This window comes from Trichosurus vulpecula, chromosome 3 (assembly GCF_011100635.1).
Source record: "Trichosurus vulpecula isolate mTriVul1 chromosome 3, mTriVul1.pri, whole genome shotgun sequence".
NCBI lineage: Eukaryota > Metazoa > Chordata > Mammalia > Diprotodontia > Phalangeridae > Trichosurus > Trichosurus vulpecula.
In genome coordinates this window covers 342,701,618-343,264,450 of record NC_050575.1, presented here as the reverse complement: position 1 = coordinate 343,264,450, position 562,833 = coordinate 342,701,618, and the positions used below count along the sequence as shown (strand labels likewise).

Sequence of the window (562,833 nt, the reverse complement as noted above, 5' to 3'; positions counted from 1 at the left end):
ACATCCCACAGTTCTTTCAACATCCTGAAATACAATTCATCTGACATGGTGATTGGATATAGATCTCACTATCTTGTGATCTCTCTTTTATGTTACTGTTTATTTTTGTTTTCAGCTCCTTATTAGCCATTTCACGTAGAGGTCATCATTCCCTTTACTAAAAAGCAGACATAAATGAGAGGTAAGCTGCTTTGCCTTCTCTCTGTCAATTGTTAATGGTTGTCTCCATTATATATGCCAATGGTCCTATTCTTTCTTTGACTATCATCTTCTCTCTAAAACACCCTGTTCCCCCTTTTTTGTTTTCTTTTGTGTTCTTGGGCAGCCATAGCTAATTCTGAGCTTTAGTAATCTGGAAACTATTCTTATAGGACAGGGTCTATAGGAATATACTTTTGTATTCATTTTCCATATTCTGTATATGGTTTTTTTAAAAAAATTCTAAGTTCATAAATAAATCTCTGTGCCTCTACCTTGGTCTCTTTAGCCAGCTCTTACCCTTATTCCTCCTCATTGAAATAGTTTCTTTTTATACTTTTAGAATTTAATTCTGGAGAACTTCCTATCCTTTCTGGGCTGATATCCCCTACAGAATTTTGGGGCAATGAATCTTACCTATCTGAATCTTTTGAAATTGACCTTTCCCAAATTTATGGCATTTTCAGGCTATTCTCAACCTTTCTCTTTTCTAGAACAAATTCTTAAATATAATGGTCACTCCAAACTGAAGTACAATTGTTTCTGTCATAGTAAGCCACTCCTTCTAGTTGATGAGCATCAGGTACAGAATAGAAAATTTTCTCCTTGCTTCCTCCACCTTTTGAAGAATTGCATTATCGTTAAAGGAAGTCAGGGAATTTGCAGTTGCTCTTCCTTGGACGGTGTGATATCCACAAAAGTGAGGTCCTTCGTCTCTACTATTACTGGCCATCTCCTTACTATATTTCCTGCACTCTTGCCTTGAACATTATTTTTCTAACCGCCTCCTCTTGCCCTCCTCCTGACTCCCCCCCTCCCATTTCCTCCACAATCAGGGATTCCAACCCTTGGTTTTCCAGCTCTGATAGATGAGCTTTTACTTTATCATTCCTAGAATCAGACCTCCCACCGCCTCCACACCATCCTCCTCACTGTAGCACTGAATATGTACTGACTTCACCCTGGTAAGCACCCCTTTATGTGTTGTTTTCTCCCATTACAATGTAAACTCCTTGAAAGTAGCACCTGACATGTTTCCTTCTATTTGTATCCTCAGAGCTTAGTCTAGTGCCTGACTCATAGTAGGTGCTTAATAAATTCTCTCTCTCTCTGTCTCTCTCTCTGTCTCTCTCTGTCTCTCTTAGTCTCTCTGTCTCTCTCTGTCTCTCTCTGTCTCTCTCTCTGTCTCTCTCTCTGTCTCTCTCTCTCTCTCTCTCTCTCTCTCTCTCTCTCTCTCTCTGTCTCCATTTATCTTGCTTACACTCTAGGTTTATGAGATGTATTTTCCAAGTTCATCATCTTACTGTCAAGTTGTCTGTGGCTTACTCTGTTGACAATATTTCTTTCTTTGTTGAGTTTTTAACCCAAGTGCTCTGCAACACGTTTTTTCCCCCCTGAGTTTCCTCACCTGAGCACTTCTTCTTTATATAAAAGACAACTTCTCTTCCATCCCTAACCAGGTCCCACCTTTACTTATTCTATTCCTTTTGAATAAACTGCTCCCTTCCAAAGCCATATTACCATTATGGGTCTCATCCCGCTAAATCATCTTGATACATAGAAAGTGAAAATTGCATCTTTGTGTTAGGATCTCTAATTAACTCTTCTTGTTTCTAAAGGGTAGATCCGATGTCAACCTCCTGCTCAATAAACTTCATTGGATCCTTTTTACCTCCAGGATCCAATATAAAGTCCTTTGGTTGGCATTTAAAGCTCTCCCAACCTGGCCTCTTCCTACCTTTCCTATATTCTTACATTCTAATCTCCTCTGAATACTCTATGATTCAGCCACACAGGACACTCCGCCTTTGCCTATGTGCCTTTGCATCAGATATCCCCCATGCCTGGAATGCTCTCCCTCCCAACCTCTGACTCTTAATCTCCCTGGCTTTCTTTAAGACTCAGTTCAAGCACCATTTCCTCCAGGAGGCCCTTCTGGTCTCCCCAGCTGCTAGTACCAGCTCCTCCGAGACTACCTTCCGTATCCACTGCATTTGTTTGGCACATTCTGATTTATAGATGTTGTCTTCTCCTTTAGAGGGCAGGGCTGTTTTTTATTTTTCTTTGTATTCCAAGCACTTAGCATACCGCCTGACAGATGGTAAGTGCTAAATAGTTTGTTGATTGAGTGATATTCTGTACATTTATGTATAGATGTTGATCAGTCAACAAGTATTTATTAACCACCTGTTATATGCCAGGCTGATGTGTTAGGCACTAAAGATTGAAATACAATGAATACAACAATTCCATCTTGCAAGGAGCTAACATCTTAGTGGGGGAGACAACAAATACAAGTATATGCGGAACAAATACAAATAAACACAAACTAGGTAACTACAAGGTGTTTTGAGAGTGAGGACAATATTTTGGAAGAGATCAGGAAAGGCTTCATGTCCAAGGTGACTAGTGCTTGGACTTCATCATGAAGGAAGAGAGGGAGTGGAGCTGAGCAATAAGTGCATTCCAGGCATGGGGGATGGCTAGTGCAGGGCCACTGAGAGAAAGCTGGTTTGGCTGGATTGAGGAATGTATGGAGGAGGAATTAGTTTACTATGATTATACATAGTATATACATATATACAGACATAGTATACACATACACATGACACATATAAATAGATTGCTATGAGGCTGGAAAGAGTTGGATCCTGATTACAGGACACTTTGAAGGCTAAACATAGGACTTCATATTTTATCCTAGAAGCAATAGGGAGACATTGGTGGGTATCGAGTGACATAGTCAGATCTACAATGAAGGAAAATCACTTTGTCAGCAGTGTGGAGGATGATTGGAGTGGGGAGAGACTTGAGGAGGGAGATCAATTAGGAAGCAATAATCGGGCTGAAAGGTAATGAGGAGTTGAACTATTGTGGTAGCTGTATCAGTGGAGAGAAGGGGTCAGCTTGGGAGAGATGTGGAGAAAGAATTTACAAGACTTGGTAACTAATTGCATGTGGGTGGTAAGTGAAGAGTCTAGGATGACCCTGAGGCTTTGAACCTGGTTGACTAAAAGGATGGGGGCGCCTTGGACATTAATAGAGAGGTACAGAAGAGGGGAGGATTTGGGGGGGAAAGATGAGCTCTGTTTTTGACATTTTGAGTTTGAGATGCCTACATGACATCTACTTAGAAAGTAGGACTGGATAAGGGATTTGAGAATCATCTACATGTGGATCAAATTGAATCCACAGAAGCTGCTGATATCACCAAGTGAGAAAGTGTAGAGAGAGTAGAGGGCTTGAGACATACCCTGAGGAATACCCACAATTAAGACCAGATAGAGATAGAAAGTAGATGAAGATAAGAATCTGAGTGCAGAAGGTGTCAGAAGATGAGGACAGCAGACACAGAAGGCTGCTTATAGAAGACAGAATTCAGGAGCTGCCAGGAATTATATCCAGTTGACAGACTGGCTTTGCAGATGATGTGAGGGATTATTTGGTTGGAAGAGAGGGTTATTGTTTCTGGAAGCTATTGGGAGGAAAGATTAGTCCTCAGTGTGAAGAGCAGATTAGACTTGTTGCCCTTTAGTACCATCTACACTTGAGAGGGGAAACCCCTCAGTTGTTTGCCTATTTTGTCCTTTACTGCTTTCTATGGCTTGAGAGGAAGAAGTAGAGGGGAGAGACAGGCTTCGCTGTCTCTACCAGTTGATTTTTACTAAAAGAACCTAATATTTTCTCAGTGCCCTGCCAAGGGTGACTATGATAAAAAGTTTGATATTGCTTCAGGAGCCCAAGTGTATCTGGGAAACAGCCTTGCCCGGCAGGCCATCCCGTGCCTCCATCTTATACAATCTCTCTCTTCCTTCAAGAGACAATTCAAGCACCACATTCTACATGAAGTCTTTCCTGATCTCTCCCAAAGTACCAGCAGGAGAGATGAGAGGACTGGAAGGGGAACAGCTAAGAGAGAACTAGTTTTCCCAGGAGGTAATATGTGTTAGAGACTGTTCCTTAAAGAGATCAAGGATATAGACACCTGCAGTGTAGGGTTGCGAGGTGCCCTTGGCACATGGATTTCTTTACTCACTGCCTCACTCCTAGTTATATGTAAATGTATGATAACTCCCCCCAACCTGGCCACCAAGGAAGCTATTTCAGTGGGAGAATCTATGTAGATTTGTGGGTAGACTGTGATGTTTTAACTCTTACTATTTTTGCCTGCTTTTATATAAATGTTATGACTTTTCTTTTATTTGCTTTATGGGTTAGTAAAAGTTTCATGTTTAGTAATTGCCCCTGCCCTCTCACTCTGGGGAAAACCCCCAGATCTGCCAATGTGAGTGTAGATTGGGAGTGACTGTGTCAACTCAGAGAGGAGGAAGGGGAGTGGTGCATGTGCCATGCCCAAACTATAGTTAGATTTGTGAGACTGAATGCAAATATTTTCCTACTAGCACTTGTTAGGTGTGCTCCATTCCTGGCTAGGAGCTTACTGTTTTCAGCCCTGGTTCAGAAATCCAAATCTTGCTCTCAGTTTCCCAAATGTGCCTTTATCTTTTGAAATCCTTCCCTTTGACTGAAAGCAGAACAGAAAAATGAAACACTTGTGCCCCTAAGGTCTTTGGATTCTTGACCAAGGTGCTATGGTGTTGAGTAATGTTTCCTAGATACTTTGGACAAGGTTCATTTATGCCCATAGAAAATCACCAGAAGTAGTAGTTAGGAGTCATTTCACTTGACAAGTCTTTGGAGGTTCTCTGTTATAAACTATATACATATATATATATATATGTATACATATATGTATTAATACACACACACCTATATATATATATATATATATATATATATATATATATATATATATATATATATATATCAGGAATATAACAGACCCCTTCGTTGCGATTACTCAAGTTAGCAAATAACTGCCTCAAAACTTCTCAGCAAGGAGTAATCAAACCACACTACCGATGTCTTCATTCCTCTGATCCTTACTGTATGGTATCCACCCCCTCACAGAATTTATGAATATACATCATCATTCCTTGGAGGACAAAGCAGCCCCCTCCTCTTCAGGAAGAGTCTCATTTCTGTTGCTTAATTCCCAATACTCAGTGGTTCTTCTTTTCCCCTTTATCCTTTGTGTGGCCTTCTTCTACCCCCCAGCTTCCTGACACAGGTCAATATTTCTTCTGTATTTCCAGATCCTTTTTCTTCTCTGTTTTCACATCAAAGCCCTTCCGTTTTTATAATTTTTAAAAGGAACACTTTGTTATACTGATAACCTGGAGAGTGGAGTGGCATATTTCTAGAGCCCCTTTGCCTTCTATCTAGGAGGGAGATCAGTCTGTGCTTTGAGTGTGGATAGCAATCAGTCATTTGGGCATGAAAGAAACACATACATCACATAATATATATAGAACACTGCAAAATTTTGTCTTCCACTCCTTGCTTAGGGTATTGGAATCACCATCGTCAATCCTTGGTCATTCTTGCTAGTTGCTTCTCTTGAGAAGTTTAAGAGACTTTTTCAAGGTCATAGAGATAGTACATAACAACCCAGATTCAAATCCAGGTCTAGATACAGCACCCCTTTCAGGACCCCAGGATGTTTCCAGATGGGAACAAGTGATTCTCCTTGGAATCAAGTTCCCTCTTTTCCATTGCTCAACTTTAAGTAATAGGCACTGGACAAAATTTAAGGAGACCCTACTCTGCACTCACATTTCTTTGCGCATCATTTTTTCCTCTGTCAAATGAAGGGATGGGAATAGATCATCTGTTAGGTTCTTTAATGCCATATTGCTGGCCCCAGGAGTTAGAATTCTGTTTACTCCTTCTTTATTTATAGTCCCTATCAGACTAGACTAAGAATCTTTTTTTTGAAGGAGTTTCTTGTTCTCTTAAGAGAAAGATTGCTATTAGGTAAGATTTTCCTAATGCTTTTCTTTCCAGCGTTACTAATTATACCCAGGATCCTAATTGCTACCATTGTTATGATCATTGTTATAACATTGTTATGTATTGTTATAATGTCATTGTTATAATGAGTGGACTGCTTATTATAACAAAATCACCTGACCTCAAATATACCCTACATGAAAAGTCATAGCAGGATCCAGTCTTACGTTTGCAACCTGTCCTACATGTTAATGTCTGACTGGTTTAGATGAATAAATCTATTCAAGATGGACCTGTTATATAATCCTTGCTCTTGCTCACTTTCTTGCCTTCTTTCTTTTTTCTTCCTCCCCTACCACTCTTCCCATCCTCACTGGTCCCCACTACAGGAGCGGTAGCAATGGTACATATTTTAAATTCTCCCAGCCTGCTGATTGTATTTAACATGACCATAAACTGGCAGCCCCTTCAGAAGATCATGACCACCTAAGTAGTTGCTCCTTCCATTTTCCTGACAATGAGATGCAGGGAGGCTGCTTTAGATTCAAGTTCATTTCCAGATAACACCAAAACTTAGGACAGAATAAGGATCTTACAGTAACAACTCTCTTTGGGTGTTTTAGAATGTTCTTTAATTTAGACTCCTGAATGAAATCAGTCTCATGGGGAGAGAATACCAGAGGAGGACTTGTTAGGCCCCTGGTTAAAATCTAATGAGCTTGTGGGTTCATCTGCAAGTTGGCAAAATTAATTGAGAGTCTTAGTTATTAGTTTTTGCAGAGTAGAAAATCATTGTTCTAAGAGCAATTTCAGAAGATCAGGGATCTTTTAATCATTATGCTCCATGAGGCCAAAATCAATTTCAAGAGTATTTGGTGTCACACTAAGACCTTGAATACAGAGGAGGGAAGAGCTGAAATGAAAAAAAAAAACACCAAGCAAACTCAGAGAAAATAGGCAACATAGATTTTTGGTCCTTGCAGGAAGTGCCCTGGTAGCCTTGGCACTGAGATCACTCTACCTTTCCTAGCACATATTTTTGCATTTTCATTGGAAGAGAAGGTGGAAATATAGAAACGGGAGGGGATGAAAAACACCTCTCTGCTCTCACTTAATCACACCTACCCAGCTTGTCTCCTAGAACCAAAAGGAAGGATGGAAAAAAAAAGTCTCTTTCAAAGTTAGGCTCTGTGAAATTTCATAAAGCCTTTTTAGTTTTTGTTAGGAATTTCGTACTAAACCCCAGCTACCCACATCTGTGAAACCTGCAGGTACCTACAGTTTTGCTACCACCCAAACTTTGCATCTGGGGCCAGTTTAGGACCCAGGAAAAACTGGGAAGCTGTAGCTTTGTAAATGATACTTATGTCAGCAGCTCCATATTGCCTCTGGGATAAAATATCCTCTATTTTAGCCTTTAAATCCCTTCACAATCCAGCCCAAACCTATCTTTCTAATCCCATTGAATTTTAGTTCTCTTTTTCCTTCCCCCTTGCCCCTACCCTGCTTACAATGAAATCTAGTCAAACTGGCCTTCTCTCTGTTCCTCACACTTGAGACCCCATCTCCCACCTCTACCTCTGTGCCTCTGCCCTAACTGAATCCTTTCCTGGTGTTCTTCTTCCCCAACTACCTTACATTTAGCTAGTATTTTATTTATTTGTATTTATTATTTATATTTCTTCTGTACATATATACACACACACACATATATATATGTGTATGTAGATGATCATACATATGTACATATATATATGTATATACCCGTGTGTATGTCTCATGTCTCCTCCACAACTCCTTGCAAGTGAGGATTATTTCCATGACTGGTTTTATCTCCTGAGTGTCTGGAACACTGCCTGATATGTAGTGGGTACTTAATAAACAAGTCTTGATTGTCGTTTGATAAGTACATAAGTGAATTATTGTGTTCCTTCTGATTAAGTGACTGATTGTACTTTCCTCACTGACTGACCAGTCAGTCAGGAAACTATGACGTGTCAGACCCTAACTGATGAGGATACAAAGAAATGCAAAAAATCAGTCCTTGCTTTTAAGATCTTACAGTCTAATAGGGGAGACGAAATGCAAACAAAAATATATAAACAAGATATATGTGTGTGTGCATGTGTATGTATGTATATATGTATATATATATGTATATATATATATATACACATATATCTCAGAGGGGAGGCAATAAGATTAAGGAATACTGAAGAAGGTTTCTTACAGAAGATGGGATTTTAGTTGATATTTGAAGAAAGCCAGGAGGAAGAGATGAGGGGGACAAGGTTCCAGACATGAGGGACAATTAGTGAAAACAACCAGAGTTTGGAGATAGACTGTCTTGTGGGAAGAACAGCAAAAAGCCCATTGTCACTTGATTGCAGAGTAAAAAGACTGGAAAAATAGGAACAGCCAGCTTACAAAGGGCTTTAAAGCCAAACAGAGGATCTTATATTAGGTTCTGGAGTTAAGAGGGAGCCACAGGAGTTTATGGAATGGAGAGGTGCTGTGCAAAATGATCATACCTGCACTTTAAGATCACTTTGGAAAAAAAAACCCGATGGCTTTGACCACTGAGCAGAGGATGGACTAGGGTGGGGAAAGATTTAAGGCAGGGACACTAACAAGTGGGCCATTGCAATAGTCTACATATAAGGTGGTGAGGACCTCTACCTCCATAAGGTGATGGCAGTGTCAGTGGAGAGAAGAAGGTGTATACAATAAACACTGTGAAGGCAGAAGAGATAAAACTTGACAGTTTGTTGAGAATGAGGAGTCAAGGATGGCACGTAGGTTGCAATTTTGGGTGACTGGGAGGATGGCGGTACCCTTAATAATAATGCGAGGTTAGGAAGAGAGGAGATTTTTTTTTTAGGGGGAAGATAATGAATTCAGTTTTGGACATGTTGAGTTTGATATCTACAGAGTATCCAGTTTGATATAACCGATAGGCAGTCAGAGAATTAAGGACTTCCCAATCCCTCTCACTCTCTTTGAGATGTAGCATGGTGTTATGGGAAGGACTCTGGAACTGGAGTCAGAAAACCTCAGTTTCCTTAGCTATAAAATGAGAGGATTGGACTAGAGGATCTCTAAGATTCCTTCTAGCTCTAAATCCTGTGGTCTCACGTAAAAGACCTTTGGTGTAGATCCAGGTCTGCCTTCCACTTAGTCTTGTAACTTTGGACAAGTCACTTAGACCCTTTGACCCTCTGTTTTCTCACCTGTAAAGGGGGGCGATCATAAATCACTGCCTACTTTATAGGGTTGTTGTGAGAATGAAGTGAGATGACGATATTCATACTGTAAAGCTCTATGTAAATGTAAGGTATTATTATTATTCCTTATTAGACACCTGCTGGAATTTCTGCAGTTGCAGATGGGCAGTGCTTTAAGGAAACTAGATATATGAATATGCAATTACGGTTCTTATTACAGCTCATAATATAAACCTCAGAATTCAATGGACTTGCAAACTAACCATAAAGATAAATCAGAGGGTAGAATAATAAAATTATAATGACTGCTACTGCTAAGGAGTTTTTACCTTATTACAGGATTTGCTGAAACTTTTTTTTTAATTAGCTAGGGAGCTTTTAAATAAATAGGGTTTGAGTTCTGGCTTTGCCGCTTGCTGACTGTGTAACCTTGGACAACTTGTGTCATTGATCTGGGCCTTAGTTTACTAAAATGTTAAATGAAGAGAGTCAGACTAAATGGCTGCTAAAGTTCTTTCTTCAGTCCTTAACTTTCTTTTTCCATGTTAGTTGTCTGATGACTGTAGAACTCAACACTGAAGTGCTAGGCCTGCAGCGATGGGGAACCTGTGGCCTTGAGGCCACATGTGGCCCTCTAGATCCTTAAGTATGCCCCTCTGACTGAATCCAAACTTCAGTTGAAGACCTAGAGGGACACATGTGGCCTTAAGGCTGCAGGTTTCCCCACCCTGGTTAGGGGATATGGTCTATTGAAGAATTATCAGAAATAAAGAGACTAAATCTTTGAAATGATGAGACAAGTCAATATGAAACAGGATTTGATTTGCAGGAGCAAGATTTATAGATAGCTTTCAGGAACATAAGTGTTGTTTGGGTTAAGGCACCCCTTTACTTGTCTGGCTGATACATATATATATATATGTATATATATATACATACACACATACACACATATATGTGTATCTATCTATCTATCTATCTATCTATCTATCTATCTATCTATCTATCTATCTATCTATCCACCTATCTATCTATCTAGAGATATAAGTTTTTTGTATCCCTAGGGCTTAGTACAATACCTGGAACCTAGTGGGCACATAATAAATCATTGTTGACTATTGACCGATCAGAGTACAGGGTTAATGATGTGACACAATTTCAGGGCAATGGAGAAGGAATCCCTTTGTTCCCAAGTATCCCTGCTGCTCTGTTGATTCTGTGATTTGGTATTCTACCTCTGATGATGCATTCCTTCTGGGTAAGCTTTGCTCTCTCTGGGTATCTTTTTCTAAAACCTATATGCCTCTGGGATAGAAAACAAGAGTCGTAGAGAAAGCTAGTAATAATAACTTGCTGTGAATGATTTTCTTCTGTTTTGGGGCCTGGGTATCTGTGATTTTACTCCAGGAAAGTCTCTGTTCCAATGCTGTTCAGCAACAGTTCTGCAACTTACTGTCTTTGAGACAATAGCTTTGGAGTATGGAGAGGCCCAGGACTGCCTCAGGCTCACATAGTCAGCTATTTGTTGAATGTGTGTTTATAGGATGAATTTTCTAAGGGGCTTCAGTAGCATGAAGGCAATGTGTATATATGGGGCAGAAAAAGGAAACTAGCTAAAGGAAATGGTGGAGGTAGGAAGGCACATTTTACTTATGGCAATTTTGTTCTTGACCAATTCTGCTAATAGCAATTAATTGCATTCAGAAGGAATGATTTCATTGGATCACAAAATCCTAGAGTTAGAGGTGACCTCTGAGATCTTCTGATCTAATGCTTCCATTATCATGTTGAATGCTAAAAACATGGAGAGAAAACATGTAGTTTTCCACCTGTTGCAATGGGGTTCTTAGCACATTCCAGTGCCCAGTAGTTAAGAACTCTAAGACGTTCTACTTTTTTCAGTTCAGGCTCCATTAGAGATGCATAATCCATTCTCCCACTGCCGACAACATCTGTCACATTGAATTATGCCTCCTGGACTTTAGGCTTCACCAAGTAGACATATAGACTTATAGCAGCAGAGAGACAATTTATAACCCCAGGGCTCACAAGTGACTAGATCCCTTATCTTTAGGGCAAGTCTCTTTCAAGGTAGATTTTTAGAAGTGACAGCTATTACAAAATGGCAGACATTGAAGGATGAGTTATCTGGAGTGAAAACAGCTAAGGATTTCCAATTGGGTTGATCTTAGGCAGAGCAAGTAGCCACTCCTTTGGTCTGAGACGGTCTCTCTGTTTCCCAGATTATTTTCTTTACATCTTCCAGTGATGCTTGAAATTCTTCTAAAAGGTGTAGCGAAAGCATTCCCCTCCCAACTTGTAGGATGGAAGTGCCATTATGTGACTGTAAAGGAGGTAGAATAGACACATCTAGCCTCTTCTTTCCCCTCACTTCTCCAAGGGAGATTTAATTCCTGCCAGGAGAGGAAGAAGGCACTTGGGGCCAGAGGCCACTCTGCTCTCTTCAGAGAAAATTTAATCTATCTGTTCCCTTAAATATTGTTAGTTTAGGAAATGAGGTTTTTAGTTTCAATCTAACTTCTAATCTCTTTTTCATTATGGGGAGAGGATGACCCCAAGTTTTATATACAAGGCTTGACCCCTTTCTCTTCAAATATCAGTTCCACAATGACTACACATAGCAATTATCAGAGAAAACCCATTTATCCAAATTGGTAGCAAAACAAAAATCAGAGAAGGCATACATAGCAGATACAGAATAATGGAGTTTTCCCATTTGGAGAGAAAGGTGACTCAGTTCAAACCAGAGAAATAATCCTAGTTCTCATCCAAGGGGAAGTTCCCTGGAGTCTCTAGTATAATAAGCTGCGGATAGGGACATCATGGAGACTTCCAGCTCCTCTCATGTCTTCCTAGTCTTTTCCTTCAGCCACCTGAAAAGGGATCGACCTCATACATTATTCTTCTTTAAGCTGAAAGCCAGAAGCAGCCAATGAGATTGCAGGACCTGGAGTGACTTGAACAGACCTGAAGAGCTCTCCTCTCTTCTACTCTCACCAAGTTTGATCTGCCCCTCATGGAGGGCAGGGCATTCATCTCTACCAGTTTGTAGAAAGTCACATACAGATGGGCTTTGGGACTAAGGTTACCTTCCTCCTGCGAGCCAAAACTCTTTTCAGTCCCTTGCAAAGATTAGCTGAGGCAAGTACAAAAAATGTAAACACACAGTATAAACACAAACACCAGTGCTTTAAAACAACAAGTGTAATTTTCCTGGCATCCCAGATAACCAAACATTGACTTTCATTACACAATGAGAGAGGCCAATTTATCTGTCCCATCTTCTCTTGTTTTACTTCCCCCACCTATAGTCTGACTGTTACTCCAACGATGAGTCCAGGAACATCTAAATGGGAATATTGCAATAGTCTCTCTGTCTCATTTATTTATTTACTTACTCTGTGCTCGGTTATATATAGCAACCCATAGTGGAAAGTGTTGGCCTTGGAGTGAGGAAAACCTGGATTTGAATCCTGCCTCTGACATACTATTTGTGGATTAATCATGGACAAATCACCTAATCTCTCAGGGTTCTAGGCCAGAGGTGTCAAACATGAAGCTGCTGGAAGCATGTGACCCACAACTCTCATGAGTATGGCTTGAACCAGATTAAAATTCAATTGGGAAATATACCAAAATAAAATACAACAAAACATAAATAATATTACGTTTAAAAATGAAGTCATTATGTGGCCTACAGGAATCCTTATGTAGGCCCCTGTTTCTATTTGAATTTGACACTATTACTCTATGCAACTTTTTAAGGCTATAGTTTGCAAAGAAGGGTGCCAACTTGTATTGGTAGAGAGAGTTTCCTTCCCTAGGGGTTCCTTGTAATAGTAAAACCACAGGTCCAGTCCCTATCTTTATGTGCCAGATTCTATCCTGGGGCACCTCTCCTATTCTCCATTATCTTTCAAAGATCTTTCAGTGCCCCAGGTAACTCTTTGATACAAAGAGGGAGCTTCTACAGTGGGTATTCTACAGGGATGAAATCACGTGTCTGGACTCCCACTTCCTCATCCCAGCTTCCCAAGCAGAGAAAAATGGGTTGAGAGCTGTGCCTGGTGTTGAAGGAGATACAAAGACGTAGATGATGTATTCCCTCAGGGAGTGTAGCTAAGTCATGTTTCTTTCCCACCACCACACCTGATAGTCTGTCGTACAGAGACTCCAGGAATCACTTTTATAAACCATTATCTTACCCCAAATCTTTAATGGCTCCCCATTGCCATGGAGTGTAGTTCAAACTCATAAGCCTGATTTTTAAGGTCCTTCATGCATGAATTCCATTGTATTTTTCTAACCTCATCTCCTACTACTTTAGTCAAAGTAGAAGACCCATCATTTGCCAAACCTGCCTTCTTCTGGGTTCTGTTTATATTCTTCCCTCCTGGTATATCCCCTTCTTTTCCATCAAAATCTTTTCTAACTTTCTAAGTGCAGCTCAAGTACTACCTCCTCCAAGCCTTCCTGGACTCACCAGCTCAGAGTAATCATTATCTCCTCTGAATACCCACTAGATTTTTGTTTGTAGGTCTACAAAAGTATTTATTTCATTTTCCTTTGTATCATAGTATTTTGTGTATGTGAAGGGAATGACTGTTTAAATGTGGACCCAGAGTCTCTGGGTAATGCATCTCTAGCAACCACCATTACTGGGACATATCTAGTATGGTTTTGGTGCCACCATGGCCAAGATTTGTTGGCTGGGTAGAGCAGAGAGGAAAAGGCACCAATGTTAAGTTGTAAATATGAGAAAAAAGATGTGAGAGACATTAATGGCCACTTGGAGATGGAAAGCTCCTACTGGCCATGATTCCTCTGGCTTCAGTTTGATGACCTTGAAGATTAGTTAGCCTTATCTAGCCCATCTCACTGATACTGAGGAAAATCTTATCCTTCTCCTCTCCATATGTTCTGCTCCCTCCACTCCCCACCCAGTCCCCTTCCCTGAAGCAAACTTCTACTCTATTGTAGGGTCTTCTGGAACAAATTATCTTTCTTTCTTTCTTTCTTTTTTCTTCCTTTCTTTCTTTCTTTCTTTCTTTCTTTCTTTCTTTCTTTCTTTCTTTCTTTCTTTCTGATTCTCTCTGTGTGTGTATGTGTGTCTGTGTATGCATGTCTTTGTTTGAGGTTGGGGTCTAGGGATTCTTAACCTGGTGTGATAGGAATAATATTTACCAGCATTTTCCCACAATACGGGTTTGGCCCATGCCTGGGGGAAGGCATCACCTTCCCTCTGGTGATAGCGATAATTTTTTGCTAAATGAGATAAATTGGTCCTTGGGACTTTATTGGTTCCTGCTTCCTTGATGCAACTTCCTGTCACCTAAAAGTATGGAAAGTTCCCCCCCAGATTGGGTCAGGGTTTCTCAAACTTGGTGCCTAAGACCATGAGAGTCACCACACCCTACCCTGCTGACCTTCTATAAGGAAGCTAAAGCTAAGTGCTACTTTATCCTTATTGAGTAGTCTTGCTATATTAGGGCAAAGTAAACCTTTTTGTTAACTGTTCAGTGACTTAGGAGTACCTCATTTCAACCCCAAAATGAACTTGAACTAATAAAGTTCTGGCATAAGGCCCATCTCTAGCATCTGAGGACTACTTTTTTTTCAAAATATTTTAAAAACATATTGTATATATTGAATATATATTTTGAAATAACATTTTTCAAAATATTTTAAATATATTTAAATATAGTTGATTTCCTTTGTAATTCTACGTATTTTATTTTATGCATTTGGAAACATCTAGAGAAAGGATCTGTGGGCTTCATCAGACTGTCACAAAAGGATTCCATAGTACAAAAAAGGTTGAGCACTCCTGAGCCAGGGTGAGGTTGGATCCACTAAATGTTTTTTCTTCACTGATTGTTTCTCACTTTTTTCTGAATTGTAATGGCAGTTTAAAGGTCTTTTGTTGTTGCTGCTGCATTCTATCTTTCATCCTTTTGTGTGCCAAATGCCAGTTTGGTACACATAGTGCTTTATATGCTATTTTAGTGTTGTCAATATTTAACATTGCCAATTTGCTGGGATATATGTGATTAAGACTCACTATTGTTGAGTTGTTATGGTATGTTGCTATTGAGATGGACTTAAAGTAGAATGATTGCTATCTAGTCACTGAAAAAGTGGTACACAAAAAAATGGGAGCCCCATCGAACAGTGTTAGTTTTGCGCAGATCTATTGATGTTGAAAAATAGGTTGAAAGCATCTTGTGAGATTCTGAGCATAATTTGGGGAGATATCAGGTGCTAAGATGGAAAAGGAAGAAGACAAAACATCATCTGTGCTTCGTAAAGGATTGGAAACAATAATATATTCCAGCTTCCATAGAGAAATGCTTTCTCTGACCTATCAAGCAGTTATTAAGCACCTACTGTGTGCCAGGCATTGTTCTCAGTGATGGGACAACAAGGAGCTTATATTCCATCTGGGAAAACAATACACACACATAAAAGTAAGAAAATATATATAAAGAAAATAGAACATAACTTGGGGGAGTGGGGTAGAGGGAATAATACTAAGAGCTAAGGAGATGAATCAGGAAAAGCCTCATGATGGAGATACCACTTGACCTGAGCTTCAGAGGAAGCTAGGGATGCTAGCACATCTAACTAACTAATCATTGCTTTAAAATATGTTCTACAAATGTTAAAAATTGTTTTTACATGCAACTGGGAAATAAGATATGCAGGCAATAGGGTATAGAAATCTGTCTTGCCCTGCAAGAAAGTAAGGGGGAAGGGGATAAGAGGGTTGGGGTAGAGTGATAGAAGGGAGGGCAGACTAGGGGAAGAGGTAAGCAAAATGCATGCCATCTTGGGGTGGGGGGGGAGGGGAGAGATGGGGAGAAAATTTGTAACTCAAAATCTTGTGGAAATGAATGTTGGAAACTAAAAATAAATTAATTAAAAAGTAAAAATATGTTCTAGAATCTTCCCAAGAATCCAAGTCAAGCTCATTAGCCCATAGTTTGCAGATTCCCTTATCATCTATCCTCTTTTTAAAAATTTGGGACAACACATGTCCTTCTCTGATCATATGGTACCCTTCCTTTTCTCTGTAATCTTTGAAATATCACTGATAGTGAATCAGTAATCATATCTGCTAATTTTTCCAGTACACAAAAGAATATAGTTCATCTGGGACAGTGACAAATTTATCAAGGATGCTAGGTACTTTCTTACCATCTTTTTGACTCACAGTGGGTATCAACTCCCTATTAGTCATTTTTGTTCTGTTCTTTTCAGTACGAAGGTCATTCTTTTTGGCAGAAAAAACAGAAGCTAAATAAAACCTTACCAATTCTGTCTTCTCTCTGTTGTCAGTTATCCAATCTACCCTGAGCTGCTATGCTGTCTCTTCTTTGATACTTCACTTTCCTCCAATAGAACTAAAAAAATCCCTTTTCTTGTCCTTAGTTTTTCTTGCCAGCCTCAGTTTATTCCAAACTTCTGCCATCATTCTTATAGAATTGTGCCCTGTATTTATATTCATCCTCTGTCATCTTTTCTTGCTTCCAACTTCTGTATATGTCCTTTAAGAGATCTAAATTGTTAGAGGAGTTATCTGTGAATATGCTTTGGAAAGTATAAGGTCCTAAACATGTAGAAGATACCTGGATACTTCAGTCAATATAGGATTACACTGATATGGTTATTTCCTCCAACAGTGAAGATCTCAATTCATCCAGACCCACCTATTCTACAACTCTGGCTATGCTGTCCCATAAATTTACCAATTGGACCACCCAACATCCTGAGAGTCTTCCTCTCATTCTGCTCATGTGTATATTCTGTCAGAGCATGTGGACTGTGGATTGGTTATCCCTTATTCTCATTATACGATTGAATCATTTTTTCTTCTGGTTAACCATCTCCAAAATAATATCATTTAAGCTCCTTCTGTGGTGTGATTCTTTGCTGTTAAGGTGCAATATCCTGCTTATTCCTGCCATATGCATCTCTGTGGTTCTTTGTAAAACACTTAACTTTAATTTTTGAGACTGTGGCATTGCATGACTTGTAAACACACATCATTTTGATAGAATAATAATAATAGATAGCTTTATGTAGTGGGCTAAGATGCTTTACATATATTATTTCATTTAATCCTCACAATAAATTATGATCCTCATTTATATGCTTGGTTTTGACTCTGCTAACATCATGGTATCCTCGCATGGTATATCCTTGCTTTTCAGCTTCCTTTTGTGTGTTGTCTTCCTCCATTAGATTGTAAGCTTCTTGAGGGCAGGGACTGTTTTTTTTTTCTTATTTGTATCCTTAGAGCTTAGCACAGTGCCTGGTACATAGCAGGTATTTAATAAACGTTTATTGATGAATGGACAGAGAGAGGTTAAGTGACTTGCCCAGGATCACAGAGCCAGTATATATCTGAGTAAGAATTTGAACACAAGTCTTCCTGACTAAGTTAGCCCTCTATCCATTATATCACAAGGCTGCCTTCAGATTATTATGAGAAACATAGGCTTCCATTTTAGAGAAAAGCTTAGGCTCATTCTAAGTACTGTATGTAATGTATTGTATATAAATACTGTATGATTTCTCAAAGGTAATCCAGCCTGTTTTCCTCCTCCAGTTCAGTGGTAGGCCCAGCTCATTGTTTGTTTGCAGAATCTATCAAAAATGTACCGGTATATACTGATCCATCAGCTTTATGGGTTGTCTAACCTCATGCATTGGTCCTCTTTGAAAACGAAGGATGAACAACAACATGGTTTGGAGCTGCACAATAGTTCACCAAACTCTTTTGAGGGATTATAGCTCTCATTTTGGAGGAGCTACAATGTTTCAGGGCTTGATATAACTAGCACAATATCATTTGCAAACAGTAATATTTGTAGGACCTCACCAACTCCAGGGAATCTCTCTTCCCTTTGCACTCTGCACTCTATGTCCCCTATGACAATGGCAAATGAATGTGGTATGCATGTGTCTCTCAATTCTAAGGCCTTGGTTAATGTTGATGTTAAGAAGTTTGTAGAACAATGCTATCATTACTATATCATTTGAGCTCTTGCTCTCTACGTCTAACTAGATTACTAGAGACTGCACCAGAGAAGAATTAAGCCACTTAGCTTTTCATTCCCTGTCCTTTCTTGCATTTTCATTTTCATCCTGGTTATTTTCAACTCTGTTGTTGCTGTTCCATCTTCTAAACCAGAGACTGTACTTGAGAGCATTAATTTCTGAACTTCCTGGACCATGTACCTGCTACCCATCCCCCCTCTTTCTCCTTTCTACCTCTTACACAGAGATCTGTAATCAAATGCCTCTGGAAAGGGTGTGATAATGGATGACCCTTTTGTTCTACTTGTCATTTCTATAACCTACCTGACCAAATCATCCTTCTCTTGGTACCCACTCCCCTTTGTGGTTGTTTCCCCTCACCCTCAAGGTCTGGAAGTTTTTGCTTTTATATTTTTATCCCTGGCACTCAGCACAGGGTTTGGCACATAGTACAGAAAATGCTTAATAGATTTGTTTTATTCATTCATTCATTCAAAGATCTTTGTATGATTTGTAAATATGCATGGGATATATGCTATTCCTTTCAGGGAGTATTTTGCTTGTTCAAGTACAAGATATTATGGTTAAATCACCCCTCCGGCTGAACAGGTTTTTTTTTTTTTGCGTTTTATCAAAGGTCTTGATTTGCAATCTCCCAACTTCCTCTCATTCTCTTGTCTATCATTTACCACATTCTCCCTGTTCCGTATTAGTTGTAGAACAAAGAACTAGGGATAGGAATCTATTTGAGCAAAATTGCATTAAAAAAGAGGACACACTTATCCCCCTTCCACAATGTCCTCTTATTCTTGAACTTCAGGTAATCTATGTCATTTAGGGTCAGCCTGCCTTCAAATCCCTAGCCAGATGTCGTTCTTCAGTCTTTTGCTTCCTTTCATACCTAATAAAGTCCCTGTTTATCAGGCCTCAGGGAGCCACTGGTCTTCAAATGGGAAAGTTAATTTTATGATTAAAAATAAAGGTGTTTGTCACCTAATAGTCAGATATTGGTCACTAGAAGAAAATATTTTGATGATTACTCTTTGGCCTAAATTTTCTGGGCTTCCATTTCCTCATGTTCAGAATGATGGGATTGGATTAGATGAAAGCTAAGATCCTTTCTAACTCTATGATTTTTTCCTCTTTAAAAAATTCAAATGAAAAGTATTTTAAAAAATTAATTATTTCTCCCACCTCTATAGAGCAAATTTTAAAAAAATCCTTTAATACATATCTACACAGTCTGGTAAAACCAATTTCTACATTAGCCATACCTGAAAATGTATGTCTCTTTCTGCATTTTAAATTCATCACCTTCAGCATGTGTGTCATTCTCATTCTTTTGAATGCGTGCTTTATCATTGCGTTGATCAGAGTTCTAAAGTCTTTCAAAGTTGTTTTTCTCCATGGTGTTATCATTGAATGATTATTCTCCTAGTTCTGCTCACTTCGCTCTCCATTAATTTTTAAAGGTCTTCCCAGTTTCTTCTGAAAATTTCCCTTTCATCATTTCTTATGGCATAATAATATTCCATTACCTCTGTACAGTACATTCTAGTGTATTAATCATTCCCCCAACAGCAGGACAACTTTTCACTTTCAGTTTTTGGCTACCACAAAAAGAGCTACTATAAATATTTTTTTTGGTATAGGTTCTTTTCTTCTTTCTTTGATTACCTTGGGGGTAAGGGCCTAGTAGTTTGTACCTGGGTTAGATGGTTTGCACATTTTTGGTACGTGTTGCTTTTCAGAATGGCTAGACCATTTCAAAGCCCTACCTAGAATATACTAGTGCACTTATTTTCCAACAGAACCTCCAACATTTGCCATTTTCCTCTTTCATCCTCTTTAATCATCTACCATACTCTGATAGATATGAAGTAGAATCTCAAAATTGCTTTAATTGAAATTGCTTTAATTATTAGTCATTTAGAGCATTTTATATGATTGTTGATAGTTTGGATTTATTCCTTTGAAAACTGCCTGTTCATATCCTTTGACCAGTTATCTTCGGGGGGATGTCCCTTATAAACTTGAATCAGTTCCTCATAAGTCTTGGAAATGAGACCTTAACAGAGAAACTGTTGCAAAGATCCCCTCACCCTGTTTCCTTGTTTCTCTTCTAATTTTTACTATATTAGATTTCTTTGTGTAATACCTTTTCAATTTTATATAACGAAAATTTCCCCTTTTATCCCGTGTGATCATCTCTATCACTTGTTTGGTCATTAACTCTTGTACTTTTCATAGATATGAAAGGTAATTTCTTCCTTGATCATCTAATTTGTTTACAATGTAAACTTTTATATTCAGAGTATGTATCCAGTTGGACTTTATCTTGGTTTATAGTTTGAGGTGTTCGTCTAAATCTAATTTCTGCCAGACTGCTGTCCACTTTTTTGGTCAGTTTTTGCCAAATATCTTTCTTCTAGTTACTGGAGTATTTGGGTTTATCAAATACTATGCTACTGTGGTATTTTTTTTTGTTTGCTTCTGAATGTTGCATACCAAATTTGTCCAAGTGATAAACCTCTATTAAAAAAGTACCAAATCATTTTAGTGATTACTTTTTGTAGCATAATTTGAAATATAACCCTAGCTTTAATAATTACAACTTTGTAGTAATAGTTGTAGTTTGAGATCTGATACCCAATTCCTTCCCATTTTCCCCTCCATTTTTACCTTTCTGATTCTTGACCTTTTTTTATATGAATTTTGTCATTTTTTTCTAACTCTATGAAATTTTCTTTCGGGAGTTTGTTTTGTATAGCAGTGAATCAAAGAATAAATTTAGGTGATGTTATAATTTTAATTATATTGGCTTGACTTTTCCACGAGAAATGAATGTTTTTAGCATATTAGGTCTATCTTTATTTCTTCAAAGAGTGCTTTGTAGTCTTTAGGTGAATCTTAGAAAATGTACTCCCAAGTATGTTATAAGTTCTGTAGTTCTTTTGAATGGAATTTGTTTTTCTGATTCTTCTTGCTGGATTTTGTTGGTTACATATAGGAATGCTGATGATTTTTGTTGATTTATGGTATATTTTGAAACTTTGATAAAGTTATTATTTCAATTAATTTTGAAATTAACTCTCCAGAATTCTCTTAGTACACTTTCAATGTCATGTACAGAAAGTGATAATCTTGTTCTCTCTTTGCCTGTACTTATTCCCCCAATTTATTTTCTTGCATTACTGCTATAGCTTGCATTTCCAGCACTGTATTACACAGTAGTGGTGATAAAAGCATCTTTGCTTTCCCTCTGATCTAATTGGAGAGGACTCTAATTTTTCTCAATTACACATATTTGTTCTGGGAGTTAGATAAATACTATTTGCTGTATTAAGGAAAAGTACACTTATTCCTGTGATTTTTAGAGTTTCAAAGAGAAAAAAGTTAGATTTTATCAAAAGCATTTTTGACATCTATTGATATAATCATATAGTTTTATTTTTTATATTATTGACATGGCTTATTATATTTAGAGTTTTCTTTATGTTGAATTGCACATTCAACCGTACAATTGCACAGTTGCCCTCTTGGTATAAATCCACCCTGGTCATAGTGTATAATCTTTCTAATATGTCATTTTAGCCTACATGTCAATATTTTATTTAAACATTTTCCATCAATGTTTATTACAGATGTGGGTTTAAAGTTTTCTTTCTTTTCATCATATCCCCTTGGTTTAGGACTAAAGACCATATTCGTGTCAAAGAATGAGACTCAATGGGTCCCTTGTTTTCTTCTTATTGCAATTAATCTGTTAAATACTAGAATTAATTTTTCTTTAATTAAAAATTAAATGTTTGCTGGAATTTTCATGTGACTCTATTTGGTTCTGGAGTTTTTTTCTTTGGAAGTTTATTATGGTACCTATCTCTAAGATTGAATGAAACAAACATTTATTAAGCACTTACCAGGTATTGTGCTAAGCAATTTACAATCATTATCTTATTTGATCCTTACAATAATCCTGGGAGATAGATACTATTATTTCTCCCATTTTACAGTTGAAGAAACTGAGGCAGACAGAGTGATTTGCTAAGGGTCAGAAGCTACTAGGTGCCTGGGGCTGGATTTAAATTCAGTTCTTTCTGATTCCAGTTCCCACGTTATATCCACTGAACCACCTCGCTGCTCACTTAAGGTGGTTTTGGTGGGCCAGCCTTTGGTATTAATGAAGGTTGGACCCCCAGCAGCAACTTGCTGCATTGCCCCCTTGTTGTCCTCCACCCCTTCTGCTGCAAAGCTTCTCTGTACTTCTACACTGGGTCTATCCTCTACCCTAGGAGTGATGGATTTTTCTGATCACATCCTTTTCTCTTTTGTTGGCCTTTCCTCCACTCTTGCCCTCTAACAGTGTAGTTTTCCCTTCCCTTGAACTGTGGAGGGAATAACTCTGAATCCTGGCTGGTTGTGAGACACTTCTTTCATGCTTTTGAGGCTAAGAAGCCCCTGGGCTTTTAAAAACTTCTGTTGTTTTATATTCAGATCCATGGTACTATCCTTTCACACAAAGGTTAATAAAAGAAAGATGTGAACCATTCTTCCCTATACTGATTTATGGAGTCTCTTATTGTTCCACTCTGTGATTCTTCTGTGGCAATCACCTGCACTTGAGGGAAAAGGGCCAGTACTGAAGGGGAAGGAGTTCCTTCTAGGCCATGACAGTAAGATACAGATAATTAATAATAATAGCTAGCATTTATGTCAGGCACCATGCTAAGTGCTTTATAAATAATTTCTCGTTTCATTCTTACAGCAATCCTGGGAGGGAGGCTCTATTATCATCCTCACTTTACAGATAAGGAAACTGAAGCAAACATTGGTTAAATGAATTGATCGAGGTCGCCCAGCTTGCAATTGCCTGAATCTGGATTTGAACTCATTCCTTCCCGACTCCAAGCCTGGTACTTTGTCCACTATGCTACCTAGTTGCCTCTAGAACATTTACCATAAGAGTCTGTAAAGTCCTTTTAACTCTGTGTGTGAAAGATAATTGATTGATGGCTATATGATGATGATTATTATTATCATAAGCAACAGCATAAATAGTACATTTTAAAAGGCAGCAATGCAGCTGTTGTGAGCTCCTAGGTTTGCCACAATCATCTGTTGATGTGATAGAAATGTTCTGGGGACCTGGTGGGAGTCTCATCATTATTCCATATCAATATTCACAATATTCCGACGATGCTCTTCAGATCTCATTATGCCTGTTCAGATTAAAACTCTGAATTTCAAGATGTTCTTAGGACTCTCGATGAAATTCTACTCTGACTCTATGCTCCTAGATAGATTTTTTTTTATTGTGGGCTCATGATATGAGTTTTTAGCTCAATTCCTTCCTCTAGACAGGCTTTATTGTAAATGGATCCACCATATCAACTTTAGAAGCTTTGTTTTTAACCATCTTTGCTTCCCCCAGCCCCTATAAATGCACGCTTCTTATTTTCTGCATGCTGGATCATAAATTCACATATGTCTCTAATGGTGTAATCCTATTATTTTCATTTTTTACTCTCCTGATTTGACTTTAATGAAACACACGGTACAAACCAGGCAGCCTCAGATTGCCAATTTAGTGAACATCAATGGGCTGGAATGTTTTCATGCAGCTATGGTGTTTTCAGCATATGCACCTGTTTAAAATGTGTTTATCTATTGAATGAGTTAAATGCCAAGTGATACAAGTTGCCAATTTATAATGTACCTTTTCAGTATAATTTGGAAAACACACTGGTTTAAAAAATGAAGAATTAATCCTCTGGGCTTTTTTGTCTACACAATTCCAGACCATTGCCTCACAGAGCTGTTGTGAAAAAAGCACTATGTAAATGTAAGTTAATATTATTATTATTACTTTTACAATTTAATTTTCTTGAGGATTTAAAGATTCCTCCAAGGGAAGGAACTATCAAAATCACCAGTTTTTAAAGCTCTGCCTCAATAAAAACAGACCATTCCAGGACCAGCGTTTTATAAGCTACACAAAATTAAAAACTTTTCCTTCAACTATCTTGCTTAAGTTCAGTGCATGTGTGTATGCGTTTGCGTGTGTGTGTGTGTGTGTGTGTGTGTGTGTGTGTGTGTGTATCAGTGGCTTTAAACAGTTAGAGGTATGATTTGCTTCTCCAAATATGTGTCCTGGCTATGTGTGTTCCCTATCTGTGTGCCCCTCATAAGTGAAAATGTGAGTATTTTATAAGGAGAGAGTGAGTCCTAGGTTTATGGAAGCATACACACACACACACACACACACACACACACACACACACACACATATATATATATATATATGTATATATATAGTATGTACATATATACGTAAAATACTGCCTAGGAGTTTTCTAATGATTATGTCCCAAGGAGAAGGCTAAGATTCTGGGAGCCACCAGATCTTTCCCTCCCAATAGAAAGCTGATTTTCCTCAGTCCCAATGACTGTGTATGTGAAGGTCCTGCCTTCTAAAACTAACTCAGGCTTAGACTTTGGGCTTTAAGCTACAAGAGAGCCCATTTCTCTTATGGGGAAGAGGTAGTACCTCAGTTGAGGATTCCAATTGAAACCCACTGAGAGGCAGACAGAGACAGATAGTAGCAGAAGCTACCTTTCTAGAGTTACCTTTACTTCAGCAGAGCCAACCCAGGCTGAGTTCTAAGCTTGTCCTGAGTGACCTTGTTTCACTGGTCTTAAGTGATTGCTGTGATCCACCTCATGTCTGGTGTTACTGCTGACCAATAGAACTGAGATTAACAGGCCAGTCTTCCTGTTGTTACTTATTGCCTACTAAAAATGCAAGTACAGTTTCCATTTTGGGAGACTCCTTGTCTAAGGAGAAGAAATACTGCATTAAATATGGTTTAATGCAATCCATTTTGCTTACATGGTAATAGTTTTCTTTTAAGCATAGTCACTTTTAACCTCATAAGTTTGCATGCCAAAAATTGAATTTTTTTTTAATCCTCTTTGTAACTTTGCATCCCCTCCCCCTCCAATTCCCCAGATAGGTTCTGTCAAGGTCATTCTCAGGATTAGTATCCAAGCTGAGAAGATTAATTATCCTGAGATAACTACCACCTCTCAATGTCTCAGACTATATATCATCTTTAGGCTAATTATGAGAGCTGTTCCATTAGAGCTTCCTCCCAGACAGTGGGCGCCTACATCTAAGGCCACTAAGGGGCTTTGAGATGCCCCAAAAATCAATCATAATTTTGGAAAAGACTGTTCACTAGCTGAGGCACATGTGCCCTAATCAATTAGCACCCTTAAATCTTTAAGAAAACTCACTGAGTGGGGGCCTTACCGATAAGAAATGAAGCAAGCCTTTTCCTCTATATAAGCAAGAGCAAGCCCGTCTTTAATGGCCCTGCTGCATGTGTGGAGAAGGCTGTTAGAGGAACAGGAACTTGGCTGTCCTGGAGCAATTTGCCCCTCATCTTGCAGCACATGAGGGGTCTTCAGCAGCTTTTGTACTCCCTATGCTTGTTATTTTTCTGAAATTTGGCCTGCTGGAATATATGTGAGTTTTATGTTGGATTTTAATCTTCTGATGGTTTAGAGGTAATGCTTGCCACATAACTATTCATTTAGGGAGCATTTGCTTTTAAACCTTGAGGAATGAGTATGAGAGGCTCATCACCATTCTAATCCTTGGGGTCAGCTCCACAAACTTAGACAATGTCATGCCCCTAGAAGAGACTATATGTTATGCTCAGTGGGGAGCGATAGAGCTTGGCACTTCTTGGGAAGTGGGCCTTATGAGAATAGGGCAATTATATCACCAGAAAATATCAGTGGCTTTAAACAGTTAGAGGTATAATTTGCTTCTCCAAATATGTGTCCTGGCTATGTGTGTTTGCTATCTGTGTGCCCCTCATAAGTGATACCTTTGCATATCCACTCTGAAAATGTGCGTATTTTATAAGGAGAGAGTGAGTCCTAGGTTTATGGAAGCAATATTATATTGCTAGTTTTCTTAACATACTATCTCATTAAATATCTTTGTTTTGAATTAATTGCATCCTTTGGCTGATTAGTAAAAGTTCACACAATAGAATGAGCTTATGAGCTGTGGCTTTGAGTTGGCTATAACCTCTCAGAATACTTTGAACTTGCGGTGCCCACGTGCAAATAAGGGCGTCTTTCCCATGTTCCCACAGATAGCAAGAGGCAGAGCTACTTCTCCGCACCAGTTCTTCTGATTCTTAAGTCTCAGGCTGGTGACGCTACACCATTTTTTCCCTCATATAATTGTAGAAGAGATATCTCAAGGTAGTATTTGATTGTCAAATGAGTAGTAAAGATGACTCAAGCTATGAGCTCAGGGTTTGTATTTCGGAGAAAAAAATGTCATTTATATAGTACCCTAAAGTTTGTTAAGCACTTGGAAGACAGGATTCACACTCAGTCCCTAATTACTTCCAGGCCGAATCCCTATCCACTATATATCAGAGGTGTCAAATTCAATGCCTGGCCAGCAAAACTCTCAAGTAGGGCCAGAACCAGTTCAAAATGTAATTGGGAAATGTTTAACAAAATAAATAAAAATGTAACACAACATAGATAATGTTCATTTGTGGTTTTCTAAGTCAATATGAGGCTGGTAGGGATCTGTTTATATTTGAGTTTGACAATGTACTATATCACACTGTCTCTCATAATAAGATGATTAGCATATTCAAGTTTATCTAATAAGGATAATTTTCCCTACTTGATTCCCCTGAAGAAAGGAACAGGGGGTTTGTGATAATAATGGGTTCGTGAGCCTCCTGTCTTTCTTAGGAACCTCAACACGCCAAAGAGGGTGAGTCTTGGTGGCCAAGGAAACTTCTTCTAGAGGTAGAAGTCAGGCTCGTCAGAATGATGCTCATCAGAAAATGCGAGTGGATTCAAGAATTGTTTCATCTTGTCCTTTGTCCCTGTTTTGCTGTCTCTGAGGCTATGCCTAAATCAATTGTTAAAGAAGCTTATGCTCCTGTTAATAAGCAATAAGACCCTGTAGGCAAGGGTTTTCCAGGCATTAGGTGCAATACAAAAAAATGGCCAGAGATGTCAAGGTACTTTCCATGTTGAGGAGGCTGGTCCCTCCCTTCGCTTCAGTGCTAGAAATTGGCCCATCTCAGTGAGATCTGATGATGCACCTGCTTGGGGCCTGATATGGGCAGCCACGAAAGAAATCTGTTCCATTTCAGTCAGTTCCCTTGGAGAATAGAGTTCTCACATTTTGTCTGTTCCTCAGAAGGGGAAGCAGTGGACTCAGAAGCAGAGACTGAGGTGAGGGAGAGATGGGGGGAATGGGGAAGGGTAGAATCCTGGGTGGTCTTGGGTGAGTCAGAACTCCTGTTTAGGCCTTAGTTTCTCCATCTGTAAAATGGCCAGGACAGTAGGCCATATTTTAAGCAGACCTGAAATAGGAAATTAGAAACTTCAACTATTCACACTGTAACGTGGTTTTTCACTTTATAAAATCAATAAGCATTTCTTAAATGCCTGCTGTGTGCGAGGTGTTATGATTCTGGGGACAACAAAAATGCAAAACCAGTCCTTGTCCTTAAGGAGCTTACAATCTAATGTTTTCCAAAAAATTCTCTACTTTGCCAAAAGACTCCCAATAGTTTCTCTGTCAAAGCAGCTCCTGTATATTTAAAATAGGATTTAGCTTACACAATTTGCCTATAATTTGAGAAGCCCATTATTGTAAAAAGTGAGCACCACATCAACAAGCAATCAGTAAGCATTTATTAAGCGCTTACTATGTCCCAGGCATGTTGTGCTCAGAGTTGAAGATACAAAGAAAAATCAAAGATGGGCCCTACTCTCAGAGAGTTTATATATCCTAAAGAGAAAGACAGCATGCTTATCAATAGTGCAGGTAAGATGCCCGCAGGGAAGGTTACTAGGGATGGAGGAAATGGGAGGGGCTTCCTGCAGCATTCCCAACTAATCACCACCCTCCTCCTTCATGGAAATTGTGAAGGAAATGCTTATGTGGCGTTATATGTGTAGAACATTACAGCTATTTGCATGCCTAGCGTCTCAGCCTTTGCCTCTTACATAGGTAATAACCTGTTCTCCTTACATTGCCTCAGATACTTATGAGCTGTGTGACCCTGGGCAAGTCATTTAACTTCTTTTTGCCTCAGTTTTCCCATCTGTAAAAGGGGATAGTAATGGCATCTACCTCTCAGTGTTGTTGTGAGAAGCAAATGAAGGGATAATTGTACTGCTCTTGGTACAGTGTTTGGTACGTAGTAAGTGCTATATAAATATCAGAGATGGTGATGGTGACCATGATGATACTGAAGAAGAAGCCCATAGAGACAATGAATGTGCCCCAGGGCACATACTGTCTCAGTACTTTTTCTCTCAGCCACTCATTTTGCATAAGACCCAATAGAAATCTGGGAAACACGGCTGATCCTCATAAGTTAGGGTGAAGTATTTTACTGAGGGAATCCAGTTCTGAACTCTAGCTCTGCTCCGGAGAGTAGAGCTTCTGCCAATCCTTGGCTAAGGGTCTCTGCCCCTTTTGAAAGGGCATAATAGCACTCAGCTAGAAAAGCACTGTAACAGTCCAGCTGGAATAGTTCAGTAGCACCCAGCCAAGGCCTCTTTGAGGAGCAAAGCCCAGAAGTCCAGAGGGTCAATCCATTCAGCAGAGAGGAGCTGGGCCAGTGGCTAAGTAACTTGCTTGACCCTGCCTGGCACTGAATGGATCTGTCTTGCAGAGGTATTATGCCCTGGGAGAAGCAAGCCTGGCTAAGCCACCACTTCTGTTGTGACTGTGTCATCTGTAGGGAGCAGGCTCAACTTAGCATTGGGGCAACTTGTCCAGCACCATCACTGATCCCAGGCCCCTCAGTGGACTTCAAGAAGTTTCTCCAGATATAGAAAGGACGCTGTGGCATTCTTGTTGTGGTTATGGCCTTGGCCACTGGTGCCTTGGTACTCTTGCACTTTAACTTTGTGTTCACTTTCCTCCTTCCACCCCCACCATGCCTTGGACTCTCTGTATCTTATGGGAGCTTGTCCTGGGTTGTTTTTTTTTTCTGGGGGGAAATAAATGCTTCGTAGTTACTCTTCTTGGTATGCATTTAGAGTAAATGTCTTTTCTAAGAGTTAATTGAATCTATTGGCTGTTAATGGGAAACACGCTGATGATAGCTTGGGAGCTGTTGGGAAGAGTCACTCACAGGGTTACCTTGGACCTGGGATGGCATTCAGATCTCTGGGGACCCAACCTGTCAGTCTGAACAGAAGCTGAGGTTTTAGCCCAGTGGTCACTTAGCTAGTCAATTAGCATTGGCTGACTCTGCCTGCAGGGAGCCATAATTCTAATAGAGGAAATGGCATATAAATAATTAAGTAGATAAATGCAGAGTAGATAATAAAAATATTGTTGCTTGGTCATTTCAGTTGTGTCTGACTCTTTGTGACCCCATTTGTGGTTTTCTTGGGAAAGATACTGGAGTGGTTTGCCATTTTTTTTCCAGCTCATTTTACAGATGAGGAAACTGAGGCAAACAGGGTTTAAGTGACTTGCCCAGGGTCACATAGCTAGTAAATGTCTGAGATCAGTTTTGAACTCAGGAAGATGAGTCTTCTTGGATTCAGGGCCAGCATTCAGGGCCACTGTGCCACCTAGCTGCCCCCAAAATAATAATAATAACAATAATATTAGCTAGCATTTATATAATACTTTAAGGCTTGTGAAATGCTTTACAAATATTATTTCATTTGATCCTCACCCAGGGAGGTAGCTGCTATTATTATCCCCCATTTACAGATGAAGAAACTGAGGCAAACAGAGATTAAAATCACTTCCTCAGATTTGTACAACAGTAAGCATCCGAGGTCAGACTCCTGACTGTAGTTCCAGGAGGCACATGGTGCATCACCTATCTACCTAGGTCAGAGTGGGGAGCCTGCGGCCTTGAGGCTACATGTAGCCTTCTAGGTCCTCAAGTGTAGCCCTTTGATGAAATCCAAACTTTACAGAACAAAGAAGTTTGGATTCCATCAAAGGGCTGCACTTGGGGACCTAGACGGCCACATGTGGCTTGAGTCTGTAGGTTCCCTACCCCTGACCCAGATGAAGAGAATCTGATAGAAGTGGAAAGGGCCTCCTGCCGAATGTACTATTTGAGCTGAGTCCTGAAGGAAGCCAGAGAGGATGTTAGTCATGATTTAAGAGCAACAGAGAAAGCCCCATCCCTCTCGTACATACTCCTTTTATTTGATGCATATTGAAATACCTTTCAAGAGGTATAAAGCCTTTCAAATTATAATTAGAGAAAGGCTCAAAATGCAAATCCTTTTGGGTAGGAAGCAGAGTGACCTAAATTCCCTTAGAAGCATAAATGATTGAAACCGAATACTTTTCTCAGAACAGTTTTCTGTAGCAGGGAGGAAGAAGGAGAGTCAGAGGATAGAGGGTGAGTGAAGGAGGAGGAAATGCCACTTGTTGAGGATAGGCTAGGAAAGAGCACAATAATCTGCTTGCTGAATTGAATTGTGATCACCAAAGAATAACTTTGGCAACACAGTTCTGTAAAGGGTTGGCCTTGGACAGTGACTTACTTAATTAGTGTCAGAAAAAGAACTTTCTTCCACAACCTCCCCCCCACCCTTTCCAGTCACTTCCAGAGATACTGTGAGAATTAACAGTGTTTCATTGTCCTTGGGAAAACCATATGGACTTCTGCAGAATCCCTGGTGAGTTCCCTCTTCACTTACAATGCATTGAAATTTGTCTGACCTGCACATAGTCTTACCTCAACCTTTTTAATAAAGAGGTAAAATAAATATGCTTGGTGAGTTTTTCTGCTATTTGAACTCAGTATTTGTGCATCATTTCCCAGTTCTGTTTCACCACTTTATTTTTTTTTCAAATTCAAACTCCATTTATCCACATTTCAAGGGCAGATTGCAGGGAAGTTTGGCTGAAAATCATCTGTGAAGCAGGAGGTCTTTATCTGCGGAGTAGGTTGGGGTCATTGCAACTGAAGCTCTCTTGATAAAGTAGGATTGGGAGCAGGTGGGGGATTTCTTTGCCAGGGATGACCTATGGTTCTCTGCCTGTTCTTCAGACATCTCCAGCCTCAGACGTTTATTGTTTTCTGTCTGGGAGGCATTGATGAAGATGGGTTTGGAATTTAATTATTTGCTGCATTCTCAGACCTCCATCCCCAGCAAGGTTATAAAAAACAAATGACAACAACAACAAAACTGCCCCAAATCTCACTTGGAAAATAACCTAGATCATCTAGAACTGAGTGAAGACTTTGGAGATCCAAGGTGTATGATTGGCTATCACAAACAGGCCATCAATCTCCAATACAGTCAGTTTTGCTATAATGAGACATGCATGTTCCTGAGAATCGCCTTGATTCACCTTGCAAAATTGCACAATAAAAACCACAGCTCATTGGGGAAAATGGGTTGAGGGACACAAAATTCAAAAACTTTGTCAATGGTGCATTGAAAATGATAGGAGCCTAATTAAAAAGACAGTTTTATACAAGCTAAATGGTTAAAAATCCACAAATACATAAAATAAATAATGGTGGTGTCACTGGCTTTGGGCTAATGCTCCACGTATGTCCCACACCCCACAGAGTCCGGGCTGGTGAAGTCAAGTTGTTGCAGGTGAGAAGGCAGAGTCCCCAGTGGAGGTGGGGAGCCTCAACTTGGGGGGGAGGGAAGGACCTCAACCATGGTGGAAGGTGGGAGATGTGAGAGCAGACCAATCCTCTTCAGCCCATAGCATGTACTGCACCAAAAGATACACAAATATGGCACTTTACCCTGAAAAAGACCTGAAGTTTGCTTGTGCAAGAGAGCATGAAAGGGTTACATCTTGTGCCTGATTATGAAATGGTGTTATCAGACCCTGCAGGACAACACTTGGGGTGAACTGAGGTAGCTGGAAGGTGTTTCGAGGTGCATGCCTGCGTGTGGTTTGTGTTTGGTTCAGCTGGGTCCTGTTTTCTGTTTCTAGCTGATGAAATCATGCATAAGTAAATGTGAAATTTACTAAAATTGTTCCTTAATATATCAATTGTATTGGAACAAATTTGCATTTTCAAAACAAGCATTATAGTAGAATTGACTGTACTTCAATATTTTGATGTACTCATTTCTTCAATAAGAAGAATAGAGTTTTATATATTTATTTAGCTCTTTAAGGTTTACAAAGCTCTTTAAAGACATCTCTTTTGATCCTCACATGGACCCTCTAAGGTTGGTGCTATTATCCCAGTTTTACGGTTGAAGAAGAGAGGCTCAGAGGAATCAAGGGGTCATGTGGTCAATATATGTCAGAGGAAGGACTTGATCTCTGATTTTCTTGATTCTAAGGCTAGCTCTAACCATTATACCATGCCATCTCTCAATGTGGGTATGCTTTTTTTGTGAAATTCTTTTCCATATCATTCTGTAACCTCCTCCCTCTTCCCTTCCTCTTAGAGTGTTCATCCAAAATGTTAGAGGTCTTCTGTCTTTTTTAAAAAACATGTTGAGGGCAGTGGTGCAAGATTCCACCTGCCTCTCTGTTGACCCTTACTCTTACTCCATGTCCAGGCTTCATCTTTTTCCGTTCTTACGTGATTGTAAGGTTATCTTTCACATCACATAGGTGGCAGCTTATTTATATCCACCATGCTTCTCTCTTTTGCCCTTTGCGTCTTGTACAAACTTTAATTCTTTTGAGATCTTGATGTTTCATGATTTATAGCTATGGAATAGGAGAATACTTGTGCTAAAAATTGTTTTGGGGGGCATCGAGCAGCTTGGGATCACTGAAAGCAGTTCAGGCTGGGTTCTTTCCTCTTCCTATTCAGGTCTGGACTTGGTTGACTGTATTGCCTGTTCAAGATTTAAATGTATATATACACCTAGATACACACACACACACACATACACACACATACACTCTTTTTCTACCTTTCCCTATTCTACTGTGTTCACTTGGAAGTTCACCCTACACTTTGATTTCTTATACTTTAAGAACCCCCACTTTGGCCTCTTCTTCTGATTGGCTGGTTCCTCTCAGAGCCTCCATTTTAAGGAGGATACACAGGCCAGCTAGCTCTTCATTTCTCTCTAGACTGTACTACCTCCCCATGACCTTTCTGTCTTTTAGCTTCCTTTTTTGTTCTGTCTTTCTCAATTTGAATGGAAGCTCCTTATGGGAAGGAACTATCTTTTCTCTGTCTTTATCTGTATTCTCAGAATTTAGCTCTGTGCTTGTCACATAGTAAATGCTTAATAAAAGCTTCTTCACGTCTCACACACACTGATAGACCAACTCAATGGACTGCCCTTCCAATTTCATGAGTAAAATGTGTTTTACTAGTCTGGCGATTAGGCTAATCTCTTTCAAACAATCAGATCTCACTGAGGTATCCACCCTGTAATGTTCTTGGGCTCAGTACAATCAGCACATTGTGAATAGTAGCATTCTCTGCTTGTGTTCCATGTAGGACATCTTCCAATATGTTCACAAACACCTTAGGTTAGCATTGGTTTCCCTGTTTTATGCAGGTACTGATATTGTTACTGAGTGAATCATGGAGCAAATTCAGAAAACACACACTTCAAATTATTCCTATTAAAATGCAATATACATTAGTGGCAGTGTGGCATAGTGAATAGAGAGCTAGTCTAAGAAGTCCTGAGTTCAAATCCTGCCTCTGACCACCTGATACTAGGTGAAAAATTTAATCTCTTAGTGCCTTAGGCAATTCCTTAAGACTGTGTGTTCCACTATGCCAAAGGGCAATCAAGCTGTGCTTACCTGTCTGTATTCCAAAGATATTGTAGAAGAGGGAGAAGGACCCAAATGTGCAAAAATATTTATAGCAGCTATTTTTTGTGTCGGCAAAGAATTGGAAATTGAGGGCATACCCCTCAGTTGGGGAATGGCTGAACGAGTTGTGGGTATATGAATGTAATGGAATGCTATTGTGCTATAAAAAAGGATGAGTAGGTGAATTTCAGAAAAACCTGGAAAGACTTACATGAACTGATGATGTTGAGTGAAATGAGTAGACCCAGGAGAATATTGTACACAGCAACAGTAGCTATGATTGATTTAGCTCTCCTCAGCAGTACAATGATCAATGATCAAAAACCAAGACAATTCCAAAAGACTTACGGAAAATGCTATCCATATCCAGAGAAAGAACTGATGGAGTCTGGATGCAGATCGAATTATATTATTTTCACTTCATTCATTTTTTTCCTTTTGTTCTGTTTCTTCTTTTCATAACATGAGTAATGTAGAAATATGTGCTTTACATGATTTCACATGTATGCATCTGTCTAACCTATATCACATGTATAATTTATATCAGATTGCTCGCTTGTTGGGGAGGGGGGAGAGAAGGAGGGAGGGAGTTAAAATCGGAACTCAAAATCTTTCAAAAAATGAATGTTGAAAATTGTCTTTACCTGTAATTGGAAAAAATACTATTAAATATTAAAAAATAGAAATCAAGTGATTCAGAGCCACACAAATTAAAAAAAAAAGACTTCATGTTCTAGTACAGTTGTCTATCTGCCTTAGTAGAGGTAGTTTCCTCACCAGGAAATCTCCTTTATCAATGTAAGCATAGGTCTAGACTCAAAGAAAGCAACATATACCATTGTATAAATCAATGAACAGAAATCATATATTGCAAATTTCTAAACAAAGTCGTATAAGTAATGACTAATTTTTGGTGTGCAGTAAAATGAAAAGAAAAATCCACGAACAGACTTTGATCCCGTGGAGTCTCTCTCTGTGACACTTCCATTGATTTACAACTGCCATTCAGCAGACAAATCAGCCTGGAAGATGGAGATTTTACCCCTCCAGATGACAAGATTATCTCAGAAGTCAACCCCAAGTCTCATCCCCTATTGTATCTACTCTGTTTTTCAAACAAAGATCTGCCACGATCTTTTCAAGTTGGTAGTGGGGGTGGGGGCGGGGTGTGTGGTATGAATGTGGGATGGTTAGACTATCCATATGTACCTAAACATAAATACACTAACCAAATTAAAAATGGAGGCATTGGGGGACTAAATGTGTGTATGAAAGATATTATAACAGTATGCTTGTATGACATGAATCCATTGACCAACAAGTTAGAATCTGAAGACATGGGTTTGCTTTTTTTTTTGTTTTATGTAGTTGTTTTTCAGTTGTATCTGACTTTCCATGACCCCCTTTGGGATTTTCTTGGCAAAGATGCTGAAGTGGTTTGCCATTTTCTTCTCATGCTTATATTACAGATGAGGAAACTGAGGCAAGCCGAATTAAGTGACTTGCCCAGGGTCATACAGCTGGTGTCTGAAGCCAGATTTGAACTCGGGAAGATGAGTCTTCTTGATTCTAAGCCCAGCACTTCACTCTATCCACTGTGCTACCTAGCTGCCCAAGTAGGTTTGTATCTAGGCTTTATTTCTTACTACCTATGTGATACATATCTTGTATATTCCTTGGGTGTATTACTTAACTTCTCTCCTTCTTATTTGTACAATGAGGGAGTTGAACTATCTGACCTCTAAATTTCCATCAAACTCCAAACACTGTGATTCTATAAATTTATTGAATGACAACGTGGGACATGCAAGAAGAATTGTAGAGATAGAGTCTGTTGTGGAAGACCTTAGTTATGGAACTTAAAGCAGAGCTGGAATAATCTGTAAACCAGAAAATTCCAAATGAATGTTAGTCATTATTATAATTCCTTTCTATTATTTTTTTTAATTTTTATTTTAATTATTTAATATATATAGTTTTCAGTATTGATTTTCACAAGAGTTTGAATTACAAATTTTCTCCCCATTTCTACCTTCCCCCCCCCACTCCAAGATGGTGTACATTCTGGTTGCCCTGTTCCCCAGTCAGCCCTCCCTCCTGTCACCCCACTCCCCTCCCATCCCCTTTTCCCTTTCTTTCTTGTAGGGCAAGATAAATTTCTACTCCCCATTGCCTGTGTATCTTATTTTCTAGTTGCATGCAAAAACTTTTTTTTTTGTTTGTAAACATCTGTTTTTAAAACTTTGAGTTCCAAATTCTCTCCCCTCTTCCCTTCCCACCCACCCTCCCTAAGAAGTCAAGCAATTCAACATAGGCCACATGCGTATCATTATGTACAACCCTTCCACAATACTCATGTTGTGAAAGACTCACTATATTTTGCTCCTTCCTAACCTATCCCCCTTTATTGAATTTTCTTCCTTGACCCTGTCCCCTTTCGAAAGTGTTTGTTTTTGATTACCTCCATCCCCATGTTCCCTCCCTTCTATCATCCCCCCCTTTTTATCTTCTTCTTCCTCCTTTTTTTCCTGTGGGGTAAGTTACCCAGCTGAGTATGTATGGTATTCCCTCCTCAGGTCAAATCTGATGAGATCAAGATTCACTCATTCCCCCTCACCTGACTTCTCTTCCCTTCCTACAGAACTGCTTTTTCTTGCCACTTTTATGCGAGATAATTTACCCCATTCTATCTCTCCCTATCTCCCTCTCTCAATATATTCCTCTCTTATCCTGAATTTTATTTTATTTCTTTTAGATATCTTCCCTTCATCTTCATCTCACCCTGTGCTCTCTCTCTCTCTCTCTCTCTCTCTCTATATATATATATATACATATATACATATATATATACATACACACTCACATATACATATATATATATATATATATATATATGAATATTCCCTTCAGCTACCCTAATACTGAGGTCTCTTGCATCATACACATCATCTTTCCATGTAGGAATGTAAACAAAACAGTTCAACTTTAGTAAGTCCCTTGCAATTTCTCTTTCTTGTTTACCTTTTCATGCTTCTCTTGAGTCTTGTGTTTGAAAGTCAAATTTTCTATTCAGCTCTGGTCTTTCCACTGAGAAAGCTTGAAAGTCCTCTATTTTATTGAAAATCCATATTTTGCCTTGGACCTTTCTATTATTATTAAGGGACAGCTAGATGGCACAGTGGATGCAACACTGGGGCCTGGAGTTAGGAAGAACTGAGTTCAAATCCTGCCTCAAATGCTTCCTACTGTGTGACCCTGGAAAAGTCACTAAATCCTGTTTGCCTCAGTTTTCTCATCTGTAAAATGAGCTGGAAAAGAAAATGGCAAACATTCCAGTACCTTTGCCAAGAAAACCCTAAAAGGGACCATGAAGAAGTCAGACACGATTGAAATGACTGGACAAGAGCAACAAACATGCACACACCCACACCCACACCCACATAGACACATTAATAATATGTATAAATATGTAACAACAATGTTGCTAGCAGCTACTGTGGCTGTGTAAGACCAATAATACCAGTACATGGAAGGGCTGCCAACACAGGTTCTTTGATCTGCTTTTCTAAGGAAAGCAACTTTAAGGGGTTAACAATCTCACTTTAATCAAACATACATATATCATTCACTTCGTTCAGGGGGAAGAGCAAGCACCCTGAACTTCCGAGCAAATACAAATACAAATTACAAACAGAGACAATATAAACAGAGCAAACACACAGAGTTATCAACACATAGGCCTCTAGCTGCCTGACCAAAGAATTACATCATTACCAGAGAGACAGCCACCAACATCTGGGTGTTCAAAGCCGGGGGCCTCCAGCGGCTACCCAGAGTCTCATTTGGTTAAATCACATGGCATTCTTCCAGTGAGAGCCCCAAGACAAAACGCCAACTTTGGAGCTCTTATATTATTTATTTATTATTTAGTATTTCATTGGGTGCATTTCTTTTTTGTAATGTTTCCTGAGCCAATGAATAATTTTATTAGGTTATGCTCTTTAAAGGATATGTTTACTATTTTGCCTTTTTATATTTGTTTATAATATCTCTGTGCATTAATTGCATGGTCAATTTTTGTAAAAGTTCTATGTCTTGCTGAGAAATATGTATGTATATATGCGTGTGTGTGTACAAAATATACATGTTTTAGTCTCTCTTAGAAGATGCCGTACATCTTTTAGCTTTAATTTCCCCAGCAATTTATTCAGTTCTATATTTTCTCTTTTGTTTTTATTTCTGTTAGACTTATCCAAAACCGAGAGAGGGAGATTGAAGTTTTCTGTCACTATTGTGTTACTGTTTGTGTCTTCTTGTAGCTCACTTAATGTTTCCTTTATGAATTTGGATGCTATAGCATTTGGAGCATATATGTTTATTATTAATATTAGTTTGTTGTCTATGGTTTCTTTCAGCATAATGTAGTTTCCTTGTTTATCCCTTTTTATTTTTTGAATGTTTATTTTGTTTTGTCAATATGGTTGATTTTGTTAGTATAATTGAAATTCTTACTTTTTTGAGTTTACTTGATGCACAGTAAATTTTTTCCCCTCAGTTTTATTTTGTTTATGTTTTTGCTTTTAAATGTATTTCTTATAAGAAACAGATTGTAGCGTTTTGTTTTCTTATCCAATCTGTCACTCTTTTCATTTTATTGGATTGTTTAATTCATTCACATTTAAAGTTATGAGAGTTAGGTTTATCTATTCCTCCATTTGTCTCTAATATTTGATTTTTTTCAAGTTTTGTTTTTCCCCTCTTCTTATGTAAACATGGTGCCATGTTATTTCCGTTACTTTAGCTTAATCTTTTAAAAAATTTACCCTATTCTCGCTGGCTCTCTTCCCCTCACCCCTGATCTCCTCTCCTGTTTGCTACCCCTTTCCCTTCTGGGTTTTGCTTACTAGTTCCTTTTACTTTCCTGCTTTTATCTGGTTATTTATTTCTTCCTCCTTTCCCCTCCCCATCAGTCAAGTAGATTTCCTTTCCTTCTTTTCTCCTTCAATTAATCTTAATTAAAATTTTCTTTTTTTGTGCCCTTTTCCAGAGAGGGTTTCTCTTACTCTCTTCATCATCCATCCTCCCTTTCTGTCTACTCTAGATCTTCACTCTCTGGTTCATAACCCATATAATTATCTGATCTCTCTCCTTTTCTATGTATTCTTCATGGAATAAAAACTTCCAAGGCATATGTTTTGGATTCTCCCCTCTAAGCAGTCTGTACCATGGCCTTCTAGAGCTTGACCTGAGGATTTCCCTTTTCCATTGTGTCTCACTCCCAGAACAATTCCAATTCTTACAGGTGACAGAGAGGAAAGTGCCCAGTGGTAGAACTATTCGCCTTCCCCTACATCCTTGATTATATAGCCCACCATTGATCTATACCCTCCCCCGGTTACCTTATTTCCAGCACAAGGTTCTCATCTCCTTTCACAGAATATTTTTATTCTTTTATAGTAGGATTCGTCAATGGAACCTCCACATACCCCCTAAACCAGGCTTCCTTCCTGTCCCTACCTCTTCAAACCATCCCCACTCACCTTTATGCATCCCTTACAGTTTCTCCTCTTTTCTTCTTAAGACATCACAGGAATCCCCTTCCCATCATTGCTAACCCTCAATTTGACCCAGATACATCACATATTTCCCTTTATTCTCCTGTTTCCCTCTTTTATGCATCCTCCCATTTTGTAGCACAGTCCCACAAAAACATATTCACCCATAGGGAGGGTATTTCAAGGTTCTGTCCACATTGTCCAAGGATGATCTCTCCACTGTTACCTCTGTTTGACTTCTGCCTTCCCCTCTGTCTTGTTTACATTTAGAAAGAAGTCTCTTACTGGTTTCGGTGCTGTCACTATTACTATCTGCTGCATTCATTTACTGTTCCTGAATTTCTGTCATCTGGGGTATTTGAGAAGCAAATAATCTATTCAAACCTGGCTTTCTTTCTAAGAATGCTTCAAACATCTTTTTGTTATTGAACATCCCTATTTTTTTTATTTATGTCTAAGCTCAAATTTACAGGATAAGCCACCCTGGGTTGCATCCTGAGCCCCATTACTCTTAAGATCACATTTCCCCATTTCCTTGTGCATTTTCTAGTAGATGGAAAATAATTGTGTTGTTCTAGGTGGTGCAGTGGATAGAGCATCAATCTTGGAGTAGGAAAAATCTGGCATCAGACACTTAATAGCTGGGTGACCTTGAGTAAGTCTCTTAATCTTTGTTTGCCTCAGTTTCCTCATCTATAAAATGAGGATAATAGTATCTACTTCCCAGGGTTGTTATGAGGATCAAATGAGATGATAATTGTAAGGTACTTAGCACAGTGCCTGGAACATAGTAAACACTATATAAATGTTAACTATTCCAATTTTCTTTCCTTTTTATTTGAAATTCTTTCTCCTGGTTGCTTGCAAAACTTGTTTCTAAATCAAATTGTTAAATTTAAGCACTATGTGTCTTGAGTTTGCAGCTTTTGTTTTTCTTGGAGGCAATAGATGAATTATTTCAATTGATATTTTATTTTTTATGTTCAGAAGTTCTGGGCAATTTACTTTTATTATTTCTGGCATTATGATGTTCAAGTTTCGTGACTTGTGTTTTTTGGGAGACCTATAATTCCTATGCTGTCTCTATGTGCCCTGTTTTTAAGATGAGTATGTTTTGTTTGTATGATGCACATATTTTCTTTATTATTTTTGCTTTATTGTTTTGCTTCTCTTCTAGATTTCTCTTCACTCCTGTGTATTTGTATTCCCAATAAATTTTTTTCCTTTTTGCTTCTTTAGTGAGACTTCTCATTATAGAATCAAATTCTTCTATTCTGCCCATTACTTTTGCTGTTAAGATACTAAATCCTGGTTTCATAATTCTCATTTATCTTTTAAATCACTGAGGAAGAGCAAGTTGTGGTTGCATATTCTCCTCAAATTTCACAGGGTCCCATGTTGGATTGTTTTCCTTTGTTTTGCAGTATTTATTTACAGATGTTTGCATTTGTTTTAGATCTGGAAACCACTTTTCCTTCTGTTGTCAGTGTTTTCCAGGCTGCTTTATCTGTGTATGTTCAAGGTCTTTGAGTTTTCTTCTTACTAAGATCTTTGATAATTTTAGTCTTTTAAAAAACTCATTTTTTTGGCCTATTGCTCATTTTCTAACTCCCTCCCCTCTGATGGAGGGCTGCATAGCTGGGCAATTCATAATTCACTAGCCCAAGTCTCTGCCCCAAGTGAATGCTGGACTCTTTTCTTCAGGCTTGGTGGAGTGTTGCATAACCCCTTCCTTTCCCCTTTCCCCAAGACACATTTTATCCTGCCTTATTTACTTTATTCCTCAGTTCTCTGGATTGGCATTTCATAGTGCTGTCTTCCTGATGCCACTGCACCTGGGGAGGGTTTCTGTTTAGAGTTTAGGTCTCAAAGGATTTTGGAGGAGTGGAGTTTGGGGTATAGGGTTGAGCTCTATTTCAAGCCCAGATACATATCCTTCCGTATTCCTTCTGTTCCTTCATTTTCCTAAAGAAGAAATATTTTGCAGCACAAAATATTGCCTCAGTGTTGGCTACTGAGGGAACAGCAAACTTCTCCAAGTACTGGAAAGAGGGAGGAGGATATTAGACATTAGAGTTTGTTGCAATGTTGTAGATTGGGTGTGACATTAGAGTTTGTTGAAACGTTGTAGATTGGGTCTTTGGGTCAGCTAGTGTAGCCTCACTGCTGAAAGCATGGTGGGCTGTAAGGAAGGGGGTGTTGTATGAGTTCAGTGATAGGCATCAGTTTGTGTTTTTTTTAACCTTCTTTTGGGGATGAGCGTCTTAGATTACGGAGATAACTGAAGTTGCTTTATCTTTGGTGCATGATTTCTGTTTTAGAGAGGTTTGTTAGGTCATGAAGATCAAATAAACTATCTAGTCCTCACATCTTTGTCATATAACCCTTACCTCATGGCTTTTACTAGGGATAGGGCAGCCCATACCCAAGGAGTCTAGCTTGCTCCCTAACAGTGTGTCCAATAGCCCCTGACTCCTTAATCTTTAGGAAATAGGTTAGAGGGTAGAGCAGAATATGGGGAGCCATGATGGTTGAGGAAGGCTTGGTGGAGGGTAGTCTCCCTAGATTCCGGGTTGTCTCAACCCTGTGTCAGGTATGGTAGGCATTGGGTCCTGAGATTCAGGGTAAGATAGGTGACCTAATAGTTGACGGTGGTAGGCTTAGAACTAGAGCTTGGGAGAGGGAAATGGGAAGTTGTTTTGCAGATGTAGGGGTGGTATACAAGGGTATGATGCAGGGCTGGGGAAAGATAATAAGGCCTAGGAATAATTGGCTGGGGAAAATATGGCCACTAAATTTCAGTACCCTGGGACAAAACCACATTGTTCTACCCCATTTACAGCACTGTTACTGGGCTCCACTTTCCTCATCTGTAAAGGGTTAGATCACACGATCTTTAGTTTTCTTTCTAGCTGCTCTTTCCATAGCCTGACTTCGAATCCCAGAGCCATTACTTATTAGCCACGTGTCTCTGGGCAAGTCACTGAACTTCTCTGTTTCTCAGTTATTCATATATAAAGTACAGATCACAATGCCTTTATACATCTACTTTAGTCCTGCTCTGACTGACATCTTGTTGTGGGGTGGCCGTGGTGCTGCTATGTCTGTAGAGTGTGCAAGCTCTCGCAAATCCTACTAAGCTGGAAAGATTTTGAGTATCGGTCCAGTGATTGACTGTATGTCTGTTGTCTGAGAACCACCCTAGGTAAGTTCAGAAAGGGTCATCAGCAGAGAGATGAACTTTTCAGGCCCAACAACTCCTAGAGATTGCCTACCAATCCTTGAAGAAGCTAGGGCAGAAGACAAAGGGATGAAAATCACCGTTCTTTGAAATATGACAATAATATGTAGTTTACAGGTGCAATCAAAATAGACAAAACATGTAAAGTGATATATAAATATCATCATTTATAATAACAATTTTATTCAGTTATGACAAAGTTTATCTCTCTGTATAATAGAACAAAAACCGTTAACTACAAAAGAATAACAGCAAAGAACTTGTCCTTGGACCATTTCTATCCAAACCCCACTGAAAAATATGAGTCAGTCAGTCACCAACAATTACTTACTAAATACTTACTGTGGACTAAGGCATTGTGCTAAGCACTGGGAATAAAATAATAATAATGATAATTAATAAAAAGGGAGGGAGCTAGATGGCTCAGTGGATAGAGTGCTGAGCCTGGAGTCAGGAAGACCTGAGTTCAAATCTGGCCTCAGACACGTACTAGCTGTGTGAGTCTGGGCAAGTCACTTAACCTCTGTTTGCCTTAATCCACTAGAGAAGGAAATGGTAAACCACTTCAATATCTTTGTCAAGAAAACTCCATGGACATGGTGCACGGGGTCAGAAAGAGTCAGACAAGACTGAATGAACAAAACAGTTGAGAATAATAATAGTGATGATGATGATGATGATGATGATATAAACATAAAGTTAAGCTATCTATAGTTCAAGGCAATTTGAAAATAGTTGCTGAGAGAGACTTGGCTTATGACGGATATGGAAAGGAAAAAAAATGAAAAGATTTCTCATCTCATGATAAATTCATAGGTACCCTGGAAAGAAGCTGGTTAGGATTTTATTTTAAATTTTTCAGATCTTGTTAGATTTAGAGGAGAGTCTCAACCTTTTTTATATCATGAACTCCTTTGGTAGTCTCATACAGTCTATGGATCCCTTCTCAGAATGTTTTTAAATGCAAAAAATAAAATTCATAGGGTTACAAAGGAAAACAATTTTTATGAAATAAAATAATCAAAATATTTTTAAAAATAAGTCCACTGTGTGTTAAGAACTGGTCCCAGCTAGAGGTATGTTTAATTTTCTCTTATTATTTCTCCCACCCCTGACTTTCCAAATAACCAGACTTTGCCTATAGGCATTCTATGAAGTAGGTCAGTACTCTGAGGACCTCCTCAGAATATTGTCTAGACAGGGAGACCGAGGTCCTTATTGAAATTCATATTATAAAGTCAGTGGTGATGTCAGGATTAGAAATTAGAACTTGGAATTCAGAACATAGAACTTCCCTGCCAACACTAGTTTTTGTTTTCCAATCAAATATAAAAGAAACATAAGGCATGATAACTGCAGACATGATTCTTGCCATCATGGGGCTAAGCTGGGGAGAGCAGACGTACACATTGAGCAGTGTATCAAATTAACGAATATTTAGGAAGTGCCTAAGACATGTAAAGCACTGTTGTATGGCAGATGTAGAGAGGAATAAAACACTGTCTCTGATAAAAAGGAACACACAGACTAGCTGGGAAGACAAAATATACAGCTATGAAACTCTTATATTTATTATACTGTAGGCCAATAGGTATAAAATAATTTGTAAGTGAAGCAGCGTGTTGGAATGGATAGAAGGCCTCCTTTAGAATCAGGAAGACCAAGATTAAATTTCTGCATCATGCACTGTGTGACCATATGTAGGTTATTGATCTGTTGGTGATAGGAGTTTCCATACTGGAAGTTCCTTACACCCATAAAATCACAAGTTTTGACTTAAATAAATGGCAGACGGTCAGAGGGCTGAGTAGCATAAGACAAACCACTCTAAGCTGCTGACCTAGCCTCCTCATTTTTCAGTTAATTTTTCTTCATGATCTCAACCTCCTTTAGCTTTTAAGCCTTAAGGATCTATATCTATATAAGACAATAAAGGGGGGTGCCTCTGGGTTATGAACATTTTCTGGTGGCAACAAAATATCTGTGTTTCATCACCAATCATGTCTTGCTGAAAAATAATCGAATGTCTGTAGATGTTTGTCTCTCAAAAGGCAGAGGTAGGGGAAGGTGGAAAATACTCACTAAATAGGTGATGACTTATGTAGTCTGTGGTGAGAATGAGAATACAGGGAAGGAAGGAAGGAAAGAAAGAAGGAAGGAAAGGAACAAGCATTTATATAGTGCTTACTATGTGCCAGGAACTAGGCACTATTTACAAATATTATCTCATTTGATCCTTACAACAATCCTGTGAGATAGGTGCTTTTCTTGTTTCTGTTTTACAGTTGAGGCAAACTGAGGTTAAATGACTCGCTGAGTCACAAAACCAGTAAGTATACAAGGATGAATTTGAACCCAGGGCATTCTTGAGTCCAGGCCTAGTACTCTATCCATTGTGTCACCAGCTGCCCCTTAATGATAATTGGAAGGAATAATAATAATGACTGACATTCATACAGATTTTCCGGTTTACAGGTTGCTTCAAGTAGAGACAAAATCTGTGAAGTAGAGAAGAACGTTTTTATTATCATAATTTTACAGCTAAGGGAACTCAGCTTCAGTGGTTAGGTGGCTTGACCTACATCACACTGTGAGGAACTGAAACCCAGAATGGAGAAGTAAGGAACGTGAGCTTTGGAAGGGATGTCAGGGGGCATCTAGTCCAAATTGGACTAGACTACTGACTGAGAAATCCCTCTGTGATATCCCCAAGTCAACATCCGGACCTCTAATGAATGAGCATCCACTCTCTCCCATGGTGACCCACTCCACTTTGGACAGCTCTAATCACTATAAAACATTTTCTATACCTCTGGCCTAAATCTGTCTCTCTAATGCCATTGGCTGTTTTTTGTTCTGCCCTCTGGGGCCAAGAATAACAAATCTAAACCTTTTCTCACTTTTTAGCCTTTCAAATACTTGAAAAAATGATCACATCTCCTCCAAGTCTTCTCTTCTTCAGGTTCTACTCTGGGAGAGCTATGTGCTCCAAGAGAACATTCAGATCCTTCAATTCTCTTATGGTACATAAAGTTGGTAATACTACTGGGTTGCTGCAGGCTTAGCACCTACTTCATACCTTCCATTCCTGTAATTCTTGTTTTATTCAAATATTCCATTAACTAATAGGGGGATTTCACCCAGGCTTCCCTCCCTCCCATCGCTTGCAACTAAAGATGGAAAATAAATTGTAAATTTCACATAAGCATGTTGTCGATTGTACTTGATACTCAAGGTAATCAGGCTTAGTTGCAGCCACTGATTAAAAGGTAATGTGTCCACACGAAAACATGGAGCTGAAATTAAGGAAAGTTAGGGTCCCACACAGTTAAGTAAATCATCTGTGTTGCTAAAATAAGATGAAAACAGTTACCTTGTTGGCAAAGTTTCAACAAGAACAGATGGATATTTTTTCTACATCTTCAACTCTCTTGATAAGAACAGAGGAATGGAGGATTTCAAAATTAGGGGCTTCATTAGAAACTTCGTGTCTTCTCAAAAAGATATTTTCTGGTTTTGTTCTTCTTCACCTTTTGTTTTTTCCCTGGTGGTAATGGGAATTTGTACTCCACCTAAAAGACTGGAAAAAGGAGACAATAGCTTAAAGTATAGATGACCATTTCATCACTTTGCTCTTTTGAAATGAGAATAAACACTTGCTAGGCTCTGTCCCACTGAAACTCAGGATCTTAGATCCTGGAAGGTCACCAAACTACTCAATTTTTGGAGATGTTGTTTCTTTCTCCTGCTGGACCATGAATTACACCATGTAGTTTGTACCACCAAAACAGGTGTGCCTCATTTTAAGTGGGGCTACATAAGCAATGTCAAGAAAACATGCTCAAATGTCCATAACACTTGAATTGCTGGACTTGAGTTGGAAGAGACCTTAGAGGGAATTCATTTCACCACTGTCTCCTCCTGTTACAGAAGAAGAATCTGATACCATGAGAAGTGAAATGATTCGTACAAGGTCACACAATGGCAGAATCATGATTTAAATTTGGGTCCTCCAACTTTGAACCCAGTGTTATTTCCATAGAACCATATTGCTGTTTTTTCTTTCCTACCTGCCCTAAACACTTTGAGACTTGTTTATATTTGGTCTAGTTTTTGATTATACACTGACTTATGCCTTCTGATTTTTGTGTGTGTTAGCCTGGTCTTTCTGCCTAAAGAGTAAACTTCTTGAGGAGAAGGATTGAAAGTGGTAGGTGTCTGCCTAAAAACTGCTGTTTGGAAATGGAATTTTTGGAACTCTAATCTGATTTTAACTATTCCAATGTAGTGTATTTAAAGGAATCCTTTGATAAATCTTTTTGTAAAGTGAACAGTCACTCTATCATTTGGATGAATGCAGGTTTTTATAACTGGATTCTTCTGAAAGTGCAACATTCTTTTAAAAACATTATTATTATGGCTAAGTTTTAACTTACATGAGACCTAATTTGAAATATCTTGAAACAATGGCATAAGGAGACTGAGAGGGAGGTCTGCAGGTCAGGAGCTCATGGAACAAACACTATAGCATGTAGTACCATGGGAAGAAGAAATCCCAGACCCATACTAGGATACCCTTAGATCCATACTAGGGTACTGCAGTGGGGATAGGTGCACACTGGCAATGTTGTTGCTCATTATACAGTTCTGGGTCATATGTCGAGAGTAGATTGAAACAGGGACCTGCACAGGGGAGTGGCATTCTGTTCCTGGCTAGGGAAACAAGGAGTAATGTACCTAGAAAGGAGAACATTCAGGAACTAGCAGCAGTAGCATCAGAGGTATGGCTCAGAACTAAGTCCAGAGCATGGTTTTGTAACCAACATCTAGTCAAGTGAACGGAGGAATAACCAAAGAAAGAATCCCAGACCAAAGAGGACCCTATAGTTCTGTTACCCTTAACCAACTGAGCTTTCTAGTTGGCTCGTGGGCACAGGGACCAGCAGCAGTATACTATAGAATAGACTAAAACCCAGAAAGAAACTTGCAGAGCTCAGACCAGGGGGGACAGCAATCAGATTTTGCCCTGGATCAGACCATTTTAGAAGCACGGAAAGCTTGTAGGTCCTCAGGCTGTCCCTGAGCTGCTGGAATAACACACCACTCAATACACCAAGAAACCAGAAACACGTCCCGCTTAGACCTTCCCTCTGGAAGTATGATAGAACCCAGCCCTAACATCAAGGCTAAAGTCAAAAAGTAGGATGGAGGAATGGGCAAACAAAAAAAAGAATCCTGTGATAACGAGCTATTATAGTGTCAAAGATGCTTAAGACATAAATGTAGAATAAGAGAATGACTTTAAAACATCTGTAAGTATTACCTTGAAGAAAAACATAACTTGGGCACAAGCTCAACCAGAATTCCTAGAAGAGATGAAGCAAGAGTTAAAAAAAGAATTAAACTTAAAAAAATAAATTACATGAGAAAACTTGAGAAAAAATTGGAAATGAAAGAATTAGGGTATTAACAGCTTGGCACATATATCTAAGCAAAAAGCTCCCTGAAAATTAGAAGGTACCAGATAGAAGTCAATGACTCCATAAGACAGTAAGATATATGAGTCAAAGTCAAAAGGCTGAAAAGACAGAAGAACATGTAAGATATTGCAAAAACAACTAATCCTAAGAACAGATTGAGGAGAAAAAATTTAAGAATATTGGACTATCTGAATACCACGACCCAAAAATAAAAATGAACCTAGACATCCTATTTCAAGAAATTTTAAAAGAAAACTATCCAGATTTCTTAAAACCAGAGGGCAAAGTAAATGAATCTACTGGTCACCTCCTGAAAGAAACCCCTATATGGAAACTCCCAGGAAAATTATAACCAAAATTCAGAGCTTCCAGGTCAAATAAAAAAAAAGCTAAGAGGAGAGAACTAAAAAACTGAGAAGCCATAGTCAGAATTACACACGATTTAGCAGCCACCACTATAAAGGATTTGAGAACTTGAAATATATTCCAGAAGGCAAAGGATATATGGGCTTATAGCCAAGAATAACTCACCAAGCAATACTGAGTATAATGCTACAGAGGAAAAAATGAATCTTTGATGAAATAGAGGACTTTCAAGCATTCCTGATGAAAAGACTAGAGTTGCAGAGAAACCAAAGTTCAAACTCAGGAGTGAAAAGAAACTTAAAAAGATAAACTTGAATGAACAGCAATAAGAGACCAAACAAGGATAAACTGCCACATTCAATCATGGGGAGATGATTCATCTGTCCCCTCTGAACCCTATCATCATCAGGGTTCATAGAGGGAGTCCAATCAGACAAGGCTTGGGAATGGTTGTGTTATATCTTGATGACATTAAGAAAAGAATGGAAAGAGTGGGGAGGAAGAATACACTGAGGGGAAAGGAGAAAGGAAGGTTAAAGAAAATTATCACGTATAATCAGGGTGCAGAAGTAGACATCTGTACAAACAAGGAAGAGGGGTTGGGAAGGAGTGGCTGACACTTGAACCTCACTCTCAACTGAATTAATCAAAAGGAGGAACAATGTACACACATAGTTGGGTATAGAAATAAATTTCACTGAATGGGAAAGTAGGAGGGAAGGGGGAGAAGGTGAGAGGAGGAATTAGAAGGATAGATTTAGAAAAGGATTAATTTTTAAGTAAAATAAGCTCTAAGCTTTAGAAAAAACATTTTAAACTCTTCTTGAGGCAGCCAAGAATGGCAGTCTGAAGGGGTGCCCATAAACTGCAGAATGGATGAACCAAGTTATGGTATATAAATGTGATGGACTTTTAACAGTGGAATAGTGATCAACTAAAATTCCAGGGGCTTAATGATAAAACATGTTACCCATTTCCTGACAGAGAGATAAGGGACGCAGAATGAAGAATCAGATAAATATTCTTTTTGGACTTTGTCAATGTGAAGAGTTGTTTTGATTGGCTATACCTGTATGTGATGGGTTTTGTTTTTCTTGTATTATCAGTTGGGAGAGAGAGAATATGAGGTATGTGTGTAAGAAAGTAGATTTTGGCCGATTAAGACAAATTTTTAAAAAAGAAAAAAACATTGATCTTCCAAAAAAAGAGGAAGTGATGAAGAAAATGTTAATGCAGTTTAAATTTAAAAGTGTATCATGGGAATGGGATTTTTTTTGAATCTTCCTGCAAACCAGCTAAACATTTCCCAGCATATCCCTAGGTGGAGCAGTCTGGAGAGTGAGTACTGTGGTAGGGAGCAGCATGGGTAGGACCTCCTTCAAGAAATGGTGAGCTCTCTATAGGCTCACCAGTCCTAGGAGTAGGTCTCAGGGAAGAGTCATCCTGAGGTGGTCAAGGAGGTAGAATAACTTGGAGATTAAGTCTAAGAATAGAAAAATGAAGAATTTTATCAAATGAAAGGAAACTATTGATTGATCCATGCATTCATTAAATAAACATTTATTAAGTGTTTATTACATGCAAAGTGTGAGTTTTACTCCAATTTTCCAAAAGGTTTGTGTTCTCATTGGTATAGATATTCATTCCCTCAAATGATATGAAGACCATTGATGCCTGCCCATCCTTTGTGGCTTTAATCAATGTCTTCCTGTATTTGTCAAAGGGGGCACACCCAATGTCCTGGGGAATCTTCCTTGAATTCCCTATACATTGTTAGGGAACTGGAAGAGGCTATCTTTCAGTTATAAACACTAGACAACAGAGATCGACTATCCATCGTAAACACTAGATGCTAGAGGCCATCTACCTATTATAGATGCTAGATAGAGGCCATCTGTCCATTTTAGAAACTGGATACTGGAGGCCATCTGTCTGTCATAGACATTAAGCACCAGTGGCCACTAGTTCATTATAGACACTAGAGTCCATCTGTTTCTTATAGATACTAGAGGCCATCTGTCCATTATAGACGTTGGACATTAGAGGCTGTCAGTCAGTTATTGACATTGGACACTAGAGAACGCTGGTCAGTTATCGTCACTGAATAGTTATTGACTCTGGGCACTAGAAGCTGTTGATCAGTTATTGACAATGGACACTAGAGACTACATCTCAGTTATCTGTTGCTCTTGCCAAAGGAACTTTGCAATTTCCCAAAGGTAATCTAGCTTGTTTTTTGCTTCAAATTTGAGTCTAGCTCATTGACTATTTGCAATGTTTGCTTAAGATATTTTTATGTGTATCTGTGTATGATAATTTATTATATTTATATCGGTATGTAATTTAAATTAAAATATACAACATATAATTTTATATAACACATACCTATGCATATAACTTTATAAAATATATGAGGACAAGTTATACATAAATATGTATATAAATTATATATATAAATTTGTACATAAATTATATATATATATATATATATATATAAAAATTTGTACACATAAATATATACCTACATACATATGTACATATATATACACACCCTGAGAGACAAGTTCTATAGGCTATTCATCCAATTCTATATTGTAGTCTGTCCATCTAAATCTATCTCATAGTCTGAACTATACTTCATCCACTTGGTTTTTCCTATGTGGATTTTCAAGCAAACATTCTTGAATGATCATGTATTGATCTTAGGAGGCTCTGCAAAGGTTCAGGTGTTGATGCAATCAGCAGAATGGCATTTGCAGAAAGTAATATTTGGAAGGCCTCGCTATCAATAGGGGATCCCTTTTAACTTTGAGTCTTTACTTGATCTCCTCCAAGGTCATTCAGTTACAAAGATAAAAATAACAACAACATAGTCCCTTTCCTCAGGAACTGATAATCGAAATGTGTGGGGCAAGAGAAATAAGGCACATATATAAATGGATATCATGCAAATAGTATGAGTAAGGACAAAAAAGAGTCTAAACAAAGTGCTGTGAGAAGAAAGAAAGACAGAGAGATCATGTTCATCTTGGTAAAGGGAAGACTTCATGGAGGAAATGACATTTGAACTGAGTCTAAGTTGTGTTAGGTATTATCACATTGTTTAATACTCTTTGGGGAGGGCTTCTTTTAATCAAGTCAATTTTTGCTATTGTCCTATCTGATTTTTACTGAAGGAAACAACATTATGCTGAAAGGTATCATAGATAATGAATTAATTTAATAATACTTAACACGTTTGCACTAAATAGCATAGACAAATACAGCAAAAATATAGACAACAATATCAATAGACAAGAGTATCAATTTATGGCATGTGTAAAATCTATCCAGTTCAGGTTTCTGCTCTGTAGCCTTGCACCTGGGATGGCCTACTAGTTCTGGAAGAATAGAATTAGCATCTCAAGAGTCCTTAAATCTGTTCTTCTCTGGATTTAGAGACTCTGGAATAACCTCAGGATGCCAGAGTGTGAGCAAATTGGATACATCCCATATATACCTAGGCATCTAGTAGTATAGGGTAATATAATGGCTGTTACAATTACCATTAATTTTTACTCTAGCTAAGCTACAAGAAGTTCCTTCTGGTATGTATCATTTTTGATACATCACTGCTGAATGGTATTCCAAGACTGAATTTTGGGTCAATGACTTAACATATGGGAATGACAACCCTCTATCTAGGAGTGGAGTTCCCCTAATATCGGCTGGTAAGAATGCATTTACCTGGGGTCTTACAAATCTGTTCAAGATGTGAAAAGAAAATGGAAGGAGAAAACTGCATACACACACTCACATACATGTATAAACCCATATGTGTACACATAATACAGATGTATGTATACACACATATACATATGCCATAATGCATAGCTACAACATAGAAAAAATAACACTTGAAATACCTAGATTTTCACAGGAGACAGAATCCAAGAAAGGAGCCAGTAGTAAAAATCCTGTCCTCAGATGTCCCTACATGAACACACAAAAGATGGCTAACAAGAAAGATTAACTTGAGGTTCCAATACAAGGAGGTATATTTGACCTTATAGGTATTACAGAGTAGGAGGGATGGGAATTATGACTTGAATATGTCTTTGGACGAATTTTTTTAGCTAAAAGAAACCTAGCAGGTAAAAAGGAAGTGAGATGCATAGAGTAGCACTATATGTTAAAATGGTATACTTACACAAGGAAATGAGGAACCAGAGGAGGAAAGCATGGTAGAGAACATGGTAAAGATCATGGGGAGTAGAAACAAAAGCACTATTGTTATTATTGTGTATTTTAGACTACTTGCATAGAAAAAGGAATAAATAGTAAAAATGAGAAACATCACAAGCCAATCACAGAGTTACGTCTAATGAGACTAATGGGGATGCTGAGGGACGTTACCAAGCTTTTTAGATTTTAAAATTATATACCAAATAGGAAAGCAAGGACAGGTAGCAGAGGATGAATCTGAAAACTTGGCCCATGAGCTGGTAAGCAGACTTGTCAGAAGTGCTGCAGCATAGAATGAGCTGATGCTGGTGAGGAAAAATGAGGATAACAAAAGGGATTTTAAACAAAAGCCATTCTAGTTGGGGAGAGGGGAATAGCTGGCTAAAAGAAGGGCTATAGAATTGATGTTTTGGTAGGGAAAGCAGTGATAACATGACCAAGAAGGAAGGGCTGCTTGGTATTTACTTTACTTCTGCTTCCTCTGCCATGGAGAAGGATCTTTAGACTAGAGAATACAGAGCCAAAGTGGCCAATAGAGAATTAATACCCAAGATTATAAAGGAATCAGTAAGAGATCACCCAGTTGCTCTCGATGAGTTCAAGTGAACCACATTCTTAGGTGTAACAACAATGCTACTTGCTGCTACTGTGGCTGTGTAAGACCAATAACACCAGCACACAGGAGGGCTGCTAGGAAACAACTTAAAGGGGTTTACAATCTCACTTTAATCAAACATACATATATCATTCGCTTAGTTCAGGGGAAAAAGTCAGCACCCTGAACTTCAGAGCAAATACAAACAGAAATTACAAACAGAGGAAATATAAACAGAGCAAACAGCACAAATCAATAGACAGGTTTCTAGTTGTCTGACCAAAGGTATACATACATAGTTACCAGAGAGAGAAGCAGCAACATCTGGGTTTTCAAAGCGGGGGGTTGGTGCTCCTTATGGCGGCTACTCAGAGTCTCCACACCAACACTCTTCCAATGAGTGAGCCCCAAACAAAATGCTAACCTCAGAGTATTTATACACTTCTTCAGTGTCAGAGCATTTCATACCTCTCGAGGGTTTCACACACACATTAGGTACCGAAAAATTTGATAGATGTAAGTACTGAGCCACCATAAGTGATATTGGAAAGTTCATAGCTAGTGGAAGAGGTTCTGATGGATTGAACGGACTAAAGTCTTAATTTTCAAAAAGGGACCAGAATGGAGCCTGAAAAGTATAGGCCAGTGAGCTTGTCTTTGATTCCAGAGAAAATACTAGAACATATTATTAAAAGATGGTTAGTGAACATTTACAAAAGGAAGTGTTAATGACAATGAGCCAGCATGACTTTACCAAGTACAGTTCAAGCCAGACTATTTATTCCTTATTTGACAATATTATTAACCTGTAGATGTCATGGATTGGTGGATAGTGAGTGGGGCTCTGAGTCAAGAATGTCTGGATTTAAGCACTGCTTCTGTCACATTTAAGCTGTGTGACTCTGGGCTAATCACTCACTCTTTTAGGACCCTAGGCAACTATGAAGTTACAGAAGAATTACTGATCTGCATTAGTATAACCTTCATCAGTGGAGAAAGTTTCCATACTGGGAGCCTTCCACAGTGATGAACTCGTAGATCTGGATCACCACTGCCAACAACAAAAACCCCAAACCAAGTTGGCAGATTGGGAAATGCTATGGATATCTTTTTTTAAACCTAGATTTCATTAAAATATTTGATTAGATCTCTGATGCTATTTTTATAGAAAATATGGAGGGATGTGGGCAGGTGATAGCACAATTAGATAAATCCAGACCCAGTGGAAAGTCTGAACTAAAAGAGTAATCATTAATGGTTTGAAGTCAACATTGAAAGATATCTCTAGGGTAGGGGTTATTAATCTGGGGTATATGACCTTTTTTCTATTTTGTTTATGTTTCCTTTGTAATCCTATGTCTTTCATTTTAGGTATTTACAAACAGTATTCTGAAAAGATATTTTATAGACTCCATCTGAGTGTTGCCAAAGCAATCCCATGACACAAAAAGGATCAAGAATTTCTGTTTCCACAGTTCTCTGAGTGCCTCAGAGAACTGTGCTTTGCCTGGTACTGCTTCACACTTCTTTAATGACTTGCCTAAATGGACATAGTAGATAGCATTCTCATGAAATTTGCTGATGACTTAAAACTGAGGGTGATAGTGAGGATTGATAAAGACTTTAGTGGACTCAAACATTGGGTGGAATCAGGTAAGATGTCATTTGGTGAGGATAAATGTGAAATGTTTTACTTAGGTTTAAGACATCACTTTTATAAATAGAAGATGATAGAGGCATGGTTAGAAAATAATTCATATATATAAAAAAACAACTTGGGTTTTATTGCAATGCAAGATGAATGTAAGTCAATAGTGTGGGTTTGGCATCCAAGGAAACTCATATGATCTTGAGCTGCACTAAGAGAGTGATTTCTTTCAAAAATAAGGAGGTTATAGACCTGCTATATTCTGCTCTAGCTATAACATATCGAGTAGTACTGTATCCAGTTCTGGTATGCACAGCTTAAAAAGGATGTCAATAAGTTAGAGAGGAAGCCAACTAGAATGGTAAAGCATTTTGAGTTCATGTCATTTGTGGATGGGGTGAACAAACTTCATATGTTCAGCCTGTAGAAGAGAGTTGAGGGAATATGATAACTTTCTTTGTAGGGATTTGTTGCTCACTTGTTTCAGTCATGTCCAACTCTTTGTGACCCCATTTGGGGTTTTCTTGGCAAAGATACTGGAGCAGTTTGCTATTTCCTTCTTCAGCTCATTTCACAGATGAGGAAACTGAGGCAAACAGGGTTGAGGGACTTGCCAAGGGTTACATGGCTAATAAGTGTCTGAGGTCAGATTAGAACTCAGGAAAATAAGTCTTTCTGACTCCAGGCCCAGCACTCTATCTACTGAGTCGCCTTGCTGCCCTTGGAGGAATTAGACTTATTCTAATTTATCCCAGAGGGCCGATGGAGCAATGGGTACAAAGAGGCAAATAGGAAAAACCTATTTAAAAGTGGAACTCAGTGTCTTGGGAATTAGTGAGTTTCCTTTCATTGAAGGGTTGCAAGCAAAGACTGGATGCACCTTTGTGAAAGGTTGGGCTAAATAATTGGGGATGTCCTTTCCAACTCTGAGGTTCTGTGACTCTGTGCTTAAGGGACTTTATAAGAGTCAGATGAGAGAGCAGAGCTCTGCCTTGGGAGACAAGGAACCTTGGTTCCATTGCTGGTTGCTTTCAACTCTGGAATTCAAATGGTTTTTTAATCTTATTTATTTGGATGTTCCCTTCAACCATTTTTTATCTCAATTAATACATACTTGCCCATTCTGTGAAATTCTCATTTATGTCTTCCTAATAGGGTGTTCATCCAGTGGGCTAATGGCTTTTTTTTTGACTTTTGACACTGTGAGGATGCGGCTCCCCACATTGTATTCACCCCCCCCCACTTGTCCAGGTTATTTTCTTGTCCTGTCATAGCTTTCTCTGATGATATATTTTACTTTTATTCTTCCTTAAAGTTCCCTATTGGTTTTATCTTGCAGACTGCTCACACCTGCCATGTGTCTCTCCATTGCCATATTTGTGATATTCATTTTCAGTTTTTGGAGTCTGTTGTTATCTTTGTCTCACAGCCACATAACAATCGGTAGAACATTGGTATCAAAAAGATAGGCCTTTGTTTTGAGGTAAAGGGAGTCACAAAAGATGCTTTGTTATTTTCTGAAGGCAATCCAACCTGTTTTTCTCCTCTTATATAGTTCTTTTTCTTAATTTTACTTATTTATTTTTAGTTTTCAACATTCACTTCCATAAGATTTTGAGCTCCAAATTTTCTCTCCATCTCTCCCCTCCCCCACCCCAAGATGGCATGCATTCTGCTTATACCTTCCCCTAATCTGCCCTCCCTTCTATCACCTCCTACCTTCTCTTATCATCTTATCCTTCCATTTTCCTGTAGGGCAAGATAGATTTCTATACCACATTGCCTGTATGTCTTATTTCCCAGTTGCATGTAAAAACAATTTTTAACATTCATTTTTAAAACTCTGAGTTCCAAATTCTCTCCCTTCCTCCATCCCCACCCACCCTCATCGAGAAGGCAAGCAATTCGATATTTGTTATACATATATAATCATACAAAACACTTCCATAATAGTCATGTTGTGAAAGACTAACTATATTTCCCTCCATCCTATCCTGCCCCATGTTTATTCTATTGTCTCCTTTGACTCCATCCCTCCTCCAAAGTGTTTGCTTCTGATTACCCCCTCCCCCAATCTGCCCTCCCTTCTACCATCCCCCCTCTCTTATCCCCTTCCCTCCTACTTTCCTGTAGGGTAAGATAGATTTCCATACCCAATTGAGTGCGTATGTTATTCCCTCCTTAAGCCAAATCCAATGAGAGTAAGATTTACTCTTTACCTCTCACCTCCACCTTCTTCCTCTCCAATGTAAAAGCTTTTTCTTTCTTCTTTTATGTGAGATAATTTGCCCCATTCTACCTCTCCCTCGCTACTTCTCCCAGTAAATTCCTCTCTCACCCCTTAATTTTATTTTTTAGATATCATCCCTACACATTCAACTCACCCTGTGCTATATATACATTCTCTCCAACTACCCTAATACTGAGAAAGGTCTTATTTTGGTGACAAAGTACAGCAAAACATACAACCAGAAGAAGACAAAAAAGTCAAAGCTTTTACATCCAAAGCTTCTAAAAATGTGAATTGGTGTCAGGCCATGAGAAAGATCAAAAAGGATTTTGAAAATCAGGTAAGAGAAGTAGAGGAAAAACCGGGAAGAGAAATGAGAGTGCTGCAAGAAAATCAACATTTATGAGTTACAAATATCGTCTTCCCATGTAGGAATGTAACCAGTTTAACTTTAGTAAGTCTCTTATGATTTCTCTTTCCCGTTTGCCTTCTCATGTTTCTCTTGAGTCTTATATTTGAAAGTCAAATTTTCTATTCAGCTCTGGTCTTTTCACCAAGAATGCTTAAAAATACTCTATTTCATTGACTGTCCATTTTTCCCCCGAAGGATTATACTCAGGTTTGATGGGTAGGTGATTTTTGGTTTTAATCCTAGTTCCTTTAACCTCTGTAACATCATATGCCAAAGATGCCAAATCGTGTGTTATCCTGATTGTGTTTCCACAATACTTGAATTATTTCTTTCTGACAGCTTGCAATATTTTCTCCTTGACCTTGGAACTCTGGAATTTGGCTATAATATTCCTAGGAGTTTTCCTTTTGGGATCTCTTTCATGAGGTGATCAGTGGATTCTTTCAATTTCTAGTTTACCCTCTGGTTCTAGAATGTCAGGGCAGTTTTCCTTGATGATTTCTTGAATGATGAACTCTAGGATTTTTTTTGATCATGCCTTTCAGTTAGTCCAATAATTGTACAATTATCTCTCCTGGATCTATTTTCCAGGTCAGTGGTTTTTTTCCATTAAGATATTTCACATTGTCTTCTATTTTTTTTCATTCTTTTGGTTTTGTTTTATAACTTCTTGATTTCTCACAGAGTCATTAGTTTCCATTTGTTCCATTCTAATTTTTAAGGAATTATTTTCCTCACTGAGCTTTTGGACCTCCTTTTCCATTTGGCTAATTCTGCTTTTTAAGGCACTCTTCTACTCATTGGCTTTTTGGACCTCTTTTGCCATTTGGGTTAGTCTATTTTTTAAGATGTTACTTTCTTCACTATTTTTTTTTTTTTTTGGTTCTCCTTTAGCAAGCTGCTGACTTCCATGATTTTCTTGCAGCACTCTCATTTCTCTTCCCAGTTTTTCCTCTACTTCTCTGACTTGATTTTCAAAATCCTTTTTGAGGTTCTTCATGGCCTGAGATCAGTTCATAGTTTTTTGGAAGCTTTGGATGTAAAAGCTTCGACTTTGTTGTCTTCTTCTGGTTGTATGCTTTGATTTACTTTGTCACCAAAGTAAGATTCTATAGTATGAGTTTTTTCTTCTGTTTGGTCATTTCTCCAGCCAATTATTTGACTGTCTAACTCTTTGTTAAGGTAGGACTGTGCTTCCACTGTGGAGGGTGTATTGTTCCAGGCTTCCGGGGTTTTGTGCAGCTGTTTTCAGACATACTTCTAGAGACCTGTAAATTTTCAGTTCTTCCAAGTTTGTTTGATCAGAGGAGTGGTGTTTACTCCTCTCCTGGCTTATACTCTGGTCTATGAGTGACAATAAGCACTCTTTTCTGCCTTGGAACTGTGAGGAAGATTTCTTCTTCACTACAGCCACTAGTTCCACCAGGCTAGTGCTCCTTCTTGCCCCAGGATGGCCACCCAGGACAACAACTCAGATCCAAGTGGGCAAAGCAAGAAAATCCTGCTTCAGAGCCAGGAAAGAGATCTCTACAATCCCCCTCTGATCAGCTGCTTGATCTCTTCACTGTGTGTAGGCTGAAAGCTCCAGAAGCAGCCACAGCAGCCATCATAGCTGCTGTTGCTGCCACCCCAGGGTTGGGGCTGGACCCCAGTCCTCTCTCACCCAGGTCTGACAGACCTTTCCTACTGACCTTCTAAGTTTTCTTTGGCATTTTGGTGTTGAGAAGTCTGGAAACCACCATAGCTGCCAGTGATTCAGTCCCCTGAGGCCTGTTGCGGGTTTGCTGGGCCGCATTTGTGCTGGCATGTTTTGCACTGGACTGCGCTCCTCTACCAACAAGATGCAATAGACCTTTCCTGTTGACCTTTCAGGTTGTCTTGGACTAGAAATTTATTTTGCTCCGTCATTTTGTGGGTTCTGCTGCTCTAGAATTTGTTTAGAGTCGTTTTTTACAGGTATGTGGAGGAGTTTGGGGGAGAGCTCGAGCAAGTCCCTGCTTTTACTCCGCTATCTTGGTTCTACCCTCTTGTATAGTTCTGAACCCAAGCTATCCATTTGTATTTGTTGTCTTAGGTATACATACTGTTGAACCAACTCTAAAGGTCATCCATCCAACTGCATATCAAAATTTGCCTGATAGACATTCTTCATCTATTTAGTCTTTCTTCTGTGAATTATCAGGCCATTGTCTTCTGAGCAGGTACAGATTTCTTCCAGAAATTTGCAATGTTCCAAAGCTGGATAAAACAATCACAATTTCTTTGCAAACAGGAATATTCTGGAGAATCTCAACATCCACAGAGAATCTTTCTTCACCTTGGATTTTGTAATGGATCTCCTCAACGCCACTGAAAAAATCTTAGGTAAGGATATATTTCTCTGTTTTTTACCCTGCCTGGTGTTTCATGACAAGTGGGTAATTCAGCAGGGTTATCTCTGTTGTTGTGGCAGCTAGGTGGTACAGTGGATAGCACACTGGGCTTGGAATCAAGAAGACTCCTCTTCATGAGTTCAAATCCAGTTTCAGACATTTACTAGTTGTATGATGTTCAGCAAGGCACTTAATGCTGTTTGCATAGAAGGGTATAGGCCTGGTATAGTCCTTGGGGTCACCAAGTGTTGGACATGACTGAACAACAAAATTATCTCTGTTGTTATATCTTTCAAGGTATCCTGAATGAATTTGATGATGGATAGGAGGCATCTTATTGGAAGAGAGACTTTATGGTTGCATTTTGTTCAACTGAATCATATTTTTTTTATAAGCAATAAACAGCATCCTCACTGAGCACATTCTTAATTCATGTGTTCAAAATATTGTTTATAGATAAGAAGGTAGACAAATAGGTCTGTGGCTGTTTATGTTCTCTTAGTTGCCTTTTTTCATTATCGAGGAACTCTCAGATTCCCTCCCCGCTCAGTTTCCATTGTCATTTGTGTGATATTCCCTCCACCTGCCACATTTGGTATATTCTCCTTTTTTAGGTACCTGGTGAATGATCTTTCAATACCCTCAAAATTGGCATCGGCATGGTTCTTCTCTATGTACAAGCCTACTACTTTTCCTGGTTTTGATCAGTCTCTTGGTCTGGTATCCCTGCATTGATGGTAAGCTCTTTGAGGGCAAGAACCCTGGGATGCTAATGTTCATAGGATCACTGATGAAAGATGAGAAAAGCAGCAAAACTGAAACAAGTATACATTGAAAAGAGGTATGCTGAAGACAATACAGTTGGATCTGTTTTACAAGTTACTAGAAGGGGAGGAAATACCAAAGGCATGGAAAAATAGCTTTGTTAATTTAATACATTATTTATTAAATTATTAATTATTTATCAATACCAAAAAAGGGTACTGAGAGAAAACGAACAACTTCCATTACTTCTACCTCTCCTATAAGAGCATCCATACAGCAAATATGATGTAGAATAAATTGCTATATTCAAGCTATATTGCTAAATTCAAGAAGTTCTTGCTGGGAACCTCTATAATAATCACTGACATTTATAGAGCTCTCTAAGGTTTCTGAGGTGCTTTCTTCACCACACATGATAGGCAGGCAGCATAAATGTTCCCATTTTAGAGAGGAGCATACGGGCACGGAGGGGTTAAGTGACTTGCCCAAAGTCATACAAACCAGTACATGTTGGAGCTGAGACTTTAGCCAACATCTCCTGACTCCAAGGCCAGTGTTCTTTGCACTATAACTACATTACTTTTCTGCAATAGACCTGGCCCTGTTCTAGATGCCATGAAAGATACAAGAGGAAAATACATAGAATTACAGAATGTTAGAACTGGAAGGGACCTCTGAAATCATCCAGCCCAACTTCCTTATTTTCCATTTGAGAAAAATGAAGCCTAGAGAAGGTAAGGACTTCTCTGAGCTCACACAGCTTGTTGGCACCAGAGATCAGACTAGAAAAAAGGCCTCTGAATTTCTTCACTAGTTTTCTTTCCTATATGCCCACTCCCATCTTGGTATTCTTGCCCTCAAAGAGCTTGCCCTCAAAGAGACTAACACAAGAAATAGCCAGCAGAAAATCACACACCAGTGTAAAATCAAATAAAACTAAATTTAATCAAGAAGTCAAGAGATTTGGCATTGTCAGAAAGTGATAGGGGGTGATCTGAAAGATCTGAAAGGCTAGAATTTCATGGATAATGTAGGACTTGAACTGGGCAGATACTAATGTGTTGGATGGATTTGGAGGGGGAGAAAAGAGTCTAGGCAGAGGAATCAGTTTAATCAAAAGAAGGAAAGAGGAAATGAGTATGCAATGCATGGGAGCCATTGAGGAACTTCCTTCAGCATGATTTCAGCCAAGAGTGTGCCCTAGAGATAGGGCTGGATAGCTATGGTGGGCTCAGGCTATGCAGGACCTTGCTTCTGTAACCTTCACTGAGGATCTCCATTCTGTGTTTATTAACTGGATAGAAAATATACTGCTTACAATGTTTCTTAAAGAGCTATTAAGAGGAATTGCTTTTGTGGAAGTGCTTTGAGTTTTGGGGAGATAGAGAGGCACCTACATTAACTTACATCAGTTCCTCTGCTTCAGTCATCAGTGTCTTTCCTGTAACCTCCCTACTGTAATCCAGTCCTTCAACTCCTCCAGTCTCTTCCTAAATTTTCTAAGCATTGCATAGGGCCTATCTATGTTATGGCTAAAGCAACCCCAAGGAAATCACAGCCCCTTAAGCTTTTAATGCCCAGAGATTCTCACTACAGAATGGTCCCAATCACTTTATCAGGAGACTGGGGAGCCTTCAGAGAATGATGCCAGATCAGCCCTTTCAGTTGGGCTGTAGCAAAAATAGTCCTTTGTCAAGACACAACAGCAATATTTGCAAATACCACATTGTAGAAATAATATTTTTTTTAGTGCCTCCCATTCTGGCTTGGCACTCTGAGAAGATACCTTCTCTCTTAGCATGGGGAATTTATGAGTTTCTAAGGGCACAATTGCTAGAAACTTAAGCCACAGCTTTTCACCGAGTGAACCCAGGCTAGTCTTATGTATAAGTGGTGTAGCTAGTATTTATCTAGGGCTATAAGGTTTGCAAAGTTCTTTACTTGTTATTTCATTTGGTCTTCACAACAACCTTGTAAGGCAGGTGCTATTGTGATCTCCATTTTGCAGACAAGAAAACAGAGGCTGACAGAAGTTAAGTGACTTGTCTAGGGTTACACAGCAAGAGTCTGAGGCAGGATTCAAACTCAGGTCTTCTTGTTTCCAAGTCTAACACTGTATGTACTGTTGGTTAAGTAAGTAAGAGTAAGGCAACCACAGGCTTGCATGAAATTTTGGGGAGCTTCTGACTGAGCGTACTGGCCCCTAACCGGTTTGGTTTTGCCTTAATGATTTATCTTCTGTTAAAAAAAGAAATCGTTCTGAAAAGGGTGACATATAAAACCTCATTGTCATTAACCTCTCATTTTAAGTGAATTTGCCATCTTCTCATCTCACTTTGATGGGGAAATGGGGAGGAAGAGAAAGAGAGGATGGTGATATTAGGTAGGGATGAGGCCTTAAGGGAGTCCTAACAAAGGGAAAAGAATGAGCACGGAAAGGAGAGATTGGAGATTCTGAAGAAAGATTCCATCCCACAGTTAATTTTGTAATATTTGCTATTAGCTGGACTGGGACTAGGACTCAGGCCTCCAGAATTTTGATCTAGCACACATCCCACCAATACAGAGCTCCTCTTGTCACACACTGTACATTTTCTACCACACCAGCAAAGTGAAACAGTGAGGGAAATGTCCCTTGCGAGACTCTTAACTGCTTCCTACAAGGATCCCCAGCTTTGTAACTTCCCCCTTTCCAGAGTCAGCATTTAGAGATGGTTGTAAAGACACCAACAATTTACCGCACAACCCCCTGGACGATGAACTTCAGTAAATCGGTTCTTGAGGAAAGATTTAAATGGAAAGGACAACAGCTATAAAGACTTAACAGGAATTCATTAGACTCCGCAGATAGAACAGATAAGAGATCCATAACTACAGACAAGACGTGGAAGAAAAATCCTAAATCATTAAGATGCAATGAAGCTCTGTCACAACACATTATATGGCTCATCCTAGAGGGCTTGGGCGCAGTTATTCAAAGGAACAGAAGAGAAAGGAAGGGGACAATACTTACCTCTCTAATATTAGCACAGGGTCTCACTGCTGTGTTACTTAATATTGCCCTCTACCTAATTTGCTCATTTTGCCTTCAAAGTTATTATTTTCATTATCTGCTATTATTCTCTAGTAATTTCATCTTTTCCTCTTTTTGGTTCAGAACTACGATTTCATTGCCGTAGGGCAGAGACATTAAACTCACAGACTCTTGAGTGCAGCAGGAATCAGATTAAAATATAATTGGGAAATATTTAACAAAATACATAAAAATATAATAGAACGTAAATAATATTGATATATGTTTTTCTAAGTCAACGTGGATCCCCAAAGGGATCCTTATGTGTACTTCAGTGGCCACCATTTCTATCTGAGTTTGAAAACATTGGTTTAGGGAATTTATTGGCAAAGAAACTCTCAATGCAGATAGGCATCTGTTCAATATAGATTCTTAGGGAGTTGCCTATGGCTACTGAGGAGTTAAATGACTTGTTTAGGGTCACACTCATTTACTTTTTAAAAAAATCCCTTATAGTCTTTGCTTTTGTGGGAGAAAATATTGGCAAGGAAAGGGAGAAGAGAGCACTTGGGCAGAAGGAAGAGAAGGAAATCATGAAAGTTACTTGGAAGGTCTGGGACTAGTGAAGTAGGTCAGAATTTGAATTTGGGGAAGAGAAGTTTGGCAAAATTTGGGAGAAACTGAGGAAAATTTGGAGAACAATCTAGAGACTCAGACACTGACTGTTTCATGATTTCCTTCTGGGTAGTAAAAGAAGCAAGACAAAGGACAGTATATAAAAGTATATAAAAGGATTAAAGAAGATTAGGGAGGAGAACCTGAGAAGGTAGATTCCAGACTGTAAGAAGGAGTGGGTAGTTAACAAAACAAGGATGGGAGAAACAAGAGGGTTAAGGAATTCAATCAAGTAGACTGATAGGATGGCATCAATTGGTTGGGAAAAGCTTTAAAAAATTAATTGGATCCAAAAAATTTAACCAGGAGTTTCGGGTCAAAGCACAAGCATCCCCAAGAAAGAAGGCTGAACATCACCACTGATGAATATTAAGGGGCATTGTGCTGTGTCGTGCACTGAGTGGACCATGTTCGTATTTCTGCCACAGTCCAGGAACTGCCAACTGTTCTAATTGTAGGTTAATTTTTCTAGGGGCTAAAAGAACACCAGGTTGTTAGGGAGGATGAAAAGTTCCTAAAAGAAAGAGAAGTAAGAATTCAATAGGAGGGAAAAAAAGGTTCAGTGGTCTTTTGGAAGAAGGGGAGACCTGACCCTTGTCAGTTTGGTAGGGTCCATCAGCTAGCATTTATTAAGCACTTTTTATGTGCCGGGAGCTGTGCTAAGCGCTGGGGATACAAAGAAAGGCAAAAACAATCGCTTCCCTCAGGGTGCTCACATTCTAATGGAGGAATCAACATGTAAACAATAAAGCACGTATAAGATACATGTAAAATGGTGGTAATCTCAGAGAGAGGGCATTAGTAGTTGGGGGTGGGGTGGGGAGAGAGCTGGAAAAGCCCTTGTAAAGGTAGACTTGAAGGAAGCCAGGGAAGTCAGGAGGCAGAGGTGAGGAGGGAAAGAATTCTAGGCATGGGGGTGAGCCAGTGAAAATGCCTGGAGATTCAGTTTGGACACTCAACATTTTCCTGGCTCCCTCTAATTGGAGAGTTGGAGTGTGGGGCACTAAACTCCTCCCAAAGCTTTCCTTTATAGAAGGGAAGGGACTTGAAATTTCCTGCTAACTCACCATATTTCCTTTGCAACTTGACTTGGCCTGGACTCCAGGGAACATTATGTGCCCCTTCCCCACTGTTATCTAGCTTCCTTTTGTGTGTTGTTCACCACCCCCCTGCCCATTTGATTGTAACATCCTTGAGGCAGAGACTCTCTTTTTTAAAATTTGTATCCTAAGCACTTGGCATGGTGCCTAGCACATAGTAGGCTCTTTATAAATGTTTATTGAACTGAATTGAGGTAAATGTCTTGGGTGAGGAATGGTCAGCAGGCCAGCAGGCCAGATGTACATAGAATATGTCTTCCCATTAGGAAACTGGAAAAGTAGGAAGAAGGGGCCGGGTTATGAAGGTCTTAAAAGTCAAAGAGAGGATTTCATATTTAATCTTTGAGCTAACAGGAAGATAACACTGTAGTTTATTGCATGCACTCTCTGACTCTGTCTCTCTGTCTATCTCTCTGTCTCTGTTTCTCACTCTGTCTCTGTCTCTATCTCTCTGTCTCTGTCTCTGTCTGTGTCTCTCTCTGTCTCTCTCTCTCTCCCTGTTTTACTATGGTCAGACCTTCTAATTGGCATCTGAGTGAAGGATGGATTGTAGTGGGGAGAGACTTGAGGCAGGAAGACAAACCAGCAGGCTGTTCCAATAATTCAGGTATGAGGTGATGAGGGATTGTATCAGAGTGGCAGCTGTGTGAGGGAAGTGAAGGGGATGTGAGATGTTGGGAAGGTAGAGTGACATCTAATCTGTTGGTAACAGATTGGATATATGGGGTGAGTGTGAGGGAGAAACTGAGGATGACACAAGGTTGAGAGTATAGGTACCTGGGAGGATGACAGTTTCCTCAACAGTAGTAAGGAAGTTTGGAAATGGAGAAGCTTTTGTGCTGGGGTATATAATGAGTATTCTTTTGGACATGGTAAGTTGGAGATCTCTGCTGGATATTCAGTTTGAGATGTCCAATGGGCAGTTGGTGATGTGAGATTGGAGGTCAAGAGAGAGTCTAGGGCTGGATAAATAGATCTTAGAATCATCAGCATAGAGATGGTAATCAAAGCCATGAATAATAATGAAATCACCACAAGTGGGATAGTATAGAGAGAAAAGAGAAAAGGATCAGAGACAGACTCTTGGGGGATAGCCACAGTGAGTGACCTAAAGGGAGAAGTGTTACACAGAGGAGAAAAAGAAGGAATATGATGCCTGTACAATCAGAGCTTAAAAACAGCTTAGAGGCTCTTCCTAAAGAGAGACCCTAGATGCTCTGAGGATGAAGAAGCTGCTTGTCCTTCCAAGATTAATATGGTAGAGTCACAGAAACTATCATTTGGGAGATCATTCAGTAAGGAGCAAAGGACAAAGGGAAGAGGAATATTAGTAGTAAGTAATCGTAGTAGTAGTTGGTGAGTAGTCTGTCTGTCTTTGTGCCTCAATATCTCTATCTTTGTGTCTGTCTATATCTCTGACTCTATGTCTGTCTCACTTGTCTCTCTCTCTTCCCCAAATGCATAAAAGCAAACAATTTTTTGCCTTATCTGAATGATAGATAATTTCATCTTTCAGAAGGTAGAGAAACCAACAAGGAGAAATTTTGTTCTGGATAAGATTCTCACTAACAGAGAGGAACTGATTGCTAGAAAGGAAATAATAGAACTTTTTGTTGGCCAAAGGAACCACTTCATCCCACATTTTGTGATAAAGAAGGTGAGGAAATCTGGGCATAGTCTGACACGTGCCCTAGATTTTGTGAAAACTGATTTTAAAGAGTTCAGAGGAAAGATGGGTAGGCTTTCAGTAAAATGCTTTGGGGGGTAGTCAGCTCAAGAGGGATAGAGATGTTAAAAAATGAAATTCTGAAGACACATAGGGAAACAATTCCAATAAAGAGGAAAAAAAATAGATTTGTCTAGAGAGACATTGTGGATACACAAGGAACTTGCCCAAAACTTAGGTTTTTTTTTTAATTTTAATTTTAATTTTTTTTAGTTTTATTATTTTTTTTAAATTTATTTATTTAACATATTTGGTTTTCAGCATTGATTTTCACAACAGTTTGAATTACAAATTTTCTCCCCATTTCTACCCTCCCCCCACTCCAAGATGGCGTATATTCTGGTTGCCCTGTTCCCCAGTCAGCCCTCCCCTCTATCACCCCCTCCCCTCCCATCCCCTTTTCCCTTCCTTTCTTGCAGGGCAAGATAAATTTCTATGCCCCATTGCCTGTATATCTTATTTTTTAGTTGCATACAAAAACTTTTTTTTTGTTTTTGAACATCTGTTTTTAAAACTTTGAGTTCCAAATTCTCTCCTCTCTTCTCTTCCCATCCACCCTCCCTAAGAAGTCGAGCACTTCAACCTAGGCCATGCATGTATCATTATGTATAACCCTTCCACAATATTCATGTTGTGAAAGGCTAACTACATTTTGCTCCTTCCCAACCCATCCCACTTTATTGAATTTTCTCCCTTGACCCTGTCCCCTTTCCAAAGTGTTTGTTTTGATTACCTCCACCCCCATCTGTGCTCCCCTCCATCATTCCCCCCCCTTTTATTTTTTTTTATCTTCCTCCCTCTTCTTTCCTGTGGGGTAAGATACCCAACTGAGTATGTATGGTATTCCCTCCTTAGGCCGAATCTGATGAGAGCAAGGCTCACTCATTCCCCCGTCACCTGCCCTCTCCCCTCCTCCCACAGAACTGCTTCCTCTTGCCACCTTTATGCGAGATAATCCACCCCATTCTATCTCTCCCTATCTCTCTCTCTCAGTATGTTGCTCTCTCATCCTTTAATTTCATTTTATGTCTTTTACATATCTTCCCTTCATCTTCAACTCACCCTGTGTCTGTTCTCTCTCTTTTACATATATATATATATATATATATATATGTATATACATATATAAAAGCACACACATATATATATATATATATATATACCTACATACACATGCATACATATACACATAGATACATACATACATACACATTCACCTATATATATACATAAACATATATATATATATGTGTGTGTGTGTGTGTGTGTGTGTGTGTGTGTGTATGCATATTCCCTTAAACTACCCTAATACTGAGGTCTCAGGAATCATACACATCATCTTTCCATGTAGGAATGTAAACAAAACAGTTCAACTTTAGTAAGTCCCTTGCAATTTCCATTTCTTGATTACCTTTTCATGCTTCTCTTGATTCTTGTGTTTGAAAGTCAAATTTTCTATTCAGTTCTGGTCTTTTCACTGAGAAAGCTTGAAAGTCCTCTATTTTATTGAAAGTCCACATTTCGCCTTGGAACATGATACTCAGTTTTGCTGGGTAGGTGATTCTAGGTTTTAATCCTAGCTCCATTGACCTCCGGAATATTGCATTCCAAGCCCTTCGATCTCTTAATGTAGAAGCTTCCAGATCTTGGGTTATTCTGATTGGGTTTCCACAATACTCAAATTGTTTCTTTCTGGCTGCTTGCAGTATTTTCTCCTTGATCTGGGAGCTCTGGAATTTGGCAACAATATTCCTAGGAGATTTCTTTTTGGGATCTATTTGAGGAGGTGATCGATGGATTCTTTCAATTTCTATTTTGCCCTGTGGCTCTAGAATATCAGGGCAGTTCTCCTTGATAATTTCTTGAAAGATGGTATCTAGGCTCTTTTTTTGATCATGGCTTTCAGGTAGTCCAATAATTTTTAAATTATCTCTCCTGGATCTATTTTCCAGGTCAGTGGTTTTTCTAAGGAGATATTTCACATTGTCTTCCATTTTTTCATTCCTTTGGTTCTGTTTTATAATATCCTGATTTCTCATAAAGTCACTAGCTTCCACTTGCTCCAATCTAATTTTTAAAGTAGTATTTTCTTCAGTGGTCTTTTGGAGCCTCCTTTTCCATTTGGCTAATTCTGCCTTTCAAGGCATTCTTCTCCTCATTGGCTTTTTGGAGCTCTTTTGCCATTTGAGTTAGTCTGTTTTTTAAGGTGTTGTTTTCTTCAGTGTATTTTTCAGTATTTTTTTGGGTCTCCTTTAGCAAGTCATTGACTTGTTTTTCATGGTTTTCTCGCATCCTTCTCATTTCTCTTCCCAATTTTTCCTCTACTTCTCTAACTTGCTTTTCCAACTCCTTTTTTGAGCTCTTCCATGGCCTGGGACCAGTTCCTGTTTTTCTTGGTGGCTTCTGTTGTAGCTCTTTGACTTTATTAATTTCTTCTGTCTGTATGTTTTGGTCTTCTTTGTCAGCAAAGAAAGAATGCAAAGTCTGAGACTGAATCTGGGTGCGTTTTCAGCTGCCTGGCCATACTCCCAGCCAACTTACTTGACCCTTGAGTTTTTCAGTGGGGTACGACTGCTTGTAGATTACAGAGTTCTATGCTCCACGTTTGGGGGGGAGGTGCCACACCAGCACTGCTCCTTCCCCAACCCCCAACCCGAACTGGGCTTAGATCTTCGGCAGGCTGTTGCACTCCTGCTCTGATCCGCCACTTAATTCCTCCCACCAGGTGGGCCTGGAGCCGGAAGTAACAACAGCTGTAGCTGCCCCACCTCCGCTGCCCCCCGGGGCTGGAAGCCGAACCTCGAACTCCTTCCACTCCAGTAGCTTTTCCCACTAACCTTCTCCGCAGTCTTTGGTGTTTGTGGGTCGAGGGGTCTGGTAACTGCCGCAGCTCACATATTCAGGGCGCTAGGGCCCCCTCCGCCTGGCTTCTGGTCTGGATGGTCCTGGCAGCTCAGGCTGGGCTCTGCTCCACTCCGTTCCCATCTCCCAGCTCCGTGTGGGATAGACCTCACCCAGAGACCATCCAGGCTGTCCTGGGCTGGAGCCCTACTTCCCTCTGCTGTTTTGTGGGTTCAGCCGTTCTATAATTGGTTCAGAGCCATTTTTTATAAGTTTTTGGAGGGTCTCCGTAGGGAGCTCACATTATTCCCTGCTTACCAGCCGCCATCCTGGCTCCGCCCCCCAAAACTTAGGTTTTAAAAAGAAATTTATGGAAGATGTAAGCAAAGCAAAGTAACAGAAGATGAATTTAAGAAGATGTTATAGTCCTTTGCTTATGGTGTCAGGAATGCTGAATCTCACATTGAGCTGAGGCTGACTTGGAAGCTGAGTAACAAAAAGGGGTTTAAAAATGTTATGAGTGATTGAGCACCAAATCCCGTTGTTAATGAGCTTACACAGCTAACATGAGCCAATCCATTTCCCATGTGGATTTTGGAGAAGGAATAGACATTTGGTAACCATTTCCATTTCTCTGGCTACTTGGTAAAAGGGAATCTTTTTGATTGGCTGAGGCTACTTAGTTGGAACTGGAGTTCATTGAAAAGGCATTAGTTGAATAGAATCTGAACTTCCTTTTGGTCATTTTCTTGCCTGACAGCACTACAGTGAAAGAAAACAGGGAAGAGGTACCACAAGATTGGGAAAGGAAAATATTCTGATTTTCAAAAAAAAGAACACTCTGCACATGCTAGACTGGTGAACTTGAATTACTCAGAAATTTCTAGAAGGGATCACCTAAAAGATGTTGTAGTTATTGGTGTGTGTGTGTGTGTGTGTGTTTGTGTGTGTGTGTGTGTGTGTATGTGTGTGTGTGTGTATGTGTAGTACCAAGATGGCAGAGTAAAGCTAGCATTTTTCGCTAAATCCCCCTAGCACACCCCTTCTACAACAAATTTTAAAATGTGCTGAACCAAATTCTAAGAAGGAAAGCCTGCTTGGGGTATGCTCAGGGAAGACTAGCACCTCTGGTGTGAAGGCTTTTGAGGGTTTTTCAGGGCTCCTTTCCACCTTTGGTGTCCACCTATTCCACCCAACTCTTACCTATGGCTCTAAGAAGCTGTATCATATGCATTGGCCACACCCTGGTAAACTGTTTCATCAGATGGGGTAACTCAGGCTGAGGGTAACTGAGTAGGCTCAAACTATTTGGTGAGTTGGGGAGGTGAAGAGTTCCCCTGGTAGAATGGGCAGATGAGAACAGTTTGTTCCAATGGCCATGAAGGTGGCTGAAGCAGGTGCTATAGAGAGCTTTAGAGCTTGGTTAGACATCGAAGACACCAAAGTCATCCTCTGTGTCCTGAACCCTCACCAGTCATCTTGACTTTGACTGGCCACTGGACTTTGATGACTCTGGAAGAGAGAGTGAGGCCAATGACTTCCCATAACTCTGCCTCACTTAAATCCAATTTATGTATGAATCATTACCTATACCATTTTACCACTTTTACCTATCTCAAACTCTTGTGGTAACAGGCAAGTGAAGAAGCAGCAGGTGCAGATATACTGGAAGCTATAGTCACAACCCTGCACATAGGTGGCCTAGGTCATAGGGTCATCTCACTGGAAGCAGCAGTGGGATTTGGCAGCCCCCTGGGTGTACATGCAGCCTTTTAAGGACCATGCTCCTCACCTCCTGGTGTGAGGAAGGGGCTAGATACCCTAAAATTATCTGTTTTACCTAATGCTGGCCTGCTTACTGTGGCAGGTGGGGATACCACCCTGTAGTTGAAACACAAAAAATGCACAAAATCTTCTGCAAAGATGATTCCACACACAATTGGTACATGGAATGTGCATATGCTTATAGACAACACAAATTCCAGTAGACCCGAAGGATGAACAGCTCTTGTTGGAAGAGAACTCTGCAGGTATCAAATCCAAATAGCAGCCCTGAGTGAAAGGAGGCTGGCAAATGAAGGCCAACTTGCTGAAGTTGGAACTGGATACACATTTTTCTGGAGTGGCTGTGGTGAAGGGACTGTGTGAAGCTGGTGTAGGTTTTGCAGTCAAAATTAATCTATTCAACAAGTTTGTATGCCTACCAAAAAGAGTGAATGACAGGCTCATGGCAATGTGACACTTGCAGGAAAGTGCCATGCCTCCATCATCAATGCATAGGTTCCCACCATGATGAACTTTGATGAGGTCAAAGAAAAATTTTATGATGACCTGGGGACCTGCATCATCAAGGTGCTTAAAAAGGACACTCTTGTAATTCTGAGTGACTTTAATACAAGAGTAGGCATAGACTATCAGATGTGGTAGGGAGTCCTTGGGAGGAATAGAGTCAGAAACAGCAACAGAAATGGTCACTTACTACTGAAAACTTGTGCCTCTCAGGACCTGCTCACCACCAGTACTGTCTTCTGTTTACCTAAATGCAATAAAACTTCATGAATGCATCTGCATAGCAAACATTGGTGTTTAATAGAATATGTCATTGTAAGAGGAACAGACAGACAGGATGTGAGAGTAATGAAGGTGATGTGTGGTGTAGAGTGCTGGACTTATCTTCTCCAAGCTAAATATTCACATTCAACAAAAGTTGAGCACCAAGGCAATACCACTACCAGAAGACTTAATGTCAACAGATTAGAGGGTTTCTCTCAGTGGGAACAGTTCATTGCTAACTTGGAGGGAAAGCTGAGCCAACACATAGTTGGCAACAGTGAAGCAGAAAAAGAGTGGACAGCTTTCAGAGATTTGGTGTACAGTATAGCATTTACTCATCTGTGTCACAACACTTGCAAACATGAAGATTGATTTGATGAAAAAGACAGGGAAATTCAGAAGCTGCTAAACAAAAAAATGAGAACTCCACTGGGCTCACCAGCAGGGTAATCTGTTTCTAAGAAGGCAGTATTAACTCCATCAAAAGTAAAGTACAAGCGAAGCTTAAAGAGATGAAGAATTCTTGGTTTAGCTAGAAGGCAGATGAAATTCAGTTTCATGCTGATAGTAACAATCCAAAGCACTTTTAAAATGCCCTGAAGTCTATTTATTGGCCAAAGACTTATGCTTCAACTCAACTGCTCTGTTCTGATGGAGCCACATTGATTAGTGATAAGGACTTGATCCTAGAGAAATGGGCTGAACACTTTCATAGTCTGTTGAGAGACTATCATCAATCAGTGCTGAAACTATTGAATATATACCTCAGATTGAAGTCAATCCCTCTCTAGGTGAATTTCCAACTGAAAAAGAGTTTTCAAATGCCATTAGGCTCCTAATGTGGCAAAGAACCTGGTACTGATTCCATCCAGCAGAGATTTACAAGGCAGGGGGGATCCACTGCTCATACAAAAGCTGACTGAAATCTTCTAGATTATATGCAAGAGGATATTGACCCCCAGGAGTTCAAGGATGCCTCCGTTGAGAAATGTAAAGGAAACAGATTACCCTGTGACAATCATGGGGTGCATATATGTCTCTCTTTTAGTCGTTGCTGGCAAGATTCTTGCCAGGGGTCTTTCTTAATAGGATGATCCTTCACCTGGAAGACAGACATCTACCTGAGAGACAGTGTGGCTTCAGAAAAAGTTGAGGAATGATCGATATGGTGTTTGCTGCCTGGCAACTCCTGGGGAAGTGGCAGAGCAGGACAGAGGTCTGTACACAATGTTCATCAATCTGACCAAGGCCTTTGATGCTTCCTGTTGCGAGGTTTGTGGAAAATTATGTCAAAATTTGGTTGCTCAGGGAAATTCATCAGTATCCTACAGCAATTTCATGACAGCATGCTTGCCCAGGTTCTGGATAATGGATGATGCTGTTGTGTTTTCCAGTCACCAATGGAGTGAAGCAAAGCTGTGTGCTTGCTCCCATCCTTCTTAGCATGATATTTTCAGCAATGAGGATGTATACAGAATCAAGGTCAGCTCTTGTACCGATGGTAAGTTACTTAACTTGAAAAAGGCTACAAGCCAAGACTAAAGTGGAGGGAGAGCTGGCACATGATTTTTTGCTCTCAGATGATTTTGCACTCAATGCAACCTCTGAAACTGAGATCAATTCTCTGTTGCTTGTGCAAATTTTGGCCTAACTGTGCATCGAGAAGACAGGTTCTCTACCAGCTAGCACCACATCACCTATATGTGGAACCATTAGTTACAGCAAATGGAGAAATTTTGAATCCTGTGGATAAGTTCACTTACTTTGGCAGTATCCTTTCCAAAGATGAACACATAGATAATGAAGTTGATGCATGCATTGCTAGAGCTAGTTCAGTGTTTGGGAGGCTCTGAAAGAAAGTATGGGAGAAAAAAGATGTTAGACTGCCTCCCAAACTGAAGGTCTACAGAGTTGTTATGCTCTCTTTGTTGTATGCTTGTGAAACCTGGACAGTATATCAGCACCATGCCAGGAAATGGAATCACTACCATTTAAATTGTCTTAGGCCACTTTACTAAATTTGACAATTTATATGATGATACATTAGAAATATTAACCTACTTATATATCAGAGCACTAATTTCTAATTTTTTCAGGACTCCAAATTAAATGTGCTAATTTTGAAATACTCCATAAAACTTATTTTAACGCTATCACAAAAAATTTGTCTTAGTAAGATTCTGAAGATCATCTGGCAAGGTGATGGTACTGGACACTGAAGTCCTTTCTTATACTGAACTGCCAAGCATTCAGACTCTACTGCAAAGAACACAACTCTTGTGAGCTGGCCACATTGTTTGAATGCCAAACGTATGTTTGTGCAAAAAAAATTTACAGAGAACTCACACAAGGTAAGAGCTCACATGGAAGTCAGAAGAAGCAATACAAGGGCATTCTCAAGGTCTCTCTAAAGAACTTTGAATCAGTTGTGGGAAATGGGAAACACCGACACAGGACTTTCTAAGATGGTGTGCCCAGGTCAAAGAAGGTGCTATGCTCAATGAGTAAAGCAGAATTGCAGTAGTAATGACTGAAGGGGAAAGCAACAAATGTTGGAGGGGATGTGGAAAAATTGGGACACTAATTAATTGTTGGTGGAATTGTGAAGCGATCCAACCATTTCGGAGAGCAATTTTGGAATTATGCCCAAAGAGCTATTAAGCTGCCTATATCTTTTGACCCAGAAATACCACTACTAGGTCTATTTCCAAAGATGATTAAGGAAAAAGGAAAGGAACATATATGTTTGAAAATATTTATAGCATATCTCTTTATAGTTGCAAAGAACTGGAAATTGCAAGGATGCCCATCAATTGGGGAATGGCTGAGCAAGTTGTGGCGTACACTACTGTGCTATAAGAAATGATGAGCTCAATGATCTTAGAAAAAACGTGGATAGACTTGCATGAGATAACGAAGAGTGAAACCAAGGGAACAGCAATATTTAAGAACAACTTTGAGTAAATAAGTCATCTTGAATATTATAAATACCCAAATTAACTACAAAGGACATATGAAGACACTATCTGCACCCAGAAAAAGAATTGATAGGAGTATGTATAGAATGATTTTACACATACATGCATATTTATGTCTAATGGTAGCCATCTCTAGGGCAATGGGGAGAGGGAGGAAAAAAAGGAAAAAAAAAGACATTCTGACTTTATTATATATTTAAAAGGAATAGCAAATTGTACATAATAGATTTGCAATTTCACATACAATCATCTTTTTTATTATAGTATGTTATGGAAATGCTTGTTTTATTCCATAAATTAAAAATAAAATAATAATAAAGAAAAAGAAAGTTGATATATGAAAAATGAATTACAGTAGCTCAAAAGAAACATGAGATGCATAAATTTAGACATCTCCATTCCTAATGTTCACATGGACTATTTGTGCCCAACCTGTGGCAGAGCCTTCTGAGCTCACATTGGTCTGATCAGCCACAATTGGACATGCTATACCTTGACCCCAACATAGTGATGTCATTTTGGTCCTCTTTGAGAATGAAGGACAAGAACCAACCAACCAACCAACCATGATATAGTGATTCCTTTCATGCATAGGTTGGACTAGATGGACTTTTCGACTCTCCAATTCCATTATTCTGTGACTCTTGCTTTCTTTTCTTCCATTTTGTTTATTCCCCAATACCAATCAATATACCTTTTCCATGTTCCTTTCTCCAGTATTATATCTTTATCCTTTCCCCCTACATATTGAATTATTGTTATCAATGATCATCTAGTCTGCCTGTCAATCCATCTGCCATCCATCTGTCCATCCGTCCATCCATCCATGCATCCATCCATCCATCCATCCATCCATCTATCTATCCATCCATTCACAGCATGGTAAAATGGAAAAAAACTGGCCCTGGAGTCAGAGGGCTTGAGCTACATCTGTATTGCCATTGGTAAATCATTTAACCTCCCTGTGTTTCAGTTTCTTTGTCTGTAAGATGAGGAACTAGACTGCTTTGGAGTGCCCTTCTAACTCCAGATCTATGGTTCATTCTTTCATCCTTCATTTTCCCTGAAACTGTGATTTTGAGAATTTGTCCAGTTGCTGAAGGTTGATGTTAAGGTCCCCAGTTGTGGTGGTGGCAGAATTAGGTCAAAATCTTGTGCACTTCATTTAAATTAATTTGTTTTATCCCTACTAAACAGTGTTCCTATATTCATTTGTTTAAAAAAGCCCAAACAACCTCTTCCCCCCCAACAAATATAAATAGGCAGAAAAGAAATCTTCTTGCTCCCTTAGAGATTTAAAGATACCAGAAATAGCATTAGCTGTTATGAAATGTAGAATATATATTTCTCCCCTCAAGCTGATTAGCACAGATTTCTCAGAGACTCATCTAAAGAGAAAGTCTACATGCCCTCTGCAAGCCACCCTTACCCCAACACGCACACCTCTCTCAAGAGTGATATAACTGTATTCTTAAGAATTGTTTAATATCTTACTGCAATTTTTATAGCTTGTGAAATAATTACTTGTAAGTGGAAACAAAGAACTACAGAACTTTGGAGGAACTCTGTGTCACTTTCAATAAATCCAAAAGGATGAGAGTGGGTGTTGTCAAGTGACAGTCACAGGAAAACTGCCAGGCAAGAGAACTGAACGTGCATCTGTTTTTGTTTCTGCTCATCTCCAAGATTCATTCCAGTCTCCTGAGTTTTATAAAATTGCTGAGGAGGTTGCAGCAAGGCTAGAATATGATTTATCACATTCGGGTTATGGATTTTCTCCTCACACATACTCTACGATGTTGCCATTTGGAGAGTGATGGATGATTTTATCCAGATAGAGAGGGAGTGTCCTATAGTGAAAAGAATGCTAGACTTGGAGGCAGGAAAACCTGGGTTCAGATTCTGTCTCAGACTTACAAGCTATGCTATCATTGGCAAATCATTTACACCCGGCCCCCAACCCCCATTCTGCCTCAATTTCTCCATCTGTAAATGGGGGATATCAGTGCTTATGGTACCTATTTTACAGGGATGTGGTCAGGTTCAAAGGAGATGATGTACATAAATTACTTTGCCAGCTTTAAAACACCTCTATGTCCTAGTTGTTATTGTTGTAGTTGTTACAGGGAACCATCCTTCATATGAACTCCCAAGTAATAGAGTAAAAGGTCAGCGGGAAAGGAAGTGGAAACTTGACAGCTGTTTGAAAGTCCAAGAGGCACTTAGAACAAGTGTCTTTATCTATCTCTCATCTATCTCTCTGTCTGTCTGTCTGTCTATCTATCTATCTATCCGTCTAAATGGGGGGAAGGGTTTGGAATAAAGAATATATTTGTGATTTAACTGGCATAGAGAACTAACTCCCAGATAAGAAAATTTCCTCTACAAATTCAGGTTGACGCTTTTTCTGTAACTTATAGTCCCAGAGAGCCACCATAGCTGCCCAGAGTGCTTAGAGGTTAAGCGAGTTTCCTGGGGTCACTCAGTCAGTAAGTATCAAAGGCAGGTCTTTAAACCAAACTTTTTTTGGCTTTCTATTCATTATGTCGTTCTAGTGGACAGAGATCTAGTGTTGGAGCCAGGTAGATGTAAGACCTGGATTTAAGTCCCGCCAGTAATACACATTAGCCATGTGACCTAGGGTAAGTCACTTCAATTCTCACTGTCCCAGGAAACTTTGTTGTTTGCAGGAGAGTTGCTAATCTGCATTTGTTGAGTTTCCTTACTGGGAACAATCACAGGTGAAGTAAAAAAAGATATGAGCAAATAAATAAATAAATGAATGGAGAAACAAACAGATAAACAAGTAAACAAGTAAACAAAAAAACAAATAAGTGCTTTTCCATGTTGGGAGTTTTGGGATAAAGGTAAGAATCAGAGGAAGAAACCTTCCCCAAAGCCTTTAGATTTTACCAGCCAGGTGAATGTGTTTTCAGAGGCTTTTAGGTAGATCTTTGTCAGGTGTTGCTTCTTCCTCTTAAGGGTTAGCCTCCTTTTCTTACTCTTTCTCTTAAGGAACATTGAACAACCACAACTCTAAAGAATAAAAGATTAAAGAGAAACAGCTTCAAAAAGCCAACTTCATAAAATGGTGCTTTGTTGCCATGGTAATGTTGAGATTCCAAAGAAGTAGCACCCTGACACCAAAATCTTTGATTGGATCCCTGTGCCATGGAACAAGTCCAATGCTGGTCTTAGAGTTTTTCTACAAAGGGTTTTGGAAAAGAAACATTAGGAAAGGTGAGCCTTAATTTGGTAGCTATGGTGAAATGGCTGTGAAGGGAGTTGGGACTTGAAAGTTTTCTTTCTTTGTTTAAAATGTAATTTACTATGAGACTGAATATGTTTCTAATGAGAATTGGGAAAATAACTCCATGTGGTGTGTGTGTGTGTGTGTGTGTATGTATGTATGTATGTGTGCATGTGTGTATGTGTGTGTGTGTGTGTGTGTGTGTGTGTGTGTTGGGTGCAATTGTAGTCCTTCGGCCAGTGTTTTAGGCTTAGCCTGACTCAGGCTGTTCAGTTGTTTTACATTTATAATTGGAATGAGATGAGACACTCATCATTCATCTAATGCTTAACAAAAAAGAGTTTCCATTGCCATCCATAGTTGGGAAAGGCTACACAGCAAGGATTCATACAGATTTGGTTGGACATAACTTCTCTATCTCTGTTGGCTATGGTATTCCTCCAGCAATAAACCTGAAGGAAGAATCCTCTGCACTGACTTTTGTGCTAGCACCACCAAGAAACTATAACCAATGGTTTAAGCTTTAGTCCTCTGGCCAATTAAGTTTCAAGGATGCTTTGAATCCTTTTTAAGTAGACTAGCTTTGATGGGATAAGGTTCTGGAGAAAGCTAGCTTAACAGTACCCTAGGAAATATTGCTCCTGCTACATGTGGGGGTATTTCCAGGTTGCTTCTTTTTTTGAGCGGGGAAGAGGGCAGAGAGGAGGAATAAACACATCTATGAATTCTTTTTAAGGAAATTCCCTCCACTAATGGAAATAATCTTAGAGTTGCCTGGGCCGCTGAGATGTTACGTGACTTCCTCACACTCTCTCCTCAAGCATGCGTCAGAGATGGAACTTGAACTTTTTTTGTCTTTCTGGTTTTGAGGCTGGCTTTCTATCTACTATGCCATGGCTGCCTCTATATATTGCTCTTTATATACAAAATATGGTGCCATTTACCCACCTTTAAAAGGATATTTTATTTGAGTTGCTTTTCTAAAAGTCAGGAATGGTAGGTATTGAGCTACTCACACAGTCATCTTTCTCCCTTGAGAATAAAAGTATTGATATGACATCTGACTCAAATTAGGGTTAGTTGCAGCCCGTGGACAGAGAACAGAGTAAAGTCAACTAGCTTATAAGGAGGAGGGAACCAGTACCTTGGCCTTACTGGTCTTACAATACAGGAATCACACACTAGTCTCAATTCAGCCTGAAAGAAAGGAAAGTTTTCTAGAGGGTAGGGTTTTATCTGGGACTTGAAGGAAAATATGTTCGATGATTACTAAGGTCCCTTTCAGTTCTGTATTTTATGATTCCATCAAATGGCTTGTGCAATTTTTTCTGGCCTTTTCAAATTGTGATAAACTTTTCAAAATACATTGAAATTGTGGTCTCTTTCTGCTAAATCCTGCAAACACTGTTCTCAACAGACAATATGGTTATGAACAAATGCTGGCTAACTAAATAGGAAGGAATTGGTGTTTTGGGAATTTTTCGTACACAAGGGACTATAATTTTCTTTGTGAAGGAATTCCCTCCTAAGACGTCATCCTATCTATTATTTAGTAGACAGGTCTTGGAGAATTGTTCAAGGTTCAGGTTAGATGCCTTGTCCAGTAGAATCTATGCTGTCAGTATGTTTGGCTTTCACTAAGGCCATTTGTGGCATGAAGGCAGAATCATGTATTTGAATTCTCACCCAATCTGGTTTTTCACAGCAAGAATACAGTTTGTCAAAACTTTTCAATATAATATATAGCCTATAATCAAAGCACAAAAGTTAAGAAAAAATGATTATCTACCACAACAGAATTCTAAACCCAATGTATGATTCATGGGTTTGTTGATTATTCTTTCCTACTAGGGATATTATCAAGTATTAACACATTTATATGTGTTCATCATAACATCTGTTTATAAATATATACAAACATTGGTATATAAACAGAATGGTGGAGGCTAGAGGATCCCTGAAATTCTTTCCCTCTCTAAGATTCTATAATTCTATGTTACACAACTACTGATAGTCTTTCCCTTCATCACCAGTCTTTTACTATAATAATTGTTGTTCAGTAGTGTCTGACTCTTCCTGATCCCATGTCTGACTCTTTGGGGTCTCATGGATCATACTGTCCATAGGGTTTTCTTGGCAAAGATACTGGAGTGGTTTGCTTTTCCTTCTCCAGTGGACTAAGGCTGACTTTCCCAAGGTCAAACAGCTAGTAAGTATATGAGGCTGAATTTTAACTCAGATCTTCCTGACTCCAGGCCCAGTGCTCTATCCACTGCACCACCTAGCTGCGTCTCACTATAATAATAGCAGCACACATTAATATAGTGCTCTAAGGTTTGCAAAGCACTTTACAAATATTATCTTATTCTATACTTACAACAACCCTCAAAGATAGGCACCAACATTATTTCTATTTTATAGATGGGGAAACTGAGGTAGACAGGTTAAGCGACTTGTCCAGGGCCAGAGAACTAGTAAGTGTCTGAGGTCGGATTTGAAGTCAAGTCTTCTTAACTCCGTCTCTCTATTCACGCAACCACTTAGCTCTATATTGAAGGAAAATTGGTTATAAACTCTTTAGTAATAGAGACCATCTTTTATACCTTTACATGAAATCCAACAACTGGACATAGTGATTGCTTAATACATATTTGTTGATTGGATGATTTAAACTTTGCTTGAAGAGCTTGCCTGAGAACCTCAGGTTCTGGGTACTTGTGTCTTATTATCCCTCCTAGACTTTAGTATGTTCCATGAGAACAAAGACCTTTTCTTATGCAAACTTCATTTTTTCTTCTGGACCAAGCACAGAGCGCCGTGCACAGTAGGTGCTCAATTAATGTTTATATGATGGATGGATGAATGATATTGTTTTCAACTTGCCTGACATTTCCTTCTTGCCTTCCATATGCTGATTGTGGCTGTCCCCCAGTGTTCTCTCCCTCTTGGCTTCCTTTGCGGCAATGACCACATCTATATCTCCAACCTAATCCTTCCCCCTTTTTAATTTCAGCATCAGTTTTTAGAAGCACTTCTCTGTGCCACCTTAATACAGTTGCTTGTCCTGTTCCCTCTTCTTTTTCAGTATTCTCATCTTTCAAGGTCCTGTTCCACATCCTCTCTGATGACCTGACTAATCTGACCCCTATTAATTTCTTTCTGTTCTGAACATTTAAAGCACCTGTTGGTCTCCATATATTTTGGAACCTAATCCTATATCATATGATATTGATATTTAACTGTTTCATTTGTGTTGGTCTTGTTTCACTAAAGGCTCATGCCTTATTAGTCAATCATTAACCAACAAGCATTTATTAAACACCTGCTGTGTGCTAGGCACTGTACTGGGGATACAAAGACAAATGTGAAAACAGTTCCTGCCCTGAAGGTACTTATAATTTAGTTTATATCTCTATATCTTCTACAGTGTTGGGCACCATTTAATGAATACTTGCAGTGATGCTTCTGAGCCTTAGCATACATATCCCACATGATTATATGCCTGGCTGCCATATCCCCAAAAGTCGTAGTTACAAACATCTGATAACTCATGGTAAAAAGGAAGGAATTGATTCCTTTGATTACATTTGTATTACCAAATTTAGAGCAGCATTTTTTGTCCATATGGAGGCAGCTAGGTAGTGTAGTAGATACAGTGCTGGGCCTGGGGTCAGGAAGACTCACCTCCCTGAGTTCAAATCTGGCCTCAGACACTTACTAGCTGTGTGATCCTGGGCAAGTCACTTAACTCTGTTTGTCTCAGTTTCCTCATCCGTGAAATGAGCTGGGGAAGGAAATGGCAAACCACTGCAATATCTTTGTGAAGAAAACCTCAACTGGGGTCACTATGAGTTGAATACAACTGAACAACAACAAAATATATTCATATATGATCTTTTCAAAAAGGATGTGACCATGAATAAAAGAACAATCCACAGTCATGAGAAAGTCTTAACCAGACTGATGCTTTTCACAATTTACCTAAAGTGAAAACTCTTTGAAAAGCTGTTGAAGGTCAGTAAATTGACCAAGCGACAAGCCCCTCCTTTTCAAATTGCTCCATACATAAGCTAGACTACTGAAATCTGTGTGGAAGTGCTTCTGCTATATCTTAATAGCCTCCCTACATTTGGGACTGGGATGAGGAATTCCATTTTACCCTAAAAGTGGCAAGCTTAGAAATATTCACGTAGTCCAAAAGTAAAATCTCATATTTAGTGACCTGCTAACAAACTATACATCACAAAAATGCTTGGGCACTGTGGGAAAACTGCATATTGTTTGTTTGTGTTAGATGACTCACTGAGCACAAGAAGGCCCTGATTTGAGACAATGGAAGCTACAGGAGAAGAGATGTTAGGCGATGAGGAGGCAGAAATTAAATGAACCAGAAGGCACAAGAGCTGACTATGGAGACTTGTCTCCCACTGCTTGACAGGAGCAAAGTGAAAGGTAATAGTAACAAGAGAATGTTAAGAGTAGAGGCTTGTGCTGAGTCAACTGAGAGAACTGACCGAAGCCAGACGGTCTGCAGCTGCTCTTCTCATTGAAGGGAAAGTCTATAGCTGCCAGAAGATGACTATGGGGGGCAGGATCCTCCTGCTGTGTGAAGAGCTAGCTGGGCTTATTGCCCACTGGTAATATCTACTGTCTGAGAAAGGGGGAAACACCCTCAGGGGTTCTACTATTGCCCTCTACTGCTCTTTCTGGCTTGAGAAGTTGAAACTCCTCCGAGTCCCAAGAGCAGATCTGAGGAGCTTTACAGTTTTCAGACTTAAAGGAATAGCTTAATACTACTTCTGTTTTCATTATATTTCTGCCTTATCTTAACACTGCTTAAGTAGCCAGAGTAGCAGAACAAGTAACTTGATCCAACAGGACAGAGGAGAGCCTCAGAAGAGGAGAGGTGATGTGTAGTGTAGATTGTCCTCTAAAAGAGACCAATGACATCCAGGGCCACAGTCCAGGATAGTAAATTACTCTGGACACATGGGTTTTCCTCACTTATGTGCCTCACTGCTAGGTTTCTGTAAGTATTCATTCTTCCCCATGGACACTATCTATTAATGGGAAAGTGTGACCTAGATTTATGGATGGCTGGTTATATTTTGGTTATTCCTGCTTTTGCTTTCTGTTGAGTAAATGTTATGATTATTATTGCTTTGTCTTTTGTTAGTAAATGTTTTATGATTATCCTCAGTGATTGATTTGCTTAGGTGGAAAGCACACTGATAGGGGCTCTGAAGTTTCAGTGGCAAATAGTAGGAATGGTTCCCCCACACCAGGGTTTAACCCTAGGACCCTGAGGGTGAAGCGTGGCAGTATGGTGGCTATAGCCAGCTCTTCTCTGGGAACACCAACTAGGCACACCCCCACACCTGCTCCTGCTGCTGTGAAAATGGCCTGGGGTGCGTGAGCCATCACAAGAGAGTGAGGGAGGAGAGTGAGATGTGAGTACCATGTTGAATGTCATATCAAGAAGCTATATTGCCATCCGGAGTGGGTTGGTGACATGTCTGGGTTGCATGTAAAATGTAAAGAAGGGTGTTAGATTACGATGTCCTCTGAGGTCCATTGCAGCTTTAGATCTATGATCCTATGAGCCTTTGAATTGAATTTATTGAACCTTAATGAAAAGGATGAAGGATGTGGAGAAAGCCAGACAGGAGAAATCATGATAAAATGCTTTTTATTTCTCTCTTTGTCTCTTTCATTTCTCTTTTTGTTTTTTTTAAAATAATCTATTCTTTGCAATTACTTGAGCAATGTTGCTCAGAGCTGCTGAAATTCTTTATAGGAACACTTCAGGCCTAATTTGAAGCATCTGTCTTGACAAGAATACTAAAATCTCTTCTGAGCAGTAATAGAACAGGGAAACGAAGGAGAAGGAATGTGATAGATGGATGAGGATGGGAATATCACTACAATGCTGGCAGAGAGCAGGGTCAGTGAAGTAGCTATTTCAAGTTTTGACAAGGCATATTTGGATTCTCTCTTTGTTGTCAACACAAGAGGCTCGCAATGTACTTTTTCAACATTCCTTCTTTAGGCTAGAGAAAGGAACAAGACCATTGAGGATTTGAGGAGACTTTTGGCATAGTCAGAAGTAATGCCGCTTCAAACCATCTATGCTCATGGTAGCAACAAGATACCTTTTTTTCCTTCCTCCCACTGATCTGAATATATAGAAGATTTATGTTCATCTCTTCTTAAGGAAAAGGTCCAATTTAAGTTTAGGCTGCGGTTTCTCCCCTGAGTCATAAAAGTAAGCAATAAAACATATAGAATGCTTGATTTGCAACCAGCATTTTCAAATGCCAGCTCTGCTCTTTATTGTCTGAGTGATCTTGGGTGAGTCTTGGGCTTTATAGAATTCCTGAAATCATATCACTTAGGCTAGTGGTTCCCAATTTTTTTTTTTTGTTTCATGAATGCCTTTCAGCCAAAAAGTGTTATAAACCCCCAACATAATTCGAGATACTAATTATACTGCAATCTTTGATTCATTCATTAAATGTTTACAATAATTAGCGGCAGCTAGGTGAAACGGTGGGTAGTGTGCTGGCCCTAGAGTCAGGAGGACCTGAGTTCAAATGTGATCTTGTTATGCGACCTTGGGTGAGTCACTTAACCCTGTTTGCCTCGGTTCCTCATTTGTAAAAATAATCTGGAGAAGGAAATGCCAAACCACTCCAGTGTCTTTGCCAAGAAAACTCCAAATGGGGTCACAAAGAGTCAGCCATGACTGAAACAACTCAACAGTAGCAACAGTAGTTTACAATAATTACAATGGTAACAAGCATACAATGCTTCAAATATGCACTGCTTATTGTCACAGAGGAAATATTTTTGTAACATAATTGGGCAATTGTTTCCTGCTGAAGGAGCTATTAAAGAATTTTTAGCATTAACCCCTTGAACCTTGTCATAAACCCCCAAGTGGTTTGTGAAGCACACAAGCATTGCTACTGGTATGGCTGGACCTTTAGAGAAGCCTAAGGAAGACACAGAGAATGATCAATTAGGCAACCTTTGTAAGAAAATCGCTTTTCCCCAGCAAGAGGCTATGTGGGTTTCTGGCCAGATTGTGTTATGCAAAGTCAAACATTGGGGAATTTTTTTTCTGTGTTAAGGTGCTTTGGCCCATGCCCTCTGTGGGAGATGCCAGGGACCTGATTTTGGGAAAAAATTCTGAGGTTTCCTACATTTTGGTAAGAGTAGCCTCTTTCTGTTGATTGTGTGGCTGGAACTGTTTGAATCTTTAAAATTACCAGACAGGAACAGTTTTGTTCTCTCTTTCCAGAGGCTTCCAAAAGCAATGATCGCATTCACCTGCAGTATGGGCACCATGCAATACGCAAGGCAGAGAAGGGTACCTTCCCCTCCCTTTAGGCTCTTTGGCTCAGTGAAATGAGTTTAGGGTTTTGATTTATTTAATTTGTCCCTTTCAGATGCAGGCACAAGGGGTAGAGTCCCCAGACCCAGGAACTCATGCCTTGGGGGCTTGGAATACAGGCTCCCAGGCTAGATGGTGTATTGAATCTTGGGACACAAACCCGGGGGACTTTGTGTTTGGATTTTCATAAAATTAATGCTATGTAGGAACTGAGTTAATGTGTGAACTTTATCTCTTTCCTTCTCCAGAGACAGAGAGATTATAGTGGGGTAGAAGTGGTGGTGGTGAATGTTTGTGTTTTTTTCTAGCTATACCTTTGAAGTAAATATTTCTCCGTTAAAAACTAATCTGACGGTTAATGGAACTGGGCTATTGGGGACCCTAAAACTGAGGGAACACAATTGGTAGGGTCTTCAGTCAATGACAGAGAAAAGAGAATTCTAGGAGTATCCAGGAGAAAGGGTGCAATGCACTATAATCTGACCTTCCTTTAGGCAGTGTGTCTTACAGAAAGGCTACTATTTGCAGATCAGGTTTATAAGCTAAAGTTCAAGGACCTTCCTCCTGACTGCCCTGACTAAAGACCACCTATGAAAGTGACTATAGATTGTGGCTAAAATGGCCCTGAGCTGAACAAGGGGCAGACCTAATTAAAAGCTACACTCTGGGGTCAAGAGGAACTGAATTTACTTTGTCCCTTTTGGTTTCCCAATATAGGGGAAATTGGTATCAACTGTAGGTGCTTCTAATTCACTTTTTGATCTTGTCCAAGTCACTCGATTTCTGTAGATCTCAAACGGAAGCATTCAATTTATCTGTAAGGCCTTTCCAGCTCTAACAATCAATAATTTTTAGTATTCCTTAATGATAGGGAGGGAATGTGAGAAATGATTATTTCTCTCTTGTATTAATAACTAATTATTGAATCATAACCAAGGTTTTCCCCCTTTTCTACTTCCTCATCCAGAAATCAACCAGCATGGGAAATCTCTAAGACTTACCTAGCCAGGATGGATGAGATCTGATCAAAGACAGTAAAAGGAATTCTAAGTTTAGGCTAATGGCTGCATTTCTGCTTATTGTGTTTGCTCAGACAGATCTGGGAAAATGTGGGTCTTCCCTTTTGTCGTTTAGGTGATATGTATATTGATAAGTCTCTGACCATGACTTGAATGATCCCAGTTGTGTACCCCAAGACCCTCATTATACTACAGCTCAGCCCCTCATTATAATATTCATTTTCTCATTAATTGTTAACCAATTGGAGTTGATTACCACCTTCAGGAACACCTGCTTTTCTAAGGGCCCACTGACATGAGAGGTCTTTGGTCCAAGAGACAGAGGGACAAATGACCATCCTTTTATTAAAATGAAAGCATTATTAATAAAATGACTAAATTACCCAGAAACTATGTCTCTCAAACTTTTTAAACATCACAGGGAGAAGTAGGAGGAAGAGTGATGTGAATCATAATGATGGGTTGGAAATTTTGGGTGGAGCTGGTGGTGATTTATGGGCCAAGGATAATTTTAGTGTTTTTAAGATTTACCAGTTTTCTCATCTGCATACAGTCTTTAATTTTTTTCTGTCCTTTTTTTTATGAACTTGGCAAATACCAACACATATGAATACTTCCGTATTCAAAAAACAGAAAAAGAGAATTGCCATCAGTCTCATGTTCAGATTTTAAAAGTAGTATATGTTATTTAAATATTTAAAAAATAGTATATGTTAAGTTTCTGACACTGCTCTTCTTGTTCCCTTGCATGTTTTCACATATTTTAAAAATGTTTTATTGGAATCTTTTTTTGGTATTACCATCATCCATCCCTTCCTCCCTGCTCTCAAATAAAAAAAAAACCCAACAACATCCTTCGTAATAAGTAAGTCAAGCAAAAGAGAACCATGTTTTGGCATATCTGAAAATGTATGTCTCATTCTGCATCTCTAGCTCATTACCTCTCTGCCAAGAGTTGGAGAACATAAATTATTATCCATGTTCTTGAACAATGCTTGGTCAATACATTCATGATAGTTATAATGATAATGAATTAAGTCTTTCACTTTCGTTTTCCTTTAAAATGTGTAATCATAGAAATTATTTTCCTGTTTCTGCTCACTTTCCTCTGCATCTATTCATACAAATCTTCCTAGGTTTCTCTGAATCCATCCCTTTCATCATTTCTTATGGAAAAATAATGTTCAATTACAATAATGAGACATCTGTGTAGTGCAAGGGAGAGAACAGTGGTCCTGGAGGCAGGAAGACCTGAGTTCAAAACCGGCATGATACTTCCTAGCTATGTGACCCCGGGCAAGTCACTTAGCCTCTGTCTGCTTTGGCTTATTTATCTGTAGAATAGGGATAATAATATTGCCTACATCCCACAGTTGTTGCCAGGATCAAGTGAGATAATATTTGTAAAGCACTTTGCAAACCTCAAACCACTATTATTCGTCGCATCATCTGTCCAGCCATTCTCCAGTTAATGAACATCTACTTCCCTCCCCCCAGTTCTTTGCTACAACAAAAGAAGCTTTTATAAATATTTTTGTACGCAAGGATCCTTTCCCTTTTTGAGGCATATGTCTAGTGATATTTCTGAGTATAAGGATGTGCTTAATGACTTTTTGAATATAGATACTGGATTTTACTATGATTGGATCAATTCACAGCTGTACCAAGAGTAAGCTAGTATGCCAGCGTTCTGCAAGCTCCTTCAACAATTGTAATTTTTCTTTTTGGTCATTTTTGTTAGTCTAGGGAATATGAGGTGGGACCTCAGAGTTTTTGTTTTTTTTTTAAATGTGCATTTCTCTCATTATTAGTGATTTGGAACATTTTTTCATATGGTTGTTGATAACTTGTCTTTCTTCTTTTGATCATTGCCAGCTGGTAACTGCTGACTATTTATCTAATACGGGAATTGTTCTTGGACTTATATATTTACATTAATTCCCTGTACATATTGGATATCAGACTTTTTTCAGAAAAATTTACTGCAAATATTTTTCCTAGTCAACTGGCTCCCTTCTAATTCACTCTGTACTGAGTACTGTACTTTATGTAAAAACAGTTCAATTTTATTATGCAATTAAAATCATCTAGTTACTTTCTGTGGTATGCTATTTCTCTTATTTGATCAAGAACTTCACCCCTAAATTCATAGTTACAAAAGATATTTCCTTAACTGAACCTCTCATTTGTTTATGATATGGCTGTTAGTACCTAAAATCCTATATGTATTTGTAATATATTGTATATGGTGTGAAATATGCTATAGTTTTCCTAATATTGATCAACCCTGCATTCCTGTTATAAATTCAAGCTAACTATAGCATATACTTTTAACATACTGTATAATTTCAATGTCGTAACATTTGTTGATGTTTACTCAACATTTTGCATTGATATTCATAGTAATTGGTCTATAATTTTTTTTAATCTGTCCTTCCTTGAGGTATCAGGGACATATTGTCTCATAGAAGGAGTTTTATGGAATACCTTTTAAAAAATTGTGCAATATTGGATATAATTGTTCTTGGAATGTCTGACAGAATTCACATGAAGATCGATTTGGTCCTGTTTTTTCCCCTTTGGAAGTTCCTTCATGTCTTAATTAATACATAAAGAGATTGGACTATCTAAGCCATCTTTTTGGCCTGTTAATTTGGATATTTTGTATTGTTGTAAATATTCGTTCATTTAAGTTATCATTCTTGTTGGCATATAGCCAGAAAAGTGGTTGCTTCTATTTTATTTCTTCTGGATTGTTGTGAATTCTCCCTTTTCATTTTATTCCTGGGAATTTGGTTTTCTTCTACTTAAAAAAATCACATTAGATTTGTCTATTTTGTTAGTTTTTTTTCCCAGAAAACCACCTTCTTGTTTTATCAACTGATTTTTTTTTGTTTTCAGTTTTATCTCTGATTTTCAGAAATTCTATTTTTGTATTTGGGATTTTTAAAAGGTTTTTTTAGTTGCATGCCCAATCAATTGATTTGTTCTTTCTCTCTTGTTGATTGAAGTATTTGTTGATACATATTTTCCCCTAAGGATTGCTTTTGGCTATATACTCCAAATTTTGATATGTTGTCTTTATGTTGTCATTACCTTTAATGAAATTATCTCTAGTTTCTGTTACTTGTTCTTTGACCCACAAATTCTTTAAGGTTAAGTTAATTTGATTCCATTTAAATGTTAATCCTTTCTTCAAAGTCTCTTTATTGATTGTAACTTTTATATGTTATGGTAAGTAAAGGATATGTTTAATATTTCTACTTTTCTTCATTTGTTTTTGAGGATTTGAATTAGCATGTCGTCGATTGAGAGTCATATCATGGTGTCTTGGTGGTGGAGTGGAGCTCTGAAGGCTAGATGAGATTTGAATTTGCTGAGTGAGGAGGAGAATGACATTTTAGGCAGGAAAGTATATCCAGCAAAGTCATAGAAGTTGGAATGAGAATGGCACAGGGATCTGGTTATCATACGGTATTTCATTTGTCTTGGGAACACATCTTTGCATCATTACTGTCATTATCATCACACTGCAGATAAGCCCTATGGAGTTGTTTGAGACAGTTCAGGGTTAAGTGACTTGTCCAGGGTCATATAGCTAGCTAAAGTCTAGATTTGAACAAATGTCTTCCTGACTCCAAGTTCAACATTCTCTCCACTTCTCCATGTCACCTTTCACATAATATACGCTTAATAAATGTTTGTTGAATTGAATCAGGGTTCTCCATTTCCAAAGGTGAATCGCTTGCATGACTCTGTACCAGGCAAATAGGTGGATTACTGTGTTGTTGGAAGCTTATGGCTTTATGACTTTTGCCTTCAAGAAGTTTGTAATTCAGTAGTGAGTAAGATCCCTAGCTCATCTTCCTTTTGTATTTTACGGCACACATATTTAAGCATTTCTTTATAGATCCATTTTGAGATATGTTCAGGAGTGAAAAGGTCCTTTTCTTTATTTCTCTTAAAGGAGGTGGATTTTCTGGCAATGGGTAGCATTGTTTAAAAAAAAAAACCAAATATCTAGCCTTTCTTCTAAAAGCAAATGTGTAATCAAAGTTGTCAAGAAATAACTAAGAAATCTGCCTTGTGTTAATTAAACATAATTTGTTGATCTACTGGAAACAATTCACTTCAAAGAGAGGAATTATTTTTAGAATTCCAGGGAAATTTTAGGTATCTGAGTCTTCTGTGGATCGAGAATCTACCCTAGATTCATGGTGTGATAGACCAGAGACACACGTGTCCCCCAATGTGATTTGTTTTGAAGAGCCATCATGCTTTCTTCATTTCATTTTCTAGATGGCTTGTCAGGATTTAAGTGATCTTACAGTACGGGATGTCACTTTTCCATTTTCTCATCTTACCTCAATTAATCTTTTCCTTGTGTCTGAAGCCCAGGCAGAGAGACTGACTTTATAGACAGAGAAGATGAAAGTCTCTTCTTTCCATCTCTCTGGGGAGTTGGTTGAATTTTGAGTAGAGATGGAGAATTTTTGAGTTTCTGAAAATGCTGTGTTAACCACCAGATATAGTTTGCTTCACCTGTGCTTTGTTGGCAGTGAAAAGTAAACAGAGAATAGCCTGCCTTCAGCAAACATGTGAAATCTGTGATTGTTTTTGGCACTCTAGCTTCCAGGTTCCCTCTTTGACTTGTTTTTTTGTTTTGTTTTGTTTTTTTTTGGCCTTTCATAACATGTTACCCATAAGTTTAATAGGTGTGCATGGGAATGGTATCTCCATATGTGATCATCTAAGAGCAGTCAGGTCCATAGATAGGGATGACTATGAGTGAATCCAACACTCTGTGTGATACCATTGCCTCATCCTTCCATGACCTTATCTTGTTTAGGAATATGATTTATTTGACCCTGCTCCTTCTAACTAGCCATACTCCTTCCTTCCGATTGTGCTGTGTCAATCAAACCTCAAAAGATCTTTACTTTAATAAGCAGTTTATTTGGATTAGATAACAGGTTAAATGTAAGCATAGGTGGGAGTATTTTAGAAGCAGCAACTCTCTTAATTTCTCAAATATTCCCCCCCTCTCCCAACCCCATAGGTGGAAATCACTCATGATGGCTTCTACCTCAAGGTCGGAAAAAACCAAACAAACCTAAAACAAAAGTTGAGGTACTTTATATAAAACTTTTGAGTGCTAATGAGAACAATGGAGCTGATTTAGGTCACTCACAGCAGTGTACATTGACTGGAAGTTATGTTTCTTGTTTGTTGTTCTTAGGGTAATGGGAATCTTGAGGCTGTTCTCCCTAGTTCTCTGTGTTGTTTCCTCATCAGCTTGCTTGTGAGAATGTGGTCCTCTTCAGTGCATTCTAGGGTCTGGAGCATTTTCACCATTCATGACTACTGACTTCTGCTGCTAGTGGACAAGGAAGCTTCCCTACATGAGACTTCAGAGAAAGGCAGGGATACATCTTCTCTACTGCCATGCCTCTTTTTGTTTGCAGATGATTGAGCACTCAATGTAGCCTCTGAGGCACAACAGAGTATGAATCCATTCTCTGTTGCTTATGCTAATTTTGGCCTAACAATTAATGCTCAAAAACCAGGGATTTTCCACCAGCCAACACCATGCCATACATACATGGAACCATTGGTTACCACAAATGAAGAAATTTTGAATGCTGTAGATAAGTTCACTTACCTGGGCAGTATACTTTTCGAAGATGTCTGCATAGATGATGAGGTTGATGTATGCATTGCTAGACCTAGCCCAGTGTTTGGGAGGCTCCAAAAGAAAATGTGAGAGAGAGGAGATAGCAGACAATCCTCCAAACTGAAGGTCTACAGAGCTACAGTGCTGACCTCGTTGTATGCCTGTGAAACCTGGACAGTCTACCAGCGCCATGCCAGGAAACTGAATCGCTTCCATTTGAATTGTCTTCTGAAGATTCTGAAGATTACCTGGTGAGATGAGGTGCCAGACACTGAGATTGTTCTTGAGCTGAACGTCCAAGCATTTATACTCTACTGCAGAGAGTATTTCTGATGGGCTGGCCATGCAGCCAGAATGTCAAACATATGTTTGCTAAAAGACTACTTTACGGAGAATTCACACAAGGCAAGTGCTAACATGAGGTCAGAAGAAGCAGTACCAGGACACTCTCAAGGTCTCTCTGAAGATGTTGAGACCATCAATTGTGAGACATGGGAGATACTGGCACAGGATTGCCCAGCATGGCGCACCTGCATCTAAGAATGTACTGTGCTCTGTGAACAAAGCAGAATCACAGTAGCACAAAGGAAACACAAGATGGACAAATCTAGAGACTTCTCCATTCCAAATGTTCAAAAGGTCTACTTGTGCCTGACCTATGGTAGAGCCTTCCAACCTCATATTGTACTAATCAGCCACAGCTGAGCACACTGTACCTTGACCTCAACATTGTGATGTCATTGGTCCTCTTTGGGTACAAAAGATGAACAGCCACAATAATACTTATCTGTCTTAGGCTCTCTCTTTCACCTTGGGAAAAAACCTGGATGCTCAGTGACATCTTGGGTATCTCTCTTCACAGGCTCCTGAGAAATCCTCCTAGATTTATATGCTCCTTGACCTTTTTGCCTTCTGGGATATAAAATCTAATGATACTATCTAGCATTTATATAGTTTTAGGGCTTGCAAAACACTTTACAAATATTACCTAATTTTTATCCTTAGGACAGATTGGGTGGCTTGCCCACGGCCACATAGACAGAATTCCTAAATCAAAGTACAACGCTATTGACTGCACCATGTGTCTGTAATTGGGGAAAAGTCCATAAGTTCTTAGATACAGCTTTATTATACATAGTAACTCATTGTTCTCCTGATGACTCAAGGAAAGCACTGAATAAATTTTTCTACATTATCTGTTTCTCCTCTGGGAGGATTTACATTTTAAAAGAGGACCCTCTAGAAAGCAATGAATAACTAAAAGAAATGACCATAATGGTAAATTTCATTTGTGTCTCTACTCTTCCTCCCAAATACCTTTGTAAGGCCCAGTGTAGATTACCTCTCTAGATGTACATCTTGTCTCTTTGCACTCAACTGTAAGCTCCTTGAAAGCATTTTTTCCATTTTGGTCTTTGTATCCACAGTGCCTGGCACATAATAAATACTCATTGATTGATTGATTCTTGCTTGCGCATTCTCCTACCTTAAAGACATCCTGTATCCTCTTAGTTTGCATTGGCTGCCCAAAATTCCCTACTTCTTTCCCTACCCAGTCTTGCCCTCTACCTTTCTAATGACTCACCCTCTAAAGTGTCCTTTAATCCTTCGCTTTCTTCCATCTTTTCCCTGAAAATGCTCCAAGTTTCTTAGCCAATCTCAACTTTGAGGGATTGACAATCAATTCACATTAAAGTATGAATGAGTTAGCCCTGAGATCTCTTAAAGGTATTCACATTTCAGTAGAAGAATTTGTTTCACAGGGTCAGAGAATTAGAACTAGAAAGGGTTATTAGAAGCCAACTACTCCAATCCTGCTTTTATAGGTGAATGGATAGGGTTGGGTAGATGAGGAAAGAGAAACATTAAATGACTTGCCCAAGGTGACATAGGTAGTGAGTGCCAAGATTTGGATTCTGATTCAAATCTGTTCTTCTCAATGCTATAACATATTGACTCTCAAAACAAATCTCTGACTGATGGTATTTCAGAAAGGGAACAACAATGGTAAAGGAAGTTCAGGAATGGTAGAGGAGAGATTTGGTGGCAAAAGGGAGTGATCCTTTGATAACTTAGTCCACTTGTGAAGAATGACAGATCAGCACCTCCCCCCACCCCTGCCCGAGAATGCCACAACTGCCCTTTCTGTCTTTCTTCTACTGCCCTTAAAAGCCACCTCCATAATCAGAGCAGGGTGCCCTATAAAGGTCTACACTGAGATGGCTTGGGGACCAAGGAAGTAAATTCATTTGCCTAGGTTACTAACTCAACAACATGGAAGGCAATGGGACAGAAGTTGCCTGTCTGACCAGTTTCAGCCCTGACTGCACAGCACAGAATGATGATGAAGTGCCCACGAAAGGTGAGCAGAATCGTCCAACTCCAAAGCACTGTGGCAGTGTTCTCCACTTCATTTGGGTGTTCCATAAGGAAGAGTAAAGAGCAGTGACTTGAGGGTCACTCAGAGTGCTGCAGATAGAATGATGTGCAGAAGCTTCCAGTATGAGTGCCTGACAAACAAAGGTAGATAATGGATTGACTGTCTGACGTGTAGATTGGCTCCTGTAGGACCATAAAAGGCTGACTGGGAGCCTTGAAACTCAGTGATATGAGCCAGGGGTCTGGTTATTGGAACAAAGATAGAAAGGCTGTGGCTTTGTACTCCCATTTATCTGAGCTCTGTCAGCTCCAAATAAACAGACTGGATTTTAGTTCTTTTCCACCTTCTCTACCTCAAAGTATAATCTCATGGACACCAACCACCCTGCTTACTCTGTGTGTACCCTTCACTGAACTGAATTCAAGTGCCCGAGTTTCCTTTAATGATTGCTTGAATTGTGTGAACATATGTTAATGCCTGATTTTTGTATAAGACTTTGTAATATTCAATGCATTTTTATTCCCATTATCCCAATTGATCCTTCCTTTGACAGGCTGATGAAGCTGTAATCAAAGGGACTGTCTTTTGTGAACTTTCAGGGTGAATGGATATTAGGTTGAATTATGCAGTTTTCTGAGTGATAGAAAAAAATTTCATTATACCCTTTAGATATACATAATATTTCTTTTTATCCCCCTCCTCTTTGGGAGGAGAGTACATATCCAACGAGCTAGCCAGCGATTTAAGTAAGAATACTGGTAGAATCTCTGAGCCCCATTTTTCTCATCTGTAAGATAATCTGCGATAATCAGGCTCATCCAAGCTCTCACGATCTATGAGATATATGAACTAAAGTGGAGTTATATGTAGAGTACCAGGCGACCCTCCTTTTGCATGTGGGGCCACCAAAAAAACTGTACCAGGTTCTAGGTAGTCTTTGAGGCCACATACATGTGGCCAAAGCATAGTTCACAAGCCCTCACTGGTGTGCTTGCTTATATTGGTCAGCCAAAGAACACATTTAGCTCAGACCAAAGCCTTATTCAAATCTCCCTTGTTCAAATCTTTATCCTCATGCCCCAGATCAATAGTTCTCAAACATCTTAGTCTTGTAGCCCCTTTACACTCTTAACAATTATTAAATGCCCGCTCAAAAGAGTTTATCTATTGATATTCACTATTCTAGAAATTAGAACATTTTAATATTATTAATGGTTTTGACCTTGCACACTAATCTCCCCACCCACCTCCCAAAAAGTTCTGGGAACTCAGAAGGCACCTGGACCATGCATTGAGAAGCACTGCCCTAGGTCAAACTAGATGCTCTCTTAGCACAAGCTCTTAGTATTTATTCTTTCTTTATCATGTATAGGCTGGTTTTCAACCTCAAACTATGAAACACCAACTCTGATGTTACATTCCAATGTGTTAAATTAGGAGCTGGGAACACACACTGCATTTCCAGCCCCCATCCTCCTTCTCCCCCTGCCAAGGGCAAGCAGCTGCTTTTCTTTTGCATTGGCTCCATAACATCTTTAGTTCCTGACAGTATGTTCTAGACTGGAATGTCCAGCACACAGTGTACAGCCCTACCCCACTTAACACTGGAAATCATTGGTTCCGCAAAAACATCATCTTATAAGAAACCATCATCAGCCCTCCCATTTGCATTTTGGGTGCTCTTCTTGATAGTATCAATGGGGTTTCGTGACTTTTGCTGGTGTGGCTTTGGTTCTAGTGGAATAATGACCTCATTGCAAAATGACTTCCTGGGAGGATACTGCAGAGGAAACTGATATATTTCCACTGAATCCTTATACCAAATGGAATGGTTAGAAGGGGACGGGAAGTAAGTCTAGGTGATGTTCTTTAATTCTGAACTATGTCCTATGAAATACTTAACAGGTACTATTTGATGAGAATACTGAATAACCCTTTCTCCTTCCCCATTTTTGGGTCATTCTAGTCTGTATGAAGTAAGGTGTGTGTGTGTGTGTGTGTGTGTGTGTGTGTGAGTGACATTTTTTCTTTTTTTTTTTTGATCCATCACTGAAATTTCTCTGACCCCTGAAGCTGAAACTAAAGATTAGATGCTCTGCCAAAACTTCACATGGATTCCTTTGTCCTAAAAAGCATTCATTTCTTTTTCTCTCTGCACCAGAAGATGATAAATCATGTGGTTGCAGAGAAGGCTTCTCAGCACCTAATTTAATAAAGTGTTTTTTCCTCTCTTTTTCCTTTCTTCTAAACCCACAGACAATATTTTTAATCTTTCTGCTTTTTTTGAGTTATAATAGCCATGTTATGAAAGTTATAAATGTTAAGAATTTTATCCTTCTGCTGTGATGCCAGCCTTAGTGTGGATTAAGCTGGTTTGGTATTTACATAGGAGTATTAAAAATAAAAGATTTGAATACGAACTTTGATTTTTAGTTGGTGGAAAGAATAATGGTGGGGAGAGCTAGAAAATTCACCAGACTTTGATCTGAAAAGCCGATGGTTCAGATACTTGGATTGAGAGCCAAGAGACCTGAGTTCCAATCTTGACACTGTCATAAATTGTAGTTAAGACAAATCACTTGTGCTTTCAAGGTCTCAGTTTCATTTGGTGTAAAATAGGGGAATTGGATTAGCTGAGCCCTAAGGTCCCTGTCAGCCCTAAAGTCCTGCAATTATATGAGGTTGTTGTGACAAGGTGTATGTTGGATAAATATTTGGGAGATGGTTCATTCTATTAGGAGTTCAAGTTTGCTGAGGCATCAACCTATTTGTTAGGAATCATACTGATAGCAGATAGAGAGCTACTTCAGAGTAAAGAAGACTTAGACAAATTTTGTCCTTGGCTTTTACTGGCTAGGTGACCCTGGGCAAATCACATGTCCTCAGCAACTCTCTAAGAACGTAAATTATAGAACAGGTGATAATTAGCATTGGTAGAGGAAGTTCCCTCATTGGGAGGTTCCTTATAACAAAGAAATCACAGGTCTGAGTCCCCTCTGTATCCCTCAAAAGAAAGAAAAAGAAAAGAAAGTTATACTAAGGACTCAGTAATCAACTCCCTAGTCAGCACAGAAAATCTGTAGAGTTTCAAGGTTGAAGTTTTTATTTTGTTTTGTTTTCCCTGTGAATTCATATTATCTGGAAACTTAAACCTCATGGCCATATGGTGGGATGTCCAAACAGTCAAGGGAAAACTTAATAGAGATACACTTTCCCCTCCACAGGGGATTCCTGGTCAATTATGGTATTTTCATTGGTGCCAGTGATAAATGGGTTAGGTGGGGCCAGTCTGCTTTAGAGGGCAGGTGTGTCATCACATATTCACAAATTTGTCTATTTAAGGCCATTCAGTATCACTTGAACTAGCGTTGGGATACAGTGCAAGTCAAGGAGACAAACTACTGCCAAGTAGAGAACAGGCCTCTAACTTCCCATGCTTTCCAAAGTCATGAAAGTCGAATTCTGTGTGCCTTGTTAAAGATGCCTCTTCTTAAGAAAAATAAACCACGGACACACAAACACAAGATAAAGTAGGTTCCTGGAAAACTGGTTATCTAAAACTACATGGAAGAGCGTCTGCCTCTGATAGCTCATGAGACCTTTCGACTAGTAATTTACCTTTTGCTAAGAAAGGAAAGCTAAGTGCGTTCGCTTTAACAAGGTAGTGCCAACAATGCCCATTGAATTTAACCTGAGATTTGTTGCCCTTTAATTTTTCCCTTAGGAGTACCTTCTAATTGCTTTGTTAGTTCTACTTAAAGAAGTCAGAGGTAGCCTGATGTCTCCGTTGCCTCAGTACTTTTTCTCAGACTGCTGACCTGTTGTTGGTAGTTGGTTTTGAGTGATTGATTCCCAGTGGGTTCTGCCCTTGGGAAGGTTCATTACACCATTTCTAAATGGACTCAGTTCAGCATATAGCCCATAAAATTGAAAACCATTGAAAGTTCCTTCCAACTCCAAAATTTTATGATTTGAATTACTAATATTTATTGAATTATTGCTAAGTATTTAGCACTGCTAGGTACTGTGAGTCATACGAAGTGTATAAGACTTAGTCCCTATCCTCAAGGAACTTATAGTCCAGATGAGCAGACATGCCATGAAGGAAATTGAGAAAAATTAAAAGTGAAACTGCTTGATTACAGTCTTTAATCAAGTGGGAGCCCAGAGAAGGGAGAGATCAATAGAGGTTGGAAGGGCTGGGGAAGGCTTCATGGAACAGATGACTTTGGAGCTGTGCAGAAGGCTTTGGAGAATTGAGATAGGTTGAGGAGAGAAGGGAAGGCAGCAGAACGGAAAAAAAGTGTTGGAGGTAGGAATGAGACTGGTAAAAGTAAAGGTACTATTAAGACTCTTGTTTTGACTGGAGCAGGGTTTTTTAATCGTATTTTGTGTCATAGACCCGTTTGTTGTAGGGTAAAGCCTATCTCTTTTCAGAATACGATTTTTTAAAAAAATGCATGCAATAAAATACATAGGATTACAAAAGAAACCAAAGGTTAGTGAAAACAATGATGGGATCTCCCTCACCTCCCCCTATCCAAATTCATGGACCCACTGAAATCTCTCTGTGGATTCCTTGCTGCATGAACCTCAGGTTAAGATTGTTGTTGTTCAGTTATTTCAGTTGGGTCTAACTCTCTGTGACCGCATTTGGGATTTTCTTGGCAAAGACATTGGATTGGTTTGCTGTTTTCTTCTCCAGCTCATTTTATAGTTGAGGAAACTAAGGCAAACAGGGTTAAGTGACTTGCCCGGGGTGACACAGCTAGTAAGTGTCTGAAGTCAGATTTGAACTCAGGAAGGTGAGTTTTTCTGATGCCAGGCTCCACCTACTGTGCCACCTACTTGCCCATGGAGATGAGCTTGGAGACCCAAATTAATACTGAAAGAATGGTAGATAGCTCCCCAGTTTCCTGACTCTCACCTAGATGCTATAGATAGTTTCCATGGGCATTTCCTTGGTATGAATTTGCTCCTTGCTGAGACTTGAATTGTTTTCCTCCCCCCAAAATTATGTAAAGAGTTTGAGCAGCTTAACAAGAATGCTTAGTTATCTCTTTATTTGGAAGTAAATTAGATGGTTATAAAGTTAAATAAAACCCAGAAAGTTCCTACTGTGATTTTTTTTATCCTTTGTCAAAATAAATAGCCTTGAAGTGAACATAAAAATGTAAATGGCATTGAATCTAATGAAACAACATGGAGCCTAATGAAGTGGAAGTACGGGAAAGCAGGCCTGCTTTTATCGCATTGGAATTTTTATGTCCTTGCCTGTCTCCTAATCACTCGGTGCTAACGTCATCTGGAGAAATGCTTTAGGAAGGATTGCTAAGAGAAAACAAGAATGATTGAACACTAAATTCCAAATGAAATAGGCACCAAGAAATCTGCCAAAATCAGATGACTAGGACGTAGAGCATTTGCCCAGGGATTATAGAATTTTCTTAAAGTCTTGTTGGTGGGTTGGTGGTGGGTGGTTGGTGTGATACATAGAATGCTGGGCTTGGAATAAGGCATATCTGAGTTTCAGTCTTATTTCTGACACAATAGCCGTGTGACTATGGTGCAAATCACTTAACCTCTCTGAACTTCAATTTCTTTATCTGTAAAATAAGGAGAAAAAACACCTATCATACCCAGTGCACAGGGTGGTTTTGAAATGAAGATGAGAATGTATGCAAAGTGCTTTGCAAACTTTAAAGTGCCATGCAAATGTCATTATTATCATTTTTAATTATTTGACCACACAGATAAAAAGGAAATAAAGTATTCTTTTGGCCTCTTGGAAACTGACCCAAATCAACTTTATTACTTACTCCTAACACCCAAGTCTACCATTCTCCCCTAATTTCTATGAAAGGCATTAATAGTTAAGTTCAACCTTGAGGGTCTATTTGACTTTTCTCACAGTGTAATGGAAAAAAAGTACTGAACTAAACTGGGTTTCAGCCCAACCTCTGCAACTTATTCTCTATATGACTGAGTAAATCATACCTCCTCATTGGACCTCAGTTTCCTTATCTGTCAAATGATGGGCTTTGGTAATACAATCTATAATTTCCTTTCTGGCTCTACTCTTCTGCCATTTTGTAAATTCCCCTCTCACCCTTTCCTGCTCCCTGACCTCTGATCACTAACCACCTAGTCTGTTGATTCTTCATTACGTCTTATTCAGTCATCCTTTTATTCCTACTCCCATTGCTACTGTGCTAGACCATCATCTCTTGTCTCCTGATTGGTTTCCTTGTCTCATCTTTCCCTCCTTCAATCAATGTTGCACACATTTCCTGATACCTAGTGAAGCACTCTTTTCACTATACTTTGCTGTCACTTCTGGATTAATCTTCCTTAAACACTGTTTTCACAACTGTACTGAAAAGCCTCCAATGGATCCCTATTGTTCACAGAATGAAGTCCAAGGAACTAAACTCATTCTTCAAATTCCATGCTTATTCAACTCATCACCTCATGGCCTCTTGAGAACTGATGAGATCTCTTTGTAGAAGTGGAGTAGTAGCCATCAGAATTTCTCTCTAAAGGAGAAATTACAACTTTGCAAGTTTTTGTTTATCTTTTTTGGAGTAGGTTCCAGCAATTGGATCAAACAGCTGGAACCAATTAAAGCAACATAAGCAGAATTCTTACTTAGTGCGACAGGCTGCTTTAATTGGTGACATCTTCTGTTTTGTGCTTCGGGTGAGCAGTAAGGTTACTTCCTAATAAGGTTCCTTGGATGGACTTGTGTTTAAAAATGCCAAGAACTCATTGTATTTTGCTTTTACAACCCTATTCATCAGGACAGAGAGAGACCTTTTGAGGGGCTCTATAGTTTTCTTCCTCCAGGGTTGATGGTGGCAACAAGAAGTGTCTAGGAAAGATGACGGGAAGTGAGGCTGACACTACAATCACCCTGGATTGGCAGCATGAAGAAAAGAGAAGCATGATTATCCCTTGTCCTCATTAGCAAGGTGAGAAAAAGTTGGAAATGATAGAAATGATAGAAAATAGAGTCTCAGAAACTGAATCACAGAATTTCAGAATTAGAAGCCATCTAGTCCAACCCACACCTGCATAAGAATCCCTTTTACACCACACCTGAAAAGTCACCATCCAATGTCCATTTTTAAGATCTCCAAGGAGAGGAAATCTACTAACCTCCTGAAGAATCCTTTACATGGAACCTCATTTTGCATCTTTCCAACTTCCACTGTTCCTGATGCTGTCCTACGGGGTCAAGCAGAATAGTTTGATACCCATTCCATATGATAGCCTTCAAATACTTATGTCTTCCCTTCTGTAAATGAAACATCCCCAGTTGTTTCAACTGATCCTCATGAATCACGACCTTGTTATCTTTCTCCAGCCAGGTCAGTCTCTTCTGAAAATTCTCTGATTTATCAATGTCCTTCCTAAAATAGGGTGCCCAGAAAAAACCCCACAATACTTCAGATGTAGTCTGACCATGGCAGCATACACTGGGACTGTCACCTCCCTAGTGTTATATACTATGTTTTCTCCAATGTGGTCTAAGAGGATGTTTTAAAAAAATCTCAAGTATAGGAATGAACATTTATTCCTATTATAGTGCATCAGATTAATTTGGCACCATGTTCTAGCCTGTCAAGATCTTTTTGGATCTAGAAGCTATCATTTAGCATATAAGCTATGCCCTGAACTTTGTGTCCTCAGCAAATTTTATAAGTGTGCCTCTTTCCCTTAATAACAATGTTAAACAGTCCAGGGCCTAACATAGGTCCCAGGGGACACTCCACTTGAGATATAGGCACAAGTTGACATTGAATCATTAATGACTACTCTTTAGGTCTAGAGATTCAACAAATACTGAATTCATATAACCATACTGTCCTATTTCCATCTGGTATCTTATAACAGCATCAGAGAATTTATCAAATGCTTTGCTAAAATCTAGGCAAACCATTCCTACAGAATTTCTCCAATATACCAGTTAAGGAATCCTGTCAATAAAAGGAAATAAATCATACTGGCATGACATGTTCTTAATGAAGTTATGCTGGCTCCTTAGTGATCTTTGCTTCTTTTTCTGGTTATTCACCCTCCCCCCATCACTGTAATAATTAATTCCAGATCTTTTCCCAGGATTTGAAGACAAGCTTATTGGGTTACAGTTTACAGATTTTACTCTTTCTCTGTCTCTTTATGTGAATTGGTGCCTTTCCAATTCTCATAATGATTACTGACAATGGCAAAGGAATCTCATCTGACATTTCTTTCACTGAGATATAGTTTGGGCCTAGTGACTCAAATTCATCAGGAATATCTAGGGGTCCTCTTACGATCTTCTTATTCATCTTGGGTTTCATCTCTGTATCAGCCATTTTTATTTTGTCCTTTACATTCTAAAAAGTATTTGCATTGGTGGAGAAAACAGGAAATTATGAATTAGGTGGTTCTGCCTTCTCACCATTCTCATTTATCATCATCAGCCTCCATCTCAGACAGCAGCTCTCTTCCTTCTCTGGGTCTCTGATTTTTCCCATAGCTCAAAATGCATAGTAGCTCACATTTCTTCTCACAACAACGTCAGGCTTAAAGAGGTGACTGCCATTCCTTTGATCCCACTGCCAATAAATGCTGGAGCTGGGTTTCAGATCCAACCTTCTCATTTCAAATTCAATGTTCCTTTCACTACTTTATGCTCTTTGCTGATTGGATCTAGATTCTAGTCATTCTCTTTTAGGTTTCAAGCCATTACTTGCTCTGTTTGTTTAAGCCTCCTTTGGAAAAGTAGCAATAATGGTGTATATTTATATGGTGCTAGAAGGTTCCAAAGCACTTTAAATACATTAACAAATTTGTTTTTCACAACAAACTTATTAGCTAGTTGAAAGTCCAAGTATTTTTCTTCCTATTATACAGATGAGGACGCTGAGGTCAGAGAGGTCTATGCCCAAATTCACACAGCTAATGACAGACTGATAGCTAAATTTTCTGGCTACAAGTCAACTATGCCAGATAACTTCTTTTATTTGTTCCTCTGCCAATTTTTTTCAATTAACATATTTATTTTCTCTTTCTTCTTCCCCTTCTCCCATTGAGAAAGGAATAAAGAAAAGCAAAAAGCTTGTATAAAGGACACAGTCAAGGAGAACAAATTCCCACATTGGTCATGTCCTATGTCTCGCTTTGCATCTTGAGTCTACTGCTTCTGTCTGGAGGTGGGGTAGAATTCTTCCTCATTGGTCTTCCAGAATGACGGATGACCATGTGAAATCACTGAAAAAAACACTGGAAGTAGGACTTGAATCCAATATATGGTATGACCCACGGCTTAAAGTTAATCTGTGTTCTGGTCCTAACTCAGTCACTAATTTAATGTCTAATTGTGGGAAAATCAATTTCCTTTCTCATTTATAAAATGGGGAGAGAAATTTCTCCCATGCCCAATCTCACAAGTTTGCTATGTAAGGGTAAAATGAGGTAGCAAGTAGGTAAAATACTTTGCAAAATATACAGTGCTATAGTACTCTAAATACTATGTTTATGAATCTGGGTAATTATTTGCTGATAAATTTCCATGAGGAAACAAACTGATTTCATTTGTCTTCCTTTGATTCTTGAAGCTTGTCTTGATTTATGATTTTACTTTTGTTCTCTGTATTTTTAAAAATGGCCTTCAGGCATACTTTCATACTTATAGAGTTAGATAAATGGCTACTTGCAATAGCAACCAAAGTATATAGTAAAATTCAAGTGTGCAATTAAAGGAATGATGGAGATGGAAGTATAGTTGTTAGCAGAGGGTAGGAATCCTGGTGGGCTTAGGACTCAGTCTCCGGGTTGACCCGCAGCCAAGCCATGGGCTATCATCTACTCCTCCTCTAAGACCCAGGCTCCATTGGTCTCTGGCATCTCCATTCTCATTGTATCACTGTTATACAAGGGTAGGGGTTCTTAACCTTTTTTGTCTTGGATCCCTTTGGCATCCTGGTGAAGCCTATGGCCCTCTTCTGAGAGTAATAGTTTTTTGTTTGCTTGTTTTAAATTGTAACTAAAGGAAATGCTAAATTTCAGTTAGGGATGAGTGAAAATAAAGATCTATTTTTTTACCATCTAATGGATTCCTCCTTCCCTCATTCTATCCCCAAATTCCTTGCACTACAGCATAGATAGTAGCAAAACTAAGCTGGTTCAACCTGGGGTGGGTGCCTGGAGAAAGTTAGATATTAATATTGTGCCAATCAATAGAGGTTTGAGGTGGGCCAGGGGTACGGTGGAAAGAGTGCTTGATTTGGTGGCAGAGGATCTGGCTCTTCTGCCTAACAGCTGTGTGACTTTATGCAAGTTGCTTAACTTCTCTGGGCCCCAGCTTCCTCATCTGTAAAATGAGGGGGTTGGAATAGATGATCTCTAGAGTTTCTTCTGTGGACCTGTGTTCCTAGTTCTAGAACTAGTAAATGAGGGCAAGTGGCAAGAGTGCCCAGTCATATATGGTCAGAAGGATGTCAAAGGTCAGGGAGTCTGTAAGTTGTCAACAGTCAGAAATGAATCAAAGGGTCTAGAAGCCTGAAAGTCAGCCAAATGAAGGCAGAGTAAGTAGGTTTCAAAGATTCAGGATGATCAGGAGGTCAAGATCATAGGATCAAAGATTTAGAATTGGAGCAAACCTTAGAAGCCATGTAGCCTAAACCTCTCATTTTATGAATGAGGAAACTGAGGCCCAGAGGGCAAGTTTCTACAGGTCACGGATCTGGGAGTTGAACCTGGGGCCTTTCATTCCAAATCCAACATTCTTGCCATTAGAATGATGGTCTAGTGGAAAGAATCCTGGATTTCGAGTTATTGGAACTGGGTTTGGCTCCCAGCTCTGCCACTGACAATCTGTGTGACCTTGGACAAGTGTCTTTCTTTCTCTGGGTACCAGTTTCCTCATTTGCAAAACAAGAGGAATGGACTGGGTGATGCTCTCATTTCATGCCTCTTGGATGATCAAGCAACCAATTATTAAGCCCTTATTGAGGGGATGCTATTTGAGATGCACTCGTACTTGGGGGACAAGTACTCTGTGGGTATTTCTAACCTTAGCTTAAAGGCAAGTAGCAGAGAGGAGGGATAGGCAGGAAGCAATGAGAGAACAGTAAGGGTGGCATTTAATTAAGTTCTAAATTGGATAAAAAAGAAAAGAAGGGAGAAACAAGATAAAAAGAAGGCAAAAAATGGAGGAAAGAGGGAGAGAAATGTTTTAGCCTTTAAGAGCCCATTTAAGACAATCACACTGCAAAATATGAGAGCTCTCAGTAGAGTGAAGATGACTCCAGGGGGGAACCAGCAACTCTTTCAAAACTCCTCCTCCTCTTTCAAACTCAGTGGTTGATTCTGAGCTCCCCACTTCCCCCTTTCCTTTTTCTCCCTCACCATTCACTAACCACTTCTTTCTAAGATCCTGTCAGGGTCATATAGAATCAAAATAACCAGGAGTAGTAACATTCACTGCAGGGAATTCAAGGAAGAAGAACCACAAATACTTTTGGACATTACCAAGTTCTGGGAACTTGGCATGGCAAACATTGCTAATGTTACTGAGTTCTGGGAACTTGCCAAATAGTCTCAGCACAGAATAGTTTGCTGGAGGGAGGGAAGCAAGAAAGAAAGGAAAGAAAATAAGAACCTAGGGAAAATTGCAGTTACCAATTACCCAGAAATTGCTTACTATGTTAGCAATTTTTCTTCACTACTTGCCCAGGCATTTTCTTGCCTCCCCCAACAGGACCTTGGGAGCCTGGTGAGACAGTGAACTTGTTTCCAAAGGAGAAAGATAGAAATCTGTTTTAAGCCAATTATGTTGATGTGTGTAAGGTTATGCTAATTGGCACCTGGTCATCTTTGGAGAAACTAGCCTCAAAGGTCCTGGAGAGATAGTTTGATTGAGTAGAAAATTCAGAAAGGCTCCTCCTGAATCTGGCACTAACCTGCTTTATGATATTGAACAAGTTAGTCATTTATCTTTCCATGCCTCAGTTTCTCTATTAATCAGTAGTGGTGCAAATAGCTATAACACGGCAGCAATAACATTGCAATGATAACATCCATCTTTACCCGAACCCTCTTCTCCTTGATGTCTCCTGGTTCTCTGAGTGCTTCCTCATTGTTTGCTTTGCTGGATCTTCATTCACGTCTTGACCGATGCTTTTCTATTACTGTCAATGTTATCTTCCCAGTCACCCAGGCTTGCAACCTCGATCTCATCCTTGACTCCTCTCTCTCAGCCCCATATCCAGCCAGGGGTCAAGCCTGTCATTTCTATCTTTGTAACATCTCTTGTATATGCCCCTTTCTCTCTTCTGACATCACAACTAGTGAAGGCCTTCATTACCTCACACCTAGACTATTGCAACAGCTTACAAATTGGTCTCTCTGCCTTAAGTCAACACCCACTCCAGTCCATCCTTCACACAGCTGTCACATTGATTTTTCTAAAGGATAAGTCTGACCATATTACTCCCCATTCAATCAACTCCAGTGGTTCCCTATTGCTTCCAGGATCAAAATATAAAATCCTGTATTTGGCTTTCAAAATCCTTTATAATATGGCCCCTGTTACCTTTCCAATATTCTTACACCTTACTCTGGGGGCCATCTCCAGTTAGCCTGATCTATATCTTGCCACTGGACCCAGATGGCTCCAAAGGAGAAAGTGAGGCTGGTGACCTTGCACAGCCCTCTCTCACTTAAATCCAATTCACTTGCAAATCATGGCATCATCTTCCTGTTGTCATGGTCCTCTTCAGGAACGAAGGACAAACAACAACTTGTGAGTAGTCCAAGCTGTCCCACGGGGGACCCAACCAACGAGTTCCAATTGGGCAACTCAGCCTGCCTCCCTTCCTTCCCTCCTTCTTTCCCTCTGTCTTTCCCTCCTTCCTTCCTTCTTTCCTTCCTCCCTCCCTCCCTTCCTCCCTCCCTCCCTCCCTTCCTCTCTTCCTTCCTCCCTCCCTCCCTCCCTCCCTCCATTCCCCATTAGATTGTCTTTTGCTTTTCTTTGTATCCCCGGGGCTAACCACAGTGCCTGGCATGGGGTAGGTGCTTAATTACATACCTTACCTCACCGTAATGTTTTGAGCCATGTAGTACAAGTATTAGAATCCCCATTTTATAAATGAGGAAATGGAAGTTCACAGAATCAAGTGATTTACCCAAGTTCCCACAACTGGTAAGTGCCAGAACTCAAATCTTCTGAGTTAATGATTGTTTGATTTTTCTGCAATGCTATGTTGCCTCTGAAATGATGCTCAGATAATAAGACAGGCCCTGAATAGTTATGAATGCAAAAAAGATAGTTTATTGTCTTTCATATTTGATGTTCAGCCAGTGAAATCAACAAAGCATCTGTGTTAATGTACAAGTCAGTGTAAGCTGATTCTACTGACTGGAGGCCAGTAGGGTATACTCTCCTAGTCCTTTCTCCTTAAACAGAGATGAATTTATGCTAGTCCATCCACACCCTTTTATTCTTTGTCACTTATATTTAGTGTGTTGGAAGGTGTGGATGCTAAATTTGCATTCAGGAGACCCCAGTTTGAATCTTGGTTCTGACACTTACAAACTCTGTGACACTATGAAAATAATTTAACTCCCATGAGCCTCAGTTTCCTTACTTGTAAAATAATATTTATACCACCTTCCCAGGGGATTTTGTGAGGAAAATGCTTTGTAGGCTTAAGAACACTAAGAGAAGAGCTGAGTTTGCTGTAGTGGAGAGAAGTTTCATCTCTGTCACATGTTGGTTATTTAATCCTGAGCAAATCAATTAACTTGTCAGTACCTCATGACTCTTTTAGTTTTTAAGATGCTAAAAAAGTTTTTTGATCGCATTAATAGGAGAAGCTTCCTCACTTGGAACTCCGTAGATTGATAAAATCACAACTCTAATCTCCCTCTCCCCAAATCTGACTTTTCCATGTTGTTTTTGAGGATCATAATGATCTTTACATATACTATCTAATTTGGCACCCCCAACAACCTTGTGAAATGGCTACTATAGGTATTATTCTCCATTTTATGGATGAAGAAACTGAGGCTCACAGAGATCGAGTCTTGCCCATCATCACACAACTACTAAGTGCATAGGACCATAGAATTGGAAGGGACCTTAGACATTTTCTAATCCAACCACCTCACTTTATATATGTGGAAACTGAGGCATAGAGAGTGTAAGCAATTTGTCCCAGGTCATACACCTAATGTAGGTCAGGGCTGGGATATGAACTCAAGCAATGGAAAAATCCATTACACCATTGCTCGCTGCCCTTCTCAACCAAGCTTTCTCCTAATTCCAAATCCTTTGTTGTTGTTTTTTTCCTAACAACATCATGCTGCCTCTCAATATAGAGAGAAATATGAAAAATGTAGGTGAATACTTAAATATGAGTGATTAGGAAGGCTGCCTGATATTGGCAATACAGTCTATGTTTGGAAGTGACAGGAGCTAACTGGTCCATACACAGGATCACATTCAAGACTTTGGACTCATTAACACTGTGCTCAAATCAGCCACAGCCTGACATGGCATCATTGGCTCCAAGTGGCCAAAGGAAAGTGCAGATTTGAGGCAATTATCTGGATAATTTCCTTCTGTTATGGGGAAAATGACTTATTTGGTCCAAATTTACTGGAATGATTGTCCACATTGATTGAATGCTCCAAATAATTGCTCATCTCTTGCCTTCACTTAGTCTAGGCAGACACAGCTTTGCAGTAAAAAAAGGAAAAAAGGAGAAAAATTATCATTCAGCTGCAATTTCTCATTTGGCAGGCATCCAGCTATTTTCTTATGATATGACAAAATAGGATCTCTCATTTAATGCTGCTCCTAATCCTGCCCCTGGGCAATACTGAACTGAACCAGACTCCAGCTCAATTATTATCTTGGCGTAGAATTCACACCTACAGCTCTTCCTGTGGACTACTCCGTATGCTCACAATGGACCTGGAGAATGATAGTTATCAGAGAACCCCTACTTGCTAAGCCAAAGTCAGGCTCTATGCTCTTTGCTAAACTGTGTGTGGCTATGCTTAGTTTTTTAAACAAACTCCCAGGCATTATTAATTTATTCAATCAACAAACAATTATGGAATCTTCCCCCATTAGAATACAAGCTCATTGCAAGTAAGGATTGTTTCATTATTATCAATGTATCCCTAACTCCAGCACAATGCCCGGCACATAACAGACACTTAATAAAAACATGTTGGTTGATTGATGCAAAGGCCAATGACAGGCACAGACAACAAGTGTTACAGAAATTCAAGAGAAGGAGAGTTTCTAGCTAGCATCATCAGGGAAAACTTCATGGAGGAGATAGGAATGTAATGTGGGCAGGGTTTGAAATATGGGCAGGAGTTAGAAAAGGCAGAGATGAAATTAAGGAAAGCTTTCCATGCAGGGCTAACAGCGTGAAAAAAGGCAGGAAAAAACTTGATGTGCTCTATAAACACTTCTTAAATTGAATTGAATTAAGGATCATGTGAAGTGATGGAAGAGCTAGATAAGAGTGAAACCAGAGCTTTTCTATCTTTCTAGATATTTTTTAAACCTTAAAAGGGAGTTCACTTTGAAGATCTAGCAAGAATAGGAGTACCAACTTTTCCTTCCAACACTCAGGGAGAACATTCTCCCTTGTATCGCTTCTGTCTCTGGGGAGAATGGGCTCAGATGTAAAGCAGTTTTAATGTAGCATTGGTCCCACCAAGTCCACAGCATTACTACCAGGTAAGTAATCCTCTCAAGTGCTGTTGGGCTGGGTCCTGAAGATTGCTCTTCTGGGCATTGGTACTGGATTGGCTGCAAAATTGGTATGAACTCTACTCTTTGTCTCCTAGATTCCCAGAAAGCTTACTCTCCTTCCTGGTTCTTCAAAAATATAAGGTTGTAGCCTCTAAGTTAATGTCCTTAGCTTTTGAGTTTACTGAACCTTCTCCTCCAAGCTGTACCATCCCAGCAACCCATTGGCTTTGTTCTCTGAGTAGGATGCTGTGTTTTCTCCAAGAAGTATGTGGCATCAGGAACTCTTCTCCTTTTAGTTCCAGTGTCCCCTTGAATTTGAGGTTACTCAGAAGGTACTCCCAAAAGTTGGCACTGCTCAGGAAATTTCCCTTTACTGACTAAAAAGCTAAATTCTGGAATCAGATGGCCTAGGGTAGAAGTGTCAAACTCAAAAAGGGCCACTAAACCATGCATAAGAAGCACTGCTGGCTGCATCCTAATTTAGAAAGCCTTATATTAATGTTATCTATGTTTTATTAGGAGTAGCAAGGTGGCACAGTGGATAGGACATTGGGCCTGGAGTCATGAAGATCTGAGCTCAAATCTGGCTTCAGACACTAGCTGTATGACCCTGAACAAGTCACTTAACCCTGTTTGCTGCAGTTTCCTCATCTATAAAATGAGCTAGAGAAGGGAGGCAATCACTCCAGTATCTTTGCCAAGAAAACTCCAAATGGGGACATGAAGAGTAGGATATAACTGAACAACAAAACAACAAAATATTTTATCGTATTTTTGTTTATTTTGTTAAATATTTCCCTATTACATTTTAATCTGGTTCTGGTGGCACTCAGGAGTGTTGTGAGCAACTTGCATATGCATTTGAGGGTTATATGTTTGATGTCTCTGGTCTGGAGAATTCAAAATCTCTCTTCTTACTTGGGAGGTGAGGGTTTAAGAACAGAGTCTTTGAGCTCACTTCTCAGGCTATTTATAAGCACAATGTTATATGGCTCAGCTATAAGTGCATCATTGCTCTTGGGGAAGGAGAAATCCTTTCCCTGCCTCCTCTACCCAAGGAAGAAGAGATAAGGCATCCTATAAGAGTAGTCTTCCTAGAATAATGCTGAACTTTGTATTTGGTAGAGAAGTCACTAATGGAGAGAGCTCTCTATCTACAACAAGGTAATATTTCCTTGCTGCAGGGTACGTGTAAAGACTGTCACTTGACTTTGTAGCTATGCCCCCATTTGTGAAACTAGATCCTAGAATCTTTTCTCCATTAAAAGTACAGATTAGAAACCAGGATGCTGGGTCAAGGAGTTTGAATGGCACATGAGTAGGCCAGTTGCAGTGGGGATGGTGGCAGAGGCCTGTAGATCCAACTCTTGGGGAGGTTAGACTGGAGGATTACTTGAATTTGGGAATTCTGAGCTGCAGTAAAGCTAAAACTTCTTAGCAGCTCACAGTAAGTTGGGCACCTGCACCCTCAGGATCAGATGGCCACCAGGTGGCCTAAGCAGGAATGAGCCAGTTTAGGTTGGAAAAGCAGAGCAGGTCAAAGCTTCTGTGCCAATTTATGTTGGGATCCAACCCATGAGTGACTATTGCACTTCTAGCCTGGGAGAGATAGGGAGATCCAGGCGCCTCTAAATAAGTAGTAATTAAGTAAATAAATAAGTAGATAAAAATAAGCAAATAGATAAATAGTTAAATAAATGAAAGAAAATATTTGTAAATTTCTGTGAGAAGCTGTGTACTCACAAACTACTAAATGAGCAGAAGCTTATTTCTGTCCCCTTTCTCCCAAGCTTTCCTAACAGTGTCCCTTTGAGGATATATTTTCTCCAGGTTATATAGACTGTACCCTCTTTCACGGAAGAAAATCTCTGATAAACTCACTCAGGTGAAGAAATTTGGGGACTAAAGTGTTGGGGTTGAGGGGAGAGAAGAGTTTTTTTTAAAAAGAGTAGGTTGATCAGGCACAATGGTTAATCCTAAGGAATAACCCTCTTCATTATTCTCATCTCCCAGATCGAAGAGCTGTGATCTCATCCATGTCAGTATCCAAACACCCAAACCCATTCATACCTGAGCATCCTGTGCTAATCTCATCCATGGCCTCTCATAAACTCATCATGGGACAGTGGTGTTAGCTAATATGGTGTTAGCTGGTGGCAGAGGAAGGGTGGGGCTCCAGCTTTTCCTGACTTTACATGGAAACCGGTGGAGCACACTGAGTGATTATCAGTTAGCCTTTAGTGTCACTATGCAACTAGTCCATTATTTCTTCTTCCTTCCTTTGTTTCTTTTCTTCCTCCTCCTCCTCTTCCTTCTTCTTCTCCTTCTTCTCCTTCTTCTCCTTCTTCTCCTTCTTCTCCTTCTCCTTCTCCTTCTCCTTCTTCTCCTTCTCCTTCTCCTCCTTCTCCTCCTTCTCCTTCTCCTTCTCCTTCTCCTCCTTCTCCTTCTCCTTCTCCTCCTTCTCCTTCTCCTCCTTCTCCTTCTCCTCCTTCTCCTCCTTCTCCTCCTTCTCCTCCTTCTCCTCCTTCTCCTTCTTCTTCTCCTTCTCCTCCTCCTCCTCTTCTTCACCATTATTTAGATGCTTCTACGTAATTCCTTCTTTGCAATGTATCTTTATAATGATTCATTCTCTATTAAATTTCTAAAATTTGAGGCATCATGGCAGGTGGGTGGAGTACATGTTTCTGGACAGATGACACCTCACCAGCTCCACTCCAATCACAGTATATGTGACAGCTATATTAGTTGGAGCCTATGAGGAGGTGTCTCTACCTGCCTAACTGGAGGGGATGATTGGAAGTCAGGCCAAGCCATTCATCACTTGGACTTTTTACCAATCTTTTCACTTCTCTCTAATTAATCTTCTAAGCCCACTGGGGTCACCAGCCTCACTAACTCAGTGGAGAAAAATGCTTGCACACTCTGCTAGGTGAATTCTAATTGTCCGGGAAAGGCTCTATGCATCCTGAATCCCAACTCAGAGTTGTGGGCTTGGACGTGAGCAGGATAAATACATTAAACTTAACTAAATGTGATGCTAATGTCTCAGGCTCTGTCCTTTATGGAGAAACAAACATTCTGAGAGGAACGAGTTAACATAGACACCTACAGAGTGGAGCTGCAACAAGGGACCGAACAACAAAAACAGGCAGACATACCATATGGTGTGTTTGACAAAAGTGAAAGACAGACACCACCTCACTGTTATATTTAAAAATTTTATAAGTTTGACTATTTTGGTGAGTTTTTGTCTACTCCTTCCTCTTGTTGTAGATTTGCTCTAAAAGCTGGAAAAAAGAGAAGGGAATGGGATGGAGAAGAGTGGGAAAGTTTGGAATTACATAAACAAGATTCATAATGCAAAAAATGTGCTGGCCTTTGTACATGACGATAATACTATAAGTTTTGGATTATGTCTGTAGTGATGGGGCACACTGAAGAGTAGGTGCTTAATACTGTTTGTTCTCTTCCCCCAATCTCTACCCAGGTATGGGGCCCCTGGTAAGCAATCAGTTGACAGGAGGTGTACAGGAGCTTCCCGGGAGTAATAAGATCTCTACTAACTCTTCTATGACTTCTCAGGCCAATAACACTCCTAGATCTTGGGGATTCTGGAATCACTGAGTGGGTCATACCTAGTGGGGAACAGAGAAGCTCCATTCACTATGGAGTTTTGTGTTATTTTACAGTTATGTCCTCTGGATTTCAGTAAAGCAAGTGCTTCCTTAGTAGTTCATTGTCCTGGATCTGATCCTTTCCTGAGATCAGGATGGGAGACTAGGGGAAGTGAAAGGATGAGGAGCCTTTATCTTTCTTTCCATTAATCAGCTAGATAGAATTCCCCCTTTCTCTCAAATCTCCCTGCCCTCATACCCTTCCTATGCATTCACCCCTCTAATTTTATTTTATATTATATTTGTGTATTTTAATGTTGTAGGGAGGCATTTTATCCCCCTCCAATATTAAAGAGACAATGCCTCCCTCCAGCCCATGCTTACACAGTACTCTATACTTAGGTGTTTAATAAATGTCTGTAGTATTGAATTGGAAGGTTTAGTTGGTAGCCTGGTAACAGAGTGATATTAACCACCTTGTTTTAAGAATAAAATAGATTACAGAACTGGAAAGTTGATATAGCTATGGAAAGACTACCAATCCTTTGCGTTCTTCTGTCACCTAATGTCTGTCAAAAAACTTTGCTATATCATCTGATATTCACTGTAACACTGCAAGGCAGTTTACACAGATCCATATCATCATTCCCGTTTCATGGATAAGGAAAGTGAGACCTTCAGAAGAAGTTAAATTCCCTGTTCAATGAAAGAAAATCAGAGCTGTTATAGCCATGTCTGGGTTGCCCTGGGTCAAAGAGACTGGTGGCTTCTGAAACACAGCTGTTAAAGTACAGAATTAATTATTGCTCAAGCTTTGAAGTTCCAATCGATAAATCGATCAGTTGTTCAATTAACAAACACTTATTAAATGCCTACTGTGTTCCAGACACTGTGTTAAGTGCTTGGGGAAGCACAAAGAGGTAAAAGACAATCCCTCTCTCAAGAAGCTTACGGTCCAATTGGAGAAACAACATGCAAACAAATATACACAAAGCAAGCTATATATATATAGGATAAGTTGGTAATAACAAACAGAGGGAAGGCACTAGGAATGAGAAGGGTTGGGGAAGGCTTTTGTAGAAGGTTGGGACTTAAAGGAAACCAGGGACAACAGTAGTTGGAGCAGAGGATGGAGGACATTCCAGGCATGGGTGATAGAGCCAAGAGATGGAACAGTCTGGAGGCCAGTGTTACTGGGGAGTAAGGTGTAAGAAGACTGGAAAGGTAGAAGGAGACTAGTTTATGAAGGTCTTTGAATGCCAAGCAGAGCATTTTGAATTTGCTCCTGGAGACAATAGGAAGCTACTGGAGTTTATTGAGTGGGAGTGAGGGGAGGAAAGAGAGACGTGACTGGACCTGCATTTTAGGAAAATAGCTTTGGTGGCTGAATGGAAGATAGATTGGAGTAAGGAGAGACTCAGGGCAGGCAGACTCATCAGCAGGCTCTTGAAACAATCCAGGTGTGAGATGATGAGAGCTTGCACTTGTGTGGTGGTAGTATCAGAGGAGAGAAGGGGGCATATTCCCAAGATGTTACGAAGTAAAATCATTAGGCCCTGGCAATAGCTTGGATATTGGGGAAAGAGAAGAGAGAGACAGAGAATGGTAGATTTGAAAATCATCAGCATAGAGATGGTAATTAAATCCATGGAAGCTGATGAGATTTTCAAGTAAAATAGCATAGAGGGAGAAGAGAAGAGGAGCCAAGATAGAATCCTGAGGGACACCCATGGTTAGAAGGTATGATCTGGAGGAATATCCAACGAAAGTGACAGAGAAGGAGTGTTCAGATAGGTAGGAAGAAAACTAGGAGAGAGTGTTGTCTCAAATCTTAGTGAGAAAAGAGTATCAAGGAGGAGAGAGTGATCAACAGTGTTAAAGGCTGCCGAGAAGTCAAAGAAAATGGTGGTTCTGAGCCAAGAAAGCGTTGATGAGCTATTTTGAGATCCTACTTGCAATCAAACTTTTAAGTTTTGGATTTTCCTTAACTATAGTGACTTCCTCTCTTCCATTTCAGACACACATAGCCATGGCCGCACATTAGACCTCATCATCTCTTGGAATTGCACCACTTTTCAAGACCTAGAAGTTTGAAATTCTACCCTTTAACCTTAAACTCCGGTCCTTTTACCTTTCACACAACCACATGGCAATCCTACTCTTCATCCTTACTGTGAACTTTGGTCCTTTGACCCATGCATATTTTTCAAGTTTCCTCCAAACTCTATGGTTCATCAGTTCACTGTCTTACTCCCTACTACCCTATTGTCCTGCCCCACACCATGACATTTAGTCGTTTCTTACCTTCCAATTTCTCCATTGAATGCAATGAAATCAAGCTGAGTCCATGCACTATGAATTTATGGTGCATAACAAGCTGGGTCCTTGATACTTTTCAACTTTCTATCTACTCCACACTTTTTTGGTGTGCAATTGTTTTTCAGTTGTGTCCAACTCTTCGTGACCCCATTTGGATTGTTTTTTTTTTTGGCAAAGATACTGAAGTGGTTTGCTATTTCCTTCTCTAGCTCATTTTACAGATGAGGAAACTGAGGCAAACGAGCTAAGTGACTTGCCCAGGGACACACAGCTAATAAGTGTCTGAGGCTGGATTTGAACTCAGGTCTTCCTAACTCCAGGCCCTGCCCTCCAGACCGCTGCCCCACCTAGCTGCCCTGATGCTACACTTACTGGCACTTTATCTTATTTCTCATAGCAACTGTTTAATCTTATTGCCATCAATTCTATCAATCCATCCACCAACATTAAGCAACAGACACTATGCTGGGCACTGAGAATACAAAGACAAAAATAAAATGGTTCATGCCCTCAAGGAACTCACATTCTATTGGGGGAGACACATGTTTATAAACTATGTGTGTGTGTGTGTGTGTGTGTACACGTGTACACTTACCAAATTCACACAAGATCCATACAAGTCAATTTGGAAAGGAAGCATCATGTAAAAGGTAGCATGTGACCTGAGTCTTGAAAGAAGACAAGGGTTCTCTGAAGTGGAAATGAGCAAGGAGAGCATTCCAGATGTAGGGGCAACCTGTAAAACAATGATGACAGCTCACTTTTCTATAGCAGCTACCAAGTTCCAGGCACTGTGCTAAATGATTTACAAATATTCTCTCATTTGAGACTCACAACAACCTTGGGAAATAGGTGCTATTATTATCCTCATTTTACAGACGAGGAGAGTGAGGCAAAGAGAAATTAAGTAACTTGCCCAGGGTCACACAGCTGGGAAATGTCTGAGGTATAATTTGAACTCAGGTCTTCCTGACTCTAGTTTTAGCACCCTACTTCCTGGCTACCAAAATGAATTTTTTTCCCTTAAGGTCATTAAGATGAATTTTTTTCCTTAGGGTCACATAAGCAGTAAGGGGGCAAAGATAAGTTATTCAAACCCAGCTTTTTTGACTCAAAATGTATTACTTTTTTCATTGTGATCTGCTTTATGGGTGTTAATGGAGTAGAATCAGGACTAGAATTCATACCTTCTGACTTTCAGTCCAGTACTTTTTGATGTAGGCCACACTATTCAGAACAGCACACCAAAAATGAATTCTTTAATAAAAAAGGCCATGTTTTTATTTTTCATCTTCCCCTCTGCAGCAAAGTGTAAACATGACAAAGTGCCCTGGGAAACTGAGGAGCAAATTCAGAGAGTCTCTGGTTACAGCCTTGCCTTGAAGGAGAATAGCCACAAATTAAGAAACCATTCTATGTAGATTAAAGACAGAACAAATTGTCCCCAAAGTTTATACCATAAAACAAGGCAAATCTCAAAAATTAAGTTGACACATATATAGAGTGGAGCAGTTTTTTCTTAATTAAACTGACAAACACCCCCAGTTCCATATAAATCAAAGAAAAATCACAATCCTGCAGCATTTAAGGGGGGATATTAAGAGTGGCTGGGAGGAAAGTATAAACAATGTAATGAAATCATCCAAGCTTTGCTGATGTGTGGGCCCTGAGGTAGGAAAAGCACTGAGTATGTTTAGATTGGTGGACCACCTTAGGGCGAGAAAGAGTCCATCTGCAGATCTGGGCCCCTTCCTCAGTGCCATGGGGGAATGTATGCTGCATGAGCAAGCCAGGCACGGTGCTGCCTGTTGGGCCTCAAGCCACATGATTTACCCAGTGCTGTGACCCTGACCAATATAAGTTAACTTCTCTGCTATTTAGTGGCCTCATGGGTAAAACAAGATAGTTGAACGAGGTAATTTTCAAAGCTTCTTCTAACTCTATACCATTCTAGGCAATGAGGAAGCTAGATGGAAGTAGTGGAAAGGATGTTAGAGTCAGGAAGGCCTGAGTTTGAATTCTGCCCCAGACACTCACTGGTTGTGTGACCCTGGCAAGTCCCTTAACCTCTTTCAGATCTGACTTCTTTATTCTGTAATAAAAACTCGTATTTATATAGCGCTTTAAGGTTTACATAGTGTTTGGGACTGTCTTTTGCCTCTTTTTATATCCCCAGTGCTTAGTGTAGTGCATGGCACAAAGTAGGCACTTAATGTTTATGGATCGACTGATCTCAAAACAACTCTGGGAGGTAGGTACTATTATTATTATCACCATTTTACAGTTAAGGAAACTGAGGCAGGCAGCAGTTAAGTAATTTGTCCATGATTACATTGCTAGTAAAATGTCTGAGGCTGATTGTGAACTCAAGTCTTCCTGACTTGACTGACATTCTACTCAGTGGGTCACCCAACTAGCTGCCTAAAACGTAATCTGTAAAATGGGGTAACAATGGTACCTATCTCACAGAGTTGTTATAGGGATCAAGTAAGATTCTCTGTCTCTCTCTCTCTGAAACTTAAAGCACTATATAAAGTTAGCCCTCAATATCATTATTATTTTTATACAGATGAAATCAAGTTACAATAAATACTTCCCTCCAGCCCTCTGCTGCTTCCTTGTCTATAGCTTGAACCACCTTGTCCTTGAAGCACGAAGGACTAGAGGTATGTAACACCCATGTTACTTGTGGGGGTGTAAGACCAACAACATCAGCACTGGAGGTATGTAACACCCATGTTACTTGTGGGGGTGTAAGACCAACAACATCAGCACACAGGAGGGCTGCTAGCACAGGTTTTTTGATCTGCTTTTCTGAAGAAAAGCAACTTAAAAGGGTTTATAATCTCACTTTAATTACACATACATATATCATTTGCTTAGTTTATGGGAAAAAGTCAGCACTCTGAACTTCACATAGTCGCCATTACAAGCAGGAATTACAAGCAGAAATTAACACAAATCAACAGACAGGGCTTCCAACTGTCGGATCAAAAGCGATACACACAGTCACCAGAGAGAGAAGTACCAACATCTGGGTTTTTCAAAGCTGGGGGGCGGGGCTCCTTAATGGCTACCCAAAGTCTCATCTGGCTACATCGCAGGAACACTCTTCCCATGAGTGAGCCCCAAAGCAAAATTCTGACCTTAGAGTGTATATACATTTCTTCTGAGTCAGGGGGCATCACAACCTTCCAGCTCTATTTGCTCTAACTTTCTACTCCACCCACTCCTGTTCTACTCATTCAGCAAGCTCCTCCCACCACAGGCTTCATGTAACTTAGGCTTCCATGTGACTTAGGCAGGGCACATGGGCCTATTAATGGGTGGGAAAGATCTTCAAATCAAACAAAAATACATTAACAATACAGGATATCTTCTTAATTCTCTGTGCCACAAGTGAAGTTCTGTTTACATAATATATAGTCAACATATTCCCTGAAGTTCTGGGTAATTGGATTGTTGTAAATCTAATACTAATATTATGTGTCATGGATAGTTTGCCTCCATTTCTGATTGATCTTTACTGAAAATATCTCAGCACTAGCAGAGCTCCTCTGTAAAGCATTTAAAGGAACCATTTGTATAAAGAATCCTGGCCTTTCTTTTCTTCTTTCTATAAAATTTTTTCACTTAGTGATCCCATTAGCACCCATGGGTTCAGTTAACATGTCTGTGGAGATTACTCTCAAATCCTCTATCTCTCTCAAGAGACAGATATTTATTGCCTTTATCTCTCTCCAGAGCCCTAGTTCCATATCACCACTGCTTGTTAGTTGTGTCCACTTGGATGTCCAGTAAGAATCTCTTGACTAAAATAGAACTCATTATTGCTACTTGTTCTCCTTTTCTCCCTCAAACCTGTCCTTATTTTTAGTTTTTCTTTTTCTGCTCAGGCTAGTGCCATCTTTCCAATCACCCAGGTTTATAGACTTGGACAGATCCTTGAGTCAATGCTCCCCTTTGGCCCTCCTCCCGCATATCCAAATCAATGGCCAAGTCTTGTCGACTTTATCTGCACATCTCTTGCATCAATTTCCTTCTCTGTACTCTCCACTGGCCACCATTCCAGTTCAGGCACTCCTCAGATCTCATTCACAATAGTCTCCTAATGCTACCTGTTTTTTCCAGTTCTTTTCCCCTCTAACCCATCCCCAACACAGCTACCAGATTGATATCACTAGTGCAGAGGTATGACTACAGCATTCCTCTGCTCAAGAAACTTTAGTGGCACCATAATGCCTTGAAGGTAGAATACAAACTCCTCTTCCTGGTGAATGAATAAATGAAAAACCAAAACACTTATTAAACACTGACTGTGTGCTATGTACCATCCTAATATCTTCTCTGTGTAGGGATATACATATATATAAGAAGACAGTTCTTGCTCTTGAAGAAATTACATTCTAATAGGGGAAGGCAACATATACAAGGGAATAGTGGCCAGGGAAGCCACAGGGATGTTGACTGGAGTCCTAGGATAATCGATTGACTCATCTTTTCCATGAAAAGTAATATTGTTTTGATTACTGATTACTGTTCTCAGAGCTAGAATTAGAAAGGGGAAGTAGATGGAGGGGGAAGGGTAACCACAAATATGAAGATGACTAGCAAGTACCACCTTGTCCAGGCCAAAAATGACTAATTCTCGCCACTCAGAAGCCAAGAGTGCCAGAGTGGGAACTTGACTTCTAGGTTGGGGTAGAGGCTGGAGCATGAGAGCCTGGTGATTTGAAGATCTCCCTTCACGATCAAGCTCCAGTCTATCCTTCTGCCTGATTTCACACTTGTTCCCCTCACACATTCTTATGTACCAGCCGAACTGGCCCCTTTGCTCTTCTCCACATGCCACATTCCATTTCCTGCCTTGGTCTCTCTGCCTGGAATGCACTCCCTATTCAACTCGGTCTTTTGGAATTTCTAACTTCCAGGTTCAGCTCAGTGATGACCTCTTAAATGAAACTTCCTTGATCTCTGAAGTTGCTATTAGTCCCCCCCGCCCAATTTCTTTGTATCATTTGTAGACTTCTTTACAAACTTTAAATAACATGTAAATTTCAATTATTATTGTTACTGATACCGTAATTTTTACTTGCGCAAACATTGTATCTCCCTAGTAGAATATAAGCTTCCTGAGGGAAGAGACTCTTTCATTTTGTCTTTAAATTCTCATAGGCACATGGTAGGCTTTTAATAAATGCTTGTTGAATTAATTTTTTTGTAATGTGAATAATCACCCCAATGTGCTATCTTTCATATGAAGTCAACAGGTGCTTACTATGCACCAGGCACTGGGAATGCAAATACAAGCAAAAAGAAAAGTAGTCTCTGCTCTTAAGGGGCTTTCATTCTAATGGGGGATGCTCCCATACTTTCATGTGAATCTGAAAAGTGTTATGGGAGAGGATAGTGGAGAAGTTTGTAGAGTTAGGCACGGGCCTGGAAGAGGAGCAATGGAGTGAGCTTGGCTGGCCTGGCTGCTTCCTCAAAAGGAACTTTTGAGGGATTCATCAGTCTGAGGAAGGCATCTTATGGGTGGAGGGATCTTTCAGGGTGAGAAGGCTGCTGAGATATGGAAAATTTGGGAGGGTTAGGAGAATCAGGAGAGGAATGAAGAAGATAGCTTTCATATATTCAGATGACATGACCTATCAATAGGATACAGACTGTGAGTTCTTTTCCGGTAGTTGGGATGGCCTGTACTTAACCATTCACACCATCTCATATTACATCAATGGCTTGAATTTTTAAGATGTCTTCCTGCAGTTAGGCAGTGGCCAAAATTAAGCATCAGCTCTTCAGTCCATGGTTGGGATTTCGGGCGGGTTGTCACTCTGTAATGAAGATTATGGGAGCCAATCTATAGCTGAGGGTTCAGTGTGTGGCCAGGGTTAGGGGTCAGTAAGTGGTGTATGTGAAGATTGAACCCATTTCCTTTGCATAATAAGCCAATGAGCTAAAGCTTTCCTAAAACAGGGCATACCCAGAACAGAGTGAACTCAGAATTGTAAGCCCCAGTTCTTGTCACAGTAGAGCAGAAAACTCCAAGTAGCAGAGGACACACTAGGCATTGTGCTGCCATTTGGTTCCCACAGTGGCTCAGGTACAAAAGCTGATAAAACCCATGCAAAGCTTGAAGTCTTTGAGAGAGAAGAGAAGCATGTACTGAGGCTGTAGAAGGGAATCTCATGGTATCCAGAGAACAAGCTTATTGTAACCCATTCTCAACTCTGTTTTGTCTTGCTGTGTACAAGGCTAAACAATTGTTGCTGGCTCTGCTTCATGTCTCTCCACCTATAATTTTTGTACTGTCCCTAGTGTCTGATCCAGGCTTTTCCCTTTGGATTTTGGTTGGTACTTCAGTTTATCTGTCTTCAACTCTCCATTAATGTAGTTCTGCCTGCTATGACCCTGAGTGATCCTGACAAGGAATCTGAGAAAGCCTACGCATGACCATGAGTCCTCATATCTGTTCCTACCTAGAGGGAAAGCAGGCAGTTAGTTGCCTAGGTGGTGTGCTTTTCAGAGACACTGGAAAGAACCTGACCTGTTCACTGATGCCTGCGATTCCTTTAGCAAGGAACCTAGTCTTTCCTTCTTAGAGCTGGGGACAACAGAGCTAGAAGGAGTTGTAAGATATCAAGCTTTAAATGCAAATATACTCTGAAAAAGGAACATCTTGTCCCATAATTTACTGAAAAGAAGCCATTTGCTGGGGGCTCCTGCTTCTCCCAATTTCTTTATCTCACAATCCCTTAATTGCTTTAAGCATCCGGTAATACAAAAAGCTGAGGTGAACACTGGACAGAGCAAAGGTGATAGCCTGGGAGGGCACTGAAGGATGGAAGGATTGGAGGTCAAGGTGGCATAAAGAGTAGTTTTAGGAAAGGTAAGGGTTGGGAGTGATGGAAAGATGAAAGATGATTAGGTAAAGGAGATTCAGATTTCTAAGACATGGAAGCAGAACACTGACTGGTGTGTCATGGCAAGATCAGGGTTATGACTGTCTGATAAGGGTGTAGCTGTGGTGGATTGGAGGAGTAGATCATAGGAGCTGAGTGAATTGAAGAGCTAGAGAGAGTATGAGAGGGAACATTGACACGCATCTCAAAATCCCTTGAAATGAGGGAAAGAGTTGGCAGAGGAAGGAAGTCAACAAGTTAGGCATAGTAGGGCATTTGAGAGATTTGTTTGACTTGAATAAAGTAAGGGAGTAAATAATAGGGGTTGGAGGGGAGGCTTGGTCTTCAGCAGTGGGAGGTTGGGGTAGGCTCAGTATCAGTTGATCAGTCAGTCAACAAGCATTTATTAAGAACTTACTATGTACCAGGCACTGTGCTTAGTGCTGAGGGAAAAAGAAAAGCAAATAATGTGGTCCAGCTTTCAAGGAGTTCTCATTCAAATGGGAAGATGATGTGAAAAAAAAAACTGATATACATTTAAGATATATACAGTATAAATGGAAAGTAATCCTTGAAAAAAGGGACTAGCAGTGATGGTGGTGGTGGTGGTGGTGGGGAAGGGGGTCTGGAGAGGTTACTTACAGAAGGTTGGACTTGAAATGAGACTTAAAGGAAGCCAGTGAAGCTAGGAGGCAGAGACAAGGAGGAAGAACATTCTAGGCTTGGGTAAGTCAGTGAAAAGGCAGGGACCTGTAAGATGAAGTGATCTTGGGTGACCGTACACCAGTGCAGTTGAATCATGAATGGAAGAGAATAAAGTATAAGAAGACTGGAAAAGTAGGAAGGGGCTAGGTTGCAAAGGACATTAAAAAGACAACCAGAAGATTTTATAGTAGATCCTGGGGTAATAGGGAGCTATTGGAGTTTATTGAGTAGGTGAGGTGAAGGGGAGAATGATGTCATACCTACACTTTAGGAAAACTCACTTTGGCAGATGAGTGGAGGATGGATTGGAGTGGGAAGAGACTAGGGCAGAGAGATCAAATAGAAGGCAGGTGAAAGGAAATGAGGGCCTTTAAGAGGGTGGTAATTGAGTAAGCAGAGAGAAGGGTGCATGTACAACAGATGTAAAGGCAGAAACAAAAAGATTTGCCACCAGATTGTTAATGTGGGGTGAATGAGGAATTAAAGATGTCACCGATGCTGTAATCCAGAATGACTGGGAGGATGGTGGTCCACTTGAGACTAAAGCAATAGGAAACTTGGGAAGAGGAGAAGTTTAGGGGTAGGTTGTTCAGCTTTTTTCAGTCATGTCCAGTTTTTTGTGACTCCATTTGGGGTTTTCTGGGTAAAGACACTGGAGTGATTTGCCATTTCCTTCTCCAAATCAGATGAGCAAACTGAGGCAAACAGAGTTAAGTGACTTGCCTGAGGTCACCCAGCTAGTAAGTGTCTGAGGCTGGATTTGAATTCAGGAAGATGGGTATTCCTGACTCCAGGTCTGTTGCTCTCTTCACTGCGCCACCTAGTTGTTGTGGGACTGGGGGTGGGTGGGAAGATAATGAGTTCTGTTTTGGGCATGTTGAGTTTGAGATGCCTACAGGGGCATCCAATTTGAAGCTATCTGGGGGCAAACGTGGTTATGTTGTGGTCTGTGGGGCATCTAGAAGAGAAGTAGGAAAGGGATGTCCCCTCAGTAAGCCTGGTGATGATGAATCCCAGTCTGCTTTGGACCAACCAGGCAGCGAAGAGTAGGGCCTAGCCTTGTGGTGGTGGTCCTCGGAGTTTCAGGAAGCCTGATAACAAGGAGGTCAGGTATCCTAGAGGGTCAGGAAGCAGGAGATGGTGTGTCCCTGCCAGCCTTAGGCCAGTTGCAAGCAGAGATTGGCCACTCACCTTAGCTCTTGAATAGGAATGTGGCTTTGAATTTCTCTTATCACTTTCCCCAGCACTGATGCTTAGAGAAGGAAGCATCACCTCCCCCTCTCCAACTTTTCTGTGAATGCATTTGCTCACTTATCCATGGAGAATGTATGATGTAACAGTCCAGCCACAGGTACTGGCCCAAATGCTAAGTAACTGGCTTTTGGAAACATACTCCCTCAGCAGGAAAAAATCATTTGCAAATATGCTTATCTATCTGTAGGCACATCATGTTTTTAGTGACAGGCAAAAAAGGCACTTATTTCTTCTGCTACATTCTTATAATTTAAAATAGCCCAGCTTCATTTAAAAATAACCTAGCTTAGTTTTTAAACCTCCCTCCTCCCCCCCCACCCCATTTCTGAACTCTCATTTGATATAGACTCTTTAGTCTTCCTTGTGCAGAGTGATGATTTTAAAATGAGTCCCCCAGCTTAGGAAAGATAAACTTAGGCTCCTGTCTCCATGTCAGTGTGCCCAGGGAGCCACTAGCCAGCCATGATCTTGCCACCACCTCTCCTTTGCTAGTGGTACCTTAAACTGTCAGGTATGAGGGTAAGAGTGGGAGAGGGGGCTTCTATCCAAAGTTCACCTTAGCTTTTTGTGTTATTATTGTTCAGTTGTATTTTGCTCTTTGTGACCCCATGGACCATATTGTCCATGGGGTTTTCTTGGCAAACTTTCTTGCGAAGCTTCTTGTATTACTTGCTGCTAGATACAATGACACTAAAATTAACTTTAGTGCCCAGGGAACTGGTTGTCTGGTTAATGGAATTTTCTGGATAAATAGCTAAAAAGAAACTCCCTTTTGTTTCCTTCTTTGCTTCAAACAGAGTTATTCATAGAGTATGACTGTTGGAGTTTTGCCCCAGGCGTCAAACTCTGATAAAGTGCCACTTTCTTGCTGCTCTAGTTCAGAGACTGCAGTCTCCATGTCTAGTTCCTCCTGGTCCTCTCACAGCCCACGCTGCCATGAAGGTCAGCGGGTGGCTGCCCCAAGAGAGAATGAGGGATTAGGATCATTGGTGGTGCTAAAAATGCTAGATATAACTTTGGGCTTTGGGAATCTTCATAAGGTCTTTTTGATGATTAACAGTCACATAGGGTCTTGCAGTTATGTTCTTACTTGAGCAGTTGGAGATAGACATCATAGGAGACACAGGGCTGACACCAGACTGGATTCAGATAAGAATAGTACTCAAAGAATCTCAGATTTCATCAGTTTGGGGAAACTCTAGACCAGGGGTTATTAACGTGAAGTCAGTGAGCTTTTAAAAAATTTTGATTATATATCATATATATTTCAATAGAATTGGTTTTCTTTGCAACCCTATGAATTTTATTTCATGCATTTAAAAATATCATTCTGTGATGGCATACATAGGTCTCACCAAACTGATGAAAGGGGCCATAACACAAGAAAGTTAAGCCCCTCTGCTCTAGGTGTTGGAATTCACTCATTAATGCAGATAGCAACCCATCAATGATTTAGTAGATAATAATAATTATAGACGATTTTCATGTCCGTCTGTTTCTTATAAACGACTTTAAAATAGACCATTTATTTCTCACAGCAATCCTGTGAGGTAGATAGTATGAATATTATTGCTGTCATTTAACAGATAAGAAAGGCTCAGATAGGTTAAGTGACTTGCCCAGGGTCATACAGCTAGGAAATTGTAGAACTAGGTCTACAACCTAGGTCTCTGGGCTCCAAATTCAGTATTTTCCCCACTCTAGCACAGACATTCATGGAGGGGATGAACAAAGATAAAATCAATCTACATGACAATGCCTCTCTGGACTCCTGTAGCCCTCATTATTCATACCATTCATTGATACTTATATATTGCATTGTATTATTAGTTTACTTATAACATGTATATGTTTTATCCCCTTAACTAGACTGGGAACTCCTAGAAGGCAGGGTTGTTTTCAGTATTTAGCTAAGCATATCTGCCTTGAACATGGCCATTAGACAATTAAGTCTAGAATCCTATATGCCTACCTAAGTGCATCACATTTCAAAAGTATGTTTGAATTTCACCATTCATGTGTTTCAAAGCTGGGAGGCTGGCTAGTTTTTTAAAAAAAAACATGTCCTAAGGCTTCTAATTAAGACCAAAGGTCTTATTTAAATGAGTAACAATCATTAAAAATGGTGAACTAAAACACAATTTAAGAGTTTGCTAATTGTTCTTCCTTGCCCATACTTGTGTTTAATTGTTATCTGGGACATTTGTGGAACATACAGTGGAACATACTTGGTTCAGAGAGGTTCTTAACCATTTTTGCGTCAAGGACCCCTTTAGCAGTCTGTTGAAACCTATAGACCCCTTCTCAGTACAATGCAAAAAAAGACATAGGATTATAAAGAAAACCAATTATGTTAAAATATAATTATTAATATATACATAGATTTATTTGTCACAGTGTTTAAGCCCATGTTAAAAATCTCTGCTGGGGCAGTTAGGTAGCGCAGTGAGTAGAGCACCGGCCCTGGAGTCAGGAGGACCTGAGTTCAAATCTGCCTCAGACACTTCACACACTAGCTGTGCGACCTTGGGCAAGTCACTTAACCCTAACTGCTCTGTCTTCCCCCCTCAAAATTTTTTTTAAAATTTATTTATTTAACATATTTGGTTTTCAGCATTTTCACAACAGTTTGAATTTCAAATTTTCTCCCCATTTCTACCCTCCCCCCCACTCCAAGATGGCATATATTCTGGTTGCCCTGTTCCCCAGTCAGCCCTCTCCCTCTATCACCCCCCTCCCCTCTCATCCCCTTTTCCCTTCCTTTCTTGTAGGGCAAGATAAATTTCTACGCCCCATTGCCTGTGTATCTTATTTTTTAGTTGCATGCAAAAACTTTTTTTTTTTGTTTTTGAACATCTGTTTTTAAAACTTTGAGTTCTAAATTCTCTCCCCTCTTCCCTTCCCACCCACCCTCCCCAAGAAGTCAAGCACTTCAACCTAGGCCACACATGTATCATTATGTATAATCCTTCCACAATACTCGTGCTGTGAAAGGCTAACTACATTTTGCTCCCTCCCAACCCATCCTGCTTTATTGAATTCTCTCTCTTGACCCTGTCCCCCTTCCAAAGTGTTTGTTTTGATTACCTCCACCCCCATCTGCCCTCCCCTCCATCATCCCCCCCCCCTTTTATTTTTTTTTATCTTCCTCCCTCTTCTTTCCTGTGGGGTAATACACCCAACTGAGTATGTATGGTATTCCCTCCTCAGGCCAAATCCGAGGAGAGCAAGGTTCACTCATTCCCCCCTCACCTGCCCTCTCCCCTCCTCCCACAGAACTGCTTCCTCTTGCCACCTTTATGCGAGATAATCCACCCCATTCTATCTCTCCCTATCTTCCTCTCTCAGTATGTTGCTCTCTCATCCCTTAATTTCATTTTATTTCTTTTAGATATCTTCCCTTCATCTTCAACTCACCCTGTGTCTGCTCTCTCTCTTTTACATATATATATATATATATATATAACACACACATATATATACACATACATACATATACACATAGATATATACATACATACACATTCACTTATATATATACATAAACATATATATATATATATATATATGCATATTCCCTTCAACTACCCTAATACTGAGGTCTCATGAATCAAACACATCATCTTTCCATGTAGGAATGTAAACAAAACAGTTCAACTTTAGTAAGTCCCTTGCAATTTCCGTTTCTTGATTACCTTTTCATGCTTCTCTTGATTCTTGTGTTTGAAAGTCAAATTTTCTATTCAGTTCTGGTCTTTTCACTGAGAAAGCTTGAAAGTCCTCTATTTTATTGAAAATCCATATTTTGCCTTGGAACATGATACTCAGTTTTGCTGGGTAGGTGATTCTAGGTTTTAATCCTAGCTCCATTGACCTCCGGAATATCGCATTCCAAGCACTTCGATCTCTTAATGTAGAAGCTGCCAGATCTTGTGTTATTCTGATTGGGTTTCCACAATACTCAAATTGTTTCTTTCTGGCTGCTTGCAGTATTTTCTCCTTGATCTGGGAGCTCTGGAATTTGGCGACAATATTCCTAGGAGATTTCTTTTTGGGATCTATTTGAGGAGGTGATCGATGGATTCTTTCAATTTCTATTTTGCCCTGTGGCTCTAGAATATCAGGGCAGTTCTCCTTGATAATTTCTTGAAAGATGGTATCTAGGCTCTTTTTTTGGTCATGGCTTTCAGGTAGTCCAATAATTTTTAAATGAGCTCTCCTGGATCTATTTTCCAGGTCAGTGGTTTTTCTAAGGAGATATTTCACATTGTCTTCCATTTTTTCATTCCTTTGGTTCTGTTTTATAATATCCTGATTTCTCATAAAGTCACTAGCTTCCACTTGCTCCAATCTAATTTTTAAAGTAGTATTTTCTTCAGTGGTCTTTTGGACCTCCTTTTCCATTTGGCTAATTCTGCCTTTCAAGGCATTCCTCTCCTCATTGGCTTTTTGGAGCTCTTTTGCCATTTGAGTTAGTCTGTTTTTTAAGGTGTTTTCTTCAGTGTATTTTTCAGTATTTTTTTTGGGTCTCCTTTAGCAAGTCATTGACTTGCTTTTCATGGTTTTCTCGCATCCTTCTCATTTCTCTTCCCAATTTTTCCTCTACTTCTCTAACTTGCTTTTCCAACTCCTTTTTGAGTTCTTCTATGGCCTGGGGCCAGTTCATGTTTTTCTTGGAGGCTTTTGTTGTAGGCTCTATGACTTTGTTGTCTTCTTTAGGCTGTATGTTTTGGTCTTCTTTGTCATCAAAGAAAGAATCCAAAGTCTGAGACTGAATCTGGGTGTGCTTTCGCTACCTGGCCATATTCCCAACCAACTGACTTGACCCTTGAGTTTTTCGTCAGGGTATGACTGCTTGTAGACGAACGAGTTCTATGTTCCACGTTTGGGGGGGGAGGTGCCAGCTCTGCCACACCAGCACTGCTCCTCCCCCAACCCCCAACCTGAACTGGGCTTAGATCTTGGGCAGGCTGTGTACTCCTGCTCTGATCCGCCACTTAATTTCTCCCACCAGGTGGGCCTGGAGCCGGAAGTAACAACAGCTGTAGCTGCCCCACCTCTGCTGCCCCCAGGGCTGGAAGCCGAACCACGAACTCCTTCCACTCCAGTAGCTTTTCCCACTAACCTTCTCCGCAGTCTTTGGTGTTTGTGGGTCGAGGGGTCTGGTAACTGCCGCAGCTCACATATTCAGGGCGCTAGGGGCCCCATCCCCCCGACTCCAAGTTTGGTTGTTTCACGCCGCTCAGGCTGGGCTCTGCTCCACTCCGTTCCCAGCTCCCAGCTCCGTGTGGAATAGACCTTACCCAGAGACCATCCAGGCTGTCCTGGGCTGGAGCCCTGCTTCCCTCTGCTGTTCTGTGGGTTCTGCCGTTCTAGAATTGGTTCAGAGCCATTTTTTATAGGTTTTTGGAGGGACTCGGTACGGAGCTCACTCTAGTCCCTGCTTACCCGCTGCCATCTTGGCTCCGCCCCCCCCCTCTTTTTAATCTGCAAAAAATTTTAAAAATTAAGAATCTCTGCTGTAGTGGAAAGAGCTCTGCCATCAGCAGACCTTATTATTGTTGTCTGTCCCATTCTTGAAGAGGACCAATGTCCTGACTTGCAAATAAATTGGATTGAAGTGGAGCAGGGCTGTGCAAAATCATCAGCCTCACTGTCACCTCCAGGGTCATCAGAGTCCAGCAGCAAGACATAGGTCAGGGTGGCTGGCCATGGCCCCGGGTACAGTGGAAGACCTTGGCCTTTATAAGCTAAGGTTTTTCCTAGTATAGACTTGGACTGGTTCTATTAGTCACTAGCTGTGTCTCTTTGTGCAAGTCAAATAAACTCTCTGAACCTTACCTCTAGGAAGAGGAGAGTGGTCTAGGAGAGTTGTTGCATATACCCACAACCCTGAAGTACAGGCAGAACCAGATTAAAAGGTAATTGTAAATATTTAACCAAATGAATAAAAATACTCTAGACCATAGATAATGTTAAGATGTGGTTTACTAAGTCAATATGCAGCCAACAGGGATCCTTAAGTAGGGTTTAGTGGCCTATGTTTCTGTTTGAGTTTGACATCACTCATCTACTTGGTTTAAAAAAGTACTTCTAAGGGTCAAGATTCTGTTCTATTGTAGATGATGTTGGTTACATAGAGCGTGCCTTTCACACAACGGAAAGGACAGAGTGCCTGTCCTATGTGTTGCCTTTCTGTCAGAGAGTCAGTAACTTTGATTGGAAGCAAGGAGCCAGCTGTGTAAAGGAAATAATACAGGCCCTTGGTGGGGAGCCAGGCCTTGCCTGAGGCCATTATGTCTATGCATATTTATAAAGGACATAGGCAGCTGCCTTTCCCATACACCGTCCCCACCACAGCCTCTGTCCCTAGCCTCCACACTAACTAATTGTACTCTGCATAGCAATTAGTGTGGGGACGGGTCTAATTGACGAGGCAGGCTGTTGACAGTTTATATATGTGCTTGGTGGGGAGCAGCCCTATTCTTTTCACCTCTGCCAACATCTACGTTTTACCATGCGTACATGGTTGCCTTCAGTAGAACTCAAGGTAAAAGACATGGAGGTGGAAAGAAGCTTGAAGATTTTTGTCCGAATTCTCTTAATTGGCAGAGCTGAGATTCAAACTCAGGTCTTCTCACTCTAAATCCAGTCTTCTTTCGAATATCCCCTGCTGCCTCCAGGACCAGTAGCAGGAATCATTTATCATGCTGGCTCCAGTGCCCCACCCATTCCCCTTACCACCTCCATGTTTTGATAAAGACCTGGCTACAGCCCCCAAGCGTGCTTTTGTATTGAGATGGCATTCAGTAACAAATCTTTTATAAATGATGGCATTGACATTACATCTCTGTTAGAGTAATTTACTCTCCACAGTAATTTTGACTTAGTTTGTTCTACACGGAGGGTTATTTTAATCATCCTTTCAGTTGTTATTGATGAGGGCTCTCTGAAAAAGATTAGAAGATTAGTTTAAAATTATCCCCAGTGAATTTAAAACAATAACAGGGAAATGCACACACACTAAAACAAATCGAAGAATGTAATAGACTTATTAAAACACTCATCTTTTGGAATTCAGAAAGCAAAGATCAGGGGTTGAGACTAGGGGAAGGCAAAGTGGGCTCCTACCTTGGAGACATCATACAGGAAGGATGTGACAAGGGACACTTTTCAATTTTGTGCTTATTTTGTAACGTTACTTAATGTTGCTCTCCACGGCATGAAGGTATTCACTTCTGTGATGAGTTGTCTCTTGGGTTACACCAGTATCAAAATCCATCTCTGGTGTTCAGCAAAATCACAGGAGGTACAATTTTGAAATCCTGCTTAAGGTAAAGGAAGCTTCCGTTGACTCTGACAATGGTAGTGCCATTGGGGAAGGGAGAAGCGTTAATATAACACCTACTATGTGCCTGGGACTGGGCTAATAACTCTTACAAATAATAATAATAACAATTGATAACATTTATATCTCAGTTTCCTTATCTGTAAAATGAGCTGGAGAAGGAAATGGCAAACCGCTTTAGTATCTTTGCCAAGAAAACCCCAAATGGGATCTCAAAGCGATAAGACCAAAACAACTGGAAAACAACAATAACGACAAATATCTCCGTAGATCTGTTTTCTCTGCATCGCATGGTTTAGAGTTATTTCGTTTGACCCTCACAACAACCAAGGCAGGTAGGTGCTGTTAATATTTCCATTTTATAGATGAAGAAACTGAGATAGAATAGAATAGAAACTGAAATAGAAGTTAAATTACTTGCCCAGGGTCATACAGCCAGTAAGTGTCTGAGACCAAATTAGATCTCAGATCTCCCTGATTCCAATGCCAGAGCTCTATCCCCTGAGCCACCCAGCTGCATCCGATTGGATGTGTTCTTACTGTCTGTCTATCTTTGTACTTCACTGACTAGCAGGAATCCCACTGGCTCCCTCCTCCCTCAGCCTTTCTAACCCACTTTTACTGTCTTTTTTTTTTGGAGGGGGGAAGGCAGGGCAATTGGGGTTAAGTGACTTGCCCAAGGTCACACAGCTAGTACGTGTGTCAAGGGTCTGAGGCCAAATTTGAACTCAGGTCCTCCTGACTCCAGGGCCAGTGCTCTACTCACTGAGCCACCTAGCTGCCCCCCTAACCCACTTTTAACGACTGGCATAATCAAAGTACTGGATAGTGATGTGACTTTGGTTTTAATCCCGAGTCTTCTGTGTGATGCTGAGTAAATCACCTCACCTCTTTTTGGCTTGGCACAGTGGAGAGAGTGCTGAATGAGGAGCCAGGGAAAACCTGAGTTTAAATCCTACCTTCAACACATACCAGCTATGTGACTTCAAGTGAGCCACTGATCCTCGACTTCCTTGTCTTAAAATAGGGATAATAATAGCCCTTTATAGCTGTGAGGACCAAATGGGAGTGCTTTGCAAATCCTAAAGTGCCATGTAAATGTTGGTTATCATCATTTGTAATAGTAATAATAAATAATAATCATGATAGGCTTTCTCTATAGAAAGAGAGGGTTGGCCTAGATGGCCTCTAACCTCCTACTCAGTTTTTGAACTTTACCTCCTCTATAACATTCTGCCCCTGCCTAAAACATTCCTATCCTTGGTGGTCCATATGAATGCATCCCTCTTCCTTAAAGCCTTCCCCAGCCACCTTGTCCAGCTAGCAGGGAGATCTTACCATCTAACTGCCTATAGGCTTCATCCCCTGTGAGGCTGACAATTAGGCTAGCACCTAGTTATGCTCAGTTTACACTACACTGCAAATCTGAGATAACTCGCTTATTGTTTTATGTATGTGAGTCTTGTAAATTCTTCCAGGGTAAATATTGTACCTTATATTTCTGTTGTATTACCCACAGCGCCCAGCACAGCACCGGGCATTTAGTAAATGCTCAGTAAAGACTTAGTGGATTAGTTAAGAGTTTTATGGAAATATTTTGTTTTTGCAATTTTTAACATTTCCAGATTATCACTCACTCCATGAGAGGTGTCTTGTAACAAAGTATTCTAATGATAATAAAAGTTGACATTTATATAACACTCAGAGGCCTGCAAAGTACTTTAAAGAAATTATTTGTTGTGATTCACCTAATAGTCCTATGAAATCAGTACCATCATCATGGACAGATAAGTGGCATAGTAGATAGTGGCTTTGGAGTCAAGAAGAAAGACCTGAGTTCAGATCCTGCCTTAGACATTTACTAGCTGTGTGATCCTGGGCAAGTCACTTAATCTCTCTTGGCTTCAAATTCTTTATTTGTAAAATGCGGATAATAATAGCATCCACCTCCCAGTGTTGTTGTGAAGACAACATGTGATGACATTTGTAAAGGATTAGCAAACCTCAAAGTACAGAATGAATTCTAGCTGTTCTATTATTATTATAACAGATATAAAGTACTTTGCAAACCTTACAATGCTACATAAATGCTTTTGTTAATTACTGTTCTCATTATTCCCATTTTACAGAAGGGACAACTGGAGCTGAGCAGTTAATTGATTTACCCCGAATCATGCAACCAGTGCGTGTTGGAAGCGAGATTCAGACCTGTATCTCTCATGATGCCAAGTCTGCTGCTTATGCTACTACATCACATTTGCTCCTCTGTATAAACTTACACCATCTTCAACACAAGGTGTATTCATTTTGGAGGTTTTAAGGAATCTCTTCTCTCTTTGATCCCGAAACACCAGAAGAGGGAAGTTATTTTGTCTCCCTCCTCCACCTTTTCCTGAGCCCTTTCAAAGGAGTGTTGGTAGGGATGTTGAAAAGGAGACTAGGGTGGTCCTCATGGAGGGTTGAGCCATGGTGACCTCATTGGCAGGACCGCAGGCTGACATAGAAGCCCTGAGAAGCCTGGATGCCTGTGACTCAAGCCTGAGGAGGCTGTGGACTTGGCAATGGGACTGGATTGTAGGAGCCCATCTAAGCTTTGAACCTAATGCTCTTCCTCTTCCCAGAGACTGAAGTAGTGGAGGGGAGGTGGGGTGTAGAAGGTAGTGGGGGTGGGGAGGAGCATTATGCCTCCATATTGGGGGCAGTGAGCTTGTATATTTGTGACTATATCCTTAGAAATAAATATTTCTGTGTAAAAGCTAATCTGGTAGTGGCTATTGGAACTGGGCCACTCCCTATAATTGAAGGAAACCCAGAGGGGTCTGCTCCCAGTAGCAGAGAATGTAGATACTGAACAACCCCCCCACCCCAATTCCCTTAAGGGTACTAGAGAATTCATGGGGAGGAGTGAAGATCTAACTTACCTGGCCTTCAGGAAGTGGTGGTGGGGGGGAGAAGGAGAGGCTGTGTTACAGATGAAATTGCAAAATGTTACTTAAATAAACCAGGCTTATTAAATAAGCTACAGGCACATGTGTTTCAATAGCTTCAGGTGTATGTCTGAACACCCTTTGTCAATAATCCCCAACTCTCAGACAATTGTTGGGAGAGAAAAAGCCTAAGTAAAGGCAAGAATGAAGTTTTTATTCTTTAGGCATTATTCAAATTGCCTTGGGGAGCTAAGAAGAGTCAGGAGGACTCATCTTCATGAGTTCAAATCTGGCCTCAGACACTTACTAGCTTCTTAACCCTATTTGACTTAGTTTACTCACCTGTAAAATAAGCTGGAGAAGGAAATGGCAAACCACTCCAGTATCTTTGTTAAGAAAACCTCAAATGAGGTCACAAAGAGTCGTACATGACTAAAACTATTGAATAACAAATTGTCTTTACTTTCACTTCTGTGTTAACATTTATCTACCCATATTTAGCAAGGGAATACACTCCTTTCTGTCCACAGATCACAGACATAGTCGTTTTGGGGCAAGTTGCTGGTATGTGTCCCCTGCTTTGTATGACTCCCTGGGTGACAACTCTGTCCTGCTGGCTCCAACTTTGCTCCCTTGACTTCCTCCTGCCCTTTGTGGTACTCTTCCCATCCCCTTCCCTATTCTCATTGACATCCTGGCTTCATACTTGTGCCAGCTAAGACATATGCAAAAAGGCAGCATGGGAGAATGGCATGGGTACTGAACTTGGCACCAGAAGACATGGATTTGAATTTTACCCTCAGACACTTATTGGCTGTGTGGTCACAGTAAGTTATTTAACTTTTCTCCTCATCTGTAAAAGTGGCATAACAGTGTTTTCACTACCCTTACAATATGGGAGAATGATGAGGAAAGCACTTTGCAACCTTAAAGTGCTCTATAAATACAAGTGGTGAGGATGGTGACGGTTATTGCCAGACTCTTTCAACTAGCTATGCTCTTGATCCTCCTCTTGTCTAAGCCTTTCCTCTTTGGTCTTTTCACTCTTCTGCTGTCTTTAGAAGTACACTCAGCTTTCTATTTTTTCCTTCCTACTCCTTTTTTCCCCTCAGAGATCTCGACTACTTTCATACCTTTGAACATACTCATCCTTCAATGCTCACCTTATCTCCCCTCCTTTGTAAAGTCTTTTTTAACAACTGTAGTTCAGACTAATATTTTCCTTTCGTGATCTTTCCAACTTTGTCAGCACCAGATCATAGTTTAAGCTTAATTGTTCTTTAATCACACACTAGTTTTTTTTCTATCCAAGTCAGCAAGCTGGATTGTAAGCTCCTAGAGTTCGGAGACTGTCTGGCATTTCTCTTGTTGCCCCAGTGGTAGCTAGCATAGGGCTGGACACATGATGTTGCCCAGTAGATACTTGTTAAATGTTGATGCATTATGGGCATCTGGGTGAGTCTGCATTTAGATTTCCCTTTTTAGTGAGGCAAGTGTATCTCAATCTCAATATATGGATCCCTGGTGTCCCATGTGATATAAATAAATGAATGTGAAAGGATTTTCATCAGAACATTACAATGCTAATGCTATTTTCCCCTCTAAAATATTAAATATGAAATCGCATATGTATTAAAATGTGATATGTGGCCATTTTTTTCCAATTTGAGAATAATTTCCTCTTTGCTTGTCTATAATTACCCAGACCCTCAGGTTTATCTAAGGTATACACCATGTCCCCAGAGCTCTCAGATCAGCATTTATGGGGTTTGTTAAAATATTTCGGTCCCCAAGTATTCTGTGGCCAAATTAATTTGGGCTCCAAGGGGTGATAGAACTGAAACCACCTACAATAATCACATGATTTTCAAGAGTAAAAATCAATTGCCCAACAGGTTTAAAAAGAAAGAAGTCTTGAATTCTAAGGTAGATATTCTTGCTGTTTTGGAACAGATACGACTGCAGGGGAATTAAATACAGGGTCACGGTTTTGGTGCTAGAAGGGACTTCAGAAGTAATCTAATCCAACACTCATTTTATGGAGGAGACTGAGGCTCAGAGACTGAGATCTTTTATTCCTTATGGCTGTGTACTTTTTGTTGACTTTCTGAAGAAGAGAAGGCTTCTAGAGAAAACACATTCTAGAGAAAAGCACACCTACTTGCATGCCTCAGACCATTGTCTTTGGCAAAGTCAAACAACCTAATATTCGAGGCGAGTAGAAGCATATTTTTCTTTTAGTTTTATTTTCAGGACATGGAAGAAGCTCATTCAGTTTAACATGATAAAGACAAAGTAGAGCCTTACTATAATACTGTCTTCTGGGTCTGTGCTATGGGATTCATTATAAGTGAGATAACATGAAAGATCTGTGTTTGAATCAGCCTGGGGGCGGGGTACTTCTCTGGATTTGTGGGCTCTTGGTCACTCCTTGCATTAGCTGAAGTACCCTCCTCCTACATCAATTCAATTTCAGTAAATGTTCATTAAAGACTTACTATGTGCCAGACACTGTGCTAGATACTGTAGATACAAAGACAGAAGTAAAAATGATTTCTGCCCTCAAGAAGCTTTCATTCTACTGGGGGGGGGGTGTTAACATGTAAACAGATAAATAAATGCAAAATATATGTGAAGTAAATGCAAAGTAATTTTAGAGAGTATAGAAAAGGCCACATGTAGGAGATGGCGCTTAAGCTGACCTTTTAAAAGATCTAGGAATTACAAAAGGCAAAGGTGAAGAGGATGAATATTGTGAGCATGGGGAAGAGCTTGTTCAAAGGCACAGGATGGAATGATTGTTTTCACTTATTTTAGAACCTCCTAATATTCTTTGACCTATTATACTTAGAGGCTGTGCTGGCCTGTTATTAAGTTTAATTTTTCTTTTATGAGTGATTACTTTTCTCTTGCCAGTTAGTTTGGAATCTCCTAGAGAGCCAGGACTGGACCTCATATTTTTCTCTCCAGAGCCATAACTAGGGTGGGGCAATGGGAGTTTTGTCCCAGGGCACTGAATTTAGAGGGTCCTGAAATCATTTATTACAATATGTTAAAAACAATTAGCACCTAGTTGGAAAGAATGATTAATTAAAATAGGAGGCTTCTAGATGTTATGCTGAGGGGAGGTCCTCCCCAAATCCCACTTGTTTCCCCTCCTCTGCCCCCCAAATAAGTATGTGAATTGTGATGTTTGCCCAGGCACAGTTTGTGGTATTTGTCTTAGGAGCAGAATTTAAGCACTTTGTTCAGGGCTGGGCAGCTAGGTGGTACAGTGGATAGCTATATGACACCTGGGCAAGTCACTTAACTCAGTTTCCTCAGTTTCCCTCAAATGGGAATCAAAGTAATGTCTCCCTCACAGGGCTGTTATGAAGATCAAATGAGATAATTTGTAAAGCCTGGCACAAAATAACCACTTAATAAATGCTTATTTCTTTCTCTTTCTCCTTCTCTTTTTCCTTCTCTCTCTTTCTCTGGGCATATACGATAAGAGTTTACCTCCTGATTGCCATCTTTACCCATATTTTAACAGCTCAGATTAGTTAAGAGCCTTTCCTTTGGAATCCCTTGAAACACTCTTGGAAATGTACAGATAACATTGCTATAAATTGGCTAAACAGAGTTGTTCCTTCCCTGAATACATGATTGGATTGGCCTGGGAGTTAGACTGATGTTAAAGATAGTTATGATTTTATTTCATCCATAACATCTATATGTGTATTGCTATTTATATCAAGTATATCTCTGTATGTATGTCTGGAAACAAGAATGTCTGAACACAAGCACACATAGTTCATTCATCTGTCTTGTTTAAATAGTAAGGATTCTCATTTATAAATTAAATCCATTTCTCTAAATTGATAATGACTGCCGACTCTGGTGACTGTTGACTGAATGAACAATGAGAGACGCTAATATGCCCCTTGTTCAAGTCATGCTGTAATGTTATTTCCTCCCCACTTAAACCCTGAAATTCTTTGCTGTGTTTTAATCTAATGAAGATACAAATAGCAAATGTCTCCTAGGTATTAAGATAATATCTCCACAGGGCCTCAATGTTTAATCATTTCTCCTCTCAAGTATGGGGTGGGGGTGGGGGAGGATGTTAAGGTTGTACAGATATTTCTTCCTAAGGATGTTTGCCTATAGAACCCGGAATTTCCTCTTGCGTGCTTTGCTGGGGATGGGACCTAAAGTTTAGTGTCATGTAGAGGAAGGATCCAGGGTTGTTTATTCTACTGCGCTAGCTTCAGGGATTAATTTGGGAATTTCTACTTTTTTTTTTTAAGACTCTAGGTCTGTTCAGTTACAATTATGTTTAAAAGTCTTTTATATGTATATGGATTGTGTGTACTGATACTGCCTTACTGCTCAATTCTACTCATGAGTGGGAGAAAAAAATAGCAATTGTCCTGAACTGAGTAAAAATATTCAAACCATTCTTTCAATAAATGATCTGAAGGAAATAGCTAAACAACTGCTTTTAATTTGCTGTAATTAAGAGAGCGCAGGTCTGAGATCTAGTGGCAGTGATTGCTATCTCACTGTGTGGCCACCTGCCTAGATTCTTGACTGGCTTGCTTCCAGTCTCCAAGGCAGGAGCCTGGCCTGTGGCATTACCTCTGTCCCAGGTCCTGAGATCAGCCATAATTCTAGGCTAGAGAAATAAAAGAGGTCTCCAATCTATAGCTCAAGGAAGTTCACACCAAGTCTTCTTGCTGCTCGCTGATCACACTCAAGCTCTCTGTCTTGGTGGCATTGACCATGTTCTTGCCTTTTTCCTTTATGCTCCAAACCTCTGCCTTGTGTTTCCACTCCAGTCATTTGGGCCTTTTCTTGTCTCATTATGTCTGAGTTTCTGCTTTGGTTCTCTGCTCTTTACCCATGTTTTCTTTAAGACTAAGGTCATGCTGGGCTTTCAGTAGGTGAACCTAGACACTGGGCTCCTATCCCTACAGTGGGTCTCTGCATCCGGGGTTTAAGAAATGCCAATTTTTTGCCTGGTTGGACTTCTGCATATTACCTGATACCAGATTATTCTGAAGTTATCTTCATCTTCTTGCTAGGATTCCTTTGCTTGTCCACCACAGGACCTCCCTGATACCAAATCCTTTTCTTCCTGTCATCTAGCATCTGTTTCCACAATCCCTTGATGGTTCCCTGACCTACCAGACATGCTAATGTGGTAGAATGGAAAGAACCCTAGGTCCAGAGTTGGTATCAATCAATCAATAATGAACATTTATTAAGTGCCTGTGTCCCAGGTACTCATCTAAACATTGGGAAGAAAGGAGGGGAGGGAAAAGGAAGTAAAACAGAAAGAAAGGAAGGAAATAAACATTTACTAAGCACTTACTATGTGCCAGGCACTGTGCTTCTGCATGGGGGGAAACAAATACAAGCAAAAACAAAGATTCTTCCCTTGAGCATCTTACATTCAGATAGGGGGAAGACAATATATGCCAGGGGGTTAAATGAAATGGAAGCAGTAGGCTGGCACAGGGGCATGATTTTGAAGTTGGAAAGTCAGTGTCAGGGATGGGAGGGCAATGTAGCCTGTCTAGTCCAGGCCACTCCACAAAGTGTTGGTCCCAGTAGGAACTCACCAATTGGAGAAGGGGATCCAGAATGGCTAAGGGATATCCCAGGAAGACAAGGCCACAGTGGGAGTTCTATTTTCCTGAGAGTGGAGACCCCAGGTGCTGACGGAAGTTCTATGATAAAATAGCAGCTGGAGAGACATGTACAAAGAATGAAACAATTCCTGCTCAGGAAGAGCTTCCATTACAGTGGAGAAGACTACAAGTATGTCTATTAATAAACATACATACACACATACATACATGTGCATACGTGTGTGTCTAACAGACCTTGCTTTCTTTACTTAGCTTTTGTTCTTATTCAATGTTATTTGCATGATAATTAAAGAGGGTATGGAGAGCCAAGTGACCCCAGTACATAGATAGCCCTCTTGAGGTCGGTCTTTTTTTTAATCAAGGCTTCAAAATGGATTTTGTGGGTCATAGGATTCCCACCAGGAAATAGTAGTAATTGCAAGGTATTTTCCAACCCTAGATTTTGGACCACAGACTTCAAATCAGCACCAGACACAAGCACTCAAAAGAAGAGGCAGAATTTTTGCCTGTAGCACTCTGTCTGGCTTTTACCTGACTGCCCTTTGGGAGATGTAGTGGCTCCAAGCCTGAGCTATGGAGAAAAGAGCTCTTAGTTGAGCCTTTTAGCCATTATTCCTTGCTAAGGGCACTCAGATAAAAGGCAGCCAGATTGCCACAGGCTAAAATGAAATCTAGTCTTTTTAGGGTACACATGTAGGGAACAGGGCATATATGTGGCCAGGGTAACTCACACCTCCAATGCTGTAGAGCTACTGATATTGTCTAGTGATGTCATCATGCTGTTCTCCATTGGGTAGCACATCTCTCAGTTGGTTGCTCTATGTTTGTTCTCTGCTGGGGATCATGTCGTCCTTGCTAGGCTTTCTGCTTGCCAAACTGCTCTTTGATAATCTCCACTTGTCTGGTAATTTACCCTTGTCAGATATCATTCAATCAGCAAAAATTAACAAAAGGCTCTGTGCTAGGTAGGACTTGGGGATTTAAAGACAGAAGTGGAAATAATCCCTATTCTCAAGGAGTTTACATTCTATTAAGGGAAACAACAAGTGCACATATCAGTATATACGAAATAATGTGAGGGAATTTCCAGCAGGGGCCAGTGAAGGATATAGTTTTCTGTGTAGCAGCTCAGTTAAAAAATGACTTAGTAGATGGTCCTGAAGAGCTGAAGCCCAGTAGATGGTATCAGAGAGCAGCTTGATTAGTAGAGAGTCTAGGAGAGAAGAGAGATGAGGCAATTGACCCAGAGAAGTGGCAACTAGTAGAGACCAGAGACACGGTGCCCAGCAGACAGTGGCAGGATCTCTCCAGATGTTAAAAAGCATTGAAGATGTAAATTACCCCAGTTGTCCATGTGTTCTGTCTCCTTTGTGTGTGTTCTCCATACATGTTCCCTGGTGACACATCTTCTGTTTGTATATCTTCCCTCCACTGGTGATCTGGACACTTGTGAATGGATACCTAAAGGAAGGCTCTTTTCTTTCACCTAAAATTGGAGTCCAACTTCCAAAATCCTTAGACACTCGATATCCTTTGCTTATCTAAAGATGTCTGTACAAACAAGAATTTGGCAAGTTAAATCCAAGAATCCAGGAATCATTCCAGAAACAGAGATGCAAAGGAGGAATAATTACAATAATCATGCAGCAATTAAGAATTCTATGACAAGCTGCCAGTATATTCATTGATCAATTACTAGGGTCTGGTTGAGGGGACTGTGCTGTGTGTCGTGTCTCTGATGGGACACAAGTTTGTGAGGTGGAACAAAGAAGATCAGGAGCTCTGGCTCAGGAAACTGACCTCAGGGCAGAGACCAAGAGTCCACTTAACCACCTGGATGATGGTTAGCACTGCCCCTTCTCCCTTTCACCTGCTCTAGTGGCAATTCAGCAGCTGGGATTTCTGGACAACTGTATGTCCTTTCGCCAACAGATTTTAGATGACAAATGTTTTTGTCTAGTTTCTGTGTTGTTGCAATGTATTATGCATTAAAGTTAGATTGATCTAGAACAATATCACTACAATTACAATAATGGCTTAGGAGCCAGAAAAAGTCTTTTAGTTTCTGAATGACAGACAATGACAATTAAAAAGTATGCATACCTCCGAATAGGAATCTGGGTTTACACATGCACCTGCATATGAATATATCAAGAATACACACATACATGCACACACACATACACCAAATCAATTGTTTTCAGTTGTGTCTGACTCTCCGTGACCCCACTTAGGGTTTTTTGGCAAGGATAGTGTGGTGGTTTACCATTTTCCTCCAGCTCATTTTACAGATGAGGAAATGGAAGCACACAGGGTTAAGTGATTTTCCCAAAGTCATACAGCTAATAAGTGTCTGAAGCTAGATTTGAGCTCAGGAAGATGAGTCTTCCTGGCTCCAGGCCCAGTGATCTATCTACTGCACTGCCTAGCTGTCTCATAAACAAACAAATAAAATACACATATAGTATATGCATATCTATACATATATATCTATACATATATAAACCCAAACCTCTGCAATTTTATTGATATAGGAAATTCTCTTCTATCAGTACACATCTGAAACTGCTTTGCAACTTAGAGTTTTGAAAAGTTGTTTGGGAATATTGAGAGCTTATGTAGCTTTCCTGGAGTCAAGCAGTCAGAACTTGTATCAGAGTCAGAACTTGAGACTATGTTTTCCTGTCTCCAGTGCTGGCTGTCTATTTAGCTTTATATGGAAGACCTGAATCCATATCTTTCCTTAGAGACTTTGTAGCTATGTGACCTTGGGAAAGTCATTTAACTTCATTAGCTCTAGTTTCCTCATCTGCAAAATGGGTGTAATGATAGCATCTATCCCATAAAGTTGTTCTAAGGATTAAATTAAATAAAATGTAAAGGGATTTGGAGATATGTAGATATACATATGTGTAGATATATGTCAGAATACACACACACACACATACATGCTCAAATAGATCTGTGATCTCATCCACTTGGAAGCTGCTTCCAATGATACAGATTCTACATCCCAGCCATTCTGTGCCACTCTGGTCTATGATATTACCCTAAGTTTGCCATGGGGGGGTTCACCCAATGTGCTGTAAGCCTTCTTCACTTCTTCCTGATATTATTAGGGTACCATAATGGCCACTTATCCCTTGCCCTAGCCACATAACCAATTCATCTTTTATTATCATATAATTCTCGAATATATATTTATATCCATGCATATTACATCTACCTATTTACATACTATTTTATTATTGTTCTGCTCTGAAGTTCCTTATTGGTTATATTTCATAGCCTATTCATCATCACCACGTGCCTCTCCATTACCTTTTGTGTTATATCCATTTTAAACTCTTTGAACGTTGTTGTATTCTGTCTCATTATCATACAGCAACACCAGCAGAATGTTGGTATTAAAAAGTTAGGTTTTTGCTTTCATGAGAATCTTGGGGTTATTAAAGGAACCTGGAGGAAATTCAGTTCACTTTCTTCCCATTTAGTTCTTGATCCAACTTGTTTTCCATCCTAACTGTCAGTTCTGGTCATGTATACTACTGGACAAACTCTGTAAGTTTTCCATTCAAATGGATGCTATAATCTGGACAATTGCCATTCTTCATCCACTTGGCCTGTTATCCATGGATAGTCAGACCAAACTCTTGTGTGTGATTACAAATCTCTTCTATGAGATTCTGCAGTGCACTAGGGCTTGATACAATGAGCGTAATGTCATATTCAAACGAGATCATTTGGAGGACTTCACTATCCGTAAGGATAGTGATATCCATATATATCCATATCCTTCTCTGATTTGGACTCTATGCTCAATCTCCTCCATCATATTAGTAAGCATGTTTGGCAACCATACATCTTCCTGCTTTATGCCTTACCTAAGGTCAAGGGGTCATTGAATAGAATTATTTCTGTTGTCCTATCTTTTAAGAAATCTTTAATGGTTTTGATGTCTAGATGGGAGAGACCATTTTATTTTTGTAAGAAAGACCGTAAGGTAGTTATGCTTTATTGGATCAAATGCCTTTTTTGAGTAATCAACAAACAGCATGCACAATGGGATTTTGTATTCTCTATACCTTTCAGTTAATTATGAAGTGGTAAAGATGTGACTCATTGCTGAATATCAATTACAGAAGCCTGCTTGTTCTCTACTAATATACTCATTCAAGATGCCCTTAACTTGGGTATAGAGGACTCAAAAAGTTTGTGTAGAAGGGAGGTATATAGGTGAGCAGTCATTCATGATTTTGTATACTTTTTTCAGTATTGATAAGATCTGAGGTTTCCCCCATATTTTTGGAATCTTCTCCCTTAGATACCTTGTGTATTGTTCACTCAATGTCCACACAGTTGCATTGATGCCTTACCTCAAGCACATATCTGTCTGTTCTATAAACACTTGATTCAATCTGGCTGGCTTCTTTTTTGGTTGTTGTTCACTTTAGTGCCCTTTTATATTTCCTTTGCAAGCACATCTGGGAATATTATGTTAGGGTCCCAATGTGGAGGTTCCATTGTCCTTATGGAAGAAACCCAGTTTGTTTTAATGCTTTTTACAACTCTTTTCTATTTGTTGTCCTTTTTTTTCTATTTTTCACCCTCAAATAACCTCGGTTTGACTTTGGTTAGTTGGCTATATCGCAAAGCTTTCTTTAAATTGGTTTAACTCTCCACTGCTTCTCTCTGTTTTATGAGATAACAGATTTTAATATATTTTTAGGACCATTTTGGTTAACTATGGAAAGGCACATCACCAGTAGGCTGGCCATCTGTTGATGAATATTTTGGCCTGGACAATTTATGAAACAATCAAATACATACATACGTATGTATGTATGTATGTATGTGTATATATATATATATATATATATATATTTGTATATCTATCTCTCTATCTATGTAACTATCTATCTATATCTATCACAATGTAGTAGAGAGCCTGACCTGAGTTCAAGTCCTGACTCTAATGTATACTGATTGTGTGACCTTGGACAAGTTATTTAACATCTCAGTGTCCTAGGAAGATTTCTAAGCTTAAAAGTAGCAGAATAAGTTCCAATCCACATTAGTAGATATGTTCCTCTTAAGTTCACTATGCCAACTATCTCAGATATGGTCCAAATATATACGTAGCTACACACATATTTTACAGAATTTGAGAATGAAATGGGAACTGAGAACCTATCTAATCCAAGTCAGGCCTGAACACGGATCCCTTTTATATCATGCCCTATGGGAGGTCATTCACCATTTGCATGAAGACCTCTAATGAGGGGGAGTTTTCCACTTCCCAAGGAAACCCATTTGAAATTTTGGAAATCTCTAAGTGTTGGGAAGTTTTTCTATTGTTAAGGCTAAATTTGCTTCCTTGCAATGTGTACCAATTTCTCCTGATTGTGCCATCTGTAACAAAGCAGTTAAAGTCTAATATCTCTTTGACATGACTATTTCTCACATACAGTCCTTTATGTTTTCCATTTAAATATTTTCTTCATGATAAATACCTGTATTCCTTCAGCTAAACCAAATTCATATGTGTGAACTTGGAGGCCCCATATAACCTTGGTTGCTTTCCTCTGTATACTCCCCAGATTATCAGTGTTTTTTCCTAAACTGTGATATTCAGAATTAAATGCAATATTCCAGATATGGTCATATATGCATATATGAGCAGCAATGGGGTATAATGAGTAAAGCATGAATCTGGAAAAGCTGGGTTCAAGTCTTACCTCTGCACATACCATGTGACTAGGAAGCTCTTTAAGAATGTAAATTTCACAACATTGTCAATATAGGCAGTTTTCTCACTAGGATATCCCTACACAGATGAAATGTCAGCTCTAGACCAAAAAAAGTGAATGTGAGTCCCAAAACATATTTTTCCTGTTGTTGGAGGACTAGGTTAATATGGTTTAAAAGGTATTGATATCTACAATATGTTGTTGATAAGAAACACATTTGAAGCAAAGAGGTACACACAGGGTAAAGGTAAGGGGTGGAACAGAATCTATTATGCTTCAGCTGAAGCAAAGAAAGCAGGAATACCAACTGTGATCTCAGACAATGCAAAAGCAAAAATAGTTCTAATTAAATGAGATAAAGAAGGAAACTAAATCTTGCTGAAAGTTACCATAGACAATGAATTCATACCAATACTAAACATATCTGTACCTAGTGGTGTAGCATCTAAAGTTTTGAAAAAGTTGAGTGAATTACAGGAGGAAATAAATAATAAAATTATACTAGTGAGGGAAATCAACTTTCCCCTCTCAGAACTAGATAAATATAACCACAAAATAAGCAAGAAAGAAGTTAAGGAGGTGAATAAAATGAAGGAAAAGTTAAATATGATAGATCTCTGTAGAAAATTGAATGGGAATAGAAAGGAATACACCTTTTTCTAAGCAGTACATGGCCTCTATGCAAAAATTGACCATGTATTAGGACATAAAAACCTCAAAAACAAATGCAGAAAAGCAGAAATAGTAAATGCATACTTTTCACATAATAATGCAATAAAAATTACATTCAATAATGGACAATGGAAAGAGATTAAAAATTATTGGAAATTAAATAATCTAATCCTAAAAAAACCAAGTCAAAGAACAAATCATAGAAACAATTGATAATTTCATTAAAGAAAATATCAACAATGAGACAACATACCAAAATTCATGGGATACAGCCAGTGTGGTACTTAGGGGAAAATTATATCTTGAATTGCTTACATCAGTAAAATAGAGAAAAAGTAGGTCAATGAATTGGGCATGCAAAAAAAGTAGAAAAATAAAAAATCCCCAACTAAACTCCAAATTGGAAATCCTAAAAGTCAAACAAGAGATTAATAAAATTGAAAGTAAGAAAACCATTGAACTAATAAATAAAACTAGAAGCTGCTTTTATGAAAAACCCCAATAAAATAGATTAATCATTGATTAATTTGTTTAAAAAAAGAAAGCACCTTAGACAAAATACAGTACCCATTCCTATTAAAAACACTGGATAGCATAGGAATAAATGGAGCTTACCTTAAAATGACAAGTAATATTTATCTAAAATTATTAGCAAGCATTTTATGCAATGGGGATAAGCTAGAAGCCTTCCCAGTATAATCAGGGGTGAAGCAAGGATGCCCATTATCACTTCTATTATTTAATATTATACTAGAAATGTTAGTTATATCAATAATGGAAGAAAAAGAAATTAAAGGAATTAGAATAGGCAATGAGGAAACAAAACTGTCACTCTTTGAAGATGATATGATGGTATACTTAGAAAATCCTAGAGAATCAACTAAAAACCCACTTGGAATTATTAACAACTTTAGCAAAGTTGTAGGATACAAAATAAACCCACACAAATCATCAGCGTTTTTATATATTACCAACAAAGTCTAGCAGCAAGAGATAGAAAGAGAAATTCCATTTAAAATAACTGTAGATAATATAAAATACTTGGGAGTCTATCTGCCAAGACAAACTCAGGAACTATATGAACACAACTATAAAATACTTCTCACACAAATAAAATACTTCTCTTGTACAAACAGTTGGAAAACTATTAGTTGCTCATGGGTAGGCTCAGTCAACATAATAAAAATGACAGTTCTACCTAAATTAATATATTTATTCAGTGCCATACCAATCAAACTATGAAAAATTATTTTATAGAGTTAGCAAAAAATAACAAAATTCCTTTGGAAGAACAATATCTCAAAGATATCAAGGGAATCAATGAAAAAAATGTGAAAGATGGTGGTCTAGCCATACCAGATCGTAAGGTATTATAAAGCTGTAATTTTCAAAACAATCTGGTACTTGCTAAGAAATAGAGTGGTGGATCAGCGGAATAGATTAGGTATAAATTCCATCATTGTAAATGACCATAGTGATCTAGTATATGATAAATCAAAGATCTGTACTTTTGGAACAAAAACTCATTATTTGACAAAAACTGCTGGGAGAACTGGAAACCAGTATGGCAGAAATTAGGTATAGACCAACATCTCACACCATGTACCATGGGTACATGATTTAGACATAAGTAAATTAGGAGAGCAAGGAATAGTTTACCTGTCAGATTTATGGAGAAAATAATTTAGGACCAAATAAGATGTAGAGAGCATTACAAAATGTAAAATAGATAATTCTGATTGTATAAAATGAATAGGTTTTTGCACAAATAAAACCAATGCAACCAAAATTATAAGGAAAGCAGAAAACTGGGAAAAAATTTGCAACAAGTATCTCTGATAAAGGACTCATTTCTCAAATATATAGAGAACTGAGTTAAAGTTAGAAAAATACAAGTTATTTCCAAATTGATTAATGGTCAAAGGATATGAACAGGTAGTTTTCAGACAAATCAAAGCTATCTATAGTCATATGAAAAAAATGCTCTAAATCACTAATTTAGAGAAATGCAAATTAAAACAACTCTAAGGTACAACCTCACACCTATCAGAGTGGTTAATATAACAAAAAAGGAAAATGTTGGATGTTGGAGGGCATGTGAGAAAACTCAGAGTCTAATGTACTGTTGGTAGAGTTGTGAACTGATCCAACCATTCTGGAGAGGAATTTGGAACTATGCCCAAAGGGCTAGAAAAATGTGCATACTCTTTGATCTAGCAATACCACTGCTAGGCCTGTATCCTGCAGACATCCAAAAAAGGAAGCGAAGGACCTATTTGTACAAAAATATTTACAGCAGCTCTTTTCGTGGTAGCTAAGAAATGGAAATCAAAGGGATGCCCATCAATTGGGGAATGGCTAAACAAGCCATGGTATATGATTGTAATGGAATATTATTGGACTGTAAGAAATAACAAGCAAGGTGATTTCGTAAAAACCTGGAATGACTTACATGACCTTATGTAGAGTAAAGTGAACAGAACCAGGAGAATGTTATACATAATAACAGCAATATTGTTCAATGAAGAACTATGAATGACTTAACTATTCTCAGCAATACAATTATCTAAGACAATCCCAAAAGACTAATGATGAAGCATACTATTTGCCTTCAGAGGAAGAACTGATATCGACTGAATACGGACTAAAGCATGCTATTTTTCACTTTCTTTCCTTTTTTTTCTTTTGAGTCTTCTTGTACAAAATGACTAATACGGAAATGTTTCACATAATTGCACATGTATAACCTACATCTGATTGCTTACTATCTCAGGGAAGGGGAAGGGGAGGGAAGGAGAGAGGGATAGAATTCAGAACTCAAAACTTTAAATAAAAATGTTAAAAAAATTTAAAATTGGTATCTTTTGTTTTATGTCATATTCATTTCCAAATATATTTCTTCCCCTCTCACCTTCCCTGATAGCCATTCCTTATGAGAAAGAATAAAAAATAGAGAGGAAAAAAATCAGGAAAACTGATCAAACGCATCTTATAATGAGCCTGACAGTATAAAAAATGTTCCACACCCATACTCCATCTATAGTTTCTCACCTCTGCAGTGAAAGGAGGGAGGTTCAGAATGTTTTTTAAGACTATAGAATCAGGAAATAATTCCTTTTAATGGGTGTAATCAGCTCCTTCAATCCTTTGAGGACTTTATATCCTCATAGGATATAAAGGAGGAGGAGCAGAGGAGGAGCGAACTGACTTTGCTCCTGGTCCAAAGAGCAGGAGGCAAAGGGATCTTTTGTGGGGTTTCCAATTCCGGTGTCCAGCATAGTGAGACAGTGAGATTGTGAGAGCCAAACTACATGAAGCCATATGGTGGTGCTGTGGTTACAAGAGAGGTCTGATCTGCCTTGGAACCTTCCTCACAAAACTTCCCTGGTGGAATGGGGCCTGGAGGAGCTCAGACAACAAGTACAAATTATAGCCCCAGCAAACCGGTAAACATGGAAATTAGAGCAAATCCGTCATCTCAAAGCTTGGGCGGCATTCATCTCTGCAAACCCCAGGGAACGCAGAGTGTAGGAAGCCCCTTGCTCCCCATCTCTCTGACCAGGGAACATGATGAATCAGGCCATTTGACGTGGGGGATGGGGAGTAGGAGAGGGCAATTTCCTTTGCAAAAGCTTGGGCAGGGGGGCTATCGAGAACTCCAACGGTAACTGGGAAGGCCTATGCCCATATTATTTTGCTCTCAGCACTGGTTTGGACTTGTGGGGAAAGAAGAAACTGAAGCAAAGGAAAAGAGAGTAAGATCCTGGTCCTGGAAGGAAACAGAGATCTCTTCAAATAGGGAAATGCAACAGGCTGGTGTTTGACTAGTCTCATTTCTGATTGGTATGTCATGTTATCATCCCTCTTTTAAAGTTTTGCTTTTGGTCACCTAAAATGCAACTATCATTAATATGTGGAAAACATTGAAGTGCACAAAAAGGCAGTTGCCTTATTTGGGGGTGAAGGATGAATGCTCTTTTGATGAAATGCTGAAAAATATTATGGCATCCTTTTTTTGTTTGTTTTTGCAGCGGGGAAGGCAGGGCAATTGGGGTTAAGTGACTTGCCCAAGGTCACACAGCTAGTAAGTGTGTCAAGTGTCTGAGGCTGGATTTCAACTCAGGTCCTCTTGACACCAGGGCTGGTGCTCTACTCACTGCGCTACCTAGCTGCCCCTATGGCACCCTTTTTAAAAACCATTTTTTCAGCCTGTGCACTCTCATTCTCTCCCACATACACACTGTCGACTCACTGTCTTCCCTCTCCCCCTCCCTTCTTACATACAGTACGCACTCTTCCACCTCTCTCTCTTTCGCATACACACAGATTCTGATTCTGAATCTGTCTCCCTTCTCTCTCACCTTCTCATTTCTCTCTCATAGTCAGAATCCTCCTTCCTTTAAAACATAAGATGATAGAGCTGAAAGAGATATTAAAGAATATTTAATCCTTCCTCCTTACCTCCCCACCCCAAATAAGTGGATGGTTTTGTTGACCAAAGGAATTAAGATCCCTTTAGCCTGGGCCATTTGACATTTCATGTTTGTGCATAGTTTTCAAAGGAGTTGAATCATTTGCACCCCCTCTCACCCTTCCTACACAGTTGCCTTTTTAATGTTCCTTAAATACCTTTCATTCCTCCCTTCCCTCCAATCTAAAATGGCTCCCCATACTCCATTGTATGAAGTTCCATTAAAGTGCTACCTGGCTTTTAAGACCTTCTACATTCTGGTCTTCCTTCCTTATACAGTCAGTAGACACACATTTATTAAGTACCTTCCATTTTCCAGGCACTGTCCTAAGTGCTAGAAATGCAAAGAAAAAAAAGAAAGGGTTTACATTCTATTGGGGAGATAATTCGTACATCAATGAACACAAATACACATTTATATACATACATACATAGAATCAATAGAAATTCAATGTCAGGGTGTTAAATAGGAGGTAGTTATGGAGAGAAGGTTTTGGAAGTTAGAGGAATCAGGGAAGGCTTTTTTGGAGAAGGTGGTGCTTGGGCTGAACCTAAAAGGAAGGGAGGGATTCTATGAAGTAGCAGTGAAGAGGGAGTTCATTTCAGACATGGACTGTGGTTAGTCCAAACATACAGAAGTCTTAATGGATGGATAAGAAGCAGACAGCAGGTAACTTTGGTGGTAGTGTACAGGAAGGGAAGTGATGTATAATGAGGTTGGAAAAATTTGTTTTGGCCAGGTTGTGAATGTTTAACCTTATTTCCTCTTATTCCCCCCCACCCCACATACCTTCTACTCTAGTCAAAATGTTTCTACCTTTTTGTTAATGTGTATATCCTGTCTAAAATGTCTTTTCCCCCTCTCAGCTTCTTAAATAATTCCTCTCTATCCTTCAAGATCCATTTCAAGCCCAACCTTCTCTATAAAGTCCTGTCTGATTACTCCAGCCTCTAATTAGATCTCTCTTCTGGGAACTTCTTTCATCATCTCACCTGCTCTGGGCCCAAGATGTCCATTAGCTAATACACTAAACATATTAATATTCTAATGTGATAGGGGCACAGGGCTGCACTTTCTGGAGACAATGGCCTTGTTTTCTTGTCCAACTACTAAGTGACTATAATTAGGATTTTAGGTCAATGAGGAAGGTATTTTTGTGTAGGCAGCAATGTAGGGAGCCACTGACTTTATCTATGTGCAAGCTCTTTGGGCAAGTTTGCCAGGTAAGAATTGGAACTTTGGAAGGGAGGCGGTGTGTGTGTGTGTGTGTGTGTGTGTGTGTGTGTGTGTGTGTGTGCATATATTATAATTGTTGCTGTTCATTTGGCCCATGACAATAATAACTCACATTTATATGAAACAACTGGAGACACTAGTTGTCATGTAAATGCAGAGTTTAAAGTACAATGCAGATCCATATCCACTCAAAATACCTCATAATTCTTCACCTACAAGTTTAACTTTACAAGTCAGCCAGAAGACAGAATAAGTTTAAAGCAAAGGTTTTAAATGAAGTGGCATGCTAGGAAAAATCACAATGCAACATTTCCCTCATAAACAAATCTAGGATACTCTCTCCCACAAATACATATATACCTCATGAGTATGCACAGAGTTGCATATACATAGGGACCATATATGGTCAGGATGCATGAATGCAGGGTTATATGTATGGGAGATGTGGAGGGGCGATTCATACCTTCAGCACTGCAGTGCTACTGATGTCCCTTGGTTTTGTGGGTGCTGGTAGGCATTTAGTATCTTCTTGGCATTGTCTTGCTGGTCTTCAGTCATTGCTGAGTGTCTTGGCTAGAAGTATGATTATAGAGCTTCTCATTTCTACCATCTTCTGGATCTCATATAGTTGAATAAAACAAATTCCTGCTTTGGCCATGCGCAAAAAAGCAAACAAACATGTATTTCATTCTTTACTCTGAATGCGTCACCTGTCCATCTGGAGGTAAATAGCATATTTCATCATAAATCCTCTGGGATTGTGGCTGGCCACTGTGTTGATCAGAGTTCCAAAGCCTTTACAAGAAGCCTTTTCCAGTCCTCCTTAATCCTCTGAGATTATTTCCAGTTCTCCTTGTATTTATTGTTTCTACATAGCTGTTTGCATGTTGTCTCTCCCCTTAGACTATGAACTTCTTCAGAGCAGAGATCTTCTTTTGCCTTTCTTTTTTACCTCTAGTACTTACTACAGTTCCTGTCACATGATAGACTCTTAATAAAATCTAATTGACCCTCTGGCCATGAGCCTCCTCAGTTTTGAGCCACTATCTATGTGTGTGTGTGTATATTCCTACTACACTCTGCAGCTTTCCTCTGGATCACAGCTTGGACAAGGCCCTGGTAATGCTCGTTGTGTTAGAGTACTATTATTTTTATAATTCTTCTTCCCTCCATTGCTCTTCACACAGATAGTCTCAATCACCCAAGATAATCATATCCATATCAGTAGCTGGGTGCCACAGTGGATAGAGCTCTAGACCTAAGTTCAAATCCAACCTCAGACACTAACTGTATGACCCTGAGTAAGTCGCTAAACCCTGTTTGCTTCAATTTCCTCATCTGTAAAATGAGATGAAGAAGGAAATGACAAACCATTCCAGTATCTTTATCAAGAAAACCCCAAATGAGATCACAAAGAGTCAGACACAACTGAAATGGAACAACAAAAATCATGCCCATAATATCTTCCTCTTAGTGTGTAAGGCAAAAACTTTATATATGTACCTTAAGGTAAAATATATGTGTGTGTGTGTGTGTGTGTGCATGTGTATCTTGCACCATTCTAGACATCTGCACCCTTCTCAAAGCAGCTTTTCTGTTCTGCATCCTTAGCCTTCAACGGAGAGGTGTAATGAAAACACAATACATGTCCCAGTTTTGGTTTCCTACTCAAGACTTCAAAATCTTTGGCAATGCTTTCTAGGTTACTTCTGGCAATATTATTTGTGCCCATGTGAATCACTAGCAGTTGGGAGTAAGTTATCTATTGTGGCAAATCTGTGGGGAGTTCTCTGTTAAGTCCCTTGGATGTTGTAGAATTTCAAACATTATATATCCAGTGTAAATCACTACAAAATGTTCTGTGTTCCTCATACTCATTGAGATCCTCAGTTCTTGTCTTCTAAACTGCTTGTAGTTATTCAGAACTCACCACACAAGTGTATCCTGGACACCTTTATGCCCTTTTCTCATATTATAAGAACTTGACAGTTAGTTCCATAATTCTATCTCTTGTTTTGTTCATAAATTCTTCCCTTATCCATAGATTTGACAGGCAAACTATTCCATGCTCCTTTAATTTACTTATGGTATCACCCTTCATGTCTAAATCATGTACTCATTTTGACTTTATCTTTGTATATTGTATGAGATATTGGTCTATACCTAGTTTCTGCTAAACTCCTTTCCAGTTTTCCCAGAAGTTTTTGTTAAATAGTGAGTACTTGTCCCAAAAGCTTGGATTTCTACATTTATCAAACACTGGATTACCATGGTCATTTACTATTATGCTTTGTATACCTAATCTATTCCACTGATCCCCCACTCTATTTCTTAGCCAGTACTCAGATAGTCTTGATGATTACCATTTTGTAAAACAGTTTGAAATCCACTATAGCTAGGCCATCTTCCTTCACATTCTTTTCATTGATTTTCTTAATATTCTTTACCTTTTGTTCTTCCAGATAAATTTTGTTATTTTTTGTAGCTCTATTAAATATTTTTGGTAGTTTAATTGACATAGCACTGGATAAATAAATTAATTTGGGTAGAGTTGTCAATTTTATTGTATTGGCTCAGCCTACCCATGAGCAATTAATATTTTTCCAATTGTTCAGATCTGACATTATTTGTGTGAAGAATATTTTATAGCTTTGTTCATATAGTTCCTGGGTTTGTCTTGGCAGGTATACTCTCAAATACTTTTTATAGCCCACAGTTACCTTAAATGGAATTTCACTTTCTATCTTTTGTTGCTGGACTTTGTTGGTAGTAACATATAGAAATGCTGATGATTTATGTGGGTTTATTTTATGTCTTTCAACTTTGCTTAAGTTGGTAATTATTTCAACTGGTTTTTTTAGTTGATTCTCTAGGATTCTCCAAGTATACCATCATAATATCTGCAAAGAGTGATAGTTTTGTTTCCTCATTGCCTATTCTAATTCCTTCCATTTCTTTTTCTTCTCTTATTGCTGTAGCTAGCATTTCAAGTACAATATTGAATAATAGTCATGATAATGGATATCTTTGCTTATCATTTTAAGGAAAGCTCCATTTATTAAGTCCAACATCCCTGGGAATAACAGAGTCTTCACAAACCACTGCTCTGCTTCCAGACCCCTCATGTACTCAACATCCAGGGAAGCAATCTTTGTGGAGATGCAATCTGGCAACTGCCTCTGCTCTAAAGCCTTTGCCTCCTCAGTAGCCACAGCTACTAGAAAAGAAAGTTCTGAGCTCTCCCCCAAACCCATCCAAATACTTGTAAAATGACTCTAAACAAATTCTAGAGTAGCAGAACTCACAAAATGATAAAGTGAAACAAATTTCCAGCCTAAGACAACCTGTAAGGTTGACAGGAAATGTCTATTGCACCTGGAGGGAAGAGAAGCGTAGACCAACACTGGCCACACCTGCACAGACTGGACCCCCCAGAAAACCTGGAGTAGGCCTCAGGAGACTGAATCACTGGCAACCGTGGGGGTTTCCAGACTTCTCAACTAACAGATTCCAAAGAAAATTTAGAAGGTCAGTAGGAAAGGTGAGAGAGGAATGTGGTCTGGCAGAGGCAGTGGCAGTAGCAGCAGCTGCAGCTGGTTCTGGAGCTCTTGGCCCACTGACAATGAGGCAATCAAGCAGCTGAGCAGAGGGGGATTGCGGAGATCTCTTTGCTGGTCCTGAGGCAGGATTCTCTTACTTTGACAATGCTTAGATATGGGTCACAGTCCAGGATGGTGGTCCTGGGGTGAGGAGGAGCACTGGCCTAGAAGAGCTTGTGGCTGAAGTGGAGAGGGAATCCTCCTCACAGTTCCCAGGCAGAAAAGGGTGCTTGTCATCACTCACAGATCAGAACACAGGCCAGGAGAAGAGTAAACACCTCTCCTTTGATCATACCACCTTGGAAGAACTGAAAATTTACAGGCCCCTAGAAGTATCTCTGAAAACAGCTGCACAAAACCTCTGAAGCTTGGGACAGTATACCTCCACACTGGAAGCAGAGTCCTACATTAACAAAGAGTTAAAAAGTCAAGTAAATGGCTGGAAAAATGACCAAACAGAGGAAAAAACTCAGACTAAAGAATCTTATTTTGGTGACAAAGAGGATCAAAACATTCAAACAGAAGAAAACAAAGTCAAAACTCCTACATCCGAAGCCTCAAAGAAAAAAATATGAATCAGTCTCAGGCCACAGAAGAGCTCAAAAAGGATTTTGAAAATCAAGTAAGGGAAGTAGAGGAAAAATTGGAAAGAGAAATGAGAGTGATGCAAGAAAATCATGAAAAAATGGGCCAACAGCTTGCTAAAGGAGAACCCCAAAAATACTGAAGAAAATAACACCTTAAAAAATAGGCCAATCCAAATGGCCAAAGAGGTCCAAAAAGCCAATGAGGAGAAGAATGCCTTAAAAAGCAGAATTGACCAAATGAAAAAGAAGGTCCAAAAGCTCACTGAAGAAAATAATTCCTTAAAAATTAGAATGGAACAAATGGAAGCCAATGACTCAATGAGAAATCAAGAAATTAGGGGCAGCTAGGTGGTGCAGTGAGCAGAGCACTGGCCCTGGAGTCAGGAGGACCAGAGTCTGGCCTCAGACATTTGACACACTTACCAGCTGTGTGACCTTGGGCAAATCACTTAACCTTAATTTCCCTGCCTTCTCCCTCCAAAAAAAGAAAAGAAGAGAAATCAAGAAATTATAACACAGAACCAAAAGAATGAAAAATAGAAGACAATGTGAAGTATTTCACTGGAAAAACAACTGACCTGGAAAATAGATCCAGGAGAGATAATTTAAAAATTATTGGACTAACTGAAAGCTATGATAAAAAAGCCTAGACATCATCTTTCAAGAAAATGTCAAAGAAAGCTGCCCTGATATTCTAGAACCAGAAGGTAAAATAGAAATTGAAAGAATCCACTGATCATCTCCTGAAAGAGATCCCAAAGGAAAATTCCTAGGAATATTATAGTTGAATTCCAGAGCTCCCAGATCAAGGAGAAAAATATTGCAAGCAGCCAGAAAGAAATAATTCAAGTGTTGTGGAAACACAATCCAGATAACAGAAGACTTAGCAGCTTCTACATTAAGGGTTTGGAGGGCTTGGAATATAAAATTCTGGAGGTCAAAGGAACTAGGATTAAAACCAAGAATTACCTACTGAGCAAAACTGGACATTCATTGAAATAGAGGAATTTCAAGAATTCTTGATGAGAAGACCAGAGCTGAATAGAAAATTTGACTTTTAAATGCAAGACTCAAGAGAAGCATGAAAAGTTAAACAGGAAACAGAAACAGGAAAGAGAAAAGGGGCTTATTAAAGTTGAACTGTTTACATTCCTACAAGGAAAGATAATATTTGTAACTAATGAGACATTTCTCAGTATTAGTTTGAATGTGAGCACCTTGTGAGCATGTGCTATCTTTTGTATTTATTTCCCAGCACTTAGTACAATGATTTGTACATAGCTAACATTTAATAAATGCCCATTCATTCATTCACAATAGATACTCCATACAATAAATTTCATTTATTGCATGGAAACCTATGCTAATTGTCATGAGAAACATAAGAGAAAAGAGGACAAGCTCTTGTCCTCAAGAAGCTTATAGTCTATTTGGTGAGAAAAGATTTATGCACATGAAACAGAACAATACAAGTGTGTTTTTGAAAAGTACCTGAATGGGTGATATGAGTAGTTAGTGTTATAGTCAGTGCTATAGGAGGTCAAAGGTGGGAAAGAACACTGTGGGTTGGAGTAGTTAGGGAGACTCCAAGGGAAATGTGGAACTTGATCTGAGTACTGATGAAGGACAAGAAGGAGGAAAAAGCTCCTGTTTAGTTATTGCAGGGCCTTTTGCACTTCTCCTGGTCTCAGGCAACACCTTTCACTACCAGCTGTATGTTGTGGGTTGTCCTAGTGCTATGTATTGGTCATGACTTGTGCTTTCTTCTGTGTTCCCTGGGGAATACAGAGAGAGGATGAGATCTCCCACCTGCTAACTCTCAAGAGCTAAAAGAGTGAATATCTTCTACCTATTGTGATCAGCTGTTCCACACAAGACCTACATATTGGAAAATACATAGTAGAACCTTCTCTGCTATATCTTGGAAGGAAGCACTATGATATGTGCCCAGGTGGGAGAATGAACATTCCTGGTGTGACCTTAATGCCCATCTTGAGGGAGCATTCATGCTGCTTCCCTAAAATGACCTCTCTACCACAGTGTCAGGGATGGTTGCATAGCATAGGATAGACATCAGGGAAGGACAATATTTTCTATGTTCAGTAGGCATCCAGAGTACAAAATTTCAATGGTCAGTTATTGAGTGCCTGCATGATAAATGCCAGAAAAAGTAGCCCCATACTGCAATTGTTTCTCTGACAGATCAGAAAAATGTTATATCAATTGACCCCTGATTGGTCCCTCAAAAAGAAGGGGAATATGGATATGAATATGCAAGATGTATTGCAATTACTGTGAAGGCATCAAACACATCATCTCCTTTGAAGACAAACCCTTTCTGGAAGCTCAATAAGTATCTGAGAGAAAAATGGGCCACTAATTAGCAAAGAAGTTAGACTACATGTATTCCTGACAATAGGCATCCATAATAAAGTCAGAAAGCAGTTATTAGAAATCCTTTCAAAAGCACCACCACCAAAGGGTCATCTGTTTTCAGAGGGAAACCCACCATAGATAGCAAACTGATAAATGGACTAGGCTTTCATGTGACAATAATCCTGATGTTGGAAACAAACCATTCCAGCACATAACTTATTGGTTTCTGTATTTAAATTTATAAGGGACCCAACTATACTGTTTCTCGATAGGTGTGAACTCACCAATTCTCTCTGCTCAGCTGAATTCTCCCCTTTTTCATAGCAATGGTGGGATTAATTTCCTTCATAAAGTCTTCCCTAAAAGACCCAGTTTCAATTGTTCCCAGTTAGTTCCTATCAGTCATGGAAGAATCCTTTGTATTTATGTTTTGCACTTATTTTTCTTAGGTATTTCTTTGAAATAAGTTTTTAGGAAGCTTGACTCCACACCATGGATAGCCACTTTGTGGTCATTTCTTTTATATTTCTAACATTTAGCAAGCATTTCACATATTGAATGACTATTTTCCCCATAGAACCAATGGACAGAGCTGATCACATGGCAATTACTGTCATTGTTGGTATCTGAGTTACACAGACAATTTAGGCAAAATTCATATTTGAGGACTCGATTATCCAGGTCCCTGGATGTATTCTCCCCAAAGAGCTAACTGCTCAATCTCCAGTATCCAAGATCTCAAACCCCATTTGGAGTTAGGTCACCAAGGAAGTTGCACAGGATTTGTAGTCAAGTTCTAGTTCTGGGTTTATCACTAATTTGCTATGTGGTAACTCAAGTTAGTGAGTTTTAGGAAATGTTTATACAGTATTCTTTTATTTCCGGAAGGCTCTAGGATGGATGACCCCAGAGATGGAGGTTTCTTCCAATTCTGAGATTTATAATTTTTAACCTCTCGGGGCTTTAATTTCCTTACCTGTAAAAAGAGGCAGTAGGTCTAGATGTCCAGCTAATACCAAATATTTTTTATGTCTTATTTTCAATAATGAGATATGATCTCATGTTTTACTGTACATTGGCCATGGGAGTTCTGCATTTTGGACAGTGGGCTGAGGGATGAGATTTGGGGATGCTGTAATGTCTTTGCTTTTGAAAGTTATTTCTTGCCAAACGTAATCCAATTTACTGTGGATTTTCTTCATATGAATTTCTTTGTATTTTTTATAGTTGATTATTGGTATAATTAGTGTAATTAACTACAATTACAAAATTAGTGCAAATCCATGTAATCAGGTGCTAACAATGTGTAATTAGGTAACTGCATCTTGTAATTAGACACTTGAATATGCTGGGCCATTATAAAGTCCTTATTCCACTTTGTCAAAAATTGTCCCAAATCTATATGCAGATCATTTTAAAACTTTGGTTTTACCCCATAATTGAATATGTCTTTTCTTAAGATATCAGCCACACTTCTCCACCCATTATGCAGGAACTGCCTGCTAATTTGGTTTTTTGAAAACAAAACTGTTTTTGAATTGCAGAATTGAAGAAATTGTCCCCCAATTCATCATTCCTTTCTTTAAAAAATATGTATTCTGACAAAATTAATTAGTGGGATTTTAAAAATAAAAAGGAAAGTTCCAATTCTAGTTAGTGGGATTTTAAAAATAAAAGAAGGAAAATTCAGTTTCAATTCACAGTCTGAGTAATACAATTAGGAGAGGCTTAAAACCAGAGTGGCTGGAATTCTGGGAAATGATGGTTCAGCTATAATTGTACATAACCATTTTCTAGCTCCAAAGCTTCCCCAACCAATATGCTACCCCAGTAGCAACATCTTTTCCTTCAATCCACTCTTCCAAGTAGCAGATGATAGTGGAGGCTCTGAGGTCTTGCTGTGACTCAGCTCTGAAGATTCTTCTCAGATCCATTTAGAGGTCTGGCATTGACCAACCCCAAAGCTCTGAAAATCTCTCATTCAAAATAACTCACCTTTATCTTTTGAGTAGAAACCAGAAATTTACTTTTCTGTCAGCCACACCAAATAGGCACATTCACCAAAAACACTCAACAAATATTTCCAATTATCAGGATTTCCTAACTTTTAATTTTAAAACCCATATTTCACTCACATGTAAATCAGATGCCAATTTAATGGGGGTTAGAAGCATATACAGACCCCATCAGCATGCTTGACTGATGCAGTCTCTCAATGTGGGGGATTGAGGAGCTTGCTTTTGAGAGAATCTCAAAGATGTGTGAGGGAAATACTTTGGAGAGACTCTCTAGCATGTTTTCACATTGCTTAACTGTTGACTGTCTAGCCATGTGGTGATGGAGAGGCCGTTGAATTGACCTTGGAGATGGTCAAAAAGGCCTCTCAGCCACCTCTATTTTTTGCTTTAGTTGCTCTTGGGAAATCTCAGTGATTCTTTTCCTTATGGAATCTGGTGAGAGACCATTCTGTAAAGGAAAGTGCTTAGGGCTTTCTCCTCTTTGAGGTTGTATGGCCATTGATAAATGGGCTCCAGTCTTTGGTCTCTGATTTTGATCTTTTCGGTTTTAGGAGAATAAAATCCAATTCAATAAACATTTATTAATTGCCTACTATGTATGAGGGAGGAAATTTGTAGCCAGCCAGTATTAATGTCTAGACAAACAAGGAATGACTTTCAGGAGTGACATCAGGGACCCAGGTCAGTGGTATCTGCGACATAGGTTCATTTGTCAAGTCATATCTGGAAATGAACTTGGTGTGAGCAATAATACCTAGGAACTGAGCTAGTTTTTGAGTCTGTTCTCCCAGTGATTGAGGTGATATAAGGGAGAATATGCCCAGAGGCTTCAGGGGAAATGCTTGTACATTTGTCTTATTATCTCTTTGAAGTAAATCTTTTTTGTAACACACACACATGATTTACTATTACACATGCTAACTAGTGCAATGGAAACACCAATTAGGCTTAACCTTCTCAAAGCTATCAATCAAAGTATTATTAATCAAGAACATGTAAACATTAGTTTATATTATCTATTAGGCAATACAAGTATCAACCCACTAGGAACAAACTACCCATCTGATTTCCTTGGGCTGAAGCCTGGGGCCTCTGATGTTTTATTTTTATTTTTTTTTTGTTTTCAAATAGTGATAATTATGAGTGTTATCTGGTTAGACTCAAATTCTGATTGGTGGCTGGCAAACTAATTTATTTAACAATTTATTTGGTTAGTACCTTATGACATAAGCTAATGATTAATTTGTTAAACAAATTATTCTATTGGTGGTCTGTCCTATCTGGGGGTCCCATATGTTTGTCAGCTGCTATTTATGAACACATGTCATTTACCAACCTATATCACAATATGTTTATCTTAAAATTGAAAAACAAATTATGAAACACAGACATCAAAATATCATCACAAAATGGTGGTCTCCCTTTGTAAATGTTAACATCTTAAATGGTTTTTTGTGGAATTAGGATGCTAATCACTGGTCCCTAATAACTGAGGAGAGCATAGTTGACAGGGACTTAAGACAATGATAGCAGAAAAGAGAAATACCCCAAACCCTCAGGGTACTCTTAAACTCTGAGGAGAGATGTAGCCAGCTCAGTTCTGGGAGAAAGAGCCGGAGTATATGTATTACATTGGGAAACAGGACACTTTGGCCATCTTTACATTGAGTGAGTGCTTTCATCTTTGAAATTGTTTTTTCAAACTTTGTTTTTGCCTCTTCCTATGAATAAAATTGTCCAAATCAGAAAAGGGTACTACTTACACATTTTTACTTACATGGGGTCCATATTATCCCAAATAATACTTTAAGAGCAGCTCCCCAGAAAGCATTCAGAAAATCTCAAAAGGAAGACTTGCTACCCACTTAAAAAAATGAACATGCTTAATTGTATATATCAGGGTAGTGCAGGCTTTTTTTGGGTTACCACCTTTTGAGACTGAAAACTCTTCTAGCTGAATGCCATAGACAGGGGATCATATTTGGAAGGGAAGTTAAGAATAGGACATGGCCACATTGGTTTCATTCTTCAGCATCTGAAAGCAGCTCCTGTGCTATAGTGAAGAACAATCAACTGACATATAGGAGGTCTGCCTCTGTCACTAAACAGTCATGCTCATAAAATGTTAGAGACGAAAGGGAATTTAACAATCAGCTGTGACTCTGTTTCTTCATCTGTAAAATAAGATCTCAATACTTGCTCCAATTATTTCACCGTGTTATTCCAAAAATTCAATCCAAAAAGCATTTATTGAATAGACACATTTAATTCAATTTAACAAGCATTTAGTAAGAATCTACTATGTGTAAAATTCTGAGTATAGAAAAAGAAAATAAGAAACTCTCTGCCTTCAAGAAGCTCATAAAATATTGTCCTAGGTTCTGTGCATAAAGTGAAAGATAGTCCTTGTACTTTTGGTTACAGCCTAGATAGGATATAAGACATATGAGAAATATGAAGTATTGCATATATGTAAAATTTATACTATTTGCTGGAAGATCAAATACTGAAGCAGGAGCTTAAATACTTTGGCCACATGAGAAGAGAGGACTCATTGGAAATGACCTTGATGCTGGGAAAGATTGATGGTAAAAGGAAAAGGGGATGGTAGAGAGTGAGATGGATAGTTAGTATCATGGAAGCAATGAACGCGAGCTTGGACAAATTTTGGGAGATAGTGAAGGATAAAAGGGCCGGGGTACTATGATCTGTGGGGTCATGAAGAGTTGGACACATCTGAATGACTGAACAACAATAATATATGTAAAACACACTGTAGGGATAGGCAACTTCATTGGTGGGTATATTTCCATAATGAATGCAGATTGCAACCCATCAATATCTTTGTAGATGATCTTTGAGGCCTTAAAAATTTGATCACCCTGTAGCCAGCCTTGTGAAGAACCTTTCTGGACTTAGCTAAGCTTATCCTTATAGGTCTATGCAATCTATCACCAGGCTTATACTCTATGTAAGATAATTCTTTTTTTTAAAAAAAAAATTATCATAGAAATATTTAAGAACAGAGGGCCCAGTGCAATACAGTGGAAAGAAAAATCAAAGAACTTGGATTCAAATTCTGCTACTGGTACTGCCTATATGATCTTAAGCTAGCCATTTAACGATACAAGGCCTCAGATTCCTCATTTGTTTTCCTCATCTGTTTTAACCTATATGGCCTCTGAAGGACCTTCTGGATTTAAATTTATGATCTTATATTTAAGTATTTGTTCCATGTACCTACTTCATCCTCATAAAAGTTTGGTCCTACTTGTAGACCCAGAGAAGTGCCTTAGTGCTTGGGGACCTCTGTTTATGTTTTTATTTGTAGGGGTCAATGGGACAATTGAAGTCTCTTGGTGGAATCTGAGAGCATTTCCTAGATGAGTTTTCTCTGCTTGGAATACTCTTTTTCAATTCTTCACTGCTTACTCATCCTCCTGGGCCTAGATCAAATGCCAGCTCCTTTATGAAATGTTTTTTTGATTGTTTCCCCTCTTCCTTGATCTCAAAGCAAACTTTTCTTTCTCTGAACTTCATATCAAATTATACCCTTCTTTTAAAATTATTTTTTTATTTTGGACTTGAGATTTTATTAGTGTCAGGAATTCTCTTTACCAATTCAGATCAGCGACTAATTTGCAACTTTCAGTCTTGGTTAGCTGTGACACTGGGAGTTAAGTAACTCACCCAGGGTCACGTGGACAGTTTGGGGCAGAGGGTGTGAATCCAAATTGTCTTGACTCCTAGATTGTTGCTGTTCTCTATGCCATGTTGCCTTGCTGAACATATTTTATAGTATTCACCAAGAACTGTCTTTTATTATAGTTATTTATGTACAAGTTTTATCTCTCCTACAAGAGTGTAAAATCCTTGGGAAGAGGGCAGAGTCCTTTGTTAATTCACTCAGCACTTAGTCTACTGCCTTTTACATAGACAGTGTTCCATACATGTTTGGGGGTTGAACTCAATGGTGATATTTGGCAGTGAACAGGAGCTATCTATGGTACTGAATCTCCTTAGATGGCAGGACTACTCTGTGCAGGTGAGCTTAATGTACTATTTGGCAAAGACAGAGAGCTTGTAAATGAATTACCCTCCAGCATATTCAAAGCTCCATCCCCAGTCTTGCTTCTAACCTTCAGGAAGGATAGCCTGCTCCTTTGTTGGTTATCTTTATAGTACCTGATTCTCAGCCTCTCTGAAGAATTTTTCAGATCATGCATATACAATGCAAATGAACTCTTTTGTGGGGCCTGCCTTCTCATATCCATGTTGCTTGGTGGCTAGATCCTCTTTTCTGAATATATGTACATCTAGTCCTGGCCACACTGATTCAGGAAAGATATATCTCATTCACCATGAGGTATATTGTTGGGTTGTGCATATGAGTGCAGGGCTAGGGAATTCAAGGACTGATTCTAAGCTAGTCGTGACAGCAGAAGTCAGAGAATAATGATGAAAATTAGTCCTAGGATAGTTTTCACCTAGGCTTGACCCTGAGCAGTGAGGTATTGAGGTCCATCCTAAAGGAGCATAAATAGAACCTGTCATAGCATTTAAAAATATGGCCAAAGTTGAAGGAAAGTTCCCAGGCTGGGGCGATGGTTATGAAAGGTTACATTTCCAACCATCTCAGGGAGAGGCTCATTCAGGCTCATGTTTTATTATCGTTATCATTATTTTTTACAGCAGTAAATGATTTAAACAGATTGTGAGATGGAGGCACTTATTGCAGCTGGCTTTTCTTGTTTGGTAGCTCAGTCTATTTAACCGTTTTAAATCTAGTATTATAAATACATCATCTTTCATATACCAAGCTGGGGTTCAGACCCACCCTCAAGGAAACAGGTGAATGCTTTGAGTTTTTGTCTCAATATCAGCAATTGGTTGACACTGAGCAACTCATACTCTATTATACCCCCTCTCAACCAATGACAAAAGCAACATTTTGTGATACTGTTGCACAAGGCTGAGTCCATTAATTACTGTGGAATGGAGGGAAACCCATATGGATCTTGAACACTGTGACCTCAGGCAGTCATAGTAAGAGCATTAGCTCTGAACCTGGTTTCAAATATTGTTCAAATTCGAACCTAGGTTCAAATGCTATTTCCTGTTTGACCTTAACTCCCCCGTTCTGGCCTTTGGATTCCTCATATATAAAAATAAGGATTTGGACTAGATGGCCTTTATGGACCTTTCTAGTTCTAAATTTTATGATTCTTGACCTCACTAGCCTAATACTTTAGTTTTGTCTGTAGTCTATTAGCTCAGTTTGTTGGGATGTGATATTAATGAGGCCAAGGCATTAATTTACGTTCCTTTCACATAGTTCTATGGCCAAAGTCTACCTTCTTACTTCTGGCCAGTCATGTAAAAAAAAAAAACAAGAAAAAATGTCATGAGGGAGGGAGGAAGGAGAAATATGGGGGGGGAGAGAGCTAGGGAAAATACAGCCATACTATTGGACAAGCGAACATGTACATATTGGTCAGGGTAGGCTTATTATTAAAGTAGTGTTGGCTGAGCAGTAGAAATAGCAGAGTGAAATAATTACAGGGCATGAAGAAACGACGTGTGCTGTTAGATGAGATACACTATAAAGAAACCAATGCATGGATACAAGATTCAGCTTCTTCAGGTGCCAATTCTGCAGAAGATGACTCTCTTGCCATTTGTACAGAAGCACTGAAAATGTTTGACAATGTTTGAGATTATTCACCTGGTCTGTAATTTCCCCCCAAATCCCAGACCTTCTAATCTTCAGAAGTCCTCTGTACCTAAAATATTTAAATGTGTTTCTTTCTCAGGTGCTTCTAATTAATTTTCTATTTCTGCTGTTACAGGCAGTATGTGGACAGGGAATGTCAGTGAGGTCCCAGTTGTATAGAAATGGGGCATGAAAGTTTCCAGCAAGGGAGGGAGAAGGGGAATGTTAATCAGCAGGAGAGGGTATATTGAAGAGCAGAGGCAATCTGCTACAAGTCAGTCTTGCGGTTCAAAGTAAGGTCCCTCCACTGTCCAAAACAGAGTTGTTTTTTTTTAATATGAAAACCTTACCTTACCTTACATTTTAGTTACCCAGCTTAACTTTACACCATTTCTTACTTTTATATTCTTTACTGCCTTCTCCTGTTACTGCTCATACATTTCCAAATCCCAACCCTGGCTTACTCCCATCATTTACCTTCTCTACTCATACTTATGTACGATTGAATGGACCTGGAGAAAGTCGCTCAATCACGCTGACTGGATTTACTACAGATTTGTACTAGCTAATCTCAACCGCGCCCCTCCTGAAATAAGGCTGTCCTTTTACTCCTCCCTAAATAATTCCTCTATCCAAATTCCATAGTAGTTGTTTCAAACCTTTTCTTCTCTCTTGAAGCCTAATAACTCATAACCATATGACACTATTTTTTTCTCCTTTAACCCACTCTCTGATGAGGAGGTAGTCCTTTCTCCTCACAGAAGCCAACTCCTCTACATGTGCTTTTGAATCCATGCCCTCCTGGCTTCTTCTGCATATTGTTCCCACGATCATCCCCTCTTTTCCACTAATTTTCAGTCTCTCCCTATTTATTAGCTCCTTACCAGATGTTAACAAATATACATGGCTTTCCCATCCTAAAACAAAACAAAAGGAAAAAACCTTCACCAGACCTAGCCATACCTTTTAGCTACCATTCTCTATCTCTTTCCTCCTTTTCCCAGTCAAACTCACAGGCAAGGCTATTTATACTCATTGTCTCCTTTTCCTCTCCTATTACTTCTTGCAATCTGGCCTCTGACTTCATTGCTCAACTTAAACTACTTTTCCCCCAAAATACCAAACACCTCTTTATTGCCGTATAATATGGTCTTTTTCCCAATCCTCCTCTTTTTTGCCTTCTCTGAAGTATTTGAAAATATAGACCACTCTCTCTACCTGTATGCTCTCTCCATTCTGGGAATCTGTGACACCTCTTTCCTGGTTCTCCTTCTACCTATCTGATCACTCCTTCCCATATCATGTTTCTTAAGTGTAGGTACCAGGGGGTCTATCCTAGGTCTCTATCTCATTTTTCTCTATACTGTTTTTTGGTAACCTCATCAATTTCCATTGATTTAACTATCATTTCCATGCAGGTGACTTCCAGCACCAGTGTCTCTCCAGAGCTCTAATCTCATATTAACAACTGAGTATTGGATATTTTGAACTAAATATCATTCAGGCAAACTCACTATATCCCAAACAGAACCAATAATATTTTCTCCCATACTTATCCTTCTTCCAAACTTCTTATTTCTATTGAGGGAACCACTCTTCTTTCAGTTACTCAGATTTCTCACCTTGGTGTCATCCTCAACCCCCTACTCTAATTCCATATTTGCATTAATTTTCAAAATCTAGTCATTTCCATTTCAACATTTTTCATATTCCTCTGTTTCTCTTCATCCCCACAGCTAGTCCACTAATTCAGTTCCTTATTGCCTCTTATTAGCCTCCTAATTGCCTTCTCTGCCTCAAATCTCTCCTCACTCCCCATCCTCCACAGAACTACCAAAATGACTTTTCTAAGTCTTACTATGTCACTCTCCTCGATAAATTTCAGCAGCTGCTTATTCCTATTGGATCAAATATAAATTTCTCTGGCATTTAAAGACCTTCATTGCTTGGTATCAATCTACTTTTCCAGTCTTGCTAAGGAAATCTCCCCTTCATGTATTCTATGGCCCGGTGAAGCTGCCCTATTTACCATTTTTCACACATAGAATTCTCTCTCCTTTCTCTCTACCTTTGTACTATCTGGCCCTCATGCTTGTAATGTACTCCCTCTTGACTTCCAAAGCTTAGGATCCCTAGTCTTCCTTAAGACTCAATTTAATCACCACTTCTACATGAGCCTTCTCTTTATGCCTTCAGCTTTGACAATCCTCCTTCTCCCCCAAATTGCATTGTTTCAAACTGACTTATGCCAGTTTATGGTAAACTATTTGAGAGCAGGAGAATTTTCACTTTTTTCTTCCTATTCTCAGAACCTAGCTCAGCAATTGGTACATAATATCAATGAATGAATGGAAATGCTTTTGTTAAGCACTCAGCATGTACAAAGCATCATATTAATCCTTGGGGATATGAATAGATAAGCAAGACAATATCTACTTGAAGAGACAACTCATACAACATTTTAGCTGCAAGTCAGATGGAAAGGCCCCTAGGCCTTTGCTTGGTCCTTATGGTACGGAGGCAAAGTAAGTGGCAATGTGTCCTGTTTAATGTCATTTCTGCCGATAAAATCATAACTGTCTGATGTTGCACCCTAGGATAGTGCCAAGTGCAAAAAGCAAGAACCTTCTTTTCTGTGTCTTTGGTAGCTGCAGCCTTCAAAGATGTTGCCAGGGCATGTCTCCATGGAGGTTGCTTTCCAGAATGATGGTTACGAGCACTAGGCTGGTAGTAGAATTGATAGTCTGTAGGGCATGACCATTCCCAAGGCCCTTGGGGTCAGGCTCCTGGGCCATCTCTATTGGCACCCCAGGGGAAGCAGCAGTTGATGTGATGGTGATGGCCAGGCAGGTACCTATTCCTCCCTTCATCTTGGGTTTCTGGCTTGATTGCCCTACAGGTTATTAATAAATCAGTCAATAAACAGTTAGTGATCACCCACTAAATGGTAAGAAACATAAATAATAAATGCTCCTTGATTGACATGACAGACTACAAGTGTGTTTACACTCTTGCCTTGATGGGCAAAAACCCAGCTCCTAAATAGGGGGAAAGGGTCAGAGCAAGGGGTAGTTGATGCTGAGCTTCTGGAATTGTGTAACTAATGATGCTAACAGGCAGCACTGGGAATTGAGTGCTGGACCTGTAATAAGAAAACCTGAGTTCAAATCCTGCCCCAAATATTTACTAGATGTGTGGCCCCAGAGAAGTCACTTAACCTTTTTCTGTCTCAGTTTATCATTTGTAAAATAGGGATAATATCACCTCTGTCCCAGGGTTACTATAAGGATAAAATGAGAGAAGATTTGTAAAGCATTTTAAAAACCTTAAAGTCCTATAAAGTGCTGTTATTTATTGTTTCTATTATTCCCCTTCTTAGGAGATAGTTTTATTTGAGAATTCAGCATGAGGCTTAGACTACCAAATTGGGTTAAGTGACAATCTGGGAAGAAGCAAAGCTGGGGACCAGGCCTCTTATTAAAGAATAGGAGCTGGAGCCTGAGAGGAAGAGATACTTGTAGGATGGTGAGGAGTAAAAATGAATGTGTTATTGGAATTGAAAATGGAGGAGGGAGACCCATATTCTGACATACCAAACAGTGTAAATGGCTCTGGGAGAAAAGAGACCCAAAATAGGAGTTGCATTTGCCAGAGAAATAAGAGTCCTTAAAGCTGTCTGAATAGAAAATAAGGTTATCATAATGCCTTATCATTAGAAGAGAGAAGAATATTAAAAGGACTCAGTTCAGCCTGAATAAAAAAGATAAATTTCAAGTAAACTGGCATACAGTTTATCCATGGCTGGATTTGCTGTAATAAAGTCAGCGAGGGAATAAGCCCAGTGATTTACAGCAAGCTCGCGTCTGTAAAATTTACAAACTGCTGTGATAAAATGTCACCTTTTATGATGCATTCCACCCGGGCTGCATATATAAAGGGCACAGCCATGGAAAGAGTCGCAAAAACAAAGCAGCCGCCTGGCTCCCCAAGCTGCCTTTGTCTGCTTCTCCAGCGGTATCGGGGATTTATGGAAAGATGACCCAGCCATTGGCTTTTTACTGTTCCGGATGGTGAGCTGCAGGGCAAATGTTATCCTCTGGCTTAGCTTACACCATGCTGTGGCCCAGGCTATTTCTGCTTGGTGCGGATTGCAGAGTTTGTGTGGGCATGGGTTGGGGTAGGCTAGGTGGGGAATTGGGAGGGGTGATTTCATTTATTCTGGGTATGATCTTGCCCAGCATCAGGCAGCTTAGGGCATTAATCAGTATCAGAGGTTGATCTCCTACTGAAATGTCTCTCATGAGCAGCAGTTCTTTTCTTCAGTCCTTAAACCCAGGATTGTACAAGATTTTTTGGGTATAGGGGCATAGACCCTCTAGGGCAACCGTTTCATTTTATAGATGAGGAAATGAAGACCCAAAGGAGTGAAATTACTTAGTGTTACAGGAATTAGAAGTGGAAGTTACCTCAGAGATCATGTAGTTCAAGTCTTTCATTTTTTCAAATGAGTCCTACAGAGGTGAAGTGATATATGTTATTGGTGGCACAGACTAGGATTCAAATTCAGTTCCTTGGTCTCCAAATCCAGTACCTTTTCCGTATTACCACACTGCCTCTTGTCCCATGCATCAAATACATAGGGATGTATGGTGTTAATGTGATTAAAGATCTTCTTACCCTCCCCCCCCATTTAATAGGCCTCAGATAGAGCTAGTTAAGGGAAGCTTGATTAGGAGAGGCTTTTTTGTAGGCAGGCCCACACCCTTTTGCTGATTAGGTATGAAGCTCTGGAGCCTGAAACAGTGTATATACCGTTAAGCTCAGAAAAGAGAATTTTGAGGGGGAGAGAGCTGCAAGGGGAGAAGAGAGAATGGAGAAAGAGGAGTGCAAAGAGAGAGAGAGAACTGGAAGGTCTTGAAGAACTGCAAGGGCTCTCAGAACTTCAACCTTTCAGAACTTCGGGAAGAGAGGATGCAGGCAAGCAGACAGTTAGGATTTGTGAGTGAGTGTTTATGGGAAGGCCCTAGAAGAGGGGAAGGTTATAGGATGGCTTGGCTCCCTGTTGTGATATTGTGTTTTGATTTCCTTGCAATTACAATAAAGTGAACTTACTGGTTTGGGGATACAATTACTGCTATGTTGAATTGGAATTATTGGTTTGGGGATTTGATCCTCTGGTGTCTGAATAAATGTTTTACTTCTTCTGCCTTCTATATAGAGAGTCTCTTGTATTTTGCAATTCCAAACTATATAGGCATATTCATGGTCACCATCAATATCATCAATCTTGCCTTATTGATATAGGGTGAAAATCTAGCCTAGGACTCAATTCTCTTGGCTTTTCAACCAATGTTCTTCCAGTTACACTGAAAGCTTTACGCTGAAAGCTTTAATCAGCAATTTTTTTAACCTGGACCAACCAATGGTATCTAAGGAAGGGCTCAGCTGGGTTATAGGAAGAAGGAGCCAGCCCTGGAATGCCAAAAGATTTTTATGTGACTGAAGGACTGGCTGCTTACTGATAGGAGTAGGGGCAGGGGTGGGGCATGGTCATGTAGGAATGTAATTGTGGCTTCTGGAGGGGAGGAAGCATGCTATGTGATACTGGAATGTTTCTAGGCTGCTGAAGAGTGAGGAAGAGGCTTTGGGTAGAGGCCATAGGCAGTAAGGGAAGAAGTATAACCTAAGATAGTGCTGTTAATGCCTCCTAAATTTCCTGTCCTGGGGGAAGCTCCCATTTCCCCATCCTGGTTGCAGCTCTGACTAAACCAAATTTTGGAGAATCTTGCAAGGTCTCTGGTCCTCCAATAAATTCTGGAAACTCTTGATAGCCAATGTTACAAAAGTATATAAGGGGTTAGGGTATCAAAGGAAAAGGAAGGAGTAGATGTGTGAGGAAATATGGAGTGTGGTCCAGGGAGAGAAAAGTGGTATATACCATTAAAGAAAGGAGAGTAATATTAATATAATGGTAGAATCTGAGACCCGGAAGCAGGACCTTTGGAAAAATTGTGAAAGTGATGAAGTTTGTCATTGGCACCCCTTTCTCCAGACTTTTCTCTCAGGACTCTCCTCAACCTGCCTCATTCTTTAGGTGCCTCTCTTGTGTCTTATTTCTATAGGTTTTTGATGTCAACAATTTCTGATAAGCAGAGTACAAGCATTCCCATTTAACACATTTTAATAGAGGATTCCTAACCTCCCCGACCTAACGCTCCTCCAAAAATTTTTTCAAGATCCAAACTAATGAACTTCTAATGGCACCAAGACAGTGGTGGGGGACATATTTAGATATAGGAATCATGCCTAGCATCCTTCAAATCATACTGTTTATATAGTTACATATTTTGTCTATGTTTAAGTTTAGTCCTCATCTGAAATGAGGAAGCCCTACATCTTCAGATTGAATTTTCTTATATATTTAGGTATAGAAGAAATGATGCCAGTTGGAAAATACTCCATTTTCCAGAATGCCATGGGCAGAAGATGCATGATCAAGAAGAACCAAGCAAACAGACTGAGGGAAAGATGCACAAGGTAGGAGAGAGATATTTTTTCCCCTGAGGAATGGTGGAAGAAGCATTGGCTATCTTTGTTACAAGTGCTACAGGTTTCTAAACCTAGAGTAGGACCTAGAGGGAATATAGACACAATCTTTACTGAAGAAGCCTGTTGCACCCTTATTGGAGGGACATCACTGTTGATTTTTTGAATTTGTTCTCTGCTATTGAACTTGAATCTGAGTCTTATGCATCATCTTATCTATTTTGTAATATATACAGTCAACCCTCAACATTTGAGCATTTATTTACCTTTTGTGTATTCAAGCATTCACATGATTTTATTAGTAAACACATTTTTACTTTTGTGTTGGCAACCATATACATTCATGGCTATGCTCAGCTGAGAAAAAAAAGAGAGGCATGAGATACACTCAAGTTTGTGGAGCAACTGATATCCTACTAGGTGCTTCAGTGATCTTGTTTATCCTGCAGTTGTAAAGAGTTCCCTGTGTGTTTAGTGCTTATTTTCATTGTTTGTCTTTAAAACTCAAGTTTTGTATTGCACTTATGGCCCCAAAGCATAGTCAAATCCTTTGGGCTCTAAGCCAAAGTGTGCAAAGTCAGTGATGTGGCTTAGGGAGAAAATAAAGGTGTTAAATATAAACTTCTGGACAGAATGTCTGCAGCCACAGTTGGCAGGGAGACCCTTAAGGATTTCAAAGGGAACATGAAGCAGATGTCACTAACGGATTATTTCAAGCTGGTGCATCCTTCATGATTTCCAGTGCCGTCTACCAGCTGTGAAGGACAGAATGTTGGAGGTGATGTTGAGACCTCACCAGTCTTTGAATCTTCCCACAGCAGCCCCTACAGTTCCAGCAACCTCTCCCTTGGTTTTCAGAGGGCAGCCTAAGCAGAAGGGTTTACAGTAGGATAGTGTACCTACCATACAACACCCTCACACCACCATCTGACACAGTAGAAGCTAAAATTCAGGTTAAAAAAGTTTTAGTTTTAAGAATTTTATTTGCTGTACAGTATTTAAAGTACTGTAGATTTCATGTATTATGAAAAATGAATATTGTCTAAGAAATATTTTTATTGAGATGTTAACACAAAAGGTCACAAAATTCTATGAAATTAATAGTGAGAAAAATGTTTTGCATGTTATCAATTTTTTTCTTGGGTATTGCATTTTATGGGTTATTTCATGGTTGCTGTGTTAGGAAAAGTACACGTTATCAGAATTAATGTTTTGTTATAAAGAACTACGTGGAGAAAAATATATTTTCGGCAATCTCTAGTGAAAGATATCAATTTTTGGTGGTCATGGGACCTTAACCCCCTATTTTCCATGGGTTCAATGTGTCAACATTTACATTTTTTTAACTTTCACAATGTTGTCTAGTAACATCATTACCCCCATGAAAGATGAGGATTGACTGCATATTTATGTTTCCAATGCTATTTGGCTACCTCACTTTCTAGGTGGTATGGTGGACATATATATATATATATATATATATATATGTATATATATATATATATATATATATATATATATATATAGCATTGGACTTGGAGTCAGGAAGGCCTGAGTTCAAATTCAGAACAGAAACTTACTAGGTGGGTGACCTATAGCAAGTCACTTAACCACTGTCTGCCTCAGTTTCCTCATCCGTAAAATGAAAGCAATAGTAGCCCAAATTTAATGATGTTGTGAGAGGAAAAGGAGATATTTGTAAAGTACTTTGCAAACCTTTAGGTACTATATAAATGCTAGCTATTTTTTTAGAGGGTGATAGGACTCAATACTCTAGAAATGGGCTAAATTCCCAAATATTTCTGTACGGAAATCAGTATGCCATCGATTTTAATCTGAACTGTATTGATAGAGACCATTTAGATCAAGACTGGAAAGGTCAGATTTGGCTTGCTTTTCTAAAACAATCATGATGATCTAATTGTCCTGGAATTGAAGTGAAGATTCAGAAAAGGAGATGAGGAAACTAGATGACTCTTAATATTTCTCTATTGCTCCCCAGGTTGACTTTTACATGTGGTCAGAAGGGAATGGGCATTGAGGAACCTTTGTTGGAATAGGCCCCTATTCCACATTTTCCTTCTATAGAGTAGCTTGGATTTCATAGAGCTGGATGAGACTCTTTCCCTGGATATCTCCATGCTACAAATTGTTGACAAACCAAATGTTAGTAAGCTCAGATAAATAGAGCCACATGGAGATTGGGGCATACACAGATCTCTACAACAGTGTAGGAATTGCCAAGGAGAGTAGCAAGTATGCAGATGTGGGGAGAAGCAGGGGTTAGTTGCTATTAATTATACTGTGCAGGAGATAATTACAGGCAGCTAGTAAAAGGCAACACTAGGATTTTCCTGGCACTGGTAATTATCAAGACTGGCCATGTTGTTCAGGAGAGCCAGTGTGTACCATAGTATCATAGGGATGCATTTTGGTATAGAAACTTGAAGTAGAAAGGTCAGCCTTTGCACTCATGGTGGGACCAGATTCCATTCCTTTATCTACTCTGGGTTCTTTTCTGTTGTTCTCTGCTGTGGGAATCATCTAGAGGGATTTAGACCCTTCTACTTTGGAAGAGTGAAGATCTTTGGAGAAATTCCATTGGTCTTTATATGTCTGTGAGATTCAGGAGTGAACTGGAACTTACTTTAGGTCATATATATTACCAGAAAAATTTGCCTATGAGAAACTTAATGCTGTAGTTTGTCATGAGAATATCTTCTGAGGTATTTCCCTCCCTCTCTTCCCCATCCCATAGTCAAACAGGAATAATAATGGAGAGAAGGGAGTAGTTGCCACCATTAAACACTAGGTGTTCAATAAATGCTTATTGATTAAAGGAATGAATGGTTTTGAGTTTCCATTTCATTTACTTAAATTCACAAAATGTCCTATTGAACTCTACAATCTGTATAGATGGGGATCTGTGATACAATATCATGGAATTTCAGCGTTAGTAGGGGCTCACTAGTTGTTCAGTTAGTCCAACCCATACTTGAATAGGAATCCTAACTGCTCCATCCCCAACAAGTGGTTTTCCAACCTATTCTTGTAAATTTCTAGTTGAGGGAACTCACTGCCTCTTGAAGCAATCCATTTACTTCTGGATAGCTCTAGCTGTTAGAAAGTTTCCTAACAACAACCCTGAATTTCCACCTTTGCAACTTCTATTTCTTACTCTGGTTATTCCCTGTGGGGGTGGGGAGTGGGGATGGGAAGTCCAATCTCTCTTCCACATGATAGCTGTGCAAATATTTGAAAACAGCATCATTCTTGCCCCCAAGTTTTCTCTTTTGCAGGCTATACATATCCAGTTCTTTCAACCAATCTTTATAATTGGAGGCCTCACCTTCTCAGGAAATTTCCTGGGATGCAAGTCTCCATGAGAGAGAGAGACAGAGAGAGAAAGAGAGAAAGAGAGAGAGAGAGAGAGAGAGAGAGAGAGAGAGAGAGAGAGAGAGAGAGAGAGAGAGAGAGAGAGAGAGAGAGAACTCAGACTAAACAGAACCTTTCACTGATTACCTTATCCACAGGGTCATTAATTGGCACAGTTAAGCCTTAATTGTCCATAGCAGTGGGGACCAAGGAGAGCACGGAGTCCTGAAATTTACAAATCATCTAAAGCTCCATCCTAGCCATGAATATCAATCTTTCCCCATTTACGAAGTGCCATCACTTTTTCTCCCCTAACCTTAAGGGAGAATGACAATAGTAACTGATTTGAATTTCTTCTTTTCTTTCTATGGAGATGCTAGACCTCTAGTTGGCCTTTCTTGGCCAGAACGTTGGAGAAAGAAATAGAATAGGCTAGGTTAGATATTCCACTTAATGAATAATCAGTCCTTGGATTGGTGAAGTTGATTGGGAAAGGCTTCCAGACCCAGACTTCTCCTGCGGGACCATGGTCACTCACTCATCTAATTCCAGGCTGGCTTATTGGAGTCAGAGGAGTACTTCTTGAGGCTCTAATGTGCCTGTCACTTGAGTAAGATACATTCCTCAAATTAAGCATTTAACTGGATTTCATTCTGGAAGTTGAGCAAAGCATAGCAGTAATTTTGCTTATAAAACTGTAGTTTAATGAAAGTCTAAAACAATGGTCTTTGTACAGGCTTTTACTATCATATGACTAGAGTTTCTATAGGTTATTCTGGCAGATTTACTATTGCTTCAGTTTAATAAGCTATTTCTCTTTTAGCGCTGTTATTGTTGCTGTGGTTCTAAAGGATGCACTCTATTATGTTATTATATTACCCTCCCTCCAACCCCCCACTAAGTTTTATAGTGGTATTTTTCTCTTTGCTTATCTTGTAAATATACACTTTTTTAGAGCTTCTCAAAGTTTGCAAATAGAGTACTTGCAGTAGGAAGGGCAGTGTCTCCACCTAATCACAGCCTCATTGCTGACGTCTCTATGATACTTTGGCGATTTCATGGGCTTTACATCTAGGATCAGATATGACTTTCACAGCAACCCAGTGAAGGAAGTGCTGTGAATATTCTCATCCTTATTTTACAGATGAGGGAACAAGCTCAGGGGAATGAACTGACTTAACTGAGGTCACAGAGTTAAGAAATGTGGGCTAGATACACCCCTTGAATGGGTTCGACAAGAGCCCTCAGTGCATTGAAAAGTGCTGATTCTGGAATGATGGGAACTGAGTGTGAATTCTAGCTTGGCCACTTGTCACTTTGGAAAATTTCTCTAAAGTCTCTTTGATCTCTAGTTTCCTCATCTATAAAATGAGGCGGTTGGTCTAGATAATCTATGAGACCCCTTCTAGGTAATCATTTATGTAGTGCCTACTATATGCTAGCTACTGTGCTGAGTACTTTTTACAAATATTATCTCATTTGATCCTCACAACTACCCTGGAGGGTAGGTGCTATTATGATCCCCATTTTAAAGTTAAAGAAACTTAGGAAAACAAAATTAAGTGACTTGTCCAGGGTCACACAGCTAGTAAGTGTCCAAGGCCAGATTTGAACTCAGGCCTTCCAGACTCCAGGCCTAGTGTTTATTCACTAGTTTTGTAGACTTGATTCCAGACTTGGTCCTGCAATTCCCTTGCTATTTGTTATGGCTCAAATCATTTGGCCTCTTCAAATTTTCATTTCCTCATCTGAAAAATGAAAGGTTTGGATTAGGTCATTTCTAATCTGCTTTCTAACTCTGAAAATCAATTCCATTCCTTGTCTAGTATTTATTGTAACCTGCCCCATAGCACTGTCTTCAGAGGCAGAATATTGGATTGGTTTAGAATTTGGCACTTACCCCAATGTGGTGCTGGAGTCCTAATGTTTTATGTCTATATACGTTTGGAGGTGCTAGAATTGCTGGCCTGGGAACAATGCTCCTTGATCTTTTTATATTCTAGGAGAGGATTTTTGTTTTGTTTTGTTTTTCTTTCCTCTCATCATCACTATTCCTAGCTCCAGGTGACTGTGTGATTTATCACTCACATTTTATTTTCACTCAACACTGCTATTTCTATGTGTCCAAAATCAGCAACCTGGTGTTTCACAGCTCCTGGATGGAGGAGGTAGGCTGGGAGTCTGGCCTAGGAGAGGCACTGGGTACAGCATGTAAGCTGCCCTTTGCTGCCTGCAGGTGTCAGGCTGATATTATATGAAAATAGAGCAGAATCCATGGCCGAAGGAAGGGGAGAGATAAGAAAGTAGGAGTGCCACTCCCTATTCTTTCTGACCCTGAGTAATAAGGAGCCATTGAAGGTTACTGAGCAGGGGAGTGACAGGATCATAGTATTGATTTAGGAATCTGGCTGAGATGTGCAAGACAGATTGGATGGGGAAAAGACTGTAAGGGGCTGACTAGAGTAGACCTGTTAAAATGGGGAGTTGTGTAGTACTCTGGGCATGAAGGGTTAAGGCTCTGGAGGACAGCATTCAATAATTGATTGGATTTTGGTGGGTAGAGAATTCAGGGTAAGAGAAAGGGAGGAGTTACAGATGGTTTTGAGGTTTTAAAGATTCCATTCCTAGGAGGGTGGTGGTATCATTGATACAGATAGGAAAGCTAAGTAGGGAGAGTTGGTTTTGAGAGGAAATATAGACTTTAGATTTAGGCCTGTTTCACTTGGGGTGATGGTAGTACAGCAGTCAAATATAGAGACTAGAACTTGAGAAAAGGGTCCTTCCCCCAAGTAGACGGCCTTTCTTTAAGAACGAGGGACATTTTGTTTTTGTCTTTGTAGCCCAAGTTTCCTTGATCATTGTATGTACTTTATAGATGTTTGTTGAATTAAACTGAAGTCAGGGCTAGAGATATAGCTCAATCAATGAGTAAACATTTATTAGCATTTACTATTTGCTGGGTACTGTGCTAGTCAGTCAATAAACATTTATTAAGTGCCTCCTATGTGCCAGGCACTGTGCTAAGCAGTGGGGATACCAAGACAGAGGGAAAAGACAGTGCCAGCTCCTTTGGATACAAAGGCACAACCCCATCCCCAAAGAGTTTTTGTTTTAATTGGGGTGCCAAAATGGATGCAAAAGACACACAACGCAGATCTTAGGTAAGTAGGGTGGGGAACTGGGAGCTAGGGAAGGAAAGGGCACTAGCAGCTGGGGGAACAGGAAGGCAGGAGAGGCTTCATGAGAAGGTGGCACTTGATTTGAGTTGAAGGAGAACTGGGCTACTGAGGAGAAGAGAGGATCCCATTTCAGGCACAATGGACAGTCGATGAAAATGCACAGAGACAGGCACCGTGTATGAGGGACAGCAAGAAGGCCAGCATGGTGGGACAGGATGGTGGTGTGTGTAGTTGTGATATGTAATAAGCCTGGAAAGGTAAGCTAGGGTCAGGTTGTAAAGGACTTTGCATGCCAAAAAAAGAGTTTATGTCTGATCCCAGACTTAATAGGCTCCTCCACAGTGTATTCCATAGGGTAATGATATGATCAGACCCATGCTTTAAGAAAAGCACTTGGGTACTGTGAGGAGGAGGGATTGAAATAGGGAGAGATTCTGACTGGTCAAGGAAATCTGTTAGCAGGCTACTATAATAGGGAGAGTTGATGAGGGCTTGAATTAGAGTGGAGATAAGGGAGATAAATCTTGGAGAAAGAAATGATAAGATTTAGTGACTGGTTGGATGGGTGAATGAGACCAAAGTAGTAATGATGTGAAGCTGAGTGATTGAAAGGATGGTAGTGTCCATCACAGAAATAGGAAAATTTGGAAGAGGCTGGGTTTGGTGTGGGGAAGAATCTTTTGGACATATTGAATTTGAGATGCCAACAGGACATCAATTAAAAAATGTGTAAGAGATAATTGATTATGTGGGCTCTAATCCTGTAATAAAATGGGCATTTCCATATACTTTGTAGCATAGAAAAAAGATTGTATGTGAAACTGCCTATCTCTATTATATATAACTTGCTTGTTTTTTTAAAGTGTACAATATATTCAACCTTTAGCTTTCAAAGCTACTTTGGTTGTCTGTGCCTTCTTTCTGCTTTTCCTTCTTAGCACCTTCCTCCCAGGTTTGTTGTGAGCATCAAATGAGTACAGTACAGTACTTGGCACATAGTGGACACAATATGTGCTCCCCCCTCCCCCTCTTCCTTCCTTCCTTCCTTCTCTCTGCATTAAAAAAATATATGCATCAATGATTCTCTTTTATTCTTTTTTTGCTACCTTATCTCTATCTCCCTCTCCTAACTCCCCCAACATATTGGGTACAAAAGGAAAAACAAAATCTTTGTAACAAATATACATAAACAAAACTAATTCCCATATTGACTGTGTCTGAAAATATCTTATTTGACGTCTGGAATCTATTTCTTGGTAGGGTAAAAGATAGATTACACACTTTGTCATCAGTCTCCTGAAGTAAAGGTTGTTCATTGAGTTGGGCAAGGTTTTCAAGTCTTTTCAAGGGTGTTTTTCTTTATAATACATTGCTATTGTATAAATTGTTCTGGTTCTGCTTTTAAATTTTTTTTGGTATCAGTTCATAGAGTTCTTCTCAGGTTTCTCTGGCACCATCCATTTTATGGCACCAAATTATTTCAGTACATCCATATACCATAATTTGTTTAGCTATTTCCCAAAAGATGGGCACATGGTACTATTTCCAAAATCATACATATCAGATAGTGGTGTCACACTAAAATAGAAATGTATTCCTATGGGCTATTCCTATTGACTAAGAAAACTACAAATTAACATTATATATGTTATATCATATTTCGATATTGTTAAATACTACTTAATTACATTTTAATAAATTCAGGTTGCACTTAGGTGTTTTGCTGGTGGTCTGCAGGCTACAAGTTTGAAACTTCTGATGTGAGACATTGATCAGGGGAGTTTCTTAAATGGCATGATGGTTACAGGGAAGTCAAGGTCATTTTCGTCTCCCTATGGAGTATGTGGGAGATATTCATTTATAAACTTGTTGAATGTCTTAAGGACATCTGCATATTGTGGACAATTTAGTTGGCTTAAATAGTTGTGGGTCAGAGCCACCATGTTTTACTGGGTCTATAAAAGGGGGTCTATTGAAAAGTTGACCCCTTTGGGGATAGATGCTGAAAGAGTTGAGCATTGATCAGAGAATTTGCCTAGGTCCTGGTAGAAGAGGCAGGGAGGAGTAGGATACTACATGGACATAGGCTCCTTAGTTGTTAATGGTAGGGTCAAGGCAAAATGCAGTTACATGTGCTCTTTCTTACTCATGTGACCAGAAAGAAGAATGCATGGGCTCCACTTTCATGGTCGAAGCTATAGAGAGGCAATGGTATAATCCATCAAACTTAAAGATTATAGCTATGGAGAGAGGAACCACATACTTGGATGGGGCTTGGGAGGTCCTGAGCGAGCTCACGAGTGTGCGCGCGCACACACACACACACACACATGCACACACACACACACATGCATATTTAATGTTCTCGTTTTTTGCTTCTCTTCCTCTAGGTCATCCTTCACTTGTATTTGCATTCACAATGTATTTGTATTACCAATTTATTGTTCTCTCTTTTGTTTTCTTTGGTGAAGTTTGCCATTGCAGATTCAAGTTTTTCCTCTTCTGCTAATTATTTTGTCATTCAGGACATAAATTCTTCTTTAATAATTATCATTTCTCTTTTAAACTATCCAGGAATGACATGTTGTGATTTCATGCTCTCCTCAAATTCCACAGGGTCCTCTGTCTCATTGAGTGCTGTATAATTTCCCTTTTTTGGCAATATTTACTCATAGATGCCTGAGCTAATTTACTACATCAGGAGGTCATTCTGTTACTGTTTTTCCTGTTAATTTACCTATTTATATTTGAAGTATTTTAGATTTCTTCTTCAGGAAATTTTTGGCATTTTCAGTCTTTTTTTTCCTCCTGATTTTCCTTGTCACTCATTTCTTGACTCCTTCCCCTCTGATTGTGGTTTCCTTGGGGGTCAGATCTCAGTGTCTTAGTCTTCTCCCACACTGTGCAACTTACCAGGCTAGGTCTTTGCTCCAATTGATGTTTGAGGGGTCAGTACTGGCCCCAGCTGGATGTTATGCTCTTTTCTCAGGCTTGGTGGAAAACTGCCCAGCCTTCTACATGCACAATAACCTGACCTGGTGACCTCTCACACTCCCTCTCTTCTTTTGTTCTCTGGTCTGACACTGGCAGCTTTCTGTATTTTGTGTAGCACTAGTTTGCAGCCCTGCCAGGCTTGTGCTCCTAAAGGGCTGTGGTCAAGCTAGCTGTCAAGTCCTGAGCAAACTTCTGCAGCCTGGAGCCAGGGTCTTCAGGACACAGGAAAGAGATAAGGGGCCTAGGTGTGCAAATAGGTTTTTGATGTAAACCTATGTTGTATGTTTGAGTCTGCTAATATAGTTGCTAGTACCATAGGAGAAGGGGTATAGGTGCTGAGGGAGGTCAGGTCAGTGAGCATCAGTTCTTGAGGTATTTTCTAGCCTTCTTTGGATTCTAGGTGTCCTAGACCATGGAAACAGCTGAAGTTGATTCATCTTTCATCCATAATTTTTGTTTTGGAGAGGTTTGAGAGGTCATCAGGATAGAAGAAAATGTCTAATCTGCCATTTTATTGCTCACAAGACCCAGAAGCCAGGACCCATTCTTCTAAAGTGAGAAGGGAAATTTCTGGGCAATGCTAGCCCCTAGGACAGAAGAGAATTGCACACATAGAGTATTTCTGGAGAACTAACAAGGGATTGAGCCATGATAGCAGGCAGCAAAAACCTGGATTTTCCTTTCACTACAAATGTGAGTTATTCTGATGGTGTACGTCCAAGTGGAAAGGGGTTGCCTCTTTAACAACCCTAATTTCATTTTATATTTGAGGGGAGGCCAAGCCTTTAGGATTGTAGCATAAGGATGGAGGATTGTATTCATCCCTAAGGTAGACATGACATTCATTAGAATGTCAGAGGATTGTCTCTCTAGCAAAGCCAAATTAAGTTCCCTTAAGAGGAGTCTAATCCACAGGATGGTGCTATGAAGGACTATATGAGATACTGGTGGGAAGGTTGTACTCATTGGAGTAGAAAGAGAATTGTGTCTATTTTTTATGGGTTGCTGTGAATTCTTTTTATGTTTCCTGTATCTTCTGTAGGGAGAAATAAAGGCTATTCTGTACATAATATGCATTGTTACATTGAGTACTTGCACAAGAACTGGGAATCCTTTTATTCTTACCTGTTCAGAGATTGACATGAGCGATAATCAAAATGCATTCTGAGGTTCCAAGAGAAAACTCTTGGTGAGAACAAAATGGGCCAAAGCTATGTGATTAGAGAGACCAGTCCCCCAAATTGAACTTGGTCTAAGAAATCCTAAAGCTTAAAGTCCAGATCTATAGTTTTTATTTATCAATTCCTTTAAAAATATTCTCCTACACAAAGGCACAGGAAAGGATTAGGTAAATACTCAATGATCTTTCTAGTTTTGATTATGGTTATTTGTGTATCTATCTTATTTTTCCTGCTAGATTCTCAGCTTCTTGAGGACAGAAACTATATCTTATTTTCCTTAGAATCTACCCCAGTGCTGAAGATGTCTTCTGAATAAAATAGGTACTTAATAAATGTTTGTGGAATTTTTGGATTGTTTAATCAATCAACTAGTTTTTACAAGTGCATACTATATTCCGGGTACTTTTATAGTACCAGGGATACAAAGAGCAAAAAGACTGCTTACAGTCTAATGGGGGAGACAATGTGTAAACACAGGCAAGAAATATTCAAGATAAATTGGAGATGATCAACAGAAAGAAAGCACTAGCATTAAGTGGGACTCCTTGCAGAAGGTGGGCTTTTAGGTGAGACTCGAAGAAAGTCCAGGAAGCCAGGAGGTAGAGATGAGGAGAGAGAGAGGAAGTTCCAGGCATGAGGCGCAGTAAGTGAAAATGTCCAGAGTGGAGAGATGCCATGTCTAGTTAAGAACATTAAGGAGGTCAATGTCATTGGATTGTAGAGTGTGGAGGGGAATAATGTGTAAGAAAATTGGAAAGGTAGGAAAGGGTCAAGTCTTGGAAGGGTTCAAAAGCCAGAGGATTTTATATTTGATCCTGGAGGCAATAGGGAACCCCTTGAGGTGGGTGTCGGACTTGCAATTTCAGAAGATCAATTTGACAGCTAAGCGGAAGATGGCCTTGCATGGAGAGAGACTCAAGGTAGGAAGTCTAAGCAGCAGGTCATGGTGATAGTCCAGAGGTGAAGTAGCCTGGGCTTGTGTCAGGGTGGTGGCATTATCAGAAGAGAGAAGGGGGAATATACAAGAGAAGTGATGTAGGTAGAAATAACAGGATTTGGCAACTGATTGTGTATGAGAGGTGAGAATGAGGAGTCCGGGATAATACCTAGGCTATAAACCTGACTGACTGCGAGGGTGGTAGTATATTCTACAATAATAGGAAAATTGGGAAGAGGGAAAGACTTGGGGGGGGGGAGAATAATGAATTCAGTTTAAGACATGGTGAGTTTAATATGTATATAAAACCTCTAATTTGAGACAGTTGGAGAAGTGAGATTGGAGGTGAGAAGAGAGATTAGAGCTGGAAAAATAAATCTGAGTCATCTGCAATGGGATGGTCACCGAAACCATAGGAACTGATGAGATCACCAAGTGAAACAGTATAGAGGGAGAAGAGAAAATGGCTCAACACAGAGCCTTGGGGGACACATTTAGGATCTCATAAAATCTGATGGTGGGATGGTGAAATAGAGACCTTTAGTAATTAATATTAATCTTACCCTCCACCTTCTGTCCACTTAATTTGACTAAAAAATGAAATTTGACTTAAAAAATGAAGCTTCAGCGTTTGGAACAAACAAATGACCTTAGAGACAGATGCAAAAATTTTGAAGTCCCTCCTGTTCCTGCTCAGACTTCTCTAGCTATTCTCCTCTCTGAGACAATATCTAGCTAGGGATTACACAGTCATCAGCGATCAACTGCCCAATTTGAAAATGTTTCATGAGCTGAGCCTTTGACACCTCTCTCTCCTTCCCCCATCCTTCCATCTCCCATCCCTTGTCCTCTGGCTCAGGGAACAGGGTAACTATTCATCAATAGAAATTGCTGCCCATGATGAATGTTTCTATCATTAGAGGAAGCCGTTGGATGATGGGGAGGTTTAGCTGCAGGAAAGAAAGCTGTGTGTGTATGATGGTGGTAGAGGGGAACCGAATATATAATAAATGGTTCCAAAGAGAATTCTTTTTCTCTCCCCTCACTAGGAATGGGAAACAGGGAGCAGATGAGCAAGCCAGAAGCCACAGATTCCACACATTCTCATGTATTCCCCTTTCCTCTCTCTAGCAAAAACATACCTTTATGTAGTGTTTTATAGTTTTACCCACAAGGACTTTAAGAAGTAGGTAGTTTAAAATTAAAGAAATAAAATTATCCCATAAAATGTCATAATAAACTATAATATTTAACTCCCTTTAAGACTCCAACTTTAGAGTAGCTAGGTGGTGCAGTGGGTAGAGTGCTGAGCCTGGCATCAGGAAGACTCATCTTTCTGAGTTCCAATCTGGTCTCAGACACTTATTAGCTCTGTGACCTTGGGCACGGTTTGTCTCAGTTTCCTCATCTATAAAATGAACTGGAGGAGGAAATGGCGAACTACTCCAGTGCCTTTGCCAAGAAAACCCCAAATGGGGTCAGGAGGAATCAGAACAAAGAGTGAGGCATGATTCAACAACAAAGACTCCAGCTTTGCCCTGATCTGATTTTCTCAGTTTTGTTTGGTGTGTCTGAAGCATATTCACCAAGAAGTGGCTAAAGTTGTTTCTGTCTTTAGCTAACCCTCTGCCTGCTGTTACTGAATCAGGTTTGGGTTTACGCTCTTTTCTTGGCCATGCAGTCTGGCCAGGAGTAGCCTTGTCAGCTTTGGGGTGGAACACTAATAGGCCTTCTGATCTCCAGGAATAAACTGACCTCTTTTCCTGTTTCAAAGCTCATACCACTAATTGCCCATTTTTGCTCTTAAAACTGAAGTCCTATTCCCGGGTTCAGGATGGTCTCAGCCCATTAAAAGAGTAGTTGACTGACATCACATGAATGATTGTATCCTTCCCCCTTACATTAACTTAGCACAGTGCCTGGCATACACACACACACACACACACACACACACACACACACACATATGTAGTAAGCACAATAAATGCTTACTCCTTTGTTGCCTTATGTAAGAGCTTTGTCCTTGTCCCTATGCTCTCTGTGATGATTCAGATGCCCTCCCAGGGCAGTGATTTTTGCAGAATTCTTATCATTACAATTTTATAGTCTCAAAAAAATACCTCAAATGTCCAGGACAACAACAATTTCTACCAGGAATACAAAAAAGGCATTTTCCTCAAAAGGGCATTTCCTAGCATTATTCATACCCTTCCTCCCTCTCTAAGTCATAATAGATAGAGGAAACATCCAGAAACATTTGAAAGAACCATGGACAAAACTATAATGTCAAGGAATTATGCCTTGAAAAATGTAACCCCACACTCATCTTTCATTTTCCCATCTTTCTTCCTCTCTGTCTTTCCTCCTCCATCCCTGCCTAGCTTGTCTGGTGCCTTCTTGATGCTAAGTATACTTGAGCATGCCCTCCCAGAAGGTTACTTATGCCACAAAGTACTTCCTATCCTTACACAGGCATCAAAATGCACAAATCCTTGATGCTGGATCCTTAGCCACCTATATAATCAAATAAACCAAGCTTTACCTCGGGATAGAACCAGCCTTATAGTGTGGTGTGACTGATTGCTGAGTGTTTTAGCCCTTCCAGGATGATTTGTATTTTAAAAGCCAATCCTGGAATGGGCAATACTTGAAGGAAGAAAGATGAAAATCAGTGAAATTTAAGGCACAGCAACAGTCTGGAAGGAGAGATAATTGGGAATGGAAAGCCCTTCCTCTGTGTTATGTAGGTACTTCACCTGTATGGACTAACCCTTGGCATCATACTGGCAAACATTTCCCATGAAACCCAAATGGAAAGAGAACAGAGAGCAGAGACTAAAGAGATATATTACTTTTTTGGCCCTGATACTTGGTTCTCATTAGCCCTACCACCTGGTTTCTCTCTGTAGGTTTCATTTTCTTGGGTGTCTGCTGCAGTTAGAAATCAGTCTTCCGTGGGTGGCAGGGACACACTTCCCTACCCAAAGAGGGAAACTGTTGGAATGAGCCCCACAGTCAGATGCTTGTCTCTAAGTCTATTATGCACCCATTTGTCTCCAGGCAGGCCCTGCACAGTGATCTCAGAGATGATTTAGATGAGGTGTTTGGGGAGGCTTCCCAATAAATTTTCCAGGGCTGGTTGGCCTTAAGCGAGAGCCCAAGCAGAATCCAGGAGCTAGGGAAGAGTGATTGCCTTGTGTGTGAAGACTGCACTATTGACAGAGAAGGGGAGGGTCAGCAAAGGGCCACTGGAGGATCAATTTCTGATGGATTGTTGGAACCAGCTTCCCTGGGGTCACTCTGCTGTCGATGCCTTAGTATGTGTAAGAAATAACCCAAGAGTATAATCAGTAGTGTAAAGTAATCTGCCATCTCTGCCCCCTTTTATTCTCTCTTCAAATTCTTTAACTTCTCACCTTGCAGGGTTTGAGGAGAGTGGGACAGGATTTTCTGTGAGCTAAAGTGAAACTTGCCATGGCCCTTCAGGGGTAGCCTCAATTCCCCTTTGCTTCCTTCCCCACTCCAACTTCCTTCAATGGCAGGTAAGAGTCTCTTCAAGATGCTTAGAAACACTCTGGAATGAAGGGGTCAGAGTTTGGCAGAAAGAGCTATTAGGTGTTTAAACTGGGGAAGAGAGAAGACTTGGGGGCTGGGGGCAGATGGGGAGTGAGAGCTACCATTAAACATTTGAAGCCTTGTTATCTGGAACAGGAACAAGTTTGCTTAGCCTAGGGGAGAGAAGTCACAGGGAGGTGGACTTTGGCTCAACATAAAGAACAGTGATTAGAGCTGCCCAATATTGGAATGGTCTTCCTTGTCAAGTAGTGAGTTCTCTGTTTCTTCAAGCAGTGAGTTCTCTGTTTCTTCAAGCGGTCACTAAATGATCACCTAGTCGATCACCATGTTGTAGAGAGGATTCCTGCATTGGGTAGGCAGGTGTATTAGTTAACCCATGATATCCTTTCCAACTCCATGACTCTTTGACATTGGTTGGAATGTTGGGCCTAGAATCAGGAAGACCTGAGCTTAAATCTGACTTCAGATACTCTTTTAGTTATGTGATCCTGGGCAAGTCATTTAACCTCTGCTTCAGTTTCCTCAACTGTAAAATGGAGATACTTGTAGTGCCTACCTCCCAGGGTTGGTATGAGGATCAAATGAAATATGTAAAGTGCTTACATAGTGCCTGGCACATAGTAGGAACTTAATAATTGCTTCTCTTCCCCCTCTGTCCCCTTCCCCCTACCAATGCTAAACGGAGACTAGGAACAAGGAAGCTAAGTTGTATGATAGTTGAAGTACTGGGTCAGGGGTCAGGAAATCCTGCCTTCAAATCCTGATTTGGGTGATCCTGGACAATTCACTTAAACTCTTTTAGTCTCACTTTCCTCATTTGTAAAATAGTTTCTAAGCTTTCCAGCTCCAACTCTATGATCCTAGTTTTGTTTTGGTTCTGCCATTGACTGTTATCTTGAGCTAGTAGCTTCTCCAGGCCTTAGTTTCCTTACCTGTAAAATGGGAATAATGATACTTGCCCACTTATCATATAGGACTTTTGGGAGGATCCAAAAGGATAATATAAAAGTGTTTAAAAATGCTATATGAATGTAAGGTGTTTTTATTAATTTATGGTTTTTATTTTCCTTTGGCTTGGATCTACTAAAACATTAGCCAGGCCTAGAAGGAACCTGATATTTCCTAAACTATAGAATGGCACACTACCTCCTTGCCTGTCTTCTAACTCAGAAAGCCAATCCCCTCCCCTGGATAATCTCCGTCTTCCTTCCATATTTTCTTCCACTGTTCTCTCTGGGAATGGTCTTCTCTTCTCACTCCTCCATAGCTACCATATACAGATTTGTATGAAAAAAGAAAAACAAAATTTTTAATAGCTGCTGGGGTGATGGAAGAAGGGAAATGAGAATTCTCTTCTGTGGTCTAGGACTTGGGGGAATGGGCTTATGTGTTATGTTCCCAATAGGGACAGATTTTTTCCCTCCAACAGTGAAAAGCTTCAATATCATTGGCACCATATAGTTTAGCTACGCTATCTCTAAGGTCCCTTCTAGTTCTATGATACTGATATATTCTTGATTAAATAGGCCTCTGTGGGATAGCTGGGAACCCAACAATCATTTTGGATATTGTTTCTATGGGAAAACGTATTCTGAGTTCCAAATAACTGACTTAAAAGTGAGTTTTTGGAGCTCAGCCCATTTTAAGTTAGTGGTTATTTTTAATTCCTTAGAGCTGTAGGAGTCCACTGATTTTTATATTTTTCCTCTTATGCATTCTTTTTCCTCCCGAGTGTTTGTGCTGCTACTGTCTCATGAGTTGCCATGGCCCCAATCATTCATAACCTGGTAGATAACCTTTTGTGGATTAGCTCCCAGATTTACCTCGATAGGTCCTCAGACAGCTGACACATGGTATATTACTAGGGCCTGAACTCAAAGTATCTTGAGCTTAGCAGAGCCTATTAAGGCTTGCTCTTTAATGACATCCTTTAAGATTCAAAGGTCACTTCTATACCAGAATGAGGCAGTAAAATAGGGCATTTGTGTAGGATGTTTGGTTGTGTAGCGAGAATGAGAATATTTGTTCTAGAGTTAGAGTACCCTGGGTTCAAATCTGCCTTTGATGCTTACTTGGGCATCCTTCTGTGTGATCTTGGGCAAGTCACTTTATCTCCCTTTGTCTCTGTTTCCCTAGCTAGTTGGTCAGTCAATAAACATTTATTAAACACTTACTATACACTGGGCACTGTGCTAAGTGCAGGGGGTACATAGAAAGGTAAAATGTAGTCCCTCAAGAAGCTCCTAATTTAATGGGAGAGACATCACACAAATAACCACGCGTACATAAGCTACATACAAGATAAGTGGGCAATAATTAACAGAGAGAAAGTCCTAGAATTAAGAGGGATCAGGAAAAGCTTTCTATAGAAGGTCAGATTTTAGTCGACATTTGAAGGAGGCCAGGGAAACCAGGAGGCAGAGATGGGAAGGGAGAGCATTCCAGTCATGGGGAGAAGCCATGAAAATGCCCAGCATTGGGAGATGGAGTGTCTTGTTTGAGGAACAGCAAGGAGGCCCATGTCATTGAGGGGGTTGGACTAATGGACCTCTGAAAGACTTCCCAGCTCTAGATATAGGTGACAGAAGGACAAACTGTGGATTATGCTGGCAACTCTGAGATATTAAAAGAACCAGAAGGAGGCCTCTAGCTCATCTGATATATCCTCTTTAGACACAGATAAAAACAGCCTAACATGAAAAAGTAGAAATGTTTTATTTTGTTTCTATGGAAAGAATGTCTATATGTATGAAATGGTGGATTTATTAAAATCTGTCTTCTTTCTTAGATTTAGATCCCTAATAGTTGGGCTCAGGTTTTCTTTAGACAATGGGAAATTCCCTCTCTCCAGATTCCCCCTGGGGTGGGGCCTATATCTCTATCTTCATTGTGCATCTTTCCCCAGCTTCTATACTGTTCAATTGAATTAAATGCAGTAAACATTTATTAAGTGCCTACTATGTGCCAGGCACTGTGTTAAGCACCTGGGATTCAAAAAGAGGCAAAAGGCAGTCCCTGCCCTTAAGGACCTCACAATCCAATGTGGGAGACATGCAAACAAATATATACAAAGAAAGCTATATACAGACTAAATAGGAAGTTACTATCAGAGAGAAGGGACTGGAATTAAGAGGGGTTGGGGAAGTCTTCTTGTAGAAGGTAAGATTTTAGTTGGGACTTAAAGGAATCTAGAGAGGTCAGTAGTTGGAGCAGAGGAGGGAGAGGTGATATCCATAGACAGTGCCTGGAGCCAAAACTGAATGTCTTGTTTGTGAAGAGCAGAAGCCCCGTATCACTGGATGGAAGCACACTCTGTGTAGAGTAAGGTGTGAGAGGACTGGAAAGATAGGAGGGGGCTAGCTTATGGAAGACTTTGAATGTCAAACAGAGCATTTTGAATTTGCTCCTGTGTGTGGGGCGACATGATCAGAACTGCCTCTTAGTGGCTGAATGGAGAATGGATTGCAGTGGGGAGAGACTTGAGGCAGGCAGACCCAGCAGCAGATTATTACAGTGATCAAGGCATGAGGCAATGAAGACCTTGGCAGGGGGAAGGGGGGAAAGTGTCAAAGGAGAGGAGGGGGCGTATTCAAGAGATGTTATAAAGGTGAAATCAACAGGCCTTGGCAAGAGCTTGTAAAAGGAGGTTGGGGGAGAGTGAGAGACATGAGGAATCCAGGATGATTCCTAGGTTGTGAGGCTGAGGAACTGGGAGAATGGTGTTGCCTTCTACAGTAATAGGGAAGGTGTTTGTGTATGGGGGAGGGTGGAAGGGGAAAATGTAATAAGTTCTGTTTTGGACATATTGAGTTTAAGATGTCTACTGGACATCTAGTTTGAGATGTCTGAAAGGCAGTTGGAGATGTAAGATTAGAGATTAGGAGAGAGATTGGGACAGGAAAGGTTTGAGAATCATCAGCATAAAGATGATAACTAAATCCATGGGAGCTGATGAGACCACCAAGTGAAATACTATAGAGGGAGAAGAGAAAAGGAGCCAGCATAAAACCCTCATCTGGAGGAGGTTCCATCAAAGGAGACAGAGAAAGAGAAGTCAGATAGGTAGGAAGAAAACCAGGAGAGGCTGGTATCCTGAAAATTTAGAGAGAAGAGAGTATCAAGGAGGAGAGAGTGATCAGTATTGTCAAAGGCTGCAGGGAGGTCAAGGAAAATGAGGATCAAGAAATGGCCATGGCAACTAAGAGATTACTGGTGACTTTGGAGAGAGAAGTTTCAATACAATGATGATAGAATCCTGACAAAGCTTTCTCCCCAGCTCCAATATTCTAATTTTCTTATAGACCCCACTGAACAGCAGGCCCACTGCCCCTACCTAGCCACTCCTTCTTCCCCTGACTCAGTATCCTCACTTCTTCATATGTGCCTCATTGCTCACTAGAATAACAGGTGTGTCCGTGAACTCATATTTCTCACAGAACAGTAGGCATGTCCACGTGATGGGATCCCGGCCACTGCCTCTAGCTAGCCACTGCCCCCCCAGACCCAGTCCTCGAATTTCCTGCAGAAACGGCAGGTGTGTCCATGCGCTCAACCATAACCACATCCATCTAATCTCAGACAGGACCACAATACTCAACCAATCAGAAAGTAGAACTACCAGGATGCACAAGAAGGGTGTAGACCCCTAAACAATAGAAGGGACTTTCCCTAAGTTGGCACCTTCGAAGTAATAGCAAAAGCTGTCCTTTGGGTGAACTTATGATGTAGAGGCTTATTACAATATTATTATTATACACACCGCTCCATGGGTTTTTCTCTATTCATTGTGGGTAATCTCATGCCCAGTTCCACTGTGGCTGGGACCCCTCCCCAATTACCTAATCCCTTAAGAAACCCCTCCTGTCTTTTTAATATTCATAATTTCTGTTACATAATTGCATCTTTACCCAATAAAAATCCATATTGCTTTCTTTGAAGTTGCTGGTTCCTCTTGGAACTTAGCCTGATCCATGAGAGGTATCAATCTCAACAAATGCCTATACTTGGATTAGAGGTGGTCTGACTCCGAATTCTTTGAGATGGTTCGGCCAGAACACATCATGAAACCACAACAGTGATAAGGTCAGAAGCCAGATCATAAGGTGTTAAGAAGAGAATGAGAGGGGAGAAAGTGGAAAACTATTGTAGACTTCCTTTTCAAGGGATTTAGTTACAAAGGGCAGAAGAGAAATAGGAAGATGGCAAGGATGGAAGAAGCAAGTGAGGGCTTTTTTCCAGGATAAGAGATACATAGGCACATTTGCAGGCAGTAGGAAATGAAGTCAGAGAGGAAGAGACTGAAAACAGGTGAGAGAGTAGGGATGAAGGGCAATCTGTTGGAGATGGGGTAGAATGAAATCACTTGAACAAGGAGGGACTTGCTTTGGTAAGGAGTAAGGTCATTTCATCATGTGAGACGTGGGACAAGAGAGTGGCAGAAGCCACTTGAGTGATGAGGAGGAGGGGAGAAGAGGGGTTGCATGGTCAATGGCCTCAATTTTTTTTGTGAACGTGAAGCAGGGTTCTTAGCTGAGAGAGTGGGGAAAGGGGGAGTTATGGGGCGTTTGAGGAGGAATGAAAAGGTTTGGAACAGTTGCATAGAAGAAGGTTGTTTGGCACACTGGGTCCTACATCATCCTCACCAAAGCTGTAATTAGACCATAGTAACTGGAACTTTATCTGAGGACACTGAAATTCAGGGGCTGCTGATGGAACTTTTACTTCTTCAGCAAGTAGAGACAACTGAGCTTAGCACCTACCCAACCAAAAAAAAAAGTTGAAATAGGAAGCAATCAATTCACCTGTTTTATCTTCAGCCTTTTCTTCAGCTTAGCTCCTTCCCTACTTGTTCATTGCATCTCCAGCTTTGTCCTTCTGGTTTCTTAGGGCCTCTGTTTATCTCCCACCCCCATGGAGTGATAATTCTGGAGTCTTTCTGTGAATAAGTCTTTGGGTTTTGAGGTCTGAGTCTTGCTTCCTTGCTACAAGTGATTTTGTCTCAAAAAAAATGTCAGGATTCTTTTGGTGCTATTTAACCTGAGATATTTTGTGGTGCTTGCCCCCAGGAGCCAGAATTGCTAGATATGGCTCTGATCCTCCCTCCTCTTCCTCCCTCATCCTTCTCCTACTAGTGTCAAGTCAACAAACATTTATTAAGCACCAACTAAATGCCAGGTGCTGTTCTAAGTGCTGGGGGCACAAAGAAAAGTATGTCTTCTTTCTGCTTTGCAGGGGTCTTGGGAGCCACTGCCTGAGAACAGCAACGTTCTTCCCCAAGCAGGAGCTTTGCCTGAAGCCTGGCTAGAGATGTTTCCTTCTGGGGGATCAGGGGAGGCTGCCTGGAAGCCAGCGATAAGGGAAGATGGGCTAGATAGCAAGGATCTGCTCCTTGTTAGTTTTGGAAAATGAACTGCTTAGCACAGATAACTTATCCTGTTTATTACTTGCTTAGAGTGTGACAGGGCCGGCTTTGTGTGACTCAAATTAACTCTGTGTGTATGCTTATGAAAGCAGGGAGAGGTTAAAGCCCTGAGGGGCAGGGGCAGCTGGTAGCAGAAGTATGCAGAGGGCAGTTTTAGGCTTCAGCACACCTCTCCCCTTTTCGGGGTATCTCTTTTTCTAAACGCCAAATGTCTGCTGGTACGGAGAAGGTGCTTAATAAATCCTTACTGATTGACGGCTGATTGGCTCCTGGGAGCCCTTTATCATGATAATAATAGCAAGTACATTAAAAAGAATATACAGCTTTAATTGCTAGCTAGAATTTATACAATTCTTTAACATTTGCGAAGTAACTATCACATTTGATCCTCACAACAACCCTGGGAGGTAGAGGCTATCATCCTCTTTTTACAGATGAGGAAACTGAAGCTGAGAGTTTTAGTGGCCAATTCAAGGTGATACATCTAGATGATTTTCAAAGCCAGATTTGAATTCTAGTCTTCTTGACTCTGTCCAAAGCGCTAAGCAGCCTTGGAGTGTTTTTCTCACAACTAGAACCTGGCACTATAGATAGCCAGTTGCATGTGGAGTCAGGAAGACCCGAGTTCAAATGTAGCTTCAGATACTTCTAGTCACTTAATCTCTCTCAGCTTCAGTTTCTTCATCTGTAAAATGGGATAATAATACCACCTAAGTGCCAAAGTTGTTGTGAGGATCAAGTGAGACATTTGTAAAATGTATAGTAAACATTTAAGTGTTCTAAAAATGCTAGCTATCATTATTTACACTGTGAATTAGCACAAGTGCTTTTAATACCTATTTTACAGACAGGTTAGCTGAGACTCAGTGAGGCCAATTGGCCACAAATACAGCTAAGTGTCAGAGGTGGGATGTGAATCTAGGTGTCCTGATTTCAAGTCCAGTGCTCACCACACGAGGCAGAGTCCTATGTTCTAGACGGATTCCTTCCCTTTTCTTTCCCCTTCCACAAACCTTCCTCCAAACTCTGCCCCGCCCATTACTTCATTAACTCTGAGGTAGTTCATTCCATTTTGAACAATTCTAATTATTAGTATTGTTTTCCCTTGTGTTGGGCAGAAATCTGCCTGTCAGTAACTTTTCTTAGCTCCTAGATCTATCATCTGGGGGACTAAGGGGAAGAAATCAAGTTGTTAATGAGAATGAATGATGCCTTCCAAACAGTGTTTGCATTTCAGTAAAACACAGTCTAGACCCAAAGGAATAACTTTCTAATGGTAGAATATGGGGACATGATAATGGGGAGATATTCTCCCTTCTGGGAATAAGCTTTTCTGACACCCCAGAAGTCACATCATTCTGCTTGCAGGGCCTTGATTAGAGATACCGAAGCACTGACAGGGTGCTTCGGGACGTTTCTGTCACCCGAGGCAGCAGGAAAGTAATTCCCCAGGGTTTTGCCCCTGTGATTATTCCTAGACACAATAGAAACCAAGTACTGGGGGGAAGAGGTTCTTATAATGATGCTGTGTAAACCCCCACAAATCCAAACCCCCAAGTTGGATAGGAGTCAGGTTGGCACCATGGTTTATCCTGATTCGATTACTCATACTATCCTCCTTCCTGGGAGGCATGAATTCTGTGGGGCTGGAGGAAGCTGGTGGTTTATAGCAGTAAAACGCTCTCCTTGATCAAGAGAGTTGTTTTTGCTGCTGAAGCATATTTAGCCCCTGGAGGCAACAGCTATCCTTCACCCCCACCCCTCCTCCCTTTATTCCATTCCCTCCACCAAGGGCTCTAATTTTGTGAATATTCTTTGACCTGGTTTATTGTAGATCAGAAGGCAATTCTTGCTTCCCCTGGTGGTGAGTGAAAGGCAAATAAGTGATGAATGGGTGTGTAGAAGAGCTCTAATGGTAGTAGAAGGCTGGGCTTCTGGGTCTGCTGGCCTGGCCACACAGCTGGAGATGGATGACCCAATAGGAAACTTCATTCTAATTGGCTGGAAGCATTTGGATGTCAGGTGCAGTATTTCCAATAATTCTATATTTAGCTGTCGTCTTCCACCCGCCATCACTTAAGCGGATTGCTTCTCAAAGAGGGGATACAGGAAACCCTGGCAGTGATTGATGAAACACAACAACAAAAGAGCTGGGGTTTTGAGTCAGCACATTAGGAGCATTCAAAAAGGAACACAGTGGGGGGCTAGCATTATATATAGGGAGAGTAGGTGCTTGTCTACATGGTATGATTCAAAGTGAGCCTGGCATCCATCCTTTGGATAAAAGGATGCCCTACCCTAGCCTTGCTCCCAAATATCTTCCCCATCTAGATAGATAATATAGTCCCTTAGAGTCTGTTATTAGAAATTCATTCCTTTGGATGTGGCATTGCCCCTCTGGGCATCTTCTGCTTCAGATACTTGTTAGTTGTGTGGCCCTGGGCAATTCACTCTAACTCAGACTCAGTTTCTTCATCTGTAAAATAGAGATAATAATAGCACTTATCTTCTAGGGTTGTAAGAATAAAATGACATAATATACGTAAGACACTTCAAAAAATTAAAATATTATTATGGTATTATTACTATCTTTGTGCTTGACTGAAATCTCCCAAGAATGGGAAAGAAGGTATCGATTTTTTTCCTGAAGTAATTCTGAATCTCCAATCCACAGCATCTTGTAATTCACCAGTTTAAGTTTCATTGTGATGAAACTTCCACATTTAGGTGGACAGACCTTATGAGGAACTATGGACATCACCTGGTGGTTGTAAAAGTCTGTTTAGGGTTAAAGAAAGAGAGGGAGTTCAATTTAATTCACCAGTCATTTAATAAGCTCTTACTAATGTGCCAGGCACTGTGTTAAGTGCTGGAGAAATAAAGACAAAAGTCAAATATTTCCTGACCTCAAAGGACTTACATTATGTTGAAATTTACCTGGTTTTAAACTTATTAATATTAAAACAAAGGATACAGTAAGAATACATATGGAATTCTTATGCCAGGCTTTGACATAGTCACCCAGTTCCCTTTCTTCCTGGTTCTAGGACATGCAATGACATGAAATTCAATCAGGACTACAAAGGGACAAGGTGGGCTCTTCTCCCTCTCCTCCTCCCTTCCTCATGTACATTACTTTATTAAATTAAAGAGTAAAACAAAAAAGCTGTCCCACATTTCAAATGGACCAATTTAATCAAGTCAACAAGCATTTTTAAAGTGCGTACGCATATGTTCCAGGCACTCTGTTAAGCACTGAGAATACAAGGAAAGGAAAAAAAAATCAATCCTTGCCTTCAAGGAGCTCACCATTAAATAAGTGAAGAGGACATGCAAAGAGTTGCATACTAACAAAATATGTACAAGATAAATGGGACATAATCTCAGAGAGAAGATGCTAACATTAAGAAGGATTGAGAAAGTAGGATTTTAGCTGAAGCTTGAGGAAAATCAGGGAAGCCTGGATGCAGAAGTGAGATAGTGGAGAATTCAAGGCACAGGCAAGGAACATGCCCAAGGCTGGGAAATGGAGTGTCTTGTGGGAGAAAAAGCAAGTAGGACAGAGCCAGGGCATTGGCTGTAACTGACCAGAATTCATGCCTTGGTTGGTAATCAATTGATAAGCATTTCCTAACCATCTGATATGTGCCAGGCACTGCGCTGGATACTAGGAATAGAAATACAAGAAATGAAGCAATGCCTATATTCTATGGATTTTCTTTAGATCATAGTTACAATTAACTTAGTATGTAGTTCCACTTAAGGACGCTCCAGTCATCTGTGTTGTTTCTGTCAATATGCTCATCTCCTACTTGAATGAAAGGGCCTAAATTGACTAGATCATCTCAGGTCTCAGTCTTCTGATGATGAACCTCTCTGAAATGAGCTAGGTTAGTCTGATCACAGACACATTACCTATTCCAGTACTTATATTGAAAGCCTTTTGTGGCATGGCGGGAAGAGCAATGAACATGGAATTAGACTTAGGTTCAAATCTTAGCCTGGTCATTTATTAGTGATGGTTAGTGAAGATCTTAAGCAAGTCAATTAACCTCAGTTTTCAGTTTCCTCATTCTCAAAATATGAATGGGTTGGACTTTAATCTTTAAGGTCTCTTGTAGCCCTGACATTTTGTAATTCTATTCCATTGGCCCTCATGAGCTCAGAGTGATCTCCACAACACGATGATGAATCAAAGTAGGTATGGCAAAGGTGAAACTAACCTAACATGTAAATGGAGAAGTTAGAAATCATTGCTATTCATTAATAATAGTTACTATTTCACATTTGTATCATATTTTAGTTAAAATTCATTCATATACATTACATCACTTATCTTTAAAGGGTTTGTATTATTCTCATTTGGCAAATGATAGAAATGAGGCCCAGAGGGGCCAAGTAACTTGTGCAAGATCATATAGCTTATTATTGGCAGAACTGGGACTAGGATCCTGGTCACCTGACTTCCAACACTTTGTGCTGCAATATCTATACAGGTGCTTATTAAATCCAAGAGAGGGTTGCTTTTGCCAATGAAACCTCTGATCCAGACCCTCTCCCAAGACTCTGGACTCATACACATTGGTTCCAGTACTGGGGCTCACCCAAGATGGTTCATTATGTCCTCACCTGAAATTTATTTCAGGAAAACCTCCAAATGTAGCCTGGTCATCACAGCTTGTGTATGGTTGTTCCAAAATGCAAGTAAAAGTTTCCCTAGTTCCTCTACAGGCATTCAAGATAATAATATGGGTATGAGACAACCTTTATTTCATTGCACATAAAATAAAGAAGATGCAAAAGACTCATATGAGCATATAAACAGAAATAAAACACACAAGACACTCAAAGGACTTACAGGAGCTCATAAGCATATATAAAAATTTTATAAATCACTCAAATAGCCCATAAAGCCTTTTTGGAAGACAATCATATTTTGGGATTGCTGAACAAGCAATGTACCTTTCCATTAGACCTGCATGCTCCCAAACCTTCTCCATGATAGCAGGGTTGGTGGTAACGGCAGGCCCCAGGCCCCTCATTTCCTCCAGTCATGGTTCATCTTAATTTTTGTCAAGGCCTTTTAAGTATTCTCTCTCCAGGAGCTATGTGGTTCAGGAAATCTCTTCTCTCTGGATGGCTGGGTCTCCAAACTCTTGAACTTGGGAATTCTATCCATGAGTAAATTCCTTAGTCTTGCATGGTCTAGGAACTCTCCCTTTTCTGGCCAGAAGGCTACGTTCTGGACATTCACTGCTTAGCCTAGGCCCTAGGGGATTCCCTCCACCTTCAATTTATACAGCATGTTAGAGTTCAGGAAGTTAGTCCAAGAGATGTCACCTGACTTGGGCTGAGTGGAGACAGAGTCTGTTTCTGCCATGTGCAGTCTGTTTTTTTTCTAGGCCAGCACAAAAGACTGGCAACTGGAATGAATATGTCCTTTGTCCCAGACAAAGGGCAGCCACAGTCTATGGGAACCAATCAGAAGTTGTGAATGGTCCTCCCTATATGGGGCCAATATGCATGTCTACACACTTTTGATAATAGGAGAGAAATACTCAAATGGATTCATTCATCCAATAAACATTTGTTGAGTGCCTAGCCCATTACATGCCAGGCCCTGTGCTAAGTGCTGGAGATACAAAAAAGAGGCAAAAGTCAGTCTCTGCCCTCAAGGAGCTCACAATCCATTGGGGGTGACAACATGCAAATATATGCAAAGGAAACTACAGGAAAATAGGAAATAATTAAAAGAGGGAAGGCACTGGAATTAAGAGGGGTTAGGGAAGGCCTTCTGTAGGAAGTGGGATTTTAGTTGGGACTTAAAGTAAGCCAGGGAGTTCAGCAGTTGAAGTGCAGGAGGGAGAGCATTCCAGGAACGGGACAGCCAGAGAAAATGTCCTGAGCTAAGAGGAGTATCTTGTTGATTGAACAGTAAGGAGGCCAGTGTCAGCCAGGATTGAATAGTATGTATTGGGAGTAAGGTGTAAGAAGGCGGGAAAGGCAGGAGGGGGCTAGATTATGATGGGCTTTGAATGCCAAAAAGATCTTTTCATATTTGCTCCTGGAGACAATAGGAAGTCACTGGAGTTTATTGAGTAGGGAGGGCTCCAGTAATCACACTCATCATTTCTTGTCAAACTCTAAGGAGCATATGTGTACATAGCACCTGGTCTGGCTGTGCTAGGCTGTGCTGGCTTATAGCCTGTGCATGCTCTATTCATACCTATGTCTCGAATGTAGTCTTCCAGGTCATTTATGAACTCATTAAGAGCAGGAAGTGGGAGAGTGAGTATGAAACGTAGCATTATAATATGAAATTTTTTAAACATTTTGGGTCATTTTAAAACTAAATTTCTTTTGTTCTTTAAACATATATATGTATACATATGTTATGTGGGATGGTTCTCTGGGAAGGAATATGAGGTGATACAAAAATCTAGGTGATACAAAAGCAAAATATATCAATGAAAATCAATCAAAACAGTAAAAAGCAAGATGTGCTGTGGAACATTAGGCATATAGTTGGCATAGTAGATAGAGTGTCAGGCCTGGAGTCTGGAAGAACCATCTTCCGTAGTTCAAACCCGGCCTCAGACACTAGCTGTGTGACTCTTGGCAAGTCACTTCACCCTGTTTGCCTCAGTTTCCTTATTTGTAAAATGAACTGGAGAAGGAAATGGCATAACACTCCAGTATGTTTGCCAAGAAAATCCCAAATAGGATGACGAAGAGTTGGACATGACTGAAATGACCAAATAACAGCAACCTTATACAGAAATCTCCACTTTTTATCCTCCTTTCCTTTTGAGCGACTTCCTGTTTGGGACTATTATTTTAGGAAGAATCCCAGCCATGTTTCCCTTTACTTATCCTTGGATATTCTCCCCGGCCTCCTTCTTCTTCACAGACAAATTTTTACTGTGGGAAAATTATGACCTGGGGGCTTCTCCTCTTCACTGGTGACTCCCTCTCCAGGGACACATTTCAAGAAGGATTCCAGCCATGCTTCACCTCGTTCATGCTTGGACTCTATGAAAATTAAAATGATTAATTTTTTAAAAGCAACAAAGTCTTCTCTTTTTCCTCTTTATTTATTTAAATTCCCTTTTAACTCTCATTGTTTTATCCTTTCCAGTTCCCAAATCATTCTCCTTAGTAGAAAAAATGGGAGTGAAATTGTCATTCTGACCTCTTTTTTTTCATCCACACAAACAGTTGTTTAATTCCTTCTTTAATCTTCCTGTTGCCTCCAATATAGCTTGAAAACAATAACAGCAAAGAAAACTCTTTTTGTTGTACATGGTATTCACCTCCAGTCTTAGCTTATTCTGGATATTGGTGACACTCTGGTGCTGTTCATATAGAACTGTATTCCATTGTTGTATTCAGTCTCACTTGTTTTCTCCAGCAGTATTATCTATTCATGTCTTCTAAAATCTGAGTTAGTCAATGTATTTATTCCTCAAGAAGAGTCAATTCTTCCTGTCCCTCTTGATTAAATTAATTTCTGTTTGTGACTTCCAAATTTCCTACATGATAGTTCCTCATTTTAGGTCAGAGGATACTCCCTACCTTTTCCTCTGAACCCTTTGAAGTTCACCTTTTTAAATCTTGCATATACATATACTCCTCTATCACAAACTCCAAATTTGCATGGTCACTTATTGGCAAGATCCTCCTCATTTCTAGTCTAGCAACAAGTTCCTCCTTACTGACCTCAGTCACATCCAGAGTAGTGGTTCCCTTTGTTGCTTTCCATCCTTATAGGAGAATGAAATTATCATGAAAGAAGTTGAGAATTTATCAGCTACTTTTCTTTCAGCAAAGGGAGAGAGAGAGAGCAACCTGCAGGACATAGCTTATTTGATGACCTCCATAATTACTGCATCATTCCCTTGTGCCAGATTTATGATCTGCTCCCCAAGCTCTTTCTTGGCTTTTGTCTGCCATAGACTGTGAAGAAAGCACTGTTTTTACTCTCCTGATTATATAGACAAGACAGATCTTTTTTTTGGAACTGTCCAAGACTCCTTCCCTGGCCTTCAGGCTTTAAGTTTTCAGTCATCTTCCACATCACCACAAATGCACACACATTCTGAAGTGACTCAGTTAAGCAATTAATTTAAAAAAGATCAGTGGGGCAAGGTACTCTGCTAATGGCTATGGAGGCTACAATATGCCCTGCCTTCAAGGATCTTACAGTGCAGTCAAGAACACAAGGTATAAGAAGCTCAAGGCAAGCTTATGCTGCATCATGGTTTTCCAATACAATCCTACAATATCCAGAAGGTTGTAAATTTTATTTCTAAAGTTTCTGCCCATATCCTACCCCCACACCCCCACTAATGCTTGCTTTGTTTGGCCCACTATTTCAGGTGCTTCCTATCCATGTTTTACTCTATTTCCTACTGCCTAGCCATCTTCTTAACAGTCTTGCCAGCACAGACCATGGCATCCAGTTCTGGATCCATAATCAACTCCACCATTTTTCCTGGAACAGATGTGCTAATCTCTCCTATGGCTTAACCCACCATCCATACAACATTCCAAATTAAAATTCCCTCCTCTGGTCACTGTTCTCTTATTTGTGGCATCTCCTCTTATTAGATTGTAAATTTCTTGAAGACAGGAACTATATTTGTTTTGGTAATCTTTTTCACAGGGCTAAATGCAGTGCTTGGTATATAGTAAGTACTTAATACATGCCTATTCATTCATTTATTCATCCTGTCATTTCCCATACTTAGAGTGAAGGACAATGTAACACTCTTTAGAGATGGGGGACTAGCTTCAGGACACTTTGACAATTGGGGCTAGAACAGGCCCTCTGAGACAAGGTAGGGCTCTAACAATAGATTCTCAAGCATCCCCTAGGTTTGTATTTTGCCTAAAGTAGTATAGCTTTAGGGCAGTTAGAGCACCTGGCCTAGAGTTAGGAGGACTATCTTTGCAATTCAAATCCAGCCTCAGATACTTACTAGCTGTGTGACCCTGGGCAAGTCACTTAACCCTGTTTGCCTCAGTTTGTCATCTGTAAAACACGTTGAAGAAGGAAATGGCAAATGACTCCAGTGTCTCTGCCAAGAAAACCCCCAATGGGGTCACAAAGAGTCAGACATGACTGAAACTGCCAAACAACAGTATAGCTTTAGAGAAAGCAACAGAAAGGGATCTGTCCAAGGTAGAGGATGCTACTTAAAACTGTCCCTGATTCTTTCCTTCTCTCCCTGCACCTCCTTGTTAATATTTACAGTTGTAGTTTGCTGCTCCTGTAGAAAATGCCAGAAGTGCTTTCAAATTGCCTCATAAAAGAAACTCAATTTAGAAGGTCTTATTCACGGAGGATTTACGAGCTCGTCACAGTCTAGGAGCTGGGAGTTTTATTTTGACTCAGAGTTAGTTATGCACCCAAACCAACTGAGTAATTCCACCCCAGAGAGGGACGCAGTTGGAGGTAAGAGCTTCTGAGACTCCAGTGATTTTGCTCTTCAGCTAATGACGTGCAGGAAGCACATCAGCAAAGGCTGAGCCAGGAGGCCCTGGGGCTTTACCCTGCTGTTGAAACTACACTGTACGGAGTCAGGAAGGAAACATTCCCACCAAGACAGTGGAGAGCTGCTGTGGAACAAACTCTAGTATGAAAAGGGCTGGGGTGACAAAGGGATGAGGCGTTTATTTTATTTTATGAAAAAAATGAAAGACTTGGATTGCCAGATGGGAGACCCCAAACAGAATGCAAATATATTTTTCTTGCTTCTGAAGTGACTCAGTTAAGCAATTAATTAAACAAATTTTTTTTTTCTGCTGTGCAAGGCACAGTGCTAGGTGCTGTATGAGATATAAAGTCATCCCTCCCTTGAAGGACCTTACAATTGAGTTGTGAAGGCAAGATATGAGGATACAAGAAGCTGAATAAAACATGAGGGAAAGAATAATAATAACCTTGTTATCTAAATATTTAAGTATGCCAAATGTTTTCCTTACACCCCTTTGGATGCAAATATGGTTGACTCCATTGCATTGAACATTGTGTAACTTACACACTGTAGCCAGAATTGAACTTATTTCTTCTGATTGTGACACCAGAGCCTTTCAAAAAAAAATCAAACCACACTGCCTCTCAGTAAAGACAAGACTGAAAAATATGTTTGTGATAAGAAGCTAAATAAATGGTACCAACAGTAAATACTCAGGAAGAGAACAATTTGGGTTTTAATGGTCTGGCGAACTTCATTGAGAAAAAAAGAGTTGGATAGGACCTTGGTAGATGGGTAGGATTTGGTTAGGCAGAGAAAAAGGGGAAAGGCCTTCTAGGTGAGATAAAGTAATTCTCATTTTCCACTTTTGGGCCTGTAACCAGGCTTGTTTCTGAGAAGGTGGAGTTGATAGGATGCATGATTATAGACCCCAAGACTACTTTAGGAATCCTGTGGTCATTTTGAACCAAAGGAAGAGATAAGTGCTAGTAATTGAAAGCATAAAGGAATAAGAAGGACTTTTGCAAAACTGTTCTTCAAAGTTAGGAAAATAACCCAGAGCATATGTTATATGTGTATTCAATAATACCCAATTTATCTGAGTTAGTTAGCCCAACCATTTGGAAAGCAACCAGAAACCGGTAAATAGTTCAATTGAATTCAGTAAACAGTGGTTAATGATCATGTTTTAGGCACTGAGGAAACAAGGGCAAAAAAAATAGTTCTTCCTACTGGAAGTTTATTCTCTAACAGAGGAAGGGGAAACTATGCATTTAGATAAGTAAATTAAAAATACACACAAGGTAAGCACAGACTGTGAGCTTCTTGACAACAGGAACTGTTTTTACCTTTCTTTGTACTCCCAGTGTCTGATACATAGTAGGCATTTAATAAATACTTATTGATTTAGCTTGACTTGACATGGATTAGGGTAAAAAGGGTAAGATCACTAGAAGGTTCATGTAGGAAGTGCATTTGAGCTGAGCCTTAAATGAAACTAGAAATTCCACTAGGTTGATGTGAGGAAGGAGAGCTTTACAGGAACAGGAGATTGACAAGTTTGGCAAGAACACAGGGTGCTGGAAATATAGGTTGGAGTCACATTACTTAAAAGCTTTTAATGACAAATGGAAGAATTTATATTTTATCACAGAGGCAATAGGAAATAATGGTTTGTTGAACAGCAGAGCAACATGGTAAGACCTCTGCTTTAGAAAAATATTGGCAGCTGTGTGGAGGGAGAATTAGGGAGGGATTGGAGAGGGGGAGAACAGTTAGGAGGCTATTGTAGCAGTCTAGGCAAGAGGTGTTGAGGGGTTGAATTGATGAGTGGCTTTACTCATGTGAGTAAAGAGGAGATGGATTCAAGAGCTGCTGTGGAGATAGAATTAACGCAGCTTGGCGACTAATTCTTTACATTGGTGGGGAGGGAAAGGGAAAAGTTGAGGATAACTCTCAGGTGATGAACATGTTGTTTGTCCTTTGTTCTCAAAGAGGACCATGACATAATGGAGGTGATGCCATGACTCGCAAGTGAATTGGACTTAAATGAGAGAGGGTTGTGCAGATGCACCAACCTCACTTTCTCCTCAAGAGCCAACTGGTTCCAATGGTAAGACACAGAGCAGGATGACTGGAGATGGCCCCCTGATGAATATGAGCTACTAGAGAGATGGTGGGTCCCTTGACCAAATTGGGAAATTTTTAAGGAAGGTGGTTCTTTTGGAGAAGATAACCAATCAAATTTATTTGTTGTGTTTATTAAGTGTTAACTATGTTTATTTTCCTATGTTTATCAAATGTTAACTTATTAATTGTTAACTATGTGCCAGAAACTGTGTTTCTCTGGAATATCTAGTTTGAAATGTCCAACAGGCAATTAGTTACGTAGGGCTGAGTCTCGGGGAGAGACTGGGACTAGAATATATGTCTGAAACCCAGGGGAGCTGATGAGGTTATGAAGAAAGAATGAGAGGATTACGACAGATGATTCATTGGGCCCTTATTTTCTAGCACCCCTATTTTATTCTAAGAAGTATTGGTCAGTTTGATAAGAACGTGTATGGGTGGCGATTATAAGTTCTGATACTAGGCCTCAGAACTGGTAACTGCAGATTCTGAATTCACTCGCCCAATCATAGGAAGCTAACTAGAGGACCTCCATGCTTGCTTTTCCTTGTTATGATGACCAAGCCCAGGGTGGCAGGGAGGTTGCTCAATTACCCCCAGCCATTTGTGTTGCCTCTCTATCCCTTGTAAACCCTCTATGGCCCAACATGTGGAGATGACCATGAGTATTTGGCCAATGAGTGATCCCAGTTGCCAGCCTGTGGTCTGCCTTTATACTAGCCCATCTGCCCATGTACATAGTAGGCATTTAATAAAGGTTTTGACATCTGTTTATCAGTTTAGCCCATGGGTGTTCATATGCTTGGTAGGACCTCCTAAGAAGTCAAGATAGGTCTGTTAAGGTCTGCTCACTAGCCTGTTTGTCAAGCAATGGAATTCTGTATTTTGTGTAGACCCTCCTGGAAGGTCAAGGGCAAGGTCTATCAACAAATGAAATTCTGTATTTTTGGTTTGCTTTACCTGTATTGTCTGGGTATCAAGCAGTATAAAATTAAGACCCTGGAGAGAGAGGGCATCTTAGATCATGAGGAGGATCTGAGGTCCCCTTCATTAAAGGGAACCATGGACCCTTTAATAAAGTGCCATTGGCTCAGAGTTCTGCCTCAGTGGTTTTTCTGGCAGATTGGACAATTTTAGAAATCCCACAGGTTAGAGGGAGAAGAAATGAGGCAAAACATTGGACCCTAGGAGTTCCAGACTTAAAGGGTATGATATGAAATGATGATCTAACAAAAGAAACTAAGAAGAAGTATCCAGACAGGGAGGAGGTGAATAAGGAAAGAGTAAAGTTGTAAGAGAAAAGAGAACATCCAGGAGTAGAAAGAGGGTGATCAATGGTGTCAAATGCAGTAGATAGGTCGAAAAGGATTAAGACTGAGTAAAGACCATAATAAATTCTGTTACAGTCACAGATACTAGGCTGTGTCACCCTGAACCTCAATGTCAAGGCAACTCTCTAAGATGATAAATTGCAGAGTCGTTTCTAATTTGCATTGGAAGAGTAAGTTTCTTCATTGGGAAGTTCCTACAGGAGTGGAATCAAAGGTCTAGCCCTCTCCCCACCCCCAAAGAAAGAAAGAGAAAGAAAGAAGGAAAATTGCTTTTTGTGGATCCTCTGCAAGTGTCTTAAATTATAAGACCTCTAAGGGCAGGTGTTATCCTGTAACTTGCTGGGCTTAGCTACTTTTGCCAATAAATAAACACAATAAGTGGTTTGTGATAGTGAGATGGCAAGATCTTAAAAAGATATGAAAACACTGCTTCTTCACAGTGGAAATCAATGAGGGCAGAATGGTCTGATAGGGAAAATAATTGAGCTGATTGTAGACTGTAAAATTCCCAAGGTCAGAGGCTATCGTTGCCACCATTATCAGACATTTATAGAGCACCTGCTGTGCACAATGCCCTTTGCTGAGAGCAGCATGGAAGGTGAATAGAATATTAGACCTGATCTTAATATCATGGTTGAAATCCTTCCTCTGACTCTTACCTGGTGTATGACTGTGAACAGGTCTCAGTTTCTTTTTCTGTCAAATGGAGACAATGACACCTGAGACACTTCACAGAACTGAAAGGCTTGGATGGGATAACGTATATGAAAGTGCTTCACAAAGATCATAGTACTGTACAAATGTCAGTTACTGTTATGAGACACTATCCCTGCCCTAAGGAGCACATAGTCTTGTTGGAAAAATAGGACTAACAAATAGAAAAAGATTATAAATTAGCATTTTCTGTGTCAAATGACTGGTAATAATAGCAGCTCACTTTTCTATAGTGCCTTAAGGTTTACAAAGCACATTTCCTACAACATCTCTCTAATGGATGGGCTTGACTCAGGCATGAAATAAATTTGTGATAAGAAGTCAAATGAATGGTACAAATAGTGTGTCCTGAAGAAGAGAGAACATTTTGGGCTAGAATAGTCTAGAAAATTTAATTGAGAAAGATTTGGGCAGGACCTCGATAGGTGGGTAGGATTTGGTTAGGCAGAGAAAAAGTGAGATAATGTGAATCTCATTTTCTACTTTAGGGCATCTGGTAGCTTAGGTTCCATGCTTAGGTAGCTTAAGCTATGGCAGCTTAGGTTCTATGTTGGAAAGAAATAAGACATTCATCAGTCATTCAATGGTTGACAAAAGGAGTTTTACTTAGCCATAGCATAGAAAGTATATTCAACATGGATATTACAACACTTAGCTTGGGTAGACAAGGACTCCAAATAGAAATAGGTCTGGTCAGCAAGGGCAGAGTGTGATGATTGATGGGGTCTTGGGGCATCCTCTATACTAAAGGGTCCTAACTAAATGTTGGTATTTTTTATTTCTTTTAGTGATCAGGAAGCCATATCATTATAGCAAAAATTGTTAAATCAGGAGGGATGGAGATGCTGGTAGAGTGAGCCTGTTGTAATCCCCATGGAACAGGTAGTGCAAATGTTATCTTTCTTCTACAGATGAAGTAGCCAATGATCTGTGAGATTAAATGACTTTCCTATGGTCACAAAGCTAGTGTCTGAGGAAAGATTTAAACCTAAGTTTCTTGCCTCCAAAGACAGCACTCTTTCTACTACAAGAGGCAGTCTCTCAGTGGTAGAGATTGTAAATGCCACAAGGGTTCTCTATGGCATTCAACATTTGTTGATTTAATTTATCTCTTTCAGAAACAAATGCAGTGATTGATACAGTAAACTCTTTTCAAGTGAGAGGCAGTGGGGATGTAGTGAAAGGAACACCACATTTGGAATCAGAAAATGTGGCTTCAAACACCATCTCTACTATTCACATCCTGTGTAGTCCTGGATAGGGACCTCACCTCTGGGACTCTATTTTCCCCATCAGAAAAAGGAGGAGTGTGGACTAGATTATCTCTAAGGTCCTTTCCAGTTCTAAATCCTCTCATTCAGTTTGTAGGTGTTTCCTATACATTCTAAAAGGCCATCTATCATACTGGGTAACTCCTGGAGGAGGAGGAGGAGGAGCTTTATGACTATGAAATGCATTGCAATGAGAATGATTAGAAGCTCTGATCTCCATGACAGTGTTGGGGAATCTGGCTGAAAGTCCTTTCAGAGGTTTGGAGATTTCCCTCAGGAGAGTATCTGGCTTGTCTCCCTGTAATTAAAAAGTGAGCTTCCAGCCAACTATGCTGCTCAGCTGAATCCTTTTCCTGTTCTCCACCCCTGCCTTTGGAGATCTTGCCTTGAAAACATAATCTTGTATGAGACGACATTCCAATCTGGGGCTAAGAAGGAAGCACAGAAAATGTGCAATCAAGGCCTTCTTGAAGAAAGCTGGCACTGAGGCAGGTAGGCTGCAAGAGACTCAGTGCTCTGTTGGCATGTGCATTTTTTTCTGACAATTAACCAGTAAGAGAAATTAAATTGAAAAAAAAAACCCAACAATCTTTCATTCCTACCTCTTAGTATATTTAAAGATGCTCACTGCTGCTATTCCTTTCCCTGACATGAGAAAAGCCTTTGACTAGTCTGGGAAAGGACTTTGGTCAAGCTTTGGTCAGGACAGTGCTCCATAGTGGGCACAACAGAGTAATCTTCAGGACCAATGGAGGAAAAACTGTTCACTTATCCAAAGCCTTCTCTTCATTGTTCAAGTCCCAGCTCGATCTTGAAGCTTTCTTTGACCATTCCAGTCTCCAGTGACCTCCCTTCCTATGATGTCTTATAGTGCTCATTGTTCATATTAATAGTGGGACATTTATAGTATGCTAGGCACTGTGTTAAGTGATGAGGATGCAAAGAAAGGAAAAGACAATGTCCCTGCCCTCAAGGATATCACATTCTAGTAGGGAGACAAGATGTAATTAATTATATACATATAAGCGTGGCATTTAAAAAAATTCAAGAGACATAATTTCTGGGTAATTTAATCATTTTATTAATAAGGCCAATATGCTTTTTAATAAAAGCATGGTTATTTGGTTGTCTCTCTTAGACCAAAAACCCCTCAAGGCAGTGGGCTCACAGTTTATATTCCCTTGCAAGAACAGGTGTTTCTGAGGGAGGCAATCAACTCTGATTGGTTTATAATTAATGAGAAAATGAATATTATAATAAGAGCAGGGGCTATATTACAAAGAGGTTTTGAGGTATGTGACTCGGATCACCCAAATCTTTGTCAAAGAAACTTATCAATTTCTATATCACCTGTCTGACAAAAGGGAGGATCCACATTTTTCCAGATTTGTCTGAGCAAGCACGATGAGCAAGAATGCATCCATTATCCCAAATTTAGAATTTCTTTTTACTGTCTGATTAGATCTTGGCCTGGGTAAATGTATGAGAAAGATGTCGCACACTGGTTGACTTCTGGATGAGGAAGTAGGAGAAGGGGAAAAACCCTGGTTTTGATTCAATAATTAGTTATTAATACAGAAGAGAAATAATCATTTCTCTCATTAGGGTAGTTTGGACTCTGGGCTACTGTCTCAAATCCCAATTAGTACTGCTTGGCTGGGTTCTCAGAGGGCAGCTAGCTACTTCTATCCTAAATGTTCTAGGGGTAACCCTGTGGGGTTGGTGAGTGCTATGACACTCAAGCCCCCAACTTGTGTGTTCCTTTCATTATCAGTTGATATCCATTAGCCTTCCAGACTTAGTTTTTGAAAAAGGTATTTACTAATGTGGTATAATAATAACAGTTAGTATGAAATATTTCTCCCTCTCTAAACTGTAACCACACTCTCTTGCAAGTATACATAGAGTCTGGGGGAATGTGGGCTCAATCTATGAGAGCACACATGGCAAAGGAATCTTTTTCTCCGTCATGGGGCCCTTATGAAAGTCTTTTTAGGTTTGGTATAGCTTTCTTCTGAGGGCCTTGCAGAGTCCTGAAGCTAACTTTCCTCAGTGACTCTAATTTGTCCTTGGCTCCTGATATAGACACTACTGGCAGTCACTACTTTTCCAGAGACACTGCTAGAATACTCATGGAAAGTATAAAACTTTTTGATTTTTTGAAGTTCATAAGGTCATTCTTTAGTGAAGGGGTAGAAGAGCCAGAAACTCTCTCTTCCTCTTCCCACACCCAAATGATTATTTCTCAGGGGCCTGCCTGGGAGTGCTTCTTCTGGGCTTGCTGGAATGCTGAGTTCTGAACTGGCTTGATATTTTATCTAAGCCCCACAGGATATGACTGGATCTTCTCAAGTAATCCTAATATATTCTGTGTAGTGTCTTTTCATTTCATCTAATGGCTTAAAGTAATATATTCCTTCTCAATTTATTAACTATATACTTAGTTTAATACCTTTATTGATAGATGTTTAATAAATGTCTTGTCACCCATTGAAAACATTAGGTTATAGAGCAATTTGTTAGATACTTTAAGTATTGGGGGGTGATCGCCTGATTTATTTCATTAATCCCCAAATTTATACATATAGATTACATGGTAAGTAATTTCAGAGAAGGGGCAGTAGCAGTGTGTGTGTGTGTGTGTGTGTGTGTGTGTGTGTGTGTGTGTGTGTTTGTAAATCAAGAAAAGCCTCCTGGGGCAGCTAGGTGATGCAGTGAGTAGAGCACCGGCCCTAGAGTCAGGAGGACCGGAGTTCAAATTCAGCCTTAGACACTTACTAGCTCTGTGACCTTGGGCAAGTCCCTTAACCCCAATTGCCCTGCCTTCCCCCCTCCAAAAACAAAAAAAAAAAGAAAAGCCTCCTGAAGGAGGTAGAATTTGAGCTGAATCTTGAAGAAATCTAGGGGACCTAAGAAGTGGAGCTGAAGAGGGAGAACATTCCATGTATAGAGGGTGAATTGCACAAGGTTATATAGTAAGTGTGTGGCAGAGCTGAATCCTTGAGGGACTCCTTCATGTAGTCTTCCTACCACATGGAACCACCTGTATAGGAGGATTTCTATTGTGATAACATATTCTCTTGTTTGGCTAGGTAGGGTAAATTTTTCTTTTGTCATGTCTGTATGAATAGAATAGTCTCTGGCAATTTCATTTTCTACCTATAACATGACAAATAGAATCTTTAACTTAGATACAGTAATTAGTATGGGAATGGAAGAGCATGGACTACTTGGCCTTCTTTCAGCTTTTCACCTCTATCTGGCTCAATAGCAACCATATTCTTCTATCATTCCAAACCCTAAGACCTCCAGCCTCAGTTAGCTCATACTGCCTTTCTTGACATTTAGTAATACTAATAATAATTTACATTTATGTAGCACTTTATTGTTTATAAAATACTTTACTTACATCTGTTTTGTGAGATGGATGATATGAAATTGAGGGCTCCTAAAGGTATAGTGGCAGGACTGGTCATTCCAGAAAGACTAGTCCAAGGGTCAAGTAATTTGCCCAATCTCTCATAGCTAGTAGGTGTCAGATCTAGGATTTCAACTTATGTTCTGAGTCCAAGACAGTAAGTGTTCTTTACATTTCAGTGTACTATCTGTGATCCTCAGAGTAAAACTATCTAAGGCTGCATCTGTCATGAAGCACAAGCTCCTATTACAACCTAGTTGAAAGAAGATCTATGAGTATTCCTCATTCCAATGGTTTATTTTTAAGACTGATGCCTTATTTATTTTAGTTTTTGGGTTCATGAAGATTTATGTGGTGGACATAAACCATTTAGTGGGCAGCTAGGTGACAGAGTAGATAGACCATTGGGCTTGGAGTCTGGAAGAACTGAGTTCAAATCTCAAACACTTTCTAGCTGTGTGACCCTGGTGTATCAGTAATTAAGGTGGGACTTTCTTTTACTGTTTTCTCTTTTAGCACTTATTTAATCAAGTGCCCTTGAAAAGTCTGGCCTTTGTTTCTTTGATTGGATCAGGAGTCTTTGATGACCTCCTTGCCTCAAGGGAAAGCCTGGTTTGCATGTGTTTGAGTCACATGTTTTTGACACTAGAGGCTTTTAGGGCATGTGGGTTTGAGTTAAATGTTGTGATGCCCTTTGACCTGGAACAGGATATATAAACCCAGAGGTTGGTGTATTCCCTTGGGTCTCTCACTCATTGGAAGAGTGTCGGTGTGGAGAATCTGGGTAGCTGTTAAGGGGCCCCCTGACTTTGAAGAAACCCAGATGTTTGGTTTGGGGGCTCTCACTCACTGGAAGGGTGGCTTGTGACTCGGGCAAGCAGTTGTAACTGCCCCTCTCCCCCGCCCCAGCTTTAATATTTGTATGTTGGATTAAAGTGGGATTATTAACCCCTTGAAGTTACTTTCCTTAGTAAAGCAGATCAAAAGAACCTGTGCTGGCAGCTCTTGTTGTTGGTCTTATTGGGTCTTACACCCCACAACAGCTGCCAGCCAAATTGTTGTTACACCCTGGGCAAGTCACTTTACCTCTGTTTGCCTCAGTTTCTTCATCTGTAAAATGGGGTTAATAATAGCACCTTCCTCCCAGGGTTGTTGTGAGGATCAAGTGAGATGATAATTGTAAAGCACCTAGCACATTGCCTTACACATAGTAAGCATTGTATACATGTGTGATGCCAATCAGTGATTAAAGACCTTTCCCACCCATTCTCAGGTGGGGCCAGTTAAAGGAAGCTTGATTGGAATTTTGTTTGTAGGCAGTCCTATACCCTTTACTTACTAGGCAATAAGCCCCAGGCCTACACCCTTTTGCTGATTGGGTGTGAAGCCTTTGGGTCCTAAAAAGAGTATATATACCCAGAAGGTAGTCATCGTGAAGTTAGAATTCAGAATTCAGCCCAAAGAGAAAGAGTAAGAAGTCCTAGTTGACAGAGCTGCAGAGAGAGTGCAGAGTGGAGAGTAGAAACCAGGGAGCTGCAGAGACCAGAGAACTGAGGGAGGAGAGAATGCAGGCAAGCCGACAGTTGGGATTCGTGAGTGTTTATAGGAAGGCCCCAGCAGGGGGGAAGGTTACAGGATGACTTGGTTCCTTGCTGTAATAATGTGTTGTAATTTCTTTGTTACATTGAAGTGGGCTTACTGGCTTTGGAATACAATTACTGCTATATCAAATTGGGGTTATTGGTTCTGGGATTTGATCCTCTGGTGTCTAAATAAATGTCATATTTCCTCTGCCTTCCACCTAGAGAATCTCTTATATTTTGCTATTCTGAACTATACAGGCATGTTCATGGTCACCTTCGAGGTCATGAATCTTGCCATACTGATACAACATATTAGCTAGTATTATTAATATTGTATCACTAAGAGTCCTAGTTTGTGACGGATGACAGACTAAGTATACTTGCTGATAGAAGAGGAACAGAATTCAAAAAAATAAATGAAAATTCTCCACAAAAAGGAGGATGTTCAACATGGAGAGGTACAAGTCTGCATTATTATAGAACCTTAGGATTGGGAGGGACCCATGGGACCATTTAGAATAAATATCTTGCTTTACAGATGAAGACACTAAAGTCCAGAGGTATGACATACAATATTGGAAACCCAAACAAATCAAACACACACCTACTTGGAAAAGGCTGGACAAATACGAGAATGAACTAGGAGTCATGATGGGTTACAATTGCAATAATTGCCCTGAGATGATTCTGTAAGATATTACTATGAACTTCCATACTTCATAAAATACTAATTTCATTACATATGGCCATATCCTTTACTGAAACAGATCATAGCTTATCTAGATATATTAGGCAGTCCTCCACCTGTAGCTCTGGATAAAAAAAAAAATTATCACCTTTTGATCAACCTGGTGACAAACCTCTCTAAACTAAGCTAGCTTGGTCTACAACAACAGAAATGTTAGAGGGGCAGTGCTCGCTCATTTAGAATCTGGAAGACTTGAGTTCAACTCTCACCTTTGAAGCCTATTGGCTATGTAGGCCTGGTTCAAATCACTTAAACTTTCTGTGACTCGGATTACTTATACATAAAGTAAAGGGGTTTGACTTCATGGCTTCTCTAGATCTATGATCTTATGCAAGTCCTTATCTGGACTATACTGTAAACCATAGTTACTATTAACAGAAAAATGGACATATACTTCAGAGATGATGAGTAAGGCATTTAAGAGCAGCTCATTTTCAATTCAATTAAATAAACCTCAATAATTCATTATACATAAAACACTGTGCTAAATCCTGGGGATACAAAGAAAAAGAATACCATTTCCACCCTCAAGAAACTTATAATTTCCTTTGGAGGAATGAGATGTGTAAATTAGTTAACTACGGGTTGATTATAATTAAGTACATGAGATAGGATAGGAAATCCATGGAGGATTCAAAGGGGAAGGGATCGCTTTTTTCCCTGGGGAGTGGGGTTGGATAGTGGGGATCAAGGAAGGTTTCATAGAGGAGTTAGCATGTGTTCTGGGACCTGAAAGAAGGGAGGATCTTCAATAGACAGAGATAGAGATAGAAGGATTGATTGATCCTAAGTCTGAGCAAAGGGACAGAGATGGGATAGGGCAGAGCAAAAATGGGGTGGAAAATTGGAATGTATAGAAAGGAACAGAGTTAATTAAGTGAGGCTGCAAAGGTATATTGAAATCAGATTGTGAGGGGCTTTGAATACTACACTATGAAGTTTTTATTCTAACTGGCAGGCAATGTAGAGTCTGAAAAAAAATTGAGGAGTGATCAGAGCAGTAAATTAGAGAGTTTATTCAAGCAGTGGTAGGAAAGATAGATTGGAGTGGAGAGATCGTGGGTATAGGAAGACTAGTCTAGGGGCTATTATAGTAATTAGCCCAGTAAGAATTGGCAACGTTTGAGCTAGGGTAGTGACAGTGGGACTAAAAAGGAGGCAATTGATGCAAGACAATTCGTAGAGATAGAATGGACAGAATTTGTACAGCCAGTTGCATGTTGGAGGTACGTGAAATAAAGGGAAAATTGAGGAAGTTTCGAGCCTCAGTGGTTGGTTAAAATGGTAGTGCCATCCTCAGGAACAGGGAAACTGAGAAAGGAAGATTGGAGATTTGAATGAATGTTAAGGAAAGAAAGTTTCCAATGTATGTGGTGTTCTCACACATAATAGAGCATTGGTCTTTTTGTGGAGAGACTAGATAAAGAACAATAAATAATAGCTATAGCATTGGAAGGGACCTCAGAGCCCATATAATCCAACTCCATTTTACAGATGAGGAGACTGAGACCTAGGGAGGTCATGTGACTCTCCCAAGGCTACCCAGGTAAGTATCAGGTGGGATTTGAATCCAAATCCGACCAATTCTTGAGTGGAGGACAATAGGAGAAGAGGACATGAGACTAGCTGCTCTACTTTCCTCAGAGAGAGGCTTACCAGATTAGAATTATATCTGTCCCCCTTAATATTTCTAGGCTAGGGAAGTGATTTTGTTCTTAGGTTCAAGCTGCTTTACTATTCCTATACTGCTGATATCCTAAAACTTAGTTCTTTCCCATCAAATGTTGGTTGTACGAAAACCAATTACAAATGGTGAATAATGAATAAACCCATTTATCCAAGCAGATAACAAACAAAACTCAGAGACACTAAACAGATTAGAATATGCTAGACAATGCATAGAATGAATGACCTCTCCCACTGGGAGCTAGATATTTCAGCTCAACTGAGAGTTCCCAATCTTTACCAAGGAGAAATTCCTCGAAGTTTCTAGGGAGACAAGCTGGAAATTAGGGACTTGTTGGGGAGCCAACTTTCCCCTAGATATCTATCCTCCAAAGTTTGTTCTCTTTCTCTTATAATTCCTCCCCAAAGAGGGTGTGCAACCATGTGTGCCCTCTTTTGAAGTAGGAAGCAAGAAGTAATTCTCTCTTCCCTAGCTCTTACTCCAGCTCTGCCCCTTATATATTCAAATAGCATGGAATTGTCATCTTTTTCACCAATCTAGAATCACATTCCATAGGCAACAAGCTTCAAGTTGCATAGGACAGCTCCTTCTCCAAACCAACTTGGTTGAAAATTGTGTTATATCTATCTACATCTGCATCTGCATCTGCATCTGCATCTACATCTACATCTACATCTACATCTACATCTACATCTACATCTACATCTACATCTACATCTACATCTACATCTACATCTACATCTACATCTACAGCTATATCTGTCTATACTATAGGTATAGTGTGCAGAGGACTGTAATAGGCACTAAAGACACATAAACTTTGGCTAAGATATGCTTCCTGCCTTCAAGGACTCTACCAGGAACAAATCCTCTTTGCTGAGATAAAGTGACTCAAATGGTGTCTACACAGGTAAACTAAATAAAGAATTAAGATGTCATCCAAGTAATTTAAGTATTTGAGACTTTGAATCAGATTATATCCATTCAGAGCAGGGGTTTGGAACTTGTAGCATCCCGATTATTGGTGATGTGCTTCAGTTCTCTCTAGCCATAGGGCATTCTTGACCATTGTATACACGGGGAGCCCCAGGAAGGCAAATGTACTTGTTGCTGAGTGCCACGCTGATGGGAATGCTGTGCTGGGAATTCAGAATTGTTTATTTCCAACCCTGGGACAGGTAGACTAAGGGCATAAACTTTGTAAGCTCTGCCATTTCCCTGAACCAAGGAGCTGAGAATTGATTCTGAGCCCCAAGCAATAATCTAGTAAGATGTACTCTGACCATTTCTAGCTTTCTAAGCTAAACAATTCTGCAGAAGAGGAGAGAATAAAGTGGTGGGCAGTATAAGCAGGATTGATCAGGTACCTCCTATGATTTGTTTTGTGATGTATACATAAAATCTCAGAGTGGGAAAAGACTTCAGGGGCCATCTAGCTCATTTTATACTTGGAGCAGAAATTCTGTTGGCAATATCATGGACAACTAGTCATCCAGTCTCTGCTTAAACATATCCAGGATTTAGAAGCTTAATATTAACCCAATTAGTTCATTCCACTCTGGGGCAACTTCAATCAATTCAACATTTGCCCTTATGATCTAGTCCTATAATTACTAGACATATTCCAAAGTGATAAAATAAAGAGGAAAAAGATGCATATGTAAATATATATATGTATGCACACACATATGTATGTATAATATATACATGTACATATATATTTATAGCAGCTGTTTTTGTAGTAGTAAAGAACTAAAAACTAATGAGATGCCCATCAACTGGGGGAAGGTGAAACAAGTATGGTGTATGTGAGTATGATGAAATACCATTTTGCTGTAAGAAATGATGAAAGAGATGGTTTCATAGAAACTTGGGAAGACTTGCATGAACTACTACAGAGTGAAATGATCAGAACCAAGAAAACCATTTGTATAACAACAATGTTGTAAAGACAAGCAACTTTGAAAGACTTAAGGACAATTACCAATGCTGTGATCAATCCCAATTTCAGAGATCTGATGATGAAGCATGTTACCCATCTCATGATAGAGAGGTGATGGACTTCAGGGTGAATAATGTGATGTGTATTTTTGGAAATGGCTTAATGCAAAGTTTTGTTCTGATTGATTATGTGTATTTATTACAAGGATTTTGCTTTTCTTCTTTTTTTTTCATTTTTTGAGGGGAAGTAAGCCCTTCAAGAGAAGTAAGCCCCTTAAGAGAAAAATGCTTATTAAAAATAAAATGAAAGTTTAAAAGATATTTAAAAAAGAAAGCAAGTTACCATGAAAGTTTTGGAGTTATAACATTCATAAAGACTTGTAAAGCTAGAAGAAACTTAGAGATCATTTAATGCAAAAAAATGGAATGAAAAAAATTATGCTTCTTTCTTGAGTTTTCAGCCTTATACTCTGGAGCTGTCTGTAGCTGTCCTACTGGATTTAAGTGGGTAAAGAGTCAACTTGACATTGATTCAACTCTACCATGGAAATTGGGGAGGGCAGTGAGGAGAGAGAAGCTCATATGGAAAGAAGGAATGACTAATTAAAAACCTAGAAGAGCTAACTTTCCCAGGTTCTTTCCCACTTTATATTTTCCCCTGAAAACTCACATATTTGGTTACTTAGAGCACAAAATTGTTACCTGTAATTTTTCATCATGTTTGCTTAATTATTTTATTTTATTTCATTAGCTCTCTAGGACCCTTATCTAATGAAAAGGTAAAATTTTGATTTCTAAAAAATTGAACTGAGATGCTCCAGCCAACATTTTTCATTGTCATTACCATTTATAGATAAATTTTTAGATGTTGAAATTGTGCCTTTTATGATGATTTTGAGGAATAACATGGAGGAATTTGCATCGCTGGTCAGAAGACATAGGTTCTAATTCCACCTTTGACACTAACTACCTCAGTAATTTAACCAGATACTTTCCCTTCTGGGACATAGTTTCCTTATCTGTGAAATAAGGGAGGTTGAACTAGTTGATCTCTAAGGTGTCATTTACATCTAAGATTTTTATGATAATATGATTTGTTTTTAGAAAGATAGAGATAAATAACAACAAAAGAAGCTTAAGTTAACAAACAAAATATCTAGGACAGTGGTTCTTGTCTATTTTTGTGTCAAAGACCCCTCTCCTTTGGCATTCTGGTGAAACTTATGGGTCCCCTTCTCAAAATGTTTTCAAATACATAAAATCAAATGTATAGGACTACAAAAGAAACAAATTAAATTTAAATAAAATGTAATTTTTCCCATCTAAGTTCAAGTACCCTGTGAAATCTATCTACGGACCCACTGCAGGGGCAGTGGGTGGGGTAGGGAGGGTGGTATCCATGGACCACAGGCTAAGAACCTCTTGTCCTAGCTAGGGTATTTCTTGTTCTCCATACAATTCAATCCGAACTCTTCATTTTGTATCTCTAACATAGTGGCTGGCTAGGCTGAGTCCATAGAAGCTGGCAACCTGTGCCAATCTCTGTCTTTTATCTGCCATCGAGCCATCAAAATTTGCCCTGGGTGCTCTGAAGTTTCTGGACTCCTCTACAGGAGATCTAGGTTCCCCAATTTTAACCTTCATTGTCTTGTCACACAGTTCTTGAAAGGGGAAAGAAAGGAATCATCTGATAAACAATGTAAATCAGTTATGGAAAAGGTACTTTATTCCTAAACAGAAAAGGGGATGATTGAAGGATGAGAGACAACCAGAATTTATTAAGCAAGCACTTATTATGTGATTACGTGCCAGGTACCATGCGAAGTGCTTTACAAATATCATCTCATTTGATAAGCGGTAAGGAATCATAGACTAGAACAGAATCTAAAGGCTGCTAGGTGGTGCTGTGGATGGAGCACTGAGGCTGTAATTAGAAAGTCCATATTAGGCCTAAAATACTTACTAGCTGTATGACCCTGGGCAAGACGCTTGGTTATTGCATGCCTCAGTTTCTTCATCTGTAAAATGAGGATAATAATAAAATCTACTTCCAAGAATTGTTATGAGGATAAAATCAGATGATACTTGTAAAATGCTTTGCAAACCTTAAAGTGCTATATAAATGCTAACTTATTGCTACTAGTAGCATTAATTTGAAGGATACTATTCAAGTCTTGTTGTGATGCCAACAGTTCCTTGGCAAGGCTACCAATCTGCCATCTTATAGGTCACCTCTACTGGAAACAATTTAATCAAAGACTGTAGGTGCCCTCTCCAATGCTGATGCTTTCTTTGTCCCAAACTTGTTTCTTGCTGTCGTTGCTGCCTCCACAATTGCTCTTGTCATGGGTATACAGGCCTTCTAGGATCTTTTGATGTTCACAAGGTGGATACTAGAGGAAGGAAAGCATAGAATTTTCCAAGGTAGCTAAGAACCTCAAATGCATCCCTGAGGAGTTGACTCCATGCTCTATTTGGGAGATCAGGGTCTCCAGAGGAGCCCAGCCTCACTCACTTAGAGGAGGGAAGGACCCGCCTCTCCCAACTAGCTGTAACTTGTCTTCTCAATGGCTGTCTCCAAGAGATAACACAAACCTGAAAACTGATTCTTCTTAATCCCAGGTACCATACCCTTTGTTACTAGCATTTCAAATTCAGTAACCAATGGAGATTGGGGTTTACTCAATCCAGCAATAGTCAGAAAAAGGGTAACTTGGAATGTTGAAATTTCCATGTGGTCTAGGGTGTAGGTAGAGTCTATCTATGCATGCTCAAAGTGTGTGTATGTGAAGTCCATGTGCTTGATTGGAATGCCCTATGAGGACACCCCCTTGGGGACATTGCATTTCTATGTCCCTTTCACTGATCTTTGATGTTAAGAATAATGATCAAGTAATACTTCAAGATCCTTAATCAAAAAAGATTCAGTTTAGTTTAATTAAACTTAACACATGTTCATCAGCCTCCTCCTGTGTGTATATATATATATATATATATATACACACACACACACACACACACACATATACATGATGCATATGTGTGTATACATGTATGATATATACACATATAATAATATACATGTGTGTATACACATACATTATATATATATATGGAGAGGGAGAGAAGAGAGAGCAGAGAGAGAGAGAGAGAATGAGAATGCGCTGTGCTGGGCACTGAGGGAGATTGTAAAGAAGTTTAGATCAGACAAAAACTCTGTCCTTATGCAGCTTACAATATAGGTAAGAGGTATGATATACTTACAGTACAGCTATGCTTACAGAAATAGTCATAACACATAATGATAAATACATGCGAAAGATGCAAAACAAAGTAACATTTGATTTTTTGTCTATGTATGCCCAATGTCTAGCATAGTGCTTGACACATAGTAGGTACTTAATAAATGTGTGATTGCTAGATATATGAGGTTCTAGGAGAAGGTGATTTTTGAAAGAGAAGATTACAAAATGCTTCATGAAAGAGCTTTCATTTGAGTTGAGTTTTCAAAGATAGTTAGGAATTCCATTGACCAAGAGAGGGAGAAAGGATGTTTCAGGCATGGACTAATAATGAGTAAAGGCATGGAGGGAAGAAAGAACAGGATATATTCAGGGTCCAGAGAATAGCTCAGTTTGTTTGGAATTTTGAATGTCTTCTCCACAGAAGTCCTCTTCTGATGCCTCATTGTGGTGTGCAGGTGACCCTGAGCTTTTAAGGATTAATACCAACAGAGTATTATCTTGAGTGGGTTCAACCATGCTGGAAAGACTTCACATAAGGGCCTAGTTACAAATAGTACCTATTGTCTGTGGACCAGCCTAGATAAATATTTTAAATATTGATGTCTTTCGTAAGTTTAAATACGTACTTCTGTGTCTATAGGTATAGATCTATGTCTATGTCTAATCTCATATTAAAGGAGTATGAGTTTCCCTGGAATGAAGTCCACTAGAAAGGACTACAGAGGCCATCTCCATACATACTCATCTACATACAGTCATACATATGTCTTCTGATATAGCACATTTATTTTTTAAAGTCTTTAAAAAATTATTATCATTAACTTGTCAAGCATAAACAGGTATGAACATTTCCCTATACAAAGAACAGGGAAAAAGCCTATGTATAAAAGTAAATCAAACTTATTCCTGAACATATCCCTCTACCTCCCTTTCCCAGGAAGTTTTCCCTTGTTACAAAGATTTTAAAGGAGATAAAACAGGATTTCAGCAAATCCAACCAACATGTTGACTGTGTCTGAGAGTAAACTCTGTCCTCTACCTCTGAAATGAAAAGAGGGAGGCACATTTTCTCATCTTTTCTTGGGGCCAAATAGGCACTTAACAAACTTTTGTTGAAATATCCTTTCCATTTGCATTGTTGTAGAGTGTGTATGTGTGTGTGCGTGTGTGTGTGTCTGGTTCTGCTGACTTTACTATCCATCAATTTACCCAACTCTTTTCATGTTTCTCTGGATTATTCATATTCATTCTTTCTTATAGTCCAGTGATATTTCATTAATTCATTTATGACAATTTCTTTGGCTTCCTGAGAGTAATCATTGTTTTTTTTTTCCTTTTTATTTTTATTTCTAGTGCCTACTGAAGACCTTGGCTCATAGTAAGGCCTTATGCAATGCTTGTTCATTACCAACGAGCCTCTACTTTATTTCCATTTTTTCTTTTGCTACCACAAAGAGTATTCCTATGAATATTTTTGTATATTTGGAACTTTTATTTATGTCTGAACTTTTCCTGTAGTTCAGAGTCTCCTACACTTAGCAGTGGATATTTGGGTAAAAGTATATGAGCAGGTTAGTTACTTATTTTTTGCACAATTCCAAATTGCTTTCCAGAAGAGCCGGGCCGATTCACAACTCTAGCAACAGTATATTAGTGTACTCGCATTCCTGAAGCCCCTCCAATATTTATTTTTGTCATCTTTCCCACCACAAACATCCTCACTTCTTCATATACATCTGCCTGAGGCAAGTATTACCCCTTCCTGGGTCTCTGAGTTGGCCCACAGGTTCTCCCTTTTGGGGCTGCAATATTTCACAGGTTGTCTTCCTTTAGCCTCACAATAATTTCTGAAAAAAATGATGCTCAGACATCTAAAAATATAGGGGTGGTTTTAAGACCAATGCTAATTTTCTTCATGATAAAGCAAGAAAATCTTTTATTCCATCAATTCCAACTCAACAGAGGGCTCAGGTTTAGGGGCAGGGTCACCTAGTTGCCTTGTCACACTTGTAAATAGGTTATATTCACTTTGGTTGTAATGGCAACAGAATAGTCTAGACCAGGGATGGAGAACCTGTGGCTTCAAGGCCATGTGTAACCCTCTAGGTCCTCAAGTGTGGTGCTTTGGCTAAATCCCCCTTTGACTGAATCCAAACTTCACAATTTTCTTCTGGTCTCTCCAAAGGAGCTGTCCTGTCTCATGAGTGTGTGTGTGTATGCACATGTATGGGTGTGTGTGTGTACATATATGTGAGTGTACATGTATGTATGTAAATATAGATATATGTGTACTTGTATGGGTGTATATATGTATAAATAACTTTATTTTTAATATTCTTAAAATTCCTTTTCTTGGAAATCTTGCTCAATTTAGACAAAGAACCAAAACAAAAACCTTGATTTTCAAATATTTTAATCCCCAAGAAAACCTTGAAAAGACTTAAGCACCACTTTATTTCTGCATCACTCCTACTTGTTACTTATTATCAGCATCTATCCTTATATTGCCCATCTAAGCCTTATTCTAGCCAGTTAATCTATTTAATCAGTCCCCTTCTAAGAACTTGATTGCTCCTACTACTAGGCCATTGGAACTGAGTATAGTAATTAGTTTTGCTTTCTGTCCAACGCAGTTTTCCTATTTCAAATTTCTTTTGTTGCTGGTACCTCGTGTTAGTTAAACCCAAATCTCTGGCTTTAGACCAGAGCCACAGCCAGCAGTGGAGACTAGGAGTGTGGCCACACGTGTCAATATCCGTGAAGATTTGTTTTCTTATCCTAGAGGCATGCTTTCTTTCTCATTTCCTACCTCACAGCAGGGCTGTGGCCACCTAACAGGCTGCCTCTCTTTCCTGTACCCCAGGACACTTCTTCCCAGGATTCTGTGGCCATCATATTTCTTTCTCAGATTCTGCATAACTACTTGGGTGAACTGCCTTCAGGAGCTAACTGGTCTGAGAGTCCAACCATGGGGGACACCAAATATTAGTAAGGATGTTTGGGTATAGGGAGTATCGATGGGAAAAGACCTCCCCAACAATAATAAATTCAGCCTGGCCAGGTACAGGGAGAGAGGCAGGGAGAATGAGGTGATAGTACCTTATTGCCTGTAGTACCTACCTCCATGGGAAATTCAGCCCTACCCCCTCCAAGCCTTATCCTCCTACTATGTTCTCCCTTTTCATACTGACAATTGTCTTTTTTTGGTTTTTATCTATCTAAAATAGTATTTTGTTTTTTAAATTGTATGTAAAAACAATTTTCAACATTCATTTTTATAAGACTTTGAGTTTCAAAGTTTTCTTCCCCCCTCTCTCCTTTCCCCCTCCTTAAGACAGCAAGCAATCTGATCTAGGTTACACATGTGCAGTCATGTAAAACATATTTCCATATTAGTCACGTTGTAAAAGAAGAAACAGAACAAAAGGAAACACACACACACACACACACACACACACACACACACAGAAAGAAAGTAAAAATAGCATGCTCTTATCTGCATTCAGATTCCATTGGTTCTTTCTCTGGATGTGGTTAGCATTTTCCATCATGAGTCTTTTGGAATTGACAATTATCTTCTTGCTATTCTTTATACATGACATTCCTTCTCCTGATTCTGTGCTTTTTCATTGGCTGTCTCATGCATAGAAAGTTGTCACTCCCCACCTCCACCTTCAAGAGGGCTTCCTTCAAGACTAACTCAAACCCCACCTTCTGCTGGAAGCTTTTTTTGGTTGCCCCCCAGGTTTCTTCCTTCTGTGACCTCCTGCTTTTTGCACTCAAACTCTGTATCTTGCATGTATATAGTTGTTTGCACATTGTCTTCCCCATTAGAATGTGAGTTCCTTGAGAACAGGGACCATGTTTATGAATTCATATTCCCAGAACTTAATAAATGCTTGTTAATTGATTGAAAAGAGATCTGTATTCTTCATTAGATTTCCAAAGGGGTCCATGACACAGAAAGGTTAACTCTTGTGATAATCTTTAATATCCTTTTCACTTCTAAATGAACACATCTTAAGTAGCAGAGACAAAATTTGATCCACTTCCAAAATTATGCTTCCAAATCCAAAGTTTGATCGACTGTGATAGCTAGCCTTTATATAGAGCTTTAAGGTTTGTAAAGCACTTTATATGTATTATCTTATTTGATCCTTGCTCTAACTCTGTGAACTAAGTGTGATTAGCACCCCCATTGTACAGATGAAGAAACTATGGCTGTGAGAGGTTAAGTGACTTGCCCAGTATTATCCAACTATTTAGCCAGGATTCAAACTCAGGTTTTTTGACTCCAAGTCCAGCAGTCTAGCCCTTGTATCACATATCTCACGCAGACCTTCAGTTTTTGTGTGGTCCTTGACTCTCAATTGCATCTTTTTCTTCCTCCCCTTTCCTACTCCATTCCTTCCTGCTCTTATTATTCTCTATCTTTCACTTCCCAAACTCCTTCATCTCTTTTATCCAGACCTTCAAGGCTGATGATAAAGGAAGAATCTTTTGTTCTACCAACTCTATAGAAGTCCTCCTCTGATGCTCTTCGTGTTGTGCAGATGTCCCTGAATTCTCAAGGATTAATACCAACAGAGTATTAACTTGCATAGATTTAAACATTCTGTAAAGACTTCATGTAAGGTCCTAGAGACATTATGCCTATTGTCCAGCCTAGATAAGTATTTAAATATTGATACCTTTTATAAAATCATTTTGTTGGATTTTATTCCTGAACTTCTTCATCTTTTATCTAGACCTTCAAGGCTGATGGTGTTCTAATTTGCTTTAAACATTGTCTTCATGTCATGGGCAAGGACCCTATGGATGTCTCCCTTTGTCACCACCCCCCTTTGCCCAAGCTACCAGTTATGGGGAGAGGAGAAATACAATCCACGGTGATGTTAGCCTCTTGGAGGTCCTGTGTTTGCTTGAGTGGTCGTCCAGCTTGCTTGAGTCAGGTGTTCATAGATTAAACTCCTTTCTTACCATCATCTTTCCCTTTCAGAATATGGTTTAGGCATTTTGACAGATAGCTTTTACTCCAAACTTTGGAGATAATTCTAGAATTTTTTATTTTGTAGCATTCCATCTCTTACTTTTTCAGAGTTGGGGTTGAGAGACTTCAAATATTTCTTAAGAATATGGTTGTTGTTTATTGTTCTTCCTTCCTACTAGAAGAGGACCAATGACATCAGGAGGATGATGTCTTGACTTGCAGGTGAACTGGATTTAGTGAGCCAGAGCTGTGCAAAATCATCAGCCTCACTCTCCTCTGGAGTCATCGGGGTCCAGTGGCAGGACATAGGTCAGGATGACAAGTGATAGGCCCAGATGCAGTGAGAGACCTTGGCCTTTTTCAGGAATGTGGTCATACATTTAGAGGAAGGGAACTCAGAGGTCACCAAGGCTAATCCTTCATTTTATAGATGAGAAAAAACTGAGGTCCAGACTGGGGATGTGACTTATCTAAGGTAATACAGAGGGAGAGCTGAATTATAACTAAGGTCTTCTGACCCTAGATTTAAGACCCACTACAGTATATGACCTTAATTACTAGCTTATAAACTGTATGAAGGCTGAGATTGGAGTCAGGTTCAAGCCTCAGTGACTATGGTAAAGTCTTTGCCTCTTTAAGCCTCAGTTTTTCCATATGTTTTTAAGGTGGGGTATGTGTTTTGCTCATGTCAATTATTTATGCCAATATGAGTCTGTCTAGATGTAGCTCAAGGGGAGCCATGAATAGATACCTCTAAAGTGTCCTCTACCCACCTTTAATATTAATTTAGATGAAATTATTAAATTCAAGCTGAACTCCTGATTGTTATTTCTTAAGAGGGAAGGAGTGCCCCAAGATAGATATACAAGCCTAGATACACCAAATGTTAGTTCTTCAATGAACAGACATAGCAAATAAACCCATTTATCTAAGCCAATAGCAAACAGAAGCCAGAGAATATAAGAATATATACCAGACAACACATAGAACGAATGAGCTCTATTATTGGGAGCAAAATATCTTAGGGCACCTAGGTGGCATAGTGGATAGAGTGTGGGCCCTGGAATCAGGGGGACCTGAATTCAAATCCATCCTCAGATATTTACTAGTTGTGTGGCAACTCACTTAATCCTGTTTGCCTCAGTTTCCTCACCTATAAAATGAGTTGGAGAAGGAAATGGTAAACCATTCCAATGTCTTTGCTAAGAAACTCCAAAGGGGGTTGTGAAGAGTTGGACATGACTAACGAACTCAAGAACAACAACAACATCTTAGCTCAACCGAAAGAGTCTCAGATCTTATTTTAGGGGAAATTCCCCAAAGTCTCTAGTACAGCAAGTTGGAAACAGGGACTTGATCAAGGTGCTAGGTCCTGTATGTGTCACCTTCTCCCCAGGATATTTCTCTTCCTTAACGGACCTGAAGAGAATTTGGAACTGTGAATGCTTTTTTCTTGAAGCTGAAAGCCTAAAGAATCATGATCTCTCTTCCCTCAAGCTCTTGCCAACTCTGCCTCTCGGCCCTTTACAATCTCCATCAATGGAACTTTATGCAATTAGGCTTTGAACCGTGGGTTACATGTAAAAGAAAGACAATAACACTTCTAGTACTTTCCTCATAGCACTGTTGTAAAGGTCAAACGAGACTTATGGAAAACATGTAATGTTTTGTAAGGTACCTTTAGCACTTTATAAATATTGGTTATTGCACTCCATCTCCTGCCTCAGTGACTTTTCACAGACAGGCTACCCCAGTACCTGACATGTACTTTCTCCTTACCTCTGCCTTTTAGAATCCTTCAAGACTTAGCTCATTTTCTACAGGATACCTTCCTTAATCCCTTTAGCCGTTAATTCTCTCTCACTCCCCGTTGCCTAGTAGAGGTGTCTGTGGATTGATACAAACAAACAAAGAAACACAAACCTCTTAGGTTGGATAGCTATTTGTGTCTTTCCCAGTATGTAGCATACTGTACTATATACTTAATTAATTGTTAAATTGAAAATACATTCCATTTCTTCATTCAGGATGGTAGTCCTAGGATGGAGAGATGCGCACCCTTGTTCCCAGAGCATTACCTTGGTAGAGATAAGGATTAATTGTTAGACGATAGTTATTATTTAGTGTTGTTTTGTTCCTCTCATCCAAAAGGCACTGTAATTTGTTCCTGTCCAAGCCTCTTTATGAATTTCGACTTTACCTCAAGGGTCGTGGAAGTCATCAAAAAATGTACAAAGAATCTCTTCTTTTTTTGTGCACACTTATCTTTTCCTGACTTGAGATTTTATTCCCAGAACCAGGAGGAATTAGCAGATGTTATAAAAGGGCAAATTTAGGCTTCATGTCAGAATTAGAGAATTAGACCTTGCCAAAAGTGGAACGGACTGTCCTGAGAGGTGGTGATTCCTCCTCCCTGGAGGCCAGCAAGTCAACAAATGAAGTCAACAAGAATTTATTAGCAGCTTTTCGTGGACCCACTGTGCTAAGTGATAGGGATACAAAGAAATGTGAAACAACACAACAACAATAAAACCCAAAACAAAAATAACTTCTACCTGAGGCTGGACAACCATACTTTGTCCATGGTATGTTGGACAAGACAGCTGCTGGCATCTCTTCCTGCTCTCAAATTCTTTGATTCTGTGATATTTGCCAAAAGTGGAAGCTCCCTCCTCTGCCTACTGGCTCAGCTCTTTAACAGAATTTGCTGAGGATATGACTGGGAACAAGGCTACTATAGAGCAGGAAATGAAGCCCAAACTGCTTCCCAGCATCATGTAATTATACTAGAAATGCTATGTAAAATTTCATACTAAGAGGTAAAGAACTTAGTTGGGGACTGAAATAAAAAACTCCCTGTGTTGAAACCAAGATTCAAATGAATTCAATTCAATTAGACAAATATAACTTCAGCACCTAGATTGTGGAAGGTACTGGAGATACAAAAACGTAGCCAAGGTAGTCCCTGCCTTCAAGGTGTTCGTGTTCTGCTGGATTGCTTGGGCTTGAAGAGAAGGTCACCAGCTGTAACCATTTGCACAACTCTTCAGGGGTTGTTCTAGGAGGGTGCGTTACCACTACCCATGCTCTCCTGTTTGTCATGTGACCCACAGCAACCAACCATTGTTAATCTGTCTCTAGTTGGAGTGGAGTGACAGTCGTATCTTTTCTGTGTTTCTGTCATTACCGGCGTTGATCAGGGACAAGGTGAGTGCGGCCACGTGCCAATGCTATGCCATGAGTGGCAACATTGCAAGGGCTTCTTCCCCTCCCTCACTTCAGGGCTGCCCTCCAACTTACGAAAGTCTGGTGCTCAGTTCAGTGTTTCTTTGTATGTGAGCAGTCACTGTGGATATTTTTTTGGTTCCTAATATTAAAGTTTTTGGGGTGACTTTGTAAATGGGTGATAAAAAGAAACGGCAGATCGAATCAGAACACGGAGTGTTTAATCCGGAGTGGACAAATAGATACTTGTTTACTTACACGAGAGACAAAATATTGTGCCTTGTTTGCTGAGAGGTAATAACCATTCTGAAGGAATACAATCTTTGTTGCCATTTCGAATCAAAACATCCTGACTTAAGCAAATTGGACACCAATGAAAAACAAGTTAAAGCATCCAAATTGTTGGAAAATCTCAGTGGGGAAGAGTGGTTTTTCAAGAGAGTAAATACAGAAAATGGGGAGGCTACTAAGGTTAGTTTTCAGATTTCTAAAGAAATCGATTTCAAACATGATTTCAGAGTATGATAAACTGATTACTGACAAGAAGTGTAATACGTTCCGTTAACTAAACAGTAAAAAAACTCTGAAAAATGTATTAAAACCTGTATTGCTTAGCAAAGTTTTTTTTTTTTAGCATTAATGTGATTTCCTGGTAAATAAAATCTTAAGTAATGAGTGTAATTAATTGATGTTAATTGAAATTTCCCTTTTAAAAATATGGCTCATTTGCAAAATAGTTTAATCATTAATTATACCTTTACTTGGAAAGTGAGCTGCTAAAAACCTATCTGTGGCCTGAAGAAGTTTAGCCTATTTTAATTTTGCCAAGTGGTGGAGATCTCATCATTGTGTTAGTAAGGGCAATTTAACCTCCCACTTTCTGGCTGAGGTTGATATGTGTGATTTACTTAGAAAGCCGAATCAAGTTTATTTACTAATTAATTTAAGCCATTCATTAAATGTTGGACATATGTGATTTTCCAAGTAACCATATCAATGGGAGGCAGTATGGTACTGAACTTAGTACTGAATTTGGAATCATGGATTGGAATGCAAATCTCTGCCCTGCCACTTACAACTTCCATGACCTGGGGTGAGTCACTTCACCTGGTAATACCTCAGTTTCCTCACTTGGAAAATGAGAAAGTTGGACTAGAAGACATCCAATGCCCCTTCAAGCTCTAGAACTATGATACCTTTCTTCTTTGATGATTGTAAGTGTTATTTATCCAAAGTACTAACTAATCTCAAAAGGTGGTCAATAAAAAACACAGACATTTGAAATATACAAGCTAAAGTAATAGGATTTTCAATCTTTTTTTGTAATGTTATAATAGCTAGATACTGTGAGCTAGGAATTCTAAATTCACAGTCTAGAAACTATCTCTCCCCCAAGAAGATAAATGGATCTCACCATTGGTTGCAAGAAGAAAGATTGCACATCATGGATTTGTTTGGAATCTTAAAAATTGAATCGAACATTTGCTGCACATAGCAAAATGGATTTCTTTTGGCTTGGTTCTCTTTTTTCCTTTTTTTTGAGTATTCCCAAAGTCCTATAGGCTCATCTTGAACAAACTTAATCTCTGGCATGAGGGAATAGAATAGTCAGATTGTGCAACAGGTATGAACTCGGCATCTGTTCAAACATAGCAAGGAAAAGAGGATTTGGTTGGTGAGGTTCAGTATTTATTGGGCTGCATCATCATTTTGCAGCCTCCCTCCCTGACTCCAGGTGCTAACTGCCTTGTAGGACATATGTTTCTATCTTGTAAAGACATGCCTAAAATCTTTCTAGTTAGAGGGTCCAAATGTGAGCTATCATCATTCAGCTTAACCGTTTCATTTTTCAGATGAAGGAACTGAGGCCCAGAAATGCAGAATAGGTAAGAGCATTACTTTCCAAGTAACTCTCCATTTTCTATCAGCAGCTCAACTTGGTTTTGATTCCAGGGAACATCCTGCTTCTCCCAGGATAAGCTGATCCCCTGAAATCTCGCCACTATGCAGAATGACTCAGTTTTTGAGACTCAACACTTCAGCTCCCTCAATTGCCTTTTCTCCCTGATGGGAAGATGGGAACAGTAAACTTCTTCCAAAGTCTTCCTTTATAGAGGGCTCAGAACTTTCAGAACATTTTATATAACTCTCCATTTTCCATCAGTAGCTCAACTTGGTTTCAACTCCACCAAACTTCAGGCTCTTGTCCTGGGTACCACTTCGTGTTCCTCTCTTCCTTTTCAGCTTTCTTTGTGTATCTTCCCTGTTGGCTTATAAACTCCTTGAGGGCAGGTACTGGTTTTTTCTTTTTCTTTTTTGTATCTCCAGTGCATAGCACAATGCCTGGTAAGTAGTAGGCACTTAATAAATGTTCACTGAATTGAAGCACAGCACAGTGGAAAGGCCATTGAATTTGAGTTCGGAAGACTTGGATTCAAATCCTTACAGTGTCTCACTAGCTATGTATATCTTAACCTATTTGGGCCTTAGTGCCCTCATCTGCAGAATGAAAGAGCAAAACTTGTCCTATCTACTTTGCAGGCTTGTTGTAAGGATCAAATGACTTACTGGAATGTATTCATAAAGTGCCTTATAAATATGAGATACTAATAGAAATGACTTAGGGCCACATAGCTATTTGGTGGCAGGTCCAGAAGCAGAACCCTGTAATTTGTCGTTCAGTGCTCTTTACTTTACACCAAGCTTCAAAAAACCTAGATTAACCATCAACATCATCCTCTCTTGTTTTCTATCGGAAGTGGTAGCCAGTGAATAGTGTCTACTGTTACACAAGGTGAGGGCAGCAACCTGTTTCTTGAGGGAAAAAATAAGTTTCCTGAAGAATTGTTCCAAGGTCTCAGTCTGGTCAGACAAAAGGGTGTCCTGCTGCTTGTGGGATGACAGGCAAAGTAAAAAATGTCATAGTCAGCTCTCAGCAAAATTGTAAAGTAGTCACTATCCCTGTTAATGTCCCAGCTACCATCTTTCCAGTTACCTTAATACTATTTTTCATTAGCTGTCACACAATCTCAGCTAAGGTTTTAACGAAGAACAACTTTCACTATTATACCTCTAGGATCATTTCCATGATCTCTTGGAGACTAGACAATCTTTAAGAGTTAAAAGGATGAATTTTTAAAAAATAATATTTTATTTCTCCCATTACATGTTAAAACAATTTTCAATATTGTTTTAAGTTTTGAGTTCCAAATTTTATCCATTCCTCACTTCCCTCACCCCTCTCTGAGGTGGTAAGCAATCTGATACAGGTTATACATGTGCAATCATCTAAAAATTTCCATATTAGTCATTTTGTAAAAAGAGACTTGAGCAAAATAAAAGAGAGAAAGAAAAAAAGAAAAAGAAGAAAGAGAAAAAACAGTATGCTTCAGTCTGTATTCAGACAATATCAATTTTTTCTCTGGAAGTGGATAGCATCATGAGTCCTTTGGAATTATCTTGGATCATTGTATGGCTGAGAATAGGTAAGGCAGTCACAGTTGATCATCATACAATATTGCTGTTACTATATACAATGTTCTCTTGGTTTTGCTCACTTCACTTTGAATCAGTTCATTAAGTCTTTCCAGGTTTTTCTGAAATCAGTCTGCTTGTCATTTCTTAAAGCACAATAATAAAGGAATGAATTCTTAAGGGTGAAAATTTCAGATGTTGTTCCTGCCTTCCCTTTTGAGCATCCCAGAACAAAGCATCCCCCACAACTCAAAATACTTCATTGATGGAAGGTTTTTTTCATATAGAATCATAGAGTTTAGAACTGAAGGGAATGTTAGAGATTATCTAGCTGAAATATGTTAAAATTGAGGAAGAAACCTAGAAATGTTAAGTGACTTGCCCTAATCATAGAGGTAGGAAGGATCAGAGATAGACTTTAAAATGAGGTTTTCTAACTTAAAATGTCTTAAAAACAACAACATTTTTATGAAGGCCAATGAATATTAAAGAAAAAAATCTGAGTTAGTTTCATCTGGCTCAACTCAGAGTGTTGACCTAAATACTTACGTATGTTATACTATGAATTCCTTTCATATATGAGTTGGACTAGATGGCTACTGAAATCCCTCCAGGTCTCAAATTCTGTGATCCTGTGATTAAATCATAGTTGGACTCCAGTCCATATGTACCTCCCCTCCTCTGAGATCCTAATTGCTTTATTTCTTGTATACATAACATAGAGCACAATTAAATATTGCTTTCTTGCCTGTTCTGTTTCACCTGTTAGCTTTGTCTCCTTGCCCAAAGTATAAACTCATCAAGGACAGCCCTGTGTCTTCTTTTCCTCCTATATCTTCCACAATTTCTAGCACAGGGTAGACATCCAGCAGGTTCTTAATAAAGACCCACTGGTTGATTGCTGTATTGATTGAATTGGATAATTTTTTCCCTCTAGAAGCAGAAGGAAGGTACATGGACATCTATCACCACTCACTGAGTGGGTGTGCCCTTTAATTTTGCTGGCATTCTTCTATTGACCCCATTTTAGTTGCTCTCCATCTTTAAATGCAAGTATTAGAAGCTTATGTAGAACATTGAGCCTCTGAATTAGGAGCAGTTCTTAACAAAGATTCCTTGTACACCTAGGGAGCCTAAAAGCATTTATTTATTAAAGTAAGATGTTAGCAGAGGAACAGTGCATAAGTGATATTTAATTGTCAATTTGTTGCTGTAGCAACCCTACAAACAGCAATGCACAATGGGTGGTAGGAAGCCATGTTATAGAAAGCCATGCAAATGCCTATTTTAACTAATTCCCTACTGGCCTTTGTCTTGCCAGGAACAAACTGGGCAATTGTATGTCTCTGTGAATATAAAGCCCAGGAAAGCTGTGGGATGGTAATAGGCAGAGTTAATGATTTAAGGATTTAACCAGGAATAGATATTCCTGTTTATGTCATATAGGCTTAAGAACATGATAATATCCATTGTCTACTATCAAATTAGACAATTGTATAGAAATTTCTGTTAGTGAAACAAAAATTTGTTTGCAGTTGGATAGATAGCTTACTGAACTAGTCTATCAGAACACCTAACAAGGGCAGATAGTATAGATGTCTGTAAGGTTGGACTCAAAATTGGATCAAAGGGAAAACAAAAACAGCTTGCACTGAGAAACTTAGTAGTACTTCCAATTATCTCAAGGTGTTTGATAAAACAAAACTCCTCTTTTTTGTTACTAATATTCTTCCCGGGATGTTCTATAGCTACAAAACATGGACCCCCATAGTCTCCACGGAATCAGAATTATGGGTGATTCACAAGGTTGAATGGTTGGTCAATTGGTTGGTTGGTTGTTGTCCTTCATTCTTGAATATAATGGAGGGATATATGTGCTATGAATATAGTCTTCATCCTACTTACCAATGATGGATTGCATGCAAGAGGTGACGAAAAAGATTTCATCCAGAAGATCTATAACCTGAAAATGATATGGACTCATTTGTAGCAGGATGAAGGGATTACTGATAATTTGCATGATGCCCTTAGGTGAGTGCCTACCAAATGTTAAAAGACCCAAACAAATTCCACCATGTTTGGTGGACCCATTATAGAAATTCATGGAGAAGAGCCACATACAAAAGAAGTGTTCATGTGTTGTATTTGACGATATTTTAAGGAATTTCTACCTTAATGAGTTCATAGATACAGTGCTATATTAAAGGGTGTTTAAAAAGCTGTTGTCCTTTCAGTGCCTCAGCATATCAGGTAAGTTGTTTTTAAGTATATACATATTTAGATGGACCAATGATAGTACGAATAAGATTAGAAGTAAGGGAAAGAGTAGGAGTAGAGTTGGAGTAGGAGTAGGAGTTAAGGGTAAGAGTAGGAGTTGGAGTAGTAGGAGTAACTATGTACCAGGCACTATGCTAAGCACTTTGTAATTGCTGTCACATTTGGTCCTCACAACTATCCTGGGAGGTAAGTGCTATTTTTATCCCCATTTTTCAGATGAGGAAGCTGAGGCAAATAGAGGTTGAGTGACTTTCCTGGGGTTACACAGCTAGGAAGTGTCTGGGGCCAAATTTGAACTCAGGTCTTCTGAATCCAGACCTAGCTAGCCTCTGGCTGTTTGTATTGCTTAGCTGCCACAGTGTGGGTATTCCACTCATAACGTGGGTCTTTCTTAAATTGGTGAAAATCACAACCCATTCATGTTTCCTTACCCTGTATATTTTGCTTTTTTGTCAGTATTCTTCTAAAAAATCAATTAGAGAGGATCTGCCCAGTGCTCCGCAAACCTTCTATACATTCTATTAATTTGTAGATATCAAGGAATCACTTAAGCTGTGATCTGTTCATGAATATAAAGGGCTTTGTAAATTTTAAAGCACGATATATAAATATGGTGATATTTGTAAATATGTAGTAGCTAGGTAGCACATTGGATAGGGCACTAGGCCAGGAATCAGGAAAGCTTGAAGTTCAAATTCAGCCTCATACACTTACTAGCCGTTTGACCCTGGGCAGGTCACTTCACCTTTGACTTCCCTAGTTTCCTTATCTGGATATCATAATAGCACCTGCTTCCCAAGATTGTTGGGAAGATCAAATTAGATAATATTTATAAAATGCTTTGCAAGTCTTAAAGTTCTATATAAATGCTGCTATCATTATTATTGTTATAAATGTATAAATATCTATCTTTATTTAACGTAATTTGATTCAACAAGCATTTGCTTCCCTGATATATGCCATGTATTGTGCTAGATGCTAAGAATACAAAACCAAAAATGAAACAGCCATTGCCCCCCCCAGGAGTTTATATTTTTCTGGAGGGAATACGTATGCATGGATAAGGAAATGAAAAAAAATTAAAAATAGATCTACATTATCATTTGTCCTGTCATTCTTATCTGGTGACAGAGTTTAGTTAGGAGCAGTCCTAGGACAAGTCACTATCACATTGTTACCTAAGAGTTCTTACCTGAGGTCTGTGGCCTTGTTTCTTGTTTTTAATATTTTGACAACTTTTAAAAAAAACTCTACATAATTAGTTTCCTTCGTATTTTATTTTATTCATTTAAAAACATTATTCCAAGAAGGGGTCCATAAATTTCACCAGAACCAAGGGGGTTCGTGACATAAAAGTTAAGAGACCCTCCTATATCAGTGGACATACAGGTGAATAAATGGGTGTAGCTGAATAAAGTATTAAGATATACATGTATCTTTTGCAGGATCACTAAAAACAGTCTTGGTACAACTCCAATAGTGAATAGGATAAAGGGGTGGCATATACTTAATTCTTTTCTCAAAGCATTTTGATCTCTCTCTCCCCAAATACCTGGCCTCAGAAAACTATCTGAATTAGGGTTAGAAAGTTCATTTTAATTCTTGCTGAATCTTTGTCGGTTTGCATCTCCAACCCCACAGGAGCTATTCCAGGATTGGGACAATAAGCATCCCCTCAGATTTCATGATACTTCCTGATTAATACCAAAATTAATCAAAGGGTAAGAACAAAATATGAGGCAAAGCTGTTAAAGTCATCCACCTTCCTTCCCGTTCCACATCCCTGCCTTTATTGTGTGAATGACTCTTTGTGACCTCATTGAGAGTTTTCTTGGCAGAGTTACTGGAGTGATTTGCCATTTCCTCCTCCTGCTCTTTTTACAGATGAAGAAACTGAGGCAACAGGGTTAAGTGACTTGCCCTGGGTCATACAACTAGTAAGCGTCTGAGGCCAGATTCGGATTCACATCTTGACTCTGGACGCAGCACTCTATCCACTGCACCACCTAGCCACCCCTTTATTATGTGTATCCACCAGCGTCATAGTCACTGCTCTTTGTTTTGCTTTCTGGAGAGCACAAAATACTGGTCACGTTATAGCTCTTAGTCAGCTCAAGCCTTATTATTTCTATTTAACAGATGAGAAAACTCAGACTCCAGAGAAATTAAATAATCTGTTCATAGTTACATAGGAAATTGTAGTGCTGGAGCGTCCGGACCTCAGGTCTCCTGACTCCAGGTCCAGCAGCCTTTCTACAACATTACACAGATTCCTTTCCGTCTTGGATCTTGGAGATGGATACATTTTTTTATTGGCTTTATTTTTGTTGGTTTGTGTCCCATAAATACTGCGGAACAACGGAAGAAGTGTTGATTTGGAGATAAAATACCAGTGTTGCCATTTGTTAACTTCTTGGATCCTCTGATTGTGCTATACACCTTAAAGTTGTTGTGAGGATCAAATACGGTCACACCTACATAACTTTAATAACAAAGGGCTATACTTATGAACTATTAATTATTGTTATTAATAAGCACCCTTTTGATTTTCTGTCTCCTATATAGCAGGTATAGGTTTGATAAATCTCTGGAAGCCTTGATGATGAAGGATCAGGGTAGGAGTGGGGTGAAGAAGGTGCGTGCTGTTCCCTGCCCCCGCACATCTTTTAAGGTCCTCCACAATTTGGCCACACTCTTCCTCACCCTCATCTTCCATTATTCCATCACATACCTTTTCCTCCTCTTGTCTTACACTTTCTTAATTCCATGTTTTTTTTTCTCATGGTCTTCATTCCTTTACCTGGAATACTCTTCTCTCAGTTCCCTCCTCTGTAAAATGGGGATAATAAATATTACCTGCCTGTATATACCTCCCGGGGTAACTCTGAGGCTCATATAAAATGACACATATAATGTATTTTGCCATCTTTAAGACCTATAGAAACATCAGTTATTGTTATAATGCGCTATTCGTTCATTTAAATTTATTCTGAATCCTTCAGGAAGTGTTGAATCACTGCATGCATGAAGATCTAGGCCATAGGTTGACCACATTTTCTGTAACCTCTTGTTACAGAAAGTTAACAGACAATTATATTTCTTGTAACTGAGCACTGACTCTGAAGCCTGCTGCACAAATCTCCAGGTATGCCAGGCCCCTGGGTAGAGTTGCAGGTTGGGGGCGGGGGGAAGAGGGAATCTGATCACTTTTGCTCCCTTTACTTTCCCCACTGCAAAGCTGCCACCAGGCAAATGACTAATTGCTCTCTGAGGAGCAGAGGAGCTTTACCAGAGCCTGGGCAATCTGATATTTCTCTGATAGAGCCCTAGGGGGAATCTTTCTCAGCCTCGGAATTGGTACTGAAGGCCCAGTGACAACTGAAGAAAGAAGAGTTGATATTATTTCTGATCTGAGCACCTTTGACCTGGAGATTTTCTGGAGCATCTTAACCTATTACCCATTATCCTTCCCTGGGAAAACAAGAGAGAATTATGGAATACAAGCAACTCAAATATCTGAAAAGGATTAGGCAACTGCCTTGGGACATAAAGGTTTGAAAAGTGATGGGTTGGCCATGTGTGACTTTGTTTTGAACATTATCTCTTATCTACACAAATTCATTTCTATGAAGGATTACTCATACTACCTGGGGTAGCATGACCCTAGTGCATGTACTAGTGATAACTGGAAATTACTCTAGCTAAGCCCTAGAGAGATACTTTTATAGTTAATATTCTTTTGAAAACTCAGTGTTTTCTTAGGTCTCATTGCCTTGAAACTAAAAGGGCTGGGCTAGGAACCAGTAGACCCGAGTTCTAATCCTGATTGTGCCTAACTCAACCTCTATGAGCCCCAGCTGCCTTATTTATAAATTTGCTATGATAATAACATAGTTGATACAGAGGACAAATCGCTGGGCTTGGAATCAGGCTGATCTGAGGTCAACTATAGCCTCAGATTCTTGTCTAGCTGAGTGACCCTGCACTTAAATCTTTACCTGCCTCAGTTTCTTCACCTGTAAAATGAAGATAATAACCTCTGCCTCTCAGGGTTGTTATGAGGATCAAATGAGTCAATATTTATAAATTTGTAAAGAGCTTAACACAGTGCTGGACACATAGTAGACGCTTAAGAAATGCCCGGGTCCTTCCTTCCTTCTGATAGAATCTTAGCCTTAGTGCAATCCCCTGACTGAGGGGCAGCACGATATTGTGGATAGAGTGCTGGACTTCAACCTAGGAAGACACAAGTTCAAATCCTACTTTTAGACATTAGCTAGGTAACCCTGTGCCTTGGCTTCCTCATCTGTAAAAGGAGGGGGATAGGATCAATAGCATCTGAAGATCCTTCTAGCAGTCACAGAAATGGGACAAGTCACTGAACTTCTCTGAGCCTCAGTTTCTTCTTTTGTAAGAAGAGGTGGTTGAACCTCTGATGATCTCTGAGGGACCTTCCAGCTCTAGTCTATGGTCTTATAATCCTGTGAATATCCTCTACAGCAATGACTGCCCTGTTTAAAGAGAGGCCAAGAGAAATATAGGACATAATAGGTTAGACCATTAGCTCCTCAAGAATTTTTGTTGTTGTTTAGTTGTGTCTGGATCTTTCTGACCCCGTTTGGGGTTTTCTTGGCAGAGATACTGGAGTGGTTTGTTATGAGGAAACCAAGGCGAACAGGGTTAAGGGACTTGCTTAGGGTCACACAGCTAGTAAGAGTCTGAGACTGGATTTGAAGTTAGAGGTTCCTGAGTCCAGGCCTGGCACTCTATCTACTGTGCCATTTAGCTGCCTCTTATAAATAGGGGTTCTGTTTTATCCTTCTTTGCATCCACAGAGCTTAGCAGAGTGCCTGGGACATTGTAGGTATTTAATAAATGCTTATTGACTGACTAATAGATGTGAAAATGTCTTGGAAAGTTAAACATACTATGTAAACATACCTTAATATTTCAAGCATCTATGGTTTTATTGGTGTGGGTGAAACCTCTGCTAACCTCTGCCAAATCCCTCTGTGATCTTATAGCTGGTATTCAAAATTTGCCACGTCCAAAATTTTGGTCATCTTGCAAGTAACATGGTAGTAAGCCTCTCCAAACTTAGCCGGAATGGTCCTCAGATAGTAGGCATACTGTCCACCCCTGGGCCCAGACTCAAAGTCTTTCTGTCTCTTGTAGATGCCAACTTAACTTAAGCACTTCCATTTTGAAAACTCTCCTCTATTAGGTAACAACAAGATGGTCTGATTTCCTATGCCCAGCTCTGCAAGGAAGATTAGCTTCGGTGACCCTTAGGTGATCCTTCTATCAGCTCCTCCTTGCTTCAGACATCACAAGAGGTCCCCAAATATTAGTACTCAGAAAAGTCTGGATCCCAGAGGGGATCCTGACACTCAATGTCCCCACATGAGGTGGTTCTGTTCCCCTTTTTATGGATGCATGACAGTATTTATAGCGTTAGAGCACTTTGAGCAGCTTTGCTGATGATGTCTCTCTCAGACTCATTGTTTTGTCTAATAAAGCTTTGAGCAATCTTCTACGTGAGAATGTGACCATCTGGGGAACAAAGGACTTTCCTGCTTTTTTATTTGTATCTTCAGTGCTTAGCATAATGCTTTGCACAAAATAAGTGAATAATAAATGCTTCATTAATTCAATCTTGCCTGCCAGGCCAGAGAAATTGTCTTTATTCTGTGACATTTGTTAAGACCTGGAAGAGCTTGAACTCACCTGGCACAACCTCTAAGAATACAGGGTGTCCTCCATGCCACAGTCACATATCAGGTTAGAACTCTGTGTGCAGGCTATAGAAGAAGAACTTATATGTAATAATAATTGCAAACTTATTATTAAATGGGGCTAAGGGATTTATACTTCAACAAAATGTCATTTTAAAATATCTTTCTTGAAATAGTTAAAGAGAGTAAACCAGTTAGGAGAGTAAATATTTAAAATTTACTTCGAATAATAGAGTAGATCCCAAGAAATTTCTGTGGAGAGTTTATCTCAATTCTATTAAATAAATATTTATTAAGCTCTTAAAATATAAAATCACTGTGCTGAGTGCTAGAAATACAACATAGAAGAAGTCACAATCCTAAGCTTATAGATCCTTGGAATCTAGTAATGGTCATGTACACAAACACATATCCAAATACAAGAGGAAAATTGAAAGGAAAGCAGGGTGATGCTATGTGCACAGAAATAGATTTGGAATCAGAAAACTTGGGTTCAAATCCTGGCACTGTCACTTACTACATGCGTGACCTAGGACAAATAACACAACCTTGCTGGGCCTTTATACATCAATAAAATGAAGAGGTTGGACTAGATGATCTCTATTATACCTTTCAAACCTACATTTTTCATCCTATGATTTATAGAGAAGATGGACAACATGCAATGAAAGTTTTAAGAAGAAAGATTATTTTTATCCCAGGGAACAGATAAGGATGAAGCTAAGCCTTAAAGAATGGGCATGTTTTCACCAGGTATAAAAGGACGGTGAGGAAGGGGTATAGGTGATGATTTGAAAAATGCATGAAGGCCAGAAGAACAAGACAAGTTAGGAGAATGGCAAGTTGTCCATTTTGTTAGGATTTTAGAATAGTTGAAAGGGAGTAGTATGAGATAAGATTGGAAAGGTAGCCTGCGGCTAGGTTGTGGAGTTTGGAAAATCTTCCATAGGCAACCGGGAGCCCTTGAAGATTTTTCAGCAGGAGAGTAAGATGAAGTGAAGATTACTCTGGCATTGGCTTGCTTGTAGGAGAGAATGCAGCAAGGAGAGCGTAGAGGTGGAGAGGTTGAGAAGAAGGCTATTGCAATAATCTAGATCAGGGCTTCTTAAACTTTTCCCTTTCAACCCCTTTTTACATGTCAGAATTGTTCATTGGCATCACGTGGTGTGATGGCATGCCCGGTGCAAAGTGCTCATGCTGTGTATTCAGAACCAGGGCTGTAGGGAAGTTGCATGATGTAACACAGGGAGGCTCTGCCAGAAACACCTGATTCATTATGTGTTCGATTTTTAATTAATTTTTGGTCGTTGTGCATTCAGAAACCTTTTACTGTTGCCAAATCTTTTGTGAACTTATATGGGGTCACAACCCTCAGTTTAAGAAATGCTGTTCTAGATGAGATTTTATTAAGCTTGGAACTAGAGTGAAAGCTGTAGGAATGGGAAGGAAAAAATGGATGAGAATATTATGTATGGGGTAAGAAATAATAGAACTTGGCAACTGATTAGATGTGGGGGACAAGGGAGAGAAAAACACCAAAGACTACTGCATGAGACTTGGGTACTGAGAGAAATGTGGTAATATTGAAAGAATTAGGGTAATGAGGGGGAGAAAGACAATATGTGGGGGAAGGAGATGAATTAGGTTTGATTCATAGCAAGCTTGCTATCCTGGTAGGGAATCCCCTTGGACAAGTCCAGCTTGCAGTTGGAGAGGTTGGGGTCCAGCAGAGAGGTTAAGGCTGAAGAGATACTCTTGAGAGTCTTCTGGATAGTGGTGACCTTTGATGTCAAAACAAAGAAGGAGAGAGATCAAAGATCACTCAGAGGGAGAGTACAGGGAGAAGATGAGGGCCAAGGTGAAAGTTTTGTTTTTGTTGTTGAAGGAGAGGTGATTCTTATGTTTAGGAAGTACAAATTAGAAGGGAAAGATATGGAGAAACATCCGACAGAGTTAATAGAAAGAGGACCTTGAGAGCGAACATTGTTAGGGAAGCCAAAAAAAGAAGAGAATATCAAGAAAAGAAAGAAAAGAAAGTAAAGTAGCACTAAGAATTTGCTGCAGTAGGGGCCTCCTTTTCTTTAGGTAAAAGGCAGTATAGTATAATGGAAAGGGGGAAGGAAAGGGAGTAGACATTTATTACATGTCAGCTTTGTGCCATGTACTGTGCTTGGCATTTTACAAATATTTCATTTGATCTGATCCTCCCAGCAACTCTGGGAGGTGGGTGCTATTATTCCCCCCACTTTTTATAGTTGAAGATACTGAGGCAGACAGAGGTTAAGTGACTTGCCTAAGGTCGGGGCAGCTAGGTGGGTAGAGCACTGGGCTTGGAATCAGGAAGACTCATGTCCGTGAGTTCAAATTTGACCTCAGAGACTTACTAGCTGTGTGACCCTGGGTAAATTGCTTAACCTTGTTTGCCTCAATTTCCTCATCTGTAAAATGATCTGGAGAAGGAAATGCCAAAACCACTCCAGTATCTTTACCAAGAAAACCCCAGATGGTGTCATAAACGGTTAGACATGACTGAGCCTATTCAACAACAAACACATCTTGCAAGTATGGCTCCAGGCCCACCACTTTATCTACTGCACCACCTAGCTACCTCTAAACTTATTTGACCAAGAATCAAAAGACCCAAGTTTAAGCCCTGGTTCCATGTTAGTTTGCTATGGGCCCATGGGCACTTAACTTTTTCATTTCTCTGAGCTTCAGTTTCTTTATCTGTAACATAAAGACGTGAATGTGTGACTACATCCATTTGAATGGCCCAGAGGGATGATGCATATTCTAATCTACGTATACCTACCCATCCTGACCATATTTTGTACCATAAATTAATCACAGGAAGCTTTCCTTGATTTCCACTGACACTGCAAGGATACCAAGAGAGTCCTGTGGCTGTCCCCCACTTTCTTTACATAACTATCTCATCTTCACTATCTATAAAACTTTTTCCTGATGACATCTTTTATTCTTTTTCTTCCTTCAAGTTGTTTATTATGCATTAACCACCCCCCCCTTTAAATTTGTATTGCATTGTGTCTGAAAATGCATGCTTCATTCTACATCTACAATCCATCATGTCTCCACCAAGAAGTGGGAGGCATGCTTCATCATCATTCTTCTGGAATTATGATTGGACCCTTTGATCAGTTTTTAAGTCTGTTTTTATTTTCTATGTCATAGCCATCGTAGTTCTGGTTCTGTGTATTTTACTCTGTAGCAATTCATACAAGTTGTCCCAGATTTCTCTGAATCTATCCCACAATAATATTCCATTAATATTCATGAGTCATAATGTGTGTAACCATTGCCCAATTCCTGGGAACCCATTTTATTTCCAGTTTGTTGCTGCAATAAAGTATGGTAATAAATATTTTTGTACATGTTGGTACTTTTCCTTTCTTTGAATTCTTTGGGAGATATACTCAGTAGTTTGGGTTGTATGTACAGGATGGTTAGACCAATTCATATCTCTATCAACAATGCATTCAGTGTCCTTGATGTTCTATCTCCCCTCTAGAAAGAGCCATTTTGTGTTTTTGTAACCTTGCTTATTTGATAAATGTGAATGAAACCTCAGAGATATTTTAATGTGCATTTCTCTTATTATTGATTTGGAAATTTTTTTAAAATGGCTGTTGATAGCTTGAACTGCCTCTTAATATCCTTTTGACCATTCATCTACTAAGGAATGGCTCTTGTTTTTATCTATTTATATCAGTATACTTGTATAAATCCTCTATATATTTGGAATGTATTATTAGAAAAATTTGCTTTAAACACTTTCCCCAGCTAAGCATTTCCCTTTTGATTTTAACTATGTTGCTGTTGCATTTTTATATAACTAAAATTGTTTTCTTTTCTGTGATCATGTACATCCTTTGTTTAGTCAAGAATTTTATCCATCGTTATGAAAGGTATCTCTTTTTACTCTCCTTTAATTTGTTTAGCATATAAGAACTTTTATATCTAGGTCATGTCTCTATTTGGAACTTATTGTGGTCTATGATGTGAGATGTTTTTCTAAGTTTCATTTCTTCCAGATTCCTTTCAAATTTCCCTACAAGTTTTGTTGAACAGTGAATCTTTACTCCAGCAGTTTTTCTCCTTGGATTATCAAACACTATTCTAGTCTGTTCAATTGCTTTTAGCTCTTGAGAGAACTGAATATGTTCAATTAATCAACTTTTCTATTTTGAACCGTATCAAATTGTTTAGATGATGATGTCTTTCTAATATAATTTGATATGTGGTACAGCCAAGACCCCTTCCTTTTCATCTTTTTTCACCATTTCTCTTGAGATTTTTGACATTTTGTTCACCTAGGTGAATTCTGTTGTAATTTTGTGTTTTAACAATCCGGCTAGCAGCTTCTGTGGGGGTGTAAGATCCACCCACAGCCAGCACCCAGAAAGCTGCCAACAGCACAAGTTCTTTTGATCTGCCTTAATAAAGAAAGCAAGGTTAAAGGGGTTGAGAAGCTTACTTTAATTCAGCACACAAATATCATTCACTTAGTTCAGGGGAAAAAGCCAGCACACTGAACTTCAGAGCAAATTACAAACAAATCACAAACATCAACAGACAAATCCAATACAATCCATAGTTACCAACATCTAGGTTCAGCCCGGGAGCTCAGAACAAGGGCTGGCCCAGAGTCACGGGCGCCACCACTGCTGTGGGTAAGAGAGCTCCAAAGAACAGACAGCCAACCCCTGATTTTTATATCTTTTTTCAGCATCAGGGGTGAGTCACACATGCGACTCACCCACGTGACCTAGAATCGTCACAAAGAGGTGGACTTAAACCCATGTGGTCTAAAAGCCTCTGCTCTCCCAGACATGTAAACTAGGCCCTCCCTGTAGTTGGGCCCCACCTTAGTTGCCAACCCACACCCACTAAGGTTTTACACCTAATAGGGGTTTGGGCCTGGGGCTTAGCACCTAGTGAGGTTCAATGAATTACTCAAAGAGAACAAAAGCCAAACTATTCAAGGGCACTTGTTGAACTAAGTGCTAAGGAGCTCATTTTTGGTTACCAACACATCTTGTCTACTTTGTAAAATAATTATTTGGTTCTTTGATTTGCTCGGCTTTGAATCTATAAATTAATTTAGGTAGTACTTTCATTTTTATGATGTTATCATCGATAAACCATGAACAATTAATTCTTCTCCAATCATGGAATTATTACTTTTCTGATATGAATTGTTTTGTAGTTGTGTTCATATATTTCATGTGTATTTTAGGAAAGGGGCTATCAAATGTTTTGTGTAGTGTTTTTGAATAAAATTTCTCTTTTAATCTCTTTTGTGGGTAATGTGTAGAAAAGCTAATAATTTTGTAGGTTTATTTGATATCTTGCTACTTTATTAAAGTTGTAAATTATTTCTATTGTTTTAGTTGAAAGCCTAGGGTTCTCTAAATCAATTATCGTATCATCTATGAAAGGTGATAATTTTGTTTCTTTTGTCACCTGTGATTATTTCTTCAACTTCTTTTTCTTGTTTTATTGCTATAGCTAGCATTTCTAGAACTATACAATATTATAATAGTGACATAAGTCATCCTTGCTTTACTCCTGATCTTGTTTTATTCGATATTTTTGTTTTCGTATTTTAGAAATACTGGTCTATGGTTTTCTTGCTTTTTTGGTCTTTCTCTAAATTAGGCAGCAAGACTATATTTGAATCAATTTTCTAGGATGCAAAATTTCATAAAATTCTTCAAATTATTTGTGTAAAAATAAAGTTAATGTTCTTTGAATATTTGATAGAATTCATTTGTAAATACATCTGTTTCAAGGCATACTTTTTTCCTTTGGAGTTCATTGATGGCTTTTTTTTGGGTCTGAAATCAGGTTACTTAAATACTCTATTCTAAAAATTTGAATATTTTATCTTTTTACAAATATTCATTTACTCATTTGTTATTTTTTGCTGACATAATAGATGAAAAAATTCTTATGATTTTCCTTATTACTTTTTTGTGAGTTCTCCTTTTTTTGTTTTTGATATGGATTGTTTGATTTTCCTTTTTTATTGTCTGATTAATGGTTTATCTGTTTTGTTAATTTAAAGAAGTTTTATTTATCAATTTAATAATTTTTGTTTTTAATTTTCCTTTTCTCTTTTTTGATTTTTAGAACTTTGATTTTTTCGCTTGGTAGAAGTTTTTTGATTACTTTTTAGTTTTTTTTTTTTTTAGTTTTGTGTCCATTTCACTGATATGTACTTTTCCTCTTTTGTTGATAAAAGTATTTAGAGAATTTTTTTTTCCTTTAGGATTTCTTTGCCTGCATCCCCAAAGTGTATTGTCTTACTTTTGTAATTTTCTTTGATGAAGTTATTTGTTCTTTGACCTATCATTTTTCTAGTATTATTTTATTTAGTCTCCATTCAAATTTGAATCATTTCTTCAAGTGCCTTTTATTGTTTTTTTTTTTTTTTGTGTGTGTATTCAGGGAGGTAAAGCATTTGTTTGTTTTGGCTTTTGTGCAATTTTAGCTAGCTTTTTATGCCCCAGCACATAGAAAATTTTTGTAAAGGTGCTACCATGTGGTACTAAGATATATATGCATATTCTTTTAAATTTCTGTTTGGGAATACCCAGAAACCTAACATAAGTAACTTTTCTAAAATTCTATTAGTATCTTTAATTTCCTTCTTATGTATCTTTTTGTCAGATTTGCATAGGTCTGAAAGGGTCACAATGAGGTCCCCAACTATTGTAGTCAAGTTATATGTTTCTTCCTGCAGTTCAAAATTCTTTTCCATTAAGAACTAGATACTATGCCATTTAGTACATATAAGTATTGATATTGTTTCATATCTATAGTACCTGTAAGCATATATAGTTTCTCTGCTTGTCTCTTTTAATTATATCTATTTTTACTATTGTCTCATCTCATATCATGATTGCTGCCCCTGATTTTTTGAATCCCCATAGATCACACTTAATTCTGCTCAATCCCCTCATTTTAAGTCAATGTGAATCTTTATGTTTCAAGTGTATTTCTTATAATCAACATAATTGTTTGCTTTTTTCTAATCTGTTCTTCTGTTCTTTCATTTTATGAGTTAGTTCATCCTTTTCATGTTCACTGTTACAATTAATTGTATATTTCCCTCTCTGATATGCTCATATTTTGTCCTCTTCATCTTGACTCCCAGTTTGTAAGAAGAAGTGAACAGAAAAAAGAGAAGAAATCTGATAAACCCTGATAATCAGTAGCTGTGGTGGTCATAGGATTATAGATTTCTATCTGGAAGGGATTTTAGAGGCCATCAAGTCCAATCTCCTCATTGTATATATGAGGAACCTGAGACTCAGGGAACTTAAATGACTTGCCCAGGGTCACATAGATAGTAAATTTCTTAAGTAGGATTTGTACTGACATTTTCCTGACACTGAGTCCAGATCTCCATCTACTCCAGAGGTGTCTTGCTGGAGGCTCCATGCTGGAGGACCAGACAGAAACATAATTGGGAAATGTTTAGTGAAATAGGTAAAAATGTAATAGGATGTGAGTAATGTTAATTGGTGGGTTTCTAAGACACTATGTGGCCTACAGGGATCTGTTTCTATTTGAGTTTGATATCCCTGCACTATATTACAATTTCCTTTCTTCACCAAGAACAGACCGCAGTCTCTGTTTCTTATACTTTCTTTCACTTATTTTAATCCTCACTTTATGATTAATCTTACAAAGGTGAAATTTGTTTTGATTGTGACTTGACTCTATTCTCTTTTTCATATAGAGGTGGTCCATTAATCAACGAATATTTATTACGTGCCAGCTATGAGCCAGGCATTTTGCTGGATGCTAGGGATACAAAGACAAAAGTACAGTAATATCTTCCCTTAAGGAGGGGGAAGGGAAGAAAAGGGAATAAGCATGGACATAGTACCTACTATGTGCCAGGCACTATACTAACAACTTTTTACAAATATGATCTCACTTCATCTCTGATATAATTTGATCCTTAAGTAGCTTACAATATATCTTGGAAGATAATACTTATAAAGGTATATTCAAAATTGATACTGGGTGATTTTGGGGGGTAGGCATTAGCAGTTAGGGAGATCAGGAAAGACCTCATGTGTTCCAGGTGGTGTTTCAGATGAACATTGAAAGAAACTAAAGATTCTAAGAATAAAGAAAAGGAAGGAGGGAATTCCAGCCAAGGGGAACATCAGTGCAAAGATATGGAACAGGGAGATGGAGTGTTTTGCATGAGGAACCATCACAAGACTACTTTGGTTTTACTGTAGAGAGCATTATGAGGAGTAACGTCTGATAAGATTGGAAAGTCAGGTTGGCCCCAATGAGATATGCCTTTTGCAAAGTCCTCCCTCTTCCCCCCGAAATGGGGATTGGTGTGTACTTCCTCATTCACATTCCCTCCCTTCAACCAGTTGAAGACAAACTACACACATTTGGGAAACCAAGAACAGAGATTTAGTTTATAGTCATTGGACAGTTTTTCTCTCTTTGAAATTAATTAGTTCATTCTTAGGTTGAATCTGCATTCTTAGATTCAATTAACTGATTACAACCAAAACTCTCTAGGTGAAATGACTTCTCTCCTGTCCCCAGTGAAACTTTGTGTTGGTAGGCTTGCTCTCACATTGTTATTTGGGTTCATATTGCTGACCGTAACCAAACACCACACTCCAAATGGAATCTGATCAGAGTCGAGTACAGTAGGAGTAACACAGAATAATTAGAATATCCCAAAGTCGAATGTGTTTTCTAGGAGGTTGTGGATTCCTCTTGACTGGTGGTCTTCAAATGAGGACCGGATGACAAGTTGTCACAATTGTTATAAAGGGGCTTACATTTCTGGTACAAGTTGAACTAGATGGCCTCTGAAGTCTCTTTCAACTGTGAGATTATGTACATCTGTGATTCAGGGTTCACAGTTAAGCTTTGCCTGTGGCTTAGGTCCTTCATGTACCTAAGCATCCAGGACATTAGTTTTTTTTTTTTTTTTCCCCCTCTCCTTGCTGTAAGCCATGTAACTGTGTAGCCGGTCACACTGACCCTGTGTTTGGAGGATATGGAGGATAAATGGCATTACAGATAAGGAATAATATTTCCTGCCTACTTTAGCCCTGTACTTAACCTTGTGACTTGGGAGATTTTTTTTCTTTTATTCACTTTTATGGAGAGACAGTAACTCCTTCTGGCTGGTACTGGAAGTAGATAGTCAGCAATCCCTTAGGATTGTGAGTTTTGCTTTCAGTGACTTTTGATACAGCTAGATTGTCATAGGTTCAGAGATTTAGAGAAGGAAAAGATCTTAAAGGGATTTTGTCTAACTCCCTCAATTTACATGTGGGGAAACTGAGGCACAGGGACATTAAATGACTTGCCCACAGTCTCCAACTCCACCAACTCTTTTATTTGCATCTCCAAGGAGAATCTATGTGCCATCCTTCTATTTATTTTCAGCCTTTAAAGGTTCCCTGGATGATTAAGCTATTTGCCTCCCTTGGAGGATAGGACTGCCAGGGATTAGGAGTTTGACACAAAAGTTGGTTGTACTCTTTTTTAAAAATCATGTTTTTGTTGCTGCTGTTGGCTTTTGCTTTGATTTACCAAAGTAAAAAAGATTACTGAAGTAGCCCTGTTAGAGGACCACTGTAATATAATAAAAAGAAAATGGACTGACAGGCAGGAGATGGGTGTCTGGTCTTCCCTCTACTTCTAGCAAGCTCGGCCAGATCACTTCTCTGGGCCTTGGTTTCCCTTTTAGAAAAGTGAGGTTAATATCTGCCCTATGTACTTTGAGAGGTTGATGGGAGGATCTAACAAAGAGATTTGGAAGGTGGTTTAAAAACATACGACATTATTAATAATAATAATAAATAATAAAAAGCTAACATTTACGTAGCACTTTAAAGTATGGAAAGTACTTTACATGTGTTATTTCATTTGATCCCTACAGTAGTGCTGTAAGTGCCATTATCTTCATTTTACACATGAGGAGACCAAAGCGTATTGAACTTAAGTGACATGTGCCACCTAATCCATCACTACAAAGTGGATTGATGAGCTATTTTCCAAGCTGCAGTTAAAACAAGTTTGTGATACCGAGGAAGTGAGATAAGAGATGGGCAAAGAATCTATGTGGCAGTGCTTGGGTGAGGAAGTCCTCAGCAGGCATGACCAGGCAATTGGAAAAATGAAGACAGAGAATCTTCCCAACTTGAGAGCTATTGAGAGGAGAGAATGGTGATTACAAAATGTGCCCACATAAGCTTGTCTGACCCTATAGAATCAGGTAATGATAGACTAATATAGTTAGAAGGGCATCTAGTCTAACACCTTATTTTACATGTAAGAAAACTGAGGCCCACAGAGGAAAGCCATTTGTCTTTGGGAGTATCAGTCAAAAAGAAAAAAAAAAACCAAAAAAGTTGAGGCAGACGATTCTGCAGCAAATAGGGGATTCTGTCCCTAAGCCAATGAATTTGATGAATGAACTATAGATTTCTCAACAAAAATTTAGCCTAGGAGAGGGGGAAGACTTGCTGGGGTTTGGGACGTGTAAATTTTTGGAAGAAGCTTGGCAGAGGCAAAAATAGCTTAGTATTGGAAAGGCTGCTGAAAAAGTGCTAGACTGAGAGTCAAGAGAATGTGGTCCAGGCTCTGGCATTCACAGGCTGGGTGTTCTTGAACAAGCTGCTTGAATCTCCGAGCCTTAGCTTTCTCATTTCAGGCATTTTCCCCATAGGATTGTTACGAAGATCGAATGAGATAATGTATCTGAAGTGCTATCTACATGCCAGTGACTTCAGAGTGGTGATCATTATCCTTGGTCCACCCAGCTCATGAGGTGTGGCAAAGGAAGCACTTTATAAGACTTAAAATATTTTGCAAATGTGAGTCATTATTATTATTGCTACTGATAACAATTGCCAGAAGAATAAATTGAGCATGGCGAATGGGAACTCCATTTAGTCCTCTGGGCCTCAGTTCCCTTGGTGGGAAGAGCTGGGGAGTCAAGACCCAAGGATCTAGCTCTCTAGCTTTTGTAGAGGCTGGCGTGGTATGGCGGTAGAAAGAATATCTATGGGACATCAGGCAAGTCCCTTAACCTCCTTGGGCCTCAGTTTCCTCATCTGCAATCTGAAAGGGCTATGCATTCTAGATAGATAGATAAAACATTTAATAAGAACTTACTTAGCCAGGCACTGGGCTAAGCTATACCTTTAACCAACTGGGTATACCTAGACAACTACCAGTCATACAAGTACAAGTAAGCAAATGAGTCCCAGACAAAGGCATAATGATAATGATGATGGTGATGATGATGATGAGGGCTAGCATTTATTTAGTGTATTAAGGTTTGTAAAGTGCTATATGTATTTTATATCGTTTGATTCTCACAACAACCCTGGAGTGGGTGCTATTGTTATCTTCATTTTATAAATGAGTAAACTGAGGCTGAAACAGGTTAAGTAACTTGCTTTTAGTCACATAGTTAATAACTATCTGAGGCAGAATTTGAACTCATGTCTTCCTGGCTCTAAGTCCAGGGCTCTTACCCACTGTGTTACCTAACTGCCTAGATAACACAAAAGTAGTGCTAGATGGAGTTTGCTATGAACAGGTGGCATAGTGGGAATTAGTCTTGTATTCGAGTAAGAGAGGGTGAAAGTTCACCTTTTGGAGTCCAAAACAGTTCCAGGTGGGAAGTCATAGTTTCAGGAGGGGAGGAAGTAGGGATAAAGGCTGGGAGAGAAGGCAGCATTTTCTGGATCCAGGCAAAGGAATCCTCTGAGGTCCATCTAGCCTACATCTATGATGCTCTCTTTCCTTTCCTTTCCCTTCCCTTCCTTCAATTAGGAAATATTTACGAAGTGCTTACTATATGTAAGGTACCATGTGAGGCATTATACACAGAATTCTTATCTTTGATTTTGTTTGGTTCTTTAGAGTGGAAAAAAAATTATTGCCTCACCTGGTCTGTCCTGGTAGTTTCTGGCCCTTGATGCAGCTGGTTTAACCCCAAATAATTGGCAGCAATCTAAAACACTATTCCTAAAGCTTTCAGTCTCAAAGTTAGTTACTTCCCTCTTGACTTCAGGTGCCTTTCACTATGCCAGGGCTTAAAAATAACATCTATGAACAAAACAGCTGAAGCGACCCTGTTGAAAAGAGTATTCCTTGAAGGATGGGCTTTGTTTTGTGGTTTGAATGTCCAGTAGTTGGGCTAAATTAGCACCGAACAGTAGGAGGTCTAGATCAGGCTTCCTTCTTAGAAATTCTTGCTATGGATCTGGGCATGGGAGTCAGCTGAACACAGGAGCCGAGGAAGAGACAGCAAGCAGGCTTTGTTCAGCAGGGCTGCCTCTGAATGATTTCAAACACTGCAACTGTATTAGCTCAGTAAAAGCTGCCCCCTTTTCTTGCCCAGGAGAGGACAGAAGACACCTTCCCTTCCTTTTATATTTACCTTTATACTTCAAATGAAGCTCAGGTAACTGTATTCAAGGGTTCACATGCTTGTGTTTTTGGCTATAAAATGATTATGTTAAAGCCCCTCTTAGGAACTAAAGTTCCTGTATAGGGATAGCCAAATGGCTCTGAGGGGATTTAAATTCTTAAAGGGATGGAGTGATGGAGTGGGTGGGGCACAAAGAGTGCTGACTTCATCTTCCAAGCTCTGGAGTATTGTACCTCCTCCACCCCCACCTCACATGTTCTCATTATCTCCTTTTTCCAGGCATTGAAAGGCCCAGAGATAATGAAGACCAGGAAGAAAAACAAATTGAAGAGGGACAAGGCCTTTTTTAGCTGTTTTTCTGAATCCTTGGTATCAGGATTTAAACTAAACCTGGCCCACTCTTCATGGTTTTCTTTAACCTGTTGGTTCAGAGAGTGCTGTGTGAATGTGTGTGTGTGTGTGTGTGTGTGTGTGTGTGTGTGTGTGTGTGTGAAAGGGAGAGGAGATGGGGAAGAAAAGAGAAAGGAGAGAGAGGAGGAAGAAAGGTGGGGAAGAGTTTATAGGAAGAGACAGTATGGTATATTTCTGCCACTATTTGTATGATCTTGCACATATCATTTTGCCTCTTTGGGACTCAGTTTTGTCATCTATAAAATGAAAGGGTTAGATTAGATGATTTCAGATGTCCCCTGCAGGCTCATGTCTATGATCTATGAGCCATTTATTCATTTGTAGCTTGGAATCAAGTCAATAAGCCTTTACTAAGTGCCTACTAAATGCCAGGCACTGGAGATACAAAGAAAGGTAAAAAAGGCTCTTGTCCTTGAAGAGCTCATAGTCTTATGGGGAAGACAACATGCAAACAACTATGTGCAAACAAGCTATATACAGGATAAATAGGAAATAATCTCAGAAGAAAGGCAGTAGAATGAAGGGGGATCAGAAAAGTCTCCTTGAAGGTAGGGAGATGTAATCTAGGACCTGAAAGAAACCATGGAAATACGTAGCAAGTGATAATAAGGAGAGAATTCCAGGGCTGGGGACGGCCAACAAAAATGCAGAGTTGGGACATAGAGGGTCTTGTGTGAGGAAGAGCAAAGAGGCCAATGCCAATAAACATAGAGTGAAGGAGGAAGGTTGTGAAGGTAGGAGGGAATCAGGTTATAAAGGGCTTTAAAAACCAGATAATTTTATATTTGATCCTTGGAGTAATAGGTAGCCACAGGACTTTATTGAGTAAGGGAGTGACGTAGTCAGACCTACACAAGATCAATGACCAATTTGTCAGCTGAATAGAGGATGGGCAGGAGTGGAGAGAGACAAATCAGGGAGAACAACCAGCAGGTTATTGCAATAATCCAGATGTAAGGTGATGAGGGCCTACACCAGTAGGGATAGCAGCATCAGAGGAGAGAAGGGGACAATATGAGAGATGTTATGAAGGTGCAATCAAAAACGCTTGACAATTGATTGGAGATGAGAAGCTAGAGAGTCAGGAGATAAGGATAACACCCTGCTTGCAAGCCTGGGTTGCTGGGAGAATGGTGGTATCTTTCACAGTCATAGGGAAGTCAGGAAGATGGGAAAGTTTGGACATGTTGAGTTTAAAATATCTAGGAGATATCTAGTTCAAGATAACCAAGAGACAGTTGGAGATGCAAGACCAGAGGATGGAGGATAGGTTAGGTATGATAAATAGATCTGAGAATCATTGGCATAAAGATCATAATTGAATCTATGGGAACTGCTGAGATTGCCAAGTGAAATAATACAGAAGGAAATGGTCCCAAGAGCAAGCCTTGGGGACACCTTTAGTTAGTGGGTGTGATGTGAACGGATATTCAGCAAAGGAGATTGAGGAGTGATCAGACAAATAGGAGGAGTACTAGGAAACAGAGGGTGATTGACAGTGTCAAAGGCTGCAGAGAGGTCAAGGAAGATGAAGATTGAGAAAATGATTGGGAATTAAGAGATCAGTGGTAACGTTGGAGAGTGCCTTTTCAGTTGAATGGGTCTAGTCTGCAGAGGGTTGAGAAGAGACTTAGAGGAAATGAAATGGAGGTACTGGTTATAGGTAGTCTTCTCAAGGAGTCTAGCCACAAAAGGAGGAGAGATATGAGGTGAAAGCTAGTGGGGATGGATGAAGTAAGATTTGGGGGGGATGGTGGGTGGGGGAGACATTGAAATGTTTATAGACAGTAGGGAAGCAGCCAGCAGACAGGGAGAGATTTAAGATTAGTGACAGAGTGGGGTTGATAGGGGAGAGGCAATCTGCTGGAGGAGATGGGTCGTAATGAGATCACTTATGCATGAAGAGTGATTTTCCTTGACAAGAAGGACTATCTCTTCATGTGAGACACTACAGAGGGAGATAGTGGTAGAAGGCACCTGAATGATGTCAGATGAGGAACAGGGTACAAGAGGGAGCTCTTGGCAAATGGCCTCATTTTTTTTCAGTGAAATATGAAGCAATGTTGTTAGGAAGATGTGTTACTATGGAGGAAATATCACTTCCCAAATTATTCATTCTTTGTCTTTACCCTACCCCACCAACCCAATAAACTTTACTCTTACCACTTGTTTAGAAATTCTATGCACAAGAAAAGGTTCCATATAGCAAATTGTAATGATATAATATTTTCATACTAGGGAGTGACCGTTAAGGGTTTGAATTAGGAGGCCTGGTAATACAGGGAAATGAATATAAGGGATATAGGAGACCTCACTTTCAATGTGTCTCGTTTTCCTTTTTCTATCATATATCTCTTTGGTGTTATTTTTGCATATCCTTTTCTGCACAATTCATTGTTACCAATAAGCTACATCCTAATAATACGCACCATGTGTCCCGTCTGTTAGAAAGATGTTTTCCCATTTCAAGAAGCCTGGGTCTTTGAAAATGTTGAGCTGTTTCCTAAACACAACCCAGTCTTCTCGCTTCCTCCTATTTAATCCCACTGCTCAGCTCATTTCATCTGTTTGCAGTTTCTATCCAAGATATACAACCAGTTTAATGAGTTTTTCATTTAGCTGAATATCATAATCTAGACAACAGGCATTTACCTGCTTTTCTCTATGAGGATAGACTGAATTCTTTTGAGTGATTCCATATCTTATTTAGGAAGCTCTGAAGTCTTTGGAAACTTGGTGCAGCCAGCGCAATGTCACCTACAAACAGAACTATCTGGAGGACTTCATCATCTAGTTCTTAACCAAGGGATTTTTTAAGAGATATTTTGATGACTGTACTTCCATATAATTGGTATAATTTGTAATTGGTATTGTTGGTAATCGTATATATTTTATGCATTAAAAAAAATATTCTGAGAAGGGATATATAGCTTTCACCAGACTGCCAAAGATGACCATGACACAGAAAGGTTTAAGAACTCTTGCTCTTCACAAAGTTTCTCTTTCCTTTGGACTTTGCCCCATACATTGTCCAAAACAGAGGCAAACACCTTTGGGAATGATGCATGTCCCTATCTTATGCTTCACTTGATGTTAATAGTCAGAGAGCGACCAGAGCTATTCTTACTGTAACATTTATCAGTTAATCTTTCTTAGTAAATGCAGCAAAGACACCTAGTTTGGAGGAACTCTTTAAAGCTGCATTTTACTGTAGTGAATTAAATTTTTTTTCTCCAGTAAATAAACAATAAACACAGTGGGACTTTTCATTCTCTATACCTTTCAGGCAATCAAACAACTGTGCAAAACGTAGTCTGCTGTGGAATACTGTTTGTGAATGCTTATCTATCCTGGTCTCATGTTTTCATCAGACATGGCCTAAATTATGTACAAACTATTCTAATAAAGAGTTTTAAAGATGAGAAAGTGAGTACAGGGCCTGGTAGTTAATAATACCTGCACAGTTGTTCCTCCACCCCCAACATAAATGGTGTTCATTATTTTTTCCAGGTACTTGGTATCTTCATTTTCAGATATAAATAAGAATCAATCTCTTAGTTCCCTCAAATTTGTGTCTATTCCAGCTTGTATCTCCTCTGCAATTCCCTTCTTTGTGTTTTTTTGGTGCCATTTCTACTTACTTGTGAAGCGAAGTGGGGACTGTGATTGTTAGCGTCTAAATGTGGTAGTTCCATTGTCATTGACAGAGAGGACATTTTGTTGAAGAAATCTTGACAGATCTCTTCCATTTTCCATCTGCTTGTTGTCCTCCTACCAGTTTCATCCTTAAATGTTATCAGGATGATCTGGCTTAATTGAGTCTCCTGCCATGCTTTGTGCATAAATTCCTTTTTCCTTCTACCACTTCTAACTATTTTATGAGGCAGTACCTTTCATCAACTTCCTCCATAAAGTTTTTTTTTAATTTAAAAACAAATGTTATTGCTTCCTTTGTTTTTTATGCAACATTTCCCAAAATCTGCCCCTTCCCATTAGAAACACTAACTCTTCATTTTTTACAACTTTTCACAAAGAAAAACAGTTAAGCAAAGCCAGTTGTCTGACAATGTATGTCTTACAATCTATGTAACATTTGACATAGCCCCTACATCTTTTCTGAGAAGAAGAAAGTATGGTTCATCATCTGTCCTCTGGAAATCATACTGGCCAGTGCCCCCAGTATGGCTTCATCTGCTTTTGTGGATTTTGTTAGGCTGGTTTTGCTTTCACTTTGCGCCAGCTCACATAAATCTCCTCATGTTTCTTTGAATTCCTCGTATTTTTATTCTTACTTTATAAGAATGTTTCATTATGTTCCTATACTCCACTTTGTTTAGTCATTATCCAGTTGATGGGCACCTGCTTCATTGCTATTTTTTTTTTTGTTAACCACAAAAAGCTGTCACGACTGCCTTGTTCTAAATGGGACCTTTCTTCCTATTTTGACATCTTTGAGGTAGAAGTCCAGTTTTAGCAACATCTGTTTGGGATATGATTCAGTTACTTCACTCCACTGTGCCAGTGAAATAGAGGACTGGTCTTTTATCAGTCTAATGACCAAATGTAATCTGATGGGTAATCCTAGTATGACCAGTATAATAAATATCCTATAGATTCTTTTTTCCTGTTGCTTCCTGGGGTCAGCAATTTGGTAGGTTGATAGATTTTCATTGTGTTGTGCTTCTAGGTAGTAGAATAGCTAATTTAATTAATTTAAGTTAATTTAGCTTTGGTTTGCTATTTATAAAGTAGTATGATACTAACTTTAAATATGTACCTGCAGATTGAATCTACTGTCAAAGTATAACTGACTTATGCAAGAATGAGGGCATTAGGCCAAGCTGGATTGTTTAAGAGATTCGAAGGCCAGGATGCTTATCAAGACTTGAAAAATATTTTTACGTACCAGTAGGCACAAGAGTCTCAAGAGAAAAAGCAAGAGAACTATTTTTTATTTCCAATTTATCCAGTAGATAGCTTGTTTGTATGTAATTATTTTCATGTTATCTCCCCCATTAGGTTGTGAACTTCTTAAGCACAGGGATTGTCTTTTACCTTTCTTTGTATCTTCAGTGCTTAGGACAATTCCAGGCACACAAAGGCATTTAATAAATGCTTTTTGATGAACTGACTGTAAAGACTTTTGAGTCAAATAGAACATTTTAAAAGTTTTTCCTTCATAGTTCCAAATTATTTTTCAGAGTAGTTGGACCAATTCGTAACTTCACCAACAGTTTATTATATTAGTAGATCTATCTTCATGCAAGCACTCTAACACCATTGTTTACCATCTTTGCCAATTTGATAAGTGTGAAGCAAAAACACATTATTAGAGATTTGGAGGGCTCCATAAAGTTTTGCTAATAAGTTTATATTCTAAACCAGTGCTTATGTTGGCTGACCTATTTCTCTACTTGGCAATGAGATCAAGTATTTGCTGGCTAAGGTTGTTCCTAAGTTCCTTTGTCAATGTTAGTCCAAGTCAACCTCTGTTCTTTTATCTGTTTAACATTTCTCAGGGTTAATAACTTATTTGAATAGGTCAGGTTGGAGTAATTTTAATTGTATACCATATCTTTTCATGGTTTTTCTTTCTCATTTTCTGTTGATTTTTTCTGACTTTTGCTTTAAAAGGGGAGGGTCTTATACAGACAACTGATTTAGAAGTGATTTATACATCAATAACCAGTTATATCCTTTCTGTTGTGATATGGTCAGCTCCATTTTTTGGTTAATATTATTCAGTGCTTGTTATATTTAGCTCCTCTTTTTTCCCCAAAGAAAATATTACTTATAGATTGGCATGAGGCTTCTATGTATTTTAGAAGCTTTGGGCATCTTTCATTTCACAGACCTGAACCATATATTCCAAGATATAGTTCATTGTTGTCCCCATGCTCACTTTTACACTGGAAACACTAAATGATAAAATCTATGATGGTTTAAATTAGAGAATCTTATTGAGTTCTTTATAGAACTTTCTTCCTCTTCCTCCTTGCTTAATGTTAGTGCATAATGTTGGTGGTCCTTTTGCTTGCGCATTTCATGAGCACTGTAGTGCAAAATGACCAGAATTTATGTGAAATGATGTTTTTTGTTGCCTTTAGAGGTACAATAAAATCAAATCCTGCCGATTACTTTATTTGAATCTCCAAAGAGGAGGAATTGCGAGCCATTTTTCCATTTAGCTACAACTTCCTTATATGTACTAGTTTCATGTAGAGTGAGAATGTCAATATTAATATAATTCATTTCCTCCAGTGGTGTATTGACTTGTGCATTTAACAAGGATTCTGACATTTAGTACTAACACTTAATGATTACAGATCATATTATCATAGACTTATAGATGGAAGGGACGTTAGAAGCCATTAAGAACAACCTAATCATATTACAGAGGAAGAAACTGAAGATGAGAGGGGTTAAATGACTTGCTTCAAGTTCCGTATCCAGTAGGTATCCGAGGTGGGATTTGAACCCAGGTCTTCATGATTCCACACCCCGTACTCTATCTGCTACTCCATGTTGAGTCTAGATACTCAGAACTCCCTGTCCCTTTTTCACCATGCTGCCACCATGATTCCAAAAGTGCAGGGCAAGGGGGCTGCATAGGATTGTAAGTCATTTTTATTTCTTGTTCTCTGTCTCTACATCTAGCTCTCTTTCTACTGTGACACTTTCAAACCTAGGACCTTTCTACCATGCCACACTGTCTCTTCTTTACATGGGAAATATAAAAAACAAGAGAGAGCAATGATTGTTATAGCATTTCTCCCTTACTTCTTGGACTTAAGAAAATATAGCCAGAAGTACAGAACTGGAAAATTCCTTGTGAGAAAACAGAAAGGAATAGTGGGGTTTGGTGTTCTTTTCCAATATATCCATTCCAGAGAAGAATTGATTAGATGATATAGAGGCTAAGGCAATGCTTATTGGTGGGAAATTCTGTGCAATAGTGAGCTTCTATCATGGGAAAATCTGTATTCTTGGATAAGTTCCAATGCATGTGTATATGAGGTACAGACAGGGTTTTGGGGTGCATGAATTTGGGTGATGATATGATGTTCTCGGTCTTTTCCCATCGTTCTTCCTTCAAAGTAGCTCAAAAGGCTTCAGGGACAGAGAGAGTTCTGAAGGAGGTCCCAGAGAACAAGAATAAGCACTTTTGAAAGTGCCAGTTGGTCTTGCTATTGCTTATTTGAACATTAATCAATTTGGTGGTAGAGATCTCCAGGTGGATTTTGTATTTTTTAAGTACTCTTTCCCTTTTGAGATTTTTATGTATATGCTTTTAATTGACTTATTTGTGAAGTTGTTGAATTCCCCAAACAGAGTATAAGCTATTTAGGGTGGGTACTGTTTCATTTTTGTCTTTTAATCTCCAACCCCTTGTATATTTTGTGGGGCATAGGAAAGGGAGATAGGGACCAGATATATGATTTCACTGGTTTATGGAGGAAACACGCAATAATGTAGAATAGCACACATTCTGCAATGTATAGTCTTAGTGAGATGCCTGAAGCACTGAGATGTCAAATGCCTTGCCTAAAGTCACATATCAAGAAGTGTCACAGGTAGGGCTTGAACCCAGGTCTTCCTAACACTGAAGACAATTCTTTATCTCCTATTCCACGATGCCTAATATGTAGTAAATTTTAATGAAGTGTTTATTTGACTGAATTAACAATACATTTTCTAGCACTTCTACCACCTGTATCTCTCTTTTCTTTAATGTTTCCTCTTCTTCCTCTTTCCATGGGTCTGCTGCTCAGTGCCTACATGACCTTGGTCACTGAAAGGGCAATCATAGATTTTGAACTAAATCTAGAGATTTCATTCTACTAAGAAAAGCAACCTTACAGAAGATGATGTCTATAATTTTGTTCGGCTGCAAATCTTATGATGATAGTGCTTTGCAAACAGCTTACTTTCTCCTGTTTCCCCTCTTTTCCTTCCTTCACCCTTCCTTTACTCATTTCCCATCACCTTGTCTATCTTTTAAGCCTTTTAATGGACTCCTAAAAGTGTCAATTAACCCTATTGATGGTCTTTAGTGTTCTGAGCCCTGTTTTAGGGAAAGGAAGAATATGTAAGCTAAAAAAAAGATGACCAGGTACAAGCCATAGGACAGAGACTGAATATGAATAAAGGAAATTTGGGACCTGGTCACAGAAATCCCTAAATCCCTTCTCATACACTGTTCTTTGTTTCTAATAATGAATTTGGAAAACAGGATAGAACCTTCCTGATAGAAAGAAGGAAACACAAATTCAAGCACAGTTTCTCTTTTTGCATTGGTTTTTGAACCATAATCTTGTTTATTTAATGAGCACAGTTAACTTTTTTTTTTTAAAACTGTAAGCACCGCTTTTGGTCTAAACTCTTCCTTTCATACTACACTGCATATAAATCATAATTCTTTTAGAGCCTTTGAACTTTTACACACCTTCACTTTAACAACATTGCTTTGAACATGACCTGCAGAAAAATCTAATAAAATTGCTTTGACATTCTCCTAAATTGGAAGATAAAAGGACTTGGCTGAGTCAGAGACTTATTTCTTGTAGGCATCCATGGGATGAACATTTAGGGACCGTGGGTCCAACATGTTCTAGGTCCCAAGTTGCTACTGCCCCATTCGGTGCACGTCAGTGGTTCTAGATGATAATCCTTTGGAGTGAACAGCCTCCTGTGAAATTTGAATTTGAGTTTTGTTTTTGACCACAATCCAGGAAGTGTTTTTTCCTTTTGAGACATGGATAAGCGGTCAAAAAATTCTAAATTATTGGCTTATTTGAGAATAATCTTGACTTTAACATGCAGCATGTGATAAACTGTTCCAATTCATTATTTTATTTTCATGTCTTTTTTATATTTGTTTTAAAGTCCCGACATAGATCTGCTCATTTGAACCTTATGGATAGAAACAAAGCAATTTAAACAAAGTTGCAAGAAAAGGGAAGGAAAAAGCTTAGTTAAATGAGAGAAAATACTAGACCATGGGTCTTAACCTGGGGTCTATGAACATTTTTCCCCAGTATTTTTTATAAATGTATGTCAATATAACTAGCTTCCTTTGTAATTCTATAAATTTTATTTTATGTATTTAAAAATGTTTTTCTGAGAAGAGGTCCAAAGGCTTGGCCAAAGTGTCAAAGAAGCCCATTTAGGATTAAATGAGGCTGACCATGATGCTCTATGCAGTGAAGTTCTTTTGGGATGATATTTAAGAGCCAGGAAGGAATCCATAAAGATCAGATAGTAAGAAAAACATGCGGGGGTTGGGTGGAGTGGAAGAGGACAAAAGTTAGAGCAGGAGTTCTAGGGAACAGAGGAATCAAGAGGCTGAAATTCTATTCCCACGTCTTCCACTTTATTACTTTACTAGTCATTTTTCCAACATGAGGCATAAGGGAGATGATGTAATTATTACTAAATGGAAAGTTAAGAGATCTGGGTTCTAGGCAAGGGCTCTCTATTTATTAGTCATATGACCTTGGGAAATCTGATTGAACCTTCACTTTCTCATTTATCCAGTCTGTTTGATTCCTGTCTTGTCCATCTTGCTAGACTGTCATGAGGTTTAGATAAGACAATGCTTTTAAAAGCACTTTGTAAACTATAAAACTTCACAATTGCAATTATTACCAGCAAAATGTTCAGCTCTTTTCTCACATTTGTGGTTCTGGATTTTAGGGTAAATGGTTGAGAGGGACAAGCTTATAAACAGCTCCACTATTGGTTTTGGCCACTGGAGGACACTGACCATTCCTTGGATGAGAATTGTGGACAGTAGAAGAGGTTTCTGTCCTGTAAATCTGAGCCTGCATTTCACAGCAGCCAAATTTGCTCAGCAGAATGAAGAAATCCCTTCTAAAAGTTTTAGTGAAGATAGCATACAGGAAGGGGTTGGCACAGGAGTTGATGGGGTAGAACAGAACCAAAAGGATCTTTGACTTGGACACAGTGATGAGGGGCATCTTGACGGAAGCTGAGATGGCAAAGAAAGAGATGGGAGCCATGCAGAGGAAGTCAGTGAAAATGAGCATGGCCATGCGCTTGGCAATCTTGGTATCACTGGTAGAGGAGATGATGTTTGGGTTCCTCACAGTGAAGTAGATATGGGTGTAACAAGTACAGATGACCACGAAGGCCAAGACATTGAGAACAAGGAGGGATATAACATAGAGCTGGGACAAAGGGCTATCAATGTCCATGGGCAGGCAGATGCTCACCTTCATGTAGCTGCTGACACCAAAAATGGGCAAGAGGGCCACTGAGAAGGCAAAGATCCATCCTATCAACATGATGCTGGCAGCATGGCGGAGTCGTACCTTGCGGTCCAGCTGCATGGCATATGTGATGGTGTGCCATCTCTCCAAGGTGATGGCTGTCAGCGTGTAGACTGAGAGCTCGCTGGCAAAGACAGTAAGGAAACCGGCAGCATCACACCCTGCACCAGTTTGCCAGTCAATGGCGTAGTTGTGGTACTGACTTTTGGTATGGATGTCCACTGAGGCAATGAGCAGTAGATAGATACCAATGCAGAGGTCAGCAAAAGCCAAATTGCACATAAGGAACCGGGGGACGGTGAGTTTGTACGGACTGGTGATCAAGATCACTAGCACCACAATGTTCCCAGTGATGGACAGTATACTAATGAACCATATGAGGACTCGGAGGAAGTTGTATCCCATGATGTCTTCACATGGGTTAAATGCATCGGGCTTAGGAGAGCAAGCAACATCAACCACTTCATTACATAAGTCATAGTCAAGTTCAGTTTCTATTATATCAAACCCTTTGTCTAGGCTTGATACATACTCTTCTTCCACAGATCTTCTTCTATGTCCCCAATCCATAGCCAGATCATCACCGTCTTGTCTCACGAAAGATTTATTACAAATTGGATGCAACTCAAAGCTAAGAAAGGAGAAAAAAAGGTATAGGATCAATGGCCTGATTTCAGAATGGCAAGCACATTATTGCATTTATATGTAACAGAAATGGTGTGGTTTTTGAGTTTTCCCAGCCTCCCCTCTTTAGCAGCTCACTGCCTATGCAGACAGTGTAAGGGTTATTATTACTTCATATTCTTACATTCTTACACCTTCCTACTTCCCCATGTCCTCTGTATCCAATGACACAGAATCCAGGCATTTTCAGTGGCTATCCTCCATTGCTAAAACTTCCTCACATCTCTGCCTTCTGGCTTCTCTGGCTTCCTTCAGGTCTCAGCTAAAGTTTCACCTTCTACTAGAAGGCTTTTTCAGTTCTCCCTAGTCTCAGTGTCTTCCCTTTGAGATGATCTCCAATTTCGTCTGTGTGTACTTAGCTGTTTGCATGTTGTCTCCCATTAGACTGTGAGCTCCTTGGGAGCAGGGGCTTTTTTTGGCCTTACTTTGCATTTTCAATGCTTAGCACAGTGAATGCAGACACTTAATAAATGCTTATTTTTGTTTATGTCATATCATCAACATATGTAAAAACAAGAGAATATGTCCCTCATGTTGGACAGTCCACCTCGAAGATAATCTGAGTATGGCGAGGAAGGCCACAGGGTCTATTTATATCTTTACCAAAACAGGTAACTCTCTCCTTCAGTTTGGTTGGCTGGTTTGTCCTTGAGTGAGCCTGAATTGTTCCTGACACTTATAAGTAAATCATTTCTTTACCATCTTTCCACCTCTTCTCTTCCCACTCTCCTATTAGTCATCATCATTCAATCTAACGTCATTTTGTAGATGCAGCTGGGTGGCACAGTGGATAGAGCACCAGGCCTGAACTCAGGAAGACATGAATTCAAATCTGGCCTCAGACACTTATTAGCTGTGTCACTTAACCCTGTTTGCCTCAGTTTCCTCATCTGTAAAGTGAGCTGGAGAAGGAAATAGCCAACCACTCGAGAGCCTTTGCCAAGAAAAACCCAAATGGGGTCATGGAGAGTTAAACATGATCGAAATGACCGCACAACAATAACAACAGTAACATTTTGTAGAAGATAAAACTGATGCTCAGAAATATGAAGTGATAATAAAAGGCAGAGTCAGGAAAAAAAAAACAAACCTAGGTCTTCTGATTTTTTTGGTATGTTTTCTTTTTTTTCTTTTTTGGCAGGGCAATTGGGGTTAAGTGACTTGCCCAAGGTCAAACAGCTGGTGCATGTGTCAAGTGTCTGAGGCTGGATTTGAACTCAGGTCCTCCTGACTCCAGGGCTGGTGCTCTACTCACAGCGCCACCTAGCTGCCCCTTTTGGTATGTTTTCTAATGTTTCATACTTAAAACTAATGCATATTTTTTAGCACATTGTTTAGAAATTATTGAAATATCTATTTTCTTTTCATTGATTTTTATAAAACTACCTATTTTGTATAAATACATACATACATATATATATACATGTATATATATAGGTACATTTCCTTGGTGTTATCATTATTTCTTTGGTGTAGGTAGGTTATTCCTAATGAGAAAATGCCCTGTGCCAACGTAGATTGGTACCTGTTCTATAATTTGTAGTAATTCAGAGAGTCGCATATTGCACATTAATATTGCCTATTGATAGAAATATCTTGTAATATGGACCTCCTGACCCATTGTAGAGTCTTTAGTCCCTTTGAACTCTGAGGATTTAGTAGTAGTATACTGTTTTTCTAGCCTCCTCACTCCCCTTCCCTACCACCTCAGCCTGCTTAGGTAAGAAAAATCATAAAAGTTGCTCCTATTAATAGAACACTTTCTTTAAAACAGTCTTATGTAGTAGGTGATAAGTGTATTGATTCATTCTTTATTCAGTTCCTTTTTTGTTCCCTCTATCCTTCCTTCCTTCCTTCCTTCCTTCCTTCCTTCCTTCCTTCCTTCCTTCCTTCCTCCTTTCTTCCTTCCTTCCTTCCTTCCTTCCTTCCTTCCTTCCTTCCTTCCTTCCTTCCTTCCTTCCTTCCTTTCTTTCTTTCTTCCTTCCTTCCTTCCTTCCTTCCTTTCTTTCTTTCACCTTTCTATTTCTTTTCCCTAGTCTTCCATTCCCTCCTACTTCAAAACAATGATTTCTTTCTTCTAAATAGTTGGGGTGGGGAAGGGAGTTAGTATTAAGAAGGAAAATGCAGTACCTTGAGTGCCTGGGGACTAACCCACATATAAGGAGAAGCTGGCTTATTCAGGATTCGATGTTATATTCCCTTCCAGGTGCCCACATTAATTTTCTCTGTCTCGGTTTCCATTTTAACTCAAACGTTCATGAGAATTTGTCAATGTTGAAGAGACGTTTTAAGACAGATTTGTATTGAAGCCAAATGATAAATACTCTAACCAGACAGATGGATGCCAAATATAGAGAATATCGAGATAATCTCTCTGTTATCAAACAGCAGGTGAACTTATAGTAAAGTCTCACATGGGAATTTCATTTGAATTCAGTAAGCTCTCTATTAGTAACCAAATACAAGATGCATGATTCATAAAAACACACCCATACATACACACTCCTCCTTGTTATCTTTTCTTTGAAGTAGGAACTACATGTGAATGTAACATCTTTATTAATCATGTCCATAATCCAGCTTACTGGTTCTCTGCTGGCTGCAATGAGGAGTATTGTAAAATACTCTGGAGACTTTCACAGCAAGAGATTACTCAACTAGAGGTAAATGGAAGACGTGCAGTTTGCATTTAGTAACACTAACCTATTTAATGTTGGTTAGTATTGGTTGGAATGGCTTCCAACCAAGTACCCCAGGATACTTGGACTGGGTTGTCAATGAAGTACAGCCAGCTTTGAGCCAGAAGCAGGCCTGGGAGAGAATATTGCCTTCCAAAAAGTACAAAAGCAAGTCAATCTTTTCCTCTTTGTTCAAAGGGAACTACTCTTTGAGGCAGGGCCAGTCTTACCTTTTTAGCACCTATGGTGTGCTGGAAAAAGGAATGAACTTGGAGTCAGAAAGTCCTGGCTTCAAAGACCACCTCAGACCCTTTGTAGCTGTGTAACCCTAGGCAAGTCACTTAACCTTTCTGAGTCTGTTTCCTCCTCTTCAAAATGGGGATCATAATAGCATTTCTCTCATAGGGCTGTTGCAAGGATCAAATGAGATAACATGTGTAAAGCATTCTCAAACCATAAAGTGCCTAATTAACATCAGCTGTCATAATCACAAGGCATTATGGAGGACAATATGAACATATATAGTCCCTGTCCTCAAGGAGCTTATAATCTATATACGGAGACAAGACATAATATATATACAAAACTTAACAATACATCAAAGTATAACACGTCTATAATAGGTGTGAGAGATAATTATGGAAAATCAATAACCAGTACATAATAGAAGCCAAATGTATAATAGATATGAAATGAATCTACTCATTTTAAATATATTTGATAAACAAGTGCCCTAGGAATTTAAAGGAAGAGCTTATTTTGGGCTGGGAAGGCTTGATGGAACAAGACACAACCTGGAGCTGGACCATTTAGGTTAAAAAGATGTCTAGTTCCCTGATAAGACCACAGTGCTCCTGGCTACAGCCTCTGTTGTTATGATATATTAAGACCAGAATAGAGCAACAAGGTGGCACAGCAGATAAGAGGGCCAGGCCTAGAGTCAGGAAGACTCATTTTGCTGAGTTTAAATCTGGCCTCAGACACTTACTAGCTGTGTGACCCTGGGCACGTCATTTAACCCTATTTGCCTCAGTTTACTCATCTGTAAAATGAGCTGAAGAAGGAAATGGCAAACTGCTTCAATATCTTTGCCAAGAAAACCCCAAATGGGTTCACAGAGTCAGACACAACTGAAACAACTGAGCAACAAGACCAGAATCATCCCAGCAGCAGCAATAAAATAATACACGTTTGCAGAATGTTGGCAACATTCCAAGCAGTGCTCTGAACATCTCTGAGCCACCTGCTCTCGTGGTGATCTTAATGTCCTTTGAGATTTCTCCTGGGGGGTTTTCAGTTTCAGGGACTTGTAGGCTAATTGGTATCTCTCTTGCCCTGGTAGGAATTTCTATTTCTAATAAGAAAAAGGCAACCCTTCTGCCTGGGCCTGGGCCCTTATGAATTCTAATTGTGGAGAGGAGTTGTGATTGGTCTTGAGTTAATCTCCAAAGAACTGGCTGACTGAGGATAGTCTCTTAATGCATACTAATGGTTCTTTTGGAAAAGCAGCCCTTTATCTGCAAATCATCTAAGTGGGCTTCAGCCTAGCTCTAAGTGGATCTCATCTTAGCTCTAAGTCATTTTAAAAACACTTTAGGACTTGAGGACATTTCATTCATGTCTGTGCATGTATTTGCCTGGGTATATAACTCTCTGTATGTGGTTTGTTTGGGTATTTGTGTTTGGACTTTATACCAGTTCTCACAGAAATGGTCCCCAATGGTAATTAACTGAAACCCGTAGTGAGCAGTCAAACACACTGGATTTGGGATTAAAAGGATAAATCTACATCTATATAAATGTAGCATTTCCCAAATGCTAGGGACCTGAGTGATCTGGCAAAGATTTCTGGGAACTCTTGCTACCCTTTCCCACCCCGTTGTTGCCTCTCTTCCTTTTTATTTTTCTAAAAGTTCCTCCTTCCCTTTCCCCCTGGCCATTGGTCAGTCTGAGCTTAGAATGGAATGAGAAGGCTGTGTGTGTGTGTGTGTGTGTGTGTTGTGTGTGTGTCTATGTGTGTATTTGTGTATGTGGTGAGGGGTATAGTAAGAAGACAGTTCAAGAGAGTAGCAAACCCAAAAGGGAAGATGAGATGACAGAAGAGTGAGGGATCCATCAGGAAGAAAAGTTGAGTATCTGGGACAATCCGGGCACGCTTTAGGGACTGGCTGGATCTGTCTGTATTCCAGACGTAGCCAAATAAGACCGAATGAAAAGTAAAGAAATGACTCACGCTTGCCGCCTCCAGTTTGCAAAGGCACAACAGTGGCTGGGGTAGGTGAGGTTGGCTTCCACTAGCTCAGCAAACTTTTCCAAATTGGGGAGGGTTTTAAAGTTGTAAGCTGACCTGGCTTTCAGTTTCTTAAGATTTTTCAAGCCATCGCTGGGGAGGGAACGGATCCTTGTTCTGGAAATATCCCTTTAGGCAGAAGCAGGGAAGGAGAAGAGCCTGGTTAGCAGAAAGATCTTAGAATTTCTTGCTTAGAGAATGAAAGGCCAGAAATGCTAGTGAAATGCCCACATGAAGCACAGGGGGCTTTCTTGGCTGATTCCCTCACCCTAGGTTATGTTGTACACAGTCATCTTCCTAAAGTACTGCTTTCTTGTTGTCAGCTTTCCTCCCTGAACTTTCAGTGATTTCCCATCGCCTAAAGGCTAAAGGCCAAACTTTACAGCCTAACCCTATATAATCTATTCAAGCTTATCTCCCATTCTTTCTAACACAGACTATCTAGTTTATACCAGCTTCTATGGTTTATTAATGGCATATAAACTCACCTGATGAATAGAAGATGCCAAAGAGATATATACCTTGGCCATCTTCTTCCTATCCCTACACTCCCTATCCTCCTCATCCTCCCCCCCCATCCCAGAGTATTAGTTCTAACACTGTTTTATACTCAAGAGGACAAAAGACTGTATAACCCTTTACATATGTATCAATCTAGGACCAACGAAGCCCAGGTCAGTTTTTAATGCACTGATTATGAATAAGCTAGAATTGATAATATTCTTCTAGTGTTCTAGTGTTATATTTATAAATTTAGTCATCTTAGCTCCACCTTAGTACTCCACCTTCCCCATCCCTAGGGAAGGAGCCTGAGTCTGACCAGTTTCCTGGAACATACTTTGCATATTCTTTTCTCTACGACTTTGATAAAGCTCTTGTCTTTGTCTAGACTATCTCCTCTGCTTTCTACCTCTCCATACCCTATTTTTCCTTTGGGCCAACTCTCACTTCTATAGGCCCTGCCCTCGGGGAGCATTTGCTCTCATGGGGCAGTGGAGGGAGGACATTCTATTTGACAAATTTTTATTGAGTACTTACTATATACAGTTAAATGAAGTGATATTTGTAGTGTGCTTTGTAAACCTTGAAGTCAAATACAAATGCAATTATCTATCTATCTATCTATCTATCTGTCTACCTATCTATCTATCTCAGTGTTCAAGGAGGACTAGCACCTCTGGTGTGAGGGCTTGCTGAGCCCTTTTCAGGGTTGCTTATTCACCTTTGGTATACATTTGGCACTCAACTCTCACTTGTCGTTCCAAGAAGCTATAGCATGCACAGTGGCCACACCCCGGTAAACCATCTTGGCAGGTGGGATAAACCAGGTTGAGGGTAACTGATGGGCCACAAACCCATCTGTGAGTTGGGGGGGGGGTGTTTATTCCAAGCACGTGAAGACTTCCCCCTCTGAAATGGATAGATGACAACAATTTTTTCCAATGGCCATGAAGGCAGTTGAAGCAGATACTGTGAAGTACTTATAGCTTGGTCAGATACGGAAGATACCAAGGTTATCCAATGCATCCCAAGCCATTGCCAGTCATCCTGATTTTTGTCTTCCCATTGACCTTCAATGACTCTGGAAGATAGAGTGAGGCTGACAATTTTGTGCAACTCTGCCTTGCTGAATTCCAATTCATGCATGAGTCAAGACATCCCCTTGTGATGTCATTGGGCTTCTTCAAAAATGAAGGACAAAGCAACAATATCTATCATTCAAGTAACTAGGTGCTAGAACTGGGGATACAAAGGTAAATACAGACCTCGACCTCAGGAGGCAAAATCCCGTTCTTTAGGGGCTTTATAATTCTATTTTTATTGATATCTTTTGATTTTACATGACCTTTTTCCCAAATATATGCCTCCCCCCTCTCCTAAACAGAGAACTGTTCTTATAATGAAAAACAAAAAAAAGAGGAAAAACAAGAATTCAGAAAAACAAACTGGTGTATCAAGTCTGACAATCTATGCATTGTTTTACAAGTACAATTCTCCATGTCTCCAATGAAAAAGGGGGATACTTTTTCTTATCTTTTCTTCGAAGTCAAGCTGAGTCATTTAAATTTGATAGCATTCAGTTTTTTTGTGTTGGTTTTATTTTTTTCCATTTCCATTGCTATAGTCATTGTGCATATAGTTTTTCCTGGTGCTACTTACTTTATTTTGTATCAATTGATATGTTTTCCAGTGCCTCTTTGTATTCTTCATGTTCATCATTTTTATAACATAGTGATATTCATTTACATTCATTTACCACATTTTATTTTGCCAATCCCTAATCAATGGGCATTTTTCCCCCTGTTCTTTATAATTACTAAAAGTCATGCTATACCTATTTTTTTGTGTATGAGGGCTTTTTCTTCTATCATTGACATTGTTAGAGTATATAGATAGCAGGGGAATATCTGGTTCAGAAAGTTATAGGCATTTAAAATCACTTTCTTATTATAATTCCAAACTGTTTTTCAGCATGATTTCACACCAAGTCTGTCATTTCAATCAAACATTTATTAAACCTCTTAGATTTTCAAGGCACAGTGTTTGGTTCTAGGAATGTAAATATAAAAAAGAAACAGTCCTTTTAACCCAGAGCCAAAAAGATTTCCATTCTAATGTGGACTATAATATATGTATACAAAGCAGGTGATGAAAGGGGCAAAAGAGATATTAGAAATAGTGTTCTAGAAATATTTGAGAATTAAGAAATAACTAACAACTGGGAAGGTTTCACTGAGGAGGTGGCAGCTGAACTGAGACATGAAGTAGGATAAGAATTTTGATGGAGATGAGGAATGAGCATATTATATGCCTAGAGCACGGCTAGTACAAATCTATGGAAGCAGAATGTTGGTAAGAAGATGCATGACTGCATGAAAGGAAGTAATGTGAAATGACTTGAATTCAAGTTAATGTTAAATTATAGAGAGCCTTACAAGCCAGGTTAAGGAATTTATATTTTTAACTTAAGGTTAATAGGGAGCCACTGAAAGTTTTTGATCAGGAACCTGATGTGGTCAAACCTGTTGATTGTAGGCTCCTTGAGGGCAGGGATTGTCTTTTGCCTCTTTTAGTATCTCCAAAATTTAGCACAGTGCCAGGAGCATAGTAGGTACTTAATAAATATTTACTGATTGCCTGTCTTCTTCACCATGACTGAGAAACTGCTTTATCCTGGAGGATCACTTCAGCCCTAGAATTCACACCTCAGAGGTATCCTCCACCTGCGGTGCCCCTCCCTCTGATTGAATGACTTCTCTAGACATAAGTTCCCAAAGTGGGTTATACTGCCCCCTGGGAGGTACTGGGATGATCCAGGGTGGTGGTAGTAGCCTTAGGTGCAATTGTGGGGCATCGAATAAAAAAATAAGGGAGCAGTGGAAGCACAAGGAAAGAAAAGAAAATTTTGAAAACCCTTAATACATGTTTCATCATTGTGTAACAGAGTTAAAGTCATAGCAATTACAATATTTTCCAAATAAACACACAAAATGCAAGTTATGAGGGATCAGTGGTCAAGCTCATTGACAAGTCTTAAGAAGCAAGTGTTGACAGGTGAGGGTGTAGCACATTAGTTCAGCATGCATCAGCAGGAAATGTGAGTGTAATGACTTGTTTACATATGAAATGTTTACATGATGCAATATTGGGTCATCATAATTTCAATGCAGGAAAAACCCCACAAATTTACAATAAATTATTAAATTTAAGATACATCATTAAAAATATTTTTTTTGAAAGGATGAAAATTAAAGGGTTAAAGAAAGTAGATTTCCAGGGCAGTGCTAAGTAATTTTTTTTTTGTAAAGGGGGTGGTAGGCCAAATAAGTTTGGGAACCTCTGCTCTAGCACTTCTATTTAAGGAAAGTGAGCAGACCCAGCTATGCTCCATTTCCCATCATGCTGCACACCCCCAGACTTCTCCATCATGTCCCTGTACTGAATAACTTCTCACCCCATTTTCAGTTTTCTTTGATGTGTTGTTTTTCCCATGAGAATGTAAACTCCTTGAGGGATGTCTTTGTTTTTGCTTGTATTTGTAGTCCTAATGCTTAGAACAGTGTCTGGCAAATAGTACCTGTTTTTTGAATGCTTGTTGACCGACTTCTCTGAAGCTTTTGACCCTGTCACTATCCTTTTCTCCTATATCTAGTTCTTTGGCTTCTGACACAATTTTAGTTAAGAAGAAAATGGGGAGTTTTCAGAGTAGATGCACAGAAAATTAATTGACCAATTTATATATATATATTTTTAAAAAATGTACAGAAGGTGGAAGAAAGGGGATGCAAAGAAGGATGAATACAAAAGTGTGTCTCAAGTCAGTAAGAGTAGGATTTAGACTCATGACCACTTTGGATAAGTTGAGGCTTGTAAAGAAAACTGAGGACAGTAAAACAGGTGTCTGTTTTAGCTGTGTTGGAGAGAAAGAAGAGGATCAAAGAATAGATTGAATCATTGCTTGAAACAATGATTATCAATAATGGAGAAAAGGTAGAGTGGGTCAACTCATCTTGCTTCTATTTTCTCTGCTGAGAATGATCTTTGGTCTATAAAGAACAGGACAAAAATGAGGAATAGGAAATAGAAATCCAAAACAAATGGAAGAGAGTAAGAGATGTTCCAACTGCCCTGGATGAGTTCAAGTCATCAGGTTCGGAGGGCACTGAACAAAACAAAATACCAAACTAACAGACATGATGACTGAACTGATGTCAATTATTTTTGAAAGATCAAAGAGAATAAGAGAGGTACAATAGGAAGGGAAAAGAGTTATTGTTTGTATTTTCAAAAGGAGGAAGAAGAATGGGCTTAAAAGTCATAAACCAGGAAATTTGATTTCAATTCCTGGTGAAATTTGAGCCCCCATTGTAGTGAGTAAATATCTAGAAAAGGCGCAGTCACAGAGAGCTAGCAAGGCTTAATTAAGAAAAGATTTTTGCCAAATTCACCATATTGTTATCTTTTATAGGTTTAGCATACTGGTAAATCAGGAGACTTCTATAGATTTGGTTTACTAAGCTTTTAACAAAGCATTTTCATGAGGTCTTCCATGCTCTTCTTGCAAACAAGTTGGAGAGATATGGGTTAGACATTATAGAGGTAAGTCATATTTGTAACTAGTTGAATGCCTGGCTATAAAGATAACGATTAAAGGTTTCATGTCAACTTGGAAAGATGTCTAGTGGGATTTGTGATTAATCCCATGTGATTTGACATTTTTATTTTTTTTCTAGCTCAGTGAATTTTTTTTTTTGTAATTTAATTGGGATGATGTTGAATAAGTAGATTCATTTAGATAGAATTGACATATTTATTATATTGGCTCTCATCATCCAGGAATAATTAATATTTTTTCCAATTATTTAAATATTATTTTATTTTATAAAAAGTGTTTTATAATTGTGTTCATGCAATTCCTGGGTTTATCGTCAAGTATACTCCCAAGTACTTTATACTATGATTATTTTAAATGGAGTATCTCTTATTATTTCTTCTTGCAGTGTTTTGTTGATGATATATAGACATGTTAATGATTTATGGGGGTTTATTTTATATCCTACTACTTTGACAAATTTTTTATTTGTTTCAACTAACTTTTTAGTTGAATCTCAAGGATTTTCCAAGTATATCATCATAGCATCTGCAAAAAGAAATCATTTTATTGCCTCATTGCCTATTCCGATTCCTTCAATTTTTTTCTCATTGCTATTGCTAGCATCTCTAATATGATATTGAATAATATTGGTGACAATGGACATCTTTGTTTCACCCCTGATCTTATTGGGAAGTCTTCTAACTCTTCCCCATTACAAGTAATGCTGGCTAATTGTTTTAGGTAGAAGATCCTCGTTATTTTAAAGAAAAATCCATTTATGCCTATGCTTTCAAGTGTTTTTAATAGGAATGAGTGTTTTATCTTGTCAAAAGCTTTTTCCGCATCTATTGATATAATAATACGATTTTTGTTACTTTTACTATTAATATGATCAATTATGTTAATAGTTTTCCTTCTGTTAAACCATTCCTGCATTGCTGGAATAAATCCTGCTTGGTCGCAATGTATAATTTTCTAAGAATTATCCAATCCCCTTGCCTACCTATTTCCTTGTAAGTTAAGAAGACTTTTATACCCCCTTATTTATATATGTTATTCCCTCTTTAACCCAGTTCTCATGAGAATAAGGTTCCAGCACTATCAGCCCTCTACCCGCTCCTGCCCTCCACTGTAACAGTTCTTCCATTCATGCCTTGTTTGTATGAGATAATTCTCCATTTTACCTCTTTCTACCTAATTTTATTTTTTAGGATATCCCATCATAATCAACTCAACCCCAAGCCTTCTGTCTATTCATGCTCCTTCAAACTGCCCTAGTAATGATAACATTCTTAAGAGTTACAGATAACATTTTCTCATATAAGAAGTAAACAGTTTGACCTTATTAAATCCCTTATAATTAGTCTTTCATGTTTACTTTCTGATGTTTCTCCTGATTCTTGTACATCAAATTTTCTGATCAGTTCTGGTCTTTCCTCAAAAATACTTGAAAGTTCTTTAATTCATTAAATATTCATTTTTTCCCTTGAAGGATTATACTCAGTTTTACTGGATAAGTTGTTGTTGGTTGGCTATTTAACATTTTTATCAAATATTTAGCTGAAGGTATAGGTGGCATATTTATAAAATTTGTAGATGACACAAGGATAATAGGGATTGCTGAAAACATTGAGTGCCAGAAATCTAGGTGGGCTAGATGACTGAGTTGAAATATAATAAGATGAAATTTAATAGTGAAAAATGTGAAATCTTCACATGGGTTAAAAATGACTTTCAAAATCACAAGATGAGGGAGGCACAGATAAATTTGGGCCTGAACCATGCAGCAAGTTCAACAGAAGTAAACATTATGATATAGTAGCCAAAAAAGCTAATGTGATCTTAAGGTTCTTTAAAGGAGGCATAGTTCCTAGGACTCAGGAGGTGATAGTTTGGCTATTCTCATTCCCCTTTCTATATTTTAAGAGGGAGTTGATCAATTAGAGAGTGTCCAGAAGAGGATGACCAGGACAGTGAAGTGCCTTGAGCTTATACTTTATCAATTAAGGAAACTGGGGGAGTTTAACCTCAAGAAGAAAAGACTTTTGGAAGCCCTAATAACTGTATTCAAGTATTTGAAGAGCCATCATGTAGAAGAGGGCTAGATGTATTCTGCATGACTCTGGAAAGCAGAACTAGGGACAATAGCCAAAAGTTATAAAGGGGCAAATTTAGCCTTGATGCCAGGAAAAAAAACTTTACATTCTATATAGCATCTCTATTTGTAACTAACTGCCTCTAGAAATAATATATTCACCATTATTAGAATTATTTAAGAAAATCTTAGGTGACTACTTTTCAGGGATGTTACAGCTGGGATATTTGTTCAGGTGTGGGTTGGACTAGATGGCCTCTGTGGTCCCCATTAACCAGTGATATCATGGTCTTTCCATTTTGTTTTCTTTTACATTCAGTGATATAAGTTTCTATACATTTCTCCAAATGGAAGAGCAGACCAGTGAAGCTGGAAAAGTGTACAAGCACAATTTCAAGGGACCCAGAAGACACCAAAAGCATCTCTTATATTTGTGGTGTCCAGGTAGATTTCAAGAAGGATAAAAGACTTTTCGCAAAAGGAATATCCTTTTTTCAAACCACATATTCTTCTTAACTTTTGTTCTAGAAAATGTGGTGGTAGCATTTACAATCTTTAAATCTTTTTGGCTTGTGATTGATGATACTCACAAGCAATGTGGGACCTCAGAATTCTTAAGTGGACAGTTTGTCATCTATACTCCTAGTTCCCTCTATCTAAGACCCTCTGCTCCTAGGTGTCCAGTAAGTCATTCTTTTCTCTGACCAGTCAAGTTCATGTCCATGTTCTATGTTCTGGAATTCTTTCTATTCTTCCCATCCTCATCAAAACTAGGACTCAGCAAACTGTTACATAGGGAAAGAGTTTGAAGCCTTCTTTGGCCGCTGATGGAGCTTTAAATACCGGGACAAGTATATTCAGGAGTAATGAAGTTAGGGCATAGATTTTTAGGCAGAGGGACCCTTAAGCACTCTTTGAATCATACCATATGGGTGAATACTTGCTCCCCTTATTCATAAGGCCAGACTTTTCCTATTTTCCCCAAATCCAGTTGACTCTTTTTCTTATACATGAGGCCTTGAAGTTCAACATTTCCAAAGAATACCGAGAGACCCTTTGAAAACTTAGATTCTATAGTTGGTTCCCATGGCTAATAACAACCAGAGGTACCCTTAGTCAACAACATTAAGGAAACACTGTTAGAAAGTCCTCAAATTCACTTTTCCATCACTAAGAAGACTCTGCTGGTGCTAATAGCTTATGTTGTCCTGTTTCTTAAGAGAATGTGCATATCTTTCCTAAAAACTCCTTAAGTCTTTGAACATTTGCTCCCCAAGTACTTGATCATTCCTCACCTGCCATGAAACTGCAGACCTATTCAGATGAGGTGACTAATGAAACTAGTTCTTGTCCATGTACTTTGAAGCTGAGATATGAGGAAATACTGATATTTTATTGACCAGAGAGTAGAAGGGTGCTGAAGAGGCTTTCTATTTATAAGCATGCTGAAATGCTCAGGTATTACTTTACATTTAAGTTAATCCACCCAACAAGTAAGTCCCCAGGTATATGGGATGCTTCTCTGCTTGTTACCTTTGATGGTCTCTGCCACATGTAATTGCCTTCTACATAAACATATTTCATTCTCCTGAGCTCCCTTTAAACTAAGATTTTTGTCAGCTGGCTTTCCAACTAATTCCCCTTTGCAAAGTTTTGTTCCAGTCTCTCATTTGGCTTGAGATTTCCCCACATCTGTCAATCAATCAGCAAATATTTAGTGAGTGTGCAGCCCGTTGTTGCTACAGGGGATATAACACAAATGGTCTCTTCTCTTAAGTAGTTTAGGATTACCGAGCATTAACTGACACATACTTATAAAAAGTTAAATACTAGTTAATAGTACGAGAATATCTATGGAAGACAACAGGGATATAGGAAGATCAGAATTCAGGGCCAAATTAATGAAGCAGAGGATAAGCTCTGCTGTGCTGGGGAGAGAGAGACCCCATAGGAACTTAGGCCCAAGATCTGGAGAGGGATTTTAGAGATAACTGTGTTCAAACTCCTTATTTTACGAATGAAGAAAAAGTGCCAGTAAGTTTAATTGACTTGCTCAAAGTAATTCCACAATGGGTCACTTCCTTGGTCTATCCATATTCAGAGATGGTATAATTTGTCCTCAAGAGTTTTCTTCCTTTGCTGCTTTTACTTGACTGGTACTTTGAGTTGGTCCAATCAAGGCAGTGTTTGCTGCCTTTGCATTCTGTACTACCACAAGCTCTGCTGAATGGGCTTCTCTCATTTCCCTCTCTGGAGTTGTAATAAACCTAATGGCTTCCACTAGCATGCTGTTCAGTTGTTTCGATTGTGTCCCACTCTTCATGACCCCATTTGTGGTTCTCTTGGCAAAGAAACTAGAGTGGTTTGCCATTTCCTTCTTCAGCTCATTTTACAGATAATGAACTGAGGCAAACAGGGTTAAGTGATTTGCCTAGGGTCGCACAACTAGTGTCTGAGGCTGGATTTGAAATCATGAAGAGGAGTCATTTTGGTTCCGAGCCCAGTGCACTGTGCCACCTAGTGCCCACTAGCTATAGTACCATGATGTAGAATACTATATTTGGAAATAGAAAATCTGTAGTAACTGTACAAGGCATCTCATCTCTCTGACCCCTGTTTCCTTATCTGTAAAATAAGGAGGTTGTACTTGATGTCTTTAAGACCACTTCTAGTTCTCAGTTTGTGACTGTTATGGGTATTCCCTCCATGGGTGCAGTTCATAACCCCTCCATACTTTCACATTCTGTCATTCTTTTCTCTCTCCTTCCACAAATCCTCCATATAGCATCTACCTCACATGCTAGATTCCTTCCTATGGATCTTTGAAAATACTTCTTCAAATATAAAATGGGAATAATGCTATTTGCACTACCCACATCACAGGGTTGTTGTTAAGAAAGCTATAAACTGCAAAGGGCTATATAAATGTGAGCTGTTATCATTCCCTTCACTCTCTCTGAGCCCTTCATATATTCACCTTGTAGGGAATCCTTGAGCCATTTGAGATAATGCACATAAACTGCCTTTCAAACCTTACAGTACTGTATAAGTGTGAGCTATTATTATTGTTATTTCATACAAATATACTACTCCCTAACCCATCAGCAGATTTTCTATGGAGGACAGCTATCTTGTCTGTTAAAGTCTTTCCTTATTCAGGTTAGACATCTCCAATTTCTTTAACCAGTACTCAGATGCAACCACTTCCAGAAATTTCACCATTCTAATTGCTGTTCTTTGGGCAACATCAAGCTCATTAATGTTCTTTCTAAAATATGGCACCTATATCCACACCCACTCACCCCCTTTATCCCTAGAAAGAGCAATCACCATTAGCTGCCTCCATTTCATGTCCAATACATTCCTGAGCTCTACCCTTTGCAATCTTCCTGCTTGAGCCTAACACTCTATTGAAACTAATCTCTCAAAGGTCACCAAGACTTCTTAATCACAAAATCTGATTGATTCCTCGCCCCCGTTTTCATGCTCTTTGAAATTCCTGCAGTTTTTTTACACTGTTTACCACATACTCCTCCTGAACACTCCTTCCTCATTTGGCATCTTGACACTGCTTTCTTTTGCATCCCTTCCTCCTTGTCTGACTACAAATCAATCAATAACCATTTAATAGAAGGACCACGTATGTCAATTGATGCAATCATTTGAAAATATTTTTTAAAAATAATTTTACCATAAATTACTCTAACTGTATCTTATCTGTAGAAAATGTACTTTAGATACAACAATAACTTGCAGGTATTATACTTTTTCTTTGAAATAAAAATTTTCATCTTAATTTTTCTAGTATGTGTCAATGCACTGAGTCAAATGCTGCGTCATCAAGGTATTCTTAAATTCTTGTCCTTCTAGTATGCCACATTAAGTACTCAGGATACAAAGGCAAAAATGGAACAGCCAATGTCCTCAAGGAGCTTTTGTTCTATCTGGGATAAACATGTTAACAAATTATGCATAGATAAAATATGCAAAAGATAAAATTTGGATGTGGAAAGGGCTGGCAGCTAGAGAGATCAAGAAAAGCTTTATGTAGAAGGAGTAATAGAGAACTGTTTTAAAGGAAACAAAGGAACCTAGGAGACAGAAGTGAAGGCGAGAGAGCATTCCAGACATAGGAAGCAGCCAGTGCAAAGGGGCAGAGGTGGCAGCTGGAGTGTCCTATTTAAAGAACGGCAAGGAGGCCAGTTTGGCTGGTCCATGGTATTCAGGGAGTATTATATAATGAGCCTGGAAAATTAAACTGGGCCCAGGTTGGGAAGAGATTTAAAAGCCAAACAGAGGAATTTATATTTTATCCTAGAGGCAATGATGAGCCATTTGCGTTAAATAAGTACAAGAATAACATGGTCACTTTAGGAAATTTTTTTTGGCAGCTCTGTGTGGGCTGCATTGGAGAAGGAATGGATTTGATGCAATGACACTAATTTTTCAGCTGTTTAAATAGGTCAGGTGAGAGTTGATAAGGGCCTGAATTAGGGTGGTGGCCATGTGGGTAGAGAGAAGAGGAAGAAATGACAAAAGATGGAAACTGATTAGTCAATATGGGATGAGTGATAGTGAGGAATCAACTGTGACTAGAAGGGTAGTGCCCTTGACAGGAATGGGAAAGTTGAGAAGATGGGTGGATTTTGGCAAAAGATAATAAGGTATGTTTTGGACATGTTGAGTTTGAAATTCCTATGAGGCATCCAGTATGAAATATCCAGTAGGCAGTTGGAGATGCATGGTGAGGTCAGGCAAGTGACTAGGGCAGGATATATAGATCTTGGAGTCACCTGCAAATAAGTCATAATTGAATCCTTGGAAAACACAGAGATCACCCAATGAATTAATGGAGAGAGAGGGAGGGGAGGGAGGGAGGGACAGAGGGAGAGAGAGAGAGAGAGAGAGAGAGAGAGAGAGAGAGAGAGAGAGAGAGAGAGAGCGCACACAAATGACCAGGGCTCAGTTGGGAAGCATGATATAGATGATGACACTGATATAGAAGAGGACACTGAAAAGGAGTAGTCAGACTTCCTTCCTTCCTTCCTTCTTTCCTTCCTTCCTTCCTTCCTTCTTTCCTTTCTTCCTTCCTTCCTTCCTTCCTCCCTCCCTCCCTCCCTCCCTTCCTTCCTTCCTTCCATTTGTTAGCATATAAGTAGGAACAGAAGAGGTAGATATTGGGATTCATCTGGGGCTGATATATGGCAAATCACGAGTGTCAAATAGGACAAAGGTACAATGGATTTGAGAATAGAGGGCAATGCAGGATTAGAAAATCTGATTGTGAAAGGAAGAAAGTGAGATAAGAACAGAGGTCTTAGTAAATACTGAGGGATGGAGAAATCAATCAATAAACCTACTCAGTACCTACTATGTGTCAGGCACTGTGTTAAGTGCTAGGGATACAAATACAAAAAAAGACAGTCCTGGGCCTCAAGGAGCTTACAGTCTAATGATAGAAGATAACAAAGAAAAGGAACCTGAAAAGTGTGTGTGTGTGTGTGTGTGTGTGTGTGTGTGTGTGTATGATTAGATTGGGACCTCTGGTGAGAATTAAGAATATATTTGGAGGAGAAAGACACAATGAGAGGCTAAGCTCTAATTAAGAGATTTCTGAGTTTTCAATTTTTGAAATAAAAAAACTTGCTGGTGATGGTGAGGTTAAGGCAGTGACTACCCTTGTGTGTGACTGAGGTTGACATCAAGGACGATGAGAAGATTGAGCTATTGCAAGAATGTGGTGGTTGAGGGGATATTAACATATAAGCTAAAGATTCCTACTGTATGGACAAGAGTTCAAGTGGAGAGGAAGCCTGTAAGACAGGTTCTAGTTTTTCTGAGTCTCCTTTGCTGGTTCAGCATTTTCGTCTGGAGACACAAGGGTGGTCCAAGGTCTTCCCTTTCTCTTCCCTTCAAATGAATTAAAGGAAGACAATTGGGATTTTTCAGGGATGATGGAGATTGTCTCAAGCATGAAGAGATATATTCTGAATACCTGAAGGTGCCTCATTCCAGAAAGCCTCATCTTCCAGAGACTATGTAATTCAATAGATGCCAGAGATTAAATACAGCCCAGAGACCAAAGGCTGTTGATGATCATCGGGTGACAAGTGAGGGAGGTAAGGAATAGCACTAAAGGTCAGACAAATATCTCCTTATCTCAGAATTTTCTCTTCTCTAGAACAAAGAAATATATGTATGGATGACCACAGAGATAGTTATGAGTATGACCTGTTCATTGGGTAGTATGGAGACCATTCTCAGTAGAGCAAGGGATGCCTGCTGAGAAATGGAGAAAGGTCAATTGATAGGGCAGAACTAGATTGTAGTAGGCTTTAAAATCTAGGCAGTCTAGACTTGGTTAGGTAATGGAAAGTTTTTGAAGGTTTCTGAGCAGGGAAATGATATAATGAAAGCAATATTTTAGGGAGGTTAATCTGTCAAGTTTGATTTGAGGAAGGGGAAAGAGATCAGGGACATAAAGACATGTAGGGCCCTATTGTAGTAGCATAGGTTTGAAGTGATAAGGGCTTTTTAAAAATATTTATATCTTTCCCTAAAATCTATAAAATTAACTTACCATTGACCTATATATCACTAAATTAAGAAGCATTTGTGGAACTTCTGCTGGCCTCCATGGGGAGACAAAGATGAATAAAACTGGTTTCTTGCTCAGAACAAGTTTCCTTGGAGAGAGAAACTAAAACATGGGAAAACAATAGCTAAAATGAAACAGTAAATACCAAGTGAAAATTAGAGGTAACAATCATAGCTAGCATTTATATAGTGCTTTATGGCTTGCAAAGCACTCTGTAAGTATTATTTCACTTTACCCTCACAACAACCCTGGGTGGTAGATTTAATCTCCATTTTATAAAGGATGAAACTAGCAGAGATTAAATTTCTGAGGTGGAATTTGAACTCAGGCTGTTTTCCAGGTTCCATGCTAAATCCACGGGGCCAACTATCTCTTTGAATACATTTACTGTAAAACTCTTAGTGTTCAGAGAAGGCAGACAGATCAGGGTTTATTGGTATGTTCAATAAAATAGAAGACTTTGTGGAAGAGGTAAGACTGGGGTATGGACTACGGGAGTGAATAGGATTCACATATATAGAAAGGCATTCGAAAGGAAGGGAACGATATAAGTCATGGTGGAGGCCATAATTATAGTGTATTCAGGGGATAAGGAACAGATCAGTCCGAGTGAAGCTCTGAATTTGTTTAGGTAAAAGGAAACTAAATTGGATTGGGATACTAGGATGAGGTGCTTTCTTTGGTCATATCTTGGTTTACTATATCTATTCTACCACTTGTACTTACCATAACCATCTCTGTCTTAGTGTGTTCTCATGGGGTAGGAGGTGGAGTCTGTGTAGTTCTATTTATATACTGCTCAACACTCTGCTGGATATGTGTAATTAGGCCCTTAATTAATAAACACCATTTGATGATTTTATTAATGACTTAGATAATGTTCTAATTACATTTGTGGGTGAAGCTACATTGGTTTGGATTGCTAAAACTTTAGAAAAGAGGGCTAGAATTAAGAGAACTCATAGAGTGGAACAGAATGCATATGCAAAGGAAATAATCAGTCTAGTCTCCTGGATACTCTCTCCTATTTTTATCACTGCTCTTTCTTGGTTCTCCTCCTACCTGGCAGACTACTCCTTCTCAGTCTCCTTTGTTGGATATTCCTTTGGCTGTGCCTTTTGACTATGGGTATCTCCTAAGGTCTCTCTTCTCTCTCTTCTCATTAGTTGATCTCATCAGCTCCCACAAGTCTAATTATCATCTCTATATAAATGGCTCCCAGATTCCAATCTCTAGTTTGTCTCCTCAGCTCCAGGTTCTCATTATCAATCAGGAACTGGATATTCCACAGCCATCTCAAACACTACAACTACTCATCTTTTTTTCTGAATCCCCCAGTCTTCCTAACTTTCATATTACTATTGGGGGCTGTTCTATCACTATTTTATCCTCTCAGTCACCCAGATGAAAACCTTGATGTTATCTTCAACTCAATTCACATTCACTTCATGTATCCAATCTGTTGTCAGGTTTTGTCATTTTGCTTTCGTATACATTTCCCTTTCTACACTTAAACAGTCACCTCAGCAAAAGCCCTTGTTATCTCTTGCCTAAAATATTGAAATAGTCTTCTAATTAATCTCAATGCCTCAAATCTCTTCTCCCTCCAATTTCTCCTCTACTTAGCTGCCAAAATGGTATTCCCAAAGCACAGGGCTGACCACATCACCTCCTTACTCAATAAATTATAGGGCTTCCTATTACCTCCAAGATCAAATATAACGTGCACTCCTTAGCATTTCAAACCCTTCACGACCTGGTCCTTTACTACTTTTTTCAGTCTTCTTACACCTTACTTCCCCTCACACATCCTTGATTAATCTACACAGGCCTAACTATATTTCCGAGTTCATAACACTCCATCTCTTAACTCTATGACTTTGAACTATGAACTTTGAACTCTATTCCTAGAATACTTTGCCCTATCCCTTTACCTCCAAGTTACTCTGGCTTCTCCTCAAGAGTCAGCTCATACTTACCATCTACCTTGCATATATGTATGTGTGTATATGATGTATATATATATATATATGTATATATATATATATATATACACATACACACACACATATATATACAAATATAGATGTATATATACATATATCTTTAAAAAAACTTATGAAATCACACAAAAATTTCCATATCATAATAGAATAGAAAAAGATGATTGCACATGAAACTACAAATCTATTCTGTTCAATTTGCTATTCCTATTAAATATACAAGGTTATCATTTATAATGTAACTTTCTTTTTTCCCCTTTTTTTCTTCCCTCCCCTCCTCCCTCCCTGGAGACGGCTACCATGAGACACAAATATGTGTATATATGTGTGTGTACATATAAACGTGTGTGTGTGTGTGTAAAATCATTCTATATATACTTCTATTTATCAGTTCCTTCTCTGGATGCAGATAGCATCTTCCTTCATAGATCCTTGTAGTTAATTTGGGTTTTTATAATAATAATATTTGCTCAAAGTTGTTCTTAAAACAATATTGCTCTTGCTGTATGCAATGTTCTCTTGGTTCTGCACACTTTGTTCTTCATTATTTTGTGCAAGCCAATCCATGTTTTCCCACATACTTTATATATAGTTATTTATATATTATTTCTTCCATTAAAATGTGAGCTCCTTGAGGTCAGGGACTATGTTTTTATGTTTCTTTGTATCCCTATCACTTAGCAAAATGCCTGGTACATATCAAATGCTTAAAAAAGAATTGATATTGAAAATAAAGATGAAATTTAATGGAAAAAAATCTGGAAGTAGTTAATACAAAAGTACAGAAACACAAAATAAGATAATAGTAGCGGGGAGAGGGGGAACTTTAATTCAGTTGATGAGGATGAAATTATATATTGTTACTTTCCAGAAAAATCAGGGAACTCAAACAAGGTCATCCCCATTGGATTGTAAAGTTCTTGAGAAAAGGAATTGACTTTTGCCTTTCTTTTTATCCCCAGTGCTTTTATTACAGTGCCTAGCACATAGTAGTCACTTAATAAATGCTTGTTGACTGACTGTCTCAAGGGAACATCATTTTAAATGATGAAAGGCAACTAACTTAGAGGCAATGTCTTTTTACTCATTACATTCAAACTGATTTACTATTTCTAGCAGCTCATCAAATTTCATAGCTTCTTTCAATAACCAAGACCAATTAGGTAACTTCTTTTCATACCTAAGACTAATTAAATAAATTTTCAATTATCAGAAATATACTACACACACATTATAAGTATACTATATATATGAATATATATATATATATATATATCTCAGAAGTATACTATACACGAGCACACTTGCTACAGTCTAATAACATCTTCTTCCTCAGATTTTATTGCTCCTATCAGTTTCTAGAGTCCACTAAATTTACAAACTTAAATGGTTTTCTCCCTTTTCACTGAATGGTCGACTCACTGGATTTAGCATATGTTGGATGCATTGTCCTACCACCACCAAAATATCTTTCAAGTCTCAGCATCCTTGCCAGGCTCCTTTAAGATTTGTGTTTTTCAGAATGTGTAGTTCCAAAGGCTGAGTTTTTAAGTCTTTCTAGAAGTCTACCTCTGTTCTCCACTTTGGGTACTAGTTCATGCTATATAGTATGTTAGTTACATTTCTGACACAAATATTCCATGTTTTTCTCCTTGTGTGACATGGGTCCTTCCTTCCTTCCTTCCTTCCTCCCTTCCTCTTTCTTTCTCTCTTTCTTTCTCTCTTTCTCTTCCTCTCCCTCTCTTCCTCTCTCTCTCTCTCTCTCTCTCTCTCTCTCTCTCTCTCTCTCTCTCTCTCTCTCTATATATATATATATATATATATATATATTAGTCCTTTCTTGAAAACAATCCTAACCTGGACTTTTGGACATGGTGAGGTGTAATACCATCTGTTATGGAGTGGTGAGGCCTGAGGCCTGTTAGCATCTATGGCTGTTTCCAGTACTTCAGATGATTTTTTTCTTCCAAGTTAGTTCTCATGTTTTACCTCTAGATACACATTTATCCACACCCTTTGACCCTTATGCAATATTTTCTCATCCTCTGTGAGAGGTCTATCGGTTAGGCTCCAAATTACTTCTGAAACTCTCATCTTACTAGGAAACAAAGTTTTATCTTTCTCTTCATATCACTTTGTGAGTACCTCACATAGCTAATAAGTGTCTGAGGCTGGATTTGAACTCTGATCTTCCTGACTACAGGACCTAGTACACCACCTAACTGCCTCTATGGAAGCCAAGAAATACATATTTTATACAGAATAAATATAAAGAAATAAATACAAAGCAGTTAAAAGTGCTTTGTATTTATCTCTTTATATTTGTGAATATATGGTTTATACTTGTGAAGGAAGTCACTAGCTTTTGTGGGATGTGAAAAGCTTCATGTAGAAGATAATGCTTGAGTTCTATCTTGAATCAAGAGAGGCATTCTTTGAGGAAGAAGTGAGAAGGAGGTGCTTTTCAGGCATTGCAGTTTGACTAGTGCACAGAGAAGATAGATGGAGTGTTATATGTGAGGAGTTAGGAAAAGCCAGTTTGGCTGGATCATTGAATAGGAGAAGGGGAGTGATGTAGAATGAGGATGGTAAACTGGTTTGGGACAATGGTATGAAATGCTATTACACTGGCAAATATCTCAACATAAGTGAAATTACGGCAACAACTGCTTTTGAGAATTTGAGCGCTGAAAGGATCCACCCCTCATCTCACATTCTGGAGATTTTGAAACACTCTGTTAACATCATATTAGCTCACGGAGAGCCTCTTGGTTCTGAGATGGAAAACAGAATAGGAGACAGTAGCTGATTAAGGGACATTTGCCTTGCTGGGTCAGGAGAGGCAAGAGTTAAAATTTGCTCCCCACCTCATTTAATAAACTATGTTATAGTCAGTACCACAAATTGGATTTGAACAATTTCTGTTTCTCCCAGCAAAGATGTTATTACAGGTCAATCATTTCCATAAGTGAAAGCACATTTCTGGTGTACACTACACTGACAGATGGTTAGAAGACCTTTCTTTCATGATCCCAGTTGGGATAAAAAGGCAATTTACTATCTATAGAACTGTGGGTAATGGAACAGAATCATTCTTATACAAATAACTCAGTGTTTGAATCTGAACTATCAAATGAATCTGAGCTGTAGCCAAATCAATTTGATAAACCATCGGAATAGGATTGTATTGGCTCCAGCTCAGAAAGGCAATGCATTAAATTTTCCCCACAGAGATCAGTTTCCCAAGGAAACAACAATTGTTCCATTGCTAAGAAAGACTTCAGGATGCAGAAGTCACGAAAACAAAAAAAGTCAAAGCTGGGGACAGAGACTGATTGTTAAGGTCAAGACCTATGGGGCTAACCAGTTGTCAGTCTAGTATGAATGAGGCAGGTGAAATTTGTCATCTGGGCCCCCAGCCCCACTTTTCTGGGACCCATTCTTTTGGTGGCACTGCTTATCTGCTATCTCCCCAAGTAGTGTGTTCTCTCTCTCTCAGATTCTCTTCCCTGCCCCAAAGGAAAACCTGCTTTGAGGAAAGGTTCTATTAAACCAATTTTTAGCATATTTTCCCAAGCTGCTATTGTTGTTATGTTGAATGGTTGTCAGAGATGCTAGACCTGAAACTAGCAAAGGGTGATTAGGCCTTTGACCCAGGGTAGGAGAGTTGAAGACCAGAAAACTGACAAGCTTCAGCAGAATAGGAATAAAGAAGGGAAATTTTAGTTCAGATACTGGCCAAAGAATCCAGAAAAGGAAGTTTTGATTCTAGGAGGCTGTGAGGAGAGGTGCCTGCTGTCTTTTCATTCCCTCCTTTCCCTTCATCCCCATAGAGAAACCCCCCTATTTGCTGTACCCTGTCCCTTTCCCAGGGCTTGCTCTTTCTCATTTTCCTTTTTAAGCAGAACAGCCTCTCTCCACAAGCTTTACCTAAAGTCTTGAGCCTGCAGAGGTGTTAATTAACTTGGGTCTATTTGAAGAAAAGCATATCAAAAATAAGCCACCTGGGTCAGTGGAAACTCACTTCTGCAGGTGTTGGGTGAAAGAGGAAGTGTGAAGAACTAGGAGAGATCTTGTGATAGTGAACTGATCTAGGCAGTTGTCAGAAATTCTTGGTTGCCTTTCCTGTTAGGTTTGTTTTCTGTGCCCTGCTGCTGAGCTCTTTGATAGGAGGGGACATCTGGAGAGTTGTCATGTGTATGTCCTCCTGGGGCAGCTTTATCTATGACCAAGAATCACAGGATTTAAATGTCTAAAGTGATGCCTAAGCATCACTTAGCAATAAGCGGTATATGATAGTTTGTGCCTAAGAATTCCTTCTAAGACATGTCCACCAAGTGGTCACTCAGACTCTACTTGAATCATCTCCAGTTAGGGAGAACTCACTAGATCCTGACACAGCCCATTTCACTTTGGGGCCATTCTAACCGGGAGGAAGTCTTTTCCTGACATTGGGCCCACATCTGCTTCTCGGCAACTTCTACCCACTGGTCCTTCTTCCTCTGGTGCTCAGCCAGAATAAGTGGGTAATGCTTCCAGATTTGATCATGCTACCCCCTGATCCCACTCAATAAGCTCCAATGACTTCCTATTGCCTCCAACAGCAAACACAAAGTTCTCTGTCTGGCATTCAGGGCACATCATAGTGTAGCCCCGCACTATCTTTCCAGTCTTCTTACATCTTTATCTCTGACAAGTACTCTTGGATCTAGTGACACTGGCCTCCTGGTTGTTCCACAAAGAAAACATTCCATCTCTCTTCACGGGGCATTATTTCTGGCTTTCCTCCATGCCCAGAATGCTCTCCATCCTCTACTCCAACTATTGACTTCTTTGGCTTTCTTTAAGTACAAGAAGCCTTCCCCAACCCTTCTTAATTCTAGTGCTTTCTCTGTTAATGATTTCCTCTTTAACCTGTGTATAGCTTGCTTTGCATATATTTGTTTGCATGTTGTCTCCTCCATTAGATTGTAAGCTCCTTGAGGGTAAGAACTGTCTTTTGCCTCTTTTTGTATCCCCAGGGTTTAGCATGATGTCTGACACATAGTAGGCATTTAATGCTTATTGGTTGATTCTAGATGATGCCCTTCAGATACTTAAAGACAACCCAGCAAGTCCCTTGGTCTTTTCACAGTTAAACATGTCTGGTTTCTTCATGTGAACCTCTTATGCAGGAAATTTCCGGGATCATCATCATCCTGGAAGATTACATCAGCTTTAGTACTCACACTCCAACAGTTCCCTCAGTACACTTCTATCTTCGTCTTCGTCCTCTGTTTTCTGATAGTAAGACAAGGGTAGAGCAGAAAACTTCTCCCAAAGTGTCCTTTTATAGTTCACAGTACAACTCTTTCCTACCAGCTACTATTCTGGATTTGACTCCACCCTAATCATCACCACCCCTTCTCCATCTCTGCACCTCCTCTTCTTTCCCCCACACCTTGTAAACTTTCTTTTGTGTATTATTTTTCTCCATTTGATTATAAGCTTCTTGATGGCATAGACTGTCTGTTTCTTATTTGTATCCCAAGTGCTTAGCAGAGTGCCTGGCATGTAGGCATTTAATAAATGTTTATTAAATTGAATTATACCATGATAGCTAGTCCTCCCATCATCTTAATTGCCTTCTTCTAGATGTGCTCTAGCTTAAGTGGTGCTAAAATGGGGTGCTTAGTATTCCCTCATGCTAGGATGAAAATAAAGTATGAAAGTAATTATCATAATAATAATCAGAGAGCTAAGTAGCACCAAGGATAGATCACTGGGTTTGGAGTCAGGCAGACCTGAGATGAAATCCAGTCTCAGATAACTTACTAATTACTAAATTACTACATAATAATCACACTGTAATGTGTGATCCTGAGCAAGTCACTTAACCTCTCTTGTAAGTCATTTTGCAAACCTTAAAGCACTATATCAATGCTAGCTATTATTGTCGTTGGGTAGCATGTTGAATTTTGTAAGCCCAATCTTTAAAAATATTATCTCATTTTACTCCTCACAACAACCATCACCAATAGCCCCATCACCTCCCTTATTTGGACACTATGATTTTCAGTGCAGCCTAGGAGAGTATTTGCCTCCTTAACTATCATACACTGTTTATTGCTATTAAGTATATGACCAATTAGAACACAAGACCTTTTTCCCCCCTCACATGAGCTATGATCTCCTGCTGCCTCCCTATCCTGCATTTGTGAAGCTGATTATTTAAACTTACGTGTAGAATTTCTTCATATTTGTCCCTATGAAGCTTTATCATTATTCTAAGTTAGAGATCTATCTTGATACTGATTTTGTCATCGAGTGTATGAACTGTCCCTCTCAGCTTTTAACATCTTTAAACAGCTCCAAAATTCGGGCAGAGCAAACACTATGCAATGACACTATGAATGCCCACAGGTTCATCTAATTGCTGTTCACTTGAGGCTTCCTGCCCTGTCCATCCTCTTTTCCAACTCTGACAACCTGCTAATCCTAACCAAGGCCATATTTATTTCAGGCACAAAGAAAGGCACTGACTGATATTGGCCTTGGACTTTGAGGTCTATCTGGCTTACTGACCCACAGCTCTTTGTCTACTGACTAGAGATTTTATTGTCGTTCCCGAGTTTGGGTCTATATCACCTTTCTTATTTTAGGTGAAAGGAGATTCTGAACTTTCATCACCAGAATTTAATTTTAATGGTCCCATTTTTGTTGCCACAGGCAAATTCTGAGGCCCCTGGGCTCACACATGAATTTAAACATCTAAGTAATAAATGACATATTTAATAAACTGTAATTTGTCTAGGCTTTAATCTCAGGGTTTGTTATTTCCATTTCCTGAATTAAGTCTGGAGCTTTTCTTCTTTAAAATGCCCATGAATATTTCTGCCACCCTGACCTTTTCGGTTACGAAGTTAGATGTTTTCTAATGCTTAATGGACAGATGGTGTTTAGGCAATCTTTGAACATTATTTCAAATGTACCTCCAATCTGTGATATTTACATTCTGAAAGACTTAAGGAGATTAAAAACCAACAGAAAAGCAGAAATTCCAAACTTTTCTTTTTCAGTTGGTTGGTAGCCAGTGAGAATGAGTACTCCTTAGGCCTGGCCAGTTCCAGAGGATGAATGAATGAATGAATGAATGAATAGAAAAGCACTTACTAAACCTGCACTATGTGCAAAACACTGTACTAATCACTGGGGATTCAAATGGAAAATAAAGACAATTGCTGCTCCCAAGGAGCTCACATTCTCATAGGGGGTAATGCATATAAAGGAGGTTTCAGCACAGTCAGATGTAAAAGCCCTGTGATCCTAAGGGGAGAATGACTGAGTAGATGATAATCAATCTTCTTTAATATTATTGTCCTTGATAAAACAACATCCACTTCAGATGTTGAGCCATTTGACAATGTTAAAGACTTTGGAGCAAAGAATGTCCTTTGATGACTCTTCGGTAGCTATGGATGCTGAAGAGGTGGGGGCTGTATCATCTGTGGAGGTAGTTGTCAGGTCACACTTCCATGAAGATTGCTTTCTGGGGTGATGATTGTAGGATCCAGCCAGGAAGCAGGGCTGGTGGCCTAGGGGAGGCTGTTATTCATGGGACTCTTGGGCTCAGGATACTTGACTATCTCCACCTGGTTTTGAGGGCAGGTGCTAGTGATAGTTTAACATTCCTGAACCACACTGCTTCCTGTTTCCCTTTCAGGGTACCTTGCTACTTCAGCTATGCTGGTTACTTGCCCTGTCAGTATTTGGTATTGATTATGGCAAGGATGTAAAGCCCCTTCTTCAGAGGGGCTGTTGCCCCAGAATGATGGCTATGAGATTTAGCCGGGAAGGAGAACTGATAGTATTAGCAGGACTCTTTTGGTGGCTCTTAGGTTTGGACTGGGTACTGGACTGTCTTTACCAAGGTTTGAGGATAGGTAGTGGTCAAGGTGGTAGCAGTGGTTGCTACCACCTGGCATATGGCACCTTTTGTCCTTTCTCGGAGTGCCTTATTGCTTCAGCTAGGCTGACTTTACCCCATTGGTGAAAGTTGAAATGGGTTGGCATCCCAAGAATCTACTGTCCTAGGATCCATTGACAGGTCATAACTGTGAATACCTAGTACCATGAATCATCTGAGAAAACAATACCTTAGCTTTCCATTACTACCAAATACCCAGGTAGGTGGGAATTATCTCTGCCCTTTTATCTAGGTCTTCCTTCATCATTACTGGACCTGAGAAGATAGGGTTCCAATGCTGGCCTCCTCTGGGAGGGAGTTTGGAGGTCTATTCAACCTGGAATCTACTGCAACGTTTGAAAGCAGCTCCTTCTGTGCTCTAGGGCACAGGGTTATCTGAGACTAATGAGAACACCTCAGAACCATCTATCACGCAGATCCCAGTTCCCTTGCCCATATGATGTTATACACAACCATCCTTTCTCAGCAAGTTCAGTGCTGTGCTCATAGCCTTTCTCTCTTTCTCAATCACTGACTCTCATATCTGGATCAAGATATGTGCTGATGTCCCCTTGAACACCTTGCTTTCTCATCGACTTCCTCAACTCTTGTGACCTAGAGCTTCACTCCATCTACCTCTGCCATCCAAAGGGATGATCATACTTTAAATCTTAGCAGTATACATTACAGCGCTGCCTCCATGATTTTCAACTCAGAAATTCTCTCTGGTCACAAACTCCCTTCAGGTGTGGAATTGTCAAAAGAGTGCTTGATTTAGAGATAGAAGACCTGGGTTTCAATACCAGCCTCTCTAGTTGATAGCTTTGTGACATTGGGCAAGTCACATAGCTTCCCTAGACCTCAATTTATTTAAGGTTCCTTTCAGATCTGAGTTTACGATCTTATCTATATAATCCTAGGATCTGTCTACGTTTCCCTTTCTCTCCACCTAAACCAGTTATAGTATCATAGATCTAGGGCTGGAAGGGACCTTAGACAGCATCTAATATATTTTGCAGGTGAGGAAACTGTTAAATGACTTATTTGCCCAAGGTAATATAGGTGGTAAATGGAAGAGCCAGGATTTAGACTCAGTCATATGACTCCACGTGTTGGTAAACAAAATGGGCTCTTAGCACTCAGTTCAACCAAGTGCCCTTGAAGAGTTTGGCCTTTGTTTCCTTGATTAGATTTGGGAGTCCTTTATGACCTCCTTGCCTCAGGGGAGGGCCTAGTTTACACATGAGTTTGAGTGACATGTTTGGGACATCAGAGGCTTTTAGACCACGTGGGTTTAAGTGGCTTCTTTGTGATGATTCTAGGTCACATGGGTAAGTCGCATGTGTGACTCACCCTTGACCCTGAAAAAGATATAAAACCAGGGGTTAGCTTTCTCTTTTTCGGAGTTCTTACCCACAGCAGTGGTGGCATGTGTGACTCTAGGCCAGCCCTTGTTATGAGCTCTTGGGCTGAACTTAGATGTTGGTAACTATGAATTGTATTTGGTCTGTCTGTCAATGTTTGTGATTTGTTTGTAATTTGCTCTGAAGTTCAGGGTGCTGGCTTTTTCCCCTGAACTAGGTGAATGATGTCTGTATGCTGGATTAACGTAAACTTGCCAACCCCTTAACATTGCTTTCCTTAGTAAAGCAGATCAAAAGAGCCTGGACTTTGGCAGCATGCTTGTTGTTGGGCTTGTGTTGGTCTTTCACCCCCACAACAGCTGCTAGCCAGATTGTTGAAACACTTCATGTTCAGCGTTCTCTGTTGAACCGTGCCACTGCATTACTCTGTATTGTCTCAGACTGTTACTACTGCTCTGTACTCACTTTCATCTCTTTATGGTCTTAACTCTGTATTAGGCCGGTTTTACTATACGCTCTCTTCTACCCTTGATCCCTTACTCTCTCTTCCAACTGCCTGGTGTTCACAACATGCCAATCTTCAAGTCTAGTTTACCCCTACTGTCTGCCTTCTCTCTTCATACTCCTAAGCTGCTGAACACTTATGCAGGGTCCCACCATGCAGCCTGCATAAAAAAGCTTTTATTCCTCTTTGATTGGCTTCCTATCCCATTGTCCTCTGTGACTTTTCCAAACATTCCTTTCTCTCTTCAAAGCCCCCATTGCCTTTTCACCCATTCTATTCATTAGATACTGTTGTCTCCTATTCTACTCAGGAAACAAAGGCCATCAATGGTGAACTCCCTCTTTTCCTCCATTCCATACCTCAAAATGTCTCTAAAGCTTGTCTTTCCCTCCTGTTTTACTCTTATTGCTTAAGAATGTGTCCCTTCTGCTTACTAATGCCAACGCTTACACTCATGCCCTCAATCTCCTCTTCTCCCATCTTTCTAGTTGCTTGATCTATTGATCAGTCCATCTGTCCACCATCTTCAGTCTGTCCCTGCTGACAGACTCTTTCCTTGCTGCATACAAACGTGTTTAGGTCTATCTCACTTGACCTTGACATCTCTTTAAGTGATTGCCCTATATCTCTCTTTCCTTTCATTTTGTATATACTTGTATTTATTCACTTTATATTTATGCTATTGTTATTGTGCAGTCATTTAGTCATGCCCAACTCTTCATGACCCCGTGGACCAAAAGCCATGGGGTTTTCTTGGCAAAGATGGAGTGGTTTGCAGTTTCCTCCTCTAGTTTTATACAGGCTGAAGTTAAATGCCCAGGGTCACACAGTTGGTAAGTGCCTGAGATCAGATTTGAACTCTGGTCTTTCTGACTCCAGGCCCAATGCTCTATCTACTGTGCCACCTAGCTCCCTCAATTTATGCTATATCCACTTATATGTACACACTTGATCAATCTCCTCATCAGAAACAAACTCCTTATAATTAGGGATTGTCTCATTACTTGTACTTTCAACACTAGCACTGAGCATAGTGTCTGGCATAAAGTAGGCATTTAATAATAATAATAGCTAACAGTTATATTGTACTTGATATGTGTGGCACTGGACTAAGTATTTTAAAGTTATTATCTTATAACAAGCCTGGGAGGTAGGTGCTCTTACTATCACCATTATAACATGAAACAAACAAAGGTTAAGTGACTTGCTAGGGTCATACAAGCTAGTAAGTGTCTGAGGCTGGATTTGAACTCAGGTCTTCCTGACCCCAGACCCGATGCTTTATCCACTATGTCACCTAGCTATCCCCCAAACATAAAAGATAATAACAATATAGTAACAATAACAATGAGTTCAAAACTAGCCTCAGACACTTAACTAGGTGTGTGACTCTGGATAAGTCACGTAATCACTAAATGCCTCAGTTTCCTTAATTGTAAAGTGGTGCCAATAATAGTAACTATCTCATAGGGTTGTTACGAGAATCAAATGAAATAAAATAAGACAACATTTGTAAAGTGCCTAACACAGTGCCTGGAATGCTATACCTTTTGTTAATTCTGTGTAGCTCAGATCAGAGTTGACCATGGTCCTAATGGCTTTGAATAGCCATCTTTCCCGATAAGAAGCAGTGGCAGGTGTTGGGGACAGATCTGACCGTGACCATATTATTCCCCTGTCCAATAATGTTCAGTGGCCATTACCTTCAGGATAAAATGGAAACTTGTTGGCTTGGAATTTTTATATTACCCTCTCCCCAAGCCCCAACCAGCCTCCTACCTATGTTTTTTTGCCTTTCACAGTCTTGACCCTAACCCTATTTTCACTCTCATGAATTTTATGTTCCAGCCAAATTCGATTTCCCATATTCGATATTCCATTTTTACCTCTGGGGTCACAAAGCTATCTTCTAAGCCTAGCAAATCACTTAACCCCTGTTTGCCTTGGTTTGCTCATCTGTAAAATGGGGATAATAAGAGCACCTACCTCTCAGGGTTGTCATAAATCAAATGAGATATTTAATTTTAAGGTGCTTAGTCCAGTGCCTGGCACACAGCAAGTACTTCTCATCTCTGCCTTTCACAAATCCTTATCTTTTAAGTCTCGACTCAAATGCCATCTCCCCTGTAAGGTCTTCCCTGATCATTGCAGTCAATATTTTCTTCCTCCTTAATTTTCTTTGTACTATACATGTTTGTTCACATGCTGTGTTTCCTCAGATGAATGTAAGTTCTTTGAGGGCAGGGGCTGTTTTTTTTTCTTTATGTCTCTAGCACCTAGTATAGTGCCTTGTATATTGTAGGCATTTAAGAAATGGTTGTTTAATTGAATTAATTGTCTCATTCACATTAAGGTATATATAGATAGCTGGTAAAGCTTAATGAAATATCTTTCTGGGGAATGAGCATTTTAGCTCCTTTCTGAAAGGCTGAATCTCTAATATTATCCGGAGAGGCTTTAGTCGTGTTTAATGTAGCCTCTTGCAGACCCACTGGGGACTTTCTTCTCTTCCGGCCATGCCCAAAGCTCTGGTTACAATCCTTTCCTTGTCCCACTTCCCACCTTGGAAATGTCAGGAGGGAGAGTTTCTATCCTAGTGTCCTTGTCCTACTGTCCCCATCTACCCTTTCTACCTTCCCACCCTTGTGTATCTCAGGTTAAGCCACATTCCCTTTGGTAAGTTAAAATCAGTTGACTACCTGGTTGAATTCTTCTGCAAAGCCCTATAACATCCTCCCCTCCCCCAACACCTGCCACTGCTTCTTATCGGGAAAGATGGCTATTCAAAGCCATTAGGACCGTGGTCAACTCTGATCTGAGCTACACAGAATTAACAAACTGCTCCTTTAATAGGAACAAAATAAGCTGCCTTTTTCTGTCTTTGAAAGTCATGAAGGATAAGCTCTTGAAGTCTGACTGCCTCGTAAGTGATTTCTAATAGATTAATTGTCTTGTTTATTCTTCCTAGTTCAAGGCAGTCCAATACATTCTGCACTGTGACACTCAACTTCTGTTAAATGTTTTCAAATTGAGGTGTATAGATATACTTATTAGAGCAGTTCAGAGGAGAAAGTGATCATTGAAGTCTAGATCAATCAATCAGTCAGCAAGAATTTATTCAGCCCTAAGTGGCGCAGTGGAGAGAGTGCTGGTCTTGGAATCAGGAAGACCTGAGTTCAAGTCCTACCTCAGACAACTTCTCTCAGTCTCAGTTTCTTACTCTGTAAAGTGGGGATAACAATAGTACCTACCTCAAAGTGTTGTTGTGAAGATCAAATGAGCCTCCTTCCTTCCTGTTCCTCACTCCCCCATTCCTGAAATGCTCTCCCTCTTCATCCCTGCCTCCTAGCTCCCCTTAAATCTCATTCTGTAAGAAGCCATTCTAGTGCTCCTTGATCAAAGTGCCTCGCCTCTAAGACTACCCCTAAATTATTCTGTATATATCACCTTTGTACATAGTAGTTTCCATGTTGTTTCCTTGAGAAGAGTGATTGGTTTTTGTTTTTGTATTTCTATGTATCTATAGCACTTAGCACAGGGCCTGCTAGATAGTAAGTATGCACACAATGCTATGGTTAATAAATGCTAGCTGACTGATTGAAAGTGCTTTGTCAACCTTCAAGTGTAAATAAATGCTCTGCATCATCATCATCATCATCGTCATCATCATCATCATCATCGTCATCATCATCATCATCATCATCATCGTCATCATCATCGTCATCATCATCATCATCGTCATCATCATCATTACCGTTATTGTGTCAATATTGTTAACTGTTATGTGCCAGACACTCAAGAAAGGCTGCCTAGAAAAGGCGAGACTGAGGTTGGCCCTTGAAGGAAAGGCCTTTGAACTTTTAAGATGATCTTTCTACTTTTCAATAGATATACCTACGTTTTCCCCAAAAGAGCATGTGTCTGCAGATGGGCCACAGTATTTACAGCATCATTATCAACAAAAATTTATTGAATAGCTGCTAGGCACAGAACACTAAGCTAGGCCATAAAGGCACATAGAAATACAAAACACCACCCATTCTTTGGAGGGGATCATATTCTAGTTGGTAAGACATACTATAAGCATGATAATAATTCATATTTATGTAGCAAAATATTGTCCTAATTACCTAGTGAAGCAGGTAGGACAATTTTTATTATTCCTATTTTACAGATTGGGAAGCTGAGTATATGAGGGATTCACTTACTTGCTCATAATCACAGAACCAGTGAGTATCAGAGGCAGGGTTTGAAGTTATGTCTCCTAACTCGAACTCCAGCGCTCTTCACTAGTGTATTCTACTTCTGTTAAATGTGATAAAATTGAGTAGTATGGATAAGACTTGTTATAGGAATAGAGAAGAGAAAGTGATCACTGAGGATCGAGGTCAATCAATTAATCAATTAACAAACATTTATTAAATACTACGAAACTGGTATTCAAAGAAGGCTTCATGGAGAAGGTGGAGCTGGAGCTGGTTGTCAACAACAAGAAAGGAAGGGTAGTACTTAGATAAATGAAGAGGAAAAAAGTGAGCCTTTCAGGTGAGAGGTTAAGCATGATCAGAGGTGTGGAAACAGGACTGTGTTACATGTTGAGGCACTGACGAGTAATTGGTTGGAATGTAGCATATCTGTAGGGCAACAAGGAAATCGGTGTGAGATCTAGGAAGGGGCCTGTGTGTAGAGGACCTTGAATGACAGGCTAAAGGGTTTGGACTCGTTTGATGGGCAATGAGGGTTCAAAGGTCAGTGCATTTGTGTGTTACGTAATTAGAGGGAGTATGTGGAGTTTCAAGGTTCGTCAGAGTAAGGTGTGTGGATGGAGAACAGCATTCAACCTCCTCTTTTTGAAGGGTGGTTATCTGTAATAATAACAGCAATAATAGCTCTTCCTTCCTTTCTTCCTTCCTTCCTGCCTTCCTTCCTGCCTTCCTTCCTGCTTTCCTGCCTTCTTGCCTTTCTTCCTCCCTCCCTCCTTCCTTTCTTCCTCCCTTACTCCCTCCTTTTTTCCTGCCTTCCTCCCTCCTTCCTTCTTTCCTTCCTTCCTTCTTTCCTCCTCTCCTTGCCCTCCCTCTGTCCCTCCTTCTTTCCTGCCTTCCTTCCTCCATCCATCCCTCCTTCCTTCCTCTCTTCCCTCCTTCCATCCTCCTCCCTCCTTCCTTCAGTCCTTCTCTTCCTCTCCCATCCCTCTCTTCCTCCTTCCTTCCCTCCCTCTCTCCCTCCCTCCCTCCTTCCTTCCTTACTTTCTTCCTTCCTTCTTTCCTTCCTTCCTTCCTTCCTTCCTTCCTTCCTTCCTTCCTTCCTTCCTTCCTTCCTTCCTTCCTTCCTTCCTTCCTTCTTTCCTTCCATTCCTCCATCTTCTCCCTGTGCCCACATAGAGTATCATACCCTTACTTGCAGGTGCTCTGCTCAAAGGAATATAAATTTTGATTGCTGAAATCTCACATGATCTCTTGGGGTTTACAGGCTGGATTTCTTTCTTAAGGACCATGCTTGAAACCCATATATGCTATTGTACGCATATATATGGATGTCTATATATGTTTATATCTAAGTGCTATATACATTTATGGGCAAGTAAGTAGCTCAGCAGATAACGTGCTGAACCCAGAGTCAGAAAGACTCATCTTCTGTCTGGCATCAGACATTTACTAGCTGAGTGACCCTGGGCAAGTTACTTAATCCTGTTTGCCTCAGTTTCCTCATTTGTAAAAGGAGCTAGAGAAGGAAATGACAAATCGCTCCAGTATCTTTGCCAAGAAAACCCCAAACGGGATCACAAAGAATTGGACATGACTGAAAAACGACTGACGACCACCAACAATATATGTATATTTGTGTGTATGTGTGTGTCTCTCTATCACAAATCTACCGCACATATGTATGTATGTGTGTAATATACACATATATGTGAGTAATATACACATGTACGTAGTACTTCAGGACTTGTACAAGATTTGGGACAGACTCAAATTATTCCCAGAAGCTTTTGCAGAGGTTTTGTGCTGCGCAGTAAACAATGACCTTTGATGGTGTTCTCCATCTCAGAACTAATGAACAAGGGTGAAAGGATAGTTACTTACAGAATGACTGGTCCATTGGCTCCTTGGAAAATGTCATTAGGTAAGTTTTCCAGGTTAATATTGTCACTAAGGTTCCTGCAGAGGGTTGAGCAGAGAAAATGGGGATCAGATGAATATCAATAAATAGCATTGCCTGAAGAACTATTTTCCTCTAAGTGATCTGCAAGACCGGGTAAGCCTACTCACAGCTCATCCAGTTGGGTTCCATTGAATGCCTGGTTCTGTATCTCTTGAATCCCATTCTTATTAAGCCATCTGCAATAAAGCAAGCATTTAAAAACCAATAATGAGATTCCTCCTATTCACAAGCCTTTCAAGTGAGACAGAGGCTTCAGACTTGGAAGCATCAGGGGCAAGATCAGGCAGCCGTAATTAGGAGGCATAAATAAAAAGATGCCCTTAGGTGCAGCAGCATCAGAAGAGCAGATGGCATTTGTAAGGTGGTGGGCACTGTTGTTCTGGCTCTATTGTGTTATACATGCAGAGGGTGTCCCTGCCATGTGAGGTGCTGAGAGACATCCTTGTCAGTCATGTGGTGCTTACATCACATAGCCATTGACTTAGAGCATTGAGGAGATGATGAAAAATTATTTTGCTTTTATTTTCCCTCACTGCCTCATTCTTCTCATGATAAAGCCATGCAACAGGCCTATCTGTGGGGAAAAGGAGGAATAATTTCATTAAACTCTCAGACAAGCTGTAAGCATCCCCCTTACTCCTTACCCCCCAGTCCTCAGCTAAAGACCCTGTCCAAGTGACCAGCCTTATGGGTCTGAAGTAGAGACTCTGGATTAAGCCAAGAGAAGTGAAATCAATTTATAGAATAGGGTGGAGTAAAGGGTGGATGTTTTGACGGGAGGATGAGGAGAGGTAGGAACACACTGACTGTACTAATAAGGTGAGCCTGAGCTTTGGAGGCAAGGGTGACTAAGGGTGTCTGGGCCACCTTTACTATACCTGTCTGCATCTAGGCTGCTCTGAAAATGAGCTGGAAATAGCAGGACATAGATTAATCTGAATATCCTCTTTGTCCCTATTCCCCTTGTTCAATCATCAATTCCTTCTCACAGTCATACTTTCTTGATCAATAAAATCAAGCCTCTAAAGCAGGGTCATCTAAAATGTGGCCTGAGGGCCTCAGGTGCCCTCAGTGCGATTTATGTGGCCAGTCTACAAGCATAGGAATTTATATAAATGCTTTAGTAAATGAAGCAGAGCTACCACAGAGCTCTCATTAAAATGGCAAATCAAAATATATTGTTTATTGTTTCTACAAAAATCTACGGTTGCACAGCCCTGGTCTAAAGGATGACCCTCAAGAAGCACATTTGTTTTCAAGGGGTTGCCTTCTGCTTGGGCTACTCTGAGCAGTCGGAAATGCTGAAAATCAGTGTGACCCTAGGCAAGTCACTTAACCCAGATTGCCTCCCCCTTCCCCCTAAAAAGAAAAGAAGAAATGCTGACAATCAAGAGAATCCCTCTTCTGGGCCAATTAAGAGATATAGCATACTGTGGTGGAAACAATCATAGACTCAGTACCGAATGGTGCAGCCCCCACTAGCTTCCTAAGATGGCATTTTCACATGGAGGACTTTAGGGAGCTGTTTCCAGGAAAATTTTGTTGACTGGAGCACATTTGGACATTTTGTAACTGGTTCCAGTTAGTCTACCATGTTGGAAGTCTTGTTCCATTGGATGCATATCAAAAGGGCCTGGGGCAGCATTGGCTATGTTTCTCTTTGCTGTTTTCACCTCTGGGGAAGGAGATTGCACCTTCATTCACAGGGTCTGGCAAGACCCATCAATTAAGAGGAAGAGCCGTGACCTTTCTCCAAGCTACACATGCCACCACCCCCCACCCCAAACAAAACCCCAACAACAAACAACAAAAAAACAAAAGAAACTAAATGACCTTGGATTTTTCTCAATTCTTTTCTGTTCTAGTTTCAGAGAGTAGAGTTTCAAAGACTGGGAATGTGAGACACAAGAATCTAGAAATCCAGTAATCTAGACTGAAGTTTTCAGTTAGCCCTTCACCAATGCCTTGAGAAACAAGGAGCAATCCTCTGGAATGAAATTTGGGAATCCAACCCAGAAGAAGATGGTAGCCTACCTTTGGTCATGAACTTGGTAGGATCAATGCTTTGTAGGATTTGACTTAGGTTTCAAATGGGATCCATTCCCCTTCCCAGATAATGAGGATATGTAGGGGAAGATTATGCCCCTGAGGTGTTGGAGAGCGTGTATATGTGTCTATTATTAATATATCTTTGAAATAAACATTCCTTTGAAAAAATTATCTGAGGTTAAGCACACAAATGGAATTGAGGTACTAGTCACTAGCGGGGGAACATAGCTGATGATGGCCCAAGCCCTTCAGGGTATAGAGGGAGATCTAATAGGCCAGACCCTGAGAGAGTAGAGCCAGAACATACCATATCACATACAGATGAGAAAACTGAGGCCTAGGTCATGACAAAGGGAGAACTTTTACCCAAGTCCTTACATCTTAAACCCAGGGCATTTTCCATTGTGTCATGGTACTTCTAACTGAACTGGAAGGAGAGCTCCTTATTGCTCATTACATATAATTTCCTTTCTCTAGGCTTCAATTCTCTCCTCTGTAAAATGAGGGAGTTGGACTAGATTTCTAAAGCCTATCACACCTGACCTAAATTATACTATTGTCATTAGGGTCCTTAGTGGGAGCAGTGAAAAGAGAATTAGATTTGGAATTGGAGGGACTGAGTTCAAATTCTGACGCTACCACTTACTACTGTGACCTTGGGCAAATTGTTTTACCTCCTTTGGCCTCAGTTTCTTCTTCTGTAAAATGAAAGAGTTAGATAAAATGACCTTTGAAGGCCCCTTCTAGTTCTCAACTGATTATTCTTTGATCCTGATGAGTAAGGTGAAGGTAAGTGGAACCTAAAAAGAAACTCGTTAACATTTTTAAGGAACCTTTGAACATTTTGAAAGTAAATTATTGAGTTCATCAGTATTGCTCACCCCCTCCTAAAAGATGGAAAAATCAGAAGCAGGGTGCACCTTACTTTCTGAGACATTCTGGCAAATTAGTCAGTTTGCCCCTCGAAAGGGAGCCAGATATTCCCCAGAGTGTAAATTAGTCATTAGCTCTTTCAAACCACTAGAGCAGAAAAGCAATAACTTGCTAAAATATACCCCTGTGACCTAAGAGAGTTAAAACCAGGGAGCACTTTATGGCTCAGGAGACTCTGAATTAGTGGCCTACACCAAGTCTTTGTTGCTGCATGGCTGTCATTGACCCAACAGTATATGAGTAATTTTTTTTAATGAGACGTAACTCTCTGAAGGCACCTACCTTTACCTAAGATGAGATTGCTTTACTGGAAATCCAGCCTTATGATATCTTTTAGGGATGGAGGTGATCTGGAAAGTAGCCTGAAAGTGAGACCAATCTGCTAGGAAAATGTCCTGGATACTTTTTATAATCCTAGAGACTGTTCCTGGGAGGACTTAAGTCACTTAGCTCAGCATTCCTTGGGACTCTGTGGGCTAATCTTCACCTTTTCCCATACAGAATCTCTCAATGTAAGAGAGGGAAAAAAAAAAAAAAAAACAAAAAACCTCTTCCTTCTAGTTCTTATCTCCCATTAGTTTCTTCTCTTACCAAGCTGGGATGAAAAACAACTGTGATTGTATTTATGGCCAGGCTGGCCTTGTCAAAGGGCTATAACACAACAAATACCATTAAAGAAAAGGAAGAAGTTTTAGGCATGCAAGGATGGAAACACTCAGGACCCTTTAAGGAAATTATAATTCAATAGGAGGGATAGGATAGGTGCACAAATTATAACTAAAAGTCAAATGTGATGAGAGTAAAGGAGAGGTCTTGTCAAAGTGCTATGAAGAGATTCCTCTGAATAGAGTGGATGGGGGGAGACTCAGAAAGGCTCAATTGAAAAGGTGGTACCTGACCTGAAGAGAGAAAAGAATTTGAAAGGGAAGTTGAGGAAACTGAGGCAGACAGAATTTAAGTGATTTTCCTAGGGTTACACAGCTAGTGAGTGTCTGAGGACAAATTTGAACTCAGGTCTTCACTGTCTGCTCAAAGGCATGGTTATATGATGAAAGGTGGAGTTTAAGGAACTGTAAGTAGCTCAGTTTGTTTGGAACACAGTGCGAGAGAGGGGCTGAGGATTAATATGGAGGTTTAAAAAGCTGGATGAGAGACATTGTGAAAGAATTTAAATGTCGGGTTGATGAGGTTGTATTTATTTTATCCCTGAAGTAATAGAGAGTCATTGAAGATTTTAGAGGATATATTTAGTCCTATGTCTTTTGAATAATAATCTGTCAGTTTGGAAAATGGATTAGACAGGGCAGCAATTGGGAAACAGAGAGCCCAATCAGCTACTCCCTACTGGAATAGTCCAGGCTAAGGTCCATTACCTACCCCCTAGTTCTGTTTCATTGTTATTTTTCTAAAAGTCACTAGAACTTTGGGTTTTAAAAGAGAGATAGAAAATAGCTTCCTCGTTAGTATAATTGCAAAGTCCAGGCTCTGATCATACTTTTTTAGATAACCTTATCATTCTCCCAAATATCCTCCCTGAGTTCCTAGGTGAGCCTCTTTCTTTCTTAGATTTCAAGGATTCTACAGACTGCTTAGGTTACAGCTGCTCCATGGCCCCAAAGGATCCATAAGGAGCAGGTTATTTACAAATCTGGCCCCTGGCATAGCGAATTAGGAGGCAGCTTGTTATTAACACTGTAGGAAAGACAATACATTTTTAAAACTAAACCAAAAAAAAAATCAGAGAATGGAGCCAGCTCATTCAAAAACATGATTGTTCCATGAAAAGAAGTTGCTTTTGTTCTCAGCAAGAAGGCCCAACAGTAGCTGGCCTGCATTATTGTGAGAACATATTACCATATCTTTCCAGACCAGCCTTTCACCCAGTTTTCCTATCCAGACCATAAACGTCTTTCCCTGCAATGGCTGGCTTTATGGATTCATGAGTTATTCTGTCTTTGCAACAGATGTTGCATCACAGGAGACCATCATTCAAAGAGCAATTTTAAATACTTGAATTATGCCACAGAATTATAAATTATTAACATGACTCCATGTTGTGATTCTGATATGTAAAGATGGGAAATGAGGGAGATGCGTGGAGCAAGAAAATAATTTCAGTGGCTGGATGCCAAAGTTACAAGTCAGAAATACACATTTATTACTGAGGAAAGACTGTGGTACTAAAATACATGTGATATATTTGATTTCTTAAAAACTTACAGGATCACACTTTCAGAACTTAGTCCTGCAAAAGAATTTCTTTCAATCGTTCGGATATTGATGTTATCTTGAACATCTCTAAAAAAGAAAAAGGAAAAATTTCAGATGTTTTTGACTGTAGAAGTTATTTATCCTTCTCATAATAATCTGGTAAACAAGGTTCTGAGTGTTTTGGTCTGAGGTCAAGCTCATTTTTTAATCACGTGGCTGCAGTAAAGGAGGATGAATTGAACATTTGGAAATGACAGCTTGCAATATATCTGCAGGGTCCCTTCTTCCCATCCATGGACTTGCAGGGATCTCCTATCACTGCCATTTGAGGATTTTCTCAGCTGATTTCCCCATGTAAAGTTCTTTCTAGCAAACAAGGGTTTATCATTGCCATCTCTGCAGCTGCTCTCTGTGCAGTTTGGCAAATGTGCTTGTGCATCCTGCCATCTGGCAGCATTGGCCCTTTAAGGAGCTAGAAGAGGAGGCTGTGGGGAAAAAAAGACACTCTTCCAGGGAACAGGCCAAGCCTGGCAAATCATAGGCCATTTAGTTGCTCGTTCCTGGCTTTCTTTTGGCTTCTCTTGACACAGCAATCCTGTTCTAGCTGCCTTGGTCTGGTTTCTGATACAGACCTTGAGTCAGCCCTCACCTCCTTACTCTCATTTTGGGGCTCCACTATTTACAACTCTCCGTTTTAACTTTTAGTCTAGATTTTGATCACTGACCACACTGATTTCTTTCTCTACCTTTAATATTCATCTTCTGCTTTTCCTCTATTCTTCAACTATCTTCCAGCTGGTTTCTTCCTAATTCTCAGAACTATTTCTCTCACTATTTTTCTTTTGCTGGATGTGAAGCTGCAGAATTTCTCATAAATATCTTTTTTGTTTTTCTTTCAAATTTATTATCTATTTTTGACATTTATTTTTTTAAAAAAATTGTCTTCTGAATTCTTTCCCTCCTACCAATGACCCAATGAGAAGGCAAGAAATGCAATATCAATTATACATGTGAAATCATGCAAAACATATTTCTATATTAGCCATATTGCAAAAAAGCAAGAAAAAACTGAAAAAAAATGCTTCAATGTGCACTCAGACTCCATTAGTTCTTTCTCTGGATAACATTTTTCTTTTTTTTCTTTTTTGAAAGAGAAAACTCTTTTTTTTTTTAATTTTTAGTTTATAACACTCGGTTCTATATAATTTTGAGTTCCAGATTTTCTTTCCTCCTTCCCCCCCCCCCTTCCCATGATGGCATGGAATCCGATATATCTTCTACGTATAACTTTGCATTGAACTTATTGACACACTAGTCAAGTTGTGGAGAAGAATTATGACCAATGGAATGAATCGTGAGAAAGAAAAAACAGAACCAAAAAAAAAAAACCCCAAAAACAAAAACAAAAGAGAGAAAAAAAAAGGGAGGGGAAAAGGCAAGCATAAAGTATGCCTCAATCTGCATTCGTACTTCCTAGTTCTTTCTTTGGATATAGATCGTATTCTCCATCGTGAGTCCTTTGGAGTTGTCTTTGCACCTTGTGTTGCTGAGAAGAGCAAAGTCTATCAGGGTTAGTCCTCACAGAATCTATATATCTGTGGTTGTGTATAATGTTCTCCTGGCTCTGCTCCGCTCACTCAGCATTATATCGTGTAGGTTTTTCCAGGTTGTTATGAAGTCCATATCATCCCCATTTCTTATAGCACAATAGTATTCCATTACCTTCATATACCGCAACTTGTTCAGCTATTCCCCAATTGATGGGCAACCCCTTGATTTCCAATTCTTAGCTACTACAAATAGAGCCGCTATAAATATTTTTGTACATATGAGTTCTTTTCCCACTTGTATGATCTCTTTGGGATACAACCCTAGAAGTGGTATTGCTGGGTCAAAGGATATGAATATTTTTATAGCCCTTTAGGCATAGTTCCAAATTGCTCTCCAGAATGGCTGGATCAGTTCACAACTCCACCAGCAATGGAACAACGTTCCATTTTTCCCACATCCTCTCCAGTATTTATCATTTTCCTGTTTTGTCATTTTAGCCAATCTGAAAGTTGCTTTCCTTTAAAATCAGATCAAAGAACCTATGCTAGCAGGCCATCCTGGGTATGCTAGGGTGCTTGTGGCTACAACTCTCAAACCCATCTTCTCTTCTCCAGTCTAAACTTGTCTAGTTCTTTCAACCATAACACCTCTGGACTCTCTCCAGTGTATCAATGAACTTCTTAAAATATGGTGCTCAGAGTAGAATCTACCAGGCCAGAGAGCAGCAGGATTATCATGCCTTATTCCCAGAAGCTATGCTTCTCTTCATGAAGCCTAAAAATTAACTGTCAGTTTTTCTCATTCCATATTGCCTTATTGTAGTTTACTAAAATCCTAAGATTTTGGGATCCTGGTGAAATGGTGGTAAGCATTATCCAGGCTCTACTTTTCAAATGCTAATTCATTATCCTATCCAGGCTCCTCTTTTAGAATGCAAATTCATTTTAGGAGGTAAACTCATTAAATACCTAATGTCCTTACTTGATAGAATTTATCAGTTCCTGGCAACCCTTGACTAGAAAGTCAGCAAGAGATCAATGATTAAAGGGTTGCCAACTTTCTGATCCTCTTTTCATATTGAAAGATATGTTGTGGGAAAAACAGGAAATCCCCAACACCTTAAAGTTTAAAAAAAAAGTTTCCTCTAGTTTAGGACAACTAGCTAAAAACACCTACTTTATTGGGGGAAAGTTTTTAGGGGGTAGGGAATGGAAGGCTCAGAAAGGGAAGAAGGAATTTTGGGCTAGATGGTTTCTAAGGTCCTTCAAGCTCTAAATCTCCAGTCCTAGGAACACAAACCTTAATCAATTCCCTCTCTTGTTGTAGGCTAGTTTTTATCACAACATCCCACTGAAAAACAGGCTGAATGCTACCTACAGGGAATAACTGGGGTTCTTATAAAACACAAGGGTATTGTTCCCTCCCTTTATCTCTGTATGCCAATACAGTGCAGGGTTATGTGATTAAGAAGTGGCCCAGTGGCAAATTACCAGGCCCAGTGACTGCTGGGTAAAAACAACTACTGAGTAAACTGTTGGAAACAATTTAATTAAAAAAATACTTACAGTAAAACCTTCTGGAGAGATTGAATCTTATAAACAGCAGGCAAATGCTTAATACCAGTATTTGATATTAACCTAGAGTGGGAGAGAAAAGGAAAAGAACAAATGAGGCAGGCTAGCCAACCTATTGGCAGCTAATATTTGACCTTTTTTTTTTAAGTTTTAGAATATTAGGCTTGATAATCAGGAACACCAGAGAAAAAACTTATAAATGTTAGAATAGAATTGAGGTATGCCAAACTTAGGTTTTCCATTTTAAATGTGTTGCCACGGGTTCAGATGAAATAGGAAATTCCATAGAATGAAGTACTGGGTTTTTTTTTACTTGACTGGAGTTGGGGCATATTCCTGAAATACAAGAGAATCAATGAGTGGCTGTATGCAATTTTGACATAAAAGGATCTATTGATTATGATGGGCCACAAGATGGAAATAGATCAGCAAGTGGTATGCTCTTTGCCAAACCATCTCTAATGCTCAACTTTCTCATTACCAGTGGTACCCCTATCCTTCAGGGTCTGTAAATATTAGTGGAGGGTTGGGGAATCCTGCCAATGTGGCCCTTACGCTCACTATTCTGCACATTTATCACATATATTAGGCATTCAATTTCTATAGAAAAGATATAGAGGAAAATTGTGGACCTTTCTTTGCCAAGAAATATTTTTGCCTCAAATATAGTTTGTATATATAACCCCAGTTGATACAGATAAACAACAACTTGGATATTGTCATTATGTATTTAAGAGAAATAGAACAGAATCTGATGAGAAAGTAGTTCATTTTTTATCTGGAGAGTTAACTGCTGTGGCTAGAAGGACTGCGTGATGCAGAGAGAAAGTATCAAGAGCATTTTCCTGAAAAGACTCAGACCTTGTCATCTTGTGAGACAGTTGAGTGAATTAACTGTTATATTTGGAGGAGTCTTTGTGTTCTTAAACCTTACCTACCCCCACCGCCACCCAATAGTCTCTGATACAGTGACACTGATTTCTTTGCTGCTCTTTGAACAAGATACTCCATCTCATGACTTTGGACCCTTTCACTGATTGTCCCCCATGTTTCTCATTTCAGCTTTCTGGCTTAACTAGGATCCTTCAAGTCCCAGCTAAAATCTTACCTTCTGCAGGAAGTCTTTCCTTATTCCCATTAATTCTAGTGCTTTCTCATCATTGATCATTTTGAATTTATTCTGACTATATCTTTTTTGTACCTAGTTGACCACATGTTGTCTCTTCCAGTAGATTGTGACCTTCTTGAGAGAGCAGGAACTGCTTTTTTACCTTTCTTTGGTAAAGCTCAGAGCAATACCTATTACATAGTAGGTACTTAATAAAGTCGCTGATTGAGTTTAACTCTCGTTATATCAAGAAAGCCTTCTATGTAGAAGAATTTTTGTAAAGAAATCTTAACTGCTGCCCTGAGAAAACTGAATGATTGTTGGCCTGTGTTCCTTTCTTTTTGGTAAAATAGGCATTTGTAGCTGATGTTTTGAAGTGTGATATAAAAAAGGTTCCAGAGACATAGTTTCTGGGTAATTAATCCTTTTATTAATCAAACTAACATATAATTACTAAAAGAGGTCAGCGATACTCTCAAATGCAAAAAACCCCTCCTGGAACCCGCTCATAACCTTGGAAGAGTGGGTGTTCCTGAGGGTGGCAATTGACTCTGATTGGTTAACAATTAATGAGAAGAATGAATATTATAATGAGAGGTGGACTTATTCTAATGAGGGCCTGGGAGATATGACTAATCAGTATTGGACTAGGAGACTTATCTCTTATCTAAACTATCCCTGCCTAGGGCAATCTAGACCCAAAGGGGTCTACCTCTGCTCAGAACTGGCTGAGTGGAACACAATGGGCAGGAATTTGTCTTAAATTAAATTCTTTGTAAGATTTTCTAGTTGGGTGGGGCATCCTACCCAGCATCAAAAGGCATGTACCAGGGGATTTGGGTAATCTAATCCATTAAAATGCCCTTCAGTTCAATGTAGTTCAGTAATTAATTATTAAAATATAAGAGAGAAATGATTATTTCTCTCAGAGGTGAATCTCATTATTAACTTTCTCAGAGTCCATACATTATTGAAATATTAATTAATTTCTTTCCATAATTAGTTAATGTTAATAAATTATATAGCTCATATAGTAGGATTTTAAGTTTGACAGCTAGCCTACATAGAGGGTACCCCTTTGTCTACTACTTGACTCATTATCATATTAATTTTCACCATTTCAAATACTAAGGTAATTCAAAAGTATATTTCAATATTTCCTTATTGGTTATTGAAGCTAAAACTCCTTTTTTCCTTATTACTCAATCAGCTGAGTTACCACCCCAAGCTTAGTATGTGCATTTACTTAATAAACTGGAGAAACTTCTTTTCCCATAAGTCACTGCCCATTTCTCTGTCCCTCTTTATAAAAATCTCCTAATCTGTTAAACTTAAACATCAAAGTTACTGGCTGCACAATTTATTGACACTACAACAAATAATAAAAAAGACAATTATTTACAATTTCAGATGTGAAAAAGATCACAGCCTGAGTTATCTTTAATCCTCACTGCTACTTTCAAATTGTCGTTACTTTTAGAACACAGTTATTCCATTCAGCTCACAGGATAGATGCCAAAGTCTTTCAAAGATTCTCTTTATAAAAGTATTTTGCAAAATAAACATTAGAAGAGTTCTCTCAGGAAAGAAGTTCTATTCTTTCTTTTTATACCTCACTCAGTTTGTCTTTAGTCATGACCATCTCTCTAGAATTTCAGTTAAATTTCCAGTCTCCTCACAAGCTCTTCATAGAATAACAATCTCTCAATCCATTTTTAGATGATAGTTAAAATTCAATTTCTTAATAGATGATTGTTAAAACTCAGTTTTCTCACAGACTTCTCATAGATCAGAATTAAAATTCATACATTCCCAATTACTCCCTGAGGAATGACCATTAAAAATCATCACTCCTCAAGAGTCCAAGGGTTTTTAAAGATGCAGTAAGAGTATCAGTGGAATCTGTGGGAGGGGCCATTGAATCTGATATTACACTAATAGCATTGATGTCTACTCTAAGCCTATGAACCCAGTGTTTGGGATTGAGAAAGTATAGAAAATTTATGGGTTTTTATAAACCAGGGATAAGGTTTGGAGCAAATCAATTGATGAAGTTCTATGTTTGTGATGGCTTATGAGCAAATATGAGAATATGCTTCTTAATTACTTTTGAACCATATTTGAGAGAATCAACTTAGAAATGAGTCAAGTATCAGCCTGACCAGCAAAGGTTTGTTGTGTTTGTCCCAGAGCAGGTAAGAGCAATTAAGATACCAAAGCCTTAAGGTAGTGGTAACAAATTCAGATAGAATCTAGGGCCCCTAAACCATATATAAGGAACCCTGTGGACTTCATATTGACTTAGATAACTACATATAAATATTATCTATTTTTATTGTATTTTTTATTTCATCAAATATTTCCCATTTGCATTTTAATCTGGTCCAGTCCTCATTTGGGACTGTTGTGGGCCTCATGTCCATCTTTGCCTCAAATCATCACTATATTCCCATCCCTGATGGGATTGTTACATGTGAGGTAGGAAAAAAACCAAAACAAAACAAAGCTGTTACATGTAGGATATAGCAAAAAAACATATTTCATAGACATAACAAAAGTTAGACTAGGCAAATCCCATGAAAGACTTTCCATGAGATATGTCTATTCTACTCCACTGACCTTCAGACAACTCGAGAAATATGGTCTCGACCTGGTTAACGCATGTGAGAACTAATTGTCACCACTTATTTGGCACTTAATCATGGTAATAATGAGTGGTATTTAACCTTTTGCAAGTGTGTGTGTGTGTGTGTGTGTGTGTGTGTGTGTGTGTTCTCTTGCTAAATTTTTTTCCCAGCTGAACTTGAATAATTTATTTCCTCATGTATAAAGTGGGGGTACGGACTGGATGGCTCCTGAGGTCCCTTCCAGCCCTTGATCTATGATCCTATTAAATACTAAAAAGTCCAGGATCATGTTGTTTACTTCTCTGTACCCCCTGTAGCACTTAGTATAATGCTAGGATACACTAGGGGCTTGATGAACCTCTTCTTGATCAGCTGAAGTGCCCCAAACATCCCCTATTCCCCTTATAATTTGTTATAGGTCTGTCATGAGTAAAACTATGTAAACCAACATTCTTCATGCCTGTTATCACAGAATTGGAAGAGATCTCACAACTTAATTCAAGCCATAGCTGAATAAGATTAGTCAATAAACATTTCAGTAGTCAATAAACATTTGTTAAAACACCAAGTATGTTCCAGACATTGTATGAAGCAGTGAGGTTACAAATACAAAAAGAGAAAAACAGTCCCTGTAATTGGGGAAGACAAAACAAAAGGAAGTTGAAAAGTAGGAGTGTGGGGGAGAAGTTACCCAATTTAGTGGCATGGTAAAGTCAGAGAAATTCCAAAGCAGTGCACCCAGATGAGGAATGAGAGGTATTTGAGCTGGTCTCTCTCCTTAAATTCATGATCCCACTCTCAAATCAGAGAAACAGAGGGCAATGATGAGATCGAGTCCCAAGGCAGGATGATGAGATGATCCCAACAATGAGCTTTCTGTGGCATGATGGAAAAGTCAGAGAAGTCCCAAAGGAGAATCTCCTTTACATGGGGAGAAGTGAGGCTCTCCTCTAATGAATGATCAGATTTTGCTTAAAGACCTCCAATGAGGAAGAATTGATAGCCCTGTCAGGCAGTTCATTCTATTTGCTGATAGCTCTGTTAGGAAGTTTTGCTTTATAGCAAATCAAAAATCTGTCCTTTGCAACTTACACTCTTGATTTGAGTTCTTCCTGCTGGATCTAATCACAACAAATCTAATCATTCTTCTGTGGGATAACCATCTCAAATTTTGTTCCATGGACAAATTACATACCTCTATCTATCCATCCATCCATCCTGTCTGTCTATCTATCTATCTATCTATCTATCTATCTATCTATCTATCTATCTATCATCTATCTGTCTGTGTATCTACCTATCTAAATATATATAATACTTTCTCCACTAAATATATATATATATATGCATATATATATATACATATATATATATAATATATATATATATAACATACCAACCAGCACATTATCAAAATACATAATATATAAAACATTTTCATAGCATAAAAACAAGTTTATTTCCCTTCACTTATTTTGGAATTTCTCTCAAACTCCCTTTTTATTCCTCCCAGAGGTTATTTCATATCTTCAGGATGCATGGATCAAGATTTATGGGGTCACTCATAGTTATATTTCAAAGCTAAAAGTGTGCAATAGTTGAATTTGAGAACTATTGATCTCACCCTTTCCTGAGGCTATTTACATTTTCGCTCAGCATGTTAGGGGGGAAAACCAAAGTCCTACACATTCTTCTTTCTGTTATGTAGAGGTAGTATGGTGTGCTACATAGAAGGATAAAGGAACTAGCTCTAGAGTCAGGAGATCTTGCTTCCAGCCAACCTTTGGTATTAAAGAGCTATGTGACCTGGGACAAACTTTTTAACCTCTCAGCCTTTGTGATGTTCTTTATTTCTTGAAGGTCAGAATATATAGGCACTCAAATCCAATTGCTGTCTTTTCACAAGGGTCCATTTGTGTTTATTGTTGTGGGTAGGATATGGGAAGCTAGAGTCTTCTAACTCTCATTAACATAGCCTTGTGAGATAAGCAAAACGAATATTTTACAAAGGAGGAAACTGTGACTTTGAGAAGTCAAGTGGCCTCTCCATAATCACCCATTAAGTAGCAAAGACAGTATTCAAACCCAGGTCTTCTAACCGAGCATGCTATTCTCACTGTCTCTATAAGGCAACAGCAAGCTCTGTTCTTCCTATATAATGGCCATATGCCAGTACATTGACATTCTTCCCCAATTGTTTGGTCCAAGATTCATTGTACTCCAAGGGGCAACAGACAGAGGGGTGGTGGTGTCAATGATGGAATAACACGGGGAGTTTTAAAAGTGGAGAAGAGAGGATATAATGGCATCCAAGTCACGTTAGTTCTTAGAGCTATGAACATTAGATTTATTCCTATTAGTTTGAACTCTAACATTTGGGGTTCAAGCCTTGAGCCTTTTTTTACTTACATCTAGGAGAAGGTTCAGGGACAGATGAAAGGTTAATTAAATTTTAGATCCTTCAGGGGTGGTCCTTGTACATTGTGTCTAGACAAGCCCAGTGGAGACAGCAGCAGTAAGAGGCTCAAGTAAGGGGTATGTGAAGTGAAGAGTAGGACAGAGCAATTTCAATGAGTTAATTTCCTATGACAAGGTGAAGTGACTCTCAGATCAGGCAGAAGTTGCATATGCTGTGGTGAGAGGATAATACCAGCCCTACTGGGGGAATTGGAACAAAGCAGTTTGGGAAATTTAAGCTTCTGACTGAGTAAACAGGTGAATGAGAGTTAATACTAATCCTCATTTATCCTTGTGTTTAGCTATGTTTTAATGTTACTTTTAAAAAGTAACATTTTGTAATAAATAAACATAAATATTTAAAAAACATTTCTTCTAGGTGTGCATGTAGTTTCACATTATTAGGAAAGGGGAGTCATCCTAGAGCAGAGTGAGTCATGAGATTTGATTAGGTGATCTACATGTGTTAACCATAGACCAAGGAGAAGAATAGGACTATTCAAAGAGAGCAGGGTGAAGGAGAGAAAGGCAGTTAGTTCTGTGAGAACTCAGCAATTACCCATGAACACCTTCTAGTATTGAGTGGTTTACAAAGGATGTGGTAGATGTATACTTGGTTCATAGCACCTGATAGCTATTACTGAATAAGGCCGTGCATTCTTCTTGATTTCAGTCTCTCAGCTTTTGTCATCAGATTTCAGATGCTTACTTATTAGATATATGATCCTGGGCAAATCATTTAACATCTATTTGCTTCAGTTTCCTCATCTGTAAAATGGGGATAATAGTAGCACCTATCCCACAGGGTTGTGGTGAGGATCAAATTTATAAAAAGCACTTAGCACAGTGCCTGGCACATAGTAGGTGGTTCCCCTTCTGTTACTGTACATTAGCAGGCTGTATTTGATGACCTCCATGAGGAATTAAACAGCAAATACCGAATAAATTCTCTGTTACTTCTGTCCAAGGCTAAGAACTGGATGGTTTCTTTGGTATAAAAACTCTATGATTAGGAAACTCACCAGTGGGGATTGACACCTTCTCTGCAATTGAAGTCTCAGAGAATTTCCTGGAGCACTGAGGGGTGCCCACGGTCATGCGGTAATGTGTGTCAGAAATGAGCCTTGAACCCAGGTCTACCTGACTCCAAAGCCAGATTTCTATATCCACTATGCCAAGCTGCCCCTGCTGCTGTCTGAGAAGAGTGAGTTTTGTCTTTTTCACTATTACCTCTTTAATAATAATAATATTTACCTAGCACTTTAACCTAATTTGATTGATTAAATTGATCTCATTTGATCAACACCCTGTAAGGTAAAAGCTAAAGTTTACTGGGGAGGAAACTGAAAGAACCTGAGAAAGGTTAAGTGATTTGTCTAGGGCCACACAGCTTGTAATTGAAGGAGGCAGGATTTGAAGCCAGGTCTGTCCTAATTCCAAGTTCAGCTCTCTCTTCACTGTACTATTTAGCCAACATTTTGGGTCATGGTGCTTTGAGCAATAGTAACCTTAGCATGTATACTTTACTGAGATGGGAGGAGTTTTATGAAGATGATGGAGGGAAAGATGCAAGATTTCCCAATGAAATCTGCAGGAGTACATTATTTAATACCAATAGCTGAAGCTTCTAAAGCCCTGTTCTTGAGAGATTAGATGTACTTAAGCCTTTGATCTTTATGGGGGAAAAAGAACAAAAATGAGTGAGAAATACAGGTATGCTGAGTTTAAGACACTTTAAAAGATCTAGTGACTGTTTGGTGAGATGGATTATTCGTGGTTATTCTATAGCTGAGATTTCATATAACCCCAAGATAACTCAAGTAATGGAATTCAGAGGAATACTCAGTCTTCAATTCATTTCCCCTCTTTGATCAATAAATTCAAGTCTGATGGAAGCTGGAAGTGGGTAATCATCTAGAAGGCCTGTGTCTCCACAGGTTTGCTTTGGTCAAATGATTGTTTGCTACAAAATTATTTTGATTCACTCAACCAGACTTCATCTTCAAAAACAGGAAAAAGCCTGAGGGTAAAATGTTAGTAAATTCAAGTTCTATAAATGAATCCTTTAAAGAAAGTAAGCTGCCTCAGAAATCTCCCTTTTTGACAGCTAAGATGTCACTTTGAGCTGGTGTTAACACCTTTCCTTCCAGAATCTCCCCAGTTTTAGGATGCAGTTATTAAAGTCCCACAATACATTTGTCGTGGAAGATGGACATGGGAACTGTCATCCTTCCCCATTTATATCTATAATGACTTAAAGATTTATAAGTCTTTCATTGACAGGTGCCTCTACATGGGTTTGTTGTTATTAACATCATTATTGCATTGATCGTGCCGACATGTTTCATTTTCCTTCCTCAAGTTGACTGTGTGTATGTGTGTTTTTGTTGGTATGTGTGTACTTGTTTGTAATGTATGCAAACATTTTGCCAAAATAGCCTACAACAGTACTTAACTAGATCAGAACAATTGGGCTTTTCCCCAGGGAGCCTCTTTTAGTAGGTGCTGACAGGACTTGCGTTATTTGCGTAGGTAGAAATAACAACGTTTAGTTCTTGGCTAGTGAGAATAATTAGTTTTAAAAAGAAGTTACAAAATGGTGGCTAGTGTGGGCCTCTGCCTTCTCCCTCCCTTTGAACCGACTTCTAACCTCTACCACTTAGTCGAGAATGAAGGACGAACAACAATCTAGTAGACTGTTACCTCCATTCAGACCCCAGTGGGTACCTCTCAAGACCTTCTGCCCAAGAGCCCTGTGAAAAGCAATGCTTTCCAGAAGACTGACTATGCTTCTTGCTCAGCCATTTCCCTACCCTGAAGTCATCATCCAGGAGTAAAATCTTACATGGAGAAGTGGTTATTATGTCAGCTAGCATCAAAATCAACTACTATCCAAGTCCTACCAACAGGTAGGTAAGCCCAAGAGCCCCAGGAAGAGCAGCATCTTTCAGACCACTGGCCCTGAATTCAGCCTGCTTCCCTATGTCCAAAGTCCGGGGCAGCAGTTCTTAAAGTATAGTCCAGGGACCCTGGAGATACCCAAGACCCTTTCAGGGAACCCATAAGGTCAAAACAATTTTCAGAATAATATTAACATATTTTAATTTCTAATTAATTTCAGTAGACATAACCCACATAAACAAAAGCTCTTTGGGGTCCTCAATAATTTTTAAAACTATAAAGGAGTCTTGAGATAAAAAAATTTTTGAACTACTGGTTTAGGGGAACAGGCTTTGTGGAGATGAAATCAGGCAACATCATCTAAAAGTTCTAAAGGCCCCAATTCCACACAAGGCCCAATTACTGAAGAACTAGAAAAAAAAAATCCTCACCACCAAATCCTGGGCACTGTTCGATGGTTTAATAAATGTGGTTTTATCAATGGAAATGACACTGAATAAGATGCATTACTGTATATTTTACCACTGAATCCTAAGGACCATGAAGCCTTTCTATCTGACTTGTAGCTGAATTCTCCTATAAGGTGTTGTCTCTTCCTATTAGAATGTGAGATCCTTGAGAGCAGGGATTGTCTTTTCTAGTTGTATTTCTAGCACTTAGCAGAATGCTTTGCACATAGGAAGTGATTAATACATTTTTTCATTTATTCTTTCAGGCTGTTTGTGGTGTCTGGAACCACTTCTTGAAGATTTACTTTTTATAACTATCATACACTCGTATTTTAATCTACTTTATTCACATATATCTTCCCTAGTAGACAGAAAACTCCTTATGGAGGGGGTGCAGCACCCTTAGCTCAAGTTCTGCCTCCTTCAAGAATCCTTTTCTGATTTCCCAAGTTCTTAGACAACCCACATATTTATAGGAAGTAGGGAAACAGCCAGTAGACAGAGAGTGATTGAAGATAAGTGAGAAGGGCGATCGTGGAGGGAGCAATATGCTGGAGAAGATTGGCTTACACTAACACAGTTGTAATAGAGAGTGATTAGGTACTAGACTGTCTGATTCTCTAAGTGAAAGACAGCATTGTGTAAAAGAATGTGTGTTAGATATGGGGTCAGCAGCAGCCCTGAGTTTGAATTCTGATTCTGATAGTAGCTGTGTGACCGGGAAAATTGCTTAATAAGACTGAGTCCCTAATAATACTGATATTACCTATTTTAGAAGAATGTTTTGAGGTTCAAATATATATGAAGCATGGTGTAAAACTTAAAGCTCTTTATAAATGTCAGTTATTATTGAGTTCTATAGGGATTTAGAGGAAGGAGAGTTGACTTGGGCACCAAAAAAAAATGATAGATTCCAAGACTGACATTCTACCCTCACAGGATCCCAGAATCTCAGCATTCTTCTTAGAGCTGGAAGGGACCTTGTGGTCAGCTAGTCTGTTCTGTACCTGAACAGGAATCCATCTTACAGCAATCCCTGATCAGTTGTCCTTTACTCTTCAATAAGGCCTTTTTCTGGCATGATGCTGACTCATCCAGTATTATTTGTACTCACTGCTTGCCCTGTCTAGAGAGACTTGGAGGGATTTGAAAGGAAGGAGCTAGCAATGACAGTTAGGCTATAAACTAAGAAGTCTTTGATTTTGGGGGGGGGGGTGGATAGAGTATGAAGACTATATTAATTTTTCTAATCTAGCAAACCATTATCTAAAATTCTATGTGATAGACATAGCTAATATATACTATCTTAAATCTAATATATATTTTATATAATATGCATTATATTTTATAATAAATAAAATATATATATAACTACAATATATATGTGACTATGTAAATACATATTTATAAGCTTATTTATAAATACATATTTATATGGCTGTGGGCAAAATTGCAATTGTTAACATATTTACTTTTACTTCCTGTACTGTTTCTCATGTCACTCGGTTAATATAAATTTGGTTACTCCTGATCCATTTGATTCTAGGATTTCGCATTTGCATTCCTGAAAATGCCCTTGGTGAACATTTCCCTTCTTGCTTCTGACTCTTCTTTGGGAAGGTAAGCTAATGGTAAATAGGGTGGGAAGGCTTTGTTTATTTTTTGTTAGAGTGATGTCTTTGCTATCAGCATTATATGAGCTAGACATCTCTGATAGTTTCTACTTCTATAAGTATGTAGAAAATAATGATGCCTACTAGCTGTGTAACCAGAGGCAAGTTATATAACACTACTTAATGAACTCCAGTGGCTCCCTATTGATTCTAGGATCATATGTTATTTAATCTATCTCTCATCTTAAATAACTTCTATTTTGGTATAAATTTTATAATGCAAATTATTATTTTATAGTAGTATATGTATATAAAATGAACTTTTTCAGATGAATTGCTTTCTAGCTATGCCTCCTCCATTGCGTACTTTTAAAATCAATTTCTTGAGCCTAATTATTAGACTTCACATTGATTTCTATTAAATTTAACCATCCCAAATTCAGCACAGTTGTTCTGGCCTGTAAAGAGTTTTTTAGATTGTGATTCTACCATCTAGTATGTTTGCTATCCCTCACAATTTTGTATCATCTGCAAATTTGTTAATGATGCCATTTATACCTTTATGAAAATCATTGGTAAAAAGGCTATGCAGCACTGGAGCAAGTTCATCCCTGGCACATTCCTTTGGAGATCTCCTTACAAATTGGCATGGAACCATCAATGACTACTCTTTGAGCCCAGTGATACAACAGTTATGAATATAATTGTACTATCATCTACACCAGGGCTGTCCAACCTTGGGTTTTTATTGAAACAATAGACAATATATTTTGATTTGCCATTTTAGTGAGAGCTTTGCAGTAGGTGGGCATAGTTTACTAAAGCATTTATGTAAATTTCTATGCTTGTAGGCAGGCGGCATAAATCGCACTGTGGGCCGCATTTTGGGCAGCCCTTATCTACACCACAGCTCTATGCCTTTCCACCTAAACAGCATGAGATAATTTATCAAATGTTTTGCTAAAATCTTGGTAAAGTATATCAACCACACCTACTTGATTTGCCAATTTAGTAACTATATCCAAAAAGGACATAAGTTTGCTCTCTTGGGATTTGTTCTTGAACTAATGCTGGTCCTTCAGGGTTGATTTCCTTTTCTAGATGTTCGTCAACTTTATAATTGTTCTAGAATTTTGTCTGGAATTCAAGTCAAGATCACTCTATCATTTGCAGAAGTTTTTGAAAAAGAGAATATTTCCTCTCGCCTGGTCCTAAGGTATTTCTATTCTCCATGGTCTTTCAAATGTCACTTGTGTTTCATTCATCACATCCACCAGTTCTCTCACTACCTGACTTTGTACTTCAGCTGGGGGATCTGAATTCATCCAGAGCATTTGAGAGACTTTCTCCTCTCTCTGTTCTTATCTTTGGCATCAACTCCACATGTCATTCTGGGCAAAGAAAACATCAGCAAAGTAATAATTAAGGACGGCTCTGTTGTCAACAATCATCATTCTATCTACCCAGAACAGCTGCCCTATCCCTTATTTGATCCTTCCTTCCCCTTAATTCAGGATGTCCCCAAATCTTTAAGTTTTAGTTCCTCGAAACTTCAGTAAGACTTTTGGGATAACCTGTATAGCTACCTCCACCATTTCTGATGTTCTTTGGTTTCCTCATCATCCCCAGTTCATTTTGAGTTTTAGCACTCAGCCATTCTCTAATTGATGGGTATCTTCCCAGTTTCCAGTTCTTTGCTACCACAAAGATTACTGCTCTCAATATTTTAGAACATACAGGTTCTTTTTCTCTTTCCCTAATCATCTTTAGAAATAGGCCTAGTAGTGGTATTGCTGGGTAAAAAGGTGTAAACTGGGCACAATTCCAGACTAGCTCTCTAAAATGGTTGGATCAGTTCACAGTTCCACCAGCAGTGAATTTGTGCCCCAATTTTCCTCATCCCTTCTTACATTTGCAGCTTGACATCATTCTTATAGGATCATGCCACATTTTTATTCATCTTCTTTTCCCTTTCCTTTCTTCCTTCTGCTGCATGTTTTTTTTTAAAGTCTATGTTGATTGATGGGGCCCCTGTGCAACCACATTGGTCTTTTCAGACAACTTCCATTTTCCCCTCTTGTAAGAATTGTCTCCCTTTGCATCTTTAGAATTTCATTGTTGAGAGTTTCCCAGCCCTCATATGCTGACTTATGAAGAATTTTTGATTTTATGTATTCTTCCTCTGAACTTAATATGCTCTCCTAAAATATAGGGTACATTTCATACTATGCTTAGCTTTTCTCTCTTGTTCTATTAGAAAATCTTGGAAGGGGAGGTTACTTCTCTGAAAGTTTCCCATTATTTCTACATCAGCAGTCTTTCTGTCAGGGAGAATCAGATCTAAAAGAGAATTCTCCTTCTGTGGTTTCTCCTTCTTTTGAAGGATAAAATTGCCATTAAGGAAGGTCAGGAAGTTATTAGCTGCTCTGCTTTTGAGATAGAAAGAACATTGCAGCTTATTAAGCCCTCATCTCTTCATATCATGTTTCTGTGCCAGGCTTGTGATCTTTTCCCCAAATTTCACATCTTGTATCTACCAACATGGTCCTGAAACAGCACACCTATAGTCCTGCACAGAATGGATTTTGCCCAGTACTTATGTATTCTTAATACCACATAAGATTTCTGGAAGAACTCATGTCCCTTACACTAGACAGTATTTGTGGCATGTTTAGCTGATGACTGTATGATTAAAGTAGAGGGAAGGCATTTTTATAATGTCTACTGAAGGTAAACATTTTCTTGCCAGGGAGAATTTGTTTTTTTTTAAATATTATATTCTGAAATGTATCCAAGATATACAATAGCATCTATTCTGCTCTAGGCCTTATAACCTAGAGCTACAATAATTTATAGAAGAAATAATTTAGATTTATTAATTAATCCATACATCCATGCGTATATCCCTCTGTTGATCTTTTCATTCAAATAAAGAACCTAGTAAATGAAAGGAATGATGGGTAAAAAGGTGATTAAGATAAAAGTTCTTGCTAATATAGAGCTTATAATCTAGGAATAAATGTAAGAGAACATAGTTTAGAACTTAGTGTGTGCATGAAAAGCCGCTGTGGAGAATGGAATAGTGAGTTGATTAGGAAGGGATAGTTGGATTGCCAAGCAGTAGTGAGGGCCAGTTGAATACATGCAACATAAGTTTGTAGTGGACACTGTCAGAATAATTGAGTGATTTTCTCCACCTCCATTCAGCAGCATATGTGTAAAAGCAAAGACAACAAATGGTGGGAGTGATCCAAGGCTGAGGTTTGCCTGAGCATAATTGGTAATATGATAAGGGGATAGGGCATTCAGGAGAGGAGAACAGTGTAATGTTGCATTGGTTCATGTACCACATATATGATCTTGAGCTAATACTTGGTTTTCCTGGGTCTCAGTTTCCACATATGAAAAATGAGGGAGCTGGATTAGATTGAGGACAAGAATTCCCTAGGCAGAAAATGTCATCCTTTTCCATTTTGAAGACAATAGCTTTGCCATTTATTAGCAGTGAAAGGGCTACAGTCACTGTGGCCCTGGATGTGTCACTTAATTTTACCATGTCTTAGCTTTAAGAGAAGGAGCATGTATTTGAATTCATCATGGATTGGAATCCTGGCTTCATCACTCACTGTCTGAATGACCTTGAGTTATTGACTTAAGCTTTCAGGGTCTTATAATAAGAATGCATTGAAACCACCTGATGAGCTCTAAGGCCCTTTCCAACTTCAAATCTTAAGATCTTAGCTTATCTCTGTCCTCCTTTTTCCTGTTTCCCTCTTTCATTTTCTGTTTGGCTAGTCCATTAACCATTAATTCCTTCTTAAGATTGTAAAGTGGGGTGGAACAGAGGAAGGCAAACTCCAATCAATTGACACAGTAGCCACTGTGATCTCAGCATCTCTGTTATTACATTTTGGTAGGGAAAGAATGTTTCCAATCTTGTTCCCTGCTACGAAAAGTTGACAAATCAATCTTCCTGTAGCACAGGTCTGATCATGTTACTCCCCTGCTCAAGAAGCTGTGGTGGCTCCCCTAGCACCTGTAGAGGAGTAGAAACTTTCTTTAGCATTTAAAACCCTCATAGTCTGGCATAGTTTTACAGATGCTTTTCGTATCATCTCCTCTCAGAAAATCTTCTAGCCATACTGGCCAACTTACTAAACCTTCTACATGACATTCCATCTTCTACCTCCATGCTGCATTAGCTGTCTCCCATTCTTGGAGTCTTCTTCCTCCTGACCTTCACATCTCTTGACATACCATCTTTCCCTTCAAGGCTCTGCTTAGGTGCTACCTCCTATACGATGACTTTCCTAATCCTCCCTGTTGTTAGACTTACTCCTTTCCTCCTGACTGAAAATTACTTTGTACTTAATTATCCACACACATGCCACATTATCTCAGGAGAAGGTAAACTTTTTGAGGGAAGGCATTAGTCCTTTCCCTGTTTCTTTTCATCTCCTTTTTCCTTTCCTTTGTTCCTTTTTTCTCCTCTTCTTTTCAATTCTGAAAGGCCTGGTAAGATCAAAAAGCCAACATGTCTGCCTTCTATTCATGATTGGGACAACTAACATTCCCAACACTGCTTAGCTGCCAATGTCATCTGGTGATGGGACCATGCAGCTTTCTACTTAAATGCTATGTGATCTCTGCTGGGCTCCAGCTACCATATTTACTGAGCTGTTTTCTGCTTTTATCCATTTGTCTTTAGGAATTCAACCTCTTTGGATCATCTACTACCAGTTTCTCATCTGATAAATATATCAGAGCTAAGTGGAGAGGGGTGATTGTGACCCCTACCCTTATACTAGCATTATATTTATCAAGTGCTTCACTAAAATCTAAGTGAACTATATCTATAATACGCTCTTGATCAATTACCAATCAAGTAACCCTTTAAGAAATAATGTAAAATAGCAGTTATTGTTGAAGTTAAGAGGCTCTTTGTGATCAATGTTTACTTTTCGAAATGTTTACTACTGTAACAACAATGTTGCTAGCAGCTGCTGTGGAGGTGAAAGACCAACAACAAGACCAACAACAACAGCACACAGGAGGGCTGCTAGCCCAGGTCCTTTGATCTGCTTTTCTAAGGAAAGCAACTTTAAGGAGTTAACAATCTTACTTTAATTAAACATACATACACCATTTACTTTGTCCATGGGGAAGAGCCAGCACCCTGAACTTCAGAGCAAATACAAACAGAAATTACAAACAGATCAACAGACAGGCTTTTATCTGTCTGACCAAATCACAATACATATATAGTTACCCGAGAGAAGCCCAAACATCTGGGTTTTCAAAGGCAGGGGGCCTGCTTCAATGGCTACCCAGAGTCTCATCACCAACACTCTTTCAATGAGTGTGCCCCTAAAACAAAACACCAATCTCAGATCCTATATATACATCTCAGGGTCCTGGGGTACTTGATTACCTCAGTGCTGAGAAGCACTCCAAAATAAAAGACAAAAGGGTCCCAGTTTACATGTCCCATTCAAACAAAGGCAAGACAAGGCACTTGATGGCCTTAGCATTCCAAAAGAGAAGAATAGCAAAAAAAAGTCCCACCTTAGTTACCATAACAACTACCTATTTCTTTATTTTGCCATAAATCAATGGAAAGGTTACTGATTTTTATTTTATAGACTCCACTCTGTCTCTTTAAAAAAATTAGGACATTTATCCTCTTCTAGTCTTGATGTACCATTCCTAGCCTTTCAAAGAAGACTGAAGGTGGCTCAACAATTGGATCCACCAATTCTCTCAGTACTTTTGAAGGTAGTTCTGGGCCTAGTGACATGGACTCATCAAGACTGGCTAGGTGATATCTTAATACTTTCCTACTTTTCTTGTGTTTTACCTTTTTAAAGTAATTTTTATTCTGTTCTTTCCAGTCCAAAGATTATTTTCCTAGGGAGAAAAAACATGCAAAATTACTGCTGAGTAGTTCTTCCTTCTCTGTGGCATCTATCATCATCATCCTGAGCAATGGTCCTTTCCCTTCTTTGTTCTTCATGAGCAGCCTGAGCCAGTCTTATGTGGATGAAGAGCAGGCCATTGCCAGCATGGTACACTGGGATATGTGTGAAGGGCAGTGAAAAAAGTTCTAGCTCAGCACCTCTATCCAGTTAACATGGGACCTTGAATTCTGTCATTTCTAGTTCATTTCTTTGGGTTACTTAGGTGCTGTCTTTCCTCTCTAGGATCCTCTTTTAGAGTGCAAATGGCCATGAGAAACATTCGTTTCATTAATAGCTCAACATGAATTAGTTTGACAGGCCCTTTTTCTCCCTTACAGCAAGGACTTGGGTCAGCACAAAGGTACTAGAGAGTTTGTGAAGGAAAAGTTTCTGAAAAGAGAGAAGATAATGCAGAAATAAGGTAGGGAATAGGCTTGTTCTCAAGAAAAACTAAAGCCGCCATATTCTTTTTTTTACAATACAGTCTTTCTATACTTTTATTTCCCATTGAACTTGCATTTCATCCTGTCATTTATATCAGGGTCCTGAAGCTGGGAACAATAAAAAGATAATAAAAGACTGGGTCCTTGTCCTCACTGGGCTAACAAGTCAAGTAGAGGGATAAGGTGAAAACAATGACTATTATGTATAATATCACATGATAATTTGCTTATTCAATAAATATTTATTATCGGCACCTGTCAATTTTACCTTTATCATATCTCTCGTCCCCTCTTTTCTCTTTTATGACATCGACACCACCACATCATCACCTCATAGCTAGATGTAACAACAATTTGGCTAGCAGCAGCTGTGGGGGTGAAGACCCAACAAGACCAGCAACAAGAGCTGCCAGCATGGGTTCTTGGATCTGCTTTACCAAGGAAAGTAATTTTAAGGGGTTAACAATCTTCCTTTAATCAAACTTTCAAATATCATTCACTTAGTTCAGGAGGAAAAGCCAGCACCCTCAACTTCAGGGCGAATACAAACAAATTACAAACAGAAACAATATAAACAGACTAAATCACAATTCAGTTACCAGAGAAGAACCAACGGGTCTGGATTAGCAAAGCAGCGGTGTGTGTGTGGGGGGGCGCAGTTACAACGACTTGCCCAGAGTCGCACAGCACTCTTCCAGTGAGTGAGAGCCCCCAAAAGTCAAACACCAACCTCAGGTCTTATAGACCATCTCAGGGCCCTGGGGCACTTGATTACCTCAGTGCTGAGAAGCACTCAAACAAAGAACAGTGAAAAGTCCCACTTAGATTGTGGGAAAGTGAATTAATCTCTAGTACCACCAAATACAAGTCAATGACTCCTGATTGTCTTAGTGCTGAGAAACATTCCAAGAAGTGACCCCACTTTCTCTGTCCCACTCAAACAAAGGCCAGAATCATTAAAGGCACTTAAGAGAAGAAGAGCAAAAAGCCCCTCCTTGATTACTGCTACATTAGACTACTGCAATAGTTTGCTGGTTGATCTCCCTGGCTTAAGTGTTTCCCAATTCCATTCCATCCTCCACTCACGTATAAAAATGACCTTCTTGAAGCATAAATCTAACCATCTCTCTCCATTATTCAATGAACTCTAGTGGCTCCTTATTACCACCAGGATCAAAAAAAAAGTTTGTCTTTTAATATTCTTCATAACCTAGTTCTCTACATCTCATTCCTTGCCGTATACTCTATGATCTAGCCACACTGGTATCCTTGCTGTTCATTAAAGAAGATAGTTTATCTCACAATTTTGAGCATTATCATTGGCTGTCCTGTATGCCCTCTCCTTCTTCATCTCCATCTTTTAGCTTTCTTGTATTTTTTTAAATCTCAGCTAAAGCTTGATTTTCTGCAAGCAGTCTTTCTCAGTTTTCTTTAATTTTAACACTTTCTTTCTGAAACTATCCCCAATTTATTCTGTATATATCTTATTTGTACATAGTTGTGTGCTGTCTCCTTCATTAGACTATAAATTCCTTGAGAGTAAGGACTGTTTTTTTCCTCCTGTTTCTTTTTATTAGCAGCGCTAAGCATGGTGTCTGGCACATAGTAGATGCTTTTAAAAATGCATATTGACTTGACTTAAGGCACTATCCTAGTCACTGAGTATACTAAGAAAGAAACAGTCACTGTCCTCTAACATTTTATGAGGAAGACATATCATATACCCAGAGAAACAAATAAAGCATAGATCAAGAGAGAAAGAACATTATCAATTGATGGAATCAGGGAAGGCTTCACTGAGGAAGTGGCACTTGAGCCAATCCATAAAAATGATAAAGATTCTGAGAGGAAAGAGTAGATTCTGGGCAAAGCCTTCATAGCCTGTTGCAAAACCTAGAGGTGAACAATGGAGTATCTCCAGAAACAATTATCTAGTTTTTATGAAATTGAGAAAGCATGAAGGGTAATAACATTAGATAAGGATAGAAAGGTAAGTGGGGTCCAGATAGTGGAGGACCTTAAATACCAGGCCAGGGAACTTTTTTTTATAGGGTGCAATTGAAAGATTCAAGAAGGAGGGTAACCAATTAGGAAGCTTTTATTATAGTTCAGGCAAATGGTGATGATGGACTGAATTGTGGTGGTAGCTGTGTGAGTGAAGAAGAGATGAATTCAAGAATCCAAGACTTGACAATACTTGCAAACTAATTGGATTCAGATGAGGCAGAGAGAGAAGGAATACAAAAAAATAGAGGCTGAGTCTAAAACTAGTTGACTAAAAAGATGGTGTGCCTTCAATGGAAGCTTGGATGAGTAATAGGTTTATAGGAGGAGATAAATTCAATTTTTGACATATTGAGTTTGGGTTGTCAATCTGACACTTGGTATAGATTTCTACTTGATAAATTGGTGCTATAGTAGTGGAATTCAAAGAGGGATTAGGACTGGATATGTAGATTTGTGAGTCATCTGCAAAGAGATGAGAATTAAACGCATGGGTGCTGATAAGATCACTGAATGAGAAAGTGTAGAGAGAAAAGAACCCAGGATTGAGGGTTGGGGTACATCCACGCTTAGGGAGTGGGAGATACATGATGAGACAACAAAAGAAATAAGAGGACCAGTCAGATAAGGAGGAAAACCAGGAGATAACAATGTCACAGAATCCAAGGGAGCAGGTACCTGATAGCATCAAAAAGTTACAAAATATCAGGAAAAGTTAGCATTAGATGAAGGTTTGTTACCCACTGTGGGACTCAATGTGGTCAGAATGGAGTTGATATTTCAGTTGGACTTTAAATGATGGTCAGAAGTTCAAAAAGAAAAGGAGGCAGAGGCCATTCCAGGCATAGAGAGCAGCATGAAGGCAGTAGAGGGCAGGTGAGTTTTGAGGTGCAAAGGGTAGTTCTGTTTGACAATACTTCATAAAGTATGAAGAAGAGAGTAATAAACAATGTCTAGAAAAGTGAGCTTGCATGATATTGCCTATCAAGGGCTTGAAAGCCAGGAGGAAGAGTTTGAATTTTACTTGGTAAGCAATAGAGGACCTTCAAAGATTTCTGAAAAGAGTGACATAACCAGATTTCTACATGGGGAGAGCATTCGGGCAGTAGAAAGAAGGGGAGAGAAGGAATGCAGGAAGAGCTGTTAGGACTATTACACTAGTGGTGCTAAGAAGACTCCTATTAGTGGCAATAGGAATAGAGGAGAGGGAATATTTCAATTGATTTGTATTGTGTAGGTGGAAAACAATAGGACCTAATAATGAGAAGGTTAGGAAGGGGAAAGAGTCAAGGAGCTTCAATATTTCAAATTTGGGCAACAGGATGCGTTTCATGGTGGTTCCAAAGATAGAAGTGCTGAAGTCTGATGAAGAAACTGGTTTAGGGGGAATGATAATAAGTTCAATTCTGGAAATGCCAAGTGTGGGGTTCCAATGGTCTAAAGTTGAACTCCAGATTTTCAGGTCTCATACCTCCAGAGAAAAGACAAAACAATTTTCATTTCCATGTGGATGATGTCAGATAAAAAGTTGAATCAGCTGGATGTATCACTCATAAAATAAGTAATTACATAATCTTTATCATACCCAAATATTCCTGTTCTCATGGCAACATTCTTAGAAACTTGCAACATTGAGAACCAGAGACATGGTTAATATTTTCTCCCCAGTAACCATCTGAATTGTGAGTTTCCTTTGTTACTTTGCTCCTGTACAAGATAAGTCTTGGCTCATGATCAACTCCTAATGAGTATCATCCACAGGATGACTCAGGGTTGAATATGCTTAGGCAGATAGTCAGGTTTACTGCCAATTTGAAGACCACTGGAAACAAAGTAGGCAAAAATCACTCCATTCTCCTGGCTACCGGACACTCAAATCTTACTTGTGGCTCCAAGGAGCTGTAGTATGTGCAGCAGCCACACCCTGGTAAGCCACGTTGGCAGAGGGGCTAAATCAGGGTGAGAGTAATTGACAAGCCTCAAATCCATGGTGAGTTAGTGGGGGTGTCTACCCCAAGCATGTGAAGACTTCCCCAGTGGAATAGGCAGATGAGAACAATGTGTTCCAGTGACCATGAAGGTAGCTGAAATAGGACTTGTGGAATGCTTAAAGCTTAGTCAGACATCAAAGATGCCAAGGTTATCCATTGCATCCCATGCCATTGCTAGTCATCTTGACTTTTGTCTTGCCACTGGACACTTCTTGCCACTCTCTTCCATAGCTATGGAAGAGAGAATGAAGCTGACAGCTTTTTGCAATTCACTTAAATCCAATTCATACATCAGTCAAGACATCACCCCATGATGTTATTGGTCCTCTTCAAAAATGAAGGACATATAAAATTTCTTACCAAAAAATGAATAATCCTTTGACTGATTCTTTAGTTCAACAAGTCCAATTCAAAAACCATTTGCACTGCCCCATGCTAGATGTTGGCATTATAAAGACAAAAATCAGATCCCACAGTCTTTGCCCTCCAGGAGCTTACAGTTTATTTCCTTTTAAATGTATCTTACAACTTTTCTTTCTCCTTTCTCATTGCTACTACTCCAGAGGTCATCTCCAGTTGTCCTGATCTATATCTTGCCACTGGACTCATTTGGCTCCAGAGGAGAAAGTGAGGCTGGTGACTTTGCACATCCTTCCCAAATTAGATTTAGAGATTATTTAGTCCAATTTTCACATTTTACTGGGGAAGGAACTGAGTCATAAAGAGGATAAAAGACTTGCTCTGGTTCATGTGGGTCAGTTGTAGTAGAGCCTAAGAGTAGTATAAAGATAGAAAGGTAGCTTGGGAGTTGGAAAGACCCAAATTCATATCTTGTTACAGATACCTACTGGTTAGGTGACCTTGGGTAAGTCGTTGAACTACTCAGTACCTTAGGCAATAATGCAAGTTATAAATTGTTGATATGTATCAGTGAGGAAAGTTTCCATAATGGGAGTTCCTTATAGTGAAGAAAACAGAACTTGCTTTTCAAAATGGCTGGATTAATTCACAGCCTTTTCAACAGTGTACTAGAGTGCCTGTCTTTCTGAAGCCCCTCTAACAGTAGTCATTTTTATTTTTTGTCATCTTTGCCAATTTGATAGACCCAGTGGTATGTTGGAGCAGTCTCATATGTGCTCTCTTGAGTCAACTGTTAAATTTTCAGTGTGAGTATTTACACCTTGAAAGTCAGCAAATGCTACAAATCAGGACTTGATTGGTTGTTTTGTTGATTGTCTAGACTAAATTAAGTGATGGAAAAATGTTAATAATGCTGATTAAACTTATAAGTGTGTTGTACGTACCTTTTTTTAGAGAACACGTTAAACACTTATATTCCTGTCTAGGAACAGTAATTCAGTATAAAACAGTATATTCCTGTCTAGGTCCGAGGTGGAACCTCAGAGGTATTTTAATTTGCAGCCTTCTAATTAATAGTTATGTGGAATATTTCTTAAATGGTTGATAATTGTTTGGATTTTTTCCTTTGAAAAATACCTATTTAAAGTCTTTGACCATTTCTGTATTGAGGAATGACTGTCATTTTAATATTTGAATCAGTTTCTTAAATATCTTGGGTATCACAATCTCATTTTCAAGAAGATTAATAGCATGGACTCTTCCTGTTTTCTCATCTTTATTGTCCTTCCACTCCCCAACACATTCTCTCTATTCTAACCAAATAGTTATCCTCACTGTCCTATACTGGCCGTTTTCTTTCTGGCCCCTGGGTCTTTACTCATCTGCTTCATTTATATGGCATGCCTTTTTTCTCTACTACATAACTGTACCCTATCCCACCCTTCAAGGTCAGATGCAGTATTTTTTCTTCCATGAAATTTAACCATAGTGATCTCTTCTTATTCAGAATTCCTATACTAGAGTTCATACCCACATGATTTGTTACCTTTTACAATGTTTTTTTTCCCTGTATATCTCAGTGCCTGGTTCAATTTTGAGTTCAGTTTAATACTATTTAATTGATTGGCATCCAAATGATAAGATGAAAATGGGTTGTGGCCAATTTTTCCACAATGTGCTGTTATGCCTTAATCTTCCTAAATTAACCCTTTCTAGGATGGATACTTTTAGAGACCTCTAGTTTTACTCTTTGCCTCTCCCATCACCCAAAGAACCTGGCTGTGGATGTTTCCTAATACTCTTCACAATCTGGCCCTTTCCTACCTTTCCAGTCATCCTACACTTAAAACTCATACTCTATGAACCAGAGACACAAGCCTTCTTGGGGTCCCTTGCACATAATACTCTATCTCCTGACTCTGTGCCTTTTCTGTAATGACTGGAGGCAGGCAGGCCAGGTAGGAGGCAATTACAATAATCCAGAAAAGACATGACTAGTATTTGAACTAATACATTGAGAATATGAGTGACGATTATTAGTAGTATATGATCAGAACAAAGATGGCACAGTATAGGTCAGGACTCAGCTAAATTCTTCCAATACTCCCCTTCAAACAACTTTAAAAATGTCTCAAACAAAATTTTGGAGCAGCACAGCCAACAAAAGGTCAGAGGGAGACATTTTTCCAGCCTAAGACAACTTTGGAGGTTCACAGGAGAGGTCTGCAAAACCTGGCTGGGCATAGGTCCAGAGTGTGGCAAGAATACTAGTGGTGGGCCTTGGAGGTGGCCCAATAGCAGCAGCAGCAGTAGGAACTTTGGGAACTCAGCCCAGAGATGGCAAGGGGGTTGGACAACTATTCAGAAAGAGATTATAGGGGATCTTTTGCTGGCATTGGGTACGGCTGGCACCGATAGGCAATTCTATTGCCCATAAGTAGTTCTGGGTTGCAATTCCCGGATGGAGAGGAGTGCTTTTGATCAAAGAGAGCAGAGGCCTTGTTCATGGTTCCAGGGTTAAGAGGAGCACTACCTCTTGTGGCTGAAGGGGAAACAGGAGATCTTCCTAGGTAAAGACCAGAATGCAGACCAGGAGAACAGTGACCACATCTATTTAAAGATAATACTACCTTGGAAGCAGTCACAATTTGCAGACTCCAGAACTAGCTCTGAAAACTGCAGCACAAAAAAACCTGAAGCTTGGCACAGTGTCTCACCACCCCCAGGTGAGGAGAGTCCAACTTTAAGATAAAGTTCAAAGTAAAGAAATAAGCAAACAACAAAAAAATACTTGACCATAACAAGCTACTATGGTGTCAGGGAAGACCAAGACATAAACTCAGAAGAAGACAGCAGTGTGAAAATAGCTACAAGCAAAGTCTCAAAGGAAATGCTAATTGGTCCCAAGACAAGAAAGAATTCCCAAAAGAGTTAAAGGAAGAGATAAGAGTGGTAGAGGAAAAACTGGGAATAGAATGAGAATGATGCAAGAAAATTATGAAAAGAGAATTAATACCTTAGAAAAAGAGTCACAGAAAATACTGAAGATAACATCACCTTAAAAAACAAAATTGGCTTAAGGTAAAAGAGACACAGAAATTCACTGAATAAAAAAACAAAACAAAACAAAACCACACAAAAATACTTTTTTAAAAGCAAAATTGGCCAAATGGAAAAAAGTGGTATAAAAGCTCACTGAAGAAAATAATTCCTTAATAATTAGAGTTGGGCAAGTGGAAGCTAATGATTATGTGAGACTTCAAGAAACAATAAAACAAAGTCATAAGAATGAGAAAATAGAAGAAAATGTGAATTATGTTATTTGAAAAACAACTGACCTGGAAAGCATATTGAGGAGACATACTTTAAGAATTATTGGATTACCTGAAAACTAGAATAAAAAAAGAGCCTAGATATCATATATCAAGAATTTTTTTTAATTTTTGAGTATATATTTTATTTAATATTTTAGCTTTCAACATTGATTTCCACAAGATTTTGAGTTACAAATTTTCTCCCCATTTCTACCCTCCCCCCATTCCAAGATGGCATATATTCTGATTGCTTCATTCCCCAGTCAGCCCTCCCCTTTTTCTCCCCATTCCCCCCATCCTCTTTCCCCTTACTTTCTTGTAGGGCAGGATAGATTTCTATGCCCATTCCCTATGTATCTTGTTTCCCAGCTGCATGCAAAAATTTAAAAAAAAATTTTTAAAGCATCTGCTTTTAAAACTTTGAATTCCAAATTCTCTCCCCTCTTCCCTTCCCACCCACCCTCCCTAGGAAGGCAAGCAATTCAACATAGATCACACATGTATCTTTATGAAAAACACTTCCACAATGCTCATGTTGTGAAAGACTAACTATATTTCCTTCCACCCTATCCTGTCCCACTTTATTCAATTTCCTCCCTCCCTTGACCCTGTTCCTTTTCAAATGTGTTTGCTTTTGATTACTGCCTCCCCCTATCTGCCCTCCCTTCTATCATCCCCCCTTTTTATCCCCTTCCCCTTACTTTCCTGTGGGGTAAGATACCCAATTGGATCTGTATGTTATTCCTTCCTCAAGCTGAATCCGATGAGAGTAAGATTGGCTCATTCCCCCTCACCTGCTCCCCTTCCCTTCCAATAGAACTGCTTTTTCTTGCCAATTTTATGTGAGATAATCTACCCCATTCTATCTCTCCCTTTCTCCCTCTCTCAATATATTCCTCTCTCACCCCTTAAATTTATTTCATTTTTTTAGACATCATCCCTTCATATTCAACTTATCCTGTGCCCTCTGTCTATATTCCTTTGAACTCCCCTAATACTCTCATGAATTACACACATCATCTTTCCATGTAGGAATATAAACATAACAGTTCAACTTTAGTAAGTCTCGTATGAATTTTCTTTCTTGTTTACCTTTTTATGCTTCTCTTGATTCTTGTATTTGAAAGTCACATTTTCTATTCAGCTCTGGTCTTTTCATTGAGAAAGCTTGAAAGTCCTGTATTTTATTGAAAATCCATATTTTGTCTTGGAGCATGATACTCAGTTTTGCTGAGTAGGTGATTCTTGGTTTTAATCCTAGTTCCTTTGACCTCCAGAATATCATATTCCAAGCTCTTCAGTCCCTCAATGTAGAAGCTGCTAGATCTTGTGTTGTCCTGATTGTGTTTCCACAATATTCAAATGGTTTCTTTCTGGCCGCTTGTATTATTTTCTCCTTGACCTGGAAACTCTGGAATTTGGAGACAGTGTTCCTAGGAGTTTTCTTTTTGGGATCTTTTGCAAGAAGTTATTGGTGGATTCTTTCAATTTCTATTTTACCCTCTGGTTCAAGAGTTTTCCTTGATAATTTCTTGAAAGATGATATCTAGGCTCTTTTTTGATCATGGCTTTCAAGTAGTCCAATAATTTTTAAATTATCTCTCCTGGATCTATTCTCCAGGTCAGTGGTTTTTCCAATGAGATATTTCACATCATCTTCCATTTTTTCATTCCTTTGGTTCTGTTTTATAATATCTTGGTTTCTCATAAAGTCACTAGCTTCCACTTGCTCCAAATTAATTTTTAAGGTGGTATTTTCTTTAGTGGTCTTTTGGACCTCCTTTTCCATTTGGCTAATTCTGCCTTTCAAGGCATTCTTCTCCTCATTGGCTTTTTGGAGCTCTTTTGCCATTTGGGTTAGTCTCTTCTTTAAGGTGTTATTTTCTTCAATATTTTTTGGGTCTCCTTTAGCAAGTCATTGACTTGTTTTTCGTGGTTTTCTTGCATCACTCTCATTTCTCTTCCCAATTTTTCCTCTACTTCTCTTACTTGCTTTTCCAAATGCTATTTGAGCTATTCCATGGCCTGAGCCCAATTCATATCTTTCTTAGAAGCTTTTGATGTAGGCTCTTTGACTTTGTTGACTTCTTCTGGCTGTATGATTTGATCTTCTTTGTCACCAAAAAAGGAATCTAGAGTTTGAGTTTGAGTCTGAGTTTGTTTTTACTACCTCTTCATGTTCCCAGACAACTGCTTGAGCCTTGAGCTTTTTGTCAGGAAATGACTGCTTGTAGAGTAGCCAAGCTTTAGGGTCCAAGCACTGCTGTTTTCAGAGCTACTTCTACTCCACCGTCACCCCAGGCTCTGTCACAGCAGCTCTCCTCCTCCCCCAAGAACTGCCAACCAGGACCTCAATTCAGATCCAAGCAGGACACAGCAAGAGAATCTGCCTTTGTGCCCACAAAGCGCTCCTTGCACTCTTTGCATTCCTGCTCTGCTGGAATCTGGTGACCCTAGTCTAATTAGATCACCTGGTGATTGCTAAGATTCCTCTTAGTTATGATATTCTATTTGTCTGTATAACTGGGATTGAAAATAAACCTGGAAAAATCTGTTCATGAAGTTCAATCAGACCGATGTAATCTTTTGGCTCAAATGAATTTCTTGACTAGTTTGGGGGTGAAAGCAGGTCATCAGGCAGTTTACTCCCTAGTATGCTTAACTGGATGGTTGACAATGAATGAATGAATGAATGAATAAATGAATAAATAAATGAATGGCTACTTACCTGTCTGACTCTGGCATAAAACAAAGAAATAATTATGAGTGCAAAATGAAGAATCCGAAATGACTTCAGGAACTTACCCAATGAAAAACAATAGAAGGAGAGAGGAGAAACCCTGCTTAGCAAATCATTCACTTTTTGTTGTTGTTGGTATGGGAAAGCTCTAGGTGTTAGCTTTGTTCCCTGAACCAAAAGAAGCAGGTCTTAGGCAGAGTGCAGTAGTGAGGGGTAGGAGGAAATTTCTAACTAGGCTCTTCATACAAGAGGAGTGTGTCCCTCCCCCAACACGCATGCAGACACATGTGCCTCCCCCACCCACGCAGAAGTACAGAGCAAGCAACCACAGAGCCATCACTCAAATAAGGCAGATGGAATCATTGCCATTATCAAAAAATGCATGGTGCTGGGAAGGTCTCAGAGCTGCCATCTGGACTGGAAGTTAGTTATTGGTGTGGGTGGGGATGCTCAGGTTGTATCTGCAAAAAGGTTACTAAGGTGCAAATACCATCTATTGAGTGGAGAAGAGCAAAATCCAGCTGGCTGCGAATTGTAGCTATGGGATGCAAAAGCAAGAGAATATTGTGTGAACCTTATTTACAGATCAATAGATAATCTTTTCTGCACAAAAGGTCTGTTGGAGTAAGGCAGAGCAGTAAAGAAGGAAATGTTACCTGTAAACACAACATTTTTTTTAATCCCACCCAGATGAACCCTTTTATGTTTGTTCCTTCTGTTTGTCGCATTTCTTTATTCATGAGTTTTGAAAAAGCACTTCAGATTTCTCAGTGATCTGTGGAATGCGTAGATGAACAGCCCTGATTTCTGCCTTTCTTTAGTTCTAAGCTATCAAATGATCGGCATGAAATGGAATCAGAGATGAGAATTCTGGCACAACATTTTTAAGTAAAGAAGTGCACCCTAATTAGGAGACTGAAATAAAATATTGCCTTGCCCTTAAGTTCTGTAATTTCCTGTTATAGGACTGGGATCATAAACATTTATCCTGCATTCCAGAAGCCCGATCCTACCCTACTGCCCTTCTGCCTTGTCTACTTTGTATTTTTCTTTGTCTCCGAGGAAGTAATACATCATCCCAAAGGACTGGACTTGTGAAACCTTAGCTATTGATTATATGAGGCTAATGATACTTACTACTTCAGCAGGGACAGAGCAAGAGGAGATTAAAGTTTAATTGACTATCATTTTCATAATTGTTCCTTAAATTTAGGAGCTATTTAAACGTCAGCATTTTGCCACCTGGAAAAATATTTGAAAGGATTGCCATAGGTGACTCTGGTATCCAATGGCAATATGACCGTAGGGAAGACTAGAGAAAAGCCAAGGCCTGGGGAGGGAGTTTTCAGGGCCTGGGGATACTTACCACCTCATTTCTGGAGCTATAGATGGTCTGTGATTTTTAGTGGTACGAGGAAAGTTCTCCCTGCCTTGCCTCCCCAACTACTTCTGTGGGCTTACTGATGCTTGAAATGCCTTTAATAGGGAACTGTTCTTTCATTCCACAGATATAGGATTTATGCAAATATCTTTGGAAGAGGTAATGACCACAGCCATTAATACCATATTCTGAGTTTAGTAGAAGGAAGGAGTGAGTACTTGTAATAATATTATTACTGTTGCATAATTATTCTACATGAAGGTGGAGGGCGTTAGAAGAATGGGGAGTGGGAATGACACAGAAAGAAGTTGAGGACATCAAAGAAACACCATCAACTGCACCATTCTGCTAAACTTGTCCAGAGCTAAACTTATTACTTTATCACCACCGAGCTCTTTTTCCTCGATGTTAACACTTCTTTAGAGCTCCAACCATGTCTCAGCCGCTTGCTACAGTATGTCCCTCCCCAGACTCTCTAAGGGTAGGAAAAGGGTGTGAGTCTTCTTTCAATGTTGTCAGCACTGGGTACCCCCTAAAAATTTAGTAGATTAGATTTAGCTACTCTTTCCATTGCAAGACCAATTTTGCAAAGGCTTCTTGCCCCTTTCATCTCATACTTTTCCTTCTCTTTTTCTCCATCCCTTCACTACTGCTAGGTAACCTCATCATGAACCAGGAAGCAGCTACTTGGCTATTGTCCCCATCTACAATGGAACGGCTGAGATTGCCCCAGTGTACCCAGCTCTAGTATTTATAAGATGATTTATTCTGGTCTCTTAAATCCCAGGGCTATCATGTTTCCCTTCAGTTATCTTTTAAGAGACACTTTCATATCATTTATTTGTGCAGTGTCCTAGCAAAAGTATGGAGTTTGGGCACTGGTCACAACATCTTGGACAAGCCAAAAATTCCTTAGCCACCTGCAGAGCTCAAAAGTACCTAGTAATCTCCCCCATGCTTCCTTCTCCATCACCACTGGAAGACCTATGTTGCCAGCTTTCCAGACCTTTCCCTTTGTTAGTCAATCAATGAGGTAATGCAACTAATAATGGTTGTTTATGGTATTACACAGAGTACAAGCACCAGATATTAAGTATTTATTAAGTACCCACTATGTTCATAGCACTGTATAAGGGCATTTAGGGAATACAAGAGATGGTTGATTCTGATGCCTCATATGTACCTTCTCTTGCTTCTGAGACATTTAAAAATTCTTAGTCTCCTTCAAGGTTCAGTTGAGGTACAACCTACACAAGGCAGTTCCTCCTCCTCCTAAGTATTAACATTCTCTAACATAAATTATTTTGTATTTGCTTATTTGTGGTCCATAGTGTACCCTCCAGCAGAATGGAAACTCAATGAGTGAAGAACCTATTTTCTTTTCTTATTCAGACACCTAATACAACCCCTAAACATTGTAATTAATAGCTCTTTAGTGATTTAAATTGAATTGAATTTTTTTTCTGAATGTTCCTGGCAACCGTCCCTACTTTTCAACTTTTATTGCTACCAATCTAGTTAAAGCCTCCATTACCTCTTAGTGGGACTACTATAATAGCCTCCTAACTAGTTTCTTTGAAATGATCCTGACCAATTATTTGTGGTGACAAAGTTGTGTGATAGTAGGGAGGATGCTAATGTGTCAATGGTGTTGTCTGCTTCTGAAATTTTGTATGATCCAATGTATTCTTTGTCATCTGTCCCTGGGAGGGAGGCCTATAAGTAAGCAGTCTAGGGTCAGAAGTGCCATGGTTGTGCCTGGCTTGGGAAATTTCAACAACAAAGATACTTACCTAGGCTCTTATACTCTGAACTTAAGGATAGAGAAGCGGACTCTGGAGGGCTAAGATATAGCAGCTTGACTTTGGTGGTCCACAGCCAAGATAATTGGAACTAAGTTAATATCAAGATGATGACCAGATAAAAACTCAGACAGGAAATAATCTAAGAAAAGTAGTCCTAGTGTTTTGTAGTTGGTATACAGGACCAAGATTAAAACATAAAAAGCCTTGTAACACAGGAAGCTTTTACCCTTTCCATCTGTATTGCCTAATTCCCCACTCCAGTAGGTTTCTATCATAATTCTCTATAGGAAAACTTCTTTAAAAAATCTAAAATATTGGTGTGCTGATGCCTGAGAAGAGAAGAGAGGGAACAGGAAAGAGGCAAACCTACAAACCATAACACCAAATGAGTGCTGAGTGGTAGAGAATCTAGTAAAGTTTTGGGAAATGGTAGTGCTTGCTTGGAACCAGAAATATCACTAGTAGGTATATACCCCAACGAGATCAAAGGGAGAGGAAAAGGAGCCATATGTCCCAAAATGTTTATAGCAGCTGTTTTTATAGTAGCACAGAACTGGAAACTAATGGGGTAGCCATGAGTTCGGGAATGTCTGGACAAATTATGGTATACGAATATAATGGGATACTATTGTGATGTAAGAAACACCACAGGGGATAGTTTTAGAGAAGCCTGGGGAGACTTGTATGAACTGATACAGAGTAAAATGTGCTCATTTTATAGGAGCACAGGAGAATAGTTTATACAAGTAAAAATAACATTGTATAGACAACTCTGAAAAGATTTAAGAATACTTATTACTATAATGACCAACCTTGATTCTAATATGGTGAAACATGCTACTCAGAGAAGTAGTGGATTGGGGGTACATACAGAGATGTATCTTTTTTGAACATAGCCAAAGCAAGAATTTGTTTTACTTGAGTATAAATATTTGTTACAAAGATTTTGTTTTATTTTCTTTTGTTTTACTCAGTGGAAGTTGGAAGGTGGGAAAGAAAGAATATGGATTTTTGTTAATTAAAAAGATAGCAATAACAAATAAATGGTGCCAATGAAAACCCTGTACAAGGACTAGCCGTATAGGTGCTGAGCTGTCTTATATAAAAATGAAACACTATTTTGAGACTAAGGGATATCAAGGGTACCCTCCCTTGGTACCCTGTGATGCACCGTGATGCCCCTCACTGGTCTTCCTGTTTTTAATCATTTTTTCAATTCATCCTTCATACCACTGAGTTTTATTCTTTAATTCAGCTTTCTTATCCCATTACTTCTTTGCATCTGTTGAATTCCCAACCAGCATTTAATGATCAAATAAATACATAGTAGAATGAACAATGGATTTGCAGTTGGAAGTCCTGAGTTCAAGTTGCAGTTTTACAAATTACCAATGACCCAGGATAAGTCACATTGCCTCTCTAGATCTCACTTTTCCTCATTTAAAACAAAGAAGAAAAACGGGAGCTTAGACCTGATAATCTCTAAGGTGTTTGTTTACCACTGCTAAAATATATGTTCTAAAACAGGACTTTCTCTATGATCTTTCCCTTCCCTGATTCCCCTATTGGTAACTACCTGCTTCCCACTATCTCCTCCCACCCCATGTACTCAGTTTCACACCTCTCAAAATGCACTTATCTATCACAGATAAATAAAACTTTTATTAAATGCTTACTGTGTTCTAGGCACTGTGCTAAGCATTGGTTATATACATAAAAAGCAAAGAAGGTAGTCTTACCCTCAAGCAGATTGCATTCTAAAGTTAATAAAATCAATCATTATATCAGACCAGTAATCAACAAGCACCTACTATGTTTTAGCCACTGTATTAGGCAATGGGAATATAAATACCAACATGAGAAAGTACCTTTCCTCAAAGAAATTACAATCCATTGGCAGGCAAAATGAAGGAAAAATAGGAAGTTATCATTAATGTATGGGAAGCTAGGTGGCATGGTGGGTAGAGTTCTGGGGCTGGAGTCAGGAAGACCTAGGTTCAAATCTGGCCTCAGACGCTTACTAGCTGTATGACCTTAGGTAAATCACTTAACCCTATTTACCCCAGTTTCCTCATCTGTCAAATGAGCTGGAGAAGGTAATGACCAACTACTCACTCCAGTATCTTTGCCAAGAAAACCCCAAAGGGTCCATGAAAAGTCAGATATGACTGAACATGACTAAACAACAACATTAATGATTCTAAGGTAGTGAATCTAGTTGGTTGGAAGAATAATTGTATCTTCATAAGAAATACTAAAACTTAGAGTAGGAATATAAGGTTTTTAGGGAAAGATAATAAATTTATTTTTTGAAATATGCGGTAGACATCCAGGTGCAGATGTCTACCATGCTGCTGGTAAGATGGAGCTAGTTTATGTTTTTTTCTTTTTTTATTTCCCTACTAGACATTAGGGTCTTAGCTAACCCTGTTTTTCTTGTAGATGCCAGATGACTCCTGTGATGCACTGTGTATATAGTACTTTATACCTTAATACTAGTCAAAAGAATGATTGAATTCTGTTTTAAGACTTATGCCCTCAGGCCCAGTTTCAAGAGTGAAGATTGGTATTAGCCCAGGGTTTATGTTCATATCTAGGCACTGCAACTCAGGATGACAGAAGCTTGGGAGCTGAATAAATGTGCCCCAATTTGCTCTTACCTAATGAGCAGGCAGTTTGATGAGAGAGCAAGCACAGTGACTTTGCTGATGGGAACAGGGCCAGGGTGGGACATGCATTAATACATCTCTTTCCTGAAATACAGGGCTATTATTGAAGAAAATAAAATGCAGTGAGTGCATTAAATATGTATATGTGGGTACATATATGTATGTATACATATATATATATATGTATACATACACATTTATATACTTTCAGAATAAGGCAGAAAGAATTCTTGGGGTCAAGGTTGAATAGTAAAAGCTACTGGAATCTATCTGACTAAGACTTGTAAGATGCATCTCATTAACACCAAATTATAGCAGAGTCCCTGTGGAGCCGCATGTGACAGTCCCATTAATGCAAATGGCATTCATTATGATGACTGTTGTTTCAAGTGAAAGTAAAAGGAAATCATATTAGAGGGAATTACTCATTAAACTGCAGAGCTTAAATAAAACCCATTGCTAAGTAGGCCACCCGGGTGGAGTACAGGGTTACCAAGGTTGGCTGCTGCTGTCCTTGTTAGACTTGGACTGGTCTGACTTGGTTATAGGGAGGGAGTTGGGGATAAGGTAAAAATGTCTTACAGGTATCGGAGGCTTGGGAGATTCCAGAAGGCCTCAGGGTCAATGAGCACCAGGTTGTTGGCTTTTTCAATTCTTCTGTCAAAGAGAAATGAACATTGAAGAGAATTTCTTCATCATTTCTTCATCATTTCATATTTTTTAAAATAAACTCTGAGGCTATCTGATAGCTTGGAAAACTGCAAACTTTTTGTTGCTAAAGTGGCCTCAGTAAGACATGGCTTATTTGCTCATTCATTCATTCATTCCTTTATTCACAAGCATTTCTTTATGAAGTGCATTGTGCTCAGTTTATATAGAGACCATGATTTATCTCTTTGTGCTAAGGAGGTAAAATAAGCTAATTACAGCCTCTATTCTACCTGACTCAAACCACAGAGGACGTAGAAGACAGAGCTGGGGGAGGAGTGTGTAAGAGGTGCTAACCAGAGCACCAGCTTTGCTGATAATATTCACCCCCAGAGAACAGGCAAAGGAAGAAGGAGTGAAGAAGAAGAGGGAGATGGTGAGAGAGAAGGGGAGAGAGTGGAAAGAAAGGAAGGGAGAACAGAGGGAAAAGAGAACAATGAAAAGGAAGACAGAAATGTTGAGAAAGAAAGAATAAAGAGAATGAAGAGATGGCGGGGAAGGGAAGAGCAGAGGATAAAAGTCTTGGCCCTTTTATTTTTAAACCTGGAAATTGTTCAGCAACAAAATCCCTCAACAAACCTCCATTAGACAATATTTTCTACTCACCTTGGACAGAGGCTGCTATTTTTTTTTTCATAAAAAACCCCATCAGCTTTTACTCCCTTGTTAACCTGGTCTTTGTCCTGATCACCAGCTCAGAGGAGAAAATGTCCAACGCCCCACAGAAAACGATTGTCATATCCCCTACTCACTGGATCAATGTATATTTACACTGATATTCTGTTAATTACTTTCTCCTTGTTTCATTAGTTTTTATGTTGCAATTACCTGTGGCTGCACAGAACCCCAGACCAGGCAATTAATCATTTCAAGCACAACAGGCATGCTATCCCGGAGGGAAGCGGGGGTGATGGCAGCACTAGGAGATGAAAGAGTGGTTCCTGTAATTGGCAAGCCCACTGAACCTTAGATAGGGTGGAAGCTCCTCTGAGTCAGCAGTGGGATGAGCTCCTCTCTAGTTTCCTGTCCACATTTCCTGTTAGAGTCATATACCTACTAGCAGTAAGGGAGAGATCGTAACCTTAGAAGAGAAAAGAGCCTGAGAGTATTTGGAGAAAGGAAAGAGGGAATGAGGGGAGAGGAACAATGACAAAGGTCAAGTACAAAGGGAAACAAATCATAGATTCTTGACTTTTAGCCCATTGTTTTTCTTTTTTCTTTTTTTCCCCCCACATATATTTATTTTTAATTTATTGAATCGAACAAGCATTTTCCCTTTAGATTACACTGCCTAGTTTGCATTTCTATTCTGGGTCTTGGTCATAACTGATTGATAAGGGAAAACTAGGTGTTCCTGTATGTGGACAATGACATTCTGATAGCAGCCAGATCCAGAACACTACAGGTCCCTCTCAATGATATCCATGGACACTTAAAAATGTTGGCCTAGAAATCCACACGGGAAAAACTAAGTGAATGACAATTAGTTGGAAGGCTAGCCCATTGAGTTAGCTTATCAGTATATATATCTGGGACAGACCCTGCAAGTAAACAACAAACTTAGCCCAGAATAGGCTAGGAGGAAGAGAGTAGATTGGGCAGAATTTGGGGAAATCTAAAAGTATTTTCACTGATTTTATGTTGCTCACTCTTAGAACAACAACAAATCACTTATCACCAATTTTCCTCTGGTGATTCCATATGGTTGAAATCACAATCTCAGAAGAATTCAAATTGGAGTGACACAAAGAGCAACATGTGAGTACAATAAGACAAAAACAGAATACTCACAGATTTGGATGCAAAAAGTGGTACAAAAGAAGTCCTCAAGAGCATGGATAAGCATAGAGGCAGCTACAGGTGGCCCATGTCATAGAGCATGGGACCTACAGTCAGAAAGACCTGAATTCAAAGCTGACTTCAGACACTAATTAGCTGTGTGACTCTGGACAAGTCACTTAACCTTTGATTGCCACAGTTTCCTCATCTGTAAAAGCGGGTAATAATTGTACCTATCTCCCAGGGTTGTTGTGAGAATCAAGTGAGATAATATATGTAAAGTGCTTAGCACAGAACCTGGCACATAGAAGGACCTATGTGAATATTAGCAGTTGTTATTATTATTAATGACCAGAAAGAGAGAACAAGAGATAACAGAATAATCCAAGTGCTGCCCACTCTGTCCTCAGAATATTAAAACACCTAGAAGAAGGCCTGGAGGAGTTTGGGTAGATCCTCTGAGAAGGATTTGTGGAAGACATAGGCAAGACTCACATAGGATATGAAAGTAGAAATGGGTTATGTTCTCTACCTCCAATTGGAAATTCCAATGCTGATTAAATCAGGGACAAATCAAAGTAAAATATAAAGGAGGAATTTTTAAAAAGTTAGCTGGTTTTTGTCAGAAATACCTCTCCCTCAGTACCTGTCTCTCCATCTTCTTGATTTTTCTTCCCTTCTTATTCTCTTCCTTTTTCCTTTTCTTTCCTACTCTACCAGGGAGAAATTGTCAGGACCAGAACAGTTTGAAATGTTGTGTTATTGGGGATGTCTACTTCTTGTATAAGGAGACATTTTTGATGCCAGAAAAGCAAAAAAGGGAAAAAACCTCTTCTTTAAACCTTAATCAGGTTCCTCCTAGGCATACTTTATGCATAAAATAAAGTGTTCTATTCCTCTTCACTTTTTTTTTCTGAGGAGAGGATTCCAGTGGAGTATGGTGGCTGCTATCACCCTTTCACCACATAATCACCCCATCTTTGTTCCTTATCATAGAATTGTCTGATGACATCTTTTACTCCTGCTCTTCAAAGTTCCTTTTTAGTTATATTTCAATAGTCAATCAACAAACATTTATTTAGCACCTACTGTGTACCAGGCACCATGTTAGGCAGCTTGCTCATACCTACCATGTACATCTCTATTCACCTCTGTGTGACATTCATTTTTAATTCTTCAGTGATCATTATATTCCATGTCTCATTACCATTCAGTAATACCAGTACAATGTTGGGGTATCAAGAAGATGGTTCTTTACTTTCATGGGATATTTGGTATCATTAAAGAAGTTTTGTAATGAATCAAAGGCAATCCAATCCACTCTTCTCTTGTGCAACTCTGAACTTCTCTCATTGTTCACCTGTACTGTCTTCTGCAGATATGCATGTTGATGGACAAGCTCTACATGTTGTCTATCTATATGCATGTTGTATTCTTCAACAAGAAGAGACATTCTTCATCTACTTGATCTTTCCTGTGTGGATGGTCAGGCTAAAATCTTTTGAGTGATTGCAGATCTTTTCCATGAGGAGCTTCAGTGTTCTGGGGCTTGATTAAGGCAGAACAATTTCATCCATGAACAGAAGCTTCTGAAAGACCTTGCCATCCATGGGGAATCTGTTTTCAACTTTGCTCTAGATCTCCTCTGTTATAAATGTGTTATGAACATATTTGATGACCATATATTTCTATGTATATATCCATGTATAAAGTCTAATATTTATGATCATAGAGTTGTTGCACAGAGATGTTTCTGTTATTATATCCCCCAAGGAATCTTGAATGATTTTAATGTAGAGATGGGAAACATCTTACTGAAAAAGGAGCCTGTAAGGCAGTAATTTTTTCTATTGAATCAAACACTTTTTCATAATAGACAGACAATAAGCTAAGCAGAGTCTTTGATTCTCTATATCTTTAATTTAGCTATGAAATGGTAAAGTTGTGATCCATTGTTGAACATCCCTCTCAAATGTCAATTCTCTATTCCTTCAAAAAGATGTCCTCCATTCATGTCTAGATAAATCTCATGAAGATTTTGTATAAATGGAACAGTAGACATCTAGGTAGGTAGATATTTATGTTTCATTTTTGCTTCCACTCTTTTTTTAAAAATATTAATGTCTGAGCTCCCCCCGCACAACTTTAGTGGATTCCCTTCCTTGAAATACTTTGAATATTAGCCCCTCAACACCTTTAAAGTGATGTTACTTCCTGCACCAATTGCCTCTCTCTCTCTCTTAGTTTCAATTTGACTTTTTCCATCTTTGTCATTTTTACCTCCCCTTGTAAGCACTTCATGGACTGTTAGTGTCTAAGTATGGCTGGTGCAAGTCTACTACCTGCTGATGGAGAAAAGTTCGTTATTATAAATATATAATATATGTATACATATAACATATACATGTATGTACATGTATATATACACACATATAGATATATTTACAAATATTTTCCATTTTTCTTTTGTTTGTTGTCCTTTTTAATTTTTGTCCTTAATGACCTTTGAAATGGCTATGCTTAGTTGGATGTCTTACCAAGTTTTCTTTAAGATGGTTTTTACCATCCAGTGCTTCTCTCTGCCTTATTTAATGATGGTGTTCATATTCATCAGAATTCTTTGTAAGATTTTTACAAACTATTTCAGAGTCTAATCTGGTATTGCATTTGGCAGTCATCTGTCTGTTTGGCAACTAAGCCAGATAATTGCTTACTAGCATACTATCTGGACTCTTGTTTGTTGCTGTGGGCAGTTAATTTACATTGGTTAAATGTCTTCATAAAAACATTATAGTTTGTACTTACGTCATTCCTATTGTCCATTTACTATTTTGAATTGTCAGTTATTCAATTAAATAGTTTAGGATTGAATTGTTTCGGTTGTAGGGAATATGTTTTTCTCATTATTATTCTTTCTTGCTTTATACCAAATCTGGTCTTAGCCTTAACAAGTGAGTGTTCTGACTACACAGAAAGCTGATTCATGGATTACCCCCACATCAGAAACAGGTCTTTTTCTGCTTATTAAAATTAATCTATTTCTTTTTTATTCTTTTGCAATTTTATTTGGTAATTGCCATGACCAGAAAATACCAATTCTTTTCTCAAGCCCTTTTTTTCAAACTTCATTTTACAGTGTTTTTCCTCCCATTCTCACTTTTTCTGCCTTTGAATTAAAGTCATCAAGCATCAAAATGTACTTTGATTTAGTTTGGGGGATTTCATCAAGTTCTTCATAGAATTTCTCTGTATCTTCATCCTTGCAACCAAACTCGGTTTAGACTTGCAATGGTGGGGAACCAACGGCCTTGAGGCCACATGTGGCCCTCTAGGTCCTCAATGCAGCCCTTTGACTGCATCCAAACTTCACAGAACAAATCCCCCTAATAAAAGAATTTGTTTTGTGAAACTTGGATTCAGTCCAAAGGCTGCACTCAGGGACATAGAAGGCCACATGTGGCCTTGAGGCCACAGGTTCTCCACTGCTGACTGCTTCGATTATTTTCATGGTGGTCTTTAGGCAAATATTAATACTAGTACTGCAGTATGAGATGATACAGTATTCCTTGAAATAATGTTTTTGTTACCTTTTGGCACATGACAAAACTCACTTTGCCAACTCCTCTTTTGCTTCTCTTGAAGTACCTGTGAGCCAGCCTTTAATTTAGCAGAATGTGTGAGGGTTGGGGGCAGCTAGTGGAGATTGGAATGGTGCAGAGCAAGTAGATGTACAAATTGCCCTTACTATTTAGAGTAATAAGTAGACACCATTCTTCTTACTTACATTTCATGTAACTTTGGTAAGTTGGAGAACACGTCAGCTTCTATTACTTCCAAAGCATCATTTTGAGAGATCTCTCTGCAGACAAAAAGACGCTTGATTAAGTTAAATTTAATAAATCTTCATTAAAAATCTGTTAGATACCTACCTCTGTACTTTGTATTTTGGGAGGAATACATAGGCATAAAAGACGTAGTTCCTGTCCCTAAGAAACTTACAGTTCAGGTAGAGAGATGAGACATGGAAGTAACGCGATGCCTCATTGTGTGGGAGGCACAATTAGAAAGTAATTCTAAGCAGTATATAAGCAAATGAAAGATCAAAGAATCACCGAATCTTAGATATGGAAAGAATATTAGCTAGTATCTAGTCTGGCCCTATATTTTTATAAATTAGGAAACTGAGACCCAGAGAGGTAAAGTGAACTATCGAAGATCACAAAGCTGCTTAGTAACAGAGCCAGACCTAGAGTCCAAGGCTTAGAATTCTCAAGCCAGGAATCTTTTCTGTAGCACAGAGGAATCTATTATGGACAACTTTTTAGAGATGTGTTTTTGATCTGAGCTTTGAAGGGTGAGTAGGATTTGGACATAAAAGATGGGGATGATATTTCAGGCAGAAGGAAGAGCATGAACAACACAAGAAAGCAGGGATTACTGTGGTATCTGTTTCAGGGTGAAGGGAGAGGAAGCCATAGAAGATAATATTTGAACTGGACTAAAGACATTATTATGAAATATTGGGGACAGTTAAATAGACAAGTAGATAAGAGAAGAAATCAATGTGGGGATTGGAGCCTGCCCTCCTCATCATGACCAGCAATTCCTGACCAACTCTTACCAACAGGCAGAAAGGCACAGGAATTGAAGGAATGGCAGCACCTCCCAGACCAGCGGTTCTGCCTCTATCCTAGCCCTCACATCTGGGGGAGCAACTCCTTTGGAGAAGACACTAGCCATCCCCAGCAACTGCCAACTACCTGATATTCACAGGGTAGGTGAGCCAGCCTAGATGAAGTAACAAGGAGAGATAAGAGGTAGCACATGCCATCTAACCACCACCACCATCTTGATCACTATCTTCCCTTAGATCTTGATGGAGACAGCCTAAGACCCTGAACCCAAGAGCTTTGTAAATACCAATCTAGTGTCTTCAACAATTTTGAGAAGTAGTTACTGTGGAGATACAGCCTAGAAACTGCTCCCGAAGGTGCTGCAACCATAGCTCCTGAAGGCTCAACAAAGAAAAGTCTTTCCAAAAGGTCCTTAGCTCTATTAAAAGTTCAACATCAGAAACCTATACCATTTTTTCCAGTGGAAATTATTTTATAGAAGAGGGATTACCATCTACTTTGCCACTGTACCCAAAGGATAATGGGACCTTTCCATCCGACTTTTAGCTGAGACCTCCTGTGTTATCTCTACTATTGGAATGTCAACTCTTTGCGAGTAGGGTCTATCTTATTTTTCCTATTTGTGTCCCCATTGTTTAGCACAGTGCTTTGCACTAATACATGCTTAATAAATGCTTCATTTGTTCATTCATTGATGTAATTTATTTTATTTGCTTCTAGTATTCTGATTACAATTATAAACTATACGTCCTTGAATTAGAGATGAATCAATGTTGAACAAAGCAACTGGCATAACAAAGGGGGAAGAGTTTTTCTAGTAGAATGGGACCTGTTAGTCATTTTCTGATTGGGTAACCCACATCAAGAAGATAAATTGTACAGTGGACAGAGTGCTGGGCCTAGAGTCAGAAAAATCTTATTTCAAATCTGGTCTTGCTAGCTGTGTGACCCTGTTCAAATCACTTAGCTTCTGTCTGCTTTAGTTTGTTCAATTACAACATAGGCATTTACCTTCTGGGGTTGTTGGGAGGAGCAAATGAAATATTTGTAAAGTACTTAGCACAGTGGTTGGTATATAGTAAATAATAAACACTTGTTTTCTTTCTCTCATTCCCTTTTCCCATCAACCCCAGGAAAAAATTCTGAGACACTCCCCACAAAGGGCTGACCAAAGGGGAGTGTCATAGCATCTGTGGTAGAACCTCAGAGAGGGCTCAGGAGATGGGATTATACCCACCAGTGCCCTCTTATATTGGGTGGTGTTCATCAAAGGTAAGGCGAGGGCCTAAGTGACAACATAGTCTCTTATCCTTATTACTCAATGCATTTTACACATCTACAATGCCCCTGGTATCTCAGAGGGATGAGTTCAAATAGTATGTGTTATATCCTTATTCCTATATCACTACAGCCTCTAGCAAATTATTGCTTGTACTTTTTTGTGTGCTTTCAAAAACTGTATTATTGATTTATTTTAAACATTCTTTTTACATTTTGAGTTTCAAATTCTCTCCCTCCCTTCTACACCTCCCCCATCCACTGACAAGGCAAACAGTATAGTACCAACTATACATGTGAAATTATATAAAACATATTTTCATATTAGCCATATTACAAAAAAATAAAGTGAGAAAATTATACTTTAATTTGCACTCAGACTTCATCGTCTCTCTCTGGCTGTGAGTAGCATTTTTCATCATGAATTCTTTGGAATTGTTTGGATTATTGTATTGATCAGAATACACAAATATTTCTCAGCTGATCATAATTACAACATTGCTGTTATGATGCACAATGATCTTCCAATTCTTCTTGCTTCGCTTTGCATCAGTTCATACATGTTTTGTCGTGTTTTTCTAAAACCTCCCCTCATCAATTCTTAAAGCACTATAGTACTCCATCACAATCATATGTAACAGCTTGTTCAACTGTTCCCCAATTGGTGAGCACCCCCTTGATATCCAGTTCTTTGCCAACACAAAACAGCTGATGTAAATGTTTTTGTACACATAGGTCCTTTTTCTTTTTCTTTAATCTCTTTGAGATACAGACCTAGTAGGAGTAATGTTGGATCGACGGGTACGCACAGCCTTGTAGCCCTTTGGGCATAGTTCCAAATTGTTTTCCAGAATGGTGGGACAAGTTTGCTACTCCACCAACAATTCATTAGTGTACCTCTTTTCCGTCATCACCTCCAACATTTGTCATTTCTGCTAGGTATGAGGTGGTATCTCAGAGTTGTTTTAATTTGCATTTCTCTGATCAATAGTGATTTAGAGCATTTTTTCATATGACTATAGTTTTGATTTCTTCTTCTGAAAACTGCCTGTTCATATCCTTTGACTATTTATCAACTGGGGAATGACTCTTTTTTTTTTTATAAATTTGACTCAATTGTCTATATATTTGAGAAATGAGACTTACCAGAGAAATTTTGCTGTAGTTTTTTTATATTACTTCATTCTCTATGGCAAAATAGAGTTTTCCCAATTATCTCTTTTAATTAGGTCTATTTTTGCTTTTGCTTTGTCTCAGATTATGACTATCCCTGAAGCAGCTGAAGCATATTAGATTCTGTTCCAATCCTTTAACTCTCTGTGTGTCTATGTGCTTCAAGTATGTCTCTTTTAAACAACAAATTGTTGCATTTTGGTTTCTAATCTAATCTGCTATTCGCTTCCATTTTATGGGCCAGCTCATTCACATTTACAGTTATGACTAATAACTGTATATTTCCCCCCCATCTCATTTTCTTGTTTCATCATCTTTCTTTCTTTTTATCTTGTCCCTCCTCAAAAGCCCATTTTGCTTCTAACCACTGCTTCCCTTAATCCACTCTCCCTTTTATCATCCCCCCCTCCCTTTCTCTTATCTCCATCCCCTTCCATTTCCATAGTGGGTAAGATAGATTTCTATACAAAACTGAGTATGTGTGTATACGTACATATGTATACATACACATATATGTAAATATACATACACATATACACATATTGTATATGTATGTATACATACATATATGTATATATATGTATACACACATATGTGTATATATATATATATATGTGTGTGTGTGTATATATATATATATATATATATATTTGCCTGTACTTCAAAAGTAATGAACTCTGTGATGCTTTGGGTCAGGTCTTAGGAAAGGATGATCAAAGCTCTCTCCTAGCTTTTCCCCTGACTCATTTTCTTTCTGCCCCTTTAGTTTTTTTACCATTAATTCTTCTTGTGGGAACCTGGAGCCTGGAGAAAATACTTATCTCCTTCAATTCCAGTCTGATCCTTCTTATGGATCCTTATCCTAAGCCCATGGGTGGGGAAGTTGGAGAGTCTACCCCTTGGACTGCCCTTTCCAAGATGACAGACTCTTTTATGTGTAACTTTATGAATTGCCTCCTCTTTAGGCTTCAAACCTTGTGCCTCCCTCATCCTTCTTTGGAAGGTGGAAAGGTACAAGCTCTCTGATATTCTCTGTCTCACTTTCTGTCTTACTGTGGTTTTCTTTCCCCTTTTTTCTTTAACCTATCCTATCTATTCCTGGTTGGTTGGCCTGATGCAAATTCCTCTGGCTGACTTGTTGTACCAAGGGGTCTTCAATATAAAAACAGCCTCTTTAATTCATTGCCCTGAACTGGCATTGGTCTCTGGGGCTAAAGACCAATGACAAAAACCTTCCCAGTCTTCCTTCCTAAGCCTGGTTCTCTCAGAATGCTCTCAGCATGGGATCTCCCTTTAGATTCCTCTTCTATGAATCTTAATAGTTATTCTTAATTGTCCTCTCCTTGGCTAAGATGAGCTGTAAGATTCATCTGAGGGCCAATAACCTCTGGATGACTTCTCTATGCTTTATGTCCCTCTTCTTTTATCTCCAGAGGAGCATCTCCACAGGGAGTGGCTATTTCATGAACTCTACATTTCACAATAATTGAAAAAAATTTTTTTTGGTACATGTAGTATGTGATCTTAGCAAATTTTCCCTGCTCTAATAGTTAGAGGAATCATCACTACAACTGGAAAGAGTTAACATATTACTGCAGGGCCCTCACTTATCCCTAGGGAGTAACTTGGATAAGGAGAAGAGAGTCCACTACTCGGAGGCACAGACCTCATGAGGAGACCGGGCAACTTAATTAGTTAATGTTTATAAAGTGACTTGGAAATGAAAAGTGCTATTATTAGGTGTATTGGGGAAGGAGCCCATGCAGTTTTAATGCAGCAGCTGAGAGTGTCTCAGGAAATCTTACAGGCAGAATTAATTTAAATTGGCTTAGAAAGGAGCACTGTCACCCAGACTGGAAACCAGCTGAAGTGCTGAGAAGAAAGTCTAATGGCCAAGGGAATGTGCTGAAGGGAGGGGAAGAGAAGAGGTCCAGTGAGAGCTCTAAAAGTACCTAACATCTGCCTCAGTGGTATGGGCATTCTAAGTGTTGCTTTAGAATTCAATAGTTTAACGAAGCTGCCAGAGTCTGAGGTTGAAATACCCAGGGAATTAGATGAAAAATGCTCAGAAAGACAGGCTAGCTGTTTCCCTCCCTCTGTGATTATTTTTGGTGTGTTTGCCTCCATTTTAAGTATGTTATCAGAGAGACATGATTGGAAAAGGAGGTGGGCTGATTATGTAGTGAGGATGAAAGATGACTTGTGGATGGCTCCTGTATTCCATTGGTATCCTTGCGAGTGTTAAGAGTTCTAGAGATGGCTCCAAGCACGCTGAATGGCTCCTCTGAGGAGGACTTATAGGAAAAGATGGACAAGAGTTGCAATGGATGAAAAGGCAGGATTGGGTTGAAATTTGTGGAGTTGAAGGGATTACCTAGGTCAGTAAGATCACAGAACCAAGAAAGTATGGAAGCTGGATTCTAGGAGACATTAGCCTGCTGTTTGAACCCTGTTCCTAGTAGAAGATCTGATGATTTGGATCTATCAAAGGCCAGGAAAATTCTGCAGAATAGTTTAGCTATGAAGAGAAATGCGTTTGAATATTTAAAGGAGTAGTAGTGAGGAACAGAAAAAGGGTAAGAAAAGTCAGAGAGAGAAGTCTTTGAAAGTTATTTTGAGTGATGCCAGTAGATATGGCTTATACTTAGTCATTTTCTAGCACATAGTTACACAGTTATGGTTTATTCCAGGCTTACTACTTGGGTATATGGACTGAACACGATATGCATTCATCTTTTAAAAGTATCTTTATTTGAGGTTAATTTGGCAAATCATTCAAAAAGGGACCCAACTAGGAAAGCCAAATGTTGCTGAAAAAGAAAGCAAATATCTGCAAATGAAATTCCTCTAGAAAGATTCTCTGTTCTGTATTCTTTACCATGAAGTACAATGAGGATATTAGGATACATATAGACCTGGGAGTTCTCTGACCAGGTTTCTAGCTGTAATTCTGCTTCTAGCTGTGTGATGACCTTTCTGGGACTCAGACTCCTAGCCATTGCATTTTACCATTGTAAAGGTTCTTAGAGATCATTTAGTCAACGCCCGCTGCTCGATGTATAAATCTACCTTGCAATGTCCCTGACATAAGTCTCTCTCTCTCTCCCTCCCCCCCCCCCCTCTCTCTCTCTCTCTGTGTGTGTATGTGTATATATATATATATATACATATATATATATATATATATATACATATATATATGTATATATATATTACATGGGGGAAGTCAGAGCAATCAGGGTTAAGTACTTGCCCAAGGTCACACAGCTAGTAAGTGTGTCAAGTGTCTGAGGCCAGATTTGAACTCAGATCCTCCTGACTCCAGGGCCAGTGTTCTACTCACTGAGCCATATAGCTTCCCCTATCTCTTTATATCTATCTATCTATCTATCTATCTATCTATCTATCTATCTATCTATATCTCGCTTGAATTCTTACAATAACAGGGAACTTAGTACCTTACAGTCGATGAGGTACTTACTTATTCCATTTTGGGAGATCTTTAATTCAGGAAATTCTTCCTTACGCTGACCTGAAATCCATCTCCCTGTCATTTTTTACTCCTTTTATCTTAATTCTCTGTGGCTCTTTGGAGCCACAAACAATATCTAATCCTCCTTCCGCATGAGAACACCAGTTAAAAACGAGATCATTTCCTTTTCCAGCTACATCTTCCCTTATCCAGGTTATATCCCACATCTGCCCACACACATACTTTCTCTTCTGTAAAATGAAAGAGATGAATAAAGTAATCTCTACCCTTCTAACACCATCCTTCTGTTATATATTTCTAAAGTTTAGAATATATCACTTCTGGGAACTCTCCAACAGATGGCACTGGTAAACTGAAAAACCATTAGCCTCTCCACCAAAGACCAGGAATTTTGGGGGTAGGCTGGGTGAGGAGGAAGAGGGCATTGCTTATGGACTTATTTATTTTTCAAAGGATAGAAATACCCCCACCCTGAAAAGCCACAACTTATTTATTAAATGTCAGATGTGTACTTTGGATGGTTTGGGAAGCCAAACATTTATTATCCTAGGAAGAAAGAGCTTTGCAGTATATTAACTAGGAAGACTGTCATACTATTCCAGTAGAGATGGTGGAAGGAAGAGAGAAACCCTCTTCTCCTATTAAGTCCACACGAGTGGTTGTCAAATCCAGCCCAAGCACCACATGAAATACACAATAAAACTGCTCTTTTCTTGGTGCTGGCTAAATCAATGGGGGCTGGTCCTCTAGAATGAAAGGAAAATTCCCTCCAAGTATTCCCCAACAGGCTGTCAATCTGTAATGGGCCGAAAGCCCCTGGTGAGTTATAACTAGATCTGCAGGAAGAGGTTTGGAGCCCCTTTATAATCACCCAAGCAGTCAGCAATGGTAATTGAGACACAGGGTTATAAAAATAACTTTGCTTATCGAAATATTTGTACCGCTTTTAAGTGCAACATCATAAAATCAAGATAACTTGAAGCAGGCGTTCCCATATTGTTATTAGCAAGGGATTTTCCACTTTCAGGTAATTTGAGGGTAATTTTCTTGAAATAAAAAGGTAGTCTCGACTCTTTAAAGTGCATACTCATGGAGAGTATAGAACATCCGTAAGCTTGGACCTACTCTTGACCTTAGTACCCAAAGGCCCTGTCTTTTCAAGGCAACAGAGACAGAGATGGCTGTTGCAAAGCAAAGGCCCATTTCAGGTTGATGAAGGCAAAGATTTAAAGCCCTTTTCCTCAAATTATTTTGCTATTCCTCCCTGTTTGGGAATAAGAAAGGCTTTCTAACTATATGTAACAGAGAAGGAAGAAGTCCAATGAAGAAAGAAGTCCAAATGAAGAGAATCAACAAGAGGGCTCATTATTATTACATCTAGCATGTAATAATGAAAAAGTATTAGCCTGGGGGTTAGGAGACCTGGATTTTATTCTCAGTACTACCACCAATTAGCCATGCGACCTTGGGCAAGTTATTTGATATCTCTAGGCTTCAGATTCTTCTGAGAATCTATTCTAATGAATGGATTAGAGGACCTTGGACTTGAATCTAAGAGTAGTGCACCAGGACAAGGAGTGCTTGTGGGGCTGAGGCTGTGTACTGGACAAGAAGCAGGAAGAGAAGTGAGCAACAGCTGCTGTATGGCTCTGACCCTGTCGTGGATTATCTGCTCAGCACCCAGCCTGGTCTTAAGGCTTGTACCTTAATAACCAGAGTGAGGAGCTCAGACCAATGGTGAGGTTGCAGTTCTGAACCATCAAACCTTTCAAGCTCCTTGACAACATTTAGGGCCAAAAGCAGTTTACTAGATCTCTAAACACAGGCAAGCATGTGGTTGTGTTATCCAGATCCAAAACTAGATTGGGTGCTTGCAGATCTTGGCTCAGGAGTGTAGTGATCAGACTTCACTTGAGGTCAGACAGCTTGGGAGATCACTAGAAAAATACACTAATATCCTGAGCTTCCCCTGAAATCTTTCAGTAACCTAGCACTCAAGACCAAGGAAAGTAGTAGCAGGACCCAAAAGAATACAAAATAGGATGAAATGAGGTGCATACATTCCCTCTAAAAGTGCCCTGAGCTTGACACTGACAGGAAGTAGCAATTCAGGAAGTAAGGTTGGAAGAATAAATAAAGAACGAATTTCACCATTAAGAGCTATTATGTTGATACAGACACAATAGACACAAATATAGAAGAAAAACACAGCTTGGATACAAGTTCAACTAGAATTCCTGGAAGAAATGAAACGAATTTTTTAAAAGGGTTAAACATAACCTTATAGATGAAATGAAAGCATGAGAAAAAAATTAGAAAAGGAATAAGAGTTATAGAGGAAAGATTTGGAAGTAGAATTGATAACTTAAAAAGAGTGGTGGATCAGTGGAATAGTTTAGGTACACAATACACAATATCAAACGATTATAATAATCTAGTCTGATAAACCTAAAAAGCCAAGCTTTGGGGATTAAAAAAATCACCATTTGACCAAAATTGCTGGGAAAATAGGAAAGCAGTTTGGCAGAAACAAGGCACAGACCAATATCTCACACCATATACCAAGATAAAGTCAAAATGGATAAAATGATTTGAACATAAAGAGTGATATTATAAGTAAATTAGAGGAGCATAGAAAAATGTAGCTGTAAGACCAATGAAGAAGAGTTTATGACTAAGCAAGAGATAGAGAGGATCATGGGTAGTAAAAAGGGTAATTTTGATTACATGCAATTAAAAAGGTTTTTCAATAGCATAACTAATGTAGCCAAAATTAGAAGTTAAATAAGAAACTAGGAAAAAGTTTTGATAAAGGCCTTATTTCTCTAACATGTAGGAAATTGAACCAACTTAATAAAAATAAGAACCATTCTATAATTAATAAATGGTCAAAGGATATGAACAGGCAGTTTTCTGAATAAGAAATCAAAACTAACTATAGTCACATAAAAAAATGCTCTATACCACTATCGATTAGGGACATACAAATTAAAACAACTCTGAGATACCACCTCACACCTATCAGATTGGCTAATATGACACAAAAGGAAAATGACTGCTGGAGGGGATGTGGAAAAATTGGGACACTAATGAATGCTCTTTTGGTGGATTTTTGACTTAGTCCAACCATTCTGGGGAACAATTAGGAACTGTCCAAAGGGCTATAAAACTGTGCATACCCTTTAACTCAACAATTCCACTACTAGGTCTGTATCTCAAAGAGATCGAGGAAAAGGGAAAAGCATTTATATGTACAAAAATATTTAGAGCAGCTCTTTTTTGTTGGCAAAGAATGGGAAACTGAGGGGATGCCTATCAATTGGGGGATAGCTAAACAAATTGTGGTATACGATTGTGATGGAATAATACTATTGTGCCCTAAGAAATGAAGACAGTGATGGTTTCAGAAAAACCTGGGAAGATTTATGTGAACTGATACAAAGCGTAATGAACAGAACCAGGACATCATTGTACACAGCAATGGCAATCTTGTAAGGATGATCAATTGTGAAAGAGTTAGCTATTTTGATCAAGACAATTATAAATCCAAAGGACCCATGATGAAAAATGCTATCTTCCTCCAGAGAGAGATTTAATGAACTCTGCAGACTGAAGCGCACTCTTTTTTCTTTATTTTTATTGTTTCATTTTGTCTTTGTGTTTTCTTTCGCAACATGGCTAATACGGAAATAGATTTTGCATGACTTCATATGGATGAGTGATATTGTATTGCTTGCCTTCTCAATCAGTGGGGGAATGGCAGGAGGTGGCGAGAGAATTTTTTTATTTGTAAATTTTTAAGCTTAAAAACAAAACAAGAAAAAAGATATAAAAAATTAAAATAATACGAAATAAGAAAAACAATTGCCATGTGTATAGCAGAGAATGTGAGAGGATTCAAAATATACAGCTATAAATTTCCATTTCAAGAAAGCCTATATAATAAATACTATGTATTTTATTGAGAGCTGTCCATCTTTTCTTTGCTTCCTATATACATATACATATGTATACATGTATAGATACATATATGTACATATACACACACACATAAAATATACACTCAAAATATACATACATAATCATATATATATAGTACCCATACATTATATACTTATACATATACTTACATATCAATAATCACAGTCATATATAAACATATACATTAATATGCAACTATGTAAGACAATACTATGCTTATTTATCCTCTGTTTCTCTGAGGGTGGATAACATCTTCCTTTTATAAGTCCAAGCCTTTCCATATTTTTCCAAGAGTACCAACTCATCATTTCCTACACCACAGCAATATTCCCACCTTATACTGTCTAGTTATTTTAAATAGTCCTAAACAATGTTTATAAATATGACTGGCACACAGTATCATTTCCCTATTTTTCTCTTTTGATGAAATCTATTTTAGTTTTACTTTGTCTGAGATCACAAGTACCACCCCTGTTCCTTTTCCCCTAACAAATTCCACCCCTGATCTTTATTTTACATTTGTGTGTATCTTATTTCCTCTCTCTCCTCACCCCTCTACTTTTCTTCTACCCACTACCTTGCTCTCCTATTACTTGACCTACATCCCCCTCCACAGATCCCTCCCTTATCTTCCCATTCCCATTAATCTAAACATCCTTCTATATTCCCCTTTAACCAATCTCCTCACCCTTCCCTCTAAAGATCCCTTCCTTCTCCTCTCCCCTCTCCCTATCCCCTTAGCATTTTATTTCTTTCTGAATTTAGAAAACTTTTATACTCTTCTAGATACATATGTATTGTTCCCTCTTGAACTTATTCCTGATGAAAGTAAGTTTCCAGAACTACCAGCCCTCCATCCCCATCTAATTCCTCTGTGTCAGTCCTTCATCTCGCACCTCATTTGCACAAGATAATTTGTATAATTTTTAGCTGTTCCTAAGTGGTTTTACTTTTTAAAATCATTATCATACTCAGGTCTACCACAATCTTTCTCATGAACTATCCAATTAATAATAACAATCTTAGACATACATTTCACGTACGTAAAAGGTAAACTGTCTTCATCAAGTCCCTCATAATTAGTCTTTGGGATATATCTTATATTTCTCTTCACTCTTTTTTGTCAAATCCTCTATTAAGTTCATTTTTTAAAACAAAATCCTGAAAGTCTGACAATTTATTAAATATCCATTTTTTTCCTATTCAGGATTATACTTAGCTTTGCTAGGCATGATATTTTTTGTGCCAGAACACCAGTTCTTTTGCTCTTTGATATTAGTATTCCAAGACCTGCAGTCTTTTAGTATTGCCACTGCTAGGTCTTGTGTGATTCTAATTGTGGTACCACAGTATTTAATTTGTTTTTTTTTCTTATTGCTCATAATATTTTATCCTTGAGCTGGGGGTTTCAGAATTGGAATGATATTCCTGCGGGTTTTCCTTGTAGGATCTCTTTCAGGTGGTGTTTGGTGGATTTTTTCTATTTCTACTTTCCCCTCTTGTTCTAATGCTACAGGACAATTTTCTTTAATTATTTCTTATGTTATTGTATCAAGATTCTTTTTGTCATCATAGCTTTCAGGTAGTCTCATTATTCTTATGTTTTTTCTTCTTGATCTGTTCTCCAGATCAGTTATTTTTCTGATGAGATATTTCACATTCTCCTATATTTTTTCATTCTTTTTATTTTATTTTATTATTTCTCGATCTCTTATAATTTTGCTGGCTTCCCCTTACCTGATTCTGATTTTCAAGGAGTGATTTTCTTCCTTAAGATCCTGGATCTCCTTTTCTAATTGGTTGACTTTCTTTTCATAATCTTGTTTTTCTTGGACGTTTTTTTTAGTTTTTCCTCAGTCTCATTTGATTTTTAAAGTCTTTTTAAAGTTTTTCTATGAATTTTTCTTGGGCAGGTGACCATTTAACATTTCTCTTTGGGGTAGAAGAGGATTTCTTTGCTTCAGTATCCTCCTCTGAAGATGAACCCTGGTATTCTGTATTTCCATAGTAATTCTCTATGGAATTTCTCATTTGCCTGTTCATTTTTTTTTATTTGTAGCAGCTTAATTTTTGTAATCATCTCTAGTCCTGGGGTATGGGGGATGGTGCCTCTGGTCTCAGATCCTCCTTCAGTTCTCTCTTCTGGCCTGGAACTGAAACCAAGATGTCCAGACTCTTGTAAGTGCCCACAGCCAGTGGTGTCTGTATCTCACTGCTTTTGCACTCACTAGGCACATGCTGGTTTCTTCTTGCCCCTGGCTACATCTCCACAGCACAGCTGTGTCTGGCATTCCTTGTAAGCAGAGGTTCCCTTGATCTTCCCTGGCTCAGATGCCCAACTACCCTCTTTGTCCCAGGAGTAAAAGTTACTGTAGCTGGGTCTGAGACAGCCTCCCAGCCCAGCTAACCCCAGGGCTTGCCCCTTGTTGTTTAAGTGGACCTAACCTGGAGATGTTTACTTTTCACAGGTACCAAACCTCTCCATGAGATTTTTCTTCAAATCCCCAATTGTCCCAGGAAAACCCCTGTTCTGCCCCTACTTGTATTTATTTTTACCACTCTGTGTTTGCCCTGAAGTGCTATTATTATCTTGTTTGTGGGGGAAATCTGGAGAGCTTGGAATTTTCTGACCTACTCTGCCACCTTCCCAGAATCCTCATTCCAAAGAGAATATGGAACTCCAATAAAAAAAAATGAATGCTAAATTTTTTACATGCAATTGGTAATATTTAATGAAATACACACACACACACACACACACACACACACACACACACACATATATATGTATGTATGTATGTATTTTTAAAAAGAATTAGCAGCTTAACACAAGAGGAACAAAACCTTAACCAGATGACAGATCCCTTGAAAAGAAAAATGAACTGGATGAGTGCTAGAATCTTTTCCAAACCTAACATTCTACAGCATAGTACAGTGCAAAGAATCTCCTAATCTACCTTTTGATATATGGATGAAATGTCAAAACCTGTCAGTAGCACAAGAATCTTTATGTAAAAGGGTTTCTAGGTATGTCTCATTTGGTGAATCACAGGCCCCATGGTTCGGGTCGGTCTGCCATAAAACTAAATAAAGGAAAATAATTGAAAAGAGCCAGAAGCCAAGTGTTTAAATGGTATATTCACTAGACAGCTTAGAATGGTTCGAGGAGTTATTCCATGTGCTTGGGCTGCTCTTGGGCTCTGTTGCACTGATTCACTGTCGATCAATATCATGATCGATCAGCAATGATTCTGCTTTGGGGGCCCTTTCCCCAATACCCCAGCTGTTGCCATTTCTTGGGCCTGTATAGACCCCTCTCAAGCCTTTGTTCTTTTATCTATTCAAAGAAATCTGTGGGAAGTACATGTAACTCCTTGCCTAAGTCAGTTATTAATGGTTGTTGGGGGTCGGATAGAGACTGTCCATATGTACATGTCTTTTGCTCACTGGTCTGTTCTCTGAACTAAAAAAAGATGAAAGACAGTTAACCGCCCTATTGGATCACTGTCATAGCCCAGAATAAAGAGATGACTCCTCCCACAAAAGTCCGTCTTCCCCAAAGTTCCTGCTAGCCAACCACTAATCATCTTGGATGCTGCTTCAGTTGCCAAAAGCTAATTATTTGTTGGTTTTGTCTTCTTAACATAATCTAGAATGGAAAAATATAGACATAAAGTAAGATAGGGATAAACACTGGACTGTAATTTCATTAATATAGGGACATCCCAATGAGGAAACTCCCTCTACCAGGGCAGGTTAGGACCTTCTCTACAACTTATAGTCTTAGAGAGTTGTCTAGAGCACTAAGAGGTTGTGACTTATCCAAAGTCATGCAACCAGTATATGTCAGAGGCAGGAAGTGGATCTAGGTCTTCCTGGCTTCAAGTTCATCTCTAATGCTCATAAAATGGATCTCCTCTCATCAAGCCCTTCTCATAGAACCAATACAGAAAAGTATCATTGTTGGTAAGATTTTTAAAATGCTCAAACCCTCTTTCTTGCCTTAGGAAACATTGGATCTCCATTCTTGTCCAACTATTACTTATCCTTAGGATGAAAGTCCAATGGATCTTTATTCAAAATGGAGTCATATGTAGTTTCCTAGGCCAAGGTTTTTCAGAGAGAAAGAGGTTTTATATATTTTATGAAGCTTCTTAACAAGGCTTATGGAAGTGAATGTTGAAAACTAAAAATTAATAAATTAATTTAAAAAAAAAGATTCTCAATAAGGACTGAATCACAAAGGGATTTCCATTTGTCCACCACACTCCAACAACCTGAAATCCTCATTCTGTAAAGCTTTAGCTTGGGAGTGAAGTCACATCTGGGAATATGAGTGAAATGACAGGAGCAGTTTTTGCAGCACAGCCTGGCAGTCCTGTCAAGGATTCTAGGATTTTCCCTTGTAGAAAATCAGTTGCCTGCATTACTGCAATAAATTGTCCTATTTAATCTGACAAGCACTTGATCCTGAGAGATGAGCTTTCCAACCAAGTCCCTGGATTTAAAGTATTAGCCTTGTCTCTGTACACAGAAATGTTCTAGTCAGTGGCTTGCAGTGATGTCTAACACATGTCTACATGCAGTACACTCAGGAGGTGTGTTTTCTGTTTGCTACATTAAGGTCAGTGGATCTCAGATGCTCAAAAATGCTGATGATCTTCTTGAGTCAGGGAAATCACAGAACCTGCCACAGCAGGCTGGTAATTCAAAGGGAAGGTGAGATTATAATACTAACACCAATCTTCAGGTGTGGGACCAGCCTTCTGCAAAATAACAAAGGAGCTGGGAGTACGTCTTTGGTGGCTTCTTGCTCCTGTTTCTAGAGATAGTTGTGAAAAGATCATGGCACCATAGAGTTTTGAGCTATATAGGTCCAACTCTCTCACCTTATGGATGAAGAAAATGAGATCCAGGGAAGTAAAGCAAACTGAACATGTTCAAAACTGAACTCATTATCTTTCCCCCCAAACCCTGTTTCCTAATTTTGACACTCTGTTGAGGGCACCATCATTCTCTAATTTACCCAGGCTTACAGCCTTGGTGTCATCCTCAACTCCTCACTCTCTCACTTCCCCCATATCCAATCAATTGCTTAGTCCTGACATTTCTACCTTTGCAACATCTCTCATATTCACTCCCCTTGTTTTCCTCTGGCACTGCCACCACTATGATACAGGCCCTTGCCATCTCACACCTGGACTATTGTAGTAGCTGGCTGGTTGGTCTCACTGCCTCAAACATCTTCCCATTCCAGTCCATCCTTCACTGATTTATCAAAGCGATCTTCCTAAAGCTCAGGTCTTACCATATCATCACTTTATTCAATTACCTCCACTGGCTCCCTATTGCCACCAAGATCAAATATGAAATCCTCTGTTTGGCGTTTAAATCCTTTCATAACCTGGGCTTTTCCAACTTTGATGTGTGTGTGTGTGTGTGTGTGTGTGTGTGTGTGTGACAGAGAGAGACAGAGAAAAAGAGAGATGTTTATAGTCTATCCCCCATGTCTGGAATTCTTTCTCTTTACACTTCTGAATCTTGGCTCCTTAGCTTCCTTTAAGCCCCAGCTAAAACTACACTTTCTGTAAGAAACCTTTCCCACCCCCACCCCCACCCTAATGCCTTCCCTAGTTAGTTTTCTCCTAGTTCAGTGATTAAAGGCTAGGTAAGAACTGAGGCAAAAGATGGCCTAGTTTGCCTAATCAATCCGAGTAAATGAAACTTGGGAAAGACCTTAGCTTAAAATGGCCAAGCTCTCCCACTGCATCTGGGGCCAACTCCAGTCATCCTGACCTATGTCTTGCCACTGGACTCTGATGACTTTGGAGGAGAGAGTGAGGTGATAACTTTGCACAGCTCTACCTCACTTAAATCCAATTCACTTGCAGGTCAAGACATCACTCTCCTGATGTCATTCGTCCTTTTCGAGAATGAAGGTATGAACACTACCACTAACACCAACATCTCCTAGTTATCTTATGTATATCTTACTTGTACATAGTTGTTTGCATGTTGAGTCCCCCATTTGAATGTAGGTTCCTTGAGGGCAAGGACTGCTTTGGTCTTCCTTTGTATCTCCAATGTTTAGTACAGTACCTGGAATGCAACGGGCACTTGATAAAAGCTTGTTGATTTGACTTGAAGACACTTGTCCAAGGTCATATAGCTAGTAAATAGCAAGGTCATGATTCATAACTGTCATAAGATCATAGATTTAGAGCTACAAGAAATCTTCAAGGTCATGAGTATGTCTCCTCATTTTATAAGCAAGGAAATGGGTGACCAGAGAGTGAAGTGATGTTTTCCCAAGATCGCACAAATACTAGTCACCAGAGGCAGGATTTGAACCCAAGTCTTCTGACTTCAACTATACTAGGCTGTAGAATTTCAGGAAGTGCCAGAAAAGCTTCATGGGAAGGTAGGCCATTCTGGTTCTAAGTTCTATGGGTCAGCTTTTTCACAGTTGAGAAAAGGTGAATGAGTACAAGGGATATGAAAATTAATACAAGGGATATAAAAATAATTTTCTTTCTGTAACTGATCTCAAGTCTTGAGCCTTTCAATGTCCACCTTGCCCCCTCACCAATTCCTTTGTAGTTTTATGGCTGGCATCTCAAAGTGAGCTTTATAAGCAATGAATAAAGAGGTAATAGAAAATGAATGTCATACTTCCGTATGGTATGGTGGGGGTGACACAGTTCTCAGGATAGATCATCTCCTACTATTTGGTGAGTACCTCACATGACCTACTGTAGCTGCATTACCCCCAACCATATTCATGTCCCTGGCAGTTGCCCCTCCTCTTCCTCCTATTTTCCACCTTTGTAACTATAATCAAATAAGTATTGCCATTGCTATGTAAAGTGTACATAAACCTACTCCCCTTTGGTTCCACTCATCATACTTGTAACTTTTTAAACTAAAACATCCCTCCCTAGACACCATTCATCTACATATATTGTTTCTCCTATTGCAACAGGTACTGTCTCACTTTTGTGTTTGTATAGAGTAAGATCTTGATAAGATACTCTTTCATTCACTCAACCACCTTCATTTTAGGTGCATGACCAACTGCTTCTCATAGTCCATAATCAGTATTCTATGCTATCGGCTTGGGGTGGAATGTGGGAAGAGTTTAGTACCTCCAGACCCTGGGACAGATCCAATTCATTGCTTGATTTCTGTCAGACTACAAGGGTTTCTTAACCTGCTGGCCATAAGTTTGTTTATTTAATGTTTTCATAACAGTAGTTCAATATCATTGGTTTCCTTTGTAACTATATTTATATTTTTATGCACTTAAAAACATTATACTGAGGACGGGTCCATAGGCTTCACCATACTATGAAAGGGGTTTGGGGGTCTGCGACATGGTTACTGCCCTGTCTTAACCAAGGTTAAGAACCCTTGTTGTAGCCTATGCTGCAGCTGATAAAGCAATTTCTCCTCTAGTGGGCTGCTATGGTTAATCCATTCAGAAGAGAGACTCTGGAGTGTTATGGGAATGAGCAGTTGAAGAGCTGTGTAGAGCAGCTAATCATCCAATAAACACTTCAGAGAAAAATAACGTGTTAATTTTTGAAACTCACAGTCTAAGTGGCAAGTAGGGTATGGCACAAATAATTTCCTAATATTATTAGTATAGATTTAGCCTTGTCTGTTGCTACCTATGACCCCAGGATCCTAAAGTTCTTGGTCTCACACAGACCCATCCTGATCTTTGGGGCATACCCCACAGGGTTGTGGTTTTTGTTTTAGGTGGAAGGCTCTTATATTAAAGAGTACATTGAGCCTATTTCTTCTATTTCAGCGCTTGGCATGTAGTAATTGCATACTCTTCTCAATCATTCATTGATTCTCCCAACTTTTTGTTTATTTTATCTCTGTCCCTCTCACATACATTCCCTTCCACTGTCCTCTTCTGAAGACTTTCTCTGATCTCACACTGTAGCATGGAGAGCAACCTTGAGTTTTCAAAGGCTTCATCTCCAAGGTCATATGGCTAGTAAGAATAGGAAGTATGCTCTAAGCCCTCTAAGTCCTGCCAAGGAGGAAAGGCTTCTAATATGTACCTGAGAATGGACTATGGGTCTTTCATTGGAAGAGCAGCTTAGGTTATTCTGGGGAGATCCATTACCAGGAGACCGACTGTCTGGTGATAGGCTTTTTTTCAGCCACAGTAACTCATGATGGGTGCCTGCTAAGATGAAGAGAAGTTTTGATCTGCATCAGTGGAGGGAGTGAAATCACAGATAATTAAGGTATTGAAGTAAGTTTATGATTTTAAGATAAGATGAGCTAAATTTTTTATGATTTTTCCTTAGAAAGAGAAGAGGTAGGAGAGACAACTTTAAACTAACTCACATTGATATTTTTGTACCTGTGGATTCTAATTAACTTTTTTCTTTAGGGTCGGTAGGCATTTTTTAAAAATGTGACATATGGAAAAGAAGTATTATCTCTGCAGTTAGAAAACCTGGGTTCAAATTTTGCCTATTCCATTTGCTACCTGGGAGATTTTGGACAAGTGACTGGGCCTCAAGTTCTGCATCTGTAAAATGAAGATGTTGGACTACATTTAACCTCCCTCTGCCTCAGTTTCCCCATCTGAAAAATGAGGATAGTAAGACACCTTCTTGCCAAGGTTGTTGTGAGGATAAAATCAAAGAAAATATTTGCAAAATGCTCCGAAATCCTAAAATGCTATATAAATGGTAGTTTATCATTATTATTTTGTGTTGGTTGCATTGGTCCAGATCAATTGGCTCAGTATCTTAGAACACTGTGCTAAATATTCCAAGGTTGATGGTTTGAGCCTCAAACTTTCTTTGTTATTAAACACATTTTCACATTAGTCATGTTGCATAGAAGAATTATAATGAATGGGAGAAAACATGAGAAAGAAAAAAACAAAACGAAAGAGAAGAGTCTGCTTCACTCTGCATTCCAACTCCATAATCCTTTCTCTGGATGTGGATGGCATTTTCCATCATGAGTTCTTTGGAAAAGTTTTAGGTCTTTGAATTGCTGAGAAGGGCTAAGTTTATCAAAATCAGTCCTCACACAGTGTGGCTATTATTGTGTACAATGTTCTCCTGGTTCTGCTCACTTCACTTAGCATCAGTTCATATAAGTCTTTCCAGGTTTTCCTGAAGTCCTTCTGCTTCTCATTTCTTACAGCACAATAGTATTCCATTACCTTCATATACCACAACTTGTTCAGCCATTCCCCAATTGATATGCATGCCTTTGATTTCCAGTTCTTGGCCACCACAAAAAGGGCTGCTATAAATAGTTTTGTACATGTGAGATCTTTTCCCATTTTTATGATCTCTTACATGGGCCACTTTCACACTGAGAAACATTGTTCCTTAGCCACAAATTGACCCCTAAGGAAGCATGGCCAAAGAATGATTCCCTAACTTTGTCTACAAAGTGATTTAGCCATTTGATGCCATTGTTCACACAAAGAGATTTGGGAAACATAGATTACTCTTGACGTGGGAGACACAATTCAAAGTTCAGGCTCATCAAATGGAAGGTCAGGAACATGTTACAGAGAAAGGATGGTACCTCTCATGAGGGTGTAGAATGGGGTTCACTGAAGGACTTCTGCTATTTCCTCAGGTTAATGACCAATTTGGAGATCTCTTCTTTATCTGTGGACTATGAGGGGAAAATGGGACTATGTGGATTCCTAAAGATATCCTAAAGTCCTTGGCTGTATTGTTTCTTTTGTTGCTCAGTCATTTTCAGTTGTGTCCGAGTCTTCGTGACCCCATTTGGGGTTTTCTTGGCAAAGATACTGGAGTGGTTTGCCATTTCCTTCTCCAGCTCATTTTACAGATGAGGAAACTGAGGCAAAAAGGGGTAAGTGACTTGCCCAGAGTCACACAGCTAGTAAGTGTCTGAGGCCGGATTTAAACCCTGGTCTTCCTGACTCCAGGACTGGCTCTCTATTCACTGTGCCACCTAGCTGCTGTGCATATGGTTTCTATGTGACCCCAAATGTCTCCTGCTTTCATATACCAGCACGAGTCAACACAGACTCATTAATAAGCAGTGATTGTAGCTACCATAGCCAGGAGGCAGGGTAATCAGACCAGAATGATATTTAATTAGGTAAAATTCAGCACCAATTTCCTTAAGAGGCAAAAGAGTGTTTTAAAAGTGGAATTTAATTTTCATTGTGTGGGTTCTTGGTTCAATTAGCTTTCTCTTTCATTGGAAAGCTGAGTCTTTATGAAAGATGTACATGGCCCCAGACAAGGCTGGGAGTATAGTTGAATGGTAGTCAGGACTATGTGAACCACACTAATGTAGACCCTCAAATTAAACTTTCATGCTTTTAAACAAAAACAGTGCCAACAGCAAATCAATAACAAATTACCAGGCCCATTTGATTTTTTTTTACTAGCATTTGTCCTTAAAAAATTTCAAAGAACTATATATTCTTCTCCACAATCTGTCTCCCAAGCCATCCTTGGGAAAAAAAATAAAACAACTGCAAAAGCAATGTAAAAAGCACTTATATCCAGCACTTGTATCCAAATGGGCAAGATGTACTTCTAGTGGCTCCTCAAAATGGTTTCCATTTTTGAAATGTGTGTTTGTTTTCGTTCCAATTAAGTGGTAGAGACACTTCCAAGAAGATGATAGATTTAGAGGCCACAAGGAAACCTATTTCTTCAGTCCCTTGTTTAAGAACAATAGGCAGACTAAAAGAAAGCAAAAACTACCAGAAATTCTCAAAAGAACATTTTTGGAAAATCACACAAAGCAATGGGTAACCCACATAAATGCTATAACACAATGGAATTATTATAGATTCAAAAAAACTAAGGCCAAAATACCAGAAGAAAAACGAAATGAAACAAAAACAACAGTAACAGGGAGGAAGCATGGTACAGTGGAAAGCACACTGCTTCTGCAGTCAGAGGTCCTGGGTTCAAATGCCACCTCTGGTGAATACTACCTAGATTAACTTAGGTGACAAGATTCCCTGGGTCTCAAATACTAGAGAAGTTCCTTCTCTATCCGTGAAAATCAGAAATAAAGTTAGAATTTTCTCAGGGCACAACAATGGTTGATAAAAATACTGTGCTAATTAGATGAAGAAGAATAATAGCTAAAAGATCACAAGGTAAAATGAAGTTAAGATGTGAATATGATTAAAGAATATCAGATAAAGAAGAAACCTAATGAAAAGGAAGCAAGACTCTTTATGGGAGAGTTGTCTATATACAGGGTTTCTTAAACTTTTTCTCCTGGTGACCCCTTTCCATTTTGGCAGCCTTTGTTGGCATTGCATGGCCTGAGGCATGTACATTGAAAAGTGCACACGCATTGTGTTCAGAACCAAGGCTGCAATGGCATGGGTAAGCACTGCCAGAAACACCTCAGACTGGTTACAAGTTTTGAGTCTGAATTAATTTTTGGTCCTTGCACGTTCAGAAACCTTTTACTGTTGCCAAATTCTTCACATAATCACATATTCACCCATATGGGATCACCACCCATAGTTTAAGAAGAACTAGATACTATTCAAAACCATTCTTAGTTCCATAATAACAGGGCCATAGTTCAGTGGCAAAAGCACTGGATTTAACACTTTTGTAGTAAGTTGCTTTTCTCGGAGTCAGGAAGGCCTGGCTTTGAATCCCACTTCAGATGCTAGCTGTATGATCCTGGATAAGTGGTTTAACTTCCCTGGGCCTCAGTTTCCTCCAATGAAATACAAAGAGACAATGCTTGATGACCTCAAAGTCCCTTCCAGCTTTAAATATATGATGCTATAGATAATGTTTGTGACTTAGGGCAAATTCTTTAGTTTTTTCATTTATAAGGTAAATGAGTTGGCATCAATGACTTCTGAGGTTCTTTCCAGATTTCTGGTCCTATATATTATGATTTTAACTGTTTGCTCTCTGAGCTGAATTATCTCCAGTACACTCCTGCCTGAATAGTTCTCTTTTCCCTAAGAAATTGTAGGGGCTTGCCTATGTTCTATGTATCTTTTTATCTTCATATCACCTTGCATAGGGCTAAGATCACATGGTTAATAATCACTTCATGATTAATAAGTATTCAGGGAAATATACCCTAATCAAAAAGAAAAAAAAAACCTCAAATCTATGTTTTTATTTATTATTCAGGCCAGCTTGATTTTTTTAATGGCAGAGTTGTTATTGTTCAGTTTTGTCTGATTCTTTGTGACCATACCATCTCTGGGGTTTTCTTGGCAAAGATACTTGAGTGGTTTGCCATTTCCTTCTCCAGTGCATTAAGGCAAACAGAGGTTTAGTGACTTGCCCAGGGTCACTCAGGTAACATCTGAGGCTGGATTTCAACTCAGGTCTTCCTGACTCCAGGCCCAGAGCTCTATCCATTGGACAACCTAACTGACTCCTATGGCAGAATACTTTAGGAAATTGGGGAGAGTGACCTCTTGCCGCAAGAAGCTGAGGTGAGCATGCTATACTGCATCATAAACACTTTCTACCCTCCCTCTTTATCCTCAGTTTAATTATTTAACTGGGAAAGTACATCATGAAAGGAGCATTAACAATATTAACAGGAATATTAACAGCAGTGACTGTAGGTTACCCAACTTCTGCTGAGGATAGAAGATCCTGTGCCAGAGAAAGTAAAGTAACACAAGTTTATCACCATTGATTTTGTTAAATATGTTGTTAGAGAGGAAAGTAATAGAGGAGAACAGCTAAGGACAGTGGTACCAAAAACCATGCAATGCAAAGAGATCACACTAAACTTTACTCTTGTCTATTATGTAGCTTTCTCCCCAGGAGAAGTGATGCTTCCAGTGCTAATCAAAGTGATCAATAATAAAATAAATGTAGCAGTGGTCAAACATATAGATGATCAGTAAAAGCCCTAGATCAGTGTTTCCCAAATAGAGAGGGAATGGGGTGAGCTTCCAGTAGAGGTGGAAACATAAGTTCTTTTGGGAGATGGGTCAGAGAGCTGTGGTGCTCATTAACTCCTAATAATGCCATCTTCTTGTTCTTCCTCTCCATGGTTGGCTATTCCTTGAAGTTCCACCTTGTTGTTCAACCATCCTGCCATGTTGGCTCCTGGTCTCATCCCATCTGCCCTAAGTCATTGAAGTTCTTTTCTGTGCATTCTTGTCCACTGTATGGTGGATAGAACACCGGACTTAGGATAAGGAAGACCTGAATTCAAATCCTGCTTCTGCAATTTACTAGTTGTGTGACCATGGTCAAGTCACTTCACTTTCCTGAGCCTCAGTCTCCTCATTTCTGTAAAATGGGTATGATAATGTATCTAATACCCACCTTACAGGGTTGTTATAAAACTCAGATGACATAATGTATATAAAGCAGTTTCCAAAATCCAAAGTATTGTATAAATGGCAGCTATCATTCTTTCTCTTCCTCAGGCATCCAGTGCACTGATGTTGTCGGAGATGAACTCGAGTCCCTTCAGGGGCTTTCCTTTCCAAACTCTATTGGGAAGGGTTTCTTGCTACATCTTTTTTTTCCTTTTCTTCCCCTTCTCTTCCCCCTCCCTGCCCCCATCAAAATGATTAAAGCACCATTCGTGCATCTATTCCCCCCATCTTCCACCACAATAACACTCTTCCTTGGCAAACAATTCCACTAATAGGTCTAGAGATAGGAATTCTATACCCAGGAAGGAGAAGTCAATTTTGTTTTGCTCAGTGGCCAGATATGGTGTTCTAAACTCTCAGATAGGCGTCCTGTTAATATGTTCTACTTGTCTTAAGGAAATTGTTTCACATGACATATTTTGGACCCTCATTACTTCCAAATCCCTGCCTATTGACTAGGAGTGAAGTGGGGTTAGCGAGGGGGTCTTTTCATTCTGAACCCTGGGAAAGGGAAGTGAGAAGTTTTTCATAATATACTGCCATAATTACTTTCCCAGAGGATAGAGATTATTTTATCATCAGCTTAAAAGATCCACTGATCTCATCTCTAAATGAATTTGCATTTCTTCTTTGTCAGAGATCCTGGTACTCCTTTCAAGTGAGAACAACAAATACAAACAGAAAGTGGAAGCCCAGCCCTAGGCTCCTTCCATGGTGCTAGGAACACTTAGATCATTTCCTCTGAGTCCTAATCTACTCCTTTGCCACATTCATCATACCTCTAACATATCTCTTCCTCTTTCTCTGCTTTTCTTTAATACCCCCATCCTTTTCCTCCCTCAGCCTCTTTTTTTTCTCTTCTCTCTCTCAACAATTACTCTGTCTTTTATGTCCCTCAATTTTCCAACCCATTAACTCTCATGCATGGCATTTGACTGTCTCCTTTATGGGCCTCCCTTTTTCCCCTCACTCCTTTTAATTTTAATTCTCATTGAGTGACAAGGAACTTATATCCAACTGCATCTCAATTGGAATCTCACTGGAGCACCTTAAACACCCTGCTTAAAAAAATAGCACCCAGAGCGTTATACTATTGTCACTAGAGCTGTTCTGAACAACAGGGAGATATTTTCACTGACTCTATATTGGATTGCTTTGCTAACTGTAACTGAACAGCAGCTTCTACCAATAACTAGGGTTATGAGCTTTGCACTGGTGCCCCTGGGCCCTGTTGGTTCTCTTTGGTATTAGATTCTAAGCTTTAAAGTGCCCACATCCAACTGCTTGCCACAGGACTCACATGGTCAGGGAAAAGAAAGAATAAATCCATGTCCCAATGATACTTTACCACTGCCTGTAGGAGAACTCCTTGCTCTTGTGGCTTTTCCAACTCAGTCTTTGGACTCAGGCTGTTGGTACAAATTGGGATGTCAGTGTTTATTGGGTGTGTGGTGCCATATTACACATTAGCAATTTTTAAAATTAATTCCATCCTGTATCAAGATGCCATCATTGACCCATCAACTTAAAAAATTCTGGTTGGTTCTCAACAAAATTGTAAAGTTGGTTAAAAAGTTGTGTTGTATAATGAAAAGAATGTTGGAATTGGATTGGTCAGTGGAACTAGATTTGAATCCTGAGTGTCACTTACTGGCTATATGATGTTGGATGAGTTACTTAGCCTGTCTGGGCCTTAGTTTCCTATACATAAAATGAGGGGATTGGACTAGATGGAATTCTAAGGATCCTTATATCTTTAAATTTTATGATCCCAAGTTTGTAAATACTTTGGTATCTGAAGCCTCTTCCATGCTACTTCCTCCACTCTATTCTCATCTTCTTCCTTCATCTATTCAGGTTCTTAGAACAAAATCTACTTTCAGGAAAAGTCCTGATATTATCCATTTCTACCCTAGCGTAATTTTCACTATATCTTTTATTTCTAATTTTGTAATGAAATTATCTATCTCTAGTTAAAGAAATTTCAAACAACGGGGGGGGGGGGCAGATAGGGAAGATTTCTTTTGTTTAGTGGGGTTTCCTTAAGTTCCTGAAATCATAAAATCCCAGAATTTTAAGGCAAAAAGGACCTCAGAAATTCGCCAATACAATGCCATCATTTTTAGATGAGTATACCGAGGGCCAGAAAGGTATTAATTTGTCAGAAGTTAAATAGCTAGTTAGCGTCAGATCTAGTTGAGAATCACAGAATCTTAGAGCAGGGAACAATGTGCCAGGCATTGCTAAATGCTTTACAAATATTATCTCGTTTGATATTCACAACAATCCTGCAAAGTAGGTGTTATTATCTCCATTTTATAGTTGAAGAAACTGAGGAAAACTAAGGTCACACAACTAATAAGTAGCTGAGGCTACATTTGAATGCAGAACTTCCTCACTTCAGGCCCAATTCTCTGTCTCCTACGCCATCAGCACTACCAGCTGATTGCATTACTTAGGGGTCATGTAGTCTAACTTCTTCCCTTGTACAGGAAAGTCCTTCCTATAATATTTCTATTCATTCAGCTTTTGCTTGAACTCACCACCTACCCAACGATGCAGCCCATGACATTTTTTGAAAGCCCCATGTTTGCATTTTAAGCAGGGGAATTCAGGAAAGCAGAGATTTTTTTTTTACTTCTTTTGCATCAGGGACCTACCCCTTTGCCAGTCTGGTGAAACCCACGGACCCCTTCCCAGAATAATGGGAATAATATTTTAAATAATTGAAGGAAATGCTAAAATTAAGTTAGAGGTCAGTGCAAGCCAGGATCCTTTTTCCCCCTGCAAAATTTCACAGACCCCCCCCCCCCCACCAAGATAAGGACTCCTGAACTGAAGAGACATAAGTGAGGACATCAGGTGAAATAGATCCTAAGTAATTGTGATTGCCATTTTGACATTAGGAGGTCAAGTTTAATTTGGTATATTTGAAAGGAAGTCTGAGGAGGTAAGCAGTTTTAACCTTTTCTCATAGCTCAAACATTTTGCTGGGCACATAAAAGCCTGTATCAAGCCATATTCAAATAAGGTACAGGGATGAGAATGTGTTAAGACAGAGCTTGACACCAATTCTGTGGTTCTACACTCAGATAACACCAAATCTCAAAATTCCCTGGGTGAGTTTCCTTGGGAGAAAAGATTAAAGAATAAATGCTTTCAAAGATCTTCTTATATAATAGGCAATGTCAGTATCTTCCTCTCCCCAAGTTAATAGTCATGACTAGCCTAGCTTTTCAAAACCTTCCACATTCTTGTGTCACTTACCTATTCAGACTAATTTTCACCATTCCCCTTCATACTGTCCTTGTTCTTGCCAGACACCATTATCCCCATGTGTACCACAAGACCACCCACATTTCCTCCTTTTCCCCCCTTCATATTATCTCCGCCATCTGGAATTCTCTCCTAACCCTGGGTAAATCACACTCATTCTTGATGACCCAATTCAAGTCTACCATCTTCCATGTAGGACTCTGCCTACCTTGAGGAATCTGATCTCTCCCTTTCCTGGGTTTCTATGTGTATCAGTAAGGCATGGTTCATGACCTCGAGGATGACCATGAACATGGCTGTATGGTTTGAAATCATAAAATATGAAAAACTCTCTAGGTAGAAGGCAGAGGAAGTATGACATTTATTTAGACACCAGAAGATCCAATCCCAAGACCAATGACTCCAATTTGATATAGTAGTAATTATATTCCAAAAACCAGTAAACTCACCTCAATGTAGCAACAAGGAAATTATAACACAGTATTATAGCAAGGAATCAAGTCATCCTGTAACCTTCCCCCCTGCTAGGGCCTTCCGGTAAACAATCACTCAAGAATCCTAACTGCCTGCTTGCCTTTGTCTTCTCCTGCAGTTCTGAAAGCCCTTGCAGTTCTCAGAATTCTTGCAGTATTCTGATTCTCTGGATTCTCAGTTCTCTAATCTCTTGATGCTGTGGATTCTCAGCTCTTTAATCTCTGCACTCTGTGCTCTGCAGTCTCTCTTGATGTTGGATGCCTCAATGTCTTCTTGATGTCCACTTCTCAATTCTCCTTCTCTCAATTCTGCTGCTCTCAGTTCTGCTTCTCTTGCACTCTGGGCTCTCCTTATAGACAGTCCTAGCCAGCATCTGATTGGCTAGAACTCAGTGAACATACAATTGGCTCTGGTCTTAGCACCTCTCCTTAGGGCCCTGAGCATTTCCTTGACCTAAATAGCAAAAAGGTGTGGGCCTGGGGCCTCACACCTAGTAAGTAAAGGGTGTAAGCCTGTCTACAATCAAGCCTCTCCTAATCAAGTTTCCTTTAACTGGCTCCACCTGTGGCCTTTTGAATGGGTGGTGGGAAAGATCTTTAATCACATTATCACCACGCTGTGTTATTTCTACAACCTAGCACTTCATTGTATACCATCTTATATTGCTTGTATTGTTTTATGTATCTGCAGGAGAACACCAACACATTGATATTTCAATTGGAGACTCAGGCTCACCACCTCCTCTGCAACACCTCTCCCCAACAAGTTTTATTTCCCTCAGGTTCTTGCTTTCTTTATACCTATTATCTACATATTACACTGTCTTCTATCTTTACTAGAAACTTATTCTATCTCTTCATTATAATTGAAAACTAGTTTCATGCTGATGACTCTACTTCTTTCAGGCTATTTTTTTTCTACTTTTCACCATGTTCATGGGATGAGGCCCAGGGATTTGCATACCCTTACTTCCTTATTAATGCTTTTAGATCATTGTTTCACCATTATCTTACAATATTCTTGCTTCTTTTTGAAATTTATGACATCCACTCAGACTGCCTTTCCTCTATCCTTGTCACTCTCATTTCTAAGACATACTTTTTGCCACTTCTCTTAGTGACTTCAGCATCTCATTCATGGTCATTCTCCAGCTCCATCCCCTGACATCATATTTTCTTCTGTTTCATGACACCCAAAACACTCTTGGTTCTCTTCTTGTTTCTGATTGCTCCTTTGTCTCACTAACTCATTGTGACCTTTTCCTTTTCTCACTTTTAAATGGATTTTGTTTTTATCCATTTTCTTTCCTCTTTCTATACTTTCTCCCTCAGGGGTCTTATCCACTCCTATGTCATTAGCTATTGTCAAAACCTGACCGATGAGAAAGCCAGTGGAAAATTCTTTGGAGATTTTGGTTAAGGAAATGTAGTAATTGAAGCCTTGTGAAAGAAGAAAGATCTTAGAGGTGGCAGGGAGCCCACACTAGAGAAATACCAAAATTCCAATCCAGGTCTTCTGATCACAGCTCTAGCACCCTTTATACTACATGACACCACTAGCAGAATAGCAATTTTTTTACTTTTCCTAGATTGCTTCACACTAATTATTTTACTTAAGCCTTTTAACACTCCAATGAGATAGGTAGGCCAAGTGACCACAGGATCAGACTGAATCACAGACATGGAGCCAAAAGAGACTTCAGAGGCTGTATAGTACAAACCCTTCTTCAGTCTCATTTAGTAGATGAGAACATTAAGATTCTAAGAGCTTCAAGATTCTCGTTTATAGGCACATGGATACTAGCAAAGACAGAAGAACTCAAGAGAAGCAGCTAGGTTGGGTAATGGCTATAAGTGTTAGAATTGAAGTCAGAAAGAATTGAGTTTAAATTCTATCTTAGAAACTTTCTAGGTATTTGACCCCATGTAGCCAGTGGTGGGGACTGCTACAAAGGATAGAGTGCCAAGCCTGGAGTAAGGAAGACTCATCTTCCTGCATTCAGATCTGGTCTGAGACACTTACTAGCTGTGTGATCCTGGGAAAGTCACATAACCTTATTTGTTTCAGTTTCCTCTCTGTAAAAATGAGCTAGAGAAGGAAATGGTAAGCCACTCCAGTGTCTTTGCCAGGAAGACCCCAAAAGAGATCATGAAGAGTCTGAAACAACCGAACAACAACAGTCTTCAACATCTCTGAGCCTCAGTTTCCTCATCTGTAAACTGGGATTAATAGTAACATTTACTTCACAGGGTTATAATGAGGATCAAATGACACAATATACACAAAGTGCTTTGCAAACCTTAAAGTGTTGTATAGAAGTTAGCTATTTAGCATTATTGTAAAATGAGCTGGAGAAGGAAATGGCAAACTGCTCTAGTATCTTTGCCAAGAAAAGCCCAAATGAAGTCATGAAGAATTAGACATGACTGAAAAGGACTGAGTAGTAATGAATTCGTATTATTACCATGATCCCATTCTCATCTACTGTACTTCCTCTTCACTGCTGCAAATCTCATGTCTACTTCTGAGCCAGAACTTTTTGGATGCCCCCAACACTTTTTCTTTGTTTCACCCTAATTTCTAAAATTGTATGTATTTGGAGGGGAAGAAAATCATTAGGTAGCCAAATGTGACATTGCTAGAAATGCAGATTCTGGGCCCATTCATTATATTGAATGATGATTTGGGTTTGGGAATTCATTTGAATGCATTATTTCTACCATTTGTACATCTAATTGTGTTTCTTGCTGTCACCAGCTACAAGTGATCCCCCCCCACCCCCTCTTAGCAGCATTGTGTATTTAGAGGTAAGAAGCAAGAATTACCATAGCAACTGATTTTCCAATTAGACCTCAGTTGCTGACAATCAATGAGATTAGACAAGGTCAATGTTTGAGTAAGCCCTATAGTGTTTAAAAAGGGTTGTGGAGAGTTAGAAACAGGGAGGAAATGAGAGGCACTGGAAAAATCTGGCCCCAGAGTGGAACAGAATTCATTTGTTACATGCAGCTTGTGTAATCTAAAGATATTTCTTATAGCAGCATCACATCATGATCTGCCAACAATATCCAGGAATGGGAGGCAAGAGATATATGGTATTAACTTAATGCCTTTCCACCCTTCAGTCCACAAATGATTCACAGAATTAAATAAGGAAAATAACCAATTTGAAAGCAAACACAAATAGAAATTGAAGGAGGAGATGAAGAGGTATAAGCAACTGAGACAATTTCAGCTAAGATTGGAATCTCTCTGGTTTGCAAGTATGTAGGATGACCTAGATACATTCTTGCCTGAAGTTTGGGCTTGGACTAGAGGCAGCACCTGGCATTTGATAAAATAGAAATGTTAGTGAAGTTTGTCTTCGTGGCCCCTGTAAAAGACGGACTTATTTTTGTATACTGTTGGAGTGGTGGTATATTATCCTGGAGGTGCTGCAAAAAGCTAATTGTATGTATTAGTTCTTTTATTCTCCACCGGCTATGGGCAGTGGAATGGATGATTTCTGATTAGCTACCTAATTATTTACTCATATGAGTGACCACCAAAAGCAATTTAGCAATGTCTTGATTAACTGAGAGTAATCTGGGGCTTTTAGAATGGACCAATAAGTTCCATCTAGAGAGGTCACAGCAGGCAAGATATTTGATAGAAGGGGAGAAGGGAGAACAGTCTGGCAAAGGAGGTATTATATTACCTCTGAGGCTATGAAGGAGCCCAATGGCTACTAGCAGCTAGAGGGAATCATAGGCCAAGCTTGGGGAATTGTAGTTAGAATAGACAGGAAGTTAAGGATCATCCTGGGATTGGATTGCTTTTATTTGTACTTCTAAGGGCATTGTACTATTGTATGTTTTTCTTTACTTGTATATTTTCTTTTCTCAAATAAGTCCTTATAAATCTGGAGTATGTGGCAAAAGGGCATAGAAAGGAAAGCAGATGCCAGAGACAGACCTTCAGTTAAGGTGATGATGATGTAGGAGGGGAAAAGATAATTAGAATTTGAGTACATCAGATATCTGAATAGGGGACCTTGCAGCTCAAGTGATTAGGAAGACATAGGAGGCCATAGACCTTAAGTGGAGATTCATTTATCTTGGCATTTTAGAAATAAGGGTTCAGTTATTTAGACAACTGTTCTCCTTATAAAAAAAACAAAGCAGCTAATAATTTCTTTACTTCCTCTAATAATAATTTCATCTTTCAAAAGTGGAGGGATCAATGAGAGGAACTGTTATTTTAAGCCTTATTCTCATCCTCCTGGAGGAATTGGGTGGAAATGGAGGGAAACTTGAGGGATTGAGGTGGGGAGTAAAGGGACCATCTTCAAATTTATGAAAGAGAAGAGGAAAAGTGGGCATAGTCTGACATTCATTCTAGATTTTGGGAGAGGAGATTTCAAAGGTTTTAGAGAAAGGAGAAGTAGGAGTTCATGCCCTAAAATTCTCTCATTATCAAAGTACTGAAGATACCAAGAGAAATAGTCATGATAAGAAGAAAAAAGGGGAAATTGTGCAAACAGACCAATGTAGACTCACCAGAAATTCACTGACCTATTTTGATCTTAAAGTGATATGTACAGAAGATGGAAGCAAGGGCAATATTGTTGTCCAAAAATAATAGTGTGAGAGACTTTACCAAATACTTTACTAAAATTTAACTAAACCTTATTTACAGAAGGACATTGCTGAACTGAAGAGTTATTGTCCAGAGGAGCACAATTACAGTGTTGAAGGGCTTTGAGACTATGCTTTATGAGGACTGGTTGAAGGAACACGATATACTTCATATGAAGAAAAGATTCATGGTGTCTGCGACAGCTGCCTTCAAGAATTTTAAGGTCTATTCAATGGAAGAAAGATTATTATACTTATTCTCTGTTGCTCCGGAGGGCTGAAGTAGGCGTGGGTGGGTGGGAGTTACAAAGAGGCAGATTTAGTCTTGGTGTCAAGAAAACTTCATACCAATTGGGATTATCCATGCATGAAAGGGATTGTCTTCAGAGGTAGTGGAGGTCTTCAAGCAAAGAAAGTGGGTGACCTTTTGTCAGGTAAATTGTAGAGGAGATTGTCTTTCAGACATAGGTTACACAAGGTGGTCTTTGAGGTCTTTTTCAACTCTGAGCATCTATGATTTTAAGGAACAGCTTTTATATAGAGAAGCTGATCCTCAAACCCAGGGTCTTTTCACCCCCAGACTCCCTATTTTGTATTCCTGTCTGATATATCTCTCTTTCACTTCTACCATCAACTTTCCCCTCACATCTCTCTCATTCCTTATTCAATCACTTAAAAATCTGTTTTAAGAAAAGGTCTCAAAATTCACTATCATTGAAAGAGCACTCTAAGTCAGAGGACTTGGATATGAATTCCAGTTCTATTACTACTTATATGATCTTGGATAAATCTGTTATCCTCCCCAAATTCCATTATCCTCATCTGTTCAATGAGGGGATTAAAATAGACAATCATAAATCCTCTCTAGTAAAATATCCTATTAAATTTAGACTCATAACAATTTTAAGTGTGTTCCTTCCTAGGGACATTTGCTATGGAACAGAAATTAGTGATATGTTGAAAGTTCCAGTGGGAAAATTTCAAGCAAACAGTGGGTAGTGCCTGGTGGGAGGCTGCTAAAAGGGGTGACCAGGAGTATTTCCTTGGACTTGGTTTCTCTAAAATCATATTACATTGGTGTAATTTGCTTTGTTTGCCTCTGTGGAAAACTAGCATTGATTCAAAGACCTCTTGGGCTCCAACTTACAATTACATATGAGAAGGGTGTGGGGATTGTTTTGAACATTTAAGTGGTAGAGTCTTTTCCTTAAAAATATCTAGCTTGTTGGAAAGAATTGAAAAGAAAAAGTGGAAAACCACTGAAAAGGCTGAAGTACTTGCTTCTAGGAAAAACAAAAGCTTGGCTGCAAGTGTTTTTGTTTGTTTGACCACTGGGGATATGTGGAATAGGTTCACTTAATCCTATTTTAGTGACCACTGAATTTTTATCTCTAATAAGGACAAAAAAAGAGGGAACAAATCAATGGCATTGAAGTCTGGATCAAGGAACAATTACTTTCTGTCAGCTTAGCTCTGATGGCTAGGAACTTAGGTACTACACAATACCTGTGGGGTCTCTTCAAGTTTTCCTGCTTCTTGGAACCTTATCTTTCAGCTACTCCCATATACTCAGTTCCAGTCCTTGGGAAAGTCTTTAAAAAGCTGGTTTATACAAGGTGTCCCTAAAGTCTGGACACATAGGAAAAATGCATATTTTGAAATATTTGGAATATTAGCAGACCTTAGCTCCCTTGAGTTCTTTTTCTGGGACATGCTAAAGGAGAAGGCATACTCAATGAAAATCACAGATGCAACACACTTGATTGAATGCATAAAGAGTGAATGTGCTAAAATTGATAGCAATGTGGAGTTATTGCATCAAGTTCATGTGAATCTTGCAAAGCGCTTCAGCCTTTGCATCACAAATGATGATAATCATATTGTAGAGGTTATTTGTTAATATTCCAATTAAATAAAATATTGTTGAAGATTTCATTCATTTCATTTCTTGAAAATATGCATTTTTGCCTGTGTGTCCATACTTTAGGAACACCCTGTGTTTGCTCCATTCTGTCCCACCCCCCTTTCTCTCCTTTCTTCTCTAATTAGAGGGACAGAATGATTTAAAGCAGAGGATCAGGTTAAATCTTGTTGAGGGAGGAGGTAGGGAGTAAGGAGAGACAATATCCTCCAAATTTCCCTATTTGACTTCTCTTGCCCTCACATAGAGTTTCTTCTTGTATTTCTTTATAGCTCATGTTAAGGTGTCCATGGATGTGTTAAAAGGTTCTTGGGTAAGCATCCTTGGGTAAGCATACCGTATCAGGTATCAAAATATAGGGAAAAAAGCTTTTTTTTGTTGCAAAACAACAAAAAGTATAATCTGATTATCTGTCAAATCCCAACATTTCAGAGAGTGTCACCTTCAACCCAGAGATTGTCTGAGACTTAATCACTCTATGGAGATATTCCAAAGTTATCTATTACTCCTTAATATGAAATCAAAGTCCCAACAATGGACTTATCACTTTAATTTCAGCTGGTCTTCTGATCAATCCCCTTACATCTTCCTGAAAGGGAGTTAAAATATTTTTTAAAAAGACTTGAAAATAGAGGAAAATACTTAACACAAAATAATAATAATGTAGAAAAATAGAAGTTCTGGTCCACATGAGAGGGGTTGAGGGATAGGGAGATGTTTTGCAATAGGAGCACCTTCCATTTTGTGGCTATCTAATGATAATAGCTAAAACATATAATGCATTAAGGCTTGGAAAGGACTTTATATAGAGAAAGCTAGGTGGAGCAGTGATTAGAGAGCTGGTTGTGGAGTCAGGAAGACCTGAGTTCAAATCCAGCGTCAGTTACTAACTGGCTGTGTGACCTTGGATAAGGCATTTAACCTCTGTGTTGCCTCAGTTTGCTCAACTATAAGATAGGGAAAACAATAGCACCTAACTTTCAGGGTGTTTTAAGGATCCCATGAGATATTTGTAAAATGCCTGGCACAGAGCCTGGCATATAACAGGAGCTTAATAAATTCTTGTTTCTTTCCTATTCCCTTCCCCTTCCTTTATATACAGTCTCATCTGATCCTTATAACGATGCTATGAAGAAGGTACTTTTATGATCCCCGTATTACAGATGAGGAATTTGAATTTGAGATAGGGTAAGTGACTTGTCCAGTCTCACAGGTAGCAAGTGTCTAGGGAATATTAAAATCCAGGCTTCTTGATTCCAAGGATAGTACGCTATCTTCTACACCAGGGGCTCTTGACCTCTTTTGAGTTACGGACACCTATTGCAGTCTAGTGAAGCCTAGGGACCCCTTTTCTGAATAATGGTTTTAAATAATTAAAGGAAATGATAAATTTCAGTTAGAGGTTAGAGAAAGGGGATGTAATTTTCTTTCCCATTCAGGTTCCCTGACCCTAGGTTAAGACCTCATCTTCTATACATGTGTGCGATTGACCTTGTTCATAGAAATGACTCAAAGATGTGTTTTGACATCTTTAAAGCACTTACACTGTATTTCATGGGGTATTGTACATTGTCAGGGCAGTTATTCTCCAATTGCAGAGGAAGGCTTTCCTGAATAATAAACTATATGCTTCAATTTTGTTGCAAAGACAGCTCACTGAGAACTATAGTGGAGGGGGTTTGAGGGAGAGGAAGTCAGCCCAGCAAAGCAAGTTGTATAATGCAGATCTGGCCTGATTCACTTTGGCATGCTTTCCTCAATTGCTTCATTTGATTTCACACGTTCTTTCCCTTACAAGGACCTCCACTGGCAGTATAAGTGATAGAAGGGCCCATGAAAAATGGCTATTTTACGTACATTAACATCATGGCTATCCACAGGGCAAAATTCTTAAAGAAGAATTTGCTTTAGGCCTTTCTTCATCTCCCTGTCAGCATCCTCCTCCTGCCTTCCTGTGTTCATCACAAATACCCCAGGCTCTAATGTTGCCTCTGGCCACTCAATGCTCTCCACTGCAGTGTCCTGCATGGACCTGCCCCTCCTAGGAGCCATCCTGTGCTCAGGATCTTTTCTGATTCCTTTTGCCACATCAAAGCTTACCTGCCTTATGCGCCATTCCCTCAGAGTCCTGCTGGCTGATGAGCTATTCTGACAAACAAGTTCAAAGAATCAAAGAATGTCAGAGCAGGAAGGAGGCTACTGTATTATCTAGTTCACTGAGGCCTGGAAAAGTTGACTTGCTTAAGGTGGTACCAAAGTAGTTAATGGGTACTAGTAGCTCAATATCTTATACTTTTCAGGTAATATATTTGCATTTTAACATGGGCCTCCAATTCTTTGACCAAAAATTAGTAGGTAAGGAAGGGAAGGGCTACGGGAAGCTGTGGCACATCAGTGAGTGAAGTATTTTTTAATAGATGGATCTGTTGGTACCACTTATATATCAAGGTGGATTCAGAGTTTCCCTCTCTTTATGTGGAAGTAAGGTCTATGAAGACAAGTTGAGCTAGCCTGAGCAGAGGGATTTTAGCCCAAGAGTTGAGATTGAAAGCCTTTTTTAAATTGGCAAATCAATGTGAATAGCCTCTGGGAAATCCCAACGTCTTGTGAAGGGCAATAGCATTGTTACTAACCTGGAAGAGAATCTTCATCTCAAGCCAGTACTAACTGAGAATTGGTCAATAGTTGGGAAAGTTGTTTGACATACTTAGCTATATGGGAAGTATAAACTGAAAAAAACCCAATGGTGAATAATCTTGTAAGAAACTAAAGAGCAAAAACCTGAACAAAAATATTTAAGGGCCTCCATTTTTTCATATGTAAAATGGGTCAAACCATGTTATAAATGGATTTGGTTCCCAATAAACATTTGTCTAGTTGAGTAGAATATAGTTTGAGAACATTTTATATTTAGTTATGAGAGAGGAATGTGTTGTCTCACATAGAACATAGTTTTCCCTTACTGGAGGTCTTTGAGCAAAGATTGAATGACTCCTTGTCAGCAACATTATAGAAGGTACTCCTCTTCAAGGACAGGCTGAATGAAATGGCCCTCTAAGGTCCTTTCCAACTCTAGGAGCCTATGCAAGAAACTGCCATGAGTAAAATGAGGACTGAAACTTTTGAGTCTTACAGAAATCACTAGGTATCTTTTTTCCCCTGTGCCCTAATTTTTATTTATTTATTTTTATTTTATGGGAAGAAATGTGCTGCATCCTCTCCTGGGATCATATTTAGTGTCAGAAGGAGCCTCGGAGGTTCTCTAGTTCAATCCTCTTATTTTACAGAAGAGGGAACCAAGGCCAAGGGAGGTTAAGTGACTTGGGCTCTCATTCCCAAATAATTGCACTTTCTATTGCCTCTGTGTACATTCTTATTAAAAATTTTTTTATTAAATATTTCACAATTACAGACAGTTCTTGCTTACCATAAGTGGAAAGTTCTGTAGACCTTTGCTCTCCCCTCTTGGAGCTCTGTGTAGACCCTCCCACTCCACTGCTCTATGCCCAATGGCCAAAGAGGCTTCAGTGTCTGGGCTCCCCTCACAGCCAGAACAGCTTCAGTGCCTGGAACAGAGGATCCCTGGTCAACTGCATGGATACTGCTGTGCACCCCAAGGGGAATCGTTCTGAATAATGTGTACTAGGAGTGAAAACTGTCTGTATACATGAAAAAATTTTAGACACTTTTATTTTTAAATTTGAGTTCCAAATTCCCTCTCTCCCTCCTGCCCAATCCTGTCTTTGATAAGGCAAACAATTTTATATTGATTATACATGTGAAGCCATGTAAAACATTTCCGTACTAGACATGTTGTGAAAGATAACACAAACAAAATAAAACAATTAATATTCGATTCTAAACATACTGAGCAACCATACAAGAATGTAGGGTGGTGTTCCATAGAATCAATTTTCAAACTTTCTAGAGATGTATCATTCCTCTTACCCACATCCGACCGTGCTTCTGATGCTACTTTGAAGTTTTTGTGTGTCTAATAACAAAAACAACAACGCGTATAAAGTGCTTTAAGATTTCCAAAGTACTTTAATTACACTATCTCACTTGATCTGGACAACAGCCTTGAGTGAGATATTTTACAGTTGAGGAAACTGATGCTGAGAAGTTAAATGACTTACAACTACCAGGCAATAGGCATTTATTAGATGTTTACTATGTTCCAGTTACTGTGCTAGGTGCTAGGGTATTCAAGCAAAAGAAGGGAGTCTTTACTTTCAAGGAGTTTACATCCTAATAAGGGAAGACTACACAGAAAGGTTAGCTACAAAGCAAAGAAGGTAATCCACTTAGATACATGGTGACAAAGTCTGGTGAGTTAGAAACATAGCCAGGAAAGGAATGAAAAATGACTGGCTTGGTTCTGAGCCCAAAATGGAGATCCCTGGAAGAAACACACCAATGAAAGAAGGGGAAGTATGGCAGAGGGGTGTTCCAAGACCAGAAGGGCTCTGGTCCTGAGGGAAGTACTGGTGTGAGAAGAGAGCTGAGTTATGGTGGCAGTCTAGAGAACCAGGAGCCATCTGGGAGGGTAATGATGGAACAGAATCTTTGCCCATAGCTAGCAAGTGCCTGAGGAAGAATTTGAAATTGGATCTTCCAGACTTCAATTTTAGCATTCTATACATAATGCCATCTAATTTTTAATTACAATGGGGCTGGTCTATTCTTAGCCACTTCTTGATCCTTCTACTAATATGACTTCTAAATGAGCCTCTAGAGGTGCTCTAGAAAGATGTTGTGGATAGAGCAGAAAGAACAAGACAGGCTCAGAATGCCTGGGTTCAGAGTTCTAACTATGCTTTCTGTTATTTAGGGCAAATTTATTTGGGGTACATAGGACAAAGGAGAGTTTACCTTCTGCAGACTCTTGGATATAGTACTTCCTGAAAGAGTGACCCAGATGGTCCAGACCCATGTGGGGGAAGTTGGCCTCAGGGATTGGGAGGGACTCTCTGGAGAGGTGTGGAACTGGAGGAAAGGAAGCATTCATCCCAGAAAGGGATACTTTAAGGCAAAACCTGGTTACCCCACCCTAGTTACAATTTTAGACTTTACTACTGGTTCTGCCTTCCAGCTCATAGTGTAATCTGGTGCCCATCATTTAAAATCACTTGGGGCCAGAGGATTGTTGTGAGGATTAAATTGGACAACAGATGTGAAGGAATTTTGAAAAGTTAAAGACCCTTTATAAATATAAGGTGTGAAGACTATCTGGAAGGAGAGTGACCTCTCCATTTGTCAGAGAGTGTGGGTTCTTGTATATGTGAAAAAACCCTCTCTTACTTTTACTCCTTCTCCCTTGGCGTTTTGTACATTGCACTGTTCTTTGTTTTGGATATTCAATATGTTTCTACTTTCAGACTTAGGTCTAGGATGGGTCTTGATTAGTAAGCAAGTTGATCTTTTCTTGCGGTGGTGGTGAATCCTTTTCAATTTTTAGATGCCAGTTAGGCAGATTTTTTTTTTCACCACAAGGCCATATATGACTGAAATACATGTTCAGTGGTGGCCTTCCAACAAAATTGTGAAATTGGTCTTTCACACGTGTTTCAACAATCTGGCTAGCAGCTGTTGTGGGGGTGAGGAGACCAACACAAGCCCAACAACAAGCACGCTACCAGCATATTGCAAAAGCCCCGGTTCTTTTGATCTGCTTTACTAAGGAAAGCAACGATAAGGGGTTGACAAGTTTACTTTTATCCAGCGTACAAATACCATTTGCTTAGTTCAGGGGAAAAAGCCAGCACCCTGAACTTTGGGGAAAATACGAACAAATTACAAACCTCAACAGACAGACCAAATACAATTCATAGTTACCAACATCTAGGTTCAGCCCGGGAGCTCATAACAAGGGCTGGCCCAGAGTCACACGCGCCACCACTGCTGTGGGTAAGAGCTCCGAAAAAGAGAATGCCAACCCCCGGTTTTATGTCTTTTTCAGGGTCAAGGGTGAGTCACACATTTGACTCACCCATGTGACCTAGAATTGTCACAAAGAGGTGACTTAAACCCAGGTGGTCTAAAAGCCTCTGATTCCCAACCATGTCACTCAAACTCATGTGTAAACTAGTCCCTCCCTTGAGGCAAGGAGGCCACCAAGGACTCCCAAATCTAATCAAGGAAACAAAGGCCAAACTCTTCAAGGGCACTTGGTTGAACTGAGTGCTAAGAGCCCATTTTGTTTACCAACACAACATGTCTGCTCTCTTCTTTTTTACCCTTTCCCTTCTAAAATCCTCTCACTATTAGATGCCCAATGACCTTTGCAATTTCTCATATCAGGGTGGAGACTGGTCTAATCAACTCATGCATGCTAATATATTGGAGATTTAATGGGGTGTCCTCCACACAGGGGATTTTCTATGCTCAAAAAGCAGCCATATGCAAGCAATGCCAATTCCAAGAGAATGAACACCAGTGATGGAATTTTATGCACTAAGCATCTTTGAAAGGCTAGATATATCTTTCTGCAACTCATATTATTAAAGTAAGAAGGGATTTTAGATGTTTGATAATTCACCCTTTTCATTTTATAGATAGGAAAACCAACTCCCATAGAGTAGAAATGTATTGTCCAGGATGATACAGTAATGTACTGGAAGAATAGGGCCTCCAAGCTAAGGCTGATACTCAATCCACTGAGATTCCTACTCCAAAATGTATTTGAATCATACATAACACCTGTACAAACACCTACTCTTCCCACAAGTATCTTCATTGTAAAATGAAAATAAAAGTTTTGACACTTCTCTTCCCTTTGCACTCCAGTCTATACTTCTGCCATACTAATCCCACTTATGTATAGATATGATTATCACTGTTCTGCTGAAAAGGTTTTGTCCATATTTACTTTGACTACTGTTTTCTGAATCTGCATCCCCATACAGCACAAAGAAGGCTGAGGAAATGGACAAAGTCTTGCTGCATCGTCTTTACTTCACCAAACTGAGTTCCTAATCCTTATGAGCACCCCAGTATTGTGATCTCAAGCTCCAATGACTTTCAACCAAGTTTGAGACCACAAATTAGTACCATTTTACAATTCCATTTTTCTGATTTAATCCTTGGTCACTACTTCAGTATTTCAGTGGCATGTCCTATCCACTTCTCTTTGGAAGGATTTGGATCCCTCCCGAGAAGTTTCATAGTTCAGTGTTCATGGGTTCCATGTCCTGGAATATACAAAGTTTTGTTAGCATCCTTAATTTTTCATGATTTCACAGATAGTCTCTTTCTCAAGGGTCAATTGTGATAAGTTTGCCTTATATAGTCCTCTGATCAGAAAAGTTTTCTTTGTGCAATACCTTCTTGTCTCTAAGTAAAGCTTAGTGAACAGCTATCATATATTGTCTCCAACTTCTAATCTCTCTGTAGAATGCTGCAACACACTACTGGTTCAGACAATTTGCATTACACAGACTATTTGTCTGGTCCCTTGTATGCTTTGCAAAGTATCTTACACATCCAGAAAGAGTCTACAACATCTCTCAGAGGTATCTCAATACTCTTCTGCTGCTGTGAATTAGGCATACTCAGATGCCAAGAGTCCATTTTGCATCAGCATTCCAGCTCCCTGCAGACTTTGTACTAATTTTAGCTTAAATCACACACAACGGGCTAGGTGATCATACAACCATGTAATAGCTATTTTAAATGATATTGGTAAACCCTATTGTCTAATCAATCACAGACTGAAAAAAATTCTCCAATACATTTAGTTATCCCTAGGGAATTCAAAATGGTGATCTTGGATGAGCCCTTCTAATGTAGCACCCAGGTTCTCCCCAATATTCACGTTGGCCCTATTGGTTAAGCTACTTCAGGGTTGAGGTGATCTGGATCCATATTCACTCAAAGTGAGCCCCTACAAATATATTTACCTTTACTTGTCATCAGGAGCATGTTTAAGACAAAGACATTTAGTAAACCAAAACAGCAAGCAAAGTGGCAGCAACAGAGGAACATAGAATTACAGATCTAGAGCTGGGAGAGCTTTCAGAAGCCATCTAGTCCATTCATAAACAGAGAGACTGAATCTCAGGGAGGTTAAATGATTTGCCCAGGGTCATACAGGTAATAAACCTGGGTCTCATTTTTCTCCAAATAAACATATATCAGAGAGGAATAGATACATTAGGATGTTTATATGGAGAGATGCAACCATAGAGAACACATGTGGTTAGGATATATACTGGAAAGGGCAACTCATGCCTTTGATATGACGATATTTTCTAGTGCTGTCATCACATTGTTCTCCGAGGTGCTGTCTTCTTCCTATGAGAGGAAGAATAGCCCCTGCTATCTCTTTTTTACTTATAATCACAGGCTTAAGCTTTAGCTCTTCCAGTGAGAGACTTCAGTTATCCAACTATCAGACTACAAAGAAAACCGTAGCAGTTTTCCATGAATTAGGAGAGAAATATATCAGCTTCTAGCATCTTAGCTCTGTTCCATCTTTCTCTCCAGAAGGAGAGTCTTAACCTCCAGTGGGCAAGATATTTTGGTTCACAGAATTACCAGACCAGTAAGTAGAGCCCATAGGCATTTAACTTGTTGAACCTACTTCTTTCTGTTTACCTGGAGCAAAATCTCAGCCCCAAGCTCCCCTTACTTGAGATTTGAAAGTCTCCTTTAGCCTTCATCTATTCCTGATTGCCCACTCGCCGGCCTTCCAAATCATTTTAGAGGCTACCTTTCAACAGACTGCCACAGCTGGCTGGGTCCGAAGCCCTCACTCCTCTCAAGATTCTTTGAGTTTCTCATGCAAATGAAAGTGTGGGGAATCAAGCACAAAAGAAAACCCAGGTGTAGTCATGTAGAGATTCTCCTTACACCTCCATAAGTTGTTACAATTTCCTGCACTTATTATGTGTCTATCCAGGAATGGACAAGTCTTCAGTGCTTTGGTTCCTTCTAGGCTCATGTAATAAGGTCTTTCTTCAAGGTCCTCATATAGTACATGGTTATGCACCTCTATACTGCCACATAATGACTTTGTTTTTGAGTCATTTCAGTCATGTCCAACCCTTTGTGACCCCATTTGGAGTTTTCTTGGCAAAGATATTTGAGTGCTATGTCATTTCCTTATCCAGCTCATTTTTACTGATGAGAAAACTGAGGCAAACAGGGTTAAGTGACTTGCCCAGGGTCACATAACTAGTAAGTGTCTGAGGCCAGATTTGAGCTCAAGAGGATGAGTCTTCCTGATCCCAGGTCTGAAACTCTATCCACCGGCTAATAATTTAGAAAGCAACAAATTAGCATTATCTATCATATATTGTATTTTTATTTATTTGTTAAACATTTTCCAAATACATTTTTAATCTGGTTCTGCCTGTACCAGGGGAGTTTTTTTCGCTGCTTTCCCTGGAGGCCTCACGTTTCACACCTCTTCTCTATACACAGTGAATATAAGGAAAAAAAATGAAGTGTAGGAGGAGCAAACGCCCATGAAATCACAGTTTTAGAGATAAATGAGACCTTAGAGATCTTTCAATTAAAATTCTTCAGTTTATAGTTTGGGAAACCTAGGACCAGAGAGCAGAAGAGACTTGCCTAAAGGTCACATAGCCAATGAGTATTGAACAAAGATTAAAAAATAGATCCTCCATTTCTAAATCCCAGGATTTCCCCTTTCTACTTCAGAGTAAGTAGAAGTATCCAGAAGGTTTGTATTGAGAATAACGCAGTTTCCTAACCTAAAAATATCAATTTCCTAAGCTCAAGGAAGTGTAAAGATCACATACTGGAAGGTCTCCTATTTCAACTTAACCCAGTGAAGAAAACATGATGAGGGTAAGCTAGAGGAATGTTCTTTAACTGTCAGTCTGTGAATATTTTAATACTGGTCTGCTGCAAATTTTTACCAGCCTTTAAAACTTTTACTACGAAAGGTCCTTATTTCTTAAGATGCACAAACTTAAAACTATGACTCTTCTTTCTATAGTGCTGTGGAAAGAGACCTGCATTTGGAGTCAAAGGATTAGAGTTAGAATCTTGGCTCCTTTACCTGTTTGAACTTGGCCAAGTCACCTAGCTTCTTGTGGCTTCAGTTTCTTCTTCTGCAGAAAGAAGGGATACTCCTTTCCCCTGCATCCTGTGCCTCCTAACTTCAGCTCCCTCCTTTTAGCTCCAGGTCCCTACTTCTTGAGCTCTTGTATGCTATGTAAAGGGCAAGGTGGTCTACATTAGAGATCTTAGCTACCTTACCAGGCTCCCATATTAATCGAGTTGGGAAATACTAAACTCCATGGTTTTCCTTGGCTGTCTCCTTTGGCAGAGAAGGATTCAAAGATACTGTAATTGGGATTCATTCCCAACACAAACTATCTGACAATGCAAGACAGATACACTTGTGTGGAATCAGCATACTTAAGAGTAACACAGACCTTTTTCTTCTGACTTCTATGAAACCCTAATTAAATGAAACTGATCCTTGCATGGAGCACAGCCCTGATTTTTATGCATTGAATTTGTATGGTGCCTCATGAATATGTATTAGAGGGTGTTTTGGTGCTGTTCATTTTTGATGAGTTTGGATACAAATGGATTTCACTGAGAATGAAATGTTCACATGCTAGAATGAGCACATCTTTGCTGTTTCTGAAAGGAGGTGGTAGCATCCCACTTTTCTTTGCCCAGGGTTAGGTGGGGTGACATGTCAGGAAGTCACTATTGCCAGGTGGAAAGCCCAAATTGTATTCAGAAATGAAAATTGTAATCAGGATTTCCAGACCCCCTCATATGTCTGAAACATATACTGCATGTTTCTTAAAAGACTTTTAAGTTGAATGAAGTCTTTAAATTTGCATGTTATTTCTGGGAAATTGCTTTGAAAAGAAATACTTTCCTTCCTCCCTCCTTCCCTGCCTTGCTCCTTCCTTCCTTCCTTCTCTCTTTTTCTTTCTCTCTCTCTTTCCCTTCCCATCTTTTAGTTCCTTCTTTCTTTTCCCCCCTTCCACTTCTTCACTGGGAAGGATTCTTGTGCTCCTGAATCTCACATGAACATGTAGAAAAATAGCAAGGTGTTTTAACAACAACCAGGTCCAGATGAGTAGCCATGCCGTTTGTTTCCTCTGGGGGAAAAGAGAGAATGGAGTCCTTTGTAGGTCCTTACAAGTATGAAGGAGAGATTTTCCAGGAGTCTGTGCGTTAGCTTTGGGAAGGAAAAACCGGGAGCTTATAACTCTTGGTTTCTCCTCCGCCAGATGTAGAAGCCCATGAAAAGACCCATGCCAGTGCAAGGTGAAGGAAAATAACCTTACAATAACCCTGCGAGTTAGGTAGTTAGGTAGGAGGCTTATTGTGTATTATTATCCCTATTTTACTTATCTGGAAACTTAAGCTCCCAAAGGGTTGTAACTGGTGCCGGCCCTCCCCCCCGCCCCCACCTCTGCCCGCCAAATTACATAGTTTGAACCCAGGCACAGTGCCTGGCATAAAGGAAGTACTTAAAATCTTATTCCCTCACTCCTTTTTTTTTTTACCCCTGCCCTTCCAAGACACAAATACCTGAAACTCTACTACACCCTCATTTTGACTCCCTCCCTACCACAAGAAAGAGAAAAAGTCAAGACCTCCAAATAAGTAAGATACATTCATGAGAATTGAAAAAAATTAACTTAATCTTATTTTAAATTCACTATTAGAAGGGACTTGCCATTTCACAAGATTCCTATCATGACTCCTTTTTGTAATATGAAGAATTCTTTTGAAAAGTGAATTACTATCCTTTCATTTCTCTGTTTGTTTCCTTGGATTTTTATATTTTGAGAATTCTTAAGGTGAGCTGTATGTAGCAGCTTAATATTCTCCAGGGTTAGCCATTGTTTGGGTTGCAGAGTGGAGATGATGATAATCATTAGAGAATAGAGGAGAGGGCCCTATGGGCAGAGGCATGCTGAAGTCTGCTCCAATGAGAGAGTATGGTTATATTTTTAGGATTAGCATTGGCAATCAGCAAATGCTACAAATCAGGGCTTGGCTTATTGTTTCGGTGATTGTCTAGACTTAAGAAAGTGAAGGAGAAAATGCTAATAAGGTGAATTAAACTAAAAGGGTTGATGGGTCCTTTTATTTTGATGAGTCATTAAACATTTACCAGCCCATTCTTGCCTTTAGCATACATCTTCTTCCCACGGATGGCCAAGTAAAACATGTAGATACACTTCAGAACCTAGAGGAAAGACTAGAACCATCTAAGTTACCTGCCATGGTCTAGATGTATCCCAGGGAAGGAATACTACAGAACTAGTCATAGTCCTTGAGATTCCTACTTTGTGTTGTTCTCTGCAAACCGTTCATCACATTTATAGCAGCAACAAGACTTCATTATCATTTTTCTTCTTGCACATTCTTGAACAAAGTTATAAATGGGAATTTTGTTGTGGCAGAAAGAAGGAAGGAGGGAGGAAGAGAGGGTGGGCGAGAGCAGGAATAAAAAGACTAGGAACTTCTCGCTAACAGAAAATTGCAGTTTGTTTCTCCTGTCCTGTGTCTGTAGGGATGCTGAAAGAAGGGCTAGCATATCCCACAGATTTTCACAGCCAATACCTTTAGGGATGGTACTGAGGCACATTTATTCATTCAACAAATATTATTAAGCACCTATTCTGTACAGGTCAGGGAGCAATGTGGTAAGCCCCAAGGGAGTTACAACATTTGTAAGCCCTGCGCTAATGGACCACCATCTTTTGCTTCACTGGAAGAGATGGCCCTTACTTGTCTTTAATATATGGCGCCAAAACTGTTAGAGTAGATTTCAAATATTTGAATGAATTCTCTGTGTTAGAAAGATTAGACTTATTCTTGTAAAAAGTAGAAGTTGCAAACAGACAAATTTAGATTTGATGTAGGGAAAATTTCTTAACGATTAGGCTTATCCAGTATAGAATGGACTGCTTTGAAGGGCATTGGATTCACCCTCAATGAAGATCTTCAAGTAAAGACTGATCTTGTGTTAGGTATAGTGTAGACATGATTCATTTTGAGATATAGGCTGTTCAATCATTTCAGTCATGTATGACTCTTCATGAGTGCACTTTGAAGTTTTCTTGATAAAGATACTGGAGTGGTCACCATTTCCTTCTCCAGATCATTTTACAGATAAGGAAATTGAGGCAAACAGGGCTAAGTGACTTGCCTAGGGCAGCTAGTATCTGAGGCTGGATTTGAACTCAGGTTTTCCTGACTCCAGGTCTCATGCTATATCTACTGTGCCACCTATTGGAGAATGGATTGTATTAAGTGGCCTCTCAAGTTCCTTCAACCTCTGAGATTCTTATATATTTGCAGATAACTTGGTGCTTCTATTATGCCTTCTACAGAATTGTTTTTCCTCTTCATAACCTTCTAAGAAAAGGATCGATAACTTTGGCTTGTGTTTTCAAATACCAATGTGATTATATTTGTGGTTCCATGTTCTCTCCAAATTTTCATGTAAGACTAAAGACTAGAGATCAGTAAATAGGCCCAATAAATAGTTCTCTTATAAGGGCTTCCCCACAAAGCTGTGAGGAAAGGAAGGTTGCCCAAGCTTTTATGGTAATGTACCCCACTGTTTCATAATTCTCAAAATCATTTTGAAAAAACTTCAATTTTGTGTCTTTGGCTACCCTTGCAGCTATATAGGATCAACAGAAAGAAATAACATGAAATCAAAGATTTAAAATTGTAAGGAATCTTAAAGGCCATCTAGTCGAACGGTCTCATTTGAGAGACAAGGAAACTGAACCTCAGAAAGGGTAAGTGGCTTACTTATGGTCATACAGTTAGGGGATATAAGAAACGGGGAGGGCAGGGAGAGATTTTGTTTCCACAGAATTGAAGGTATCCATCTCTCTCTCCTCCACCCCAGCTTTAGCAGAAACCAGGCCTCAGGTGGGTCAGGTGAAAGGTCAGAGCTATTTGAGGAGGGCATGATGCAGGCAGTCAGGGGGTTGTATCTGGCCAATGAAGAGCCTGGCGGGAGATTGAAGGTGAGAGTCTATTAAAGGACTGGCATCCATCGGAGTCCTTTGTACTTTCTCCTGTACTCTGTTCAGGGGAGGTACCCATTTGTTCAGGGGAATAAATGTAAGTTACAGTTAAAACGTTCCTGGCTTCCCAACGAGTCTTGTTTATTCCTAGACACTGTAAGTGTGTTTGTAACAGGGGATTTTAGAAGTAGCACTGAAGCTGATGTCCTCCTGACTTGAAGTCGAGCGCTCTATCCATTATGCAATATTGCCTTTCTTTTGAATGAGTCTATCATGGATGTCATGGTAATAGGACACTTCCCATCAAAGAAATGCAGTTCTTATACACTGTTGGCACTAACGAGCAAAATCTTGGTTTCCCCTGCATTTGTTCAAGTCCTGTAATAAAGAAATGGTAGGTTACCCAACATGTCAATTTGGTCCACTCTTTACTGAATGGAACCTTGCTTTTTACTCAACTAGAAGAAATTGATACTATTATTAACAATGAGCTTATACCAGTATGTATGTTTAAGTTACTTGGTTGTATTCAATTTGGCCTGTGATTCTTGTTATTTTGTATCCTTTTAAATTACTCCATGTATTGATTTTATAACCTTAACTGTATTGGAAAGTCCTTGACTGCTACAATGATTCTATTTCCTTCTCTTCTATCACCCTAAAGCTTAGCAGAGGTGTTGGACACATAATGAGTTTTCTATACATACTCTTTGAATTGAATTGGATTTAAATGAAAGGGAGATTCTAAAAGTAGTAATAATAATATAAATTTAAGGTTTGAAAACTGCTTATACATATGTTATCTAACTTGGTCTCACAACGACCTTGTAAGGTAGGTATGATTATTTTCATTTTACAGATGGGGAAATTGAGGCTAAGTGATTTGGCCAGGGTCACACAGCTAGTTGGTGCTAAGGCAAGATTTGAACTCAGGTCTTCCTGATTCTAAGTCCAGTGCTCTTATACAGTATACCTATCATCTATCTCCCTAATGCCCTCTAGCTCAGAAGAAGCCCAGAACTTTGCTTTCCTATAATAGTCACTCAGAGGATATGACTAATATTTGCACATTCTTGACATGTTCTTTTATTTTAATTCTCTGCACCTCTATTTATTTATTCATTTTATTTCCAGTTCCAAATTGTCTTCCTCCTACCTTACCCCCCCATACTTTGAGAAGACTCATTGCAAATATGTATTGTCAACCAAAATAAATTCCCCAAATCTCCATGTCTCACCCCTCCCCCCCAAAAAAAGAAAAATGAAAGAAAGAAAAGAAAATATACTTCAATCTGCACTCTGCATCCAGCAGCTCTCTTTCTGGAGGGAGATGGTATTTTTCTTTATTAATCCTTTGGAATTTTGGTTGGTCTTTTTTATTGTTATTTGTAACATTCATTTAAAAATGTTGAGTTCTCAGTTCTCTTCCTCCCTGCAGCCCCTTTCCACACATTGAGAAGGTAAGCAATATGATATCAATTACACATGTGAAATCATGCAAGGCATATTTCCATATTAACAATATTGTCAAAAAAGAGCAAGAAAAATAAAGTGAAATAAGTATGCTTCAATTGGCACTGAGAGTTCATCGGTCCTCTCTCTGGAGGTGGATAACATTTTTTATCCTGAGTACTTTAGAATCACCTTGGATCATTGTATTGATCAGAATAGCTAAATCTTTCATAGTTGATCATTCTTACAAAATTGCTGTCACCGTGTACAATATTCTCCTGGTTCTGCTCACTTCATTTTGTATCAATTCATATGTCTTGCCATATTTTTTCTGAAACCACCCCCTTCTTGTCATTTCTTATACCACAGTAGTACTCCACTACAACTATATGCCACAACTTGTTCAGCTTCTTTGCAATTGATGGGCATCCCTTCAATTTCTAATTCTTTGCCATCACAAAAAAGCTATTTATAAATATTTTTGTGCATAAAGGTCATTTCTTCTTTTTAATCTCTCTGGAATAAAGAGCTAGTGGTGGTACTGCAGGATCAGAATGTATGAACAGCTTTATAGCCCTTTGAATATAATTACCAGAATGGCTAGACCAGTATACAACTGCAACAACAGTTTGTTAGTACATCTATTTTTCCACATCCCCTCTGGTATTTGTCCTTTTCCTTTGTGTCATGTTAGCCAATCTGATAGGTATGAGATGTTTTCTCAGAGTTGTTGTAGTGGGCATTTCTCTAATCCATAGTGATATAGAGCATTTTTAAAATATAACTATAGATAGCCTCGATATCTTTTTTCACAAAACTGCCTGTTCACATCCTTTGACCATTTATCATTTAGGGAATAGTTCGTATTTTTATAAATTTAATTTAGTTCCCTACACATTGAAGAAATAAGGCTTTCATCAGAGAAACTTACTGAAAAAAAATTTTCCCCAGTTTCCTGCTTTCCTTTGAATTTTGGCTGCATTGGTTTTGTTTCTGTAAAAGCTTTTTAATTTGACATAATCAATATATTACATTATGCTTCCTACACTCATCTCTATCTGTTGTTCAGGCACAAACTTCCCTTATCTATAAATCTGGCAAGTAAAATTTTTCATGCTCCCATAATTTTTTTATGATATCACCCTTTATGTCTAAGTCGACACATTTTGTCCTTATTTTGGTATATAGTGTGAGATGTTGGCCTATGCCTAGTTTCTACTAAGTAGTGTTCTCATTTTCCCAACAATTTTTGTCAAATAAATTCTAGGGTAAATTTTTTGCCTTCCAAACTTGGATCTGTGGGTTTATCAAACACTGGATTATTATGGTCATTAACCATTCTGTATTGTATATCTAACTATTCTATTGATTCATTACTCTACTTCTTAGCCAGTACTAAATGATTTTGGGGGGTATTTTTATAGCTTTGGATATATTTTGAAATCTAATATGGCTAGGCTATGTTCCCTATTATTTTTTACATTAGTTCTCTTGATATTTTTGACTTTTTGTTCTTTCAGATAAATTTTATTACTTTCCCATGATGTATAAAGTAATACTTTGGTAATTTTATTTTTATGCACTGAATAAGTAAATTAATTTAAGTAGAATTGTTATTTTGATTATATTGACTTGGACTACCTGTGAGTAATTAATATTCCTCCAGTTGTTTAGATCTGTTTTTTTTGTGAAAAGAATTTTGCAGTTATATTCACATAGATCCTGGGTTTGTTATGACAGCTAGACTTCTGCACATTTTATATTGTCTGCAGTTTATTTCTCTATCTCTTCCTTCTGTATTTTGTTGGTAATGTATAGAAATGCTAATAATTAATGTGAGTTTTTGTAATATCATTCAACATTGCTAAAGTTGTTAATTGTTTCAACTACGTTTTTTGTTGATTCCCTAGAGTTCTCTAAGTATACCATCATATCATCTGCAAAGAGTGGTGGTTTTGTTTTTTATTGCCTGTTCTTATTTCTTCAATTTTTTTCTTGTTTTATTGCTACAACTAGCATTTCTAGTACAATATTGAATAATAGTGGTGATAATGGATGTCCTTGCTTTGCCCTGATCTTATTGGGAAGGCATCTAGTTTATCCCCATTACAGATAATGCTTGCTTTTGGATTTAGATAGATACTATTTATCATTTTAAGAAAAGCTCCATTTATTCCTGTGCTTTCTATTAATTTTAATGGTAATGAGTATGGTATTTGTCAAAAGCTTTTTCTGCATCTATTGATACCATCACATGACTTTTCTTATTTTTCTTATTGATATTGTTCATTATGCTGATAGTTTCTGTAATATTGAACCACCTCTGAATTCCTGTTTAAAATCCCACCTAGTCATAGTGTCTTTGTGACATACTGAAAATCTCCTTGCTATCATTTTATTGATTTTTTTGCATCAAAATTCTTTAGAGAAATTGTCCTACACTGGTGTTATTTCCTCTGTTTTGGCTCTCTCTGGTTTAGGTATCAAAATAATAGCTGTGTGATAGAAGGAATTTGGTTGGACTCCTTTAGCTATTTTTTCAAATAGTTTACATAGTATTGGAATTAATTGTTCTTTAAATATTTGGTAAAATTCATTTCTAAATCCATCTGGTCTGGGGAATTTTTTCTTATGGAGTTCATTTATGGTTTTTTAAAGTTCTTTTTATAACATAGGGTTACTTACACATTGTAATTCTTCTTTTGTTAGTCTGGGCAACTTATAATTTTATATACTATTTGTATAATATTAATTTTGTATAATATTTATCCATTTCACTTAGATTGTCAGATTTATTGGCATATGATTGGGTAAAATAACTCCTAACAATTGATTTAATTTCATCTTCATTGGTGATGCATTCACTATTTTCATTTTTGATACAGGTAATTTGGTTTTCTTTTTTTTTACTCATTAATTAATGTTTACTCCCCTCCCCCATAAAACCAGCTCCTAGTTTTATTTATTAGTTCAGTGTTTTTTCTATTTTCAATTTCATTAAGCTCTCCTTTGATTTTTTCAGAATTTCTATTTTGGTGTGTAATTGGGGATTTTTAATTTGTTCTTTTTTTCTAATTTTTTTTTTTAAATTGCATGCTCAATTCATTGATCTGCTCTTTTTCTTTTTTTTATTGATGTAAGTGTTTAGAGACAAATTTTCCCCTACTTTGGCTGTATTCCAAAAATTTTGGTATCAAATTTTGGTATCTTTAATGAAATTATTAATTGTTCCTATGATTTGTTGTTTTACCCACTCATTCTTTCAGATTAGATTATTTAGTTTCCAACTAATTTTTAATTTATGCTTCCACAGCTTTTAATTGAATGGAATTTTTATTGCATTATGGTTTGAATGGGGTGCATTTTATATTTCTGCTTTTCTGCATTTGTTTGGCAGGTTTTTATTCACCAATACATAGTCCTCCTGTGTGTGTGTATGTGTATGTATATGATGGTGCCACATACATTCAAAATAGGTATACTTCTTTCTTTCCCCATTCAATTTTCTCCAGAAATCTATCAAATCTCATTTTTCTAAATGTCCACTAATTTCCTCAAGAATTTTCTTATTTATTTTATAATTAGATGTATCTAGTTTTGAAAGGGGAAAGTTTAGGTCCTTGCTAGTATTGTTTAACTCTCTATTTTTTCCTGTAACTCATTTAACATTTCATTTAAGAATTTGTATGCTATGCCATTTGGCATATATATCTCTATCTCTATCATTCATTTAACTTCCTTGTCCATGGTACCTTTTAGCAAAAAGTATTTTCCATGATTATCTCCTTTAATTAGGTCTATTTTTGCTTTTTCTTTGCCTGAGATCATGATTGCTGCCCCTGCTTTTTTACTTCAGCTGAAGTATAGTGGATTCTTCTCCTGCTCCTCATTTTAACCCTGTGTGTGTCTTTCTGTTTCAAGCATGGTTCTTATAAAGAACATATTGTTGGAGTCTGTTTTTGTAATCCATTCTGCTATCCAATTCCTTTTTATAGATGTTTTCATCTTGTCCCAGGTTATAATCGCCATGTACTTCCCTCCATCCTATTTTCTTCTATTTATCCCTTTCTCTGTTTTACCCAGTCCCTCCTTAGAAGTCTATTTTTCTTCTGATAACTGCCTTCCTTAACTTTCCCTTCCTCTTATCACTCTCCCCTTCTCTTATCCTATTTCCCTCCTAATTCCCTTTTCAGTAAGATAGATTTTCATCCCCAACTGAGTGTGTGCATGTATGTGTATGTGTATTTCCCCTTTTTTGAACCAATTCTATTAAGAGTAAGATTTAAGTGTTGTCTGCCACCACCTCTATTTTTACCTCTACTGTAAAAGATTTTTTCTTGTACTCCTCTTTTACATGAGATAATTTTTCCAATTCTTTCCTTCCCCTTTCTCCTTCTCCCAGTGCATCCCACTTTCTCAACCTCCTTTTTCTTAGATTATCTCAATATAACTGACTCACACTCACACCTTCTAATATAAACTCCTTGTCACTACCCCAGTCATCATGAAGTTCTTAGAAGGTTATCTTCCCCTATAAAATGTAGCCAGTTTAACCTTATTAAATGCTTTATGCTTTCTCTTTCATATTTCCTTTTTTATGCTTCTCTTGAGTGGTGTCTGAATTTCAAATTTTCTATTCAGCTTTGGTCCTTTCATCAAGATTGTTTAAAATTCTTTTATTTCATTAAATATCCATGAAGCATTATAGGTTATTCTTGGATAGGTTGTTCTTGGTTGGATAGGTTATTCTTGGTTGTAATTACTCCTTCGCCTTCTGTAATATCATATTTCAACTTCTCCACATCTTTAATGTAAAAGTTGCTAAATCTTGTGTGATCCTGTGCCTTCATGATATTTGAATAGTTTTTTTGGGGGGAAGGCTGGTAGCAATTTTTCCTCTTTGACATCAGAGCTCTGGGATTTTTCCTTTTGGGATCTTTTTCAGGAAGTGATTGGTGGATTTTCTCAATTTCTAGTTTGCTCACTAGTTCTAAGATATTAGGGGCAATATACCATTATAATTTCTTTGAATATAATATGTAGGTTCTTTTTTGATCATTGTTTTCAGGTAGTCCTATAATTCTTAAATCATCTCTCCTTAATCTATTTTCTAGATAATTATTTTTATGAGATATTTCACATTTTGTTATATATATTTTCATTCTTTTGACTTTGTTTTAGTGTTTCTTGATGTCTCATAAAGTTATTAGCTCCAACATGCTCAATTATAATTTTTAAGTAATTATTTTCTTCAGTGAGCTCCTGTACTTCTTTTTCCTTTTGGCCAATTCTGTTTTTAAGTTCTTTTCTTCATCGCATTTTTATATCTCCTTTTCCACTGGGTCAATTTTGCTTTTTAAAGATTTTTTTTAGTGAATTTTTGTTCCTCTTTTACCATTTGATCAATTCTGTTTTTTAATGTGTATTTCTTTTCAGTATTTTTGTTCCTCTTCTACCAAGGTATTAATTTCCTTTTAATATTTTCTTGCATTGCCCTCATTTCTTTCCCCAGTTTTCCTCTACCACTCTGATTTTTGAAAATAATTTTCTTGCTCTTTTTTTAAAGCTCTTCCAGAAATTCATGATGGATTTGAGTCCAGTCTGCATATTTCCTTGAGGCTTGCTTGTAGCTGTTTTCATGTTGATGTCTTCTTTTGAGCTTGTGTCTTGAGCTTCCTTGTCATCATAGTAGCTGTTTATGGTCAGTGGTTTTTTTGTTTGTCTGCTTGTTTTTGGTGTTGTTTGCTTAATTTTTTTTCTAGCTTATTTCTTGACTCAGTGCATCCAAGGTTATATGATCCCTGGAAAGGTGTGGTTACTGTTTTCCTAGTCTGCGCTCTGGTCTTTACCTGGGAAGGTCCCCTGATCTCTTGCAGTTGCAAGTATTAGCGCTCCTCTCTGCCTTGGAACTGTGACTTAGAATTGAGTATAAGCAATGGACTTGCCAACCATGTCTGCTCCTGTACTAGTGCCAGCATAGGATCCCCTGTAATCTTTTTCTGACCAGTTGCCCAGTCCTCTTCCTATCTCTGGGCTGAGCCCTCCGGAAGCTATTGCTTCCATTGGCATTGCCTACAAGGCCCCCAAAACTCTGGTTTTGTCAGCTTATTAAGCAATGACATTGTTTAGGGTAAAATTTCCCCCTGGGGGCACGGATCATGAGGCAGTGTGATAGAATTAAAGCAGGCAGAGCTGAAGCCTGATAGTTGAAGAAGCAGATTTCCTTTAGGATGAAGTTTTCCCCACAAGTTCTTGTGGGCCAGGTGACTGAATTCTTCCAAGGTTTAATGCTATTCACAATGGGCAGCAACAAGCTGCAGGGATGAGTAAAAAGCAACATTCCCTTCAGTAAGGAATATGCCAAATTGGCCTTGAGATTATCTCAACTCAGTTTTCACTGCTTCATCTGGAGACTAGCTCATTGATTGTCAGAGTTCCTTTTAGTACTGCTACAACGTGGCTCTAGCTTAGATGACAGTTAGAGGTGGGAGGTCAGGTCCTACATGATGAAAAGGAATCCTTTTCTTAGGGCCGAATTTCCTTGTTTGTTTTCTGAGACTGATTTATTGCATGGTGCTTTATGATCTGAGTCCTTCTTACTAAACTGTGCAGTGTGTGTGTGTGTGTGTGTGTGTGTATCATAAAGGCTTTAAAGATAAGGTCATTGGACTCCTACAGTTATATCTTTACCACTGAATGCCCAAGTCTGGCATTCATAATCTTCTACAATCTGGCTCCAGTTTTATCTCCTGCTGCCCTTCATGCATTCTATGTTCTGGCCAAGCGGGGCCACCCTCCATCTCCACTTCTTGCCCTGACCTCACCAGTCACTAGCTGTGACCTTTGGCACAGGCTCATTTGCTCATGCCATTTGTAATCTTATGCTTCAAAACAAACCTCTGCTCAGCCCACTTCATCCATGAAGCTTTTTCTAATTCTCCTTCCCCTCCCTGGAACTGACCTTTCCATCCTTAAATTTCTCACAGAACTTTACTTGACACTTTGCTTTGCACTTACTTGTACTCTCTGTATTATCATCAGCTAGGTTGGATGGAGTGCCAGGTCTGGAGTTAGGAAGACCTGAGTTTAAATCCAGCCTCCAACATTAGCTGTGTGACCCTGGGCAAGTCACTTAACCCTGTTTGCCTCAGTTTCCTCAACTATAAAATGAGCTAGAAGGAAATGGCAAAGCACTGTAGTATCTCTGCCAAGAAAACCCCAAATGGGGTCCTGAAGACTCAGACATGACTGAACAGCAACATTTAGTATCATAGTCATTTTTTGTACATGACTCTTTCAACTTTTATAGTGTAATTGCCATGGAATGTGCCTTGTGTTGCATCTATCTTTGGATCTCCACTACCTAGTGCAAGTACAGTACGTTGAACACAGGAATCATTTGATAAATGTTCACTGAATGAATGACTCGTATATTCTAAATCCATATTTATGAACTCTGAAAATCCTTTAACTGATCATAATCTGTTGCCATCCTACCTCTCCCTCTACCTTGTAACTTCAAATTCTGCTCTTCATCCTTACTTCAACCTTTAATTCTCCCACCCCTCAGCTCTTTCTCAGGATATCACCCCACGCACTGACTACGCTCTTTTCCCTTCCCCATCTTGACTACTTGGTGAACCATGTAGACTATATATTACCTTCTTCTCTTCAGTCCCTTGCCTCCTTATTACATGGAAAATCTTGCCCTGCCAAACTTAAGTCTTGGATTGCTCCCACCATCTGCTGCCTTAGCTTCTACTCATGTGCTTCTAAATGAAACTGAAGAAAATAACAAAACTGTGCTGAATGGGCCTACTACAAGTTTATGAAACATAATCTAAACAATGCCTTAACTGTGGCAAGGCAACCCTTTTATACCTCCCTAATTGATTCACTATCCTACTCACCACAGAGACATTTCCAAACTTTTTTCATCCCTCCTCTAGCCTCCCACAACTCTCCTTCCTATCATTTTCTTAGCTGAGAACATCTCTCTTATAGAAAAAATTGAGGCCATTTACTGAGAGGTCCCTCCTCCCCCCGTTCCTCAACTCACACCACCTATATGCCTTCTGCCACCATCTCTAACTTCACTCCAGTTTTACGTGAAGAGATGGCCCTTCTCCTTGCCAAGGCAAACTCCTGTATGTGCACATGTGACTCCATTCCATCCTGTCTTCAGCAGATTGCCTTCTCTATCATCCCTACTTTCTTACTAATCTTAAATTACTCCCTATTAACAATTTCCCCCTAGTAGATAAGGTACTTTCCTTTTCCATAGGAGAAACTTGGGGCAACATGAAGATACTTAGTACCTGGAAAGGCAAAAGGTATGGAAGAGAAAAGATGCAGAGAAGACTAGAGAGGCTAAAGGAATAGGATACTGAGGAAATACATTTATTAGATTTCATGATATTGCCATTGGCTGACATTTACTTGAATCCTTTCTGTATGCACTACCTTATGCTAAGTGATGTAATACAAAGGAAGAAACATACTTCCAGCTCTTGAATGGTATGTGGTCAGGTATGGCAGACAGTACATGTGAAAAATGACTAACAGAGACTCTAGAAGTCTGTTACTATTAAAAACAATAATTCAAATATGTAAGTACTTTTTTTTACTTTTCAAAGCACATTCCACATTTAATTGCAAAGTGCAAGTTAGTGAAACACTTGGTACAAGATACAAATGCCATCCCTTTGCTTCTACTTTCTCCTAATCCCTAGCCATGCATTGTGGATCCATTTTACTAATTAAGACCCCACTGGCATTTTTTTCTCTTTTCCCTCTAGTTTCCTTGGTGACTGCCTAACTTTAGGAATGCACTGCTCCATTTAAATGTATCTCTTGGCCCTTTACCTTCCTTTTAGATGGGTCTAGATGGATACACATGTGATATGAGACGTTTATGATGCATAAGATTCAGGTAGTTTAGAGAGAGAGAGAGAGAGAGAGAGATTGAGAGAGAGAGAGAGAGAGAGAGAGAGTTTGTGTGTGAGAAAGGGGATACACATCCTATTTGAGTCTTTTCCTGTTTTAAAGCATCTTATAAAGTCATAAAGTGCCCAGATGGAAGTGGCTTTGATGGGCATGATCTAAATGGGGAAATAAAAATAAATAGTTTGTGCATCGATTGGATCCTGCATTTAGATTGCATCTTTTTATTTTTAATACTGTTCTATTAAAAACGAGCAAGAGCCCCCAGAGCAGAGCTGAAGGGATATTTTTAACTGGAGTATTATGCTGCCTTAATTGTGTATCTTCTCTGGATAGGCACAAACTGAGTTACTGACAGGGCAAGAGGGTGGGGGGAAGGCTAGTTCATCTTCCTGTACATCTGTGAACAGCAATAAAAGTAACATACTTCAAGGTCTCTCCCACAGACCCTATTGGCAAGGAAGGGCAGAACAGCAGGTGCAGATAGAGTCTTTGGAGATAAAAAGGATGACCTTGTTCTGCTCTTGCTTAGGAGGAGAAAGCAACATGTTTACAATAACACAAAGAAAGGCCTTGTTTGAATAACCATTGGTGAGCCTAGTCATCTAGGGACCTCACCATAGGCAAAACTGCCTTTGGATTTTAAATTCCTACTGGTAATGACCACAATGATAATGAAGACGGTAATAAATTGATTACATTTATATATCATTTTACCATTTATAATTCCTTATACTATTTCTTTTTTTTTTATTTCACCTAGTCCAAGAATAACATTGGATTTTAAGATTTGACAGCTGCTTTTTACATATTAGCTCATTTGAATGTCCTAACAACTCCGTGATTTAAATATCAAGGGTATTACTATTCCCACTTTACAGATGAAGAAATTAAGGCTCAGAGAGATTATTGCCTGCCCATGGCCACATAGCTAATAACTATCAGAGGTGGGATTTGAAGCTGGAACCTACTGATAGCAGGTCTAGTACTTTATCCAGGGAATCGAATTTATAGTTAGGTCCTTTGGATGTGGCTTCCTTAAAGGCACTTGGGTGTAAGACATTGGAGAAGTCAAACAGTAGTAGGTAGACAGAAGAATATGGAGAAGGTAAATTGGTCTATTCTAAACCAAATATGCAATTCTAAATTAATTAAAATCACTTTTATGCATCCTTCAGATAGCATCTTCTACATCCTTAACAAACCAAATCAATGAAAAATCTTCATTTATAGCAGATAATTGCAAAGGAGGTGGGGTTAGAAGAAGGATTATTTACTTCTCCCAGACTCTAGCTCAAGTCCATGCTACTCTATGAAGCTTCCTCTGCAGATGCCAATCCTGGGGGTTCCTCTCTTCTCTGACTTACTTTTAACCTTTAGAGCATGGCCCATACACATGACATGATAAGTTTATTATGTATAAGATTCAGGTAGTTTGTTGAGAGAGAGAGAGAGAGAAACAGAGACTCTCTTTTGCCCTGCCCCAACATAGAGTTTTATTGCATTGGTATTTCATACTGCTATTGTGAATATAATGCTCTCTTCTTTCTCCAAACAAGTTAACTGATGGGTTTAAGACCACATAGTTCAGGAGTAAGAGAGGTAATACTAGAACATAGTTTTTCTGTCGCATCTTTTAGTCTTAGTGCTATCACCTGATACTTAAGAGCAGCTTTCACTACCACCCTCCCCCAAATAGCTGAGACCAAGTTGAGATAAAGAAATCCACAAAGCAGAACTAGGGAGTCAAGTTATGAAGAAAATAGGCCTTTTGTGGTACTTACCCGCCCCCACACAATTTGTTCTTTTTTTAAAGTGAAATAACATTTACATTTTTCTAAGTGAATATTTTTTTAATATAAAACTTTCTATAATTATTCCATGGGACTTTTCATCTTTCCATGGAGGCCACATGATGTAATAAAAAGAGCACTGGCCTTAGGATCTAGTTTTAAGATGGGCTCAGAGAGGTCATCTAGTCCAGCTCTTTCATTTTCAGATGAGAAAACTAAGGCACAGGAAAAGGGAGTGGCTTGTCTAAGTCACGTAGGTAGCATGTGTTAGAGTCAGGATTTAGGCGTTTTTTTTCTGCAACCAGAGCCCCTATTTTTTCCATAAAACTATCTAAGATGATATGAGCTCAAGGACCTGTGATTTTCTGAGTTTAGATATGGTTATTTCTCTATAATTTATTAGATTATCAATCAGCCTTTAGTGCCTCCTAAGTGACTTGCTCAGGACTATATAACTAGCTGGTGTCACAAGCAGGATTTGAGCTCAGGTCTTCTTGACTCTAAGTTCAACATTATATTCACTATACCACATTATCAGAAATAACTTTGCCTTTTATCAAGCCATGTGACTGGGGACAATTTATTTATTCTTTCTGGGCTTTGGTTTTCTTATTTGAAAGATGAGGATAACAATCTTTGCACTATCTTCCTCACAAGATTACTGTGAGGAAGATGTTTTATAAACTGCTAAGGACCATATACCAATGTAATCATAACATCACTGTGCCTAGGAACAAGGGGAATCAGAAGTCATCTGAAGGTGGTGGCAAAAAGTGAGAGGGTAATCTGGAGAAGGAAAAAGCAAACACATGTCTCCAAACTCAGGTGACACGAGAACAACCACGTAGATGGAAGGCAGGAGGGATCCATAGTAAAGAAAGATGGTAAATGTCCAGTTGCCAAATGATGTATCCAAGGATTTCACTCATGGTGTCCTCACTAAGGAAGAGACAGATCCCAAAGAGGAGATAATTTTATCCAAGTCTTTGCAAACCTTCTACAGTATGGCCCAACTATGGGAGCTACATCTAGTTTCTCAGCTTAAGAATAGCCAACTAAAGTTAAAATTGGGCTAATTTAAAGTCTTTTAGCCCATCAATCAATCAACAAGTATTATTTATTTTTATTTATACTTACACCTCTTACTTCAGATGAAACTGCTCTCTCCAAAGTTATCAATAATCTTTTTAAAAAAATTATTTTGTTTTCAGATTTGAATTTTCTCTCTCCCCTTTCCACTTCCTTGCATTGAGAATTCAAGAAAGATAAAACATATTATAAATATTTATAGTCCTGAAAAACAGATTCCCACATTAGATATATTAGCTAGAGAGAGAGAGAGAGAGAGAGAGAGAGAGAGAGAGAGAGAGAGAGGAAGAAGATGAAGACAAAGATGAAGAAGATGATGATGAAGAAGAAGATGATTAAGAAGATGACAATGATGATGGCAATGAAGAAGAAGAAGAAGAAGAAGAAGAAGAAGAAGAAGAAGAAGAAGAAGAAGAAGAAGAAGAAGAAGAAGAAAGAAGAAGAAGAAGAAGGAAGAAGAAGAAGAAGGGAGAAGAAGGAGAAGAAGAAGGAAGAAGAAGAAGGAAGAAGGAGGAGGAGGAAGAAGAAGAAGAAGAAGAGGAGGAGGAGGAGGAGGAGGAGGAAAAAGAAGAAGAAGAAGAAGAAGAAGAAGAAGAAGAAGAAGAAGAAGAAGAAGAAGAAGAAGCAGAAGCTGCTTCAATTTACACTTTGAGACCATTAGGTCTCTACGTGGAGATGGATTACATATTTCATTATGAGTCCTTTGGAATTATGTCAATGATTTTTAAATTGCCAAACATAATAAGTCTTTTTTCATTTTGCATCCTTCTTAACTCTATTGCCGTCTTTAATCCTGTTAATCACCCTCTTCTCTTAAGCCTCTCTTCTGTGACATTACTCTATCTTGGTTATCTTCTTACCTCTCTGGTCACTTCTCAGTTCCTTTGCTGGTCTTCATTCAGGTCATGTTCACTAATGGTGGATTCCTTATCACTCTATCCTAGGCTCTCTTCTCTTTTCTTCTTCTCTTCTCTTCTCTTCTCTTCTCTTCTCTTCTCTTCTCTTCTCTTCTCTTCTCTTCTCTTCTCTTCTCTTCTCTTCTCTTCTCTTCTCTTCTCTTCTCTTCTCTTCTCTTCTCTTCTCTTTTCTTCTCCTCTCTTCTCCTCTCTTCTCTTCTCCCTCTATAATATTTCACTTGGTGAAACATTCCTTGCACAGCATACTCCATCTCTCAACTCTGGGTATTTTTACTGGGTGTTCCCCATGCCTATATTCCTGGCTCTCTTCCTCTCCATCTCTGGGATTCTCTTGCTTCCTTTGAGTCATAGCTAAAATTTTACCTTATATAGGAAGCCTTTCCTCATCCCTCTCAATTCTAGTGCCTTCCCTCTATTGATTATTCCAATCTATCCCATATATAGTATGTTAATTCATAGTTGTTTGCAGGCTATCTCCTCCCTTTAACTGTGAGCTTCCTGAGGCCAGAGACTCTCTTTTTGCCCTTCTTTGTATCCACATCAGTGAGCACAATTACTGGCATACAGTCAATACTCAATAAGTGCTTATTCACCAACTATCATGTGCTTACTATGTGCTGCACTCTATGCTAGGTGCTGGGATTGCAAAGATGTAAATAAAATGCAACAGGGTAGTAAAGAGAGCACAAAACTTGGCCTCAGGAAGATTTTGTTTTTAATTTTGCTTTAGCCATGCACTAGCTGTCTAATGTTGGGCAAGTCCCTTAACCTCACTGAGCCTCAGTTCCTCCAACCCTAAAATGAAGGATTTGGATCTCCAAGGTCATAGCTCCAAATCTATGGTTCTGTGAAACATTCCCTGTCCTCAGGGGGATTGCATTCTATAGGGACAGATAGGTATGCCTTTCATCATATATATATAACATATAGAAGATAATTTGGAGGGGCAGGAAGAGGCATTATAAAATAGGGTATCAGGAAAAGCTTCACATAGGAGTTGCTATTAGTGCTGAGATTTGACTGAAATTAGAAATTCTAAGAGGTGGACATTGGGGGGGTGGTAGTGGGGGTAGTTGTGTACGCACATTCTAGGCATGGAGGGTAGCCTGTGGAAAGGTACAGAGAAAGTAAATGGAATTGTTAACTCTGTGGAACAAGAAAGTAAGTTTTTCTGTGCCAAAAAGTGTGTGAAGGAGAATAACATATAATAAGATTGGGAAGCTGGTCTTTGTCAGATGGTGTATACCAAAGGACTGAAAATGTTTTCTTATATTTTTATGTTCTTCATATACAGGGCTCATAAATGTAGAAGAAGAATCTTCCAACCAAGTTGAAAGTTCTTAAGATTTAGAGCAGTAAGAGAATCTTAGAGATTGTCTAGTCTAAGTTTTTCATATTCCATATGAGGATATTGAGGTCTAGAGAGTTAAGATTCCCTGTCCTGTCACATGGATAGTAAGTCTCAAAACTGTGTTTCAAACTTAGGTTCTTAGACTCCAAATCCATTGTGCTTTCCAACACCCCATGATGCCTTTCTCACAGCGAGTCATAAACAAAATATGAGGGATAAATGGCTCCGGAAAAAACCAATTTCTGTTACATTCTTGAACTTACCCAGTTTCATGAATTTGGTTTCCAAAACTGCCTACATCCTCTCCTCTCCCCCACCACAAAAAAGCTCCATAAATAAGAAGTCCCTTTATTTGACAGTCTGTAGGAGCCAGCTTTCAGATTTTTTAGATTTCTGTTGCCAATTTAGAAATAGTTGAGACTAGGGATCTGTGATAGAAACACTGAAACTTCAAACAACAGAAGGACTGAAAGCAGACTCTCCTATTCCAAGCAAAGCAGTAAGAGCAGCAGAAACATGTGTTTCCTGGATATTTATGGAAAATAGGAAATGAGATAAAGATCTTCCAGACACTAATTCATGCTCGACCTAGGTTAATAATGACAGCTTATTTGGCTCAACTGTTCTATTTTTTCCAACTGCTGACATAGTAAGTCGGTACCTTATTGGTCAACTCTGATTGTAACTCCTGGGTAAATGCCACATCTCCATAGAGGCTTTGCCCAGAAATGAATTGGTACTCCCTTTGGAATGTAAGGAAACAAATAAAATTAATATCTCTGGGGGAGATCATCTTTACTCCCTGAATGCCTTGGCCTAGGGTGGCTTTTTGACATTGGTTCTTTTGGGCTTCGAGTAGCTGAATTCAAAACCAAATGGACCTGCAACACCAGCATGGTAGCACCTAAAGAACATTAATCTTGGGATCAGAAGAATCTTGGTTCTGCCATTTAGTATGTGTGTGACCTTGGGCAAATTACAACCTTTTTAGGCTCCAATTTCCTTGTTTGTAAAATGAAGGGTTTAAACTAAATCACTTAGGATCTCTTCTAGCTCTAAAGCCAACAGTGGAGGAAGGGAGCCTTTCACAAGCCTTAACCCAGGTTCTCTAGTAGTCTCTAGGCCTTTTATAATTGAGTACCTCTACTGGTAAATTTTATACACATTTTAAAATAAATGTCCTGATATACTAGTAATTAAATACATTACAAAGCTTACATGAAAAATTTAAAAAAATGAACAAAAGATTGAGATCAAGATAAAAAATTATTGGGGGCGGAACCAAGATGGTGGCCGGAAAGCAGGGACTAGTGTGAGCTCCCTGCCAAGTCTCTCCAAAAACCTATGAAAATGGCTGTGAACCAATTCCAGAATGGCAGAACCCACAAAACAGCAGAAGGAAGCAGGGCTCCAGCCCAGGACAGCCTGAATGGTCTCTGGGTGAGGTGTATCCCACACGGAGCTGGGAGTTGGGAGCTGGGAGCTGGGAGCGGAGCAGAGCAGAGCCCAGTGTGAGCAGCGCGGACCAACCAGGTCAGGAGCTGGGTGGAATGGGCCCTACCACCCTGAATCAGTGAGCTGCAGCAGTTACCAGACTTCTCAACCCACAAACACCAAAGACTGCTGAGAAGGTTAGTGGGAAAAGCTGTGGGAGTGGAAGGAGTTTACGGTTCAGCTACCAGCCCCGGGGGCAGTGGAGGTGGGGCAGCTACAGCTGTTGTTGCTTCTGGCCCCAGGCCCACCTGGTGGGAGGAATTAAGTGGCGGATGACAGCAGGAATGCACAGCCTGCTGAAGATTTAAGCCCAGTCCGGGTTGGGGGTTCTTGGGAAGGAGCAGTGCTGGTGTGGCAGAGCTGGCACATCGCCCCCCAAACGTGGAACATAGAACTCTTTAGTCTACAAGCAGTCATACCCCACTGAAAAACTCAAGGGTCAAGTTAGTTGGTTAGAAATATGGCCAGGCAGTGAAAACGCACCCAGATTCAGTCTCAGACTTTGGATTCCTTCTTTGGTAACAAAGAAGATCAAAACATTCAGACAGAAGAAGTTAACAAAGTCAAAGAGCCTACAACAGAAACCTCCAAGAAAAACATGAACTGGTCCCAGGCCATGGAAGAGCTCAAAAAGGATTTGGAAAAGCAAATTAGAGAAGTAGAGGAAAAATTGGGAAGAGAAATGAGAAGGATGCGAGAAAACCATGAAAAACAAGTCAATGACTTGCTAAAGGAGACCCAAAAAATACTGAAAAATACACTGAAGAAAACAACACCTTAAAAAATAGACTAACTCAAATGGCAAAAGAGCTCCAAAAAGCCAATGAGGAGAAGAATGCCTTGAAAGGCAGAATTAGCCAAATGGAAAAGGAGGTCCAAAAGACCACTGAAGAAAATACTACTCTAAAAATTATATTGGAGCAAGTGGAAGCTAGTGACTTTATGAGAAATCAAGATATTATAAAACAGAACCAAAGGAATGAAAAATGGAAGACAATGTGAAATACCTCATTGGAAAAACCACTGACCTAGAAAATAGATCCAGGAGAGATAATTTAAAAATTATTGGACTACTTGAAAGCCATGTTCAAAAAAAAAAGCCTTAGATACCATCTTTCAAGAAATTATCAAGGAGAACTGCCCTGATATTCTAGAGCCACAGTGCAAAATAGAAATTGAAAGAATCCACTGATCGCCTCCTCAAATAGATCTCAAAAAGAAATCTCCTAGGAATATTGTCGCCAATTTCCAGAGCTCCCAGATCAAGGAGAAAATACTGCAAGCAGCCAGAAAGAAACAATTTGAGTATTGTGGAAAGACAATCAGAATAATTCAAGATCTGGAAGCTTCTACATTAAGAGATCGAAGGGCTTGGAATATGATATTCTGGAGGTCAATGGAGCTAGGATTAAATCCTAGAATCACCTACCCAGCAAAACTGAGTATAATGCTCCAAGGCAAAATATGGATTTTCAATAAAATAGAAGACTTGCAAGCTTTCTCAGTGAAAAGACCAGAATTGAATAGAAAATTTGACTTTCAAACACAAGAATCAAGAGAAGTATGAAAAGGTAATCAAGAAAAAGAACAAGAAAAAGAAATTGCAAGGGACTTACTAAAGTTGAACTCTTTTGTTTACATTCCTACATGGAAAGATGACATGTATGATTCATGAGACCTCAGTATTAGGGTAGCTGAAGGGAATATGCATATATGTATATGTTTATGTATATATATAAGTGAATGTATATGTATGTATATATCTATGTGTATATATATATATACGCGCACACACACACATATATACATATACATATATATATATATATATATATATATATATATGTATACAGAGAGAGAGAGAGAGAGAGAAGAGAGAGAGCGGACACAGGGTGAGTTGAAGATGAAGGGAAGATATCTAAAAGAAATAAAATCAAATTAAGGGATGAGAGAGGAACATACTGAGAGAGGGAGATAGGGGGAGATAGAATGGGGTGGATTATCTCACATAAAGGGGGCAAGAGGAAGCAGTTCTGTGGGAGGAGGGGAGAGGGCAGGTGAGGGGGGAATGAGTGAATCTTGCTCTCATCAGATTTGGCCTGAGGAGGGAATACCATACATACTCAATTGGGTATCTTACCCCACAGGAAAGAAGAGGGATGAAGATAAAAAAGGGGGGAGTTGATGGAGGGGAGGGCAGATGGGGGTGGAGGTAATCAAAAACAAACACTTTCGAAAGGGGACAGGGTCAAGGGAGAAAATTCAATAAAGGGGGATGGGTTAGGAATGAGCAAAATATAGTTAGTCTTACACAACATGAGTATTGTGGAAGGGTTATACATAATGATACACATGTGGCCTATGTTGAATTGCTTGACTTCTTAGGGAGGGTGGGTGGGAAGGGAAGAGGAGAGAGAATTTGGAACTCAAAGTTTTAAAAACAGATGTTCAAAAATTTAAAAAAAGTTTTTGCATGCAACTAGAAAATAAGATACACAGGCAAAGGGGCGTAGAAATTTATCTTGCCCTACAAGAAAGGAAGGGAAAAGGGGATGGGAGGGGAGTGGGGTGACAGAGGGGAGGGCTGAGTGGGGAACAGGACAACCAGAATATATGCCATCTTGGAGTGGGGGGGGAGGGTAGAAATGGGGATAAAATTCATAATTCAAACTCTTGTGAAAATCAATCCTGAAAACTAAATATGTTAAATAAATTTAAATTAAAAAAGATAAAAAATTATTTGATATTAGAGTCAGTGGTGAACAGTAGAGTTTATCGAATAGGTGAGTGAGATGATCAAACTTGAACTTTAGGGAAATTGCTTTGGCAGCTGTGTGGAAGAGGAACTGGGATAGGGAGAGACTTAAGACAGGGAGACCAATTAGGAGGCTATTGCAATAGTGCAGGAAAGAGTTGGTTATGTTTTGAATTAGGATCATAGACGTGTGGATGAAAAGAGAGGGAGGTAGAAATGACTAATTTCTTAACAAATTGGATATGCAGAGTGAGGAAGCATGAGGAGTCAGATGACATTGAGGTTATGAACTTTGGTGACTAGAAGGATGGTAGTTGCTTTGATGGATAGAGGGAAGCTGAGAAGAGGGGTGGGTTTTGGGGAAAGATGATGTAATGAGATCTGTGATGCAGATCATAGTGAACCCATGTTAGCTCATCCTGGGCAATTCTGTCCCACTCAAAATGGAAGGAAAGAAGGACACATAACCACTAGCCACTGCCCCAAGGGAGCATCTGCTAAAGTCATGAGATAGGCTGGAAGACGTGGAGTAAGTATTATGGTAGAGGGAGGAGGAATTTTTCAATGGCACTTTCCTAACACCACTGGTTGCTATGGGTGTCATAATAATTACAATTATAGCAATTCAGTTATAAGTGCCTTGAGGGACTAATTCCTAGCACAGAAGTAGGGAAATTGGGAGCTTGCATAATTGAGGGAGGGTGGCATGTTGGGGGTAGGTGCAATGCTCTAACACAAGGAAGTTGAGATGTGATCTATCTTCCCACCCTCCAAATGGTTAATGATACCAGCTTTGTAATTAGGTTATGGCTCCAGCAGGCAACCTGTGCCCCACTTTGAAGACCATGGCTCTAGATGGGGAAGTCCAGCATGAAAAATATGTCTGGTCTATCGTATTGTAATGTTTATGTGTCTTAGATTTCATTGTTAAATGCTACGTCCTCAGCACCATTCTAAAAAATAAGGGTCATTAATGTTTTGTGGATATTGCTATAGGACTTCTAACGCTTCAAAGAAATTTCAAAGCATCGTGTAAGAAAGGATATGTGGTAAAGGAGAAAAAAAACACTGATTCTAGGGTGAAAAGACTCAATTTGAACCTTGACTCTGTCACTTGCAAACAATTTGACCCTGTGGAAGTCACTTTCCCTCTCTGTGCCTCAGTTTCTTCATCTATTTGATGACAAATTTGACTTTGATGATCTCAAAGGTCCTTTTCTAAACTTTTATGACATCATTTGTCCCTTCCAGAAGTCCTGTAGGACTTATTTTCATTTTACAAATTAGGAAAACGAGATGAAGAGAAGTGGCCAATGTTACACACCTTTTGTACAGTGATAGAACCAGGACTACAACCCAGGGTCTTAACTCTTAGTCATAGATTTACAGAATGACAAAATCTCAGATTTAGAAGGGCCTCCGGGGACAATCTAGTCTAATCCATATCTGAAAAATTATCTTTTCCACAATATCCCTAACAAATGATCATCCAGCCTTTGTTTGAGGGCCTTTATCCAATAGGCTATAGGCCTTCCTTTTGATATTTTAATATTTACCACATTTTGGCTACCAATGAAGCCACGTTGTTTTAGGTACCATGACTTGCTCAGCTGCACACCTCCATTTCTGGCCAATGTGCACATGGTAATGAATTTTATACCACAACTTATGTCCTGAATTGTCTTTGGTAAATAGTGCAATATGTTTACCATCATAATATGTCATTCTATTACCCTTTGATTCACTTGTCATTCTGATTCTTTTTGAGATTGTGGGGTTCATGGCCATTTAATATCATTGGATAATGATGACTAAAAAAAGAGATGATTTTTTTCTGCCAGGGAGCATCTTGGGATTATTTAAAATACAACTCAATTTCCCAATTTTAAATCCTCCTCTTCTTTTATTCTGGGCCTAGATCGTTATCTATCTATATTGCCTATCTAAATTACTTATGGTCTTAATTAAATGCATGTCACAGTCTGTGTAATATGTATACTTCATCTATTTTTGTTTTTCCCATGTGGGTAACTATTCTTTTAAGCCGCTATGGATTTTCCTAACCAGGCCCTTTAGTATTTTGGGGTCTAGTGTAATCAGTACAATGTCATTTACAAATTGAGATAGGTCAAGAATTTTGCCACCTATCTGCTATCCCTTTGATAATCAAAAGAACATTGAAACAAACTTTCTTTGTGTTTGTTCACTATCAAGGAATCTTGAAATAAAAACTTAGCATAAGCATGGGAAATATCTTGTTGGAGGAGATCCTTTAAGAGTGTATTTTGTTCACCCATAAAATGCTTTTTTAAAAATTAACAAGTTGTAAACACAATAGTATCTAATATTTTATATAATTTTCCATCTATCTTGCAACTGTGATGATTTCACCTACTGTAGGAAATAATTATTAAGCATTTCAATCAGAACTAGGTGCACACAGATCTCTCTACAACCTATATAACTTTCTAGTGTGAATGAAAGGAAAAGAAGTCATTTACTATTTTATGAACCTTCTAGAGATAGAACAGGAACTCATGAAAGGTTTCCAGGGTAACATTCCTGGAAGTTTTAAGAGTTGATTGCAGTCATGGGAGGCAAGGGCAATGTCCTTCCCTCATCCGCAGTAATATTGTAAAGAAATATGTTTGGGGAGTTATTGTTCATGTAGGGTGCTTCCCTAAGTAGGAATGTTAATGGCATAGGGGAAAAGCAGCTCCAGTTCTTTACTTGCATAGAGTCACCAGGGGTTTTCAGCTTTGGGAATGAGAAGTGTGCTTTGGAATGCCCCCAAAAGTCAAAGATTCTTTTTTTTTAACCCCTGCATATCTTTTTCTCTTCTTCATTTACACTTGACCCTCTGTGGCATTTTCCTTTGAAATTTTGAGACACACATACATGATTGATCCTCATTCCAAATAAAGGACTCAGTGTGTCTGAGCCATCACTGTTACAAAAGGTGACTGAGGCAGCTCTAGGACCAGTTCCTGGGGAAAATAGTGAAATTCGTATTAGGCATTCTATACCACTTTCCCTCTTTGTGGGTGTCTTCTTTTCCTCCTACCTCAATATGCTTGATCTATACTGATTTCACATTACTTCTCCCTCAAATCCACATACTTTATTTTCCAGCCAAAATGGCCTCCATTCCTAATTGCTACTGATGACATTTTGCCTCCCAATCCAGTGTCTTTGCACAAGCTTTTTCTGCCCCAACCAGAATTCTGTCCTTCACTTCTGCCTCTTGGGATCCCTTGGCCCCTTCAAGGTTCAGCTCATCTCATCTACTACAAGAATATTTCCTGATTCCCTCAGTTGTTAAGGCTCTTCCTTCCTGAAATTATGTGGTATTTATGTTTTGCATAAAACTCATCCATGACACATTGTTTTCCCCACTACATTGTAAGCTTCTTGAAGGCCAGACTGTTCTATTTTAGTATTTGTGGTCTCACTAGTGATGATTGGCAAATAGCAAGTGTTTAACAAATGCTCATTGGATTGAATTGAAATAAATGAGGGCTCTCTTCTCTCCAAAATCTCTCCAGTATTATCACTTATATGTGGAATAGATGAATTGCTTTGTTTCTTTCCTCCAAAGATGTGTGTGTGTGCATGTCTGTGTATTTATATTTATTATATATAATGTATATATGCATATGTGCATATATACATATATATACACATATATACATATATACACACATACATATACACATATATACACATATACATATATACATATACATATATATATATATATTCCCCATTGTGGAATCAGAGGTTATTCCCTGTGGAAGGGATTTCAGGTATCAATCATGCCACGTAAGACAATTCACTTACCTGTAAGATGTCCATCCCTGCATTTTTTCTAAAATAAGGGTTCTTAACTTGTGAACTATGAATACTTCAGGAGTTTGTAAACTGGGATGGGGAAAAATTATTTCTTTACTTTCACTAATTTGTAACTGAACATTAGCATTTCCTTCAGTTTTTAAAAACAAACAGACAAAAACAATGGCAGCCCATTATTCTGAGAAAAGATCTATAATTTTTGCCAAATGGCCAAAGGGCTCCATGAGACAAAAGAAAGCTTAAGAACTTTTGTTCTAAAATAAATGTGAGTAGATTAAACAAATTTCCACACTGTTAACTGTTTAATTCCTTCTAACTCTCTGACTGTTGCATACTTACTATTGTATACCCTGGTTAAAGGTCTAAGGCCAGATAAAGAAAATGACACCAACAGAGGTCAAAGGACTTGGTTCATTTCACCTAATAATAAAAATGAAGGAAGAACAATGAGCAAATTCCTGAATTGGGTGTATGTTTAGTCTTTTACTTCCAAAGATAATCATTAAAATCAAAGCCTCTGCCTTAACTTCAACCTAGGCCTTAGTAAAAGGATTCTACTTTCTGTACTTCTACACAAGGCAGCTGGTTCTAGCACACACATATGGAGCTGACATTTGGGATAGAAAGTCATTTACACACAGGTTTCATATATCCTCACAATGATTTTGTAAGTTATGTCCTTCAGGCATTATTTTCCTTATTTCATAAATGAGGAAGTGGAGGTTCATGGAGAATAAGCACCTTCTCTAGGATTATACACAACTGTCAAGAAGAGGACTTGGATCCTGGAGAGCAATTTGGAACTATGCCCAAAAGGGCTATAAAACTGTGCATACCCTTTGATCCAGTAATACCCCCACTAGGTCTATATCCCAAAGAGATCATCAAAAAACAGAAAAGGGCCCATATGTACAAAAATATTTATAGCAGCAATTTTCGTGGTGGCAAAGAATTGGAAATTGAGGCGATGCCCATCAATTGGGGAATGGCTGAACAAGTTGTGGTATATGATGTAATGGAATGCTATTGTTCCATAAGAAATGATGAGCAGATGGATTTCAGAAAAACCTGGAAAGACTTATATGAACTGATGCTGAGTGAAGTGAGCAGAACCAAGAGAACATTGTACACAGGCACAATAACATTGTGTGATGATCCACTATGAGAGACTTAGCTCTTTTCAGCAATACAGTGAACCAAGACAATTCCAAAAGACTCATGGTGGAAAATGCTATCCACATCCAGAGAAAGAACTATAGACTCTGAATGCGGATTGAAGTATGATATTTTTACTTTTTTTGTTTTTTATTTCTCATGGTTTTTCCCTTTTGTTCTGATTCTCTTTTCACAACGCGACTAATGTGAAAATATGTTTAACATGATTGCACATGTATAACATTAAAAGGAAAAGAGGTGTACTTGGACCCTGGCCTCTAATCATTTCAAGTCCATTATTCCACCGTTTCTCTATCTGCTAACAGCTCTAATAAAAGCAGAAGTCCTTACCTAAAGATACAATTAGCTTCAGAGACAGAAGGCTAAGTAGAAATGCAATTCATTAAAATGCAAATTTTCAACAACTATATGAAAAAAAGTTCCAAATTACTAACAATAAAATAAATGCAAATCAAAATTAAAACAACTCTGAGGCATTATTTTAAACCAGCAAAGATGGCAGAAAGAGATTTGAAATGTCAGAGGGACCAATGGAGGACAGGTAAACTAATGTATTTTTTTGTGGAGTTATGAGTTATTTCAATTAATATCGGAAATTTGGAGTTATGAAAAAATACAAAATTGTTCATGCCTTTTACTCCATTGTCACTCTTTCAGGTTTATATCCCAAGGAGGCTAATGGCAGAAAGGAAGGTATCACATGTATCAAAATATTAATAGTAACAGCTTTTGTAGTCACAAAAATTGAGAAATAAATTATCTTCCATAGATTGGTGAATGGCTGTGCATTCATACAATACAATGGAATATTATTATGCTATTGAGAACAACAAAAATGAAGAATTTAGGGAAATATGGGAAGATATATGAACCAAGACAGAATAAGGATAAAAAAAATACATAATGACTATAATGTGGCATGCATATGACATGGCATACATGTGACATGACATACATGTGACATACAGAATGAGGATAACAAAATACATAATGACTATAAATGAAGACAATACTAAAAGATAAAATTTAGGTCAAATACAATACCAATTTTGGGTCTAAATGGTTAATATTAAAACATTTTTTTCTGGTAAGAAATTCTAAATCACAAGAACAGAAAGTTTCATGTTTTGTTCACTATGATCACTGTATAAAATAGTTTTGCTTAACTGTTTTTAAAGGCAGGTACTTTGGGGCATTATTTATTGGGAAAAGATTGTTATGTCAAAACAAATTTGACCAAAAAAGAAACTTATTTCATCAATTCATCATTTGTTCTGTCACCTTTGTGGATATTAACTGACAACTGGTTTTGTTGGGACAGAGACCATCATTTGCTAACAATAGAAATGATTTAACCTCAGGATGTGGCTATGCAAATAGAAATGTGTTAGTGCTTTTGCAGGTATAGACTACAGTTCGAAGTGGATGGTCCCAGATTCTAGGTTTCCGTATAAGAACTGGACAATAGAGGGTAATAGAATTTGCAGGTGTGTTCATTATACTGTCAACACCATATTCTCCTATTATTTTATCTCATGGTTTGATTTTCCTGTACACACACATTTATTTTTATTTTGGAGGGGGAGGGAAGGCAGGGCTATTGGGGTCAAGTGAGTTGCCCAAGGTCAAACAGCTAGTAAGTGTGTCAAGTGTCTGAGGTCAGATTTGAACTCAGGTCCTCTTGACTCCAGGGCCAGTGCTTTACTCACTGTGCCACCTAGCTGCCCTCCATAAACACACATACACACATGCACATACACACATGCACACACATATAATAAAGACTTTTAATACCTCCCTCTCTCTTCCCACACTGATCAAACAATAAATATTTATCAAGCACCTAGATATGCCAGGCATTATGGTAGACCATGGGGAATCAAAAAACAAAAGTCAGTCTTCTCCCTCAAGGAGTTTATAGTCTAATGGGGGAAGAAACACGTTTACATATTGGTACATGCAAAACACATACAAAAAAAAGACATAAGGTGGCCCATTTGTGGGCTGGAGGTAGGTAGGGAGAAGGTTCAGAGGACCAGGAAAAGCTTCATGCAATAGGTGGTATTTTGTCAAATTTTGAGGAGAATCAGCAATCCTAAAACATGAAGGTGAAAAAGGCATGCATTTTGGGCATGAGTGGCAGCCAATGTAAAGGCATAGAAATGGGAAAATGGTATTACATGTGAGGAAGACCTGTTTGTCTGGGCCATAGAGCATGTGGGAAGGAGTAACACGTAACAACGCAGGAAAGGTAGGGAAGAATCAGGTTGTGAAGAGCTTAATGCCAAACAGACTACTTAAAATTTGATTCTAGAGGTAATAGGGAACTACTGAAGTTTACTGAGTTGCAGAAGACACTGTCAGATGTTTTAGGGAAATCACTTTGGTAACTGTAGAGAATGGACTGAAGTGGGGAGACACCTGAAGAAGGGAAACCAGCTAGGAGGTTATGGCTATAATCCAGGCAAAAGACAATGAGTGCTTGAGCTAGGATGCTGGCTATGTGCTGTCTCAATATATGGCCCATGTTCACGAAGAATCTTTGTATGTTCCCTGTCTACCAATGTTGTGGGAAGCTATGGGGAAGTGTTCTTCTTGTCAGTTATTTTACTAGGTTCTCTAATTAAATCAATTTTATTGTCCCTTAGTGTGTCTGGTTGGTGAGGGACCATGAAAATGTTGTAGAGAAAGGCATGGTGAGATTTGGCAACTTGTTGGATTTGTAGGATGAAGGCAAATGAGGAGGCCAGTATAAACTTGAAGTTATGAACCTAAGTGACTGGAAAGTTCAATACTGAAGTGGTTGGGGAGGGGTTGAGGATAATAAGTTTTGTTTTTAGCATTTGAGTTTGAGATATCTATGGGACATCCAGTTTAAAAAGTTTAATAGGTAGTTGGTGATATGGAACTGGAGCATAAGAGAGAGCCCGGGGCTAGATATGTGGATCTCAGATTCATCTGCTTAGAGATGATAATTAGAAGAGAGAAAAGTTTCTGGGATGTAGCCCTGAGGAACATCTTTAATAAAGGGGTATGACATTAATGATGATCAAGTAAGGAGAGTCAAGGAGGAACAGCCAGATAGATAGGAGGAAAACCAAGAGAGAGCCATATTAGGAAAACTCAGAGAGGAGAACGAAAGCAGAAGGAAAGTGCAGTTAACGTTAAAGGCTACAGAAAGGTCATTAGAGCTAACAATAAAAAGATTACCCATAACCTTGGAGATGGCAGTTTTAGTTGAATGACGAGGTCAGAAGTAAAACTGAAGTGGGTTTAGAAGAAGGTAAAAAGAGAGGAAGTAGAAACAAAATATGTAGACAGCTTCTTCAAGGATTTTGGCTGAGAAAGAAGAAATGTAGGACTATGCCTTTTTGAACGACTCAGTATCTTAGGATCATTGATCTGGAGCTGGAAGGAACCTCAAAAGCCATCTAGCATAATTCCCTCATCTTATAGATGATTTCATTGTCAAGTTCAAGAGTGATAAACTGCTTTACCTAGTGTTACACAGGTACCTGAAATGACACAGGCAGAATTTGAACCCAGTTCCTCTGGGTTCCAAAGTGAATGGACTTTCCATTATATCAACACTGTCTTTCAGGTCGGGAAGTGGAGTGTGTCAGTAATCCAAAGGCATACCTAACTAAGACCTGGCAAGTTCTTGATCGAAAAGTTGGCTGCCCAAATTTTTCTTTGTTTTGGCCAGAGTGATTCACAGGAAACATCTACTAAGCCACAGAGGGAGTATAATCAATGTCAGTGGAGAAATTATTCCAACCAGCAAAAACACCCCCATTTCCAAAGTATTCAAGAACCACTTCCCATTTCTATGTGATTGAGGACATACTCTTTTTCTCCTTCGCCTACTTTGCCTCTTCCCCTAGTCCTTGACTATCATGTTTAATCTTTATATTTATCTTAAAATAAGCCTTAAGTTCTTCTCCCCCTACCCCACAAACCATCCCTCATAGTTCCCACTTATATATCTAACTCGCCTGCCCCTGTCTTCATCTTCCTTTTAATTAGCATCATTCCTATGTTAGCTCTCTTTTTTATAACTTTCTAGAAGTATGACCTATTTCTCCTTTGTCTCTGAAATCAAAGCTTTATATGGAGAGCAATGACTTTATCACTGGAGAAAAGGAGAACTAAAGTTGTCAACCCCAGACAACCCTTTTCAGCTTTTCTAAGCAAAGCTTCCAGGATAATTTACACGGACCAGAGGCATGATGGGAGTTGGCAGGAGAATTAAGACATTTTCTCATACTAACTCAAACAATAAGCTGAAGGGGTAGCAAAGGCAGGAGAAAGGCAGTGCAAAGGCTAACTATATTTGCGGGTGTATATAATCAAAGTTTTGAGACAACCCATGGGGCTATGAGCATAAAGAGCTGAAGCCCTTCCCCTACCCAGAGGATGAAGGGAAGAGACCATACAACAACTGCATTTCATCATAGAAACTGTAGGTGCCAGCTGTGGGGTCCCTGCAAAGAGCACCCAGCAGTGATACCAATAGATGGCAGCACCATGGAGAGAATAAGCCAATATGGACCTTTAAGAGTTTGTTACCAATCAAGACCTGGTGACATTAGCAACTTGAAACCTGATGACATTAGCAGACCAGCAGAAAAAAAAAAAAACCCTCTGCAGGGAAGCAAGCAGAGAGGGGTATCAGTAGGGAAACAGCCATTGGAATAGGAGATTCCCTGGCTGCACATGTTCCCTATGTGAATCTCTATTCTTCCCACATGTTCCTTCCATGCGTGTCCTCTCTCTAGCTACATTCTGTGTGCTGCCCTTCCCACTAGTCATATAGAAAGCTGTGCAATCATTTTGTAGAGGTGTTGAGCTAAATGGTTTTTGGGGTTTTTTAGACTTAGTGTATCCTCTTGTGAGGTAAAAGAAACCATGGGGAAGGCTCATGAGCTGTGGTTTTGAGTGAATGGTGACACATATATGCCTGGAACATGGAGCAGTTCGTAAGGAGCTCAACTGGGGGAGAAAGTTGGCTAATGACTGATAAAATATTAGAAATAAAACGTATCATCAAATCCATCCCCCTTCTTTTTGGGGGTATTAGGAAAGTGATACCTGAAGAAAAGTGACTTGCTTAAGGTCACTTGGCTAATTGTTGACTTAAAGACTCTTAAAGGCAAAGTGGAATCTGAAAATATTTCTGAAACTTTTACCTTTAACCCTCTAAGTGTTTCATCATATGTTTGATATCTAATAGCCACCTGACCTTCTTATCCAATGACCTGCTCTTTTATTCTTTGTTTGAGGAAGTCCGAATTGGTTGAGGAGTTCTGAAACACTGTAATTGGGGAGGATTTTTAACTTTTTAATGGGACCAACCACCAGTCATGGAAACTATAGAGTATGGGGCCTGGAGCCAAGAAGATTTATCTTTGTGAATTTAAATCCAACCTCAGAAACGTACTAGCTGTGTGACCCTGGGCAAGTCACTTAACCCTGTTTGCTTCAGTTTCTTATCTGTAAAGTGAGTTGGAGAAGGAAATGGCAAACCACTCCAGTATCTTTGCCAAGAAAACTCCAAATGGGGTCAGGAAGAGTGGGACACAACTGGAAAACACGACTGAACAACAACTATTAGTCCCAATAATCAACTTACTTCCTTTTAAATACCCTTATTTGTCCTCCTCCCCCCGCCTTTTTTTTTTCCAAATGATCTTCTAGGAGGGGAGATTGAGTCAGAGATGGGGTTGGGGGGGGAGGGAATTGAGACGAGTGTTCCATTTTTATATGCAAATAAATCACTTGATTATATTTTTTGCCCTTATGTTATCATGAATATTTCAAATGAATTTTATATGGTTCATATTTATGGTTTGGGAGCAATTTCACATTTTGGCTCACTGCCGCCTCATCTGCATATACCATATCTCAGCTGATGTTGATTGGTTTCATTTACATATTCATCACATTCCTATTTTCAAAGATATTTTGTTACAAACTGGCTTTATTTCCCCCCTCCAGTGGTATAATAGCCCATCGATGTGTTTTTAAATTGCGCTCATTTCCATATATAATTTTTTCTGGTTAATGATAAATCACCATGTTGTCACTTATCTCCCTCCCATTCAGTGTAATCTTCTCGCTTTATACCAAGCTGACATATGGCTCCTAAGTAATTAAAGACAATGTAAACAGTTTACAGGGCACTTTGCAAAGCCACTTCCCAAAGCAAAGGGTTTTATGTTCCCTTTCCCCCCAGTCTCTAACCGTTGCAAAGAGGAGCCCTGTCAGCAGGAAGGAGGCAGTGACAGAACCAACCTGAAGAGTAAGCACGGCCATCATTTTGTTGCTAATAGGGGGATCCCTGGCCCCTACTCCATATAAAAACAACCTTTTCCTTGTTAACTCTTGATAGATGTTGACACAGAAGAGCTGATCAACCAAATTAATGGAGGCTTGTGCTGCATTTTGACTAGCTCAGACCTCCTTGGTCTTACTACCTTCCATCAAACGAGATCGCCTGTATGAAGCATTCTGCGTGTGCTCTATACATTGCTAGCTATCGTTTCCTTCAAATTCAGCCAATGGCCAACTTTCTTCAAAGCACATACTAGAAGCAATGTACGTTGTTAAGATCCAGTCATTCCAGACTGGCCCCTATGGTTAACCACGTGAAGTCGGTGTTATTATCATTCCCATTTTACAGATGGCAAAACTGACACTCCGTGATTTAGAAACTCAGGGGCTCTAAGAAATGAAACCACAAGGACTGTCTGAATGCTCCAAGGCAGGCAAGGGCAGGCTTAAAAGGGGATACATCTTTCTACAGTTTGTCTGGGAAGAGCCAGCGTTTGCATAGAGCATTAAGATTTGCAAAGGATTTTGTATCCATTTTCTTATTTGATCATTGTTGCAAGGGGGCAGTAGCAACAGCAAGGTAAGCACGTTGGAAAAGAGCAGGTCTTAGAGCCAGGGAGACCTGAGCAAAGTCCCACCCTTGATGAATAATGGCAGTATGACCCCAGGTAAGTCACTTAACCTCTTAGTTCTCTAAGCAACTGTGTAACTACCACTACTGCTACTACTACTGCTACTACTACTGCTACTACTACTACCACCACTTATCTTTATATAACACTTGGAGGTCAGTAACTTGTACAGAAGGTGCCTTCCTAAGGGTCTATCCTTAATAACTATGCCGTATATACTTTTATTACCCCCATTTGTAAAATGGGAAATTAAGGCTTAGAGAGATTAAATGACCTGCCTGTGGTCACATAGATATATCTGTACATAAATGTCCAAGACAAAATTCGAACCCTGCTCTCTGTCATCAAGTTCTACCCTCTATCCACTAAACTATTCTGCCTCCACAGAGAATTGTATAAACTGCAAGTAGAGGGGACATATGAAAAGACTAGGAAAGTAGGTTGGATGGGTAAGACAGGAAGGGGGAGGGAATAAGCATTTCGGTACCACCTACTGTGTACTAGGCACTGGGCTAAATATCTCATTTGATCCTTCAAACAGCCTGTGAGGTAGGTACTGTTATTCTCATTTTGCAGTGGAGGCAAACAGAGGTTAAGTGACTTGATTAGGATCAAGAAACCTGTAAGGATTTGATGCAAGATTTAAACTGAGGTTTTCTTGACCTTAGTCCCATTACTCTATCCACTATACCACCAGCATTAAACTCGAGGCCAAAGCATTTGAAATTTATCTTAAAGGAAATAGAGGGCTACTGAGAGTTTTTAAGCAAACAAGTTACCCATTCAGGCTTTAACAAATAGAATTTCTGGAGAGAATAGTTATTCCCTGCCCTCTGTTAAGCTAGAAATAGACCATGTTAGAGAAGAGGGGAAAATGTGCTTAGAGCTTTTTGAATTCTGATGCCTTGGAAACTGACTCCTTTTATCTCTGGACTCCCCCCTGGAACGCCCTTCATCCTCCTCTCTGCTTGTCTGAATCCTGGCCATCCTTTAAACTCCAGCTCAGGGCCTGCCTCTTGCTGCTTTCCTAATCATCCCCGTCCATAGCAATTTCTTCTGTTTCTGCCCTCCCCCACAAAACCCCAGAAGCCTTGGTGTATTCATTTTATTTCATCCACAAAGTGATGGCAGCTGAGGTCCTTTTTAACTCTAGAACTATGATCCTATGTCTTCTCTCACACTGTCTTACTAACTGAATCAAACTGTGTTGTTATTTAACTATAATGATAATAGAAATAGCTAGCATTTATTTGCCATGTTAGGATTTTCAAAGTGCTATACAAATATTATTTAATCCTCACAATAACGCTGACAGGTAGGTACTATTATCATTACCCATTTAGGAAACAGAGACACGGAGAGGTTAAGTAACTTGTCCAAGGTCACACAGCTACTAAGTCAGGATCAAACTCAGATCTTCTTTACTTGAAGTCCTATACCCCATCTATATTTGGACATGACCAACATGGAAATTTGCTTTGCTTGACTACACATGTTGGCAATGAGTTTTGTTTTTCTTGCTTTTCCAGTGGGGGTGGGGGTGAAAGAAGAGATGACAAGAAGAGACTGTAGATTTGAAAATAAAATAAAATTTAATTAAGAAAAAAAGGTGGTTGTTCTAGGAATTTTTGCTTTCTGGCTGGGTCTGTTCAAGTAAGTGAATCAAAGTTGTTACTGAAAGAGATTGACTGCAAGGCATCTGAACAGCAAAGGATGATACTTTCTCTGCTAGACCATCGAAGACAATATTGGGCATAATTTCCTAACAATTAGAGTTGTCCAACAATACAAATATTTATACTGAGAGGTAGTGAGCTTCTCATCACTGGAAGTCTTTAAACAAGGGCTATTTCATCAGTTGTCAGGGATGGTATAGGAGGGATTCAGACTTAGGTGGCCTTTTAACTGTGAAATGTGTCTTTCCCCCCAGCAACAGTTAGCATTGAGGTACGTAATTGTAAAAAAAAAAAAAAAAAGAAAAAGAAAAAGAAAAAAAGAAGGGGAAAAGCAAAATAGGTTAATCTTCATGAAAGGAGAAACACATATAGCCTAGAAGGTCTATCTGCTAATAAGAGTCTCTGGTTCTCTTCCTTATCAGAAAAAATAATGGGCGCCCCTCCATTTAATCTGGTTTTATCTCTTGCTGTTCTTGATGGCATTTTAAACCCTCTAAGCTAGCTATGCCATTCAAGGTTAAGAATAAATTGAGTACCAGACCCTCTTAAGTCCCTAAAGGCAACATCTGGGAAGAGAATATTTGTCTTCATTGCTCTTATCCTGGAAAACAATGGTCAGGCTTTGCATCTTCACAACTGCCGCCTACCCAAACTAACTTCAATCTGGGATAATTCGAATTTGCAAACCAGACAAACCAAATTCATATTTTCAATTTGCATTGCGTATGAACTCTTTCCTTTAGAAAGCAATTAAAAACTCCATCTATTTTGTTCCCTAGCAGAACTAAGGGCTTTACCTGTAGAATCACAGATCTAGAGCTGTAGGGGATTTTAGAGACCATTTTGTCCTACCTCCTCATTCCACAGATGAGAAAATTGAGTCCCAGAAAGATTAAGTTACCTGTCTAATATCATACAGATTGCAAGTGGCAGAACAACAATTTGAACTCAGATCCTGTGACTCCAAACTCAGTGCACCATGATGCCTCATACTTTAAGGGAGCAGAAAAACTTCATCTTTTTAAAAAAATCTACATTTTAAATGTCTTCTCCAGCCTCTTACCCAGTCTCGAGAGAGCTGTTCCTTATAACAAAGAATTAAAAAGAGGAAAGACATAGTTTAGCAAAACTAACTTCTTGAAAAAGTCTGACATTACATGCAACGTTTCCCACCCACAGTCCCCCACGTCCGGCAAAGACACTTTAGCACTAAACTGTTAGAAACCAATGTCAATTAAAGATATAGCAGAATAGAGGGAAATATTTTGAAATGAGAATGGAAGTCAGTAGAAACATACGGTTTGGTTTATGTAACTCATATATACTGTCAGCTTTGGGGAAGTTTCCAGAGAAAATATTTTCTGCTCTGTTAAATTAAACAGAAAACACTGGGAAAAGGATATGATGGTTTTCCTCTGTTCTGGTGTAAATTGGGGTGAACTGGAACCAGCCACTTTTTCTTTATGTCAATATTATTTTCTGTGTGTGGAAATTTAAAATTTTGGCTGGCACAAGCAAATCAGGAGAACTAATGGGTTGTGCTGGAGGAAGGAGAGTGACGAGACACTGTGGGGTGATGGTTGGGTATCTAAAGGTGGAGATGAAATAATGCAATCAGAGGCTCTGCTTTTAGTCAGATGGCCTTGGGCTAATCCTTTATCTCATTGGGTCTTGGTTTCCTTATCTGTAAAACGAGGCAGAGGGTTGGATTAGATCATCCTGGAGACAAGGTCCTTTCCTTCTTTAGGCATCTTTAAAGATGAGTACTTGGTAGAGAAAAAAGGAGGAAAGAGATGTAATTACAGAGAGAGGGATGCTGAGCATGTCTGGAAACAGAAGGTGGCCTTTCTCCCTTTCTCTCTCAAACTGCTGCTCAACTGGCATGGAGGTTAAAGGTAATACAGCTAATGAAAAGAGGTGGAAGATTTCATAGAGTTCCAAGGTTAAGAGCTGTGGGGGGAAGGGCAGTAGGGAAAGCTAAGATGATGACTTTTTGATGTCTATTGTCTGCTCTCTTCCTTTCCTCACAAGGGAATCCTGTCCCCAAGAATGACAGCAATTACATGGAAACCGAGCATAGTCTAGGAAAGTGTGGAAGTGCTGGATGTGGAGTCAGGAAGATGGGTTCAAATCTCACCTAGGAGTCTTCCTGTCTCTGTCACTTAACCTCTAGAAACGTGTTTCCTTCTCTGTAAAATGAGGGGATTGGACTCAATGACCTATTAAGTACCCTCTAGTTCTAAATCTATGAACCTATGAATTGAGTCCAATAAGATTGGAAAGAGAACTAAATAAATTGACTAACACTCCTCTGTCCCTCTCCCAGAATTGGCATCATTGAGAAATAATTCATCTTTGCTTACACTCGCACCAGGCTGGTGTTTGTTTATTTTGCTGACAATGTGTACCAGCCAAACCCCCTTATCCCGGCACTATTTCTTACAGCAATACAGATGTATTGGTGACAGCTCTGTTTGGGAACACTGCATTATCTCCTCTTGTTTCAATTTCTCACAGATCTTTAACTAGATGAAAAACCTGCTCTGGGAGCAGGCCAGACTGACTGTCTGGTTACAGAGCAGGGACCTACGCTCAAGATGTTTCTCCATTTCAGACAACAGACAACCTATTGCCTGCCTTAGCAATACAATAATGTAATCAGGTACATACATTTTCTCCAGGTCCCCAAATCCTGAGAATGCTCCTCTTGGAATAACTTGAAGCTTGGTGAGGACAAATCTCCTAGAAAGAGAGAAAAATAGCACATGGAAAGGTCAGTCATTGACCTTCAGATGTTGACTCTGTGCTTAATATATGCTAGGTACTGTGAGGGTTAAAGGGGAAGGAAAAGACATGGTCCCGGTCCTCCAGGTAGCTGTTATAATCCAGTTGAGACAATAACGCATTCACACAAAGAAGAGAACTAATAATACCAGGCAGTCTATGACAAATGCCAAGTGAGTGGTTAAGGCCATGCTCTAGCAGAATGCAAAATAAGAGTCTAAATGAGTGACTTTTATTATATTTGGTATTATTGATGCTAACAATTGTCATTCATTTAGTATTAATAATAATGGTTCATATAGTGTGTTCATGTAGTGCTTTCAGGCTTGCTAAGCTGTGAGTTTTAACCATATTGTGATGTAATTACAAGAGGCATGCCCATGTATATAATAAAATAATAATAATAAAAACTAACATTTATTATGTGCCAAGCCCTTTACAATTATCATCTCGTTTGATCCTTACAATAATCCTGAGAGGTGGGTGCTATTATTATCCGCATTTTACAGATGACAGAACTGAGGTAAGTGTGACTTGCCTAAGGTCACACAGCTAGTAAGTGTCTGTGGCCAGATATGATATGAATTCGGGTCTTCCTAACTCCAGGCTTGGCACATTGTCCACTGTGCTACCTGGTTTGTATATTATTAAGCAGGATATATCATTCTACTTTGGTTTGCTTGCACTGGCCTTTGGTGTGCATATTCCTGGATTTTTTGTAAAATGCCTGATAGTACAAAGGACCTCTAGAGTGGAGTTCTGTGCTGGACCTGTGTTGTCTGCTAAGCTTGTGCAGACACATTTTCCAGTGAGATGTATGTGACAACCAATGAGGCCAGCCACAGTCTGGATCAGCCCTGTTTTTACTTCCTTAAACAACTCTGATGCTCCAAATGCTAAAGCAGAGATCTTGAAGTGAGGGGATGGTGATAGCCCTTCCCCTTCCCCAGAGGTGTCTGAAATATAAAGACATAAGGGCTGAATGAGTCCCTATTGTGTTCCTTTCCTGGTTATGTTGTGGGTTGAATCATCATAGGGATATACAGGCTCTAGATATATGCTCTGTGGGGAACACAGTCAACTGTGAATTGGGGACAGGAATGTTTAAAGGCAGTAGCTATGTACCATCCTTCCTAGGATTTAATGGCTTTATGGTATGTATCTTTGTGGGCACTGTTGATTAAAATGAAAGCATAGATGTATAGGTGTGTATGTGATGATGTTTCCATGCAGAAGGGAGTGCTGTGTTCTCAGAACTTGAACATAGTGACTTCTTTCTGTGGTGCCATTCTCTGCCCTCATCCTAACCCTAAACACATAAATGCTATAGGAATTCAGAGGAAAGATAGGTCACCAGGGGTTGAGGTTGGGAGAGAAGGCTTCATATCCAAGATATCAGACATTGTTGATGGAGCTGACAACTGGTACATCCTGGAACACAATGTGGAATTATAACCACAATGTCACTAAACTGTACATACCCCCTGACTCAATGATATTACCATTGGATCTATATCCAGAGGAGATAAAGGATAGAAGGAAAGGATCCATGTGTTCAAGAATAATTATAGAGCAATTTTTTGTAGTTGCAATGACCTGGACACCAGATTGTTCACCAACAATTGATGACCAAATTATTGTATGTGAATGTAATAGAATATTGTTGCATCACAAAAATGAAGAATCTGACATTCAGAGAAATGTGGAAAGATTTGTATGAACTGATGCATTGTGAAATGAATAGCACCAGAAGAACAATTCGAATGATAACAAGGACAATAATACGAAGAAAAACCCTAAAATTATAATCAAAGAAATAAATAATAGTTACTTCAAAAGACAAATGATGAAAAATACATTCACCTTTGACAGAGAGGTAGAAGACTAGAGATTCAGAATAAGATGTGTGTTTTCCCACATGGCCAATGCAGTTGATTTATTTTGCTTATCTCTACTTATTTGTTACAAGAGAGCTTCTACTGGGGAGAGGTATAGGGGTGATAAGTGATAGATATGTACAAAAGAAACATCAATAATAGTTTTTTTTAATTTACAGGAGAAAATGAAAAGTACATCAGGGATACAAATAGAGCAGTTTTGTTACTCTATTAAATTTTTTATATTCATATATGTATATATATATATGCATATATAGTTGGCTCAACTATAGACATATGCATAGTCAAGCCAGCTATATATAACAGATATCCAATTTCTTATATAAGCCACTTTTTTGTATACTGAAATGTTGTTCTTGTGAATAGATTAAAGTCATAATAAAAAGGAAAATTAATGGAAAAAAAAGAGAAGATGGGATTTGATCTGGACCTTAAAGGGTCGTTAAGATTAACAAACCCTCTTGAATGATTTCAAAGGTTCCTTCCAGCTTTAACATTTGATGATTCTCTAACCAGAGGCACCGCAGCTGAGTAGGTATGGGAAGTGATGTTTTGGCAATCTCTGTACAGGGAACCCTTGACTTTTCCATAGGGCAAACTGTATTTTTGCTCTTTGACTTCACTGTATAGCCAGGATTCAGCTTTCTTTTTGTTTTAATTTCTTTCTCTCTGCAAGATAAGAACAGGAGTATTTTCCTTAGAGTGTGCTGTCAGATGGACTTAAAAAATACCTCCACAGAATGTTAGGAAACTACACAATCCTTCATTGTTCAAATGAACCTGGTTGGAATGAATGGAGATTTTTTGTTTCAGATGAAGTTGCTAATGATCAACAAGAATTGTGTTTCCTGTGATAATAACATTTATAGAGCACCTTTATCATGTGATAATAGATTTTTAGCTGGAAGGGACTTTAGAGGACATTGAATCCAAATTTCTCCTTTTACAAATGAGGAAACTGAGATATAAAAAGATTAAGTGACTTGTTCATTATTATCCAGCTAATAAGTGTTTGAGAATTCAAAACCAAGTCTCTTAACTTCTAGTCCATGATTTTGTCCATTAAATCACTCCGCCCCTGTGTACTATGATTAGGGATTGTTGAGAAAATAAAAGATTTCTGTCTTGGTGAATTAGATACTTCCAGTACTAATCATGGATTTTTCCTAAAAATGAAGAGAAGAATTGATTAAGTTCTTCTACCCATTTTAGCTCCAAATTTGTGGCCTTTGCAAATAAATGATTGTGTGGTCAACCAGTATCCATAGTAAAATGGAAAAAGAGAGCCTTCACACAATACTTATGCATCCAAATGAGATTTATTCGAAGGACATTCTTTATAGCCTACTTCCATCCAGGAGGGCTAGAGACAGGAGCACTGCAAAACTGCAAATTTATGTCTAGCATAATTGGTTTGTGTGTGGAAGCGGGAGAGGTAGTAGCTCACCAAGATGCCTTCCTTTATGACTCCTATTGTTCTGGCAAGGTCACATTTCTGGTGGCCTGGTCAATGCCCCTTATTTCCAGGGGCTGTAGGGCAGCAGCGTATTATATTACCTCTACTACAAGATCTATACTTGGAATCTTTGTGCATTTTAATTGGCTGAGAAAGACATGAAGGGAGAAAAGAGATGAGAAAGAGAGTCTGACTCACTTGTAGATAATTTTGGGCCTGTTTTCAAAGAGATAGGGGCATTGGCTCTCACGACCCTAATGGAACTTTATGAAACTACCTTGTACAGCTAGTCCTGTGCTCATTCCAAAAAACAAAGGAGCCCGAGTTTTTTCATGGCCTCAGTTTCTGACCTGACATAACTCGCCTGGGTCAGTATCCAGGAGGAAAGCCTGAATAGATACAACATAATATTTACTTTGGGCTTTTTATTCAGTGCTTCAGATATAGGGTGTCTTTCCTCTATGACAGAGGCCAGCAGGGAATTGCCAGTAGAGGGTAGTTAGGTTAAAATAGGCTGTAACGCAGCTAAGTGTCCGAAAGCAAGACAAGGGACACAAAAAGGCCTTCAATAACACTATAGTTTATTTCTGCAGAAACTGCTCCAGAAAATGCTGCAGCATGCAATTAAGGGAACTCAGAAGGTACAAAATGCAAAGCAGCTCAAAGGGAATAAAATCACTACATTGTACTACGTTGCCCTGGCAACCTCCCCCTTTTCCCCAAAGTTAGGAAACTAAAACAATCATAAATGAAATAAATAGTTAAGGGTTTAGCAGTTTGGTTCAGAGTATAAGTAAAATCAGAATTTAGAGATAATAGAGAGCCACCTGGGCTGGAAGAGTTGAAGGAGGTTTCAGAGGGGAGATGGGACCTAAGTGGGACCTTGAAAATCTAACATGAAAGTGAAAGCACCTGTTGAGTCCTGTCTATGAATTGAGATAATCTGGGGAGGGGGCTTCTTCTAGAATCTTCTAGATTTCTTGATGTTGCCTGATACCAGCATAGTACTCAGGCCCCAGAACACTGAAGAGCCACTTAAGTGATCTCTAGAATCACTCGGAGTTCAGCCTCTCTATATCCAGTTAGGAAAAACCACAGGGTTGGTCAAGAGTGGCTAGTATCTAGATTGTTATATGCAATTGCATGGACAGATTTTTTTTTGTTTGTGTACATACACACATATGCATTTATATACATACATATGACTATATACATGTCTACATTTATCCAGACACACATTATATATACATAGACATGTACAAATAGGGTAGGGAGACATATGTATACATACATGCACACACATAAATACACACATGTGGCTGTATATATGTTTATATCTAAACACACTATATATGTGTATAAACACATAGATATAGGGAAAATAGGCATATATAGGTATACATGCATATATACACATTTATATACATACACATATGACTGTATATGTCTATATTTATCTAGACACACATATTATATATGTAAAGACAGGCATAGGTATGTATACATATACATATGCCTGTCTATCAAACATACATAAATATGTGCATGCATATACATATATATTATGGATATAAAAAATTCAGACAGATGACAGATGAAGTATAGAACTGAAAAAGAGAGTGTAGGTTATATTGTACCTGGGAAATTTCATAGTGCTTTCAAGTATCCTGAGTTTCTCTCTGAAATAAACATGGCATGTTTTTAACATGAATTTATCTTTTTCTCAAAGACTGGGGCTTCCCATCTTGTCCAGGAGCTTTGACCTCTCCCATGCTCCCCTCTTCAGGCATACTGGTGGCTCCCTACTTCCAAAGCTCTCCATGTTAGTGCTAAACTCAGTGCCTGCATCTGCATAACCATCTGCAGCTCAGAACTCCCTAGCTCCACACATCTGCCAGCCTCAGCCTCTCCAGTAGCTAGGATTACGAGCGTGTACCACCACACCTGGCTAACATGATTATTATTTTAGGGATGCTATATGGCTGTGAGTCAAGGAACACCATAATCTCCAAGGAATCCAAATTGTGGCTCACTCAAAAGGAATTAGAAAGATACATGACAGGCATAAATAGAATATAGCATATTATCAGCAATGAATTTCACACACAGAGGAGAGTAAAAGGTATCACAAAAGAGATGTATGTCCTAAAAGGATATGTATAATAAGAGCAAAAGGGAATAGATGGACAGGATGTTTTGTTGGTATCCATATAGTCAAGGCATTTAGAAGAAGGATCCCATCAAGTTGGTTGGATCCTAGTAAAAAATATTTAGGCAAAAGTCCCCTAGGACAAGAAGGCATGTTATATATGCGGTCTATACTGCCGCATCAGTAAGATCCGGGCTCCATTAAAGATCAATGGGCTAGAGAATGTTTTGAGGAGGATGATCAGGATGGTGAAGACCATACTTATATACAGATAGCACTGTTCTGAGCAATAATACTAAATCATAGTGCTGTATGAGAATAAGTTGAAGGAACTGGGAATGTTTAATTCGGAGGAGATAAGACTAAGGGAGGTCATGCCAGCTGCCTCAAGTATTTGAAAGGCTGTCAGTGAGAAAAGGATTAGTTTTATTCTTGTTGGCTCCACAGAATACTAACTGATAGTTATTTAACACTTAAAGGTTTGCAATACGTGCAAATCTCCCAACAATTCGAAGAGGTAAACTTTATAATTTCACAGATGAGAAAATGAGAAAAAAACAGGCTCAGAGAAATTAAGTGACTTGAATATATTCACACAGATGGTAAGTGTCAGAGGTGGGATTTGAACCCAGGTCACGGGATAATGGAGGGGCTGATAGACTTCCCCTATGACAAAAGACGTCCCTTAGTGAATATTTTGCTTGTTGGAACTTCATTCTGCCTTTTCTCTCCTTGTCTCCATTTGTCTTGTCCCTTACTGGTCTCACCTTTAACTCACATGTAATTGGCTTCTCCTCTACCCTTTTACCAAATTAACTCTACTAGAAAGGTCTCTGAAGGTGCTCCAAATCCATATTTCTCCTCACCTTTGATTTTCTCAGTATCATCTGTTAGAGAGTCTGAATGAACTCTGGGTGAGACTTCCTGTACTGTGTGGCTATCCCTGCATTGAAATGACACTAATGATATAGTGACCATGGGCTCTCCCCTTTCCCTCTGCTTCCTAGTATGGACTCAGGAATTTAGCAGTGGTTCTAGTTAAATTATTAAGGCTAGCCCAAGACTCCTTCCTGTTTCTTTTTTTTCAAGTATTCATTTATTTAATATTTTTACTTTTCAGCATTGATTTCTACAAGAGTTTGCATTACAGATTTTCTCCCCATTTCTACACTCCCACCCACTCCAAGATGGCATATATTCTGATTGCTCCATTCCCAGTCAGCCCTCCCTTCAGTCACCCCACTCCTCCCATCCCCTTTTCCCTTACTTTCTTGCAGGGCAAGAAAGATTTCTATGTCCCATTGCCTGTATATCTTATTTCCTCGTTGCATGCAAAGACTTTTTTTGAACACCTGCTTTTAAAACTTTGAGTTCCAAATTCTCTCCCCTCTTCCCTCCCCACCCACCCTCCCTAAGAAGGCAAGCAATTCAACATAGGCCACATGTGGATCATTATGCAAAACCCTTTCACAATACTCATGTTGTGAAAGACTATGTTTTGCTCCTTCCTAACCTATCCCCCTTTATCGAATTTTCTCCCTTGACCCTGTCCCTTTTTGAAAATGTTTGCTTTTCATTACCTCCTCCCTGCTATCTGCCCTCCCTTCTATCATCCCCCCTTATTTTATCTCTTTCCTCCTTCTTTCCTGTGGGGTAAGATATCCCATTGAGTGTGTATGTTATTCCCTGCTCAGGTCAAATCCGATGAGAGCAATATTCACTTATTGCTCCTCACTTGCCCCTCTTTCCTTCCTACACAACTGATTTTTCTTGCCACTGTTATGCAAGATAATTTACCCCATTCTATTTCTCCCTTTCTCCCTCTCTCAATATATTCCTCTCTCATCCCTTAATTTGATTTTATTTTTTTAGGTATCATCCCCTCATGTTCAACTCACCCTGTGCCCTCTGTCTATATATACATGTGTATTCCCTTCAACTGCCCTAATACTGAGGTCTCATGAATTATACACATCATCTTTCCATGTAGGAATGTAAACAAAACAGTTCCACTTTAGTAAGTCCCTCATGATTTCTATTTCTTGTTTGCATTTTCATGCTTCTCTTCATTCTTGTGTTTGAAAGACAAATTTTCTATTCAGCTCTGGTCTTTTCACTGAGAAAGCTTGAAAGTCCTCTATTTTATCGCAAAACCATATTTTGTCTTGGAGCATTTTACTCAGTTTTGCTGGGTAGGTGATTGTTGGTTGTAATCCTAGCTCCATTGCCCTCCAGGATTTCATATTCCAAGCCCTTCGATCCCTTAATGTAGAAGCTGCTAGAGCTTGTATTATCCTGATTGTGTTTCCACAATACTCAAACTGCTTCTTTCTGGCTGCTTGCAGTATTTTCTCCTTGATCTGGGAGCTCTGGAATTTGGCGACAATATTCCTAGGAGTTTTCTCTCTGGGATCTTTTTCAGGAGGTGATCAGTGATCAGTGATCAACAACAACAGCTAGCGCATAGAATGCTGCAAGTTCAGGTTCTTTTTATCTGCTTTACTAAGGAGAGCAACATTAAGGGGTTAACAATCTTATTTTAATCCAGCATACAAATATCATTCACTTAGTTCAGGGGAAAAAACCAGCACCCAGAACTTCAGAGCAAATATAAACAAATTACAAACATCAACAGACAGACCTTGTCTGATTCAAATCTCAATGCAAACCAGAGTTTAACAAAGTCTGAACATCTGGGTTTACAAGCTGGAAGGCTCTTAACTACAGCTGCTCAGAGTCTCCACATAAGCACACCACCAATAATGAGAATCCTAAGCAAATAGCTCTGTTCTCTCTTTTTATGTACTCTTCAGCTGTCATCAAAGGTCGTCTGAGCGACCAGCACTTAAGCTCCTACTATTGGCTCTGGTCTTAGCAACTCCCCTTAGGACACTGGGACCTTCACACCCACACAGGTTTTTCACCTAGTAACTAGGGGTCTTGGGCCTCCTTGGGAGTGAAGATATAATCAGACCTCCCTTCACTGGCCCCACCTGGAGCCTCACCTTAGTTACCAATGCACTGGGTGATGCTGCCTATAGTACCTACTTCACAAGGGTTTTCCTTAGGATCAAAGGAGATAAATTTATAAAACACTTTGCAAATCTCAAACCACTGTTAGTTCACATTAAAACCTTGCCCTAAGGGAAATTTCTCATTACTTTCATCTCCAGGTTTTTTTAAGTGATTTCAAATAGCTGTTTCAAATCAGCTCTCATTTTATTTGCATGGATGTTCCCTTACCATAATGTCTGTGCTAGACTGAAAACAGGAACTTGGGCATCTGCTGGCAAAGGTATATCATTCTTCACTTTATTTCCTTCCTATCAGAACCACATCTTTAAGGTCTCTCTCTTTCTCTCTCTCTCTCTCTCTCTCTCTCTCTCTCTCTCTCTCACACACACACACACACACACACACACACTTCCTGATCTCTCCATTCATGTTCACTGTGGAGGCATCCATGCCTAGGTACTATGACCCCAGCTGGCTTACATCTGCTTGAATCCCATGATATTTTTAGCTAAATTTGAAAATACTATATTAAAAGTCAGCACAATATGCCAGAAATAGTTACCAAAATCCAAATCTGATGGCTCACTGTGGAGTGAAGTTGACGCTAAATTCTTGAGGGCGATACCATCATATAATGCTTTAATAGGTATTTGTTGACTGACTGACAGAATGGATAAATAATAATTACTCAGCTCATCCCATAAGGTTGCTGTGGAGACCAAGTAAGATAATATATGTGAAAATGCTTTGTAAATTGTAAAATAATGTACAAATATGAAATCCTATTATTAGAGTGATTTTGAGGCAGGTGAGGTCTTTTGGGATCTTCAAGTCATATTTGTTCACCTTTTCCACAGGGTTAGTTTTGTAACAAGGTATTTACTTGATAAGATTCAGAGCCCAACAGTCCATTAGATTTCTTGGTTGTTAGCAGCTTTAGTTTAACAGAACAGCCTAGGACTGACCCACTTTTGTCTTTAATAAGTCACTTGTCCTTTTCGCTAGATTGTTTCATATGCTTCATCAAGCTTGTCTTAGTCTTTTAAAGTCACATGTTCTAGCACTTGGCACAATGCTGCAATAGGAGATGCTTAATAAAGGTTTCTTGATCGATTGATTACTTCTTAAGGGTTCGGGGTGCTATTTCTTAACCAAACCACCTAGTGTGGTCAGATTACTACAATGGATTTAAATATTACTATAATTTAGAATATGAGATACTCAAATACCTTAGGCTCAGAAATGTTACTATAGAATCTTATCACTTGATGTGATCTGTAACCTGACCTCTAACCATACCTGAAACAAAAAAAAAATCCCTGAAATAAATGGGAATCCACATATTAATTGGAAATATTTAGAGAAGAACTCACTAACTTACAAAGCAGCCCATTCTGCTTTGAAGAGTTTTTCCTTATATTTAGGCAAAATTTGCCTCTCCATCACCTCCCCTTCCTCCTAGTTCTGCCCTTTGGAATTAAGCATAACAAATTTAAATACCTTCACTAACAATAGCACTTCAGAGACTTGAAAATAACTTTCACAACTACTATCTTTTCTCCAGGGTAATCCCTCGCTGTGTTGGTTACTCTTGTCTAATCATGGTCCGTCCAATTTGCTGATGCCTTTCCTAAAAAGTGTTGCTCAGAATCGAATCCAATATTCCATATCTCTAGCATCAACTCCTTAGTTTGGTATGTCAAGGATTCATGGTTTTCTAGGCCTGTGCTCATGAATGTTGCATAATGTCTTCAATTTAGAGGTTATAGAGGTGGCTAGGTGGCTTCACCTTCACTCATTCCCCTGGGCTCACTGGTTGAGGAGGAGGAGTTGGAATAAGGCTCATCACTCACTCCTTTCTCAGCCCTTTGCTATTCATTCCAACCATTTGTTGGAAACTACCCTCTTCAAGGTCATCAGTGATCTCTTTCTAAGGGCTAGTTCTTGATACTCATCCTTCTTGATGCGCAGTTACATTTGATACTGTTGATTGCATCCTCCTTCCAGACACTCTCCCTTTCCTGTATTTCTGTGGTGCTAGTCTATTGTGATTTTCTATCTTTCTCAAAGTGGAGTTGACTGCATTCTCAAAGGTCATTGAAACAGAGCAATAGATCTGGTAGGTCTTATCAAGTTGGAAAAGTGTTAGCATGCAAGCCTGCTAACGAGTTATTTGCTTTTCATCTGAGAAGAAACTTTTTAAACCTTCTCGGTCTTCTTTGAAGAATCATTGACTATATCTTACAGTGCAAGCATGGACACACTCCAGAGTTTTGTCCTAGGTTCTCACTTCCCCTCTAGAATCCCTTTCAGTGATCTTATTGGATCCCACGGCTTTAACTCTCATCTCTAGGAGATGACTTTCTTTTATATTCAGCCCTTGTTTCTCTCCAGGGCTCCATTCTAGCATCTCTAACTCCCTGTTGGATATTTCCACTTTAATGTCTTATAGGCATATCAAACTCAATATGCCCAAAATAGAACTCATTATCCAAACTCTCTCTCATCTCCAACTCATTCTCCAACTTCCTTGGTACTGTCAAGGATACCACAATTCTTCTAGTCAACCAAGAATTTTTTCCTGATTTCCTCTAATGCTAGTGTCTTCCTTTTAAGACAATTTCTAATTTGTTCTATATATATATATCCTTTTTGTAGACATTAGACTATTAGCTTCTATTAGTCTCTCCAGCCTCTGATTACTGTATATTTTTATTTGTTTATTTATAAAGATTTATATTTATCTCATGTCTCCTTCTCTGGGAATATGATGTGACACCAAGAGAATATAAGCTCTTGGAGGGCAGGGACTATCTCCCTTTTGTATCTGTATCCCCAGTTCTTAGCACATAGTAGGTGCTCAATACATTTTTTGTTGGTTGACTGAAACAATATTAAGATGAAGCCTGATCAGATGAGATAGAAAGAAGGCAGGGTAGAAGTCTGCACTAAAAATTACCACTGTACTAAGGAAGTTGTCAGGAGCAGTTGCATTACATTTAAAAATATAAGTAATTGGGAAGTGTGACAATCATTGGAACACCCAAAGATCGGTGTCCCATGTGCCTTAGCAAGTTGTTATATTTCTAGGTGGGATTTGAGGTGAATCTAGGTTAACATCATAACCTCAAAGAATCTTAAAGTTGAAATGATTTTTTGGAATTCATTTATTTCTCCTTCATTTCATAGGTGAGGCCTAGAGGGGTAAAGCACTTTGCAAACCTCAAAACAACTCGCTCAAAGCTCAACAGCTAGTTAGTAGTGACCTCATAGACTGACAGGCCAATGGCTTTTCCCCTCACAACAGTGATATGGGCCACTCTCCCCTCAGTATTGCTGAGGGCACCAGGGGTATGTATCATTGGGAGATGGTTTTTGCGTGTGGGGTCATTCCACTTGGGGATGGGACAGGAGGATGACCTGGATGGCTTTGGGAGACTTCTAGAGTCTACAAACTGCTTTCAATTTGGCAAAAGAGAGCCAGAGAAAAGATGATCTTTGCTTGCTCCACCAAAGACAGATTTAGATCTTTCATAACACATTTAAAACTAGTCCCTCTTATTTGTTTAGAAGTTGTGAGCATTTAATCAGAACATATACACATTGAATAATTATCTTTTACTGACTCTGTAAAATGCAAATTTAAGATGTTCAAATGAACTCTGTTGGAGTGAAGAATAAGTTCATAAAACCATTTAACTTAAATAAAATACCTCATGAAAAAAAATGAGCAACAACCAGAGCTAGTGATCAGAATGCCTCCCATAACTAGACTGAGTTCTGAAGTAATAAATATGTTATTTATGATAGGATTTTGAGGAACGCTTTCCTTTAATCTCTGAGGTAATAACCAGATCTTATCTCCTTCTAATCCTTAGCTGCAACATGCATTTTGTCAGTAGGAAAGATTTCCTGTGAAATTTAATTTCCTCAAGGGGAGGGGGGAGACATTGGGGGTTGTTTTTCACTTTAAAGATGGACTGGAAGTCCTACCAGAAATTATGATGAATAAGTTTGCTTTGCATCCAAAGAGTAATGGACCTCTCCAGGTTCCACTCAATGACGTAGGGCAATGTCTCAAACACATAAGATTCATAGTGTAATTCAATCTGAGAAATACTAACCCTTTCTAATACAAAATTGGTAGAGATAAGCACCAAATATCACCAGAGATCCCCAGAAACTTTTCATAGAAAAATACCCAAATAGTTAGCTAGCATTTATATAATGATTTAAGGTTTGGGATGTGCTTTTTGCTAGGTGTGGTGGTACAACCCTGAGGTCCCTGGTAGGCTGAATGTGGTGGATTGCTGGAGTTTGGGAGTTCTGAGCTACAGTAAGGTTGAAATCTCTCAAGTGTCTGCACTAAATCTGGCACCAATATGGTGAGCTCTCTGGGAGTTGGGGACCACCAGCCTGTGTAAGGAGGGGTAAACTGGCCCAGGTTGAAAAAGGGGCAGGTCACAAATTACATGCTGATCAGCAATGGGGTTAAGCCCATGAATGACCACTGGACATCTAGACTAAGCAAGATAGGAGACACAGTCTAAAACAAACAAACAAACAGAAATCCAAAGTGCTTTACATGCATTGTCTCATTTGATCCTCTAAACAACTCTGTGAAGTAGATACTAGCATTATCCCCATTTTATCAATGAAGAAACCAAAGCTAAGGAATGTTAAGTGATTTGCCCAGGATCTTATGGCTAAGTATTTGTCTGAAGCAAGATTTGAACCCAGATCTTCCTGACAGCTTTCTAACCATTAAACACCGAGCTGCCTCATAATCTATACATGATCCTTTGTTGAGTTATTGTGTATGGCAGGCAACTGGTTTTTATTTCAATGCCACAGACAAGGGTAGTTCTTTCCCCCACTTTCCAACAACCCAAGAATATATTTGAATATATCATCAAACCTGAACATGCAATTTTAAAACATCCAGTGTTGAGCATCACCAAGTAATATTGATAACTGATTGTTGTTTGTTGTTCTTTATCTGTCTTAAGCACAGCAAACTAAAAGATACCAATCCCAGGTTTGTTAAAATGGTGGCCAGGAAACCAATAAGATGGCACTCTGGCCAGTTTCATCCTTTATCTCTGGGAGCCCATGTGGTGCTACTGAGGTGAAGAATATTATCTCCTTCTAACTATTACCTTGAGATTGGCTCAGTGCAATGCAGAGGGAGAAATTCTTAGCTAGCGCAAAATGCTGTAGTACTATGGACTCGGCAACTCCTTCATCTTACATAATATTCAGTGGTCAGGCACAGCTGAGTCCTGAAGCAGACCATAGTCATCGGGAGAATGGCTGGCCCTTAGCTCCCTAATCCCAAAGGTCCAAATTGCCGCCTGTTACAGTGATACTTGCTTGGGCTTCCTTTAGCCCAGGTCTCTGATGGACTCACTGAGGACCAGTCTGGAGAAGAGTATGATTGTCCTAAACGTCACCAGGAATCCTTAGTGACCCATCTATGTGTTTGTCACCTAGCATTTACATAACCCATTCTTGAATCTGTAACTGTCCTCTTTAATAAATGGCCTTTGACATGATACAATCTCAGTAGAATATGAGTTCCTTAGGGGTCAGGGGCATTCTAATTTTTGTTCTTGTTTTTCTAGTCCCTAACACAGAACTGGGCACATAGTAAGTACTAAGTAATCTGGGGTGAGTGAAATTGAATGGGATTGAATTGAACAAGAAGAAGCCCCTACTACCGGTATTCTAGAATCTGATGAATGAAATCATATTCCCATTACTCATACTGTTCACAATACTCTCTTTTCTATAATGATTTATATATAGTTCCTAAGGAGCTTTTCTTCATATAACCCTGCAAAATAGGTATTTCTGCTGTTTTCATAGGGAATTTCAAGGAACAGAGACAAAGCCCACACTCAGTTGACCTAATTGTGCTTTTACTGATAGTATACAAAACAACTCCATGGACAAAGGGACAAAGGATGTATTTGCCCTGATCTCCTTTGCCATCCTTCCAGGAACTCACTTTGATTCTGGTCCTAGTAGGTGAACTATCACATATTCTGGGAGAGGCTGGCCTTGCTCCCAGCAGGCTGGATTTCAGTGGGTCATGGCAGTGAGGTCTAGCACTGTTCTATAATTGTGATGACAAAGAGACTTTTGATTTGAAAATTTTGTGAAGAGAACTTTAAACCAAAAAGAGAAAGAGAAGAAGGAAACTGCCCACATATATTAGCCATGCCAGATACTACAGAGAGCAAGGGGCAAGTCCAGGAAAGGAAACGTGTCAGAACAAAGGCCAAGTAATTTCACGAGGGACAACATAGAAGAAGAACAAGGACGACGATGCCCCTGGTCTCACATGTCTATGTACAAAAATGCAGCATATGGGCAATAAACAAGGGGGATGAAAGAGGTTAATATAAGGAGATAAATTCAACATCTTAGGTTTCCATGAGACTTGGTGAGCTGTGACTTATTTATTATTTATCTTCTGAACCTTGCTGTAAAATTAAAGCAGCTAATAATTTCTTGGCTTGCCTTAATGATAATTTCATCTTTCAATAGGAGCATGAAGCATTAAGGGAAGAAGTATTATTCTGACTCTGATTCTCACCAACATGGCAGAGTCTTTTGTCCCCATTGTGGAGGACGTCCAGCTCAAGGACCAAATGGAAAAGAAATTCCATGTAGACGATGATGTCTTCAGATGGTCCTGTTTGTGGGTGATATGTTAATTGGATCAATCCCTGGGATATGCCTGGATTTTCTAAGCGATTGGGCTAATAATCTTAGCACATAAATTTTGGCTAGAAACTGCTGGCAAACAGTTGAATTGAAGAGGAGGGGGTCAAGCTGGGTTGCCTTTTGTACAGTGCATATTTCCAAGCTTCTTCCAACACCCAGTATTCTTCCAGTAAGGGTATGTGTTATGTAAGGACCAATGTCTTCAAATGTTTCAAGTCATGGCAGAGCTATAGGGCCCATGGTAAAACATGAACAAGCTTTAATGAATTGAACTGCTTGTCTGGAGTACTATGATGGGAGATGAATAACAGGAAAAGAAGAGGGCCCAGACAAACAGCAAGAATGAAATTTAATTGATAGAGCTCTTTTGTGTTCCACTGCTATCCAGACAATGTCAAGAGATCTAGTAGATTCCTTCTGACATATATAGAGTGGCTTTCCTAATGAGGATTCATGGGAGGACATGCATGAGGGTTTCGCTGAATCGGCCCATGGTACTACTGGAAGAAGAATACTGGTGAGTTGGAGGAGTCATTTGAGTGGAAAAGTTCAGTGGGCAATTAGAGTAGATTAGAGCTGACTGAAGCTCATGAGAAAAAGGTTAGTTCAAGTTCAAGTCATAAATCTCAGAAAAACCACATCCCAAGAAAGGTATTTAAAGAACTGGCAGACGTGATTGTTGAGCCACTCTCAAAGACCTTTGAGAGATTGTGCAGAAAATTATTAATAAGAGAAATGCTAGTCAAAACAGCCCTAGGGCTTTACCTAAGACGCAGCAAGTTTGAAAAAGAATGTGAAAAGATGGGAATTGTCAATGTTTTAGGGTTGTGGAGAGACTGGTATACCAATTCCATTGTTGGTGGAACTGTGAACTGGTATAAATATTTTGGAAAGGAATTTGGAATTATGCAAAATGACTGAAATGTCTATACTTTTGGATACAAATATTGCACACCCTGACATATACCTAAAAAAGGTCATTGACAGAAAGATGGGGTGCATATACGCTGAAATATTTATAGTAGCACTTTTTGTGGTGGCAAAGAACTGGATCCAATGTAGATGCCTAGTCATTGAAGAATAGCTGAACAAATTGTGGTTCATTAATGTACTGGAATATTACTACGTTATAAGGAATGATGAACTTAAGAAATATAGAAAAAACATAGAAAAGCATATAACTGATGAAAAGGGAAGTAATCAGGCCTAGAAAAATGATGTAACCAATTACTGAAACAATATAAATGGAAAGAAAAACCAAAAATCATAGAAAATCAATGTTGTGAGATTATAAAGGACAAACTTGCCCTCCCCCACAAAAGGAGATATGAGACAATTCATTCTTCCTCCTCCTTTGCAGGGATGAGGATCCAAAACTATGAAACATTGCATATAATGTTAGTGTTTTTTTATACTGGAGAGATTAGATAGAAATTGGCTAACAGAACTATAGGAAGTATTCATTTGGGGTTGGGGGGGGCGGTAAAAGGTATCAGGCTATGGAGTTAAAATGTCCCAACCTAGAAATATTGTGTAGAGATGAGAGGGGCAGAGGGGATTCAAAACTCCTTGAAGAAATTTTGTGAGACCAGGGGTCTTCAGGATCAGTAGTCTGAAGAAAAGGCCTCAGAATGGAGACCTCCTTGTAAAGTACTTTGTTTAGGCTATAATTCAGGTAGAAACTCTGTCTCCTACCAAAATAAGGAATCCCACAATCCATCATGGAAGAATTATGAGGGAAGATGCAAAAAATGGGGGACCAGTTCAGGGTCAGGGACTGTCATCAGTTAGCAGACTTTGCATAGGCTGAGACCAGTGGCCTCTCTGGGTTCTCTATCCCCTTCACACATTCACATTGCCCAATGCTCAGAGCTCAGGAGCAGAGTCTGGATAGGAGTTCCCCTGGCTATATTCAGGGCCTATAGGCAGAGTCATGATACCCGTATGCAGATGGGAGCAGAAATATTCTATGTATCTAGTTTGGGCCCAGTTATCTCAGGCACGTCCTAGGCTACCCTGGCATTAAAGTGGAGAAATTGCATTTTTTTATGATTCCCTGCAGTGATTCAATGTTTGCTCTTAGCTACTCTTTGCTATTATGGGGTGTCTCATCTGCAGAGTGTGGAACATCTCCTCATGTTTTAGCTAGAGGGGCAAATCTGGTGGGAGGAGAAAAATCATGATATAGTTTAAGAACAACACAAGACAGTATACTTGACTATGTAATGCAAAATATAAATGCTGCAGGTGCTTAGGAAAAGGGCATTCTAAGGATGGATGTTATGAGAGCCAAAATGTACCTAAAATCCATGACCTTCTCAAAATCCTAGCCTCAATGGCCAAATTTTGCTCTCACCAATCTTACCCCTTTTCCATGTTAAAGCTCTTCAATATTAAAAATTAACTTCCTCCTCTTCCTCCAACAGCATTTCTACCAAAACCCAAATGGCAGCATTTTAGTGATTCATGTATATATTGTTTGGTTTTTAAAGTTCTTCACACCTTCCTATGATTATAGCCTTACTACCGTTCATGTACTCTGAGCCAGAGACTGAGTACTTGCTCTTCTTCTGGCATGATTCCCTATCCCTAACTCCAAGTCTTTTCACTGCTGTTCCCCATGCCTGGAATGCTCTCCCTCCTTACCTTGGAGTCTCTGAGTTCTTTCGAGGCAGTTGAAATCCCACCTTCTGCAAGAAGGCTTTCTTGGTTCTCTCCTCTTCAAGTACTTCTCTCTCTGAGACTACCTTCCATTCATTCTGTCTGTATCTTGGATGCACACAGTTATTTGCATCCTGTCTTTCCCATAAGAATATGAGCTGCTTGAAGACCAGGGATCATGTTTTTTGGCATGCCCATTATTTAGGACAGTGACTGGTATATAGGAAATGCTTAAAAAGGCTTGCTGACTTCCTTTTACATTTCTTTATGTCCTTCCCAGGCTCCCCTTCCTCCCCCCACCCAATACACACAATACTTAATATAAGACACTCACTAATGGATGACTTCTAATTGCTGGACTGATGAATGCCAGGAAGATGTTATTTGCCGGATTGAAGTATGATTTCCATACAAACATTGGCTCCAGAGCAGCCTTGTGCTGCCCAGTTTAGATCCTATAACTCAGCCTCTGTCATAGCCTCTCCAGTTGGGGTTGGGGGAATGTTAGTTTCCTTGGAATCCTCTTACTTTATAAGAGCCATATGTACCATTTACCACAGATTTGGGGTTGAATCGTGTTCAAATCATGTGGCAGCCAGGTAATATAATGGATAGAGCATTGAGCCCAGAGTCAAGAAGACCCAAACTCAAATCTAGCCTCAGATACTTGCTAGCTGTATGACCTTGGGCAAGTCACTTAACCTTTATTTGCCTGAGTTCCCTCAATTGTAAAAGGGAATAATAACAGTACCTCTCAGGGAAGTTGTGAGGACCAAATGAGATAATGTTTGTGAAATGCTTAGCACAATGCATGGCACATAGTAAGGGTGTTATTAAATCATTCTCTTCTCTGTCTTGTTTCTGACACTTATAATGATGACTCAGCCCTTCTAGCCTTTATTTCCTCTTGTGTAAAATGAGGAAGGTTGACTATGATGGCCTCTGAGGTTCCTTCTAGATCTAAATCTATGATGCTATGACCCTATGGTCTTAACTGAGGCAAGGGGAGAATTATCGATGTTACTTTGATAAGAATCTTAGTCATCTTTTGTGTTACTAAAATGGACACTGAGACTGAGAAGTCCTTACCTGAAGTCTTAATGCTGTCACTTGCTACCTCGATGACTTTGGAAAAGTCACTTAACTGTCCTCAGACTCAGTTTCTAAATTTGTAACATGGGAACAATATTACTGGGACTACTTGTCACTGAAGAGTTGTTGTGAAGGGCAAATGACATCACATAAGGTGATCAGTGACCCAGAGAGAGCTACATAAATCCAACTTATTATTTTGACCCAATTATGTACTTTTCAGCAACGATGAATATTTCTCTCTAGCATGGACTGAGATACAATCTTGCTAATATGTGATCTGTATGTGAACATGGTATGCTTGAAAAGAAAGGTGAAAAAGTAAATGAGAGAGAGGGAGAAAGGCAGCAAGAATATGTCTAGCACACACAGGTTTATTTGTGACTGAAATTAGCTTTTTTAATAACAGTTTATATCAATTCGGGGTGGAAAATGGTTTGGAAAAAATCATTATTTGGGTTCCATTCAAGTGCAATTCAAACAAGGTGTTTTTCTTTAAGGGATCCATTTCAAGAAAGAAAATACTTGGCTTTAACTCATTTCTTTGTGTTAGCTCCACCCATGTCAAAAAAGGCCTGCTTTGCGTCATTTAGGAGAGGAAGGGTAGGTGGGAGAGGTTCACTTGAAAAAGTCCCTTCCTACATGCCGGAGTGAGGTTGAGAAAAGGACTGGGGAAAGCCCAAAGAAGGTGCAAAGGGCCTTTGTTGTATACAAATTGGTCATCCTTTATTTCTTGCTTTATTTACTTGCTCTTGTCAATGCTGAATTGGGGAGAAGGTGGCTGAGAAAGAAATGCCTAGTGGGTAATATGTATCTTTGTTCTGACAGGTGGCTCTTACCAGTAAGACAAGGGGAAGGAAAAGTGATACTGGGGTGGGAAGTGGGCCACCATTGGAACTAGTGATCCAAGATGCTGCCCTTCAGTTTAATTCAACAAATATTTATTTAGCACACATTCTGTTGCAGGTACCTAATACTGTGCTAGGGAGAAAAGCACAAAGAATGAAATAATCCTTACTTGCAGGGAGTTTACATGCTAATAGGGATATGTATAAAAATATTTCACATAAAGATAAATAGAATAAATACAGATATATACAAAGTAGTTAAATACCAGGTAGTTCGAGAATCAGGGCACTAGCAGCTGTGGGGATCTGGAAAAGCTTTGTGCTTAAGCCATGTCTTAAAGGAAGAGAAGGAACCTATGAAGAGAAGGTAAGGAGGGAGTTCTTTCCAGGCCTGGAGATGGCTGATAAACAGGGAGAAAAATGGAAAACGCAGTATGGCATACGACAAAAGGACAGCTTGGCCAGATCATAGGGTACAGGAGGGGGAATAATATCCAATGAGTCTGGAAAGATAGGTTGGGGCCAACTTGCACAAGGTTTTAAAAGATAAGCAGATGAGTTTCAATTGACTTTTCAAGTCAACATCAAAGGTATTTCCTAGCCTTGAATAATAAGGTGATACACTTTTTGAAAAGTGAGGAGGCCTTATAAATAGGGCCATCCTTACGTGAGGGCAGAGGCTAGGCAAATCACCCGCTTCCACCAGTTTTCATAGCAGGTCAAATAAAATGTAATTAAAATGAACATTGAGAATAATCTGGAAAGAAAGAGTCGAAAACAGTCAGCTGAAAAGTGAACATCATAGGCTCAGAAATCTAGAAGGGTCCTTGACGGTCATTGGATTTAACCCCTTCATCTTATAGATAGGGCAATTGAGGCCCAGAGTGAGTTTGCCCAAGGTCACTCTGGTTGGCAATGCCAGAGCTGAGCTTTAAATAGTGTCCTTTGACTACCAAGTCATTGCTTTTCTGACAGTACCGAGCTGCTGGTAGGTTGGTGAGTAGGGGCAGGATGATTTGTTTTGTCTATTTTAATTTGGTAATAGGTGAGGTTGGGCTACCTTATTCTTGCATTCTAGCTACCTCTCTGAATCACTACCTGTCTATGAGTCTATTTTGCCAGGAAAGGCTTCAGTCATTTTTTTAGTCGTGTCTGACCCTTCATGACGCCATTTGGGGTTTTCTTGGCAAAGATACTAGAATGTGGTTTGCCATTTTCTTCTCTAGCTCATATTATAGATGAAGAAACTAAGGCAAACAGGGTTAAGTGACTGGCCCAGGGTCACACAGCAAGTAAATGTCTGAGGCCATATTTGAACTCAGGAAGATCAGTCTTCCTGACTCCTGGACCAGCACTCTATCCACTATGCCACTGAGGAGTAAAGCATGGGATCCTAGGCTAATTTACCCAATTCACCATATCTCTGGGATTCTTTTGCTCTTGTGGGCCTTCCTTGAGGAGGATCATATATATATATATGTACACACACACACACAAATATATATGCATATATGTATATATATGCATATATGTATATATATGCATATATGTATATATATTTGATGTACTTCTGTGCATTTTTAGGATTTCCCAAAAGTTCTTTCCTTTCTGCCAGTATAAAAGAGAGGGCAAACAGAGATTGGTAATTCACCTTCAATGCCCTAGAGTTTGGGGAGGAAAAGAGGGAGATGACCAACTAAGAAAAAACAGTTGGGTCATCAGCTCTTCTTAAAAGTCAAGCCTACAAACTGTCTATCAAACAGCATACCTAAGATGCAGCTCTGTGTTCCTGTCCCCAAAACATCATCTGTTCAGTCTCAACACTGATACATTTAACCTTCTAGGACAAAGCAATCCCTGTTCTTAGGAACATCACTCATTTGTTAGTAGCTCTGGTGCCAGTACATTCAGGGCCACCTGGGCGCAGTCTAAAATAAAGCCTTGGGAAGCTTTCATCTGCTCTGGCCTGAATTCATCACTGTGGGGCCTGGTTGGGGCAGAGTAAAGTAATGGGAAGGTGATCTTTTAATAGGAAGCTTTTAAGGAAAAGAGGAAGCTTCAGACACATTGGAAAGGGTCTTGGTATTCTATCTGCTTTTTTTTGTTCCCAGATTCCTGGAATGCTTTTCATTCATATCTTGACACTTTCTTCCCACTCCTCCCACCCTCAGCAATTCACACCTAAATGTTCCCTAGGAGAGAGAGTGCAGGAAGGGGAAACTCACTCATTCCAAAGGGTCAATTACTGATATCTAAACCTGTCCTCAGAGTTGAGGTTTAGTAAAAAGGAGCAGAGAGAGAGAGAGAGTGACCACAAGGGCCTTGGCTATGTGAAGGGAATAAGGAGAGCATCACAAAGGGAGGGAAAAGTGCAGAAAGAGGAGGCTGGCCGTGATAAGAACACACTTCATCAACATCACAATTTTGCTGAGGTCCCCAGATGCCAAATAAATGTGTCCACCAACCATTTGAAATACTATCCATTAAGTAAGAGAAAAGATATAATTTTCATTAGGTTTGAATGCTGTCAGACATCCTAGTCCCTAGACGTCTGCTTATCATGTATATGTTTGCAAGAAATTAGTTTCTACCTTCCCCAGAGACCTTGGACAAATAGAATTATTCCTGACACCGAATCTAATCTCCTAGTCACTGTCCATATCCTATTCATTGTGCCCACATCTCATTAATTTGGGCCATGCAGATAAATAACTTTTATTGATTATCTATAATAATTCAACTCTTTGATTATGATAATATAAGAGAGAAGAGGGATAGATAATATAAACATAATGGATAATTCAAAAACCATTTTTTACTTGGCTTCGAGATTTAGTCTTGTTTAATTCCAAGGGTAATGACAGTGGGAAGAGGAAGAAAGAGTCACCAGAGGTTAGAGATGAGAACCCAAGGGACACCCAGAGAGAAGAATCTATGTATGGTGCCCGATTTCATGGGCGATACTTGTAGGGGTAAAGGGCAGAGAAAAGAAAAGCAATGGGGACATGGTCAGAAAAGGGGAAACTGATAAGGGGAATAGTTTGCAGGGATAAAAGTTGAGTTTGGTTTTCTTCATATAGAACATGTTTATGGAGGAGCTGACTGGATAATTAGACAGCCATAAAATACAATGTGATAATATACCGAATATTTATTATTCACCTACTGTGTATAAAACATTTTGCTAGATCATGGGGGAGATACGATGTCGAGGTAATACATGGTCTTTGCCACCAAGGATTTTACAGTCTATTGAGAGGTGGAATACATCAAAACAGAAAGTAAACAATTTTACATGATAATTAGAGATTTATTCAACAAAATAATATTCATGTTCTGAAAATGAAGGGAATACCAATCTGGAGAATTAAAGAAGGCTTCTTGAAGATGCTAACATGTATATGTGTAAGTGTATATGTATATTTTTATATATGTGTCTATATATGTATATGTGCATATGTATGTGTACACCTATACATACACACATATACATACATACACATATACACATGCATACATACATACACACATACAGATAGATAGATAGATACATAGATAGATAGATACATAGATATAAATTTTATACAGGGTGTCTCTACACTGCCAAGACTGGAAGTACAGGGGCTATTCACAGGCTCATTCTCAATTCTGGAAACTTTAACCTGCTCTATTTTTCTGACCTGGTCTGGTTAACTGTTCTTAGGCAGCCTAGTGGCCCTCCACTCCTGGGAACACATAAGACTTAGCAAGAGTACCTAATAGACTTCAACCCTACTACAGCTCAGAACTCCCAAACTCAAGAGATACTCCAGCCTCAGCCTCCCCAGCATCAGGGATTCACAGGCATGTACCACCATGCTGATTACACAGTAATATTTCTTAAGCACAGATCTAATTAGTCATTCCTCTATTTCAAAATCTTCGAGGTTCCCTTGTGACTCCTGAGGAAAGTCCAAACTCCATCTGGCATTCAATGGCCTTCTTGACCTAGCACTCCTCCACCTTTGCTGCTTTCTGTCATAAATACTCCCTTCCACAAACTGTGTACCAAAGAAACCAGATAAGCCATTGCCCTTCTCCTCTTACCACCACTCAACAAACCACACATTTCTCATGAAACACTTAGGCCTACACGAGATAGGAAAAGACCGACAGTCTTGTATAAGATTTCTGCTAGCCCTTTGGTGATTTCCCCAAATACCATAGCAAGATCCAGTTTCACTCTCATTTCTTATTCATACGGCCCTGGTGGGGGACAGAAAGCCCCTGGGGTGAATGCTATGTCTCTCATGCCTGGCTGTGCAAGATGTAGCCTTCTTGACCCTAGAGGACCATTAAAACATGTGGGAGTCCATGTTCTGAATGTCACAGAGAATAAGAGCCCCTGGAATCCTCCTCTATCAGACAAAGGGCCATTATGTAACTATCCATTACTTTATTCCTTCTTAGTTTCTTTTTTTTTTTTTGCTTTATATTCTTTTAGGCTATCTCTGCAGACCCAAGGTAAGGTAAAATGTTTTTTTTTTGTGTGTGTGTATTTTTAAAAATCCCTTGTCTATTCTTCTTTCCAGGTATTTTCTCCTTTAAAATGCTTTTGGTCTTTGATTCAAACCGATCATAGTTTTCATTGAAAGAATAATCACTAACTTGCAGCACAGCTGGTCACTCTGTTTCGCTGGCTGGTCAGGGAAAGTATTATTATTAGAAATTTTCTCCAGGCTCCAAGGGGGAAAGAACAGTGATTTGTTCTACTGTTCTGGGCATAAAAGAAAGGTGAGAAATTCACTTTTTTTCTTTCAGCTACTATGTCTGAGGACCTCAAGCAATCTAGATGGGCCCAGTCATTGCCTAGGATACCAGGTTCAGGTTTATTGATTGAGATCAATTGTGATAAGGCCTCCCATGCCAGACAGAGTTCTGTAGCTGGCTCTCTGTCAATCTTCAGCAGGGAGTTCATTATGAGGGATAGTGGAACAAAATAGAAGTGAGTATGTATTGTCCTGTGGGAGGTGCTTTCCATATACGAAGGAATCCATCCATCCTGCATATGCTGCCTGCTGCTAGCATGTTATCTCAGCTCCTCTCTCAGTAGGCTATGTCTGAGTAAAGTGGAAGAGGTTCTGGTCTTTGCATGAGAAAGACTCAGATTTGAAGCCTGGCTTTGCTTCTTCTTAGTTGTGGGACCTCAGTCCAGTCATTTAAAATTTCTGACCCTCAGGGTCCACACCTGTAAAATGGGAATGATCAACTCATGCTTCCTCACAACAGGGTTGTCATAAGAAAAACTGTTTGGACACCTTGATAAACCATAGATATCTAAGCCGTTAATTGTTTTCTCCTTTGGTCAAATGATAATTCATATCTGGGTAACACCTATTTTTCATTTTAAAAAACTCTTATTTTTACTGATATCTTTGATTTCTACATCATCTTTCTGAATATACCTTTCCCCTCCTCAATGAGTCATCTTTGTAACCAACATTTTAAGAAGAAAGAAAAAAGTGGTTTATATTGGAAAGATATGTGTACTATATTAGACTCATAGTCATCCTTCCCCTGCTCCTCCCACAAAGAGATAGGAAGTAAATTTTCTTAACTCTTATCCAGTATCAAACTTGGTCATTATAATTGCATAGTATTAAGTTACTTAAAAAGTGAAAAATTTCATTGTTGTAGTCATGTGTATTATACTCTTGGTTCTGATTTTTTTCACTCTGCATCATTTCATATTATTTATCGATGCTTGCCTGAATTCTTCAGATTTACCATTTATTATGGTACAGTAACAGTCTGTTACATTTATATGCCACAATTTATTTAGCCATTCTCTAATCAATGAGCATTGACTTTGTTTCCATTTCTTTGCTACCACAAAAAGTACTGCTATGACTATATTGGTATATATGCAGACTGTCTTAAACACATGGGGGGATAAATCTTGCAGTGAGGCCTCTAGGTTTAAAGGTATGGAGTGCTTTTTATTTTTCAAAACACTTCTATCTCATTTGATTCTCAAAATAATCCTGAGAAGAAAGCATTGAAGATATTATTGCCACTAAGACAGATGAACAAGCAAGTTCAGACAGTTTAAGGGATTCGCCCAAGGTTCCATAGACCAAGGTGTTCAACTATTAGGGAGTGAGGATTCTCTCTTCTGCAGCACAGTACTCTTTAAGTGAAGTCCTCTCATATCTTTTTGAGCACTAAAGGCTTGTGATACAGATTCCTCAAGTCACACAAAGCTTCTTCTACCATTTGCAAATAGATGCTTTGGAGAGCTGTGTTAATATTATTCAACAAGGGAGGTGAGGATAGGTTATATAGGGTCTGGCAGGGGAAGCAGGGGAATTGACAAGATGAACTTTGAATAGTCTAATAGCAATTGAGAAAATAAGCTTTATTTTTTTGGGCAGACAATTCGGGTTAAGTGAATTGCCCAGGGTCACACAGCTAGTAAGTGTCTGAGGTCAGATTTGAACTCAAGTCCTTCTGACTGCAGGGCCAGTGCTCTACCCACTGTGCCATCCAGCTACTCCTGATGATCTTTATTGATAACCTATCCTAACCCCTAGATTCTAGAATTCCTTAGATTTGATTCCATTTGGATGGATAAAAAAGTGAGTACAATAACTAAGCATTGTGTTCTGGTCCACTCTCATGGGAATGCCTTTTTCATACATCAAAGGATTTTGTCCATAACTAAACCTTAAGCTTCTTTTGGTCAAAACTGTGTCTTCTATTATATTCCTTATAACACCCTATGTGTGGTAGCTGTTCCATAAATACTAAATGAATGAACTAACAAGAAAATGAATTGTGAATCTTGGCATTCAGCCTAATCCCTGTGTTTGGCTCAGTCTGAATCCCCTTATATGGAAAGCATTAAAACTACTACTGACATGGAAGTCCTTTGAAGGTGTGTAGTATGTTGAGTTGGTTAGTCTAAAAAGATTAGCTGACTATTTGAAATTGCCAAACTTCTTTGCCAATTTCTCTAGCTATGGGCCAGGACAGAAAAACTAGCTAAGGTTTCTGCTTTGGCTTCTGAACAGTTTGATTTCAGAAGCTCAGAGCTGAGAAGACAGACAGCAAAGAAGCAGAACCGGAAGTCAACTATAATAACATTGTATTAATCACTGCAGTATATTGTATTAATATACATTGTATAATTTATAACACTGCTTAAGCGATGTTACTGGTCAGCTCTTTTCGAGAGGGCTAGAGCCTTGAGGCTATCTACTCTGGTCAGTCCCAGCAAGTCACCAGCTTTGTGCTGCTGAAAATTAAAATGAAACAAAAAGCTTGAGATACCAAATGGAGAGCAAGATGGGGCTTTCCCCTTCATTTCAGAGCTTCAGTCAGTCATAGGCTTAGCTAGAGAGTGAGAAGAGTACATCTATCTTTATCTTGATGGGGTGGGAATGCAGAAAGGGAGGGTTTGAAGGTAGAAACACCACAGACGTCAAAAGTTTGGGAAATGGTCTAATAAGCTGTGTTGCTCATCCTTCAGAGAGGATCAATGACATCACAGGTGATGTCTTGACTTGCACATGAATCGGACTTAAGTGAGGCAGAGTTGAGCAAAGCCATCAGCCTCACTGCCTCTTCCTGTGGTATATCAGTGCCATGCAATACCACTGCAGAATACAAAACGATAATTATGAAAATGAAAGGAAAATGGACAGACATATGTAGTGATGCTGAGTGAGGAAAGTAGAATAACCTGCGCACAGACTGGGGCTTTGTAAATAATAATAACATACACAGAAGAAAAAAGATGCTACGTAAAAATGATAATCACAACCTCAGAAAAACAAAAAATGCTCACAGAGGAAAAAAGATGAAATCAATATATTCTTTTCTAAAATTTATTTAATATATTTAGTTTTCAGCCTTGATTTTCACAAGAGTTTGAATTATGAATTTTCTCCCCATTTCTCCCCTCCCATCCACTCCAAGATGGTGTATATTCTGGTTGCCCCATTCCCCAGTCAGCCCTCCCTTCTGTCACCCCACTCCCCTCCCATCCCCTTTTCCTTTCCTTTCTTGTGGGGCAAAATAAATTTCTACGCCCCATTGCCTGTGTATCTTATTTCCTAGTTTCATGCAAAAGCTTATTTTTTTTTTGTTTTTGAACATCTGTTTTTAAAACTTTGAGTTCCAAATTGTCTTCCCTCTTCTCTCCCCACCCACCCTCCCTAAGAAGTGAAGCAATTCAACATAGGCCACATGTGTATCATTATGTAAAACCCTTCCACAATACTCATGTTGTGAAAGACTAACTATATTTTTCTCCTTCCTAACCTATCCCCCTTTATCCAATTTTCTCCCTTGACCCTGTCCCTTTTTGAAAGTGTTTGTTTTTGATTACCTCCTCCCCCTATCTGCCCTCCCTTCTATTGTCCCCCCTTTTTATCTTCTTCCTCCTTCTTTCCTGTGGGGTAAGATACCCGATTGAGTGTGTATGGTATTCCCTCCTCAGGTTAAATCCCATGAGAGCAAGATTCACTCATTACCCCTTACCTGCCCTTTCTTCCCTTCTACAGAACTGCTTTTTCTTGCCACTTTTATGTGAGATAATTTACCCCATTCTATCTCTCCTTTTCTCCCTCTCTCAATATATTCTTCTCTCATCCCTTAATTTGATTTTATTTTTTTAGATATCATCCCTTCATATTCAAATCACCCTGTGCCCTCTGTCTATATGTATCTATATATCTATATCTATATCTATATATATATGTACACACACATACACACATATATAATATATACACACACACACATATACATACACACACATATATACACATATACATACACACACACACATCTCTCTCTCTCTCTCTCTCTCTCTCTCTCTCTCTCTCTCTATATATATATATATATATATATATATATATGCATATTCCCTTCAGCTACCCTAATACTGAGGTCTCATGAATCATACACATCATCTTTCCACGTAGGAATGTAAACAAAACAGTTCAACTTTAGTAAGCCCCTTGTGATTTCTCTTTCTTGTTTACCTTTTCATACTTCTCTTGATTCTTGTGTTTGAAAGTCAAATTTTCTATTCAGCTCTGGTCTTTTCACTGAGAAAGCTTGAAAGTCCTCTATTTTATTGGGAATCCATATTTTGTCTTGGAGCATGATATTCAGTTTTGCTGGGTAGGTGATTCTTGGTTTTAATCCTAGCTCCATTGACCTCTGGAATATTGTATTCCAAGCCCTTAAGTCCCTTAATGTAGAAGCTGCTAGATCTTGTATTATTCTGATTATGTTTCCACAATACTCAAATTGTTTCTTTCTGGCTGCTTGAAGTATTTGCTCCTTCACCTGGGAGCTCTGGAATTTGGTGACAATATTCCTAGGAGTTTTCTTTTTGGGATCTTTTTGTGGAGGCGATGCATGGATTCTTTCAATTTCTATTTTACCCTCCGGCTCTAGAATATTAGGGCAATTTTTTTGATAATCTCTTGAAAGATGATGCCTAGGCTCTTTTTTTTGATCATGGCTTTCAGGTAGTCCAATAATTTTTAAATTATCTCTCCTGGATCTATTCTCCAGGTCATTGGTTTTTCCAATGAGATATTTCACATTGTCTTCCATTTTTTCATTCCTTTGGTTCAGCTGAAATTAATATATTCTTAAAAATGAATTATGAATAGTTTGCATTTTATGTCTTTATATATGATCTGATTTAAAATTTTTTATTTGAATGTTTGCTTTCAGGTTGCTAAGAATATAATAAAAAGTTACAAAAGGAACAAGTTTCTCGCTTTTATCATGTGACTTACCAAAGTGAACAATTCATCATAACCATTCCAGCAAAACTGGGAAGCCCTATCTCAATTCCTCCACATTCCCTTGCTCCTGTTCAGTAAGTGCACTTGTACTTTTATGACATTGTATTAATCACTGTTAGTTAAGTGCAGCTAGTTAAGTATTTTTCATGTTCTTTTCACTTAGGCAGAGTTGCTTTTCACTATCATACTGTCCCAAACCTCAGTATATTTCCTCGTCTGAAAAATGGACTTTGTAAGCCATGGATCTAGACCCATCATTTATTTTTCTAGATAGAGAACACTCTTCATCAAAGAAAAATGGCCATTAGCCTGTTACCTAGTGTGTTTGGGGAGCTGAGGGGGTAGATGACATGCCCATGGGTGCACAGTTTGTGTCAAGGGAAGGACTTGAGTCCAGGTCTTCCTAACATCCAGCTCTCTATCCACTAGGCAATACTGCCTTTTGTGTTATATAAAAGTGAGTTTTTATTATTGTAGTAGTATCAAGCATTCCTTTATGGAATTCCAAATTGTGGACTTTTCTTCTTGAAGTAAATATTTTTTAAAAACGTGTTCAGAGGAAAGAGATTATGATCCATTGGGAAGAGTTGAGAACATGCCATATGATGATCAGGTGAAGGAGTTGAGGACAGTTAGCCTAGAGAAGACTAAAGAGGGACATAATAGCCGATGTTACATATTTGAGGAGTTATAATAAATAGTTAATAGCTAGCATTTCTATAGCACTAAAAGGTTTGCAAAATACTTTATAAATATTGACTCATTTTATCCTTATAATGACCTCAGGAGGTAGGTGCTATTGTCCTTGATTTGACAGGTGAGGAAGTTGAGGCAGACAGAGGTCAAATCTCTAGTCTACAACCAGAAAGTATCTGAGGCCAGTTTTGAACTTGGCTCTTCCTTACTCCAAGTCCAGTGTTCCGTCTACTGTGTACTGTGCCGCTTAGCTGTGGAAGAGGAACTAGACTTCGTGTTTTGTATCACATGGCAAAACTAGGTAAAGTAAGATATAGATCACTCTCAGGACCTTTCCACCATACTTTAACTGCCTTCTTCCTCCTTTCCCTACCTTCTCCCATTGCTGAGTTTTCCTGGAACCTCTCTTTTGAGAAAGGGCCCAGACCAGCCCTTCTTCATTCTCCTATGTGCCATGTTCTTTACCTGCCCTTACCTCCTTTTGAGCCTCCTTTTATGTGTTTCCCTATTAAAATGTAAACTCCTTGAGGGCAGGGACTATCTTTTTGCTCATATTTGTATCTCCAAGGTTTAGCATAGGGCCTGGTAAATAATTAGTACTTAATAAATTTTGTTGACTGACTTGAAGCAATGGGTAGATGTTTCAAAGAGGCAAGTTTAGGTTTGATATACAGAAAGAAAAAAAAAAACAACTTCCTAATAATGCTAGCTATTCAAAGGTTGGATGAGCTACCATGGCAGGTAGTGAGTTTCCTATAATCAGAGTTGCTTTAGCAAAGGTTAGATGACTGCTTGTTAAGTTTCTTGTGGAGTGGTTTTTGTTCCATTAGAGCATACTTCCTGGGGCTACTCTCCAATGATAGGTGTGAAAGTATGTGCAGGTCGTGGTCACCCATGCTGACTGCTTTTCCCCTCAGAGATATAAGAGTAACACTGAAGGGTTGGGGGCTCTAGCACTGTTGCTCATGAGCACCCACAATTATGCTTTCCATTAATAATAAGTTTGATAATTAGCTTTTAGAAAACATATTCATTTTAAAATACATTTTAATTTGGTTAAATATTTTCCAATTAATTATAAAACAAATTTAACATTCATTTTTTTAAAAAAAATCTTTTAGTTCCAAATTGTTTTCTTCCCTTCTGCCCCTTCTGTCTCCTTGAGCAGGCAAGCAATTTGATATCGATTATATATTTATTCTTCAATCTGCATTCAGAATTCATCAGTTCTCTCTCTGAGGTGAACGGTATTTTTTTATCATGGGTCCTTTGAAATTATCTTGGATCTTTATCTTGATTGGAGTAACTAAGTCTTCCACAATTGGTCATCCTTAAAATATTATCATTACAGTGTACAATGTTCTCCTGGTTTTACTCACTTCACTTCAGCAAATGTATTTATTAAGATGACATATTAAGTAAAAATGGTTAAAAATTCCATTCCCCATCCCCTCACCAAATGTTCATCCTCCTTTTACAAAAACAAAGTCCCCAGAGAAAGTAGGCTTAAATTTTTTTTCTCTTTTTGAAATTAAATTGTGTTTTTTTCAATTAAAAATATTTTTATCTACTTCCCATCTCACTCCTACCATTAAGGGAAGGGAAACAAAAACAAAACCCTTTTAACAAATACACAGAGTTAAGCAAAATAATTTTCACGCTGACTGTGTCTAAAAATATGTCTCATTGTGCACACTGAGCGCATCACCTTTCTGTCAGGAAGGAGGTAGCATACTTCATCGTTGGTTCTCTGGAGTCATGATTAGGCATTGATTGACCGCATGATTGGGTCAGAGTTCTTAGATCTTTCCAAGTTGTTTATCTTTACAATGTTGTTATAATCGTATAAATTTTTCTCTTTGTTCAGCTCACTTCACTCTTTATCAGTTCATTTCCATCTTTCCAGGTTTCTGTCAAACCACCCCTTTCATCATTTCTTATAACAAATAGTATTCCTTTATATTATTATATTCATAATTTTAGCACTTTCCCAATTAAGGGATACCTCCCTTTTTCTAGCTCTTTGCCATCAGAAAAAATAGCTCTTACAAATATTTTCTATATAGCTGTTGTAACAGTTGCCTCAATCCTAGTAGGTCTCACACATAAAAAGCCAGGCCTCAGTGAGCAGGACTAGGCCATTTCAGTATTTTGCTTTCTCCAAAGACAAAGCAGAAGATAGAAATGTCTCTACAGCTATCCCTGTGAGGCTTCATGGAAGCCTAGCAGGAACTCAGCATAACAGTACTGAGTACAGAAGAAGGGAAATACTGGGCCATGGTGAAGTCTTGTTTGGAACACTAGAATTGACAAGAACATGTTTTTTAAAAAAATAGTTCATTCAGCAGTATAGCCATGTTGTATTCAGGGAAGCTAGATTTCCCACGATGGAAAGAAAATGATCTGATGTTAGCTGAGCAAGTAAGGAGACAAAATTTAAATAGAAAATCAGCAGCCTCCTCCACACTCAAACACCCTCTTCTGTCGTACAGGAATGATCACACGCGGCTATTTTTCAGGGCAGTGAAAGATGTTGTAACATAAACTTATAGATTCTAACAACCTCCTTCTCCCATTGGTGAGTTCCTCCCAGGGCCTCCATTTTGCAGAGGGTCTCAGGCTAGCCACCTTTCATTCCCCTCCCAGCACAGCTCCTGACTTCTCAATTTCAAACTATGCCTCAGTTGCTATCTCATCCTGAAACTTCCCTCAGCACTTGAGGCCTCCTCACCCTAGAACATCCAACCATGCAAGCTGCCATCTCACCATGGTATATTCCTCCGTCTCTATTGTGTGGAGGGGCCCAGGCTGACCAGCCTGTATCACTCTGATTCTAACTTTTAGACTTCAAAACCATCCCTGGTCCCTCCCCCCATGCTTTTAGGATTTTTTTTAATGTGCTGTCTTATTGCACTGGAGTGTAAGTTTCTTGAGGTCAGGGATTATCGTTCTTTTTCTTGTATTTGTATCTTCCATACTTTTAAACAGGTTCTGGCACATAGTAAATGTTTAACAAATCTTTCCTTCCTTCCCTCCCTCCTTCCCTCCTTCCTTCCCTCCCTCCTTCCCTCCTCCCTTCCCTCCCTCCTTCCCTTCTTTTTTCCCTCCCTCCTTCCTTCCGTCCTTCCCTCCTTCCCTCCCTTCCTCCCTCCCGAAAGGATAAGGAACACTTTCACCTACGCTATCCAAGAAAACACCTAAGGTTATTGTAAAGACTACTCTGGATCATAAACATCAATCAAACAAATCCAGATGTCAGTGTTATTATTATTAGAGAGGCAGCATAGTAGAGTGGAAAGTTCTAGATTTGAAGTCAGAATATTTGTATTCAAATCTTAGATCTTTTATTTAAGGTCTGTGTTTTGCTAGCATTTGTTTAGTGCTCTAATATTTGCAAAACACTTTCTGAATATTATCTCATTTTATCCTCACAAGGAACTGGGAGAGGCATCTGAGGCAAATCACTTAACCTCCTGGGCCCCTAGATTCTTCCCCTAGAAAACAAGGGGGCTCAACTAGATGACTTCTGAGCTCCATTCCAGGTCTGAATTTATTATTGTATCTTATCAAGTTCTTTGTAGAATTTTTCTACTTCATCTTCTGCAAAAGATCTTGAAACATAAAAAATATCTTTATGTTGGTCTTTTTGCTTATGTTCATCATAAGCACTACAAGATGAGATGACCAAATGTTCCATGAAATTATATTTTTATGCTGTGTTTGGACCTAAGATGAAACTAACTCTCTCTTCATGTCTTCATTTGCTTCTCCCAGGAGAACCTGTGAACCATCTCACTTTTTAGAATATCAATAATAGCAATCCTAAAAGCTCTTGCCTCACAAACCATGTGAGGTTGACTGATGATCGTGACACTACCCAGTGTGACATAACACAGTCCTGAAGATCCATGAAGGAAGAATGAGGAGCGAATCCATCCATTCTCAAATCAAAAATCCTTCACCTCCTTCTACCCTGCTCCTTATTCATATCAAAGATAGCCTATGTAGCAGAATTCTTCTATGGAGTTGCTAAAATACAGAATCTGGTCTGAATGAGGTCATGCATCAGTCCAGTCAGAGGCAAGGGTCCCCAAATGGGGACTATACATTCCTCTTGAAAGTAAAATAGTGACAAATCACTGAACTCTTCTAGGTCCCTCTTTCCTCTTCCTTAAAATGAGGAGGTTAGATATGTAATCATTAAGGATGTTTTCAACTCTAAATCCTATGATTCCAGAAGCATCATTGCCTTTATTTTACACATGAGGAAGCTGTCTTTTAGTGAGCTTAAGTGATTGATCAATGGTCTCATGGTTAAGTGAATGGCAAAACTGAAACTAGAATCCAGGTCTTCTGGCTTCACATGCTAGAAGAGCTGTAGTATTTTCTGTTTTTATCACTGGGTCATCCTCCCTACAATTCTCAGACCAATTCTAGGAACACAGTCAATACAGCAATACATTAAGGATCTATGATTTTGTCAGAGAGGGGATACCTTCCACTAATGCAGACAACTACTCCATCTATGACTTAATAGAAATGTCTGATCATCTAGATGATAGAAGAATATATAGCACTTTGCAAACCTTAAAACACTATATAAATACTAGCTATTGGCATTGTCATGGAGAATTTTCGGAAGCTCAAAGAGATCAAATAAATTAGATCATCACATCACTTGTCAACTCAAGTGGTAGGATTTGAACTCAGATGATAAAATACTTATAAACCTGAGATAATATCTGCAAAGTGCTTTGCAACCCTTGAAGCACAATGTAAATGCAATTTTAATAATAGTAATGATAATGATAAATTCATCACTCTATGATGCCATGTTGCCTCTCATGAGACATCACATTCATTCTATATTGTTGGTTAATGAATGGGCCTCTTAGGAATTCCTTTTAAAGAGGCAATTAACTGATCAAAGCTCTGCATGCCAGTTCTGGGGTATATTTAACTTATAGGGTAGATATAACACAACTTATGATGCCACCCTTTTGCCACCAATAATGTGGCATTTTTCTGAAATCTCCTGATGTTAGCAAAGAAAAGAATATACCTCAGGGCCCCAGGCTGCATGCATGGACACCTGATTCCACTATAGGAGTCTGTTTTTGGAAGACTGGCAGCTACCACATCAAAGTTTCTAGTCCTTTCATTTTTTATAGCAAAAGTTATTTTTAAAAAGAAAAATATCCATAGGACAGTGCCTCTTTTCTGTCTTGTCCTTTACGTGATGTGTTTCTTCAAGACAAAATGTGATCTTACCCTGCCTACAACACTATTTTCTCCCACACTTATTTTTTTTAAACTCAAAGCACTTCAATCACATCCCCCTTTATTTTTCTCCTTCATGAATGCCTGCTCAGTCAGGCGGTGCACGCGCCATTGCAAATTGCTCATAACCAAAGAATCAGAGCTCTTGCCGTAGCCTATTTTCTTTTATCATGTCTTTGGTGCTTCAGAAAGGCTGGCATTGACTACATGAGAGGTAAATTCCTCTTTTCTTCTCAGCTTTGGGATAAAGTATTCTTTGCCTGAAGCACACTCTGAGCAGGCTTCTTTGTGACTACAAGCCAGAAAGAAAGAGCTGGAAATGGAGCGGCTGACCCATAGGAGCCATAGGCAGAGGACAGGAATCTTGTGGGGAGGATCCCAAGCTTCCTGATGGCATGGCAAACTGTAATCCTCCTAGCTCATGGAAGGACACAGGGCAGGATCCTCTGGTGGAAATTAATTTAAGGGGTTGCATGTACCCACAGTGCTAAACTCATTGGCTATTATCCTGGTCTAGAATATGAGGAATCATATTTTACTTCTGTCTAAATCTGTTACCAAACTCCTAGAGACTTTACTAGGGAAGGGTGACCAAAGCTAGAGGCCAGGGAACCAATATTTGGGGTGGAGGGTTGTGCTTTCTCCTGTGATAGTTCTCAATCCTGACAGCCTCGTGCCTCATAGACTTCTACTAGCCCTGAACTATAACATAATTTGCCTTGCTCCTTTGCTTGCGCCTAGGCAGCTACCCCCAGGGTCACATCGTTTTGACATCTTTCTCCTGGAGTCTAACTTCTCTGATATTCCCTGCCTGTGGCCTCACCCTCCACCTTATTGGCCACATCCTAGTGGCTTTAGGCTGCACTGTTTGAATGATGGTTTCACTGTACTCAAGCAGGAAAGAACAACCCTAGAGAACCATAATATACCTTTCATGGAGGACACCTATGACACTTCTCTCTCTGTCTGTTTTTCTGTGTCTCTGTCTGTCTCTGTGTCTCTCCATCATCTCTCTCTTCTCCTTTCTTAAAGAGGATTCTTGGAGTATCTGACACTCCACTCCATCATTGGGCCATGTTCCAGGATATTTCATGTAGGTGCTCTTGCTTCTTCTCTCAAATGAATTAACTCCAGGTACCAGAATCCCTAGACATAGCTCAGCCAAGTCTTGTCATTGTTTTCTTCAAAATGTATCTTTTATTTACTCTTTTATCTCTATTCTTATGGCTAACACTAGACCGGGGCATCATCACTTCTCACCTGGGTTACTGAAACAGTTTCTTGTCTGGTCTTCCAAACTCCAGTTTCTTGTCCCTCAAAGCACATGTTGCCAGACTAAACACATTAAGCATTGCTTTATCATGCCTCTTTCTTGGTTCAGAATATTCAAGGGCTCTCTATTCCCTATCATGTCAAGTCCGAATTCTTCTGTCTAGATTTTAAAGCTCCACTCTACCTGTCTCCTTTTATTTTCCACTAATCCCGCCCCCCTCCTCCCCCCAAGTCTGGCAGGTTTTCTTATTGTCCCCAAACATACACATTCTGGTCTTTTCTCTTTGCTTATGATATGCATTTCCACTCTTTTTCTCAGTTTTTCTAGCCTCAGGATAAATCTCACCTCCTGCACATAGCCTCCTCAATGAATTCAACCTATACAGATCCCTCCCTCCCTCCTCTGAATCCTCATTGTCCTTCCTGTCAGTACATAACCCCATGGCCCTTAAATGTCCTAATTATTTTCTGAATGTAAATTCTATCTTCTTACTATCTTTTTATTCTACTGTACACTCTTTGAAGGCAGGGACTATGTCTTTTACTTCTCTGGGTTCCCATTGGTACATATCATCACATTAAGTAAATTACAATCACCTAGTACACAGTCCTTGCTGATTGAGATTGCAGTGTCACATGACTTGTGTATATCCTTGTTCATTACACCATCTAGCATCTGGTGATTTAGAGGTTTCTATGTGGCTCAGGATGATCAAGCTTGGACTCGGCCTTCCTTTGTTCTCTCCCTGCCCCTTCTTCCTTCTGTTCCATTCCTTCCCTTTCACTAACTCAACTGCTCTGCATCAGACTTCTCTGGGCCTCATTCTTATCACCTGACAAATACTTGTTTATATCTGGACACTGTGGTTTTAGAAAGATGTAGCCAAGTAGAAACGTGTCCAGAAGATGATTGTGAGAGGACTAGGAAAAGATGAATGATAACTAACATTTACTTAGCAATTTAAGATTTGCAAAGTGCCATACATATACATTGGGGCAGCTAGGCTGTGCAGTGTTTAGAGTACTGGGCCCGGAGTCAGAAAGACTCATCTTTTAGAGTTCAAATCTGGCCTCAGACACTTACTAGCTACATGACCCTGGGAAAGTCACTTAACTCTGTTTGCCTCAGTTTCCTCATCTGTAAAATGACCTGGAGAAGGAAATGGCAAACCACTCCAGTACTTTAAATGTTCCAAATTGGGTCATGAAGAGTCAGAAATGACTGAACAACAACAACATATGTATATTATCACCTTGGACTTTGCAACAACATGGCAAGGTGGGTGCTACAGGTATTGTCATCCCCATTTTACGGGTGGTGAACCTTAGAGAAGTTCAGTGATTTATTCTTGGTCACATAGCTGGTAGGTAATGAAAGTAAGATTTCAATTGTAGATGTCTCCTGACTCCAGATCTAGTGTTCTCCCTATCCTACTCTGCAGCCTACAAGGATCTGTTGAAGGGCTTGCATATGTTTAATACAGAGAAGATATTTAGAGGGGGCATAGTAACCATCTTCAAGCACTTTGAAGGCTGCCATATGGAGGAGAATCAGCTTGTCTCTCTTGGCAGTGCCTCCCCTCCTCCCTCCAAATCACCAGTCATGCTTTCAGCCCAGTATCTGCAACCATCATTGAAAAGGCAAATCGCTATGGAGATGCCACTAGCAACAATTACTGGTAAGCACAGGAGCACCCTCAGACCCCCAAGCACAAAAAGCACCAGCCCAGCTCCCAAAATAATCACCGAAGAGAAAATCATTGTAGGGATTGAAGGCCACCTTCCTCTTGATGATCAGCAACAACTGCCCATCAAGGGAAAATTTTTGCTCAGATACAAATTGGGTGGTGGCCTTTGAGCTTTAGAAAAGCTGAGATTTCATGAGGGCATTAGATTAGACTGTATCCTAGTCCCGTTTGTTAATCTGGAGAATCCTGTGGAGTCCTTCTCGGAATAATGTTTTTGAATTCATAAAATACATAGAATTACAAAGGAAATCAATTATAATGAAAAAAAGATGTAATTTTTTCCTATCCAAGTTTGCAGGCCCCCTTCATGTATCCATGGACCTCAGGTTGCAAATTCCCAGACTAAATGATCTCTAAGGCCCCTTCTAGCTCTAGCTAGAAGTCAATAAATCAATGATATAGGTGTAGCAGAGAGGCAGAGGAGATATACAAGGTCAGGGAAAGAGGAAGGGTGATATATGTATATTACTAGAGACTTTAGCTTGACCATCAATAGTGTTATGATTTGAGGAACAAATGTTGTAAATGGATATAATATTTTTACCCTTCACATACAGCAGAGTAGGAAAGTACCAGGCACTTGCCTTGTAAATTAGGTCAGCATCCAATAAAAGGCGCATCCAATATTATAAGAAAGGTTGGCCTTGGGCAGAATGATAAAGTGGAGAAAGTTTGTCATCCTGCTGTTTTCTTCCACCTTTCTCCACCTCAGTGATGATTCTTCCCCTTCTCTGACCAGAATAATAGAATCATAAACTGTTAGAGCTGGAAGGGACTGCTTCCCTCATTTCTACCCCCCACCCTGCCCGTATCACATCTACTTGCTCTCCCTCCCATTCAAAATAAGCTAAGCTGTGCATAAAGGAGACTCTATGTGGTCATAAGTTTGAACAAAATATTCTGAGCTGGGCTCTGTACTGACAGAGACTATAAGGAGTAGGGATGCTGGTATAGAGGGTAGATATATATGGGATGCTGCAGTGGGGATCCCTGGGAATAGGATGTGGGTACAGGGCAAAATGAGGCAGCATAAGAAGAATGAGTACCTGGAGGAGGATACAAAAGACATTTTTGCTAGGGACCATTACTAATTATGATGTTGTAAAAATGGGTAGAGAAATTTTTGTTGTTGAGTCATTTTAGTCATGTCCAACTCTCTGTGACCCAATTTTGGGGTTTTCTTGGCAGAGATAGTGGAGGGATTTGCCATTTCCTTCTCCAGCTAATTTTACAGATGAGTAAACTGAGGCAAATAGAATTAAGTGACTTGTCCAGGGTCACATGGCTAGTAAGTGTCTAAGCTGGATTTGAACTTAGGTCCTCTTGATTCCAGGGCCCCAGCTGTATTCACTGTGCCACCTAGATGCTATGTTATGGAAATACTTGTTTTATTCCATAAATTAAAAACAAACAAATAATTTTTTAAAAAATATCATCAAGTCAGCAAACACTTATTAGGCACAAGGTTCACAAATATTAAAAAAAATCCTAAACAGACAATCTTCATCCTCTAGGAGGTTACAGTTCAATTGAGGAAAGGAGGGCGATATACGGATATCGCAAATGTATGTTCTTAAACTTCCTTGCATCTTGGGCCATCTCCAATGGTCCCGATGAATATCTGGTCACTGGACCCAGATGGCTCTGGAGGAGAAAGTGAGGCTGGTGACCTTGCACAGCCCTCCCTCACTCAAATCAAAGTCAATTGTAAGTCATGTTATTGTTTCCCTGATTCCATGGTCCTCTTCAAGAAAGGACAAACATAACAACAGCAACCTGTAGACTCCCCTTAATCCTTACTTTCTGTAAACTGCTTTTCCCAACCCACTCTCCCTGCACCAGTTACCGGTGCCTTCCTCTCTAAAGTCACTTTGTATCCACTTTGGATGTATCTCCTATAGGTAAATTTACCTCTTCTATTAAAATGTAAGCTTCTTAACTCTGCCTTATAGAATTCCTGATTTCTATCGATCTCAATTCCTGCATCACCTCCTACAAGAAGCCTTTCTTGCTCTTCATAGTTGTGAAGGTTTTCTTATTCTTCAAATAGTTGTCCATACATCTATCCTGTTTATACTTCTGTCTGTTTACCTGTTGTATCCCTCAAATAGAATATAAGTACCTGGAGGGCAGGGACCGGGTTTTTAAATTTTTGCTCTTCTGTCCTCATTGCCCCACTCAATGCCTCTCACATAGTGTGCAGCCAATAAATGTGTTGCATTGAGCTGGATAGTAATGATTCCTTGAAATTATCCTTTGAGAGAAAGATTGAAACCCCAGTATACATGGTGCTCTGGCCTTGGCCAAATGAGAAACAGTTTTCTGCCAGTAGAAGTCTCTGTCCTTGTACACAGAAATACTCCCTCACTCCCCCTCCCATCAAGGAAAAGCACAAATTTTCAGTTCCTTATCCCCCTCTCCATTCAAATTAATTCAATTTAACAATTTCAAAGAGTTTACTTTGTGCCACCCTAAACCCTGGGCTAAATGCTATAGTGGGAGTGGAAACCAGAAGAATATAGAGTTTTTACCCTAAAAAGCTCTTGCAATCATTCAACGTTAGAAATACAGAGGACCTTAGAGTCTCATTTTATAGAGGAGGAAATTCGCCGGGAGAGGTTAAGTAACTTTCCTAAGGTCACACAGCTATATGGTTTTTGAGCTAGGACATGAGCGAGTCTATAATCAGTGCTAAATCTTTGATTATAGTCTTCTATATCTACACTTAGACTGGGATACCTTTCTTTCCCCTCTTTGTCAAATTCCTGCTGTGCTTTGTTGCTCAGTCATGTCTGACTCTGTGACTCCATTTGGGGTTTTCTTGGTAGAGATCCTGGAGTGATTTGCAGTTTCCTTCTCTAGCTCATTTTATAGATGAGGAAACTGAGGCAAACCTGATTAAGTGGCTTGTCCAGAGTCACACAGCCAGTAAGTGTCTGAAGCCAGATTTGAACTCAGGAAGATGAGACTTCCTTACTCTAGGTTCAGCACTCCATCCATTGTGTTACCTACCTGCTCCTGTTGAATTTCTACCCATTCTTTTAACGAACTCAGATGATACCTCCTCAATGAAATCTTCTATGCTCTGCCCAGCTGGTAATGACCCTTCCCTACCTTGTACTTCACATAGTATTTGGTTTGCAGTTCTTTGATGTACTTGCAATGCATGATTGTTTATTCTGCTTTTTTTGATTATCTATCATGTCACCCTTGTGGTAAGAGAAACATCCATCAAGTTCCTCCACCACATAGACTAGGCTAGTAGTACTTTTCTTCAAAATTCATTGAAATTGTCCTCAAGACTCAGGGCACCTGCACAAAATATCCAGGACACAAGGAGCTCTAGTTACTCTGTCAGCCTTTACCAGTGAGCCACCATGGGCACCATAGATGCAGGGAAGCCGCAATTTAATTGAACCAAGGATGTGTTCTCACAGAATAGCCTGCTGTTCTCAATGTCTTTCCTCTGATGTGATTAAGTAAGTTTCTCTTGGTTAACTATCAGATGAGATGCAGCTGAGATGAGAGACCATCCTGAAGCAATTATTATCTAAAACTTTATTGCTGGGGGAAAAGCTTAGGGCAGGAGAGGGCCTTGGGGATGGGATATATCCCCAAATGGGGATAAAAAATAAACATTGGAAAATGGATGTTACTGAAGCCAGATGTCTATAATTGTACCTGAGGCATAAACTAGCCTGGGCAAATGCATGTGCTTTTTATGATTGTATCTTTCTCTAGGCATTTGATGGAGTAGTAATCTTTAGGCAGCAGTCAGTCAACAAACATTGATTGAGCATGTAGTATGTGCCAGGCACTATATAAAGCACTAGGGATACAAAGAAAGGTACAAATAAAATAATGGCCGTGACAATAACAGAAATTCCTTACTCTCGAGGAGCATATTGTTATTACTGCTGCTGTTCATCCTTTTTTTTCTAAGAGGACTGATGACATCATGATGTTGGGGTAAAATAGTGGGTGATGGGTGTTGACTTCAGTCAGAGCTGCACAAAGTCCTCAGGCTCACTCTCTCTTCTAGAGGCATCAAAGTCTAGTCTAGTGGCAAGACAAAAGTCAAAAAGAGCAGTGATGGCCTGGGATGCAGTGGATGACCTTGATGTCTTCAATGTCTGAGCAAGCCCTAAGCATTTCATTTCACAGCACCTGCTTCAGCCGCCTTTGTGGCTTTTGGAACAAATTATTCTCATCTGCACGTTCTGCTGGGAGATGTTTTCATATGTTTGGGGTAGACATCCCTCTAATTCACTGACAGGTTTGAGTCCTGTCGGTTACCCCCAACCTGGTTTAGCTCTTCTGGCAAGATGGTTTACCAAGGTGTGGCCACTAAGCACGCTGCAGCTTCTTGGAGTCATAGGTCAGAGTGAATGCCCAGGAGACACCAAAAGGTGGATAAGCCCCTTAACAAATGTGAATCACTTTAATACATACACCCATGTTTTGCCATTAGGGATCAAGTGGTAAACAATTAGATTCTTAACAAAATCTATGGTGAGCAAATGTGGGGTGATTCTATATAGGGGAAGACATTAGGCCCGGGGGGAGCCAGGAATGCCCTCCTACTGAAGATGGAATTTGAGATGAGTCTTGGAGAAAGTCAAGGTAATAAAGAAATATTATACAGCATGTCCATAAAGTCCACATATGGCTTAAAATAGTCGTAACTCGTAAATTGCACATGGGCTTTATGGATACCATATATATGTGTGTGTGTATATATATATGCACACACATACATGTATGCATATATGTACATGTATATATGTATATATAAATATATGTTTGTACATATATAGATGTGTGTATGTACACATATACACACATACACATATACACACATATATGTATATGATATTTCAGGCATTAGGGATAGGCAGTGGAAGGACACAGAACAGGGAAATGGAAACCGGAAAGTACATGGAGGGGAATAAGCTATTAGAAAGCTGGAAAGGTAGGAAGTGGCCTGATCATGAAGAGCTTTAAGTACCAAACAGAGGACTTTACATTTGATTTTGGAGAAAATAACTGCTGCTCATGAGTAAGGGGGGTATGACGTGGTCACCTCCTATAGACCTTTACTTTAGAAAAGCTCTGCTTTTTTTTTGCTTCTACCAACAAACAAAACTCCCAGTTAGTTTGTGCCAGCCTATTTGGCAGTTAGTTTGGGCTGAGGAGAGAGATTTAAAAAATGCCTGCTTCCATTCCACACAATAAAACACTATCCCCTGCTCTCCTAAGACACACTCAGTCTTCCTCCAGGATATAGAACCAGATTGGCACAAAATTCCACTGCTCCTTTTCCTGGTCCCTAAAGAGGGAGTGAGGAAGGGTTGATGGAGTAGGAGCCAGAGAGAGATTGGAGGTCTGGGATGGATATCCTGGCACTTACAGGAATGCCCTTGAATGAAGGAGAGCAATCCAGGGGCCCAGAGGAAACAAATGTTATCATAGCGAAGTTATTCATACCGTTTTTTACTTTGTTATTTGCTGCATGCATTATGAGGCTTAAATAATTCAGTGCATATGTCCTAAATATTGGTCTGGTGAATGGTAATGGCTCCATCACCTACAAAATAAGACTATTTAACTGCTCCTCTTGGCAGGCAGAACGGTGGCTTAAACATTTTGATATGATGAACAAGGCATTTTGGAAATGAAAACACCCACACAAGTGATACTTTCCCTGTTGGTTTGCAGGATCAAAAAGAAAGAATAGACTCATTCTCTCCTGCCCAAGACAGAGACAAAATGACCTTCTTCTGGCATATTTACCTTCCTATTTGACAGAAGTAGTTTTGGTGATGGGGTGCTAGTAGCTTTACAGAGCAGAATCTAAGCCAAAAGCACTGCTCAGTCTGATAGTTCAAATATGAGATCAGCTTCCCCATAGCTCTTGCTCCCTGAACACATAACATTGGAGGAATGTCAGAAAGACAGTACATCATCTCCCTGGCCAGGGAGTCTAGCCAATGTGTCTTTGTTGTGTGGTCAGGCTGAATCAGGCACCTGGGGGAAATGAGAAGTCACAGACTATTCTGTCAATGAGCTTGTGGCTACTTAGGGCAGCCAGGTGGTACGGTGGATAGAGTGCCTCAAGTCAAGAAGACCCGAGTTCAGATTTGGCCACAGACACTTGTGTGACTGAAGCAAGGCACTTAGCCTCTCTTTGTCTCAGTTTCTTCAACTGTAAAATGGGGACAAGAATAATAATAGCACCTAATTCAAGTGTTTTTGTTTTTGTGAAGGGAAATTGCTCCTCTGGCTATCCCTCCATGCCTGGAATATTCTCCTTCCTCCGATCCCATTACTGATCTCCCAGATTTCCTCTAAATCTCAACTTCTATGGAAAGCTTCCCCAATCCTTCTTAATTCTAGTGCCTTCTCTCTATTAATTATTGCCCATTTATCTTGTATATAGCTTGCTTTGTATATATTTGCTTGGATATTTCCTCCCCCATTAGAATGTAAGTTCCTTGCGAGTGGTGACTGTCATTTGCCTCTTTTTTTGTATTCCTAGTGCTTAGTAGACTGCCTGGTGCAAAGTAGGTGCTATATTAATGCATATTATTATTATTATTATTATTAGGCACAAAACCCCAACTCACTAACAATTAGGGAGCAATGTTTACAAGATTAGGTCGGCTAAATGCCAGAGAAGTCATAGAGACCTGGAGTGCAGTAGGGGGTTGGAGAAGTGTAGCCTGGAGTGGTCAAGGAAGCCTTTAAAGGAGGAAATAGAACTGAAGTAGGGCTTTAAGTGATAGGATTTACATAAGTGGGAGGAAAAGGATGGTATTCCAGGTAGGGGGGCAATCTGAAAAGACTCCAAAAAGCCATCCAAAGTAAGGGAAAACAGCCTTAAAATAAGACTTGATTATGGCTATGCTGATAATTTGATTTCTGAAGTCAGACCTGTCACTAGGGGTGGCAGGGTAGGATAGGGGACAGTCTGAGGGAGGTTGGATGCACTGCAGAGGGCATTGAAATGGAGCAACCTCTTCCCCAGACTCCCACCTGTGGCCCTCACACATTTGGAGATGGAGGTAGGTTATGGGATTAGATGACCATTAGATTAGGAGACTGAGGCCCATTTGGGTAAAATGATTTACCCAAACATCAAAGGCACTGTTTGACATGTCTCCTTTCTGAAATGACTCCTGGATGTACAAAAGTCGAGGACCCTGGAAGTGGGGCTAGGTAAAGAAATGGACTCTCACAGGCTGGCTCATGCCAAGAGGCATACATCCACTAAATGTATTATTCTAGGTTAAAGAAACCCAACAAAACAACACTACCTCTTTCTAAGTCTAGTTATAAAGCAGATTTAAATTCTGTCACTACCCTTTCAGAACAGAACAGAGAGGTATCTGCCTCAATTTACCTAGAGATAATTAAATAGCCATAATGCTAGGACCTAAGGTCACTCATTTAAAATTTCCAATAAGAAACCCCTTGAAAGGAAAAAAAAAACAAACCTTCAACCTTAAATGAATTTAATTAGTCTTTTGACACAGCCAGACAAAGGTGCTCCTAATTATCTGAATTGCTTTTTCTCAGAGTGTACTTGGCATTTGCTTTAGAGTTTAATAGTTCCCCCTTCCCCTTCATTCTTCGGAGAAACCACATTTTTTTAAAGGCAAGGTTTTAAATATCTTGCCACCCCATTTATTATGTTTTCCTAACTCTGCCTTCAAGGTGAGCAGTCAAGATAAGCTGCTGATCTGCAGTCCCATCTAATTTTGTTTTTGCATCACTCTGTTAAGTTGTCTTGCTTCCAATAATCATTAAGATGTAAGTGACACTCCAGGGGAAATCAATTCCTTTTGACTGAATAGAAAATAACTCCTACCTCCCTCGAATCATAATTACTGCTTTGTTTATTTTGCTGTTGCTTAAACTCCTCTCTTGTTTCCACCCAAGCAAGTGCCCTGGATTGCGGGCATCAGCCTGGGGGGCTGAAGGGGAAGGTTGCTGGAGTACTTTTGCCTGCTCTTCAAACATTGCCCAAAAAAAGGAAATAACTAGAACCACTTAGGAATAAGAATTGCATTTTTTTTTAGTAAAAGACTAAATCTTGCCTTCCTGAGAATTACTTAAAGAAGAAAATCATTCAAATTCCTCAAGGATTTGTTGGTTTTTGTTGGTTTTCCCCATCTTATCTCTGGAGGAGACAGGACTGCAGAAATTTCAAATCTGTAAACTCCTAGAGGACAGAGACCATATCTTAGACCCTTTCTATATATACCAGAGCATTCACATTTTGGGAGTGAACTCGATAAAGGCATGATTGAATGAATTGAGTTATAAGAAAACTTCACTTGTTGGGACTGTTAGTCCAGGGACCAAGCCATCAAGGGAAAGTAGAAGATCTCAACAACAAGGAACTATTGAGTACCTACTATGTGCCCAACACAACAGGGTTTCTGATGAGCATGTGATACTTTGGATTATATTTTTATACTGGTGCTCAAGAGCCTACAGTTCTTGGCATATAGTAAGTATTGCATGGATTAATAGAATCTCCTGACCTAGAATAATGCAAGTCTCCATAAGTCTAACCTAAGTTAAATGTGGAATAGTTTAAAGACAGGGGGATGGTTGCAAATAAAATAGTGTTAGTATAGGAAGGGAATTCAGAAAAATCATCTAATTAGCCTCCTATCGAATTCAGGAATCCCCCATACTACATTCCTGATAAATGTTCATTCAGCTTCTACTAAAACTCTATCCTTGATAGGGAATTTACTACCCCAGAAACTAGTCCATTCCATTTCTGGTCAGTTCTAACTATTAGGAAATTCTTCCTTATACTGAGCAAGAATATGGTATCCTGAAATTTCTACCCATGAGTCCTAGTTCTGACCCCTTATGGATGCAGAGAATGAAACATATTTCTTCCATGTGACAGCTTTCAGATAACTAAGAACAAATATAATTTTCTAATCCCTATGCCCCAAAGAAAAAAATTTTGTCTTTTCTTGGTTAAATATTCCCACGATCTTCAACTATTCCATATACAATATATTTTTGAGGCCCTTTGCACCTTTGCTTGCCTTCTTCTGAATTTGTTCATCAATAGCCCTTTTAATATATGGAATGCAAAACTGAAGGCCATACTCTAGATAAAATTTGACCATTATTATGTCTCTTATTCTAGATACTAAATTTCTATTAACACATCCTAAGAATACATCAGATTTCTTTGGGTAAGTTGTGCCATACTCTGGAATCATATTGAATTTGACATCAATAGTAAACTTTCTTTTGCATATTAACTGCTTCTAACTCAGGTCTTCCCCATTCTCTAACTGTGCAAGTATATTTGCTTTTATACCAAGGTTTATATCTTTTATCTTGTTAGTTTCAGCCAATAATTTCAGCTCATCAATATTTTTTTGAATCTCACTTCTGTGATCTAACATGTTATCTCTTCCAACTTTGGGTCCTTCATAAATTTATAAAATTAGACTTCTATGTCTTCATCTAAGATTCGAGAGAAAAATTGTAATCAGGACAGAACCCCATCACACACTACTAGAAATGTCCTCTAGGTTGACATCACTCAATTAATCAACTCTTTCAGTAAGTTATTCAACCAGTTGCAAATCTACTTAGCTATGGTATCATTTAACTCAATCTTAGCTATGCAGATAAAGAATAAAAATGAGAAAATGATATGGCATTCATCTAAAACAACTCCAATCTAGTATATTTAAACACGTTATTGATGCTGAATAATACAAAATGAATAAGGGAAAGGATATTATCTCTAATTATGATGATTTCATACAGGAACAAGTCAATTGTCACACTAAGATTCAATGACTCTAAAAAATACCTTGCCAAACCATCAGCTGAATTACTTCCCTAGCGGAGATATATTGTAGCTTAGGCTATCATAGGTTTGCAATATAGACTAATTTGTAAAACCTTATGGAGAAGAATGGTAGAAGATTATAAGGAATGGCAGCTCATGAAAGGGAGAATCATTGGAAGGGGAATAACAATTTAAAGGAAGCTTGGCAACAGACTCAATTGAACAGTCCTTCTGAGGGCATTTAAGGATGAAACTGAAAGAAGGGAAACTAATAGAAGAAAAATGAAACAGAACCACAATTTTTAAAATAGTGAACTCTTTACATTGTCAAATATAGTACAGTAATGGCATTTGGAATCTAGTATCATAGTCCTGGCTATTCTTCGAGGGAAAATGGAAATGGCACCAAAGAAAATTAAGATGGGAGAAGCAATTACACTGGGCCCAGAATACAAAGGGATGGTTCATTCTAGAGGCAAAATAATTTTGAGTAGGTTGAAAAAATGATTCTCCAGGCATCAGAAGGAGGGGACATTTGAAAACACATTGGATTTTATTAACCCCAAAAGGACAATTGAGAACATCAGTTACTGGTAATACAGAAGTCTCTTTGTTTTATGAGAATAATCTATATACACACATCAAGAACATATTTGATAAACTTATAATGGAAATATAGGCTTTCAAAAAGATGTTCAACAGTAGATTAAATCTTTACCCTCATACAATTATTATGTCGTGTATATATATACATATATATACATATACATATATATATGTACAAATATACAAAGACATATTGGATAAAAGATTTCATGTGCTTTTTGTTTTCTGACTATAAAAAATAATTTGATTCGGTAGAGCTAAATACCACTTCAAACACTTTCCTTCTATAAGGTGTATCCTTTGTATATGTCATTATCCTTGAAAAGTATAACAACTTATTTTATGACTCTCATTAATATCAAAGGAGGTTCAAAACACAGAAGCATGAGTTTGTCAAAGTGAATTACCTCTGTTGTGCAGGAGATCATGCATGATCACAAATTGAAGAATTTCCTTCAGATACTGAGCTTCTAGATGCTCCTATTTGCAAGTGATATTGTGATGATTGACTCAAGCTTAGAGACATTGTGAAGTCTCCAAAAGGGATTTTGAAATCACTTGAAACAACCCAGTATAACTATGGAAAAATATAAAGAGAATAAAAATTGCCTATTGTCAAGATTATGATATGCATTAGATGGACAAGCCACAAATTTGACTTGTACATATACTAGTGATGGATAATGAATTGGACCAAGAATTGATTGGTAGGAGAGCAGGTTGTGTTGCCTTTGGAAAATTTCAAAATTCTTTTGGCTATCTAGAGGTTGAATTATCTGACCTCATAGGTTCTTTTCAGCTGTAAAGACTATTTGGGAAAATAGGTGAAGAAGGAGTCCTACCAAATTCTTTTTATGACACAAATATGGTACTAATACCCAAACCAGGTAGAGTCAAAACAGAGAAAGAAAATTATAGACCAATATCTCTAATGAATATTGATGCAAAAATTTTAAATAAAATATTAGCAAAAAGATTGCAGCAAATCATCATGAGAATAATACACTATGACCAGGTAGGATGTATTCCAGGAATGCAAGGCTGGTTCAATATTAGGAAAACTGTTAGCATAGTTGACCATATCAACAACAAAACTAGCAGAAACCATATAATCATCTCAATAGATGCAGAAAAAGCCTTTAACAAAGTACAACACCTATTCCTATTAAAAACACTAGAAAGCATAGGAATAAATGGAACCTTCCTTAAAATTATAAATAGCATCTACCTAAAACCATCGACAAGCATTGTTTGTAATGGGGATAAGCTAGATGCATTCCCAGTAAGATCAAGGGTGAAACAAGGATGTCCATTATCACCCCTATTATTCAATTTGGTACTAGAAACATTAGCTGTAGCAATAAGAGAAGAAAAAGAAATTGAAGGAATTAGAATAGGAAAAGAAGAAACTAAATTATCACTTTTTGCAGATGATATGATGATTTATTTAGAGAATCCTAGTGAATCAAGTAAAAAACTACTTGAAATAATAAACAACTTTAGCAAAGTTGCAGGATATAAAATAAACCCACATTAATCCTCAGCATTCCTATACATTACTGACAAAGCCCAACAGCAAGAGATAGAAAGAGAAATTCCATTCAAAGTTACTGTAGACACTATAAAATATTTGGGAGTCTATTTGCCAAGACAAACCCAGGGCCTATATGAACATAACTATGGCATGTGAATAAAGGCAGATCTAAATAAATGGAAAAATATCAGTTGCTCATGGTTAGGCTGAGCTAATATAATAAAAATGACAATTTTACCTAAATTAATCTATCTATTCAGTGCCATACCAATTGAACTACCAAAAAATTATTTTACTGAGCTGGACAAAATAATAACAAAATTCATCTGGAAAAACAAGAGGTCTAGAATATCTAGGGTATTAATGAAAAGAAATGCTAGAGAAGGTAGCCTAGCCATACCAGATATTAAACTGTACTACAGAGCAGCAGTCATCAAAACTACCTGGTACTGGCTAAGAAACAGGGGTGTGGATCAGTAGAATAGGATAGGTACACAAGATGGATAAGTCAACAACTATAGCAATCTACTCTTTGATAAACCCAAAGAGGCCAGCTTCTGGGCTAAGAATTCACTATTTTAGAAAAACTGCTGGGAACATTGGAAAATGGTAGGGCAGAAACTGGGCATAGACCAATATCTTACACCATATACCAGAATAAAGTCAAATGGGTTCATGATCTAGGAGTAAAAGCTGATACTATAAGTAATTTGGGAGAGCAAGGAATAGTTTACTTATCAGATTTATGGAAAAGAAAAGAATTCATGACCCAACAAGAGATAGAGAGCATTACAAAATGCAAAATGGATAATTTTGATTATGTTAAATTGAAATGTTTTTGTACAAAAAAGCCAATGCAACAAAAATTAGGAGGGAAGCAGAAAATTGGGAGAAAATCTTTGCAACTAGTATCTCTGATAAAGGCCTCATTTCTAAAATATACAGGGAACTGAGCCAAATATATAGGAATACAAGCCATTCCCCAATTGAGAAATGGTCAAAGGATATGAACAGGCAGTTTCCAGAGGAAGAAATTAAAGCTATCTATAGGCATATGAAAAAATGCTCTGGATCACTACTGATTAGAGAAATGCAAATGAAAACAACTCTTAGATACCACATCTCTCCTCTCAGATTGGCTAAAATAACAAAGCAGGAGGATGATAAATGCTGGAGAGGATGTGGGAAAATTGGAACATTGTTACATTGCTGGTGGAGTTGTGAGATGATCCAGCCATTTTGGAGAGTAATTTGGAACTATACCCAAAGAGCCATAGGAATGTTTATACCCTTTGACCCAGCAATACCACCTCTAGCGTTGTAACCAAAAGAAATCACACAAGAGGGAAAGGGACCCATATGTACAAAGATATTTATAGCAGCTCTCTTTGTGGTAGCCAAGAATTGGAAATCAAAGGGATGCCCATCAATTGGGGAATGGCTGAACAAGCTGTGGTATATGAAGGTAATGGAATACTATTGTGCCATAAGAAATGGGGATGATTTGGACTTCGTAACAACCTGGAAAAACCTACACGACATAACGCTGAGTGAGCGGAGCAGAGCCAGGAGAACACTGTACACAACCACAGATATATGGATTCCATGAGTACCAACCCTGACAGACTTCACTCTTCTCAGCAATGCAAGATGCAAGGACAACTACAGGGGACTCACGATGGAGAATGCTATCATCATCCAGAGAAAGAATTGTAAAGTTTGAATGCAGATTGAGGCACACTACATGCTCACCTTTTTTCTTCTCTTTTGGTTTTGTTTTTGGGGTATTTTTTTTGGTTCTGTCTCTTCTTTCTCATGATTCATTCCATTGGTCATAATTCTTCTCCACAACTTGACTAGTGTATAAATTAATTAAATGCGAAGTTATACATGGTAGTTATATGAGATTCCATACCGTCTTGGGGAGGGAGGGGGAGAGAAAATCTGGAACTCAAAATTATGTGGAACCGTGTGTGGTAAACTAAAAATAAAAAAAAATATTAAAAAAAATCAAGACCTAGGTTCAAATTCTGATTCAAAGGACTTGGAGTCAGGGACATTTGGGCTCATGCTGGAACTTTGGGCATGTCACTTAACATCTCTGTACCTAATTTTTCTCATCTGAAAAAGTAAGGAAAGCCTCCAACATATTATGTGGACTTTCTGTGAGAAACCTATGGAAGATCATGGACAGGAGTGGTAAAAACATACCCACATGGATGAGTTGTGATTGGTGTCACCAGAGGGAATACCCATATCAACATTACAGATCCATTACAATAGAAAATATCAACAAGGATATCATGAAGGACTTTGACAAATATCTTACTTGACTCAAGCTACTATGTGTACTCAGTCTACTACATGTTCCCAATGTGCAAGTCTTGTCATCCTTCCAATAAAAGGCATCAAGGTGGTATTATAGATATTGTTATTAATAATCGTTTTTAACATTATTACTATAGGAAAGCAGGACCTCTCTCTGGCAACACAATTGGTAATCAGGGCAGGATATAGTAATAGACATAGTGATTCAATGGTCTTCAGAAATACACTGAATCTGATGGTGGAAGGGGTACCACAATAGAATACTGAGTGGGGCATTTTATGGTCTCAGGCTGCATCAGGGAAACAGGAGCCATATTTGCAAAGTAAGTCCAAGTACCCTTTCAGAGGTCTGAGGTAAAACTATTTTCATAATAATACTTAAACATTTTAATTTCTAATAAAATAAATATTGACAAATAAAACTCACATAAACAAAAGCTCTTTTGGGGCCTGAAACCAAAAAGTATGAGAATGATTGAACTAAGTGTTGTAGAACACTAATAATTTTAGAATATTATGCTGGACCAAGGATGATAAAAGTTTAGACAGGATGTAGTCACTGCTTTCATAGTCTTGCAGTCTAGTAGGTGAGGTCTGAAGGACAAGGTTTGTGTCTTGTTCATCTTTGTATTCCACTCATTCCCAGTAGAGTAAGACCTCGGTAAGTGAATGAATGAAGTCTTTATGAAATCCATCAAGAATTTCCAATCCTGTCTCTATATAGTATTTTTCAGCTTCCCTTTTCTAAATATTCAATGATGTTCCTTCTCAGAGCCACTAGTCTTTGAGTTGGAAGACTAATGTTCTGATTCCTGGCTTCGTGATCCTGGCCGAGTTACATAACCTCTTGGAGCTTCAGTTTCTTCAATTAAAAAAAAATCATAGAGCTTGAAATACTTATCTCACAGGGAATTGTAAGTAATATGCTTCATAAAACTTAAAGTGAGTGGCTGTTATTAATATGTCAGCTAATTAAAATTACTGATAATTCATATCAACTTGAGTTTTCCCTTTCTTTTCATTCTTCTAATCACTCTCTAAGGAGCAAAATTCCCCAAATATGGGTACTAGGAGGAAAAATGAAAAGCTTAGACCATCCATAATTAACTGAAAAGAGACTGAAGATGGGATTTTACCATTTCTCTTTCTTCTTTTCCTTTTCAAAGACCCATCTAACATTCTTAGTCCTATTTTAGTTAGTTGATGGCTTCACTGGGTGACTACAGTCTACATCTGCATGCTAAGTCCCATGGGGCATACAAAGGGAGAAGATGTGACCCCTTTCCTGAAGAAACTTACTGTCTCATTGGGGGAAACCAAAATTAAATACAGAATTATTAAAGAGCAATACAGGACAGTACATAATTAACATATACACGTATATACATACCATATTTATGTATATATACAATGCATGTATTATACATGTATGTATGCATGCATGTGCACACACATATATCCCTCTCAACCCTACCCCTGAAATGTCCTCCTCCAGGTTCCCTCCACGCCCCACTACCGTATTCTCTGAATGCTGGCTCAGTGGTTAAACTTGCTTTTCTCTTAGAGCTTTTCTTTGTCCACTCTATCTTCTGCCTTTTTCTGAGACCTGACTTTCTTCTAGTCACACAGCATTCCTGGTCTCACTTTAAAGCATTGGTTGTAATTTCACTCATACGTCTTTACTCACTGGTTGTGGTGGGGAATTTGGAATATTCTTTGCTACATTTTGCCACTTTCAGACTTTCCTTTCCCTCTACCACTTTCACTCAGTAATTTCACTTCCTTTGAGGTTCACTCAATCCAACTTTACCACCTAAACAAAATTCTGGTAGCTGTTAGCTACTAGAACAGTAGCCAGAAGAGCTGCTCTCTCTAGTGAGTTGAGTTCCTGGCTCATAGTTTTCTTTTCCTCCCCAATTCTTGGCCTCATACTAGGGGGCTTCAAATGCATATTTGATGTGCCCTCAAACACTCTAATGTCCTAGTTGTTCAATATTTCCCTTCCACTTCACCTCAGCTACCCACAAACATGGCCATCCCTTTCATCTTGCCATCACCCACAAGTGTTCCACTTCCATCTTCATTAGCTCTAAAATTCCTTTGTCTGATCACAATTTTTAAATCAGTTTTTCCTTTGCTTTGTGATCCCTGGACCCCTTTCTCTGCTTTATATGACCTCTAGCCCTGTTTGTCCAAACTGTGACTTCTCATCCTTCCACCCTTGGTTCTTTCCTTAGCCATTACCCCTTGACTGGCTATGCTCTCCTTCCTTCTCTGTCTTGACCCATGAATGAACCAGTTCATTAACCTATACTCGAGTCCCTTTTCCCCTTATCCCATTACTGCTCATACCTTGCCAAGACCCAACTTCGGATTCTGTCCACCATCTATAGCCTTTGTTCCTAATCACATTTTGATGAATGAAGCTGGAGAAAATCATAAAACTATGCAGACATGGTCCATTACGAATTTATCTTATCGTAACTGGACCTTCACTGCAGCAAGACAATCCTTTTTAGTGCTTTAATAATTTCACTATCCCATTTACCAAGGTAACTTTTCAAACCTTTTCATCCCTCACAATCTGTCCTAGAGTAAACCTTTCCCCTATTCTTAGATGAGTAACTTGCCTCATATTTTACTGAAAAAAATTAAGACTGTTGACCAAGATCTCCCTCTTATCCCTGTTTCCTCATCGCATATCACTCAGATCTCTTCTCCCACTATCTCCTCCTTTAGCCCTTTCTCACATGCAGAGGAAGCTCTCCTCCTTGCCATCTCTACATTCACTCATGATCCCACTCTATTCTGTTTTCTCCAGTAGATTTCCTCCTCTTTCATACCCATTCCTTTTACTAATCTCCAAACTCTCATTATCTATGAGATGATTCCCTGTTGCAAGCAAACATGTTCAAGCCCCACCACCCCATTCTTAACAGCAAAAGAAACACCAGAAACAAAACATCTCATTGGATCTCTCCAACCCTATTAGCAATTATTCTGTATCTCTCTTCCTCCTCTAGGCTAAACTGTAATCACTGCCTCCACTTCCCCTCTCTCACACTTCCTAAGCTCCCTGCATTCTAGCTTCCAACCTTATTCAACTGAGACGATTCTCTTCAAAGTTTCCAATGATCTCTTAATTGACAAATCTAATGGCCTTTTCTCAGTCCTCATCCATCTTCACGCCATTGCAGCCTTTGATATTGTCAATCCTCCTCTCCTCTGGTACATTCTTTCCTTCTAGGATTTTGTGACAACCTTCTCTCCTGACTCTCCTATCTTTCTGGTGGCTTCTCAGTTTCCTTTGCTGGATCTTTCTCTTTTCCTTCTTTTTTCCTTCTTCTAAGCTATTTTGTTTGGTGAGGGTATCAACTCCCATGACTTCAATTCTCATCTCTATACAAATTATTCTCTGATCTGTTGATCAAACCCTAACCTTTCTCCTTCTCTTTAGTTTCACATCACCAACTGTCTATCAGACATCTTGAACTGAGTGTCCTGTAGACATCTCAAACTCATCATGTACAAAACAAAATTAATCTTTCCTTCCCAGCCCTCCCTTCTTCCCAGATTCCCTATTACAATCCAGAACACAGCTAATTCTCCCAATCACCCAGGGCCTTAAAAACTCAATGTCATCCCTGATTCCTTACTTGTATTCATCACACAAATACAATCTTTGGCCAACTCTTGTCATTTTTACCTTGGTAGTATCTCTTTTATATATCACTTCTCCATTCTTACAGTAACTACCTTGGTACTTCTACCCTTATCACTTTGTTCCTAAACTACTACAAAAGTCTTTTATTTGTTTTCCCTGCCTCAAGGCTCCACATTCCAGGCCAAAAATCCCTCATCTACCAAATTAATTTTTCAAAAGTTCAAGACTAACTATGTCATCCCCACTCAGCAAATTCCACTGATTCTTTATTATTTTCTGAATCAATTTTTAAAAATACTTTTTTGGTCCGCTCCACTCCCAGCTCCCAGCTCCCAGCTCTCTCACCCAGAGACCATCCAGGCTGTCCTGGGCTGGAGCCCTGCTTCCCTCTGCTGTTTTGTGGGTTCTGCAGTTCTAGAATTGGTTCAGAGCCATTTTTTATAGGTTTTTGGAGAGACTCGGTGGGGAGCTCATGCTAGTCCCTGCTTTCCAGCCACCATCTTCAAGAAATTAGCAAGGAGAACTGCCCTGATATTCTAGAGCCACAGGGCAAAATAGAAATTGAAAGAATCCATCGATCGCATCCTCAAATAGATCCGAAAAAGAAATCTCCTAGGAATATTGTCACCAAATTCCAGAGCTCCCAGATCAAGGAGAAAATACTGCAAGCAGCCAGAAAGAAACAATTTGAGTATTGTGGAAACACAATCAGAATAATCCAAGATCTGGCAGCTTCTACATTAAGAGATCGAAGGGCTTGGAATACGATATTCCGGAGGTCAATGGAGCTAGGATTAAAACCTAGAATCACCTACCCAGCAAAACTGAGTATCATGCTCCAAGGCAAAATATGGATTTTCAATAAAATAGAGGACTTTCAAGCTTTCTCAGTGAAAAGACCAGAGCTGAATAGAAAATTTGACTTTCAAACACAAGAATCAAGAGAAGCATGAAAAGGTAATCAAGAAAAAGAACAAGAAAAAGAAATTGCAAGGGACTTACTAAAGTTGAACTGTTTTGTTTACATTCCTACATGGAAATATGATGTGTATGATTCATGAGACCTCAATATTAGGGTAGCTGAAGAGAATATACATATATATATATATATACACACATATATATGTTTATGTATATATATATAAGTGAATATGTATGTATATATATATATATATATATGTGTGTATGTATATATATATATATATATATATATATATAAAGGGAGAGAGAGAGCAGACACAGGGTGAGTTGAAGATGAAGGGAAGATATCTAAAAGAAATAAAATCAAATTAAGGGATGAAAGAGGAATATATTGAGAGAGGGAGATATGGAGATAGAATGGGGTGGATTATCTCGCATAAAGGTGGCAAGAGGAAGCAGTTCTGTGGGAGGAGGGGATTGGGCAGGTGAGGGGGGAATGAGTGAATCTTGCTCTCATCAAATTTGGCCTGAGGCGGGAATACCATACATACTCAATTGGGTATCTTACTCCATGGGAAAGAAGAGGGAAGAAGATAATAAAAGGGGGGGGGATGATGGAGGGGAGGGCAGATGGGGGTGGAGGCAATCAAAAACAAACACTTTGGAAAGGGGACAGGGTCAAGGGAGAAAATTCAATAAAGGGGGATGGGTTGGGAAGGAGCAAAATATAGTTAGTCTTTCACAACATGAGTATTGTGGAAGGGTTATACATAATGATACACATGTGGCCTATGTTGAATTGCTTGACTTCTTAGGGAGGGTGGGTGGGAAGGGAAGAGGAGAGAGAATTTGGAACTGAAAGTTTTAAAAACAAATGTCCAAAAACAAAAAATTTTTTGCAAGCAACTAGAAAATAAGATACACAGGCAATGGGGTGTAGAAATTTATCTTGCCCTACAAAAAAGGAAAGGAAAAGGGGATGGGAGGGGAGTGGGATGACAGAAGGGAGGGCTGACTGGGGAACAGGGCAACCAGAATATGTGCCATCTTGGAGTGGGGGGGTGGGTAGAAATGGGGAGAAAATTTGTAATTCAAACTCTTGTGAAAATCAATGCTGAAAACTAAATACGTTAAATAAATAAATTTAAAATTAAAAAAAAATACTCTTTTGAATTTTAAAGCCATTCACAAATTGATCTCCTCCTACTTTTCCAGTCTTCACTCTAACTTCTTTCCACATACTCTAGGAGCCAGAGATGCTGCACCACTTGATGCTCCCCTGTAACGACACTCTAGCACCTAACTCTACGCCTTTTCTACAGCTCTTCTTTGTGCCTTGACTCCTCTCCCTCATCATCTCTACCCCCTGGCTTCCCTGGATTCCTTCAACATTGTTCAAATTCTACCTTCTACAAGATGCATTTCTTGTACTACTAATGCTTTCTCACAGAGATTAAGTACCTACTGTTTACACTCATATATATCTTGTACATACATGTTTGTTTACATGTTGTCTCTCCCATTAGAATGTGAGCTCCTTGAGAACAGGAACCTTGTTTTTGCCTTTCTTTGTGTTCCAGTGCCTGCCACATGTTAAATGTTTAATAAATACTTATTGACTGTGTGTTACACATCTATACATGTACAAACAATACAGATTATATGAGGCGTACTAAACCTAAAAGTCAGTACAATTTTAAGCTTTAATACCTTAAAATTACAATTAACTTTTTGGGACATTCTGTATATGTGTATATTTTAATATCATTATATATAATCTGTTTATAAATAAATGAATGAAAAAACCCTTATTAGGTGTTTACTACATGTTAAGCATTGGATTAAGGGCTGGGGATACATATACAAAAGTGAGATAGCCTCTCCCCTAAATGGGTTTACACTCTTACAGGGGAGATAACACATATATATTAAGGGATCAGGGGCCAGGGAAGGATATTTTGTTTGGGAAGTCTTGGCAAAATGAAGACTGGAATAATAAAGTAATCCATTGACACACTTTTTCCAGAGGCAGTAGAAAACACTAGAGAGTGATGACAAGGATGCATGGTACCAGGGAGCTCAGATCTGAATCACCTAGCAACTTCCAGGCATGGTTTCTAAAGATCAGTTTTGGAAAGTGGAGTTTCAGCAATAGCCAAGCAGCAAACATGTGTATATTTTAAGTACCTTTCCAGTGTCAAATTGTATACTATAGATGCTGCTCTACTCTACTCCTGCCCTTTACCATATCCAATCAGTGGACAAGTTTTGACTTCTCTGCCTTCATATTATCTCTTTTATCTGTCTCCCTTTCTTCTGCACATTACTACCATCCTGAGGGAGGGAAAATGGCATGGTCAATAAAGAGCTCAACTCACAGTCAGGAAGAACTGGGATTGAATCCCACCTTTTATTCTTATTAGTTGTATGACTATAGGCAAGCCCCTTCTTCTCTGAATCTCAGTTTCCTCATCGGTAAAATGGACCTAATAATACCAGTAGTTCCTACCTCATAGGGCTGTTATGGGACTCAATTGAGATAACTTGTTTAAAGCAAACCTTAAAATACTTAATAAATGGCAGCTATCACTATCGGTGCTAGAGACTATCAGGAAAAAAAAAACAGCTGGTTTGATCTCAGGTTTTCCATTGAAAATTTCCTTCCCCCCAGCCCAATGCCCTATAAGCCATAATCCTTTGCATAGCTATATCTAGTTTTCCTGGGGGATCTGTCTTCTTTCTCTGTTCTCCCTGACACTGCCTTGAATTTCCCGGTACGGTAGGACACACACGTTGTATACCTACCTTGACATTCAGGCTCAGAACCTATTCCTGGGGACCTATTCCTGATGGCCCTCTATCTTCCAGATAGTTTGAGCAGCCAGAATGCTTTTCAGAGACTTTTGTGATTTTTCTATCTAGGTGTAATGTTCTGTTTTCATTTGTTTCAGGGTGTTTATTTAGAGAAAATTAGATCGATACCAAGAGGCTCCTGTCCTCCCTGAAGAAACTCAATGGCTTTTGTGATAAGACTTTTTGAGAAGTGGTTTTTCCCCAATTGGGCAGGAGGCGTTGAGTGGGTATTCCAGATGGCTATTTTGATACTCTAATTTTTTATCACCCTAAAATTCATGTACCTTTAAAACTTAGGTACTTCCTCATACCCCATTTCATCTCTGTCCCCATTCCCTTGCCCTACTCCATTTTGCTTTATAGTACCAGAAAAGGGGTATCAGGCCAAAGAAAATGATGGCCTCAATCATTTCTCTTTTAAGTATGGAGCAAGCTTTTCAGGTTTGTGCATGCTCATGTTAGGAGAAATCATTCTGGCAATGGCTATTTAAGATTCTGTAATGGGGCAGCCAAGCCAGCCCTCACTTGTTTTTTTTTTTTTTGGTTGTACATAATAGATTTACAGTTATGAAAATGCTTGTTTTCTTTCATAAATTAAAAAATAAATAAATAAAATTAATGAGGCAGCCTTCATTTGGGAGCAAGTGAGATAGTAGTGTTGTAGGTTTAGGACTAGAAGGGTTTTTAAACATCATCTAATGCAGTGCCCTCATCTTAATAGGGAGGAAACTGAGGACCAGAGAAGTTAAGGACCTTGTCCGAGATTACACAGGCAATGGGTAATGGTGCTAGAATTCAAATCCAGATCCTATCATTTCAAATTCAGCTTTTTCTTTCTCTCTAGGCACTCACCTGTTGGAGAGGCTTCAGGTCTACTGCTCTGAGAGACAGATGCTCCTTTTGACATATTCACAACATTTAACTTTGATCGTAAGGGGAAATAGACAAACACAATTCCATGACCCCAATATCCTTTCTTATTTCATTGTCCTTTCAAGAATCTATTTTGCTTTCTTCTCACTACTTTCAAGGAAGGATCTGCTGTCAATCATTTATACCTTTGTGTGAATCCCACTGGATTACTTTTTCTAGGGGGCATTTGGAGCATCTTCTTCATCCCTAATTATGAAATGAACAGCTTTGACCTCACTTAAAAGAATCACAGGCATCTATAATCAGGTAGAACTTTGGGGGAGATTTTGGAAGAGAGGCTTCCAAGTCCCACTAAAATTGCGGTCACTGAGAAGGCAGAGTACATTTACAAACTTTCTTTTCTCCTTCTAACCTGCTACCCCAAACCAAGTCAGTATACTACAGAATACAATTGGGCCATTGTCCATACAAGGCTATTAGAAACTAAGTAAGGGTACTGGTAGCTTCCTGAAGCCTGAGTAACAAGATGAAGTTAAAGCCACAGGAAGAACTTCAGCATTCTAAAGCAAATGGGTCAGATGCTTAGAGAAAATGGTGCTTCCAATCAGTGGCATGCTTTAGCCATCATGGAGCAATATCTTCTTTTAATTGTTCCCTGTTCTCAGTGCCAATACATCAAAAGCAGACAGAGGACCACACCCAGAGTCGGCCAAGGACTTGGATTTCTGAAGCAATTTGGAGACCACCCAAATCATTTCAGAATGCTTTAATTTCCTAATCTAGATGGATATATATGATTCAGTGCAAGTTGCTTAGCACTACAAAAATAAAACAATGCTGTACCTGTCCTTTTTCCTTGCTTTCTTTCCAACAGTCTCAAAGATGAGAACTGAATGAAAAGTTTCTATATATTATTGACTCAAATAAAAGATAACACATCCACCCTGGCAGGCAGTATAGTATAGTGGAAAGACCAATGGGTCTCAAACAGAAGACCTAGTTTTGCATCCAACTACAAAATCCCAACTGCATTACACTGGGCAAGCCACTAAACTTTATTGAGTCTCAGTCTTCTCCTATGAAAAATAGGAACAATTGAAGTTTAAAAGTGGTTGTCCCCTTTCCCTTAAATGGGCAGATATACAGTGAGATAAAGACCACAACAACTTTAATTGGTAATCAAGAGGAAATTAAGGATCCCATGCATTGCACATAGTTTATACTTAAGCTTTTGTTGTATGGAAAAGCAGCATCCCAGTAAGAGCGCAGCACCAAGTGTTGATGGCCTGACTTGCTTACACAATCACTCCAGCAGAATGTATGTATGTATCTAGAAAATGTACATTGCTTGGTTTTGACCTACCCTAGTGCCTAACATAGGCCTAGCAAATACTTATTTGTTGAATTGATTATCTGAAATTAGAGCTGGGAAGACACTTAGCAATTCCTTAGTCCCAACCTTTCATCTTATAGGTGGAAAAACCAAGGGAAGGGGAAAGGAATAAGCATTTATTAAGTACCAACTATATGTCAGGAACTTTTCTAAGCACTTTATAAATATGATCTCGTTTAATCCTCACAGCCCTTGGAGGTGGGTACTGTTATGAGCTCCATTTTACAGTTGAGGAAAGTGAGACAAATAAAGATTAGGTGATTTACCCAGGGTCACACAGCTAGTAAGTGTCTGAGGCTGGATTAGACCTAGTGTTCTAGTCACTGGCTACCTATATGGTGTGACTAGTTCTTATCCTCCCCCTTCTCCTTCTCTTTTTCCTTCTCTTCCTCCTCCTCCTCCTCCCTCCTCTTCTTCATCCTCCTCTTCCTCCTTCTTCTCTTCTTTTTTCTTCTTCTCTCTCTCTGTCTCTCTCTGTCTCTCTGTCTCTGTCTGTCTCTCTCTCTATCTCTGTCTGTCTCAGAGGGGTGAATGATAGTGAGGAATTCAGGATGATTCCTAGGTTGTGAGCCTGAGGGACTGGGAGGATGGTGTTTCTTTCTGTAGTAATAGGGAAGGTAGGAGGGGGTGGGAGGGTTTAGGGGGAAAGACAATGAGTTCTGTTTTGGACGTACTGAGTTTCCGGTGTCCACTCGCATCCAGTTCAAGGTTTCTTGAAAAGCAGTTGGAGGTGTATGATTAGAGGTCAGCAGAGAGATTGGGGCAAGAAAAAAGGTAGATTTGAGAATCATCAGCATAGAGATGGTAATTAAATCTAGGGGAGCTGATGAAATCACCAAGTGAAGTAGTATAGAGAGAGAAAAGAAGAGGGTCCAGGATAAAATCTGGATCTGGAGGAGAATCCAACAAAGGAGATAGAGAGGGAATAGCTAGACAGGTAGGGGGAAAACCTGTGGTGTCCCCAAAACTTAGAAGAGAGTACCAAAGATTAGAGTGTGATCAGCAGCATCAAAGGCTGCAGAGAGGTCAAGGAGAGTAAAGACAGAGAAAAAGCACTGGATTAGTAATTTGAAGCAAGCGGTTTTGGTGGAATAAGACCTGAAGCCAAATTGTAAGGAGTTAAGAAGAGAATGAGAGGATAGAATGTGTAGGTACCTATAAAAGATGGCCTTCTTAAGGGGTTTAGCTATCAAGGACAGAAGAGAGATATAGAATGATAGCAGGGATGGAAGGACCAAGTGCTGGGTTTTTTAGGGTAAGGGAGACATGGGCATGTTTGTAGGCATTCCATCTTATTCTAACTTTGTCTCTGAGACAAATCAATGAACCTCTATGAAGTTACAGAAACTTTTGTTTCTTCGACAGTAAAATAGGAATATTTTCACTATTTTCTTCACCAAGTTGGTGGGGGAAAGTACTCTATAAACTCTAAAACACAATACAAACCTGAGTTTTATGATAGGAATTATTAGAAAGTCTTTTGAAATTCGGAAGATTAATTTCTGAAATAAGAATTGTCCAACTTACTCAACATTTGGTCAAGTCTTGTGAGCCCTAGGTTCATAGAAACTTCCTCTACAAGAGACTGCAGTAAGCTCATCACTGGGAAAATCAGAAATCAGATTCCCATCTTAAAACATGTGCTATTTTATCATTCTTTTTAGAGTCAGAAGATTCTATGGTTTTGGAGTCTTGGCCACTGAGACGAGGGCTGCGTGTGATTGTGGTGGTGGTCTTTATGGTGGTGGGGGCACTGCAGCCTTCGTGTTTTTGCTTCAAGTTCCTAGCAGGGCTTTGGTTTGACTTTATTCAAATGGATTTGCCCATACCCTCAAGACTTTCAGGTTAACAGATCTACTGCATGCTAAAGAACAAGGCAATGCCAAGCTTAGGTCAGAGGAACAAAACATTCCCTAAGTCTAAGGCACTGCAGGAGGAGGTCAGACCAGAAATAAACATTCAGACCTTCTTATAACCAACCACAAGGCAAATAAAAATCTTTACCTCTGCTATCTGTCCTTGTAGGACACACAGGATGTTACCGTTGTCCAATAAGTCTGAATTGGGAGTCATAGAATCAAATTTGGAATTCAGGTAGTAAGTGACAGAGCAAGGATTAGAACGAAGATTTCTGATACCAAAGTCAGTACTCCTGAGTTTGCCTAACTTTTTAAAGAGAGGATGAGGGAAGAGAAAGATGAATGAGTAGTCAAACCAACCATAGTAGCCAGGTGATCTAGTGAGTGGCTATGGGAACCATAAGACAAGGTCAAGTCAATTTCTCCATCATGACCAAGCTGACCCACTTCAAAGTGATGAGCTTTCTTGGTGCTTGGGCCTGGGCACAAAAGGACAGCACACACCAATAAGTAAATAGGGTAATTTTGTCTTCCCAAAGCAAGTGCAATTCTGAGCTATCAAAACTGCTTCTTCAGTTGCCAATAATAACCCTCAGTAAATTATAGCTTTCAGCCAATTCTCTGGATAGAGTTCATTGGCTGCATTAGAGGAGACTTCCATTGCTGTACAATTTCCTTCTTTTTTTCTCTAAATGTGCTCCAGTCTGCAGCTGCTCCATAGTCTTCTCTCTGATACCTCTGCTGAGAATGTGACTCTTGTCCCTGATAAAACTCCTGATGCTGGACACAGGTTTCCTTGCTGGTAGGTACAGTGTTCTGTTGAGAAGGAATTATTCAAAGGTGGGATGTCTAATGTTAAACCTAGTATACTTAGTAAAAATGACGATGACCTTTTGATTATAAGAAATTTTCAATAAAAATTTCAATAGGAGAATTCACAGGACATCAGAACAAGATATGTGGTACTGGGAATATCGGGGTGGTATAGAAGGCAGTAACCTGTGCTTAAAGTTATGAAGATCAAAATTCAAATTTCGTTTTATATAAGTATTTAGCTATCTGACCCTGAGCAGATAAATTAGCCTCTTTTATCTTTGGTTTCCCTTTGCTTTCTTTCTCTCCCTCTCTCTGTCCTTCCCTTTCCTCTCCTTCTCTATCCTCCCCCCTTTTTCTGACCCTCTTTCTCTCTCTGATGCTTCTTTGACACAGGTTAGACATTCTTTTAGGCATTCTTTTTTCATAAGCTCCTCATCTGTATGCTAAGAAAAGACACTTCTCTTCTCATCCTGTCACTGAGGGATAAGGCTCAAGGTGTCCACTGGCTTCTTCAGGTCCCACATAGCTAGGCATTATCTCAAGAGGACTCAGCTTCCAACAGGATAAAGTTAGTTTCCAAGGGAAGCTTTCCAGATTTTATTATTCACCCTTCAAAGTAAGATAAAAAGCCAGAATCTTCTGACTATGATTAGATCATGGGCTTACTCTCTGAGATATAACTGAGAAGAGTAGGATGGGGAGGGAACTTTTCTGATCCCAAAAGAAGAATCTCATGATTGAAACTTGAGAATCTTTGAATCTTTGGTGGGACTATATGAAAGCTCATATTGAAAAAGTCATTTTTACATCTCATGGGCTCCCCAGAAAGAATGTGGAAGGTCAACATATTCTTATACCAAATTTTCAAATGAAAAAAAGAGGTGCAGAGAGTTTAAATGACTTGCCCAAGATCACACAGGAAGTTAGTGGCAGAGCTGAGACTAGAATTCAAGTGTCCTGATTCCTACCTAGTCCAGCTCTTTTCACTCTATTGTACTGCCCCGTATGAGCCCTCAATATCATTTAAACCCAAAGTTTAACATTACTTAATACTTCAAAAATCCACTCCCTAAACCCTCTCCTTGTCTTTGTGTAATTGCTTTTTTTAAAGTTTTTTTGTTCATTGTTTAGTTTCTTGAATTGTGCACATTCTCTCTCTCTCTCTCTCTCTCTCTCTCTCTCTCTCTCTCTCTCTCTCTCTCTCTCTCTCTCTCCCTCCCTCCCCCCCCCTCTCTTTCTCTCCTCCCTCACCCCACCCCTCTCTCTCTCTCTCTCTCACACACACACACATCATCATCTCATTGCTAAGTGCCTGGTTATGAGCTTCTCCAAACTTTGCTTTGCATTTATTGTTGGACTACATATATGGACCATTCAAGCCCTGCTCTTGGTATTACAAAGAACATAGCCTCTAAGACCCCATGTCACCTTCAGACAAAAGAGGAGGACTTTAGTGAAAGTAATTTTTCTTAAGCCAGTAATGCACAACCCACCTCTACCGAACAGAGCCCTGCCACAGTCCAGGCTTGCCCCACCTTTTCTGCATGGCCTAGAGGCAGAGAATCAGAATAGTAAGAAGGAAGGGAGAAAAGATGGAAGGACATACAGAGGCTTAGGAGATGTCTCCTGATGGCGTCTCTCCCTTCTTTTGATCTGAATATCAGCATACCCAGCTCATATCAGATCAGAATGCCAAGGTGATAGTGATGAAGTACATGGAATGAATTCTCTTCTAATGAGCTCAGGGCAGAGGCTGGAAGTCAGGAGGAATGACAGCATAAAAAATGTAGATGGTAAAATGTGTGAGCAGTTTTTTTGCCCAGATGAACCTGAGCAAAAGTGAAAGCTCTGACATGTTGATGGATTAAGCAATTACAGGCTATGAAGAGGAGGACCCCTCCCACCTGCCCACCCACACCACAGGCGATAAACCTCACAGTCAATCCCCAAACTCGGAAAATACTGGGTCAGCCAAAATATTTCATCTAGGGGTTTGGATGGACTGTGAGTGACCCAGGTCCCCCTGCCCCAGTTCTTTTCAAATTAGACAAAGACCCTTCCATTCCTATGCTATTTCTGGGTTCTGATTCACTTGGAATTTTCCCTGGGCTCCAATACAAATACATAGCAAAACCACCTTAAAACTGGTTATGGAAATAAAAGTGATATAAAATCAAAACATATTGATACAAAATTTTTAAAAAAATTCCACAACTTTTTAGCCTGTGTTTCCCCTCCTTCTGGTTCTCCTCCCCCCACCTATTTGTCAAGGCAAAGTTTCCCTTATTTATTTTTAACCAACCCGTTCTGGCATAAAAAAGATAGTAAAGCTAACATCTTATCTGAACAGTTCTAGTATAATTATAGTTAACATTACATAGCACTTTAAAATTTTCAAATCACTTTATATCTGTTATATCATTTAATCCTCACAACAACCCTAGGAGGTAGGAGCTATCATTATCCTCATTCTATAGATGAGTTAGCTGAGGCTGAGAGTAGTTAAGCACATTCCCCAAAGTCACATAGCTAATAAGTATCTGAAGCATGATTTGGATTGAGGTCTTCCTAAGTCCAAGTTCAACATTGCACCACCCAGCTGCCCCACTAAATAGTCAGGAAAAAATTGTCTCCACTAAATCATTTAGAATGCTTCTTCTTGGCTTTAGGGTACCAATAACATCATCATCATAGCTAGTATATATATGTATATGTGTGTGTGTGTGTGTGTGTGTGTGTGTGTGTGAGATTTACATCTTTTATTTCATCTGTCCCTTACAACAACCTATTTTTCCATTTTACAGATGAAGAAATTGATACTGATACTGACTAAGTGATTGTTCTATAAAACTGGATGAGCATTGACTCAGAATATTGGCCCTTGGCAAAATAGTGAAGATTATCTTTAGAGCCCATGGCCTTCTGTTTTTATATTCCTTCCCCTCTTCCTATTACTGCTCACTTATACTCCCCAATCTAACCTCCTATTTCCCTTTCCCCTAATAACACTTGCTCTTGGGTAAGGCTTTCCTATCAGTTATTTGCTCTTAGGTAAGGCTTTGCTGTCAGTTGTTTATATCTTCCTATGAATTTAATTTACAGTGTGTCCTCTCCCAAAAGTGCCGGTGTTTTATAGAATCTGGTATCTCATTATGCAATGAGCTACTTGTTTGCTTTGTAAAGAATCAGAGGCATCAGATGGCCTGTGACTAAAGAATTTTTCTTTTCTGGGGGGCAGGGTTGGGGTGATAGTAAGTTGGTGGAGCGACTGAACTTGAAATTATACTCCTTAGGTTGACTGCCTACTCATGTAAAAAAAAAGATAACTGATTTAATAAATGGATGTAAGGCACTGGGCCTGATTGTTTTTGTCTGGTCTCTTTTGCCCCAATTCTTAGCTGTCAGCATTCTTAAAGAAACCATAAAGGCGAACAAAAACAATTTAGATGAGAAGCTTTCTTGTGGCACTAATGATAGAAGGTCATTGTGGTAGATGGTGTAGTAATTACATACAGGGTTTATAGCAGTGTGAGATTGAAAAGAATTATTTCAAGTTTTGGGGTAGCACAGGCCTAGCTAAAATGCGATGGATGGATAGACAAGTGTTCCTGAGCCTCTGCCATCATATGTGCCAACCATTCCACAAGCTGCTGCCACTGAAAGACTAACAGTGACCATGTGGGATAGATTGTGGATTGGGATAGATTAGAAGGGGAGGGTGAGAAAGATAGCTTTTGAGTATATACTGTAGGCCATAGGCAATTCTCTGTTGTGCTGAAAAATGTACTTTTGCTTCCAGAAAGCAGTCTGGGAAGCCTATCTGATATGATGTAGTCACTTTTATTCACTAATGAACAGAGGAGAAATGAGATCATAATATCCAGATTTAGAGTTGGCCATATTTGAATGACTCAAGTCACTGAAAGCAAAAATCCTATATTTAGTGTAGTTGTAGCATGAAGAGCTCTTTAATTGTAATCTGAAGGTGTGGTTTCTGATCTCTGCTCTACATGCACTTACTAGAAACTTGATGTTGGCCGATTCACTTAACTTTGAAGAACCTCAGTTTCTTGCTTGGTAAAATGAGGGAAACCATGTTAGTGTGTTGGAAAGAACCCTGAAATAGGTTTCAGGAAACTTGGGTTGTAGTCCTTGCTCTGCTGTTGACTGGCTGTAGGAGTCAGGTGAAACACATCATTGCCTTGGGCCTCAGTTTCCTCATCTGTAAAGTGAGAGAGTTGGACTGGATGATCTCTGAGCCTTCTTTCAGTTCTAACATGAAATAATTCTAGGATATTCTGCCAGCATGCTGAACTCAGAGACAAGAGATCCATGTTTTAATAACCTTTGCCAAATTACTTTGGGTAAGTCACAGAACTCTCTGGATCAATGGTTTCCTCATGTACAAAATTATGGGCTTGAACTAGACGGTATCTCTAGTGTCTTCCAGCACTAAAATTCTATCCTTCTTTTGAAAAGGGTCTTATATATTCCATGACTCAGGTTAGATTGCCTGACTTCGTGGTTGGAAAGAGAACAATCAAAGGAAAAGCAGTGAAGACAGCTTCCAAGGGAGGGCAGTTAGTTGTCTGTCCCTGGAGCTCAGCCACAATGGGTCTCTGCCAGGTTTATAATAATCTAAAAGTAGCCAAGCTGTCCTCTTGGGCAGGCTCATTTTTTGCCTAGTCACAATCTACTGTCTGATTTGAGACAGTGTAGCCAAAACACATACACTGACAACCATTTCTCTGTTCCTTTGAAAACGTACTTTGCTCCTAGAAAGCATGATGGGACTCGGAGCAAAGGAATGGAAAGGAACTTTGGAATTTGGGGGGAGGCTGTGTTTGACTTACGACTCTGTCACTTGTGTAACCTTGAGCATGTTGTTTATTCTCTTTGGCCTTAGTTTTCCTAACTAAAAGATGTGGCGGTTGTACTAGATGACCTCTAAGGTGCCTAAGGTTCTAAACCTTGGCTGCTATGATGCAGGGTTCTTGGGAAATCTGATGAATGTCATGGATCTGGTTAGGACGCTGTATGTGATTATTACTTCTAAGCCTCCCCAGCAACAATTCCCCAGAGGTAGGTCACTCAGCAGAACGAGTATGGGAAACAAATTCTGCAGTGGATCAAGTCATTCACAGTTTCAGGGGTCATTAGGGGGCATAGTTCTCAACCAGAGGAAGTGCCCTGGGAACATTTTAAATCAAGACACTGGATTCCACGAGAAACAGCTATAGCTTCATGTAGAGAAAACTTTCCCATCTCCAGATATCAAAGAGTAACCCATGGCTTAAACCCATAAACCACGTAGACTCTTGGAATTAATCAGTTCCCATCTATTATAGGCAGATAGTGGAAGAAGCTCCACAAGTATGAATTCTAGCTTTACTTCTTTCATTGACTAGATGGCATACTGGATAGTGTGTGGGTCGTAGCATCAGGAAGACCTGAGTTTGAACGCTGATTTATCCATCTATTACTATGTAACCCTGGGCAATACATTTAACTGCTCCCAGGTTCATTTCCCCCATCTGTAAATAGGAGATAATAATAGAACCTACCATTCAAGTTCATTGTGAGGATCAAGTGAGATAAACATATATAAAGTGCTTTGCAAACTTTAAAGTCCTCCATAAATGCTAGCTACTACTACTATTATTATTAATTATTACCTGTGTCACCTTAGGCAAGTCACTGAACTTTATGGAACCTTTGTTTCCTCATCTGTAAAATAGGATCAAACTGTTCTCCAAGCCCCCTCCCATGTGACTCTCTTTTCTTTTTAAAGTGACTGAGTGAAAGCTTGTTCCTGGCAAAGATTTGATAAATTATATCGTTCTTCCTTCTTTGCAGAAGGGGGAGGTGGTGAAGGGAGGGGAGGTGTGGTCCTTTGGATATGAAATATTACATATCTTGTCAAAGTTGTTTGGATTTGCTGAACTGCTTTTTTCTTCTTTTTGTGATTGGTTATGAGAGATGCTTTTCTGGGTAGAAGATTGGGGAGGAATATGCTTGAAAACTGGGTGATTCGGAATTGGAATATATCAATAAAGCTCTGTAAAAATAAGTGGTTCAGCGGAAGTCGAGGGAAAAGTCCTTCATCTAGCAAAAGGCCATGTGCATAGTAGTTACTCAATAAGTATTAGTTGAACCGACTTGAGTAGAAAGTACATTTCCCTAGCTGTCTGAGAAAGCTTTCCTTTTTTCCCCCTGGGAGAAAAGCCTCAGAGAGTCTAGAAAAAAACATTATTATTTGGCAAACATATGGCTGTCTCTAGAAGGCAATATCAGTATTCCAAATCTCAGTAGACAAACACTTCTGAATCTACCTCTGCCCAAAGCCCTATTTCCTCCTCTCAGATACAGCTCTCTTAAAAGTGATATCTTCATTTTTTGACTTCTCCAAAATATATGGAATAAAACTCCCAAATAATTTTCAATTTTATTCTATTTCACCCTTCCCTTTTCCTCAGGAATGTCATTTCCTGCAATCTTCTTTTATAGTGCTTTAAGAATCTCTCATTCACCTATGATCTTTGGGAAACTAAAGGTCAAAAGCCATGGAAAAGGGGAACTGGTTTTTACCGAGCCTCCAGCAAGGACAGGAATGGTTTAATTGCAAAATAGCAGTGACACATAAAACCCAGGTGCCAACCACACAGCTGTTCCCTCAGTTACTCACAGTTCAACAGTGTTCCGAGGAATGTCTGAAGGAATCTCGGTCACCTTGCTTTCTTGGCAGATAAAAACCCTGTCAGAACAGTGGCAGATTCGATGATGACATCCTGAGCCTGAGCCCAGGAAAACTAGCAAGGAGATCCAGAGAAAGACCATGTTTATCTCTCCATCCACCCAATGTCTTGAAGATTTGTAGTTAGCCTTTGCAGGTTTCAGTGGCTCAGCACAACTTCCTTAAAAACAAAACAAAATGACTGAAAAAAAAAAGGCTGCCTTGAGAGCTGATTTAGGTTGCATGACCCTTGAAGGGATGAATATTTCTTGTTGCCAGTTCCAGTTCCTGGGCTTTGCTACTATGTACCAGCAGTGGTTTGAGAGGTAAGATAAGCTCCTTGCTTATCCCTTACTTTGTTTAAAGGTTCTATACCAGCCTGATCCCAAGGAAGTAAGCAAATAGAACCTTGAGGAATGTCTGAAATAGTTTGCATATTTGCCATGTGGAAATACTCTTTTCTGCGATTATTCCCTCCTTTTCCTAAAATCATAGACCATTTGACATGGAAGAGATCATGTAGTTTACCCTTATTTTACATATAAGGAAACAGAGACCCAGAAAGGTAATGTGAGCTGTCTAAGGTCTTGCAGAGAGTTATTGGTAAAGCTAGTTCAAGAACCCAGGTCTCCTGGGTCTCAGGCTCTCCATAGAGTGGCTATTGTTGAAGCGTTCCAAAAAAAGTACAGAGTTGAGAGCCAACTTTCAACTTTATACATTAATAGGAAAGAAACAGGGAGCCATTGACTAGTGTAATTCCACACCTTGCTTTAGCCTTTCTCACTAAATGTTTCCTGGATTTCTTCTAGCATGACCTTATACCACTAATGCATGGTTTGATGTTTCTGAGCCCCTGCCTCAATGAAGATACTGATATTCAAAGGTAGTGCCATAAAGATGGACAAAGTGGCTGCCCCACTTTCTGGATAACTACTTGGGACTGAGCTTGCTATGGATGAGATATGCTTTCTGACAAGACACCATGAAAAAAGGTTAAGGCCCTGAGGAGAACATGACCCCAAAGGGAGAGAATCGGTTTTTTCTCTCACTCTCTGGCTTATTATACATCTATCCTAGAGTAGGAAACATAGGAAAATCTTGAAAATAATGTCAAAGGATGGCCTATGTGTATGGACTCCCCAAAAGAGATGAATAAGAGCTCTTCTATTAAGGTACTTAGGTATAAACCAACCACCTATTTCTTCTTCCTTAAAAGAATGCTTAAAACAAATATACTCTTACATGCAAGCTTACAAATAATTAAAACATGAAACAACAACCCATTTTTCTTATACTCTTCTGGGATATTGATTCTTAAAAACATTAGCGCTTAAAAGCTTTGTGGGACTACCAAACCAGAGTTTTACTTTCATTGCATTGTCTGTGTAATTCATAAATATAGATCTCTTGGAAAGTTAAATCCTGGCTTGGACTTTCTTTGTCCTTTCATTGGTAGCATCCTCCTGTCAATGGCAATAATCTCCTCTGAGAAGTTGTTACAAAAATCACCTTCTATTGGGGAACCAGGTCTTGGACCCAGGAGCTCTCAGCTTCTCAAATTGATTAAGTTGCCACCAAGGCTAGAAGCAATCCATCTCAGGATCACCGTCCAGTTACCCAGACTAAGTGAAAGAAACAAAGCAGAACAGGCAGTTAGGAACTTGAGGTCCAATCTAGGGCTTCTCTGGTCTAACGCCTATACTCACTGCCATGTGTATGCCATTGACATTGTTTCCAGAGAGAGAGGAGAGAGAGAGTGAAAGGTCTACCGAGTTCCATATGATGCATTCAAAGGAAGAAACAGAGAAAGCAAGAAAAGGTGCAGTCATTCTTAAAATTCATCTTACCTTTTTTGGGGTGGGATTCAGACAGAAGCAGTCCTGAGATGTCATGAGCTTGCTAGTATTTATTTAGACTCAATGTTCTATGACAAATAGACAAAATACCAGCTTTTGGTAGCTGAATTAAAGTACTAGGATGTACGTTCATCTTCTCTAGCCTCACCAAAAGTATTCTTTGGCATAATGTCAGTAGCCCACAGGATGACAAGGGTCATGTGCACCTCCAGTTCCCACATGACTTTAAACTTTTTTGCTAGATCTCTATATTTGAAAGTTTTCTCAAGATACGAAGCTTAGAGATTGTGAGTATTTTATAAGTACACATCTCCTAAAATGGTATTTTCCAGTTTTTATGATTCGATCTATTTTCTAAAGAATTGTGGTCAATAATTCAATTTATGATGATAGTCTAGTTCCATTTTATTGGTTGACTTCTCTAGGATATTTTGAGGTCAGTATTTGTAGCATGGGGATTTGTCCATCTGACCGTCCATCAAAGATATTGAATTTCTCAAGCGTAATTCTATCTCTTCCCTCCTCTGCCACCCCAGTCATGTCTTTCTAGGTTTTTGGTAGGTACTAAATTTTTACAACATGCAGTGATGTGTTATATGATTTCTACTATTTCATTATCTAATCTATACAAAATATTAATTTTAGACTCTTTAAGGATAACACTTCTGTAACTTCTTGTGGCAATGATTTAGTTCTGAATTACCATCACAAATGATTCTACCCGGAAGGTAAATAAATGATTACATTTGACAAAGCTAATAGTATGTACCTGCTATCAGTCTTTACCCTTGTACAGTGAAGTGGTGCCCACTTATTCCAGTTTTTATATTCCCTTGATATATATTAAAAATTTTATACTTACTGATTCCAATATTTTTTGAGATCATTGGAGAAATATTTCATGAGATGCGTTATTTAGTGTGTTTTTCAGCAGAAAATGTTTATCTTGATATACTTAACATACACATTAAACAATTAATACATATGAATAAAATAATATAATTATATATTAATATAATAATGACCATTGGTGTCTCCCCCCCTGCCTGGAACTGCCATATCATGATAAAAGGCAGCCACATTCCTCACTTGCCACTTTTAACTTCCGCAATCACATTGGCTGCCTGGCTCCCCTGAAGGTCCCCTCCTCTTTCCCTCCTTTCTCTCTCTCTTTTATTTTTTACCTTCTTCTGTTAGAATATAAGCTCCTTGAGAGCATATGCTGTCTTGTTTCTGTGTCTTCAGTGCTCACCACAGTGCCTGGCACATAAAAAGATTTAATAAAGGCTCTACCTATCTAATAAAATACTTTGGTTTGATTCCTTATACTATACTAACTTCCCTTTTGGAAAGGTTTTAATAGATCTATGATTAGGTAGAAATATAATGGACATTTACTTTCTCCATCTCTCTTTCTGCCCTAACATTCCCTGCCCCCGCAACCCCCACTGGATAAACTAGAAGCCTTCCCAATAAGATCAGGCCATATTACTCAATATTGTACTAGAAATGCTAGCTATAGCAATAAGACAATAAAAACACATTGAAGGAATAAATGTGCGATAAAACTATCATTTTTTTCACAGATAATATAATGGTATATTTCAGGAACACTAGAAAATTAACTAAAAACTAATTGAAATAATTAACAACTTTAGCAAAGTTGTAGAATACATACTAAAACCATATAAATCATCAGCACTTCTATAAATTATTGACAAAACCCAGCAGGAAGACATAGAAAGAGAAATTCTATTTAAAATAACTGCAGACAATATGAAATGCTTGGGAGTCTACAGGCCAAGACAAACCCAAACTGCATGGACACAATTATAAGACATTTTTTCACACAAATAAAGACAGATCTTAGCAACTGGAGAAATATTAATTGCTCATGGATAGGCTGAGCCAACATTGTGAAAATGACAATTCTACCTACATTAATTGACTTATTCAGTGCCATACCAATCAAACTACCAAAGAATTAGAGAGCTAGAAAAAATAAAAAGCAAAATTCATCTGGAAGAACAAAAGGTCAAGAATATTGAGGAAATCAAGGAAAAAAATGAAGAAAGGTGGACTTTTAGTACCAAGTTTCAAACTGTATTACAAAATAGTAATCATCAAAACAATCTGGTACTGGCTAAGAAATAAAGTAGTAGATGAGTGGGCTAGAGGAGGTACACAATACACAGCAGTAAATGACCATAGTAATCTACTGTTTGATAGACCCAATGATCCAAGCTATTGGGACATGAATTTACCATTTAACAAAAATTGCTGGGAAAAATGGAAAGCAGTTGGGCAGAAATTAGACAAAGAACAATAGTTCACAATATATTCTTTTTTGCATATTCTTATCATTTTTTATTTAATATTTTAGTTTTCAACATTGATTTCCACAAGATTTTGAGTTACAAATTTTCTTCCCATTTCTACCCTCCTCTCCATTCCAAGATGGCATATATTCTGATTTCCTCATTCCCCAGTCAGCCCTCCCCTCTTTCACCCCACTCTCTCGCCCATCCCCTTTCCCCTTACTTTCTTGTAGGGCAGGATAGATTTTTATTCCCCATTCCCTATATATCTTGTTTCCCAGCTGCATGCAAAAAACAACTTTTTTTTTGAGCTTCTGCTTTTAAAACTTTGAGTTCCAAATTCTCTCCCCTCTTCCCTTCCCACCCATCCTCCCTAGGAAGGCAAGCAATTTAACATAGATCACATACGTATCATTATGTAAAACACTTCCACAATGCTCATGTTGTGGAAGGCTAACTATATTTCCTTCCATCCCATCTTGTCCCCCTTTATTCAATTTTCTCCCTTGACCCTGTCCCTTTTCAAAAGTGTTTGTTTTTGATTACCTCCTCCCCCTATCTGCCCTCCCTTCTATCATCCCCCCTTTTTTGTCCCCTCCCCCTTATTTTCCTGTGGAGTAAGATACCCAATTGAGTGTGTGTTATTCCTTCTTCAGGTTGAATCTGATGACAGTAAGATTCACTCATTCCCCCTTACCTTCCCCCTCTTCCCTTCCAACATAACTGCTTTTTCTTGCCACTTTTATGTGAAATAATTTACTCCATTCTATCCCTCCCTTTCTCCCTATCTCAATATATTCCTCTCTCGCCCCTTAAATTTATTTCAGTTTTTAGATGGAATCCATTCATATTGAACTCACCCTGTGCCCTCTGTCTATATATATATTCCCTTCAACTCCCCTAATACTGAGACAGGTCTCATGAATTACACACATAATCTTTCCATGTAGAAATGTAAACAAAACAGTTCAACTTTGGTAAATTCCTTATGAATTCTCTTTCTTGTTTACCTTTTCATGCTACAGCTTCTCTTGATTCTTGTGTTTGAAAGTCAAATTTCCTATTCAGCTCTGGTCTTTTCAATGAGAAAGCTTGAAAGTCCTCTATTTTATTGAAAATCTATATTTTGCCTTGGAGCATGATACTCAGTTTTGCTGGGTAGGTGATTCTTGGTTTTAATTCTAGTTCCTTTGACCTCTGGAATGTCATATTCCAGGCCCTTTGATCCCTTAACGTAGAAGCTGCTAGATCTTGTGTTATTCGATTGGGTTTCCACAATATTCAAATTGTTTCTACCTGGCTGCTTGCCGTATTTTCACCTTGACCTGGAAACTGGAATTTGGTAACTATTCCTAGGAGTTTTCCTTTTGGGATATTTGTCAGGAGGTGATTGGTGGATTCTTTGAATTTTTATTTTACCCTCTGGCTCTAGAATATCAGGACCATTCTCCTTGATAATTTCGTGAAAGATGCTCTTTTTTTGATCATGGCTTTCAAGTAGTTCAATAATTTTTAAATTATCTCTCCTGGATCTATTCTCCAGGTCAGTGGTTTTTCCAATGAGATATTTCACATTGTATTCCACTTTTTCATTCCTTTGGTTCTGTTTTGTAATATCTTGATTTCTCATGAAGTCACTAGCTTCCATTTGCTCCAATCTAATTTTTAAGGTGGTATTTTCTTCAGTGGTCTTTTGGACCTCCTTTTCCATTTGGCTAATTCTGTCTTTCAAGGCATTCTTCTCCTCATTGGCTTTTTGGAGCTCTTTTGCCATTTGAGTTAGTCTATTTTTTAAGGTGTTGTTTTCTTCAGTGTATTTTTCAGTATTTTTTGGGTCTCCTTTAGCAAGTCATTGACTTGTTTTTCATGGTTTTCTCGCATCCTTCTCATTTCTCTTCCCAATTTTTCCTCTACTTCTCTAACTTGCTTTTCCAAATCCTTTTTGAGCTCTTCCATGGCCTGGGACCAGTTCATGTTTTTCTTGGAGGTTTCTGTTGTAGGCTCTTTGACTTTGTTGACTTATTCTGGCTGTATGTTTTGATCTTCGTTGTCACCAAAAAAAGGCATCTAGAGTTCGCGTTTGAGTCTGAGTTCGTTTTTGTAGCCTATTCATGTTCCTGGGACAACTATTTGACCCTTGAGCTTTTTGTCAGGGTACGACTGCTTGTAGAGTAGAGAGTACTTTGTCCCAAGCTTTAGGGTCCAAGCACTGCTGTTTTCAGAGCTACTTCTACTCCACCATCACCCCAGGCTCTGTCACAGCAGCGCTCCTTCTCCCCCAAGAACCGCCAACCAGGATCACAATTCAGATCCAAGCAGGACACAGCAAGAGAACCTGCCTTTGTGCCCACAAAGCACTCCTTTCACTCCCACTCTGATCCACTGCTAGATTCCTCCCAGTGTGTGAGCCAGGGACTCGGGAAGCAGCTGATGCTAGAGCTCTGGAAGCAGCTTCCTGCTGTGGTCACCACTGCACCACCTCTGCCACCCCAAGGGCTGGTGGCTGGACTGCTCTGTCCTGCTCTGAACCCAATCCCACAGTTTTCCCCTAACCTGCTCTTTGATGTTTGTGGATCAAGAAGTCTGGTAACTGCCACAGCTCACTGTTTCGTGGCTCCCAGGCCTCTTCCGGCTGGCTGACTCTGGGTCTGGTCTGTCCCGGCATGGCCTATGCTGGGCCACCCTCTGTTCTCAGCACCGTGCAATAGACCCTTCTCAGTGACCATCCAGTCTCTCCTGGGCTGGAGACTTTTTCCCTCTGCTATTTCATGGGTTCCACAGCTCTAGAATTTGTTTAGAGCCATTTTGTACAGATGTTTGGAGGGATTTGGGGGAGAGTTTAAGCAAGTCCCTGCTCTCCTGCCACCATCTTGGCTGTGCCCCTCAAGCCTCACAATATATTCAAAATGAGATAAAAATGGGTAAGTGATATAGCTAAGGGTGGGAAACCTGTGGCCTTAAGGCCACATGTGGCCCTGTAGGTCCTCGAGTGTGGCCCTTTGACTGAATCATTTGTTCTGTGAAGTTTGGATTCAGCCAAAGGGCTGCATTTGAGGAACTAGAGGGCCATGTGTGGCCTCAAGGCCACAGGTTCCCCACCCGTGATAGACATAAAGGGAGATATCATTATTAAATTAGGGGAGCATAGAAAAATTTACCTGCCACATGGGTGGAGAAAAGATGATTTCATGACCAAAGAAAAGACCATGGGAAGTAAAATGAATAATTTTGATTACATGAAACGAAATTTTTGCACAAACAAAACCAATGTAACCAAAATTCGAGGGAAAGCAGGAAACTGAGTAAAACATTTACAGTAAATTTCTCTTACAAAGGCCTAATTTCTCAAATTGATAGGGAACTGAGTCAAATTTGTAAAAACAAAATCAATTTCCGATTGATAAATAGTCAAAACACATGAACATGCAGTTTTCAGAAGAAATCAAAACTATCAATAGTTAGGTGAAAAAATGCTTTAAATCATCACTATTGACCAAAAAATATGAATTAAATCAACTTTGGGGTATCACCTATCAGATTTGCTAACTTGACAGAAAAGGAAAATGACAAATACTGGAGGGATGTAGAAAAATAGGGATACTAATGAACTTTTGGAACAGTTATGAACTAATCGAATCATTCTGGAGAACAATTTGGAACTATGCTTAAAGGGCTATAAAACTGTACATAAACTTTATCTCAGTAATTCCACTGGTGACTAGGTCTGTATCCCAAAGAAATCAAAGAAAAGGGGAAAGGACATTTATGTTCAAAAATATTTATAGCAATTCTTTTTGTGATGGCAAAGAATTGGAAATTAAGACATGCTAGTCAACTGGGGAATGACTAAACCAGTTGCAGTATACAATTGTGATGGAATATTATTGTGCTATATTGTGGTTTCAAAAAAATCTGGGAAAACCTATATGAACTGATACAAAATGAAGTGAACAGAACCAGGAGAATATTGTACACAGTAACAGCAATATTGTAAGGTTGGTCAATTTTGAAAGACTTAGTTGCTCTGATCAAGACAATGATCCAAGACAATTCCAAAGGACCCGTCCACCTTCAGAGAGAGAACTGATGAACTCTGAGTGCAGACTGATGCAAACCTTTTTTCACTTTCTTTTATAAATGAATATTGAAAATAAATAAATAAAAATAAAATGTACTCCATTTTTGCTCCTTTTTCTTTTCCTGTGCTCTTAAAGCTACCCTTAGCTTGGACTATTGGTTTATATTCATTCCTTTCATCTACTTTTTTAAAAAGTTATTTTAAGAATATATCCCTTTGATGGTAGTACTGAAATCTTTCTTGGCTTCCAATCTCTTCCTATGTCTGACAGTGAGAAATACATGGTAACTTTTTCTTTTAAAAAGAGTCTCTTCCCACTCATTTCAGCTTTCAAGTTCTGGACTTATCTATAGGATCTTACAGAAAGAATCAGATTTTTAGGATCTTAAATCTATACACAATTTATTATCTAATGCCAAAATATTTATTTGTTTTAGGCAATGTATTACATAAATATTAGTATGACAGTATCCCAACAAAAAGCAACCCTGAAAAGGAACATAGCAGAAATGGTCTACTCTAAAATGATTCTATTCTCTGAAGAGAACTTGGAAGTGAGCTTGAGGAAGTAGAATATGTCTACTATTGAACTCCTCTTCCTTTTGGTTCAGTCTTAAAAATATCTTGTAAAAGAAGCAGCCATAAAAAAAATCTTAATTGGAGTATCATGATTCCCATCTGGCCTATCAGTTTCCACACTCTTCCTTCTCCAATCCATCCTCCACACACATTTTACAATATACAGATTTTACCAAGTCATATATCTGCTCAGAAATATCCAATGGCACCCTCTAGGATACAACAGTACTTAGCCCAACATAGAAACTATCCACAATAAGGCACTTGCCTACCTTTCTAGTATGTTTCTTATCTCCTTATATCCTACATTTCTAGGCAAAATGGTCTTTTACCTTTTTGCCAAACTTCACATTCCATTTCTTTCCTTTATGCCATCCTATAGACTGTCCCCTGAAAAATCCTATCTACTCATCTGTATCTTAGATTTCCCAACACTTGTTAACCTGTTGCTCTTGAGGTCCGCTCCTAAAGAAAGCCTTTTTTGATCCCTCTAGTTGTTTGTATAAGGGTGAGTTTGAATTGATTCAATAAATCACCCAACTGTCCCACTCTATTAAAGTAACTAACACAGATGCTATTCCCTGATAACTAAGTCAGAATATAGCTCAATTGAATTAATAAAGAAGAGGTGTTAATTAGGTGTGAACAAGACCTGTACATCTGTAGAATCAATCATTTAAAGGCATTTCAACCAAGTCAGACTAGAAGTTTATTCAGATTGGTTTAACCTGAATTTATACTCTTTATTGGGATTATATAAAATGAGGATCTGAGAAATCTCTCTGATGGGTACTCACAAATGCAAAAAACCCCATATATTTATCCCAAATGACTATCCCATGTGTAGTATACAGGAATAGAGGATCTGAGTGTCTGGAGGACAAGAGGAGTGGGCATGCTAGTGAAACCCTGAGAGGGAATCATTTGTTGGGAAGAAAAATAGCCTTGGCCTCCTCGTCCTTGGTCTTGTTATCCTCTCCCCACATTTGGCTCCCCACATACCTTGTGGAGCAGTACCTTCACAAGGACCATAGGATCTGGGCTTTATAATTAGTATCCAGCAGCTGAAGGCAGTGTCTATCCACACCAGGAGCCAAGATAAATTAGACATATTGAGAAAAAGCAGGAAACATCTCTACAAGAAGCCTAGCATAAAAGCTGTAGGAGCATCTCCATTCATCATGATCTATATCTTGCCACTGGGCCCAGATGGTTCCTGAGGAGAAAATGAGGCTCATGACCTTGCCCAAGTCTCTCTCACTTAAATCCAATTCACTTGAAAGGCATGACATCATCTTCTCGATGTCATGTTCCTCTTCGAGATTGAAGGACAAACAACAACAAGTGTAAAAGCTACACCATAGCTAAACATAACTTTATTAAGACTTTCAACAATGAGGAGGTATGAATTATCCCTTTGCCACATGTACTTTCTAAGCTGGAGTGCATTTTACCCTGCATTTTGTAAATAATGGTGGGAGAGCATTTCACAGACCTTGGGTGAAAGCTAATTGTCTGACTGACTAATTGTTAACTTAATAAATGTTTATTGAATGATGTGTTGAATGAAAGAATAATTATAGGGAGAAGGAAGCCAGTGAGGGCTCATGAATTATAGCATTGAAAATAACTGCTTTAGCTCCCTACCCCAAACCTCAATGTTACCTCTAGAACCCTGAGGAGAGATACAGCCACTTAAGCCAACTTATCAGCATGAAAGGAAGCCAAGATGGCATCTTCATATCATATACTAAACCTGGGATACTCATTTGGGATAAATACTTGGTCTTTTCCATTTTTGAGTACTCATTAGAAAGATTCTTCACCTGATTTTTTTTTGTTTCAAGTTTTGTTTTTGTTTAATTTTTGTTTGTGGATACCCTTGTTTTTAGGATTTTTTCTTTCTTTTGCTTTAGAATTGTTCATCAATCAGTTTACTGGCTTGTTTCCTTGTAAGTCCATCTGATTCCTTTGTGGTATTTTTTGCTTATTAGAATGCTTAATGTACTACAATCTGGCATGTTACTATATACAACATAAATATTGCAGCCAATTTGAGAAGTGTGGATTTTCCACTCCTAAAATACTAGCACCTACCTATTCACCCAGATCACATAGAACTTTTATGACATATTATAAATGTTCATATTTTTCTTTTACTTTTAATTTGTTTTACAGTGTTTGCTCAATTTGTAACATCAGTCCAGACAGCTTGTCTGAGATTGTTCTGGATGACAATTATATAAGATAAAGTTCCCCTGCTGACCTAGAAATCTCCAATAATTAACCCTATATGCTTAAAGTCACATTTTGGGAAGCTAAACTTCTTTGAGGGATTTTCTGAGATAATTTTATTCAAGTTATCCTGTTTGTCAGAGTAAAGGGTGAGTAAGAAACTCCATTTGGATTGCCCTTGAAATAACAAAGATTAATTGGTTCCTTTGGTATAGGGACCATAAGAAATTTACTTGGACTTCCAGGGAAATGACCCAAGGTATAAGAATTGTTGGAGATATTTTGGTGAACCCTTTTTAGAAAGGGATACCTAAGGGCAGCTAGGTGGTGCAGTGAGTAGAGCACTGGCCCTGGAGTCAGGAGGACCTGAGTTCAAGTCCAGCCTCAGACATGACACACTTACTTAGCTGTGTGACCTTGGACAAGTAACTTAACCCCAATTGCCCAGCCTTCCCCCCTCAAAAAAGGGGATACCTAGAAATTTTGTTTAGAGCCTAGTTAAGTGCCTTTATGTCCTGAGTGAATCACTAGAAAGTAGCCCCCACTCTCTGGGGGCTCTTCTTGCTAGTGATAGTGAGGGCTGAATATGTAAGAGCATATGCTATGAATAATGCTCTCTCCTTCTACAAACTGTGTGGTACCAAATGCAGTAACGAACATACAGTAATCTAGCATTTGATAACCCCAAAGATCTCAGCTACTGGGATAAATATTCATTACTAGAAATCAGTTCATCAGAAGTTGGGTATAGATCAGTTTTTTATACCATATATCAAGATAAACCTGAAACAGATGTATGACTTAGCCACAAAAAGTGACATCATAAGCAAATTAGAGTAGTAAGGAAGAGATTACCTTTCAGATATATGTGTGGGGAAGAGCTCAAGATCAAAATGTGATAAAGAAGATCACAGAAGATAAAATCAAAATGTGGAATTTAAAAGGTTTTGCACAAACAAATCTAACGCACTTAAATTTAAAAGAGAAACAATTCTCTAGGGAAAAGTCTTTGCAGTAATTTTCTTTGATAAGAGTTTTATATCTAAGCTATATAAGCAATTGGCTCAAATTTATAAGACTAAGAGCCATGCCACAATTAATAATATGGAAATAATATGGCCCAAAAATATGGAAAGGACGTTTTCAAAGGAAGAAAGCTAAGCTATCAATAACCAATTTTTGTTTTCAAAGTAGGGTGGGAAGGGGTCACTTTAACCTTTCTGTCCCTCAGTTCCCTCATCAGCAAAACAAGGCTAATACACATGGTATTCACTTGCCAAGATGTTATTTGGATCAAATGAGACTTAATTTATGCAAAATACTTTGGAAACTTTCAAGTTTCATATAATGTCCATTATTTTTGTATTTGCCAGAATTGTTAATGTTGGAGTCATTTCACAATAGTTGTCTATATACAGGCAGACTATCGGCTGGCTAGTGCGCAGTCAAAAATAATATTAAATTAGAAGAAATGTAAAAACAGAAAGACAATGTGTGTGATTACAGAAGCTCCAACCTGACCTCTTTAAAGAAGGTATTGAATTGTTGAGAAAAGACAAAACTGAAGCTGTTGACTTTGAGTACCACTATTTCTAGAGATGTTTGACCATTGCAAAACAGTTGCCCTAACATTGCTAAGAGAGCCCAGAGACTGACCCAGCTAGCAAATACTTGTTTTCCTTGCTAAGTGAAGAGACATGTTAGTGAACAACAGGGCTGATTTAGATTGCAAGCTCTTTTAGAAAACAGTTGGGATGGGAAGTTTTGAAGAGTTTCATCACGTGAAAGAAGAGAAACATGGTTAAGGAGAAACAAACAAGCAGGCAGTTTGGCCTGAGACCCAATTAATCCAAACCATCTCAAGCTTTATTGGATAAAACTGAAAGAGGGACAATAAGTGAAATATAACAGATTTAAAGGGATTTTACAATTTGTTAGCATAATGCCCATAACATGGTAAGTACTTAATCAAAGCTTGTTGATTGATTGATCTCTTCTCAACATCTATGGTACTCTAATCACAATATTTGGACTTTACCACCTCAGTACCCTTTGTACTGTGTCAGGACAGAAAGAACACCTAAGGACATGAACCACAAACTTGACAAAATACATATAAGTGATATCTGTACTAAATATAACATGATTTTAAAAATAGGCAGGGATTGAATTTTAAGACATTTAAAAAAGAGACAATGATAAAAGAAACAAAAAGAACATGGATGCAATTATTATGAAGACAAAGACAATAACAATAAAAAACCCATGCAATCAGGATAGCATTCATAACTACTGGCCCATAAGATTAATTTCTCATCTATGTAAAATTTTTATGAGAATCTATGTACACATTGTTGGTATCCTTTATGAAAATATGAGAAAAGAAACAGATCAAATTTGCAAAGCATTTTCTATAGCAGACCACCTCACATTAAAAAAAGAAACCAAAACAAAGACTGAGGGGAATAGAGATTGCAAGACAAACAAAAACAATTAGGCAGAACAAGCAGTTGTTATGAAGGTTCTATTCAGTGCCTCTACAATTTGTTGGATCTATAATCTCACTGATGTAGCACAGTGGCTCTCAGATCCCTTTATCATCTTAAAAATTATTGAGGACCCAAAGAGTTTTTTATGTGAGTTACATCCATCAGCACTTACTGTATTAACAATTAGAGCAAAAAACACCCTATTTGTTAATTCATTTAAAAAATTTAAAAAACCATTAAATGCAAATATAAATTACATTTTTATGAAAAAGAAATACATTTTCCAAAGCAAAAAAAAATGGGTGGCATTGTTTTGCATATTTTAGCAAATATCTTTAATATCTGGCTTAACAGAAGACAGTTGGAGACTAATATCTACTTCTGCATTCAACCTATTGTAACATGTTGCTTTGATTAAAATATATGAAGAAAACCTGTCCTATGTTCATATGTAGTTGGAAAAGGTAATAGTATTTTAACAGGTAAATAATGTTCTGATTTTATTGAAGAAATAGTTTTGACCTTGCAGATCTTCTGAAGGAGTCTCTGAAATCCCCCACCCCAAGATATATGGACCACATTTTGAAAATATAGAGACTGTCTCCAGTGGTAGAGAACTCAACCCATTCTTGCCTTTTCATCCAATTGCAATTCTCTTCAATGTTCTCCTACAACTCTCCCAACATACTGGACCATTTTTCTGTACTTCTTTTGCCTTTGCCTGGATACCAATGAAGCCAATGGGATGTGTTCTTTATCTCTTACTCTTGCTCCATGACTGATCCACCTCTTTTTCTAATCCTACACTCCTCTGGTGATGTCCTTTATTCCATGTCTGCAGAATTATTCATTAGAAATATGATGCATCCTACTCATGCCCTCTGTTCTCCTCTCCATTGCCATTGAGGTGACCTGAAACTTTAAGTTTTCAGAGACTGACATTTCGTTATTCACAGCCACACAGCACCCCTACAAGGATGCTGTGATCAAGGGACAAAAACTTGCCATCACAGAGGTTGTTCAAAACTAAATGGTACACACAAACGTAGAACATTTACAAACAAACAAAATAGTCCCAATTCCCTTTATCCCAATGTTTTCACCATGCATGTATTTTTCATACTTACCAAAGATGAAAAAAGATAGAATCTGAGCTCTTTTACAATCATGGAATATAAGGGCTGAAAATGCTTTGAGAGGTCATTTAGTTCATTCTCCTCCATGTGGGAAGGTGGGAGTGAGAGATAGTGTTTGGAGAGGGTCAGGCTAGATGGTCTAGAAGGTCTCCTTCAAGTCATTCTCCTATGAGATTTTTAAATTGCCGCTGGTCTTGTGCACATGAAGAAATTGTAAGCTGTGATGGAATGAAAAACAAACAAAGACAGAGTTCCTGGGTAATTAATAACAAATTTGTTATTATCAGACTAACTAATAATCAATAAAGTGAGGGTCAGTGGTTTCTCCAAAAAAGAAAGACATGGAGATCCCAAAGCTTTAAATAATCCTTGAAAACTGAAAATCAACCTTGATTGATGAACATTTAATGAGGAGGTAGGCTAGAAGTCTTCAGCTCTTCCTGCTGAGAATATGGCTAAATCGTGACACTCAGTTGCCTCTCGTGAACTAGACAGGGGACTGAATCCATCTCCATCTAGACCTGTCTGGTTGGTTTTCTCCTTCATGAGCTGGTCACCCTAAACTGTAATGGAGGGGTGCAAGGACAGGGGCTCATTTCCTCTGGGTAAGAACTGGTCCTGACTGGATTCTGTTTACACCCTAAACAGAGGTAAAGTCTCATAGTTGAGTGGGTTCCCACCCAAGATTGAAGAGCATGTACAGGGAGGTTTAGGGTTAATCTCAATCATCCATGTCTTTCAGAGGCTAACCTTTCATAGGATCTGGGTCTCAATGAAGAAGCAGAGAAGAAAAAGCCTGGATCTTAATTTAATAATTGGTTAGTAATATAATATAAAACTAATTTCTCTCAAACTCTTATTCATTCTTTACTCTTCATTGTAATGTCTCTTAAGATTCTTTCCATCTCCTGCTCGAGACTACCGTATTCATACCATAACCACATGTTCTTATTGTTGTTGTTGTTGTGGTTTTTGTTCTTGTTCTTCTTCTCTTTCTCCTCCTCTTCCTCCTTCTTCTTCTCTGAGAGGTAAAGGGATATTTGAAGGTCATGGCTGAAGTATAGCTATATTGATTTTCCATATCTACTGCTATGTACTCATGTCAGGGAGGGGCTAGAATTTTCTTCTTATGTGAGAAATGACTACATCTGCCCAGAATTCACCAAAGGCCTTACAAATGGTGCCTCCAAGTTTCATCATTGAAATAGGTAATTCCACAGGTAATTCCAGGCACAAAAACTGCAGGGTGAGAAAGGGAAGCTGCTGTAAAAAATGTGGTTATAAAAGTCAAGCAGGAGATTAGGGGCACTGAACCTGAATGGATTGCCTTATTACTTGGGCTCTCACTCCTGAGTGAATGTGTAGAATACAAAATTACTCCATTGTCCAATCACACTCTCCCTCCTACCAGCTTCATTACCTTACATTCCCATCACTGAGTCTTGTCTGACCTTCCTTTTCTGGTTTTGTGGTATACCTGCTCTGCTTTGTGAATTTCTTCCTTTTAGCAGAAGTAGCCTCCTTTCACTTCTCAATGTCTTCTCCAAAGATTTCTAAAACAATAAATAAATCTTTGGCCAGGTTACCTTAGACACGTATTTGTTTCAGGTTAGGGGCTAGATCATGTGACCTCTCAAGGTCTCTTCTAGCTCTCTGATTTCAAGAGCCTGGAGTTTTATTAATACATAATATGCAAGAGGAAGCAGTGCTACTAAGAATTCTCCTTCAGACCATGTCTATGCAACAGAGGACAGATTCCAAAATAGTTTATATCAATATTGCCTTGTAGAATAAAATCAGCTTTCACTGGAATCCAAGAAATTCTTTTAGTTGAGGGCAGATTCAGATGGGTCAGATATTAAAAATGACTTGCAAATGAATTTGGAAAAGAAAATTCACTCCCAAATTCTTGGTTGTGATATTGGAAAAAAAGGCATGTAATCTCTTTGGACTTCCTTTTCTTCATCAAATTAGAGAGTTGGATTAGCTAAAATAATTAATTAAAACATTTATTAATTACTAAAATAGATGATCTTGAAAATACCTTCACATTCTAAATAGTAGGAGCCTTTGTTCCACCCATTTACTTTTATTTTAATTCTTTTTGTTTTCATTAATTTCTTTTAAACTTAAATATACGATAAGAAAAGAAAAACAAGTATTGCCATGTAGAACATAAGAGAGGATTCAAAGTATACAGGAACAAATTTCCTTTTCAAGAAAGCCTGTGTAATAAATACTATACATCATGTTCAGACCTGTCCATCTCTTCTTTGTTTCCTTGTAAGTTTTCTTTTGTTCTCTGCTATGTACTTTTTACTTCATTCTTTTTTCCTCCTTCCTCCTCCCCTCCCCCAAGAAGGCTATAATTAATCATGTATGTGTATGTGTGTATGTATATATGTGCAAATATATATATATATGTATATAGCATGTATGCATATACACATACATACATAGCCCTATACACACATATACATACATATACTTATTTATAATCATACTTATATATGGACCTATATATTCATAAGCATCTATGTAAGACCATACTATACTTGTCTATCTTCTCTTTCTCTGAGGGCAGATAACATCTTCCTTGATAGGTCCAAGTCTTTCCATATTTTTCTAAGTCTACCAACTCACCATTTCTAGACCACAGCAATAGTCCAGTCTTATACTCTCTAGTAATTTTAAATAGTCTAAAACAATATTGATTAATATGACTGATGTATAATGTTGTATCTTTATTTTTCTTTTGATTAAATCTATTATAGCTTTAACTTTGTCCGAGATCATGATTACTATCCCTGCCTTTTTCTAGTAAGTTATACTCCTGATCTTTATTTTATGTTTGTGTGTGTCTCTTATTTCCTATTCCTCCTGTCTCCTTTACTTTACTTCCACCTGTTACCTTGCCCTCCTGTTACTTAACCTATCCCCCTCCAAGGATCCCTCCCTTATTCTCTCCCCTCTACCCTTTCCTCTTACCCTCTTATCTGAATTCACAAAACTTCATAGTCTCTTTCACATGGTGGTTGGTGGATTTTTTTCTATTTCTACTTTTCCTTCTTGTTCTAACACTTCAGGACAATTTTCTTTAATTATTTCTTGTGTTATTGTATCAAGATTCTTTTTTATTTTTGATCATAGCTTTCGGGTAGTCCAGTTATTGTTAGGTTTTCTCTTCATGCTCTGTTCTCCAGATCAATTGTCTTTCTTATGAGATATTTCACATTCTCTTCTATTTTTCATTCTTTACATTTTGTGTTATTATTTCTTGGTATCTCATAACTTCTCTGCTCTCCCCTTGCCCAATTGTTTTCAAGGAGTCATTTTCTTTCTTAAGTTTCTGGATCTCGTTTTCCAGTTGGTTAGCTTTCTTTTCATAATTTTCTTGTTTTTCTTGGATTATTTTTTAAAATTTCTCCTCAATCAATCTCATTTGATTTTTAAAGTCTTCTAAGTCCTTCTATGAATTCTTTTTGGGCAGGTGACCATTTGACATTACTCTTTGGGGTAGGAGAGGCTTTTTTACCTCAGTATCCTCCTCTGATGACGAACCCCGATCTTCTCTATTCCCATAATAACTTTCTATGATTGAGTCCTTTCTCCTTTGCCTGCTCATCTCATTTTATTCTTTTATATATAGTGACTTGTAATCACCACTAGTCCTGGGGTATGGAGGATGATGCCTCTGGCCTCAGGTTCTCCTTCAGTTCTCTCCTCTGGGTTGGAACTAAAACCAAGAGCTCTGCCCTCTTGTAAGTATCTACAGCCAGCTATGTCCCATCCCTTACAGTGTCTGTGCTGGTTCTTTTTTGCCCAGGAATGCTTCTCAGTAGCAGAGCTGGGCCTGGCCTCCCTTATCAATGGAGGTTCCCTCAACCTTCCCCAAGTTAGACACCAACGTCCCACATTGTCCAGGAGGTACCTCCCAACCCAGCTACCCCCAAGATTGAGGTTTGTTCCTACTTGCCGTTTCAGTGAAACTAGCTGGGAGGTTTTTATACTTCACAGGAACAAACCTCAATCCTGGGATTTTTCTTCCATTCTTCTCCAGTTGTCCAGGGAGGACTACTGTTCTGCTCCAACTCTTGTCTGTTTCTACTATTCTATGTTCACCTTGAGGCACTATTTTGTCTTGTTTGTAGGGGAAATCTGGAGAGCTTGGAATTTTCTGACCTACTCCTCCATCTTCCCAGAATCTTCTCCATTAATTTACTTTTGCTTTTAGTTGTGTGATGGTAAATCCCCCTTTAACCTTAATTAAAATATGCTGACAATATAGGAGGCCACCTGTCTGAACTTTTCAGTTGGGTAGTGTAGACAATACTATGCAATTTGTTGAATTTTTTTCTTTCAAGGAAGACCACAGGCTGAATTGAATAGAAAATGTTTGAGTTCAAGGAGATTTTAGTAGTAATAGCATCATTAATTACAAGGGAATTTGCAAAAAGAGAATATAAAATGGTTTCATTTCATTCCTTTAGGGGCAAATTCTCATGGGCATTTTAGGAGACATCATGATGCACAATGACTTTTCTGCCCTCATCCATTTTCCAGATTTAGCAGTATACTCAACTAAGCAATGACTATTTTATTTTTTTAATATACCTCATTATCTTTGGATAGATTTTGATCACTAACTATGCATGACATTTTCTACAAGGAATATTAAAATGTAGGTTAGCTTTAAAACAAAGCTCAGATACAAGATAATAACCAAAGACATAAATACATATTGTATAAATCACTGTTTAGAAGTGCTATAACAAACAAAATAAAATCAAAACAGCTTATTTGGAGAAAATGCTGGCTTTGGAGCAAGAAGATCTGGGTTCAAATTGTCATTCTCCTATTTATTCCCTTCCTGGCCTTGGGTAAGTCATTTAAGCTTTCCAAACCTCAGTTTCTTCATCTGTAAAATGATGTTATTGGACAAAATCACCTTCCATTTTAAATATCCTATTAAATTTAAATATGATATGCTATCATTTTTAAATCAACCTCTTTTGTTTTGCATATTTATAATGAAAGTGGACAAGAATCTCTGAAGATGAGGCCTCCTTAAATTATATTCTGTACTAGTTGATGAGTTGTCTATGTCTTTGAGATCATGAATCCGTTGAAGTGCTAAACGGTGGATGAGAAGGAACTCTGCTTCATGTTCAAAATCATCTCCTTTATAGTACACAGAGTATTTTTAATAGCTCAGATGAATCCGACGAAAACGCATAGCAAGAATGCAAACATTGGAAGAATGCAAACAAACCCATTACAATGTGATATCATGATAGCACGTTTTTACTCTTTGTAATGTCCCCAATATTTTTTATTTGCTCAGATAAATCTGATGAAAATGCATTGTAAGAATGTAGATCACAGTCAAGGCCTTGCATTGAAATGAAAAATCTTGACTACTTTCTTTCATTCTTCTAGTTTTACTTTCTGGTCCCAATTGTAACATAATATTAAATTCCTCTTCACATAAAAATCTTTAAATGTATGTAGACATATATCGTGCATGATCCCCCTAAGGTCATAGGATCATAAGAACATAAAGTTATGCTGCAAAGGACCTTAAGATGCCATTTAATCTAACCTCTTCACTTTATAAATGAAGAAACTGAGGCCAAAATACCTTATGTGACTCAATGAAGATTACCCTGGTAGGAAGCAGTATACTGGGAATTGAACTCAGGTCCTCTGACAGCAAATTTAAAATTCTTTCCACTACACTGTACTTCCTCTCAAAGTCTTTTCTTCTTCATGCTAATCATTTTGAGTTCCTTCACTAGATCCTCAAGGGATATGATCTTTAAGATTTTTCCATTTAACTTTCACCATGATATTTTTTTTACCAGCTCGTCAATATTCTTGCTCAAATGAATGCAAGAGTCAAGCCCACTCTTCCAAACGTGGTCCAACCAGGGAAGTCAGTGCATAGCGAGACACTCACCTCTGTGGTCTAGGGTACAATACCTCTCTTAAGGCACTCCAAAGTTGCTGAGTCATTCTTCAGTCATGCTTAACTCTTTGTGAATCCATTTGGTATTTTTTTGGCAAAGATATTACAATGGTTTTCCATTTCCCTCTCCAGTTCATTTTACAGTTGAAAATTGAGGTAAAGAGTGACTTGCCCAGGGTCATATAGCTAATAAATGTCTGAGGCCACATTTGAACTCAGGTCCTCCTAACTCAAGGTCCAGCACTCTATCTACTGTGCCATCTAGCTGTCAAGTCTAAGGCTGTACTAGCTTTATGGCTGCCACATCACACAGATGGCTCATAGAAAGTTTGTAGTCTAATAATATCCCCAGGTATTTTTCAGAAGGATTGTTCTGTAGTTATACTTTTCTCCACACTAACTGATGAGGTTGATTTCTTTTAACCCGATCATACCATGCACCAGGCACTTTGTTATAGTGAGTACTTAAAAAATGTTTTGACTGACTCTAGCGTATCTATGATTTTATCAATGTAGGTTTTCCCTCCAGGAATGCAAATCACAACTCATTTATGTGAGTCCATCTTATACTATTCTTGTCCGTGGCATCTCAAAACACAAGAACAGAAATAGTCTCCTTTGTTGTTGTTTGCCAAGAAAACCCCGTGGACAGTTGGTCCAGGGGGATACAGAGTTGGACATGACTGAATGATTGAACAGCAACAGCAATGATGAGAAACAACATGTTGCCCATAGAGGGCAAGTATGCGATACATGTAAGAATTTGCCTGTTCCCTTCTAATAACTCCCAAAAGGAAGCCTTCAATTTCTGCGCAGATTTTTCTCATGAAATTTTTTGTAGAGATTTGAAGTAAACATACTTCTTGGCTAGTGTTTGGTAGTTACTTATAGTTACTTATATTTTCTTCATCAGCTCTTTGGGATTACAAGAGGGTCTGAGTTTTTCCCAAGTTTTGGGTAACTTTCTCACTTTCAAATATATTGATAATTAATACTTCAAGTTTTTAAAATGATGCTGCTTCCAGCATAAACTGCCACTGAATAGACTTGGTGCAGTCCAGCTGTTCTTCCTCTCTTAATTTTCTCTGGTATCTTTTCTACTTCTTCATATAGCACATTGGTGACTATGATGTTAGAGTTCAAATGGTCTCCGCTGTCCTTAGTGGAGAAAAAGGGTTTGTTATAATAATCTTACAGATGTTTTCCCTTTTAAAAAGATGTTTTCAAATTTCTTTTTCTTTTTAATGCTCTCAAGATGTTTTTGTTACTTGGGTCACTTGATGGAGCTTTCTACATACTTGTTTTCCCCCCCTGCTTCTTGCTTTTATGAAATAATAGATATTCTTGTATTTATTTTGAATAGATTTTTGTAGGTATTTCAATACATACATGTTGCTTTTCATTGTCGTATAGGTAGAGGGTGGAGAATTTTATATTTGTCCTTACAGTATCAGTATCTAGCACAGTGACTGACACAAAGAAAGCATGTGATAAATATATAACTGTTGTTGTTCGGTTGCATCCAACTCTTGGTGACCTCATTTGGGTTTTTCTTGGCAAGGATACTGGAGTAGTTTGCCATCTCCTTCTCCAGCTCACTTTACTGATGAGGGAACTGAGGTAAACAGGGTTAAGTGACTGGTCCAGGGTCATACAGCTAGTTAGTATCGAAGGCCAGATTTGAATTCAGGTCTTCCTGACTCCAGACTGGGCACTCTTTCCACTGCCCAACCTAGCTGCAGAGAATAATTGATTAGTAGATCACAAATACATCCGTAATCTAAATTTTTGTTAATTTTGACTACCATACAAACCCATTACAAGGTGAGCTTCTTGATAGCATCTTTTTGCTTTTCTTAATCTCTCTAGCTCTTGGCATAGTGCCTAGAACATAATAAGTACTTTTAGTAAATACTATTTAACTGACTGATGGCTAAGGAGGTTTCTATGATTTTTTAGTTTCTTTTATTTATTGATTTAAATCAGTTAAACTTCCATAGGAAATGGTAAATAGTCTGCATTGATATCTGTTATTTTTGTCTCTTACAATTTGTTAACAACAATTTATTTAAATAGCCAGGCATTAATTGGGGGCAGCTAAATGGTGTAGTGGATAGGTTACTGGGCCTGGATTCCGGAAGACCTGGAGTTCAAATCCTTCCTCAGATACTTATTAACTATGTGCTCCTAGGCAAGTCACTTAAACTCTGTTTGCTTCAGTTTCCTCAGCTGTCAAGTGGAGGTAATATTGGCATCTATCTTGCAGAGTTGTTGTGAGAATCAATGGAGACAGTAATTGTAAAGTGTTTAGTACAGTGCCTGGCACATGGTAAACGCCATGTAGATATATTAGGTATTATTATTTCATTCCTGTTATTATTTCATTAATTTTCTTATTTTTACTCTTCTTATTTGATATTTATTTTACTCTTTGTTCTAACACACTGATGATCTGTCTGTGCACAGATCTAGAATTGGTTCCCACATTCTCAATCTGCAACTTCCTATTTTTACAAATGTAATTAATGCTAGTTTTGTAAAGCTATTTGGTGCACACCTGTTCTGTGCCCCCTAACTTCCTTCTCAAGGGAAATGTTCATGATACATAGTTATGAGTCCTCAGTGTTGCCAACAAACCTTTAACCTCCTTCATTTAACCCAGATCTTTGATTTTCTTCTAAAGTTCTACCCAGGTTAGACTTTTCTACTTCTGCCTCAGTGGCCCTTTCAGAAAGGCAGCTCCTACATTCTTGTGCCTTCTTGCTCTGATTGGTGAATTCCACCCTGCAATCTCTTTGAGAAAATACTTAGGCCACCCCTTCCCAATTCTAATGGGATTTAGCCCTCAAATTTCCAGATTATTTTACAGTTTGCCTCTGAGTTATCTCCCCTTTTAAACTTCCATTTTCCTGTTCACTTTTCTGTGTTGTTTAACTCCATTAGAATATAGACTCCTCAAGGGCATTCAATTATTTATTTTTGATTGCATTTGTATTTTCATTGCTTAGCACTATAGCAAGCATGTAACAAGAGCTTGATAGAAGCTTAATATAATAATCCAACTCAGTTTTTAAATTTTCATAGGCTGCTAGTACTGGGCTTGGAATCAGGAAGATCTGATTTCAGATCAGACCCTTATTGGCTGTCTGACCCTGGGCAAGTCACTTAACCCTGTCTGCCTCAGTTTCTTCATATGAACTGGAGAAGGAAACGGAAAGCCACTTGAGTATCTTTGCCAAGAAAACCCTAAATTTGGTCATGAAGAGTCAGACAGGCCTGAATAATAACAAAAAAATTAATTTAATCAAATCTAGTCATCTAATCCAATTTTCTTATCCTAGAATGTTGAAGAAAACCAACTTGTCTATTTTTCTACGGTGAGAACCTCATTCTATTTATAGCAAAATGTCAAGATTGATGAAATTAAGCTCCTTCAGCAGTATATACACTTATTGATCACTGGACAGGATTCCACATTTAGAGTATAAACAGCTATTTTGGTATTCATAGAAGGTCTAAAACCAGTGATTCTTAGATCCTTTGCCGCCTCTCCTATTCTACCACAATCACAAAAGGGAGGTCCTTAGGACTGAAGGTCACTGTGACAAAACAGGTGTTTTTAACTTTAAATAATCATTATAACTTATATATAATGTATATGTCAGAAGTTCCTCATATGGAGCCTCACTAAAGACCACCAAGATGTCAGAGTAGGATAAAGCAATAAAGCCCAGCTCCCTTCAGAACTACTCCAACAGTAATCAAAGAATAGTATTGGATTGAGTAGTGATTGGGAAATCTAAGAAGAAACCACAATAGGCCATCATTATAGCACAAATTCAATCCACAGGTAAATGACCATGATAGGAATGGTGGAACCTAGTGGGTTGGGTTGATGGAGCCAGTATTAAGGAACTAAGCAGAAAGATCCTACAGAACTGTTGCTCTGCTTCCAGAGATGGGAGGAGGATCTCAGATTATCTGTGATAATTCCAGAGTGGGGAACTCAGAAAACCCCAGAGCCAGAACTATAGACAGCAGTGTCCCTCTGATTCAGATAGGGTACTGGAGATCCAGCTTCAGGCAAAGAACAAGGGGTGGGGCTGGGGGGGATGGAAAAGGAAAGCAGTTTTCATTCTGAACCTCAGAACCTTTTAGTTAAATGACAGGGAGTGGGGCTAGCGACTATTTATCCACCCAAGGTGGAGTCTGCAGCTGTGTTAACTTAAACCCAAACCCAAACCTGGAAAGCCCAGGAGCTCAGTGATCTGTTCACACTCTTGATCTGACTGCATATGGACTGCTGCTCAAAGTTTGTGGTTGCCCTGCCTGAGGCACTCCGTTTGGTACCCTCTTAGTGTGAGCTCTGCCAGTTACCGGCTCGGGTTTGTCTCTAAGCGATAAACCTGCATACTTAATCTGGGATGAAGTTCCAGTAGAATGTTGCTGAACTCAGCCAACGTTAGCCAGCTGATATGGTCTTCTGGTAAGTGAGAAAACTGCAGATCCTCCTTTGATATGATGTTACTGACCTGGTTCTTCCCCTGCAGGCTTCAGAATGGACTACTGTGCCCTTAGGTTCAGAGACAAAGAGCTGCTGCTTGCTCCTGGACTTACCCCTTGCAGAATACACAGCCTAGGGCCCACAACTACACTTTATCCTGGATTATTTATCCCTAGGTGCACATTATCTTTTGCATCCACTCTGAATGTGTGACTCAGGACATTATAGTGAACAATAGAGCTGCCAGTTGTTACCTGTACCTGAACCCTGCACAAGATCATGCCCCTCTTTGCCAGATAGGGCAAAGACTCAATGCACAGAAACTTCCTGTGCACTAAATCTCCAATACTTTATTCCCAATGTCAGTAGTTCTCTTTGTCATCCTAAGCTGGAAAAAATCACTCCCTATGATTTTATTCCTTTGATTTCATGATCAGGACTGAGTCTTGTATATTTTCTAAATTTGTGTTAAGGTGTTATGGGGTAGAACTCAGCTGTAATTCTTACTGGTACTCTGTCACCTTGGCTCCATCTCCCAAACTACTTTCTAGTTTTCACAGTAGTTCTTGTTCAAAATGGAGTTCTCACCCAAATATTGTGTGGTTCAGTGTTTATTAACCTTCTCTTAATATTTTCCCTCTCTCCAAAGTAAAACAGAATTAAACCGTTCCTTCATAATAAATATGTGTAACAAAGCAAAAAAAAAAAACACCAAACACTAACTGTGTCTCAAAATTGTTTCATTCTGAACCTCTATTACATCACCTCTCCACCAAGAGAATCACACTGATAAATGTATTTAAGTCTTTCAAAGTTGGTTTCCTTTATAATATTGTAGTTCTATAAATTGTCCTCCTGATTCTGACCACTTCACTCTGTATCAGTTCGCACAGATTCTCCCAGGTTTCTCTGAATCTATTCTTTTAGTAATTTCTTATGGTAAAAATGACATTCCTTATCCAAATGCCATGTTTTCCTCATTTGATAGGCACTACTTGTTCCCAGTTCTTTCCTACATTAAAAAAGTACTGTTATAAATATTTTTGTATATATGGGTCTTTAACCTCTTTCTTTCTCTTTGGGATTTATGTCTAGTAGTCATCTTGGTAGTTCAAAAGGTATGCAAAATTTAATTCCTTCTTGTTTTTAGTTATAAATTATTTTTACAGAATATTTGAGCTAATTCGCAGCACATTTGGATGTGTGGCCTCCCATAACTTCTCTAATCATTACCATTTTCCACTTTTTAAACCATTGCCAATCTGGTGGGAATGAGGCAAAACCTCAGAGTTGTAATAATTTATATTTCTCTTTTCATTATTAATTTGGAGAATTTTATATGGTTGTTGATAGCTCATATATCTTTTGAAAGTTGTTCATATCCTCTGAGCATTTATATATTCAGAAATGCATCTTGCTCTTCTATACTTTTGTCAATTCATTATGTAGCATTGGATTGTAGCGATTTAGCAGAAAAATTTGCTACCTATATGTTTTCTCTTCTTATTCTAACTGAATTTATTTCATTTGTGTTCCAGAAGACTTTTCAATTTTATGTAATTAGAATTTTCCATTTTGTTTTTATGATAATCTCCATCCCTTGTTCAGTCAAGAACTTTTCTTCTTCCATATTTGTGAAAGACATTTCCTTCCCTTTTCTTGCAATTTATTTATAATATGACCTAGCCTGGACAGTGTCTTTGTCATGTATCCATTTGTAACTCATTGTACTATATAGCATGAGATGTTAGTCCAAAGCTTTTTTTTTTTTTTTTGGTAGGCTTAATTCCAATATTCTTACTTTTTTTTCACTTGACTAGTGAGGCTTTACTCCAGCACCTGGAGTTTATCAAACACTACTGGGTCTTGTGCACACAATCTATCATTCCCTTGATTGGCCTTTTATTCCTTCAAATTCATTTTGTTATAATTTGTACTAATTCTATAAAATAACCCTTTGGTAGTAGACTCCAAGATGGGACATTTATGCATTTTGTGGCTTTCCTCCTGGAAATAGGGTCTGTTTTTGCCTTGGTTTATATTTCCAGTACTTAGTTTAGTGATTGACACTTAATAAATGATTGTTAATTGGCTAATAAAAATGTTGCCAATTTTTACTGATTTATTTCTCATTATGCTGCTTTTCATTGTTGTGGGGCCAGATCTGTGATTTCATCTCTGTAAGGATATCCTGGTGAGGAAGTTTTTCTACCAAAGCAGATTGGTATTTCTTCTTCATTTTAAAGGCTTTAAGAATTCCCTGGGGACATTTAGAGGTGAAGTGAATTCCCCATTTGTAGCCAGGGGATAGAATCTGAACCCAGGTGTTTCTAAAACCATCTGTCTACTACCCTGTTTTTGTCTCTTTTCGAAGTTATTGATTGTATCATTTAGGGGGCTGTGTGTGTGTGTGTGTGTGTGTGTGTGTGTGTGTGTGTGTGTTTGCTGATTCTCTTCATTCTCACTTCAGCATCATGTCATCTGCAAACAGGGATAGTTTCATCTGCCTTTAGCTATTGTTTATGCATTTAATTTTTTTTTCTCTTGTCTGTTTTTAAAAAGACCAAGAGAATCAATAAACCTTTAGCTAACTTGATTAAAGAAGAGGAATGAAAATCAAATTACTTAATAAGAAATGAACAATGTGAGATAACAACAAAGAAGGAATAAAAATAAGAACATACTTCATTCAATTATATGCTAGCAAAGCTGAGAATTTAAAAGAAATGAAGGACTGCTCCCAAAAATCTAAAATATGTAAATCAGGAGAACGTGAAATAGACATCTTAAACAACCAAATCATAGAAAACTGAATAAATAGTAATTGAATAAACCATTAAGGAACTACCAAAGATGGGAAAGTAGTGGTGATGGGACAATGGTCTACAAAGATTTATAGGTGAATTCCAGGAAATATTAGAAGAATATATAAACTATCCTCAATAACCAAGAGACAATATACTCTATCAAATTCCTTTTTTGAGGCAAATATAGTACTAACACCTAATCCAGTGAATGATAAAGCAAAGAAAGAGAACTATGGTCCAGTTTCACTAAAGATCACTGAAGAAAATGCTCTGAATAAAATCCTAGCAAAAATTGTCTACCGCAAAAAAGATGGATTTACTCCAGATATGCAAGCATAGTTCAATATTAGACAACAAGTAATAATCAATCACATTTAGAACAAATACTGTCCAAACCACGTCTATGTTCATAAATACAAATAAAGCCTTTGATAAAATTCAATGGTCATATGGGTTATTTTTTAATATGATAAAAAGAACTAAATTTTAGTTTTATCATTTTACAAACTTTTTAAAAAATTTTATCTCTTTCTCCTCTAATTTTTAAGATTTCTTTTTTTGTCCTAATTTTGGGGTTGTTATTTATTGACTCAAGCCTTTTTTTTCTTTTTTGTAAACCAAATATTCCATTCATTAAACCTATCTTTTTTCTGTTTTGTTAATGTATGTTTTCTGAGATACTTCTTTTTGCCTATGGACTAATTTAGCTGTGTTTCAAAGATTTTGGCATGTGATATCATCCTTATAATTTTCTTTCATATAATTATTATTTGTTTCTATGATTTGATCTTTGAATTCTCATGAATCATTAATATAACCATTAAGTTTTCATTTGGGTCAGCATCAAGTATTTTGTTGTCTGGATTCTAGATTAATTACTATTTTATTCTGATATGATCTACAATGAAGCTATTTAATATGATGAAGCTATTTAATATTCCCATCCTTTAGATTTATTAATGATTTCTTTCTGTCTTAACATGGTAGGTTTTCACAAAGGAACTATATGATACTGAGAATAATTTACTTCATGTTCCCATTCAGGAGATGCCATAAAACTTTGAGCTCAAATTTCTCAGTTTCTTCTGTAATTTTCTCAATATTTTTCTGCTAGATTTTTATCAGCTCTAAAAGAGGAAGATTAAAATCTCCAAAAATTATTATGTTACTATGTCTTTTTTGTAAACTAACTTTCTTTACATGCTTTTCTATTTCATGTTTATAGTTAGTAATAATATTATTTCATCATCTATAGCAGAGTCCAATGTATTTTTCATGTTTATTTCCATATTGTGAAATTTTATTGCTGTTTTTTCTAATAACATATTTGAAACTCTTGTTTATTTTTTTTACTTATCTGATGTATAGAATGCTTTTTCTGTACTTTCATTTTCGTTTTTCATTTTCATTATGCATTTTTATTGTTGTTAGGTATCGTTATTCAGTAAATTTGTTTTTTTTAACCATTCTGCCATTCTCTTTTTATTGAATTATTTAATCCATTCTCATTTAATATTATAATGCTGAGGTTTATATTTCCTCCATTTATTTCTTTTGAACTAATTTTTATTCCCTTTCTCATTTTTGTAATCATATCATCACTGTCATTAATTTGTCATCTTCACTAATTATTTGGCTCTCCTTTTCAGGGCATATTATGATGGGTAGTGATTTAAGGTCCTTTGCTTTATGAACATTTCACTCCACTCTTTTCTATGATTTTGTTTATTGTCCCTGGAGTAATCCCAATGTATTTGAATTGACATTCCTTTCTAGCTGAAGTCCTTTCTTCTGAATATTCGAAAACAAATGTTTGGTATTAAAATTTTGGAATTTAACTTCTACCAGTCTTGGAATTTTAAGTATTTTTGGTGGAAGTCTCTAGATTTGATCTATGAGAAGTTTCCTATATGCTTTCAAATGGGTAATTTCATATTTTTTTTCTGGTATGACATTCCTGTTTTATTACTATTCAGTTATAGCAGAAAATTGATCCACAAGTTATCTTTGTGCATCCTGCCTTCAAGATCAGTCACTTTGATTTACATTGAATTTGTGGGATTATTTCCAAACTGTTTTCTTATTTGGAGAAGCAATAAAGAAATTACCTTTTATATATATGGACATGAGAAGAATTAGTGACCAAACAAATGACTGAGAGAATAACATAAGACAAAATCTTTGATTATATTTTTTAAAAAACGTTTTTACACAAACAAAAAGAATATACCTAAACATTAAGCAAGTAACTGGGAAAACTACTTTGGAGCAAATTTCTCTCATAAATATCTCATTTCCAAGATATATGGGAACTGACTCAAATTCATTACAATAAGTACTATTCCCCAATTGATAAGTGGTAAAAGGATCTGAATATTCAGTTTCCAAGGAAGCAACCCAAAGTAATAATTTCCATATTAAAATATTCCAAATAACAAATAATTATAGAAATAAAAATTAAATCACCTCTGAAAATCAACCTTACACCCATCAGATTGGCAAAATTGACAAGGAAATGAAAATGACAAGTGTTGGAGTGATTGTGGGAAACCAGACACTGTTGATGGAGGTATAAATTGGAATAGCTATTCTGGAAAGCAGGATTTGGGTTTTTTTCATCTTGGACAATGAAAATATTTTATTTCTGTGATATTCCATTAATATTCTTTTGGCTACATATGATGATAAATAATCAGTTATGACCAAATATATGAACAGAGGACTTTTTCTTAAAAAGGCTTTGTATTTTCCTTTGAAATTAATTGAATACAGTATTAGGAAAAAAGGTCAATTATATGATTCCATTGTGACAAGATCGGCTAGTTCTGGTGGTGCAGTAGATAAAGTACCAGGCCTGGAGTTAGGAAGATTCATCCTCGTCAGTCCAAATCCAGCATCAGACAACCACCAGCTATGTGACCCTGGGCAAGTCACTCAACCCCATTTACCTCAGTCCCCTCATCCAAAAAATGAGCCGGAGAGGGAAATGGCAAAAACACTCTAGTATTTCTGCCAAGCAAACTCCAAATGAGGTCAGAAAGAGTCAGATACAACTGAAAGGACTGAATAACAACAACAAATTAGTCCAGCTTCTGGGAAGCAATTTGGAACTCTGCCCCTAAAGTCAGTAAATTATACATAGACTTTCACCTAGCTATATTGTGGCAAAGCATATAATGTAAATAGATCAAATAAGGAGGAAAAGAACACATATATGCAATAGTATTTATAGTAGCTTTTTTTGTGCTGGCAAAGAATTAGAAACTAAGAGATCTTTGACCAAATTATGGTATACGAAACTAATGGAATGAAATTTGTTGTAAAAAAAATGATAAAGATGATAGTTTCAGAGGAACCTATAAAACTTATATTAACTGATACAGATTGAAGTGAGCAGAACCAGCATAACAATTTATGCCATAGCAACATTGTAAAGACAAACAACTTTGAAAAATGTAAGAACTTTAATCAACATTTTGACCAAATATGATTCTAGAGGGCCCATGAGGAAGCTTGTAACCAATCTCCTGACAGAGAGGCGATAGACTCAGTAGGCAGAATAAGACACATATTTTTCAGACATAGCCAATGTGGGAATTTGTTTTATTTACTATGCATAATGTAAAAAAGGATATGTTTCTCTTTTCCCCAATGGATTGGGAGGGGGGAATTGGAAGGGAGAGAAAATACAAAGTAGATTTTTATTAATTGAAAAAATAATATAAAAATGATTGTCCTTTGTTTCTTTTTGTCAAATTTTCTTCCACTTCCATAGTTTTAGTTGAGTTCTGAATCTGCCATGCTATTATTTTTTAATGAATGGACTTGTCTAAAGAAATTTTTTCCATCATTTTAAAAAATGTATTTACTTTATTGCTTTTTAAAAATTCTACATTGAGAGATTTAATTTATTTCCTCATTTCTATCCTAATATCTTCTTTTAGACATCTTATATCTCTTTTACACTATTTGGGGTTTCTTGCTGTTGTCCCTACATCTTTGAGGAGTTCAAAAATTTTCATTTTCACCAAGGATTTAAAAATTCATTTCACGTAATAGTATATAACTTGTTCAATTATTTTGGCCTACATTTGATTTTATTCTCATTTTCTCTTCTTTCTTTATGAGTCTCAATGTTGGTTTATCTGCTTAGAAATTTGATTTATAACCAGATTTTCTCCATTGGTCTTTTTGTCTTTCATCTTTTTCTTCAATCCTCCTTGCCTTTTTCTGGCTTTCTTCTTCCTTCCTTTCCCCCTCTTACAGTGATACATATATCCCTGAAGCTGGGCAACCTCTGTCCTCTCATGTAGGAACTGTGGGACCCTGACTGCTTCACTACTCAGAAAATCTTCTAGGGGAGAAAACCAAAATAGTTGTAGTTCTAATCTCTTTCTCTCAGGTATGAAAGCCACAAAGGATTCCCTCTAGCCAGCTCTATGCTGCCATTTCCCATCTTTATTTTTAGTCATACTTCCTTTACTTCATGTGGCTAGGAAAAATCAGTGTCATGTGTCTTGTGGAATAGAGGAAAGAAGTCAGACTGTCACTTCTGAGGAATTATGAGGCAAGGACCTCCCACACTAAGACCCTGAAGCATTAGCCTGTTAAATTGTCCAGAATATGGGATGGAACAGGTGTAGGGATAGTGGGTAGGAACTTTAATATTTTAATTGTCTGATATCATTTCATTAGGATTTTAATTTATCCAGGGCTTGCTTTCTTATCTTTTGTTTTCAGTTGAAGTTATCAACTTCAACTATTTGACATTTAATTCCTTTACTCTTTGAAGATATTAGGTTGGAGAAATTTATGTCAAAATGCCATCTTGCCAATAATTATGCCCTCCTCATCACCTTGTAATTTAAAAACAAATCCATTTTTGGCTTTTATTTTCTGTGTCCTCTCTCTGTTTCAAAAGAGAGAAGTAGGATTTTGCCTGGTCAGTACTTCCTCTTAAACCTAGAGAGAGTGTGGAGGGGGCAGCACCTTCCATCTCCACTTCTCTTTCATTCCATTTTGTTTCTTCTTAAGTTGCTAAAGAGTGCTCTTCAAATTACTAAGACCTTTCTTGAACATCCAGAAGAATGAGGAACAGTCACACTTTTTCATTGCCATGGGTCAAAAAAAAAAAAGATTTGTAATACCGTAACTTATATATTCACTCTTTAACTACCCCCACCAAAGTGGAACCAATTCTGCAGCCTTGAATATTAGTTTCTGATAAAATAAATATTCTCAGTCTCAATTTTCCCTTGAACTCTTCTGTTTTTTACATTACTTTACCATTTTGACCAACTTTCCTTACTCTTTATATCATCTAAGTCTTCCCATTTCCACTATTCCGGAGAGCTTCAAAAATATCTACAACTTCAACATCATCTTCAATTTTTTCCTCTATCTTTCCCTCATTTCCAATCAGTTTGTAAGTCTTGATTTCATCTCCACAATGTCTCTCACACTCACTACCTTCTTTCCAATTTGTTAGCCACTACCCTAGTTCAAGCCCTCATTACCTTTCACTTGGACTATTTCAGTAGCCTCTTAACTGGTCACCCTATCTACAGTGACTCCCTTCTTCAATCCATTCTCAATATAACTGCCAAGTTGACATTGTTAAAGCATGGGTCTGACCATTTCATTTGTTCATCATGTGGTTTGGGAGGGGGGAATTGGAAAGGAGAGAAAATAGAAAGTAGATTTTTATTAATTGAAAACATAATACAAAAATGATTATCCTTTCCTTCTTTTTATCAAATTTTCTTCCACTTCTGTATGTTTAATTGAGTTCTGAATCTGCCATGCTATTATTTTTTTTTGCCAGGGGGAAGGCAGGGCAGTTGGGGTTAAGTGACTTGCCCAAGGTCACACAGCTAGAAAATGTGTCAAATATCTGAGGCTGGATTTGAACTCAGGTACTCCAGGGCCAGTGCTCTACTCACCATGCTATTATTTTTTAATGAATAGACTTATCTTCAGAAATTTTTCCATCTTTTTAAAAGTTTATTTACTTTATCACTTTTAAAAAATTCTATATTGAGAGATTTAATTTATGTCCTCATTTCCATCCTAATATCTTCTTTTAGATATTTTATCTCTTTTATACTATTTGGGGTTTCTTACTGTTGTCCCTACATCAACACTAACCTCTTCTGTGTGGTCTTTAAACCTCTTTACACTATGGATCCAGCCTCCCTTTATAGGTTTCTTAAGCAAAATTTCCCTTCTTTCCAGCTAAACTGTCTTAATTGAATGTGAAGACTGGCCTATTGCTAGACTATATTTGACCACTGATTGACTTACCTATATACCAGGAAGTTCCTTCATACCCAATTATTGTTTAGTCAGCAAGGAATGAAAGACTCTACTGATCAAAATCAGTTTTGCAAACTTTATCTAATCCACGTATGCAAGATTAGCAAATTTGCCTAGTTACAATTCTCTTGTCATCAATAGTGGGAGTGGCAGTCCAGTCCACCCACTGATTGTGTCCCCCAAAGGCTCCTTCCCACTCAGTGCCTGTGAATCCATGCAGCAATGAAAATCAGATGTAGTCAGAGACCCAAATATCTGGGCTCTCTATTGGAGTATGCATCCCTTTATATATCCACATTTGTGCTTGCTGATGTAACTGTAGCATTGGGGAATAGCATGCTTACGTGCCTGTGAGTAATCAACTGCCTTATTCATGCTCCATAGAGTTCTTGTGTGTCATCTCAGTATGTCACCCATGATCCCTTCATATTGAGATTCTCCATACATTTCATCTCCTATCTCTATGCCTTTGCACAGACCATCCAACTTACCTTAGACTCCATCACCTTTACTTCTTAGAATGTCTAGCTTTGCTCAAGGTTCAACTGATATTATCACCTCCTCAAAACCTCTCCTGCACTATAAAGTTGCTTTCACCCTCCACTCCAAAGTTACTTTGTATTTACATAAATACATATATACCTCTCTCTCTCTCTGTTTCTGTCTGTTACGTGTGTATTATGATTTCCAACTAGAATATTCAATCCTTGAGGACAGGGATTGCATCCCTCTTGGTCTTTCTATCTAAAGTGGCTAGCACAGTGGCTACCACATATTAAGGGCTTAAATGCTTGTTAAATAAGTGAATGCATGCGTGAATATGATTTTTTGTCATTTTATTCTACCATTCTTCTTTTCTTTTCACAGAAACATAAATATCAGAGTTTGAGGAACTCCAAAAGCCATAATAACCACCCCTATATAGCTGAGAATCTCTTCTATAATGTTACTCAAAGACATCATCCCATATTTTAATAAGACTTTTAAAATTTTGTCTTTGTAATATGCCTTTACCTCCCACCCCATGATCTCAATGAATTGGCTCTAGAAATCCTTAGTTAAGTGCTGCCAAAGATAACATATGGCTGTGACCATTCCTCCCTACACCTTTCATTGGACAAATGCTGCACATACCATTCAAAACCATTGCACTGTTTTAATCTGCTCTTTTTTGGGTCAGACATCTTATATTTTATTTCTTCTTTTTGTAATTTTTCTAGGGAGTTGTTTAAAGATGCTACTGTAGTGAGGAGAGTACTCTAAGAAGGCGTGCTTGACCCTATGCTATTTACCATTTTTATCAATAAGTTGAATAAAGGAACAGGATAAGGGTAGAGGAATAAGGATAGAAGGAATCCTTACCAAATTTCAAATAACACAAATCTGAGAGGAATCATTCACACCCCTAATAACAGAATCAAGATCTTAGAAATGATCTGAAAATTTACAAAATTGAGGCAGATTTAATAAGATGAAATTTAATAGAAACCATGTTTCAATAAAGATATCCAGGAGAAGATGGTGAAAACAAATTGTAGTGAATGGAAAACAGACAAAGGAATTGAATGCAGTAAGTGCTTAACTTTCATTAATTCCAAATTGCCTAGAAATATATGATTAGATTAGTTGAAACCTAGGAAAATGCAAAGTCACACTAGGATTCAAGAAACTGCATGCATAAACACAATATGGGGAGGCATGCTGTTTGAAAAAGATCTTGCAAGCGTCAGGACTGGGTGTTTTCCCGGCTGGTGGCGTTGCGCTGCCTCTCGTCGCTCCCAGAGACTGCCGTCCTGTGTTGGGAGGCCTGGGGATCTCTGCCAGTTTCGGGCGCCCAGCTTTCTCCCAGCCTGTCTCCCACGTGGATTTCCCAGCCGGCCGCTTCCGCCTTGGTCTGGAGCAGCTCCGCACCGAGCACTCTCCGAGCCTGCAGGTTCGTTCCTCCGGCCTTTCAGACTCTCCCGGCTCGGAAATTTGCCCCACGCAGACTGCTCGCGGTTTCTGACTCTCTCAAATCTGCTCAAATTCACTTTTTTATGGGAATCTGACAGACCTTGTGAGAGAGCTCCGGTAAGACACTGCCTTCATGCGGCCATCTTGGCTCCGCCCCATTCCATTGGTCAAAATTCTTCTCCACGACTTGACTAGAGCATAAATTAATTCAATGCGAAGTTATACATGACAGTTATATGAGACTTCATGCCGTCTTGGGGAGGGAGGGGGGAGGGAGGGGAGAAAAACTGGAACTCAAAACTATGTAGAACCGTGTGTGGTAAACTAAAAATAAATAAAGAAAAAAAAAAAAGATCTTGCAGTTTTAGTAGACTGCAAGCCCAGTATAGGCCAATGATGTCAGAAGGGCAGCCAAAAACTGACTACAGTCTTGAGCTACATTAAAGGAAGATTAGCTTCCTTGAATAAAGAATGGATAATCCCACTGTACTCTGCCTTGTTAGTCCACATTTAGAGTATTTGCTCAGTTCTGGGCTGTGCAGTTTAAGAAGTACATTAATAACCTGGAAAACATAGGTTAAAAGCTTCTAGTACATGTCATATAAAGATTGATTGAAGGAAATAGGGATGTTAAATCAAAAGAAGGCTGTGTATCATATGAATAACCCTGGGTCCTCCCATTCAGAATCCATATGCCCTTAATTTATATACAGTCTTAAGAAGCTTAGTTATCTGAGGTTGAAGCTCAAAGAGATACAAACTAGTAATTCTGAAACAGGGATAGCGGTTGCTAAAGGGAGTGAGAAGAGTGACTTTTGACTGTCTCATAGCAAGAGAGGAAAGAAGACTCCTACAAAAAGAACTCATTATTATCAATAAAATATTTTTGGGATATTTAGTGTGGGGACAAAAAGCCCTACAGGGCTCAATGGACACTGTGTACTTCACTCTTATGGCACATTAAAAATAATGGATGTTCCTAACGACAATTATAAATCATTATGAAAAGGTTCACTAATGCTCAGTGTACTCTGCTTATCAAGGCAGTACATTGTGTAACACATTTTTGAAAAAAATTTCTATCTCAAAAGGTTAAAATAAGAACAAAAATGTCTATTGACTGATGTTAAAGGAAATAAATCAGAACACTTATCTATTCAGAAATATTCATTTGCTCAGAAGTCGGGATTTGCCAACAAGATAATGTAATAATACTTTTTTTCTTTTTTCATCCATTTTGGGCCTTTTATCTTCAATTTGTCTCTTTTGTCACTATGACTTTTCTAAAAAAATCATAGAATTTTAGAGCTAGAATGGTCTTTGAGGATGATGAAGTCCAACCACTTTTTTGTAATGCATGAATTAACTGAAGGCCCAGAGGAGAAAGTCACTTGTCTATCTCCATGCTTTTGCTAAGGCTCCTCTTTCCTCCTTCCCCCTCCCTTTGGGAATATTTCTTATGGTCATTTACCTTTCTTAGAATCTCTAAATTCCTTCCAAGAGTCACATTAACAATTTTAACTGGCCTATTTTCCACTTGTACATTTATAATCTCCCTTCTCTGCACATCCTCTTTCCATAGCCTTCTTTGCCTTTAGTTTGCTGAACTCTGACTCTAGCTTCTCTGGCTTATTCTTGAGATATTCTGAGCATATTCTTTCCCTCCCTTTTCTTCCCTATTGCCAAAGAGAAGTTGTCAAGGTATGCTATATCTAGACTCAATATTACCTGCCACCATCAGCTTTTCATCTTTTCCATCTTTCCTAGACAGCCAGGTGGCACAGGGGACTTGAAGTCAGGAAACTGTGAATTCAAATCTGGCCTCAGACACTTATTAGCTATGTGATCCTGGGCAAGTCACTTAACTTCTGGTTATCCTCAGACTCTTCAGTAACAAAACATTGACAACAATAGCACCTACCTCACAGGGTTGTTGTGAGGATCAAACAAGATAATGGAAAAGTGTTTACCACAGGGCCCAGCTTATTGTAGGCACCACACCAGATACATGTTTATTCTTCTCTCCCCTTTCTATCTTCATTTCATATTTCTCACATTTTATGTGTATTTTTCTATAAGAAATCCTATGGGCCACATATTTGATGGGGGTGGGGCATATGAGGAACTTGGCTTTACTCTCCTTACCTCTTCACCTTCTTTTCTTTCCTCGGTTACCCATTGACCTTAAGGATATTGGTCACACTGATATATAACCTCCCCACATGTTTCAGAAATCCATTCAGCAAGCCATATCTTTTCATGGTGTTAAAAGGAAAATTGTAGTCTGCCTAATCTAAAATAGCTTTATTGTTTCAAAAAGATAGCCAATGTGGTAATGCAGGAAGAGAAATGAATTTTGAATTAGAGGTGCTATATCCAAATTCTGGCTCTGTTACTTGCCACTCGTATAATTTTGGTAAGGTCAGTCTGTCCCTCTAAGCCTCAGTTTATTCATTAGCAAAGGGGATGGAATTAGATTGGATGAATTCCCAAGAGTCTCCCTTTCCATGATCCTATGAAATAGCTTTTCTTTCTCTCTACTTTGGCATATCCAGTGATTTAGTTCACTAACCAGCTATGTATTTTGGCTGCTTTATGACAGACTACTTTCTCCTAGCTTCACCAGACTTTATAGCACCAGCGTAGTAATAAGGATACTAAGGCATTCTAATTTCTAGTACCTTCCTTATATTCTTTTAAAATGACTGTTGCTGGGGGCGGAGCCAAGATGGCAGCTGGAAAGCAGGGATCAGCATGAGCTCCCTGCCAAGTTCCTCCAAAAACCTATAAAAAATGGCTCTGAACCAATTCTAGAACTGCAGAACCCACAAAACAGCAGAAGGAAGCAGGGCTCCAGCCCAGGACAGCCTGGATGGTCTCTGGGTGAGGTCTATGCCACACAGAGCTGGGAGTTGGGAGCTGAGAGATGGGAGCGGAGTGGAGCAGAGCCCAGCAGGAGCAGCGTGGACCAACCAGACCAGGAGCTGGGCGGAACGTGCCCTACCACCCTGAATCAGTGAGCTGTGACAGTTACCAGACTTCTCAACCCACAAACACCAAAGACAGTGGAGAAAGTTAGTGGGAAAAGCTGTGGGAGTAGAAGAAGTTCACGGTTGGGCTTCCAGCCCCAGGGGCAGCGGAGGTGGGGCAGCTACAGCTGCTGTTGCTTCTGGCCCCAGACCCACCTGGTGGGAGGAATTAAGTGGCAGATGAGAGCAGGAGTGCACAGCCTGCTGAAGATCTAAGCCCAGTCTGCGTGGGGGGTTCTTGGGGAAGGAGTACTGCTGGTGTGACAGCTGGAACCTCCCCCCCAAACGTGGAACATAGAACTCTTTAGTCTACAAGCAGTCATACCCCACTGAAAAACTCAAGGGTCAAGTTAGTTGGTTGGGAATATGGCCAGGCAGCGAAAACGCACCCAGATTCAGTCTCAGACTTTGCATTCTTTCTTTGGTGACAAAGAAGACCAAAACATACAGACAGAAGAAGTTAGCAAAGTCAAAGAGCCTACAACAGAAGCCTCCAAGAAAAACATGAACTGGTCCCAGGCCATGGAAGAGCTCAAAAAGGATTTGGAAAGGCAAGTTAGAGAAGTAGAGGAAAAGTTGGGAAGAGAAATGAGAAGGATGCGAAAAAACCATGAAAAACAAGTCAATGACTTGCTAAAGGAGACCCAAAAAAATACCAAAAAATACACTGAAGAAAACAACACCTTAAAAATAGACTAACTCAAATGGCAAAAGAGCTCCAAAAAGCCAATGAGGAGAAGAATGCCTTGAAAGGCAGAATTAGCCAAATGGAAAAGGAGGTCCAAAAGACCACTGAAGAAAATACTACTTTAATCAAGATATTAAAAAACAGAACCAAAGGAATGAAAAAATGGAAGACAATGTGAAATATCTCATTGGAAAAACCACTGACCTGGAAAATAGATCCAGGAGAGATAATTTAAAAATTATTGGACTACCTGAAAGCCATGATCAACAAAAGAGCCTAGATATCATCTTTCAAGAAATTATCAAGGAGAACTGACCTGATATTCTAGAGCCACAGGGCAAAATAGAAATTGAAAGAATCCATTGATCACCTCCTCAAATAGATTCCAAAAAGAAATCTCCTAGGAATATTGTGGCCAAATTCCAGAGCTCCCAGATCAAGGAGAAAATATTGCAAGCATCCAGAAAGAAACAATTTGAGTATTGTGGAAACACAATCAGAATAATTCAAGATCTGATAGCTTCTACATTAAGAGATCGAAGGGCTTGGAATACAATATTCCGGAGGTCAATGGAGCTAGGATTAAAACTTAGAATCAACTACCCAGCAAAACTGAGTATCATGCTCCAAGGCAAAATATGGATTTTCAATAAAATAGAGGACTTTCAAGCTTTCTCAGTGAAAAGACCAGAACTGAATAGAAAATTTGACTTTCAAACATAAGAATCAAGAGAAGCATGAAAAGGTAATCAAGAAACAGAAATTGCAAGGGACTTATTAAAGTTGAACTGTTTTGTTTACATTCCTACATGGAAAGATGATGTGTATGATTCATGAGACCTCAGTATTAGGGTAGCTGAAGGGAACATGCATGTATATATACATATATATATATATATGTATATATATATATATATATATATATATATATATATATATATATATATATGTGTGTGTGTGTGTGTGTGTGTGTGTGTGTGTGTGTTTATGTATATACATAAGTCAATGTGTATGTATGTATATATGTGTGTGTATATACATACATTTATACATACATATATATACATACATACATATATATGTATATGTATATATATGTTTATGTATATATAAGTCAATGTGTATGTATATATACGTGTATATACATACATATATACATACATGCATACATACATATATATATATATATATACATATACATATATAAAAGAGAGAGAGGAGCAGACACAGGGTGAGTTGAAGATGAAGGGAAGATATCTAAAAGAAATAAAATCAAATTAAGGGATGAGAGAGGAACATACTGAGAGAGGGAGATAGGGAGAGATAGAATGGGGTGGATTATCTCGCATAAAGGTGGCAAGAGGAAGCAGTTCTGTGGGAGGAGGGGAGAGGGCAGGTGAGGGGGGAATGAGTGAACCTTGCTGTCATCAGATTTGGCCTGAGGAGGGAATACCATACATACCCAATTGGGTATCTTATCCACAGGAAAGAAGAGGGAGAAAGATTAAAAAAAAGGGGGGGATGATGGAGGGGAGGGCAGATGGGTGTGGAGGTAATCGAAAACAAACACTTTCGAAAGGGGACAGGGTCAAGGGAGAAAATTCAATAAAGGGGGATGGGTTGGGAAGGAGCAAAATATAGTTAGTCTTTCACAACATGAGTATTGTGGAAGGGTTATACATAATGATACACATGTGGACTATGTTGAATTGCTTGACTTCTTAGGGAGGGTGGGTGAGAAGGGAAGAGGGGAGAGAATTTGGAACTCAAAGTTTTAAAAACAGATGTTCAAAAACAAAAAAAAAGTTTTTGCATGCAACTAGAAAATAAGATACACAGGCAATGGGGTGTAGAAATTTATCGTGCCCTACAAGAAAGGAAGGGAAAACGGGATGGGAGGGGAGTGGGGTGATAGAGGGAAGGGCTGACTGGGGAACAGGGCAACCAGAATATATGCCATCTTGGAGTGGGGGGAGGGTAGAAATGGGGAGAAAATCTGTAATTCAAACTCTTGTGAAAATCAATGCTGAAAACTAAATATGTTAAATAAATTTAAATTAAAGAAAAAAACATCTGCTTCTAGTTCCCAATCAAGCAAGCACCTACACATAATTTGACAGAAAAAGCAACTGAACTGACAGCCAAAAGACCAGACCAGTGTGACCTTATGGGAGTCCCATAACTTCCTTAAACTTCAGTTTCCTTGCTTTTATATAATGTCAATGGTTGTGCTTTCTTTACTCACAGTGCAGTGGAATCAAATGAGGAAATGAATGGGAAAGTGTTTTGTAATCACAAAGCATTATGTAAATAAAAGTTAATCATTATTCAAGACCATTTTAATACCTTTCTGAAACCTTTCAGAATACAGCCCACAGTGTTCCCTCTCTCTCCCTATAAACTACTGCCCTTGAACTTTTGTCCTGTTATTATTATTCACGCATCTACATCCAATTCATTTCTAGACCCCCACCAAGTAGAGGAAAAAAAAAATGACTGTTGCTGACACTTTTTGTTCACTGCTTTACTCAGGTCACTTTTCTCCCATATGCCACTGAAAACATCGGTCAGAGGTATATTTAGCTAGTTCTCAATTTCAGAGCTCCTGGAAAACAGTGACGCTTTCCCACCAAGGAACAGTCTCCTCTTCCATAATGAGATCCTGCTGCTCCCTTCTTGAGCTGTGATGTTGACCATTAAATAATTAATCGATTTTTACTATGTTAAGCAAAATCCTTGCTCCCTCTGTGTAACATTTTTTGTTCATATACTAGTTCTGTAATCATTTCTCTAAAATTATGATACTCTAAATTCTTCCAATACCTATAATTTTTCTTTCAGCACAATCACTATGTATTTACCTTGACCTTTTTTCTCTTTTTCTTACATGAGATGAGCTACACTAATTTAGAGCCAGAAAGTACGTTCAAATCTAACTCCCCCATTTTGCAGATGAGCAAATGGAGGCTCAAAGAGGTTAAAGTCCTTGTTCAACTTCCCCTTGATAATAAATGACAGAGGTGGGATTTACTCTGGTTAGCTCTCTTTATGCTATACCACACTGTAGTATTCCTGTTTTTAGGATCAGGGTTCTATCTCCAATAAGTCTGTTATTATCTTTTTTAAAAAAAAAAATCTCTCCTATTTCTTTCTCTGAATTAGGGATCTATGGCTGAAATGCATTCTGGAAACTGAACACAGTAATCCTAACATTCTCCTTGACATGATAAACATATGTTTATCATAGAACACCGTAATCTCTGAATAATCAAAATTGCAGGTTTGTGTGTAGATACACACAGACATTACACACACACACACACACACACACACACACACACACATGTAGTCTGTTGTTGGTGTTAGATGTTTTCAGTTGTGTCTGACTCTTCCTGACCCCTTTTGGGGGTTTTCTTGGCAAAGATACTGGAGTGGTTTGCCATTTCCTTCTTCAACTTATTTTACAGATGAGGAAACTGAGGCAAACAGGGTTAAATGATTTGCCCAGGGTCATATAACTAGTAACTGTCTGAGGCTGGGTTTGGACTCAGGTCTTCCTGATTCCAGACCAAGTAGTCTATCCATTGCACCATCCAGCTGCCACATACACACACACACAGGCACAGACACACATACACACACAATGTATGCATATCTACACACATCTATATACAATTCGTGTACAGTGTGTCTACACATATTGTATATACATATATATTCACGTACATATATTTTTACATAATTATATATTAATATGTATATATTACACACATATAATTATATACACATTTTATATGCACATTATATATCTACATATATGATATATTAAGCACATACATATATATGACTATATACATACACATATTATATACACAAAATACACGGTGGGCAGAAGTAGATGGAGCTTTGTTACAGAAATATCTTATGAGGAGGAGAAAGGCCTAAAACCTTTATCCAGAGAAAGCTGACATAGGGTAGGCCAGTCAGAGCAAAGTATAACGGGCAAGTTGTCTCAATGTTGTGCTGGTACCAACGGAAAGTTATAGTGCTAGAGGATGGACTCCAGCTTGTTAGGCAGATTTTTCAATGTAATTTTTATGGCAAAACATGGATAAGACTCACACAAGAGAGGAAGGTAGAAATGGGTTCTGATATACACCGTTGGAATGGCGGTCCACATCAAAGGGATTGTAGATTCACTGAAGTATTGAAATACAATTTTTTTTCTACATCCTCCTTCCTTTAAAAAATTATTTTGTGGATTTCAGATAAATGTCTGTCTTTGGAAATAAATGTCCTCCATTTCCATGCTTTCTTTAAAAGCCATCATTGAATCTGTTTTAATAATCGGATTTTAACAAATGCTTCCTAAATGCTAAGCACTGTGCTGGAGAAACAAAGACAGAAAGTAAAAACTCTCTACTCTCAAGGGTCTTCTATTCAATCAAGATAGAGAATGTATACTTATATGATCATAAAATAAAGGCGATGTAAGATGCTGCAGGAAAACACAGGTAGCTGGACAGATAAGGAAATGGGTCCTGAAGGAGGTGGTACTTAAACTGAACTTTGAAGCAAACCCGGCATTCAAAGAGGCAGGCCTGAGGAGAAAAGTGCCTTCTGGGCTTGGGGGACTGCCTATGAATATGCATGGAGAGGGGTGATGGGATGATATGTGTGAGAAGAAATAAAGAGACCTCTATTGGTTGGGCCATTGAGAACCATGGGACTATTAAATAGGAAGGTTGGAATGGTAGGTGGGAGCCAGATTATGAAAGACCTTAAAAACTGAACAGAGGAGTCTGTATTTGATCCTAAAGGTAACAGCCACTGATTTATTAAACCTTTGATTTAGAAATAGCCTCATCCTGCCATGTTCTCTTGCTGCATTTCTTCTTTGCAACTTGCTTCTCAATCTGTTTTTGCCTTCAATTTTCCCCTGCCACAAACTGAAATCCATCTTCTTTATTTCCCTCTTCCCTTCTAAAATAAATCATTTTTTGAACTGAAATTCACACCAACCATTTTACATCATAGGATTTGAATTACTGCAGACATTTCCCTTGTCTTCATTTTATCTCAAATAATAACCTCTCTCTGCACAATCTCTTGGTGGGCACCTGCTCTCAGAGGTCATCCAAGTATCCTCTTTCTCCCACAGTGTCAGTGTTGGGGAAAAAAAAAATCTATGAAAATGTTCATTTGACCTTTTTTTCTTTTTATAAGCTCTAGAGCTGGAAGAGATCTCAGAGGGCATCTAGTCCAACTCTGACCTTTTGGAAATGAGGAAACTAAAGCCCAGAGAGGTTAAGTGATATGCCTAAGATTGTACAGAAAACAAGAATTTAACCTAGTTTTTCTAACTCCAGAGGTTACGCTTTTGCCACTGTACTGTGTTGTATTTTTTTCTCCCTGAAGGTCTAAAGGAAACACAAAATTGAAAAAGCAGATCCTTTTCCTTTCCTCTATTACTTTTCCAGCTCTCCATATCTACTATCCTTCTACCCTTCCATAGTATCTTGTTCCCTCTGCTTGCCCTATTCACTGTGCCTACCAAAAGCCAAACTTCTTCCCACAAACATTCTTCATTTTTTTAATCTATTCTTCTTCCATGTTGTCCTTCTTTTTGTTCTTGTAAAAACCTGTAAGAATGACAGTAAGTAGAATAAAACTGGAAGCATTCAGATGTACTGAATTTAGATTTTTTTTTCCTTTTTTTCATTTCTAGCATTGGTTAAAGTTGTGATAAGGGTTGATTGTCAATGGTGGAACTTTTAAGAAGGGAAGAAATCAGTGGAAAGCTAATGCACAGAGAAAAGAAGGAAGAAAGGGGAAAAATGAAGAAAATAGATGGGGAAAAAAGGAAAAGGGGAAAAAGGTCTTAATTCAATTCAATTTAACAAATACTTACTTATTGTCTACTAAATGCAAAGTACTATGCTAGGCTTTGATCAGTCAGTCAACAAGAATTTATTAAGCCTCTACAATTTACCAGGGACTGTGTTAATTGTTGTGGATACAAGGTGAAACAAAAACATGGTCCTGCTTTCAAGGAGATCACCTTGTATTGGGGGAGACTATATATATATATATATATATATATATATATATATACACATATATAATTATTTAGGTATTCACAGGGCAAATGATAGGTGATATCAGAGGAAGGGCCCTAGCAAAGGGAATAAGAATAGGAAAAAGCTTTCTACAGAAGGTAGGATTTGAATACAGTCCTTGCTCTGAAGGTGGTTGGTTTCTACTGGGGGAATACCACATGTAAACAAATAAATTAGTTTAAGGGAAACTTTGGAGGGAGAGAGTACCTCATACCAGGAGGATTGGGAAAAGAACCACATAGGAAGTGATAGCTAAATTGAGACTTGAAAGAAGACATAGATTCTAGGAGAAGGAAATGTCAAGGCAAGGCATTCTCCAAATGCAATTCTAATTTTTCCAAGAAATGGCTTTTGTATCTGTATAGAGGCTGGGTACTGGAGTTTTGAATTCAGGGTATGCCTCACAGTTAGATTTGGCTAGACGATGGCGTTTGTATGAAATAAGGCCAGAAAGATAGGTTGGAGTTGAATATTGTAGGTGTATCAGTAAGGCAAGATTCATGACCTTGAGGATGACCATGGGCAAGCCTGAATGGTTCAGAATCACAAAGTATAAGAAAGTTTCTAGGTAGAAGACAGAGGAAGTATAACATTTATTTAGACTGCAGAAGATACAATCCCAAGACCAATAACCCCAATTCGGTATAGCAGTAATTACATTACATTCCAAAACCAGTAAGCCCACCTCAATGACGCAACAAGGAAATTATAAGACAATATTATGGTGAGGACCCAAGTCATCCTGTAACATTCCCTCTTCAAGGCCTTCCTGTAAACAATCACTCAGAAATCCTAACTCTGCTCAGCACTATCTTCTGAAGCTCTGCTGACACTCGCTCTCTCAATGTCTGCTCTTCAGCTCCTGCTCCATGTCTGCTGCCTCAATGTGTTCTTCTCAGTTCTGCTGCTCTCAGTTCTATCCCTCTTCAGTTCTCTTTTTCTCACACTCTGGGCTCTCCTTATGTACAGTCCTAGACAGCATCTGATTGGCTAGAACTCAGGTCTCTGATTGGCTGAATTCATGATTGACTAGAACTCAGTGTTCATATGATTGGCTCTGGTCTTAGCATCTCCCCTTAAGGCCCTGAGGGCTTCACACCCAAATCAGCTCAGTACCTAGTAAGTAGAGGCTTTAGCCTACTTACAAACAAAGATACAATCTAGCTTTCCGACCTAGTCCTGCCTGAGGCTTATTGAATGGGTGGGGAAGATCTTTGATCACATTAATACTACAGTAGGGCTTTAAATTCCTACCCAAAGTACCCATACCCTACCCTTATTTTATGAATGATGAAGGAAGAAAGAGTAAATAAAGGAAGAAAGAAGCAAAAAACCCAAAACACCCCATCTATTAAGCACTTACTACATGCAAAGCACTGGGAGCATAAATAAAGAAGTAAGACAATCCCTCCTCCAAGAAGGTCACATTATTGAACCGCATATTGAAGGTTTCATCTACAAGTCAGATGGATAGGTTCTTAGGGTGCATTAGCAAAGTAAATGGTAATGCCTCTTCTTTAATATTATTTGCATCTTTAAGTCATAACAGTTTCTAATGTTGAACTATTTGACAGTCTCAAGGATTTTTGTGGCAAGAAATTTCTGGGGCTTCACTTGCTGTGGCTGGAGCCTCTGCAGCAATAGTTGCCAGGCTTCATTTCAACAGTATTTTGCTCCTAGGCTGAGGGCACTCAGCCGGAAGCATTGCTATTCCAAAGGCTCTTGGGGTCAGGGTTCTGGGCTGTCTCCCTCAGATTCTGGGGATAGGTAATGTTCAAGGCAATGGTGGGTGGTGGTGATTTGGCTTATCTGGCACCTTCTGTCTCTCATCTCTCTGCCCTGTGTGGCAGCTGGTTGGCAGGTTTTTTTTGGTTTGTTTTTATCCTACAGTTACTGTTCACCTTTTCCAGAAGAGAATGCTCCTTCTCTAACATTCCAGTGCCATGAAACTAGCTGGAAAGGACTTTAAACATCATCTGGTCCAGTTCCCATATTTTGCAGATGAAGGAACTGAGTCTCAGAGATGTGCAGTGTCTTGCCCAAGATTATCAAAGTATACAGAGCAGTGGCAGGATTGAAACCCAGGTCTTCCAGCTACAAAGCCAGAAGCATTGTTAAGTGCTTACTATGTGTCAGGGATTGTACTAAGTGCTGAGGATACAAAGAAAGGAAAAAACAAAAAACAAACAAAATAAAAACTCATCCCTTCTCAAGGAACTGACAGTCTAATGGGAGAAAGAACAGGCAAACATGTACAAATTACATATATATATATAATATATATGCACACAAATATATGCATATATATACACACATATGTATGTGTATATATACACATACATGTCTATATATGTGATGTGTACATGTATATATATACCCTATATAACATAGTTATACATATAATATCGTATGTTATATATGATAAATCAGAGACAATCACAGAGGGAAGACATTAGCATTAAGAAAAATTGGAAAAAGCTTTTTGTAAGAGGTGGCTCTTTAGTTGGGACATAAAGGAAACCAGGTAAGACAAGAGATAGAGATGAAGGAGAGCATTTCAGGCATGGAGAACTGTCAGTAAAAATGTATGGGGTTGGGAAATGGAACATGTGTGAGGAACAGCAAAGAAGCTACTGTCACTGGATGGAAAAATATGAAGAGGGGAGTAAATTATAAGAAAACTAGAAATGTAAGAAGGTCCCAAAGTATGAAGGGTTTTAAAAGCTGCATAGAGAATTTAATATTTAATCCTACATGTAGTAGGGAATGACTGGGTTTATTGAATGGGGGAGAATAATCTGAATAGAATTGATAATTGAATCTGATGGAGTTGATATGACCATCAAATGATATGGTAGAGAAGGAGAAGAAAAAAAAGAGGGTGCAGGATAGAGCTTTGGGGCTTATACACACCTAGGAGATACATACATGGATGAGGATGCAGCAAAGACTGAGAAGAAATGGTTAGATAGGTAGGAGGAGAACCAGGAGGTATCAGTGTCATGAAGACCTAGAGAGAAGAGAGTATCAAGGAGAAGAAAGTGATTGAAATATACAAAATCTGCTTGGTGTTTAAAGTCCTTCATAATCTTTATAGACTCCTCCTACATTTACAATCTTCTTATACCTTGTTCCCTACTCTTGTACTCTTGTACATACTCTTGTATCCAGTGACTCTGACTTCTTGGCTGCCCCTGAATAAGACACTCCATCTCTTGGCTCTGGGCATTTTCTCTGACTTTCCCTCATGCTTTCCTTTCTTGTCTCCAACTACTGGCTTCCTTGACTTCCTATATATCCCAATTAAACTCTCATTTTCTATGGGAAGCCTTTCCCAATCTCTCTTGTTTCTAGTACCTTCCCTCTGTTAATTATTTCATATTTAATCTGTATGTTATTTATACATATTTCTTTATTTGTGGTCTTGGTTAAATTGTAAATCCTTGTGGACAGGGACTGTTTTTTGCCTCTTTTTGTATCCTCAGTACTTAACATAGTGCCTAGTATATAGTTGGTGCTTAATAAATATTTATTGATTCATGGATTGAAAATGTCAATGGTATAGTGAGGTCAAGAAACATGAGAAATGAGAAAAAGCCATTAAATATGGTAATTAAGAGATCATTAATAATTTTGGAGACAGCAGTTTCAACTGAATAATGAGGTCATAGACAGTTAAGAAGAGAGTAAGAGGAAACAAAGTACATGTAATGACTGTAGATAGGCTTCTCAAGGAATATATTCTATTAGTAGAGGAATATAGTAGGATGATGGCTAACAGAGGAGCAGATCAAGTGAGGGTTTTTGTTTTGTTTTGTTTTCGGGGATGGCAGAGACATGGACAAGTTTGTAGACTGTAGGGAAGAAAACAGGCAGTAGGCTGCTGAAGATTAGTGAGAGAGTGGAGATGATAGAGGGGACAATGTGCTGAAGTTGCCAATCTGGAATGGGACTGCTTATACATATGGAAGGATTGAAGATGGAGACAGTGGAGTAAGACATCTGAGTGATGTGAGATTAAGAGGACAACTGTCATATAAGTCAATGACACAAAGGAAGGTGAAGAATCCCTAATTCTAGAATACAGCCTTCTTCATTTCTGGTTCAGGGCTCTTTCCATCTGAGTGCTATAGAGATTCCTGCATGAGGCCTCACGAAGGGCAGCACTGGGGCAGACTCTGAAGGCTGGGTGAAATAGAGTGGGATGAACCATGTCCAACAGGATCAGGGGTTATGACAGACTTCACCTGAGACACATCTGGAGAAGTGCACATCTAACCCATTCAGGTATTAGCTTGGCCACTTCTGCCTCTGGCCTCCTTTGGGCTTGATAATATGCTTGCATACCATGTCTTCTCTGGGTCACTCTCTCTAGCTCATTTTTTTTTTGAGTGAGGAAATTTATTGCCAACTGTCAGAGATTTTTCATAGGGTCATAAAAAAGCTTCCTCTAATATAAGCATCAGTCACTACTTCAGAGACCATCTCAGTGACTTTCAAACAGAGTTCTCCAGGTAGAATAGCTGGCTCTGAAAACTAGTTGTGTGACACAGGGAGGGGGGAATCACCCTTCTGGTGATTTGTTTGCTTTTTATTTTCACAGAACTCTTCTGAGGCACAGTGTGGGAGCCAGTGTTTGCAGAGGAAGGATCCTTTTTTGTTGCTGCTGTTCAAACAAGGCATCACATTCTTTAGTCTTCAAAAGACATCAGTATGGAAAGTTCTCTTTAGTTTTGTACAGAGTCCAACTTCTCCCTCCCCTTTGTCCCTCTTACCCTTCCCAAAGAATCAGATTGGGGGGCGGGGGTGGTTCTTCATTGAGAGCAAAATATGTGAATGTGTACATGGTCAACTTTTGGAGAAACTGCAATATTAGGAAAGTTCATTTTCCCTAATGCTACTTTTTCTTTCCATAAGCTTTGACTCAGTTGGAGACTTTTCCTTATCCCGGTTATGTAGTTCTCTCCTGCTATCTTGGCTTCCAAATCACAGAATTTAAGAGTTAGAATGCATGTTGGTGGCCATTTAATCTGGTTCATATAGAAGAGGGATCTCCACTCTAATATACTCAATGAGTATCTTCAATGATGGGGGACCCACCAACCCCCAAAGAAGCCATCCTACTTTGGAGCAGATCAAATCATTAGGAATTTTTTTCTGACATTGAGCCTTACTTTACAACTTCTACCCAATGCTTTTAGTTCTACACTTTGAGAACAGAGATTAAATCTAAATTCCTCTTTCATGTGATAATTCTTTAAGTACTTCTTACCAACTAGTTGGTATTTTCTCTGTTCCACTTATATATAAGGACCTATTGTAAACCAAAATACTTGATAAATTTGCCTTATGGGAAAAAAAAACTCTGGCCTTTGAGTTGGAAGACCTAAATTAGCTCGTTTCTGGCAATTGAAGGTCATAGGACCTGGGGCAATTTACTCAACTTCTTGGGGCCTTAGATTCTTCATCTATGTAATGGGTTTAATAATGATTTCACTACTTATCTCATAGGGTTGTAGGATATAATCAGAAGGGACCCAGCAGGTCATCAAATCCTACCCCTTCATTTTATAAATGAAGAAACTACAATGAAATAAGGCACAAATGTCTTACAATCCAGAAGGAGTGATCACACACACACACACACACACACACACACACACACATATATATATATATATATACATACATATATATACATATACATATATATATGTATATATATACACACATACACTACCAAAGTCTTAGAGAAAGCATTTGTGCATAATGGAGGAATTATATGCTGTGAGATTGGATAAAGAAGACTTTACTGGGAATCTGGGAAACATTCATGGAGAAAGAGGTATTTAAATTCGGTTTGGTAGAATTTCATTGGGTAAAGATTAGGGGTAAGGATGGGAGATATCATTACTGGGAAAGGGAATAGAGGTAGGAAATCATTGGCTGTATTCAAATAATGTGAGGACTTTAGTTTAGTTGGAACACAATGTACATGAGGCTAGATTACTGTGAGGTAGAGTGGGGGCAGATTTCAGAATGCTAAAGAGCACTGCTATTACAGGCTGTCATCTATTCTGCCTATACTTAAAGCTAATTGGTTCTGTCATTTCTTAGAATGGAGCATGAAATCCAAAGTACAATTCCCAACAGAAAAATGTTGGGTTGCATAACACTCTATATACTTTCTTTTAATCCCCGATCCCACCACACTGTGGTTGTGGGAAGATGTGTCACATTGGCTTGACCATGAGAATTCAGGATAGTAGATGTTGAAAGCAAATTTGTAACAATACCTCCAAGGCTAATGATAATAGGAAGGGAAGTTCTTACAATACAATCCTCCTCTACTGCCCCTACCCGAAACTCCATCAAGATAGATAAAGAATTTTATGTTGAAGAAGTTTCAAAAGCTGTGCCTCTGAGTAGAAGTATTCTTGCTATCTTAAGTTCGTATACGGCAGCCAAGAGTGGGGAACCTGTGGCCTTCTAGGTCCTTGGGTGTAACCTTTTGTCTGAGTCCAAGTTTTATAGAACAAATCCTTTTATTAAGGGGATTTGTTCTATGAAGTTTGGATTCAGTCAAATGGCTGCACTTGAGGACCTAGAGGGCCACATATGGCCTCAAGAGCTTGAGAGCTTTTTATTATTTGTAAATGAATGGTTATGAATACTCAGTATGGCAATATCTATTAAAATGATTTTAAATTTTGATGGATTAATATTTTGTCCAAATGATTGTGGCCAATACCTTCATCTATGTTGGTGATGGTGCTGAAATTTCAGTGTAGTTTATTTGTTGAATTCTCAACGATATTTTGAAATTTGTATTATTAGCAGAGGGATTTATCATTTATGTTTGTAATGGATTCAGGAGCTTCTGGTGCATAATTGTGGCCACTTGAGCATGTCTTTCCAAGTGCTTGGTAGGTGTTTTTTTCTTCAATATGCAGGGTTATCTTACAGAATCTCTATGATCTCCTTGTATTATATACATATATAT

At 39.0% G+C, this 562,833-nt stretch overlaps 1 protein-coding gene across 2 annotated transcripts; it reads right to left on the bottom strand.

Moving 5' to 3' along the window:
* Positions 1–265,890: 265,890 nt before the first annotated feature.
* Positions 265,891–509,872, bottom strand: FSHR (follicle stimulating hormone receptor). 2 transcript variants are annotated; one of them, XM_036752372.1, is made up of 10 exons: positions 509,709–509,872; positions 437,569–437,640; positions 353,002–353,076; positions 347,313–347,387; positions 312,903–312,974; positions 309,796–309,873; positions 304,701–304,769; positions 304,515–304,589; positions 272,767–272,952; positions 265,891–267,802 (listed from the first exon to the last, which is right to left on the bottom strand). In XM_036752372.1, the coding sequence occupies exons 1-10, from the start codon at positions 509,858–509,860 to the stop codon at positions 266,572–266,574; spliced, it is 2,085 nt and encodes a 694-aa protein (XP_036608267.1). In that variant the 5' UTR covers positions 509,861–509,872; the 3' UTR covers positions 265,891–266,571. The 2 variants fall into 2 exon arrangements, with proteins under 2 accessions (XP_036608267.1, XP_036608266.1); XM_036752371.1 differs by lacking the exon at positions 309,796–309,873 and having other exon boundaries at positions 509,709–509,860.
* Between the last annotated feature and the right edge of the window lie 52,961 nt (positions 509,873–562,833).

Excerpts from the sequence above, each read along its gene's own strand:
- FSHR (XM_036752372.1), bottom strand. The coding sequence starts at position 509,860 with ATGGTCTTTCTCTGGATCTCCTTGCTAGTTTTCCTGGGCTCAGGCTCA. Across the intron at positions 312,975-347,312 it reads CTCCCAAGCCTCCGATACCT|GTTAATATCAAATACTGGTA; the intron begins GTAAGACATTTT and ends CTCCCACTCTAG. Across the intron at positions 267,803-272,766 it reads GCAAACTGGAGGCGGCAAGC|CTTTGAGTTGCATCCAATTT; the intron begins GTGAGTCATTTC and ends CTCCTTTCTTAG.